General features: G+C 35.7%; 4 protein-coding genes and 2 non-coding genes across 8 annotated transcripts; 3 read left to right on the top strand and 3 right to left on the bottom strand.

Annotated features, from left to right (window-relative positions):
• Positions 1–71: 71 nt before the first annotated feature.
• On the bottom strand, positions 72–145 carry TRNAR-UCG (transfer RNA arginine (anticodon UCG)). Its single transcript has one exon. It is a non-coding gene; the product is annotated as a tRNA-Arg (tRNA).
• An 82348-nt stretch (positions 146–82493) lies between these two features.
• On the top strand, positions 82494–97630 carry LOC145665173 (uncharacterized). Its single transcript, XM_081732457.1, has 3 exons — positions 82494–82680; positions 90126–90271; positions 97105–97630. Exons 1-2 carry the CDS (start codon positions 82494–82496, stop codon positions 90251–90253), a joined length of 315 nt encoding a protein of 104 aa, XP_081588583.1. The 3' UTR covers positions 90254–90271; positions 97105–97630.
• A 27100-nt stretch (positions 97631–124730) lies between these two features.
• sas (stranded at second transmembrane protein) lies at positions 124731–449881 on the bottom strand. 3 transcript variants are annotated; one of them, XM_081730579.1, is made up of 21 exons: positions 449499–449881; positions 235232–235429; positions 224396–224665; positions 221986–222042; positions 217209–217700; positions 211279–211409; positions 209908–210013; positions 207851–207986; positions 205228–205358; positions 195963–196421; positions 183937–184470; positions 174910–176298; positions 169454–169513; positions 155561–155687; positions 151785–151978; positions 148486–148649; positions 146373–146541; positions 142850–143069; positions 140544–140656; positions 139270–139497; positions 124731–126683 (listed from the first exon to the last, which is right to left on the bottom strand). In XM_081730579.1, exons 1-21 carry the CDS (start codon positions 449800–449802, stop codon positions 126676–126678), a joined length of 5490 nt encoding a protein of 1829 aa, XP_081586705.1. In that variant the 5' UTR covers positions 449803–449881; the 3' UTR covers positions 124731–126675. The 3 variants fall into 3 exon arrangements, with proteins under 3 accessions (XP_081586705.1, XP_081586704.1, XP_081586706.1); XM_081730578.1 differs by having other exon boundaries at positions 139295–139497; XM_081730580.1 differs by lacking the exon at positions 174910–176298 and having other exon boundaries at positions 139295–139497.
• LOC145665568 (U4atac minor spliceosomal RNA) lies at positions 160951–161073 on the bottom strand. Its single transcript, XR_014127587.1, has one exon. It is a non-coding gene; the product is annotated as a U4atac minor spliceosomal RNA (small nuclear RNA).
• A 94538-nt stretch (positions 449882–544419) lies between the features above and the next one.
• Positions 544420–555610, top strand: LOC145663600 (uncharacterized). Its single transcript, XM_081729710.1, has 4 exons — positions 544420–544619; positions 546453–546828; positions 547796–547902; positions 555459–555610. Exons 1-3 carry the CDS (start codon positions 544437–544439, stop codon positions 547888–547890), a joined length of 654 nt encoding a protein of 217 aa, XP_081585836.1. The 5' UTR covers positions 544420–544436; the 3' UTR covers positions 547891–547902; positions 555459–555610.
• A 12640-nt stretch (positions 555611–568250) lies between these two features.
• LOC145664168 (uncharacterized) lies at positions 568251–573363 on the top strand. The gene is made up of 4 exons (XM_081730577.1): positions 568251–568468; positions 570842–571220; positions 572466–572570; positions 573186–573363. The coding sequence occupies exons 1-3, from the start codon at positions 568307–568309 to the stop codon at positions 572558–572560; spliced, it is 636 nt and encodes a 211-aa protein (XP_081586703.1). The 5' UTR covers positions 568251–568306; the 3' UTR covers positions 572561–572570; positions 573186–573363.
• Positions 573364–576716: the final 3353 nt, after the last annotated feature.

Below are 576716 nucleotides of genomic sequence, written 5' to 3'. Positions count from 1 at the left end.
TGAGGAAAACCCAGGAAAACCTCATTCAGGGTGGCTGCCCTGAAAGAGCGTTTTGCACTTTTTCGACCGAGTGCCCCCACCGGGAATCGAACCCGGGACCACTCGCACCGAAGGCGAGAGCGTTAGCGACTACGCTACGCGGGGCCATATAATATATATTAAGTAGCGGTATCACATGATTGGATTCGTATACATATACACAACTGTCGGTAACACGCATTTCTAATGTTGGCTATACACTAATCAGTTGCATAACAATGAACTTCTCTAATATAGATTTTTTTTAAAAAAAAAAATCAACGATCAGTGTTTCTAAACGCCTGTTATTTTTTGATGGTAGGTACTTGCAATATCATGTCTTATGAAATATTCACAGCACATTATTAATCCTTTATTTTATGCAGACCAGAGAAAATTAACGTGAAGCTATAGCACTTGAGAAAAAATGTAAAAAAGAAAAAAAAGAAAAAGAAAAAGAAAAGAAAAGAAAAATTGGATAAAATAAATGTTTAACAGTCGAGTGGAATGCTGACAAATATAGATATTAAAAATAAGTAGATCAAATAACCAGTTTTAACATCAAGGTACAGTATTATTAGAAAAGATTCGAAGTACAGACGAGGATTAAAGTGACGGTAATTCTTACGAATAAGAAAAGCGTATGTATATAGCGGTTGCTAAGGTTGCTCATGAGATGAGTCAAAACAGAGCTCTTCCAGTCAGAACGCGTATCCCTAAGTAGTTCCTTGAAAGAAGAATTTAGAGATTTCGGGGGTATTGTTTTCCTCGAAGCAGAATATATGTAGATTTTGAAAAGGCGTTTGACAGAGTCATTTACGAAGTATTACTGCATAAGCTAGGTAAATAAGACTTTCTCTTCTCCCTTGATCAAGTTCTTCCCATCATACTTAAGCAAACGTAAACAAACTGTTATCTACAAAGAGTACTGATTGTATTTCATATTGTGGAATTCCACAGGGCTCCAATCTAGGTCCGTTATTGTTCCTTTTACTAATTAACGATCTCCCTGATCATATATTATTAAGTGGCAAATTGCTTTTTTGCGGATGATCTCAAATTATACGGTAGGATACAGACCATCCATGACTATCTCAATTTACGACACGACATGGAAAATATTGCTAACTGATGTTCTCTCAACAAAAAAAGGTAACATTTTATCGTTTACTAGAAACAAAATTCAAATAGCGTTTGATCATTCAATGAATCAGATCTTAACAAATAGATTAAACCTAGTCAAAGACCTTGGAATTACGCTTGACACGAAACTGACATTTAATCAATAACCATATGCGAATGTAGTTAATGAATCTCTCAAGATATTACGGTACATAATTAGAACTAGAAATGAGTTCAACAATATTACCACATTAACAAAAATGTATTATTCCTATGTTTGATCAAAACTGGAATATGTTGCTGTGATCTGGAACCCATTGTAACAGCAATACCGACACCAACTGAAAAAAGTCCAATCTAAATTTATCAAATAGGCTACTTGGCATACAACAGAACTGAAATCTATCCATCTTATGAAAACTATCTAATATTAATAGACACTTCTGTATCCCTACACTTGAACAAAGGCGAAACGTGATAAATCTGATTTTTCTCCATAAAATAGTACAAAACGAGTTTAATTGTATGGATCTCATATCGACACTAACATTTTTATGCCCCGACACTTAAAACTTGTGCTAATAACTCTGGCCTGTTCTACTGCAAAATAGCAAAGACCAACTTACTATTGAAATCAGTAATCTGGACAATATGCTCTTCTTATAACAAAATATGTATCGTACTCAAAGAAATTGAAATAGGTAATATGAACTCTGTGTTTGAGAAAACTACTGTAAATGTATTTTGCAATGCACCAGTACTATATTTGGGCTTATGCCTGTTGTGTTGATGACAAATAAAAAAACATAATAGAGAAAAAAATTAAAAACTGAAGCGATTGTATAAAAGGTGAAATCTGAGTATAGAGAGTGAGTGGAGGGAATAGTAATTTGGAAAGAAAAAGCACAGGAATTGTTAGGAAAAGAACCAAGAAACGAACAAAGTTGTACACAAAATAATAACAAGAGAGAATAAATTAGGACATAGCTTGAGATTAAATTGTATTTTTACAAGTATGACATAGGACACGATAAAAAGTAAAAGAAATAAAAAATATAGACGTGACACAAATAGACATGATAGTAGGAAAAAACAATTAGGAAAAATATAAGCTAATAGAATGTAAAAGAAATAGAAGACATTGACATGATAGAGGATAATTGAAATAGGGCAAATATAAGTTAATGGAAGGTAAATAAATATGATAGAAAGTAAAAGAAATAGGGAGATTTGCAAGTTAATAGAAGATAAAAGAAACAGGAAATATTACAAGTTAATAGAAAGTAAAAGAAATAAAAGACATAGACATGGCACAGAAATAAATATGATAGAAGGTAAAAGGAAAAAAAATAGTAAAAAAAAGTAAGTTAATAGGCGACGTTAAACTGTGTAAAGATCAAGAGGTTAACGGAAAACATGGTATACAGAGCAGACACACCAAGGCGTGGCGCGATGGCCCATTCAGCTATACGAACTACTTTTATCTCTAGGGTCAAGGTCTCTTTATTATCAAATAAAACATACCCATAAAGTGGATTGTTTTCGTATTCAACAAGTTTTAGAAGAAAACTTTACTGACCTCAATGTGATAGTTTTTAATATAAATAATATATTCCTCCTTCTGGAAAGACGTAAATAATGGCTATGAATTTATTTTATAAACGTAAAAGTTTCTACCCATTTCCCTTCAAATGTTAAGGTGGATCACTAGGTGTTCTCAGTGCTAAGCTAAACGCTGCTTGAATAGTGCTGCGTTGCCAGATACTGTCAACTGTTTACTGATGCCAGATAATAAAAGAAGTAATCATGGAATTCTGCTTGAATACTTACTGGTGAAATTAAGTTCCGCTTCTCGAACTGCAACACAAGAATCCAGGAATTTTCTTATTGTGACTACCACAGTAAATGTATAAATTTGGCAATAACGCATTATGGCGTTCTGCGCAAATTTTTTCTTAAAATCTATTTCCTTAAATGTAAATTAATATTAAAAAAAAAATGTAAAACATAACACGAATAACGGTCAAACAATATATCTATTTCGTAATAAGATCGTAACTTTAAAATACTTTACATATACAAATAAACAATTCATAAAACTGAGCAGTTCTAGTAAGATCTAACAGTAAATGCTATCTTGCGTGCTGATTGTAAAAACGAGTCAAATATTTTTCTTTTATTTGTTACATTTTTCGATATCAGACGACACAACCAAATGAATCAGTGTCTTGTGTTGTAGCTGAAATATAACTCTATCTTATAGTGAAATATTTATAATATGTAACGTTTCATTGCGCAGTAGTTAAGGTAACGAGCTAAAATATGTATTGATTTCCGGGTGGTATGCCACCTGTGCAATTAACATCAAACTACAGGATTAATTCTACAATATAAGTAGTATATAATAAAAGTAAATTAAAATAATAATAATAATAATAATAATAATAATAATAATAATAATAATAATAATAATAAACATGCTTCCTTTAAAAAGAGGAACAAAATTAAACAAATCACACTAAAGATTTACAAATCACAAATCACTATTTATGAAAAAGTATTTTAAAAAAGCATGGTGCGCGCTCTATGTACAATCAATTTATAAATTTATGAATTCTTCAATTCTCTCGTAAATCAAGTAATTATGTGAGGGAAAGTCAAAAAGTGAATTGAATCATTGACACCTTCGAAACACACACACTTTTTCCACCGCTCCTCCGATTGGTGGAAATACAGACGAAAGTTCTCTTTTAGTAACATCCGAAGTTGAAGCGTCTCGATGGTTTTGATCTCTTCTTCGTTGGCGAAACGGAATAGGCCCATTTTTAGCTGTGGGAAGAGCCAAACATCCGATGATGCTAAACTGTTTTTCAAGCTGTCAAAGTCTCTGAAGCAGATTTTTTTTTTTTTTTTTCCAATTTGCACATGCACTTGATTTTTACGCGTTGCTTGATCTGTGAAATTCTACCAATTCATCCCCATACACTCCTTCGTTCAGCTGCATTACTCGTACATTGCCTGTTATGACGTGTTAATACTTGTCAGATTCATAGTTTAGCAACCTAAGATCTGTACTGTACAAGATTTATTGTGATTGCGTCACAAATGCCAAAACAAGAACAACATTCCGGGAACCTTTTGACTCCCCTCTCATATTTTGACTCACAACGCTTCTCAGACTTTTCCTATAAGTCATACATAAATAGAAAATTATTTTAAAGTAATTTTATAGAAAATAGTTTTTTTTTACCTTTTAGTATGATTTGATCCATTAAAAAGACCATCCTTTTTAAAGTGAATGCATAGCTTTAAAATATATATTTTTTTCTTTTTAGTACTATTTGTTCTTTTCTTGTTAATTATTTTGAAAAGAAAACTTTAAAAAATCTTTTTATTTTATATTATTTCTGTTATGCGTTATGAAGTATTTTGAAAATCTGAAACTTTTTTTTTTTTTAATTGTTAGTATTTACCTTTGTGTACTAGATGCCTTACAAGTAAAGATAGTTTCCACACGAAAAGGCTGATAATGATCTTTAAAATAAAACAAAATATGAATCTAACTTAAAACATATATACGTAAATATATAGAAATATATAAAACTAACAACAGAATATTGTATTATTACCCGACTTACGTTGCTGTGCATTGTGCTTGGATCGTGTGATCTCGAAAAATTAGTTAAATTACGGTTGAAAGACTTTTTGATTTGTGTGACGTTGGGAAATGAGGTAAATTAAGGTTGAATAACTTTGACTTGATTTCATGTTTAATATTCCTTTCAGCAGCGAAGCTATATGAGACGTGAACCTACAGCCTAACATAGGATCCAAACCACATGAGGTCCCGTTGGAAACTGAACCCAGGCTTTCTACGCCAAAGGTGCGTACACTAACAGCTTAGTCACGAGGGAACTCGGTTGAAAGGCTTGAGAACATAGTTGACCTAGTAAGTTAAAGGAAAGCGCAGGGGCAGATCCAAGACGGACTTCTGGGGGGGGGGGCGGTGGGTTGTAATACTGCTACTTAGAGCTACTTTTAAGAGCTACAAACTCTGAAATGGGTTTTATTTATATATAAAATAAGAAAGTTTTCTCTTCTGGGGGGGGGGGCGATCGCCTCAATCGCTCCGCGCTGCATCTGCCCCTGGGAAAGCGTGTAAAAAAACGTCGGAGGATGAGATACCATTCCATAGATCTTATTGAGGTGAACAAAATAATGATTGAATGTAAATCCTCATGTGTAGTTTTTGAGAAAATATATATATGTTTTTACTTTGTGAAGCCAAGAATTGAAGCCATACGATAACCACAACATGTTTTAAGATGGAACTGACACTTCAGTGTACTCTCATGAAGCTTGCAAAATAGTGCAGCAATTCAACAACAACCCTAACAACAAAAAGAGGTTATGTCGGATTTTGATGCGCGAAGAGGAAATGCCATAACATGAAGTACAATGTACCTGGAAAATCATAAATAGTACCAAACAAAAGTAATCTCCTTACTGCCAGACTTTTCCAGGAGGACGAGTGAAACATAAACTAAACAACTCATACATGGTTCAGTTTGTCATAGAATGGGAATTTTGCTCAACTCAGATCTGTTCACCAATGGTGTGTAGATCAAAGAGCAACCTCACACTTTTCGAAATGTTACACTTTAGATTCTTGTGGACCTTAGGCGGTCAGATGTTACCAGATTGCAGGTTGAACACCTCTGGATTAAAACCTTATAAAAATTTAATGATAATTACTTGTATATAATTGATAAGTGAGGAGTGAAATTTTGGGTAGAATGTGGATTGAGTCATTGGCAGACTTTACTTCATGTTGGTGTCAAACAGTATGGTCTGGAATTAAATTTAAACTAACAAAATATAATTCATGCACTTTCAGATCTATGACCAAGTCGATGTTGAGGAGAACATGAACCAATTTTTAAAAAAATCAACAGTTATCTATGAAGTTCTGTGAAAAGCAGTGGCGTAGCGTCTAACTTATTATTATTGGCACGAGACGAGATTAGACATGAAGTTTTCTAATCTCGTCTTGTAAATTTCGTAGAAATCTCGTCTCAATTTTCGAAGAGTTCTTTCTTTTCTAGTTTCGTGAATTTATGTGTGTGTGTTTTGTTTGTTTGTTTGTTTTTTTAAACTTGATTTTCTCCTTACTTAATTTCAACTGGATGTGATCAGAATCCTTCCGCATGACGAGAAGTTCACGAAGGATCTAATACGTATAACAACATTTAAACGTTAGTTATTGTTGGAATATATTGTGTAACGACTTGGTATCTTTAAACGTTGATAAATACTATTCATTGTGTTCCTAAAATCACTTTATCAATTTATAGCTTTATACTATGAATCATGTAAATTAAACTACCCTTTAGGATGAAATGAAATGAAATCTTTCAGTTTAACGTCCCAGAATTATGTCCTTTAGGCTAAGGGAGACAATGATTAAAGCAAATGAATGATGATGGATACATTGGTAGAATAAGAAAGTGGGAGTACCCCGAGAAAACCCACGGACTCAATGTTGTCCATCACATGCTTGGCCGGGGTATCGATCCAGGGACACCACGTATCAAAGGTAAGAGATATATCACTGAGCCATATACTCCTCAAAACAATGTTTGAAATGTAGGATTTGGATGAAAAAGTGTTGAATACAAGGCTCCTGTAATTTTTAATTTCGTCTGGAAAACAAGATGAGCATTGTCATGTTTCTCGTTAGGGCCGCGGTGGCTCAGTGGTAGAGCGTTCATCTCTGGTGCATGGGGTCTCGGGTTCAAACCCTGCTCCCGCCAAGTGAACTTTGTGGTGGACAAACACCGTGTGCGTGGGTTTTCTCGGGGTTTTCCCGTTTACTCCCACTTTCTTCATTCCACCATTTCATTCATTACTCATCATCACTGTCTCCTTTAGCCTAACCGGCATAACCGTGGGACGTAAAACTCAAAGATTTCATTTCATTTCATGAGCTCCTTCGTGGCTAAGCGGTTAGCGTACGCGCCTTTGGCGTGGGAGACCCGGGTTCGACTCCCGGCGGGAGCTCATGTGGTTCGGATTCCACGTTAATCAGTAGGTCCACGTCTCATATAGCCTCGCTGCTGAAAGGGACGCTAAACTAAAATCAACTCAACTCATTTCATTTCATGTCATTTTTCGAATGTGTGTGTTTTCTCGAAGTTGTCTAGTATCCTACTACTTTCTTCATTCCACTAATTTCCCCATCATCATCCATTCGGCCGAACTTGCCTAAAGGTCTTAAGAATAAATTCAAAGAAGCTCACAAGGCAAGGACAAATAGTTTACAAGATAATATATCTCTGCTGTTAGTTGTCTGAGGCTTCTCGACCTTGGCTTTTTTTTTTTTTTTTTTTTTTTTTTTTTTTACATTCTGAAACTGAAATTTGTTTCACCAGTTTCAATACACGAATATACAGTAAAATGCTCATAGATACGTCGATAATGAAGACACTAATGTCAAATGTTTACACGACAAGCACAGTTCGATGTAAAGGTGTCACCATCCCCGACATTACCGTATACTATCAACCCACTTGCTTTATAGTGTCTGTATATATATATATATATATATATATATATATATATATATATATATATCAGAGAGAGAGAGATGGAAAGATACCGTATTTATCCGTGTATGCCGTGCACCTTTTCTGCACAAAAACGAAGTCAAAAAACAGGGTGCGCGGCATACACGAGGAAATGTAGAATTGACTGAGCCACCAAGCATTTAAAATCACGGGGAGTTTTTATTAGCCTAATACTGGAATATTGTGAGTAATTTTACAATAGTAGAAAAGTTTTAATATAAAATGACAAGTTGCAGCTCATCTTTCCTCTTTGCATCAACCGGCCTTTCAAGAACTACTTGCGGCGACTGTACACTGAATGGATGGCAACTGCAGTACACGAAACTACGCCAACTGGCCGAATTAAGAAACCTGCACTCCGCCTTTTGTGCGAATGGATTATTGAAGCATGGAATTCAATTCCAGAGGATTTTGTCTTCCGCAGCTTTAAAAAATGCTGCATTTCCAATGCCAGCGATGGGAGCGAAGACTTTATTTAGTCCGATGGTGATACGTGCTCCAGCTCCTCGGCGACGAAGAAAGCTAGGCACGGGAGTGATTTCTGTTAATAATCACAGTATTGTTGGATTGTCTCTGTGTATAACAATTTTAATGATTAAAAGTAGGATAAAAAATACATTGTACCTTTTTTTTCAGAAAATTGATGTGCGCTGCTTACATGAGTTTTTATTTATTTATTTATTTATTTTTTCAGTTTTAACGTTCCAGAAATTGGGGGTGCGCGGCTTACACGGGGACGCGTTATACACGCGTAAATACGGTATATAGATAAATAGAGAGATAGATATGTGTGTACACTTTGATTTCATATATTCCAGCCTTTAGGTTTCACAGTGTTAACCCATACCAATCAAAAAACTACTTTCCATTTTAGCATGTTTAGATTTGTTGCAATTATTTTTTTTTTTTAAAAAAAAAGCTCGGAACCAAATAATTTTATTGAGTAATGGAAAGTATTTGATTGAAATTTTATATGTTACTGCACAGTAAGCTCTACTTAAAGTGCCATAGTAATGGGAGCTGAACGACACATCGGACGAAAGAATGCTTGGAGCCAGTCTTCACCTCCATGGTTCAAATTTGTTCCCATAACCGCGGGATGTGTGATATTATATGGTGGTTGCCCCGTTTGTGTAACAAACTCATGACAGTACACCCAGATTAGCTAGTGGTCTAAAAAAATGTTGATTTTTGGGTGGCCATTTTGGATTAAAGTTTCTTATATTGTCGTGATCTATTCGCAATCATACAACGTACATCTTCATACCAAGGCGAGCGGTCTGCGGCGATAGACCATCGGCTTGAAGTCCCCGAGTTGAGTCCCGGGAGGGTCGTGTGTATGGATTTTAACAGCATTTGTTTTTTCGTATTGTGTCAGGGGGGGAGTCGTACGGGATAAAAGGATTTCAGTCTGAAAAAATTGGAGAGAATATCCTCCCCCAAGATACTTTCATGGGAGTAAGGAATTAGTAAAAATATAGGATATACATTTTATATCAGGTTTAAAAATATTGTTTGGGTATCCTATTTCTTTTCTGTTAATTATGTTCTTCAATGTTCGAATTTTGATCATGCTCATAATATTTTCTGCTTTCAACGGAGTTTCATGAATATAATACCAAATGTTCTTTACATTTATCAAGTTCGAAAGGTTTTATGCGCCTGTAAGACCCCATTTTTGAAGATAATTCAGGTCCTAATGAATATTATTCACTAGGAAAGGGAAGTATTCCAGTCCTCTCAACATGGAAGCAGAGGGTAATTTCGCACTCTGGTCAGATCAAACATTTCCGCGCAACAAAAGGAAGGCCCCACTGTAAAACCTCTTCACCTCCAGTGGTATTGTTAGTACCATAAATTTGCTGAAAGCAAACAATTTGAAGGGTTCGTCGACAGTATCTTTGCTTTCCTTTGTCCTTCGACCGGCTTCCAAACAAAGAGGTGAATTTTACATGACTGCTGTATAATAAGCGAGCGATTGGTAAAATGGTATAAGTGTGTTTTTATGTATATATATATATATATATATGTGTGTGTGTGTGTGTGTGTGTGAGAGAGAGAGAGAGAGAGAGAGAGAGAGAGAAGACAAAATTTTAGTTGCAAGATGACATACTTCAATTGCCGTTTTCGGTTCATATAGCAAAAAGAATACCGCAACTACAGCCTGTGATGAGTGTAGACCTTACCCAGTTTTCCAATTGAATAGCTGGTGGTGGTAGTTCGGTTTCTTGACCTTGTAAAAATCTTCCCTGTCTTTGATTTTGTTTGTCACCATTCCAGCCAGAAATGAAAAAAATGAGAATTCCTCAGTTTACAGCAAGGGGAATTGGGGACAAGACATTAGGATGATATTCCTGGAAGCTCACGTATCACGATTGTTTCATTCAATAGACAGAGGACACTTTTCTATGAAGGCTTTTCAACATGCTTTCTCACAAAGGGGATTTTCCTTTTGCAACCTATATGGACCACTGGCAATTTCAATCTTGGCCATTCCCGCCAGCGTTTTCATTTTCGAGATACGAGACGAGACGAGACATTTCACGAGACGTCCCGTCTCGTCTCGTGTCTCGTCTCGTTTTCGAGACGGGACAAGCACTATGTCTCGTCTCGTGTCTCGTCTAAAAGGGTTCTGTCTCGTCTCGTTTACGAGACGAGACGAGACACGAGAAATGTCTCGTCTCGTGGCAACACTAAGAGGCACAGCACCTTTTGAATGAAAAATTTGTGTCCCCGGGGCACTCGCAGGATCCCAGGCGGGGTCCAACTCAAAATTTGCAAATCGATCCGGGGGTCAAGTAGCATATTGTATGAAAGCTATTGTTAAATAAAATAAGATAAAACAAATCTCAACTCTCTACGATAACTCTGTGCAAACGGGCAACTGGTCAAAATGTCAATACAACCTACATCAGAAAATCTGTGGCCACGCTTTTAAATCCGTTAAGTTGCGACAATAACAAAACAGAAAAACACGTTTAATAGTGCAAGGTATTGAAGTAAAGCAAGTTGCTGCAGATTTTAGGGGTGTTGTTTTCTGGCAACACTGTAATTTCTATGGATGGCAACACTGAAAATCCTTCAGGTTCATATTTTCTGTTGTAGAATAGCATTATCTATGATTGTGGTAACTTAATTTCATTATATAATTTCACTTATGAAAAACAAGCAAAAGAAAAATGATAAATTTTGTATTATTTTTAGTAAAGCAAGCTCTTAACATAATAATGCATTAAAATGAATGATGCAATAATGATTTAAAAATAATGCAGTAATATTCAGATTAATACGTCAAAAATAATAGCTGCCACTATGTATACAACCACGCTAACGCCGCAGGTGAAATGTTTGCAAGACAGTGAACTACAGCAACGTTTTTCAAACTTTTTAAACTTGGGATCAATGTGTTCTACGGACCATCCTAAACTTCTCTCTTTCAAAATTAAATTTATAATTCATTTTTCGTTTTTCACGATATAAATGATCAGAAAAGACTGGGAGATTTTTTGAAATGTGGGTGTGGAGAAGAATGGAGAGAATTAGCTGGGACAAGCGGAAAACGAATGAGAGGGTCTTAGAAATGGTGGGGGAAGAAAGAACAATTTTAAATATTATTAAGAAAAGGAAGAGAAACTGTATCATGAGGAACGTGCTAGAGGGTATGGTGACAGGAAAGAGAGGAAGGGGGTGAAGGAGACTACAATTAATTGAAGATATTGAAACAGACAAATCGTACGTGAAGACGAAGAGGTTAGGGAAGACAGTGGAGCATGGAAGCTTCTCAGTTGCAGCAAGTGACCTGTCAATAATGGCAGGATAGCTATTATGATGGTAATTCAGAATAATGTGTTAAAAATAACAGCTGCTCCTAAGTATACAACCATAGTATGCCGTTGGTGAGAAGTTTGCAAAACAACGAATTACAGCAGCGTTTTACAACTTTTTAAAGCGGGATCTCTTTATTAGTCAGTATTTTCTATACACCACCCTAAACTTATTTCTTTCGAAATTAAATTCATTTTTTTTAACATATACAAGCATACTTACATTTTAAAAATCAGTAGAATGTCAGAGAGAAGTTAAAAGAGGGAATTGGCTGTAGGAATGGTTCTCAAGCACAGTACTTGTTGATAGTAATTACTTCAGCATTGTTCCAGGTGATTCTCTGTCCAGTTCATCGTTGTTAATTTTCTGGAGAATCTGATCGGACAAACGACTATGACAACCCTTTAAGTAATCTTCTCAGAGGCTCTGGATTTACATAGGCTAGCTTTCAGCCTGGGGCGATGCATGAGATGACGGATGAATCTGGGTTTCTCAATTCTTCCTCATCCCTGTATTCTGGATTCCACTACTGCCACGACGAATTTGATGGCTTCCTAAGGTTTCGAAACTCTCTCTTCAAATTTCCCGGTAGTGCTCTCAACGGGTCGGGTCAGGTCCGATTGAAGACCGACCCGACCCAACCCGTGATCCGATCCAATCGATCTGACCCAACAACCCGACCCGAGCTGACCCGACAAGCCGACCCGAGTAGCCTGACCCGAGTCGGGTCATGGGTGTGTAAGGTGAACCCGACCCGTTTGAGAGCACTATGGTCACGACACTGGGTGAACGCCAAAATGCATTCCCATTGGGAATTAAACCCGGACCACGTGTACCGAAGTCTTACACGTTAACCACTAGCTAGATCAAGCGGGGGATTTGTATATGCATCTTAATGAATATTTGGCCCTTTGGAGGTTTGGTTATTTCTTTTTATAACTGATACCAATGTCCGACTTGGGTGAAATTTATTATTATTATTATTATTATTATTATTATTATTATTATTATTATTATTATTATTATTATTATTATTATTTGCTTTAGTTCTATGCGACGAAATTTTTATTCAAGTTCAGTGTTCTCACCTGCTCGGACGGCAGGGGGTCTTCTCGGAAGGCAGTAGCAAGAGTCTCTTGGCGGAGACAAAAGGAAATCGTTTAACTACAATGATAAGGGTTGAGGAAAAGGGAGAACACTTGTGATTTTTTCCAACCCTTCAACTTTCATTCCAAAATAGGTTCTTATGATTCCGGGACCCGCGCCACTTTGATTTTTCTTTCTCGGTAATTAAAACGTATTTTATAGTATATATAGTTGCTAGTAAGAAGATACATAATATGAATTTTCTAATTTAAAATTTCAAAATACAGTATGATAATTTTCATCACTTTCACCCCAACAAATGAAATTCAAACAATTCGCACCCTGGGTCTTGGTCATCTATACTGCGTCTTATTCTTTGTCTTGCAAAGTCAAGTCTTGGTCCTGCATTTCGTAGTCTTGGTGGTCTTTCATCCTATACAAGAGCCAAGAATGCTCACCTCATCGGTACAAATGAAGACCAAGTGTGATTTTGATTATGGTCTTTCATACTATACGGAAAACAAGAAAATATGCTCATCGCTACTTGGTGATCACCAAAACAAGGCCAAGAGCAAGATTACTATGTACTTCGTCTTGCATATCCAATCTTTATCTTATTCTTGTATCAATGTTCTTGGGCGTGGTGAAATAAAATGAAATATTCAGTTTAAGGTCCCTCGATTCTGCACCGAGGCTAAGGGAAATGGTGACCATGAGAAACGAATGCAATGGTGGAATGAAGAAAGTGAGAGGAAACAGGAGAACCTCGAGAAAATCCACTACACGACGTTTCTCCACCACAAAGCCCACTTAACAAAAGCTGGGATCGAACCATGGACACCATGCACCAGAGACGAATTCTCCACCACTGAGCCACCGTGGCCCTGCTTGGGCTTGGTCGTCCATATCCAATCTTTCTTTTGGCCTTGCTTAAACAAAATGAAATCTTTCAGTTTAACATCCCACGATTGACTGTTAGGCTACGGAAAAAGGATGATTAAGGCAAATGAATGATTATGGAAGAATTGGTGAAATGAAAAGTGGGAGGAAACGGGAGAAAACCCATGGACATGATGTTGTTAACCATAAACTTACTTGGCCGGGGATCGAATCAGCGTTCCCACACACCAGAGGTTAGCGCTCTACCATTGAGCCACCGTGCCCCCCACAGTATAATAGAGTATTCACATAATGAAATTAGCGTTTTCTCCCACCTTCGTTCGGTATGCAACATTGGATTTGCAAGGAGTACAACGTGTTTCGGATGAGTATTCGCTAAACTAATCCTTTTTTTACGTTAAATAGAAGCCCCTAACACAGTAGGCAACACTTCGTGACTTAAAGCAATGTTGGTTGCCTGCACAAGAGGAGTAACACTCCTTGAATGCGTATCCTGTCATATATCTGCGTGCGAAAAATGAGCATATCAAGTATATAGCTCGTCGTTCTTTATTTTCAAATGTTATGCATGAACGTTATTCTTCTCATGTGAAGAACGACCATTTCAGCTGATAACAAGTAAAAAGAAGGAAATTGAAATTGAATAGAAAACAGTGAAACTTGAATTAGTAACGCACTGTTATTGCCACAGCATACAGTTTTCATCTATATGATGCAGAATGCTTTGTAATTTGGTGACTGAAATTTCGTAGCATCGAACAAAGGGACATGCCAGTAAATAGATGGCCTAGGAACACCAATATTTCCTTGGCTCTAACGTAGAGGGTATGCGTATATACATACAGACCCAATATCCCGTCAAATTGCAAGGTCCTAGCATTGTGGAGAGGAATGCTAAAGGTATAGTATCAGAAAAGCACAAGAATGGTTAGCTGCATCACTGATCAGGGTTCTAATTAATTTTTGTTTGGCTGGTTGATCGCTGAATTTAACATTCTCTTTCAGCAACGAGGCTATATGAAATGTGAGCCTACAGTTTAAGGTGGAATCCGAACCATCATAATGCATTCCACGCTTTCCCATCAGGAATTAAACCTGGGACCACGTGCAACAAAGTCGCATTGGGAGATCCATTTCACGGTTAAAAGCATCGAAGACGAATATACTATGCTAATATCCGTTAGTTACACATCCTGATACTTACGTGATGTATTAAAGGGAAACCCCTGGAAAATCGTGTTTAAGACAAGCAGCCGTTCAATTTTATGAATATATTTGTCATTCACAACTTGTTCTGGATTAGCAGGAAGTAATGTTTGCATACGAGCATATAGAACGACTCTCTTTTTCTTCCCCCCTTTTTTTTAAAAAAAAAAAGAAAAATCAAGGTCAGAAGTTATCATTTGAGCAACAAATGCAAAATTGTTCTCGTTATCTTTAGCTTTTTTTTTTCAACGAATGTTTACAAATATAGATACTCCTGACATAACGACATACTCCTGACAAAGCACAACAGAAATAAACAAACCCGTCACATGACATTGACTTTTAATCTGTCACGCGGTTAGTGTCATAAAAAAAATATTTCTTTGCACTAGTACAAGGCTACTTCACCGTTAAGATAAAACGAACTTTTAATCATTTTATACTTATTATTCAAAACTAGAACAACGTTAAAGTTCAAACGTAAAGCCAACTATTTAGATACAATTGATTACAAGTTACAAAAATCGTAACTATTTTGAATGAATGACGTTTTGTGAAGAGACCACGTTTAATTGTAAAAATATGTTAAAGAAATCTTGTTAAATATGCTTTTAGAAATAACTTTTTGCAAGGAGATTCTGTTCAACACGATCCACGTAATGTGTATACTTGTATAAAAATAGACCAGAACGTCTCTATAAAGCGTGGGAAAGAAATCTATTTCTGTCTTAGCTTAAGAGTATTTCATATTCGGTAAATTTATGGGTTATTAACGGACATTCTTTTATTTTATATTAAAATACTTCTTAAATTCCTCTACAGTATCCATTTGCGTTAAAAATACACAATCAGACCACATCATTATGAAAATTAAAAAAAAAAAAAATCTTAAATTAATCAGTGACAAAGCGTACGTACTGTACAGTGACACTTACCTTGATGATCTCAATAGTTTCCTAAACTGTTACAAACTCATTAATTTTCGCATTAATAGTTTCCAAAATTTTCGTTTTCCAAATTCGTTTTCTGAGTTGTAATAACCTTTCATTTAAAGACGATAATATACGTTCATGAGAAAGAAAACCACGTCGTAAGATAGAAATAGAACACTTGTCTCAAGACCACCTGTTCACTCAACATTGTTTATATATGTATATACATGTGTAAAAAAATTCACGAAAGGGGGCGTTGTTTGTTTTATTATAGGCATACTCATCAGGAATTAACAAGAGTTTAGTTCCTGCAACACAATAATAAACGAAAATATAAACAAGCATATAGTATCTTTATAAGTACTTTTAATTTGTCACCCTGATCTAGCAAACATTTCTAGGACACAACACTACTGAATTCACTCACACTTATCGTGGTAATCCTTTTTCACGATCACGACTGCACAGTGCCTGTACCTGCCTACTGCACGCGCGCACGCTACAGCTAAAACACTGTCAAAACGCCACTAGATGCCTCTACGTGTTTGGTTCCAATCTCTGTTGTTTCTTGCTTAACAGCGCCGATGCGGAGAAATGGAGAAATAGGAGTTCGATCCACCTAAACGATAACATAGATACACGAAGCAAGCTTGCAATTGATGAGTAGGGTGACAAGCTTGTTAATTGTGAACAGTAGTAGTTAACAAAGCCGCGGGTCCGCCCGCAAAAAAGAATAAAAAACTCATCTAGCAGTCAAGACAAACGAAAGTTCGTTTCTACTAAGAAGTTCAGAACTAGATCATGCTCCAAGGCCTGGCGCCGACCCAGAAATTTGTGTTGGGGGTAGAGGGGTCCGCAGTTTGGGAGTATTACTCCATACTAGAGATGCAAGGGCTCGAAAAAAAAAAACAGTTTTTTTTTTGGGGGGGGGAAGAAAACTCGGTTTTTTCTGCTTAGCTTTTTTGCTCGGGAAATTTTGGGCTTTTTTCAAAATGTTGCTTTAAATTGATAAAGCAGACTTTGTTTCGCTTCTTTACAGCACAAGAACTCATTTGATTAATGGTTGATGTAAATAATAATATAGAACATCTAAAATAAACCATGAATTTCGAAACTACTTTTTTTTTTTTTAAATTCTCAACATATTTACATTATGAATTCCAAAGGATTAACCAATATCTGGGATCAATATCACCAGACCAAAATCTTATCCACAAAGAAATTAAATGTCGACTAAAATCAGGAAATTGGTGTTATTATTCAGTTCAAAGTATTTTGTCGACGCGAATTCTGTCGAGGTATTTAAAGCTTAAAATATATAAAACGATTATCATGCCTGTTGTGTTTTATGGTTGTGAAACGTGGTTGCTTGAGGGAAGAACGCAGACTGAAAGTATTTGAAAATAAAATCCTGAGACGAATATTCGGACCCAAGAGGAACGGGAATGGGGGAAACTTCATAACGAAGAACTGCATAATTTATACGATTTAACAAACATCGTTATGGTCATCAAGTCTAGGAGGCTCAGGTGGGCAGGTCATGCAGCCTGAATGGAAGGAAGTAGGAACGCTTTCAAAATTTTAACTGGAAATCCAATCGGAAAACGTCTATTAGGAAGACTTAAGTGCAGATGGGAGGACAGTATTAAAATGGATCTCGCAGAAATAGGAATAAAAAGTAAAAACAGGATCCAGTTGGCTAAGGATAGAAGTCAGTGGAGAGCTTTTGTGAACGCGGCATTGAACCTTCGGATACCATAAGCCATAGAGAGAGAGAATATATTTAAGTTAAGCACAACTGCACAACAACCATGAGTGAGTGGTTAGCTTTTGCGCTTCTATCGGGAAGTCCGGGATTTAATCCCGCATTCCACCACTTTGACAAATGTTTTTCTTAATTGTATCTGTGAATGTAGAGAGAATGCGTGTACTGAGAGTTCTGGCCGACTTCTTTTCTTATTGTTTTTAAATCGTTGTTATTACTAATTACCAGCAGTGACGGATTTACGAAGGCGGTTAGGATGGGGATGTTTTACGGGCGAAGCTTGTATCCGGAAATTACAGAATTTCTAAAACAAACGAAATATTTACTATGCCTTTACTCATAAACTTCAAGCTCTTCTCAAATAAAAATTAGGTATTTTTTTTTTAGAAAAAACTAAACATCAATAAGAAAAACCCCTCCCAAAATACTTTTCTAAATCCGCCACTGATTATCAGTATAATATGGTCTTCAAGGTTGTATCCGGAAAGTTATTGCTGAATATACAAACTAAACGAAATATTAGTTATGCTTGTACTCATAAACTCCCAAATAAAAATTAGGAAATTTTAGAAAAACCAAACATTAAGCAGAGAAACGCCTCCCAAAACACTTTTCTGAATCCGCTACTGATTATTTATATAAAATAGTATTCAAGTTTGTATCCGGAAGACTATTGCTAAATCATTGCACAGCTACAGTATAACAAGAATGTAGAAGTACGCTTTGACAGATATACTGACAAACGTACGCTCTAACGGATATATTGAGAAACAAAAGTTTAACTTATGTACTAGAAGCTAGAATAGGCCTACTAATCTCTAGGAAATGAAACACGGATGACTAAAAAGAAATGAAGTAGAGAAGAAAAAAAAAGTCGATAACTCAGAAGTTAAAATAAAGTTAAATATCTTTTACAGTTGCCCTCAAATACTACGTACTTTATGTTTACGTTAATTCATAAAACGTATGTTCCATCCATCATGATGGTGAATTCCAGAGCGAAATATAGCATTTAGGTCATGAAATCTTATTTAACTTTAGTGTATACTATAAGAAAACTATTTAAATAGAAAAATCATGAAAATGAAAAAAAGCCAAAATTTCCAAAATTCTCGTTTTTCTCCCAAAAAAGCCGTTTTTTATGTGCAAAAAAACCATCGATTCAAAAAAGCCGGTTTTTTGCATCTCTACTCCATACACACCCGGTAGAACGATAAGTAATTTTAAAGTACTGCTAGCCATATCCTCCCCTCCTAAAAAAATGAAAAGTTGTTTTATAAGATAAAAAAAAAAAAGAGTACAGATGTAATGGAATTTCAAATCTTTAAAGTACAGCAATCATTTCTCTCTTAGAACAATCATATTTTCCTTTAGAAAATGTAGAAATATCTGTCAAGGAACGAAGTTTGGGAGAGGATCCAAACCCGGCAGGCGTGGATCCAAGGGGGAACTATAGGGGCTATAGCCCCCTTTGACGCTCACGTATACACTGGATAAAATGGACTTCAATCCTGCTTTACACTGAATAAAGCGACAAACTATGGTTTAATCCCTCCCTTGATCATATCCTGGATCCGCTACTGGGACCCGGTGGACCACCGCCGTGAGTGTATCCCTGTCCAACACGAACTTCGATTTTTGCCTTACGTACTTTTAAATAAATTCCTAATGTTCTTTAATTGCCTCAAACGGTGCTTTTGAAGACAAATAAATTGCATAATTGTATTATCTTATCTGTTAATTCAAGTTGTTATTACTTTTAAATAAAATTATTAATTTGAAAGCTACTTGCGTGATAGGTTGGAGTGGGTTATGGATGACTGATTGGAAGAGAATACGATGCAATTTTATAGAAATATCGTAACAGTTACCATGGATATCATTGGAGAGTTGAACAATGTGTTTTCTGTGTTCGTACCTGTCAGTGGGTCATTAAAGAGCAGCTATTGAGTTGAATTGATCTTGAGTTTAACGTCCCTTTCACCAGCGAGACTATATGAGGCGGGACCTTCTAATTAACGTGGAATACGAATCATATGAGCTCCCGCCGTGAATCAAACCCGGGTCTCCTACGATAAAGGCACGTACGCACCTCTGGTGTATGGGGTCCCGGGTTCAAACCCTGCTCCTGCCAAGTGAACTTTGTGGTGGACAAACACCGTGTGTATGGGTTTTCTCGGGGTTCTCCCGTTTCCTCTCATTTTCTTCATTCCACCACTTCATTCATTTCTCATCATCACCGTCTCCTTTAGCCTAACCGGCACAATCGTGGGATGTAAAACTTAAAGATTTCATTTCTTTCTCTCTCTCTTTTTTTTCTAACCGCTTAGCCATGAAGGAGCTCAGTGCAGTGATTGTTCAGACATTTCATTGTTACCTGACGTTACGCTAAAGGTCCATTGTAACTATTGCAATGTTCTTATGAAATGACATCCTATCCACTTTCAATCCACCATCCGCAACTCGCTCCAAGTTATCGCACCTGCGAAATATTCAACTTTGCAATGTGTCAGTTGGCTTCGCGCCACCCTGTATAAGAATCCAACTAAGTCAGTGCTTCAATTTTTTTTTTCAACGTAAATACCGTCTCCGCTAATTCAAAGCCAATAAATGTGCAAGTTTGGATATTTTAAGACGGATTATTAACCAGAATAACTAACTAACTAACTCTATGGCCTATGGAACCCGGAGGTTAAATGCCGCGTTCACAAAAGCTCTCCACTGACTTCTATCCTTAGCTAACTGCATCCAGTTTCTACTTTGTATTCCAATCTCTGCGAGATCCATCTTAATATTGTCCTCCCATCTGCGCCTAGGTCTTCCTAATGGTCGTTTTCCGATTGGTCTTCCAGCCAAGACTTTGAAAGCGTCTCTACTTTTTTCCATTCTAGCTACATGACCTGCCCATCTAAGCCTCCTAGACTTGATGACCCTAACAATGTTGGGTAAACCATATAAATTATGTAGTTCCTCGTTATGAAGTTTCCACCATTCCCCATTCCCGTTCCTCTTGGGTTCGAATATTCGTCTCAGGATCTTGTTCTCAAATACTTTCAATCTATGTTCTTCCCTCAGAGTAAGTGACCATGTTTCGCAGCCATTACCATTATATTAACCAGAATACCATTATATACATACATACATACATATATATATATATGAAGAACTACTTGAAGATCACCACCAAATTTTTTTTATCATGTAGGGAATCAAAAGTTTGGAAACGAGTTCTTTGACGAAGGAGATATTCAAACCGGAAGTGGTGGACATCAAACGTTTTCGATTTTTACGTTGATCATTGTAGAACAAAAAAACAGTAATAAGTGACAATTGACTAAATGTCTGAAAAACACATTTCATCTCCATCCTTAACTCTCTTCTAAAACCGGAAGTGGTAGAAGTCCACTACAACTTCCGTTTGAATATTGATCTTCATAGAGAAAAAATGGTAAGATGGCGAGAAGCCTTGTTTTGGAACCAATTTACCGTTCTAAGAAAATATGCTATATTTTCTCTTTACACTCTATTCAAACCGAAAGTGACCAGTTTTAATGCTGATCGCCATACACTCCACTCTAATCTACTAAAACCGGAAGTGGCAGAGATCAACAACTTTAGGCTTTAACCTTGATCGTTATAGAGTGAAAACGGTGACAGCGAGAAGAGGTTTTCTTAGTCATACACGTGTAAGCACTGACGACTTCTCACACAACTGAAGAAGTAGAGGAAAATTATGAGGGAAAAAATAAAAGAAATTATAGACAATAAGTAGAAGGGCGCATACGTAATTGTAATTGGAGATTTCCATGAAGTTGTAGGAGAAAAACAGGAAGGTAATGTCAAGGCATTCTTCTCTGGTGTTTCCTTTCCTATTCTAACACTTACTTTTTGGTTCATATATAAATTTCTTAGGAGTCTTTAGAAGTGCAAAACAACAATTCTCACTTCACATGATCAATAAATACAACATACACCTCTTTCACTTTTTTTATAAATCTTTCACTAATCATCCTTAATAATCCAATAGCATCTCTTGTGCTCTTACTTCTCCTGAACCCGAATTGTTTCTTCTCAACTTTTTCCATTTGTTCTTCCATAGAATCTTCTGTTCAATATTCGAAGTAAACTTTTTGTTGTATGCGATATGAGAATAATAGTCCTGTAATTCTCGTATCTCTCTGGGTTCGATTTTTTAAGCCATCGGTATCATGATAGCCTTCAGAAAGTCCTGTTTCATATATTTCATTGTAGACTCGGAACATTTCTTTTTTGTTCTTGTCTCACATATTCTTAATGAATTCGATGGATATATTATCTATTCCGATTGTCTTTCCATTCCTAATCTCGGATATAGCGTTTGCAAACTCATTCCGAAGAATACTCAATTCTTTATTATCCTCGAGTACTTCATTTTCTACTTTAAAAACTAGGCCGCACGGTCTATCCCTACTCTCATATAACTTCTCAACATATTTTTTCATCTTTCTAATACTTCACTTCTCTCGCTGACTAGCTTCCGATTCTTAGTTTCTACTGCCATCGTAATACCCCCTTGTTTCCTTCGAACTTCCATAGATTTTACCTTCTTATACATTTCCTCATATTCCCAACTCTTTTTAATTCTTCTATGTCCCTGCATTCTCCTTTGTAAAACTCTTCCCTTGCTTTGTCTATTTCTCTTCATGAGTCGTTGTTTAACTTCCTATACATGTTTCTGACCTCTTCTGTATCAAGCTGTTTCCATGCCTTCCTGTCCCTCCCTTTTTGTGATATCTTTTTTGTATCCCATGGTTTCTTATTCGTTTTTTGTTCTCGATAATCTACTACTTCTACTGCAGCCTGCAGTATGCATAGTTTTATTGTCTGTTACTACATGCATGCTGCATCTATCCTTTCTTCCTCTGAGTATTTTTCTTGGAATTTTTGAACGAAAATATTTCTTGCTTCTTTTTCAACTTTTCAGTATTCAACATCTTGTTACCTACTTTCCTTCTGCCTACATTTATCAGTTGAATATCCACTTCGACCACAACAAGGTTATGATCAGAGAAAATGTCAGGAAGAGTCTTCGTGTTCTTCAAACTATTGTTCCTGCCCTGAATCATAACATAGTCTATCTGATATCTTCGGCCGTCTGTTGAGGATGTCCAAGGTATCTCTTCTTCTCTTGTGCTGATTGAACCACGTGTTCCCAATTACAAGCGAATTCTTAGTACAAAAATTTACCAATCCCTCTCCGCTCTAATTTTATCGCCTAAACTCTATTTGCCTACGACACTATCTCCCTGTTTTTCTCCCACAATTGCATTGAAATCTCCCATTACAATTATACATGCACCCCTCTTCTCCCTGTCTATAATTTCTTCTATTTCCTAATAATTTTCCTCTATTTCTCAGTTGTATCCGAAGTCGTTGATATGTATGTCTGTATCACCACTAGATTCTTCTTTTTCTTTTAGGTGTACCTGAGTAAAACATTCTATATATTTCACTGTCCAACATTCCATTACCTTCCCATCTAACTTCACAAACTCATACCACATCTAGATTATTTTGTTTCATTTCCTCTTTAAGGTTTTCTAATTTCCTCCTCTGCACGCAAAACAATAATCGAGTGAAGTAAGTAAATCGTTAATGTTATATTATAATCATATTTCTGTTACAGAACACACTATTAGTAAGTATCTTCAGTACGGCATTCATGTAGTAATTTTATACTAGTGTTCAGGAAAAAAAAATCACCTATCTTTGGAAAGCTTAACGCCACAAAAGCTTATAGTAAGTATGCTTAAATATTTATTTAAGTTGACTATATACTTTGTCCAAAATGTCAGCGATACATATGGGGAGAGAGAGAAAGAGATCAGCATATTTTTAAGCGTTATCACAGGGTTTCTTAACCTAAGGATCACAACACCTGGGGGGGGGGTCGCGTGAGGGTTTCATGGGGATCGCAAAGACAAGCGGAGAGATAAATACAGGGTGGCCCAAAAGTAGGTATACACCGCTGTATTGATCAGGTATAGCATTCTAGTTTATGGGTTTATTTGCTTCGGCTCTTCCGATGATTAGTACGGTTGTGTATACCTATTTTTGGGCCATTCTGTATAATTAGAATCTAATACGGGAAAATATTTTTAAATATTATTTTGAATTTTGTTCTGACAGGCATATTTGTTTTATACATACTGTTAAGAACAACAAAATATAGGTCTACTAAACATTTTCAAAAGGTGCAGAATTGTTTAAAAATCAATTTAAATGAAAGAGGTCCGATATGAAACTGATGAGAACTGCATATTGAAATACCAGAAAAATATAAATGCAACAAAACCTGCATATTGGAATACAATTAAAATTGAAACCTAATGAGATACCTATCCATGTTGTAATTTCACTAGTGCGGCAATATCCAGTTCAATCTTCGTGACGCACATTATCAATCCATTTTCAACTGATAAGCGATTTGTTGTCTTTGTTTTAATGCTTACCATAAAAGAAAAACCACTTTCCCACAGGTACGATGTAGCAAATTCAATTATTACTTTTAAAGCAGCAGGTACCAGACCAGGACATTTTTCTCTACACTTCAGCTAGAACTTGTATTAAGTTTTTGTTACAGGAAACCAATTCCAAGGATTTGTCGCACATTCCATTAGTTGGTCAAGAAGTTGCGGGTAAGCTACTTTGATGGCCTCCTCAATGAAGGAGTTTAATATCCAACTTGAACCAGCATTTGCATCATAGGGAATATACATGTATTACTGTATACTGTTACTAATACTGCATGCATGTATTACTGTTAGTGTATTCACTATCAGTGCCGTGTCGTGGGGGTAGGGGGCGGGCGGGGCGATGGCCCCGGGTGACAAAGAAGGGGAGCGCGACATTCGGAGGAAATGTGTTACTCATGTTAGGAAAATGCATGTGCACATACTGTATATAAAATGGAAGGGAAAAAGTAATTAACATTCTTAAAGTCAAGGAAAAGCAGGGTTTATTTTTGAAAATTTTCTTACGCTTCGTGCCAACCATGGTGGCGCTTCGCAGCTGGTTTGTCGACCTCACTCCTATGTATGATGGCGCCGTCGTATACTCTCGGCGCAGGCGCTGATTTTCAACTGCACGGCACTGTCCACAGGCCCGTATTTATATATTGTGCGCCCCTGCACTGACAAAAATGATTGGGTTGAAACGTGACCACGCGGTGTGGTTAAAAAATTTCAAACCAAATTGGGTTGTTTGGATACGATGGATGGTCACTTGCAACCCAACTGCATTAACCATTGGGTCAACTAAATGACTATATGTCACTGTAGAGTATTTTAAACCAACATTTGGGTCATATCCGATTAACGAGAAGTGTCATGATGCGTGAAACATATAGTCTAAAGGAAGCTGATTTACGTGGACAATTTAGTAGGGCCTACTACAAAAATTACAACACATATTTGTTACTTACTGTCTATTCCAGTGGCGGATTAAGGGGGGGCGATCGGGGCGATCGACCCCCCTTCTAGAAAAGGAAACTTCTTATATATATATAACCCATCCCAGAGTTTGAAACGCTTAAAAGTAGCTCTAAGTAGCAGTATGACAACCCACCGCCCCCCCCCAGAAGTCGGTCCTGTATCTGGCCGCCCCTGGTCTAAATTATACAGTGTTATATCTTGACAGAGCACGATTGCATTAGCAACATTAGCTCGGTCGAAGCGGAAGGCTACAAAGGAAGAAAATAGCGCAAAAAAAAAAAATATTTCATCGATATCACAATGCATGAACAGCAGTGCTGTACTCTTTTTTCCTTATGTTATTCTTAGATTCTAGCATATAAGAACAACAGATGGCGCAAGTATTACTTGTGTAACTGTTGTCACACTATTTACAAGTTTAAAAAAAAACTATTATTGTGGCCAATTACAGAAAACACAGAACGTTATTTGCTGCTTCGCAGTGCCAAATATACTGCGAAAAGCTTTGAAATAACTACTTACTGGCTGTGAGCAATGCAAAAATTTACAGCCAGTAAGTAGTTATTTCTGATATACCCGGAAGGCGATAGCCTTGGTGTTCAAATACTTTTCCAGAGGTTTGCCTCTGAAGCGTTACCTACATAGAAAGGTGACGATTTTTGAAAAACCTTCCTACTCCTGATCCTGGGCTTTTCTCCGCGTTTTCACAGGACACTGTTCATCAAATTTATCTCAGCCAAGGGTGTACAGTGTCACTGCATTAATAGGGGAACTGTCTTACCTGGACTACTATCCAAACGGGTAGTCCAACCTTGCTATCACATCATTACTTTACATCTCATAATATCCACATTATCGTATTGTCTTTGTTTTCTGGGCATTAGCCCACCGGATAGATCTCACTATGGCGAGTTCTTTCATAAAACCTGGCAAACGAACAAACGGTCTAAATTTACCTTCTGTTGTTGATGGACCATCCGTTTGTCCCACGAAGGTTGGGCCACGGAAGGGGCCGTCAAAATCACAACACAGTACTTCAGGCTCTCGCCAACGGAGAGACTCTCAAACTTCTGGCACATCCGTTGCATCTTCTGCTTCAGGTCGATCCAGGTCGCCTCAATCCAAGAGTAGCTATGCCGCCAGAGTGCAAGACTCACCTCCAAAGTAAAAGCATCACACGGAATACTCTGATAATGACACCATGGATACAGGAAACTCACCAGCAGCTTCTACTCTTCCACCTGTTCCATCAACTTTTTCCATCCTTCTTCGTAATTATGATACCAAGTTCTCAAATGAGAAATTTGTTGCTCTTCATCTCAGGAAACACCTTCCACGTGCTTCCATCAAGGAAATCGTGTACACAAGAAACGGCTACATCCTTAAAACATCTGATCCTGATCTCTACAACACGATTCGGAACAAGTTTCCTATCGATACCTCCGGGGCACAAGCCGAAATCACACATCTTAACACTTCGACACGAAAGCAGTCCCCTCCACCTCGGAGGCAGTCCCAACTTTCAGTTGTCATCCGCAGAGTCGACCCGTCTTACACGGACGAGGAAGTTCACGATGAACTAAAACTGGATGGTTTCACCATTTCCAAAGTACTTAGAATCCGCAATGACTGTGGCCCAACCTTCATGGTTCGCATTCTTACCCCCCATCAAGAGACAATAGATGACCTGCTTGCGCATGGAGCTTACATATACAATCGGAAACATAGAGTCGAACCATCACGTTCAATGGCACCATTACCAGTACGTTGCGAACGTTGTCAGGTATATAACATCCATAGTACAGCTGAATGTAAGAATGATTTCAAATGTGGCTACTGTGCAGGACCACATTCTACACGCCTATGTACTAATTTGCATCAGCCGGCAAAATGCTCTACATGTCCTGACAACCACCCCACATATAGTTATAAATGTAAAGCGAAACCGGAACCAACGCCGCAACATCCAGAATTGGTTGTCCCATTACGTGTAACGTCCATCACTCCCCCCACCACGCCTACAGTAGATACTCCAGTTACCGTAAATCAACTTCTCACCTTTCTCACCCTTGCACTACAGAATATCCACCCTTTCATTTGCCCGCACATTTTACAGCAAATCACACTTGCAGCCAAGGCAACATTTCACATTCACTTCACCGCAACATATTCTGGGACTTCAGTACATTTTCATGCATCTCCAACAACTCCAACCAGTTAAATTTCACTTCATCATGGCACTTAACTTTCTATATTTGAACATCAGATCCTTTTCAAAGAACAAACTACTGTTTGAAACTCTGTTACTAGAGGAACATATCACAGTTTTTCTCCTCAATGAAACATTTCTAACCAAATCAACTCCATATCGCCTACCGGGATATACAATTCTACGCGCTGACAATCTCCTGCCTGCACAGCAAGCTAATGGGGATGTAGCGGTTGGATTTTCTCCTCATTTGCCTTATCGCCAGTTCTACTGTGCTCTTACTCCGTTACCCGTATACATCATTACCACTGTGTATTTCAAATATATTATCATTACTGTTGCAACTATCTACATCCGGCCTGGGCATCCCCTTCCGTTACAATTCGAACAGCACATTTTAAAAACCTATCGCCATTACATCATCATGGCAGATTTAAATATGCATAATTGCTCAGACCTCGATCGTGCCAATTTTGCAGCTTTTATCACCACACACACCACTGGAACTATTCATCACTTGCCCAAACCTACTGGCCCAGAGTCAAATACCACACCTGACATCGTTATAACATCTAGCAATCTCCTAACCCATAACAGCACTGCAGTACTTGATGCACAGCAAGCTAATGGGGATGTAGCGGTTGGATTTTCTCCTCATTTGCCAGGTAGTGATCACGCTCCTGTTAAACTCAATATAAACTTCCATTCTTCTGCATCATCTCGCTCGCAAATGCCTTCCAGTACCGGTTTTCGATTTGATAAAGCAAACTGGATCAGCTATCGCTCTTACCTCGCTCAACACACCGATCACCTGTCATCCTCCACTACAGAAGACGATCTATGCACCACGGTTGATACACTTACTCAAACCATACAGGAAGGTAGCACTCTCTTCATTCCCACTAGCAAAAATATCCCATATCAACCTCGACTGCCCCACATTATCTGATTATGACATCACGCTTTCGTCAACTCTATCGAGATTACATTCGCACCAGAAATCCTGAAGCCCTACTCCATCATCAACAATTGCAAAGAACTGTGCGCAACTACATCCAGGCATATAAACTTCGTTGTTGGGTTAAAACCTGCATAACCCTGTCTACCACCAGTCATCCTACCAAATTCTGGAAAAAGTTTCACGCTTTGTGTGGCAAGTTCACAAAATCACCATACCCAATTCTGATTGACAATTCTGCTGCTCAAACAGATACGAAGAAGGCAAATGCTTTCGCAGACTATCTGCAGAACATCTTCACCCCACCGCCACCTGGAACTACACACCATGTTGCAGACAGTGCTGACACCTCTCCATTCTTGCAACCCAACACCATGCTTGAACTCAGTGTAAACCAAGTTATTACTTCACCTATCACTGTTGAAGAGGTCACAGATACTGTCAAATGTAAACGAAACACAGCGCCTGGCTTTGATAATATTACCTATCGCCAGATCAGAGAGTGTCCATCTACAATACTCATCTTAATCGCCAATCTCTTCACCTTCGTACTGCGTACAGGCTACTTTCCTCTACCCTGGAAAACATCTAAAACTCTTATGTTTCCAAAACCACATAACCCTCCTCATGAGATCTCTTCTTACAGGCCAATCCAGCTCACAAGCACATTTAGCAAAATTCTCGAACGCATTCTCGTTAAACGGCTTCATACTTACCTCAACACCAGAAATATCATTCCTCTCACTCAAGCAGGCTTCCGTCCTTGTTTCTCCATAAACGATCAACTCTTACGTCTCACAAGCCTTATATCTACGCATTATAATAGAGTGAAACCATCATGTTTAGTTTTATTCGATCTCGAGAAAGCTTTCGATAAAGTGTGGCATCTCGGTCTTATTTATAAACTGATTAGACTCCAACTTCCTACATACGACTTATCTTTAACTTCCTCTCAGGTCGTCTCACCTATGTTGCCATTAACGAACATTTGTCTCATCCCATCTTCTTACTGTCAGAAGTTCCACAGGGTTCTGCCCTTTCACCTTTGTTATACATTGTGTTTGTTGCTGACATGCCACACCTTCCAGACAACATTTATTCTTTCCAATATGCAGATGATACCGCCTTTCTCGCTCTAGGAACATCCATCCAGCATATAAATAATATCTTACAAACAGCCATCTCTGACTCCTGCCTTTGGTGCCGACACTGGAAACTCACCATGAATGCTACAAAAATGCAGGCTATCATCTTCATTCCACCAAAGAAAACAACCAAAGTCAGCAGAAATCGACGTTGCCTATCTCTCCACGTAGACCAGGTTCCTCTGCAAGCTACAAAAGCAGTCACATACTTAGGCATCACGTTTGACACACACCTCATCTAGATGCAACACCTTAAAACAATTTCAAAAACGCTTACAATCGTCTCAACCTGCTTAAACGTCTAGCAGGAACCACCTGGGGTCTCAAATCACACACAGTCTTGAACACCTAAAAAGTTTTTCTTCGCCCTACTCTCACCTATGGTTTCAGAGCTTGGATTGTCGCATCAGAAAAATTCTACTACAAACTTGTTATTCTCGAACGCCATGCATTCCGAATTGCTTATCGCATCAAATTACCTAGCCCCACACGAGAATTATATCAGCGCATTACTTTTCCCGCCCTGCAGTACCATCTTGAATCCCTTCGACTCTCATACATACGCCGCAGATTTCAAATCCAACATCCCCTACTTTTCGACACAATGCACTATTTAGCACTACATCCTACACCTACCCGTTATCTTCACACTTCATTATCTCTTTTGTTTACGTTATACCATTACACTCTTCCTCCTGATGATCTGTCACTCTTGCTTCTGAACGATTACATCACTCATGCTCATTTACCTCTCATTTTTCCATCATTTCATGCACAGTAATATTCTCATGCTAACTTGCGTTCATCATGTCTCTCATTATAGCCTAGACCCCTTAGAAAAGAAGATAACTGCATTCGTCCGCTAACATTTTCCTATGTGTTGCCCTGTGATTGCACCTCATCTCATACTTCATCCTCATCAATTATATAACTATAATACTACATTACTATCACTTATCTGCTATTCTCCTTATCGTGTTTATTGTATATTGTTTAGTGTTCCTCATTTAATATTTTTAGATCATTGTTCATCTACTTTCATAACAGCTATGTATGTTTGTTTTATGTTGAATATATGTATTTATGTTTATCTCTCCACCTAATGTTAAGGAGCGCAAAGTTCCTTATGGCAATTACTGCTATGAAATAAATAAATAAAGCACTTAGGTCAACCACCGACCTAAAAAACCAACAATCCTTTCAAATCACTTCCCTAAAAGAGGGCGTAACCCTCTCAGAGGTAGCTAGTATTAGCTAGCAATAAAAAAAAACCTTGGTGTTTAACACACTTTCCCAGAGTTTTGCTCTGAAGCGCCACTCAATGAACAGTGACGAATTTTATAAAAATCCTTCCTTTTCCTGCTCCTGAGCTTTTCGTCTCTCTTTTGCACGAACCGTCTGTCAGACTGATCAAGCTAAGGGCAGCCGGTTCTGCAGATCGAGGCAGGGGACTTGCTCCCCCTGGACAACTGTCTGAACGGGTTGTCCCACCTATACATCACATCAACACATATCATCATCATCCATCTTCTCGAGTGTTGTTCAGGTCCTCTGACAATAAAGCGCTCTTTATGATGACAGACCCAGGCTCAGTCAGTGGAGCACCTCTAGAATGTCGACATGGAGGGCTACCAGCAGTTTTCGCTAGCCCATCTGCACTATCCACGAAAGTGGAGAAGCGGAAGGACTATGCTGCGAGACAAAGACGATCTTCTGAACGCTCGACCGCCTCCACTACGTCAGCTGGTTCTAGATTTCGATCCACGGAGATCCACGGAGCCAACTAAGTTACTCTGATAAGGTCAAAAACTCGCCTCCTGCTAAGAAACACCATGTTGATCTTTCAGAATAATCTGACATAGAAACCGACGTTTCACCGACAGCACGCTGATCATCAACATCTGTGTATCCTGTTTGTTCTTCACCTCACTGCTTTTTGCTTCAAAACTTTGACGCTAAATTCACCAATGAAAAATTTATCATTCTTCAACTTCGAAAATATCTGCCAAATATTCCACCCCCTGAAGTTGTAAAAGCCGGCAATGGATTTATCTTCAAATCACCTGATGCCAACTTCTTATCTACAGTCCGTAATAAGGCCTCGTTCGAGATCTTCGGGAAAAATTCTACACCTGTTTCCTTAAACGCTACTCGCCGTAAGATACCACCTCCTCCAAAACGTTCCCCGATGCTATTTGTAGTCATCAGGGGAGTCCATCCATCATATTCTGATGATGAAATACACGAGTTGCGAAACGAGGGGCATACGATTGATAAAATTATTCGCATTCGTAATAACACTGGGCCTACTTAAATGGTGCGAGTCCTAACCACATCTCAAGAGACGATCGACCATCTGCTTATTCATGGTGCCTTCATCTACAAGCGCAAATATAGCGTTGAACACACAATCATGCAACAGTTGCAACACATCTACAACAATCATGCAACAGTGCATTGGACAAACCCCACTTTTTGTGGGTATTGCTCTGGCCCATTTAACTCGTATTTGTCCCAATATGAACCTTCCATCTCAATGTTCCATCTGCGCAGAGCACCACCGTACCTATAGTTATAAATGTAAACGCAAACTATCACGAGACTAAAACACACTCAGAATTAGTAGTTAAATTAAGTACTCAGTCTACCTCCACCAACACAGAAACTTCCGTTAATGATCCAGTCGCCGTTGGTAAACTGTTAGAATTTCCCACCTTAGCGCTGCAGAATATTCATCCTTTCCATCGTCCACACATCCTTCAGCAACTCACTCTCTCTGCTAAAGCGACATTTCATGTAGCTCTGTATGTCACTTATTCAAACAATTGCGTTCATTTCCATACTGCACCACTTGAAACATCTGTTTAGTATCTTGGTCACCATGGATTTCATTTTTCTGTTTCTAAATATTCGTTCAATCACCAAGAACAAAACTCTTTTCCAAGCACTTTTACAAGAAGAACACATCACTGCTTTTCTTCTGAATGAAACTTTTCTGACTAATAAGTAAAGGGTCTAAACGGATGAATCGAGTTGCGGGATGAGACATAGTACTCCTGATAGTGTATGTGAAAATATGTGTATGTGCAATGTTATAGCGGCTGAGCGCCATAAGAAACGGAGGGGGAAGGAGTGAAAGTTGCTGGGAGGAGGGCTATACTATGTTATAGAAATACATCAAATAAACTGGTGAATCGTAAAAATAGTGAAAGATAGACAATTCAAACGGAGGAAGTTTCACATATTGGCAGAGTAATGAGCCGAATAGATCACGAACCTCCGCCGCCATCTTGAAATCTACAATTTAGAAATTGTGATTTCTTAAAAATGGAAAGGTAGTCATGTGATATATCAATTAGGGCCGGCATGTTTCCAAAAAGTCAATTATGAACTTTAATGTTCGTTATTTGTACTTATTTGGAAGATTTAGGATAATCTTTATAGTTTAAGAAAATCGAGGAGATTGCTGGTATACTCGCATGTTGAAAGTTTTCATTATCACAAAAACAATGTAAGTTAAACACCTCTATAAGCCAAGAAAAAAACAGTGAAATGTGATATCCAAGTTGTATATTATTACATTATTAATTATGACATTGCTTCCAATTTGATTCATATAGTAACGAGAAGAGAACTGTTCCGGTCTAGAAGAACCTGCTCCCGCTTGTTTTTGCTCTGCTCCCGCTTTTGCGCTTTTGGTCGAAAACAATGTTGAGTTTATACAGGTATCTTTTGTTAAATAACATACTAATATAGACCATAACACAATAAAATCTGATAGATTTGAATGCAAGTATTACGTACTGCACGTAAACCACTATTCTTTTCACCACTTGCTATATTTTTCATTCAACTTTCTTTGCCCACCTTCATAAGCAATAGCTAGGAACGAGCGTAGCATGTGATATCTGGATGAAAAGTGGACTACTACAGTCGAATACAGCAATAAACCTGTAGCAGAAAATAAGTTATAAGGTGAGGTGGCTTTCTCGAATGTCTATGGTGTTGATTATATTTGATCGATTTGTTTGTAATATGAAGCCTTAGATTATTGTGACAATATTGCTTCACGATTTCGGAAATTGCAATAATGATCCATCGTCGGAGAAATACAGTCTACCATTCAGACAACATAGCTGCTCTGCAGTAGCCTTACGAAGTTCCCCCGAATCAGTCTCAGTCACCTCAACCAAAGCGACATCACACCCTCAGTGAATCATCCACTGACTCAAACTCATCTCATCGTATGGACGCTGAAACTTCTTCTTTTACATCTGTCAAACCTACTATTCATTCATTTCTGCTCACCAACTACGATCCTCAATACCTCGATCTGAAGAAACTGTATTATCGTATCCCCAAAGACATCCCACGGACAAGTATCGCTCAAATTACTTATACACAGAAAGGCATCATCATTAAAACTCCAGACTATAAATTCGCTTCAACAATTCGTAATACTTATTCGCATGAAATCTTTGGGAAGAATGCATCTATTTCTAAGCTCAACACTCCATCAGCCACACAACCGCCGCCACCACGCAAACAACCTGCTCTGTCTACCGTCATCCGAGGTGTTGACCCCTCCTTCACAGACGAGAAAACACTCAGGAACTCCAACTTGTTGGCCATTCTATCATCAAATACATTCGCATTAAAAACGCTCAGGGAAACTAACCAACTCACACGACACCATCCATTCTCTTCTTTCAAATGGGGCCTTCATCTATCGCAAACGTTATCGTGTCGAGCCATCTCGGTCTCCTGCACCTCTTCCTGTGCGCTGTGAAAACTGTCAGGTATATAATGACCATCCGACCGCTTCACGTCCTAATCAACTTGCTGCACTGGGTGCTTGTGGTTTCTGCACTGGGCCTCATAGCACCCGCAATTGTACTAATCTCAAAGAAACTCCTAGATGTTCCACTTGTAACGAAACTGGACATGCCACTTACAGCTACAAATGAAAGGCAAACCTACTGCGGATCCATTCAAGCCTGAATTAACCGTACCACTGAAACCACATGTTACTCAAACAGCTTCTGCTTCTCACGATGTCTGTCAGCAAATCACAATTACACAGTTCTTATCGTTTATAACTGTTACACTTCAAAATATTCATCCTTTATTGCGCAACCATATTCACTGTCAAGTTCAGCAAGTTGCCAAAACCATCCTCAACATCAATTTTACAGCTACTTAAAATGGCCAAACTGTTTACTTCCATACTGATCCATTGCAAACTGATGTTTAAAACTCTCTCACACATCATACTGCTTTTAATGATTATGGATAATAATTTTCTTTTTATGAACATTAGTTCTTTACCGCAACATAAGATCTTATTTGAACAACTCCTCTTTGGAAAACATATTTCATGTTTCCTCTTAAACGAGACTCATCTCACGGCCCGCAAGCAAGTACACCTATCAAATTATACCATGCTGCGACACGATAACCAGACTCCAGCAAGAAGGGATTGTAGTGGAGTAGCTATAGGATTTTCACCATCTCTTCTTTCCCACCGTGCTACTCTTCCTCTTCAGCCATTACCTGAGCATCTAGTTACTACCTTGTATTCTAAACAACTTAACATCACGGTTGCGACAATCTATATTCGTCCTGGACATCCTCTTCCGTATCAGTTTATTCAATATATCTCAGACAATTATCGCACCTACATCTGACCACAATTTTCACAGTCACAACCCCCGTCAACAGCATGATTTTCACAATTACCTTCTAACACGTACTTCAGGCCACTTTCATCCGTTACCTAAACCTACGCGACCTAGTAGTAACACGACGCCGGATGTTGTTATTACTTCTTGGAGATTTTGGAGACTTGATGTACTAAATCCTCTTGGCAGTGATCATGTACCGATACTTCTTACCATCACAACCCCATGTCCTGCTCCTAGTACTACTTCTGAACCTCCTCGCTCTTATCCAATGTTTGATAGAGTCAACTGGAATGGTTACCGCACCATACTCGAACATCAGCTAGAATGGAACCCACTAGAAAAGACGATCTTTATGTTGCGCTCAATACTATTACTGCTGCCATCAACACTGCCTCTGCCTAAAAATTCCAGTTCGCACCGTTCATACTTATAAACCAGCTCTTTCTCCTCATTATCTAACGCTTATCAGGCGTTCCCGGGCACATTATAGAGACTACACTCACACAGGCACTCTCCGTCTCTATCAACGCACTGTCCATAACTACATAGTTGCTTATAAACACCGTCGCTGGATCACTACCTGCAATGATCTTTCTACCACCACTCATCCCACAAAATACTGGAAGCGTTTTCACCAACTCACTGGCCACTCATCTCGCACACCTTACCCACTCTTAGATGGAGACCAATCACTTGCTGACGATACTGCGAAAGCAAACGCCTTTGCCGATTACCTTCAAGGAATTTTCACTCCTCTTTTACCTGATCAGTCTCTACGCCGCCATCCAGCCGATAATCTCGATTTTTCAACACCCGATCTTCAACCTAATTTCAACCAACATCTACCTGCAAACAGTCATCTTACTGCTCCTATTACGGTTGAAGATATCCAATCACAGTCGCCAGAAAACGACAGTCGGCTCCAGGCGCTGATCGTATTTCTTACCGACAGTGAAAGAGGCTTCATATATTCTTCTTCATTTACTTGCCGCTATCTATACATTTATTTTACGCACAGACTTCATTCCGACTTCTTGGAAATCCTCGATCACGCTCATGTTTCCCAAACCAAACAAGTCTTCACATGCTGTCTCTTCGTATCGGCCCATTCAGCTCACGCTAGTGTTCAGCAAGATTCTAGAATGTATCCTTGTTACGCGTCTGCGCCGTCATCTATCCGCTCAGAATTTACTTCCCCTTTCGCAAGCAGGCTTTCGGCCTTCTTATAGTATTAATGATCAGCTTATGCGCCTTACAACTCATATTACACTCAGTTCAATACATCCAAACCTTTTTGTATTGTCTTATTCGAGCTGGATAAAGCTTTTGATAAGGTGTGGCATCTTGGTCTTATATATAAACTCCTCTCTTTCCGTCTTCCTCTGTGTTAAATCCGTTTCATTTTCCAATTTCTCTCTTGCCGCCTTAGTTATATTCTATCAACAACCACTTCTCACGCCCTATTTTCCTGCATTCTGCCGTTCCTCAAGGTTCATCATTATCTCCGTTATTATATCTCTTATATGTAGCCGATTTTCCTCCATTATCTGGCAATATCAGTATATATCAACTTGCCGATGACACAGTCTTTCTGGCAACCGCAAACACTGTCCAAGAGATCAATCGAATACTACAGATTGCTATTGACACCTTTCTCTCCTGGTGCAGACGCTGGAGACTGAAATTAAACGCTGCCAAAACACATACAATCATATTTCTTCCTCCGAACAAGCGCTCACGCGTCTACCGCAATCCGGCCAGCTCCTGTCCAAGTCGACCACGTTCCTCTCCAGCCACAAAACACTGTTACATATTTAGGGATAGTCTTCGACAGACATCTTAAATGGACAGCCCACCTGAAATCCATATATGCCAAAGCCTACAATCGTCTCAATCTTTTACGCCGCATCACTGGTACAACTTGGGTCTAAACATCCGAACACTTTTAACCACTTACAAAGTTTTCCTTTGTCCCGTTCTCACCTTCGGTTTTACCGCCTGGATTGCCGCTGCTCCCTCGTTTTATAATAGACTTCAAATTCTTGTACGGCATGCCCACCGTTTAGCTTTCCGAATCCACCTTCCAAGAACAACCAACGAACTCTGTGATCGCACTCCATTTACCCACATTCTTTATCATCTCGAAACCTTAAGACTCCATTACATTTCTTCTCGGTTTCAAACTCATGGCCCCATGCATCTAGCCACAATGCATCATTTTGCTTTACATCCTTCCAGTATCCTTCTCCGCCATACCCCGCTTTCACTCCTTTTTACCCTTTACCACTTCTCTCTATCGCCTGACACTCCAGACTATCTATTCATCACAGACTACATCACCACCACGGCATCACTTTGCATCATTCCATTTTATACACAGTAGTCCTATTGTCTAACTAGTCTTCCCCTGTCTCCATCAGATCCGGAGTCGCTCCCGGATCAGAAGATAACACGCATCTGTTTTGCTAACGATACCCGATGTTGTGACGTCTGGTGCACCTCATTTCCATTCATCCCATCCACCTTAATTTACGATTATGATTAAATGCCATAATGTGCCCTTTTCCACAGTATATGCTTATTTAATCTAATAAATTAATGTCTCTCCACTGTATTTATGATTGTGTATAAACTGATGTTGAATAAAGTTTAATAAAAATAATAATAACCATCCACACTCTCCTAATCCTCACGGTCCCATTACTCTACTTCCCGATATAAATGGGGGTAACCTTTGGGCGGGAGCTAGTCGACCGCGACTAGCCAAAAAAAAAAAGAGGTTGGTGTTGAATTCACGCACAAGTAACACGCTAAAGTGGTAGTCATTTTTTGTTGTTTCAACATCTTATTTTTTGCTGTGCAATGTTTCCTTTATATTTTAATTGAATTCATTGAGGGTTAAATTTGGATAAGGGCGTAACTAGCAATTCTTCAATTTTTCAGGAGAACAGAAAAACAAACGCCCTTATGCAACTAACCAACGTATTCACATACTATTTTTGGAGACAGGCGTTCGCTACGGAGCAGAGATATTACCTCAACACCACCTAGAAATATGCGGAAGTGCTCAAACTTGCAGAAAATATGTATATATCATTTTACCGGAAAAAGGTCGATACGCTCTTATCCAAATTACCCCTTCAATATGCGTTTTACATTGTTCATTAAAAAATGCCTTCTATGTCTTTTATGACAGTCATAAAAGACAAATAGCGTATACTCTGAAAATTTTAGGAAAACAGCTGCCCAGGACGTCTTCTTAGAGTCTGAGAAACAGGACATGTCCGGGTAAAAGAGGACTTCTGTTCACCCTACTCTTTCATAGGATTTAGGATTTAGATTTCTGGGCTTTCGGCATCTTAAGACCATTTAGCTCTTCACAAAGAAAATGGGGTGTAAGCGGTGCTCCCTTGTGAGCACTGAAATGCCAACCTCACTTCCCCGTAGTATACCCTGGAAACTGCATTCGTTGCAATGCAGGCTGACAAGGTCCTGGCGACTGGTCACTCAGTCAGCGTCGGCGGGAAGTGGCGCTCCCATCACTCAGTTCTTCGGAACTACAATCAGCCACTGGTTCTCCAGGTTGGGGGTTGGGTAGGAAGGGCTGATCATTAGGGTGGGCGAAAAATGACCTTTTAGTAGGGGTTCTTTTTTTTAAGTCGCTATAGCGAAGAACATATGCTTTGATACTGTTTAGAAAAATTAAGAAAAAAAATGAAATCGGTTAACATCTTCCGTTCGCGCATTGCAGTTAAAGTTTACCAAAAATGACGAAAATCTTGTGATTTTTAATTTCTTTTGTCTTATAAATAAATAATATTTAATCGATTCCATGATTTATTTTCGTTAACATAAATTATAGTAAAGTATAAAAATAATTTATGTGTATTGTTTTGTTTTATGTTTTCCAATTGCACAACTTACTGAAAACTTTTTTTTTTTTTTTTTTACAAAAAAAGACTTTTTCATACTTTATATCTGGTGTAATTTTTTACACATGAGTTAAATGATTGGTTTAAAAAACAAGCAGATTGACAGGGAAATATTTCACCGCAGTCCGACAATTTACTGGATTTAATTCCTTTTCCGTTCCCCTTCTGCAAGATAGCTTGACTTTGAGAGTGTTGAGCATTGTTGCTTAATGCTGAACGCTGTAAGTTTTGACACGCATTCCGTGTTCGTCACGACCTCGTCATTTCCTCACTTAGTGATTAAGTGTGGCGTTGTGCAGAAGTCCTCTTCAGTGTTAGCTGTGTTATTACATTTGTATTAGTTGTTCTTTATAATCTTGAATTATAGTGCTTAGTATTTTTGTTGCATTCCGCTACGGCAACAAAAATACAAACGCTTCTGGACCACCTATGGAATGCAGACACGGAGGTTTACCACCTGTTTTCGTAACTCCCTCCGCTAGCTCCACGAAGGTGGAGAGGCAGAGAGAGCACTGCGAAAGACGCCGCCGAGCCTCAGAGCGCTCAACTACCTCAACAGTGTCTAATGCCTCAAGCAGGCAACGATCTAGATCTCCACTTAGTCAGCCCAGCTATGCCAGCAAAGCACAATCTCCTCCTGCTAAGAAGCAACATACCGCCAATGACTCCGATATATCCGACATGGACGCTGAAAATTCACATCATCACGCCGAGCATCAACTACGACTATTACACCACATTCACAGTCCTCATCTGTTCATTGCTTCCTATTACAGAAATACGATCCTAAGTATTCTAATGAAAAGTTCATTATCCTGCAACTTAGGAAATATCTACCCAGTCTTCCACTCCAGGAAGTTGTCAAAACGCGAAACGGATACATATTGAAGTCCACAGATCCAAATTTCCTCACGACAGTCCGCAATAAGGCATCCTTCGAAATTTTTGGTAACACCGCCATCATTACTTCTCTCACTTCTTCTCGACGTAAACAGCCACCTCCACCTAGACGACCTCCAATGCTTTCTGTAGTGATTCGAGGAGTTGATCCTACATACTCAGACGAGGAAATTCAAGCAGAATTACAGTATGAAGGGCATACTATTAACAAAGCCATCCGTATTCGTAATAACACTGGCCCAACTTATATGGTTAGAATCCTCACTTCATCTCAGGACACCATAGATACTCTTCTCACTCAAGGCGCCCTCATATACAAGCGACGACACAGGGTAGAACCCTCTCGGTCGCCTGCACCCTTACCTATTCGATGTGAGCGATGCCAAGCGTATAACAGCCACGCAACAGCCGATTGTAAAAATGCTACTGTTTGTGGTTACTGTTCTGGTCCACATCAAACGCGACTTTGCCCAAATATGGAACTTCCACCCCAATGTCCAACATGTCAAGATAGGCACCCCGCCTATAGCTATAAATGCAAAAACAAACCTAAGCCTGATGAATCACACCCGGAATTAGTTGCTCCACTCCGCACCCAGTCAGCATCAACCAACACTGAAAAACATGTCGATGATCCAGTTACTGTCGGCAAACTCCTGGAATTTCTTACTCTTGCACTTCAGAATATCCACCCCTTCAATCGTCAGCACATTCTCCAACAACTCACACTTGCCGCTAAATCAACTTTCAATGTCTCACTTTATGCTACATACTCCAATAACTATGTTCATTTTCATACTGCACGATACGAAACAACTGTTTAATTATTTTCTCCTCATGGACTTGTCTTTCTTGTTTCTGAATATCCGATCTCTACCTAAAAACAAAGTCCTCTTCCAGACCCTATTACTGAGGAACCCATTACAGCTTTCCTTCTCAACGAAACCTTTCTGACCAAGTCTATCTCTTGCCGATTCCCTAATTACATCTTACTTCGCTGTGATAACCCACTACCAGCCTTGCGAGCTAATGGCGGTGCCGCTGTAGGCTTCCGACACAACATACCATACAGGCAGCAACAATGTCCTATTTTACATTTACCAGAGCATGTCATTACTACTCTGTATTTTAAAAATATCACTATCACTTTGGCTACAATATACATCAGACCAGGCAATCCAATTCCTTTGAATTTCTTCTCTCATATATCAGCTACATACCGCCATTATATCATTCTCGCTGATATCTATTTCCATAGTCGCTCCGCTCAAGACCAAACCCGTTTTACTGATCATATCACAACTCATACGACAGGCGTTCTTCTCGATCTTCCGACGGCCACTCGGCCAATATCAAACACCACTCCGGACATTGCAATTACTTCTAACACGCTCACCACACGCTGTACTGTCACAGTTCTCGATTTACTTGGCAGCGACCATGCGCCGTTAAAACTTACCTATCATACAGGTCTTGCTCCTCACCAGCCTCTCCCACCACCTCGTCTTTCACCCCGCTATGATAAAGCCGACTGGCCACGTTACCGCACTTACCTCTCTTCTGCTCTTGCACCTTATCAAGCACCAACCACTTCAGATGAACTTAACGCTCAAGTTGATCATATTACCTCTGCTCTCCAACAAGCCTCCGCTCTCTACATACCACAAACAGAATCCATACCATATCGTCCAAAACTACCATCGCATTATCTTCCTTTGATTCGTCAATCACGACAAGCTTATCGTGAATATCTCCATACACGAAACCCGGATGCACTTCATCATCACCATCAACTACAGAGAACTGTCCGAAATTACCTTCTAGCATATCGAAAAAGACAGTGGGTGAAAACTTGCAATAATCTCGCCGACACAAGCCATCCAACCGTGTACTGGAAACGTTTTAACGCCTTGTGTGGGAAATTTTCCAAGACTCCTTATCCTCTCCTTGTCGATGACAAGCCATTACACTCGGATTTGGAAAAAGCGAACACATTCGCAGACCACCTTCAAGGCATATTTACACCTCCTGCACAGGTTACTTCCCGCTCACATCCTGTTGACAGTGTAAACACTGATTCACAACACTTTCAGCCGGACGCCAACCATCCATTACCACCGCATGTTCTAACTGTTCCCATCCAGTCGGATGAAATAACAGCTGTGGTTCAGCGTAAGAAAAATACTGCTCCCGGCTTTGATGGCATAACTTACCGACACATCAAGGAAAGCCCACCAATACTGCTCCAACTTCTGGCCCTTATATTTACGTTCATACTACGCACTGGTTTCTACCCCACTGAATGGAAAGTTTCCAAATGTCTCATGTTTCCGAAACCTAATAAATCTCCCAGTTCCGTCTCATCTTACAGACCCATCCAGTTAACGTCCACACTCAGTAAAATCTTTGAAAGGATCATCGTTAAGCGATTACATTCATATTTAAACGATCGTCATCTCATCCCGACCCATCAAGCTGGTTTCCGTCCTGGTTACTCTATTAACGACCAATTACTGCGTCTCACGACATTCATCACAAACCATTATAACATGATTCAGCCATCTTGTCTTCTCCTATTTGATCTCGAAAAAGCGTTTGATAAGGTATGGCATTTAGCGCTCATTTATAAGCTTGTCAGACTCCGGCTTCCTATAACCTATATTCGGCTCATATATCATTTTCTTGTCTGCCGTCTTACTTATGTTGCCATAAATTCTGCGCTTTCATATCCCATTTTTCTGTTATCTGGCGTTCCACAGGGATCTGCCTTATCGCCTCTTTTATATTTACTATTCGTTGCCGGCTTTCCAGATCTACCAAGAGACGTCCATCTGTTCCAATATGCTGATGACACGGCATTTCTTGCCCTCTGTCGCACCGTTCCACAAATCAATCTTGCACTCCAGGAAGCTATCAATCGCTTCACACACTGGTGCCGGAAATGGAACTTATCAATTAATGCCGGAAAAACGCAAGCCATAGTTTTCATCCCACCTCGCAAACGCACAAAAGTCCATCGCAATTCATCACTTCTTTCATTACAAATCAATAACGTACCAATACATCCTTCCAAAACTGTCACTTATCTTGGCCTCATTTTCGACCATCACCTCACTTGGACACCTCACCTCAACTCTGTTAAAACTAAGGCATATAATAGACTTAATTTACTCAAAAGACTAACCGGAACTACTTGGGGTCTATCTTCCCAGCTTATCCTTAATACATATAAAGTCTTCCTTCGCCCAGTGCTTACATATGGTTCTCCAGCCTGGATATCAGCATCACCATCCTACTATGCCAAACTTGCAGTTTTCGAACGGCACGCCTTTCGCATCGCCTATCGCATTTCATTACCCAGTCCCACCCGTGATCTTTACTCTCGTATTACATTTCCTGTTCTTAAATTTCACCTAGAAACACTACGCCGTAAATTTCTCACCGATCGCTACTCTCGTCACCACCCACTACTTTTCGACACTATGCACTACCTTTCACTTCACCCATGCAGACCACGTTATTACTATACCCCTTTGCACCTCCTTTTCACGCTCTATTGTTATACATTACCCCCTAATCATCTCGACCTAGAACTTCTGGACGACTATCGTATTCATGCTCATCTCCCTCACATATTTCCTTCATATACTGCACAGTGATTTTCCTTTGTTTACTAACAGGGCTCCCCCAGTCTTCAGCAGCCTAGCGTCGCACCTAGGCAGAAGATAACAGCATTCGTTGATCTAACCTTTCCCTTGTGTTGTGGCGTGCTAGCACTTCATTTCATCCTTCACGTTCATAGCATGTAATTACCATCCTCTATCGTCTTTGTTATGTTTATAGTTTCATAATTTATTTCCATTCTTCCGATTGCATTTGTTTATGATTTCTCTCATATGTTTATATTATTTGTGCATCCACCTGTCAGTATGTTTATGATCGCAAAGATCATAATGTCCATTCATAATCATATATATATAGTGCTGTAAATAAATGACGAAATAAAGTAAAATAAAGGTTGAAACTGTAACCATGCATCCCTTAGATCCTCTCCCGATATCCTAGTTCAACCATTTTTCCTTTACATCCCATTCCTAAAAGAGGGCGTACCCCTCTAAGAGGTTGCTAGCTTAGGAGCTAGCTAAAAAAAAAGAAGACACGAACTGGCTACCTGGAATCTCTAACCAGGTAAAAATTAGGGTATCCGTAGCTGGCGGAGAAAAATAACCAAGTCCCTTAGGTATTCCATCCCCATTGGTTTATTTTAGTCGCGGTCTTCTCATACACGGTTGGATTACTTGCCTTTTTCAAGGTAAGGAAACAACCGTCGAATTGGCTATAAGCCTCCACGGAGGTAAACAAACGAAATTGATTCTAAGTTGACGACCTTGGCTATTTTTTTGGCTTTTCGATTTATTCTCTCCTCTTCGGAGGCGGAGCTACTGGAAATCAATTGTGTGCTGTTTATCGCTTTATCTGCAACTTCTTACTCAATTTTTGACTAGGCAGTACTTAAGTAGTTTCACTAATGCCGGGTTCTGATCCGCCGGAACGTCGAGTTGAAAGGCATAAACTACCGCCAACTGTTATGGGTCCACCAATAGACCGCCCACGGGCGCGTGCACGTTCAGTATCTCACTCATCTACCTCTAGCCTCTCACCAACTCGCGAACCAAACCGAGACCGTTCACGCTCACCTAAAAAGCTTAGATACACTGATGCTTTGCGCAGTCCTCCTAGAACCAGTACAGCCAACATCCAACTTCAATCTACGCCATCTACTTCAGAAGCTACTATGGACATTGTTCCTACTATAATTTTTACAATTCTCTTTACTAATCTTCCTGCTGAGCTGATGGACATCAAAAAGTTTTACCAAAAACTAATACGATACTGTTCTAGACTGGACCTCCATCAATTAAACAAGACATCTAACGGAATCATCTTAAAAACAAAGAACCCTGATCTTTATAAGCATCTCATCCATAAAGTGGGACCAGCAATGTTTGGCGTTAACACGAAAATTCAACTCCTAAAAACTCCTCATATCAAAACACCACCTCCGCCTCGGCGTACTCCATTACTCTCTGTCGTTATCCGTGGAGTTGATCCTACCTATACCGAACAAGATATACTGAAGGAACTAAAGCAAGATGGGATTCAACCTACTAGAGCTCTCCGTATTAAAAATGCAAATGGCCCTACATATATGGTCAGACTACTAACAGATGATCCAGCACTGGTAGACGATCTTCTAAATAACGGTGTCTACATCTATCGTTGCCACCATCGGGTCGAGCCTTCACGCACACCCCCACCTCTCTCACTACGGTGTGAAAATTGAATAACTTATAATGCACATCCAACGAACAAGTGCACAAATCCTTCCGTCTGCTCCCACTGCAAAGGAGATCACAAAATAAAGGAGTGTCCTAAGCTCAACGAACCCTCCAGATGCAACACTTGTGACGGGGAACATCCAACTTACTCCTACAAGTGTAAGGGCGAACCTAAACCACTTCCAGATAAGCCCGAGACTGTTGTACCTTTACGCGTTCATGTCTCATCACGTCCGACTAGTACCACAGCGACCACACAAACATCTTACTTACCACCACCTACTGTGGAAAGTATTTTGAAGTTCATCACTATCGTTCTTCAAAATGCCTTTCCTTTCCAGCGTGAGGCTATACTAAATCATGCAACCAAAGCCGCCTTCGATATATTCCAGCTCCACATGGCAGCTACATATTCCGGACTCTCAACCTACTTTCCATTTTCATACAGACACCCATCATGAATAGTACAGGTCAGAGAAGGACGACTATTACATTGCTCTTCTGCAATATTCGTTCGTTACCTACCAACCGAGTTCTCCTAGAAACTTTAGCAACTCAGCACAATGCAGATAGCATTCTTCTTAATGAAACCTTTCTAAAACGATCTGACCGCTTCTATCTTCCACGTTATCATCTCATACGCTCTGATCTGCCACAAAACATCGCACGTGGTGGTGCAGCAATAGCCGTTAAGCATTCTATTCCACGACGCCATATCATACCACCTTCTCCCGGGCAATATCCCGAACATGTCATACAGACGCTCTATTTTCCAGCTACTACTATTACCATCGCCACCACCTATGTTCGATCTACACAGCCACTTCCGTATCGTTTTCTGACATACTTAGATTTCAACTTTAAAACATACATCTTCTTAGCAGACATCAACTACCATTCTCGTACAGCAGCTCAGAAACAACGCTTTCATGATTTCCTCCAAACTACTCATAGTTCTTTACTGCAGCTGCCGCATCCTACTCGTCCGGAAAACGACACTAGTCCCGACGTGGCAATCATTTCCAATAATCTGTTACCACTTACTACTATAGATGTCCTTGGTTCCATAGGTAGTGATCATCTCCCAATACTTCTCTCTATAACTCCACGTCTGACATCCACTGCATCTGCATCACCACGCACACCCAGATATAACTTTAGCAAAGCCCGGTGGGATCAGTACAGTACTTATATTACCGAAAATCTACCGGCTACTGCACCTACTCTCACAACAGTTGCATCTATTGAAACACTCTCACATACTCTGACTGACATAGTGTCTCACGCTACGGATTACGCAGTTCCTAAATGTACCACCAAATCATCTAGACCTCGTTTACCAGCACGCATCCTCGATCTTCTCCGGCGCTCACACGAGTATTTAACAGAGTTTCGTCGCACACATGACCGCCGATTTCTTCTTCTCCATCGTCAATTCCAACGAACGGTTCAGAACTACATAGTAGCCCGCAAACGACTAGACTGGTGTGCCTCCTGTAATGCTTTGCGCCAAGAAACAAATCCTACTAAATTCTGGAATACCTTTAAACGTCTAACATTTCAGAAACAGGGCCCACAATACCCTATCATATGTGCTGACCAAGTACCAACGACGGATGAAGAAAAGGCAACTGCTTTCGCTACATATCTTGAGGGAGTCTTCACTCCACACACTACACCTTTGTTCACTTGTCCTACAGATACCCATATCTTACACGCTGGTTCTCTAGTGCAGCCATCATTTCAACCTGATTTCAACTACCACCTTGATCCCACAAATCAGCTCACTGCTCCAATAACATCAGATTATATTACAGCTGTTCTTAAATGCCGTCGCAACACAGCTCCGGGGGCAGACTCAATTACGTATCGTCAACTGCTTAAGGCACCTGTGGCGTTTCTAGTCTTACTTGCTTCTTTGTATACAACTATTTTATCTACAGGCTATTTTCCAACTACATGGAAACTTGCTAAAATTGTGGTCTTTCTAAAACCTCGCAAAGATCCAACTGCTGTGTCATCTTACAGACCCATTAGCCTTACTAACGTGTTTAGCAAGACACTAGAACGCCTTCTGGTAAAACGGCTACATCACTATCTACAAATCACGAACAGACTACCAATTATTCAAGCTGGGTTCCGTCCACTCTATAGCACTGCTGATCAATTACTCAAACTTTCTACACTACTTGTCAACCATTTTAATAAGCGTTTACCATCTGTTTTGATCTCCTTTGATATTGAAAGAGCGTTTGATACTGTTTGGCATGAGGGGTTAATTTACAAACTCAAACGTCTACTTCCTCACAGCTATGTCCGATTAATAGCCAATTTTCTACATCAGCGCCAGGCTTTCGTTCAGATCAACAGGGCAAAGTCACGCATCTTTCAACTCCGCGCCGGTGTGCCCCAAGGATCTGTTTTATCTCCTCAATTATATATTCTTTATGTAGCCGACATGCCTCAACCACTATAAGCCTTACAATTTGCTGATGATACCGCTTATATCGCATTGGGATCTTCTGTGGATCGCATTAATCAACTCCTACAACCAGCTTTGGACAAACTAGTTACATGGTGCCTGAAATGGAAGCTCAAGCTGAATTCAACTAAGACTCAAATGACCCTCTTTGGGCTCAAACGCAATAAATACTGTAACAGTCGCAATCCTGAACGTCTACATTTAACCCTTTTTGACTCTCCAATCCCAATTCAAAACAGTCTCAAATATCTGGGAGTAATAATCGACAAACATCTTACTTGGAAGCCTCATCTAAAACAATTGGAAGCTAATATCCGGCGCCGTTTGAACCTTTTACGAAACCTTAAAGGCACCACGTGGGGTCTTAATACAAAACTTTTACTGCTAACATATAAAGTCTTCGTACGCCCAGCACTCACGTATGGACATCTTGCCTGGTTATCAGCAGCACCAACTTACTATGAACGTCTGAAAGTTCTCGAAAGACATGCCTTACGTCTGGCCTACTCTCTCGCTTTCGATACTCCCACTGCTGAAATATATCTTCGTGCGCAATTTCCAACCATTTTGCCACACCTCTACCATCTACGCCAACGCTACATAGCGACACGAATCCAATTGGCACATCCCATTGTCCATGAGCTGTTAGACCAAGTTCCTGCTGTACCACGCTATGCCTACCCACCACTGGATCATCTGTTAGCAATATACGAATGCACCAAAGCCATAGATCAGTATAATCCTGACCGCCGTATCTACCACCGAAATCCACATATATATTGCTCATAACCTCCGCACATGTACCCAAGAAACATTTTAACACAATAGCCACCTCTTTCACATCCTCGTCAACTTGATTTGCTATTAGTTCCTTACTTCAATCCACATTACTCTATAGCCTGAAATCATTCTCCATATCATCAAATTCAAAAAAGTTGAAAATATCTCTGGCCACAGAGAAGGTGTTGCCTTCTACGGCCCGCTCATCCATTGGATGGGAATGAAACTCTTGTTAATAATAATAATAAAAAAGACACACTTTCTCATCAGCTAGACGTACCAAACGTCATAAGCTGTCTTTTGTATAAAACCTAGCCTAGCTGGGAAGTGTTAACGTGCCTTCGAGGACATTGTGTAGCACACGCACAATCGAGACCAGCACGCACACGCTCTCACTGGGATTGACAGTGCTTTTCAGTGCTGGAGGGTGAACCTATCATTACCATCATTACACCCTGAGTCATCAAATCATTCACTATACATCTATAAGCGGAACACATCCTTTCATTTGGGCATCAGCCCAGGGGCGGATTTTTGATGGCGGACCCATGGCTAGGATCAGGCAAAATGATGAAAGGCAAGCATACAGCATTACCGCAAGTTTTAGCTGGACCAACCGAGAACAACACGAAGGTCAGGACCCGCAGGGATCCAAGTAACGTCGGCTCCACTATTAGTAAATCTCAGCAGCAGCGGCGAGGTTCTCAAGCCTCAGTTGCCTCTGCCACTTCGGTTCTTTCTTCTGACTCTGTTCGCAGCAGATCACCACATGCATCAGAACAGACACACAGTTACGCCGAACGGCTACAACAATCTCCGCCTACGAAAAAGCAACATCTCTCTTCAAATCCAGATGTAAGCCAAGTTCCAATGGTTATAGCTACATCTTCGAATAATTCTGACGGGTCTACTTCACCTTCCGTTCATTCAATGCTACTAACTAATTTCGACGTAAAATTCAGCAATGCGAAGTTTGTCGCCATACAACTACGCAAGTACCTCCCTCGGGCAGCTATATCAGAAATCGTCCATACGAGGAATGGTATAATCCTAAAAACTCCGGACGCAACTCTGCTCGCTACAATAAAAAACAAAGTGCCTATTGACACTTTTGGTTCCAACGCGAAGATTCAAGCAATGAACTCTTCCACACGTAAACAGCCTCCACCACCGAAACGATCACCATTGTTATCTGTTGTGATTCGGGGGGTTGACCCCTCTTATACAGATGAAGAGGTCCAAGAGGAGCTCAAGCTAGAAGGTCATACTATTACGAAAGTTCTACGAATTCGAAACGACAAAGGCCCTACTTATATGGTTCGTGTACTCACAAACCACCAAGACACCATCGATGAGCTATTGGCATCAGGAGCCTACATTTATAACCATAAACACCGAGTAGAGCCATCACGAACACCAGTTCCTATGCCTATCCGCTGTGAGCGATGCCAGGTTTACAATGCTCATCAGACATCTGATTGCAAAAACATAAGTAAATGTGGCTACTGTGCTGGTCCACATAACACCCGGACTTGTAACAACTTACAATTGCCACCAAAATGCGCCACTTGTAATGAACAGCATCCGGCCTACAGTTATAAGTGTAAGGCAAAGCCGGACCCTTTTCAGGACCATCCTGAACTCGTCGTTCCTTTGCGACCACCGACGCCAGTTCAAACCACTCCACATCCAATTGACGCTCCTGTTTCATTGGACCAACTACTAACGTTTCTGACACTAGCTCTGCAAAATATTCATCCTTTCATTAGGCCTCATATTCTACAACAAATCATTATAGTAGCAAAAACAACCTTCCATGTCAATTTTACTGCAACATATTTCGGCAATACTGTCCATTTCCATAAATCACATGCCACTACTATCGATTAATATCATGGCTTTAACCTTTCTCTTTCTCAACATCCGGTCACTACCAAAGAACAAAATCTTATTTGAACAGCTTCTTCTCGAAGAGCACGTAACAGTCTTCCTACTTAATGAAACATTTCTTACAAGCTCTCGCTCTTGTCGTTTACCACGATATACCATGCTTCATTCTGCAAACCATCTACCTACACTTCGAGCTAATGGGGGAGTGACCATAGGGATTTCTCCTCACATCCCTTTTCGCCAGCATCACTATACTGCAACAGCTGTTCCCGAATACCTGATTGCCACTGTTTATTTCAAAAATATCATCATCACACTGGCAACTATATATATAAGACCAAACCATCCATTACCTGAGCAGTTCGTACAGTATATCTCCAACACTTTCAATACATATATTATCATGGCTGACTTCAATATGCATAGCCGCAGCGATGGTGACCGGACCAATTTTGTTAACTTTATAACGACGCACACTACTGGAATCATTCTTGATCTTCCGCAAGCTACACGTCCCATCTCAAACACCAAGCCTGACATAGTCATCGCCTCAGCAAATCTTGTCTCACACTGCAATGTCGAAATCTTTGATCTTCTGGGCAGCGATCATGCACCCATCAAGCTAATCTATATACCATACTTAGCTAGAACTAGTTCTTCGTTACCATTGCGAGTGAGCTTGCGTTATGATAGAGCTAAATGGCGTCAATATCGTACACATATTTCAGACCTCACCAGAGATCTAACTGAACCCACCAGAAGCGACGATTTATATCAGACTGTAGACACCATTACCTCTGCAATCCAAGAAGCCAGCAACTTATACATTACAACCACCCAATCCGTTCCCTATCAACCTAAGCTTCCGCCTCAATACATCACTATGATCAAACGTTCACGCCAGTTCTATCGAGACTATCTTCGCACTCGCAATCCAGAAGCACTCCGACATCATAAACAACTCCAACGGACAGTTCACAACTATGTCAAAGCATATAAACTTCGCTCCTGGGTGAAGACATGCAACAATCTTTCCGAAACATCTCATCCTACAAAATTCTGGACTAGCTTTAATGCAATGTGTGGGAAGTTTACTACTACACCCTACCCTATTTTATTAGGCGACACACCTATTTCTACTGATCGAGATAAAGCGAATGCATTTGCAGACCATTTACAAGAAATTTTCACACCGTCAGCTGACAACGCACCACACGCCGCAGACAGACTTAATACCTCATCGCCACAACTTCAACCAAATATTACTCATATCTTACCTACTAATGCTGCTGTCTCTGCTCCCATCACTGTTCAGGAAATCTCACAAGTTCTTCATAACAAACGAAATACTGCACCAGGTCTCGATAACGTGATATATCGCCATATCAAAGAAAGTCCTATCTCGCTTCTGCTTCTTCTTGCGAATGTTTACACATTCATACTGCGTACTGGCTACTTTCCTTTAGCTTGGAAAACATCTAAGACGCTTATGTTTCCTAAACCACACAAACCGCCGCAGAATATTGCATCCTATAGACCTATCCAGCTTACTTCCACCTTCAGTAAGATCTTAGAGCGCATTCTGGTTAAACGATTACATCTTTTCATCGCCGATCATAACTTACTCTCAGTCACACAAGCAGGTTTTAGGCCAGCCTTCTCTATCAACGATCAGCTACTCCGACTCACAACGCTCATCACACATTATAATTCAGCTCAACCTTCTTGTTTAGTGTTATTTGACTTAGAGAAAGCATTCGACAAGGTCTGGCACCTTGGGCTCATATATAAACTTATCAAATTCCAGCTTCCTATCTCATATATCCGCCTCATATATAATTTCATTACCAATCGTATCACCTATATCTCCGTACGTGGCAGTTTATCACATCCTATCTTTCTATTCACTGGAGTACCGCAAGGGTCGGCTTTATCTCCCTTACTATATCTTCTGTTTTGTAGCTGATATGCCCCGATTACCAGATAAAGTACACCTCTTTCAATATGCGGACGACACGGCCCTTCTAGCAGTTGGAACAACTATCCAGCAGATCAATACTATCTTACAGACTGCTATCGAAAGCTTCTACACCTGGTGTACTCACTGGAGGCTTACTATTAACGCAGCGAAAACTCAGGCCATAGTTTTCTTACCACCCAGACAAACTTCCAAATTCCGTAGAAATCCACGAAAACTCTCTCTCCATGTTGATGGGGTGCCTATTCAACTCAGTAATACTGTTACATATATGGGAATTACATACGACCGCCACCTTACCTGGTCGCAACACTTGAAAAATGTTACTACTAAAGCCTATAATAGACTTAATCTCTTGAAACGATTGACTGGTACCACTTGGGGCCTTAAAGCACACACCATACTAAATACGTACAAAGTTTTCTTACGACCAGTCCTCACGTACGGATTCACTGCTTGGTTAGCTGCTCCGACAAAATTCTACAATAAACTCTTAATCCTAGAACGCCATGCTTTTCGTACAGCGTTCCGTATTAAGCTACCTAGCCCCACAGAGGAACTGTACCGCCGAATTACTTTTCCGACCTTACAATAATACCTTGAAAAGCTGCGGCTAACATATATCACCAAACGTTTCAAAACCCTTTACTTCAGGATACAATGAGTTATTTAGCACTTCACCCAACACCTCACCGTTACTAACATTCTCCACTTTCACTTCTCTTCACCTTTTATAACTATACTCTACCACCGTTAGATCCCGCTTTACTTATCATCCCCGATTACGTCATTAATGAACATCTTCCTCTCATTCACCCATCATTTCCAGCACAGTGATTACCATCAATTACTAACATGGGCCTCATTCGTTTTCATCATTGCCTAGAGCAGCCCCTAGGCTGAAGATAAGCTCATTTGTCCTACTAACATCACCCACGTGTTGTCCTGTGTATGCACCTCACCACATCATTCACGCCCATTACTAGATCATCCGTATCGTACATGCTATACTTAATCCTTCGTTATGATCATTAATGTTCTTTGCTTATAATATACTGTCTGATTATTTCCTTATGTATTTTCCTTTATTAACAACCATATATATGTAAATTAACGTTTCATTCATCTATTTATATAATCTATCACATCTTACTTTTGACACTTCTATTGTTCTCATGTTTTGCTTTGTTTTCTCACTTATATATATATTTCTATAACTATCATATTTATGTTATGTTCAATTATACTCGTTATTATGTTACTGCTCTTATGTTATTAAAACTATACCTGCCACTCAAGTATGATTATGATCGAAAAGATCATAATGTCCTTGTTATAGTAATAAATAAATAAATAAATAAATTACTCTTAGCCCACCCATGCGTTACATCTTCACCATATTACCTTCACTTCTCCCACCTAAGAGAGGGTGTAGCCCTCTAAAAGGGAGCTAGCCTATGGCTAGCACTTAAAAAAATAAAAATAAAAAATAAAAAAAGAAGAAGAGGAAAGATGACAGATACTCTTCCAGAGGTTTTGCCTCTGAAGCGCCACCTACCTAGAACGGTGAAAATTTTTGTAAAATCCTTCCTACTCCTGATCCTGGACTTTTCTCCGCGTTTTTACAGGACACTGTTGATCAGACTTATCTCAGCCAAGGGTGTACAGTGTCACTGCATTAATAGGGGAACTGTCTTACCTGGACTACTATCCAAACGGGTAGTCCAGCCTTGCTATCATTACATTACATTACATTACATCTCATCATATCCACATTATCGTATTGTCTTAGTCTCCTGGGCATTAGCCCACGGGATAGATCTCCATATGGCGGACTCTTTCACGAAACCTGGCAAACGAACAAATGGCCGACATCAAAATTTACCTTCTGTTGTTGATGGACCATCCGTTTGTTCCACGAAGGTGGGGCCACGGAAGGGGCCGTCAAAATCACAACAAAGCACTTCAGGCTCTCGCCAACGGAGATACTCTCAAACTTTCGACACATCTGTTGCATCTTCTACTTCAGTTCGATCCAGGTCGCCTCAATCCAAGAGTAGCTATGCCGCCAGAGTACAAGACTCACCTCCAAAGAAAAAGCATAACACGGAATGACGCCATGGATACTGGAAACTCACCAGCAGCTTCTACTCTTCCACCTGTTCCATCAACTTTCTCCATCCTTCTTCGTAACTATGATACCAAGTTTTCAAATGAGAAATTTGTTGCTCTTCAGCTCAGGAAATACCTTCCACGTGCTTCCATCAAGGAAATCGTGCACACAAGAAACGGCTACATCCTTAAAACATCTGATCCTGATCTTTACAATACGATTCGGAACAAGGTTCTTATCGATACCTTCGGGCCACAAGCCGAAATCACACATCTCAACACTTCGACACGAAAGCAGCCCCTCCACCTCGGAGGCAGTCCCAACTTTCAGTTGTTATCCGCGGAGTCGACCCGTCTTACACGGACGAGGAAGTTCACGATGAACTAAAACTGGATGGTTTCACCATTTCCAAAGTGCTTAGAATCCGCAATGACCGTGGGCCAACCTTCATGGTTCGCATTCTTACTCCCCATCAAGAGACAATAGACGACCTGCTAGCTCGTGGAGCTTACATATACAACCGGAAACATAGAGTCGAACCATCACGTTCAATGGCACCTTTACCAGTACGTTGCGAACGTTGTCAGGCATGTAACACCCATAGTACAGCTGAATGTAAGAATGATTTCAAATGTGGCTACTGTACAGGACCACATTCTACACGCCTATGTACTAATTTGCATCAGCCGGCAAAATGCTCTACATGTCCTGACAACCACCCCACATATAGTTATAAATGTAAAGCGAAACCGGAATCAACGCCGCAACATCCAGAATTGGTTGTCCCATTACGTGTAACGTCCATCAATCCCCCACCACGCCTACAGTAGATACTCCAGTTACCGTAAATCAACTTCTCACCTTTCTCACCCTTGCACTACAGAATATCCACCCTTTCCTTTGCCCGCACATTTTACAGCAAATCACACTTGCAGCCAAGGCAACGTTTCACATTCACTTCACCGCGACATATTCTGGGACTTCAGTACATTTTCATGCATCTCCAACAAGTTAAATTTCATTTCATCATGGCACTTAACTTTCTATATTTGAACATCAGATCCTTTTCAAAAAACAAACTATTGTTTGAAACTCTGTTACTAGAGGAACATATCACAGTTTTTCTCCTCAATGAAACATTTCTAACCAAATCAACTGCATGTCGCATACCGGGATATACAATTCTCCGCGCTGACAATCTCCTGCCTGCACAGCGAGCTAATGGTGGTGTAGCGGTTGGATTTTCTCCTCATTTGCCTTATCGCCAGTTCTACTGTGCTCTTACTCCGTTACCTGAATACATCATTACCACTGTGTATTTCAAATCTATTATTATTACTGTTGCAACTATCTACATCCGGCCTGGGCATCCCCTTCCGCTACAATTTGTACAGTACATTTCAAACACCTATCGCTATTACATCATCATGGCAGATTTAAATATGCATAGTCGCTCCGATCTCGATCGTACCAATTTTGCAGCTTTTATCACCACACACACTGCTGGAACTATTCATCAATTGCCCAAACCTACTCGCCCAGATTTAAATACCACACCTGACATCGTTATAACATCTAGCAGTCTCCTAACCCATAGCAGCATTGCAGTACTTGATACACTAGGTAGTGATCACGCCCCTGTTAAACTCAATATAAACTTCCATTCTTCTGCATCATCTCGCTCGCAAATGCCTTCCCGTACCTGTTTTCGATTTCACAAAGCAAACTGGACCAGCTATCGCTCTTACCTCGCTCAACGCACCAAACACCTGTCATATCCCAGTACAGAAGACGATCTATACACCACAGTTGATACACTTACTCAAACCATACAGGAAGGTAGCACCCTCTTCATTCCCACTAGCAAAAATATCCCATATCAACCTCGACTGCCCCCTCATTATCTGACTATGATCTCACGCTCTCGTCAACTATATCGAGATTACATTCATACCAGAAATCCTGAAGCCCTACTCCATCATCAACAATTGCAAATAACTGTGCGCAACTACATCCAGGCATATAAACTTCGTTGTTGGGTTAAAACCTGCAATAACCTGTCTACCACCAGTCATCCTACAAAATTCTGGAAAAAGTTTAACTCTTTGTGCGGCAAGTTCACAAAAACACCATACCCAATTCTGATCGACAATTCTGCTGCTCAAACAGATACGGAGAAGGCAAACGCTTTCGTAGACCATCTGCAGAACATCTTAACCCCACCTCTCCCTGGAACTACACCTCATGTTGCAGACAGTGCTGACACCTCTGCATTCTTGCAACCCAACACCATGCATGAACTCAGTGTAAACCAAGCTATTACTTCACCTATCACTGTTGAAGAGGTCACAGACACTATCAAATGTAAACGAAACTCAGCGCCTGGCTTTGATAATATTACCTATCGCCAGATCAGAGAGTGTCCACCTACAATACTCATCCTCATTGCCAATATCTTTACCTTAGTACTGCGTACAGGATACTTTCCTCTACCTGGAAGACATCTAAAACTCTTATGTTTCCAAAGCCACATAAGCCCCCTCATGAGATCTCCTCTTATAGGCCAATCCAGCTCACAAGCACATTTAGCAAAATTCTCGAACGCATTCTCGTTAAACGGCTTCATACTTACCTCAACACCAGAAATATTATTCCTCTCGCTCAAGCAGGCTTCCGTCCTTGTTTCTCCATAAACGATCAACTCTTACGTCTCACAACCCTTATCACTACGCATTATAATAGAGTGAAACCATCATCTTTAGTCTTATTCGATCTTGAGAAAGCTTTCGATAAAGTGTGGCATCTCGGTCTTATTTATAAACTGATCAGGCTCCAACTTCCTCCAGCATACGTACATCTTCAACTTCCTCTCCGGTCGTCTCACCTATGTTGCCATTAACGAACATTTGTCTCATCCCATCTTTTTACTGTCAGGAGTTCCACAGGGTTCTGCCCTTTCACCTTTGTTATACATTCTGTTTGTTGCTGACATGCCACAACTCCCTGACAACATTTATTCTTTCCAGTATGCAGATGATACTGCTTTTCTCGCTCTAGGAACATCCATCCAGCATATAAATAGGATCTTACAAACAGCCATCACTGACTTCTGCCTATGGTTTCGCCACTGGAAACTCACAATCAATGCTGCAAAAACGCAGGCTATCATCTTCATTCCACCAAAGAAAACAAGCAAAGTCCGCAGAAATCGACGTTGCCTATCTCTCCACGTAGACCAGGTTCCTCTGCAAGCTGCAAAAGCAAGTACATACTTAGGCATTACGTTTGATACACACCTCACCTGGATGCAACACCTTAAAACAATTTCAACAAAAGCTTACAATCGTCTCAACCTGCTTAAACGTCTCGCAGGAACTACCTGGGGTCTCAAATCAAACACAGTCTTGAAAACCTACAAAGTCTTTCTTCGCCCTACTCTCACCTATGGTTTCAGAGCTTGGATTGCCGCATCAGAAAAATTCTACCACAAACTTCTTATTCTCGAACGCCATGCCTTCCGAATTACTTATCGCATCACATTACCTAGCCCCACACGAGAATTATATCAGCGCATTACTTTTTCCGCCCTGCAGTACCATCTCGAATCCCTTCGACTCTCATACATACGCCGCCGATTTCAAATCCACCATCCACTACTTTTCGACACAATGCACTATTTAGCACTGCATCCTACACCTACCCGTTATCTTCACACTCCATTATCTCTTTTGTTTACGTTATACCATTACACTCTTCCTCCTGATGATCCCTCACTCTTGCTTCTGAATGATCACGTCACTCATGCTCATTTACCTCTCATTTTTCCATCATTTCATGCACAGTAATTTTCTCATACTAACTTGGGTTCATCATGTCTCTCATTATAGCCTAGAGTCCCCCTAGGCAAGAAGATAACTGCATTCGTCCGCTAACATTTTCCTATGTGTTGTCCTGTGATTGCACCTCATCTCATACTTCATCCTCATCAATTATATAAATATAATATTACATTACTATCACTTATCTGCTATTCTCCTTATCGTGTTTATTGTATATTATTTAGTGTTCCTCATTTAATATTTTGTAAATCACTGTTCATCTACTTTCGTACCAGCTATGTATGTATGTTTTATGTTAAATATATCTATTTATGTTTATCTCTCGACCTAATGTTAAGGAACGCAAAGTTCCTTATGACCATTACTGCTATGAAATAAATAAATAAAGCACTTAGACCAACCACCGCCCTAAAAACCAACAATCCTTCCAAATCACTTCCCTAAAAGAGGGCGTAACCCTCTCAGAGGTAGCTAGCCTTAGCTAGCAATGTAATAAAAAAAGAAGAAGATGGCATACTTTTCAGAGCTTTGTCTCGACAAGGCTATGAAGCGTTACCTGATAAGAGGTGACGATTTTTGGCTTTCCTTCCTTTTCCATATCCTCGGCTTTTTGCTTTGTCATCCCGTGGCGTACCGTTTCGTCAGACTTATCTAGTCAAGGGCGGCCGGTACAACAGGTTTGGCAAGTGAACTGATGTACCTTGACTACTATCCCAACGGGTAATCAAACCTTATAACATATATCATCTCATCACATTCACATACACTGCCGTATAAATACCATTGGGCAGCCGCCCATGGACGGATTTTCTTATGGCAGACACAGGCTCAGTCGGAGGTCGTAAGATCAAGGGTAAACACCAAGGCCTTCCACAAGTCGTTCATGGACACTCCGAGAGCTCTACCAAGGCGAGGCCACGCAAGGATCAATCTTCAGCTCGTCCTCAGAAGCCTACTAAGAAGCACCATCAAAGGACAGATTCCATAGGATCCATCGAATCTACAACATCTGTAATATCTCATGCCTCCATTCGGTCAAGATCACCGCCATCAGACAAGAGTATCAGCTACGCCGACCGTCTGCAACAATCTCCTCCTGCAAAGAAGCACCACCTAGATTCATCTAGAGAATCAGATTCTGGAAGAATGGATATCGGAGACTCAGCTTCCCGCACCGACAACCAACAATCAGCTACTACTCATTCCATGCTTCTTACAAACTTCGACTCGAAATTCAGCACTCCAAAGATGGTCGCAGTTCAACTTCGGAAGTACCTACCACGGGCATCCATTGCTCACATCATTCACACCAGGAATGGCATTATTCTGAAGACAACGGACCCCGCACTGTACAGCACGATCAAGAACAAGGTGCCGATAGACATTTTTGGCAAGCATGCAAAATTGGAAATCCTAAACACGCCTCGACAGAAACAACCTCCGCCTCCGAGAAGACCAGTACTGTTTTCAATGGTCATACGTGGAGTTGATCCATCTTACACCGATGAAGAGATACAAGAAGAACTGACTCTCGAAGGGCACACGATTACCAAAGTAATTAGAATTCAAAATGACCGGGGACCTACTTATATGGTCCGTGTGCTCACTTCACATCAAGACACGATTGATACGCTGTTAGAATCCGGAGCCTCCATTTATAACCACACGCACCGTGTAGCACTCCCGTCCTTCTCCGAGAAAAACGTACGCCAGATTTCCTTCAGATCTTTGACGGCAGCATCGCAACGGAAAATTGTTAAATCATTGTATTATTTCTAGGTCGCCACCGCGTGTAGAAAACCGCGGAAAATAACGCTGATTCCGGTTCGGTGGAAAGTAAGTGTGGTACCGATTAAGTTCCAAAATCACACTGCACGGGACAGATTTAACACCGTGTCTTCAAATACGTGGATGAGCAATTGGATGAATTATTTATACTCCAAATGCAGAGAAACAATTATGACACTTAAATTATTTTGGATAATAAATATTGCATCATAATAATATGCATCATTAAATATTGAAACATAATAGGAAATCAGCATTTTCAGAAAAGTGACATTACAATTGAACTCAACAGAAGAAATACAGAGATAAAAGGTAGGCATCCGACTGTCTTCTTTTACAATTCCATATTTCGGCAGCCTTCATGGTACAGTTTAAATTTAATCATTGTGGTGCATTTCCGAAATGTAACAAAATTAGGTTAAGTTCAGAAGTTTTGTAGTAAGCTTTCAATAGTTTAGATTAGGTTAAGCTGATATGATGTTACTCAGTTTTTGCATGCATTTTCTAATTTAGATAAAACTTTGAATAATTACTCGTATCCTGTGCAAATAAAGACATGATAATGTTGAGACAAAGATAAAGCTGTTAGTTCGTTAGATTACCGAAGATGTGGCATAAAATACAACTACCTTCAGATAGCAACATGTCATCATGTTGCTTTTGCTTCAGAAGCCTAGTATAAGCCAATCCTTCTTCATACAGTTAGGTCTGGCGTCTTCATAACGGGCGAATGTGCATTCTAAATAAAATTCTTATCTTTATATTAAATAATTATTTAAATTATTTGCCATATGCATTAATTCAAAATATGTATACACCATACATATTCCATTAACTGTATAACTATTAATACAGTATTTAACTTCATTTAACAATTATACACACTCTATTCCTGTTATTACACACAGATTCTACGGTAACTGTCATGAAAAGGCTTAAAGTACAGGCTTACAAAAGAATTATTTAGAACAGGATCCTCATTAACATAATATTATCATGAATATTGCTATGCCACAGTAGGTAATTAACGTGTCTGAAATTAATTTTGTTATATCCTTTCGATTCGTGCTTCATCGTCATGTATTACAAGCAGAATACGAATAAACTCATCAATTTATGTAAAATTCCAATATGAAAACAAGAAACTGGCAATTTTGGATTATTGAAAACATTTGGAGTTAGTATTTGCGCATTCTGGATTTAATTAGTGGCATGGCTATGCAGTAGCATAGGAAAAGGGGAAGCAAAGCTTCCCGAAGATTTGCTTAGTTAATCATTTTATCCATCTTCGTAACACACAAAATAAATATTTTCGGACAATATATAAATTAAATTTAATATTACCTTGAAAAAGGCCACTAAATATTATTTTCTTCAAAGATAAATTTACTGAGTTATGAGCACAATTAAAACGTATTCAAGCATTAAGTTACTTTGTATTTAAATTATAACAATCATTTTATCTGAAATCGGAAGTATTATAACTGCAAATCGATTTTCTTCTTTTTTCTACAATATGATACAGACCAACGATCACGTTCCTGTAGTACTTTCCATTAGTTATTTATTTGTGCAGATAGATAATATGTTGGTTACATCATGTGTTTCTCAATATCAAAATTTATATTGGTTGATGATTCATGGACAAAAGAACAAATAAATTGAAACTTGAAATAAATAAATAACAAACACTTGAAATAAATAAATAAGAAACAATGAAAAACCATTAACAACAGCATAGCTGTGATGCTGGAGCATAACAGTTCTCCCCCTTCTCCAGAAAAAAAATCCGTAGGTATTTTTTTTTATTTTATCAGGGAGTTGTCTTTATGACAGTTTCACAGACAGTGTTATATTTCTTTAAGAAGTTAATTCTTTCTTCAGGAGAGTAGTTGAAGAGCTTTAGATTTCTAAAGTTCTGTGTTCCTGCTGGACGATTCTTAGAATTTTCGTTACTACATATGGCCCAACGTAACAATGTAATTGCTTCAGAGATTCACTTTTAAATGTAATAAGATAAATAGTGAGTTTTCTGCATTACAAAATCTCCTGGTGTAATTATATCATATTTGCCTTTTCCCTCAAATGGAATTTCTTTTAAGGCAATAGGGTTCCATAAAACAATTATGATATAATTCAATTAAAATTATGTTAAATTCCCAAACAACAAAATTTCCAAAATGTAGTTATTATCTGGATATCAATGTATGAAAATGTAAGTTCTTAATTATAAATTCACTAACCAAATGAAACAACAACAATAATAACTGAACAAAAACAAAGTCAATTACCACTCATTGGAAAACATGTATTATCTTTCGTCTCTTTCTTTGCAAGGAAATTCTTTCTTATTTTGGTTTTTCTCTTTCTATCTTCCTATTCCGATTAATTCTATCTATGTCTTTCTCCACCTTTTGTTGTTTCCTCCTATCATTTTTCCATCTTTTATTTTCTCGTGACTTCTTTTCTTTCCTTTTTCGATGTTTCCACTGTCTTCCCTTTACAAGATGTTTGCCTTTCTTCATACACTGCTTCTTCCATCTTTCTCCTTTATACTTTCTTCGTTTACTCTTTATATATCTAACTGCAAAGTCTGCTCTTCTCCCTTTCCTCCGCTTGCAATTTCTGAGTTTAATTTCTGTCATTGTCTTCTTTTTCTTTTTGTTTCTACTTTCGCATTCCTTTGCTTTCTTCTTTCTTTTTCTCAAATTTCTCTCTTTACATGTCATCATATTAGTTCTCTTTCCGAACTGTCGTATTTTAACTTCTTCCTTAACTTTTTTTTCTCTTCTCACGAGTTATTTCAACTAATCCATTCGAATCTTTCCTCATTTTACACGTCAAAGATTCGTCTTCTTGTCTGTTATCACATATGTTCATATCTTCGATTTTATTTGATGCTGTCCCATCAGAAGCGTTCTTCAGACCATCTACTAACTTTTCATCCTCTTCTTGGTTTTCTACGACGTCTTTCTTTAGATCTCCAATGGCTGAATTTACTGCATTTCGGATTTCTTCTTCCAATGTGTTAATTCTGCAGGCGTTATTTTCAATTCTACATACATTGTCATCTTGGACATTCTGCATTGTCACCAGTCTAGCAACGGTGTCGTCTTGTTTTTCAGCTAAATGCTCAATATTATTTTCAATTACTCCCAACCGTTGTTCTGTTATGTCCTCCCTGTTTCGAATGCTTTCAACTTCCTTTCTCATCTCCGCAACTGCAGTATTCAAATCCTGATGGATTTCATGTTTTAGTTCCTTTCCAAATATATGCATGTTTCTAGCCAACGCAGTCATACTGTTAGTTACATCAGTACGAAATTGATCGAATCGTTGCATCATCACTGCAAACATATCTTCAGCTTTGTTAATATTTACCGGGACTGTAGGTTGTTCTTCTGGATCACGCATTTGTATAGACTCCATGAGAATGCAGATATCCTTCTCCTCTTCTGTCTCTGAATGTTCCTCTGGAGGAAGTTTCTTTCCAGTAGTGATTTCATCAGCTTTCATTGTTTGTGTTATTACATTATTCGGGTCAATTCGTTCTATTTCGTCTTCTCCAGTGGTATCTTGGTTTGAAGTTCTACCTTCTTCACTTGCATCGCCATCAGGTTTAGTTTCGTCACAATCGTCACCTTTAGGAAACACTAATGAGTCCGTCTTACACGTGTCACACCACCATTTTACATCTTGCCTCAAAATTTTATTAAAACTATCATCGTCCATCTCGATGCAGTTACAATGAAAAATATTGTGACAGTTCTCACATACTATTATTTTCTCACGATTCACAGTTTTCTTTTTGCTACCCTTTCTTGTGGTAACAATCACTTCGTTGCAACACTTATACTGTTCTTTCGCTACTTCCAACGTAGCCATATCTTTTTCATAGGTTTCGGGAAACCTCGCAATTCCCTTTCCGTTCGCCATACACTTTATTTAATACCACTGAATTACGTTTAATTTTTCCATACACTTATGGGTTAGGAATAAAATACAAAACCAGATTTTGCGTTATGAAGTTAACTATTTTGCTCAGCACACGCATATTATAAAGTTGTTTAATCGTTACTCAACACTAACTTCCACTAGATAGTTGTTCGAAGTCTCATCCAGTTCCAGCCACCAAATCAGTTTCGACTTACAAGTTTGGCGAACTCCGTCTTGATGATGCTTCTCCACATCTCGCCGACATAACTTGGATGAAAAATGAAAAAGAACTGAGATCAACTATAAAAATCCTGGCTGTTAGGGAGCCAAACTCACCCCGTAGCACTCCCGTCCTTCTCCGAGAAAAACGTACTCCAGATTTCCTTCAGATCTTTGACGGCAGCATCGCAACGGAAAATTGTTAAATCATTGTATTATTTCTATCATTGTATTATAATAAATACATAAAAGTAATTATAACGGATAATATCTTTATGGAAGTTCATCTTCAAAGCTAACGCTGAAGTACAATGGAAATTACATAATTGATAAAAATAGCAATGCATCATTAAATAGTGAAACATAATAGGAAATCAGCATTTTCAGAAAAGTGATATTACAATTGAACTCAACAGAAGAAATACAGAGATAAAAGGTAGGCATCCGACTGTCTTCTTTTACAATTCCATATTTCGGCAGCCTTCATGGTACAGTTTAAATTTAATCATTGTGGTGCATTTCCGAAATGTAACAAAATTAGAAGTTCAGAAGTTTTGTAGTAAGCTTTCAATAGTTTAGATTAGGTTAAGCTGATATGATGTTATTCAGTTTTTGCATGCATTTTCTAATTTAGATAAAACTTTGAATAATTACTCGTATCCTGTGCAAATAAAGACATGATAATGTTGAGATAAAGATAAAGCTGTTAGTTCGTTAGATTACCGAAGATGTGGCATAAAATACAACTACCTTCAGATAGCAACATGTCATCATGTTGCTTTTGCTTCAGAAGCCTAGTATAAGCCAATCCTTCTTCATACAGTTAGGTCTGGCGTCTTCATAACGGGCGAATGTGCATTCTAAATAAAATTCTTATCTTTATATTAAATAATTATTTAAATTATTTGCCATATGCATTAATTCAAAATATGTATACACCATACATATTCCATTAACTGTATAACTATTAATACAGTATTTAACTTCATTTAACAATTATACACACTCTATTCCTGTTATTACACACAGATTCTACGGTAACTGTCATGAAAAGGCTTAAAGTACAGGCTTACAAAAGAATTATTTAGAACAGGATCCTCATTAACATAATATTATCATGAATATTGCTATGCCACAGTAGGTAATTAACGTGTCTGAAATTAATTTTGTTATATCCTTTCGATTCGTGCTTCATCGTCATGTATTACAAGCAGAATACGAATAAACTCATCAATTTATGTAAAATTCCAATATGAAAACAAGAAACTGGCAATTTTGGATTATTGAAAACATTTGGAGTTAGTATTTGCGCATTCTGGATTTAATTAGTGGCATGGCTATGCAGTAGCATAGGAAAAGGGGAAGCAAAGCTTCCCGAAGATTTGCTTAGTTAATCATTTTATCCATCTTCGTAACACACAAAATAAATATTTTCGGACAATATATAAATTAAATTTAATATTACCTTGAAAAAGGCCACTAAATATTATTTTCTTCAAAGATAAATTTACTGAGTTATGAGCACAATTAAAACGTATTCAAGCATTAAGTTACTTTGTATTTAAATTATAACAATCATTTTATCTGAAATCGGAAGTTTTATAACTGCAAATCGATTTTCTTCTTTTTTCTACAATATGATACAGACCAACGATCACGTTCCTGTAGTACTTTCCATTAGTTATTTATTTGTGCAGATAGATAATATGTTGGTTACATCATGTGTTTCTCAATATCAAAATTTATATTGGTTGATGATTCATGGACAAAAGAACAAATAAATTGAAACTTGAAATAAATAAATAACAAACACTTGAAATAAATAAATAAGAAACAATGAAAAACCATTAACAACAGCATAGCTGTGATGCTGGAGCATAACAACCGTGTAGAGCCTTCACGATCTACTGCTCCTATGCCAGTACGATGTGAACGTTGCCAGATATATAACTCACACCACACGACAGATTGCAAGAATACCAGTAAATGTGGTTACTGTGCCGGACCTCATAATACGCGCGCCTGTAATAATCTTGCACAACCTCCAAAATGGGCTACGTGTAATGAGCAACACCCAACGTACAGCTACAGGTGTAAAGCGAAACCCGAACCTGCTCCCGAACGTCCTGAGTTGATCGTTCCATTAAGGTCTCCGGCCCAACCGGATAACACACCGCATCTGCTCGATACTCCTATTAATCTAGATCAGCTCCTTACTTTCTTAACACTGGCACTACAAAACATCCACCCATTTATCAGACCTCATATCCTTCAGCAAATTATATTAGCGGCAAAAACTACCTTTCACGTTACTTTCACTGCCACCTATTCTGGCAATACCGTCCACTTTCATAAATCTCAATCTTCATCCATAGATTAAATTCTTCCTTATTATGGCTCTAGTCTTTATTTTTCTTAACATCCGATCCCTGCCAAAAAACAAACTATTATTTGAGCATCTCCTCCTTGAACACCACGTCACCGCATTTTTACTTAACGAAACTTTTCTTACTTCATGTCGCTCCTGCCGTTTACCACACTATACAATGCTTCATGCTGAAAACCCCGTTCCGGCACTCAGAGCCAATGGAGGAGTCGCAATTGGCTTCTCTCCTTCCTTACCATATCGACAGCACCACTATACTACGACGCCTCTGCCAGAATACCTCCTTACCACAGTCTACTTTAAAACTATAGTTCTTACCCTGGTTACTATATATATTAGACCCGGCCATCCACTTCCATATCAGTTTGTGCAATATGTTTCGAATACATACCGTTCGTATCTTATCATGGCGGACTTTAATATGCACAGCCGCTCAAATCACGAGAAAACAACTCTTCAGAACTTCATCACAACTAACACTACGGGCATTATTGTCCATCTTCCGAAAGCTACTCGCCCTATTTCAGACACTACCCCTAACATTGTTATAGCTTCTGGTAATCTCATACCTCACTGCACCGTCGAAATTCTCGATCTCCTCGGTAGTGACCACGCACCTATTATATTGACATACCAATCACGTGCAATAACTTCTATTCGTTCAGCACTACCGATACGCACTAGTTTACGATTTGATAAGGCTAATTGGGAACGATACCGCACTCACATTTCCACTCACACCATAAATCTCACGGAGTCCAGCACCGAAGAAGAGTTACATACCACAGTCGACAAAATCACCATTGCCATACAAGAAGCAGGTAACTTATACATCCCAACCTCTAAATCTACTTCATACACACCACACCTTCCTCCACAATACCTCACACTGATCAAACGCTCACGTCAGTCATACAGAGAATGGTCCATAACTATATTAAGGCCTTAAACTTCGTTGCTGGATTAAAGCTTGTAATAATCTCTCAGACACTACCCATCCCAGCAAATATTGGAAACGTTTCAATGCACTTTGTGGCAAGTTCTCCAAAACAAAATACCCTCTCTTACTCGGCGACATACCAGCAGATACTGACACGGACAAAGCAAACGCCTTTGCTGATCATTTACAGACGATATTCACACCTCCCATGATGGGCAATACCCCACATGTGGTCGATAGGCTTAACACATCATCAGTACAACTCCAGCCCAGCAATAACCATATGCTCCACGCCAATACACCTTTAACGACACCAATTACACTCCAGGATATCACTGCAGTTGTTCACAACAAACGTAATACAGCACCTGGCTTAGACAATATTACCTATCGTCATATTAAGGAATGTCCTGGCACTCTGTTAATCTTACTTGCTCATATCTACACGTTCATCTTCCGTACTGGATTCTTTCCAACCTCTTGGAAAACTTCTAAGACGCTCATGTTCCTTAAACCTCATAAACCACCACAGGATGTTGCTTCATATCGACCCATACAACTGACTTCCACATTCAGCAAAATCCTGGAACGTATATTGGTTAAACGACTGCACGTTTATTTGGCCGATCGTCATCTTCTTCCTATCACACAAGCCGGTTTCCGACCATCATTCTCTGTAAATGATCAGCCTCTTCGACTTACCTCACTTATCACTCAGCACTTTAATTCCGCACAACCATCCTGTCTGGTACTATTCGATCTGGAGAAAGCCTTCGACAAAGTATGGCATAATGGTCTCATATACAAACTTCTTACCCTACAGCTTCCGATAGTATACATCCGTTTCATTTACAGCTTCATTTCCAACCGCCTCGCATACATCTCTGTTAACTCCAGTCTGTCACATCCTATTTTTCTACTATCAGGCGTACCACAAGGTTCGGCCTTGTCTCCGTTACTTTATTTGCTCTATGTTGCTGACATGCCTCGGCTTCCAGAGGGAATCCATTTATTTCAATATGCCGACGATACAGCGTTCCTTGCCTTGTGTAACACCATACAACAAATAAACTCAGTTCTACAGATTGCAATCAATCGCTTCACCTCATGGTGTACTCGTTGGAAACTCACCATAAATGCGGCTAAAACTCAAGCTATTGTCTTTCTCGACCCCGCCGAAGATCAAGAGTCCGTCGAAATCCTCGCAATATCGCACTCCATGTAGATGACGAACCTATACGACTCACTAACACAGTCACCTATCTTGGGATTACTTATGACCGTCACCTAACATGGAACAAACACTTAGCAACTATCACTGCAAAAGCCTACAATAGACTCAATTTGTTGAAACGCTTAACTGGTACGACATGGGGACTTAAGGCACAAGTAATTCTAAATACATACAAAGTTTTCTTACGGCCAATCTTAACATACGGATTCACGGCGTGGATAGCCGCTTCACCTAAATTCTATCAAAAGCTTCTGATCCTAGAACGACATGCGTTCCGCATAGCCTTCCGTGTCCGATTACCTAGCCCCACCCAGGAACTATACCAACGCATCACTTTCCCTACATTACAGTATTACATCGAAAACCTACGTCTCACCTATATCAACAAACGTTTCCAAAACCAACACCCTTTACTTTATGACACTATGCGATACCTGGAGTTGCATCCCACACTACATCGTTATTATCATCCACCTTTATCTCTCCTGTTTACGCTGTATCAATACATTTTACCCCCGAGAGATCCTTCGTTTTTTATCATCTCTGACTACATTATTCACGACCATCTTCCACTCATTCACCCATCATATCCTGCACAGTAATTACCTTTGTCTACTCACTTGGGCTTCCCCTGTTCTTCATCATCGCCTAGAGATGCCCCTAGGCAGAAGATAATTTCATTTGTCTGATTAGCAAAACCCATGTGTTGTCCTGTGCTTCGCACCTCGCCTCATTCTTCATCCTCATACGCTTATCAAATTTCCATTAATTTTCATTTTCTTTTCTTGTATATTGTTATTGAATCTCACCTTTTACATTAATTATTTGTTATAGTTAACACTTACTATATATGAATATATGTTTCATTCCTTTCATAATGGTAAGGATCAAAGTTCCTTACATCCCATTTAGTTATTTTCATTTTGTTGTTTTGTTATTTATGGTAACATTTGATATTAATAAGTTCAATAAAGCACATAGACCACCCATTGTCCTCTGCACCTAAAGTCCTTTCTCTCACTCACCTCACAGAGGGCGTAACCCTCTTAAAGGTTGCTAGCCACTTTGGCTAGCCGGTAAAAAAAAAGAAGATGATCGATGACATCTTGTTGGTTTGTTAGGATACGGACTAGGTAGGTAGGTCCTCGGTCGTTTTTGATGCGAAGACATTTCTTCACTTCGAGTCCTTCTTGTCGAAGCTCGTCATGAATTTCGTCATCGGAGATGTCGGGATCTACGCCGCGTATAACGACAGATAGGAGTGGAGGCCTTCTGGGAGGTAGAGGAGACTTTGGAGAGCTAGGATTTAAGGGTTTCAGGTTTGCTTTCGGTCCAAATATTTCATATGGGGCCTTATTGCGTACGTGGATGTGGAAATTTGGATTTTGTGATTTCAGAATGAAGCCATTGTTGGTTTTGATAATTTGGTGAAGTTCGGCCCTTGGTACGTACTTTGAGATTTGGAGGAAGATTTCTCTCTCGGATTTATATTTTGGGTCATAGCCGGTCAGTAGGAAGTTGTGAACAGAGGTTGGAGTTGTTGGTGTGTTGTTGGCAGTAGCAGGGGTGGGTGGGTTTGGAGATGCGGTATCCATGGGTATTGGAGTTTGATGAAGCTGTTGGTCGGTGGTCTTAGCCTTTTTGATGGTAGCGGTTGGAATGGTAGTGTCCTGTGGTGATGTTGGTCTGGGTTGCTTAGAGCTTATGACATTGGAGTAGGCATAGTCCTCAATCCTGGTTGCCACAGTGTTGCCAGGCGGTGTGTACTTTCTGCGAGACTGAGCTAGTGAAGCGCAGAAAGTATCTACGCTTGACTGTGTGACGTGTCAGCCCACCTAAATTAGTATCAGAACGGCTAACTTTTTACCTAAAAAACCTACACCCATCCAAAGATGCACAAGGGACTTCCCCCGTGTGTCAACCCTTCCAACCAACCTTCTAAAGGGGTTAAGGGGGGACCAAACCAGTACTCCAATGTCATACGCTCCAAGCAACCCAGACCAACATCACCACAGGACACTACCATTCCAACCGCTACCATCAAAAAGGCTAAGACCACCGACCAACAGCTTCATCAAACTCCAATACCCATGGATACCGCATCTCCAAACCCACCCACCTCTGCTACTGCCAACAACACACCAACAACTCCAACCTCTGTTCACAACTTCCTACTGACCGGCTATGACCCAAAATATAAATCCGAGAGAGAAATCTTCCTCCAAATCTCAAAGTACGTACCAAGGGCCGAACTTCACCAAATTATCAAAACCAACAATGACTTCATTCTGAAATCACAAAATCCAAATTTCCACACCCACGTACGCAATAAGGCCACATTTGAAATATTTGGACCGAAAGCAAACCTGAAACCCTTAAATCCTAGCTCTCCAAAGCCTCCTCCACCTCCCAGAAGGCCTCCACTCCTATCTGTCGTTATACGCGGCGTAGATCCCGACATCTCCGATGACGAAATTCATGACGAGCTTCGACAAGAAGGACTCGAAGTGAAGAAATGTCTTCGCATCAAAAACGACCGAGGACCTACCTACCTAGTCCGCATCCTAACAAACCAACAAGATGTCATCGATCATCTTCTTGCCAACGGCGCCTATATCTATAGACGCCGACATAAAGTCGAACCTTCCAAAACTCCAGCCCCACTACCTGTACGCTGCGAAAACTGCCAGATTTACAACGACCACACCACCTCATCCTGCATCAACCAAACCAAATGTGGCTATTGCGCGCAAAACCATCCAACAAAAAACTGTCCCAACCTCAAAGACCCACCAGAATGTAACACCTGTGGAGAAAAACACCCCACCTACAGTTAACGCTGTCAAGGTAAACCTGCTCCCGACCCAGCCAAACCCGAATTAGTGGTACCACTCCGCCCTATAGACACTCCCACTCCTCCTAGCAACTCTTTGAAAGACCCCGTGACAGTCGAAGACCTTCTCCGCTTCATGACTGTTGCACTCCAAAACATCAATCCTTTCCACAGGGACCACATTCTCACCCAAATCATCCTCTGCGCCAAAAGCATGTACAACCTCCAGCTGCATGCCACCTACAGCGGCCCGAATGTACACTTTGAAATCCATTCTACCGAGACATCCTAAATGATGGCAAGACCTCAAGCTCTCTCAACATACAACTTCCTATTCCTCAACATCCGATCTCTACCTACTCACCAAAACATGTATACCCAGCTACTGCAGGAACACAACATAACTGCCTTCGCCCTAAATGAAACCTACTTGGCTCCCCAGATATCCTGCTACATACCAAAATACAACATAAACAGACACGATGGCCCCCACAGAAACAGAATCCATGGCGAAACATTGATAGGCATTAAAAACTACATACCACACCGAAAAATCATTCTTTCTCCCCAACTATCCCTACCAGAATACAACATAGAAATACTATATCTAAAACACCGTACTATTGCAATAGGAACAATTTACATCCGCCCTGGACACCAGATCCGCACTGATTTCTTCCCACACATTGATAGGAACAATAGACATTACATAATCATGGCTGACACTAACTTCCACAGCAGAACCCAAGCCGATAAACAGGACTTCCTTACCTTTATAGACCAACAAACCAACGGAGAATTCCATGTACTACCAAAACCCACCAGACCAATTAGCAATACATCTCCTGACATAGTTATACCATCCTCAACGCTTTCTCAACATACAACCCTCGAGGTCCTGGACTCAATTGGCAGCGACCACGTTCCTATAAAAGTTACCCTTGAATTTCCTAACCACCTTCCCCTGATAACTCCAACCAAGAGAAAAATATACGCCTACCACCATGCTGACTGGAACTCATACCGACAACAAATAGATCACTCCATTGCAAATATTGCACCTCCTACAAATTCCGAAGAACTATCACAAACCGTCCAATCTATCACAGATATCCTTCAAACAGCAGCAGATCAACATATTCCAATTCAAAATATCACTCCTCATAAACCCAAACTAACCCCAAATTACCTACCCCTAGTCGCAGCCTCTCGCCGTGCCTAGAGAGAATACCTATTGACCCGAAACCTTGAAGCCCTTCGCCTCCACCGATAATACCTACGAATAGTCCATAATTACATAATAGCCTACAAACGCAGACAATGGATACTCACATGCAACAAACTCTCCACAGAAGCTCACCCCACTAAATACTGGAAGCGCTTCAACCAACTTACAGGCAAAAATAACCATTCACCATATCCTATCATTGTTAATAACCAAGCTCCAACCACAGACACCGAGAAAGCCAACATATTCGCAGATCACCTGCAAGATATATTTACACCCCTTCCTGGACGCACCTTACCCCGCAAATCTATCCCGAATCATCAACCAAAGATCCGATCCACACTCACCTACTCTAACCCCGAGCAATTATCATACCACCAATGAACAAGATCCTCTCACAACTCCTATATTACCAAATGAAATTCATAACATCATTACCCGAAAGAAAAACACCGCACCAGGACTTGACTCCATATCCTACCGCCATATCAAAGAATCACCCCCTTCCATGTACTCTCTCCTCTGCGCAATATATAACTTCATGCTCAGAACTGGATACTTTCCAACTGAGTGGAAAGTCTCGAAAGTTCTAGTATTCCTGAAACCAAAAAAGCCTCCCCAAGACCCCCAATCCTATCGACCCATCCAACTCACGTCTACATTCAGCAAAATACTGGAACGCATTCTGGTCCGACGCTTACATACCCATCTATCCATACACAATCTCTTGCCACGAGAACAAGCAGGCTTCCGTCCCAACTACAGCATCCTAGATCAGCTCTTACGTCTTAGCACAGCAATTTACAACCAGTTTAACCAATCAAAACCCTCATGCCTTGTAACCTTCGACCTAGAAAAAGCGTTCGACAAAGTCTGGCACGCCGGACTGATTCACAAACTCCACAATTTCTTCCTACTACACAATTACATTCGGCTCATACATTCCTTCCTAACCGACAGAATAGCATATGTTACCATCAATGAAGCCTTCTCACACCCTATTTTTCTCCACTGTGGAGTCCCGCAAGGCTCTGCACTATCACCTCTCCTTTACATACTGTATGCTGCCGATCTCCCGGAATTCCCAAATAACCTAAACCTTTTCCAATTCGCAGACGACACAGCCTTCCTCGCAACAGCAAACTCCATTCAACAGATAAACAAAACACTACAGACCAGCATCGATACCTTTGCCCGGTGGTGTTCTACTTGGCGCCTAAAGATAAATCCTACCAAAAGCCAAGCCTTAGTATTCCTACCCCCTAAAACACGTAGCAAGATCCGGAGAAATCCCCGACTCCTAGATATCACCGTCGACGATACACCAATCCCTCCAACAAACACACTCACCTATCTTGGGATCACCTACGACTCAAAGCTAACCTGGAATCCACACCTGCAAACCATTACCTCAAAAGCCCGAATCCGACTAAACCTTTTAAAGCGATTATGTGGCACAACCTGGGGACTCAATGCACATATAACCACCAACACCTACAAAGCCTTCTTAAGACCTGTTCTCACCTATGGTCATACTGCATGGACCTCAGCAAACCACAAGTTCTACCAGAAACTAGCCATCCTAGAAAAGCACGCACTCCGCCTCGCATACCGAATAAGCCTGCCCAGCCCAACGAGAGAGCTTTACGACCGGATAGATTTCCCTCCCATCCTGTTACACCTTGAAACCCTTCGCCAAAAATACATCAACAATAGAACCGAAACCGTCCATCCCATGATCCTAGACATCATCCAATATGATGCAAACCACGACGCGCCGCCAATCCATCAGGATTCACCTCTCCAACATTACATGACTTTACGCTATCTTTCCCAAGATCCCGCTACCATAGACCCCGAAATTCTAAACATTTATAGACCTCAAGAACTATCATCCGACATCTACCCGTCTTATGCATGAATCTATACCAGGATACCGAACACCCAAAATTTCCTACACTAAAAGGTCGAGCAGGCACATGTCTGCTGTGGCCGGCCATTCTGACTAAGGTTTTCCAGGGTTTCCCTTAGTCACACCAGGCAAATGCCGGAATGGTACCGAACATAGGCCCTGGCCGAAAGAACCTTCCAAATCCTTGCCCATATTCCAAAATAAAATAATAAAAAAATAAAAAATAAAAAATAAAAAAAATAATAATGATTAAAGAAAACTACCCAAACCCCTCAACAAATAATTCATCCTCTCCTGATAATCCTTACTCCTCTAACCCGAAGAAAGGGCGTTAACCTTTAAACGGGATGACGACCAAAAAAAAAAGACACGGGAACTTACTATCCGATCAGCTTGTCAAGTCAAAGTCAAACCTACCTTAGCTGGGAAGTGTCAAAATGGATTTGAATCATCCTTCATTTATAAGCGTGACCCATTTTTACACTTGCGTATCAACCAGCGTTGCCAATGTGTGTGTTATTACACAAAATGTGTACAATTTTGGCCTGTGTGTGCACTTTGGTCAATTCAAAATTTGTATCATTGATGACTTTTGCGAAGTTCCTTTCATTCAAATATTCATTAGTTCCATTTTTTTCTGAAAATTAAAAACTAAGAGTACCAACGCCTGACTCCAGGGCGGAGCAATAAAACCTATCTTGCTTCCTTGGTACTTCACTTCTTGTTTTTCAGGAGGGGGTGTCACGACCATTAGCCCACATCCCCAAGCAAAGACGCTTAGTTCAAGCCAAGCAATATGAATGAATGTTGACCCTCGATGTTGACCAAAACATGAAGTGCAGGAAGGTAGGAAGTCTTTTTTGTCTTCTCACCACTAATCAGGAAAATGCAATTTTGCAAACAGATGAACGACAGAGTGAATGTGAGGGATAGGAGATTTTCTATTGAACGAAGAACAAAAATAGAAAAAAAGAGTTAAATCAAAGATTCAACAGTCTTTCTGTGACAATGGGCGGGAAGAATGTGACGGTTTTGCTATAATAATAATAATACCGGTAATAATAATAATAATAATAATAATAATAATAATAATAATAATAATAATAATAATACAGGGTGGCCCAAAAGTAGGTAACGTACAGTAAGAACAAGCAATAAAGAAACTAAGTCTGCCTTATGGATAACAATAAGAAATTATATAAAAAAACAATGAGTTGATCAGTACGGGACTGTATACCTAATTTTGGACCACCCTGTATAATAGTAAATCAAACGCAGAATCTTTGAACAATTGCTGGTCGATGTACGTATAAGTATGTACATCATCAAACATAATATACATAGGTAGTTATGTATTGTATAATTGTGTGTGCAGCTTCTTCCATTTTGTGTGTAAAATTGTGCAATTTGGACAGAAGGTGTGTGTAATTTCGCATACCGTGTCTGGCAACACTGGAACCCACTACTACTACTATTCCACCTTCAGTTCGTTCCATGAGCGATTTCGACGTAAGATTCAGCAATGCGAAGTTTGTTGCCATACAATTACGCAAGTACTTCCCTCGAGCAGCTATCTCAGAAATCGTTCATACGAGGAATTGTATCATTTTAAAAACACCGGACCCAACTCTCCTTACTACAATAAAAAAAAACTGCCTATTGACACTTTTGGTCCAAATGAGAAGATTCAATCACTGAACTCTTCCACATGTAAGAAGCCTCCACCACCGAAACGATCCCCTCTGTTATCTGTTGTTATTCGGGAGGTTGACCCCTCTTATACAGATGAAGAGGTCCAAGAGGAGCTCAAGCTAGAAGGCCATGCTATTACGAAAGTACTACGAATTCCAAACGATCAAGACCCTACCTATATGGTTCGTGTTCTTAAAAATCACCAAGATACTCGATGAGCTATTGACATCAGGAGCCTACATTTATAATCATAAACACCGAGTAGAGCCATCACGAACACCAGTTCCTATGCCTATCCGCTGTGAGCGATGCCAGGTTTACAATGCTCATCAGACATCCGATTGTAAAAACACAAGTAACTGTGGCTACTGTGCTGGTCCGCATAACACCCGGACTTGTAACAACTTGCAATTGCCACCAAAATGCGCCACTTGTAATGAGCAGCATCCGGCCTACAGTTACAAGTGTAAGGCAAATCCGGACCCTATTCAGGACCATCCTGAACCCGTCGTTCCTTTGCAACCACCGACGCCAGTTCAAACCACTCCACATCCAATTGACGCTCCTGTTTCATTAGACCAGCTACTAACGTTTCTAACACTAGCTCTGCAAAATATTCATCCATTCATTAGGCCTCATATTGAAAAGAGGAAAACGTATGTCCTGAATGGGCAAGTGGTGAGTCTCTAGACTCATTTTTCCGAATTTTAAAACTGTCGTAAATATTTTGAATGGAATATAATCTAATTAAATATGAATAAAATAAATGGATTTTATAAGTCTAACTTCAAATGCTTGTTGTTGGGTTGACTAATTCATATCGGACTTCCAAAGAAATATCAAAACTATTTTAATGACCGTGTGAGTAGCGAGTTTTTTTGTAGAAATAGAGAAAGAGTGAGAAAGAGGAAGAAGAAGGTAGGAAGAAAGGGGGAAGGAGAAGAAAGAAAGGAAGAAGAAGATAGGAAATCTGAAGAGAGCGAATTACTGGATAATTATGGGTATATGGTGAAGAACCTTGAATAATTTCTAAAAGGTAGTCTGTATTCAGAATGTTATTGCACAAAGATTGATATTGTAGGGATCCGGAAGATACACATGTTTACTCATACAACCCCAACCTGGATTCAGGCAACTACACCAGCGAGAGCTGCCCCGACCCAGCCCGGGTGACGAGAAAGTGTAGTTATATTGTTTGTCCGTTGTTTTAGAGCGAAGGTTACCTAGTATCCAGTCTCGGAACTCCAAGATTCAGAGATCGATCACGCATTTGAATCAGTCAGAAAAAAAAAGAAATATTTCAAGTAATGCATACATTTGTCATAAACAAAATTTTGATATTTCTGAAAGATCGTCGTTTATTCAGGCATATCCTGTTATTTTGGCTTTTCTCCCAGAGCCGATTATAGTTTGTTTTAGACTCTATCCTTTATGACTTTAGTCATGCATTATAAAATCATTAGAGCAAACCAATGTCAATGTTACGACTTAAAGCTAAAAATTATCACTCAGTCCACACACACACAGACACACACACACACACACACGGGATAGCGTATGAACAAGGATAAAATATTCCAAAGGAAACTATCTAACTACATTGTTCTATACAATTTATTACATTTAGAAAAAAATATTAGCCTTAATGACATATTTAACATATATGGAAGAAAAATATCGGCAATATACATGCTAGATAGAACAGCAACTCTGAATGACGTATGAAAATATACATATATTTATACATTTATATCCACATATATTAACAAGGAGATTAGTAGGAAAACATTTATGATACACAAAATTTATTTACGTAAAAGAATATATTCTTATATTTTGTAATATAAAAAACTATGTAAAGAATTAGATGAGTCCTTTCTCATATATAAAACTTACGTTTCATTCGTTCATTCTTTTTTTCTTTTTATGTAGTTTACGAGTCCTATCTCGTAACAAGCGACGAGTGTCAAGATCACACAGACCGTTAGGCACATTTACTGTGTCCATACATTTTGCTATTGACAAACAATACCGATTTCCTTCGTAAGAGCATTTGGGACACTTTTCCCTATTTAGGTTGTAAGAAACAAAGTTTCATCCTTCCAATCATAGAGGCCATTTTATATCCTCGGTTAGTCAGTCACTAGTTATTTTGTAAATCAACTCTAAATCATTATATTCGTTCCCTCTTTCGTTCGGAGATTGTTTAATGACACACAGAGGTTAGGGTGAAACACACTGATTAGGTTGTAAAGGTTCGGACAAGAGGAACGGTTTTTAGACGAAAGATTGGTACAAGGATGTTATGTTGGTAAACTTAAAAACGGACTTGATGGTACCTTAGTGTTACGAAACACGACCTGTCCTTATCTCATATTACATGCAATTTATATTTAAAAAATTGAGGTTTAAAAAATCACATATAGCATTCAGTGAATCTACAAAACAAACAAAAATTATTTTTGTATGCGGCGGTATTTTTAAAATCTATCCTTCACATTCATCGAATGTCTCGAACTACGTCAACCAATAATCGTTCGGAGTAAGTACTAAACCATTTATACATATCCATTTTCTCAATTAATTATACAGTTTACTTCGATATCATATTCACGTTTAACATACATTCACATTTCGTCATATACATATATTTTCAATAATTATCTATACATTATACTTTAAAGAAAAACCCCGACAAATAATTCACTAATAGGTTGCAAAACCTTCAACAAAGTGAGAAATTCCGACATCTCTTATAATCGACGAATTTTTCCGCGCATAAACATAACATTCGTATTTCAATATATTTCGTTTAAACAGTAGACCCTTGGTGTGTAAGGCAGGCACGTATACCTAATTATAAATCTAGAGTATTAATTTCACAATTGGGCCCAAACTACTACAACATAAGTATTTATTAAACCTTATACTAGGAAAGTAGAAATAGCTGGTAGTTTGATATAGAACTTCAAACGGATAATGACGAAAGAATGATAATAATATTATGGTGTACCGGACCATCATTTACCCAGCGATGGGCCAAATACGGTAAAAATATAACCAGTCCCTCGATACTTCACGTCGATGACTATCTCCACGAATCATGTCCCACGACGTATCAGTTATTAAATTAGGTTCAAAGGCTATATACTGAATGATCAATATTTGTAATATTCAATACTTGGCGGAGGTAAAATTTTAAAAGATATTGAAGAAGATAAATAGAAATATAGCTGAAGGGAGAGAGAGAAAAGAGCGGCGCCAAAGGAATAAGCTAGAACACTACGACTACAAAGATAAGTGGTGGGCGAATTTCGTTATAGAACAATCCATAGCCAAATATACTTACATATGCCAAAAAGGTGGCTCACTTAAATGCGTGGCCAAAGGGGAAGTCGCCAAGGAGCAAGTCTGTGTCTTGTAAATAAGAACTTCACAAGTTATTGCTTGTGAAATTATTATTCAATAATCATAATCCGGCGCAGACCAACAAGGGAAAGAAGAAGAGGGGGAGAAAGGGCGAGATTGTCATTGCCCTGAATTTTGAAATTTCTGGAACAATAAAAAATTTTATCTGACCCCTCAGAAACTAAGAATTCCGAGGACAGTATGGACAACTAGAGTGAAGTTAATAGGATAGAAAAATCCTAACAGGATTTGCTAAAATAAAAAATTAAATAAGTTAGAATTTTGTACGGGTCATTTATTTGCCAAATCTCACAAGTGGCTCGCTCTTTCGCAAGAACGCCACGTCTTGAGGTGTTGATTAATTTCCATAGCTATCTACTTTGAAACTAAGAAAAAAATTAAAAATATTTGCTTGGGAGAGAGAGGGTCGACACCCGGGTACGAAAGTACCAGAGTTTACTGTAATTAAATTACGAAATCGTTTGACTCTATCCATTTTGTCACCCCTACAAACAAGGGTAACTTAGTTGGAATAAGTGACTTGGAAAAAAATTATGTTGCAGGTTAACCTCAAAATAAATGCATCTAATTCAACGGCACCACGTCTTTAACCGGCTATTGTACTTCCGTGATTATTTATAAAATATTTGGAAGGGTTTATTATATGATGTTATTCACCCCGCTAGACTCAATTCTCAACGAATAGATGCTATTACTCCTGATCGCCAAACTGCGAAGTGCTAGTCCGTTAGTCCGTTCACTAAAGCACACGTACATCCTCGTGAGAGGTTATAGGGTAGAGGCCAGCGCTCAAAATATCCTTCATTATACGTAAATACTCATCACCCCACATAGCAAGGAATATTTCTTCAATCAAAAGAAAATATTTTCCTTGGTTTCCAAAAGATTTTCCTTTTCTGTACATTTCCATGCTGGTTTCCCCAATGTATTCCGAATATTTCCCGAAAATATTTTCCCAAAAATGTTTGTAAAACATTTCAGAAATTACCTGGAGTACATTTTGAGAATGTTTGCCGGAAAGTAAATCCAGGAAAATATTCATAAAATATATTAGAAATATTGTTTTGGATCTAATTTAATATATTTTCACTGTTGAGAAGGGAAATATTTTTGAAATGATACTAAAAATGTTTTCTATATGTGATACGGAAAACAATGAAACGAAATATACTCCACATATTTAAAAAATGTTTTCTAATACGTTATTTGCAATATTTTCTATTTTTTACGAGAAAACGTATTAAATATATATTATAAAAAACATTTAGAATATTTTAAAAAAATCTTTCGTAATATAAGAAATATTTTTCAGAAATGTTTTAAAAAGGTTTACTTAATTTTTACAAAAGTATTTTGGTAATCTTCTATAACTTAAATGAAACATTTTCGTATGATATTTTAGAATTGTTTCCAGAATATTTTATCAAATTTTGAATATAAAACTTTAAAGCAGATAAAAGAAAACATTAAAAATGAATAGAAAAATGTTTTCCATTCTGTTTTGGAAAATATTTTGTGTCTTTAGTGAACAACATTTTCTGATATAGGTCTATTATAGAAACATTTTTACATTGTTTTCAGAATATACTCTTCCGTTACTGGAGAAAACATTCCTTGTTAGATCTGAGAAGTATCCCAAATATTTGCCGGAAATATTTTTTAAAATGTGTTTGGAGAACATTTAATGAAGTACAGGAAGCAGTGGCGTTAAATAAGCTTTCCGGGCTTAGCCCCACCGAAATTTGTTTTACTATATTAAAGTAAATGAAATATCCTGTAAAATTTTCACATTTCCAGGAATAAAGTTAGCAAAAATTCCCTCCACGAAACAAAATCGTAAATACGCCACTGACAGGATGTGCATTTTTAGAATGTTAGTAGGAAAATAATGTAAAGAAAATTTTCACAAATTGTAATAGAAATATTGTGTTGAATGTAATGTAATATGTTTTCAATGTTGAGAGCAGTGGTAAAATTGGATCTGAAAAGGTGGGGGGACGGTAGGTAGCGGATGACGTCACGCCGTTGCCCCTGACTATCTTTGACCATTGCATTTTTTTTTAGGAACTGGGGAGACGCCGTACATATTTTTTCCAGGTGGGGGCGGCGTCCCCCCGCACTTTTTACCTCTAGTTGAAAGAGAAAATGTTTTCGAAGTAACACTAAAAATGTTTTACATAGGGCCTACATGATAAAGAAAACAGAATAGGCCTGTGAACAGAATAAAATGTTTTCCAACATGTCATATGCAATCTTTTCTATTCTTACAAGAAAACATATGAAATATAATTTTTAAAATATTTCGAATATTTTAAAAATAAATTCGTTCGTAATATGAGAAATATTTTTCAGAAATATTTTTAAAACGCCTATTAATTTTGTATGGAAATGTTTTTGTTACCTTGTCCTGTAACTGATATGAAATATTTTCATGCAATATTTTAGAATTATTTCCAGAATATTTTATCGAATGTTGAATAAATTCTCTCACAAGAGTATCGTAGTAGCATTATTACCAATCATTATACTAATTATAGCAGCATCAAATAAATATATTTGTTAAAAATTTGAAATTTATAATATCCTGGTGGCATCGCACAGGCATTTATTTGCGATCGCAAAATAGCATCGCTACATCAACCGTCATTTGTTTCTCAAAAGTACCAGCATTCCTTGCGCGATATGTTGAATTTGAATGTTGATCTGTCCCTGTGAAGTTGTGAACATATTTACACGATCAGTTTATCTTAGTGGACCGTATAAAGTGCACCAATACCGTCAAAATCATCAGTTTATAAACTGTCCAAAGGTAAAAGCCGGGGCAAGAAAGCAACAAGAAGAAGAAGAAGTTGTGACAACGCAGGAGCTTACAAGAAAACTCAGTAAGTAGAACGATTACATAAAATAATTTTGCTTTATTGTCTGTAAAAGTTACGACAAATTTGTTTACAAATTAGTAAATTCATGTGGGAGACTAGATTTCCATTTTTTTATGTTTATACATAAAATACCGTGCAGGTTTCTTTTGGCTCACCATTCGAAATAATTGCTGAAAAATGAATTAGCTTAATAATTTTCTTTTTATTGTCTCCTAAGTGATTTTCGATAGGCGATTTGAAATACGTCACATGGCATGGATAAAATTCAAAGGGAGCGTCAGAAGTAATTGTCGAAAAATTGCAGTTATTATTTTATGATTTGCGTATATATATACGGGACCGGATATATCACGTAAAAACTACAGTACAAAAAATACAAATCAGCCTGTACTACGTGGCCACTAAAAAGCACCAATAGGCAGGGCTCTAGAACACAGGTCTCTCTTTCCATTTATCTGTAATATAGACAGAAATCAACGTGCCCTGCGGGGCTCTAACCCGCTTTCACTTGCTAACGCTCGCTTGGTAATACTATGTGAATTAAATATTTTACTTTGGTATAGAGAAAAAATCTATTAACCTATATGGGGACCTGTGTTCTAGAACCTTCCCGCAACAATACTATCTGAATCAGAGCAGGGCAAAGGTGGATTACAGCAGGAGCGAGTGGATGCTTTCCAGAGGGAAAGGATGTGTTAGGCAAGGAAGTGGCAATAAACAACTCATCTGAACCTGTTCCTGCAGTTAGTTACAGTTCTCAAGAAGGAAAGACAGAAAACTACGTGCCCTGCGGGGCTCTAACCCGCCTTCAGTCGCTAACGCTCGCTCGGCGATTTGAACTTTATCATATTACTGCCTTGCCCAAAGTAAAGAGTTACCGGGCGTATATTACCATTTTAATGAGAGGTTATAATAATTCTGCGTGTAGTTATACTTCTGGCGTGCCTCTCGAAATCTGTGTTTCTTTCAGAAGTAGTTCCCGGGGCATTGCTAATACTATTCTAGTTATTATTATAAACGTATTGTTTTGGATGCTCCGGGGGGCACTGCCCTCCCAAAAACAGGTCTGGAAAAAACACTGCTCGAAATACTTAGTGAGATAAAATTCTTTCGCCACTTTCTTTCTTGTTGTGTATTCAATGATTTTCGCCAAGCGAAGTATAAATTTTTCACTTGGCATAGATAAAATTCAAGGGGACCGTCAGAATTAATTGTCGAAAAGTTACAATTCTTTTACGATTTGCGTATTTATACTGAGTCCTGATGTGTGGATAAGAAGTACAGTACAAAAAATAGAAATCAATCTGTGTTAGCGGGCTACTAAAAAGCACGAATACCATCTAACCGAGTCATAGAGGGTGAAGGCGGGGGCCCAAGGGGGTGCTTCCGAAGGGAGAAGGCACGTACTCTTCTATTTTGATCACGGGATAATGGCGCGTATATTACCATTTTAATGACGTATTCACGATTTTTTTTAGGGGACAGGCGCTTGGCTAACTTTGTTCCTGGAGAAGAAAAAATTCTGCAAGATAATTTATTTACTTTAATACAATTTCAATGGGCGTAAACCCGGAAGCCCCCCTTAAATACACCACTGGGTTATAATAATTGTGGGGATCATTCGAGCAGACGTTTACACCGAGAACAAAATTTATAGGTAAAATGTGAAGTATTTTTCGTGAAGGAATAAGAGTGTGAATGTAGGTTATTTCTGTCATTGCACAGCTTATTGAAATGGATTTTGAATACAAATAGGGTAGGAGTAAGCGGCGGGAATTTCCGGTTCATACGTCAGTTGTGAACATCTGCGATGGCCGTAATGTGATTTTTTTATATATATAAAGAATTGTGTAATAAAGAGAGAAGGATTATAAAGTTTCTGCAGAGTCATGGTGTGGTGAAGCGCGTAAAATCAACTGCGCAAAGTGTGGAAAAGATGTATTCACGAAGAAAAATTCAGAACAGAGGCAATAGCCCTACATACACTATTTTCAGTTGTAAAGGTGAGAAAGAAAGGGGGGGTAACACACGTGTATTAGCTGTGAAAGTTTTTTTTTAAGGATAGAAATTAAGTGTTTTTGGAGATAAGAATAATTACAAATATTGTAAATGACCATCCGTACTCTTTTATGCGTACCCCCCACCCCCCTGTCGCTGATGTGCCTGCTTCCTACGCTCTCACTCGGGCCCCCTGCTGTGCTTCTGCCCTGACTCGGTTAAATAGCGTTCTTACTTTTTACTGGCCACCTAGCACAAGTTGTTTCGCTTTTTTTAGAGCTCCTCATTTAGTGCATAGGAGAGCACGGTTGCTTAGTGGTAGAGCGTTCACCTCCGGTGCATGGAGTCCCTGGTTCGATGCCAGCTCGCGCGGTGTCGACTTTGTGGTGAACAAACGTGCTCGTGGGTTTTCTCGGGGTTATCCCGTTTCCCCCCACTTTCTTCATTTCTCATTATCACCGTCTTCTTTAGCCTAAGCGGCGGGACGTTAAACTTAAGGATTTTTCATTTAGTGCATGTTCTGCAAAAAGAAACCGGAAGATGCAAGGAATGCGTCAAAATTTGGTAAAACAGCCTGCTCGAGTATTGCCTAATTCTGCGTGCAGGTTTACTATTGGCGTGCCGCTCGAAATATTTGTTGAAAAATTATAATTCTTTCGCTAATTTTGTTATTGTCTCTTAAGTGATTTGCGGCAGGCGAATGTAAATATTTCACCTAGCATATATAAAATTCAAGGGGGCCATCAGACTAGATTTGCCGAAAAATTACAATTATTCTTGTATTGTATTGTATTCAGGGTTTGCCCAAGTGGGCCCACCCCGGAAAAAAACACCGGGTTTTTTCGGGTTGGACCCACCTGAGTTTTTGAGATTTTCGTTAGTATATTATTGGTGCAATTAACGTGATCACGTTGGAAGTGATTATTATCAGATTTTGGACTTTCCTTGGGCACATTAGGTGCTTTCACGTTAAGGTATACAACATCCAAAGTAAGGCCTTTATAAAGTTCTTAATGCACTGAATGCATTTAAAAAAGCCGTACCTTAGATTGAGATAATTATAGAACAAATTCATTTATGGAATGTGCTTATATCCGATTTGAAGTAAAATATGCAATTTTATATTTTAGAAAATACTTTCCGTGAATAGTGTGCTCGCTTACTTAGCGACGCCGAAGGACATTATCCCTCATACATCTGATGGGTTTAGTGCCATAGGTGCTGGTAATACTAGTAAATATGTAGTGTATTGATAAAACTATTAGTATTATTTTTTATTATCTTTGATGGTAACACTGGTATTCTTCAGTAGAGTTTGGTTTTCCAACAACAGATTAGTTATTTGTTGCTACTTTTCAAATAAGCTTTCTGTAGAATCAACAGCAGCAATAGCGTAAAATTTCGTGTCAAATTTAAGGATCTTAGTGCTCGGAGTTTCGAAGAGTGCGTAACGCTTACAATTTCAAGTGCTGAATTCAAACTTTGTGCTAGTGAAAGTTTCGATGTACAGTAAAGAAAGCTTGCATTTTCGGAAAATAATAATAAACCTTCGTCGCGAAAGAAGTGCTCGGGAAATTCCCGCAATTAAACGCACAAAGCATCGAAACTGAATACCGGTACTTCAACAATAAAACTATTTGAAAAAAATGAAATGAACTCTTTCAGTTTTACGTCCCACGGTTATGCCTGTTAGGCTAAAGGAGACCGTGATTATGAGAAATGAATGAAATGGTGGAATGAACCAAGTGGGAGGAAACGGAATAACCCGAGAAAACTCACGAGCACGCTGTTTATCCACCAAGAAGTCGACACGGCGCGAGCTGGAATCGAACCAGGGACGCCAAGCACCGGAGGTGAACGCTCTATCACTGAGCCACCGCGTCCCTAATAAATCTGTTTATTTTACGCTTTAAGATATTTAGTTTCATTTAAGACAATTGAAACATTTACTTTATGAAATTGAATTATACAGGGTGTCTCATAACAACATTTTTGAGATGATTCCTGACACCAAGATAAGACAAAAAGTATAGACCAACCTGGGTGCACAATTGCTTCCTTTCGGACTTGTAGGCTGCCGAAAATATGAAAAGATGAACTTTAAAGGTCTATAGCGCCAAAACTATGGGACCTACCGTAGTCGTGTCGAGACTTCACTTAAAAACTGAGATGTGCACTCTCCAAAACTACACGTTTCAGAATCCTGCGGTACTCACGCAACAATTTTTATAGAGTTAGCCTTGGTACTGGCATATAATTTGGAGTACTGGCCAACTACCGCTTGTTCATGTTTTCGGCAGTGAACTTCAACAATAGAACCATTTATTTTACGCTAGAAAATATTTAATTTTATTTAAGACATTTTGAAACTTTTATTTTATAAAACATGAGTTATAGATTGATTTGTTTAAATTAAATTAATATATTTGTTTTCAATTAATATATTTGGCGAATGTCAGTAAGGGTATTAGGCTGATTCGTTCTATATTTGTTCGTTCGTCTGCCTGTACCACACGTACAACAGGGTACCACTTTCCGTCTTTTAAGTTTAAATTTTCAGGGTACAAGTACGAGACAAACTAAATTTCTCATGTTCAGATTTTGGCGGCATACCAACCTAAAATTTCAAAATAGCGGGTATCCACGCCGCAAGTTTCAGTTTTTTAAGTTGAAATTTTCAGAGTAGAAGCACAAGACACTCTAAATTAACTGTGTATATTTTGGCGGCGATCCAACGTAAAATTTCAAAATGACAGTCATTTTTCAAAACAGCAGTGAATATAAAGTTGTTGCAAGTTGTGACAATCATAATCTTGAAATATAAATCACATTTTAACACTTTTACCCTAAAGGCATTGGAATATTTTTAAAAAAAGCTCAATTAAACCCGAAAATACCCGAAAAACCCCATATGGGTTCAGGTGTGTTGGGCTTTTTCAAAAAAAGAAGGGAAGAAGAAGGGTACTGACGGCGATGGAGGTGGTAAAAAATATGAAATGAAATGAAAATGAAATCTTCCAGTTTAACGTCCCACGATTATGACTATAAGCTTAAGGGAGATGGGTGGTAAAAGTTAGTAGACACGTGTCCGAGAGTTTTTGAAAATTCCGTATATTAGAGTGAAAGAGGCTCAATTGTTGGTCCGACAGTGAAGCGAGTACGTTTAGAACTAGTTGAAACGTTTAGAAAACGTAGTTCATCTCTGCTGCATGAGGTCCTTGGTTCGATCCCAGCTAACGTCAAGCGGGCTTTGTGGTAGACAAACCGTGTGCGTGTGTTTTCTCGGGGCTGTCCCGTTTCCTCCCACTTACTTTATTCCACTATTTCATTCATTTCTCATCATCAGCGTCTCACCCTGGATGCATAAACGTGGGACGTTAAACTAAATGTTTCATTTCATCTTAATTTCCATGTACAATACCTGCTTCTTGAGTTATACATAATATTTTCAATCTGTGAACAATGCTAAACTAGTGTATTAATATAGGTTGCTGACGTTATAGTACCTACAATTCTCCGCAGAATTTGATATTTATGAATTCTGATAGAACAACTTCGTGTAGGCTTTGTTTTGGAAGTAATTTGGAAATACGTGACTTGTTAAACAATGCATGCTAGAAAGTATCTCTCATCCATGTTCGCGAATAGTTTGTTTTCTGCATTACTACTCCCTGAATACAGCGTGGGTGTAAAGTCAGTTCTTATTTGTAACAATGAATATTTCTAAAACTAAACAACTTATCACAGTTTTATTTTCATCGAATACATTATTAGAGTGCACCATTTGGTTATTAAGTTACATTTCAACGTATGCACCCACATTTTCCACAACTTCTAAAATGTTAACAGTATCACACGCCAGCTGAGCTGATGCCAATTTCTAGGATAATCTAGATTAAAAATAGGTATTGACTTTATAACCACCGTGTATATTCTGAAACTGTTAAATTATTCCTAGTCTTCCTGTAGATTTCGTAATATTTTTTTATAGATACGTTGCTTTCATCAATTTCTAATTTACAACGGCAGGGTTGGCTGGTTTAAACGGCTGTTTCTTTTTTCAAAAAAAAAAAAAAAAAAAAAAAAAAAGAAAAAAAGAACGAAAAATGCTTTAAATCGTGTGAACTTCATAGTGTGGTCTCCACATATCACACCATATGCTTTATGTTTATCTACTTTTCATCTTTTAATCAAGCGGTCCCGTGTTCAATTCTCGGTCGAACCACAACCCATCTTTCAAGTGTAAACCAAGTAGCGATTCGGTGTCCCTTTAAGCGAAAGTCTTCTCCGTGATAACTTTGGTATTTCATAAGGATGTTAAGCCTAAACATACGAAACGAAACCAAATTGTATATTTCTACTTGCCTGAATGCCTGTTGTTTTATAAAGAAGCCAAGGTTGCTTAAATATATTGATAGAAATTGGCAAAATGTATCAACTGCCTACGTAGCTTCCAACATCAGCTTGGATTCGACTTTGTTTTAATTTTGTTGAATGTTATCTACATAATAAATTTGTCATTTAATATGATACGTTGACCTTAAAATTTTACATACAAATACATTTAAACTAATAATAGGATTTTCCCAATGGCTAAGGCGGGAGTTTCCTGATTTATATGTAATTCTGTATAATGTTTTTACTTCTGTAACTACTTATCTTTTTGTCCTTCTGAAATGACTTTTGACAATTATATTTATTTATTTATTTAACAATCACCAGCAGCTCATAGGCCATTTTGCACTGGATATCCAACAACAACAACAACAATGGAAAGGATTTGGGAAGGTATAGGCCAGGGCCTGTTTAGTAGGTACCATCCCGGCATTTGCCTGGTAGGACTGAGGGAAACCCTGGAAAACCTCAGTCAGGATGGTCGGCAGCGGGATTCGAACCCACGACCTCCCGAATGCGAAGCCAACGCTACTTCGCTCGGTAAACAACTAGGCCTATGTAAAGATCAGTATAACGTATTTTTATCAGGAGTCCTTCGTGAGTGAGTCGACAATCTCACTTGTGACCAATTAGTCCCGGTTTCGTGTCGAAATGGACAATTTCTCTTGGATGTAAGCCGAGAAGCAGTTTGGATTCCCTTTCAGCATAACCTTGTTGTTGCATAATAACACCAAGACGGAACAAATTAATTTCTGTCCATATCTAATATAAATACAAAGAGTAAATTATTTAAACAAAAAAAAAACTGTTTTTTTTTTCAATAAAAACCATGGTTTTTGCCAACCCTATACAACTGCTTGAAAATTAGTATGTAACTTTTCTTTTATTGGAAAAATAAAACGTCAGTGCAAATATTAATTTTTGAGGATGCGCCAATTGCAACTGACTCGGTGAGACTGTCGTCTAAAATCAATGTAATTTGTTTAAGGGCATCAGTTGTATGCTCTAAATTTCCATTACTATTACTTGAGTGCTTAATGTGTATTTCATTACAGGTCTAAGAAATGAAAAACTGGGAGGCCACAGCTTAGAAGCCATCACAAGAAACATCATGAAAAAGACAAGTGCAATAGCTGAGCAATTTAGTTGGCACGGTGCAAAAGGAAAGAGCTTTCCTCGTTAACCACTAACACAATAATAGGTAAGAAACTCTCCCTACTGTTCTTTAATCTCATTTTCAGAGTGGAAAAAAATATAGAAGTTGTCATTTGAAGAGGGATACACTATGTTTAAAATATTGTAAAAACAAAAAAATATGGTGCCCTTTTTATTTTCTTCGCTTTGAATACTTAGTATTGTGCCATGAATACTTCTCAGAACCATCTTCCTGTAAACTTTATTTCCCAAAAGCATATACTGCAACCGCTGTTATAACATTTAATATGCTTTGGAAATCCTTATTTTAGCAAAACGTGCAATTTTCCTGTCCTCAAGTGACACGTTACATTTAAGTGCCCGTGGAAGAGAGAGTTGAATATATATAAAATATATTTCATCCTTTTACTGAATTCTTCTGTCATGTTGGTGGTTTTCTTGAGCATTTCATGATTAATTCCTACATTATCAAAATTATTCATTTGTATAAGGCAAAGTAATATGTATGGCCTGCTCCGTGGCAAAGAAATCGAGCAAGGTAGCGGCAGGCCCGTGCTGGCCCACCGGGACGTGTCCCGGTGCGCCCTCCGAAACATCACAGTATAAGAAAAGGTACAAGTTTTTAGTAATAAATTCTTACACTTTTATTGGTAAAGAACCCGTGAAAGGTACAGTAAACCCTTTACATTTCGCGCCCTTGCGAAACCACATCAAAGATGAACGATTTTATTTACTCTTCTGTGTGCCACAGTTCCGTACGATAAATATATTCAGTTACTGTTCGTAAAGAACCCGTGAAAGGTACAGTGCGCCCTTTATACAAGGCGCCCTACGAAACATCACATTATAGATAAGTGGTTTTAGTTATCCTGTGTACCAGCTTTGTTTAATAAATTCAAACAGTGACTGTTGATAAAAAGGCTGTGAACGATATCAGGCACCTCTTACATAAGATGCCCTGCGAAATACCACATTATATATATATATATATATATATATATATATATATATATATATATATATATATTTAATATTCTTCTGTATTTGTTTTGTATTGTAAATTCATACAGTTGCTATTGGCTGAGAACAGATAAAGAGTATAATCACTTACAAAAATATTATGAAGTTATGTAGTTATGAAATGAAACAATGTGATACATCAAGATAGTTAGGATGCATTCATGAAATACTGCATTGACACTAGTCTCTAATTTACGATTTTCACGCATCAAAGCTTTCGCAGTTTTAATAGCATCCATATATCCAGCATATTGATTGTTCCTATGTGTTTCAAAGTATTGTTTGAATAATCAGTATCTATTGTATTTCTAAAATATAGCTATATTAATTTCCGTGAAATGTGGTCTTCCTGTCACCACGGCATGGCGTGCCCTCAGGTTGTGGATCGAGGAGAAGGCCTCTAGATATAGAGGTTAGCTGCGAACATACTTGTATAAGCAGTCGCGGACAGATGACAAGGGGTGAACCTCCAGCTTGGGGATTTGATGTGGGGCTAACAACCTCATCCTGTAAAAAGAGGCTTGTTCAGATGTAGTCGCAGAATCCTCGGATCAGAACTGATAAGTTGGCACGAACTAAAAAGTAAAATCGACCTGAGAATTGACACATGAAATATTAGAAGTTCCTATAGGAAAGGCGCGTTAAAATTGTAACGAATGTATTTAGAAATAGAGGATGGATCTAGTGGGATATCACGAAGTTAGATGAGAAGGAAATGGAGAAATGAAGTCGGGAAATTTTACGTTCTTTTACGGGGAATGAATTAAAAATTACCTACTAGGAACAGGGCTTTTCATTTATAAACGAATAATATCAGCAATTATATGGGTTGAATTTGTTAATGATAGGTTTTCTTTTACTTCTCTAAAGGGTCGGTGGTGTAATATTGTTTTAAATGAACATGCCCCAACAGAAAATAAGGATGACGGTATAAAAGAAAGTTTTTACAAAAGAATAGAACGGGAATTTGATAATCTCCCGCAATACCATATGAAAAGTATGTTAGGCGGTTTCAATGCAAAGGTAGGACCAGAGGGTATTTTCAAATCGATTATAGGGAATAAATGTCTGCATAAGGAAGGTTGTGACAACGACGTTAGACTCGTGAACTTTGCAACATCCAGAAACCTTATCGTGAAGATTTCAAAATTCCCACATCGCGACATTCATAAATATACTTGGACTTCATCAGATAGAAAAACACATAATCAAACTGATCACGTTTTAGTAGACAGAAGAAAACAGTCTAGCACAACTGATGTTCGGTCGTTTAGAAGAGCTGATTGTGATAATGATTACCATCTGCTAGCAGCGATAATAAGAGGAGAATCGTCGAATAAAGGAAATATTCAATATCTGAAAACGGAGCGGTCTAATTTAAAGAAATTAAAGGAGAGTCAGGTGAGGGGAACCAGATCGAAATGTCGAATAGATTCTCGGTTTTAGAAGGCTCGGAGTGCACTAATGTTTAGGATACTTGGTTGAAATTACAGATATCACTAAAATTACGGCCAAAGAAATACTGGGGCACGCATAAATACGTAGAAACAAACCATGGTTCAACCAGGAATGCACTAAAGTAGCAGAGAAGAGAAAACAGAAGAAACAGCGTTGGCTACAAAATCCGAACGAAATAACCACATAAAATTTCATTGTCATATGGCGGAAAACTTCCAAAACTTTTAGAACAAAGAAACGCGAGTTTTGAAAGCTAAAATTAATTAACTTGAAGATAATAGTAAAAACCAAAACATTCGAGGCATGTATAAATGCATCAACGAACTTAAGAAAGGCTATCAGGGTCGTGCTTATACATTAAAGAAAGCCAACGGAACAGTTCTTACTGATCAGGATAGCATCGTAAATAGATGGAAATATTTCTTTGACGATTTAATTAAACCCTTACCGTATGCCGTGTCATATGTAGCATATACCCTTTTTTCACTTTACCTTTTTGTGATTTATCAAAGGCATCAAATGACTGTTTTGTCTGCTGTGTGAAATATTAACGTGTGGTGACGTGATAAGAGATTTTGGTGTCATCTGGCATGTTCTTTGTGAGTTGTGTGTCATATATGGCACTTACTTATTTCTCTTCGGAATTAAGTGAAAAATCTAAAATTCAAGTTTTAATTCATTTTTCAAGTTCCCATATGAGGATTTCCAATACTGATTATTTTCTTGCTAAAAGGAACAAATCATGTAGAAAAATAGCCAAACACTAACGTTCGTCGGTTAGAAAGTGAAATGCATAATGCATAACCGTATATTCCAGAACCTAACCAGACAGAAACAGAAATCGCCATTTAAAAATTAAAGAAACACACATCTCTGGATGTACACGAAATTCTGGCTGAGTTAATTTTAGCTAGAGGGGAGAAATTATAGAGCATGATACACAAACTCATCCTTATCTGGAACAAGGAGGAATTACCACAAGAGTGAAAAGAATCAATCATATCCCAGTTCAGAAGAAAAGCAAGAAAACTGATTATATAATTATTGATACATTTCTCTTCTGTCAACATGCAATAAATCCTCTAAAACATTCTATTAGCAAGATTGACTTCATACATAGATGAAATTATTGGAGATTATCAGAGCGGATTTAGGTAAAATCGATCAACTATCGACCAGATATTTACCATTCGATTAATACTTGAAAATAAACAGGAATACAATATCCTGGAATATCAATTATGGACTTTAGACTATGGAAACATTGTACATGTTTACAGAATTTGGAATACCGATAAAGGTAGATTAATTCAGATATGTTTAAATAAATCCCAAAGTAAAGTCTGGGAGGAAAATTTTGTCAACGAGCTTTCACGTCGAGAATGGCCTGAAACATGGAGATGCGTTGTCTAACTAACTCTATAGCCTATGGAACCCGGAGGTTCAATGACGCGTTCACAAAAGCTCTCCACTGACTTCTATCCTTAGCTAACTGCATTCAGTTTCTACTTTTTATTCCAATCTCTGCGAGATCCATCTTAATATTGTCCTCCCATTTGCGTCTAGGTCTTCCTAATGGTCGCTTTTCGATTGGTCTTCCAGTCAAGACTTTGAAAGCGTTTCTACTTTCTTCCATTCTAGCTACATGACCCGACCACCTAAGCCTCCTAGACTTGATGACTCTGACAATGTTGGATAAACCATATAAATTATGTAGTTCTTCGTTATGAAGTTTCCGCCATTCCCCATTCCCGTTCCTCTTGGGTCCAAATATTCTTCTCAGGTTCTTCTTCTCAAATACTATGTTCTTCCCTCAGAGTAAGTGACCATGTTTCGCAACCATACAGAACAACAGGCATGATTATCGTTTTGTATATTTTGTTTCAAATTCCTCGACAGAATTCGCGACGACAAGAGATTTTGAACCGAATAGTAACACGAATTCCCTGCTTTTAGTCGACATTTAATTTCTCCGTGTATATGATTTTCCTCTGTTAATATTGATCTTAGATATTTGAAACTATCCACTTTATCAAAAGTATTATTTAATATTTTAACACATCCATAATTTGATGTATTCCGGTCCCAACGCACTTCCATGTATTTAGTTTTATCTGCATTTACTTCTAAACCCATGTCCCTGCAAGCGTTTAATAAAATCTCTGCATGTCTTTCTATTGTTCTCCTATCATCACCTATTGAATTTACATCATCAGCATATGACATAACCTGGTGAATACCGTTCAACTGTAGACCCTGGTTGCTATCTTTGATTTTCCTTATAGCGTATTCCAGAACGAAGTTAAATAATAATGGCGACAACGCATGTCCTTGTTTCAGGCCATTTTCGACGTGAAAGCTCGTGGACAAAAATTTTTCTACTCGGACTTTACTTTGGGATTCATTTAAACATATCTTAATTAATCTAATTAGCTTTCTCGGTATTCCAAGTTCTGTAAGAACGTTGTATAATGTTTCTCTCCTAACCGAGTCGTACGCCTTTCTAAAATCAATAAATACTTAATGTACAGGGGTATTGTATTCCAACTTTTTTTTCGAGAACCGGTATTTGACGAATGGTAAATATTTGGTCGATAGTTGATCGATTTCGTCTAAATCCGCACTGATAATCTCCAATAATTTCATCTGCGTATGGGGTCAGTCTTGCTAATAGAATATTTAACTTTGTTCTGGAGAACACTAAGGAAAATCAAAAACTGCAATCAGGTCCTAGAGTAAGGGGCGTCATTTCAGACCTTTGCTTGAGGGGGGGGGGAAGAGCACCACCGACATAGACTTTCACGTTTTGTAGTAGTATATTAGTAGACAATCTATTAAAGTATATGTAATTCACAAACTCTGTGAAGGCAATTGCCCCTCCTGCCCTCCCTAAATGACGCACCTGGCTGAATTGTATTTACCAGGTTATGGCATACGCTGATGATGCAAATTTAATAGGTGATTATAGAAAAATAGAAAGCAATGCAGAAATCTTAATTAACGGTTGTAGAGATATGGGGTTAGAAGTAAATGCAGAGAAAACTAAATACATGGAAGTTTGTCGGAATCGTAATACTGTATTTTATGGATGCGTTAAAATACCAGATAATATTTACTTTCGACGAAGTAGATACGTTTACATATCTTGGATCATTATTAACAGACCAAAACTACAACCACTAAAAAATTTGATATCAACTGAAAGCAGGGATTTCGTGTTATTATTCAGTTAAAAATCTTTTGTTGTCGCGAATTCGGTTGAGGAATTTGTAGCTTAAAATAAAAAACGATAATCATGCCTGTTGTGCTTTATGGGTGCAAAAAATGATCACTGACCCTGAGGGAAAATCGCAGACTGAACGTACTTGAAAACAATATTCTTAGACCAATATTCAGACTCCAAGAGGAACGGGGGCAGAAACTTCATAACGAGCAAGTGCATAATTTATACGTTTACCAAACATTCTTAGGGTCATCAGGTCAAGGAGGCTCAAATGGGCAGGTCATGTAGCCATAATAAAAGAAATCAATTCAGAGCTTTTGTAAACGCGGCACAGAACCTCCTGTGTCCACAGGCCATAGAGTTATATTAAGTTGTTGGTATATTTGGCTTCTTTATATTAAACAGAAATGTTATTACAGGATCTAAAAAGTTTTTTATCTAGTAAACAGGATTTCGATTCCAGGTTTCCACAAATTAGCTATTTACGTTAACACTAAAACAAATTTGGTGATGATTTTGATATAAAATGACACCTATACTTTCTTTCAGTCTCTCCCTCTGTATATATATATATATATATATATATATATATATATATATATATATATATATATATATATATATATATATATATATTCCAGTTTGTATGGGCGCCCTTTCAGTAGACTTGTCCACCGCCCTCATTAGTATCCCAGCAAGGGCCTGGGTAGCGGTCATCAAAGCCTTAGTAACCATCTCGGCATTCATGTTGTGCGACTGAGGGAAAAAGAATGATCGGGCCCAGATTTGAGATCGGAGCCTTCGGAATGAGACGCTAGTTCATCAGCTCAAATGCTGCCACATGTTTGCAAATTATTATTATTTTTAATGTTAGGTTTAATATTTATAAGATGCTATACTTTTTAAAAATAAAAGTGCGACAACTTCAACATGTTACAACGTCCGTAATTAAGCTACAGTCTGAGGTATGTCACTTTCAGCTTTAGCTCTTGTCTTCCTTGCCCTTTACACTTTCTTCAGGATGTTACTTTTGTAACACATTATTGTCTTCACAACCTGCTGTAGGTCCTACACAAACATTTTAAATATTTTTGTAAGTTTAAGATGTAATAATTGATCTCTAATCATTCCCTGCTGTTATTATGTTATTAAACACTACCTATTATTTTTATTTTCAGAAACTGCAACACGAGAGAAACGTAACTAACGATGAGATCGCGTGGATTATTGGGATTTGGCTTCAACATGCCATACAGAGACGAACAAGAAAATCAGTTAAGAATTCAGCTGCAGTTCCACAGAACTTGAAGTGACAATTCCCAGCGTCGAAATTAGAGTTAGTTGTGGTAATCAAAAGTGAGATTATACAGAAGCAAATGAGTATTTCTGGTTATTCAGCAATGTGATATTTCTTGAAAGTAGCAAGAAAGTGACATTTCGTGAAAAGATCTATTCCCCATGCGCCGTAGATTTGTGGAACATATTTTTAGCAACACACATAAATATTGTTGTTGTTGATTTTTATTGAATTAGCGTGTCAGTGACATAATTTCCTAGAACAAGTTTTTAGAAGTTAAAATGTGAATTTCTGATATTTGAGAAGATTGTTCTTAATGTATAGAAACAAATAATACGAGCAGCATGAAGATTCTGCTGAAGAGAATTTAAATAAATAAAGCCAGAATAGTGTATATTTTAAATAAAGCCAGAATAGTGTATATTTATATTTTTATTAAACTACTAACCGATATAAACTGATACATATGTATATTTATTATAGTGGACAGTGTAAATTATAACTACATAATGTTAGCTTTCTCTCATGTTTTTTTCCCCTCCTCAAAATCTTATTTATGCACAGAATGTTTCTGGGTGTTCCACTGCTACTACTGGTATGTGGCCACGCTGTGTATGTATGTTGGGGTGTCTTATGTCATATTGCGAGGTTCAGACTGCAAATTAGTCTTCACAATCATCGCGTTTCAGTTTTCAAAGCGGCTATATTGAATTTATTATTTTTAAGATAGGAAAAGGATTGCCAACAATTGTTTCTTGAATTGGATGTCTAAACCTCAATTTTTTTTTTTTTTTATGGATCCAATACAGCCGCTTTCAAAACTGGCAGGCGACGATTGTGAACACACTAATATCCAGTTTGAATCTCGTAAGTCACATAAGACAGCCCAACATATATGCATGGCGTGGCCACATACCAGTAGCACCAGTGGAACACCAGAAACCATTTGTATAAATAAGATTTTTAGTAAAAAATAATGCTTAAAATTATGAGAACAAGCTAACATTATTGTAGTTACAATTTACACTCTTTATTATTATTATTATTAATTTTTATTTTTTATATATATATATATATATATATATATATATATATATATATATATATATATATATTGTCTGAGTGTGTGGGCCGCAATGGTTTTTCGTCATGAAGACAGAGTGAGGCAAAGGCGTCTAAGCAGGTAAAATTGGACAGAAGAATATTATGTTTTCTTCCAGCTGCTATGTCACAGTCTGGCCGCCTTGTTTTCGACCCACTATTTGTTCCCAGCAAGAAGCCATTATATATACACAATGACGCAAAAGGCTGGAGCCCATAGGCCAACTCGGTTACTATTGCAGATATGAAAACAAGGTAAAATATGTAAGGACACTTTTAAATTCCAACACTTTTGTTTTTGTACTAGTGTACCGCTCAATAAAGAAAATGCGTTACCATACATCATGTTGGGCTACACGAATGAAATAATGTGTAGTTTAAAATTAGCTACACCGAGAAGAATTGAAAGGAGACACAGTGAAGAATAAACATTCAAATGCAATATCTACGCCAGTGGCGTAGCAACCACGGTGTTGGGGGGGAGGAAGAGCAGATACGAAGGACGCGAAATTGGGTCTTGCATTATATTTTTCATTGTGTCTTTCCGTTCCCTTTGGTCCAAATAATTTCAAACCACACTTTCTTTCATTCAGTGTTATCCAACAGTGGCAGCGTTGTACTTCTCGTTACTATTGGGCGGTAAACTAATATAAATACAAAACTTGCTGCATTTTAAAAATTTCCTTCTATATCTTACCTTGTTTCCGTATCTGCAATAGTAACCGGGTTGGCCTATGGGCTTTGGGTTCTATCATGTACAGAAAATATTCTGTAAATATTTTGTCATGCACAGAAAATATTCCCTAAATATTTTGTCATGCACAGAAACTATTCTCTAAATATTTTCTGAGATGTACAAAAAATATTCACTAAATATATTTTGGCATATGTAGGAAAATATTGTCTGTATTACCAGTAAATAATTTTAAAATATTCCATGAGAAACATTTTAAAAACCATTCCGTTAACATTGTATAAAACGTTCCAAATACATTTTCAGTAATGTTTGGAAACCGTACAGGAAACATTTTTTGGAAATCTTCTTTAACGGCGTATAAAATATTTCTACAACGTTTTTGAGTATATTCCGAGAATGTTTTCAGTATTATGTGGAAAATGTTTTCAACAACATATGGAATATATTTCCTTAAGGGAAGTAGGATACATTTTCTGAAGGAAAATGATGGCACGTTTTAGAAACGTTTTGAAAATATTTCATTGCTGTGTGGGACTTTACCTAGCGGCAAATAAATACATTAACTATATACAATTAGGGATGTCCTATTATTCATTCAGATTCAGTTTCATATATATATATATATATATATATATATATATATATATATATATATATATATATATATATATATATATATATATTATTTATCTTCATGGCACTCTATAACATATATTCACTAGTTGACACTCTATACTTTAAATATACTAGAGACTGTTCAAAGTAGTCATATAATTACACATATATGTCACTACAAGATTAAGCGCGCACGGACCAATACACAAAACGTCTCACGAACCCAGACCTTCTTGAATCAAATCCAAATTATATACCACTTTACAGTTTAGAAATGCATATAGGTTCAAAGAACAACAATATTACCAACGATAATATTAATTAAATGTTTCTATTCTGATGGCAATAATGGGGCTTAATCTACAGCACGAATCAAAGAAAGAAGAAAAATGTTGCATCGTAATCTAAGAACGGAAAAAAATTACATCATATATCCTAGCTTCTGCTTAATGACGAACCCAAAGTTTATTTTTATTAATAATTTAATTACTGGTCCATACAGAGCGTTGTAATTTTGAGAAAAGCTCAATTTGGAAACAATTTACCTAACTGTTCGTTCAGATAATCCAAAAATAATATTTATGCATAATTTATCTAGAAAAAGGGTCATTTTCAAGTTGATCAAATCGTTATGGTTCGGAGCAACAAATCACTAGTTCGCGAAAGCGATGGAGATGGCACTAGTAGTATCTAAATAGCTTATTTATTTATTTATTTATTTATTTATTTACCTTCAACAGAGAAAAAATCTCCATTTACAGAAGGCTCTTACAATCTATTACATACATTAAAGGAACAATTACTAGATTAGTAAGTGATAAAAATTAAAAAAGAAAAAAGATAGCATTAAAAAGAAAAATGAAAATAAAAATACAAAAAAAAAAAACACAAAAACACAAAAATGGCAAGAAACATTCTTCTCAGATACACAAAATTAGATAATAGATATCGCTATAAACAACAGTTATGGTTTATGCTTCTGAATATTTCCAGGTACACATATTGAAGTACATACCCTACATGTATATAGGTTTTATATGAATACATACACATATAAGTACACGCACATATACTTGAAAGCAAGAAGACATCAATACATATATAAAGTACATAATTACACCTATATTATTTTATCCTGAACTATTATTCAGTAAAAATTTATTTTTGATTAATTTTATAAACACTTGCTGGTTAAGATTAAGGTCAAATTCTTCTACACTTTGTGCTATATTATTATACAACTTACACATTCTGACCAATGGTGAATTTTTGTATGTATTTGTTTTGGATGTTTTATACCACAACAGATTTCTTGTTCTTAACGTTCTGTCACTGATATTAAATTTAATGTATTGTAAAAATTCACTATTATCAAATATGCCATTTACTATTTTGTGTAGACATATTTCTTGTGCAATGATACATCTAGCAGAAAGTTTAATATAATTAAATTCACTTAACAAATTAGAATAAGATATTTTATTTACCAGAGCAGACTGTCCTGTTTTCTTATAATATAAGTACCTTAGGAATCTTTTTTGTATTGCTTCTATCTGATTTTCTTGAGTCTTACATTTAGCTGCCCAGATCACTGACGCATATTCCAATTTTGGCAGTACTAGAGTTTTAAAAAGAGTTCCAATGACATTTACGTTTGTAAACAGTTTAGTGCTTCTGATTACAAACCCCAATTGCTTGAAGGCATCTTGTGTGATCAATGAAATGTGTTTATTAAAAGACATTTCGCTGCTAAATGTAACTCCCAAGTCCCTATATGTAAATATACGCTCCAGATATTGATTTCCTATTGAATATGGCAGAATTTCAGTTACATTTCTTTGTTTTGTAAATATCATAAACTTACATTTTTTAATGTTAAAATTTAATTTATTTTTTATACTCCATGTGTATATGTTATTTAAATCTTCTTGCAGTTTTAATATATCAGAATTCGTTTGTATTTCTTTATACAACTTAACATCATCTGCATACAATATGCATTTTGAGTTCTTAACATACCTTGGCAGATCATTTATAAAGAGTAGGAATAATAAGGGCCCCAAGTTTGAGCCTTGTGGTACCCCGGAATTCATATTATAGCAAAATGATTTTGATTGTTGAAAACTTACATATTGTTTTCTTTGACTCAAGTATGATATAAATAATTTGAGTAACTCTGATGAAAATCCTAAGATTGAAAGTTTTGTAAGAAGTATGTCATGGTTAAGCATGTCAAAGGCCTTTGCAAAATCAATATATATTACATCTACACGATTACGATTATGAATAACCTCGTGAACAAATTGGGTAAAATTAAGTAAATTTGTTACTATTGAGCGACCAGGATAGAATCCATGTTGATTTTCACAAATGTAGCTTTTTATGTGATTGAAAATACGATCATATAATATTTGTTCAAGAAGTTTCACCGGTGCACAAACTATGGCTATTGGTCGATAATTTTCTACTTTGCTATTATCCCCACTTTTAAAAATTGGCGATACCCTAGTTGTTTTCCAAATATTGGGAAATGTTTGTGTTTTAAGCACTAAGTTAAATAATGTAATCAATGGCTCATGTAAAATTTCTGAACATGCTTTTATCAGATATGGAGGAATTCCGTCCGGTCCACATGCTTTCTTGGGTTTTAATTTTTTAGTGGCTCTTTTATATTCCTCATCCGAGATTTTATTCATTATCAAAGTATTACTTACTTCCATTTGCATTGGGTCAGAGCAGTTATATGATGCTACATTTTTATCATATACCGATCGGAAATAATTTGCGAAACCGTCAGCTACTTGCTTGTTTGTATCCAATACAGTACCATTCAACGTCATAACATTATTACTAGAATTACTGCTATTTCTTTTACCTTTTATAAAAGACCAAAATGACCTTATATTTTCTTTAATTCCCTTCTCACTTTCTTTAACATAGTATTCATACGCTTTACGCATCATTTTCTTTGAATCCCTTCTCATTATTTTATACATATCACTATTATATGCAGAACCTTTCATATGTTTTCTATAATACTCCTTTAATTTTAACATACCGATTATCTCTTTAGTAAACCAACATGGATACTTTTTTACACTACATTCTCGTTTCTTAGGTACTGTATTAGTAATTATTTCATGCATTATCGTATAAAAAGTTTCTGTTGCATCTTCGATGTTGTCAAATTGTCTTAAGATAGTCCAATCTTTATCTCGAATTAATTGATACATTCTTAAAAAATCAGCTTTATGAAAATTGAAAATAAAGTTTACTTCATTTTTCAGCATACGGCCATGATCCCTGAATGGAATAGTTATTTCTAGTGCAGGATGATGCAAATCTTCTTTTATAAGTGGTAATTCGCATCTTTGTACGAAAACATCATTTCCAATATTACTAATGACTAAATCTAATGTTCTAGAATTACAGTTTTTTATATTATTTAAAGATAACATATTATGTAAACTTATAAAATTAGCAAAAGATCTACAGTACATATCCCCATTCAAAAGATCATAATCCGTACCACTAATTAATGGCATATTAAAGTCACCAGCTACCAAGATATTATTTTCCGTTAAAGAACAATTTTCTTCAAATATTTTATAAAAATCTGAATAATGGCTTAAAAGTGAACCAGGCGTAATATATATAGTTACTATATAAAGAGTTTTGCCATATGCATTGACCTTAACACATAAGTTCTCAAGATCATTTTCTATTTTTATATTGGTTGTAACGAAATGATTTTTAACTGCTATAAGTACTCCACCACCTCTTTTGCCTACCCTATCTTTTCTAAATATTTTATAATTACTGTGAAATATTTCAGAATCAATAATGTCACTTTGAAGCCAAGTTTCTGTCATAATAATTACATCAAAGTCACACTCTATAGTACTTAAATATAAATCATAAGTTTTCGTTCTTAAACCCCTAACATTTTGATAATATATATTTAATTTATTTATCTTATCCGTATACATGACTTTAACATATGTTCAAAGATTTTCTCAGTTCCATGGCTTACGACAATGCTACAACATCTTCCATAGTTTTTAATTGAATTACAGGACCCCCTTGATTTTTTCTCAGAAGAATTCGCCCAATATTGTCAACCCATAAATAAGCATAATTCTTTTCCTGTTTCACTTTCCTAGCATGTCCAAAAATCTTTTTACGATAGGTAGTTAGACTTTGATTAATATAAACTATACCTTCGCTCATATAACCCAGTTGATTTATATTCAAGTTACGTTTTACTTTTCTCCTCGCAAGGAATTTATCTTTATCTTCCCTTCTTATAAACTTGACAATAATACCTCCAGCTGTTTGATGAGGGAGCTTTTTAAGCCTATGACATACATCAATTGATTCACGCTTAATATCTACATCTAATACCCTACCAATATGCTTTACAATTTCATACGTGTCTTCATTCTGCTTTTCCGGTATACCGTATATTTCAATTACATTTCGTCTACCGTATTGTTCAAGTTCTTCTACTTCACTTTGAGTATCTTTTAGTTGTTTTTTAAGCTGCAAATTTTCATCTTTCAACTGTTCTATTACTTTAGTACACTCACTTATTTTCTCGCATTGCTTTTTGATTGTCACCATGGTCTCATCAAGTTTTTCGTGCGCGAGATCCAAAGATTTCCCTAGCTCTTTTTCCCTTTCACTATTATTTTTCTTTAATTCACCGATTTCAGTTTTCAAACTTTGAAGAAGTGAATAGATTTCAGCGAGAGATGGAGACACTGACTCGGATGTATCACTATGCATACTAGAACGCCTTTTCTTTTGACAAACTTGACAAAACCATAACTGTTTTTCATTTTTAAAATACTCAACATCCGTTTCCTTTAAATGAACACATTTAGCGTGCCAGAAGTTAAAGCATATTCCGCACTGAATTTTACTTAATGCTTCTTGCCGAGGGACAGGTTTCTGACATTCTCCACAACTCATGTCGAAACTTCGATATCTCGAAAATGCTCAGAAGATTAAAGTAGGTTGGCAACACTTGCACGCAGAACTTGGTTTGTTTACATTGAACACAGCATACTATTTTTATGTATATAGCGGATAATTCTGCCTATATAATAATAGTTAAATGATTAACGTATTCTCAGTTACTTACTGCACAGCTTCTGTTCCTTTAAATAACAGCCAACACCATAATAACTACACAATTTTGTATTTCTGAAGCACTCGATCAAGGTAACTTCTATCTACCCATTGCAGAGTTGCCAAAAAAATCAAATGCACGATCAAATGTGCCCTTGTCCTCTAAATTACTATATAATATGTTTATGGATCTTAATTAGATTTTAATACTTTTTACAACGAACAAAGTATAAATAATCATATAATAAATGATACACTGTCCCTACTTAAACATGTCACACTCTCATTCATACACTACTTCCACTGTTATAATACTACATTACACACACATACATGCCACTACATTCCACATAAACTAAAACACAAAGATTAATACATGTTATTATACCTGTTTATCAACACTACCTACGCAGTTAGATTATAGAAAACAAACAATATCCTACTTTTACCATAATAATCAGCTCTGTATGTTGAAAAAGGAAGTGGTTAAAATGAATCAGGGCCCCAAGAGACCCTGCTACCAATTAACTCATGGTTCTTTAAATGACTGCCAAAATAAGGAACTGCAGCTATCAATGGAAAGGGGCCCCTCTTCCTGTAAGGAAAATAATCCCTAAGGATTTTCTCAACCCATGTTTACTGAGACGATGTTCAATTTAGGAGTAGATGGGAGCCCCTTAGTTTTTGTTCACACTGACATATTAGACATTACTCTAACTACAAGAAAACCTACCGCCATGTTAGTGATTATAAAAAAAAGATCACACTACATATGCAAACTGAAGCTACACTTGGACAGGTGTATTGAATCCTAAATTGAATTTTTGGGAGGGAAAAAAGGAGACTTAAATGTTGAGATCACTGACACACACACACACACACAAAGAAAAGAAAAAAAACTTGAAGATTATGATGAATCCTGTCCATCACTGTTTATATGCTGCAAACATGGCGTCTTATGAACTGAATTATATATTTTACTATTTCTGCCTGTTTTCAATGATGAAAGTAACAGTTTATGGCTCCCTACTACATCCAGATGATTTAACTATTGTTTAGAACTAGCATTATCTCGATTTATTCCGTTTATCTGCGAAAATTTCCCAAATTTAAAAAGCTGAAGTTACAGTGTTGTCCTTGATTTACGCCGCGTCTTGGAATGGAGGTTCTCGCGCCGTAATACCATAGTTCCGGAAATAGTTCCAATCACAGCAGAGATTTTTGGCGGCGGAGAGTACAAAACGAATAGAAAATGGTAAAATCTGCATCAAACCGGATTGCGGAGAGGATATGGGCATCTCAAGAAGAACGAGGGGGTCCAAATATTCTGCCAAAATTTAGATTGGTAGATTTTTCTAAGAATTCCTGCCCAATAGCGGGCCTAGTTTTTGTAGCACAAAGATGATGATTTCAATGTTTACCTATTTGAAATACCCATATACTAAATATTATCATGAAATAACGTACGTACGAAATTCCGAAAATATAGTTACTAATAAATTATTCCGAGTTTCCACATTAATTCCAAGTATAATTATAATCAATTGAATATCATATATACATCGAATATCATATGTACATCATATATACATTTCGGAAAAATTTAGCATGGTACAGTAGGTGATAAAATTAGTGGGCCCCTCCTAGCGGAGACCACATTACATAATTTTAATGGTACATTACAATATCCTAGAACAACTCATTATAGCAGCAAAAACAAACTTTCATGTCAATTTTACTGCAACATATTTCTGCAATACTGCCCATTTCCATAAATCACATGCTACTACTATCGATTAGTATCATGGCTTTAACTTTTCTGTTTCTCAACATTCGGTCATTACCAAAGAACAAAATTTTAATTGAACAGCTTCTTCTTGAGAAGCATGTCAGTCTTCTTGCTTAATGAAACATTTCTTACAAGCTCTCGCTCTTGACGTTTACCACGATATATCATGCTCCATTCGGCAAACCCTCTACCTACACTTCGAGCTAATGGGGGAGTGACCATAGGGATTTCTTCTCACATCCCTTATCGCCAGCATCAGTATGCTGCAACAGCTGTTTCCGAATACCTGATTGCCACTGTTTATTTCAAAAATATCATAATCACATTGTTAACTATATATATAAGACCAAACCATCCATTACCTGAGCAGTTCGTGCAATATATCTCTAATACTTTCAATAGATATATTATTATGGCTGACTTTAATATGCATAGCCGCAGCGACGGTGACGGACCAATTTTGTCAACTATATAACGATTCACACTACTGGAATCATTCTTGATCTTCCGCAAGCTACACGCCCCATCTCAAACACCAAGCCTGACATAGTCATCGTCTCAGCAAACCTTGTCTCACATTGCAATGTCGAAATCCTTGATCTTCTGGGCAGCGATCATGCACCCATCAAGCTAATCTATAAACCATATTTAGCTAGAACTAGTTCTTCGTTACCATTGCGAGTGAGCTTGCGTTATGATAGAGGTAAATTGGATCAATATCGTACAGATATTTCAGATCTTACCAGTGATCTAACCGAACCCACCACAAGTGACGATTTATATCAGACTGTAGACAACATTACTTCTGCAATCCAGAAAGCCTGCAACTTGTACATTACAACCACACAATCCGTTCCGTATCAACCTAAGCTTCCGCCTCAATATATCCCTATGATATGATCAAACGTTCACGCCAGTTCTATCGGGATTATCTCCACACTCGCAATCCAGAAGCACTCCGACATCACAAACAACTTCAACGTACAGTTCACAACTACCTCAAAGCATATAAACTTCGTTCCTGGGTGAAGACATGCAACAATCTTTCTGAAACATCGCATCCTACAAAACTCTGGATTCGTTTTAATGCATTGTGTGGGAAGTTTACTACTATACTCTACCCTATTTTATTAGGCGACATACCTATCACTACTGATCAAGATAAAGCGAATGCATTTGCAGACCACTTACAAGGAATTTTCACACCATCAGCTGACAACGCACCACACGCTACAGACAGACTTGACACCTCATCGCCACAACTTCAATCAATATTACTTATATCTTACCTACTAATGCTGCTGTCTCTGCTCCCTTCATTGTTCAGGAAATCTCACAAGTTCTTCATAATAAACGAAATACTGCATCAGGTCTCGATAACGTGACGTATCGCCATATAAAAGAATGTCCTATCTCGCTCCTGCTTCTTCTTGCGAATGTTTACACATCCATACTGCGCACTGGCTACTTTCCTTTAGCCTGGAAAACATCTAAGACGCTCATGTTTCCTAAACCACACAAACCGCCGCAGAATATTGCATCCTATAGACTTATCCAACTTATTTCCACCTTCAGTAAGATCTTAGAGCGTATTCTGGTTAAACGATTACATCTTTTCATTGCCGAGCATAACTTACTTCCAATCACACAAACAGGTTTTAGGCCAGCCTTCTCTATCAACGATCAGCTACTCCGACTCACAACGCTCATCACACATTATAATTCAGCTCGACCTTCCTGCTTAGTGTTATTTGACTTGGAGAAAGCATTCGACAAGGTCTGGCACCCTGGGCTTATATATAAACTTCTCAAATTCCAGCTTCCTATCTCATATATTCGCCTCATATACAACTTCATTACCAATCGTATCACCTATATCTCCGTACAAGGCAGTTTATCACACCCTATCTTTCTATTCACTGGAGTACCGCAAGGGTCGGCTTTATCTCCTTTACTATATCTTCTGTACGTAGCTGACATGCCCCGATTACCAGATAAAGTACACCTCTTTCAATATGCAGGCCCTTCTTGCAGTTGGAACAACTATCCAGCAGATCAACACTATATTACAGACTGCTATCGAAAGCTTCTACACCTGGTGTACTCTCTGGAGGCTTACTATCAACGAAGCGAAAACTCAGGCCATAGTTTTCTTACCATCCAGACAAACTTCCAAATTCCGTAGAAATCCACGAAAACTCTCTCTCCAGGTTGATGGGGAGCCTATTCAACTCAGTAATACTGTTACATATCTGGGAATTACATATGACTGCTACCTTACCTGGTTGCAATACTTGAAAACTGTTACTACTAAAGCCTATAATAGACTTAATCTCTTGAAACGATTGACTAATACCACTTAGGGCCTTAAAGCACACACAATACTAAATACGTACAAAGTTTTCTTACGACCAGTCCTCACGTACGGATTCACTGCTTGGTTAGCTGCCCCGATAAAGTTCTAAATAAACTCTTAACCCTAGAACGCCATGCTTTTCGTACAGCGTTCCGTATTAAGCTACCTAGTCCCACACAGGAATTGTACCACCAAATTACCTTTCCGACCTTACAATACTACCTTGAAAAGCTAACATATAACATATATCTAACTAGCTAACATATATCACCAGCTAACATATATCACCAGACGTTTCGAAACCCGACATCCTTTACTTCAGGATACAATGAGTTATTTAATACTTCACCCAACACCTCATCGTCAGTATCATTCTCCACTTTCGCTTCTCTTCACCTTTTATCACTGTACTCTACCACCGTTAGATCCCGCTTTACTTATCATCGCCGATTACGTCATTCATGAACATCTTCCTCTCATTCACCCATCATTTCCAGCATAGTGATTACCATTATTTACTAACATGCGCTTCATTCGTCTTCATCATTGCCTAGAGTAGCCCCTAGGTTGAAGATAACCTCATTTGTCTAATTATTATCACCCACGTGTTGTCCTGTTTATGCACCTCACCACATCTTTCATGCTCATTGCTATACTTGAAAATATCATGAATTCTATACCTAATCATCGTTATCATTTTGTTAAGATTTATTTGTTTAAAATGTAGTGTATGTTTATTTTCCTTTCTGTATATACCTGCACCTAATGTTAAGGGTTAATGTTCCTTAAGTTTCCATCTCCAAAGTTACTTATTTATGTACATGTTGTTGCTAATAAAGATTAAAATCACTTAGACCATCCCTCATATCCATTCCTTACTTAACCTTCAAATCTCGTTCCTAAAAGAGGGCGTAATCCTCTGAAAGGCTGCTAGTCCTTCAGGCTAGCCTGTACATAAAAAAAAGCCAGGGGAACTCATAATCAGCTACTCTGCGACAGTTGCAGATGTAGTCTCCCATACATAACTACACAATAGTAACATCCAACAAACCACCAGCACATCTTGATATATTCTTTATAACATATTACTTATGGAGTCAGGGGCTCCGGCCCGATACTCAATACATAACCACAAAATTACCGTGACTGTGACCATGAGAGGAATCTCTACAATGCTTTGCTTTAAAAATGTACTTTTTGAAAGAGGGTTGGTTGTAATTTTTTGGTAACTCCCAATCTCTTCGGTAGCATACGGGTGCTAGCTCCCTAACAGCGACATTCATATTCGCTAGGGATGGCCAAAATTTTTCAGATTTCGTAAAAAATACGGATTTTTTTTCGATTTTACTTTTCGAAAAGTAAAAATTCTGTAATTGGCCATCATGAATTCTATCATCCCTAGCTAGTAGCTGTTAAAATAATAATAATAATAAAATACATCATGATGAATATATACAGTAACTTGTATTAATTTCTTGTAGTTGGAGATGTCTTATCACTTAGGTAGAGAATTGTTACTGAAGTTATTTACTGCTTTATGAGAAAGGTGTTATTTTCACACAGAAAAATGTCACCAGTATGTCTCAAACATTATCGTGTTCCCACCTGCAGTTGCTCCAAAGCACTGCAAACTACTTTTTAACCAGACGAAATGCAGTGATGGAAAAGAAACATTCCATTTTGATAACATTCGCTTATTGTCAACATACCCATGTACAGTAAATACAAATTTAGGCTATAATTTTTGACTACGAAGTATACAAGTATGTAATTGTTTAATAATTAAAATGAGCAGGCATTCATTAATTTATATTAATAAAATAATTAATAAAACTAATAAGCGGGTGGATGATGGCTCAGTGGTAGAGTTTCTAGCTATGGTATTCAAACCCAGGTCATGTAGGTTTTCGATGGGCAATACTGGTTTGTAAATTTTCCCGTGGTTCCCTTGGTTCCTTTTTTTGTATTTCTTCCATCACTCATTAATGAATTTAGTTTCCAAAACTCTATAGCCCTGTATTCATTCTGTCCATCAAGGAAACAGTCTCAAGAACTATTTGATGGATTATCATTAATTTTGGCCACGATGTACAGAGTCAATAATTAAGAATCGAGTTCCATGATGAATGTAATATTCAAACCGGAAGTGGTACAAATCAACCATGTCCGGTTTTAACGTTAATCAGTACAGTAAATATGATAATAGATACCAAGAAGGTTTTTTTTTTTTTTTTTTTTTTTTGTAATGGACATATTTAATATTCATGTAGATAGAATGGTACCCAATTTGTGCATCTGTTGAAAATAGTGAGCTTAGGTATTTAGAGAGCATTTTCCGCTTTAAAAAATGTGTGCTTGGTAAAGAATGTAGAGAATTAGCTGGATCAAACGGGAAACAAATGAGAAAGTGTTAGAAACAGTAGGAAAAAATAACAATTTTAGGTATAATAGAAACGAGGAAGAGAAACGGGTTGGAACATTACCTTGAAAGGAACTGCGTCATGAAGAATGTGCTAGTACATACAGTGGCAGGAGAAACAGGAAGCGGCAAAAGAGGCTACAGTTGATGGATGGTATTGAAACACGAGTCAAGTAGTATATTTTTGAACACTTGACCTGTTATGAGTCAAGTAGTGTAGGTTTGATGCGTATGCATTGTTTAAGCCTAGCTGTGACTTATTATATCTATTGATATATGCTGAATTTTGACAACACCGAGGTGAAGGTTGACTAGTCATATAACTTCAAACATGTATAGGAGATGCCACTTACCGTACAATGTTTAAGTTTCCGTGTCTTTGTGAATATGTTCGAAAAATGTATCGCTATCGTCGCTCATAAGTAGCAGCAATGTAAAACAGGCGTAAATCATCGATTTCTTTGGTCTTGGGCAATTCATTCATCGTTTTACCTTTTCTAGTTTCTCAAAATGCCATACTACAATCGAATGATCAACGCCTAGTTTATTTGCAGCTTCTCGTATGGTTTTCCGCAGAACTGCTTCGGGGATCAGCTTCAATTCGTAGTGTCCAACAACCGAACGACGTTAGTGATCTTCCTTATCCTCCAAGAGTAAGTCACTACGTTATAATTTTTAGAACCAACCTTCTATTGTATGTTCAATTACAGTACCGTAATTTATATAATGTTTTAATTTGTTTTGGGTTCTCTGCGACCGAACTTGCGTTGGAGTTTGGAAAATTATATAATATTTTGGCTTCCTACCGTCTCAGGCATGAAAATAGATGAATACACAAACATATATTCCTACAATCTGCTAAACATAACCATTCAGACGATATTATCAAGGGATACAACCAGCATATTTTATTAGGGATTAGATTTCTGAGCTGTCGGCATCTATGGCCATTTAGCCCGTCACGTATGAGAGTGACATCCCTCGGCGAGCAAACTATCCGAGGAAAGGGAAGGAAGGAAGCGGCCTGTATGTTAGGTACCACCCCGGCATTTCCCTAGTGTGAATGAGGGAAACTCAGAAAAAACCTCACTCAAAATGGCTGGCCTGTAAAAGCCGTTACCCTTTTTCCACCAAGTGTCCCCACCGGGAATCGAACCCGGGACCGCTTGCACCAAAGACGAAAGTGTTAGCGACTACGCCACACGGGGCCAAAGCATATTTTATTGTCACTGATATGTGATTTTTTGTTATTTTCTTTTTTTCACATCATATGAATATATAATGAAGAATGAAATAATCAAAATGGCTGTGAGGTACCACAAATATAGTGGCTTGCTATTTACATAAATTCTCAGCAAGGGAAATTCGGATCTTGTTTGAATTATCCAACTACGGCAACGCGGAAAGTGAGTTTCACAGATGTATGTATGTATATTAATTTGTTATCTTCTACAGCTGAAACTTACTTAAACGATTTAAACAAAGGGATCATTGGATTCGTTTTGATAGAGAATATGTCTTTGCATATATGAAGTCATAATTTTTAAGAATCAACATGGCGGAAATGAACAAAATGGAGATAAGAAGAAATTATGAATCTAGGATAGTTGTCCAGTGTTTATCCTGTTAATTATGCAACCCAGTATGTACGGTATAAATATCCATCATAATCGTAGAAGTAGGTATTCCCAAGCATAACAAAGGTTGTAAATAAAAACTACAACACAACTACAGAAAGAACTGAAAATGCACAAACAGAACAAGAAAATTTCATTCTTGTGGTTGCATACTGTTTTACCCTATAGATCATAATAAAAATATTCATGTACTCTGTCTTGTCTGGTATTTGTTCCATAGAACGATTGTGGACTATTATTATTATTATTATTATTATTATTATTATTATTATTATTATTATTATTATTATTATTATTATTATTATTATTATTTTAAATAGCTTGATCTCAGCCTGTTTCAATTTTGAGAAATTTAAATAGATGTTAAAATTATGGCAACAAAAGTGGAAAAAAGAGAAAGAAACCAAAATAAGGCCATATACCTCGTGCGCACACATCCACACACACAAAGAGTAAATAACCTTGTTTTTTCGATCTTCTGTTTAGTCTCCCCCGAGGGGAAAATATAGAAAAATAATAGTTTGCAAGACTCCTTCCATCAATCATTGATAGCGATTAGGTTTCTCCTAAGCATTTTCCTTTTGTGTTGATTGTCTTTCTTGGCTCCTGCAAGATCATGTGTTTGTTTAAAGAGGGAAAGGAATGCATAAAGAAGAATATCTTGGATAACAGTATGATTTGATTTAATCAACACAACAGGCTACAGCCGAAATTGCCTATGTTTTTGTTTTACAAGATGCAAGATGCATTGCAAAAGTTATCTATGAATGTTATATCGGACATACTACATATGTAGGCCTATCTAGAACAACATCTCCCCTGGAAAAAATCCTTCTATGCTGAAGAAAATTATAATTTATTCCGTTTCCTCCGTTCGATTCCAGGAATGTACTCGATTCGTCCATCTGTACGCAACTATGCAAGCCCACAGGGCATCAAGGACATAAGTAGGTCAATTTGACACGGGGTAACTGACTTTTATCATTTATATGAAACTATTCTGGAATGCCATACTTTTTGTGTGAGTGTAGCTATATGTTACTTATTTCCGCTTGAAGTAGCTTTTTGATTTAGTGGATTGTTTTCTGCAGTGCACTGAAATCTTGCTTCAGTGACAATTCATTTCATCGTTTATCGAGTGACAATGACTAAAGTGTTTCAGTACGATGTTTTGAATTTCATTGAATTAGTGGAAATGAGACCTTGTTTATGGGACAAGACTACAGACTCATATAAAGACAAGGCCGAAAAGCAGAAAGCCTGGAAAGAAGTATATACAAACCTTGAACAAGACTTCAACACTATGGACAAAAAGAAACGAGAAGCGACAGGTATGTATAGGATAATATAAAACAATAGTGATTCAAACGCTTTCTGTTTACTTACAATTGATACATAAAATGTAGATTATATGTAAATGAAAATAAAATGTACAATCGAAGACATAGAAATGGGCCACTTCGATGTTTTCTTCGGGGTACGGACAATTTACCAGCGGTCAATTTGCCACCAAAATTCGACAAAGCTGACAATTTGCCACCAGTTTTCGCAAATTCTTGACAATTTGACACTATTGGATTGTGGGTTTAAGTGTAGGGTTACTACCTATTGTAACTTGTCAAAATTATTACTTTAGCCATGTTTTTCTGCGAATGCTTTTGATTAGGAGTATATACGGAACAATTTACAATATACCTTTGTGTACTAAAGAAAAGATATTTGGGGATTTAGACGTTAATGCTCCTACGTCACTTGATTGACGTAATACAATTAACCTTGTTCTTTGCATTGAGCTATTTGACCCTTCCATTTATTCAAGTCAGTCTGTAATATTAGACGGCTCTTGCAAAAAAATTTTTAAAAAAATCTGAACAGCGCTGAATATGATTACTAATTCGTTGTACTAAGAAATCGAACGTTTGTTTAGACATGCGAAAGTAATTAATTAAAAAATTTCGAATCATATGTCCGCAGCTTTTCATATAATGTATAAAACGGACTCATATTCTCTCCTTCACGTTCAAACTCAAACTACCCTTCGACAACGGCATTACCGGGATGTGTGTGCAAAGCAGCGCCGGCACCGACATTGCCGGAGCCGGCTCCGGTTTTGCCGGCTGCGTGTGCAAAGCAGCCCCGGTTCCGGTTCCGGCATTGTCGGTGCCGGATCCGGCATTGCCGGGGACGTGTGCAAATGCTCTAAGTCAGTAGAAAGTCAGTACGACAGTAAGTCAGTACAAAAGTTGAGAACTCCTGATTTACATTTTTCATGTTTCCTGCAACTAAAGTAGATATTATTAAATTTATTCTGCCCTTTTATTCTTTTTGACTTCCTTTTCGTATAATATCGTTTAAACGTATGTTACAATATTAACAAATATTTATAAATTACTTGCCTGACTAAGTATTCATGTAATATTAATAAGACGGACTATAATGTAAAAAGGTGTGTTTTTAATGACATGTGTGGAGCAACAATTATAGTGCTCCAATGTACCCGGCATTTTTGTTATCTGACTTGCCCTTCTGCAATATTAGACCGGATAGTTGGTAGGCTACTGTATTTACGACACACGAGATAAGAAAGTTTCGAAGGGAGACGAAAAAGGCTTGCCTAGAATCGATTTAAGACGAGAGAGAACCGTTTGGAAATCGAGACGATACTTTTACAAAAACTGAGACGAGACAATAAAACTCTTTCTCGCCTCGTCTCGTTTCGTGGGTAACACTAATATGGGCATTTTAAGAAAGTAATTGCCATCCCTCTTCTGCTACTGCCCCGTCGAATCTCCAAAAATCCTTTCCTAATGGTACCTACCGGTACTGTATGTCTTGTCCAAATTTCTAGTTTCTAGCTTAAGCTGTTTGGCCTGAACGTTGATCAGTCAGTCGCTCAGTCAGGACGTTTTTCAAATATAGAGATATATGAATACAGGCCGCTACTAAGGGAGAAGGAACGTGCCCCGGGCGTGTGGTTGGAGGGGCGCCTAAATGGCAATAGATAGATAAATGTACATATAAATTAGGGGGCGCCGAATGTTATGTTTACGCCGGGTGACATAAACCTTCTTTGAATAAGGAAATTATAATGTCCATGAAGTTGACAAGCCACTTACATCAGACCCCAATTTCGACTTTACACGTCGCTAGTGCTACGTTAGTGTTCAATAGTGACGGGAATCGTTAGTACTCCACAGATAACGTGTACCTTTTAAATGATGAGTATGGGTCTTGAAACTGCATACCAATAGGCTCACATCTAAGAATCTCAAAAATGAGGTTACCCGTTAGAGCAATGTAAGTGCTCATTAGTGCCATTAATATTAACGTTAATCCCTACATCGTACATCTCTTGGAGTAATAATATGACTTTAACAACTTTATACATCAGGCTCACCTTATTAAAATTAGCCAAACGAACATGATAACACCACGCTTTTTGTTAGAGTCTCAATGCATCCCTCAATTCTCGCGAACATAATACGCAATGTGGATGTGCTGCCTGACGTGCCCAAGTTACGAAAGATACGAGAATTCCTATAGTATAAGTAGGTGGTAAAGTGTATTGACTATATTGTTGTACAAGTGAGGACTCAACTGCATACATTTTCCATGATTCCAATCATGGCTGAAGTTGCTACCATTCCTGACACTTAGTAATGGACTTACAGTAAGATCTTATGCGTTCCTTTCTCCTTATTGCTTCACTTTCGCAGGGTGTGAGCTATCTCCTCTATTGTATATGCCGAAGAAGTTCTCGTTTCTTTATATAGACATGACTACATTCGATGAATTACTTGCATTCCATACACAATGTTTTCCTTACCCCTCACATATCTAGAACGAATTTCTCCCTACAACACCATCTTGAAATTATCACATATGAAAACTCATCTAAATTACGATTCGACGAGGGTTATATTTCAATTGACGCCACGCTAGATCAAATATACGCTCAGTTTGCTTACAAATCTTTAATCTTCACATGGAGCAACATGGCAGCGAGCATTCTACGCAAGTATTAACAACAGCACTAATTTCTTGATCTATAATGTATCATCATCATCACTATCATGTTGCACATACTATCGATATCTCATGTCCTATACAACGTATCACTCTCTCCCTTCGTTACTGCAGTCATGAATTATTCATGTTACTATATCACACACATTTTCGACACATTTATCCTCCATCCCCTTTCCTTTAGCTTGGAAAGATTTGAAAACCCCCTTTCGCTCTCCTGGTATTAAGAATCACAACTATCTTACCTCTACTGTCTCCATATCCGATGTGGATATTTGACTTGACATTTAACGTTCCCACTGCCTCCGAGCGCTATCTCTTCTGCTCCACTTAAAGAATATGGTACCGTTAGAAATAATGTAAGTAAAAGGCTTATAGTCACCAGAACAAACAAATCTCATCACTAGGAAGTACCTTCGACGAACATCGTCTTCATCGTCAGCCTAAGCACACTTCGAAAAGGATTTAAACCATAAAAAGAATTTTAAAATGTGCGATGTAAAAATCTTCTTATCACTAGAATTAAACACATGTTAATAGTAATTCACTTGTCACTGTTCACTATTGTTTACTGTTTTTTTTTTTTCTTTTTTCATTATCTTCCAGATGGCGAAAATGAGTAACAAAAACATTACTCCAAATGGCATTTATGTCACCTTTGTCTGAATTGAGTGCCTGTTTCGCCTTACGAATGTAAAAAGCTTCTTTAATTTTCCATTCAGTACCTGTTTTCGCTTTTTCGATCAAACATGAATTAACAATGTTGTGGTTATTTTCTTTGAGATGTGATGCCAATCCAGATAACTGTTTTAAGCTATGAGATTTGTACGTGCGAATGTGCTCAGCGATTCTGGTACAAATATTCCTTTTTGTTTGACCTATATATATTTGGTCACATTGACATTTAACCCTATAGATGCCACTCCTTGGCTGGGGATCAGTAAAAAATTATTTAAAATTTGTAATATATTTTTCTATAGGTTTAGGACGAATTTCAGAGGCCTTGATGTTATATTTATGCAATGTCTTAATTTTTGTCGAAATATTTGGAACCAGAGGTACACCAATCCATTTGTCTTCTTCAGCATTTGCTGTTGGCCGATAGTGCGTGCCGTCAATCTCCCGTTGTACCCGTTTGTACTACTTCAGTAATAAAGACTTTTGATATTCATTTTGTTGTCCAATTTTAATTAAATATTGAATTTCTTGGTTGAGGTCACCAGGAACATCAGAAAGTAGAAGAGCTTTTCTGAAGAAGTTTTTCCAGATATTCAGTTTCTGAAGCCATGAATGAGATGACTTAAAATGAATATACTTGGTACCAGCGATATACGATATACTGAAGTAACAAACTTATTGGCTTATCTTTTGATGGTAATATCAAGGAAGTTAAGAGCTCCATTTTCTTCAAGTTCAATCGTGAATTTGATTCTAGAATGTAGTATCTGATTAAATTCATCAAATATTTTATTTTAAACTCCTGATATTCCTTGTACAGAATTAAGGTATCGTCAGCATATTGAAAATACCTAATATGAGGAAATTTTGGGAGAATGTTGTTTTCGAACATGTCCAACACTAGGTTCGAAAGTGTTGGAGAAAGACTATTGCCCATGGCCAATTCATTGTCCTGACGAAAGATGGTATCTTCAAATTGAAAAACATTATTTCTAAGGAAAAAAGCTGTTAGTTGAGAGACTAGTTGAATTTTGTATGGGTATACTTTTAGTTTAAGTAAGGCAAGTTCCACTGCCTGTAAAGCCAAGTCTACTGGTATTGATGGATACATCTCCACTAGTCAAAAGATGCTATATGGATAGAATCCGCCGCGACAAACGAATTCAAACATGTTTTTAACTTTAAGCTATTTATAACAGTATATTTGACTGGAATACTAAAAGATACCAGTTTATTATACAACCATTTTGAAAGTAAGTATGTAGGGTGTTGAAAACCAGCTATTATAGGTCTTAACGAAACGTTGGGTTTATGTATTTTTGGAAGACCATATATAATGGATAAGGCTGGATCATGGATCTTTAGTTTTGTTTTAAGTTCGTCATGAATTATTAGAGAATTATTAATCAACTGGTTGGTTGTTGCTATCAAAGAATGAAGTGGATTGCCTTTACATACGGTGAAACGGGATTTACGAGAACATTCATGGATTTTTTCACTATATTGTTGCCTTCATATTATTACATATTTGTTTCCCTTGTCATCTTTAATGTAAAAGAGTTCATGTTTACGTAAAAATGATCTTAATTGCATTGTTAGCTTTCTTAATTCGGTACAAGGAATATCAGGGTTTAAAGAAATTATTTGATGAATTTAATCTTATACATCCTAGAATCAAATTCACGATGGAACTTGAAGAAAATGGAGCTCTTAACCTCCTTGATATTACCATCAAAAGACAAGCGAACAAGTTTATTACTTCAGTATATCGTATATCGCTGGTACCAAGTATATTCATTTTAAGTCATCTCATTCATGGCTTCAGAAACTGAATATCTGGAAAAACTTCTTCAGAAAAGCTCTTCTACTTTCTGATGTTCCTGGTGACCTCAACCAAGAAATTCAATATTTAATTAAAATTGGACAACAAAATGAATATCAAAAGTCTTTATTACTGAAGTAGTACAAACGGGTACAACGGGAGATTGACGGCACGCACTATCGGCCAACAGCAAATGCTGAAGAAGACAAATGGATTGGTGTACCTCTGGTTCCAAATATTTCGACAAAAATTAAGGCATTGCATAAATATAACATCAAGGCCTCTGAAGTTCGTCCTAAACCTATAGAGACATATATTACAAATTTTAAATAATTTTTTACTAATCCCCAACAAAGGAGTGGCGTCTATAGCGTTAAATGTCAATGTGACCAAATATATATAGGTCAAACAAAAAGGAATATTTATATCAGAATCGCTGAGCACATTCACACTTCCAAATCTCATAGCTTACAACAGTTATCTGGATCGGCATCACATCTCAAACAAAATAACCACAACATTGTTAATTCATGTTTGATCGAAAAAGCAAAAACAGCAACTGAATGGAAAATTAAAGAAGCTTATTACATTCATAAGGAGAAACTGGCATTAAATTCAGATAAAGGTGACATAAATGCCATTTGGAGTAATGTTTTTGCTACTTATTTTCGCCATCTGGACTACAAAAAAAAAAGGTCATCAGAATAATCAGTGGGGCATCATACAAGGAACACTGTAAATCATTATTTTGTAAGTTGAAAATTATGACTGTTGTAAATTTGTATATATATAAAGTCTTAGTTTATGTAAAATAAAATATGTCAGATGTGAAACGTAGACGGGATATTCATTCATACAACACAAGATATGCTAAACAAGTTGATGTATCATACAGCAGGCTAACAAAAATTAAAAATAGCTATGCAATACAGGGTACAAAATTTATGAATAGGGTACCAATAGACATCCAAAAGTTACCGCTCACTCATTTTAAAAGTAAACTGTATGATTGGTTAATTACTGTACCATATTATAATATTAAGGAATTTGAAGAAGATAAGAGTATATTGAAATAGGGATTTAAAAAAAAAAGTTGTAAAACTGCATTTGACGTTGTCTATTGTCTGTATACAGACTTAACGACAGTAACAATATTCTATTCTATTCTATTCTATTCTATTCTATTCTAATGAAAAAAGAAAAGCACAGTAAACAACAGTGAACAGTGACAAGTGAATTACTATTAACATGTGTCTAATTCTAGTGACAAGAAGATTTTTACATCACACATTTTAAAATTCTTTTTATGGTTTAAATCCTTTTTGAAGTGTGCTTAGGCTGACGATGATGATGTTCGTCGAAGGTACTTCCTAGTGATGAGATTTGTTTCTTCCGATGACTATTAGCCTTTTACTTACATTATTTCTAATCATTATCACTGCTCGCAATATAATGATCTCCCGTGTAGGCTAATTTACAACTATCATATATCTGATTATTTCATATATATTAGTAGAAATCTAAGAAGTAGTATTTCTCTCAAACCCATGGATGCAGGCCCTAGCAATTTCAATGCAAATACTGCCTCATCCCCTTCCTCTTTCTCAGCTCTCAAGGATGAACGAGTTCAGCTAGCTGCCTTCCGTGATTGGAACGTAAGTGCCATTTCTGTAGCTTCATTAGCTCGCACTGGATTATATTTTCTTCACCTTCTAGACGTTATTAAGTGATCTCCATAAATTTGAGCCGGGCGACGTGGTGGAGAAAGACCACAAGAACTTTTCATCGTATTGCCCCTTTTTGCGGGGCTTTCAGGTGGACAATGTACTGGTTATTCCCAAGACAACTCCCTCTCCAAGAGACTATGATGTCTGCAAAATCCTCTGTCAAGAATTTCGACCTTCCTGACACCTTGAACGGAACTGTCAGTCTGAACGTTCTTTTATACCTGCGTTGCCGTAGGATAAGGTATGTCGGGGCCCATTCTACCGTCATTATGTGGTTCTCTAAACTTGAATCCTCTACTTTTGACACTGATCCTCTACTCTTGTCCAACAGTCTGTAGACATGTGCAAAGCAGGGTTCTTCTATGCTGGACAGTCTGACAAAATGTTCTTCTTTTATTGCAGACTGGGATTGCTTATGTGAACCCCCTCAGATAATCCATGGGTAGAACATCCACGATGATTCTCCTGATAAGCATCTCTACTCCAGAAAGGTGAAGACTTTTTTCACCAAGTTTTACGTGGCTCTTAATCCACTGCAGAATCTGGACACGACATACCCAATACAACTGTCTCTATTGGAAGGATGAAACGTTTCTGATTAACTAGAATATTACAAGACAACTGTCCTTGAATGTTAATGTGTGAACCATCCACGTTTGCTAATATTCCTTGATATGATTGGATAGTTTTTCCTTGTACAAATTTTACCATATTACTGATTGCCGATACCATCGTTCCCGTGTCAATCAGAAATGTAACTATACCGTTGTCGCAATTCAATGAAATCAACTATAGTGTTCTATTTAAAACCATTATCTACTGGAGAATAATTAATGGAATCTCTCCTTTTAAACTGCACCAGAATTGTTAAGTTTAATTCTAGATTCCTGTGTGATGTATATTAAATAACTTCCTTTGAATTAGCCCAACGTCAAGTGTCAACAACTATAATTACTGTTCAGCTAGTTACATAAATGCATATGACAAATTCTTATCATACAAACTTATGGCGAGGACACTTATTAGATAACCGATAAATTATTTTTTATTAACTTTTTATATCCACTGTTCAACTAACTCAGCAAATTATAAACAATTCAGCTTCTTCTATCAAAGTATATAAAATAACAGATAGCCCCAGTTCGCGTTTAGCGTTCTGATTGACTCCCTGTCCGTGACGCCTTGTGGAGGAAATTTTGCCTATATACCAACTGGCGAAATTGCACTGCAGCATTTCACTTGTTCTCTTGAACGATACCTCGCGATACCCAAGGATGTTACAAAATAGAGGACCTGCCCATATGTATCTTCATCCTATTAGGTAACTGAATGATCGCCATATATGTTAGCTCAAAATATTGGGATCTTCATATGTAGACATGTAGTGTGTCTGTCGTTTATTTTTATTTAAGTCGTTCCTTCAGCTTTATATTATATTATAACTGTTACAATGATTACATGCTGCTCGTATGGGTGTACAAATAGCAGTGAGAAGAAATTACCCGAAATAACCTTTCACAGGTAAGAAAAATCACCAATCATAGGATACGTATGGCTTCACGATTTTGTAGTATGGGCAGATCCTCTATTTTATAACATCCTTGGCGATACTCCACGTGACGTCACCGACCGCAAAGTATCTTGGGAAAAATGAGAGCAGAAAGGCTGAATCGAGAGTTCCCTGTTCTTCTATAATTACTGCATATGAATTTAACACTGCAATTTCTGTCTCAACACCCTTAGGGATAGGACAACACATAACCCAATTAGATTTTGAAAGGTCAAAAGATATGTACTTAGGCAAACATTGAACGAAAGTGTCAAGACGCTCAAGAAATAACAAATATTTCAGACAAAAGGATGGAGCACACATTAGGATGTTAAAATAATAATACTCACTCATTCACATTTTTAACATTTATTATTTTTATTACATTAACTCCCATTGGAGTCAACATACAACATACATTGTACAAGTTCTCACAAGAAAAGAAAAATGGCACACATTGTGGCATTCTAACCTGAGTGGTAAACCTGGCATTCTGATTACCAATTTCTTCTTGGCAGTAGTAGCAGTTACGCTCAGCAAACTTATTACTTTAATAAATCAACGTCAATTTAATTTTGCTAATTTAGTATTGCAACATCTAATAGGAATATAAATATTAGAATAAATGTTTTAAATATTTCTGATTTTATAAATGTTATATTTCTTCAAATCTCTTTCACTATTTGCTGCAAACAAGTAGTTTCTAATAAAGAGATTTATATAGCTCTCTCCCTTTCTCTTTCCATGTTATCACCGTGTGTGTATGTTCTCTTACTACGGGTGTGTATAACTCGGTTAAGTTGTTCCTAACCATGTAGCTGGCAGTGGCACAACCAGGATTCTATTTCGGGAGGAGTCAGCACTACCTAGTACAGTAGTCTGCAAACGACGTGCTGCTCCATCTGATATGGACAAAATTGAAAGTTTGAACTCTCCCCATCACAAGAAATTTAGTTATCCCTATTATTACCATGCCAAGGTCTTAAAATAAAAATTCAAATTCACAATTATTAAGACGATTTTTCACACGTGATGTCTCATACCTCAATGCAGATTAAGAGCATTCGTCACCCACGATGCATGTGCATATGAGTTTGCATATTTTCTAAAGATACTGGACAAATGACAAGCAATAATGATATTTTTTTGTAAATTTTACCAAACTTTGTCTGCAACGCTGCTGTATAAGATAGGCCAGATTAGTTTCGGGAGGGGCTTGGGCTTTCCGAGCTCATAGCTAGTTACGCCACTGGTAGCTGGTGTCTTATGTACGAAGTTTGATTCAAGTAAGAAAAAAGTAAGATTTTATTCAACCAAGATTTATATTAAAATGTTGATTACAACAATGACTATTGTCTTTCTGGACTGAATGGGTGTTTCAAATTTGTTAGATGTAACTGCTCTAAAATTATTATGTATTTAAATGAACTAAGGTAAGTTTTATTTTGTCAGATATTAAATGGTTCAGCAAGTCTTAAATTGTTTTGTTGAAACCTTATAAATGACAGCTATATATTACTGAAACGTTTAAGATGAGTAACTAAATGTGGTAAATGAAGAATTGCCCACGTTCATGCAATTAATAGTTTGGTAAACGCGGAAAACTTTAGATTTAAAAATATACATAAATCTGTAATTAGTAACAATTATTTTGAAAATGTCGCTTGGCAGCAATTCGATAGTTTGTGACTTTGTTTTATGTTCTTGTGCGATACTTAGATTATGAATTGCAAAACCTACCAGGATATACATTCAAATCATTATCCAGTTTTATGTTTTGTTATACTCACAGCAGTTTTGAACAAGTAACTATGCGCATAAAATGGGAGGGCTCCAATTACAAAACTATGCTGTTAAATCACCATTGCAAGTGAATGGCTAAGTTATAGTTGGACTTTTTGAGGGTTCTAAGAATTTAGCAAGTTCTTAAATTCATGCAGTGAGATAATAGTTCATCATTTCTTTTTTTCTTTTTCTTTTTTTTAACGGTGAGGTAATCTAGTAACTTTTAGTGAAGATTTTTGAAAATCATTGTAGTACGATAATTTGGACTGTTTTAAGCATATAGTTAACTACCATTGTCACTCAAAATAGTTGAGTTCAGAACTCTTAGTAACTGACACGTTTAGAGTAGACAAAATAACATACGAACTCTTGGCTCTTTTCTTTCTAGGACAATCACCCTTTCCTCTTTCGTAATCCGAAAATTTATAAAATAACTTAAATTTATATCTCCATCTAGTGAGAATTGTTTTCAACTGAACATATGCTTCAGTTATTCCAGTAACAGAAGTTTCTCAGCCATACTAATTTCAACAAATTGTGGGGAAAAAAACACTTCGTAGATATTGGCAGCAAGAAATAACCGCACAATAATTTCTGATATATATATATATATATATATATATATATATATATATATATATATATATATATATATATTCGGATATTTAGTCCATTACTATCCAATGTCTGTTGCGTGTTTCTAGAAGTATATTTTCAATAAGAAGTGCTAAAAGCTAAAATTGAAATTAAACACAAGAAACTACTCATAAACGAGGAGGCTAGAAATGTCATGATTTCAGAAATTAACCATTGTTAGAATCGAACACAGATTTAAATAAGTGCATAATGAACAATAAAAATGTACATGGTCTTGAAATTAAAAAAAAAGTCATCATCTTTCCCCTTTTTCTTCATCTAGAATGCGAATCCTGGTTTATTATAGCACTTCGATTTGTTAAAATAATTAACATGAAACATCATAATCAGACTATGTTCTTGAAATATATACCCAAATAAATAAAAATAGATTTTTAAGCAATTATTAAGGTTCGTTATCTTCTGTCATTTATTTTGATTACTCAATAAAGGAAGAAGAATATGGTAATCAGAAAAGCCGGATTAACTATTAGATTTTTTGTTCCTTGAACTTGCATTACTAACACAGTTCGAAGCCATTGTATGGAAAAAGAGAACATTAATGGTTAATATTTACAACAGAGAAAATAATATATATATTTATAAACCTTTGTAACATAACACTAATTCTTTTCTTTTTTACTTTTTTTTCACTTCTGTATTTAGAAAAAGACAACTGACTGGAAAAAAGTTCTGTTACTTTGTAACTTGTGAATATAAATATAGAAAAAAATAGTATTACATATATATATATTTTCACACATATAACTGTACACATTGAAAGATTTTGGTCATGTTTCATTGTGTGTCGTCAGTTCGACAGTCACACTGGGTGTAAGTATTATGATGTAAGTCACTTGTAATTTTTTTAAAAAAAGTACAAAAATTTATTAATTTATAAATGTTCGATGCTTTTTCTTTCTTTTGACATTTTTGTTTTACTTTTTAGGAAATAATAAAGTAACATTTTCACACCGTACACATTCTCACACACCTCAGGACATTTTTTTCTTTTTTTTATCAGATAGCGTACTTTCGTTCTTCAGCATTGAATGCTCGTTTTTTTAAAATTCAATTCACTTACTTTTCTTAATGTTTGTTTTTTTTTATTTAAATAAGGCACTTTATTAAACTACGCTCATGCACCCACACACTTTTCTGTTGCTTCTTTGTTTTTGTTTGCAGGTGGAAAACTTCTTCGTTTTTCTTTCCAACAACATTATTTCAATGAATTCTGAAACAACATTATTCGTCCCTTGTTGCTTTTCTTATATTATCGTGCCATCTGTCATCGTAGTAGAAGAAAACATACAAGAAGAAACAAACAAATATTTTTTTTTCTGTTTGAATGAGCAAGCTCTACCTGAGCGTCGATTTCTAAAGGTGGGGCCACCTCAGTAAGTACACACTTCACTTACAAACTTTAGTTACGGCTGCTCATTTTCTTGGGTATTTTTGGCAGATCCATTTGCAGCATCATTTTCACAAGTCTGAAAAACAATAAATTAAGCAAAATGATTATTAATTATGTATTATTGTATAATACATTTCTAAATAAGAATTAAACAAAGAAATTCAAAGAATGAAAAGAAAAATATTAAACTATGCTTTTAGTGATTGACGAATGTCACGATTTACTGCAATTAAAATTGAATTAACGTTTTAAAAATTTGATTTAAACTCTTTCTCCTGTTACAACAAAATCTTTTCTAAAAAGAAGAAATATATCAATATTTGTCATTATTATCATTGATATAATAAAATGGTACCACAAATTGTGTAGTAAAGTATATCTTTAAAATATTTTTGCACATGTTATATTTTCATTATATCTTCATCACTTTACTGTCAGCTATCGCTATAAACAATAATCATTTTGTGCTTGTAGAATATTTGCAGGATTCAAAATAATAAACATATTGTAAAGTACCCCAAAAAATACATATGCACAGTGTTCAACAAGTAATAGACGAATTCAAGTATATTTTCTTTTAATTTATATACTTAGGTAGTTTTTTATGTAGGTAGACAGTTTTTTTATTTTTTATTTTATTCCTTTTGGCACATAGCATCGTGCTCAAACTTTCGAGATGGGAGTAATATAAAGTACCCAAAATTGAAACATGTATTTTGGCTATTGTAAAATAAGAAACTATTTGTTTAAGGAAATAAAAATAGATAACGCAGGCATCACACCACAGTTATAGGAAGTTCTCCTATAAAGAAATAAGAGATTCAGAAATTTCATAAGGAGACCTGAGCCAAGCTCTACACTAATGGTTAAATTTCTGTACCGTTACAATTTAGTAGATCCTTGTAATTAAGACCATTTCGAGTCCTGATAGCTTGTAGTGTACTGTCAAAAATATCCATAGAAATTAATTTTTATTATTTCATTTATCCTTAAAAAATCATTAAATACATTCTTAAGTTGTCTTAATACACGGTGTTACAAATTTTTGATGTGCTACGCTTTGCCCCCCAGCATAAAAGACGATAAGATGTTAAGTTATTTCAGTTTGAAATTTGTAACATACATTAATGTTTCTTCGTAATTTAATACCATATAAAAACTCCATAAATATGAGCTGCATTGTATCAATATATTGACAACCAACATTGATTGTTTTGTTAAACGAGAGGAGAGAGAGAGAGAGAAAGATGTCAAATGGGCATTGACCAAGGTAAGTAATAAGTTTTTGAAATTTATTTCATCTCACATTAATATAATAACTTTACATTGCTAAACACAAATGCAGTAGTTAAAATTCCAACAGAAATCTGTCAATCTAAGTTCTATTTCTTTTATTGCAGGGACTGAGTCCTACTTCATTGTAACATCTTTTTCTAAGCTAGACAAAAGTTATAAAGAGTTGCATGTTTTTTTAACTGTCTTTAACTCCCATTTCAAGATAATCGGGCCGTAGAAGCTGACATCTTCTCTTTGGCCAGAGTCATGCAATAATTGTGTGGAGATGGTAAACACATTTCAGTACATGTTTAGAGAGATGGTGATCAATGTCTACTAGCATTGGTTGTGCAACAATATAGTTTGTGGACACCGCAGTAAAGTAAGTTAATCAAATGCCCTTGGGCAGCTAATAAGCTCTGGTGTAAGTAGCAATGGAAAGCGAGTATGATATCCAGGCTTTTAGCGATATAGATAGGGATTGTTATGATAGATTCGACATTCGGTTTTATAGTTATCTGTTTTGATTTCTCGTTCATAAATTGCTAGGAGGTGGTCCAAAAGAGATAACCAGAGCGGGGGATAGCAGGAGTCTGATCTAAGAAGTCAGTAATGACAGGAGGAGATGCAGCTGTGTGATGCGTAATGTATCGGATTCGAAGGAGATATAAATGATCCAATAGAAGAAGCATTGATGTATGTTGATAGACTTCCGAGTTTGGGGTTAGATAAGAGTTGCGTTTTTTAAATTTTTTTTAGAAGCTAGCCAAAGGCTAGCACCCTGTTGAAGGGTTACGCCCTCTTTTAGGTAAGGGAAAGCGGAACAATTATTGGATCAAGGATAATGGTTGGTCTAAGGGATTGTATAAAGTAGAAAATATTTTTTAAAAACATATCAACAAAGAAAAACAGAGGACTTAAGGTCATTTGCGGCCTTAACATGTTGGATGGAACAGGAAAAGGAAACAAAGAAACTAACAAACAGAATAAATATAATAGATGCTGTAATAGATACACATAATCAGAAAATCACACAATATACATATTGAGAAAGAAACATAATATTATTCATATTTTCAAACAAGGATGTTCAATGAAAAGAAAGTGATAATGATGTGAAAATAGTGCTAGCGGCATATGTTTATATATGAATAAAGGCTTGAATATAGGAATGTCTTGTGACTATGAAGATGAGGAATGAGATGAGGTGCAAATCACGCCACAACACGCAGGTTATGTAAGAACACAAATGAAACCATCTTCTTGCCTAGGGGCTACTCTAGGCTATAGTGGAGACAGAGGGAAACCCATGTTAGTTAAAAGGGAGTGCCACTGTGCACTATAAGATGGGAAGATGAGAGGATGATGAAGGTGAGTATGAAAATCGTCAAGTAGATGAATGTCAGGATGATTCGGTGGAAGTGTGTAGCAGTAGAGAGTGAATAATAGTGACAGGGGTGTGTGCATAAAACGAGAAGGTGCGGGGTGAACTGCTAAATAATGCATCGTATCCAACTAAAGAGGATGATGATCTTGGTAACGTCTAGTGATATAATTTACCCTGCGTTTCTCGATGTGGTACTGTAAAGTAGGAAATGTAATCAAACTAAAAGTGTTGTGTAGGACTGGGTAATTTAATCATGTAAGCAATTCGGAAGGCATGTCTTTTAAGTATGAGTAGTTTCTGGTAAAAACTGTCAGGAGCAGAAATCCAGGCTGTATGGCCATGTGTTAGGGTCGGACGCAAGAAGGCTTTGTAAGTATTGAGTAGAGTGGCAGGTTTTAAGCCCCAGGTTGTGCCAGATAAACGCTTCAAAAGATTTAGGCGATTGTAGGCTTTACTAATAGGGTGTTTCTTCCACGTAAGATGCCGATCGAATGTTACACCTAGGTATGTTGCTGTTTTACTGGCTTGTGTTGGAACGTCGTCAACCTGAAGCGTTAAGCGGTTGGGATTACGGCGTCCTTTGGTTGACTTTTTCGGCGGTAGGAAGACGATGGCCTGAGTTATAGAAGCATTAATTAATAAATGCCATTTTTTGCACCACTGATAGAAATTATCTATGGCTGTTTGTAAAAGTGCATTGATTTCCTGGACTGTATTGCAAAGAGCAAGGGAAGCAGTGTCAAGCGTACTGAAATATGTGCAGTTTGTCTGGAAGTTGAAGCATATCCGTAACAAACTGGAGATATAAGAGAGGCGATAATGGAGAACCTTGAGGGACACCTGAAAATGTAAAGATTGGATGTGATACGTGATCGTTTATAGAAACGTATACAAGACAACCAGTCAGAAAGTTGAAAATAAATCTGATATAAAGGATTGGAATATGAAGTCGAATAAGTTTCTGAATGAGAACTAGATACCAGACCTTGTCAAATGCTTTTTCTAAATCGAATAGTGCGAGACAAGAGGGTCTGACACTATTATAATGTGTGATGATCAGATTCGTAAGTCGAAGAAGTTGGTCGTTGATAGAGAAAGCAGGTCTGAATCTGGCTTGATATATAGGAAGAATGTGATGATGAGCAAGGTATGTACAGGGTTTGTATGATAAGTAATGAGACCAGGTCTGGAAACATTGTTTTATTGATCTGATCTGTACAGGGACTTAAAAGCTTTCGAAGTACTCTCCTCTTGCGTCGATGCACTTCTGCAATCGATGTTTCCACGCTGCAAACGCCCCCTGGAAGTCAGCAGCCGGCATGTCCTTTAGAAATGTGGTCACGGCTGCTTGGATGGCTGTGACGTCTGCAAAACGGGTTCCTTTCAAGCGTGGCTTCAGCTTCGGGAAGAGGAAGAAGTCGGCCGGGCTCACATCTGGGCTGTAGGGTGGTTGTGGAAGGACTTCCACCCCAATCCGGGTCAAAAAGGAGGTCACTAAGAAGGCGGTGTGGGCAGGGGCATTGTCGTGATGCAACTTCCACCGGCTAGCGATCGCCGGTCTTTTCCGCTTGACGCTCCTGTGCAGTCTCTCAAGGACTTGTTTGTAGAAGGCGGCGTTGACGGCTTGTCCTTGGGGTACAAACTCCTTGTGGACCACCCCCACATTGTCAAAAAAAACAATCAACATTGTTTTCACCTTTGACTTCGACATTCTGGCCTTCTTGGGGCGCGGGGACGCAGGAGTGTGCCACTCCGCGCTTTGACGTTTCGTTTCAGGGTCGTACTGGAACACCCACGACTCGTCACCTGTTATGACGTCATCTTCAAAGTTAGGGTCACTGTTCATGAGGTTCAACAGTTCCTGACAACAATCAACACGTCGTTGCTTTTGTTCGTCAGTCAACACTCGCGGCACCAGTTTCGCACAGATTTTTCTCATTCCCAATTGTTCCGTCACAATCTTGTGCACTGTTGTGTGGTTCATATCGAGTTCATCAGCAATCAATCTCAACGATAATCGACGGTCTGAGTTCAGGAGATCCCTCACTTTTGCCACAGTTTCGTCCGTAGTCACTGTTGTCGGGCGTCCAGCCCTCTCCAGATCCTCAACGCTTTCCCGGCCGTTCCGGAACGCACTGTGCCAACGAAACACCTGGGCTTTGGATAGGGCTTCCTCTTTGTAGGCCTCCGTGATGAGAGAAAGCGTCTGAGTAGCCGTTTTCCCCAGGCGAACGCAAAATTTGATCGCATAACGCTGTTCGATGGAACCCTCCATGTTTGTTGATTTTCCGCCGTGACAAGAATGTTCACAAGGGCTTTGTCCAAGGCTTGTCCGCGCTCCACTAAGGCTCGGAGCCAACTGACGCGCGGTGCGTTGCTTTGCTCGGACCCCCCCCCTACATCCTCCATCACCGACAAACCCGCTCCAGCGACACGCGCGCCGCGGCGCGGCGAGTCTCATTACTTATCATACAGACCTTGTATGGAGTCGTTTGACTAGTATCCGTTCGAGGATTTTGCTAAAGGTGGAGGTAAGCTGAATTGGACGATATGATGAAACATCATCTAACGGTTTGTTCGATTTAGGAAACATAAGCGTTTTCGAAGTTTTCCATGGTATTGGGAAATATCCAGATCGGAGAATGAAGGTATAAATAGTTGCTAGCAGAGTCAACAATGATAAAGGGCTTTCTTTGATATGGCAGTAAGTGACCTAATCAAAACCTGGGGCGTAATTACGTTTTCGGTTGACAACAGCTCTGAGTTCAGCGACTGTGATGGGTGAAGTTAACGGTGTGTCAGGTAGAAGGAAATGGCGTGGATTGGGTTGTAAAACGTAAGAATTCACATTAACTTTTTCGGCTGGATGTGAAGAATCAGCGAAAGGTTGAGGTGTGAAGATGCGTTCGAAATTGTTTGCAAAAGCATTTGTTTTGTCCACGTCCCCTTTTGCTGGTGAGTTATCAATTAAAATAGGATAGGGAGTCCTTGTATATTTGCCACATAGAGCATTGAATCGTTTCCAGTACTTTGAAGGATGATTAGTATCTGAGAGTTTGTCACATGTTCTAATCCAACATCTGAGTTTGTAAACACGAATATAATTGCGAACTGTGCGTTGTAACTGTTTATGATGGCTAAGGGCATCTGGATTATGAGTGTGAATATATTCACAATATAGCTGTCGAGAACATGTTATCATGATAAGGTAGTTTGGCGGCAAAGTAGGCTGATATGGTTGGGACGTACTTGTAGGTATGAAACGTGTACTAGCTTGTTGGATTGCGACAGTTAAAGTATCTATTGTAGTGAAGTGAATTTACTGCAGTGAAGCTCGTCTTCCGTTGTAGGTTCTGTGAGGTGGTCTGTGCTAATAGAAAGATGTGATCCGTAGTTATTCCAGTTTGCTTTATCAAAACGAAGGCTGGTGGGGAGAATTGGTTGCGCTTGGGTTGTGTTATAGCTATGAGTGTTAATGGTAAGTTTCACTGGCACATGATCACTACCAAGTGGATCTAAAACTTCGACAAAACTATATGAAACTAGAGTTATGGATAAAATGACTATGTCCGGCGTTGTATTTGAAATGGGTCTTGTAGATTTTGGTAGATTCTGTATGATACCAAACGTGTTAGTAGTAAGAAAATTTTTGAAGTCAGTTTTTTATTGTTCGGACCGGCTATGCATATTAAAATCTGCCATAATGATATAATGATTGAATGAGTCGAATATAAATTGAACAAATACAGTTGGTAACGGATGACCAGGGCGAATGTAAATGGTTGCGACAGTGGTGGTGATGTTACGAAAATAGAGTGAAGATAGGACGTATTCTGGGAGGTGAAGAGCAGAGCAAACATGTCGATGTGGAATTTTATGGAGAAAGCTAAAAGCCATACCACCATGGGCGCGTGGAGCAGGTCATTTGCAATCGTCACGCAGTAAGGTATATCCAGGCATACGAGATATCATAGATGGCGTTAAGAATGTTTCATCCAATAGAAAGGCTGTAACGTGTTCTTCAACTAGCAACGTTTCAAAGAGAACTTTGTTTTGACGAAATGAACGGATATTAAGAAACAGGAACACTAGAGACATGAGAAATAGTTTCTGGAAGTGAAGTGTGAAAATGTACGGTGTTTCCAGAATAGGTGGCAGTAAAGTTAACATGGAATGTGGACTTTCCTGCGTGAATGATTTGCTGAAGAATGTGAGGTTGTTGGTAAGGTTGAATGTTCTGCATTGCCAAAGTGAAGAAAGTCAGCAGCTGATCAAGAGTTATTGGAGCATCTATAGAATGGTGATGTGTGACAGGTTGTTCTGGTGTACGAAGAGGAACTACTAGTTCAGGATGATATCGTTGGTGGATCGGGTTTGCCCTTGCATTTATAGCTATATGCAGGATGTTGCTCATGACAAGTGGGACAATTCGGAGGAGACTTAGGATTTGTACAGGATCGGGTAGAATGTGGGCCGGAGCAATAACCACATTTGTGAGCGTTCCGACACTCGGAAGTTGAATGTGTGTTATATTCCTGGCATTTTTCGCAGCGCACGAGCAACGGTAGTGGTGAACGTGATGGCTCCACTCTATGTTTATGTTGATAGATTAGAGCACCGTTCGCTAGCAAATCATCGATGGTTGCTTGGTGTGATGTCAACACCCGAATCATGTAGGTAGGGCCTCGATATGGCCTTTGTGATGGTGTGCCCTTCGTATTTTAGTTCTTCCAGCACTTCTTCATCGGTGTATGAGGAATCTACGCCTCTAATAACAACTGAAAGTAAAGGTGTTTGTCTAAGGGGAGGCATCTATTTACGTTGGGTGTCTTGAAGTGATGTTAGTTGCGCATTTTTACCGGAAATGTCAATAGGTACTTTGTTTCTGATGGTTTGGAATAGCACTTGGTATGTGGTCTTCAGTGTGATACCATTGCGGGTATGGACGATCTCAGAGGTGGCTGCGTGTGGTAAGTACTTTCGAAGTTGAAGTGCAACAAATGTGGAATTTGAAAACTTGCTGTTAAAGTTGGTCAGAAACATAGAATGAATCGTTTGCTGTGGAGCGCTTTTGGAGTTTTCTTCTGGAGTATCGGCAATGACTATTTCATCTGTGTCTGAATCGGAGTGCAGATGTTGCTTTTTCGATGGAGGCGAAGTGATGAGGCGGGTGGCATAGCTTTCTTTCTCTGGAGGTGACCGAGAGCGAACAGAGCCAGTAGACACAATAGAAGTTACAGATGTCTGTGAGGTTCGCCGCTGGTGTCTATGTGTAGCACCAGAGTCCTTCCGTGGTTCTGTCTTTGCGGCACGAACGGATGACCCGGCTATGAGGCGGACAGACTAGAATGACGACCTTTGTTCTCTAAGCGAGATGTCTTGCCTGAGTCCGCCATCGTAATAGCCAAATCAGTGGGCAAAAGCCCAGGATGAATGCAGCAGAGAGTTCCAGATGTACAAGATGATAATGAAGTAATGTGTGATAAAGGTCTGACTACCCGTTTGGGTAGTAGTCAAGGTGGAGTAGAATCCCCTACCAAATCTGTAGCACTGTACACCCTTGGCTTGATCAGTCTGGACTACAGTGCTGGAAGAAATGGCGCGGAGAGACACCCAGGATGAGGAACAGGAAGGAGTTCAAAAAAGCAGCTGTTCTGACGTCTGGTACGTCACAGCTGACAATGACCGATTGGTTGAACAATCGATCGGAAGCATGAGTTGCGTTCTGTTCCCAGTTACTTGAAGAAACAAACGTGATTTATTATATACGAGTGTTGTCTTAACTGTAATGATAATGTTTAAGGTTATAAAAATTAATCTTCATCCAAGAGTTAATCTAATAACAGATTATAAGAAACTTCAGATTTTGAATCACATTTATTTATTTTTTTCAAGTATTGGAATAGCTTAACATTTACCAATTGGACACATAATAGTGTTTGCTTGGACGCAAAGATTTTATTAGTAGATACTAATAGCAATAAAGACTAAAAGATCAAAAATCCTTAGTTCAATGTTAAAGGATGTAATTAGTTACATCAATGTATGTCTACATCATAAACTTGATAAGGTAAATTATTATCAATAGTCAAATACAAGGTGTTGAATTGATATTGATTTGCAGATAATCAATGTAAGTAATGTGGGCTTTTGTATAATTCAATAAGGATATTTTATTCCTCATTTAAAAGTATAGTTGCACAAGCATTTAATGTTAGCTCAGTCACCATACAGCCAAGGGTATTTTTAACATTGAATAATCATTTTTAGTTATTCTGAAAGTATTTTGACCGAAAGTATTGAAACTATTAACGTTTCGTGCAATACGCTATTACAAACAGCTTGAAAATTAAAGTTAATAAATGCATGAATCAAGAACATTATTATTATTATTATTATTATTATTATTATTATTATTATTATTATTATATAATGGATCCACGAACATACACTTTTTCTTTAAAACTGTAATAACCCAAATCGTATTGACTATAAATTATTACCTACATAGGCAAACATAAAAAAACAGGAAGAACTTTGGCCTACACTTTTTCAGATATTAGTACTAGTGATGCTGTCCATTGTAAAAATTTACATAGGCCTAACCCTTTGAAACTATCATACAAGTGTATCTATTTCACGTTATTTGTTAATGATTTCCTTGTTAAAACAAAACTTTAGTAGTTTTCCTTCTCCGCTGTTATTCTAATTAAATCTATTCCGTCTAAGTTATCAGTCTTCCACCTGTACATAGATAACACAGCCACACAAAAAATAAAAGTTCTGTGCACATGGTATAGATTCGATGTATTTTGTTACACAGAATTCAATTTGAAATCCCAGGGAGATCGATCGTATCGATTTTTCGTTATGGGCGAAAAACGAGCGATTTTGGATAGGAAGGATACACGTAATAGGGTTATGCATAAAAACAAAAGTTCTGTGCAGCTGACCCCAGGGTATGGATTCGATTCGATGTATTTTGTTACACAGAATCCAACTTTCGAAACCCCAGGACGATTGACCTTGACAATTCCTCTTTATGGGCGAAAAACTTGAACGATTTTGGACAGGGAGGATATACGTAACACATGTATACAAAGAAACAAAAGTGCTGTGCAGGTGACCCCAGGCTATGCATTCGATTCGATGTATTTTGTTACACAGAATCCAGCTTTCAAAATCCCAGGACGACTGACCTTGACAATTCCTCTTTATGGGCGAAAAACTTGAACGATATTGGATAGGGAGGATACACGTAACACAGGTATACAAAGAAACAAAAGCGCTGTGCAGGTGACCCCAGGGTATGCATTCGATTCGATGTATTTTGTTACACAGAATCCAGCTTTCAAAACCCCAGGACGACTGACCTTGACAATTCCTTTTTATGGGCGAAAAACTTGAACGGTTTTGAATAGGAAGGATACACGTAACAGCTATACAAAGAAACAAAAGTGCTGTGCAGCTGACCCCAGGGCATGGATTCGATTCGATGTATTTTGTTATACAGAATCCGAATTTCGAAACCCCAGGACATTGATCGTGTCAATTTTTTGTTATCTGCAAAAAACTTGGGCGATTTTAGATAGGGAGGACACACGTTTATCGCCCATATAACAAAATTGATATGGCCAATCGTCCTAAGGTTTCGAAATTTGGATTCTGTGTAACAAAATACATCGAATCCATACCCTGAGGTCCGCTGCACAATATTTTGTTTTTATGCATAGATCTATTACGTGTATCCTCCCTATCAAAAATCGCTCGTTTTCCGCCCATAACAAAAAAATCGATACGATCGACCTTCATGGGGTTTCAAAATTTGGATTCTGTGTAACAAAATACATCGATTTCATACCCTGGGGTCCGGTGCACAGAACTCTTATTTTTTTTGTGTGTGTGTGGCTGTGTAATTCGCAGGTGACGTTTGACCAGAGATTGTTGAATCGTTCCAGACACCATCAATAATATAATCTTGTAAAAAACAAAATCAAAGAACCACTCACCAGCCTTGTTGAAACATTATAAAAAACACAGTTTTTTTTCTTACAAGATAATTAGCTGTCAAACTTACTGTAAATTTAGTAGAGAAAGAAAACACACATATTAAATTATTGCGGTTTATAGTAATGCATAATTATCCGCAAATTAAATAAAGTTCGAATGCTCTAAGAGTTACACTGTACAAATTAGATAGAAATACGAAGCTTCTAATAATAACAAGAGTCTTTTCATGCAAAATATTTTTAGCAAAGCAAAATTGTTAATGCATTAGTACCTTTTCATTCATTATGTTTCAAAACCATAAAATGCGAAAGCTGTACATATTTTATATATATATAAAAAAAAAGTATTCTCTTTAAGTATTTTCACCCGTACAGCACAGATATATTTCTCATTTCCCTGGAAAAATAGAGTAATGTTAGAACATTTCAATTATTATTAGGAATTTATTTATGTCTGCCTACTGCCACATTTCACGTATTTTGAAAACTTTATTTTATTGAGCTGAATTAAACAGAGCTCTTATGTGTCCATTCAACTTTTTTTTTATCACATCACGCAGAAACCGAAAATTGTACAGTAACCGAATTTTGCACGATGTTAGTGGATTATATCAAATAAAATCTGAGATAACTCATGTCCTTGAGGAAGGATCACTGAGAGAAATTCTTGAAAGATTTTGCTTTAGCTTAAACACTTTTAATTGAGGCACTCTTTTTATAATGAGTTAGATCATATTTATTATTTGTACATGTGATATTAGTGATATGGACATCAGTCATCGGTGGTCTGTATGGAGAATAATTATTAATTACTGCTTTAAATTTAAAATCATTAATTTAATGGTCGTGCGCCGCCGGTAAAACTAACATATCCTTGCTCAAATATTTTGTCCTTTTTTATTTATTTATTTATTTTTCATTTTTAATAAATTTTGTTTTAAGTGGAATTATATTATCTGCATTATCTGAAAAAATAAACAAATTTCGACTTGATTTTTCTGTCTATTATCATTTGGAGTTATAAAAATAATTAAAATACATCGGGTGCGGGCTCGTATAATAGGCGCTTTTCTACAAAATTGTACACAATGTATCAATCTCCGCAAGTCTGCTTAGATAATCCCTCCACTTCTTCCGAATTTCTCCAAAATAGTTTAAAAGTTTGTGCATCGTTGTGCACGGAAAACACGTTTGTACAGATTCAAAAAATTATTTAAAGGGATGTCCTCGCCAATTGATGCTAAAATGGTCTTAATCGTTAGATATGCCGATCAGATATGCACTTGCGTAAGATTTTTTTTTTTCATTTGTACACTGATGGACTGTCCACCACGTAATTCATCATCCTCACGCTGACAACTGTTTATAAAAGTCTTCCTCTAACCAAATATCTCCATTGATATGCTTCAGCCCATTATAATTTGATAAGTTTAAGTATCTGTCCCCTTAGACGGACGTTTGAGAGAATTGTACTCGTAATATTTACTAAATTATTTGTTGCATTTTCGTGTTGCGTTAGTAGTATATATATATATATATATATATGGTTACCGACTTTGTAAAATGATATATGCCAACTCAACGAGCAGGCACTTTGGTATATAGCTCTTAACTACTGAGACATTTCACAGTGTTGCCTAATATTGTAAAAAGGTTGGTCTTGTTGCATCTTACCTAGATCTTGTATCATTATTCTCTCTTTCAACGTGTTTATACTTTATAAGGGAATGGAATTTAAGAGATCTTCCATATACTTTCCAAATCTAGGAATATTGGTAGATAACAAAAGTCAGTACTCTAGAAATATATCTGTCTGTATGGGAAGCTACAAGCATTTCCACTAGTATTAGTAATAAATTAATTTAGCGTTGAATATAATACATCAGAATATATTTATAAATAATGACTATTATGAAAAAATAAACTATCTACTTTTAAATAGTTATTAATTATATACAAGAAGAAGGTATTAATATACCAATCAACCGTACCCATAGTCTCTTGCTGGATTTCTACCTTGTATGTTGGGTTGTCATAGGCAGATTCGGATTTTCTTTGTGATATGGCAGCCTTGGCTTGTCCCTGTTTACGAACAATGATCATTAGAAGAATCAAAATGGCAACAATAGCCAAGGCAGCAATAATAGCAACAGCCACCAGAGCACCATAATAGTCACCATTTTCTGTTATTTCAGCGTTTGGCTGTGCTTCTAGCTTTCCTGCAAAATGAAAGCAACACATTATTATAATATTTAAACATAGACAGTGCTAGATTATTAACATAAAAATACTTAGTACTTAAAATGACGTGTATGCTATTTCTAATTTTGAATAAGTTAAAAACCATAACTGTTGATAAATGGAACAAGAAAGAAAAGCGACCAATCAAATGTGTTTTGTTTTAGATGGTAGAGAAATTGATAATTTAGAAATCGTACGAATTGTTAACGACTGATACGAAGACTAAACAAAAAGTATCAATTTGTCAAGAGAAGCTATGTTAATTGCTTCCATTAATTGCTTTAAGTAGATTCCAAAATGCTTTATTTAAGCGCCTGAATAAGTCAAACAAAGTAGACCGAAACATTACTTTGAAGTGAACATGTGCAAGTCTATAAATGTGAGAGTAGATTGAGAACAAAAATATGAAGTTTGTTTTTGTGTAGAATTTGTTTTTTTGTAACTTGTAACTCTGATATTATATGATTCTTTATCAATATTTGTTGTAACCCTTCTGTTTGATTTGATGAAATGAATTATAACTCCCGAAGTTTATAACAGTCACCAATTCATAGATATTGCAAAAAAATTGAAATATCAATCACAATTATAATTTAAAACATCATTTCAATTTTGTTTAGTATAGTAAAGCAAATTTAAGTAACTGTCAAAAATAGGGATATTTATTGAGTCATGTTGAAGTAAAAGACTAATTTTTCGCGATCAACATTAGCTGATTACTTCTGCGTTATCTTATCTGCATGTACCAGACAAAAAGTTTAAATTTAAATTGTTGACTAGTGTTATTTTTTAACTAATGTTAATAACTTAGGACTGTGATTGCATCGAAATTGAAATGAAAAATATTAGACAACCTGTAAAAGTATTTTCTGAAAGAAATTGAGTTATTCGTACGAAAAGCCTCAAGATATTGAAAATGGTAATCTAAGGAAAAAATCGCAGACCAATTTAAATTTAAAAATATGTTACACTATTTATAAACACATTGTCTAAAGTTCATCTTTTGTAATTTTGTAAAACATACCTTGTTCAGATGAGCCAACAGCGGGTGCTTGGCCTGCTTTCGTGATGAAATCTTTTACATTACTCTTTTTAATTTTACCGTTTGTTAAATAGGCTTCGAGCCATATTCGATATCTGGAAAAAGTTACAATTACATTTATTAATAATAAATCAGAAATATATATAAACTTTACATGCTATATTCTATATTATATATATATTCTATACTATATTCTATATTCTATACTATATTATATGCTATATTCTATAGCATATAATATACGAAGTTCTCACATACTTAGACTTAGAAGAATAGTTTGTTTTTTGCGGAGAGTACTAGCTTTTTGTTTACATTTCCTTCTCACAAACCTTTATAGAATCTTGAGATGAAAAGGTTATAATTATTGCTTAAAATTGAATTCTTTTCCATGTTGTTTGAAGAGTTCAACTCGAATTTGAGATAACAAATAATGTTCATTTTTAAAAATATTTGTAAAGCACGAAAAAATTATTTTAAAATGTTATACAGAATCTAGGTCCTTTGAAGGAATATATAAACTTCTTTATTTATGCAGTGATTACTTACAGAGATATGACTGTCATAAATTAAAACCGGTATTAAATAATACATCTTTACACAAATAATTTCTTCGTATGTAAGACTTCCAAACCGTCCATTAGGAAACAGAGTATTAACCATCTAGATTTTTTTCATGTTTTTAAAACAAATCTTGAATGATGTGATATTTCAATGAAACCAAACAAATCTTCAATTTTAATAAAATCAAACAAATTTTGAATGATATATCAATGAAATCAAAATCAAATAATATATAAAAATTACTTTCTCTAAAGGGATATTTTATTCACAGAAAAAATACTTTAAAAAGCTTTAAACAAGAAATCTAAATTAAATGTGGACAAGTTTAATTAGATGGCAATTCGTATATTTTCTTTTAAAAATAACCTAATTAAAAAAGTTTAGTAAATTCCATTGCTAAAATTTTAAAAAAACTAATTTGATAACTATGCGTGTTTTAACGTAGGTATTTAATGCACCTTAAAATTATCATGCAAACATAAGAGCAGTTATTGTGCGTTTGATTCAGTTCCAATCTTCTTAAAGTTTCTATTACTGTGATTTTTCTTCTGTAATATTCCGATGAAAAATTCTGCTACTTGAGTGTATAATCCACAAGCAAAGCACTTTTTTTTTTCGTTTAGCCTAAGGCTTCTTCTACCCATATTGCCTCATTAGACTTTCTTTTAAATTTCTTTGTCGCCATTATGCGTTACCGAGAACTCAAAATGTGGAATTTAAGAAATAATAATTCCATTGATCTCGATAAATAAGGATCTAATACGGCATAAAATTCTTTTCAAGACAAATTATGTCCCACTGCCCTAATTTCCTGTTATCTGAACTATATTTATACACCCACCACATAAAGAATACTAACTTTTCCTCTTCAAGAGCTTATTCTTTCCAAATCAATCCTCCACTGTTTGAAATTTCCGGAATTATGTAATGATTTATCATTAACATCAACTTATTAATTAAAATTACAAATTAATATTGTTCAATTTCTTTTTTATTTCTTTTATTGGATCAAAAGTTTCAATATATTTCAATCAAAAATTTTCTTGTAGACCTTATATCTGGAGAACTACATATAACCGAAGTAGTTTTAGTATAGTGTAGCCAAACCCAAACTATCAGTTAGTTCAGTATGATGTGCTTATTCCGTAGAAAATAAGAGAACTCAAATTAAGGACCGTTCGAACATTTTGTGGCCCTGATCCAAAAACTAATTATTGGACAAGATCTCAATCTTTTGATCCATTTTTTGGTTTTCTAAAACTATTGTTTCAAAATATTTCTTATTGAAAATTATTTACATCCTCGTTATTCGAATGAATTATTCGTACAAATATTGGGATAATTATTTATTCAAATAAAGAAAAGTTGAGGAATATATAATTCGATTACTAAATTATTTTTCTAGTTTTATTAACACTAATCCGAACGATAATAATTAGCTGTTTAATTCTTCATCTGATGGATGTGATATTGTTTGTTATAACTTTACTATATGTGTTGTTACTCTGTTACTATGTTTCATATTCAGTGTAAAATATGAACAATACTGTACTTGAGAGATTATTCTATAAATTAATTACTCAATTCATCGATAAATAAAACAAGCAACCTGAATAAATAAATAAATAAATAAATAAATAAATAAATAAATAAATAAATAAATAAATAAATAAATAAATAGATAAATAAATAAATTCATATTATAGGAACAAACAAATAAAAAATACCTTGTTCCAGGTTTCAAATCGTCAATTAGCGTCTTAGCTGTAGAATCTCTCTTTGCAAGTTTAAAGCTATTGAAGTCTTCTCTACCAGAGTCACTCTGATAAATTGCTCGGAAAATATTTACATATTTATCCTCAGGATACGGTACTCCTGTCCACGTTAGTTCCACTGATGTTGACTTGATATTATTAATATCCATTGTAATTTCAAAACCATACGGATCTGTAATTAATAAGTGCATAATGCTATAATTAACTGTTTGTTACAAACTTACGAGACTTACGAGATGTATTGTTCAACGCAAAATTTCCTCATTAATAAAATTTCATATCTTTGTATAATATCTCTGTTTTTTTAAATCCTGTCGAAGTTCTTTGTGCTTCTTGCATTTGCGTTATTGACAGCTGAAATCTATTTATCGTACTTGAATATAATGCGCCACATGTTCTCTCAAGACTAGAGATGGCCGGAATTTCGAAAAACTCTGAAATCCGGAAAAATCCGAATTTCGGAAAAATTCCTGAATTCGGAAAAAATCCGATTTCGGAAAAATTCCGGATTTTCCGAATTTCGGAATTTTTTTAAATTCCCGAATTTTTCCGACAGGAATTTTCCGAATTTCAGATTTTTTGAATTCCGGATTTTTTTCCGAAATCTGGAAAGTGAAATTTCCGATTCCGGAAAATTTTGGCCATTAATAGTCATGAGCAGAAGAAATGTAGGATTCCTTATTAATATTTTGATACTTTTAATACCATAGGATCCTTTCTAGCTTTTAGCCTTTGTAACAAACAACTATATGTATATTCTTATATTGCCTATATAATGGAAATGAGCATAGCAAGCTTTTACAATTCGAGTCAGTTGATATGCCTCTGTCCGTCATTCTCTCTTTCTCCACGGTAACTCTCGTACATTTTTATTCGTTTTAATGAAATTTGCTATGTACTATGTTCGACACACGGAAATAACCCTACTGTTTGGGATAGATATTGATTAAAAATCAGAGGGTACAATTTACTCCATGACGCAAATTTGCACATACACACAAAACAATTTTCCAGTGCAAACTACGTAAAAATTATTCGATTTTGATAAAGCGTTGTATACACATTCATTATGGAATCCTGATCAGCTCCACTGAGACACGAATAAGCGGGTAATGGGAGTAAGTTACCTCAAACTTCGAAGTTTTCTACTCATATAATAAGATGTGAAAACAATTTTAGTCGATAACTTTGATCAAATTTATGCGGCGGCGTATATTTCCTATGAAGTTTTCCAATCATCCCCACTACCTAGAGTTAGTCTTTCAAGAGAAAAATGGAGGAATAACACTCCCCTCTATTTGAAAAAATATGTTCCATGTTATTTTTTTATAAAAATATAAAGATAACCAAGAAAATTATGTCGCTTTTTCACCCATCACCTTCGAACATCGATATGTCACCTAAGACGTATCTGAAAGATCAAATATAGTCCCCATCAAAATCGATGACCTTCTGCAAACGTTCTGGAAGGCCATGGATTCCATCGCAGTAGAACTTGGTGGGCCGTGAAGCGAAGAAGGTGTCAAGTGCATTTTTCACTCTACTAGGAATCTGAACTGGCGTCCTCTAAGGTGGTTGTCTAAAAAATGGAACAGGTGATAATCGAACGGTGCAATGTTCGAGGAGTATGACGGATACAATAGTGTTTCCCATCCAAGGCACATAGAATTGTGTCCCCGGTCATCCTAGCCACGTGGGGCTTAGCGTTGTCCTGTAACAGGAGGACCCCTTTGCGATTTAGAAGTGCTGGCTCCAGAGTTTTGAGTTTTTCTTGAACATGGCTCAACTGCTGATAGTACACAGTTACATTGATACTCTGACCAGCTGGTAGCAGTTCCCGAAGCACGATGCTGCGAGCAATCCACCAAACACACAGGAGGACCTTCTGGTGCAGTGCTGATTTCGGCTGTTTTGGAACCGGTTCATGGGACGCTAGCCAATGATAACGGCGCCGTGGAGCTTCGTACAGGACCCACTTCTCATCACATGTAAACACCCTGTCCAGAAATGGCTCCTTCCTCAGACGAGACAGCAAGGAAGATATCTGCTTGCGTTTCCTTCTGGCCGAAAGTCAAATCATGTGGGAACCATCAGTCCAACTTGTAGTCTTCCTAAGTTGATGGAGGTGCTGCCGAGTGGTTTCTCCACTCACATTGAATTATAGTCCAAGTTCCTCGCATGTCTGGCCGCTATTTTAGTCAATTGCTGTCTGGAGATCTTCATTTTGTACACGTATTGGTTTTATGGCACGTGGTGCGTCTTCGAGTGTTTCTTCACTGTCCTTAAGCTTGTTAAACCACCGCTGCACTGTCCGTGTATGCACCCTCAACAAAGGCCTGGCAAATCTTCCGCCCCGCTGCAGCGGCGTTTGACCCCAGTTTATATTCGTACAGCACACACGCCCTTATGACTTTCTGTGGATGTCCCATGTTCACTCTGTCCTTACGTAAGTTCAGAGCGTAACTGAATTGCGACAACCAGGTAGTATGTTGGATATACCCACACCAACAACTGACCTTCTCCTTATCTGCATTCTCATTCAACTCACGGTGTGAGGGCCAATGGAACATAGACCTCCACAAAAAGCGACAGAACTTTGTTGGTTACCTTTATATATATTATGTTGAAGCAGCACGACATATATTTTCCTGAGGGTTCCGAATGTTTCTCACTGAGTGGAGTAAAAATCAGTGAAGGATAAAGGGGAAAATTTACTGCTCCTTCCCCTAACTAATAAAAATGGTCGACAAAAACTTTTGCAAAAAAAAAATAAATAAAATAAAATAAATAAATAAATCACTTTGGGTTAGGTATTTTTCTGAAGTACTCGAATGATCCTCACTGCTTCGGTTAAAAATCAGTTAAGAATGAGGGAGTGAATTTAACTCCGCTCCCAATGCAATTTAGAAAATATGTTTCTCGAAAGTTTCATAGAAATTATTCGATATTAATAGAATAAAATATGACGTATATGAGCGGCGAGGCTTTCTCACAATTCTCACTGCTTGGAGTAAAAGTCAGTTAATAACAATAGAGTAAACGATTTAAATATATATATGTACCGTCACAATTTTTGTGAAAGCTTTCCTATTTTTCAATGAAGCATACTGAAATCTCTAATGAATGAAAGGAAAGAGCATCCGGATCGACCTAGTATTTTATGAAACATAATTACTCTTACCCTTCATAAGGAATTCAAATAGTACCAAAAAAAAAAAAAAAAAAACTTTCGCTCGTTTCTAGAATGCACAAATTCACTAGTAAATTATCCATTTAATTTACTGGTTTGCTATCACAATATAATGTTCTAATCTAATCTATCTCTCGATTTTTACTACATTTTATTATTGTTATTTAGATTTAGTATTTATATATCTATGTAATGTGTATATATATATACTGAGTGTGTGTGTGTGTAGGTAATAAGTAGAAAAATGTTTATTATTTTCACTTGTTTAATTATTTTAATATTTACCAATTTCTGCTGCTGTTGTAACGTGGATAGCATGTTCCGATAATAGCTCTGTTGTTTGGTTAGGGAAAGGTATGAAGAAAATTCCTATTTCATACTGAGTGCTTGGTTTAAGGTTCTCTATTATGTAACTGGTTACAGCTCGATGAATAAGAGGAGTAGCGGCATACACCTGAAACAAGCAAACAAGAAAATCAATCATTAGCGTAGCAACAAAGTTTTATTAACACACAAGCAAATTAAAAGTGTAAATTTTCATCATTCATAGAAAAACAAGCATATAAAACTTTTTTTTTTTTTTTTCATTAGAACGAGCGAATTAAAATTCAATTAGGACATGGGTGTGGTTCTATGGACAAAAGTTGAAATAACATCCTTGACACCTTTACCATCGTAAGTTAGCATTACAGAAGAAGAACGTAGATTATTCTGTGCATTAGCAAGATTTTTTTTTTTTAATTTGTTTTTGCATATATTTAGTTTTCATAATCCTATTCTCAAAACTACTACCTTTTCCGACCTAAGTCACGAAAACTCTAACAGATGCCAGCAAATATTCGACGTTTTATATGATATTTAAATATTTATAATAATTTGGAGAAGCAAACTTAATGAATATATCGCGAATTATTATCAAATATGAAATGTTGCTGTAGCATGAGAACTAATAAAATTCATATTATTTCATTAACATACATAAACTGGCCTCTGGCCTCTCTTTGAGAAGCCCTATATTCATGTCTTAGATGAAATTAAGACTTTAAAAATGTGAATCTTCTTGAGTTCTTCCTTTCAAGACAAAACGTAAATATTTGCTGCCATTGGTTGCAAAAATGTGACCTGTAAAAGAAAAGTGGATTATCAAGATTTATTAAACAAAACTGCATATTTCATGTTTCGCCAATTTCTAACCATCATCATGCGCATGAATAATTAGTTCTTGCAAAAGTTCTTATAAAGCTGACGATGCCTAGAAATCTAAGTAACATACAATGCCGATGGGGGATCAGGTAAAGATAGCCAAATTATAATCCATTATAGGCCAGGACAAAATAAAGACTATACTTGGGGGCTATTTTCTCTAGCCCCCTTATCTCATCTGACCCTCTCCCCGCGTCTTGAGGAAATGGTTTACTACATGTGCGTAAGCCATACTTTTCTGAATCTTAGTTCCGTTCTTTGTACTATTTTTTTTTTCATGTGTCTAGGCCAATTAGAGGCCTGACGAACAATGAAAGCAACTCTATGGAATCTCGTTTCTATTAAGATTAACGTTCTTACCTTTTGGAATGAGCTTGATAACCAAAAGATCACGGAATAATTTCACACCAAAAGTCAAGTCTCAATCTAGGTATATATTAATACTATACCCTTCCTGTTCTGCACAAAATTATATTGTAAAATAACAAATTTTATACATTATTTTATTATTAAGATGATGCTAGTGGGACTTATAATATTGAAATGCTGGTACGTCCGTTCATACGTACGCGAGTACCTTACTGTGCACAATAACTGAGCTTTCTCATGAGTAAGCTGTTAGTGTACGCACCTTTGATATGTGAGACCCAAGTTCGATTTTCGGCGGAAGTTCATGTGGTTCGGATTCCACGTTAAGCTGTAGGTCCACGTCTCATGTAGCCTTGCTGCTGAAAGGGACTCTAAACTAAAAATCAAATCGAATCTATACGATAACTCTTCAACGGAAGCGAATTTTTTCCATTTTTTTTCAATAGATAGCTAGAGTTATTATTCCGGTTGAGTTCGTTAATGGAGTCAATATGTTAATATTTTAACTGGTAACGGTGAATTTAACGGTAGTTATCCATATTTCATTTTGTACTATTGAAACGAAGATAGTGGAAGTTACATATCTCGCCGTTAAATAGTAGTACACATCCACCAGGGGTTGACATCTACCGTATGAAATTGAAACTTCTAGTGTGTGATCCTTTTTACTGTCTACCAGAGTTTATTATTATTAATATTACGCCCAAGATGAAACATACTCGCGGCCAGATTCGGCCTGCGGGCCGCCATTTGAAGATTATGTGATAAATGATTGAAATCGGTTTTGCTTTTGCTCTATTTTTGAAAATAAGAAAAACAAATTTACCTTTCCTTCCACTTCTTTGTATCGAAGCTGTACTCCATCAATGAATTGAAGCTCGAAATCAGAGAATTTCCTCCACGCTACATCAACCCAGGTCGAATTGACTGCAGTCACCGACAGATCTGCGTTCACTGGTATTTGTGGCGGCAATGTAGTTAATGGAGCGGCTAAAATTACATAAAGATAAGTATATAAATCAATATATACATACACACATACATATAGTATAGAACATGTCAAATCCTATTATTATCTATATAATAAACTACTACTATAGTTCCTTATACATTTCATTACTTTTATAGCATGATACATATATATACATAGAAATACCACATCTTATCTATTCATGTACCTGCTATTATTCATAGTGTGAGAATCTGTAGTTTTTTTTTTTTTTTTTTTTTTTTTTACTTTACATTATGCTATCTTTATTTAGTATTTAGGAAACGCGTATTGAAGATATTTGATTATAATAATATATAAATAAGTATGACTACTCATGTAATAACAAAATAAATACCTTCCAATTGATTCATACAACTACAAGTTTCTACCTTGAGTATGTTCATAAAATTCCGTGACAGTATAAAAGCAGTGTTCTTGTAGGTACTTTGTTAGTCTTTGTTTAAAAAGGTGATCAGATTTTGAGTTTCTTATGTTGATAGGTAAGCTGTTATAAATTTTATTCCTGTATATTTTGGAGCTATATATATATATATATATATATATATAGAAGGTGGCCCAAAAGTAGGTATAAACCCCCACATTGATCAAGTATTACATTTTAGTTTATGGATTTATTTGCTTCGACTGTTCCGGGCTTAACTTATAAGTAAAAAGACGTTAAGAACAAATAATAAAAAAAAAAAAATTGGTCTACCTGTTTGATAACAATAAGAAATGATATGAAATACAGTGAGCTGATCAGTACGGAACTATACATCTACTTTTGGGCCACCCCATTTTACATATACACACACACACACACAAACATATATATATAGTTATATACATACACACACACAATATATAAAAATAGACATTTATTTGAGTCAGTTTGAATCATTTTTTCGTCATCTAGTGATTAACTGATTTATGCTTTATATCTACGTGCACGCAATCCATAAATGTGACGAGTATACAATTTCCAGATGGAATGGAATTTGAATTAAATACGGCTTATATTTAAAAAACGGGTAACTAACAGTACTGTTAACTTGATTTTCCAATTTTTGTGGGTTCATCTGTTTCTGCATAACATCGTTCATTTATTGTATATGCAATATATTAGTTTTTAACATTTTAAAGATGAAGCAATGGTCACTCTAAGATATGTAATCAAGATTCTTTCAATAATGGTAAGCACTGATCTTTGCTTGCAATATATTAAATTATATGTAGTAACATATAATATTTGACATTAATTAAATAGATTATACTTAGGTGTTCCATTCATGATATACCTATTTTAACTGACATTTCAAAGAGAACTGAGTACCTTTATCATCAGGCCATTTATCATCGTATAACAACTTAAATTGTCGTACAATCGTTGTAGAGCAATTTTAATTACTACGTTGTTATAATTTTATAATTCAACTAGCCTTCGGCTACCTGAGTGCTCCGCCCCCAAGCTCTCCTTATTTGCTCGGCCTACGGCCTCGCATCTCTTATATATCAGAATTTGCATCAAGAGTGAATTTCGTGCATTTTCTTTTAATATTTCATGAATTTGGCCAGCTGGGGCCTTTGTCCCCAGACCCCCTCGTTTTTTCGGCCTATGGCCTCGCACCTCTAAAACTCACAATTCTATCAAATTTCAAGTTTCTTTTCCTATTTCAACTATCTAAAAGGTAAGATTTTGTATTCCAAGAAAAGACCTATTTAAATAATATGGGAATTTCTTTATCCCTCCTTTAAACCCCTTAAGAACTTAAAAATAAAATATTCATTTTTGGCAATTTTCCTGTGGATTAGTCCTGGAAGGCTACATACAATCATGATGAATTTCATCATTCTAATCCTGCCGGAAGCCTAAACATTTTGGAATATAGATGTCCCATACAAATTACATGGTAAAGATTTTTCAGTTCCTCATAAAACCACTATACAGCTGGAAATTTTTGTTTCGGTTATTTTCTTTGGTAACGCTAACGAAAACGTACAACCATACCGAATTTCAGGTTTTTATTCTAATTCCAAGTACCTATAACATGAGATTATAGGTCCAAAAACAGGTTCATGGAGAATTTCGTCATCCCCCTTTAGACTTCCTAAAAATTAAAAATATTCACTTTTGACAATTTTTTAATGGATTAGTCTCGGGAAGCTACAATCATGCCAAATTTCAACTTTCTACGTCAACCGGAAGTACTCGTTATGTTGTGTCAGTTCATGTAGTATTTTATACAGGGTGTTTCAAAACAACACCGACAACGTTTGGGAGGTGATTCCTGACACCAAGATAAGGCAAAAAGTATAGACCAACCTGGTGCACAAATGCTTCCTTTCGGAGTTATAGGCTGCCGAAAACATGAAAAATGAAGTTTAAAGGTTTATAGCTCCATAACTATGGGACCTACCGTAGTCGAATCAAGACTTCACTTAGGGACTAATATGTGCTCTACCCAAAAATAAGTATTTCGGAATCCTAAGGTACTCACGCACAATTTTTATAGAGGCTGTTTGGCTACGGGCATATAATTTGAAGTACTCACGAAGTATAAAAATTGTAACTATAAAAAATTGTTACAGAAGTACCGCAGCATTCTGAAACGTGGATATTTTGATAGGGCACATACGAGTTCCTAAATAAAGTTTTGACCCGACTACGATAGGTCCCATAATATTGGAGTTATAGACCTTTAAAGTTCAATGTTTTCAGCAGCCTATAGCTTCTAAAGAGCATGTGTGCACCCATGTTGGTCTATACTTTTCCTCTCGTCTTGGTGTCAGCAATCACCTCCCAAACGTAGTAGGTGTTGTTTCGGAACACCCTGTATAATTAAGATAGGATTAGGATAAGTAACCACCAAATGTTATTACAATTTTCCATTTAATTTGATTGCTGCATCTTAATATATTTTATATATTACATATTAAAACATAAAATTGTACAATAGCTGTGTAACAATTAAGATTATGTCACAACGATTTATGACTCTCTAAATTAGTGCAACTTCGATGATAAAGGCAGTCAGTTACTGTTGAAACATTAGTTAAAATAAATAAAACTGAGGAAAATTATATGTGTGGAATATATATAATATTTAATTTATATATTTAATTGTTATATTTACCTGGTTCAAGCGTTCGCACAGTGAGTATACGGCTGCTGGGTGAATTCTGAATGTCTCTCATAATAACCGTTACTTTGACTTTGTACGTGGTATCAGGTTGCAGTTCTGTTAGATGATACTCCAATGTTGGAGTAGTGATTAAGTCATCTCTAAGGACAAACATTCGGTGTTCCCACGTGGACAAATCTTCGTTCCTGAAATGAAAATATTAAATTATACATATATCTTATCTGACACCAACAAAATAACTATTAGAATACTACAGTACATGCAGTGTTATTACCAGGGACATGACAAAATATTCATAATCAAGGTCACTTGTTACCATTTTAAGCAGAAAAGCAGTACCAACAGCTTATCAGGCACTGTTTCATAGCAAAATCAGATAGGGAATAGCCTTTTGGGGTTCATTCACTGATTTAAGCAAGTTTTATACTCCACAAGAAAGTGATAAGAATAATTACCAATACTTCATATTATACTTCTTGCAGAACGCTATTCAAAGATCTAATTATTCTTCCACTTCCTTCATTGTATATATGCGAAACATTACTTTTGGTCCACAAGGAACAAGAACTGTACAAAAAGAACTCAGATCACCACGGATATAATATGAGAACGAAGTCACATCTCCAAGTTCCTCTTTATAATACCACTTCGTTTTCGAAAACAATTGCATACAAAGGTGTACAGCTCTTTAACTCATTGTTTAATCAAATTAAAGTCCCTTACCAAACATGAAAGTTTCAAAAAGTCAGTACGTACCCTGTTGTCTGTCACTGCTTTTACAGTGTGGAGGAATACTTGCAAACTGATCTAGGTTCTGCTAAGTCGTAAATGTAATTTTTGTGTGTACTATATTTTTCTATTTTGAAAAAAAGAAGTATGTATATTCTGTATAAAGAAAGCACAATATTTTATCATGTTTTCTATCATCTAGGAAATATTCTACAAATAATTATGTTTTTAGTATAATATGAATATATATTTGTCGCAGCGGGAGCTCACGTGGTTCGGATTCCACGTTAATCAGTAGGTCCCGTTTCATATAACGTCACTGCTGAAAGGGACGTTAAACCCAAAATTAACTCAACTCAATATGTATTTGTATAATCATATCCTTGACATGTTCTATACCATAAGGCAATCAGCCAATGTAAATGGTCATTGAACGCAATACAATTTAATTCAAATCAATTCAATCTCCCCACGAAAACTTTTTTTTTTTTTTTTTTTTAAAAAAAAAGTAAATGAAAATTTAAAGATGAACGCTATTGGCGTTCTGTGTTGTCCGTTCATCTACAAACCTCTTGCTTATACTAATTTTAGTACAGAGAATGTGTGGCTATTTCGTATTATCTATAATTATCTGAACATTAATTGCTGTAATATTCAAATGCAAACCACTTCTAGATAGACTCTTAATTTCGTTCATTCGGTTTCCTCTCTAATGGCTTCTTACAACATATACTCTCTTAATCATAACTATAGCTTATTATTTCTTGCCTAATTCTTCTAAACTTGCCTTAGATTTTGAAACCTATCTTAATTACTTCCCTATCTTATATACACAGATTATCTATATAGCATCTGCTAACAAGCGACATGTGCTCAAATCTCGTGGCGATTTCCGCCAAGTGTATTAATATAATATTCCAACAATATCATGTTAACAAGTTTCGAACAATAAAATAGGGGGAAATGATTTCATATTCTGAACTCCCCAAAAGTATCTCAAGATTCCACTTTTGATTATGTTGGAAAACTAGAAGTAGCCTGATCAATGTGCTTAAACCATTCATATATATATATATATATATATATATATATATATATATATATATATATATATATATATATATATATATATATATATATATATATTATTCTTTATAGTCTTGAAATAGAAAACAGCAGGTATTTCCAGTGGGAGATCATGTGGTTTGGGTCCCACGTTAAGCTGTAGGTTCACGCCTCAATGCTGAACGGGACGCTAAACTCCAAATCACCCAACTAAAGGAGCATGTAGAGTTTTGAGAAGGTCCAGTGAAGTTTGACAGATCATTAAGAGAAACTTCACATTTACTCTAAAATAATTTCACATTGTACCTATTAATGCTGAAAATGTTCAAGTTTTTACATAATGCAAGGCCTTGATCTAAATCACTTAAAATTTGATCAATCAACTAATAGAAATAAATTTAACATGTCTTAATTTCGGCTTTGCTGAACATACAGCCCCAAGTAAAAAATAAATAAATAAATAAATAAATAAATTTTTTTTAAAAAATGGGCCGACATGAGAAGTAATCATCAGACAATTGGCTAATAGGTGAAACGAAAGTCATACATTTGCCTAGATAGGCGTGGGTTAGAAATATGTGCAATTTGAAAAAAAAAAAATGTTGGGAAGTTATTTGTGATTCAACTTAGTGTATATCGCATTTTGTTCGTAAGTCTTTGTTATATCAACGTGCTTCAGAGGCACCCTTCTCGTCCATCAACCACTTGCCAAAACTGGCTCGATTATTTTTCACTCCCGGTATAAATCATTTTCAAATATATATGAAACATTAACTTCAGTAGCTTTCTAGAAAATATGAAGAAGTTAAACCTAGAAAGGAGGATTTTTATGCTTTTTTGGTCGATTTCTGTAAACTCGAGGATAAAAACGATAAAAGCATATGGCCGATTATAAAGATTAACGGGTTAAAGTATGAACCATATAAAAAATTAGCACTACTAAAACCTTCACCCCTGCATATGAGAAATTTGAATTCTGTTCAAAGGCCCCTTCTAGGGCGTTTCATGTAGTCTTGGTGCTGGACAGAGATTAGATTGAAAAAGAACTAAAGAATTCAGCTTTGACACATATATAATAATGAATGAGTTTAATATTACGCATTTTTTTATGTTGAGTTGTAAGCAATATGGACATCTGTCAACACTTCTCGATAGAAAAAAAAAAAAAAAAAATCGGAATAGCAAAGATAATATACTGGAACAGACTACTTGCAATGATTTCATAATGTATAAAGATCTTAACTTGAGAAATCACAATATTACCTAAGTATAACGCAATTATTTAGTTTTATTTATAAAATGAATAATTAACTCTAAAAGATTTCTACTCTTTCTGTAGAAAAGATTTTTTTTATTGATTTAACAATTCATTCATTCATTCATTATGTTATTTTTTTATAGATACGAAGAACATTTTGTTCACGTAGTATACAACGGAACAATTCACAAACTCGTTAGATTTATTTTGACAATACGACACATAATCATGAAGGCAGTCAAGGGCCGTTTAAAACCTCTAGATTATTACTTTAAAAAAAAAAAAGCAAAGTTTCTGTGTGACCTATGTTTCAAGACCTAGGTAGATTAAACCGAATAATCAAAATTGTCCAAGTATAGCAAAAGATTACTAGTCAAGACAAAACATAACAACAACTGAGAAAAGTTCCGTATGTAGCATGAAACCCAACAGAAACAATATGAAGGAAGTACTGGAGGAAATACTTGACTCAACCCATGTAAGATGAGAATCTACAGTTTAATATGAAATTCGAACCACATGAGATCTCACCAGAAATCGAGTCCGAATCGCCCTCAACAGGCATACGTGCTAGCCATGTAGACATGAGGTAGCTCATACACAATGTTGTTTGTGTGTGAATTCGCACTTTCAAACATGCAAACGTTTCGAGTATATATAACTATTTAATTCCTTTTATATATATATTACTTAAAGGTTAAATTATTTTACTTACTGCAAATCTGATGTATAACTGATTTCAACGTGGCCATGAAGTCCAACGAATATGTGTGGCAAAGAAAATACTATTCGTACAGTGTTTTCATCTATAGCTTGTAATGCTTGAATGCCTACTTCATTTGCTGAAAAGAAAAATACAAATATTAATGTTAAAAATAGTCTTGTCTTCTTCTTCTTCTTCTTCTTCTTCTTCTAATAATAATAATAATAATAATAATAATAATAATAATAATAATAATAATAATAATAATAATAATAATAATAATAATAATAATAATATCATTTATACAACACTATACAATAGTAACAAGTTTGATTCCCGGGTCAGGTTGATCAAGTTTGGATAAGGCTTAATGAGTTATCCTTGTAAAATATTCACTGTAGCTTTGGTAAATTCAAAATTGCTAATAAAACTCCAACTGACCAAAACAATATATATATTTAAAAGTATATGTGTTACAGTTTCGGTTATGTAACATAGCCTTCCTCAAACACATTATGGGAGAAATATCCAATTTTTGACAGCTTAAATACAATCTGAATGCAAGGCACTCCCACTTTCTCTTTACAAAACGTAAACTTTTAATCGGTTCTAAGAAGTAAATTAGTTTTTTTAGAACCGATTAAAAGTTTACGTTTTGTAAAGAGAAAGTGGGCGTGCCTTGCATTCAGATTGTATTTAAGCTGTCAAAAATTGGATATTTCTCCCATAATGTGTTTGAGGAAGGCAATTTTACATAACCGAAAACTGTAACACACACACACACACACACACACACACACACACATAATATCTATCTATCTATCTATCTATCTATCTATCTATCTATCTAACTATATATATATATATATATATATATATATATATATATATATATTGCTTTAGTCAGTTGGAGTTAACCCTGAATGATCTCCTCTGACCTACAATCCACACTGACTTACTGACGCTATTTTTCAATAGTAGTAAGAAAAATATGGATCCCAGGAAATGTCAGTGCACTGGGAAGAAATTAACAGTAAAGTAATGAAGGAAAAACAAATTGAAGAGACAGGAAAGAAGATGAAGAGTAAGAAATTTAGAAAAGGAGCACGAATAACACACAGGTGAATATATTAATTGAGCCATTCCAGCTGGTAAAATCGGGCTCAACATGTTGAGTTGATGTCGAATGCGTTCTTAGTAGTCGGAACGCGCGGATAATAATAATAATAATATTATTATTATTATTATTATTATTATTATTATTATTATTATTATTATTATTATTATTAATAATAATAATAATAATAATAATAATAATAATAATAATAATAATAATAATAGACTGAATTCAGGATTTTAAAAAATAGAGATATTTTCAATCTCTCGGTCCCCAAAATGGTTGATGCGTCATTGTTCTTTACTCTACAGTTACTGAGCGTCATTTGTGGGGTAATTCTATCAATAGATTAATCATTACCGTAGAAATAACCATTCTGTATTAATGGTTATGTGTGATGACAGTGAGGGACGAATAACAGCCGTGCTTCATGGAAATTAAGTTTCCGGATGCCTGCCGTTCAGACAACGCATTACTTATGAAACACCACAAAGTTTAAGTTTACTTTATATGCCTTCGTGTTGCCAGGTAACAATGTTGACTGAACTTTTGCTCCATCTATGATTTTACTTCACTGATTTATAATGAAAGAGTACTAGTATTATTCTCTTTCATTGAAATAAACTGCAATTTTGATGTTTTGGGTTTTGAACAATTGCTCGTAAAAATATATTTAAATACCGATACGCTTTCCTTTATGAATATTAAATTTTGCGATATTTATAAATTGAATTTAATTAGAGTAGCCTAACACTAAATTTATGTACAAAGCGAATGCATTTTGACAAAGCAAAGAACATGTAACCAAACTGTAAGAAGAAATCCCTAAAATAAAAAAAAATAAAATTCCCGTTTGTTTTAAAGAAAAAAATAATGACAAATGTAACTATATATACAGTGGCGAATCCAAGGGGGGCTATAGGGGCTATAGCCCCCTCCTTGACGCTCAGGTTTACACTGGATAAAATGGGCTTCAATCCTGGTTTACACTTGATAAAACGGCAAACTAGGGTTTAGCTCCTCCCTTGATCATATCTTGGATCTGCCACTGTATATATATATATATATATATATATATATATATATATATATATACAGGGTGTTAATGAACTATACCGACATAGTTTCAGAGCTAGGGCTGTCCAAAATCGCGAAAAAGCCAAATTTTAAGAGACCCTATTTCGAATTCGAGAAATCGTGGAGTGGTGATCCTTATCGGCGTAAAGGACGCCACGCATACACAATTCAAAAATGCATATTACATCAACTTTCAATGAGTGTGCAGGGTATTCTGTACAGGGTATAATTCTCAAATATGCTCTCAATAGAGTTTTCAGATACACCCTGATTTCAAGAAGGATATAAAGCAGGCAGGAGGTAAGCCTTGACAACAATCGACATCCAGTACTTTGGAGGGAAGTCGGAAGTGTTAGGAACCGGCAGCTTTATATTCTTTTGTGTTCTGAATAAAGTGTGATGCGATGTATTTCGTCACGGTATATTTCACGTTTTCGTCACTAATAAGCGTGAAAGAAACCATCGCAGCATGCTTTTTCCTGAGCACGAGAGACCGTGCTGTTAACGATCCTTAACACTTCCGTCATCGCGCCAAAGGATTCCGTGTTCACTGCTGTCAAGACTTATCGTTTGCCTACTTTGGACCAATCATAAAGTCAGAGGATATCTCAAAATTCAGTTGATAGCATGTCTGGAAATTTCACCCTGCAGGGAATACTCTGCATACTCATTTAATATTAATGAAATATGCATGTTTGGATTGAGTATGAGTGACTTCTTTAAGGACCACCACACCACAATTTCTCGAATTCGAAATAGGGCCTCTTGAAATTTGTTTTTTTTTTTTTCGCGATTTTGGACAGTCCTAACTTTGAAACTATGCACTTTTCCCCGCAGGCCCATAGGAACCTTTTGACTTATTTCGATGTGAGGAATCATCTCTTACAGTTTGTCGGTATAGTTAATTAACACCCTGTACATATACTGAGAATGAGATTTCTTTGATACCTACTCGGATGGATGATAGAAAGATACTCTTTGTCATACTGACACATACCGTACTCTCTCAGCAACGTGTTTTCACGCATGATAAACCAAACATTTATCTTCTTAACCAAACGAGTAGTAAAGTAGCGAAGAATTCAGCTACCATTCTCACTCAGTGTATTACTGACTCTCTGTCTCTTCCTGTATTTATCTTCATTGTTAATAGTTCAGTAACTTGGACATGTTATACTTTGACATTCCTCGATGTGTAATGTTTCAAGAATCAGAATAAGAAAGGTAGCACCCACTGCCTTAGTAAAAGTATCATTTCAGCATGTGCCTAATGAAACTGATGGAAACTTTAAATCGACCGAAGGATTCGAACTGCATCTACTGGACTACTAGTTACTGTTACAAAACAAAACAATTTTACGCTTACCAAATACTTTAATTTATTTCTTGCCTTTTGTTGTTTAGAAGTAATTTTTAGTAATGTACTTAATCACTCGCTTCTGGTTTTCGTTAAACTACGTTCGGATATTTTTCTATATAAAACTACTTTTCGTAGTTACAGTGGTAATGATAATCACGGACACTACTCTTGGCAAAATTTGCAGGTGAAGTGTATAAAATCGTATCAGTGAGAGATGGATAAGTAATTAATATATGCAGCGACATATCTCTAAGATAAGTATTAGTAAAGAAATGAAGGAAAGAAAATAAACCATCTAGAACGAAATATCTATAAGCAATGCATTTTCTAGAACAGTAATGACCAATTTAATTACATTGCGGGCCAGGGCAGAATAAGAACTGGGGGAGCTGTTTTTCTTCCCCTGAGCCGACAGATTGCTGAATTTAAGTAAGTTACATTTTCTGATTTTTTCCCCCCTTCTTATTTTGTCTGTCTGGGTCAGTTAGGGTCTGCGGGCTAAGAACATTTCAAAACAGCTGTATGAAATTTATATTTAAAAGAAAGTCCAGTTCCTTACATTGGCAGGAACATTTTCACGGTTAGAAGTCTCCATTCAGACGGGCCTATATTATGATGTCTGTGTCATACATTGAGTTTTAAAAAGGAACAAATTATACATTTTTTTCCATTTCTACTTGCGGGCCGGATGAAACATGCTCGCGAGTCGACATTTGGACGTCACTGGTATAGTGTACACAAAGCTGGAAGTAGTGTGTTAACTCGTAGTGTGGAATCGTGCAAGTACACCAATCACCAATGATATTCACCTGTAGACTACGAAGAAATAGGCGTAGCCCCGCGTAGCGCAGTCGCAAACGCTCTCGCCTCCGGTGCGAGCTGCCCAGGATTCGATTCCCGGTGAGGGCACTCGGTCGAAAAAGCGTAAACAGATTTTTCAGGCCAGTCATTCTGAGTGAGGTTTTCCTGGGTTTTTTCTTCATTTACACTAGACAAATGCCGGGGTGGAACCTAACTTATAGGTCCGAGGCTGCTTCCTTCCTTTCCCAATCCTTTCTGGCTTCCCTTTCTCCAGATAGTGTGCTCGCCGAGGGACGTCATCCCTCAAGACGTGACGGGCTAAATGGCCTTAGATGCCGAAAGCCCAGAAATCTAAATCCTAAATCCCTAAGAGATAGGCGTAGTGTTGTATACTTAGTAAAAATACCACATAAGAAAATGATATTTCTTGAATGTATTGAGAAGAAACTACATGCATGTAGAAAGTTAATAAGGTGAATATGTGTAGTGAATTGATGAAATCGTAATCAATAAATAAAATAAAATAAAATAAAATAAATGAAAACTCACAAGCGTTGCCTCATGCAGTGGCATACGCATGCAGAGATTCTGGGTTTTAAGCAAGATATGCAAATATAAATGTTTATCATATTAAGAAATGTATGCGAACACCTGAAATGACATGAACTTGGGAGCTTCAACACGCCCTTGGCGAAATTCTGTGTACGCCACTGATCTAACAGATCCGGAGGCTTTGGCGCGCGGTACTCCTACCAACGTGATCTCTCATCCGTGGTTAAAGGAATGAATACATCGTGCAAGGAATCTAGTATAAAATGGACAACAGCTTTTTGATTTGGTTTGATTTTCAGTATAGTGCCCCTTTCAGCAGCAAGGCTATATGAGACCTAGATCTAACGTAAGATCCGACCACATGAGCTCCCACCGGGAATCGAACCCGGGTCTCCCACACCAAACATTCTTTAGAGCAATTTTACTCAGTAAAAGTTATAAGGTCTACAAAATCTACGAAAATTAATATCGTACTGCCCCCTATGAAGTAAGAGGGCTTTCAAAAATTGCATCTAGCAGAAAAATTTCTACCGATGCGTTAGTTATTTTGTAGGGTGTTAGCAACAATGCCCTCACTAAACGATCCTTGAGCATTTTGCTCCCCCAGACAAGGACTGAAACTTAGACTGGGCTTTCCTAATATTAATAACTTTTATTTCTTTTAATATCAGTGAGAACTCTAATAAAATATAAAATTAACAACACAAATGATACAAATTATTTAACTAATAATTCATTTTGTCAATAACTTATGAAGACAATACTGATTCTAGTAAGAAGCTTGTTATTTTTTTTCCACCTTAATAATTACCCGTTTCATGACAAACAGTTACTCGGTGCTGCCATCTATTGACAATATTTTAACTTGTTCTCTTGCTATGCTTATTTTAGTGTTTAGTAACAAAAATAACAGTATTTGTTTGCATTTTATTGTGTAAATCAAACTATATAGATGCTTAGAATTATCCATAGGCAACTAACTGTACATGAAATATCACAATAGGAGCACTGGAACATATCGCGGTACCCGACCGAGTGTTTCACAGTTTGTTCCAAATTATTATTTCAAAATTTAAGTTTCTAGTGCATTTTTTTGAGTTGAAATCGGAGGTGACCACATTAAATATAATTTTAACTTATAAGTCTCATTAATTAAATGCTTCGAATTTTTAACTTTAGGAAGGGGTATAACTGATCAGTCACCTTTTAGTTCGGTATAGGTGTCTGACAGGAGCGCCCGAAGACAATTTTCTAGGAGGACCATCTCCATGGTTGCTATATTTCTTCAGGTATTTCTGGTATTTAATATTAGTGGTTTGCTATATTACGTATACATCTTCGTGAGCCAGGGGGGCCGGGGCCCCCTTTCGGGCGCCCACGGTGCCTGACCACTGCTTGGGCATCCATCACCTTTAGTTCTTTGTTTTGTAGACTGAATCATTACATTTTAATTCAGGTACTTCCCAATACTACGTTAATGCCATAAAATCTGTCCTTACCGGGGATCGAATCCAGAACCATGAGCTCTTAACTTTTGGCTATGAAAACAGTGATCTCTTGAAAGCTTATTGACTCTTTCTTTTTCTTTTCTTTCTTTCTTTCTTTTTTTCTTTTTTTCTTTCTTTTTTTTTTTTTTAGTTTTATGCCCGAAATTTTTCTCTTTACGCCTCATATAGTCTATTGCAGTAGTTCCCAACCTTTTATGTCTTGTAACACACTTGAACTGAGCGCTCATGACATTGTGACACTACTTGTTTGATTTACTATTAATAATAACTAAATGATAATAGTGTAAGCCTGTAAGTTTCTATAAAGTGGTGACCCTATGTAACACTGAACCGCTGGAAACATTCATTGGTACAGTTTACTCATTGATTTTAGCTGATTATTATTTGCTTCACAATTTTTAAATTCTAAAATTTCGGACACACTATTAGACAGCACGCAACATATCGGATGGAAAATTTGAGTTTTACGTCCCACGGTTATGCCGGTTAGGCTAAAGGAGACGGTGATGATGAGAGATGACTGAAATGGTGAAATGAAGAAAGTGGGAGAACCCCGAGAAAACCCACGCACACGGTGTTTGTCCACCACAAAGTTCACTTGGCGGGAGCAGGGTTTGAACCTGGGACCCCAAGCACCAGAAGTGAACGCTCTACCACTGAGTCACCGCGGCCCCATATTGGATGGATATCATTGGCCTAATGTATTGAAAATTGGCATTAAATTCAATTACTAGGCTAAAACAATTGTGCACTATTTATATACAATGTGGTCCAACGGTGCAAACCTGACTTCAACTTTGGGGGGGGGGAGGGGCAGGTAATACCGTTCTCATAATCTTTTTCTTTTTTTAGGCGATGTTCAAAATATTTATAAAGTTGAAAAACAGGGCTGTGGAGGATCAGGGGACCATAGTTGTCTTCAACATTGGGAGGCGGGCAGATTTGAGGCTTATTCTGGGAGAACTTCAATTTCATCTCACTTTCTTTTGTAGCAATCGGACACAAATCATCACATTTCTCCCCAAAAAACACATTTCAAATCAGATTATTGGGGGGAAAGTCCCCCCCCAGTTCCAAGATTGGAGGGAACATGTTCCCTTCATTCCTCCTGGGATTTGCGCCAGTGTGGTATAGGCCTACGCGGATTCAGGTTTGGTGATATTAAATTTCGAAGTTCGCATAGAAACACTACTATCCATTTCATAAAGATAGGCCCCTGACTTCGCGGTGCTGCCGTGACGTCCAGTCAAAACTTATATTGCATTGTCGTACCTCGTTGGAATTTCTGGAATGTTGTCTTTTCAATTCTTGAGACATAAAAATTTTCTTTGTACTATGTAGTGAGAAAAAAATAAAAATTAATGAAAAAGTGCGTATTTTTTCGTACTTTTTTGGTAGATCGATTTTTATAGGACTATATCTCAGAAAAGAGATCACGTGAAATAATTTCCTGTGTACAATATGTAGATGCATCCATTAACTGTAAGTTGTGAAAAGTTCAATTTTCATCACTTGATATTTTTTGTGTAATTAAAACAAATGTACGACGCTCTGATCTCCTTTACCATGGTAGGTAGAGAAACGTACAAAACACTGTTCGAAAATTTGGAAGTCTAGTGTTCCAAATATTTGAAACTATTAACAAAAAAGGTTTAGTTGTTAGAGTATTTATTTTTAAAAAAAAAAAAAAATTGTACTTCAACATATTCTCTGCGTTAAGCGGTGAGCCATGTTGCAGCCCAATCTTTAAATTCCCTGCGCTTATATGAAGAAACAGCATACAGTAAGTGGAAGTACGGCACCGCTGTCGTACAGTGTTGTCGCGTTCAGGAAGCCTGTAGCGCGAAGCCTACTTCATAAGAATGTAATAGGAAAAGTATTTATTATAACCTTTCACAACATCATAAAAATAGTAATAATGGATTACATATCTCAATGTAATCGAAATAAAACGTTGAAGTAAAACATCCAAAAAATCATCTCTTAATCTATTTACTTCATTCACTTTCGTAATGGGTTTGTTGACTCATCGCTGCTCCTGCTATCTTCCTGAATACTTATTAACAATGGCTCCATTTCTACCTCAAGATCTATTAGTATACATACTTTCCAGCTTACGAACATGTTAAAGGTTAAAAAGAAATGTAGCCTGGGCAATCACGTGTTCACCCAAGTTCTGCGATGAATTCCCCTGCCGAATGTATAGTAACACAGAATGGGTCCTTTGCTTTCTTTCAACGAAAGAAAACAATGCAATGAGTAGCTGACGAGGGCTGTATTTGCGTCTAATCAAGTCGCACTGTTTACGTCTTCAACACTTCCTTTCGGTTCGTAGGCGTCAAAAGCTTACACACTTTTATATACAGTATATATATATATATATATATATTCCTTTACGAGCGGTGGTATTACAAAAAGAAGAGGAAAAATTTTTAGCGATAATGAAATTGCAGAAATGATGAATGACTCCGACTCAGACGGTTATGAGTTAGTAATGAATAGTAATGACATTGATTATTCTGTGCTCAGTGGCGTATTCGGGAGTGAACAAGATAGTAACTTTGTTTCAAGTGAACCTGAGGCTGCGCTGTAAAGAGAGAAAAAAACGTGTCGTTCCTATTCAAAGACAGATTCTGATGTAGCTTGGAGCGATAAAATTCAAGTAAACGCAAAACCGCTGTTTAGTGGTGTCCCGGGAATGATCAAAATGATGGGCTATCTACAGAGTATTCCACATATAAAGTGTTTCAGCTGTTTTTACCGATGAAGTTTTATAGTAAAAAAAAAAAAGTTGAGTTGATTTTGAGTTGAACGTCCTGTTCAGCAATGAGGCTATATGAGACGTGGACCTACTGATAAACGTGGAATCCAGACTACAAGTACGTAGCATCCGCAAAGTGAAAGGAAGTTTTTAATAAATATTAGCGTTTATTGCAGGGATGCAAATAACCACTCGCCCGGGGCGTGTGCTTCATCGGTGCGGGCGTGTATTTAATATCATACGAAAGTAAATTATTTTTATTATGTGATGTGGGCTAGTAACTTTTTTTTCTTGGGCGACTAAACTTTTGTTGCTTATTTGCATCCCTGGTTTATTGCCTGATATATAAAGTTGGACTTTGCGTGGGAAAGTGCTTCGAAATGTATAACACTAAAGAGAAGTACTTGGACTCCTAGATCTGAAAACAGATTTTCTGTGAAGTGTGAACTCAATATTATATATTAACTAAGGTTGTATCGTATAATAAAGTTTGTGCTTGTATTTGTTTCTGTCAAGTGTATTTTGTACTGCGTGCAGTAAGTTAAAAACTGACAAAAAGCAACAAATTTTCGAGGACCATCACATGCAAATCGAAACAAAATAAGAGTTCACTTTTCTAATTTTGAACATTTGGCACATTTACTGTATATCCTGTTAATTTATAAGAAATTGGTTTAAAATCTGTGGAGACATAAAATTTTCGAAATATCTCTAAAAAGTGCCGGACAGTGTGCGTGACAAGTTTAAATACCCGTTCGTCTGAAAGTGTATACGCAAAAGGAAAATGTGGCAACGTAGCACTCCGTATAAACTGCGATAGCGAAGGGCGCAAAGCTGAGAAAATCATAATGTCATATTTGTGATTATTTTATTTTTTAAAACAAGTCAAAACAATTTGGTTGAAAAAGCTACTTTAAGATCTTTCTAAAGGTTTTTTCAGATTGTTAATACACCGCAGCAATGCAGAGATAATGATGTCTCACTTTTTACTGAATAACAAGAAAATTACTACGTGTTGAGTAATTAAATTTTCAGAACTTACAGGTAATATATGCATCTACATATCGTGCATAGCAAATTATTTCATGTTATCTCCTTTCCGAGATATAGTCCTATAAACATTGATTTACCAAAAAAGTACGAAAAAATACGAACTTTTTCATCAATTTCTATTTTTTTCTCACTACACAGTACAAAGAAAATTTGTATGTGTTAAGTACTGAAAAGACAATATTCCAACCATTCCAACGAGGTACGACAATGTAATATAAGTTTTGACTGGACTTCACGGCAGCACCGCCAAGTCAGGGGCCTATCTTTATGAAATGGATAGTAAAATATACCATACTTAAGGGTTTAGGTTTTGTTAAGGTAGCTTGAGCCAAAAAAAAAAAAAAAAGTTGCAATAACATGCTGGTTATAAAGAAAGAAATTAGTCTGTAAAAATAGTATAGAAAAAATAAAATTTTTTGAGTTTTACTTCCCACGATTATGCCGGCTAGGCTAAAGGAGACGGTGATAATGAGGAATGAATGAAATGGTGAAATGATTCATTCGTATCTTAGAAAAGGACCAGAAGCAGATTCTTACTTTGAGGCGAAAAGCTTGGAGCCCAAGCACTTTGGTAGAAGTCAGATAGCCGGAACTGCAATATTAATCACAGGAGACTACTGAAGCTTACAAATCCCAATATCAGGTATCAAATCATTCTTTACCCCATTTACCCTCCAACCTCACAGTTTATGTACTTTTATTTTTAATTTTGGTTTCTGAAACATTTTAGTCGAAGCATTGATTTTATTTGAATAATTCACTATGTGACATCCTCACTTTTAAGTTAAGTCTTGAGTTATTGCAGTTAATGATCTCCTCTCGCATCCCCGATAAAATAGTCTTAGAGCAAGACGTATCTTTGGTTCGATATGGAAAATGGTATCAAGTACCGGAGGATATTTTTTTATATATATAAATAAAAATCGGGAAGCCTTACAGATTTCCATACAACTAGTTATACATCCCTTTCACCACTGACATCAATAAGATGACAACGGACGGTGAATGATACCTGTTCCAGGTTCACGGTTTCGGGAATTTCGTTTTACACAGATAAAACAGCCAGTATATGATGGATCAAGTGAAAGTGTGTCCTTTTGGTTTACTGGATTACATAGTACGTTCATAAATAAATAATCAATCTGTTTCTGAAGAATAAAAAGATATCATTTTATTATATTAAAAAAATATAATGTTTTTCAGACCATAAAAATTCGATTTTCCTTTTTCGATTTTTAGAAATGTACATGATAATATACTTTCAAGCATATTATGTTGTTCAACTGACGCGATCTATTGATCAATATATGTCTTATCTTTGGACAATGCAGGAGGCAAGAGTGAGTTATATCCAATAAATATTCAAAATCTACTTACTCTATTGAAACCCATGTCACCATCATGGTTATGCTCTATAGGACCATCAGCGTTACGGACTATCGCCCAACATCACTTATGCTACTGCAACAAGCTACGCTGGAGCACAAGCATAAGAATTCCTTCCTGCAAATTTTCCATGGGCCAATAATAGGGTTGTTAACAATCCAAATGCGCAGAAGGCCACTGGGTTAGTATCAAAGCTTTTTATAGGAACGTAATGAAAAGAAATAACACGAATTTCCGTTTTCTGTTCTACAACATAATAAAACTGCAGAAATGATCTGGGAGTGTGTCTTTGTTCATGTGGATTCGCACCTAGTTCTTGATTGCTCCGTTCAAACAACGGATGTCTTTACGATAGATTAAAGTCATGATGGATACTTAGAAGTGAGAAGCATTCATCTTTATGTTTTTGTATACTTTACGTAAATCAAACTTGCCCTCGTAACCGTATCCGGCGGCATTCATGATTCCTTGCGGCAAACTTTCTCAACTTGGCAGTAAAATTCAGCATGTTCCTTGCCATAGGTGTTAACGATACGTAATTACCCGAATGTTACCATTACATGTGAGATAAATCTAAACTTCATTCAAATGTGACAACAATCTTCCATTTTGACCCCGCCAAATGTTTCCCGTGCAGTTTGAGGGAGTTTCGTTTACGTACAAAAATGTGGCACAGGAACTTACCCCCTTATGTACGCATTGGAGACCAAGACGGCGACGAATGAGGTACCTGAAATCTCTGGACCACGCCTCATTAGGATGGTGGATTTTCCTGGCCTGCCAATTGACGAGTTCCACGAAGCACCTCACGTGACACTTTCGCTGGTAACCACGAACAGTTTTATTTTGCTTGCGAATGTTTTTACGTGGGTCTCATTTGTGTCTATCTCGCCACGACATCTTTAGCTGTGGTCATTGCGATAATTAAATTGCTATACGGTTATACGACAAATGTGCGTGGAAAATAAATACTATGACGGTTCATTTTCGGTCCTTCTCAATAACGGTTCGTTTTCGTGTCATTTTACTAGCATCAACACGAAACTCCAACAGCTACGTGCTGACACAGCTTGCTGGTAAAGAAGCTGACTTGATGGTTCTGGCATAACTACACAGGCTACACCAGCGTTGTCAAATCGATCGAACAGAAACCGATCAGCTTTGTGTATTCTAGTTAAATACAAATTAAAGTTTCAGAGTTAACCATAATTTTGGGCTATATTTCATTAACTACAGAGAATATTATCGTCTTCTTACTTTTGTAATGAAAAGATTGATGTGAACATCAATATCAATCTTATTTCAATAGGTGACGTGGGTTCACAAAACAACATCAAGTTTTGGGTTCACACAAAAAGAAGTTTCTGTTAATTTTCTCGAAAACTAAGCATGAAGATTGATATTTACTTACATAGTTTCGCTCAACTGAATTCGAATTAACTAACTAACTAATTTACTAATTAACTAACTAATATGGCCTGTGGAACTCACAGCATCAATACTGCGTTCACAAAAGTTCTCCACTGACTTCTATAGTTAGCCAACTGGATCCAGTTTCTATTTTGTATTTCTATTTCTGCGAGATCCATCTTAATATTATCCTCCCATCTGCGCCTAGGTCTTCCTACTATCGTTTTCCGATTGAACTTCCAGTTAAGACTTTGAGAGCGTTCCTATTTTCTTCCATTCTGGATACATGATCTGCCCACCTGATCCTTCTACATTTAATGACATTAATAATGTGTGGTAAACGGTATAAATTATGTAGTTTCCGCCATTTCCCATTCCCGTTCCTGTAGGGTCCGAATATTCGTCTCAGGATCTTGTTCTCAAATGCTTTCAATCTACGTTCTTCCCCCAGAGTAAGGGACCATGTTTCGCAACCATACACTACTACAGGCATGATTTAGAATTATGAATTTAAATATATATCATCTTTGGATTTTTTTGGTATAATGTTATAATTTGTTTCTTTGTTTAGTTACACCTTTCAATTTTCTTCAGGAATATCAAAAGGATTAGATTAAATGTCACTGTGCGGAACAGAGAAAAATATACAAGTAATTCTCAGGAAACTAACATTTGCTTCCCGGTTGAAATTAAGTTTAAAAATACTGTCGATCGTTTCCATCTGGTGGAAGTTCTTTATCTTTATTGGAAAATAAAAAACTAATAGTTCAAACAACAGTTTCAAATACTTATTGAAATGCATAACATATCTTTTTTTTAAAGTTCTGTAAGTGCTATCATAAATTAAATTATAAGAATACAATAGATGAATGCTACTTACCATTTGAAGAAGGATGAATATTTCCATTGAATTTTGGAGGTAAGGGAGCTCCGTTAAAACCTGTCCAAAGCACAATCAATGAAATAAAAATAATAAGTAATTAAGTGACTAACAAACATAGTTATATATCATTCATAAATAAAATAACATAAAATGAATAGTTAAGGTAATGTTACCACAAAACACAAATGAAACTCTTTTGCAAGCACTTTCGTTAATATTTCATCATATACAGGGGGAAGGAGGAAGTAGGAGGAAAGAGACATTACATCTGGTGTCATATGGTTTCACGGTTGCCAAGTTGAAAGCGGAGGAGAAAAAGTCACGGGAAAAATTGGTTAGGAGGTAATGGAAAGAAGAAATCATTGGCTACCAACAAGAGATAACATGGAGAGTAGTAGATTAATAATAATTAAATATAAATCTTACAAATAGTAAATAGTGAAACAGAAGAGATGGGGATTTATACACGATCAAGATACGCGAGAGATGTAGTCAAATGTTATATTGTGATGAGATATACTCTGAGAAAGGTAAGTGGAGATCCAAATGCTGCAAAAAGTCTCGGTGGTAGCTGATGCGGATCAGAAAAGGAAGAGTTATCATTTCACCAACTACCGAAACGGTTAAATGTGTATTATGTTTGAGAGTAGACGGTGTGCTGAAAATCCACACCAGTATCGAATATGGGATAGGTTATACTTACATGATTCTACCATTTCTTTGATGGATGTGTGAGTGTTTAAAGTGATTATGTCTCTCGTAGTGAAGGTGTAAAATTTGGTGGTGCGGAAAGGATTTCTCGTAAACGATTTTGGGCCTAGTTGGATAAAATTATTTTTAAGTTTCCACTAAGTTGGTATGATATAGAATATGCAATATTTATAATCTTCTGTAGAAGATGGAGGCTTGGGTTATATTCAGCGAGAAAATTTTAAAATAGAGAATTTTATAGTTGGATTACTTTTTATTTTTAAATAGATTTTTGTACAATTAAATTGTTTGGAAATTAAGTGGGGGTACCCCGATTGAAGAGAGGATTTTCAAGTGTGTGCCTATTGAATGTGCATGGAACAATGTGGGTTCATCGAATGGCCAGAACAGAATAAAGGCAGTTTGATATTGTTAGGGTGATGTTTTCTAAAATGAAAATACTGTTCATAAATTTGATATGTATGCCAGTCTTACTTTTTATCTGTGCAATTATTATTTTCATATCCTCTCTTTCGGTACTCTTTCGACCAAATCATCCCTTGACCTTATTTATATCCACTAAATTCCACTTTCAAACTGGCAATATTACCTGATCTCAGAAGCTATCAGAGCAAAATATAAAATAATGCACAGCAACTCCTCTTTTCGGAATTTTCTTCCTAGTCTTCTCTTCCTTGTCTGATGAAGCTTCAGCGAAAGTGCTTGTTAACAGTTTCCTTTTATTTGTGTTTTGTCATAAGTGTCTCTATCTAACTTCTCGCATCCGGTAAGGAGAGTTTTGGGATTCCTTGTTTCTTCTAATTACATATGTGACATGTAAGTTCACAAACGTGTACATTTCACATTCAATTGTGATATTCGAAGTGCTAATGGGGAATGCAATGTAAATTTTTTTCCCCCATCTTAATGATGTTATTTTCATCTTTAAAAAAAATCCCCACTTCCACTTATATATGGAGAATAATCAGTTCTCGACTTCCTTCATGTAACAGATAAAACGTTAATGATATACAAGTATAGGCATACTTTTAATTTTATACATAAGTTAAAGTTTAGTCTTTTATTTATCCTGTACTGGAAAATACAGACGTGCTAATTATGACACTACATGAAAATACACTATGAATTCGAAGGACTAGAATATATTATTATTAAAATGCAAGATGCGTTTTTGTTTAATGGGGACACGATTGCTCAGTGGTAGAGCGCTTACCTCTGGTGTGTAAGGTTCATGGTTCGACCCTCGGCCAAGTAAGTTTGTGGACAACATCATGTCGGGGGATTTTCTCGGATACTCCTGTTTCCTCCCACATTCTCATACTACCAATTCTTTCATCATCATTCAGTAAACCTTCATCATCTGTGTCCTTTAGCCTAATTGTGGGACGTTAAACTGAAAGGCTTAAAGATAATGCATTTTTATTTAAAATATGCTAGATAAATTATGTCAGATTGAATTATATTATTTGAATGCAAAATACATTTTTGTTTAAAATATACGAGATAAATTTTGTCAGAATAAATTAAAACGTATCGTTTTTCTCACACACTGGACAAATGTTTTAGAATGACTAAATTTTGGCACTTCCCGTATACCATTGAGTACGAAGATACTCTTCGATGTTTGTAATTTTAACCCTTGTTTCATTACTGACATTTCGAGGCAATCAGTCGAAAGCTAGTCATTTAATATCTGTTCATAGAGATTAGAACAAAGTATATATAAGGTAATTAGTAAAAATTCTTAGACAAATTCAATGCAGTTATGTTAATATTACTCTTATTTTAAATGAAATCGTTAAATCTATTGTAATAATGTCGTATAATAACAAATGACTGAAATAAAGGCGGGAACAAATCATACCTTTGTTAATTTTAGTAAGAATGTCACATTTTAAATAAAACCATTATCATCAAAAAGGAATCTTAGTAAGTGTTTTTTATGTTTCAAAATACGCGGTACTTTAATGATTTTTTTGTTTAATAGTACCAACGTGAAACACACATAAAATTTAAAGTATGTGGTGGCAGACCCGTATCCAGGGGGATCTAAGAGGGGCTGGATCCCCCTAAAATTTTCACGGTAGGCTTGCAAATGAACTATAATATGGCGATGAACTATAATAAGGTTGGATCGGGCCCCCGCTAACTTCAGCTGGGCCCCCCTACATTTTTGGGCTGGCCACGGACCTGTGCGGTGGTTAGTGGTAAACAGCTTGTTTCGATTACAAAACTTGTGAGTTCGTAACGGAAAATATAGTGTTTGTAGAATTCCTCGGAGTTGTCATATTTTCTTATTCCACCAACACTTCTGCCCATTTGAAATGAAAATGAAATAAAATCCTTAAGATTTACGTCCCACACTTATGCCGGCTAGGTTAAAGGAGACGGTGATGATGAAAAATAATGGAAAATGGTGGAATGAAGAAAGTGGGAGGAAACGGGAGTACACCGAGAAAACCCACGCATACGGTGTTTGTCCACCACTAAGCTCACTTGGCGCGAGCTGGGATCTAACCAAGGACCCCATGCCCCAGAGGTGGTTCTCTACTACAGAGCCACCGCGGCCCTACTTCCGTCCACTTGAATTTTCTTTCGGCTTCAGTACGTAAATGAAAGACGTTATTTTTGTTTTTAACGAATATAAAATATTCATGTTATTTCCACACAACATAAATTGAAAACATCGGTCATACAACCCATGAAAGATCAAACTTTTCCTTTCAGTCTAATATTTTCTTCTTATTATTATTTGTGTAACTAATATTCTTCAAGAAACTATGAATTTATGGATTATCTTATATTTTGATTTTAATATGCTCACATTTGGAGTTTTTCTTTTTCTTTACATAGTATAATAAAATAGTACTAGTACTTAAAAACAACTGATGCTATGTTTCCACTATGACACTCCGATGATAATCTACACATAATGCAAATAACATATAAAAATCACAGTTACCAAAAAGTAAGTTAACATAATAAACATATTATATAAGATTACCTAAGATAAACATTAATAATACTACGCATTTAAAATAATTTCTCTAATATTTGTCCACTACATAACCCATATTCTAAGCTTACATCTAAAAAACTAATATTTACGATTGTCAAACTGTCAATTTGTTTAACAATGTTTCTGTCTCTCAAATTTCGTCATGAAGAAACAGGGAAAGGAGAAGATATATTTCTGTTCTTAAAATTAATTTGAACCAGCAAACAAATTACCAGAAGCAGGCAAAGCAAGCAAAAATGTGTTGATGTTAGTTAAAAAAAACAAACATAAAAAATGTTGAAATTCGTCTACACCATAGGCATTTTTTTGTTCGTTTCTTTTTAAATATACATGGTACCCGCGACGACATCAACAATGAAACCAAATATATCATTCACATCATAACGCATTTGAGAAAAAGAAAGCTTGCACTTTGGTAGAGATTTCAATTCTGAAGAGAAATACGGACCACCATGTCTAGATGATTTTCTATCTGAATTTCGATTTTGCAATATCTGGTTAACAAATATCATCTGACACGCAGAATTCGGTCTCTCTGTTAGTTATCCGATTAAAGCTTCTTCAAACACAAATACTGGGTAACTTGTTGTCAATCCCTAATAAAAGAGTAGATTAAGACTGTTCACACAAAACGTAGACTAAATGATAAAAATCTATAATAATAAAAATCTAGACTTGAAATTGCTAATTCTGATGTGTGACTTTAGTTATACTTTTTCAAAGGATTCTGAAAGCATTCATATTCTCTATAAGAAACAACTTTATTTTTTTTCTCAGAATAAAGATAAATACGATTCATCAGAATATTATTAATGTAACACTGTATTAAATTGAATTGATTGCTGTCTGACTGTGATATCTGGTTATCAAATAAGGAACGAACTTATCATAACCAAACAAACGAATTAGAATACTAAAGTAATATTCTATAATTTCTGTGATATAAGTTGTGGTGACTCTATAATAGTTTATTCATATTTTGAGCGTTGACTTTTGAATATGAACTAAACTAACTGGTCATTAGGTAATAAATAATCAGAAGTAAATTTTCAATTTCCGCTTTAAATCGGAAATGAAATTTATAATGTTCTTTCCATTTGGACGAATTGGAATTTACTAGATATTACATTTAATGCCAGAAAAAGCATTGAAATCAGTATACAATAAGAAAGCTACTTAGTATATGTTGACTCTTGCCTATGTGTATTATATGTTATGTTAAACTTTAATCCAGCATTGTTACCTGGATATTTCTCACTTTAGCTTCGCAAATACGTATAACTTAAATAAAAATAAAATCTGAGTAAAGCTAACACTTATATAATATTACAGTTTCGGCATATATCATTACCTTCATCAGACATTATTTGATGAAGGCAATGGATATTACCGAAACTGTCACATAAATTATTAATATAAGTGTTTTCTTTGGGCAGACTTCATTTTGATTTAAGTAGTACTTTTAGTTGAGGGATTTCTGTAAATTCTTTTTTTTTTTCTTTTTTTTTAAGTATTTGTGTGTGTATGTGTGTAAAAATAGTACAAGATAAACTTTTTCTCTTTATTTTATGATGTGAAGAACTATCTTAAATATTTGTTAAATGTGTCACAGAATACCATGTATATAAATTAGTGTTAAAGCCATCTTTTTTTAATCTGTTACTATTATTTTGAAATGTTACTACCATCTGTTGCTACGACAGAAAGAAATGCGAAAACGAACCTGCAGTTGACTGCGCAAGGGAGAGACTTTCTTTAGAGTCTGCCGCATGAGGTCCAGGAGAAGGGTATGGCAATAACAACTGTGTCTGATTGTGTAATGTGACTATGTCGTCCGGATGTACTGAAACATGAGGTGTCTGGGAAAGGGTTTGGTTATGTAGAAGCTGAAGGATTTGTTCAGGATGCAGTAACTCAACGGGCCCATGTTGCGGCCGATTAGGAGATGAACTTTCAACAACATGTACTGGGATAACGTGTTGAGGGTTAACACCTAACTCGTGTAATATATGAGGTGGAATAGGTGATTGTTTAGGACGACCTTGAGGCGTGAAAACATGAATTAAGTGTTCTTCAGGAATGCCATGTTGTGGGCGAAAACCTGGTGGTGGAGGAGGCAGTCGATGTGGTGGTATCTGAGGACGTTGTGGTCTTCTGGGAGGTGGTTGACCACGGAATTGGTGATCAATTTCTGGCTCGTCAAAATAATCTGGCGATATGTCATGAGTTGGATTTTGTTGGGGCCGAGACTGTTTGTTTCCACTTAAGCCTTCAGGGATATGAGGAGCTTTAGGATGAAAAGGTCCAACAATCTGTCCGCGCTGTAATTGTGGAACTTGATGGTGAATATTACCATCTTGATCTTGAATTGGAATAGGAATTTGCTGATAGGATCCTGGGAATGGCTGAACATGATCGTAGATGGGAACTCCTTGTTGAGTTCGAACGCCTTGATGCGGCGGCTGAATTGGTGGTCGATTATGTGGAGGAAACCCTTGTTGAAAAATATGCGAGAATAATGGACCTAACAAATCTTCTTCTTGGTTTTTAACGTTTGATTTAGAAGCACCAGAGTCGCCTTTCGGGTGTTCTTTAGGGTCAGGCAGAAGATGTATAGGACCAGGAAAATATTGTCCATGAGAAAACTGTTCCGGTTTCTCTAATTCTTCAGACGAAGAATCTGATTTCGTAGGGGAAAGTCCAGAATCCTTTTTGGGATTTTGTGATGATTTTACGGCACTTGGAACTTTGTCCGATGATTTCGTAGATACAGATTCCTTTTGAGATGTTTTTACTGAAAGAGGTCCAGGTAGTACAAAATCTTTCTCAGATTCTTGTGTCAATGGTGGTGCAGAGCTTGAGATTTTAGTAGGATGAGGAGATGATAGAATTGAAATGGGACCTGGAAGTGGATGAGATTGGTGATCCTCGGTATGGTGTGGTGCCATAGGAATGGTAACTGGTCCTGGAAGTGGCGAAAAATCTGGATTCAGAGGAATAGCAAGTTTGGTAGTTGGTGTTACTTGTTGCAAAGGTGATAATGTTGTCTTATTCCCTGTTTGGGGATGCTCTTTCTGTAGAGAATCCCCATCAAGTTCCTTCGTACCATTTCCTGGAATGTGAAAAATGCTTTTTTAACTTAAAACTTAAAACAAATAAACAATATGACGAAGACAATGAAGAACATAGATAGTGTAATGAAGTAACTCTTATTAGTACTAAGCACCAAAACAAAAAAAGACAAAACACACACGCACATACAACAACAACAACAACAACAACAACAAAGAATAAATACGTTAAATATTCATTAGTTTTAGAAGTCTTATTATTACTATTATTATTGACTATACGTTAACTTTCTATTAACATACGCCAATTTATTGGCCCTTCCAAAATACTTCATATTCTTTATATTCCCACAAAAAATTCACTTAGTGTACAAAAATTTTGTTTTACGGAAACTCATAAGTTTTAAGACCATGGTTTGAATGAAAAGAGATTTATTAGTTATTATGTGTTCATTACGTTTCTGACTATTATTGTGTGGGTTTGTTGTCAAGATTTTGGTATTATTTCTTTAAAGTTTAGATAAAAATATATTAATTTGTCTTACGGTAGATCTGTTCTGGAAAGTAAAATTTTGATAAATTGTCGTACTTAATGAAAAATTTAAGTGAAGCATATTCTAATATTTGGAGAATATTTAACGGACTCTTTATATTAAAACAAAAATTACTATGATGTAAGCATAACGTTAAAAGGAAGTGATACGTAAAATTATTGTTCTAAACTAAACTCTTCAGCGCTATTGTTCAGATGGCTAAGTTGAGTGAAATGTATCTATGCCACTATTTTTAGATTTCCAAACCGAAGTTCGATTTTTTAATTGGAGTGCTAATTGACTCAGGTACAGTGTCGGTGTAATCAAATCCAGAAATATGAACTTCTGTATTTCGAGATGTATCCCCTAGTCTTCTAATATTTACTTTCAATTGAACCTTTAAATTGTTAACCCCCACGGAATTATCAGATTCATAGACCTATGAGAATTTGTCACTGGTCCTGAAAGCATATAAAAATATACTTGTAAATCAAAATATGTTACTTCGCAAAGATTATACTTAACACTGTATATATATACAAGAAAAATTTTTGAACCTTTGTTCGTTGAATACATAGATTATGTTGTACAAGTATGCTTAATTATATATGACGCCATATCACTTATGTTTTATTATTATTATTATTATTATTATTATTATTATTATTATTATTATTATTATTATTATTATTATTATTATTATTATTATTATTATTAATAATAATAATAATAATAATAATAATAATAATAATAATAATAATAATAATAATAATAATAATAATAATAATAATAATAATACTTTGGACTTTTGAAACGACTAGAGATATTTGGTCAAATTATATCAGCGTTAAGCAAGTTAAATTGAGTATGTCTCTCCAGACAGGAAATTTAAAATAATAATTTTAAAAAGTACGAAAATACTTTTTTCGATATCCTAATTATCTTAAATCACTTGCTGATATATTTGAGAAATACAGTAAAATAAATTGATTTCTCTTTGTTTCATAGAACATGAACTATGATTACTTACGGATTAGTTATAGGACATAGTATCCTATTTGTATGGTTCCATAGTTAAGCGGTCATGTTAAGCAAGTTACTACGTTATACAGATGGCCGACTTAAAATCTTTCATTATTTACTTTAACAATACATTTCAAAAAGAGCTATCAATAATTTTGAATATAATTTATTTAAAAATTCAGACTCAGTTTGCAGTACTCTTCATATATCCTAACAGACCAACGAATTAAACCTATCCTAAAACAAAAATTAAGTGTACATTGTGCTCAAGGTTCGATAGCATTATTTTATGTTTGATTTAACTATTTGCTTGTGCTAAAAAAATTTTAAGAAATGAATATATCATTTCTAACACTTAAATATAGTCTTGTTGGATATCATCCACATTTGCACTAGCTCCGTATTTTTACTAACAGCTACTCAAAAGCGTTCTACTTAGAAGTAACCGTAATTCCTGAAGGTCTGTTACACTACCTAGCTTTTGGCTCTTCTCTGGAGCTTTTATGACTGAGGATAGAAACAAGAGGGGAAATCGGGCTTTGTGATCCGTATTCTCCGTAATCAAGGCTCCAGAAAGCTACGTAGTGCAAGAGATTTTTAGGAATTATAGTTTTAAAAAAGTAAAATGAATATGAAAATTCCTGAGCGTATTAATATTATGTATGTACTTATAACCTTTTTGTCATGATCAAAGAAGGCAATTTCTTTATTTTCATTCAGTTATTTTCGTTTTTATTTATATCACTGATTTCCCCCTTATACTTGCCTTTAAGCTTATTAACGTCATTTCATCTAAACTTTGAGAATTATCCTTGACAATGCTGCACCTCAACTTCACCATAAAGCACATATTTTTTTACTAGTGCTCTATGTTTTCCGCATGTTTTAAAGGGCTTCAAATCTAGCATTCCAAATACTAGAGTATGCTTCACTATCTTATCCATCTTTCACAATACTGTATTCTATACGATTTGTAAGGTTTCTCATGTTGATACAGTAACAGAAGATTATTTACTATGAAAACTAATGTTCCGATACAAAATTTGCAACATCAATTCAGTTATTTTTAACATTACGTACGGGCAATATATATTTTAGTATGAGTGAAATATTTTATTTCTTTTCTATGTATTTACAGAAACATGTCTAACCTTCTAAATAAGCAGTATTAGAAAACCGCATTTCGATGTGTTAATGCAATATCTTTGATTTAAATTCTACTTTTACTTCTTTGGCTCACTATGTGTTAGTAAATTCACATACCTTGGCCAAATGCTCCAAGCTTTTCCAAAGGGACTTTACAACAGCGGCTTGTACTTAATTGCGTTTTTCTAGATATGCAATATTGTGATCAACACTTGGAATTTCTATGGCGAACTCTGTTTTGGGAAGCTTATAATAAAATTATATTTGTATATTTTATTTTAAGAACCTAAATATAATATTAAATGGGTAAGATTGTAATCAATATATAATAATTTCTTTTGCTTTCTCAAGTGTACTTTTGACAAGTTAATAAATTGTTAGAGTTAATGTAAATTTTTCAACCTTTTTGACATATACACCGTATGAAAACCCTCTGCAGTAGGCGAAATATTGTAAATTAACTAAAACATAAAATGTCTTAGTGAAAACATTGCATTCTATTCTTCTTAAAATATATAGTGTTTCAATATTAATATCTAAATTTAGTTTACGACATTTATGTTATTTTTAAAATACTACGAAGTATATTAATTTCTTAAGCTTATTTAGCATTTTTTAGTTTCATTTTTCGCTTTATGCTTCTTTTTTTTTTAAAAAAAAACTAACTAATTTTATGTGCAACAGAATGCTAGTAAATTGCAAACCATATAGATATTAATATTTTAAAATAAGGTGTGATGTTTAGAAAAGTGAATATATTTTTTTATTATTATTAATAGTAAGTGAATTTGCTGCGTGCATTGAAATGCAATATGTGAAATGTGAAAATAAAACTGTCAGAACGGAAATACATAATCACTAGAAACAAATACATAAACATAAATAAATTCAGACAGATCATGCAAGCATTAACAAATTATTTCAGACGATAGTAAACTGAAGGTTGGTAAAAGAGAAAGAAGATATACAGTCATCAGTCAACACGTCTTATTATGTAAAGTACAGTATACTACTCTATGAGGATAATTCCGTAACGGTCTTCGCAAATTTTGCGGATCGCAAAGCTACGCAAAACATGTAAAAAATCAATTATAACCGCTATGCCACAAATTTTGCGTTGCATTGCGTTGCGTTGACAAAAACCGATACGGAATAAGCCCCTATGTCTACGATGAACTGTGCAGAAAAATTATTCATTCAAAATCACGCATCTCGTCAATGGAAGTAGGTAGTTAAAATGGTTCCTCGACACTTTTTTTTTTTTTTTTTTTTTTGTTTTTACTAATCTACATAGAAATAATAATCTATTCTTAGTGCAAATTAAACTCTAAGAATTGTATCTTGTTTTCTACCAATTTAACCTTCTGTTTTACGGTGTCTTTAAATACTAACTACCAGTTACTACCTTCTGATATTTAATACAAAATGTTTATTTTATTATTTATTTATTTTTGCATAGGAGCATTTTTCTTTTCCTTTTTTAAAGGTTACTGTCCAGTGAAAGTTTTTTTCTTTATTTTAAATATGAACCTTGTAAGTATCAAACTGACAGCTTTCAAGTAAAGTTTTCATCTTCTCTTGATGACATTTTCTTAAAACATAGAGTATTTCAAGAAACTTGAAGCAATACACTAATCATTGTATTCATTTTTATTCTTTTCTAAAATAATAACAATCTAATAGAACAACTAATTTGCATATAATACAAAACTTTTGAACTTTAGATTTTTTAAATCCTATTGTACGAGGATAAGTCAAAAATTATTAACAATGTGTGCCATAACTTTTGTTACATTGTTCATCCTGACCTCTGTCCTCGTTCATTTTATTGTTATGCTGTTGTGGCCATGCCATAAAAGTTTGATCCTAATTCCTCTATTCGTCTTCCTTTTGTTGCAGATAGATTATGACCGCTCTATTAGAAGTTAGGACCAAAGAGGAACAACGAGCAGTGATAAATTGTAGTGGTCGAAAGATGTATCAGGGGCCGCAATTCATTAAAGACTTTCGGCACAAACTTGAACAGTGTCTTGCCGCAGCAGAGTCTACGAATGGATTGAAAATTTTTAAAAAATGGTCGCACAAATGTTACCCACGAGGAAGGAGCCAGACGAGTGACTTTATGAAATCCCAAATCTGTTGTGGATTATTTCTACGTAGAACCATGACTAATTTCCAGACGATATGCCACTTCATCAATAGTCATTCGTCTGTCTAACAGAACTATGTCATGTTCACTGCTCGTTTTTCCTCTTTGGTGCAAATTTCTAATGGAGCGGCCATGATCTATCTGCAACAAAAGGAAAACGAATGGACAAATTAGGATCAAACTTTCATAGCATGACCACAACAGCATGACTATAAAATAAACGAGGACAGAGGTCAGCATAAATAATGTAAGAAAAGTTATAGCCACATTGTGGATAATTTTTGACTTACCCTCGTATATTTATAAACACGATTTTAAGTAGTATTGTGACACAATAGTAACATGAAGATCATAAGAAATATCTCAAATCAAGCATTTCTATGGTCTATCGTCGAATGAGTATATTTCTTTACATATTAAAGGAAAGTTGTTATAAAACAACCTTAGTCCACAGATTATAGCTTCACCTTGTATCCTAATATAAACTATATACAAAAATAATCTGACAAGTTCTTTTCTCGTAACTCAAGTTATTTGGAGAATATAGTTTCACAGAATTTCGTCCTGTTTTTAATTCTGTGATATAGATTTCCTATGATATTGTAAGTGTATATACATAAAATTAATATTATTAAATGTGACGAATTGCTAATCCTACAGCATATTTCTACATTTAATGTTTCACAGAATTTTGTCCTGTTTCCAATTCTGTGATTTGTGGAATTGAAATAACCAATCACCCGAAATTCAAAAATGCACGTAATATGTTATGTAATATACACATAATTGTTTCATGAAAATGAACTGAAATTTTTAGCTTAATATCTCTTAGGCTAAAAAAGACAGATGATTAATGAAAGTGAATGATTGTGAAAATATGTTTTCAGTGTTCCCCCATTTGGAATCGCACCAGGAACCACGTGCACCAAAGGTGCAAGTACTAGCCACTAGATCGGCGAGAAGAGCATATAATTGTTTTCTAGTAGAAACTTCCATGATAAATCCTATATTTATATTGTTAAAATTGTATCAATATTATATTAATATTATTTAAAATATACATATTATTAAAGAGTATGTTTGGTAAAACTATATTGGAAAAATTTAAGTGATATCAATTATACTAGTTACTAGATGTTAAAGTGATTTTTTTATTATTTATTTTGGCTTAAATTTAAAACTATTTTCGAATTTACGCACATTGCGAAAATAACTACGAATTTTATGTATCATAAAGGACAAGAACAACATATTCTGGATCATTTTAGTTATCTTTAATCAACCATACGATGTTTAACTATGTTTGCTGAAATTCTTTTGTTCTTCGTAAAATTAAAATACTTTCCATTCTTACTTTGAATTTCAATAATATTCCGATCTTCTTTATCAAGACTCTTGGATAAATTATTGAATTACATTCTTATCATTATTATTTGTTCTTGTTTGTGTTTATACTCTGTACATTACTTCATGAATAAATGCAATGAATTTGTCAAGTATTAAACACTTAATATAGTGTTTTATAATGACGGGTGGCAAGAAATATTTAAAAAAAGAGAAGTATGCCTCTTGAGAATAATATAAAGACAAAATTGTAAATATAGATGTACTATAATATTAAGAAGCAGCTGCTCATGAACTATGTTATATAGCTCCCAATTCAATTAGTGTTTCTACTGTATCCCAAAAGCTAATTTGCAATCAATGATAAATGACTTCTTTTAAGTAATCAGATATTAAAACTTCTGCTGAGGTGAAAAGAAAATCGTAACTATTTTTCACTTCAATTATAAAAATAACCTTGTCTTTATCATTCATCTCATCTTTATACAAACAACTGGGTTTCAAATCAACATGTGGTTCATCATCAGGATTTTGAAACAGTAATGGGAAAAAAAAGAGATAAAATAAAAAGAAAATTTGCATATATCCGTCCCAAGTCTAGGTATTACTTTCAAAGAAGTAAATCAGACAGAACTTTTGTCTTCCTGGTTCTTCTGTGGTGCTGAGAACTTGAAAGAACACAACAGAAAACGGAGACATCACGTGAATTGACTGAAAGTATTTATATGTGAGATACATTTACATAGGCTTCTCTCTTAATTTTCTTATAGGTTTCTTCCTTTCATATTCCTTCAACAATCTGAAAATGTATATTGTATAGATTCGTAGCGCAGTTGTTTGTATAAAGAAAACATAAGTGGTGAGTGTGGGAAAATATCAGCATAATTAATTGCAAAATACTAGTCATATGTAATACATTAACATTTCGTAAAATACGTGAATTTTTACCTCATTGATTCTCAAATATATTTAGGTCTTCCAGGCATCTTCAAAAACTTGTTGATACTTACCCTTCAAAGATGCTCCGTTAAATACATGAAAAAGCATATTAAATCGCCACTGTTATAAATTTAAAACGAATGACATAACATGCATACTTATATAGATCTATTTTCCAGTTGTGATTTCGAGAAAGAACTATATAAAGTCATCACTATCTCTTAAGTAGTTGTATTGTCAAATTTTAAAGATGACCGGTACAAAGTTCAATGAAAAATTAATAAAATATAATTTTAAAGTGGGATAATACAACATACGGAAACAAATCTATTTCAACGGCTCATTAAATATAATTTAAATACACTAAAACTAGAATCTGTTAAACAGTTAATATTAGTGTTACACTTTATGTAATACATCTTATTACAACCTGTGATAATTGTCTTGAACGTATCATATCTCACAGACATTCAAAGCAACTAAACGAATATAAATGAATGGAACAAGCATTTAAAGGATTGAATTATAAGAAGATAAGCACTTACCTATATTCTGCGGATGCGGACACTGCCAATATAGACAGCAGTCATCATCTGGAAGATGATTCAACGTTGCTGCGTGCGCTGGACATGGAAGATTTGGTGGAGGCGCTGCAGTTACTGGAGGACATGTTGGGTGGCAAGTAACATTTCCAAATTCACAAAAGCATCGTTGTTCACAGCCTGTTAATTTCTCTGGAATGTCAGCGAAATTTGGAAACGTCTCGCCACCATACATACATGAGCCATTGTTTCTGCAATGTATGTCAGGACAACAATTTGGCGGTTCAGCCACAAAATTGGGTTCTTTCTCCCAGGAAACACAGTGTGGATCTAACACATCAAGTCCAAAATCAGTTGGACATTCAATGGTGGCACATTGTACTCCAGTTTTCGTGCAGGCACAATATGCAGCACAACCATCATGGAATTCTTCATCTCTTTTGTACATTTTGCCCTTATATTCACAGTCGCCATTTGGGTTTACAGTGCTGCTACTTTGTGTTGGTTGATGTTCAGAACTTTCATCCAGAAGAAGATCTATTAAGAATACAGTTTTTTCTTACAGAACTTATATTTCTTGATAAACAATTTTTATTTTCTAAAAACTAAAATTTAGTCTATATACAGTGGAATCCAAACGCCTTAGAACTAGAAGAACTTGGAATATGAACGAATATTTCAAGCAAATTTTGCCTTGGAACACGAACTCTGCTTTGGAATCCGAACGTTCTGCACGTGCTTTGTCACTCAGCTCGTTGTCGAAAGCTAGAGTGAAAGCATATGGGTGTGATTTTGGCTGCTAATTTTATGTCTTTTTATTTTTCTTATTTAAAAAAAAAAAATAACAATTTAGTGTCTGCCATGAGTTCTAAAAAGTTCATTTTTATTCAAGTATTATTATTATTATTATTATTATTTCTTAATATTTTACCTTAAAATTCAGTGTAGTTACAGCTCATATCATTCGAATTCGTGGGACTAAGGAATGGATTGATCAAGTTTTTGTTATATTAAAGACAAAAAACTCGTCCTGGAACTCGAATAGAATTCTGGAACGAATTAAGTTCGCATTTCAAAGCATCATTATATTAGAAATTATAAATACAGTAAAGCTCCAAAAGGACAGGATGTAACAAGATCAAAGGAAGAAAGCAAAGAATAACACAATATTATAGAAACAGATATAATTCGAAACTCTGGTGATGGACTTGGGTATCATATTGTTGATTGTGATATAAAGAAGAAAAGCAAGTATAATCTCAGTGTAATAAACGGATGGAACTATGTTGAACAAGAAAAATCATTTGCAGATTTCATTTTTTATTCAACTTGTGGATGTAATGAAATTAACATTCACCCTTCTCTTCTATGGATTGATTATTATCATTAATGTTTTACTCACCTACCTTGCTCCAAGCTCATCAGAGATTCAGCTAACTTACGTAGGTAACTACCTTTATATATTTTCTTTATATTGCACCTAATATTGTTCAAAATACAAATTGTTGTGAAAAGAGCACTGAAAACCGTTGTTGACCGCCAATAGTTCCAGAATATTGTGGGGCTATTGAATACCAACACAAAAAAGAAAAAAGGAAAATAAGATAACAAAAAGAAATAAGAAAAAAGGAAAACAAAGAAAAAGAGATAAGGAAAAAGTGAATATTTCACTGCATTTCTTGAATGATAGTAGTGTCCAATATTTTCATAGAGCGAAGAGAAGGGGTAGGGAAATATAAAGTTTGGATAGATTTTACCAGGGGTTTTCACCAGACCTGGAATTGTGGCACTGAGGATTTTTAAGAGATAAAATGAACAAGCGTTTCTCCAAGTTATTTTAACTATTTTTAGCTAAAATATTTTACCTTCTTGTATCACAAATGGTCGGTATTCAAAATGACGTGACGAGAACTTATATCGGGGTTAGTATCTTAGAATCCTATAGCCTTCCTGCTTATGTCAGCACTGTTTCATTCAAGAATGCATAATTTTTACGGTGGAAAAAAAGAAGGAAAATAAACACGAAAAATAATTCAATTTTTATTCAAAAATACCCAAAGCTGCATTTACAGGAGACCCCTCGATAAGCCTAAAAGATATGGAATACCCCGAGATTCCCCGGTCGTGAACTGTGAAAGCACCTCACTGCTTTTCAAAATCTGCTGCCCTTCAGTAAAATGTGTTTTCATTCTTTTCTCTGTTATATCCACTGTTGCCAGATAACATGATTTCTTGATGAATAAAGCTTATTAGACACGAATATTAAAGCTCCATCAAGAAATTACGGTATCTGGCAAAAGTGAATATAGCAGACAAAACTATGTTTCTTTACTTCTGCTCGTAGTGGGGGTTAGCAATAGTTTTTAGTGTTTTTACACAACAATTTATATTTTAAAGAATTTTAGGTCCAATATAAAGACAAGATGCACTTATCTGTCTAAGTCAGCTGAAACTGATGAAGTCCGCAGCAAGACTGGTGGGTGAAATATTAGTGATAATGAATAATCCACGCAATAGAAATGTAAATAGCTTTTATTTCATTATAAGAATCATTAGCATTAACCATTAAATTTTTGTTCTTCTCAGCATTTCTTTCTTCTAACACATTTCGATATTCCCTGTGGTTTTTATTTGGTAAAAGTAATATAACATACCTATCATCATCATCATCATAGGTATTCTGCCATTACTGACAGGTTACTTACCGCAACTGACATACATACCTAAACATATCTAAAAATTATAAATATCCTTAAGAAAATGTGACATACAGTTTTAATAAAATATGATTAGCTTATTGCAATATAAAATGTAGAAAAAGGAAAAAAAAAAAACAATGTATCAAGCACTCGAATTTTGACAATATCGGATTTTGATATTAAATTATTTTCAAAGTTTAGAACAGGAAATCTCTGTAATGTAAAATATACATAAAATTTTGAATTCTGTTCTAACAAGTAATATTCTTTTCTGTATGGAAATAGAAATTGTTTATGTATGTATATATGAAAGAACAGAATCAGAAGTATAAAGGACAGTCGCATAACAGACCAAGGATAGCTCACATATAGGTTTAGATAACAAACAACTTGACCAAGAATAGCTGACTCCATCTTTGGTGAAAACTCCGTCTCCACTACCTTATAAGAAATAAACGTGAAAGTATATATACAAATTACTATACTCTGATTAAAATGACTATGTCATTAAAATAAATATGTGGCAATAAATGTACATATTTTCTAATAATCTTCCAACACAAGACTAATTCAGAGACTATACAAGACCATAGCAGGTATTCTCAAGAAATGTGTAATATGCAGTGTATCTGCCTCAATTTAAAGTTTGCGTGTGTGTGTGTACGTTTGTGACTGACTTCTACAGCTGAGGGACACAGAACCTAAACCCTAGACCGAAAAATGTCTGGAAAATAGGAATGATTACGTGAAAAATAACGAGATTTGTCACACAATGTACATAATTTCCACTTTCCCCATTTCTCTCATGTGTACATACTTCCATACAACATGCATACCTTTGTATTTCCACTTTCTGGACTGTGTAGTTTATATATATTTCTAGGTTTCGAAAACCGAATTTGAGTAGGTATAAGGAAAAATAATAATCTGTTCAGGACGTGCGAAGCAAAAGTCATTATTATTTTTGTATGTAAAGTTTCAAGCAATAGAACTGCTAGAAAATTAGTAATTACAAATTAATTAGAAGTTGCTGGAATTATTCTAAGCAATTATTTGTTATACATCAGAGAAAGTTGAAATGACGGGTGTTAGCAGTGTGCCCGTTATGAGTTGTAATGGAGTAGTCTAGGTTTTATGTTCACAACGATTTATTGAGATAGCTTAAACGCGAATTGTAAATTAAATCGGGAAGATATTCGATAATTTATATGATATCTTATTGTGATTTAGTTAGGAGAAAAATATGTGTTTACTGATGTGCTGAACAATATATGGCTTCTGTAATTGAGAGTACACAAATAAATGGAAAATAATGCGATACTAATTTGTAGGGTTACAAGTATTGCAGTCTGCTTAGTATTTAGTATTTTAAATATTGACAGTTGAAGTAACACACATTATTTGGTTTCAAGTATTGTTATCAAGTTTGTGAACTATCAATACAAATATCTGACAAAGTAAAGTTTAACATTTTTCGCGAAATCAGTAAACAGTTCCTGCCTAACAACAGGATTGAACGTAACAAAGAAATATTTTTGGAAAAGACAGAAAACAAAAACAAATGAAATGAAAAAGTGAACGTGAGTTAACACTGATTTACAAGTTGAGTTGAACATTACCAAATTCGTTTTTCTCTTTTTTTCCCCCGCTATTGCTGAGCTCGTGACAAAAATACACAAAGCTTTATAAATAACAAGTTCAATGGAAAAAAAAACTTGTACATTTTAATAATTTTTTTTTTACACAAGAAGGGAAAAAATGCTCAGTTTATAGATGATCAAACTTAATATTTTGCAAGTGAAAGAAATTTTCGAGAGTGATTCATTTGTAGAAATTTCTAGACTTTAATTAATATTAATTTATTTGATTTAATTTCTACATGTAGATGCTTTTAATTATACTGCGAGAGATATCTAATCTATCTTTTTTTTTGTTTGTTTGTTTGTAAGATTCAATATATTTCAATCAAAATTTTTCTTGTAGGTCTTATATCTGGAGAACAATATATAGTGTAGCTAAACCCAAACTATCACCTAACTCAGTATTATGTGATTATTCCGTAGAAAATACGAAAATCGATTTCGGGGCCGTTCAAAAATTTTGTGGCCCCTGACCCAAAAACTAATTATTGGCCAAGATCGCAATCTTTTGATGCATGTTTTTTGATCATTCCTAAAATTCTTGTTTAAATGACAGGCAACAATATACAAATATTCATCAATGTCTTTATGTAAATGTTTACTCAATTATTAGAAATTAAGTGCAAATGATATGCTTGACTATACTCCTTTTACTCTTTTAAACACTGTAGTTGGTACTTAAGACATTTTTATTTATTCGCATGTGTTTAAAAGTTATGTTAACTGTTATATTACATGCATTTATCTCAATATGACATCACTCAATGTTTGTACTGTAATATACTGCAACTATTGGAAACGATGTCACATCAGTCAATGTTTCTAATATACTGCAACCAGGGGAGACTCAAGTTGATTAATTTTTACAATATGGAATCTCTGTTACCCCTATACAACGTATAATGACAATTATTTTAATCAGAGTATAATATACATTTAGAAACTTTAAAACACAAAATTTTGCAAACAAAACTTGACCTCACACATACACACATAGACACAAATACAGAAAAAAGAAAAGAAAGATAAGCACAGTTACCTGATGCAGAAGAAGAAGATGTCGAAGAGGTTGAAAGCTGGGACTCACTTACAGTGCTTTCAGTTGTGGTTGCGTATGGAACTACGGTGGAATCAACAACAGTAGGACGCTCACTTGGATTGTTCACTATTTTCCCGTCCCTACTTCTTACAATAGTATGAACTGTAATGACTGGGGTGGCGCTAATTACTTCACCTTGGATTACTGTCTCTGTATGAGATTCAGAGTCTGTTACTTCGGAAATACTAATAGGAAGTAATGCACTAGTTGCTTCTGTACTTTGAAAGCTAGTGGTTGTAGGCAACACAGGACTCATAGTTGTTGTATTACCGTTATCTTGAACATCAGTTTCATGTAAACTGCCCGAAACTTCACCTATAGATTCATTATTTGTAGCTGAAGTGTTAGAAATATCTAAAACATTATGAACATTACCAGTTAGGTTAGCTGAACTAGTACTAACTTCAATTTTACTGTCATCAGAAAAATCATCATGAGTTTCAAATATATCGGTCACAAAAGACGAACTAGTCCCTACATTAACTGATCCGTTATCATTCTCAACGCTTTCGAGAAGTACAGTAGGTCCAGTTCTTTGGTAATTCATGACAGTGGTGGTGGTTTCTGTATTGTTGCAGTCTAGTATATGACAGCATGAGTCTTGTGGATCTGGTTGTAAATGACAATGAGGTAATACAGTAGTTGATAGAAACATTGGGCATCGAGGAACACATTGCATATCCCCAGGGCTTACACAGGTACATTTTTCTGAGCAATTGTGGAAGATTACTTGTCCCACTGCAAGCTTCTGATCTTCAAACTCACATCCTTCATAATCAAGCACTTTCAAGAGAAAAAGAGAGACAGACAAAATAGAATAGGAAACTATACTACAAGATAAAGATAGTGACACTAAGTACTTCCAACGTTATTGATTTGAGACTACTGTTGATTAAATTTTTTGAATATTCACTTTCAATGCTTGAACAATTATTCGTAATTCGAACAATTATTCCTTTTAATTGTTTAACGTCCCTGATGTCAAAGTAGTATTTATTTTATATTTTTGATTATGTAACTCAATCATGGTTCCATCGGAAATATCTCTACGCGAGAGATAAACATTCTCACATACACCTTGTCTCTGCCCATCTGTAAATAGGTTACTGTTTGGATTCATTAGTTGTACAAAATACAAGAAAGTTTAAAATAATTTCTGTATCAAGAACGTACAGTTATAGCACTGCTAAAGACCTTTGTAGTACTGAAAGGACACATCAATCTTTGCAGTCAATTGAAATTTTTAGATAAAAATGTAATAATTTTGGTAGCACGATATGACCGAGCAAGTAAAGTCGATTTTACTGCATATAAACCGCACACCGCACGCTAATTTCGCACATACAATTCTTCGAATCTGTTAGGAATTGGACATAGGATTCACACAAGGTCACATATAGGGATAATATGTAGGAAATTAAACCACTTCCCACGAAATTCTCGAAATATCCAACTACTTCCCTTAAAATTTTCGGTAGTATGGGACAATAAATTATTTCCCTAGACCTTCTCGGAAGCATTGGAGATCAATTTACTTCTCAGATATTTTCGGGAACATTGGATATCAAGCTATTTCTTCCAAAATTCTTGGAAGTATTATAGATCAAACTACTTTCCCCGATACTCTCGAGGATAACTACTTCCTCGAAATGCTCAAGTTTACATTGGTTAGAAATGTATTTTAAATGGCTCTAATAATTTTCCTTTTACTTGCACTGATCAATAACACACCAAAATTAACTAAACTTTATGACATTAAAGTGTATGTATGAAGTGCGGTGGTTAGCCACATAACTTTAGCAAAGTGAAGTATGACAAGCATAGCTCCGTTACTTCTGATATTTTGCTACCTGTAATGTAAGTAGCTCATGACTAGCACAGTGCCATCATGTATAATATTTTGCTATCTCTTAATTTAAGCAGGTCATAACCAGCACAGTGCCATTACATCTGAGATCTTGCTACTTTTTAATTTAAGCATCACGTGACCAGCACAACGCCGTTACGTTTGATATTTTGTAGTTCTCCAATTACACTCCAATTTCAAGCTCTTAATTTAAGTACATCCCCAATTACATCATGATGCTGAACCTATACCTAAAATTCTGTTCATTCACTGTGAATCGAACTCAAAATCACACACACGAAAAACAAATGAACATTAATTTTGTGTGTGTATGTACGTTAATCATACTCTATTCGTCCAAACGAGAGTAAGACAAGATCAGCTACTGAATTAAAAAAAAATCTTCTAAAAACGTGTATCAGAAGACCAAGCGAAGTAGCTCAAGTGGTAGAGAGTTGGCTTTGTTTTCGGGAGGTCGTGGGTTCGATTCCCGCTGCCGACCATCCTGACTGAGGTTTTCCATTGTTTTCTTCAGTTCTACCAGGCAAATGCCGGGATAGTATCTACTAAACACGCCCTGGCCGCTACCTTCCCAAATCCATCTAGTATAAAATGGCCTCTGAGCTGTATCTGGTGATTGTTAAATAAATTGTTAAGCATTACAAATATCGAAATATCCCTTTCTCCAAAATTATGCTTTGTCTTATCTAGAGATGCAAAAAAGCCGGCTTTTTTGAATCGATGGTTTTTTTCACATAAAAAGCCGGCTTTTTTGGGAAAAAAACGAGAATTTTGGAAATTTTGGCTTTTTTCAACTTCATGATTTTTCTATCTAAATAGCTTTCTTATAGTATATTCTATAGTTAGATAAGAATTCCACGACCTGAATGTCATATTTCGCTCTGAAATTCACCATCAAGATGGATGGAGCACATGTTTTACGAATTAAAGCAAACATGAAGAATGTAGTATTTGAGGGTAATTTTAGAGGCTATTTAACTTTATTTTAACTTTTGAGTTATCGACATCTTTTTTCTTCTCTAGTTTGTCATCCGTGTTTCATTTCTAAGAGCTTTTAGTACTCTAGCTTCTAGCGCAAAAGTTAAACTTGCCCGTTTTTCTATTTATCCGTCAAAGCGTACGTTTTTCAATATATCCGTCAAACCGTACTTCCACATTTCTGTTATACTGTAGCTGTGAAGTGATTTAGCATTAATTTTCCGGACACAACCTTGAATACCAATTTATACAAATAATCAGTAGCGGATTTAGAAAAGTACTTTAGGAGGGTTTTTTCTGATTGTTTCGTTTCCTAAAAAGTCCTAATTTTATTTGGGAAGTGCTTGAAGTTTATGAGTACAGGCATAACTAATATTTCGCTTCGTTTATATGTTTAGCAATAATCTTCCGGATACAACTTTAAAAATCATTTTATAGTGAGAATCAGTGGCGGATTTAGAAAAGTATTTTGGGAAGGGTTTCTTACTAATGTTTAGTTTTTTTAAACATTCGTAATTTTTATTTGACGGGAGCTTAAAGTTTATGAGTAAAGGCATAAATAATAGATATTTCGTTTGTTGCAGACATTCCGTAACTTTGGGGAACGGGCTTCAGTCCGAAAGACCGCCCCCCTAACCTTCGCAAAACCGTCACTGCTGGTAATTAGTAATGATAACGATTTAAAAACAATAAAGAAGGAAGTCGCCCAACTCAAAGTACACGCACAATTTCTACATTCACAGATGGAATGAAGAAAAGCTTTGTCAGAATGGTCGAATGCTGGTTGAATCCCGGACTTCCCGATAGAAGCGCAAAAGCTAATCACACAGTCATGTTTGTTGTGCAGTTGTATTTAGCTTAACTTAAATATATTCCGTAGTCTTTTTTTGGGGGGGGAGTTCCGTAATGATATGTTGAATCCCTCTTGTTAAAAATTCAGAAAACTTGAGGATTGGGTAAACTGTGATGGTGGTTCTATAAAACTTAACTGTAGAATTTCAAGAATATACAGAACCAAAAGCTCTAGATGTTCAGCCTTTAAGTGTATCATATAAATCTAAGTATTTCTCTTATGTTTATTTTAATTTTATTTTGTTTCAAAAAGAGGGTATGGAATATTTTGAAGTAAAAATACTACATACTATTTTGCTAGTTATTTGTGTATTCTTTAAAAAGAAGTGTTTACTTTTAGGGTTGGCTGGTTAACACCAACTTTTTTTTTTTTAATAACTGGTTTAAACCACAAAAATAAAAAGAATGAAAAATGCGAATCGTGTGAACTTCATGGTGACGTTTCCAGATATCAAACCACCTGCAATAGTTTTATTTCCCTTTCACCTTTTAATCAAGGTGTCCCATGTTCAATTCTCGGTCGAACCATAACCCTTCTTTCATGCGTAACCCAAGTAGCGGTTCGGATGTCAGTTTAAGCGAAAGTCTTCTCCTTAATAACCTCGGTATTTCGTAAGGATGTTAAGCCTAAATATACGAAACAAACCAAATTGTATATTTCTGCATGCATAAATGCCTGTTGTTTTATAAAGAAGCCAATATTGCTTAAATATATTGATAGAAATTGGCAAAATTTATCGATTGCCTACGTAGCTTCCAACATTAGCTTGGATTGGACTTTCAATGATATCTACGTACCGGTACTAAATTTGTAATTTAATACCTCAGTTTTAGCTTACTGATTATGGTACGTTGACCTTTAAATTTTACATGCAAAGCAATAACAGGATTTTCCCGTTATTGTCTTACATTTCAAGTAATGACGGGATTTTCCCAATGGCTAGGGCGGGAGATTCTCAACTTAAGAAATTTACTGACCGCACTTCTTTAAGCTCATGGGAGTTCTTCCGGCATAAACCCGCTGTTGCATAATAACATCAAGGCGAAACAAACTTATTTCTGTGAATATGTAATATAAATACATAAAGCAAAAAATCTAAGTCAAAAAAGCCTGGTTTAAACCAAAAAAGCCTGGTTTAAAACATACCCCAAAAAACGGGTTTTCGGCATTTTCAAAAACAATCACGGTTCTTTCCAACTCTGCTTACTTTTGTATATAGGAGGTTAAAAAATTCTTATTATATACATTGGTTAATCCTGTGGAATTCATAATGTAAATATGTTGAAGAAAAATTGTTTGAAATATTTTTTCGAAATTCATAGTTTATTTTCGATGTTTTATATTATTATCAGCATCAACCACTAATTAAATGATTTTTTGTGTTATAGAGAAGCGATACAAAGTCTGTTTTATCAATTTAAAGCAGTATTTTGAAAAAAAGCCCAAAATTTCCCAAGCAAAAAGCAAAGCAGAAAAAACCGAGTTTTTTTTCCAAAAAAAGCCGTTTTTTTTCCGAGCCCTTGCATCTCTAATCTTATCACACGTTGGAAATATCCAGTGTCATATTTACTGAAATTAGTATCACCGAAAATGTTAACAAGAATTCAACAAGCAAAAGACACTAACACATAACGAAAATAGAAAAAAAAGAAAAAAACAACGACAATGATAATTAAGTGAAAATTGAATTGTTAGTTTTGAACAAGAGGATATAGTATTAAAATAGAACGAAATTATATAAGTACACCTTTTTTGAGTATTTAGAGTAACCTATAAATTCAATGTACATACATACTGACCTGCTCCATATTATGCGCACAATATGAACAACATAGTGTTTCCTTGTGTATTTAAAATATATTAATAATTATACATACAAATAATAGCATTATACTATGATTTCTTTTGTCTTTAATAATATATAGTTAGCTAATCTTTGATCATCTTAAATAAGTATGAAAATATCTTTGAACCTGTTTATTATCATTATTGTGTCTAAATTACTAAATAACATGTAATACTTGCATCCAAGTAGATGTTTTGCGTCATTGCATACCATATATGGGAAGAAAGATTGTCTACTAAGTAACACATAAAAGTATTATTCTAAACTTTACGCATACTAAGGTAATATTTCCCCCCAAAATTAAGAATTTTAACATATGATAATATTTTGACTTTAATTCGCGAAGCTGAAAGATGTATTAAGAAAAATGGCTTCATACTTTCCGAATAGACTATAGATTAAAGCATATAATCGGGTGTTCTAAAATTGTCGCCCACGGACCACAGAGCACTATTCTACAGGTTAAAATAAAGCAGAAATGTTGTATGATGGAATACCCTCCGGAGTCTCCTTCAGCCACAATGAGGAAACAAAATTCCACTCTGTGGCAACATCGCATATTAACTTGGAATCATTAGTATTGCTCTACAAATCCATCAAACAGTTACATCGATTGTTAAGGTAATAGGTGGTGCTAGTCAACATCTATTGACTTGAACTGCCATCTGGCAAGAATCAATGTAATTATTTGATGGATTTGGTAGATCTAATTTATGGTTCTTTATCTGTGACGTTGTCACATACTGCAATTCGCGTCTCCAGACGAAGACCCGAAAGGTATACTTATTTTGACTTGTAAAATAGTGCTATGTGGTCCGTGGGCGTCATTTTTAGAACATCCGATATATTATTCACTTAGAAATTCAGAGTAATGTACATAATTTCAATAATCGAACAAGAATAGAATATACTTGTAATTCTAATTCTCTTGAAATACGAAATGTTGTCCTGTCTTGTATAAGAATTTTGACAAACATTGAGAAAAAGAAGAAACAATACGCGACAATACAATTATCAGAATAGAGGCAATTTCCTCTTAAACCTTACCTGATTCTGGCATAGTAACTTGGGCTACATTGCTACGAGCATCTCGTGTAAGCACTCGGAAGTAGTACGTTTTCCCAGGTTGTAAGCCACCAATATGAATAGCTGCTACATCTGTTCCTTCCATTTCTACTTCTTCATGAGAATAGTCTTCTCCAATCCAGTTTTCTTTGTCTTCGCTTGCTTGCACTGTAAGATTGTGAAGATCTAAGTTGGAAGCTAAAGCTCGCCCCATCTTCACACGCACAGTTACAGTTGAACTATTCAAAACATCCACTGAAGCCACATGTAAGAAACTGGAATTTTCCAAGAATTTCATTGCTTCTTCCATAGATAGCGTTGCATTATCATCTTTTCTATTTCTTCCTTCCACATTATCTTTTGCCATCGTCGTTGCTGTAACCGGTAACTGTGTCGGTGACTGCGTAGTTGCCACTGTGGTAGTTGTTGCCTGACTTGCATCTGAAACAATAATAATAAATTAATATTATAAAGAGCACTGGGTACAATACAAGATGCGATAAAAATTACAAAGAAAAACAGGTTTTAATATATCTTCGCCTCTTAAAGATATAGATATTTCGACGAAAGTGAATAAAGAGTTATAGATAATATAAAGTGTACATTATTGCATGTCAACCAGCGAAATTCATCACAGAGAAAAACACAAATTGAGATTATTATGCCCTAGAGTACAATATATTAGTACAAGCGGTGATAATTCTGAAGGTTGTTTAAGATAATGGAAAATACTTTTCATCTGCTTCAAACTCCTTCATAATATAAGACAAAATTTCGAAGATGTATTACTTTTCACCATTTATATTATAACGATAACTTGTAGAAATATGTATATGTCACTAAGGATAATGGTCTGTATCTTATGATATCATTTCCTATGGTCTGTATCGTTTGGTATCTTTTTTTTTTCTTTTTGTTTTTTGTGGCCAAACATGTAGAAACTCGTTCTTTCTATATAGTTCTTTATATAGTATGAGAGGAAGCCATAGTGGATGTATGTAAGTTTGTTTATAAAGAAGATTAAGAATAAAAATAATAAATGCAGAAAATCACGAAAAATACAGTAGTTCAAATAAATTCGATTTCTTGTGTTATCATATGAACAGTTGGTATGTAAATTATTTTGGAACAAAATCCATAATTTTAATATAACGAACTCAGGGCTATTACATAGCCTAAAACGTTATAATATGTACTCCTATATGCTGAAATCTTTAGTGTCATTTTTATATCAAACCAGTGACAACAGTTTCTGAAATGTGAAGTCTAATGTAACTTTGCCTTTCATGACTAAGTGCACCCGGTTCCAGGTTAGATTCTTGATAGATGTACAGAACTTCAGATAAAAATCCAACTATACGATCCCATTTTTTTAAGCAGGCAGCTCCCACCTCACGTAGTTTCAGAGCAGAAAAGAGGTATTAGAAACCAATTCTATAACATGACAAGCATTGGTTAGAGAGAGAGAGAAAAATGTCCTAAGCTGAAACATATATTAATTAATATATCTTATTTAATTGGACTAAGGGTGCCGCGGTGGCTCAGTGGTAGAGCGTTCACCTCTGGTGCTTGAGGTTCCGGGTTCGATGCCAACCCCCGCCAAGTGAACTTTGTGGTGGACAAACACCGTGTGCGTAGTTTTTCTCGGGGTTCTCCCGTTTCCTCCCACTTTCTTCATTCCACCATTTTACTCATTACTCATCATCACCGTCTCCTTTAGCATAACCGGCATAAGCGTGGGACGTAAAACTCAAAGATTTCATTTCATTTTCATTTTTAATTGGACTAAGCGATATGAGTGAGTGTAAAAGCTCAAATGTAGTTTTCAAGAAAATGAAAAAATCTCTTCATCAAATCAAAAACTGTTGCTTTATGAGAACCATGGTATTTATTTAAGTGAAACTGGTACTGAAATATTCTCTCACTAACCTTTTTATTATGACATTAGCAAGATAGCAATACGTAGTACGGTTAATGAGAGATAGTCCACAAATGGTGATCAGCTCTTAAATTTTAATTTCTGTTTAATTATGTCTTTGTGCAAAGATGAGACGTATAACAATTAATAGACGACATTAAGATGAACAGAATGGCGTCTATTACATAGTTTTCGAGAATATCTGAAAAAACAAATTTGTATGGCTCTGAAAGATATGCCACTGCTGCCAATAATAAAATGATAGGTTTTATTTTGCTTGAAGAAGGTTTTATTGTTTCCTTTTTATGCACTGTATTCGTTAAAAATAAATACACGGTTAACTAACACATTGTATGTATTGTAACGGTAATATGCATAGTTCACTCCTAACATTAATACACATACTGCTTGCAATCACTACAATATAATTTGCTAAATATAACATACTAACGCATTATACAGGTTATGACTTTACAGGATGCGGCAGGTATTTGAGAACACACATTATAGATGACGCTGTATCTTGTATTTTACATCATCGTTACAAATCCTGCAAATACGAGATTTGTCTCTTTGGTTGCAAGCCACTCCAATTCTGCTGCAATTCAGAGATCGTTGCATTCATGAATGTCTCCCGGTCATTCGTCTTCAAAGTTCGAGAGAACCGGAGGCTGTCAAAGGTGATGCGGCCACCGTTTCCGACAGGAAACGCTATTGTCGCGTTCGAACACTAAGAGATGCCTTAATTCGTCCGTTCTGTTCAGGCTGTTACTGATGAGAATCTTTTGAAGTGCATGTGGGCACACGATTGCAAGTTGACGAGGCCACTATCTGACGTGTGGTTCATGAGTAAAGCTCGGGATTAATGGCGAAATAAAAGCCCGAAAATGGCTGGCAAAATTGCAAAATAAACACCCAAAAATGGTAGATAAAATGGCAAAATAAAATAAACAAACAATCACGAACTTTGAGAGAAAAAATAGATACTAAAATATGTAAAGCTATAATATGCTATAATTCATTTACTAATCGAATAAAATGTTTCATTTTGTACTTTATACTTACCACTTAAAATTCTGGAAACTTACGCAACCTGTGAAGGGACGACATCTAACAATTCATTCGCCATTCTTGAGTAGTAACAATGAAACAATAACTTAAAAACACTATCACATTTTATTCACACGCGGTTACATTATCACAAACATTCAAAGCACAAGAAATACTAAAGTGAAGTCATTTTACACTACACTAGCAGTTTATTTTCACTTACAAAAGGTTTTTCATAGTTTTGTTCTCTGAAATTATTAACATCTTTTTAAGATTTTCAAAGGAAAGACTTTGTCTCCTGTCAGAAAGAATTCGCTTTAGATGTGAAAATGATCTTTCCATATCTACAGATGTCACTGGAGCATACTTGAAACATGTAATTTGGGAAGGATCCATGTCACTGTTAACAGTTGTATCAGCATCACCTTCCATAACACTAGCGATGTCCTTCAATTTTCCCAAATCTGGATTCGCACTTACAACACGATTACACTTATGCCGAATGTACTCGCCCTTATCATCAGGTACAACACTCAGATCGTTGAGAGTATCATTGAAGATTTTCAGAGAACAAGCGAGAGTCTGTTTTTTTTTTTTTTTTTTTTTTTTTTTTTTTTTTTTTTTTTTCAAACTTGGCAATAGCATCTGGTAACTTTGCAAAATGTGTTGCAATGAAGACTACTATCCATTTCATAAAGATAGGCCCCTGACTTGGCGGTGCTGCCGTGACGTCCAGTCATAACTTATATTACATTGTCATACCTCGTTGGAATTGTTGGAATGTTGTCTTTTCAATACTTAAGACATACAAATTTTCTTGGTACTGTGTAGTGAGAAAAAAATAGAAATTAATGAAAAAGTGCGTATTTTTTCGTACTTTTTTGGTAAATCAATGTTTATAGGACTATATCTCGGAAAGGAGATAACATAAAATATTTTCCTGTGCACCATATGTAGATACATATGTTACCTGTAAGTTCTGAAAATTTCATTACTGAACACGTAGTAGTTTTCTTGTTATTCAGTAAAAAGTGAGACATCATTATCTCTGAATTGCTGCGGTGTATTAACAATCTTAAAAAACTTTTAGAAAGATCTTAAAGTAGCTTTTTCAACCAAACTGTTTTGACTTGTTTTAAAAGATAAACAATCACAAATATGACATTATGATTTTCTCAGCTTTGCGCCCTTCGCTATCGCAGTTTATACGGAGTGCTACGTTGCCACATTTTCCTGACGCGTATACACTCTCAGACAGACGGGTATTTAAACTTGTCACGCACACTGTCCGGCACTTTTTAGATATATTTTTAAAATTTTATGTCTCCACAGATTTTAAACCAATTTCTTAGAAATTAACAGGATATACAGAAAATGTGCCAAATGTTCAAAATTAGAAAAGCGAACTCTCATTTTGTTTGGATTTGCATGTGATGGTCTTCGAAAATTTGTTGCTTTTTGTAAGTTTTTCACTTACTGCACGCAGTACAAAATACACTTGCACAGAAACAAATACAACCATAAACTTTATTATATGATACAACCTTAGTTGATATGTAATATTTAGCTTACACTTCACAGAAGATCTGTTCCACCACTTGACAGACATACTAATAGCTCTTGCGTAGTTGATTTGTAAAAATCGCGTAAAGCTGGCTTCCGTGCAAGGCTTATGTGAATAATTAGTGTAAAAAGTTCCTGGTTTTTAATTAAAGTAACACGCTTTCATTTAGAAAACAAAGATTTTTGTTTTAGTATTTTTTCTTTTTCTCAATCTGCTGTTTTGCGTATTGATTCATAACTTTTACTACTATTCCTGGGAGAGCTCATGTAGTTTGGATTTCACGTTAATCAGTAGGTCGACGTCTCATATAGCCTCACTGCTGAACAGGACGTTCAACTCAAAATCAATTCAACTTTTTTTTTATATATATATATAAAACTTCATCGGTAAAAACAGCTGAAACACTTTATATGCGGAATACTCTGTAGATAACCCAGCATTTTGATCAATTCCCGGGATACCACTAAACAGGGGTTTTGCATTTACTTGAATTTTATCGCTCCAAGCTACATCAGAATCTGTCTTTGAATAGGAACGACACGTTTTTTTCTCTCTTTCCCGGCGCAGCCGCAGGTTCACTTGAAACAGAGTTACTATCTTGTTCACTCCCGAATACGCCACTGAGCACAGAATAATCAATGTCATTACTATTCATTACTAACTCATAACCGTCTGAGTCGGAGTCATTCATCAGTTCTGCAATTTCATTATCGCTAAAAATTTTGCCTCTTCTTTTTGTAATACCGCCGCTCGTAAAGGAATATCCATATATATATATATATATATATATATATATATATATATATATATATATATATATATATATATATATATATTTTAATCAAAAACCACGACATATACTAAGGAAAATATAAATGCCCATTCGTCCGTCTCATTGCAATGAACCCATATGGTGTGAGTGCATGTCTAAGTTTTTGACGCCTACGAACCGAAGGGAAGTGTTGAAGGCGTAATCAGTGCAACGTGATTAGACGCAAATACAGCCCTCGTCACCTACACATTGCATAGTTTTCTTTCGTTGAAAGAAAACAAAGGACCCATTCTGTGTTATTGTATACATTCGGCAGGGGAATTGATCGCAGAACTTGGGTGAACACGTGATTGCCAAGGATACATTTCTTTTTAATCTTTAACATGTTCGTAAGCTGGAAAGTGTGTATACTGATAGATCTTGAGGTAAAAATGGAGCCATTGTTAATAAGTGTACAGGAAGATAACAGGAGCAGCGATGAGTCAACAAACCCATTACGAAAGTGAATGAAGTAAATAGATTAAGAGATGAGTTTTTGGATGTTTTACTTCAACGTTTTATTTCGATTAAATTGAGATGTGTAATGCATTATTATTATTTTTATGATGTTGTGAAAGGTTATAATAAATACTTTTTCCTATTACATTCTTATGAAGTAAGCTTCGGGCTACAAGCTTCCTGAACGCGACAACACTGCACGACAGCGTTGCCGCACTTCCACTTACTGTATGCTGTTTCTTCATATAAGCGCGGGGAATTTAAAGATTGGGCTGCAACATGGCTCACCGCTTAACGCAGAGAACATGTTGAAGTAAAAGAATTTTTTAAAAAAATAAATACTCTACAACTAAACCCTTTTTCGTTAATAGTTCCAAATATTTGGAACACTAGACTTCCAAATTTTCGAGCAGTGTTTTGTACGTTTCTCTAACTACCATGGTAAAGGAGATCAGAGCGTCGTACATTTGTTTTAATTACACAAAAAGTATCAAGTGATGAAAATTGAAATTCTCACAACTTACAGTTAATGGATGCATCTACATATTGTACACAGGAAATTATTTCACGTGATCTCTTTTCTGAGATATAGTACTATAAACATTGATCTACCAAAAAAGTACGAAAAAATACGCACTTTTTCATTAATTTCTATTTTTTTCTCACTACATAGTACAAAGAAAATTTTTATGTCTTAAGTATTGAAAAGACAACATTTCAGGAATTTCAACGAGGTACGACAATGCAATATAAGTTTTGACTGAACGTCACGGCAGCACCACGAAGTCAGGGGCCTATCTTTATGAAATGGATAGTAAGTCCTTTTTCAAGGAATTCTTCTTAAGCAAACTTTAAGCAGCCTTAATTGAAGACGCATCATCCTCATCAAAAGTATCAATGATTCTTTTGATGGGTTCAAAGTTGTTAGCATAATAGAGAACAGCTGTAATCCATGTACCCCATCTCGTTAAGACAAGCTGTGGTGGAAGCGGAAGTTCAGGGCCAAATTGGTGAAACGCACTTGTTCGCTAGCGAGCTTTCAGAAATACCTTTTTCACATTTGACACAAGAAGATCAACGTCAGGAAAATGAGAACGAAGTTCCTCTGCAATTCTATGTAGCGCGTGTGCCAGACAGGTGACATGCAGCATACGTGGGAATAGAATCTTAAGGGCTTTTGCTGCATTTTCATATATGCAGCTCCGTCTGTGACAAAAGAGGACCTTATCGTATTTCACATTCTGGCCACAGAATACTCAGCGATTTTGTAATGTGCAATTGCCGTGCCATTTACTTTTTCCATTACTTCTGATGCAATCAAAAATTTTTGTGTGCCTTCTTCCCCTCCCAAAGTTCCAACTACAACGTTGGCAATGGAACGTCCTAGAATATAGTAAGTTTCACCAACTGAAATCCATATACTTTTGTCAGCAACACTTTTACGGATATCATCAATAGTTCTGCTGTACGCGCTATCAACGTAAGTCTTTCTCAAAGATGATTCACTTGGATTTTTTGTTTTGTGTATTTCTCGAGAAAGTTTCTAAAGGAAACATTTTTTAATTTCATAAAGGAATGTCCGCGTTAATTAGAGCTTCACACAGATCATTCGCAAAACTGTTAGTACGCGAAGCGGGATTCGTGACTGTTCCTAGAAGATTTTGAACCTTTTCACCAGCTGATTTGCGTGTCCTTGCAGAATTGTGTTTTGCAGTGCTTATATGGTGTGTTATAAAGTAACGCTTTTCAGCCGATACCACAGTTTCACATAACTTACAAAACAGTACAGAACCGCCTGTTGAAAACACAGTACGCCCGAACTCACTCACAAATTTTTCCAACTTCTGTTGCCTAGAAAGACCAACTTTCGGCATCTTGAAATACTGAAACGCACATAAATACCAGTTCTGTATTACGCACGCCTAAGATTCACAATAACTGCCCACCTGGCTACTTCTTGAAAGTAAGCATTTTCGTTTGTCATTCCAAGAACCGAACACTGCTTCAAAATTCCAAGAACTGAATACACACTAGCATCTCCGCTCCTCCACTTGTCACATTCCAACGGGAATAGACAAGTTATTATCAGACACAGAGATCGCTTGGCCAGATAAGAGCGACTCAGATCTGTGGTATGCTGTCATTCATAAGTAAATAAAGAGTAGTGGAAGAGAAAACCTGCGACAATGGCAACAAATTGCTTCTAAATTGTGAAATTGCACTTTTCCAGAAAATATTATGAAAATTGCAATAATAGCACTTATGACATTTTGTCATTAATTCCGGGCTTTATTCATGAGAACCTCCGTTAAGGTCGCATGTGATATTGAAAGGATTTATCTTGTCCCAGAGAACCAAGGCGAACCGACTGCCTAGAGCCAAGCGCCTCTTGAACAAGCTGAAACGTGCAGAGAAGCTCGGAATGCTCTGATTTTTCCCCGATGAGAAAAACTTTGTCCCTTGACAAAAGATGAATCGTAAAAATGGTCGCTGGCTGAGTAAAAGCCACGAGGAGGTTCCGACCTTCATGCACGCAAACTTTCCAGGCTCAGTGATGGTTATGGGAATCTCAGCAATGAAGGCGGCCTCCACATTTCTTTCGTCAAAGTGCAAGAGTCAACGCCACTCCTTACACCAAAGTGTTGAACACGACTGTGAAGCCCTAAATTACTGCTGTAGTATGTGGGAAGCGTATGTTTCTCAGCAGGACTCCACTTTATCCCATACAGTCCATACCACTCAAGAATGGCTGGCCGACAATTTTCATGACCATGTCACTCCCAAACGTGAACCTCAAGCTCTGCAGATGCTAACCAATGGACTATTAAAAATAAAGACTGGCTGAGAGGGACCCCAATAATCATCTACACAACGAAGTTGCCGCTCTCAGAGCAATTATTGTGAATGCAATGGCAAGTGCTTCCAGACACTTTCGACAACGCGTAGATGCCATTTTTGCGGCTGGTGGCGGTTTCATTGAATGGTGTTGTCCATTGTGAATATGATCAACTGTACAGCATGCTAAATGGTAATAAATAATCTCTCCTCAGTGTCTGTTTCTTATTTCTGCAGACGTAACTTTGTTTTCAAATATCTACCGCACCCTGTATAGTGGGACATTTCAGTATTACGTTTAGTGTCTAAATAAAAGTCAATATTTGATAATAACAGCTTCTATAAATTCACATTCCATATTACCAGTTTCCAGTAGTTGGCAAATCATATATCGATAGTGAAATCTAAAACTTCCCGTATTCCCCAACTTCTTCGAGGTAAGAAACAATACTCACTAAAGTACACAAACATATTATTTTTAAAAATACATACACTTGTAGCAAAAAAACTGAGAGAGAAAAACACACACACAATTTTAGTTCGATACAATCCCCGCATACTGACCAGAGTGTATGGCATTCTTTTCACGCTTGGAATGAAGGCTACTTACCAGCAGCTTCTTCCTTGACAGTCTCATCTGTTTCACTGTTAACATCACATCGAACAATAGTGCAGCAAGCATCATCTGGATCAGGTAAAACTAAGCACTGCTCTGGAGAGTAATTTTGGAGAGGTGCACATCTGAAATATAGTATTAACACATAATTTCATAATGAAAACATAATCATAATTTACTACTAGAGTAAAAACAAGATAATAATAATACTGCAGTAGTAATAATGAAATAGAAAGAAGGTAAGAAAATAACTATAGAAAAATCATTACCAACTACGGTTGTCATGTCTTTCACACTGAAAATCTGGGAAATTTAGCTAAATCATTGTTCAAACCACTTCAACGCAAAATTAACGACATTTTTCTTTATTTTTCTATTTATACAACTTCCATCAAATAGAAGAGACTTCTTTCTTAGAGAATTCCTCCATTTGGACAACTCTCTATCCTGGAGATCACTCCATATTATTCACATTTTTGATGAACCGAACAAAATCTTATTTATTTATGTTGTGTATAAACTTCTCAATTCTGAACACCTCTATATCTTGGATTTCGGACATTCATTTCACAAATAAATAGAGCGCTACTTTATAAACGGTAAAATTATAGCAGTACTTGGATGAATTTTGAAAGGAACTGTGGTTGGCATAAATAGAAGAGTTTGCTGAAAATGGAGAATGATTATTGACACCTTAGAGAGATTATTTTGGTTATATTCTTGTCAGTGTAGAGTTGAGTGTTTGATACGTTGTTGAGATGAGTAAACGTAAATGAAATGAGCTTGTATTTCGTCAAAAGCAGACAATAATCGATCGACTTATTAACAATGATTATCACAGAAGTTTGAACTGATATGTTTGGTATCTCAAGATCCTTGGTCTGCAACGCTAATAGAAAAAACTAATATAATATTATAATAATTATAGTTCACATTATCACACGATAATGAATATATCCACTACAATACTACGTATGTACAGTATGAGTTTATAGAAAATAAACTTACCTAATGTATCAATACCATAATTGTGGAAAAAGAAATTGATGTTATCATTGTTACTGAAAGCTTGTGATATCATCATGACATATTTTAAAACAATAATTTTTATATAAGAAAGTATGTTTACTGATACACTACAATGACTTCTAGTGGTGAACATGAAAATGTTTTGCTTTAGCTTTAAAATGCATATGAATTCGTAAGAAAATGACTTTCATATATGTAAGTACTGTTTAAATTTACTTTATACATATATATATATATATATATATATATATATATATATATATATATATATATATATATATATATATATATATTGATAATGTAAATTTAATAGGGGGTGATAGGAGAACAATAGAAAGAAATGTAGATATCTTATTAAACACTTGCAGGGACATGGGTTTAGAAGTAAATGCAGAGAAAACTAAATACGTGGAAGTGCGTCGGGACCGTATTGCGGCAAATTATAGATACATTAAAGCATTAAATAATACTTTTGATAAAGTGGACACTTTCAAATATCTGGGATCAATATTAACTGATGAAAGCCATATTTACGAAGAAATTAAATGTCGATTAAAAGCAGGAAATTCGTGTTACTATTCGATTCAAACTCTTGTCGCGAATTCTGTCGAGCAATTTGAAGCTTAAAATAAATAAAACGATAATCATGCCTGTTGTCCTGTATGGTTGCGAAACACGGTCGCTTACTCTGAGGGAGGAACATAGAATATTCCTGAGACGAATATTCGGACCCAAGATGAACGGGAATGGGGAATGGCGGAAACTTCACAATGAGGAACTACATAATTTATACGGTTTACCCAATATTGTTAGGGTCATCAAGTCTAGGAGGCTTAGGTGGGCAGGTCATGTAGCTAGGATGGAAGAAAGTAGGAACGCTTTGAAAGCCTTGACTGGAAGACCAATCGGAAAACGACCATTACGAAGACCTAGGCGCAGATGGAAGGACAATATTAAGATGGATCTCGCAGAGATAGGAATACAAAGTAGAAACTGGATCTAATTGGCTAAAGATAGAAGTCAGTGGAGAGCTTTTGTGAACGCGGCATTGAACCTCTCAACAATATATATTTGCCATATAATTACCAAAGTATTTGAAATTTAAATTTGAGAACTAGTAGGTGTTACGATTATTATTTATTGAGTGTAAGATTGTATAATAAACGAATAGGATTTAGTAGAAGTTCTGTGGGAGAGGGAACTTCCCTTAATTTCGAAACTTCAAATTTTGAAATTTTGTCGTATCTTCTTGAAATTGCAACAAAGAATCAAGATTGGTAAACGCAGCTCCAAAACGAACGGATCTTGCAATCTCTTTAAAATGATTTATCGTTTATTGCGCTGTGGTATTACGGTAGGAGACTGAATTGTTTTAAAAGTTATTAAACATTTTAACAAAATGAGCGGTGGATTCGAGACAATAGATGTCCTATACTGAAAATATACCTACAATCACCAAACACGTTTAGTTAACAGATAAACTCTAGATCACATATTTTTATTGTTAAATATTTTGCTCAATTTATTCCTAAGATCTTAGCTGTTGCTCTCCAGAGCATTAATTTCACAGAAAAGTAGAATGATTTACCTTCGACGACAGCTGAAGTCACCATTTCCTTGGCAGGTACATCGCGTTTCACATCCTTCCTCAAACGTTTCACCCTTTTCATAACTTTTGTTTTTGTAAACACAGCCATCAAGATTTACAGTCGGGCTTGGAACTTCTAAAGGAGAGAAAAATTACATTATAAAGTCATTAAATACATCAAAGTCTCACTTTCATATTTTCTTTCTTGTTTCTTTCTTTCATTCTATTGTCCAACTTTAAGAGTTTTTGTTGCGTTTGAACAAATTAATTATTATTTATGATAAGAATCAGCACATAACCGTTTACTTTGACACACACTTGACTTTTGACATAAAATTTAATGCACAAAAAAAAAAAAAAAAAAAAAAGTAATTGAAGATCATCAAACATAGTTAATATCATTTCTGCCACCCTTCCAAAATGAGAGTTAATACAATCAAGAATCTAGTATTTCGTTCTTTATCGAATAATATTAATAAAGAACAATAAAACAGGTAAGAATTGGGTAAAGAAGAACATAACAAAGTATAATCAACTTCAAATACAGATGCCAGATGCCATATCCTTCGGGTAAAAAGTATCAAGTTCATCAAAATTTTGTTCTCATTTGTATTATATTTTCATTTCAACTATTTATTTTATAAATGAACAATCACAATTTTTATTAAACCAATCGGTTCAGTATTTAATTTTTTTTCTGAGTTTCTCTTTCATTACAGCTTTTTTTATTTATGAAATGCCACAGGTTTATTAACCTCGTAGCCTGTTTACTGCAAACATATCAATATCCCAATAGAACTGTTACTTTTCGTGTCGTTAATATATTCTTTTGTTCTAGTCCTAATGTTAATATGTTCTTTTGTTCTATCATACTCATATACCAAATAAACTGTGGGACGTAGGCAAAGCTGAAAGATTTTATTCATATACCAGTACAGCATGCAAGAAGAAAATAAGAAGTTTGTGTATAAGTTTAATAAAAATTCTGTTACATTTTATGAAGCAATTCATCACAATTACAATTAGCTTTGAAAACGCCATACGAAAAATAACATTCAACAAAATAACTTTAATACTCATGAGTGATTTTTAAAACCTTTTCAAGAGAATCCAGGATGTATTGAAATCAAATTGAAGTATAAGATACTGCAGGTTGATTGATAAGTTAGATTAAAGTGGAACATATGACAAACTAAGGGACAGCTGAGAGCAAAACACGTGTAACTGATACTTTCACCCGTAGAGAATACACATCAAAACAGTGGCGCAAAAACAGAGATACAAAAAAGGAGTGGTGAATAAAAAGGACAATATATGAAAGCGATGGTCTACAACAGCGAGGTAAACACAGCATCCAACGAAAAATCGATAGTTCACATTAGAACAGTAGCCAATAATTGTAATGTAAAATATAGTGCCAGCAATATAATGGGCTTTCACTGTTCTGTATTATCATTATATTGTGCATTACTGTTCTCCTAGTACTGTTTTTGAGTCAATGTTATGTAGTGACACTATTCGAACTTTCCAGATGATATCTATAGTTTGTTCCACAGTAGACAAGGGGCTCAGTGGTAGAGTGCCTATTTTTGATACGAGACATCCCTAGTTCGGTCCCAGGCTATGCGAGCTTGTGTTGGACACCATCGTGTCTGAATTTTCTTTCAGAATCATTCATTTTCATTAACTATCCATCTCTCTTGCATAACCATGGGACGTTAAATTACAAATTTCATGTTATTTTCCATAGTAGATACATTGCCTATGCAGAACTTCTTACTAACGCGCTTTTGATTTTCTTATTCCTTAATGTTTATAATTCTTACTTTTACAAAATCTTGAAGAAAAATAAAATCCAAGGGAAAGCCTAAAGTTTGGCAAAAGTAAGCTTAATCACGAATTATAAGTAACTATTAAATAAAATCATTTTTCGGAAACATTACTATAATATATAGTGTGTTAGAAATAGACGGGGATAAGATTTGCCTCTTATTTTAGCCTCAGAGAAGTAGTGTACAAAAAATCTTTTATTTATTTAATTTATATACTATTCTTACCTTGATCTTTATCGGAACACTGAGTAATTTTACAGCATGCGTCTGCGGGATCATCCTCCAAGGTACAACCTGGTGGAACAGTTGTTTGATGCTGCGCACATCGTGGCTAAAAGAATTTAAAATGTTTCTGTATCAATATATATATATATATATATATATATATATATATATATATATATATATATATATATCAAATAAATAAATTCAATGAATGATACACATAAAATGATGCTACAATTTATTTGACGCATACAGTAAGTTTAGACAAATCAATATATGACAAATAACTGTTAAAAGTTTGATGGACAGATTTCATTTATTACAGCAACTATGTACAAAGATAATTTCTTCATTGATGAAGAAATGAAGAAGAACTGTAAATGCTAACACTTCTCTATGTTAATTTTAACAGAACGTTAGCAATATACTGCAATAATTATTTCCTTACAAAAAGATACTAGAAATCTTATCGTATTCATTAAGTTGGGTATTATATTCATATTATATATTATATTCATATATAGGTTATTAATGAACACCTTGTCATAAATTTAGAAGGTGAAGGTGAAAAGTTTTAATAAACCTGGTTCCGAGAAACGTCTTCTTTCAGAGTTTGGAAACATCCTTGTTTGAAAACTGTGAGAACTATCGCAAGTGATTCATAAGAATTACACAGGAACTAGTATGCGCTCTATCTAAATATCCATGTTTCACAATTCTCTGGTACACACATAATGAGTATTCAATTAGTACTTAAAAGTGTATTCCCGTATTCCAAATATTTTATACGATTCGTTAGGCCAGTATTGGGGGATTGTCAAACATGGATATTTAGATAGAGCATAATAGTTACTGTGTATTTCTTAGAACCGTTTGTGATAGGTATTCCAGTTTTCAAGCCAGGACGTTTCCAAACGTGATGTTTCGCATTTTCTGTGGCTTACAGCTATAAAAGAATGCCTTTTCCGACCCACGTATATTAGAACTGTTGTTTTTCATTTGATGTAAATCACCTCCTAAATGTTATTAACACTGTACATTTTTTAGCTACTTTCGCTAAATGTGTCATCGGACAGGTAAGAAAAGAAACAGGAAGGAAGGCAAATGAAGAACCAAAAAGTAATTGTAGGTGGCTGATATCCTCGTGGTCAGCAAAATCTTGGAATGCAGGGTTATGTGGTAATGTAGCAAGGCTGAAGGTAGAAAGGGTCCGTTAAATGACAGGAATTACGGTATACTTTCTGGTGTGTGTGTGTTCGCATTGTTTTCACAATTCTCTACTAAGATATTGATGTAATATTCTCGCCTTGGAGTTCCTTTGATCCAATCACTATATGTATAAATAAAAATATGATATATTATTAACGTTACCTTACAAAGAATTTCTGATCCGTTACTACAAGTGCAACGTAAATCGCAGCCATCAAAGAATTCTTGACCAGACGTGTACGATTGGTTTTTAAATGTACACATAGGGCCAGCCATTCCTTCCCTGGGCAATGCTGAAAATAAATTAGAGAAAAAAATAAATAATTCATATGAGAATCCACGATTAATCAGGGGCGGCTTTAGGATTTTAATTTTGGGTGGACTTACTCCCTTGCTCATATATACTTATACACAATATTTTCTTAAATAATAACAGTAGGGAATATTGGTTGATACTTTCATATGTGTAAAACATTGAGAGTGAGGACATAAATGTTATCAGTACATTATCTCCTGAAGCTTGGGAATTAACCAATTACAATACGTAAAAAAAACACGTGCTCCGTCTACTTTTTGCTTTGCTTCGGAGAACCAAAGCTTCGGTAATTACTTTTGCAGTAGTAGTTAATAATATCTATTAAATAATCATCTACCATTAATACAGGTCTATTTAAGATTTTTTTAAAAATATATGAATCTATTGGCTTTGTTTCTTTGCAGTGAAAATATATTTATTGTCTTTTGACGTTTATATTCTTCAAAATTTTTGGGTAGGCCCAGGTCTAGCTAGCCTAACAGTTAAAACACCTCTACAGTTAATTGATTGCCATTCCTAATATTGAATCTAACGACACAGAAAATAACATAATTTAACCTTCTATATTACAATGATTTCCTATAAGAAACGTTTATATGCTAAACTTTTATGCTGTATGTGTCATTTACGTGTAAAACATTTTTTTTTTTTTTAATTGAAATCCGATGAGATTTTCTTACAACAAAAACTGAATGAGAGTAGAATTTTGTTCTCTGTTGGACAATATTCCATTCTAAGCTAATTCATTAGGTTGGAACTGCAAGTTACCCAGTTCATTCTACGTGAGCTACAAAACCAGCGAGTTTATTATAGTATAGTTAATAATTAGTTTCCAAAAGATCCACAGTTTCTTAGGGATAAATAAAATTTTAGTGCATACATCTTATACGAAGAGGTATAATTTTTGGTAACTGCTGATTCATTGGTTGAAATTTAACTTTCGGTTTTAGTTCCAAAGCTAAATGAGATGGTGCTTACGAACTGCTTAAGATGCAATCCGTACTCCTACTTTCTGTTCGAAAGATCTGGAATTTACTAAGTTCATTTAATAGATTCTAAAAGGAAAAACATTGTCCTTTTCCAAAAAAAAAAAAAAAAAACGAAAATTATATATATATATATATATATTGGTGGAGAGTTTTTTTTTTTTTTTTAAACAATAACAAATCAGAACTACAGATTAGATTGATCACACCAACCACCTCGTAGCGAGCAGTGAAATGTTGCGTAGAGTTCAAAGTATAAAACTTTAGTACGTAAGTTGATTGTGATACTTTATGTCTAGATCAAACTAGATAATTTTAATAGTTAAATATAATTGTCAGTTTGGTATGCCGATTTCTAAGTGTAAAATGTGATACGTGACACTGAATTCATAACTTAAAACTTTAATACTTTAAAAGTTATCTTGTGGTTATATGGTTAGTGTACCCGGCTTCGGAACGGTAGACTCGGATTTGATTCACAGTAGTAGCTCATGTAGTTCGGATTCATCATTAAGCTGTAGGTTCATGTGTCATATAGCCTCGGTGCAGGTGCGGATCCAGAGGGGGCGATTGGGGCGACAACCCCCCCCCCTCTTCCCACAGAAGAGGAACCTTTTTTATTTTATATATAAGTAAAACCCATAACAGAGTTTGGAGCCCTTAAAAGTAGCTCTAAGTAGGAGTATTACAACCCACCGCTCCCCATCAGAAGTCCATCCTGGATCCGCCCCTGCCCCGGTGTTGAAAAGCGACGCTAAAAACCAAATCAACCAATTTAAGTATTTAAGTTACGTCAAAATGAAAGTGTAAAACGTTAGTTAGCTATGATATCATACGTCGAATTCAAAATTAACAGGATGTAAGCTAATTATCATAATTACGCTATAAGCTAATTATCATACACACACTAAGTTCAAAGCTCAGAATTTGTATAACCAAATAGACAAGATATTATTTTCGCTTGAAGAAGAGGGCCGTTTTTAATTTCATTCACTTTTTAATTTTTAAATAAAGACAGAAATTCTACTTTTAAAAAAAGATTATAAAAAATGAGCCGTTTAGAAAAAAATAGAATAGCTTGTGTTTTGTATTTGCATTTTCCGTGAGAGACATGACCTTTACGTTAACATCTTTTTATTTTGTTACATGAGAAAATTGTGTGCTACACTTACATTTAGAACTATGTCAACAGTACACTATTATCGGATGAAACACTCATACCGAATTCATATAAATGGTGTCCTGGAGAAGGCAACAACTCATCAATAATAAAGTTGAAGGAATAGGGATGCGCACGAGACAAGATTTGTGGCTGTCTCGACTCGAAAATGTGCCGTAAAAGAGATGTCTCGACTCCAAAAATGTATACTTTTCTATTGGAAGAGCCGTGTCTCGACTCGAATTTTGTCAGGAAAATCCTGTCTCGACTCGTCTCGTGCGCATTCCTATGAAGGAAATCACACACTAATTTCAGTGTTGTTAGAGTGTTATTAATAATAATAATAATAATAATAATAATAATAATAATAATAATAATAATAATAATAATAATAATAATAATAATAATAATAATAATAATCCAATATTTTAAAAAATTCTTTCCAGTTCAATAATATATAAAAAACAAATCCCAGGGGCAACAACTCCTACCAACTTCCACCTCCTTCCATACGCCACTGTCAATAACACATTATTATTCTCTAGTTTGCTGAAATGGAAGAAGAAAAATAGCCTTTCACAAAGAAAGATATTTTGGAATTAACATATTTTTCTCTATTTAGTTCTTCAGGAGAAAGAAGCCGAGACTAACAACATGGGAAAGATACCTGAAAGAGAAAAGGCAAGCAAGAACAGAAGAATTAGAAGAGGAACATCGACCACGTTCCAGGGGAAAAAAAAAGAAAAAGAAAGAAATTATATATAACAGGCTTCTTTGTGAAGTTAAATGGGAATTTAATGGAGAATTAGGAACTAAAGGATGTAAGACTTTTATTCAGTTAATAAGAAAAGGGGTTGTAATGGTGTAGAGGTATTTCTCGGTAAGCGCTTGACAGAGAAGGTAATGGGAATAGAATTTGTTGATGATAGTGTTGTGGTTATGAGACTTTAGCGCAAGAAGGAAAATGGGGCTGATACATTCTTACACATCAATTACTGCATATGTAAGTAAAGAAGAAAAGAAAATGTACAAGGAAAAATAAAAAAAAAATTCTATACAAAAAAGAGTTAGTGAGTGATTGTAATGGGAGACTTCAATGCTGTTGTTGAGAAAGAACAAAATGATAGTGCAGGATATAAATGTTTGCAGAAAGGAAGTAAAGAAGCATTGATCAAATTTTGCAGAGAGTCATTATAACTATGATTCGTTCCCAGTTAGTTGATAGGAAATTTAAAAAAAAAAATTTCTTCCCAACACGCTCACTCCTGTGGTCTAATAAACCTGAATTTTGGTATTCCTGTTCAGACCATTAGCCCTCGCACACGAAGGTACAAAAATGTGTCTAAATATGTCTGAAGAATTAATTATAACCTTCATAACAGCACTGCGTATTATGAAACAATTTATTACATGCACCTGTACTAGTGAGATAAGTAACAATCTTTAAGTATAATTGGAAATTTAATTGAGCATTTGCAATTTCTTTCGCAGTAGGGGCTTTGAGATCATGTTGGAATGGTAAACGATGACAAAGTTGGGAATTGAAAGAGTACTTTCAGTATTCACAGATACTGTCATGTAGTCCAAAGGAAATATAATTTGCATAGATAGTATCAAAGCGCAAACATCATAAGGGCTGAACTTCAATTGATTATAAAGAATAAAGTACGTATCTCTTAAGACCCTCTAATAAACAAATACTTCCCATAAACTCTTTTCTTCTAAACTGCAAAACGTTATGAGATTTTGATGTGCTGGTGGAAATTTTGATTTGACACGATACTGTATCTTAAAACAGTTTCTTCTCCTGACATCGATTTGCGCTCCTCCCTCCCCATTCTATGACAGAGGTAATTTGGGAATGTGTAGAAAGAAGAGGGGTATTGTTTTGATTATGTATCACGTTATGGGGAATGAACAAGAGAACTACTAGGTACAACCAACACAAGAAAAGAAAATATACTACATGAAAGTCCCCAATAGATGAACAGAATAGACTATGTTATGATTGAAGAAAGATGTCTGAACAATTCAAATATGTAACGAATGTAATCATTCTCAACGTCTTCTGAGATCGGTCTTCAAGAATCTTATGCTGGCCAAAGCGGATAAACAATTGCAAAATGTAGCTAGAAAAAGACAAGAAACAAGAAGTTGTAAATGGAAAATTTGGAAAATGAGGAAGCGAAAAATTGATTCAAAGGAAAATTCGAAGGAAAGTATATAAACTTGGAAAAATTAGACACGATACTAACAGACAGTGGGAACACATCAGCATGTATTGGGTTAAAAGGGAAGTATTATAACACCGCAGGCTGCAAATTCAGATTTCTGGAAATTTGAATTACCATATAATTAAATAAAAAAAAAGTTCGTTATTTGCTTCATTCTTCATCATTATCATCTTTTAAGTGATGTACAAATATATTGGATAAGAATAACATAAATGCTCTCTCACGGTTAAATGTTTAACAATGCCGTCTTTGCTGCGGAAGGTTCGGCTTCGGTTTCTGATTCGAGTTCATATAGTTTGAAAATTTAGGATTTAGATTTCTGAGCTTTCGGCATCTATCGCCATGTTAGCCCGTCACTTTTGAGAGATGACGTCCCTCGGCGAAAGGGAAGGAAGAAAGAATTGGGAAAGGAAGGAAGTGGCCTAAGACCTATATGTTAGGTACCACCCAGGCATTTGCCTGGTGTGAATGAGGAGAACCTCATTCAGGATGGCTGGACTTGAAAAAGCCTTCTACACTTTTTCGACCGAGTGCCCCATCGGGAATCGAACGCGGGACCGCTTGTACCGAAGGCGAGACCGTTAGCGATTGCACTACGCAAGACTACAATTTGAAAATTACTACGTAAACTTGTAGGTTCATATCCCCCGTGTTTAAAAGGAACGTTGACTTTCAAGAAACAAAACACAACTTCAGTCTTTAAGCAAGTGTTTTAGATTTTAACTGAAAGTGTCATCTGAATATACATTAATCATGAAAATATTATAGATTAATTAATCACGATATCAAAAACGAACTTTTTTCTTCTTTTCTTGTCTAGAGATAAGATTATGTTTCTTCATAAATAGTATTAATGGTAACGCAGATTAAAATAGTTAAAGTTTTTATCATTTTCGTTGTTAATGAAGGAAAGTTTTCAGGTTGAAAAGTCGAATTTTATATCTTATTCACGGAAACCGTGCTTTGCAATGTTTGCAACTTGGCAACACTGATTTGAGGATATAATACTCTCCAAATCCTAATAAGTAATAATTGCGTCTCAGTATGTGCGTCACGTTAATTCTTACGTAATCAGTCACGCTAATAGATGTCGCTAACGTGCTATCGTTTGCCTATATAACGAAGTCTGAATAATTGCGTAAATTTGGTACGGAGTTTGAGGTGGTTGGTAGGAAAAAAGAAAAAAGTTAAATGTAACAATTAGGGTTTTTAAATAAATACATTTTAGCCTATAGTGTGCAGCGGGTCGAAAGCTCTAGCGAAACGACTAACGTTGAATAAAGTACTAATTGAACAAATTCATTTCCCAGTTAATTTTCAATGGAATGTTCAGTACATTTTATTATTTATTCGTTTATTTATAAACACAATAGTTAAAATGAATCTCGAGACATTACCTCTGTCTAGCTCAGGGTCTGAATTCCCTGCACACACAACCCTCACACAGCAATCATCAGTCGTTTGTTCCGTACACATTGGATCCAAGTGGAATGTACCTTTTCTATAGAAAGGCAGCGAACAACGAGAAGTACATTTGATATTGTCATCGGTTTCACATCGACACGTTCTCTCACAGCCTTCAACAATGTCGTGACCATGTTCATAACGGGTTCCATTGTATACACAGAAACCTTTGCCGCCAGTTGTTGTGCCTAAAACGGGCTCTGTACTATTGTCTTCTAGTCTGATTTCATAAGTGGTTCCAGGCTTTAGATCAACCAGTGTGACTTTGATTGTTCCGGGAACTTGTTCAATCGTTTGCCAAGAGTCTGTTCCTTGCTCACGGTACTGCAGGGCGTGATTAGATGTGCTGTTGAGATTGGACCAGGATACGGTTATCGAATCTTTGGTTGAGTTCACAATATGAAGTTCTGGTTTCAGACTCTTATCTGGAAATAAGAAGAAGAAAGTTAAAACGGACAGTTACAGAACAAGAAAAACAAAAATAATAATAAAAAAAAATCAAGATACAAAAAACTTAGTCTAAGACAAATATGTAAATATGAAAGTATTAATGTACTATTTCTGGTAATCATTAATACACTTCAATTGTACCTATTATTATTATTATTATTATTATTATTATTATTATTATTATTATTATTATTATTATTATTATTATTATTATTATTATTATTATTATTTTATTATTATTATAGGTTTTAAAGTGCCAAATCATAGCATAAGAAATACCATGATTTTAGTTCCTCTGAATTGGAAATGTGAAATTTTAAAAAGATTGACACATTCTTTAAGCTCATTTTAGACTTATTGTATTAAACAATGTGAAAGTTTTATGTGATCTGACTGATAGTTTTTAATCAATGGCGTTTAGGAACATTAAGCCAAATGTAATTTTATGACTGCTGTTCTTAGCTTCTTGTTGTTTTAGATGGATGGAAAACTTGATAACTTTTACTGTGTTGACAAGGAATTATTTCTGCTTAACTGACTTTTATCTACATTGTGTTTTATATTAGTACCCTTCTTTTTATTGTTTTCTTTCTTATTATTCATTTTTAATAGTATCATTATTCCATCGCATACTCTGATACCAAGTGCTGTATTTTTGTCAAAAGCTGTTCGCGGCACTAAAATAAAGATTATTATTATTATTATTATTATTATTATTATTATTATTATTATTATTATTATTATTATTATTATTATTATTATTATTATTAATGTATATTTATTGATGTATAACCATACTAGTCAATGAGTTTTCAGTTTTAAGAACTTTTTTGTTATTTATGAGCCTTTAAGTGATTTTTTTTAAATATCTTATGATAGAAGTTCCCAAATTTCTGTGACTGTTCCACTCTCCATACTCATATTTTTCATGCGGCACCCTATATACACAATTTAAAAATGCTGTAATTCGATTTGATGGGATGTTTTTTTTTTTTAAAAAAAAAAAAGAAATTTGTCATTTTCATTACTAGCTGGTATTATTTTCAATGTAAAAATACAAAATTTAAATCTCATTACATAACTGAACAATAAAGAAATTGATGAAATGAATAGTCATACTCTCGGGACGAATGGAAACTGGAACTCATATGACAGTCTCTCCTGATTAAATAGTTACTGTGTGTACATATTGACATAATTATAAGTTTCATACTTTTCAACCATATCTTTGGTAACATGCATTGAGGATCAAAAATAATAAAACATTCAGTCAGATGATATTTACTGTTTCCACCTGTTCTACTTACTTTATTTCTGTAGTTACTGTTCTGTAGTATTTTGTTCTTACTTTATTGTTGTAGTTAACCACCTTTGGTATCGAAACCTCTAAAATTAATTTTTGACCAAGGAAATTCAGATAAAATGTGAATACAATTCGTAAATCAGATACTATTGTCATTGTTTATTGAAGTTTAGCGTCCTTTTATTTAATGCAACGGCTGTATGAGACGTTGAACTATATTTTAAGGTGGGGCCCGAACCATCATCACGCACTCAAATTTTAATACTGTGTCATCAAAGGCTCACGTGCTGCCCACTAGACTAGCAGGCCATCTTCTTTGAAACAATTATTACACCAGAGTTTTAACATTGTCAATTTCGACTTTTCTCCCCAGAATCACCAAACAACATCATCCTATCTTTGTGATAAAGTATGGTGATTTTCAGCCTAAATATTGAGAAATTTGCATTTATTATATACAGCAGACAAAGTTAGGTAAGATTGTTTTATTGTTTTATAATTCTGTTTTATAGTCGTGGTGCCCCAGGTTGAAAGAGGCAATGCTAGAAGGGGTCGCGACCTACAGTTTGGGAACTCCTATCTTATGAGATGACGATAAGATTTTTGCAGTAAAACTTATCTAAATTAGTCAGCTTTCGCTCCGTAAAGTAACATGAAAAAAAGAAAAGTAAAATAAAAGAAAGTTCAATTGTACAAGAAGCAAACTTCAGGAGTAAGAATAGTTATCTCTACCTTTCTCCTATATATAGGCTATACGGGAAAATTTTACAGGTAGTCAAGTGGACATCTTAACACTTTTATTCTGTACTTGTAGTACAAAACAGTTAATACCTACTACTACATTATATTAATGCCTGATTCTAGCACTATCCTACAAAACAAAAAAAAGCACTATCCTACTTTACTTATGTCTTCTGTAAAAACTTCGCTGAGTCAAGAGTTACAGATACAATAGAAACATGCAGGGGCGGATCAAGGACAGACTTCTGGGAGGCGAGGCCATTTAGAACTACTTGTAAGAGGTCCAAACTCTGGGATAGTTGTAGATATGGAAGTGTGTTTCTTTTTCTTTGCAGTGGTATAATCATGTTAGAGTGGTAGAGAGGTATGATGCCTACTTCATAATTGGGTGGTCCTGTGTTTCAAACCTAGGACTGGACACCTTGACTAAGATGATGCAGTTATATAAATAAACCGCAATCAGGTAAAGAAAAAAAAAAGCATTTTTCTGGAGTATAGGTAACTTCTTGTAGGTCGAATATCATTTATCACGCAAATTGATTTGTCATTATTAATTCGATCATTTACTTAAAATGGTGCATTTCTCAAGACTGTGTGTACCTTTCTCAGATTGGCTTGTGGACAACCTGAGATCGTCTTGCAAACCCCTGGTAGTCCACGAATCCCAGGTTGGGAAAGGATGTCGCCTTAAATCGATGTCAATTAAATTAAATTATACTTTTAATTTAATGTAGATAGATTTCGAATTTTAGGCTGAAGCAAATAAATGATACATGCTAGCGAATGTCAACCAAAAATCTTGGTAAAATAATTGCCTTGTGCAACCCAACGAAGGCTTCGGACTCTTTGCATTAAAGAAGAACGCTCTATCACTGAGCTTCTGTGTTCTCTTTTTCCGTATTCGTCTTCACGTGTGTTCTTACTTCATATTTTCAATGTGTGGCATTAGATGAAAATAAAATCATATTTGTACCTACAAGATATATGATGAAAACATAAATGACAGTAGCAGTAAAGGGTAGTAGCAGAAGTACGTTATTGTAGCAACAAATAGTTTTTGCACGTACACACTGCTCACATAGGTCACAGAAATATCACATCAGTAAAATTGTCAATTTTATCGCTATAAACTAAGGAAAGAAAGCTTACTTAAGATCGTAGTTCTTGTATACATAACTTGTCTGACAATAGGTAAGTTTTCTTCCTTTTGCTTATAGCGATAAAATTGAAATTTTAGTCAATGTGACTCGCCACTGCTACTACGATACCTTCACTACCTTGAGTATTTCTTCAATACTTAATTCTTAATTATTATTTTGACTAGATTTATCATATTTTATGGCTATTTGTATATCAGTTTGAAAATACCATTTTACGTACTCTACCGTAAATATTTATGAGTCTATGATAAAAAAAAAAAAATTACCGTAAGCAATTTATGATAAAAATGGAAGTGACTATATTTGTGACTTAACTCTTGAACCACCGGACCGATCTCGAACAAATTTTCAACATAGATGAGGTTCAAGCCTGGAATGGGTTTTATCATTTCATTTTGATGGTACAACTTAGTGTAGGAGGAGGGGGAAGATATTTAAAAATTATCGTAAATGACCGATATAAGTGTCGAATCCATAGTTTTCGGGGTTGCTGAGGTGAACAATGACACTTCCGATGCCGGTTAAATCCAAATTCAGCGCTGCAACTTGGTGGAGTGGAGGGAGACATATGTGGAAATGATCGGAAATTGCCGATATTATTGTCGAATCCATAGTTTTCGGGGTCGCTGAGACAAACAATGACAATTCTGATGCAGATTAAATCCAAATTTAGCTCTTTATGCTCAAAATAAAACATATTCTTGCCGTACGAGGAACGAGTATTCTGCTAGTTTTAAATAAAACACAGAAGAATTATTAATTACTTTGTAAATGACTCTCAGCAAATTTCCACTCACATTTTCTTCAGCAAAGATTTTTTTTTTTTAAGGAAAAAAAATATTGTGGTACGCTTATCTCTCATAGTGTAAATTAACGTTAATCTTCAGGCCTTTGATTACTCGGTACTGCAACTTAAAACTAAACTAAACTGACAATACAGCCTATGAATGTGAGTGACTTATTCTTAAAAAAAAAATGGCAATTACATATTTAAAATAAAAGTACTAATCAATCTGTTATAAATATTTACTGAGAGAAAGAAATGCATCAACTTACCCTTTTCGCCATTTGTAGCATCTAAGTCGAGTTCATTATCAAAAAGAGAACCAAAATCTAAACAGGAAGAAAAAAAAATACATTTATAAGTTGAAATATTAAATATTATGTAACAGAAATATGTTTTTACTATGTTTGTTTTACAAATTAATTACTAATCCAAAATAATTGTTGTGCTAGGCATGAACATAATTAGATTAACATTCACCATTGAATATTATTCTACCACGTCTTTTTTTTTTCCTATTTCCTTTTTACTCGAAACAGTTCTGCAGACAGAACACGTTAAAGTAGTTAATTTTGTTTTTGTTTGTACCGAGGCTAAACTTAAGAGAAAATGGTTCCCTCTATTAAACAATAGAAGCCTTTACAATGGTTCAATTTGCCTTACTTGCAGTTTCCGCTGTACTACATCCGAGATCCCGAGGAAACTATTTAAGAAAACATAAATCCATATGCAACCCACACGCAATATCATTGTATTAGACCAGCCATGTGCAACAGCCGGTTTCTGGGCCAGTTTCGTCCCATTGAACTCTTTCGTACGGCCCACCTGATTCGTTATTGAAAGTGTATTTCTTACGTAATCACTTAAATTGGTCTAATTTTTTTTCCCCTGGATAACTGATGCCCAACTTGAAAATATTCTTTGCACTGGAATATCCAGTGTACCACCGATCATTGAGAGACTAGTCCAGAACATAAAGGAGTCAAGTTTCTCATTAAAATTATAAATAAGTAGATTGTTCTGCTTTTCTTTAGTAAGTAAATATGTTAGTTACCGTTATAACAGATTTTATGTCCCTCTGATGTTAGTGTTCGATGAGCGAGTTTCTCCATTGAATACGTAAGACCCTCGATGCCAGTAAGTTCTCTCTGATTGGCCCACCCCCCTGTTCCAACTTGCACATGTATGTATTAAACAGTGCTTTGTTTTTGAGAATTCGTTTCAACTCTAAAAGATAAAATTGCACTTAAACAAGAAATAACTAACAATAGAACAAAAAAAAAAAATCATATTTTTGGTATTTCCCCTTCTCCCTCCAATTTCATGTTTTAATGCAAGATTTCGGAATGCAAGTACATAAAGTATCTATATTTTCCCATAATGCACAATAACATTCACAGTTTTAACAAGGCACAGCGGAATGTGATTAAGAAAGTCGGAGATAATTGTATTGTTGGCAATAGATGTACTGGCCACACATCCATATTCAAGTATACTTTTCAAATATTTTCCATTAATTATAAAATATTTATAAAAAAAAGTCATGTGAGTTGTCCTTCAGAAAATCATTCGGAAAACTCATCGCAACAATGAAGTACCCCCTCGTACATTTTTCAGAACAAATTATTAATAAAATATTAATGATTATTAATGAAAAATTAATTTATGAAATATGAATAAAATCGCCCAAATTGTTTTTTCTTTTGAGAAAATCGTCCGAGTAAACTCACTCCCAAGAATAAACTACTCCTCGTACAATTCTTCAGAACAAACGAATTATGTTATATTATCGAGTAATTCATGAAATATTTATTTATAAAAGATAAACATAATCGTGTGAGTCGTTTTTGAGAAAATCGTCCGAAAAAACTCACCTCCAAGAGTAAACCACCTCATTCTCGATTTTTGTTATTGAAAAATTAATTTAGAGAATACAAACAAAATCATTTCGAGAAAATTACATTTAAAAAAATCAGAAAATTACCCTTATTTTTAGGGTAGAAAGAAAATTGGAGAAACCCTTCTGAGGAATCACATTAAAGCCTCAAGTTTAAAACTGGTGTCGATATGCTGAACGATATGACCTGTAGCTGAGTGTACATCAGAACGAACGGAACAGACGGACAGATGTTGAAAAAATCACTTACGTGAATTATGGACCACGAAAAGTGTAAATACTTTGAAATTTCGAAACCGACTTTTTTTTTTTTTTTTTTTTTTTGCAAGATCACCATACTTTCTTCTCTTCTTTCGTTCGTCGAAAGTAAAAATGTAAACTTCTGCGTCACATTTCAATAATTTTAGAAAGTAAAACACAGGAATAAGGCAGAATTTAAGATTCACAAATTTGATGGAGAAAAAGTATTAAAATATATTAGAAGTATTCACTTTTTACAAAGTTGAATCGCTGATTTGAGAAACGTCAAAGTCACTGTCTATAAGGCTATAAGCCAATGATTTGTGACCTTTCTCAACTCAGGGACACTTGTTGCAGCTCGAAATTGCAGGGACTATTAGCGTGGCATCTGACATGTCACAACCTAGCTACCCTTCAAGAATCAACGCTGCATGTAGACTCATTTTCGGCATATACCAGACATGATGTTTCTCAAATTAGCGATTCTTTTTTATATTAACCTTTAAAGTGAGATCTACGCTTCAAAAATAAGATAGAATACTAACCACTAACGTGGCCCATCATTGAGTCGTCCATGTTTGTAATTCCAGCACACACCACCACTGAACAACACTCATCGCTTCGTAGGTCGTCTCGGCGTTCGTGGCATGCAGGATCACCTTCGACCTCTCCTGCCCTGAACAGTGGTCTGGGACAGGTAAAGTCCTCACATTTAATTAATCCATCGTCGCTGCAAACACATCGCATGGTGCAATTATTGCTGTAATACGATTCTCCTGACATAAGCTTTTTCCCGTCATGATCACACGTCGTTGCTGTAAACAAAAATAATTAAATCAGTGTGTTATAAGTAAGTATCTTGCAATTTACATAATTCAGGGTAACTTCAATTTATACTCGACAGTCAACGTATTGTTTCTAGAAAAAAGTACACTGTATGAGTATTTGTTTATTACTGAGCATTGTTTTATTGGTGATATGACAGATATTCCCACTTGTTTGTTTCTATATGGCAGTTTATTCAAACACGATTTTTGGTCCTTTTGGTCATATAAATAATATTTCCATTATATTTTTGCTTCGAGTCATATTATGGCCAAAAATTATATAAAAACATATTTTTGCTATATTTACAGTGGTTAAAAATTTTATCCGATATGTTTTGCAATAATAATAATGATAAATCTCGTGAATCTAATGATGAAACTTTTTTATTTCCGTTTTTTATGCTTAGAAATACACTTCGAACAATTAAAATTTATCAAACATTGTTAGGGTCACTCAGTTTAGGAGGCTCACTCAGGTGGGTAGGTCATGTAGCCAGAACGGAAGAAAGTAGGAACGCTTTCAAAGTTATAGCTGGAAATCTAATCGGAAAACGACCATTAGGAAGACCTAGGTGCAGATGAGAGATGAATCTCTCAGAAATAAGAATACAAAATAGAAACTGGCTCAAGTTAGCTAAGGGCCGAAGTCAATGAAGGGCTTTCGTGAACGCGGCATTGAACTCCTGGGTTCCATAGGCCGTAGAGTTAGTTAGCTAGACCGACTTTATGTGGCATGTGCTGTATAACAAAGCACGATTATGAAAGTTTGTATAATCAGTTCATCTACAAAGATATTACGTTTTCCTTTCTTTCTAATTTTGGTTAAATTTTGTTATTTTAATTTTAATTAAAGATTGAATTTGATGAAAGATTTAATCAAGGAAATGCCATGTTTTGGGGAGATTTTGGTTAACCATAGTTGCTCACTCTTTATTTTTTTTCTAAATATTCTCTCCCTTTTGTTGAAAGAGTGGAATGTAATATGTCTTTTCTATCTGAAAGTAGCAATATGTACAAAATATCATCAAGGAGAAAGGGGGAGGATTTGAAGTACCCAAGTTCATATCGCTTCAGGATACGAGTGATTTATATATATATATATATATATATATATATATATATATATATATATATATATATATATACGCAACTTCATATGGTAAATTGCAATCCATTATGTGCTACAGAAAGGAGGGTGGACATAAAAGAGTAACTCGGAAATTAATAACTAATACTTAGAAATACCTTAGTAATACTAGGGTTACGCTTAACATATTTGTGTCAGTTTATTTTGGAACGACAGTCATCCCAGATTATTATTATTATCATCAACAAATAAATGTACCAAAGACAAAGAAGGTAAGAAGTGTAAAAAAAAAAGTCTACCTACACGAAAATAAATATTAAGCATGCTATTACTTTCACTATATTTACCTATTAACCATATTTTTTATTTTTTAGTTTAATGTTCCATGATCATGTATTGACGCTAAGGGAGACTGTGATGATCAGATGGATAATAATGGTGGAATGAAGAAAGTGGGAGGAAACGGGAAAGCCCCGAGAAACCCCATGCGTACAGTGTTTGTTCATCACAAAGCAGTCATATTGTTGGAACAGTAAACATAACATTGGGAAACATTCACTTTCGATTGCATTAAAAATTAAGAATTTAATTGATTCATGCATTAACGATTGGTGACTGTTTTCGAAACACCAACCTACTCTTCGAAGTTGCTATATTTCGAGTTTTTGCCTCCCCTCTCCACATTTATGCTCCCCTGATTTCATTCTTATTTCTGATCTGGCATTCGTCAGTATTTCAAGCAGGTACACTTTACAAAATGTTTAGAGAAAGAGATCGAAGGATAAAGATGTTTGGTTATTTTCAACACAAATCGCTATCTAAGGTATCAGTTTGGAAATATGACCTAAGGGGAAAATTCCAATTGTACATCACATTCGTGGTCCCCTCTTCGTCAAAATAGTTCCTCCACCACTGGTCGACGCGTAATATGGATGCCGTCAAACGCCTATTGACGCTAAACATCAGTGAATCTGAGAACGAAATCGACTAAGCACTGGCTATGTCACCGTGGACTTGGGTGGAAGCACGCAGCTGAACCGTATGTCTATTTTTATTTATCTGTTTATGTTTAATTTGTCTGGCTTCCAAATATGGCTACTATTTAGTCCTGGTCCTCACTGACTCACAATTCATTATAAATAAGACATCACTGTTTTAGAGAATCGGTAGTTATTGATTCGAGCCGCCGAGGGCGGCGATAACCTAGGGGGTTGGGCGCCCTAAGCTATCGGTTTCTTGCCCCAGGAATACAAGAATGTGTTTTGTAGCAATGAAGAAGTAGCAATGTCATATATACACCACGTAAAGGAGTTTGGTTTGTATGGCGTATTATTTTCTCAATTAATATTGAAGCCAAGAGCGTTAGTAGATTTCTAGCACTTCTGGTTTTAGTAGAGATATTAGAGTTGAGAAGCAATATATTGTTGTGATTGTACAAAACTGCTTCTCGCTGTCTATTACCCTATATATTACAGCGACCAACGTTAAAACCGGAAGTGGTTGATATCTGTCACTTCCGGTTTAAATAGGAGGTTAAGAGAGAAAATGGTGCCTATTCTTAGAACGGTAAATCTTTAATAAAAACCTTCTCGCTATCTTTTATCGTTTTTCTTTATATAGATCAATATTGAAATCGGAAGTTGTAGTGGGCCTCAATCACTTCCGGTGTAAGTAAAAAAGTTAAGGATGGATATGAAATGTATCATTCGGGTGGTTAATCGATTGCAGTAAACTGCTTCTTGTTACTACTCTTTTTGATCAAAACGTTAAATCGGAAATGCTTCATTTCTACCACATCTGGTTTGAAACTGCTCTGCATTAATGATCTCTATTCCCAGCATTTCACCCTCTACACCTTGGTGATAATTAATCAATTTATTGGCAATATAAGGCGTTACGCTAGCAAACGCAAAGGTTGTCTGTCCTGGATTCGAATTTCGTTTAGGGCACAGTATTACAGATTGTTCTTTTGGACTGTTAATTTCTTTATCATAATTCAATTGTCATCGTCTTCTTGAGGAAAGAACTGTGAAATTAAAATAAAAAGGAAAAATCCTAGGGAAAAGAACAATATTTTCCAAACTGAAGACGAGATCTTTATAGCATTCCATAACTGTAAAATGCTGGGTGAATGGAGATTACAATGCCAATGTAAGTGAATGATTTGATTGGAGAAGGCGGTGGGATGAAATGTCACGGAAAAATCATTTATAGAATATTGACCATGATATTCTGTTCCCTATTTTCAAAATGAAACATATGTTGTAACAAGAATTTTTGGAATAATCAAAAAAAGAAGAAAGGATCAAAAAGATTGCGATCTTGGGCAATAATTAGTTTCTGGATCAGAGGCCACAAAATTTTTGAACGGCCTCTAAATCGAGTTTTCGTGTTTTTCTACGGAATAAGCACATCATACTGAGTTAAGTGATAGTTTGCGTTTGGCTACACTATATATAGTTCTCCAGATATAAGGCCTACAAGAAAAATTTTGATTGAAAATTATTGGATCTTTTGATGTATTTTTGGATCAGGGGCCACAAAATTTTGAACGAGCCCCTAAATCCAGTTTTCTTTTTTTTTTTTTAACGGAATAAGAACATCATACTGAGTTAAGTGATAGTTTGCGTTTGGCTACACTATATGTAGTTCTCCAGATATAAAGCGTACAAGAAAATTTTTGACTGAAATACAGTGGTTCAATAAAGAAGTCGGACATATACATATTCACACATTCCAAGAGAGAATAGACATTCCAAGAGTATGCTTCAGAGAACAAAATATATTTTTCAATTACTCTATGTTATTTACTTATGGAAAATAGAAACATCATTAACAAAACTCAATTTCATGACTATAAAAAATACAAAAAAAGTGAAAATGCAGGTAAAATCCATGCCAAAAAAGAACTCGGACAGGTAGCACCACTCTCTTTCATTTTGGGCTTAATAGGGGAATTTCCAAGAGTTTGTCTACTTGACAGTTTCAGGTGTCCAAGGGAAACGAGTTGAAGCCTCACTGTTTGTACGTAGGTAAAACAGTGTGTTTAAAATTTAAAATGGAAAGTCAACTTGGGCAAACTTCTTTAGCAATAAGAGAACTTATTTTAAAATATTATAAAGAGGGAAAATCAGTTCATGATACTGTGGAAATAGTAAATAGGTCACACTCCAAAGTTCATGACATTATTAGACGTTTTAAATCAACAAAATCACTGCAAAAGAAATCAAAAAGTGCTAGACCTAGAGTGTTTTCAAAGTCAGATGAGCGATGGATTGTACTATAGGTTAACAGAAACTCCAAGATAAGTGTCCTAAACTGGCCAAAGAAGTATCAGAACATCTTAATAAAAGTGTGCATCCCGAAACGATAAGATTGGTTTTAAGAAGAAGCAATATACATGGAAGAGTAGCCTGTAGAAAACCATTCGTGAGCAAGTGCAATAGACAAAAGAGACTTAGTTTTGCAAAAACTTATAAAAATTAAGATTTTTCGTTTAGGAGTACTGTGTTATTCGCGGACGAAAGCAAATTTAATTTGTTCCGCTCAGGTGATCAATGTTATATCTGGCGAAAACCTAATGAAGAACTCCGACAGCGTAATCTACGATCCACTGTGAAAAATGAAGATGGCTGAGTAATGGTTTAAAGCTATATGTCCGGTGCTTGGTCCAGGTAAACTGTGTGTAATCGATGGAATTATGGACCAAACGAAGTATTTAAACATTCTGAAGCAAAATTTGGTACAAAGTGCTGAAACATTGGAAATAATAGAGAACTTTCAGTACTACCAGGATAACGATCCCAAGCACAACGCACACAATGTGCGCTTGTAGCTCCTGTATAATTATCCACATGTGCTGGAAACACCTCCTCAATCTCCTGATATTAACGTTATTGAGCACTTAATGGGCTCATTTGGAAAACCAGTTAAAATATCATACTATTAGAACAAAGGAAGACTTGGAATCAGCACTTCAGACTTACTGGTAAAAAATTATCCTTCCTTCTGCACAAAATTTGTAAAATTGATGCAGGGAAGATTGAAAGCGATCGCGAAAAGTAAAGAATTGACAACAAAATATTAAAAATATCTAATAGCATTCTAAAATTTTGTTAGAAATAAAGTGTCCGAGTTCTTTTTTGACATGGATTTACGCCATGTTTTCACTTTTGGTATTTTTTATAGTCATCAAATTGAGTTTTGCCATTGATGTTTCTATTTTTCAGAAGGAAATAATATAGGGTAATTAAAATATATTTTTTGTTCTCTGAAGAATACTCTTGGAATGTTTATTCTCTCTTGCAATGTGTAAGTATGTATATGTCCGACTTCTTTATTGAGCCACTGTATATAGGATCTTTTGATCCAAAAAGTGTTTTGAAGTTTAACCCTTAACTAGTATAGTTGGGTCAGATCGCTGTAGGACATATTTCTTGTTTAAAAAAAATCATTTTTAAAAAATGTTTTGTGTAATAATATTTTTTCATGTTTAGTAGATAATAAAGAATGAGAAAATGTATTAGGGTCTCGTTTGTTACTCTGGGATTATAGAAAAATAATAAAAATATTTGGGTCTTTCTGACCCATACCATGCCAGTTATGTGACACAAAGTCACCATACCAATTAAGGGTTAAACTTCCCCTTCTCCCCCTTCCTACCATTTCAAAAGTTCCCACGCGAAATTATTTACTCTTATTTCATTTATACCAAGTTCGTCTTCCGTTTCGCTGGCAACACAAATGAGTGCAGTTTTTTTTTTTTTTTTTTGTACGTGTGTGCATGTATGTAAACTATATTTGCTCTCTTAATTCTCTTCCGTCAATGAGTTTCCTAATCATTTAGCACCTTTCTCTTAACACTATTTTTATGTGAAGTCAAGTTATGACGGTCTCCTTTTAACGAAGGTTCTTTGACACTTTCTTCAACCCAACAAACCGTTTTGAAACTGATAACAACAAACTGTCTGCGCTTTCTATACTATCGCTTTGCAACCAGTTACTAATTGCCTCTAATTGACTGTGGATAAAATAAAAATCAGAGCATATCCGCGGTGCATGAACTACCTACTGTATAAATAAAAGAAAAAAAAGACTTTCCGGAACATAATATTTTTGTGCAGCAATCACTCACACTGTTCTTTTTATCAGTTTTTCTCACACGCTTTTTTACGCCTATATTAAGGCTTTTTCCTAATTACTAATTACTTAATTATTCGGTTTCTGTTTTAGTGAAAGTTATCTCAATTTCAATGGCGGCTCTTGAGGGAAAGTCTTATTGTTAAAAATTAAAATTTTAGGTAAGTTTTATTTCCAGTGGCGGATCTAGAAAATAAAAACTGTGGGATGACTAGAAGCTAGACTATGATAGGTATATCATGAGTTTACTATAAATTTTGAAAAATATAAAAGTAATGGCTTCAACTATTTTTGTGACTCAAAAACTGGGGCCCCCTAGGCCCCGGGCTAGATCCGTCACTACTCATTTCCTTAGTTTGTAACGATAAAATTTTAATCTCTACCGTTCTGAATTCCCTCAAGAGCTGCTTCTGCTCAATTTTCTTATAAGTGTTTTTACTAAAAATATACCACATTGACTTGACACCTAGTCTTCCGTTTCAAGCGCTGCTATCGGCTGAAGAATTCCACTCTCTTTCGCCAAGGCTCTCTCGCTTAGCAGCTGCTGAACCCTTATTGGCTCAACGCGTGGGTGTGTCGGGGTGTGAGCTTTAGCTCGCATTTTTGCCACGGCTCAAGACATTTTGGCAGCACAATAGTAAATTAATATATTCGTCTTCTTTTAGTTAAAATACCTACAGTATTTTGTATCTTCCTTATCTTCAATAGTATTTTCTTTTTAAATCTAGAAGTATTATTTTTTATCAACATTTCCAACTTAAGAAATTATATTTTGTAAGTAAGCACGATGATTATAGTGGCTGCAAAGAATCGTGAAGCCTGGGCTCTACACCAATCACAGATATGCTCTCGCTCACATGTGATGCATCGGATGAAATCGTGCAGCTGCCTTCCGAATTCACACTTGAGAAATTGTGAAAAAAAAAAAAAAACAGAAGTGCACCTACAATGTTCCCAAACTTAGAAGATATAGCTAACGAGCGACAAAAGAAAAAGGACCTGAAGAACTGTAACAAGGAATAATAACAATAATTCGAATTGAACGTTAACAATAATAATAGCAAAGATATAAAAAACAACGACGAGAACAATGGGCCTAATAACAAAAATAAACAAAACGAAACTTAAGAAATCCGACAACTCTATATTCTCGAGAGATGTTCTCCGTATAGCGCGAGACATGACACTGGCAAAAATTCAAGGATAGGAGTTGACGAGCGGGACATATCCTCACGCTTTATTGGACGCCGAACTTAGTAGATGCAGGTCAAGCTTCAAGACTCGGTGCGATCACTATAGTTGTAGAGTACCCACATCTTGTGCGAGATATTTCTTATTCGTTTTTTAGGTATCATGAGTTTATGGTAAACATCTTATCCATGGTTTTTCTAGGGATTTTTCCGTTTATTCCAACACTCTCATTTCACAATGCCTTTCACTTTAATTCACATTTATTAACCATTAATCTCCTTTAGTTACAGTTGGTCACGAAACAGAATTTTTGTGACGAGACAGAGCTCTTTCAACCATTGTTCGTAGTTCGAGAAAAATTTAGCAAAACAGGAAAAAGGGAATTTTTCGATAAAGTGTGAATATGCAGGGAAATTCTCGAGCTGACTGACTGATCAATATTAACGTTTAACTTTTTCTTTGTTCTTTAGAAAGAAACCAATATAATAGCAATAGTTTGTTGTTTGTATTTGTTTGTTGTAAAAAGTAGAGAAAAAGTAAATATATATATATATATATATATATATAGAAGCAAAAAGCAAATGAATAAAACAAATGTGGTTGGCACTTCCTTTAATATCTTATCATATTACTTTTATCATAGGAATTGAACACTCAACCAACTAGGGAAAATTTGATAAGAAAAGGGGAAAATTTTGTGTCAGTTGAGGAAAATTTTCTTAAGGAAACCTACGAACACTGCTTTCAATAGAAATAAGAAAACTTTCCGAGGCGACGAGTCATCACTTTTAAGACACCATTTCGAAATTAGACAGCCTAAACTCCTGTCTCGTAGCCTATCCTTAGCCAAAAGGACATAAACTTGGGACGTACTGTGAAACAGTTCGTTTCACTTCATGCATTTTGTACGCCAACGACAGATATCCCTATAACTACTTAATCCATAATTTACTGGCATTAATATTGTCACTATTAGTACCAAAAACTTCATAAACTGCTGATGAATACGCAGTTTAAACATAATCATAACTATCTTTCGTTTTTTTTGAAAATATAATATCATATATTAAATCAGTAATTAATTATGAATCTATATATTAAAATGCTAGGTTTATATATTTGTGCTCAATTCTATTTACATGTTTATGGCCAATTACTTTTGACAATCAAATCTCAGAAACCACAAGTTTTAGAAATGTGCTGTTTTCACTGGTCTATTTCCAATTTTGTGAACGCCTGCCAGGTCTTATTCAACATTTAAAAAAAAAGGGCTGTTATTGTTCTATTTACCATTTTATGGGTCGATCATTGTGAGTAGATCATTCTGATATGAACATGGATCTCCTTTCCACTTCCTTAATGTATCTGTCCATATCCCTAAGTGAAGGACAGGTCGACTCTTGAAGGGAGTGAATTGCTGTGGACAAGCATCTAGGGTATAAGCGTTTTAATGTATAGCTGTTGGAGTGAGTTTGTAGCAAACTTTGAAAAGTGACAGATGATGTCAGATGAATTTTTCCCCTTATAAATCCATATTCGTCCGAGTCGCCTCATTGCGGCTCTTGAGGTTTTTCAAGGTGCCAGCAGGCAATAGATTTTGCTATTCAGATTTAAGCAAAGCGCCTGCCATGTCCGTCAACCCGCCATACGTAATTCCTCTACTGGTTGTCTAATACAAGGATATGAACCCTGGAAATACAGCGCCATAGGAAGGGCCCTATGAGTAGACAGCACAGGTTCAGCTAGTAATTTATTAAAAATGTTGATTTTCTAACACTTTCACTAGAAGCAACGATTTCTAGAGGAATGACTGAAAACTTTCCCTTTGTAAGAAAACAAAAGCATTACCGGGTGATGTGTTTATATGAGTGTGTACCTGTACTCCACAATGCTTGTGTGCTAATTTTTTGAAGTAATATCTGGATAAAAGTCTTAGTTCACTTACGGACTGTATTACAAGTAAAAGTAACCGAATGCAATATTTTTTATTGAAAACTTACAATGTACATAGAACTAACGAATCTTAATGGGAAAATGAAATCTTTAAGATTTACGTCCTACGGTTATGCCGGCTAGGCTAAAGGAGACGGTGATGATGAGAAATGAATGAAATGGTGGAATTAAGAAAGTGGGAAGAAACGGGAGAACCCCAAGAAACCCACGCATACGGTGTTTGTCTACCATAAAGCACACTAGGCGCAAGCTGGGATTGAACCAAGGGCCCTATCCACCAGAGGTGAACACTCTACCACTGAGCCATTGCAGCCCCATGAATCTTGATGGTTGAAAAGATGCCTTTAATAGTTGTCTCCCTATAATTCTATGAATAGAATACTATTTTCTGATGTGAATTTGGTTATAACTGTTGGATCAGTTGAAATCAATTAAATATGTATTTTCAAATTACAGAAAGTATTTTTTTTTTGTGCTAAATATGTATAAACTAAGAATAATTCCTCTCCGTTATCAAGAGGTTACTAAATGGTGGGGATACAAGGGCTGTTCATGTCCGTAAAAGGGAGGGTTTTCTCTCATGCAATAATACATATTTTTGCCGGAACAACAACAAAAAAGTTGGTCCGTATTACGGAGATATCCGCTATTGACAGCTGTCCATTAAGAGAGGTTTGACTGTATAATTTTACTAATTTTATAAATAAAATTTAATGTAAATAATATTAAATCCACACACACACACACACACACACACACATATATATATATATATATATATATATATATATATATATATATATATATATATATATATATATATATGCAAATACCTTTTGGAAATGGATAATAGAATAACTGTTTTGAATTTGCACAAGATAAGATCCCATGTAAACTTCGTTTCTACTGCGATGAACCTTCGATTGTGCTTAAGTCATCAAGTGAATGAGTTAGCACCATAGGAAGTGTAGCATTTTTCCCGTATTTTCTCTATATTTCAGCTGATATTCCAGTACCGAACAAGCAATGCAGGACAATAGTCTACTAACAATAACAATAACAATACAAGAGGCCGAAAATTAATTTTGATTTTTATCTTTTTTTTGGGGGGGGGGGTATGTAAAGGGCTTGCAGCTACGCACGACATACTCATTGTTCATTATAGAAATAAGCAGTTAAGTTACCTGGAGTGCACTCGTTCTGCTGGTTGCGGCTGTATCCAGGGGCACACTCGCAGATTGGGCGGTGGTCGCGTGTCACGCAGATTGCGTTTTGCAATGAGTGTTCGCATGGACGGAGAACGCGGCAGGGATCTGCACAGGCACCTCCCAGACAGAAGTGGTCGCTCTTGCAGTCTGTGTCCTGTTTGCATGATGTCTCCGCTACAAGAAAAAGGAAAAAGAAGAGAATAATATTAACGATTAAGTAGACAGTGTTCCATCTAATTTCATTTATATTCTAGTTCTCCACATATTTAGCACTAAAATCTAAGCAATAGTTTAAAAAAAAAGCAACAAAACATTTGGAACAAGATAATAGGAAAGAAAATGGTACTTGTCTATAATGCTGTTTTACTGTTCAGCATGATTTTATAACACATATCTACAGTTTAACACAGATCCTGAACCTCTGACCCCACCGAACTAAACCAAAAACATTATTTTAATTTGGCATCAGCAATTTAAGTTGTTTTCAAAATGCAGATATCTAAATTTCAAGTGATCAATGCGAAAAAAAAAAGTTGCAATTCTCTCGTCAGAGGCGTACGCAGGGGGCGGTTCCTGGGAGTCCGGACTCTCTCGTAATCCTGACATTTCTCTAACTTTGGGGGCGCGGTGGCTCTGTGGTAGAGCGTTCATCTCCGGTGCTTGGGGTACCTGGTTCGATCCCAGCTCGCGCTGTGTGGACTTTGTGGTGGACAAACACCGTGCTCGTGGGTTTTCTCGCGGTTCTCCCGTTTCCTCCCACTTTCTTCATTCCACCATTTCATCATTTCTCATAATCACCGTCTCCTTTAGCCTAATTGGCATAACCGGGGAATGTAAAACTTAAAAAAGAAAAATGTTCTGTAACTTTGCGTAATTTTAGGGTCAAATTTACAAATTTTAATAAACTTATCCTCATATTGAACTTGAACACCTCGAAAAGCTTTTGGACCCCTCCGAAATAAATTCCAGCGTACACCCCTGTCCCTTGTAATGTGGTTCTGCATTTTACAAGGGTTTCAGCGTGTGACTACCTCTTCCAAAATACAGGTAATCGTGGGTGAGGAGACCACTTTTTGCTTTGAAGCTGAGGATCTGAAGAATGCATATGGGATCTGAATGGTGTGATGACCAGATCATGGTAAACCGGATCCCACGTCTACCTTTCGAGGTTTGTCTTTAAAAAAAGAAATAGGGATACCTCCCATGTGTGGTTTATTTTATTAATTAACTAACAACATAACAAAATCCTAAAAAGTGACAAATCTGTTCTGCGAAAATCCAGAGATGGGAAGGCAGAGAAAAAAAGGCTTAAAACATACCTCTAGGCTCTTATCTAGCACCTGAGTTTCAAGAGTAGGAGAATATAGTACCTAGGCTTTACTCTTTTCATGAGAAAGCTACTCTTTTTAATTAATTAATTGAAACCGCACATTTAAACACTTATTTTAACTTAAAATATCTTATAATGCATTACAAAATACTAAATGAACGTAGTACACGTATATCTCAACATAAACACCTTAAGTAAATATTATAACTATTTTATTATTATAATTTTAAACCACAAATAAGATGAACATATATAGTATAATAAAATTTACGACAAATTCTAAAGAAAAAAATATGAATTTTATTTATATGCAGTCTTTGTTCTTGGTTTCAGGTGATTCTTTTCTTTTTTGAATATCTGGCGATAGATACACATTCTTCTATATAACGATGTATAAGTTCGTGCGGCTTTCTTTTGTGTTGGCAACAATACGGCGTGAAGCGATTGTTTATCGTTATTCCGTTGTATTACCATAGTTTGGAGTTTGTGTGTTCTAATGAAATACAGGTTTTCTTGATTATTATGAACGTATTATTGTATATATTTCAGACAAACTAATATGGAATGTCAAGTTGAGAAAAGTGATCATTTCCGTCACAGTTTATTCTTTGAACTTAACCGAGGATCCAGTGCAGCAGAAGCTGCGAGAACAATTTGTGCAGTGTACGGGAATGAAGCAATTGCTGAAAGAACAGCACAGAAAAGCTTCTCTTGACTAATGGCTAACAGATTTCTTCCAGTCAAAACCAAAACAGTTCTACAGGCGAGGCATTGAACTGCTACCTGAACGTTAGCAGAAGGTCATAGATAGTGGAGGTGAATACATCACTGAGTGATTGTAAGTTAATGTGAGTGACTGTAAGATGTATGCAATGTATTGTTACACTCGTAGAATATGTTAATGTTATGTCTATATTGTATTTATATTTGAATTAAACAGAACAGCAGAATAAAAATAAAATATAAAATACTATAAGAACTGCATCGATCCAATATTTATACGGAGTATGAAAGATCAGTATTCACTTTGCAATATATTATATTATCTGTACTATTTAACATTATATGCTTCAAATCAGGCGATCGATGTCAGTATAAAATACAAGTCAGTAGATTTAGAACAATAAAAAACTTATTGAGTCAATGTAAAACAATAGGTTTTGCAAGTTTTCCCTGCGTGCAGCCCCTTTAAACAAGATACCATTCTACATTTGACTGGCAATAAATGTTACTACTGAAAATATTTTTCTGTGGTTAAACAATCGGTACATAAATTTACATGTTTAAAAAGTGACAGAAATTGCACTTATCGATGAGATAAAAAAAAAAGAAATCTGTGTGTAAAGTTAATTATGATAAAAGCCAATCCAATGTGTTTGATATAACAATAACAAAGAATTCGCAAGCTCTATTAATTTTATTTTACATTGATGTAATTTTATTTAAAAAAAAAAAGCAATATAAAATAAAAGTGTATATTCGTATTTCGATAGAATGGCATTCCATTGTTATGTAACATTCCCATCAATAATATTATTTTCCACTGATTTTTATCACAGATGTATGATAAGAGCTCGAGAGAAAAAAAAGGAAGAAATGCATACTTCTTTGTAAGTCTTTGACCGCAGTGTTGTAAAGTCACAACCTTTTTATTCTCTGTATCTCAAGATTTCCTTTGCAATGTAGCAAGAACGTAATGAGTTCTGTTAAGTCATAAAATGGAATAACATCTCAATGATATTATTATATTATTACTCTGTGAAATGGGTCAACATAACTTTTCCTAGGTAATTGCTCTTTACAAGTGAGAGAAGAAAATTCTTTTTTTTTTTTTTTTGACGATTACGTCAACACAAAAGAATATTGTTAAAGAGTTCTATTGATATTATTTCACACGCTTTTATTTTTTTTAAAGAATAGATTTTTTAAAGAATAAAAAAGAATGAATAATTGAATAAATGCATTCGTGTATTTGAACTATTTCTTTTTTTCTGATCATATTTTGCTGCCCCTAAAATAAAAGAATTTGTGGGAATATTTTATGTTTACACGCCTTGAATCAAATAATAAGGTCTTCCTTCAATTGTTTAACAGCAAATCTACAATCCGGAAAAGGTATTATATTACATTCCTTTCCAAGAAGGAAGCGTCCTCAACTGGTACACATCTAGTGTATCTTGGGAGCATGATAGAAAGATCAACAATGAGATTATCTACAGAATGGATCCACACGGTTATCTTCCTCTTTTAACGGAGTTATACGCTGAATTCTATCTCTATATTCCCATTTCTTCATCTGATATAGAATATGGTACAACGGTATAATCTCAATACCCTGATGTAAATTCAAGGACATTGAGAGATATACAAAAAAAAAAAAAAAAGACCCGTTTTACAAAAGTTCCGAGTTCTTTCCATAAATGTACTGACTTTCTATTAGAATCACGAGAGTGAGATTATAAGAATGTAGGTTAGTACATCCGTCAGTCCGTTACTCCACATGACAACTAGAGCTCCTTCGTGGCTAGGCGGTTAGCGTACACGCCTTTGGCGTAGGAGGTCCAGGTTCGATTCTCGGCGGGAGCTCATGTGACTCGGATTTTTTTATGTTAATTAGTAGGTCCCGTCTCATATAGCCTTGTTGCTGAAAGGGACGTTAAACTCAAAATCAACAAAACTCCACACGGCAACTCGAGCGAAAGCAAATTTTCAAATTCTGTTTATACTTTCGAGCGACGAAAAAGTATGGTAATTGTAAAAAAAAAAAAAAAAAAAAAAAAAAAAAAAAAAATAGAATTCAAAATTTCAACGAATTTACACGTTTCATGATCCATACATATCGAAAAAGCGATCTTTCGACATCTGTTCATCTATTCGTCGTGGTGTACTTCTGCCTAGAGGCCATAACGTTCAACATATCGAGACCAAATTTTAAACTTAAAGTTTTTATGTGATTCTCCAGGCGAACAGTTTCGAATTTTCCTCCTACCTCTAAAAATAAGGGTAGTTTACTGAAAGGTGAAAATCAAAATTTCCGATTTTCTCAAAAACGACTCTAATGATTTTGTTTATATTTCATAAATCCATTTTTAAATAACAACCCCATACTATGGTAAACGATTTCTTTGGAAAAATTGAAAAGGGGTAGTTTACGCTTGGGGGTGTCTTTCTCGGACGATTTTCTCAAAAATGACAGGCGATTTTGCTTGAGCGATGGCCTGAAAAATAAACATACCATTAATAATCCGACAGGTTGGCATAACCCATTTATACTGAAAAGAAAGGACGAGAAGTTTATTCTTCAGGTGAGTTTATTTCCAATGATTTTCTCAAAAATGACAGTCGATATTGTTCATATTTCATAAATTAATATTTCAGTAATAATTCTACAACGCTGCATAAATATATTCACAAGGGAGAGTTCTTTTTCAGATTACTTTCTCAAAAATGATTCAGGCGATTTTATTTATAATTGAGGAGTTTGATGCAATAAGGGCGTAAGTCTGAAAAGTCTGGAGAAAAACGATGTTGACAATTAATTTAAGTAGTGCTTTTTTTTCTTACATAAAACAATGTAATATGCAGCATTTTATTCAGATATTGAATTGAAATGTTACCAGGAGGCTAAATAAGCATGCCAAAAGCCAGAAATGCGTTTGATCCAAAAAGGGCGTAAACTCGCTTTACGCCCTTATTACATCAAACTCCTCAATTATTTCATTAATATTCCTATAACGTAGCATAAATAATTTCCATAAAAATATCTACAACGGACAGCTTACTCTTAGGGTGATCTTTTTGACTTTGACCCCACGCAACAGAGGTGTACATTCTTCCACTAAGCCATCGTGTACCCATCTAAACTCAACAAGAAGGACTCTTTACCCCTTCCCCACTAAAATGTTTAGAGACTACCGATACTTATTTACAGTAATCCTATTGCATTACATTTTCTTTTATGAATAACAAAAGTAATGCTAAGAAAATTTTATGTTTACTTGTCACTCACAAAAATAAAATAGATTTAGTGGCGCTTCTTGTCATTTTGAGCTGTTTCTATTAGAGCTTTGTCACTTAAAAGAAAGACAAAATCTAGAATGTATAACATAAACATATTTCAGATTTACTATCACCATTTGGTCCATAATTTGTACAAATTTTAAGTTCTGCTGTCAACGCTGTATCAACATTGAGACCATTTCTAGTATCTGTCTACCGAGATATCATTTTTTTAAAAATGTTTTCTCACATTCACCATTATAATTGGATATGAAAAAATGTAAGTAGCTATTATGTTGTAGTGTAGTTTGTCGAAGCTGAACATTCCTTAAAAATTCCCCAATATTTTTTCTTCGTTTGATGTGATTTGCTTTAGCTTCTCAGATGACACTATTTCCTTAACCAAGACATATTCTTCAAAGAATTCATCCACGTTAAGATTTATTTTTAAGCCATAAAAGGAGGATATTTATTTTGCTTTCAAATCTGGACAATCTGGCTCAAAGCCAGACATCTCGCAAATCTATTCACTGAAGATCGAACCCGGAAATATGTACACAAAACCACGTGTTAACCAAATGGCCACAAATAAGTACATGTTCTTAACTACCTTTTGTGAAATAGCAAAGTTAGCTGTTCGTCCATTATTCTGAATCATATTCTACCTCTTCTACCTAGGTACTATAATACAGTAATTACTAGTGACATAAAATTTTGGTCATTTTCATCTTTTAAGACAAGTTAAATGACTGAATCTTTTTTCTCGTAGTAGGGTCTATGCTGTTAAGTCGTACACCGCCAGCCGTAGACAACAGGTGGATAACAGAAAAGAAAGGACTCATTTATGATACCCTGAAGTGAAACGGTTTCCACTGTAAGCAGTTTAACCCCTTCATGCATAGCGGTCTATTTTTAGACCATTCCGCCAAGGTGCTGTTTCCTTAGAAGCTTGAAATTATATTTTCCTTTCATGCATGCTGGTTGATAAATAGACCGCTAGTGATTCACGCTACACATATGCTGCCACCTTCTGGCGCTTTGGAGAAAGGAAGTGTAGTTTGGCGGGAGCAACCGACTGAAAACGTGGTTTATGGAACAAAGGTAAGATATTTTTCTTTTTTTCCCCAAGAAATACTTTGAATTAGTCAAAAATAAAATTTGTCATGAAAATTGGATATGTTTAAAACGTGAATAATGTATTACTGTTCATAATAATGGTTTTATTTTTTTGTATGGAAGAAAAAAACGTATGGTCTAAATATAGGCATCTATGCAGGAATTCTACAACACTGTTCTCCATTGTTCTTCTATCCTGCTGCTCTTGTATTTGTTACTTTACGTGTAGAACGTATAAAAAAGAAAGAATTTAGTATAAATTATTTCCTTTTCAACTATCAGATGAGAAACTTGGTAACACGGGTCAGTTCTTGCCAGTTTAGGCCTTTATTGGTATACAGTAGAGTTTCGATAGTTCGAGCTAATTGGGCCAAAGGGCAAGTGCCAAATAAACACTTTCGTAAATGGTTACTGAGGCTTGAATTGTCGCCAATGTTGTACTCTTATGTACTGTAAGGCCCAGGGGCGGATCCAGGACAGATTTCTGGGGGGCGGTAGGTTGTAATACTCCTACTTAGAGTTACTTTTAAGAGCTTGTAACTCTGGGATGGGTTTTATTTATATATAAAAATAAGAAAGTTTTCTCTTCTGGGGAGCAATCGCCTCGACCACCCCCTGGATCCGCCCCTGGTGAGGCCCCATCAAATGTAAAGCTGTCTTTATTACATGTTTATAATCCTAGTTGGTTTCGCTTTGCTAAGTAATTTTTCGTACTTTTTTTTATCTTTTCAGTCTGGAAAATGGACCCTTCGAAATTTTACGGACATACTTCATATGTGACAGCAGTCCCACAGAATGGTTCAGTAAGTGAAGACTCAGATCTTTCGGACGACGACGAGTGGTGCAGGATCTTAGCTCCTGATTCCGAGGATGAGTTCCTGTCCAACCTGAGAGCTATGACATCGGATCGTAATAACACCGTCATCCCGGAAACGCCGTCTGTAAGTTCTGACGAAGAACAAGAACCGACCCCGTCAACCAGTCAGCCGTCAGTGGTTCGTCCAAGAAATAAGAAGGCTAGTTGCAGGAAAGATAAAGTGGTGTGGAAAAACGGCGTTTTCTCGGTTAGTAGACGTGAAATTGAATTCACTGGTGACGTAACTTTGCCTGCATCGATTCAAGACCTAAACAGCCCGTTCGACTTTTTCAAATACCTGTTCTCGGATGAGCTAATCAATCACATAGTTCAGTAAACGAACCTGTATGCGACACAAATAAGACCAAATAAGCCAGGAAATATTACTAAAAGCAACATTGAACAATATCTTGGCATATTAGTGAATATGTCCGTGATCCAGTTACCTACTTGCAGAGATTATTGGAGTGCTCTACTTGGACATCCGCGAATATATGAAGTTATGTCAGTGAATCGGTGGGAAGAAATACGCCGTTTTCTTCACTTCAATGACAACACCACGTTCATTCCAGCTGGACAGGACGGTCATGACAAGCTGCATAAGGTCAGACCAATTATAGAATTTCTCCGCTCAACTTTGGGAACTGTGCCTAAAGAAGAAAAACTATGCATCGATGAGCAAATCATCCCGTTCAAAGGCCGAAGCTCTCTCAAACAATATAACCCCGCAAAACCTCATAAGTGGGGTTATAAAGAGTTTGTTCTTAGTGGCAAATCTGGCTTCAGCTATGACTTTGAAATATTTACCGGTGCTTCCGATAATATTATACATGCAAATGAACCAGATGTTGGTGTTAGTGGGAATGTTGTTATTCGCCTTTCACGCACAATTCCAAGAAACCTAAACCACACACTTTTGTTCGACAATTGGTTCAACAACATCCAGCTTCAGGTGTATCTCAAAAAGGAAGGTATAAATGCACTAGGAACTGTCAGGTTAAATAGACTTGGAGCCGTTGATATGCCAACTGAAGCGGCTATGAAGAAAAAAGGGAGGGGAACTTTTGTTGAGAAAGTTACAGTTATTGATGGTGTGAAACTATGTGCTGTCGCTTGGTACGACAACAAAGTTGTATGTTTGCTATCATCGTTTGCAGGAAGTAAGCCAGTTGGGGAAGCAGAACGTTTTGTCAGATCCCGGAGGGAGTATCAAATGATTCCATGCCCCAATCTTGTGAAAGTCTACAACGAATATATGGGAGGAGTCGATCTCCTGGATTCCATGTTAGGCTACTACCGTATAACGATTCGGTCTAAAAAGTGGTACATGAGAATCTTTCAACATCTTCTTGATATGGCCATTGTAAATGCTTGGCTATTGTGGAGGCGTAAGACAGGTTTGTCCACGCCATTAGTGCACTTCAAAATAGAAGTTGCATCTGCCCTCTGCAAGCTCAACAAGTCACCCAGACGTAGTAGAGGACGCCCCAGTAGTGAAGTCGAGCATGGAGTAGTCAAGAAGCAACGAAGTGGGCCCTGTGGATTTATCCCTGGGGCCGACATTCGTTTAGACAATGTTGGACACTTGCCTACATATGCAGATCGACAAAGATGCAAACTTCCTGGCTGCAAGGGGAGATCAGCAGTGATATGTGAGAAGTGCGAAGTTCATTTGTGTAACAATAAAGCCAGAGACTGCTTCAATCGTTTTCATAAGGCCTAAGTAAAAGTGGGAAGCCTACATCAGTTGTGTGTGCGAAAATCATTTATGTAAAGGCCAAAGGATGTATAAATCTGTCACATAAAGCCGGTATGAAGATGTAGATCGTGTTTTATTCAAAGATCACACGTTATTTGTATTTCGTGTAAAGTTTGATAGTTGTAGTAAAAATAACTATATTATACTTTCAGCGCATGCATGTCCGAATATGGACCAAAACTGTGAAGTGTGAGAAGTTAGAAGTTAATTTGTCTTTCAATAAAGTCACATAATTTTTTTTCGTTTTCATATATCATTAGTAAAGATGTGAAGATGTAGATCGTGTGCCAATGAAAGGCAAGAGTTTAATTGTACTGCGTGTGGCGTTTGATACTACTAGTATAAGTTGTTATATTTTACCATCATTGCATGAATGTCCAAAAATAGACCACATAATTTTTTCTTCTTTTTTTCGAATAAAAAGCTTCTTTTTTCAAAATTGCTTGTCAATATGATCTAGTAGCCTCAAAACCTACCACATATATTTTTTTCCCCAAAAAGAAAAAAATCATGCATGAAGGGGTTAAGTTACTTTGTAACTTTGAGCAAACAAAGTGTTGTGATATACCTACAGCTGGTGTCTCTACCCACCGTTTAATTTCTTTGGTACAAAATAAAAACTGTTTCTTTGCACAACATAATCTCACTGCAGAGGAGAAGAAGAAGAAGAAGAAGAAAGCCTTGATTCAAAGCTAACGGCGTCTTCCAGATGTTTTGACTACACAATCACAATGCGTACAAGTGCAGATAAAAATATTGCATTAGAATAGTGTAGAACATAAAATGCTTTTAATGTCATTAAACATTTGTTGCAATGGACAGCGTCAACAATTTAACTGTTATATAAAACATTTAAACAGTTATGTATATACAAACCAAGAAAAATAACAACAGAGTTTACACTTTTCCTCAAAAATGAAAATGAAATATTTCAGTTTTACATCCGACGACTGTGTCGTGTAGGCTAAAAGAGACGATGAGAAATGAATGAAGTGATGGAATAAAACGGGAGAACCCTGAGAAAATCCACGCACACGGTGTCTGTCCAACATAAAGAGCTCACTTGGCACGAACTGGGATCGAACCAGAGACCTCACGCACCAGAGGTGAACGCTTTACCGCTGAGCAACACTTTTCTTCAAATTTGTCAGTACTGAGTATAAAATGACTTACAAGGAAAACATTCCAATATTTTTCGAAATGGTTAAAACACATCATTCGTATATGGGCTGGTAATGTATTGTATCGTATCATGCATGTATATTTATGGACTGGTAATGAATTGTATCGTATCATGCACTATATTTATGGTCTGATAATGTATTATATAATATCAAGCATGTTTATTTCTAACTTCTTTGTGTTGTTTTTAGCCTAATATTAATATTCAAATCATATTCATGTCTACACTGTATGAATTAATATCGTTAGCGATAACCAATACTATCCTGGTTTTCTTTAACGTGCGTGGGACAATTACAAATACACATACAAGGAATTGTCATGATTTGCTTATCCAAAAGAAATGGTCTACTTAAGAATGATACTATATCAGATAATCACTTCGTTGCTCTTACCCTCTTCAGTTTATAGGTGCACGTATGTGCAACTCCGGCTTTTATTTATTTTTATTTTTATTTTTATTGCTTCTATTCTGAGGCTTGAATCTTTGTAGAAACCTCTTTGTAACGTTTGTGTACTTCCCACCTGTGTTTATTACTAATCTTGTTCACCAGATGGCATCAAAGGCAATACAATAGAAGTTTGAAGTAGCTGATACCACATTATGGCGGACGCTGAGCGTCAAATTCAAGGTAGGTGTATTTCAAAATAACTTTTGTGTTCATTTGCGACTATTTTGCTAATTGGACGTATTAATTAATGAGTAAAGAGTGTTATAAGACTACTTTTAATTCGATTAATTACACATAGCCTCCGTGGCGTAGAGCTAGTAACAGGTACACCTGTGTGTACCAGGACTGCATTCGGTATTTTTGCCATGTGCATTTGATGGCGCAATAGTCAATTCGAAGTCAATTAAGGATAATTTATGCGAAATGTTTGCACTACAAAAATACAATGGAATAGCAATAATATATTTATTTTTGTTTACAATATTGTGTTTGATATTCTTCGTTCAGTACAATGTGCGCATATCCTACTCTAGGTTATGTTTAGATTTAGGTTAGATTAGATTAGGTTAGGTAAGGTTAGATTAGATTTGGTACTCGATTTTGTATCACAAATGCCAGAGAATAAACGCTGTTTTTCTATGTACACTCATGTCCAAAATGATTGTCGCGTATCTATAATTGTCTTCTAGTAAGAATATAATTTGATAATGATTTTGTAGGGTACTTTTAATAGTGATACTATGTGTAGAATCGGGAAATGAATATTTGTGGTAAATTTCATAGGGAAAAAATTATAAATACGAAAATTATAATGAGTAAAATAAAATTTCGATAAATGGAAAAGAAAATTTTCTTTTCTTTTTATTGCTCTTACTTACTTCTCTTTTGACACGAAATTTGCCATATTTATGTCTTTACTGATTATACACATACTAACATTATAAGAAATACCGGGCGAACTCGTTATCAAATTGTATTCCTAGAACAACATATTTATAGACATGCGACAATAATTTTGGACATGAGTGTACATATCGTCGCCTGAGAACCAAGAGGAACGTAACTCAAAAAATTCGGTTTTTGCGTTTTCTTCATGTTTGGACATAATTTGGAAAGCCCCATTTGGTGTAAATGGAACGGAACGCCATCTGTTCTCCTTGTCAATCATCTGTTGTAATGTAGCTCAATTACCATCTTATTAAAAGCACATCTTTCTAAGAAAATAATATTTTTGTCCTCTCGCCTGTAAACCTACGAAAATGGAGTTACGTTGCTCTGGTTATCATGCGACGATATGTAACAAAAGTCTTCAAATTGTTAAAAGATAGAGTTCTAGTGGCGCTTCGGAGAGAGCCTTGGGTTGAAGCATTCCCCACAATCGTAGGATTTTTAAAAGAAAATAATATAAAGCCAATGCCACTCCTCGTAATTCCTTGACTCATAAACTTCAAGCCCGTTAATTTTGAGAGAAGCACTTTGCAAATATTTTCTAAATTGGTCCCCGCAGTGTTTTTATTTTACAAAAACATGTTTTAAAAGAAAAGTTAAGCACTAAATATTTTTCTCTACACAGGTTTCATTGATGATAAAATTATTTGCTGTACACTTCTGTCATCTAGTGATGATAGTAAGCCAGCGGTCTTTTGTAGAAAATGGACTAAGGAGGAAAAGAAGAAAGTCGATATTCTGCAGCCTGCCATTGGTGTAGTGTACCACAAAAAGTGGGTAGTACAAGGTCTGTATGATAAGTAATGAGACTCGCCGCGCCGCGGCGCGCGTGTCGCTGGAGCGGGTTTGTCGGTGATGGAGGATGTAGGGGGGGGTCCGAGCAAAGCAACGCACCGCGCGTCAGTTGGCTCCGAGCCTTAGTGGAGCGCGGACAAGCCTTGGACAAAGCCCTTGTGAACATTCTTGTCACGGCGGAAAATCAACAAACATGGAGGGTTCCATCGAACAGCGTTATGCGATCAAATTTTGCGTTCGCCTGGGGAAAACGGCTACTCAGACGCTTTCTCTCATCACGGAGGCCTACAAAGAGGAAGCCCTATCCAAAGCCCAGGTGTTTCGTTGGCACAGTGCGTTCCGGAACGGCCGGGAAAGCGTTGAGGATCTGGAGAGGGCTGGACGCCCGACAACAGTGACTACGGACGAAACTGTGGCAAAAGTGAGGGATCTCCTGAACTCAGACCGTCGATTATCGTTGAGATTGATTGCTGATGAACTCGATATGAACCACACAACAGTGCACAAGATTGTGACGGAACAATTGGGAATGAGAAAAATCTGTGCGAAACTGGTGCCGCGAGTGTTGACTGACGAACAAAAGCAACGACGTGTTGATTGTTGTCAGGAACTGTTGAACCTCATGAACAGTGACCCTAACTTTGAAGATGACGTCATAACAGGTGACGAGTCGTGGGTGTTCCAGTACGACCCTGAAACGAAACGTCAAAGCGCGGAGTGGCACACTCCTGCGTCCCCGCGCCCCAAGAAGGCCAGAATGTCGAAGTCAAAGGTGAAAACAATGTTGATTGTTTTTTTTGACAATGTGGGGGTGGTCCACAAGGAGTTTGTACCCCAAGGACAAGCCGTCAACGCCGCCTTCTACAAACAAGTCCTTGAGAGACTGCACAGGAGCGTCAAGCGGAAAAGACCGGCGATCGCTAGCCGGTGGAAGTTGCATCACGACAATGCCCCTGCCCACACCGCCTTCTTAGTGACCTCCTTTTTGACCCGGATTGGGGTGGAAGTCCTTCCACAACCACCCTACAGCCCAGATGTGAGCCCGGCCGACTTCTTCCTCTTCCCGAAGCTGAAGCCACGCTTGAAAGGAACCCGTTTTGCAGACGTCACAGCCATCCAAGCAGCCGTGACCACATTTCTAAAGGACATGCCGGCTGCTGACTTCCAGGGGGCGTTTGCAGCGTGGAAACATCGATTGCAGAAGTGCATCGACGCAAGAGGAGAGTACTTCGAAAGCTTTTAAGTCCCTGTACAGATCAGATCAATAAAACAATGTTTCCAGACCTGGTCTCATTACTTATCATACAAACCCTGTATTGATTTAATGGATAGGTTCTTGGCATATTACAGAAGTGCAATACGCACTAGAAAGTAGCCAGTGTGTGTTTTCAATCATTTTGTTGATTTAGTTTTAGTTAACTGCTGGCTAATGTCGCGGAAGGTGTAATGAAGAAGAACCAATTAACACTTCCTCGCTATCGCATGGATTTAGTAAATGCTCTCGTTCATTTTGCTGGATAAGCAAAGAAAACTCGCAGAAACGTCTATGATAGTTCATCTGAAATGTCGGAAGAAGCGAGAGAAGAATCACATCAGACAACGAAGATAAGGAGAGTAATCAGCCAGTCAGTACGAGAAGTACGTTACGACAATATTGGGCATTTATCTTTGTTTCTGGATGACAAATTAGTGAGCAAATGTCGATATCAAGGGTGTAAATCCCGAAGTAGGGCGATTTGCGAAAAATGTAATATGTACCTATGTGTATTGAAAAATAATTGCTTCAACAGTATCACAAAAAGTAAGCAAGGTGATTTTGTACAATGTAACAGATATTTATTATTTTGAACTCTTTTTATTGTCTCAGTAACATCAAACAAAGTACGCAAGGAAGTTTCCGAAAGATGTAATATATATGCCTGTGTATTTTGCAAAATATTTGCACAAACAAAACGAGGAAGCATGTATTGCAATCTGTTAGTTAAACTCGAAGGTACACACATGTATATTGCTCTGTACTCCGAGGTAACAAATAAAAATTTATTTAAAAAATGACAAATTTGTATTATTTTGTCCCCATTCATCATAATTGAACCGATAGTTGCAAACAAATGTGAACCGGTTAGTGCCAGGATTCTAGAGGTTATGGCTTTCTTCTGCTTTTTAAAGGCAGTTTGAGCAGCTGCTCAATTACCTTACAATTAAACGACGTGACAAACATATTGGCATTTCAAGGCGGCGTTCCAAGTTCCCTTTAAGGGTCTTCACTACAGCGAAATTAAACTACCGCTAATTTTAGAGTTTTTCTGTAATATCTCCAAAACAAATAAAAATATTCGAAAAACAGAAACGTAGTGAACTAGACAATACGATTTTGCATGTTATATCTTTACCACAATTCACCTATTTGCTTTTGGTTTGACGCTATTTACAGAACCCGCAAAAAATGCTAAATCTATCTACAGTTGCAAACCGGAAGCAGATATGTAAGTTGTGATAACGGTATCACATGCAAAATCGTATTGTCTAGTTCACTACATTTCTGTTTTTCGAATATTTTTATTTGTTTTGCAGATATTACAGAAAAACTTAAAATTAGCGGTAGTTTAATTTCGCTATAGTGAAGACCCTTAAATGCTGCTAGCAAATGAAAGGCCACCGGTATTGCGACGTTTAATTTGTACACATCCATGTCTATCCCCTGCCACCTGATCGCGCTGTAGTTTGTCTGCTTAGCCATAGCCACACCCCTTTACCACTTGGTAACGTCGCGCCATAGCTTGCGTTTTATTCGTTTAGCTGAAATGCCAAGATGTTTGTCACAGGCTTTAATGTTTTTCGTCTCGTAGTTTTTCTTTCTTTTTTTTTTTTTTTGTCGTATCGTCTAAAATCTCGAAGAATCCTTTCTCGATCTCGGAAAGCTTTTCCTAATCTCGCATCGTGTTATAACTTTATGTACAAAATGCATACCCTTAATTTCTTCTTAATTTCATCTAGAAGTTATTAGAGCCCTTCCACGTCACAACAGGTCCACGAATAGTGTGATACAGCAACATTTAAACCATATTTATTATTGAATATGGTTTAAATGACCGACTCTCTATAATGGCTTGCTATCTTTAAACGTTGATAAATGCTCTTCATTGTGTTCGCACAATCACTTTATTAAGTGGATAGTTATAATTTTATTTCACTGTGAATCTTGCAACACTGAAACACTTGAGTGAACTAGCGTTGCCTACAAGACTCAAGGAATTTCTCGCGTAGTCTCGGGAACGAAACGAGAAATTTTAATATTTCTCGCTTCGTGTCGAGATTTAAAATGCACTTCTCATGTCAAATCTCGTCTCATTTTTAGGACGAGATAAGTAGCCTAATTCCTTATCTCATGTGCATGGCGGTGCGGTAGCTCAGTGGTAGAGCATTCACCTCTGGTGGTTCGGGACCCTGGTTCTTTCCCAGCTCGCACCGTGTCGACTTTGTGGTGGACAAACACGTGCTGGTGGGTTTTCTCGGGGTTCTCCCGTTTCCTCCCACTTTCTTAATTCCACCATTTCATTTATTTCTCATCACCACCGTCTCCTTTAGCCTCACCGGCATAACCGTGGGACGTAAAACTTGAAAGATTTCATTTTTTATCTCATGTGTAACACTACCCACAATATTATACCATACAGTAAATGAGAATGAAAAAAAAAACAAAGTATATTGCAAGAAGCAGTGTTTTGATAACTGTCGTTCTTAATGCATGAGGGAGCATGGTGGATCAGTGGCAGAACGCTTACCTCTTGAGAGTGAAGACCCCGGTTCGATCCCCGGCCAAATAAGTTTGTGATGGTCAACATCATATTCGTGGGTTTTCTAACGGGTACTCCCTTTCCTTCCACGTTCTCACTATACAAATTCTTTCATCATCATTCACTACCCTTCATTATCCATCTCCCTTAGTCTAAAGGGCATACCAACGTGAGACGTTAAAAGAAAAGTTTCATTTTATTTAGTTGCATGAAATTCAAAAGTGTAAATACAATTTAGAACCCACAGATTGATTTAACAAAGACAAATCTATGAAAGAGTAGGTGTTGGCCTGCGGGCTCTTCTTTTAAAAAAAAAAAAAAAAAACTACAAAAATAGCTTCCTCTTCGTGTATTACGTCATAAGCGAGACTTCAACATGGCAGTACTACTCTCATAAAAATTTCGAACATCAGCAATCGCTTTTCTTGCATGGATTCAGTGCATCTCGGTTACGTCATCATCCGTAGTACGGTGACCCTACTAATTAACTCACGTTTCAGTGGCTTCGTGGAAGAAAACGTGAGAAATGTGTATACAGTTGTTAGACAAAAAGTCAACAGTGGAAACAAATACTTAAAGAAATACAGTAATTTTCAGCAGTAATATGTTCGACAGGAAGATTTAAATTGTCTTCTCAGAATTAAAGGGTTGCTAATATCAGCGAATAAATCGTTTTATGTCTATCTTTTTTCATTCTATGAAAACGTGTACATAATTATGCCTTCTTGTTTTTATTTGGTTTAGAAATTATAGATGTGGTTGCTTTCACATGATACATCTGAATGAGAACGTTTCAATTATCTTCTAACTTGTCCATGAAGATAAATGCTTTTTTTTTTCTTTCTTAACCGCAGTATAAGAGTAACAGTGATTAAATTTCGCGGCGCTAAGTTAAATGTCTCTTCTACGCTAAACCTACTTTAAAAAATCTATCATATGAGTGGCGCGGGATTTCAGAACCTGGGGGTCGTGATCCCTACAAGGGTTGCGAGAGGAATACATGCGGGTTGCAAAATGAGGCAGTCATAGTTTTACTTCCATATTTATTGTCAAATACAGAATAGAAAATTAAACAAAATGTTAAACAAATAAAAGCTACAAACAAGCTTATTATAAACCGGAAATTATTTATGGGGGGGGGGGAGTGGAAAAAAAGTGTCGTAAAAGAGGATCGTGGTAGGAAATAGTTTGAGAACGAGGGCCGCGGTTGCTCAGTGGTAGAGCGTTCACCTTTGGTGCATCGGGTCCCGGGTTCAAGCCCTGCTCCCGCCCAGTGAACCTTGTGGTGGACAAACACCGTGTGCGTGGTTCTCCCGTTTCCTCCCACTTTCTTCATTCCACCATTTCATTCATTACTCTTCATCACCGTCTCCTTTAGCATGGTCGGCATATCAGTGGGACGTAAAACTTAAAAATTTCATTTCATTTCATATAGGTTGAGAACACCTGTATTAGGGTATAACGAGGGGGAAAGGGATATTAGGATATAACGTATGTGTGTGTGTGTAAATCGACATGTCTGTTTGAACTAAACAAAGTGACTTGACAGTGTAAATTATTGTACGCACACAGGCGCGCACCCAGAATTTTTTTGTTGGGGTCACAGAGCAGCGTCTGTGAGAATTTCTGACGTGACAGAACATGCAGTTAGAAATGACTACTTTCCACATTGCTGACTAGTTCCAGGATAAAGATGAAACTAAGGTCCTATTTGTTGAGAAGTGTGGCAGCAGCGCTCCATAAAACAAAAGTGAAGTTATGTTACTACATCTAAGTGTAAGTGACGTATGAAGATGAGGGTCGATCTAGCTCGAGTTTCCCCCCCCCCCCTTTAGTGTACAGCAATATCTGATATCAAAAATGTATTCTACTTACATACAGTTACGTTCCATTTGTGACCCCGATATTACGTCGATTTTTAAAAATTTATTACATGAAACATTTATTATACACTCATGTTAAAAGGGGGGGGGGAACTTACTTCTCAGAAACTCTACCTTCCACTTTACCACCAATTCCCATCTTTTTCAGATCTTTCTTCTTAACACAGACATCAAAATTTCTCATCTGAGAAGAGAGAAGTCAGATTTTTCTATATAATTGTCTATTTGATGTTAAGTATTTGAAGCTAAATAGTTCGGTTTAACCAAAATAGATGGTTATCTGAAAAATAACTTTAAAAAATCGGTTTTTTATCGATTGCAAAGAACAATCAAAATTAATATAAACAACTTTTTTTATCTATAAAGTTACTTATCCAATAGTGAAAAATATCACGATTATAAGTTCTTAAATTTAATCAGTCTGTTGACTTTAAAATCTGTATATTAAAATGCTAGGTTTATATGTTTGTCTCCAAAGAAAAGTTTATATGTTTGTCTCCAATCCTTTTGACAGTGAGATCTCGAAAACCACAAGTGCATTTTTCACTGGTAGATTCCAAATTTTGTGTAGATTGTCCAATTCTAATTGGATACTTAAAAAAAACCGTGGCCGTCATTTCTTTATTACATTTTTTAGGGATACACTGGAAGTGTTGAAATTTTTAAAAAGCATCATATCCTACGAGTTATATATTCCAACACCACAGCGTTTGTTTCATGGCCAAATGACAATGAAAAACGAAAGATAACCATTTCTACAATCAAAGATGAATCTTTATTTTTTGGAGTATTTTGCCCAGTGAACACTATATATCATTGACATTATAACTAATTGTTTGCGTAATGTATTTGCTTATTACCTACTGCATGCAAGAAGAAAGAAAACACTGAGCATACATGAATTAGAAACTCCAATCGAAAGAAGGCTCAAATCTTGCAAACGGAGCGAGATATTGCAAAAAAAATAATCGAAAGAATCTCCCCTTTATGGTACCCATTGTCGAGTTTTTATCAAAACGTCTTTCACTAGTGTCTGTAAAGAGGCATGTATAGATGTTTTGAGGAATGGCGAGGAGATTCATGCTCATATGTGAATGATGCTCTGTGTAGAGAGCGCAGGTTCAGCTAGTATTCATTAAAAACAAATTTACTATCTTACGTGAAAACCCATTAAATTATTATTATTATTATTATTATTATTATTATTATTATTATTATTATTATTATTATTATTATTATTATTATTATTATTATTATTATTATTATTAGTTATGGCACACGATGCGCACAAAGTTCCAAGATTATGCTCCAAACCTAAGAGAGACTTAATGATGATACGAAATGCTACAATGAAAAAAAATGGGAGGAAATGGGAGAACCTGTGCACATGGTGCTTGTCAATCATAAAAAATACTTGGCGAGTGCCAACTGCGGTAACAATATATGTAATATGTATGTGTATGTGTTTCTTTTGGCATGACAATTATTATTAGCCTCTTCCGTGTTGTCTGGTTAGTCACTGCAAAGACCAGTTTTTAAGCCAGCCATATGACTTGAACTAACTCAGACAACAGGGAATTTTGTGGGAGAAACCCCGCTTCGATTCCTGGTAACGGTATATATAATTCAGATTCTACATATATTCCTACCTTACATACAATACTCCCGGTATTGAAAATAGATTCCAACGTAAGAAGGAAAATAGTAGGGCTTCTTTTACCAAAATCCACAAATTAAAAGAAATCTTAACCATATTTCGAGTAACCTTTTAACCTCGAAGTAACAGCTTTTATTATTTTTGTTGTTTTTACCTTGTGATAAAAGATGATTACTATAAAATACAAATCGTGATGATACTCCATTCTTTTACACGTGCTTCTGAGAAGGAAGAGAAAAAGAGAGAGGAATCGACACACTCATTCGCGAATTCATTCTATCCTTTTCGTTACAAGGTAAATAGAGTGACGTCACTTGGTAGAAGAAGGTCTCTGAAGTCATGCACAACCTATCTAATACACTAGAAGCAGGATGATCAACAGATTTTTTCTTTTTGAAAAAAAAATAATAAATTAGGAAAGAGGAAAGAAAAAGTTTTTCAATAGCTGATGGTTATGACATCATTCAACTACTACAGCATCCGGAAGTGTAATGATCAGCGTGTAGTAAACTACCAGATACTTCTAAGCATTCTTTTTTAAAAAAGAGAACTTATTTTTCTTTTACAAGAGAAGATCATAGCGACACTCCTGACCATCATGTATTTGTCCACTATGGATCCACAATAATGTCGTTGACATTATTCGAATATTCTGTATTGATTTGAATATGTTTCTGCTTTTACTGGAAATATTCGTTTACGATATTCGAACTATTATTCGTTATCTGGATAACATTGGTTCGAATAAATTATTCGTTAACTGACTAACATTTGCTCAAATAAATTATTCGTTATCTGAATAATAATATTTGTTCGAATAAATTATTCGAAAGAACATTTGTTCGCATAAATTATTCTTTATCTGAATAATAATTGTTTAAATATTTTTATGTGGATAATATTTGTTTGAATAAATTATTCAGGACTCGAATAATAATTATTCGAATAAATTATTGGTTATTTGAATAAGGTTTGTTCGAATAAATTATTCGTTAACTGAATCAAATTTGTTCGAATAAATTATTTGTTATCTGAATAAGAATAAATCATTCGTTATCTGAATAGTAATTGTTTAAATAATTATTCGTTATCTGGGTAATATTTGTCACTTGAATAATTATTGCTCGAATAATATATATTCGTTATTCGAATAAGTTATTCAATGTCTGAATAACATTTATTTGAATAAATTATTCATTATCTGAATCATAATTGTTCGATTAAATTATTTGATATTTGAATATTAATTGTTTGTTTAAATTATTTGTTATTTGAATAATAACTGTTGGAATAAAATTATTTGTTATCTGAAGAATTGTTGAAATAAACTATTCGTTATCTGAATAATGATTATTCAAATAAATTATTCGTTATCTGGATCATAATTGTTCGAATAAATTATTTGTTATCTGAATAATAATTGTTGAAATAAATTATTCTTTATTTGAATAATAATTGTTCGAATAAATTATTCGTTATTTGTAAATAAATGTTGGAATAATGAATATTAGAATAGTTAACGAATTTTAATAGCACTAGGCTAAGGGATTATTTGAGTAAAAGGTATAGCTCCCACAATTATTTGAATAATCCCCACAACATTAACTTACATTCTTTAGAGGAAAATTAATGACTTTTCTATTTGAAATCTCCGTCTCAACCATATATTTCAACATATTCTACGTCTTCTTCATAACCTTAAATAATACAAAGGATGAACGACACTTAAAAAAAAAAAAAAAAAACATTAAAATCAATTCTTTATTTAAATTTACAATTTGTTTTGCCACGACTAAGACTATAAATAACATGCTATTTCACACATAACATGAATATAATGTAACATTCTGTAGGAGTTAATTGGCAATAGTTGTAGCATATCTAACGAAATTGCAACACACAAAATCTTTTGAGATAAATACGAGCGCAATGTTGTTTAAAATTTAATTTTAGTATGTGCATATAATCAGTCATGCGAGCAAACAAAAGAAAGGATAACTTACATTAAAAAAAAAAAATCACCTTACGTGAATCACATGTACAGCACATAATAGTTACATATTCAAAAGTCACATGTGAAAAGTAAAGCACACTAATTACATGTTTCTCATGCCAAAACGATTTGTTTTCAGTGATTTTTCTACGTTCAAAATTTATTTTTATTGTTTACAAGATTGTTATTTTGCAGCTTAAAGGTGTTGAATATGTATGCTTTTTTCTTTTGTTTTTCTTTCTTTCCTTTTCTTTCCAGCCAATTGATTTATATGGAAAAATATTTTCCTGTTTTGTTTGAAATGAACGGGAAATTTAACTCTAACAAAGTTCGTTTGAGTTCACTGATTTCTCTTCAAATCTATTTAAATGTCTTTTCTTTAGTGAAAATTAATTCCTATTAAGTACAATAGGAGGTCTATTTTTTTGTCAACCTTTGTTAAGTTACCAGAGAACTAAGTGAGATGACGAAACGGGGATAAGACAATTGTGCATTGGCCAAGATTCATTCCTTGCACTGATAGACAGACCGTCGTTCAATTATTATTGTAAAGTAAGAAGTGTGAAAACACACCAAGTGCAAACCGAAGCGCTCGCCAAGTGTGAATTACATAATGTAACTCGCTTTCTTCAGGAGGCTGTTAAGTTCCCTGATATTCCAAGATTAAACCATTCAGAAATCATATCCTACCCCTTTCACGAACCACATGTTTTACATGTTCATCAAGGACGTCTGAAACCACACATTTCCACCCGTGGTTACTCCCGTCGTCGTATACTTCGGTAAGTCCTTTCTTAAATTCTCTTCAAGATTTGTGCATACAGTTATCATAGTAAAATTCCCACCGTAAACTTTACTCAGGTGACGATGAACTGCGTCTGCATTAGCTCTTCCGCTTAGAGAAATCGAATTACTTTATAAAGTACATACTTCGCAAGTGCTTCGGGGTCCGCAGTAGTTCAGTAGTAGAGCTTTCACCTCTGGTGTCTGGGGTCCCTGGTTCGATACCAGTTCGCGCCAAGTGGGCTTTGTGATGGACAAACAGCGTGTGTGGGGGTTTTCCCATAGTTTCCCCGTTTCCCTTCACTTTCTTCATTCCACCGTCTCATTAACTTCTCATCATCATCGTTTTCTTTAGCCTGCACGGCATAAGCATGGGACGTGAAACTTGGAAGATTTAATTTAATTTCATTTTCACTGGCGAGCGCTTCGATTAAACCCGGTCTGTTTTCACGCTTCATCCATGTGGGGAAAGAGCGACGTTCAATGAATAACTTTCTCTTATCCCCGTTTCCTCATCTCACGTGGTTCTCCTGTGGTGGTTTAATGGAGGTTGAGAAAAACCGTCCTAGTATTATTATTTATAAGTCAAATTTAATTTTTTTTTTTTGAAAAATTAAATTTATCTTTAATTCAAATGCATTTTCACAAAGAAAGGGGACATTTAATTATTCGACTTAAAGGAGAAATGAATAAAACCAGAACATTGAAATCCTCGTTCATTTCACACAAAAGAGAAGGATAATTCTTGTATTTTGTTCATTATAGTTCTGGAAATACACACAGTGTTAATAAAAAACACTGACCAAAGTAGCAAATATATATTAAAAATACTTGTGTAACAATTTCGGACAGTGATCTAACTGGGGGGAGGGCAACGGGACTTGTGCCCCAGGCGCCTGATTGGAAGGGCGCAAAATTGGGCAAATGTTTGGGGGAATGTTTTGATTTGGTTCGTCAAGGGGGCGCTAAGGCTAAGGGTGACAACTAGCGTATCTGCGTCGTTGGTTTCGGCCATGTATCTGTGTCTGATGAAAGCAATGTGACACTTCCGAAACTGTTACACAAGTATTTTTAATATATATTTGCTACTTTGGCCAGTTTTGTTTTATTAATACTAAGAATAATTCTCCATATACATATCAACTGGCTAAAAATAAAGATGCTGCTCAGGTACTCAACTTCCTTAATCTATCTGCACATATTAACTTAATCCTAGAAACTGCCACATTCCTTGTGGATAGAAGGTTAATTATCTGACATATTCTCCAGTAGTCTGAACTCTTGTTCTATATATATATATATATATTTGGTCTAGGAATTAATTCGTGCGGGTGGACAAGAGATGGCGCAACGAACGGAGCGTCCCACAGTTCCGTGTATCCACACATGTGTTGCAAACCCCTGTCATCGCGTATCGTTCGTAGTATAGGGCAGTGGATTAAAGCGTCAACAACACCAGTTTGTAGTTAAGTGAACATGGCGCAATTTGTGCCTGATAAAGTGTTTTTGCGGGGTGTCCTGCTGCATTACTTTAACATGCAGAAAAGTGCGACTGAAAGTCATCGTATTTTGGTGGAAGTGTATGGTGACCATGCTCTAGCTGAGCGAACGTGTCAGAAGTGGTTTGCACGGTTTAGAAGTGGTGATTTCGGCTTGGCAGACCAAGAGCGAGCTGGACAGCCAAAAAAATTTCAAGACGAAGAATTGACAGCATTGCTCGAGCAGGATTCGTGTCAAACGCAGGAACAACTTGCAGCAGCATTAGGCGTTGATCAAACAACAGTCTCCAAACGCTTGAAAGCCATGGGAATGATTCAAAAGATGTCACATTGGGTTCCACATGAATTGAAAGACAGAGACGTTGAAAGACGAAAAACCATTTGCGAATTGCTGCTTCAACGACAGAGCAGAAAGGGGTTTCTGCATCGAATTATTACGGGTGATGAGAAGTGGATCCATTACGAGAACCCTAAACGAAAAAAGGCCTGGGTGAAACCAGGTGAACCAGGTCCATCACAACCAAAACGAGATATTCACTGTGCAAAGGTTATGCTGTGCATATGGTGGGATATGAAAGGTGTGGTGTACTATGAGCTGCTGCAACCTGGTGAAACTATGAATGGAGAACGTTATCGACGACAATTAATGCGTTTGAAGCAAGCTCTGGCCAGAACACGACCAGAATGGGAGAACAGACATGATAAACTTATTGTTCAACATGATAACGCTCGCCCACATGTCGCAAAACCGGTCAAAACCTATTTAGAAAATGTCGGATGGGAAGTTTTACCCCACCCGCCGTATTCACCAGACGTTGCTCCTTCGGACTACTACTTGTTCGATTGCATGAACAACGATTTGATTGGACAGCGGTTTACTTCTTCAGAAGATATCGAAACATGGGTCTCTGACTGGATCGCTTCCAAGGATGAGGACTTCTTTCGCCACGGAATCCGTACATTGCCTGACAGATGGGCGAAAGTGGTGGCTAGCGATGGACAATATTTTTCTTAAGGTATTTATGTATTTTGTGTTTGTACTACAGCTTCAATGTGTGCGTACCAACCGCACGAATTAATTTCTAGACCAAATATATATATATATATATATATATATATATATATATATATATATATATACCGGTATATCATATGGACCTGTGGTCGGAAGTGCATAGTTTCGTAATTATAGGATGCCGAAAACGTAAAAATTAACTTTAAGGTTTCATACTGTCCACTACTATAGGACCGATCACTGAGGAACTAGTATGTGAACTATCAAAATATCCATCTTTCAGAATATCCAGTACTTGCATAATCATTTTTAGAGATGCTGTTTGGGAGTAATTGATCACTCTTCACCTAGCTCTCTAAAAATTGGTGTGTAAGTACTGGAGGATTCTTAAACATGGATATTTGGATAGCTTAGACACCAGTTCCTAAGTGATGTCTTGATCGACTACGATAGGTCCCATAGCAGTGGAGCTATGAACATTTAAAGTTCACTTATTTCATATTTTCGGCACCCTGTAACTCCGAAACTATCCACTTTCGAGCACAGGTCCATATGCTTTTTTTTTTGTAATGTGAGGAATCTGTCCCCAAAATATTGTGCCACATTTTTGTAACACCCTGTATATATATATATATATATATATATATATATATATATATATATATATATATATATATATATATATATATATATATATATATATATATATATATATATATATATACTAGCAGCGTTCACCCCGCTTCGCTGCGGTCACCCCGGAACGCAATAAACTTTGTTACTTAGATAATTTTTACTTTTTCGCTTTCAAGTGATATGATAAAAACCATAGAAGATTGCAGTAAATGTTAACATTATATCGCCTGTCATTTATGTTAACCCGCCCCGCTTCGCTGCGGTCACCCCCGAACGCAATAAACTTTGTTACTTAGATAATTTTTACTTTTTCGCTTTCAAGTGATATGATAAAAACCATAGAAGATTGCAGTAAATGTTAACATTATATCGCCTGTCATTTATGTTAACCCGCCCCGCTTCGCTGCGGTCACCCCCGAACGCAATAAACTTTGTTACTTAGATAATTTTTACTTTTTCGCTTTCAAGTGATATGATAAAAACCATAGTAGATTCCAGTAAATGTTAACATTATATCGCCTGTCATTTATGTTAACCCGCCGAGTGACACGGTCATGCGGGTTGCATATAAATACGTTTATTTTTATACCTATGATGAACTAACAAAGGATTTGTACGTTATGGACACTTGAATGGTCAATTATCTCAAGACACTGGTAATTAAAAATTAAAGTGATATGATAAAAACCATCTAGGGTCCAAATCCTAATAACCCCCCAAAAATGAAAGAAATTGGTTCAGCCGTATTAGCGTGATGAGCTAACAAAGGATTTGTGCGTTCTCTTTTATATAATATATATATATATATATATATATATATATATATATATATATATATATATATATATATATATATATAATCTTCCTAATGTTTCCGCCATTTAAAATTAATTTCCATGCATGGTTAGTATTGCAATACAACAATAGTGTACAAGTGCGTCTTTGAAAATTCTAGAAATGTCATTATTTAATTTTAAAAATGAAAATGAAATCTTTAAGTTTAACGTCCCACGTTTATGCCGGTTAGGCTAAAGGAGACGGTGATAATGAGAAATGAGTGAAATGGTGGAATGAAGAAAGTGGGAGGAAACGGGAGAACCCCGAGAAAACCCACGAGCACGGTGTTTGTCCACCACAAAGTCCACACGGCGCGAGCTGGGATCGAACCAGGGACTATTTAATTTTAAGTTCGGATTGTATCATATTATGGACCTTCTAGGATTAAGTCTTAAATATTGTCTGAATGAAGTCTTAGATCTATTTTAATAAGACAAAGAGAGAGAGAGAGAGAGAGAGAGAGAGAGAGAGAGAGAGAGAGAGAGAGAGATTGAAAGATAATCTTCATATTTTCCTGAATCAATTTTGATCCACTCTGTGGCCTACGCGTAGGCATGATTACAACTTTATTCTCTATTCCTATTTTATACCACATCGTTTAGTAAATACAGTATATATTTTCACTTACACTTCCCACGATTTCTATTTATAGACGCTTGCCTCCGATAGATTTTCCATTTGATGTGGAGGAGGAGGGGGAGGGGGAAATGAAAGTAAAGTTGTCCTCCTTATCTGGTTTACTTGCAGTTTCTTGAAGTACATGTCTTTCTGTCTCTGTCTGTTCATCTAAAGTACTTACGAGCTTTCATCCTTTTTGCATAAAGTTTTTTTTTATTTTTCCTTTCGCTTTTCACACCGTAACATCTGCGTTCATTTACTTCACCTTGACCTTGATTTTTTTTCGGACTTGGAGCAGTTACATTTTACACATTTAGTCAGTCTAGTCCTACATGTTAAACAGACTGTCAGAGACAAAGTCAATTAGCTTCTAGGTTATAGAAAAAAATAGACAAAATGCTATGCTGTTGTTGAAAGCAGGTATCTGCAACATTAGACTATACTGTACTGTGTTTCCGGTGGGCTTATCAGAGGAAACATTGTTCTATACTTTTAATATGTTAATTGAGTGATTGGTACACGCGTCTTCAGCAGAGGAGGACCGGGTTGGATTTCCGGTGAGAGCTCATATCGTTTGCATTCCATGTTAAACTGTAGGCTCACGTTTAATATAACCTCAATGCTGAAAAGGACCATTTCCATAGTACATATTAAATGAAATGTTCCCTGTCAAGTTTGTCGCGTCATAAGGCAACGAAATAAAATATATTGAATATATTTTCGTCAACATTTGATGAATACCTTTTAATATATTTACGAACGAGTCGTTAAAATTTTAAAGATTCATTAACAAATACTCTCACTTTTGTGCTGTTTCATATGTTAGTATTTCGCCCCTTTTCCTCTGAGTTTTTCATGTTATTTTGCAACAGTACAAGTGTATACAGTACAACCCCTCAAATCCGAACCCCGGAAATCCGAAAACCCGGCAAATCCGAACACGTTCTCAGGGAAAAAGTTAACTACAGCTGGAAAATGAAAAAAAAAATAGATTTAATCACACACATTTAGTTTTTTTAAGGTTTTAACATTTTTAGACTTAATATTTATTCAAAATCATTATCTAATTATATTCTTACAAGAAGACAGTTATAGATATGCGACAATCATTTTGGACATGAGTGTACACCCGCCAGTCAAGGTCACTGTCCTTTCGACCACTGGGCCACCCTGTCTAACCTCAGTCGTTGTTTTACCGCCAATTCAGTGACGAAATAAGTACGTAATATTATTTAATCCGAACCCTCCGAAATCCGAAGGCTTCAGCCCCAATTAGTTCGGATTTGAGGGGTTGTACTGTATAAACAAAAATCTCTTATTCAAAGAATCTGCCTTTTATCTCCAGTGGTTCAAGCCTAACACGTATCCTGTAGTAGTAAAATTTTCTCCTGATCGAGGCATAGGGAAAGTAGTTCATTATACTTAGCAAAAGAGAAATTTAATTCCGTTCTCAACCTAGATCAGTGGTCGCCAAACTTACGAAGCTTCTGAGCTACCCTACCGTTTTTAAATATCTGTGAGCTACCCACCAAAAGAACTACCAAGATTTTTTTAAAGTTAGATTTGTTTATTGCCTATAAACTTACATTTCTAATAAATATGAAGTAAAACTTTCCAAGTTAGCAAATGTGTGATATACATACGAAAAACATAACGTGCACAACAACACGCGTATACAATTAACTGTTAGTACCCGGCTATTTGAAGCGATCGCAAAGCGTATTTATTGCTCATGCGTATGCTTGGAATACGCTGACCATGTATTTAAATCTGGGTGGCTAAACATAAACGCGAAAGCAATAAAATCGCTGAGAAAACGTCGGCTCGAGCGTATTTGGTGCGGGTCGGAACAATAGACCGCCTGCTGTTTAAAAGATTTCAAAAGGAAGAAAAAAAAACAGCTGCTTGGAAGATGGTTTGTGCAGAGTATTGGGACTCTGCTCTTACACACCTGGACCTGGCAAAAAGACCTGGAAACCCTGACTGGCTCACAGTATGATTTACACATCTGGTGAAAGTAAAATTACTGAATAGCCACTTTGGCCGCGTTCGCTACAGGGGGTAACGCTTTCTCAAATAGCCTAAGACTTAGATGAGGCTGACAATGGCAGTTGCGCGGGAGCAGTTGTTGTTCTCAGCGCCCCGTGTCGTTAGCGTCAGCTAGTGGAGGAGTCAAGGTTAGCCAACCGAAGCGTTAACGCGATCTACGAAAATTATCCCCGCGAGCTACTAGTAGCTCGCGATCGACAGTTTGGCGATCACTGACCTAGATCAACAATCGGTTAGTATATAATAGGCATTAGATAGAGAACTCAAATTGCAGCCCATCCCTTTAAGCTGGTCTAGTGGCTAGTGTGTGTGCCTTTGATGCACGGGTACGACTTTGATTACCGATGGGAGAACCTTGAAATTTGAACGCGTTACGATGGTTCGAATTCACCTTAAACCGTAGGCCCACGTCTCATATAGACACAGTGCTGGAAAATGACGCTAAACGTCAGCAAATGAATAAAAACAAAACAAAGAAACAAATCGACTTACACCCTGAACCCTTCAATGGGTTCGAATGGTATAACATGTATAATATGATCATAATATGTGATAATCAACCGTTTTAGTACAGGACTATACAGAAAATGTAAACAGATGATCGAGACAAGCAAACGGGTTTATTGAAAATCTCGTTCAAAGTTCATCCGTCTGCAATAGGTACGAAAGAAAGGATAATATAACGCCTGAAGCTTCGTAACTTAAAAAAAAAAAGGAAAAAAAAGTTGAACAATGAATGTTACGTACGAGAGCAAAAGGTAACATGCATAAAAATCAACGTGAGGTACACATTAGCGCACTAAGATGAGCTCGAAAAAAAAAATAAATAAGTATTGTAATCTTGACTTAGATAATCACGCTGGCGCCAGACGTGGGTCACTAAGGGCAACCACTGCCTGACGTCAATTCTATTAAGAATTGCGGCAGCCGATGTTTTGGTATTCTATCCCCTTGTTACTCTAACAATACGTCTTCTGTTAAATACATTCAGACTCCCCCCTCTTCCTCCTCTCTCTCTCTTACAATGTAATAGGTAACGTGATTTTTGCTTTCCTTGTGCAACCCCTCTAAATTTAAACAGTGTTAATTGAAAGTTGATTCCGTTATTTTCATCAAAGACTCTACACGAACATTTCAACTAAAAATACAAACTTTATTTATTTATTACTATTTTTGGATAGTTTTACATCTTACAGACATGCCGCAAAGACTATAGAAATACCATGCATAACGTGGTTTTCATTATTAAGCACATTTAAAAACTGGCATTACATTTGCTATGCTAACTATTTTTCTAAAATAAATAAATAAATAAATAAATAAAAGTAAATAAAGGCAGTAAATATCACGTATGTATGTATAGCTTTTGGCTTGTGACCATTGGCGCCCGAAGGGGAGGGCAGGGTGGGGCCGGAGCCCCCCTTTGCCTCACGAAAATGTTTACGTAATATAGCAAACCACGTTTATTAAATATTAGAAATACGAGACGTAATATAGCAACCATAGAGATGGCCCCTCGCTAGAAAATTTTCTTCGGGCGCCCCTGCTTGTGACGCCTGCACAATGATAGGGTGATCATCTCTGATACAAGGGTCCATTTGGTCTATCCCAGATCGTCATGTGAATTTCTGATAGACAACATTGTGCCCGTGGGTTTTCTCGGGAGTTTTCCCGCTTCCACGTATTCCCACACGAGACTATATCATTCCATCAATTTCCTCTGTAACCATTCATTTTTGTTAATTATTCGTCTAGTTTAGCCTACAGGACATAAATGTGGGTGTAAAACCGAAAGATTTTCATTTTCCATTTCTAATTGAAAAAAAGTACGTAGAGGAGACACAGGTAATATACCTAAGGAAAATCTTATATGAAGCGGAGTTTTAAAAAAAATATGAAAGAGCTATTCATACTGTACTAGGACCATTTTTTTTGGCTTGTATATGCGTGAGATACGATTCAAATTTATCAAAAGGTAGCTATATCAAGGAAAAAAAAGAAAGAAAGAAAGGAAAGCATGACAACTATACTGATTCCCATTTCCCACATCTTGGGGCAATTTGGATCATTAATAATCCCATAATAGTGTAGTAACATAATGAATAAAGATAGAACAAATAGTCAGCTTCTTTGTAACTATAGGGATTATCTAACACACCGCAATATAGAGTCCTCTGCCTCATTTCAATTCTTAAATATGTATTCATTTGAAAGAGTGTAGTATATAATCACTTTATTGGTCTCATCATTGTTTGTGCCATTCCCTGCAAGAGAGACTTCCAGAAAACTGTACATTTTGTGCATAAATAAAGATGTAACACTTAATACGAAGTAAATGAAGCACAGTATGTAAACTACAATTGGAAATGAAAAACAATAAAGATGCTAAATACAATTAAGAAGAAACCAAAAATTTATAGCATAAAAAAATCTCCAATAACTTTTTTTTTTTCATTGATTGAAATAATAACGTCGTTGGCTGCGATGTTTAGGCCAGAGAGTAGCAAATGTCAGAAGCTAGTCGGTGCATGTAGTTTCTGAGGAAGTTGGCTAATTCCCTTTCCCTACTGATTCCCATAACCCCTATCACCCCTACTGTTTATTACTATTATTATTATTACGCAGCTTTTATGTTTAACAGAACCTTCTGCATTATTTACTTTATACAAACATTTTTTCAACGTAGTTTCTTATCCTATATTTTTCTGATGTACAAATTTAATTTAAACACACTGTAAATAAATCTCGAACATCGCGGTTATTTTACAGCGCGAACGTTTCTTGGAACCAATTAACCGTGTTATGTAAGGTAACTTGTTATATAGAATGTATTTGTATCAAAAATTCGTGTTACTATTCGGTTCAAAATCTCTTGTCGTCGCGAATTCTGTCGAGGAATTTGAAGCTTAAAATATATAAAACGATAATCATGCCTGTTGTTCTGTATGGTTGTGAAACATGGTCGCTTACTCTGAGGGAAGAACATAGACTGAAAGTATTTGAGAACAGGATCCTGAGAAGAATATTCGGACCCAAGAGGAACGAGAATGGGGAATGGCGGAAGCTTCATAACGAGGAACTACATAGTTTATACGGTTTACCCAACATTGTTAGGGTCGTCAAGTCTAGGAGGCTTAGGTGGGCAGGTCATGTAGCTAGAATGGAAGAAAGTAGAAACGCTTTCAAAGTCTTGACTGGTAGACCCATAGGAAAACGACCATTAGGAAGACCTAGGCGCAGATGGGAGGACAATATTAAGAGGGATCTCGCAGAGATAGGAATACAAAGTAGAAACTGGATGCAATTAGCTAAGGATAGAAGTCAGTGGAGAGCTTTTGTGAACGCGGCACTGAACCTCCGGGTTCCATAGGCCATAGAGTTAGTTAGTTAGTTAGTTTATTTGTATCAAAAATCGAACCTAGCGTACGCGCCTTTGGCGCGGGAGACCCGGGTTCGATTCCCGGCGGGAGCTCATGTGGTTTCGTATTCCACGTTAATCAGTAGGTCCACGTCTCATATAGCCTCGCTGCTGCAAAGGGACGTTAAACTCAAAATCAACTCAACTCAAAAATCAAACCTAGAGCCACTCGTACTGGGAGTTCATAACCTGTCTGCACCATTGCTTTTTGATTCTCTACTTTGAACACCCGTAGTTTACAAACTTAAAAAAAAAAAAAAAAAAAAAAAAAGTGGCCTGCGAAAGGGTTACTTAAGACCTTAGAACTAAGGCTGTATGATAGTTCAATAAACTGATCGATCGGTCGATATTTTCAAATATCGATATTCAAAAAAATCAATATTTCCTATTTTCGAAATTTTCGATATTTTTTATCTTTCAAAATAATATATTAATCAAGTTTCGATAGTGTGTCGATATCGATTTTCGGTTGCCAAATCCAGATATCGCCCAGCCTATCTGAATGATGAAATGGATCACGAAATTTGTGACCCGCGTCTCGAAAGACAGTCAAAAGATCCATGATCCACCAGACCCGCTCTGACCCAGATAGATCTATGACCCGGAAACTACAAAATATTGTCATATACATGAATATGTGAGGCTGCGAATGTAATTCTAACGAACATATTCTAATTCTCTCCTTTTTCTCTCTGTCTGTCTTCTCACTAAATCTATAATTTTCTCTGTTGTTTTTATATGTATGTGTCAAAGCATTAGATCGAAAGATAACTACAACGTTTTGTTGTTTACATCTGAGTGTGTCAAAGTATTGGACCGAAAGATAACTACAAACTTTTTTTTTTGTTCATACCTGTGTGTCAAAGCATTTGACTGAAAGATAACTACAAAGTTTTGTTGTTTGTATCTGTGTGTGTATCAAAGCATTGGACTGAAAGATAACTACAAAGATTTGTTGTTTGTATCTGTATGTGTCAAAGCATTGAACTGAAAGTTAACTACAACGTTTTGTTGTTTATATCTGTGTGCTTCAAAGCATCGGACTGAAAGATTACTAAAAAGTTTTGCTATTTACATCTGTATGTGTCAATGTATTGAACTAAAAGATAACTACAAACTTTTGTTGTTTATATCTGTGTGTGAGAGTGTGAAAGCATTGGACTGAAAAATAACTACAAAGTTGCTGTTTATATCTGTATCAAAACATTGGACTGAAAGTAACTATACAGTTTTGTTGTTTATATCTCTCTGTGTGTGAAAGCATTGGACTAAAGATTGCTACAAACTTTTGTTGTTTATATCTGTGTGTGTGTGTGAAAGCATTGGACTGAAAGATAACTATAACGTTTTGTTGTTTGTATCTATGTATGTCAACACTGGACTGAAAGATAACTACAAAGTTTTGTTGTTTATATCTGTGTGTGTGTGAAAGCATTGGACTGAAAGATAACTATAACGTTTTGTTGTTTGTATCTATTTGTGTCAACACTGGACTGAAAGATAACTACAAAGTTTTGTTGTTTATATCTGTGTGTGTGTGTGTCGAAGCAATGGACTGAAAGATAACTAAAAAGTTTATCAGAGTATAAACGCGTGAAAATCACAGAAAATATGTACCACACTTTTCTGGTGAGAGATCTTCAAAGTTCAATCGAACAAACCTATAAAACTTGTTTAGAATATAAAACATGCCATTGAGTTTTGTTAAATCTTTTTTCATGGTCTACGTTTAAACACCATTGTATTATTTTTCAGTATAGGAAGACGAATAAACATGAAATAACATTTTAAATACTCAAGACCTGGTATCCTTCGTTAAGAAATGTCACACTGAGAATCTAACTTCGAGTTCGAGTAGTGAACGTCATTAATTAATTATAAAATGCTGCAGAGCTAATATTTTGGCTGGTTGGGGGGAAGCCGGGTATGTTCGGGTCACCTGATCCGACTGGGTCTCCGGGTAAGATAGAATCTGAGAAGTGAGACCCAGACCTGGATGTCAGGAACAAAAGTTGTGACCCAAATGATACAGTTACCCCAGTGGTGCCCCCCTTTTGTCCATGACGCACCCCCCAATTGTCTATCCGTAGGTGTTCTTCCATGAAAAAAAATCTTTTCGATTAATTTTTACACCCCCTCAAACATATTTATATAGATTTTTACCCCCCAAATATTTCAATGACGCAATTTGCGTCATATCCCCCCTCTGTGGGCACCCCTGGTTACCCACGAGTAGTTCCATCACTGTCTTAACTCTTAAGTGCTGCCGTGACCGTATATTGGTACTACAACACCAAGGATTGGGTATCAAAGTCGAAAGAGACTTGCAGTTGTAATTAACGAAGAAAACCATGACACGTTTCTTTTTTAAGGGGGAAAAGCGATTAGCTATTGTTTTGCATTATAAGTCATGTTATTATATTCTCTTTCTCCTCTTTCCTTAGTCCTCCGTTGTATCGAAAATTACTGTAGTTCCCTTTGAAGGAGAGAAAGTGTAACGCCAACAATTTGTACTATTGTCTGGTCTCGCGCGTGACGTCAATATTTCGTGGGCGCAAAACTGGTCACCTTCAAGAATTGAGAAATAAAAAAAAAAAAAGGAACACACCCACCCACTCGCAACTGATTCGCCTCGTGCTGTGTTATTGTTGTGATACGCGTATAAAAATACAGGGCGTTCAGAAATAAGGTCACTGACGAAATTTTCAGGTTAAATGGCTTCGTGCTGAGAATAGAAGTGTACAGCAAAGTTGGTTTAGAAATGAATGGTGGAGATAAAACTTAAATCAAATTCACATTAATACAAAACAATAAATAATTTTGAAAAACAAAATTAGAGCTCATGCCATACTTCTGTTTTTTAGTTTAGTGGTTCCCTACCATTTCTGACTAACGACCCACGGCATTACAACACACATACGCGAATTTTATGGTGTTAAGCTAATCAAAACTCCTTTATATATTTATTCTGCATGTGTGTCTGCACGTCCGTCTGTCCAGAAAAAAAAAAACTCACCAACTACTTCATGGATAATCATCAATTTTCACCACGATGTAAAGGGTCAAGAGTTAGAAATCGAATGTTTTGATGGAGGTGATATTCAAGCTGCAGATGTACAAATCAACTATTTTTAGTTATTACGTTGATCAGTATAGAGGAAAAAAGACGGTAATAGATAGTGAGGTGAGAACTTGTTTCCTACAAGCAATTAAGCGTTCCAAGAATATCTTTTATATCCATTCCTAACTCTCTACTCGAAGCGAAAGTGATTGAAATCCACTACCACTTCCCGTTTTAATATTGGTCTGCTGCGACTAATTAAACTAACTCTATGTGCTACGGAACCCGGAGGGTCAATGCCGCGTTCACAAAAGTTCTCCACTGACCCCTGTTCTTAACCAACTGGATCCAGTTTCTACTTTATATCAGGGGTAAAAGTGGATCTGATAAGGTAGAGGGACGCTTGACGTCATGCCGTCCCCCGTGCCTATCTTTTCTCAATGTATTTTTTTTAGTAAACGGAGGGACGTAACAAATATTTTTTTTAAGTGGGGGACGACGTACCCCCGCGTCCCCCCTCATATTTATCCCTGCTTTACATTACTATTTCTGTCAGATCCATCTTGATATTGTCCTCCCATTTACACCTATGTCTTCCTAATGGTCGTTTCCCGATTTGATTTCCAGTTAAAACTTTGGAAGTGTTCCTATTTTCTTCCATTCTGGCAACATGAGCTGCCCTCCTGAGCCTCCTAGACTCGATGACCCTAAAAAATATTTAGTAAATGGTATATGATGCAGTTTCTCGTTATGAAGTTCCCGCGATTTCCTGTTCCCATTCCTCTTGGATCCGAATATCCGTCTCAGGATTTCATTCTCAAATACTTTCAGTCTGCGTTCTTCCTTCAAAGGAAGCGAACATGTTTCGCAACCATACAGCACAACAGGTATGATTATCGTTTTATGTATTTTAAATTTCAAATTTCTTGACAGAATTCACGACGATAAAAGATTTTGAACTGAATAATAACATGAATTTTCTGCTTTCAGTCGACACTTAATTTCTTCTTGGATATGGTGTTGGTCTGTTATTGATCCTAAATATTTGAAAGTATCTACTCACGAAAATATTATTTACCATTTTGATGCATCCGTAATTTGTAGTATAATGATCCCAGCGAACTTTCATGCATTTACTTCCAAACCCATATCCCTGCAAGCGTTAAATAAGACCTCTGCATTTTTCTTTCTATTGGTCTCCTATCATCTCCCATTATATCTACTTCATCAGCATACGACATAACCTGATGACTACTGTTCAGCTCTCGCCCCTGGTTGCGTCCACACTCCAAAAGAAAGTTAAATAATAATAGCGACAATGCATCTCCTTGTATCAGGCCATTCTCCACGTGAAAGCTCGTAGACAAGAATTTTTCTACTCAGACTTTACTTTCGGATTCATTTAGACATATCTTAAGTAATGTAACTAGCTTTTTAGGTATTCCAAACTCTGTAAGAATATTGTACAATATTTTCCTCCTAAGCGAGTCGTAGGCCTTTTTAAAATCAATCAATAATTAATGTACATGGGCATTGTATTCCCATTTCTTTTCTGATCTACATAAAGCAAAAACAATAAGAGACCGTGACAACTGTTTTTAATCAATTTAGCACTCTATGAATATATAACATATCCTGTCTTAACCCTGTATTAAAATCGGAAATAGCATAAATAAATCACTTCCGGTACTGGAGGACCTATCCTAGTCGGGTCAAGATATCACTGAGAAACTAGTATGTGAACTATTCAGAACCTCCGGTACTTGCACAATCATTTTCAGAAAGGCTGTTTGGAAGTACTTGATCACTCTCCACCTATCTCTTTAAAAAATGGTGTACAAGTACTAGAATATTCTTAAACATGGATATTTGGATGATTAACATATCAGTTCCTCAGTGGTCTTGACCCGACTACGATAGGTCTCATAGTAGTGGAACTCTGAACTTCAGTTCATTTATTTTACGTTTTCGATACCCTATAACTCTGAAGCTATCCACTTTTGGGCACAGATCCATATAAACTTTTTTTTTTTTCTTATTTTTAAGTGAGGAATTTGCTCTCAAAATTTTGTGACACATTTTCCTAACACCCGATATACTTATGAAATACTATATATTCTACTTACTTATGCAGGCTAGCGTAAGTATGTCAGGTTATGGCGTACGCTGATGAAGTAAAATAATATGGGATGATAGGATGACAATTAGGGATGCGCACGAGTCGAGTCGAGACAGAATTTTCCTGAGGAAAATTCGAGTCGAGACACAGCTCTTCCAATAGCAAAATATACGTTTTTCGAGTCGAGACATCACTTTTACAGCATATTTTCGAGACGAGATAGCCTCAAATCTTGTCTCGTGCGCATCCCTAATAACAATAGAAAGTAATGCCTTATTAGACACTTGCAGTGGTCACCTCTTAATATATGAAGATCCAAAACCACAGGCTATTTAGTAAATTTACAAGTTGTAATGTATTTTATGTCATGCATGTTAATGCCTTTTTTATGATCTATTTTGCACTTTCATTTGGATGTTTGTAATTTGAAGTTACTCTTTGTGAGTGTGTGTGAAATAAAGCATCTTACGTTATGTGTTATCTGTAGATTTCACTACAATACTTAAAAAGGGTATCCCAACTCGCGCCGTGTGGACTTTGTGGTGGACAAACACCGTGCTCGTGGGTTTTCTTGGGGTTCTCCCGTTTCCTCCCACTTCTTTCATTCTACCATTTCATTCATTTCTCATAATCACCGTCTCCTTTAGCCTAACCGGCATAAGCGTGGGACGTAAAACTTAAAGATTTCATTTCATTTTTTTTTAAAAAAAAGGTAAAAAATATTAGGGCTAGAATATAATACAACAAAGAAAATACTCAGAATAAGACTTACTTATTCACTTATTCTAACTTCATATACGTTTTCTTGCGAATGTCCGACGTAAGTGAGTGCTAACCATCAATTATAAATCCATCGATTGGTCCCCCTTTGCTTGAAAAACCAATCAGAAAATCTTTCTTTTTTTAACTCTATATCAGCAGCTCTCCTATATTCATCCCCTCTCCCCTCCTGCAAAACTCTTCTTCATAAAAAAAAAAGTTATTTTCTTTTGACTGCGAAGAGTTCTTATAAGAACAAGAAGAGTCAGAAACCTTCTTCAAGGTCTTTGAACATGTTGGCGCCCTACATTACATACCACGTGACCTGCTTTCCGAAATAAAAAAAAAATCACACACACGCTAGTGAGAACTTAAACTTCACACATTATACTGTACTATAGTATACGCACATACATTGATCCTTGTTATATGTCAGGTTAGTAGTAAGAAAGACATATACGGGTATAAAATAGCTGTGAATGTGGACGGGCCAACCAACAGCCAACAAGAATGTTTGGGAAAGAATACATACTTTGTGTATATAAAAGAGGTGAAACATAGTGTATGTATAGCATGTGGGAAGGTCTGTCTCCAACAAACCACGACAAAAGAAATGCCTACAACACTTAAAGACCTTGAACCACACGGGAAGTGGTGCGCAAAAAACAAAAGAACGGATTCTTTCTATATAACGTATATGTATCTATATCATGTATATGTGTATCACAAATCTATAATTTCTATATATATGATACAGAAATGTGTACCTAAACAGATGAGACTTTTAGTGTTCCATTCGTGTTTAATTTATTTTAACATAATTTCAAAGGCAGTCAGTCTTTGTAATAAATAAATTTTGAAAACTCAAATTTCCGAAAATTGAAAAAATCCATCCCTATTATTACTATGTACTTATTTAGCTATTATCAAGGGAATACGGAATATATTAATAAATGAAATACACTAATACAAGTCTATGACAAAATAGTAAGAATTGACACTTTTCATTGCACCAAAAGATGGATTTTTCAACCCCAACCAATAAGAATAATCAAGAAGCTCCCAAGGTAATATGATATATTTTCCACAGCAATGTATCAAAATCAAATGATTTTTACCCAAGTTCTAATAGAAAATTGTTTTTCTATCATTTAAGTATGTATGCAAATTTGAAAGATGAAGTTGATTTTATGCCCTTCTCCATTGCAATTCTGTTCTTAAACAACAGGCTTATTTCCTAAGATTAGAAAAATGTATATGCCAAGTTTCATCAAAATTGGATCAACTTTACGGGCGTTATTATAGCAACAGACTGAAACAAAAATGTCAGTTGAGTCGAATGGAGAAGGTGACTTATCCTCGTTGCAATAATATTCATACGTATGTTTTCCACAACACGAGAAAAGGAAGTCTCTTGGTTTATGATTCTATATAATACTAACACTTATAATTTTTTTTAACTATGTACGATTTTACCCTTTTGTGTTCATAATTTATTTTTTGACTATAAATAAATAAATAAATAAAATAAGTGAGGTTTTTGGATATGTGCTATCCTGAGCTATAAATAGTACATCCAAAGCACTGCCACAATACTAAAATTATATCTATAAAAGCTTTGATTGAAAATGTTATGCAAATTTTAATTTTGTCCTTTTGGTGGAATTACTTTTAAGAACAAATATGCTCATGAGCAGTTGAATTAGAAATAACTGCCGCTGTGGGGGAATCCTAACACGAATATTCAGACCTAAGAGAAACGGGAATGGGGAATGACGAAAACTTCATAACGAGGAACTACATAATTTAGATCGTTCACCAAACATTGTTAGGGATATCAAATCTAGGAGTCTCAGGTGGGCAGGTCATGTAGCTAGAATGGAAGAAAGTAGGAACATTTTCAAAGTTTTAACTGGAAACTCAATCGGAAAACGACCATTATGAACACCTAGGCGGAGATAGGAGGACAATATTAAAATGGATCTCGCAGAATACAAGGTAAAAACTGGGTCCAATTGGCTAAGGAAGAAGTCAGTGGAGAGCTTTTGTGAACGCGACATTGAATCTCCGATTTCCATATGCCATAGAGTTAGACAGTGTGGAAAGAACGCTGTGCTTATCCTAAGGAATGTAATAAAAGGGCTTGGCATGTAACAGCGAAGACGTCAAATCTTGTGTGGACTATGAATAATAACTGAATACAGAATGAGTAAGATACGAGAACAACATAGCTCAGTGGATCGTAACCAGATTGTCGGGATCAGACTATGGGCCACTCCATACTTAAAGGCGTGCAGGCACTGGGTTTATGGCGTGCCATCATAGCAAGAATGTGCCATCATGATTATTAATCATTATTATCATTATTAATTATAAGAAATCATTATTAATTTATGTGCTGTATATACAACAAAACGCACTGTTAGCTAAAAGATTGTAACTATTTTCCTTTGCTTTTTCTTAACGGTAACACATACATACTCTTTACGCACATACTACTAATTGTAATATTGTACAATTTAATTTTGACTAAAGAGGTTGTAGTATATAATGAGAAATGACGCAACTTAATATTTAAAATTAATTTATCTATCTATTAAAATGCTACAATAGCAATTAAAAGCGCTTTTATTATTATTATTATTATTATTTTACCGGCTAGCCAAAGCGGTTAGCAACCTATAAGAGGGTTATGCCCTCTGTGAGGTGAGTGACGAAAAGGATTATAGGTGCGAGGTACAGTTGGTGGTCTATGCGCTTTATTGAAATTATTTATTATTGCGTCTTACATTAACTAACAAAAGGACGTAAGGAACTTTGATCCTTACCATTATGAAAGGAAAAAAACATACATATATATAGCGAGTGATAACAATAACAAATAACTGAACGTAAATGGAATATATAATATAAATAAAAATATAATAGAGAAAAATTTATATGAGGATATACAAGATAAGTAGAACAAAATAATATAGATGATTACTGAAATTTTGATGTTTGTAATGAGGATGAAGAATGAGGCGAGGTGCGAAGCACAGGACAACACGTGGGTTTTGTTAGTCAGACAAATTAAACTATCTTCTGCCTAGGGGCATCTCTAGGCGATGATGAGAAACAGGGGGGAGCCCAAGTGAGTAAACAAAGGTAGTTACTGTGCATGATATGATGGGTGAATGAGGGAAGATGTGCATCAATAATGTAGTCAGAAATGAGTAAGAGCGAAGGATCTCTCGGAGGTAAAATGTACTGATAGAGTGTAAAAAGTAGAGTCAAGGGGGTATGGTAATAACGTTGTGGTGTGAGATTCAAAGCAAGGTATCGCATAGTATCATGAAGTAAAGGGTGCTGGGTTTGGAAGCGTTTGTTGATGTAAGTGAGACGTAGTTTTTCGAGGTAATACTGTAATGTGGGGAAAGTTATGCGTTGGTATAGTTCCTGGGTGGGGCTAGGTAATTGGACACGGAAGGCTATGCGGAAAGCGTGTCTTTCGAGGATCAAAAGTTTATGGTAGAATTTAGCTGATGCAGCTATCCATGCAGTGAATCCATATGTTAAAGTTGGCCGTAAGAAAACTTTGTATGTATTTAAGATTGTCTGTGCGTTAAGTCCCCATGTCGGGCCAGTTAAACGTTTCAGTAAATTAAGTCTATTATATGCTTTCGCCGTGATAGTTGCAAGGTGTTTGTTCCATGTTAAGTGACGATCGTAAGTAATTCCGAGATAGGTGACTGTGTTACTGAGTCGAATCGGTTCATGATCTACATGAAGTAAGAGATGGCGAGGATTTCGACGTACTTTTGATCTTCGACGTGGTGGTAGAAAGACAATAGCTTGGGTTTTAGCCGCATTTATGGTAAGTTTCCAAAGAGTACACCAGGAGGTAAAGCGGTTAATTGCAATCTGTAAGACATGGTTTATTTGTTGAATGGTGTTACATAAAGCAAGGAAGGCGGTATCGTCAGCATACTGAAATAGATGGATCCTATCGGGAAGCCTAGGCATGTCGGCAACATAAAGTAAGTAAAGTAATGGGGACAAGGCCGAACCTTGTGGTACGCCTGAGAGTAGAAAAATAGGGTGTGACAGGCTGTTGTTCACAGAGATGTATGCGAGGCGGTTGGAGATGAAACTGTAAATGAAACGAATATATATTATTGGCAGCTTTAATGCATGGAGTTTGTATATGAGCCCAGTATGCCACACTTTATCAAAGGCTTTTTCTAGATCGAATAGCACCAGAGAGGAAGGTTGAACTGAATTATATTGCTGAGTGATGAGTGACGTAACTCGGAGGAGCTGATCATTTATAGAGAATGAGGGTCGGAAAGGTGCTTGTGTGAAAGGAATAAGATTGCGATTGGTCAAATACTGATGTAAACGTTTAACTAATATGCGTTCCAGGATTTTGCTAAATGTAGAAGTTAATTGTATGGGACGGTAAGAAGCTACATCCTGTGGCGGTTTATTAGGTTTAAGGAACATTAGCGTTTTTGATGTCTTCCAAGAGACTGGAAAGTATCCAGTGCGGAATATGAAAGTATAGATATGCGCAAGTAAGACTAACAGACTGCCAGGACATTCTTTAATGTGTCGATACGTTATTTAAAAGCGCCTAAGCTCCAATCTATAACTTTAGCTTTCAAATTTTTCATTTACGGTTATGTGTGATTTCACGTTTAACAGAGAGAAACATTTTAATTATTTGTACTTTAAATGGTCTAAATTAGTTAACTATATCTTTTTCATAAAGTTTATGTTTAAAATTATTGTTCAAACCCTTTGTATTTTAATAAGCCTTCTCTGAAATCAATGCATGTGAGTTGTGCTTCCACCTTCCGAGTTCTTTTAAACTATATTTATATGTTTGTGGTCAATCCTTTCGACAATGAGATCTCGGAAACTACAGGCTCTAGAAAGATGACGTTTTCACTGATCGATTGGAAATTTTGCGTAGATTGTCCAGTTATAATTGAATATTAAAAAAAAAAAAACATGGCCATTATTTCTTTATTACATTTTTTAGGGTACGCTGGAAGCGTTGAAATAATAATAATAATAAAAAAACTAAAGCGTCATATTCTATGCGTTATTCATTCCAACACCACAATGTTGTATATTGGGGTTGTATATGTCTCAGGCGTTTGTTCCATTGGCAAATAATACTGAAAAAGGAAGGATAACCATTTCTCGAGTCTTAAGATAAATCTTTATTTTTGAGTGTTTTGCCCAATGAACACCATATATAACTGACATTATAATTAATTTTATATGTAATGTATTTGCTTATTACATACTGCATGCAAGAAGAAAGAAAAAACTGGTCATACATGAATTAGAAACTACAACCGGAAGTAGGCTCAAATCTTGCAAACGGTGCGAGATATTGAGAAAAAATAATCGAAAACATCTCCCCTTTATGATAGCCCTTGCCGATTTTTTAAAATCAAGACGTCTTTCACTCGTGTCTGTAAAGGGACATGTACATATGTTGTGAGGAATGAGAAGGAGATTTATGCTCATATGCGAATGATGCGCTGTATAGAGAGCGCAGGTTCAGCTAGTCTACATATTAAAATGCTAGGTTTATATGTTTGTCTACAATCCTTTCGACAATGAGATCTCGAAAACCACGAGTGCTAGAAACGTGCCGTTTTCACTGGTCGATTCCAAATTTTGTGTAGATTGTCCAGTTCTACTTGAATATTTAAAAATTTTGGCCTTATTTCTCTATTACATAAGTAAAGCATCATATCCTATGAGTTATACATTTCAACACAATACAGTTGTGTATAGTGGTTGCATATATCTGAGGGGTTTGTTCCATGACCAAATTATAATGAAAAACGAAGAATAACCATTTCCCCAGGCTAAGATGCATATTTATTGTTTGGGGTGTTTTGCCCAATGAACACCACATATCACAGACATAATAATTAATTGTGTATGTAATGTATTTGCTTATTACATACTGCATGCAAGAAGAAAGAAAACACTGATTATATATGAGTTAGAAACTCCGACCTAAAGTAAGCCCAATCTTGCAAACGGTATGAGGTATTGAAAAAATAATCGAAAAAATGTCTCCTTTCTGATACCACTTGCTGACTTATACCAAGACTTTCTTCACTTGTGTCTGTAAAGGGACATGTACAGATGTGAGGAATGACAAGGATATTCATGCTCATATGTAAATAATGTGATGTGTAGAGAGCGCAGGTTCAGCTAGTTTATATATTAAAATGCTACGCTTAGTCTATATGTTTGATCCAATCCTTTCGACAATGAGATCTCGAAAACCCCAAGTGCTAGAAACGTAAGTTTTCGCTGGTCGATTCCAAATTTTGTGTAGATTGTCCAGTTTTCATTCAAATTTTCAAAAACCGTGTTGTTATTGTTCTATTCAACTTTTAGGGGCCGTTTTGATCCCATAAGATTAACATTGTTGCAGGCCGAAACTACCGTGTTACGCAACCAGTAGAGGTTACGTTTGGTGGGTTGACGGACATTGCAGGCGCTTTGCTTAAATCTGAATGGCAAAACCTATTGCATGGCAACTTCAAAGGCCTGAAGAGATGCAATGAAGCATCTCGGATGGATATGGATTTATTAGAAAAAAATATTTCCACTTGATATCGTGTTACTTCTACAAATTTGCTACAAATTCACTCCAACATCTATACAAAGCTATTCACTTCCTTTGTGAGTCTCCTATTCTTCACTTGTGTGAGTAAGTAGACATGCACAGTGGGAAGGAGATTCATGGTCATACCGGAACGATGTGCTCAGTAGACAGCGCAGGTTCAGCTAGTTATATAATACAAAACATTTTCCTTGATTAATAAAAGTCTAAGTTCAACGACTTTTGTATACTTATACAGAGTACAACGGATAATATGTTACGTATTCAACCATAATTTGTTCACTCACAAGTAAAACATGAGAAAATTTCCCTCTGTTACTCCTACACATCATGTAAAATGAATCATTCATTCCATTCGAACATGATATTGTGGAACGGATCATTAATTGGAACGAAAATTAAATGTGTTTTAGAAGCGAAAATAAATTCTTCAAATCTAACTCAGTCTTGCAATTATAGGAAATGAGAAAACATTACGCCAGTTAATTTAGCAGTTGCCAGTTCAACATAAAATAAGAAATCATATTTATACTATCCATGATAGCTCGTTATATGTGGAAAAGAACATTTGTAAAGTAACGAAAATTATCATTTGTACGATGGAAATTGTGTCTTTAAGTGATGCGAATAATTTTTATAACTGTTTAGTCTGACTCAATCTTCCGTTACAATTACCAGCGTGTATTCAGAGCTAATTAAACACCATATGATAGCAGTGATATCACTATATATTTTGTAATTGCTTTCGCTGGTTAGCTTAGAATTATCACTGGAGTATGCACTGGAAAATATAAGAATCGAGTCCAAGGTCTGAAAAAAACCGAACCCTTTTAAACATTATAAATATATATACAGAGGGTTGATTAATTCGTGTGTCAATTTCATTTGTTCACTGTGCAAAAGTGGTATGAGGTAAAACCGTGTAATTTGGTGTAACTTTAGATGAAGGACATAAGTTTTGTTTCGCCATAGAAGCATGTCACTTGTACTAAACATTGAAGAGATATAGGGTCAAAGGTCAAATTTTGATTTTTTCCTTATGGGACTGCAATGATAAATTCTGAAAGAGCCTGAAAAAAACGTACATCGAAATGATAACAAAGAAAAAACTGTATGGTATGATTCTATGTCGTAAGCCGACCAAATATGCGTCAATCAAGTGTCAAGGTCAGAGGTCACGGTCAGATCAAGCTCACAGGTCATCTTGAGAACCCATTTGAATACACTGAAAACAACGCAATGTCCGTACCTCATCATGTCAAATGGGTTCTCAAGGTGACCTCTGACCTTGATCTGACAGTGACCTCTAACCATGACATTTGATTGACGCATATTTGGTCAGCTTGCGACATAGAATCATACCATACAGCTTTTTATTTGTTATCATTTCGATGTACATTTTTTCAGGCTCTTTCAGAATTTACCATTGCAATCCCATAAGGAAAAAAAAATAATCGAAATTTGACCTTTGACCCTATATCTCTTCAATCTTTAGTACAAGTGACATGCTTCTATGGCGAAACAGAACTTATGTCCTTCGTCTAAACTTACACCAAATTGCACGGCTATATCTCATACCACTTTTGCACAGTGAACAAATGAAATTGACACACGAATTAATCAACCCTCTGTATATTTTTGTTTGGTCCAGATCAGCTTAGTGTTACCTAGGAGAGAGGGACATTTTCAAATTCGACACAAAACAAGAAACACGTCCAGACGAGACAAGAAGTTTCTCCTGCCTCATAAGTAAACAATAGTTCAAACAAGTCTTATGATCTGAAACACTGCATTGCATAAGAACTATAAATTGATAAAGGTGGTGTATGAATATAACGAAGATCAACGTTTAATGATACACAAGTCATTCCATAACATACCCCAATTATAAAAATGTTGTTGTATCACACCCTTCGTGAGCCTCTCATGATTGAGAAGGATTCTGATTTGTAGGCGAAATTAAGAAAAAAAAAAAAAAGACATACATTTACAAAACAAGACAATAAAATTTGGAAACGAGACAAGGAAACCTTATATCTCGCCTCGTAGGCAACGTTTGATCAGATTGTATTGTGCCTTTAGAGTTTTATGTCCCAAAATTCTACCCTTTCAGGCAAAACCAGACGAATTAGAAATAACAATTAAATTGTGAGAGGCTATACACAATATCCATATCCTGATCGACATCGGAACTTTGACTATCGTATCAGGCTAATTCATGTTCGGGTTCCGGTTACAGTAGCTCAGTGATAAAGTACTCACATGCACTAGAAAGAATCGTGGTTCAATTCCAGACTATTTCGCTGTGATATACAAACTAGTGCCTGTCGGTTTTATCGAAATTCTAATTTATATTTGTTTTTTCCAAAATTGTCTATTGGACTATTTTTTTATCATATATTGAGTATAAAATGAAATTAATCCTAAAAATCTCATTGTGTTTAATTTCAACTGTAGTATCTCTTAATGTTAATTAACGCAATAGCTTGATTATACTTCATTACGCAAGACAGTATATGTTTGAACGTTTGATTCATAAACCCCATTATTGGTAAGTTAAATATATATGTATAAATCAACTTACCAGTATTAGATTAGTATCATTAGATAGGCCCCTACTAATGAGTCATCGTTTTCGTCATCAAAACTGTTCTGTTATTATTGGCTGATTACTTTCCTTAAGATACAAGATTAAACACACTACGGTTCTATTCTTTCTTCGTTTTAACTAAGACTTACCACCTGTAATATAGTTAATCGATTGTAGATTTCTTCCTCCCCTATGCTTCACCGGGTCGCGGTAATTTTGGCACCGGAAATTTTGGCACCAGTAGTTTAGACACGGTAATTTTGGCACCGGTAATTTTGGCACCAAGAAACGAAGCAATCGGAAATTTTGGCACCATTTATAATTGAAGTACAGAAAATGTGAGAAAATACTCTGAATGTAATAGATATTTAAATTCACATGTTCTTAACTAGGACTGTTCCAGCGCGACGAATCAAACCAGTGATGAATGTACAGTCAGCGACAAAATTTCTTTCTCTTCTGTAAAATTTATTTGCCTATAACTTTGGAATTGATGGACTGAGATTTGGATTTGGATTTGAGAAGTTTTCTGTAATTTATGGAAAACTGTATCTTCTTTGAGTTGCTGAAGACTGCACTATGTTCACTGCACTGGGGTTGTATTCTACTTTCAAGTGCAAACAGTAACAGCTGATTCGAACCATGGAAATTGAAGTACAGAGAAAAAAATAGAAAATACTCTGGATATAATAGATATTTACGTTCACATGTTAATGACTAGAACTGTATCAGCACGAATAATGAAACCAGGGACGAATGTACCACAGGCACGAATAATGAAACACCAGTAGATAATATTGGCAGCTTCATTAGATATTCAAAGCAAGTCAAAATTATCCCCTAATGGGTTTGTATTTTTACTTTCAAGTGCAAACAATAACAGCTGATTCGAATCATGGAAATTTCACTTTTCGACAACATCCGTTGACCGGCCAATCGGATTTCAGCACCACCGTGTGACAAGCCAATCACGTTCAGGGATTTGTTTCAATTTCAATCTTAAACTTTTAATGAGGCTTTAGGATATGCGTGAGAGGGGAGCCGGAAGTTTCGATGGAAAGAATCTTAGTGTAATCTCCTCTGCAAAATAAATTGGTACATTAACATCTATCATATCCAGAGTATTTTCTAATTTTCTTTCTCTGTACTTCAATTTCCATGGTTCCAATTAGCTTTTACTGTTTGCACTTGAAAGTAAAATACAAACCCATTAGAAGGGAATTTGAACTTGCTTTGAATATATAATGAAACTGCCAATAGTACCTTTACCGGTGTCTGTACTGTCAGTAACAAAAATTCTTTTCCTATGTTAAAATTTCTTCCGCGAATATCTCTCGAATGAACGGACAGATTTGAGTGCAATATTCAGCAACTTAAAGCATATATAGTTTTCGGTAAATTTCAGAAAACTTCTAAAATCAGTCCATCAATTCCAAAGTTATAAGCAAAATAAATTTTACAGAAGAGAAAGAAATTTTATCGCTGACTGTACATTCGTCACTGGTTTGATTCGTCGCGCTGGAGCAGTTCTAGTTAATAACATGTAAATTTAAATATCTATTATATTCAGAGTATTTTCTCACATTTTCTGTACTTCTATTATAAATGGTGCCAAAGTTTCCGTTTGCTTCGTTTCTTGGTGCCAAAATTACCGGTGCCAAAATTACCGTGTCAAAACTACTGGTGCCAAAATTTCCGGTGCCAAAATTTTCGCCTTTGTGCTTTATCACATCCTCTCTCATACTGTATATCTAACAAGACAAATCTCATCTTAAATAATCTTCTAACTAGGTTTCTCCCTTCATTTCTCTCTTTTGCCAGCGTTCCATCTTGCATTCTTCTCCAAACCCACATTTCAAATGCTTGTAGCAAAAGTAACATTTCTCGCTAGTCAATCTCTCGCAATATTCACTACATTCAAAATATCGATCGATATTTTCAAACATTGATGTAGAAAAAATTACTGATCAATATATTGATCCCGTTTCGATATTTTGTCGTATCGATTTTTCGATATCCAAATCTCTATATCGCACAGTCCTCATGTTCACGTTTCTGCTTCCTACGGAAACTTATCTTCATGAGTCATTTTCTTCTTTTTATTTTTTTTTTAACTTTCCATTTCTTTCTCATTCAAATTAATACATAAATGTCTGTAATTTTTACTTGAAAAGTATTGTTCTTTACATGGCTTTATTACGCGCTTTGTAAGTTTCATTACTATACTGAGAATGGGACAAACAAATTAAAATCCCCGACTTAGAAAAACGCTGGCAATCGAGCAACGTCTGTGAAGTTGTCCCACCCACCTAACGAATTTTTCTTTTTCTTATCTACATCGTTAGTTTATCGTTAGTTTTGCTAAAATTATCGTTAGTTTCGAAAAGATAAAATGTTTGTTCATAAAATAAATGGGCAGGCCAACTTCACGGTTCCCCACCCACAAATAAATTTCAAAAGTTTTTCATATCACATCGTTAGCTTATCGTTAGTTTTGCTAAAACTATCGTCAGTTTCGCAAAAATAACGATTTTATTCTAGAAATAAAGTTTCCCGCCAACTGTGAATTAGCCCGCCCATATTGATTCTTATAAAATTTCAACTCACATCGTTAGTTTATCGTTAGTTTACTGAAATTAACGTTTGTTTTGCAAAAATAACGATTTTATTTGAGAAATAATATCCTGGCTACGCCACTGCCGAAAACATTGTCGAATTAAATCGTTATTTTTGCGAAACGAACGATAGTTTTGGCGAAACTAACGTAAACTAAAAATATACCAGCAATATGAGGTGGAAGTTTATGAAGATTCTTTAGAGGAGGGCGAACATTACATTTGGCAGGAGCCTTTATTTCTCAAATAAAATCGTTATTTTTGCAAAACTAACGTAAAATAAAGATTATATGAGTTGGAATTTTATGAGAATTCAATATGGACGGGCTAATTCACAGTTGGCGGGAAATTTTATTTCTGGAATCAAATCGTTATTTTTGCGAAACTAACGATAGTTTCAGCAAAACTAACGTAAACTAACGATAAACTAAGGATGTGATATGAAAAACTTTTGAAATTCGTTTGTGGGTGGGGAACCGTGAAGTTGGCCTGCCCATTTGTTTCTTGAATAAAAATTTTATTTTTTCGAAACTAACGATAATTTTAGCAAAACTAACGTAAACTAACGATGTAGATAAGAAAAATAAAAATTGGTTAGGTGGGCCGGACAACTTCACAGACGTAATCGAGCAAGCATTTGGCGAACTTATCCTTACTGATACGCAACCAAACTCACGTAGTATCAATGTTGGTTGCATAAGAATTAGGGAATTAAAAACTGTGTGATTTCATGGCTATCAAGTGAGTTTCCCTATTTTAGGCTGTCTTAAGTTGCGTTGGAAAGGTGTCGTGGAAGTGATGACTCATTTCAGAGGGGATACCTGTTTCTATTGAAAGAACTCTGTTTTTATCTCGTATCTCATCACGAAAATTCTATGTCGTCTTGTCCTGTGAGCAATCTACTACCTAGGCAGTTTTACTTTGTAACAATTTAGCTATGAACGATTTTCTCCAATATTATTTGCGTACTACAAAAAAAGAATCCATATATGAAACATAGATCAGTTGATGCCTGCCATCAAGCTGAGAAAAGTTATATGGATGAGTCTCATGTGTAGTTTTCGAGAAACGTGAGAAAAACGAATGTTTTTGTTAACATGAAAATTGGAGTTGTGCGGTAACAACAACATCTATTAACATGAAACTGAAGTATATCCTAATGAAGCTATTCCTTACGATAGTATAAGAACAACAGTACACAATACAGTTCATGATATATAGCCCATTTATATTTAACTATAATGCTGTGCAAAGATCAGACACATATCAACCGATAGGTCACATCAAGCTAAACAAGTGACATGCTTGAGTGCAAATTTTCATGCGTAATTTTTTTAGAAATTCGAGGAAAAAGTTTTATGGTGCTAAAAAGTATGTCGTTCGTTGCCAATAGTAAGTATTAGTTTAGTTCTTATTCTGCTGGGACAGATTGGTTATGTATTCATGTATTGTATCTATAAGTAAAAAAAAAAAAATGCATTATTAAGTAGCAGATTGTATATGTATATGGTACTTCAAATGAATACGCTTGTGACCATCATTAGAAAAATAAACAGAACTGGGTTATTCAAGTATAGCCCCAAATGTTAATTGCAATAATTTTAACACAATTATAGTATTAGTAACTAATCTGATTGATGATTTGTTTGTACTATTTGTTGCCTAATGCTCTCCGCTTAGGATGGTCGTCAGGTTCTGCACTCTGTTTACAGGGATTGGATTCGAGGGATTAATAAAACAAAACTAACCAAAGCACCAAATATATATTAATAATACTTGTATAAGAGTTTCGGCAACGTAACATCACCTTCATCAGACACATTACATTGTTGAAACTGTTCCACAATTATTATTATTATTATATGTTTGGTTTCTTTCAGGGATCTTATAAAATAGAGGATCCGCCCTTACAACAAAATCTTGAAGCCATACGTCACAGTTTCGCCACCCTTACTTTGCCCACTCCGCCCAATAGGATCGCAATGTGTTGAGCCAACAATCATGGCGGAAACGAAAGTAGCTAATCAGACGATGGTAGAAACGAGAGTAGCCAATCAGACGTGCCGATGCTCGGTTGCTTTTAATGGATGAAGATACATATGGGCAGATCCTCTATTTATAACATCCTTGGTTTCTTTGGTCTGTTTTGTTTTATTAATACTGTAAATATTTCCAAAGGTATAATGAACAAGATACATGGGTTATTCTATATGAAATTCCTCCAGTGAAGTTAGTCGAAAGTTTAGAGACACTGTTATCGGCATTGTTGAAGTAAGGTAATGAATAAAGAGTACTTAATATGGAGAAATATAACCACACAATGTGACTAATAGTTGATAAGCAGGGAGATAGCTTCACACAATAACGAATAATTAATAAAGCAGGATTATTATCACCAAACGATTTACGATTAATTAACACGACAGGTAATATAACCACTCACGGATAACAAATAATTAATAAGGCAAGAATATAACCATCCGTGAATAACGAATAGTTAATACGACAGGAATATAACCATCCACGAATAACGAATAATTAATAATTCAGGAATATAACCATCCACGAATATCGAATAACTAATAAAGTAGGAATATAACCACCCACCATTCACATATCTATGTTTGTGACTTAATAAGTCTTGAACCACTCGACCGATCTCTATCAAATTTTCAACATAGTTGAAGTTCGGGTCTAGGAGTGATGCTATCATTTCACTTTGACGGTACAACGTAGTAGAGAAGAAAGAGGAGATACATAAAAATAAATAAACTCAATAACTCTTGAATACGAGACCAATTTCAATCAAATTTGCCGCGTAGATGAGGTTCGGGCCTGGGATGGTTTTATCATTTCATATTGACGGTGCAACTTAGGGGGGAGGAAAGAGAAGATATTTTTAAAATGGTCGAAATGACCTATATTAGTATCGAGACCATAGTTTTCGGGGTCGCTGAGACGAACAGCGACATTCCCGAAGCCGTTTAAATCCAAATTCACTCCTTTATGTCCAAAATGAAATGTATTCTCCACGGGTATTCAGCTAGTAATTAATAAAGCACGAATATAACTCACCACGATTAACGAATAAGTGTTCAAGTATTGAAAATAAATGTTCACATATTACAATATTCAAATAACAACAGGAAAACATTCGAAGTAAGAATGTTCAAACGATTTTAACAGCAGTAGTGCAAAGTCTGTACTTATAACAAGGCATTTCCCTTCAAGTAAAGAAATAAGGGGGTAGGAACATAAAATAATGAAGAGACTTTGTTGTAGAACGAAATCCCCCATTGGCCGTAGAGGAATAAAATACTATACGTAGGATCCAGGCATTTCCGATGAAGTCAGTTCCTTCCGTCCGAAACCTCTCACCTGCTTCTTCTGCTACGTAACCTATTCACCTGTGACTCATAACAAAGAAGGGAAAAAGGATGAAATACAATAACCCACTTGTCACTCTCAATGATGGTGACGTCAATGGAAAACAGGTGTACTCACTCATTTATGGAAGTCCGTTTGGTAGAAGAGCACTCCTATTTAATAACTGGGTACGTGAGTGGCAGTTAATATTATAATTAGTTGGTGCTGAAGAAAACGTAATCTGTTTCTACGAAAAAGAATATCGGTGCTAGCTTTCATTTGGTACAGTGTGTTAGGCGAAGAAGAAGAGAAGGTGTTGGTTGATGACTCACTTGTCTTACAATGGAAAGAAAGCGGGCAAGGCAACTTCATTTGAGGTGGAGTTTCTTTTTGAGAAACCTACAGTATATACCCTTAATCACTTTTAAATTTGAACTTTTTTTCATGTTTAAAATCATATCCATCATATATACAGCATTTTATCTAATGTTGTAGAACATTAGATATTTTCGAAATAATACAAAACCTATAAGCCAGGATCTGTTGAATGGTCCTGTAACCCAGCTTTTGTGGAAGCGAGGTATCATGGTGCGGAACGGCCTAAACTATGTGGATGGATCTTTGAATGTCTGATATCAATTAACTGTTCTAGATTCGGTTGTTATTCGGAGCACACGTTTAATAGTAGACCCTGCCCTTCATAAACTCGGTGTCAGACAGTGGAGTTAGCGTAAAAATATCTTACTTCTGGACACCGGTGCACCATTTTGCACAGTGGTTATGTATATATGAAGGAATAAAAATCTGCCGGGTGACACTTGACCGAAGGTCACGAACTCCTGTTAGTAACGTCGTCAAAATGGCCGCTGTGTCATGAGACATGGGTCTGTTTAAATGATGATATCTCCACTGCCAATCACAATATTGTGATATTTCAATACATCATTTGAAAGATCTTGAGTGAAGCTGCAAAAAAAGGTTTAGTGATTTGTAACACGAACAATCGAAGCTATTGCGTTGAAAATTTGAAAATGGATAGTATATTGCTGAAAATGTCAAAAAAAACGTTTTCTAAAACGATTTTAACAGCATTTTTAAAGAAATGTTTGGGCAATATATAATTTTATAGATAATGAGATCCTACTGAAATGAATCTGAATGCTTTCAAGTCGAATCTGGTTCCTTATGGCCGAAATCCAAGATGATGACCAAAATAGTTGCTGCATAAATTTGTTTTTAAAAATAGCTACAAATATTACTGTGTGATATATAGGTTTTCAGGCTTAATAAATCCATTTGTGACCTCCGAATTATAATCCAACCACCGGAAGTGGCTCAAACTCATGAAAGCCAAGATTGGAGCCAAATTCAATGAAAAATAAAATGTACTGTATATTAGAGTTTGAGGTATAATTTCCCATGTTTTTAGGTTCATGGATTTTAATGTTGTTTAATTCTAGTTTTAACAACGGAAATGCTCAAAAACTCGAGATGGCTGCAAGAAAAGACTCAATTTATGGAAAAAATTGCAAGAAAAACCAATAATAGTGCAGATTCCTTCTGGAAATATGCTGAATACATCATTGACGGTACATATCATTATCCCCTAATTCCTCCTCCCTTACACAGGGACTGGTTCACCCCAGCCCAAATTCCCAAAACCTTCCCTCAAGTTACGGGAAGGATACTGTAATGTTTTCATATACCATTTGAAAGTCACTGATTTAAAGGACGTCATCTAACATTTTAGTCAGACAAACGGCTTTGGAATTATTGAAACAGTAATTTGAAAGGGCGGGTGATGTGAAAAGCAAGGAACATACTTTCTACGGTTGTGTTTCAATCTCTACATTGAGTCCACCTACAAAGCAAAGTACAATTTTAGTCATATTTTACGCATCGACAATGACTGCTTGCTCAAAAATTCGATATTTCTATAGCTTTTTGTAATTTGTTCTCTCTTACGGGAAGTCACTTTGTAGTTATGAACTCAGTAGCTAGATCATATAATCAGCATTATCATTGTGAAGCTAAGTCAAACAAAACTCAAATACTTCCTTGTTTTTCACTTCTAAAAGAAACCCTTACGTCACCTACCACCTTCAAACAAGGAAAAGATCTACAGATTTACAGTACTTCATCACCATATTATAGTCCATTTGCAAGTCTACCATGAAAATTTTAGGGAGCAGCAAAACTTTAGAGGGGGCCCGGACCCCTAGACCCCCGTGGATACAGACCCGATGATACATATCCCATCTTGCTATAGAGCTTGGTTTCGAATTCGATTTTTATTTTAATTTAAACAGTACAGAGATATATAATTACTATATGGGACGCTGGAACAATGATTACTTGTATGTAGTAAAAACAATATGTACTTCATATTTTTATGGTCAAGCGACGACAGATGCTACATATGCAACCAGAAGAAAACGAACTCTTATTAATTAAGAATGAATGAGAAAGTGTAGCTGTGCTTACCAAGTGGAACCCACACATACATACGTATAGACAAATTGCAGTGCATAATCATAATTACGTTTTTCCACTTCTTCCTTCATATTATTAAGAAACTCTACTGTTTGGTTTCCTTTTAGACTCATCATTATATGATATCTTGCAATGCAAATTCCCCAACAAACATAAAATATTTTAAGTAGGCGTATATAATACGACATACTCTTTGGATGTGGGTTTTAAAGATACCGTAGAATTGTGAAGGCGAAAGTATTATTTGTTGAGAAAGTTTTTTCTCTTCCCGGCTTGTTTGCATCCGGTAAGGTCTTACTACTACGGAAAGGATTTCAAAATCATCAAACTACCGTTCACTCTGTAAATGTCACCATATTTCTAAAATAGCATTAAAGTATAGAAAGTTTTGCATCTGTTGTTGTTTCGAAAATGTCTATTAGCTATTCACTCTTCATTTCAATATTTCTTATAATTGTCATTATAAGATTGATAACTAGGCGAACATGGAAGATTTAAACATTTCTACTTATGAGGATAGTTTTTTAAAAGTGATATTACATTATTTTTCTTAAGTCACTTTTTCAGTTTCGATCGCGTTATAGAATTAATTCCTCAACCACTTCTGTCGATTCGGTGTCTTCCCACTTGCGACAGTCCTATTAGCGACAGGAACTGTTAACTGTCCTATGAGTGACTGATTCGATCTGTTAACTGCTCTATGAGTCACCGATTCGTTCATACTAAGATAATGGAAGAATATAAGGTTTTCTCTTCTTTAACTTGTTTTATGCTAATGTGATTTAGAACCTAACAAAATGTACTATGAAAATTTTCGCTCTACCTGAATTTCATGTGAGAATGCTCTCATTGCATTAACAATCTTTTATGCGTTTTTCCTAATATTATATTTTTGAATTAATTTCTATGAATACATTGATTCTATCAAGGGGCAAACTAACTAAATATTTAGAGTAGCTCCGCCTTTGTCTATGATTCTAACATAATTTAAAAATATTATATTAAAATGATACGGAGCGTAAGTTTAGATTGAATATGTTTATGGCATAAGAAAGAAATCAGAAAGAGATAGGGGCGCCCGAAGAAAATTTTCTAGGGAGGGGCATCTTCATGGTTGCTGTATCACGTCTGGTATATCTGGTATATTTAATATACGTGGTTTGCTATATTACGTATACATTTTTGTGAGCTAGGGGGACGACCCCTGCCTTCCCATCGGGCGCCCATGGAAAAAATATGTTCACCATTTGAGGATATTAAAGAAATCTAAAAACACGGTGTATTCGAAGAAATTATTACACAAGTTACAAATCTCTCGTAGGACTTAACAGTTCATCTAGTTATAAGGGATTATTTCAGATTGCTACACGGCAATGTTTTATGTATAAGTCAAAACAAAGCAATTAACTTACTTTTTACTAGCTTACAATAGGGGAGAAGGTAGTTTAAAGAGTTTGCTTACCTTTTGAATTGTTTAGAGTGAACTGCATTGTAATTGGTGGGATTGGTTGATAATAGCCAATCAGATATAAGGGATTTCAAAAGCTGTCTTTTATCATTGACATATTTTTTCTTTTTCATTTTATTCATAGAGTCTTAGGAAGTCTAAAAAGTTGATAGTTGGCGAAACTATAACACGTTTAAGTTTTTCAAAATAAAATATATTACTGTGCTTAGTGAGTAATTAGATTTGAATCAAATTAAGTGCAGAAAACAGAGCTTTTGAAGAAAGGGGATATTACAACTGGATTTTCAATAATTACATAGGAATATACTTTTCATGGAAATATCCCTGTTGTCTCGTTAAGTTATTTGATATGTTTTATGTCAAATCTAACTCAAAATTAAAATAAGTTTTATTTTCACTCACAGCAAAGGAAAAATATATTTGACGAACAGTATCACTGGCACGTACATATTTCATACCAAGGTTGTTCGGGCGCTAATAACGCCAGAGGCAAACATATTTTATGAGATGGAATCATATCATCTTCCATCATCTCATTGTAAATGAATCGGTCGCTCATAGGACAGATAACAGTTCCTGTCGCTAATAGGACTGTCGCTTCTGGGACTAATTCGTCGATTCGACGTTGTTTAAAGTTTGCACGCATGCATCTCTGGTGGTCATGCGATGTCACTAAGCTGGAAATAAACTGTATGATAATTCGAGAGCGCTTGCTGAGTGTTGTAAGGGGTCTCATGTCCCATCGGACACACTATTGAGGAATAATTACCGAATTTTCTTAGAGTGTGTATACATATAGATTTAAATGTTTTGTCAGTTATTTTCAAATACTCTGTATATAGTTTCTTTTTCTACGTGCAACGCACTTAAACGGAAACAATAACTAATTCGTTTAGAATGCCGCGTGTACTTCATGGTGGTTTAACACCAAGCGGAACTTAATGCAAATAAATGCAAATGTATGCTACTGTTTCGTTTTTTTTTTTTTTTTTTAACATTCAACGGCTGAATTGTGTCATTGCTTTTGTTCGAAAACTGCGTATATGTATGTAATATTAAACGGGCATTCTTCACCATTTACAGCCTACCCATAGCAAAGTAGCTTAGCTTATTCACTAATTACAAATATGCTAAACGTTATAAAAGTCCTTGAAGAAGATAAAGTAGACGTATGCAGGTAAATAGATAGGTGCGTGCGGCCATTTTGTTGAGGATCTACTGCGAAAGAGGATCTGAAGGATGAGTGAAGAATATACATTGTGCGTCTACCGATATAATTGCCTACGATCTCTAAACTCATTCTTCTGCTCGTTGGGTTGTTGCATTTTTTTTTTAATCCCTGGCTCTTTTCGCCTCAAGGTCACCTTCTGGCTTCAAACCAGCACTTTCCTCTATGGTCCAACTCACCTTAGTTTGCAGTTTGTATTCTGTATTACTTACAATTAATATTTGCTAATCAATAATTTCTCGAGTTGTAATTTCTAAATTTACTTAGAAGGAGGGGTTAGTAATAGATTTGAAAGCAAAAGATTAATAATAATAATAATAATAATAATAATAATAATAATAATAATAATAATAATAATAATAATAACAATAATAATAATAATAATAATAATAATAATAATAATAATAATAATAATAATAATAATAATAATAATAATAATAATAATAATAATAATAATAATTTGGAGGTGAGCAGTGGCGCACAAAGAATTTCAGCCAGGGGGATTCAAGCACCCAATCTTACATCTTTGCAGGACATTCGCGATGTTTGTATGGCAATATGGTAAATGTTTATATTTTCGTAGTTGTTTGTTGATGAGGGTATAAAATCCGGATCCTCCTTTGTGTACGCCACTAGAGGTAAACATCGCTCTTCCTGAGTATTCTACCTGAAAGCAGAACATAGGTTCTTGCATAGTTACTTACCGTGGTAAAGACAAGAAGTCAGTAGACGAGGGACAGTGTAGCCAGATACTTTCCCTTGTTGTTCAGTATAGGCCTTATATGGAAAACTAAATCAGGGAGCTGAAGTGGAAAGATGAACTGATTAGCAAAAAACACGTTAAGAAAGATCTCAGTAACTACTCAATATCATTATTTATTGCATATTATCTCACAGTAGACCTATACAAATATTCAGGAGTCAGTTTTATTTATTTATTTATTTATTTATTCGAGTGAGATGAATATTGTTAATAATAGGAGACATAAAACACACACACGAACAGTTGCTTATGTTAGTCTGATTCCGAAGTTTTGATTAAAATTATCTTTCTTATATGAAGTGAATTCCTGGTCATTCTACCGCCTACAGGAAGAAGCTTTAAAAGAGATTGGGCATATGCGATTTTGGCGTGTAAGACCCGGCTCAATTCCCCCGTGGGAGTTCATGTAGTTCGGATTACATGTAAATCAGTAGGTCCATGTCTCATTATAGCCTCGCTGCTGAAAGGGACACTAAACTCAAACTCACCTCAGCTCAGCTCAAAAGAGACTGATAACAACAATGCACCCTTTACTCTGCCATAAAGAAGAAGAAGAAAAAAAAACATGTTATGAGTCCATTAACGTACTTATTCATATTCATTTTTATTCGTTGCAGTAAATATTCACAAATTTGTAGAATTGTACTTTAAAAATGTAAGTAAAAATAAGGAGGGAATTATAAGAATAAATTCAAGCATTTTAATGGGCAGGTCTCATTGTTTTATAATACCGAATTCGTATAGTCAAAAATGAAATATTTTAGTTTAACGTCCCACGTTTATGCCCTTTTTAGGCTAACGAAGACAATGATTACAGCAAGTGAATGACGATGGAAGAATTGGTGGAATCAGAAAGTGGGAGGAAACGGGAGTAACCCGAGAAAACCCATGGACACGATGCAATCCACCACAAATTTACTTGGTCGGGGATTGAACCAGGGACCGTACGCACCAGAGATACGCGCTCTACCACTGAGCCACTGTGAACCCCTCGTATAGTCAAATAAATATACAGAGTTATCACTTTAAACTAAATGCGTAGAATAAAACCTGAAAATTCCTTATCTCCCTTGATTGAATAAGCTTCTCGTAATTATATAAAAATAATGAAAATAAAGTGTAATGAAAAATAAATTCATAATTTCTCGTGAGAGACGCTTAATTGTTGCTGATATTAACTTAAGAAAAAAATTATTGTTAACTGGTCTCCGAGAAATACGAAATAATATGCGCTACACAGACCAGAAGGGGGGGGGGGTAAGAGATGGCGCTGTAAACACTAAGTATTGGGGAGCTTTGCTCTCAGTTTTCATTCAATTTTTACTATTTACATTTCAATATTTTTGACAATTTTGTTATTTATTACAATTTTAATACTGTGATTCAATTTCAACATGTTTATGCGCCGCATATCCTTCCTTATTACATTAACAGTGTGAAAACAATTATAATTAAAACAGGCTAATTCGGCCATTTTGGCACGAGCCATCTTACTACATAATCTTATTTCAACCAATTTTCATTTAAAACTAAATTAGTGAAATAGTCCACAGGGCTCTAAGGCCGAGACTTCCTAGGGAGGTAACTGGAACTGGAACTGGAACTGGACCAGAAAGATGTCAGGAATGACTGGACATTAACATGAAAACAAAAGGATTGAAGTGGCGGTGGATTTGACATACTCCAAGAAGAAATGATGATCGGTGAACAAAAGGGATTTTTGGCAGGATACTAAGAGACAAGAAGGGATCTAGAGAAGATCCTCATACAATTAACGTGGAAGAGATTTTGTCCAAGATATATGGTTGTGTGAAAGATTTTGAGAGATCTCCATCCACCATATTAAATGTATAACAGATGAACATGTTGCGAAAAATTGTCGTTGTGATCCCTTAAATTATGTATCTTTGTTGGTCCCAGCATCTACGTATTTTCTTATATAGTTTTCAGCGGAATACTCTTCCACATAATAAGTTAACCACACTATAGTGTATTATTAACTTATAAACAGTTGGTAGCCATATAGTATTAGCAGCTAAAACGATTGGTCAACTAATATTGTATCACCTATAACTCATACGATTGGTCAACTTATACCAGTATAATAATTTAGTCCTATAGTATGGATATATACTTTGCTTGGAATAGCGTTTAAGATTTAGGATTTAGATTTCTAGGCCATTTATCCCGTCACACATGAGGGATGACGTTTCTTGGCTAGTTAGATAACAACCCGACATTTGCTTGGTGTGAATGTGGAAAACCCAAGAAAACCTCATTCAGGATGGCTAGACTGAAAAAAGTATTCTACACTTTTTCAACTGAGTGCCCCCACCGGGAATCGAACCCGGGACGGCTCGCACAGAACACTAGTGCATTAGCGACTACGCTACGCGGGGCCACGATCAACATTTAGGACAGAACACATTGATAAACAAATCAAAGGAACGTTGGACATATCACAAACTTAATATACCATGTACTTCAATGGTCCACGAAGAAATCACGCGAAGATGCGTAAAAATATTAATGAACTTTCAGAAACATTTCATTTAAAACAACGTTAAGATACGAGTATTTTTTATTTTAAAAAATAAAAAATAAAATTACATTTTTTCTTTTATGACAGTTCACCATCATAAATTGCGTTGTTAAACACGCTTTTTTTTTAAGTACACACTTCATCACTATCATCAACAGATTTAGCTCATGGTCAAATCCTTATCCTCTGATCAAACTAAATTAAGAAATCTGATCGTCTAAGATTGTAATTGCTTCTCCCAGAGCCTTGAACAATGGTTTTGTAACAGCCATATTGAGGAATAAAAAAAAAAAAAAAAAAGAGAGAGAGAGAGAGAGAAACTACACACACACCCATTGAGTAAGATGATTTCTACTTTACTTTTCTTTTATTGGATCAAAAGATCCAATATATTTCAATTAAACATTTTGTTGTGTGCTTTATATCTGGAGAACTACATACAGAGTAGCTAAACCCAAACTATCACTTAATTCAGTATGATGTGCCTATTCTATAGAAAATACGAAAACTCGATTTAGGGGCTGTTCAAAAATTTTGTGGCCCCTGATCGAAAAACTAATTATTGGCAAAGATCGCATTTTTTTTTTTTTTTTTTGTATTTGTTTATCATTACTAAAATTCGTGGCCAAAACCGTAATCTTTTGATCCATTTTTTGATCATTCCTAAGTCTTGTTATCAAAGATTTACAATATTTTTAAAAAATCATGGAAGATCAAGGTTACTTGTCTTTCCTTACTACCAAGAATGCCTATAGGATATGGGTATGTTATTTCACTCTCCCCTCTGGCTCAACTTTTTAAATCCGAAAGCTGATATAATAAGCTTACGTAAGACAGTCGAAACATTATTAAAAGCACTCTCTTAAAATTAACAAACAAGAAAAAATACACGCGATTCTTATGTAGCACCGAGGAATTCTTTTCTTTAAAATATTTTGAAATTCTCATTCAGGAAGAAAGTATTTCAACAAGAGAAACATCTTTCTCAAATACAATAACGAACATATATACTGGTGCTGAAGTAATGGCAATAACAGATATAGTAGCTCTCTTGTAGGAAAACTCGACTTCTAAAGTAGCGCACAAAACGATGGAAAATAAGGTGGGGTAAGAGAAGATTTTTAGTTTAAAAATGTACTAATTAAGTGTAAATTACAATGTTTATGTATATGCAACTTAAAAATAATTTTATTTCTCCATTAGTAACACAAAATGACTAATATCGCTTTTTCCTTTGACTTAAGAACCATAATACGTATATTTCTTATCACGTATGGCTTTCTTAATATCCTTTGCGCGCGAACTTGTTTCTGGAACAATGTCCATTTATTTCGCCTTATTACTGTACACCTGGTGAATTGATTCCAATATTATCAACTTAGACTTGTAAGAAGATTGCAAAGAACATATTTCAGTGAGCTTTTAGCAGAATAAATTAAATGAAATGACATGAAATCTTTAAGTTTTACGTCTCACGATTAAGCCGGCTAGACTAAAGAAGACAGTGAAAGTGAGAAATTAATGAAATGGTGGAATGAAGAAGTGGGAGGAAACGGAAGAACCCGAGAAACCCATGTACACGGTGTTTGTCCACCACAAAGCTCCTTGACGAGAGCTGGGATCGAACCAAGGATCCCACGCAACAGAGGTGAACGCTCTACCACTGAGCCACCGCGTCCTGTTTTTTCTTCAGTAAACAAACGTAGTTTTAATTTCAAACGAAAATTATATATTTACAAAATATGTCATATGAATACTACAGTTTTACTTACATAACCAATTAAAATTTGGCCAGAAAACGAAGTAATTACTTTAGATCCATCTAGTGGACACCAAAGAATTTATTCATCAGGAACACATTATGAAGTGGCTGTCCCACAACAGTCTAGAGAGAAAATAGAGAGTGGTTTCAACGCGTAACCACCACCAACAGACATCCAAATTTTGGTGGTTACAGTGTGAGGGTATACCCCTTCAATCGACGTTAGTCCAAATTGTGAGCTTAGCTTAAGAATATTTTATGGGCACTTGTCTTGGTTAAAAAAAAATCCAGTTATATTCTTGTTTTTATTGAGTTCGCGTCATATGCAGGAGAGTAAGTACAAGAAAATATATGTTTAGAATTAAAAACCCTCATAAAACGCTTAAAGCAAGAAGTTGTTAAATAATTAGTAATATCCAGTTTGAACACCAGTCAAACTAACTACATTACATCATTTGAGTTTCTCTTCTTTCTTTTCTTTTTAGATCAACACCCGGAACTTTTCGTTGCAAACACCGTGCCTCGCAACCGCACCGTGTCCAGCAGTTTCGCGGACTCTGGCTGGAAACAAGCTTCAGTTAAACGAGAACAGGACACATGCTATACATATTCGTTCATGGATCACAAATAAGAAAAAAATGGTTACAATCACTAGCGTCTATCATTGGACCTTCTGCATTCATGTTCCGTCATGTTACCAGTCAGCCCACTTTAGTTGATGAGTGAAAATGTAATATGTCGTTTTTTTTTTTATCATCAGTCTGTGATCTGTGAAAGCGTGTTTGTTGATTCCTCCCCCTCCGTCCAACACATCTAAAACTCCCTAAAGATACTCTTTGTAAAGTTAGACCAGTAAATTCTAAGCTTACAGCAATTATTGTATCACACTTATGCAGTATTGTGTTATTTGTGTAGAGGAAGGATGTGTTACGCCGAGATGCTCACATGCTCCTGTGCTAGTTTTTCGTTCAGGCATTAAAATCGCCTGGTTAGGTACTCATTGCATCAGCTCCACGTTGTAGTTAAGAGCTAAATCAATTTTAACTTACACAAGCACACGTTTTAACTAGTTCGGAAATCCTAGTGTTCTTACTTACTTTCTATACGTAAAATTATCTTACTAAACTTTGTGAGTTAAAAAAAAAGCAAAATATTTATCTCTACAGAAATAAAAGCTTCACACTTGATTCTACTATTTATACTCCTACCCTAGATGTTCAAGGTTGTTATTTATCTCCCTAAGATCGTGTTCTATATTATTTTCCTACAGGCATATAATTAAAATTCTTGTTACGTACTTATAAGATCCTATTTCATACTATCTCATTTCATACAGTAAGGAGTGTTGTTGTATAACTTCCTCAGATCCTGTTTTATTTCTTCCTCTACCTCCTATAGTAAGGATTGTTGTCACCTACCTCCCTAAAATCCTGATTTACATTATCTTCCTAGCCTATACGATTAGAATTGTTATCTGTCTCCTTAAGATCCTGTTTATATCACCTCCTACTCCATACATTCAAGATTTTTGTTTCTTATCTTCCTAAGATCCCGTTTTACATTATCATCCTATCTCATAGTTAGAATTATTGTTACCTACTTTTCTCCTGTTTTACATTATCTCCCTACTTCATACAGTCAGAAATGTTGTTATCAGCTTTCTAAGATTCTGTTTTAAACTACTTTTCTACCCCATAGAGTCAGGATTATTGTAAGGTATCTCTCTCTCTCTCTCTCTCTCTAAGATCCTACTTCATTTTATCTTCCTACCTCCATACTGTCTGGATTCTTGTTACCCATCCTCCTAAGATCCTGTTTTATGTTATCTTCCTACTTTATATAGTCAAGATTGTTGTTACTTATCCCTGTAAGATACGCTTTATGTTTTCTTACTTCTATCTTGGTGTACTCAAAGATTTCTTTCCTACAAGCTACCCAGACATAAATCACTATAACTATGTATCTAATTGCCATCTCTTTCTGATTTTTACAAAACTTTAGATACAGTTGTGAATCAAAGACAAATTCTGACCAAAACATATACTATTTAATAAATAATATATTAGACACAGTGCACCTTATGTAGAGTCATTTTGACTTATGATTAGCGTCATACTAAAGGCCTGATTACTGCAGGAAACATATGTTAGTCGAATTCCTTAGTATGACACTAATCACGCGTCAGAACGACTCTGTATAAGGCCCAGTATCTTTGCCTTCATCAGACACAGATAATATGATGAAGGCAATGATACTTTGCCGAAACTGTAAGACCTTATATATTAAATAGTATATGCTTTGGTAAGAATTTGTGTTTTATTTTATACAAGAAGTTCCAAAGCTAAAATGAATGGTATTCAGTTATGAATCATATTTCCTCTCTAGTAGTATCTATATCGCATGTAAGACCAATATTCGTAGAATTGTTCGAAGTTTCAATATTGATCCATAACTTCAAATATCAAAATACAGATATAAAAAGATCACAGATCGATCACTATATCGAATATTGCCTTTTTTGTTATTTCAATATTTTTGATAATTCGATGCTTCTCAACATTTCGATATATATTAATAGAATTGCGATATTTTATTCATTGCAATTTTCGATACAAAATCCAAGTTCGATTTCGCAATAAACGTAGTAGCTTGTAATGTCGTCAAGCTCGATAAAACTAGATTTACAAAAGTGGACAACATAAAGAATGCTAAGTTAATATTATGCTTTAGTATCTTGATTTTACTTGAGTTCCATCGTGGTTATATAATTAGTGTACGCATCTTCACCGCAGGAGATCCGGGTTCGATTTCCGGCGGGAGATCATGTGGTTCGGATCTCATATTAAGCTGTAAGTCGTCCTATCTAGCCTCGCTGCTGAACGGGACACTAAAACCAAAACAGAATGGTTTCGTTAATATAGTATATGATCCTAACTCCTATCACCTAACGCCAATGGAAAGATTCTCTCTCCCACACACAAACACAAAGGGTACCGTAACCATAGATATGACACACTAACACACACACACAGATACATACATGTATTAAATTGCAAGAGAAACAGTTACACTTTGGTTTCGAATGTATGCTGTAACAAAATATCTAGTAGAATATGTGCTATAAAATAACAAATATGTATAAAATTTTGTTCTTTTTTGATTTATGTAGTCAGTTTACGGATATTTAATGTTCCTTTATTCTTTTTTTTTAAATGTCAATTACCACACATGTATATATATATATATATATATATATATATATATATATATATATATATATATATATATATATATGTGTGTGTGTGTGTGTGTGTGTGTGTGTGTGTCCTGTAAAGTACTTTGATGTATTTTGTATTCAAAGGATGTATCATATTCTCGAAATTCTGCCAGGTAAATAAGTAGATCCAATCAAGGGCGCACCAATAATTGTTCTGGTAGCCTGGAGCACTTTCAGTTCTAAAAAGAACAAACTTCCGAGCTTGTTTCTTTCCAAATAGTGGACATGTTATTAATTAATCTTTATGGTGTTACCTTCAGATCTCAGCCATTACACTACTCCCTTAATTTTACAATAGATTTTCCAAATAGAAATAAAGACCTATAGCTTAATGATTTAACTAGATATAACAATTAGATTATAACACAAACCAGCAGAAGTGCCCATTCTTTGCACAGGAAGAATACAGTTTAATGAAGGGGCCGCGGTCGCTCAGTGGTAGAGTTTTCACCTCTGGTGCATGGGGTCGCGGGTTCAAACCCTGCTCCCACCAAGTGAACTTTGTGTTGGACAAACACCGTGTGCGTGGGTTTCCTCGGGATTCTCCCGTTTCCTCCCACTTTCTTCATTCCACCATTTCATTCATTACTCATCATCACCGTCTCCTTTAGCCTAGCCGGCATAACCGTGGGACGTAAAACTTAAAAAAAAAACAGTTTAATGAATATCGCAAGGTTCTCTAAACTCATGTTTAAGCAACTACTATAAACACATGTTGCAAAATATTACAATGTAAATGGGAGATTTTCTGCTTTTCCCTTTAGAAGTCGAATTTTCGAAAATGCTGAAACACGTTCTGGGTTAGGCCTATTTAAATTAAGAGTTTATATACCAAATTTAACGCCTCAAACTTAAACAGATACTCACATTGCAAATTTTATTAATATAATGTCGGAAAATCGAATATTGCAAAAATCGCTCCCTTTTTCTCTTCAGAAGTGGAATTTTTGGAAACATTGAATTTTTAATTACAAGTCTATATACCGAATTTTACACCCCCCTAACTTAAGCGAAACTTCACACTGGCATTTTAAAAATAAAGAATCGGACAGTTGGATATAATCGAAATATCATCATTTTCACATTCAGAAGTGAAATTTTGGAAGATATTTAAATACGTTCTATTTTTAATATCAAATGAGCTTTGTGATGGAAAAACATCATGTGCGTGGGTTTTCTTGCGGGATTGTCCCGTTTCCTCCCATTTTCTTGATTTTGAAGTTTTCTGTTCAAATTTAACGTTTCTAGCTATAGAATAGTATGGCTTGTTCGTTGATTACTGAGTCACTTTTTATTCTTTTTTTTTAAAATAGTATTCCTATTCAGAAAGCTTTCTGAATACCAAAACTTTTACAGAAACAAATAACAGATAAACTAGATATAACAGTTATTTTGAAAGCGATATAAAGCCTTCAAATATTAAAATAATGTCTAACAGATGACACTACGGTAATAAAATACCATAATAACGATAATAAACAGCAATTTTCAGATTGAAGATAAACTCTTCTTTCCTTAAATAAAAAGAAAATTTTGAAGAATAATGATACAGATAAATAAATACTAACTAGTAGGGCTTAGGGATGCGCACGAGACGAGTCGAGACAGCATTTTCCTGACAAAATTCGAGTCGAGACACGGCCCTTCCAATAGAGAAATATACATTTTTCGAGTCGAGACATCACTTTTACAGCACATTTTCGAGACGAGACAGCCACAAATCTTGTCTCGTGCACACCTCTAGTAGGGCTAATGAGTTCCCCAATTGCAGAAGACATATTTTGTCCTTCACTAACTTGAGCAAATCTTTATTATATAAAGGGAGATCAAATGAAACACTCCATACCTCTGGTAGGAACAGCTAATGACAGGACTGTATTGTTGTAGTGGTATGCAGTGACAGGTTCGCATCTGGAAATTTTTGTTGGGAGGGATTCAATGCACCAAGGCACTACGTCTATGGAGTATTGACCCGGCGTTCTTCTGCACCCGGAAAGACGATAAGTAATTGTTAAGTTCTGGCATCTCTACCCTCAGAAAAAAATAATAGAACTAGATTGCTTTTGTAGAGAAAGAGTATAGATGAAGTGAAAGATTTAATTTTTAGGCTACATCAATCATTTCTCTCTTAAACAAGTATATTTTTATTAACAAAGTATACAAAGTGCGCCCCTGTGTAGTGACATGCATATGTGTAGCATTAGTGTACGTTTCCAGCCTTTTGTATATTTGTAGCATATTTGTATGCATATTTGTAGCATTTTGAAACGTTTCCAGCCTTTTGAAGAATATGGCTTGAACCATGGTGTTCACCAACTCAAATTCATCCAAGTCAGATCAGCGAGCAGTCAGGCTTCCAGTTTCTGTTCCAGGGATGTCAACCGGCTGAGGTGTTCTGTTGGATGAAGGACATCTATTGACATGCATATGTACTGTATTGAAGACGGCCGTCATGGATTGGGCACAAGCGTTTCGCACAGATCGAACAATAACAAGCAATCTTTCCCGTTCCGGCCGGGCGCATATTCTTATTGTTCTCGTTCAATTAATAACCTCGCAAATTAATACTGAAACCAGAAGTAGCAATATATTTATACCACTTTCAGTTTTATTAGAGATTTTACAGTTGATATAGAATATATTCTTGGGACACTTAATTGATTAGAGGAAACTATTTCTCATTGTTTACTACTGTTATTCTTCTATACCGATCTATATTAAATCGGAAGTAATTGATTTCTGCCTCTTCCGGTTTGAATAAGGAGTTAAAATAGTCCTATTTTTAGAACGCTAAATCGATCCCCCCCCAAAAAAAAAACATTTTAGGCCCTTAACCGTTATGCTTTGTATAGAGCCATATTCAAACTCCAAACTATAGTGAATTTCTAACACTTCCAGTTTTAGTACAAAGTTAAGGCCAGAAATCAAACGTATCTTGAGACGCTTAATCAATTGCGGAAAAAATGCTTTTCTCTATTCATTACCGCTTTTACTCCATAGCGATCACCGCTGAAACCGGAAGAGGTTGTTTTTCTGCCAGTTCCGGTTTTAGATTATATTGAAGATGGAAAATATTCTTGATACGCTCAATTGATTGCAGAAAACCGCTTCTCGTGATCTATTACGGTTCTTATCCTATGGCGATTAACGCTAAAACAGGAAGTGGTTGATTTACTCTACTTCCGGTTTGAATGGGATTTAAGAGAGAAGATTGTACTTATTCCTAGAACGTTAAATCGATCCCAACAAACAGCTTATCGCTCTCTCTTATCGTTTTTGATCTAACTATATAATTGAAACCGGAAACTGTACTGGGATTCTACCACTTCTGGTTTTAATAGAGAGTTGATGAAGATGGAACGTAAAAATGAGATCAGCTAATTACGATTATTGCTCGTGTAGAAATTCATTATACGTAGTACTGTACTTAAGTGCGTTTTCCGTGGTTTAATTTATGTGCGAATAAATGGCGTTTGTTTGGTTTTGGGATTGGAAGACGTAAATAATATGCTGCTTTAAAATCTACTGCAAGCGCGCATCCAGAAATTTTTGTTGCGAGAGATCTAAGCTTAGGGGACTACAAGACATTATGTCTATGTTGTTGTTGAACAGGTGTTATTCTGCGTCCGAAAAGACTATAAGTAATTGTTAAGTGCTGCTACCTATAATCTCTGAGAAAATTATAGAGATAGGCGACAAGTTTACATCAATAATTTCTCTGCTAAATAAGTATATGAATTGAAATGAAATCTTTACGTCCAACGTTTATGCCGGTTAGGCTAAAGGAGACGGTGATGATGAGAAATGAATGAAATAGTGGAATGAAAAAAAAAAGTGAGGGGAAACCGGAGAACCCCGAGAAAACCGACGAGCACGGTGTTTGTCCACCACAAAGTCCACACGGCGCAAGGTGGGATCGAACCAGGGACCCCAAGCATCAGATGTGAACGCTCTACCACTGAGCCACCGCGCCCCCCTAAATAAGTTTAGTTTTATTAAGAAAGTGTACTAATATATGTCGAGTTACAAAGTTTTTTGGGGGGAGGGTCCGGACTTAGTGGACCCTCATGTGAGTGCGCCCCTAAGTGCATGCTGAGTTAGGAAGTTTTACGACAGGTCCGAACCTGGTGAATGCGCTCCTGGTCTATTGCATATATATATATATATATATATATATATATATATATATATATATATATATATATATATATATATATATATATATATATATATATATATATATATATTACGGACAGTAGTTTTGCTTGCTTAGTTTTTGAATATTTCCAATATGGGATTTTCGTCTCGCCTTTCAATTTTGAATAAAAAAAAGTCCAATGTGTGTATATACATACACGCACGTGCACACATATTGCAACCAGACAGACAGACGAGTAAGGACGGTGAGATTGGAAGGTGTTCAGATACAAATTGATAGCCATGAATAATTCAGTAAGACGGCTTAAATGGAAATGTGTGATGCCCTGTATAATGCAAGTGAGAGGAACAAGTCTTCTTTATTCAAGCAGACGACAACGTGAGATCGACATCGACAAACGCTTCCATCCATTCAAGGACAAAGACGAGGAACGAACAAGCAAAAATTCCAGATCTCGTACAAAATTATATTCGATCAACGTCACAGAATGTTCTTTTCAGTATTTAGGATTATCAATTAAGTTACTGTACCCGCTACGTAGATATATATATTTGCAAATATACTTTTTCTTCTTTTTCGCCAGTAACAAAAATGAAAGAAACGAAAACGAACTGACAAAGTCAAACTGATCGCAAAACAATACGTATCAATTTGTTTACTTTTTCCCCTTACGTTGTCATGAATGACCGTCATATTATGTAAATGATTAGAAACGCAGTTTTGTTAACCTTGGGTTTAGTTTCTGTTTTTATTTTTTTCGCTAAATGAGTATCAGGAAGTAAACTATGTACATAGATGACAATTGCTATCAAGGTAAATTATATGGAAAATAATTCGCTTTAATTTCTGCATGTTAGCTTTGTTTATAAAAATAAAATAAATAATATTTTTGTATGTGTATTATTTCCATATGCATGTTTTAAATTTTAAAATGTAATGTTTGAGGATGTGAAGAAACTTGCGAATAATAAATTGCAGCAAATTTGCTATATGTTCTTGAGCTTATATAGTCCTGCCCAAATATCTTTCAACAATAACATTTCGATTTCCTTGATGGTTTAATGCACAGATTTCCAACCCTTTTTTGACTCTTGGCACACTATACTGAATACCCAAGCCATAGGGATACACTTCTTTGATTTATTATTGTTAAATTAGTGTTAACACGAATTTTTATTTAAAAAAAAATTCAAGTCATGCCAAGTCGAACAGATTAATGCCTAACATATTTCGATGGTACAAAAAAAAATTATACATAATAGTAATAAATAATGTTCTTCTTTTCTGCACTTTATTATTGTCTGCTTTTAGCGCTTTTATTACTTTCTGCTTTAAGCGTTTTCATTATTTTTTGTTTTACCGCTTTTATTATTTTCTACATTTTAGCGCTTTTATTTTCTGCTTTTAACACTTTTATTATTTTGCTTTTAGCGCTTTTTTTATTTTCTGCTTTTAGGGCATTTTAAAAACCCGATTCATATATATTTTTAAAGTTTTTAGTTTCTTTAATTCTAACTGTTTCATGAGCCTTTTTCACTGTGGATACCCGACATTACTATTCATACTATTTCATTTTTTTCTCTTCAATTGTTCTCTTATATTGTGGAATAGTTTTTTTTGTATTTTTCTGTCTTTTCTCTGTTTTTTCTGCAGGTTTGTTGTTTTTCTTTTTCTTTGCTTATTAGTGTCGTTTGTTAGTATATCATCCCGCGATAATTTACCGAAGCTAACGGACACAGTGATGTTTTAGATAGATAGAGAGCTTGACAACTTTTATAGCGTTAAAGGAATTTTTTCTGCTTAATTGACTTTTATCTACATTATGTTTTATATTAGTGATCATATTTTTCCCGTTTTCTTACCTATTATTATTAGTATTATTGAAATGAAATGAAATATTTAAGTTTTACATCCCACACTTATCCCGGCTACGCTAAAGGAGACGGTGATGATGAGAAATGAGTGAAATGATGGTAAGAAAAAAGTGGTAGGAAACGGGAGAACCCCGAGAAAACCTACGCACAAAGTGTTTATCCATCACAAAGTTCACTTGGCGCGAGCTGGAATCGAACCACGAACCCCAAGCACCAGAGGTGAACGCTCTACCACTGAGCCATCGCGGCCCATTATTAGTATTATAATTTCATCGTAATGTAGTGCTCTGATACCACACAATGTGCTGTATTTTTGCCAAGCTCTTCGCAACACTGAAATAAATATTATTATTATTATTATTATTATTATTATTATTATTATTATTATTATTATTATTATTATTATTATTATTATTATTATTATTATTATTATTATTATTATTATTATTATTATAGTTTGTTGAGTGGTCATTGAATGAGGTCGATGTCCAAACAGCGTGTGTTGACTAGACGGAAAAGGAAGAGGGCGGAGGGGAATGATAAGTTGTAAAATGCCCACGATGACCTCGGGAGAAACAAGATTGCAGCAGGATGATCTCTCTTTCTCTTTCTCCATCTGAAGAGCCAGTAGGTCACCTTCCTTCCGAAATCGTCTCTTCGCTTGCTCTCTTAACATATTTATCCACATTTCTTCCTTTCTCTTTCTCCCATGTTTTTCGGTCGTTCGTGAAAGGAGTATCACCTTTTAACATATCTCAAATGTTGGGAAAGGACAAAACTGTCCCAAGCTACAAAGTATCACATCACAAAGATGCTAATTGTTATAATAAAAGTATTTCGAGTAAACAGTGATACCAAGTACCTAGTCGAGTTATTCTAACTAATCATTTTCGTCCTAAGGCCGAGTACGACTCATTGAACCTTATGTAATGCAAAGAGACGGACCCCGAGTGTAGTTTGGGTATCACGAACAGAGTCTCTCAGATACCTTTTACAGGTTGTAATCGGTTGCCGGTTGTTTGGAAAATTTATTCGAGCTCGCACCTAAAAAAAAAACATTATTTGTTTGACATCTAGCAATGAAATTCTGAAAATCTTTTGTGCTGAAAACTATTGTCAATTCAGTTGTCTATGCGATACTTTGCTAATAGATATAGATAAAGTGTTTGTGTTAAAATTATATTACTTTTTTCTATAAAAATACATAAAGACTATAAATAGATAACAAACAAATATAGAATATTGCAGCGATTTCACTCAATAATAACAAAAACAAGCAAATTTTGTACAATTCCCACGTTATGTTTCTGTTGTAAAAGAAATTTCATATGAGTGAAATGGCATTTATCTAAAATAATATTACAGCAATTTTACCCAATAATACCAATAAATTTTATATTATTTTACAATAAAATGTCTAAAAATTTATTTATCGTGTATACCGTGTGCTTACTTTTTTTTTGACTACTTAATATCATCTTTTAAAAATGCACTAAATTAACTGGAAGCTAGAACTTACATAACTATATAAGCCGAGAAGTAAAGATGTTAATATTTTCATTTGTACGTAATTGAACGAATAAAATTAAAAAGTAAAGATTCCATATTGAAGTATACAGTATGTGAAATATTTCCTTTTTAATCAAATCCATTCAATTGTATATCGAAAAATTGATCCTTCAAATCAAAACTGGGTACAGGCCTGGCCCAACTTCCCAAAATTTTCTAAAAATGTGCCTGGAAAGTGAAACAAGTGCTATCCGGGACAGCAGCACCGTTTTCTATGTAACTCCGGGGAGGGGGGCGATGTTCAATTATTTGCGTCTCGTTATCAGATCTCCAAGCAAAAAATCCAAGTAAAGATATCCAGATCTTGGAGATCACAAAAAGAACTTTTCTCCTAGGATCGATGCCCATGATCCAGGGTTGTTGAAAAGAGTATCCATAATGTGTAGTGTGTCCTAAAAGTATTCACAAGTAATTTCAGACAAAATTCTCAATGAACGCATCAGGACGTTACTTTACGTTTTGGACACTCTTTGGGTCGTTCCTACGTATTAACCAATGTTCGGAGGCATTCTGGATATTTTTTGGTCCACTGATAGAGTACTTCAGGGCATATTTAAGTAAATCTTGGGATCGTTATGAAGCAACCAAACCATTTTTTTAAAGTTCCTTTTATATATTTACTATGTCTCCCCATATTCTCCACGGGTGGTGGTCGGTTCTGGGGAAAACATTCCTCTGAGAGACACAAAATCTCAAGAGTTCTTGATGGATCGACATCAATTTTTACCACGATGTTGAGGATTGAAAGTTAAGAACCTAGTTCGCTTATGGAGGTGATTCATCCAATCGATCCCAAGATATGGGCCATCAAATAATCGATTTCTCAAGTATTGTTAATGGAGGGCAGTTGTAAATCCCTGAACGTTGGCAACCTTCCTAACGACAGAGTTATGTGGGTTGCATAAGTTTAAGGCATATATCTGTTTAATTAAGGAGTTTGTGATAAACTAAATTCCTTCACGAGGCATAAACTGTAACACTGCCATTCTTTTCTACACTCACGTGTAATTGAGGCATTGAACGAGAGAATCAAGATTATAGAAGGTGTACATGTCTTTATTAGTAGTATTAATAGTAGTAGTAGTGTATATACATATTTCTGGGCATTACTGGTATGGCCTTAAGTCCATCACGTACGAGGGAGATCTCTCGACGAGCACATTATCTAGGAAAGAGAGGGAGGAGGAAATTAATAGGGAAGGAAGGAAGTTGCCTGGAATCTGTATGTTAGGTACTGTCTCTCGCATTTGCCTGTATGTGAATGAGGAAATGTCTCACTTAGGATGGTTAGCTTAAAAAAAAAAAGCTGTTTCACCTTTTCGACCGAGTGTCCCCACCGGAAAATGAATCCAGGACCGGTCGCACTAAAAGCAAGACCGTTAGCGACTATATTATTATTATTATTATTATTATTATTATTATTATTATTATTATTATTATTATTAGTAGTAGTAGTAGTAGTAGTAGTAGTAGTAGTAGTAGTAGTAGTAGTAGTAGTGGTAGTAGTAGTAGTAGTAGTAGTAGTAGTAGTAGTAGTGGTGGTGGTGGTAGTAGTATTAGTATTAGTAGTAGCAGCTGTTGTTATTGTTGTTATACGTGCATTGTAAATCGTACCCATCAATAAATTTTGTATAGTACCTTGTTTTCTTTTTTAAAAAATAGTTGAGTATTTTTACTGTAGAAAACAGTAAGCTTTACTATTGTATAACATTAATTTTAAAAAAATAAAGAGAGAGAGAGAGATTAATGTAACTGCAATTCAAATCTGCTGTAGTTTATGCACAAAATCGCATCGTATGATGCGTGTTGGTAAAGCACATTAATTCACACTCAACAATAGAGACGATTTGGTCCGTGAACTTTCCAACAAACACGAAACAATGCATTACTTTAACACAAAAATTGCATCAGAGTTTATTACGTAACTTTGTGGACTGTAATTTTATTTTATCTTTTAGTGTTAAATTTCATCTTGTCACTTTAAAATCTTGTTTATCGAAATTTACAGCAGATTTTCTAATTTTTGTTCATAGAAATCGAAAGTTTAGTGTAAAACAAAAATGGAAACTTAAGGTGTTATTTTAGTACTTACACAATGTTAAACTCTAAAACTGCAAATGTTTTGAAGGAATTTTATCATTGTTGTAACATCTAGTACAATTTTTGGCATTATTTTGGTATCATAGACGTGCTGATTTATAATGATGAACATCCTAAACAATTACCTATATCAAATTACAGTATGCTGAGTATTATAAAATATTACGTTATAATATATCTATTTATTTCAAATTAAAATAAACACCGCGAATTTCAACGAACAAACTTTACGTGACAGAAGATGAAAATTGATTGAAGTACTTCCTAGATTCTTGGCTATTACATGATTCCGACGATGATGAGCTTTTATGGCCTTAATGAAGATGGCAGCAGGATAATTGGAATTACATTTGGTTCTAAAATTAGAACTACACGATAGAATACCCGAGAAAGTTTGTAAAAAGGCGAATTCTCGCCATGAAAGCATCGAACTACATTGATTGAGATACTTTTGTTTCTCGTTATCACGATGTAAATGTAATTCTCGGCGATCAAACGACAATGAATCGATCTGACCCAATTCCGATCAAATTTGATTCCATGGGGGGCTAACAGGTTAACCTGTTGCCCCCTACATAATTATTTGTAGTACATCAATACGCTTGGCGATCAAACGATAATTGTTTGCGATCAAACACGATCAAACGATCTGGCCCAATTCCAATCAAATTTGGTTCCATTGAGGGTTAACAGGTCACCGGTCTTAGTAGTGCAAAGACTGACATACCAAAACGTATATGTATTGTGTAATCTCACTTACACAAATACATTATACGGGCTCTCAGTGTACAAAGATTCCAAGTCCACTTTTGGTCATTTTGAACATTTAAAATCTCTACCTGAAGCTCCTTTCAGTGCTTAAAAGATTCATGTCTAAATATTGTAAATAACAATTCACAATTTAAACCAGTATCTACTTTTAAATGTATTTAAACTAGTGGTGAGCACAAAAATTTTCAGAAAACCGGTTTCGGTTTTCTTCAAAACCGGTTATCGGTTTTCTCCAAAACCGGTTATCGGTTTTCTCCAAAACCGATTCGGTTTTTCACCTGATCCGGTTTCGGTTTTCTTCAAAACCGATTCCGTTTTTTTTTCAAAATTTGTTATATTTCTGACGAGAATGGTGTTTCGTTGTTATCCGGAAACTGAATCCATTTCCAAAGAAATATTTTTATGTGTTTTCGAAAAGTTTTCACCGAAACCAGTTTCGGCAGAAACCGAACCGGTTTTGAAGAAAATCGAAACCGGTTTCGGTGAAAAACCAAACCGGTTTTTGGAGAAAACCGAAATGTCGGTTTTTCGGGTTTCGGTTTTTATAGAAACCGGTTTTCTGTTTTATAAAAACCGGTTTTGCCCATCCCTAATTTAAACGCAGCGTACAGACTTTGTATTTATTCGCACAACTTTGATAATTGGATTTGAATCTCTTATGCTCTGCACTCCTCTTATGATGTTATTTTATCTTCAGTAACATCTGAATAAAATGTAAGCAATGGCAACTGGAATGAATCCACCTGCAGCTTATAATGTATATATTAAAGAAAGACACTGGACAAAGCTACATCTAAAAAAGTTTGAACGTAATTGGCACTATTATCGTTGTGCCAAGTCATTACATCAGATTATTTTTTTTACAGACCAATAATGCACGTATAAAATTATACATAAAAACTCTAAAACAACTATTAGCAACAACAAGCACTATAATGTTCTAACTGACGACTTTAAACAATTTCTTGAATATTACCATGGTAACTTAATGTTATTTTACAAACAAAATTGAGCAACAATAAAACACCTCTTCAGAAAGGAGTAAGAAGCAAAAGAATTATCATTATCATAATCATCATCAGCATGAAGATTTCAGACAGCTTGTACCACAAGCAACATAACTATAATACAATAATAATAACGGATTGCAAATGTCACATTATTACACGTTAGATAGTTGTTTAGCAATTATTAACCGTTAGGTTGTCTGTTGTGCAGATGAACAATGACATTAATTTATCTTCGTGATGAAAACAAGACAGGGACAGATTCTACTATTAAATACAAATCATCCTGATTGTGTTCTATTATAAAAATAATTTTATATTTTATATTTTGTGTACTGCATACTAACTTCAATCACATTTGATGAAGTACGATGCATCTTAATAATCAATGTATAGGAATTGACAATGTAAAACTTTTTAGTATTCACCAACATAAATATCTCCCATAACAATACCCTGATAATAAAATTACGGCAAATCTTAATATCGTGTTTTATACTTTGTTGCAGTCTCTCACTGAGATATAGAAGCATACAAAGTATATGATAATTTCTCACGAACTCTGATGATAAAAACAATTACACTAATGTTTATAGATAGGGTGTTTCAAAACAATACCGACAACGTTTGAGAGCTGATTTCTGACATCAAGGTAAGACAAAAGGTATAGATCAACCTGAGTGCAGAAATCAGTCATTTTGGAGTTACAGGCTGCCGAAAACATAAAAAAAAAGTGAAGTTTGAAAGGTCCATAGCTCCAATAATATGCGACCTACAGTAGTCGGGTCAAGACTTCACTTAGGAACTAAAATATGCCCTATCCAAATATCCATGTTTCCGAATTCGTGGTATTCCCGGAACAATTTTTATAGAGGTAATTTTTGAGTACTTCAAATTGTATGCTCGTAGTCAAACTCCCTCTATAAAAATTGTTGCGTGAGTACCATAGGATTCTGAAACATATATTTTTGGATAGCCTACATATTAGTTCCTAAGTGAAGTGTTGACCCGAGTACGGCAGATCCCATAATATTGAAGCAATAGATTTTAAAAGTTCATTTTTTTCATGTTTTCGGCAGCCTATAACTCCGAAATGACGGATCTCTGCACCCAGGTTAGTCTATACTTTTTACTTTATCTTGCTGTCAAAAATCACCTCCCAAACGCTGTCGGTGTTGTTTTGAAACACCCTGTATAAATATATAAATACACATATATAGAGCTATGTGCTCCCATCAAATTTTGATGTAATATCTTCTTATGCCAATAGATACACTTAGTAAACACACTGTTCACCAAACTAACTTCCTCATTACTAAAGTTCGATCAGTTGTTATTTGCACAATGTCTACAATAAGATTATAGTAGAATCTAGTTGCCACTTTCAAACAAGTTCTTTTAAACTTATACAGTATTAATTTGTATTAAATTATGTATACAGCTCACAGATGACGAGAAGAACCCTAGCAGAAGTAGTGTGACGTAGATATGAACTTGCCCACTTTTCGCACGGGGGTTTCAAATGACACCACGGAATAGCACACGGATAACTACCGGAGTAGCAGACGACATCTAAGTATAGACCACACCTCAAAAACCGAAAATGGACTTGACCGTGTCGTTGACCTTTCCCCGTTACCCCTGTTTTAGGGTTCTTCTCGTCATCTGTGAGCTGTACACTTGTTAATAATTGTTTATATTTTATGGTATGATATACAATAGGAGTAAATAATGTAATAGTCGATAAGCTCCTCATCATGTTTAGTTTCGTTAAAATATGTTTCCAAGTTTCCTAAAAACCTGCCTCTTGTTTTGTGTTGTGAAAGACGCTTCCCCCTGTTTTAAAAAGATGAGTCTTGCTTGTGTATGATATTTTAAATTTTTGCAATAAAGATTATCCATGATATAGAGAATTATGGAATAATTTCATGAGTAAATATATAGATCTAGATATAGATAGATACATAGATAGATTTTAAGTATAAAACAACTTAAAATCGCACAATACTAAATTATGCATTATTTACAACCCTTCATGCCACCTTTGAATTCAATATTTAGCCTACATCTTCACATTCCACCTTAATTCTACTTCCAATAACTTCCATCAATAACAGACTAGTTTAACTATAACTAAATTCTCTTCCCTTTACCTAATTCTACTAACGCTTAAAGCCTGACTCATGTCAATATATTTTTCTATTATCCACAGAAAGACATTTCTTGATTTAAAATGAATGGCAAGAAATTCCAAGATATTGAAGAAAAGATCAAAAGAATTTCGAATTATTCATTACACAAGAAAGAAAATAACGAAAAGGACTTCTGTTGAGATTCCCAGGGAAAGTTTTTCACCTGTAAACCGACTCCTACTTGCTTCTTTCGGGTCTTTCTTTCAACCTCTACATCCATTCTCCATTGGAAGATCAGCTTTCCTTTGAAGAGGTGTGTCTCCATACCAACCTTTTTGATACAGAAATTCCACTGCTGCTAACAGTGCTGAAAGAAGTGTTAAGTACTGTATATTCAAAAGCAGGTTTTCCCAACGCTTTGTGAACGACTCACAAAGAAAGAAAGAAAGAAAAAAGAACGTATTTCATAAATATACAGTAACATCCTTTCTCTCTTTTATGTAGACTACTATACCATTTTAAAAGAGTTTTCCTTGGCAATTTACACCGGTCAACTCAACAAACAAAGGGAACATTGGTTCGCCTTTCCCTACCGCAAATCTTTCTCCCGTTCTTGCTAAGCTATAGATATTTAACGAGGATATTTCTTAGATTTCGTAAGTGTATTCCTAACATCTTTTTTTCGGTTGTAGGAATACAGTCGTTAAATGACGGCAAGTACCGAAGCTCAAATTCTTTCGTGACACGCATGATTTTTGTGTAGATGTCTTAATATGGGAAATCTTCTATTTTTCCCTAATATTTTGTTCAAGGAGGAGGAGAAAAACCCGAAAGTTCTTTTATTTGTATATTTTCCATTTTCTTTGTGTATGCCACTGCCAGAGCCGGATTTAGGAAGGCGCACTGGTGCACGTGCACCTCCGCCTTTGTTGTAAATATGCACTATATAAAATGAGATGCTAACAGTGAAAATAGCAACAATTTCACGATGATTCTGTACGATACAAAGTATTCATCATATTCTCAGTGTCCTTGATTTAAAAAAGTTCCTGATCTAAAGCAGCAAGCTAATTATATACTGAAAAATTATACCGACACAAAGTGGCCGTGGCTTAGTTGGTAAAGCGTTGGCTTTGCATTCGGAAAGCCGTGGGTTCGTTTCCCGAGACCAGACACTGAGCATTTCCAGGGCAATTGCTTATTCACACCACATATATCTAAAAACATTTTTTTTAAAAAATACAAATTTAATTCAAATGTACTAGTAGTTATTTGTGCACCCCCCAATCCGGCCCTGGTCACTGCAGTTGTTTAGTAAAAACCAAACCAAAATGCTCTAAAGTAAGTACTTCTTGAATGAATTAGTATTTGAGTTGAGTTGAGTTGATTTTAGTTTAGCGTCCCTTTCAGCAGCGAGGCTATATGAGACGTGGACCTACTGATTAACGTGGAATCCGAACCACATGAGCTCCCGCCGGGAATCGAATTAGTATTTGAATGCTTATCAAGAATCTTCTCTAGACTATTATGAATTCTGAGTTCAGCATAAAACCAAAGCAGGGGCGTTAATCTGGAAGGATTTTATTCAATTAAGTCTGTAATGTACGCGTGTTTGCTACAATGACGTTTAGTGGTTATTCCAGACATTCTTTAATACTCGGGAGGTGAAATATACTATTGTGACTATATTATCCACTGAACATGGACGGAGATACGGCTCGGGTAGGAACATGGGCACAAAGCAAAATTCTGTGAGGGCAATTGCCCCACCTTATCCACTCATAATATCGCAACTGTCCTAATCTGTGCGGTTTGGACGACGTGGATGTGTTCTGTCACACAATCACTTTCCCTGCGATGCAATGAGATGTGATGGCGTGAAATCCAGGTCAAGTCCGTATGCAGATGTAAGGATGTAGGTTTAAGAGCTTGTTTGAATGGTGCTTGTTGATTTTGAGCACATCTTTGCAATCTTTCCTTTTTCTCTTTTAATCTTTTTTATTTAAAAAAAGATAACAAACACTCTTTCACCTTTTTCGTAAAAACAAGTAAAAAGAAAAATGATTCTTTTGTCACGCGAAAACTTTTAAAAAGAGAAGAGGAAGAAAATATTTAACTTGTTGCATAATTTGTCTCTTTTTCACGAACTGAACATTTTTCATACCATAATTTTGCAAATTAGTAAATAGTTTGCAACGGTACAGACATGTTCAAAAGAACTTTCACTATCCACTTTCCTTTCAAAACTATTTTACTGTTAGCTGTACAAACAACGTGTTTTGTTAGCTTGACTTCTGAAAAAGGGTTCAAAACATAGGATGACATTTACCATCAACAGAACGAAGTATACTAAGATTCTCAATGACTTAAATTTCGTCGTCATTCCAGCAGAGAACATCAACCTCAACATAGCAAAATATGTCCACGGGCCATACCTGTCCGGAATATTTAGATTTGTAGTAGAAATTTTAAGAATAATCGCCTACATTTCAATCGGATGTGCTTGTTATGGGCCAATATTTAGATGTATAAAACTTGTCCTATACTGGTCTTGCAAAGAGCCCGGAATGTCTCATGGAATATCTTGTTTCCGGAACATAAGCGGACTTATAGATTTCTAGAGGACATCTACGGAAGATAAATTGGCAAAAATTGAATCTTCCGTGGACCTTTGTGCTATATTGGCATCTGTAATTTTAGAACAGTATTTTAATCTAAATATCTCTATGCTATGTTGTTATCTGTAACTTCAGTACATCATTTTTAATCTAAATGTATCTGTGTTACGTTGACATCTATAACTTCAAATTATCATTTTTAATTAGCATCTCTGTGCTTTGTTGAAATTTGTAACTTCAGTATATCACATTTTGAAATCTAAATATCTGTGCTATGATTATATCTGTAACTTCCGTAAGTCTTATAGCATTTTTAATCAAAATATGTATCTGTGCTTCGTTGCCATCGGTATATCATTTTTAATCTAAACTTCCATATACTATGTTGGTATCTGCAATTTCACTATAGCATTTTTGACCAAAATATATATTTAGGTATTTTATACGTATATAAATTGTACGTATACGTATATAAATGGTACATTCTATTTCTACAGACTTTGAATCCATTGTTGTAAACGACAGTTCAGACAGTACACTAAAAGAAAGTTTAAATACGTATTTTGCATTTAAGGTAATACTTACTACTGAATTTGGTCGAAAATGGATCCAACCTAGTTTTTTACTACATCACTGTGTAGAAAATAAAGAAATTACTTATTGTCTTGTTCTTTTCTATAGAATTAAGCCATACCGAAAGCTACAGAACATTTGAAATCCATATATGAAAGTAATTGCGAAAGAAATCACGATGGGGTACAAAATGGCACAATCACCTTCTTGTAGCAAGTCTAATACCTTGTATATTACTGAAGACTGAGTTAACACTTGCTGTCAACTCTTCAACTGTCACTAATACTTATACTATTGTCTACTAATACCAATACTAGAACTAATACTATTGTCTTCTCCTAAGGTCCCAAAATATATTTGAAACACAAAGTTCAGTTATAAATCTATTCATCTCCGTCTGGGAAAACTTTATTGTTGTTATTGTTGTTTTCCGTGCAAGATAAGGTCTTTGTGGTTGAAGGGCATCCGGATGCAAAATCATGCCTTGTTTACTGTAATGTTTATTACGCTAACAATAAACCAGTCAGGTGATGCGTGTTTTTTATGTTTCATCTTTCTTCACGGAAAGAGTTTTAGAGAAACATTAGAATTTTCACCGGAAAATAGTAAAGACGAGAGAAAAGGGTGCCAGAGGATGGAACGGGGAAAGGAAAGAAGAGCCATAAATAGGAGAAATAAAGAAAAATGAGAACCAAAAATTAATATTAAAAAAAAAGAAAACTCAGAACTTACACGCAGAATGTCCGTTTCGGCACGTTCTTCGTATGTGAAGTAATTATATGAATTTGAAATAACCTGAGGAGTTATTTTATTTGAGTATATCTATATTTTCTACTTCAAGACCAAATCTCCTACCAAAAATGTAACATTGCAATAAGAAAAATACTTCCATTAACTCAATGATGTTAGATTCGCATCAAATTTAGACCTATAATTGTAGAACACGAAATGAAAATGAAATGAAATCTTTGAGTTTTACGACCCGCGGTTATGCCGGTGTGGCGCGCACGAAATACCGGGGTCCCAATTTTTACCCCCTCATAAATCATAGTTGTAAAATGTCAAAACATACTGTGTTAAAACAGCAGATGTCTTTTTCAAACGAAGGCATTTGAGGTACAAGTTTTGTAGTCATACATGGTTGCCAGTGCACGGACTGCAGAGAGGAGTTTGTCCAACGATAGAATATTTCTGTACCCCCAATGAAATAAGGAAAAGGCACGGAGCAATAAAACTACCACACGTCTTGACCACAAATTTAGGAGAGGAAAAATTGGCACGCGACACATTGAGTGACAGGTAATAAACCAACCGCTCAATGCGGAGAATCGGTCTCTTGAAAAATCTTCTAAGTTAATCAATACATTTTACTTTTTGTAAAATATTAATGCTTTCACAAGATAAATAAAACTGTCACTGTTCATTGGATCAGTCATAAACACACATATACATACATATATATATATATATATATATATATATATATATATATATATATATATATATATATATATATACAGTGGCGGATCCAGGATATAATCAAGGGAGGGGCTAAACCATAGTTTGCACTTTTATCCAGTGTAAAGCAGGATTGAAGCCCATTTTATCCAGTGTACACTTGAGCGTCCACTATATATATTTTAAATCAATTGATCAGTGTTGACAAATTATGTTCCAGACTGCAAATATTATCTTTGTATATATTAAAATTAAGTTACTTGAAATGAAATTTATTAGTTTAATCAGGAATGTCATTTATTTATTTATGCCCCCAAGTCTGAGGTGTATAATGAAATACTAATGGAAAACGTTCATTAGTAGATAACATTACTCCAGAATATGTTTCAATTAAATTCAATTTCTTTAGTCATTACGCAACACCAAGGTTATGAAGGACGGAACGTGGGCCTTGAACAGCCACCGGCGGGTGTACAGACAATCATATAAGATCAACTTTCTCAGAATAAGTATTTTCCACCACACTGTCTCACTTTCCAGAGAGTTGGATTAGAGGATCACGCAACTGTCCTGACATGACCAACTCAAATAATCTAAATTAAAAATATATCGAGTACTTAAGTCTTCCAAACATAAATAAATGAATAACCTACCCATTTTTTCTCAGTTTTATAAGTTTCTGTCGAAGGGGCATATATATCTGATATCTCGCTTATTGTTTAAGAACAGCGAGACAAAACTTTTTCCTATATAAATTTTATTTTTGTCATTATCTTTTCAATGATATATCAAATTACATACTTTATCATGTAAAATTTTCGGATAGCCACAGCAATAGGTTACACGGTGACACAAGCAGAGCACTCCATGAAAATATGGTTTTCAAAAAGATTGGAGACATCATCAAAAGGTTCTGTTGTTTTTTCTTCTCGCAATATTTTTTTATTGAAAATGGTTTGTCCTGGAACAGAGTTGTAGAAATATGTGCTGATGCAGCTCCAGCGATGTTAGCTTCACAGTCTGGATTTATAAAGCTGGCAAAGAACAAAAATTCTACAGTTATGGGTTTGCACTACTTAATTCACACACAAGCCTTAGTAAAATAAAAAAAAAATAAAAAAAAACTTTTCAGAAAACCTGAAGCAGGCATTATCACTGGCTATTAAAGTTGTTAATTTTGTCAAGTCAAGTGCTCTGAATGCTCGCCTTTTTTAGATTTTGTGCTGTATCCATATTGAAGTTCGTTGATTAAGGAGTTTAAATACCACTTTTCATATCCCTCATATGTCTCAAATTTTCCGGTATTTCGAGATAGGGCCATCGTATTATAACAGTTGCAAACCAATCCCTTTTTTCTCCCACCTTTCTCTTCCCCTTCTAAGGAAATCCAGAAAATGCAGAAACAATTCTTTAACTGTTTTAAATGAAAAGTCTAAATAAAATAAATTATGTCTCTAAGCTTTAGGAATTTCGAGATATTGCTATCTTATTTTAACAATTGCAGCATCCACCAATTTTCTTACCGCCTTTTTCACTTTCTGCTTTTCTCTTCCCTTCTAAGGAAAATATCTAAAAACGCTCTTTAAGAACTTTAAATGAAAAGTCTAAATACCAAATTTCATGTCTCTAACCTTAAAGGATTTTGAAATATTTTCATTTTGTTATAACAATTGTAACCCCATTTCTTCCCCTTCTTCCATTCTAGGGAAAATACCAAAAACCGACGAAACACGTGTATAATTATTTTAAATGGCAAGTCTATATACCAAATTTTATGTCTCTCTCTGCCTTCAGAGATTCGGAGATATGGAAATTTTAGTATAATTATTGCCAGCACCCTTTCCTTCCTTCCATATCGATTTTCTAAAAATCTCTCCTTAATGGTATCCCACATTACAAATCCCATGCACTGTAAAAATTTAAAGTTTCCAGGTTAAGAAATTTGACCTTTGAGTTGTTCAGTCATGTAGGCCTTACTGTGTCCAGTGGTGGGTCGATATGTCCGAGGTTCGATCTCAGCTCTTGGCAAGTGAGTTTAGTGACTGAAAAGTTGTGTGCGCGAGTTTTCTCGGTATTCTGTTACCTTCGGCTTTCTTTATTCAATCATTATCATCAATAGAGCCCGGATTTCCATACATAAACAAACCCCAAAATATTCATACAAACATGCACGAAAAATACAGTATAAAAATATGCACTAAAATATGCATTTAAAAATTTAACATATGCACTGAAATATACACTAAAAAAATAAAATATCAGGTTCTTACAAAAATATCTTATCTTAACGATCTCTGTTGCAATGAACTATCTTCCTTAAGTTTTTTTTTTTCTGTCAACTCTGTGTTTATCAGTAAGAAACGTTTTGTAGATCGAAAAGTTTCTTTCTACATCAGCAGAAGTCACTCGTACATGTGAAATACATGAAAGTCTTCCTGTGTTACATTCTCTTCTCATTCCATGTTTTCACCATTAAGTACATTTGTAATGGCACAGATTGTTTTGTACCCGGATTTTTTTTTTTTTTTTTTGCCAAATACTTTGCAAAGTTTATCTGACGCTATTTTGGCAAGACCATGAATTGTTTCACTGGACAAAGTCTGCGATAATTCGCCCAACAAGGAGAGTGAATGCTGCAAAGCCTTCTTACAGGATTCCAACTGTCGGACAACTTCAGGTATTGCCGAGAAGTGGTTATGTATGTACTTAATTTTGTTCTCAATGCCACTTGTAGAGAAACATTTTTGAGATACATAAATAGCGGCTGCATCATCGGGACTTAGTGAGTCTACGGCTGTCTTCATTGATTTTTAAGATATCTGTATAATACTGCACAGCTTGGAGCCACGAGCTCTTCACTGGATGAGAAGGTATTGGAACATTTGTCGCAACTTCGCGAAAAATACGTGAGCGCGATGGAGCTTTCAAAATAATTTATTTACATTTAATACTAGCGCGTCTACTGCTAGATATTAGCATTTGGTTGTTTCAGTTACGCAACACTTTCTGCTATTATTCTGTACAACATTTTGTTCTACACTGCGTTTACAAACGGAGTCAGTTCACTTTAAATATAGCCTACTTTCATGTGATATACTCTCAAATATGCTAGTATGCAGCAATAAAATTCAGGAATATGCAGTATCCTGCAAAGTTTACAAAATATGCATACACATCGAAATTCACTCAAAATATGCACTTACATGCACCATTACATGCATCTCAAACGAATTCTTGCTAGTCCGTCGGAAGGAAGAAAACATTTTCCATACGTTCTTGCATGTCACTATAATCACGCATTTCACATATAAATCCGGGCTGTAATCATCAACGTCTTCCTTAACCTCAGTGCATAATCATGGGACGCTAAACTAATAATAATAATAATAATAATAATAATAATAATAATAATAATAATAATAATAATAATAAGGATCACATTATAGTTTTATAACCAACATTACACACCTGATTCATGACAATAAATTTACTCTTCTAGTCAACTCTAGGACTTGGTACCGTACTTCAGTGATTATGCATGTATCATTCAATTTTAAAATAGTTTTGAGTGTACCGTTTGTTCCGCTAGTCCGTGGAATATTTAATAACAATATTTAAATACTGATTCTCACATAGGGTACTTTATTATTATTATTATTATTATTATTATTATTATTATTATTATTATTATTATTATTATTATTATTATTATTATTATTATTATTATTATTTGCTTTTTTACTACCTACATGAATTACTTTTCTCTGTCTATCTACGAGTATACTAATACAATAAAATATCGTTTATGTGTGTCTGTCTCTCATCGGCTTTCCGCAGAGAAAGACGTGACCTAGAGCTATCAAATTTGGTAGGTTACTAGATCTAATTCTATATGAAGCACTTTCTTTTTTTTATTTCGCCACTGACGACATTATAGAGGACTCGAAATTTATACATAAAGGGAGATTAATAATTCCCGGGAAGCCGGATATTAGTGTCTAATTCATAGTTTTCGGTGTCACTTAGACGAATAATAACACTCCCGAAGCCGTTCAAGTTATATTCGCTACCCATTATCATCGAGGGGGACGGAGAGAACAACAGTACATCCAAAATCACCCATATTAGTATCGAATTTGCAAGCTGATTGGTGTTAGTCATGATGACATTGAAGCCCAAGTTTAGGCAGAAAGGGGCATGTCAGTTGGCCCGGGAATAGACAGGTACAACCAGGCGCGGACCAAGGCAAAATTTTCACCCGGGCAAAGTGACTTTCTGTCACTTTCTCCAAGTTCTAACATATATTTTACATTTTATTCGAGTGATTTTAATATTTTAAACCCATTGTTCAAAGAAAAAAATTAATATTCAAATACATGACATATGTAGATATATTTAGTACTTAAAAAATGAATATGGTATCAGATATATTGTGTTTATATTATTATTATTATTATTATTATTATTATTATTATTATTATTATTATTATTATTATTATTATTATTATTATTATTATTATATTATTATTATTATTATTTATGTATCGATATCTAACAACAAAAACAATATCGAACACCATTTATTGAATACTACTAATGCTGACATGATTAGTGCTATATAATCAATTGTTTTGTTATCAATAACATCAGTAGTAGTATTCAATACCACCCACTACCATAAATCCCACTATGCAACAATCTATTCTAATAACGTGAAATACCAATAAAGACACTTCACATATGTTGAATGTCTTTTACGCACAGCAATATAAACCACCCTTTTTAAGTAGGTCCTACTAGTTGAAGTCCATAGCATTCATAAAACATATCTCATGAATTTGTACAAAAGCTGAACACTCTTACAAGACTAAAGCTTAATAACAGGTTTTATTAAGTATTAGAAATCCTCTGACTTTGATAAGTAAGTAGATCATATCAATGTCAATTTATGGACCTTTATGAGAAAGAGCGTCCATGTCTTTTTCTTCCATAAAAACAGTACCTTAAAATCTTGAATAATTTACTCAAATTAGTTTCCTAATTTTGCAACATTTAGCCTCAGGCCTGATAATTAATAGTGTAACAAAATTTAGAAACTAAATAAAAAGTTAAACTTTACTATTACTGAAAATTAACAACAAATTAAACAACTTTAAATATATTTGTTTTCAGCACTCACAACAATTAAAATATAATTTTCCAAGTCTTTTTTGTCTGCAAAATACCTAACAATGACATCTGTGTCAATGTCTTGAAGAATGTCGAACTCAATCGGCATCATGGCGATCCCCACGAGGCGCTCCTGGCACATGGTAGATCTCAAATAATTTTTAATTAATTTTAATTTTAAGAATCTCCTTTCGCCTGAAGCCACACTGACATGAAGAGGGGGCGGCCCCCAACCCCCTCTGGATACGGGCCTGCTGGTTACTCCTTAAGTATTTTAATACTTCAAAGTAAGGCTGACATTTTCTTTGTAACTTTGGGAGGGTGGGGGGCATTAAGATGTGTTTGGTTGCAAATAAAGGTCTAAGAAGGCATATATAAGGATTTTAAGACAAATTAAATTCAAATTATGCAAAATATTGTATATTCATAAAAAAATATTCAAAAAATACATGGGGGCCACATAAGCATTGGAAGGCCCGGGCCCCCACATTCTCCATGATCGGCGACCTTGTTTCAAGTTTTTTTTTTTTTTTTTTTTTTTTCACCTGGTAGTAGGAGGAGTAAAACCAATAGTTCCTGTTGAAGTTGGAAACCCTCAATATCACAATGCTCTAGGTCAGCAAATTTCTTCATCAGGGTATCCTAGTCTTCCTTTTTGATCCTGTATAAAAACCCAAAAAGGTCATGTTGTTGGGTCGAAATGAATGATTTTGCAAGAACTGTGCATAGCGATACAATAACATTTCCTAGACACTACTTTCAACAAAGGCCGACAGTTAGGTGCGGCAGCATCGTATCTAAGAAAACAAAAATAAGCGGTGCCTGTTAACCCTCCACTACCACTTTAAATGAGTAGCACATATAAACAATAACATTCATTGCCTGGGAAAAGTTTACAAAGAAAATGGGCCGCTATAAACAATATTAAATCCCCCTCCACTCTCTCTTGTACATGCCATGTCTCCATTTGTCGATACAGTCCCCTACTAATATGAAACTCTCTTCTTCCATGGTGGAATGGAAAAAGATTATCTAATTGACGCTAATTTACAACAATATAAACAAAAAAAAAAATCAGTAGAGAACACGTTATAAAATTTGCTTTTTGAGACTCGTTTTGGCACTCCCTGACTGTGGCGCCTCGGGTAGTTGCCCGGGTTGCCTGGCCCTTGGTACGCTCCTGGGTACAACGCCAAGGGAACTACTCTTCCTTATTTATTCACTTAACATATTTCTTTACTTTCAAATCTATCTTTCTATATTGTATAAAAAAAAATGAAAATGACAATGTTGTGACTTATTAACTCTTCAACAATAAGACTGATCTCGATCAAATTTTTAACATAAATGAGGTCTGGGGTGATTTTCATAATTTCATTTTGATGGTGCAATTTGGGGAGGGGGAAATGTGTAAAAAATGAGCGAAAATGAGCGATATTAGTGCCGAATCCATAGTTTTCGGGTCGGTGAGATCAACAGTGACACTTCGATGCCGTTTCAGTCCCTATTAGTACTTCTAAGAGAAGATGGTACCATATAAAAATAATTGAAAATGACCGATATTAGTGTTAAATTCATATTTTTTGCGGTCCCTAAGTTGATTGGGGACAGTTTTGACGCTTTTTATGTCCAACATGAAACGCATTCTCCCCGTGCGAAGAACGGATATTTAAGGTAATATGTATAAATCCAATGGCTCATTCACTGAGTCATTCATAAACAAATCTCTCTGTTATTAGACGAACTTTGAAATTATTTATGAATGTTCTTCTTCTAGTCTATATTGTAGATAAGACAGTTTTTTTTTTTTTTTTTTTTTTATGTAACTCCTAAAGCTAAGAACGAGGGGAGAGCTTCAATGATTTTTGCCCTCGACAAATCTCCGAAACTACTCACCGTACAACCTTAAAATCTTTTGTTTTCATCGCACCCTGGGCTGTAGACTATACGGGTATTTTCGAAATGCAACTTCCTATGTAAGGGAGGGAAGACTGTTTTCTTGTCGTTCAGTACAATTTTGAGAGTAGAACTATTACATTTTGAGTAAATATTTTTCTTTCCTTACTGCAGATTTTTTTTTTTTTTTTTTAAATTATGACTTCCTAAAAAGATGGGAAAAAGGGCTTTCTTCTTTCCGTTCTCCAGATCTTTAACCCTGTTAAGTATAAAACCTTGAACAATTTGCTTAAGCATTTTCAATTCACACCAAGTGATTTTGCGAAATTTGAGCTTCATGGGGAGACTGAGGCTTAAACTTATTGCCTTTCTGTTGGTCTTTGAACTTTTTCATAAATATTCTTGATTCACTCAGGCTCTAGATGACACGGGGTTTTTGAAATGGTACCACTAAGAAAAACAAATAAGAAAAAAAAAACATGATGTAATTTTTTTCATTCTGGATTTCCTAAAACATTAGGTGCCTGATCTTGAAAACTTTTTATTTCTACCTTCTGAATTAGACACGGTTTTACGAAATGAGATCCTCGGTCTGAGGAAACGGTTTGTATCTCTTCCTTCTCGTTCCCCAGATCTCCGAAATAGGTGTACATAATCATAATTTTGTATAGATATTAGGGTATAAATTTATGGTTAAAACTTTTTTAAAAAATGAATCATGTAAGAAGGTGGAAATGGGGTTAGAGGTTTTCTCGCACTAGAAAGTTGAAATTTTGTGAATATATAATAACCTGTATACTTTAAGACAGAATTTGAAAATGAAATCTTTAAGTTTTACGTCCCACGGTTATGCCGGTTAGGCTAAAGGAGACGGTGATGATGAGAGATGAGTGAAATAGTGGAATGAAGAAAGTGGGAGGAAACGGGAGAATCCCGAGAAAACCCACGAGCACGGAAGACAGAATTTGAGTAATAACTCCAAGGACACGAGTTAGAATCAAAATATTTCGCATTATTAGTAATTTGCTAATTTCTTTTGAATGAAATAAAGTGAAACTTTTCAGTTTAACGTCCCACGTTTCCTCTCTTTAGGCTAAGGGAGACGACGATTAAGGCAAGTGAATGATGATGGAAGAATTGGTGGAATGAGAATTGAGAGGAAGTGGGAGTATCCTGATAAAAATCACGGACACAATGTTGTCCACCATAAATTTATGTGGCCGTGGATCGAACCAGGGACTCCACATACCAGAGGTAAGCGTATCTATACCACTGAGCCACCTTCCTCTCCCTAACTTCTTGTGAAACTAGCTATATTTTGGCATGCAGAATATTAGTATATTGTGCGAGAGATCGACTTGGTCAAGTTTGGGAACTGAGAAAAGACATTTAAAGGTGCTTTACAGAAAATTAATTTCGATGAATATGAGATTTAGTAACAATTTCCGTTGACACTGTGAAAATCTTGTGATTTCCGGTGCAAGAAATTGATTCACCTCAGTCTCAACTCTGATAAAATACATTTAAAAAAATAGACTTTGGGATTATGCGTATCGCCTAAAAATTTTGCCTAATGATTTACGTAGATTTTGGTAAATCCGCCATTTTTTGCTGCTAAAAACGGTCTGATCCAGCCTTAACGTTGCGAAAAGTTATTTAGGAGTTGTTGCGTGAAGTTTTACGTAATTCCAGGGAAATCAAAATTCTATTAAGAAGTGTTTTAAATGAAGAAAATTTGCACATATATCAAATATTTTTTCATAAACCTATTTTTTTCCGTGCGAAGAACGGACATTCTCCTAGTAATTTATTAAATTACTTGCTTGATTTGTCGAAAGAAGATGTTTACTTTAAGATTAAAATTGAGTAAGACATCATGAAAAAATAAATATTTCCTGTGTTGAGATATGTGCCTGAAATTATATGAACTTGAAAGCATAAGTCACCATTGCCATTATTTTTCTGTGACAATGAACTTTCTGCCCTCTTAAGACACAAGGTTATTTACTTTGATTCATGTTGTATGTTATTTGAAGCTTATATCTTGTACTATACTTGATTTTGATTGGAAATGCTGTGTGTTATTTGATAGGAAGTCGGATAACATTTTATATTAAAACAGAGAACTTGTTTTTATGCCAGTTTCAGTATGTCCAGACGTGATTGACATTATAGTTTGTTGTCTTGAAAATAAAGAAAAGCGTCTTTATTTCTCCCAGACGAACATACTGCTTATTTCACAGATGTTCATACAACAGATGAGTACCTGGTTGATCATTTTTACACTACACAGCATGTGACTTGGTCCCATGAGGATCTTCGGCCTTCTTGTTCCTAATCCGCTAGAACAAGACCTCGTGAGAAACGCAAGTAGACAACTCATCTAGTACTATACATCCTTTGTATCTAACAAGCATAAAGCGGCCCATACATGTACACACTTGCATGACCAACATTCATGAAAGATTTGTCTCATCATGTATGCTGGAAGAATTTTTTGCCCACACACGCACCAACATGCTGTTCAACTTACTAGAAGTTGTTTTAGAAATGTGGAGGACGGAGACCGTGAACTGTCGAATGGTAAAGCGGCCCATACACGTAAACACATGCCTGAAGAAACAGCCCGACTTCTATGAAAAATGATAAAACCACAGGCAAGTTGATCGTGTATGGCCTCGTTCATTCATGTTGAAAGTTTTCAAAATCATCTGAAAACATGTTTGATGTTTTTGCCGTTCTGCATGCATGTTTACCGTGTATGGGCTCGTTCATGCAAGGTGGCTGTTTTATATTTAGGTCCGCCAATCACGACAGCGGAAGAAATCACGTGAGTCTCTCCTCCGACGCATGCCAAGGTCGTGCAGTTGTAGAAAGAAAAAGCACGCGTTTCCTCGTCCTCCACATTTCTCAAACTACTTTCAGTATGTTGGACAGCACGTTGGTACGTGTGTGGGCAAAAAATTCTTTCAAGATGCATGATGAAAGAAACCTTTCATACATGTTGGTAATGCAAGTGCGTGCGTCTATGGCGCGCTTAAGACAATATGATTGTTACCAACTAGTAGTGACCATCGAGATCTCTTAATTCTACATGCCAGTACACAGGAATAAGTGTGAAAATAAAACTAGTTGCAATAATATTTTATCTTAATTACCTGTAGAGATGACTCATCAGGCTCTTCATCACTGCTGTATTCATCTAGGTTGCTTTTGCTTACACGTGTTTCTTCCTAATCCGATAAAAATTAAAGTTAATCGTAATATCACAGGGGTGTAGCCATGGGGAGGAGGACGTCGGGGCCAGTCCCCCCAAATGATTTCCTGGACCCCCTAAACGACCAGTTTTTAAAACATCATCGTAAAATTATATTGCTCCAGTCATTTAAATATAACAAAGTTTACATATAATTAATAATTTACGTTAAATTATTTACCGATTGAAAAATAATATGGTGTATCTTCTGTGTAAGGAATGACCAAATGCACAGGTTGCTACCACATATACTACAATCGATTGATCTAGTGCTCCTGTGCGGATTACTTCCAAATTGGTTGAGTTGATTTTGAGTTTAACGTCCCGTTCAGCAGCGAGGCTATATGAGACGTGGACCTACTGATTAACGTGGAATCCGAACCACATTAGTTCCCACTGGGAATCGAACCCGGGTCTCCCACGCCAACATGTCCAAATTGGATGGAAATGATTTAGATAATGGAACTAAATTATTCCACACAAATTATAATATTTTGTGTAATTTTTCTTTAGATTTGTGTCAATATAAACTCATAACAAACAAATGGACTTCGAAATATATATATATATATATATATATATATACACTTATTTGTAACAGCAGATTACACGATTTACTGTGATTTTATATAAGAGGCTGATCCAGAGGGGCGATAATCCCCAGAAGATGAAGATTTCTTATTTTATATATAAATAAAACCCATCCCAGAGTTTGAAGCTCTTAAAGGTAGCTCTAAGTAGCAGTATTATAACCCACTGACCCCCAGAAGTCCGTCCTGGATCCGCCCCTGTTTTATATTTGACAGTTTGAAGACAAACGTTTCAACAAGGTACTATAAATACTGCTACAAAACTATCGCCGTAAACTGAGTGTTTTAAAAAACACATTTTTTTTATCAGTTGGAAAATATGGTGAAAAACAACGTTTTAATTCAGTTTTTCAGTTTGAATTTTATTCGCTTTTTTTTCCACTTGGTGTAAAACAGGAAGTGATATATAGCTGTTAATAAAATAATTATAATGTTTTTTAGTCACGAATAATAAATATTTTTGTTAGGAAATTATAAAGAAATTAAATGAAATTTTAAAAAAAATCAGTCTTATGTAGATAGGTTCTGTGTACAAGGACTTGGATTGAAATAGTTTTACACAAAGGTATAACGTTTGCTTCGGGGCAGTAGTTCTTGGTTAAGTATAATAAAAACTACCTGGTACATAATATTTTTGAAGAAAAAAACTTTAAAAAAAACAGTGTGTTTAGATTTTCGGACGGAAACAAAAAAATTCCGTTTTTTCAGCCCTCAAAATCTCTAGCTGTAACACATTTTTTGGGGTTTTGTACATTGTAGCTGTCTCTCCTCAAAAACGACCCCCTAGATAAGCCTGCTGGCTACACCCCTGTAGTACCATAACTTTGGCATGTAAATTTCATGAGCGGCAGAACCACTTAATTTCCTTTTTCTCACTTTGATGTGCTCTCTTCTGTACTTGGAGCGCAACGTATTTATCCTCCTTTTAACAACTATCAAGTGTGGAGTGAGGTTGAAATTCTCTCAGCTTTTCTAGATTTTCAAATGTAGAAACTTTACGTCATTCCCCACACAGTAGTTTTATTTTTATTTTTATTTTTATTTTACCTTCCAAAAACATGGTACTTCTTTGTATACCTGAATAAATGCATGCACAGAATCCCTTGTCATGTAACGCATCTCTCTCTCTCTCTCTCTATGTTTTGATGCTCCAGGAATAACGATCACCCATCTTGAAAGACCTTGGCATGCGAAGGAGGAGAGAGTCACGTGATTTCTTCCGCTGTCGTGATTGGCGGATCTAAATATAAAACAGTCACCTTGCATGAACGAGCCCATACACGGTAAACATGCATGCAGAACGGCAAAAACATCAAGCATGTTTTCAGAAGATTTTGAAAACTTTCAACATGAATGAACGAGGCCATACACGATCAACTTGCCTGTGGTTTTATCATTTTTCATACAAGTCGGGCTGTTTCTTCAGGCACGTGTTTACGTGTATGGGCCGCTTAAGCTACGTATATTCCTAAAGCAATATATCTTGTCCACCGCCTCCTACCTCCGATCCGCTCCCACTAGGTGGATCGAGGAGGCAGTGATTTTGATACGCCGCATGGGACACTTTCTCATTGAGAAACAATGTTTCAAAGAACAAGTGCTTCGTGAAATAAAGCTGACTCATAATGATAAGAGAGGAACTGGAAGAAAAGAAAGGTTGCCTTTCCTACAAGACGCAGCTTGAAGAATACGAATCTATAAATACCACATCCACAAAATATCGTGTTCATCTGAAAGAAACCATAATACTCTTTCCCACGGTACCAGATCCATAGCCGGCTACTATTTGAAGTAGTGTGGAGAGAGCGTGAGAGAAATATAGGAAAATGGGCCATTAGGCTATTTTAAGTGCGGTGCATACCAATCTACAACTATGTGCGGTCAATATACCATGAAACAATATAAGCATTCGTTCTTAGAATGTTAGGCGAAAACACGAAATAAGCATAACATATGATGAAAATCTATTAAGCAGAAAAGTGGTGAAACGAAGTATTCAGACTCTTATACAGTATTTTACACTACAATAATGATATACAGTACAGTACACCAATAATAGCCACGATCGGAAGAGAAATGATTATGATCGATCATATAATTGAGGAATAATCCTCGAAACAATGTTGTAATTAATCAGAAGAAAATATTCCCCAAAATGAATATATTTTTATTCTTTTCTGAATAGAGAAATAGTGATAAACGTTCACACTTGCAATGGTACCTAAGGCATGCCCAATCGGACAAATTTTACATGTTGACTAAGTTTATCCCTGGGATATTTATAATATTCCTAAAATTCATAATTTGAAATTGAAATGCTAAATCGTATTCCTCTGTGTGTCTTTTTCAAACAATTCCTCGTCTTCATCCCATACAAAGTTTATATGCATTCCTTGCACCGCATTGATACCCTCATAAAACACCTGGTCATCCTTGAGAATATTCGACTGTTGCATTTTATTTCCATTAAGCAATATTGTACTGGAATGTACGATTTTAGTGTATTGCTCTTATGTCAATTTGTTTCATTTTCGTGCATTTGCACATTATATTTCTTATTCTTTTTAGTCCGGGATCCACAGTACATGTCCGTAAAAATTTGTGGGTGCACGAAGTTTTATTTTTGCATCATGTTCTTTGACCTATCGCTTTCTATTTTTTCTTGGGTAGACATCTCAATTATGGTCGCTTATCTCCACAGACGCCATTTTCCAATATGGCCGCCAAATAAGCAATCAACATACATAACTAAGGAACTAAGCCACTTAGGAAAGTAATCTTGGTGTCAAATCGTAGGTTTTCGCTATCAAAGAATTCAAATATTATCTTAAATTTGCGATATATTGAAGTCTGATGCATAATATAGCCAAGGGCGTACGCAGAAATTTATTTCGTAGGGGTCCAACGATTTTCGGGGAGTCCAAGTTCAATATGAGGACAAATTGTATTAAAATTCGTCATTAACCACTTCCAGCCGAGTTCCTAATCAGAAAGAATTCCAAGATAACCTTCCATGTATTATCTGCGAAAACATTTCGGCTACAATCTCAGATTTAGATAGTTATCACAAGTTGTTTGCAGCCGATGCACTGCATGAAAGCTTATCTTAGAAAATATGACTGTCTGTCAAATGTTAAAGAGCCGAAAAATACAAAATTGTTACAAAAATTCCAGTTATTCAAGCAAGCAAAACAGTTATTGACCCTTTGCTCAGTAAGGATTATGGCTTCACACTAACTAAAATTAGGGAGCTGACGATCAACTTCGGTGATAGTATTTCAATTTATAACAATGAGGTGAAGATATTTTTGGTTAGAGAATATGAGAACAAAATCAAGTTTTGTCCATCAAAAAACAGAAACTAACCTTTGCTTGTATTTTCTTCTGATCTGAGGTCAGAAGTTTCAGCCCAAATGATTAGGTCTCACAATGTCGTAAAGACTGCAGGGATACTTCTATGTAATGCTATTAAGGAAGTAGATTTTAACTTAAGCGATAAATTCTGTGATTCCACAGACCTTCTAGAATCCTGGAAGATGACGACGATGTCTAATATCGTATTACCATTGTTTTCATCCCTATTCAATATGAGCAAAATACACTTACCCATGAAAGCAGCAGGAGACTTACCCATGATGTCGCAAATTGATAACGATAGACCTTAATGAACTGGAAGATGATATCATTTCTAGAACGCAAATCTTTGTCCCTATTCTCTCTATTCCAAATAATGTATTATCAGGTATAGCATGGTATGAAGAAAACACCACTTCAATATGATGATGGCGCATACATTTTATGATCGATGCAGAAGTAAAACGTTAATAACTTCCTTAAATCGGGTTGGTGTTTCCATTAGCTACTAAGATTTAATAAGAAACATAAATTTACTCTCTGCGTACTCTGTACAAACCTGTGAAATTGCTTACACACCAATACCAAGTCGTTTTAACTTAAGAGATTTTACAACAGGAGCTCTTGCCAACTTCGACTTTGAAGACAAGTCATCGCTCTGAGGTACATTTGGAAGCCATCATATTGCCATGGTTCTTTTTTCAACATCAGACATCAGAAGAGATCCACAGAAAGCAAAAGATTCCACAAACTGTACTGATGAAGAGAACTTGTAAACTTCAGTGTGAGCTACAGTGTCAAAAAAATACTAAACCAAAGAAAGAATACAACCAAACCTGGTCTTCCAAACAACTTTAAAGTTGCTGAAGATGTTGGCTTTATGTATCTAATAAGGCATCCACATGTGCTCTAAAAACTGAGTTTGTTATTTCTCTTACTCGATGTGGTGCGTTTTTAGGGAACATTCAGCATGTATCACCAAAGTGGAGCAGTATACACTCGTTAATTTCATCCCAGATTGTACTAATAAAATAATTTGGGTTCTGCCAGTTATTTCTTCCCCAGTTACTGATTACGTTACTGTTTGTACTGCCCTTGAAAACTGTTAATCTATGAGACAACAATTGAGACAACCTAATCTTCCGGTCTTCTGCGACAAAGCAGTATTCTGTACAGTTGTGGACACAGTTCTCAGTAACCCAGAGGAATTTCATATCATATTGCCAATGCTTGGAAGGTTTCATTGTACAAAAGTGCGCTACGGTGTGCTGGGAGCGTTAGCGGTTTCGATGATGCTCTGGTTGAAACAGAGAGCTTCGGAGTGAATTCAGTTAAAAGTGTACGAAATGGAAAACATTATTTTCGAGCGTTTAAAGGAATGTTAATTGTCTCTGAAATACTAGAGAAAATGATTTGGGATGCTTTCTGAGGCGATAACGAAAAGGAAGTATAGACTATAACAATTTGCTTAAAGAAGTAAATCAGTTTCGACTGGCCTTGCAAAATAAAGAAAACGGAGAGTGTAAATTCCTCCACACTCAACTGTTAGTTTCAAGTCAACAACTAAGAGACTGCTATTTAAGATTTGTGAACGAATATAGCGAGAAATCAGAACATTTGCAGTTACCTCAACAAAATGACAAAATAATATGAGAGACTGTAAATATTGTGGTTGCTCAACTGTGGTGTATAATGTCGTTTATAAGTGGGAAATATTGTAAGAATACTCAGTTGTTTAGTCACATCAGCAATTCTTCTAATGGTTTAATTTGCTTGTATTAATGATATTTTGAACCATTAACAAATAATAATTCATAATGATACTAATAGTACAATATTTGATATACTTCTTTTACATATATTGTAAACCATAAGCCATTTTGTATATCAACTTTGTTTTCGCATACTTTTAAGTTAACATAGACAGGGCTTTAATGTCTGTAATAAATACAATATACCACATATACAGGGTGGACCATTTGGAATGATCCACGGAAATATTTCGGAAACTATATGTCAGATCAAAAGAACTTTACAATGAAATTTGTTTCTCACAAAGGGAGACATTTTTGGCGTGGTCTTTATATCACCTGATTAACAATGTTGCATTCCAACGCAAAGTTGTATTTTTTCAAATGTCACTACGGCAAGTTATTACAAATTTCAAATCTACATTTAAAAAGAGAACAAGTAATACGACAGAATGTTCAGGGTTGTAAACTAACGCCGCTACAATATCACAAACATTAAAAACAACACAACTTTGAAGGCTTCTAAAATAATAATAACGCAAGTGAGACGAACGGGACAAGGCATATCGAATTCACCTTAGCGTCAAATACTATTATCATGATCTGACGTATTTCGAATAATATGATAAAAATGATAAGAAATTGAAAATTACTTACAATGGTGTAGTGTTAACAGTTTTTGGTAGTTGTATTTGCAACAAGTTCTCATACTTACATGATTTTAAGCAGTCTTGCTAACTTTAACCTTAATTTCCATATCTCTCCGATGGTTTAAGATATCAAAGTGCTATAAACGGAATTAGGATCTTCATGATTTTTGAAAACAACTTACATAATTAGATGTGATAGTTATCTATACAATTTTTCGAAATAAAGCATTTTGTAAAAGTCAAATTTATAATTTCTTATAATTTTGTTCACATTTATTCGAAATATGTCATATCATGACTATAATATTTAACACTAAGGTACATTCAATGTGCCTTCCCTCGAACGCCTCACTTGTTAGTATTGTTTTAGAAGCCTTTAAAGTTTGGTTATTTTTAATGTTTGTGATACTGTAGCGTCGTTAGTTTACAACACTAACAATAAGTGTGGTATTGCTTTTCTTTTAAATGTAGATTTGAAATCTGTAATAACCTGAAATAGTGACATTTAAAAAAATACAACTTTGTGTTGAATTGGCAACACTGTTGATCTGGTGCTTTTAAGGAGTAGGCCAAAATATGTCGTTCTTTGTGGCGAACAAATATAATTGAAAACTTTCCTTGGTTCGATTTGTAGTTTTCGACATATTCCCGTGGATGAATAAAAATGGTCCACCCTTTACATATAAAATGTATTTTTGTCGGTAATATATAAAATACTTCAATATATAGCAATTTTATGGTAATATTTGAATTCCATGACCTAGAAAACCTATGATTCGACACCAAGATGACTTTCCTAGGTGACTTAGTTCCTTAGTTATGTATGCTGATTGCGTATTTTTCGGCCATATTGGAAAATGGCGTCTGTGGAGATAAGCGACCATAATTGAGATGTCTACCCAAGAAAAAGTAGACAACGATAGGTCGAAGAAGACGATGCAACAATAAAACTCCGTGCACCCATAAATTTTTACGGGCATGTACTGTGGATCCAGGACTATTTCCTTGCTTTGCTCTGCTCTGAATTTCTGGATTTCCTGTACTCTCCTTCAATAACGTGTATTCTGTCTCTCCTGTTCCTCTGTTGTCGAAGCCTTTTTGGCATATTCTCTTCTTTACCTACACACTAGTTAATGAAGACACTCAAATATACTGTACAAGAACTGAATAATAGAAGTGATGCTGGATTTGGTTCCCAGTCAAGGGCGCCGATCCTGGGAGGGTGGGGGGATATGTATTTTCTCTTGTTATATGTATTGTTATATGCACTTTTTTATGAATGGGCCCCCCAAAGTTACAGAGAAATCGGCGCCCTTGTTCCCAGTAGGGCTTGCCTGAGATACAGACTTCAAAAGCAATTTGGATTCCATTTTAAATAGTATGTCGCGTAACGTATAGCCTCTGTGTTGAAAAGAATATTAAGCTCCAATCAATACATCTTTTTTTTTTAATTGCATATATTAATTATTTTAGATTTTTATGTAATGATTATTTATGGTGTTTGCTTGTCTCTCTTCCTATCGCTGTTTGAAATTCATTCAAGATGTAGTATTATTTTTCAGCTTCTCAAAATCCCATGGCCAATATAAATTTGAATTTTTCGATTATCACGTCAAATTTAACTGACATTTCATTAGTACTATGTTATCATTTCAATTAACTTTGGAGAACCTTTGATTACTCTTACTTCAATCATACAATTTCTTCCAAGACAGCATTTCCCAAACTATGTTTGACGGCTACCCCTTCGTGAATCCTATATACTTCACGTCTCTCCTCTTTCCTGCCGCTCATTGATCTGACCCTTTCTGCGATTTCAGATACTGCATTGAATTATTGAATCTTCCATAATAATAATAATAATAATAATAATAATAATAATAATAATAATAATAATAATAATAATAATAATAATAATAATAATAATAATAATAATAATAATAAGAAGAAGAAGAAGAAGAAGAAGAAGAAGAAGAATCTATAAATTACATTTATTTCCAGCAAGACTTCTACAAACGCTTCTATGTTACAACATTCGTAATGTTTGTAACCAGGTGAAATGCCTTTAGGCTTAAAAAGATGGTGATGATGAGAATGAATAAAATGATTCAATGAAGAAAGTGGGAGCAAACGGGAGAACTCCGAGAACATCCATTCACATGGTGTTTATTTATCATAAAACTCAATTGATACCAGCTGGGATCGAACCAGAGACCCGGTGCACAAGAGGTGAACGATCTACCGATAATCAACTACGGTTCCAAACCCATCTATAAAAGTGTAGTGATAATTACCAACTTTATTTTTTACATATGTTTTAAACCCACCATCTTCCTTAGGATGTACCCTTTAATAAAAGCTAGATGATAAAAAGCACCTTAAAGTAGGTGGGCAAAATCTGAATCACATGTGATCCAATCGGGAATTGAACCCTTTTATCTTATGCCGCAGTCACATTTGCAGATCATATCCACGAGGTATCATCAATTGACGTGAAGTTCCGCAATTCTATTCGGGAACGGAAGTTACTGAGCTTCCATTAGAGTTCCAAGCCTTGAACATACCCTATATGAATTGACAATTGACTATTCTCTTTTGTTGGTATTATTTAATTATTCATTTCAATTAAAACGTTTAATATTAATACATGTTTGTCTGTGGCTTCGTATGTTTGTTTTGACAGTATCATTTTAGAGGTAAACAAATTTAAAATGTAGTTCAAAAATATTAATTCGTTTTTTGCATGCTTACAAAAAGTAAACAAAATTAGGCCTAAACATACATCAAAACGTAACTTTCGGAAATTATAAAATTAATAAAGGAATTATTTTATTTTTTTCTCTTCAAAATAATGTATATATGAGCGTTGTAAAGAAAACATTATTGCTTCGAAAATCTGCGGAGTATTTTCACCCTTGAAACAAAGTTAGTTATTCCTTTTTTGGAAGTAGCACAAACCACTCCTTTTCACGCGTAATGTAATACGTGTTAGCACAAAGTTGAGGGGCTGGACGCAATTTCCTCTTCTCTCGCCCGCAAGACGTATGTAACTATAAAAAACAAGTTTTTTTTTTTTAAGTTACTTTAAAAGTGTCATTACATTGTTCACAAGGGCAAGCATTTGAAGGGCTGTTCTGTGAGGGAGGCGAACGCTTGACAGATACAAGCCAGAATACTTGACAAGCGTCGTGACTTCCCTACGGTGCTAAATCTCTCTTGAACATTAATGAAGGTAGTAGACTCCATATTAAAATAACTAACATTTTTTGTTCCGTCGTTCCTATAAAGGAAGAATGTCAATAATATTTTTCCTTAAATGTTTTTTTTTTTTTCGTATTAATTCACTTGTTGTTTATATTATAGAGTGCAGACAACAAATGGAAATTAGTACAAAAATATTAAAAAGACATTTTCAACAACAAAACTCCCGAAGATGAAGTTATTCTATTCTATTATTCTATTCTATTGCATGACAGCTTGTAACTTATCCCGGTGAGGCCTTCTCTATTTATGGTCCTTTAACAAAACTACTAGGTATTTCATTGTTCGTATTTGAAAATTTGGCGTGCCAAAAATTTACAGATACAGTATTATGGATAAAACTGTGCATACTAATCAATAGTTAATTAAAGAAACAAGAGCAATGACCTACAAATTGTTTGTACGATACAAGTGTTAGGCGATTCCAACATTTTAAAACAAGATTTACACAAAGAATCTCATAACATTCTAGTATGATTTGGATTCCACATGCTTGCTATACATGGACTTGCGCAATACCCTTTTTACTTATGATGTTCAACAAGAATTTAAAAAAAAAATAGTGTTCATACAAGTCGCCTTTAGTTCGAGATCCAAATCATGTTAATTTGTGATGAAAGAGAGCATATTTCCTTCCCTCTGAATTCTCTCCTACTGTTTTCATTCTGTTAATTATTTAATTATCATTTACTTTCACTTCAAGTCAAGCTCCTTAGTATACAAGGACAACTGCAAAACATGCAAGTTTTCATTTTATCTTACAAGTAAACCTTACGTTTGGGTGAATCGAGTTGCTGACGGAGACACATATGAGAAAGTAGTACTAAATGTGGTCAGTATTTCAGTGAAGTTATAGGTGCGAAGCTCTAGGGGTTTAGGAGATACAGCTACCAGAACATCACATGGAAGTACAGAATAGTCTTCATACAGTTGGAGGTAAAAGCTCTATAAGACCTCTTGTAGCGACAAAAGGTGAATAGCAAATATATGGATACATATTAGGACTAAGGGGAAGTCATATAGTAAGGGTATACCTGACGGCGGCCATCTTGAAATCCGCCATTTTGAATTAAGGTTAAGTTTTTAAAATAGGAATAGGGTCATGTGATACATGATTTAAGGCGCAAATTTAATCAGAAGAACAATGGTGACGTTAATTTTGATTTACGGGCAATTGGTAAAAAATTACAGGGAAATTAAATATTGTTGCAGCATATGTATTAGTCCTTTACCCCACCTTGTAATTTTTTTGTTAATGATAATAATTAAATAAAAAGCAGGTGGATAAATATTAGGTCTATGGTAAGAGTTGCATTGATGGCGGCCATGTTCAAATCCGCCATTTTGAATCAGACAAAGTTTTAAATAGCGAACGAGAAATAGATGTGAACAGGATACAAGAAAAACGACGAAATGGCGTGCAAGTACAGCATCAAACAACTAACATTGTAACGCCACCATTCTATTTTTGATTAACTTCTAGCCCGAAGTCATCTATTGCATTACTCTATTCCCATTTAATTTTGTGCTGGATAATGATAAAGCAAAAATGGTTATACCGTTGGATTTATGGCAAATTTGCTATTAATAAGGTGTCACTGTTATGCGTTTTGTTTAAAACTTTTGTCTGATTCAAAATGGCGGATTTGAACATGGGCGCCATCAAGGCAACTCTTACCATAGACCTAATATTTATTCACCTGTTTTTTATTTAATTATTATCATTAACACAAAATTTACAAGGTGGGGTAAAGGACTAATACTTATGCTGCAACAATATTTAATTTCCCTGTAACTTTTTACCAATTGCCCGTAAATCAAAATTAACGTCACCATTGTTCTTCTGATTAAATTCGAGTCTTAAATCATGTATCACATGACCCTATTCCTATTTTAAAAACTTAACCTTAATTCAAAATGGCGAATTTCAAGATGGCCGCCGTCAGGTATACCCTTACTATATGACTTCTCCCTAGTCCTAATATGTACCCATATATTTGTTATATACCTTTTGTCGTTACATGAGGTCTTATAGAGCTTTTACCTCCAACTGTATGAAGACTATTCTGTACTTCCATGTAATGTTCTGGTAGCTATATCTTCTAAACCCCTGGAGCTTCGCACCTATAACTTCACTGAAATACTGACCACATTTAGTACTACTTTCTCATATGTGTCTCCGTCAGCAACTCGATTCACCCAAACGTAAGGTTTACTTGTTAGACCAGACGCAGTTGTTACTTTTCGAACTTTCTTAACTTTCCAACTCCCGTATCGTTGAAGCATTAAAGACACTAGTGAAAAAACGTGTATCAGTACATGAGTGGTCGAGTTGCAAAACTCATTAACTGCACCAGAAACAGAACAAGGAGAAATAATGAAAACATCATGTCAAACCCATAATTTTAAACTTCTTCTGGGAGGACAAGCATTAATATTTGGGCTCCTAGAAAAAAAATATGAAGCAATAACCCCTATTAAAATTTGAAATATGAAATTTGCGCCCCTCCTAGAATTTAAAACCGTAATTTACATTTTTATTACTTCTAGGGCCTCAGTTAGCGTTTTACTGAAGCAGGGGCTAGATTACAGTTATGCTTCATCTTAGGACATTTGCATCTGATATTTATTTAACTTACTGCCAAAGTTGTGTATTAATAGAATTGTACTTTGTTTGTCTAATGCAGTGCTTCCCAAGTTTGTTACTTGGCGTCCCATTCATAAATCTCGCATACTTCAATCACCCCCATTCCTCACCCTTTTTGCTCGTTTACCATAAGTAGTTTTTGGCTCACCCCTTCTGCGACTTCTCAAATCTTCGATAATAATAATAATAATATAACTTTTACATAAAAAAAAAAAGTCCCCATAAGTATCTATACAGTTTTTGCATTCTTGAAAACCACGAGTCAAATATTTTTAAACATTAGTTTTGTGGAATATCAGAAATCTCATTACTATAACTATACTCTGCGATAGCCTCTTCACTTGTTTAAAAACTGCTTTCTAGAAGATTTTTCTTGTGTTTTGGGCACTGCCAAATCACACGGAGCTAAATCTGGAGATAGCCGGGTACGGTAAAATATGGACACCCATTTTCTGTAGAAATTCTAAACTTTTCGCTGCTATGTATGGCCGTCCATTGTCGTGACAGTGAAGGCGAGACAAAGAAAGCGAGACAGTGAAGACTTTCTGTGAGTAGATCTCCAAGCTCAAAGACACTCGGAAGGTAATAAGTAACGTACCACTCTGTTGTCACTGTAGGTCGATCATGCAACTGTATAGTTTCTACATGGACAGTCTTAGATAAAAGAAATGCCCATAACTTTACCCACGGTGCGTCATTGTTTCAATTTCGAAGGTGGAGTTACATTTCTTTTTGCAATAAAAGATTGGAAATTAGACTTTTCCTTGGTTCCGTATTATCAAGAGTTAATTTTCAATTGGAAAGTTTTATTTTACGTATGTCGTTTTCTAAGTTCTATTATAATTGTTGAGATAATTTTCTTTAATCTTCACTCCGAAAGACGGCTAATAGTTTTATACACTCAACAGATTTTACTAACGCGCGCACGTTATATAATATATGTAGGTTTACGAGAAGTATTCGAATATCCTTCCCCTTAGAATATTTATTTCAATGAAAGTTTAATAAAAATATGCAGAAAATACTCTACTTTTGACATAAATATTGAAAAACCCTAACCTCACAAAATACTCCTTTAATCAAATTGATATGAATAAAACACCCTGCTTGTGAATACTACCTACCTTTCAAAAGGCATTAAAAACGTATCAGACGTTTTAATGACCTCGAAAATTACGAATTAGACAAAAATTAAGTATTTTTTAATATTTTATTTTTCACCCCCTCCCTCTGTAATTCTCTGCTGATGGGATGAACTTGGGCTTAAACGTCCTTGGGAGCGTCACTATTCATTTCAGCGACCCAGAAAACTATGGATAGCATACTAATATCAGTCTTTGTGCATTATTTTTACATGCCATTCCACCAAACTCCCATCCATTGAAGTATCTTACTTACTTCCACAGTTTTATCTTTTTTAATTATTTCTTTTAATATTGAAATTCATATGAAAGTTTCGTTAAAATAGCTCCAGAAGTTCGCTGGAATATAAATTCATACACGTACATCAAAATATTTATAGTTGTGCGACCAACGCCTTCAGTGCTGCCCTTGTAAATTCTCAATGCAGCTGACATGCCGTTTATGCCTAAACTTCTGTTTAAATGCCATTGCTATTGTAATCTAATAGCTTGACGATTACAAACTATAGATTCGACACTAATCTCAATCATTTCAGACATTTCATTTTTCAATCTTGTCAACCTCATACCTGTGGGGGCTGAGTTTGGAGTTTAACGCTATCAGGGCACGAAGGCTCAGTGGTAGATTGTTCACCTCTGGTGCGAGAGGTCCCTGGTTCGATCCCAGCTCTCACTAAATGGGCTTTGGGGTGGAAAACACCATGTTCGTGGGATTTCTTGGGGTTATTCCGTTTCCTCCCACTTTATTCATTCCATCATTGTATTAATTTCTTATTATCACCGTCTCCTTTAGCCTACCCGGCATAACCGTAGGACGTAAAACTGAAAGATTTCATTTCATTTTTTAACAGTATCAGGGATTCTACACTAATACTGATCGTTTTTGATTAATTTCACATGTCAATTCCTTCCCACCACCCCAGAGGTACTAATGGGCAGAGATGCCGTCGGTCAATGAAATCTTGACCCACCACCCATCATGACCCACGACCCACCATGACTCACTCTGACCCATCACCCACTATGACACACTCCGACGCACCACCAATCATAAACCACTCACTCACTGTGACCCACTCTGACCCACCAAAACCCATCGTTATCAAGTCTGACACATGATCCATGGCCTCTAAAGTGTTTACACTTGTAATAAAACCAGGCTGTGAAATTCTGACTAATCGGAGTTTGTATTTCTATGATCAATCGCTCAAGCACCACTCTGTTAGAATATCGGTGGATTTGACCTTTTTGATATAAAATGGTAGTGTTTGTCATGGTCTAAATTAAATTTCAATTAAATTATCATTGTATTAAATTAACATTTCCTTGTTGAATTATTGATACTTTTCAATGGAAAAAGGATGAAATTTGAGTCTGAAATCAAGGAAAGTACACTAACGTAAAGGGGAAAAAAGTGTAAAATTTTCCATATAGTTATGCGTACAGTCCAAACTTAAAATTTCCGTGTAATCAAGCTTACAGTACAAATTTTGTGTCTATTTTTCTCATAACTTTATGGGTTGATTGCCCCCTGTGGTCTAAGCGCTCCATATAATAAACATAAGATTCAACAATAATAAGAAGCAATGGATATATGAAGCGTTCTCAATTAATTAATAATTGTTTCTGAATTTGTTCTCAACTAATATCGAACGTTTTCGATTATTTTTACAAACCAACCCACTATCCTTTTTCCATATACAGAAAGACCCCCCCCCCCCATAAAGGAGAATTTTTAAAAATGGTAGGACACGTTCTGTTCATTTTCAATAAAGAGTTAACACACTGAATTTCAGCTCCGTAAGTTTAAGGACTTGCGAGATACTTACGGATGGGCACGAGTCGAGCTATAACTCAACTCGACTTGAGTTTCGAGTCGAGTCAAATTCAATTTTCTTGAGTCGAGTCACTGTTTTGAGGTCGAGTTTCGAGTCGAGTCGAGTTTGATAAATGGCTTGCTCGTTCAGCTCGTTTTAACTCGTTTTGAAATCATCGCCAGATTAGCCTGGAAAACGAAAGCCATGAGGAATGTAAACAGTAATGCGGAATACTTTTAATGTTGTTCACGACAGGGACGCACCTCGTCTCGTACTTTTAGTGCAGCTTGTGGGGAACTTTTAGTGCGTCTCGTCTCATCTTGATAAGGAGGCAATAGATTTTAATAACGAGACTGCCTCAAATGTCATGACCACCAATATAAGTATGTAGTTCTTACCATCAAGGCTGAGACCTGCACGGTCTAATGTTTGAGCCCAAATAGAAGCTCAATCCGGGTAGTAACGTCAACCGACTCGGCCCGGTTCAACTGAGCGAGCTGCTCGTTCCGGCTCGATTATGATTAGCCATCGGCTCGGTAGGGACAAGCCATCGACTGAGCCGATGGTTCGAGCCAGCTAGGTTGGGATGAGCCACCGACTCGGCTCTAGCTAGCTCCGTTGAAACGAGTCCATCGGCTTGGTTCGACTCAGGTCAAATGAGTCGATGGCTCGAACTGGCTCGGTTGGGTGATCAATCAGCTCGGTTTGGTTCGGCTTGGGTGAGCCATCGGTTCGAGCCTGCTCATTTAGGTGAGCTGCTGGCTCAGGTCACTTCTCGGTTCGGCTCGATATGAATGAGCTGTGAGCCGAGCCGTTCGAGCTGTTGACAACCATAAACCCAGGCCGAGCAGTATTGAACATCTTTGGCCGGAGCCGTATAACTTTTAACAACTTTTCGCTCGAGTCCGAATACTTATTCCTCCGGAACTCAAACCCAGAACCTCGTGACTGATGTTTTTGCCTCCTGAAGACTTTTCGAAGACCGAGAACTACAGTCAACTAGTTTTCACTATTCAGATACAAACCGCCTACCTTTCATGGTTATACACGGTATTGTTCTGATAATAATAATAATAATAATAATAATAATAATAATAATAATAATAATAATAATAATAATAATAATAATAATAATAATAATAATAATATAAGAAGTAGTAGTAGGAATAGCATAATTGATAATTATTTTGTCTCTGTAGGATACTTGAAAAGAGTACTTGGAACTACACACAGGGTTTAGCTCGAATTGGCTCATTTTGACTCGACTCGACTCGAAACGGCCCAAATTCGAATCGAGTTGCACGAAATTTTCGAGTCGAGCTGAAAAATGTCTGTTTCGAGTCGAGCTGAAAAATGTCTGTTTCGAGTCGAGTCGAGTTTCAAAGAAAACTCTCCCGTGCCCATCCGTAGCAGATACTCATTTTTTTGCGCAAAAAATCGGATCCCCACTACCCCCTTAGGATATGTTTTATAATAAAAGCTATGTGATACCATCCCAGTTTGGATTAAGACCTAAGCCAAAAGTCATTTCATTTGACTTTTCAATTTGGCCGTGATGGTTAAGCATACATAATTACATTCAAATTTTTATTATAATAATTTATATATTACAGTAATTCAAAAATTTTTATTTCCAGTATTTAGCTCCTCTAAAAGCTTACACGCTGTTTCTCAAAAGCCAAGTAGTAGTATAAGTCCTATTGCTTTTATTACGATTACAAATATCAATATCCAAAAATGCCTGAAGTTCTTTTTTCACTTAAATATACTCATCTCAAGTAAGTAAACAGAAACAAATGAAAAAGGAAAGGAAATGAAAGCCATGCAAGTAAAACGTAGACAAATTCACCAGTATTCAGAAGATGCTGTCTATAATGCAGAGAGTCGAGCCATGGTGAGTGGTGGGTTGCAGTGGGTCATGATGGGTGATGGGTCTCAGTAGGTCACATGCTGTTGACCCACGACCCAATGACCCACTCCATCTCTAGTATGAAACACTGTGACCTTGAACAATTACTATTACCAATATTAGGATTAATTGCATTTTATTTTCACTCACAAAGTTTTTATTTAAATCCCTATCTTCCGCACCAATTTATAAAATTCCGTCCATATGTCCCTACGGTTACCAGAAATGTCTAAATATTTCTAAGTTAAAGAAAGATATTTGGTCTGGGAATTAATTCGTGCGGTTGGTACGCACACATTGAAGCTGTAGTACAAACACAAAATACATAAATACCTTAAGAAAAATATTGTCCATCGCTAGCCACCACTTTCGACCATCTGTCAGGCAATGTACGGATTCCGTGGCGAAAGAAGTCCTCATCCTTGGAAGCGATCCAGTCAGAGACCCATGTTTCGATATCTTCTGAAGAAGTAAACCGCTGTCCAATCAAATCGTTGTTCATGCAATCGAACAAGTAGTAGTCCGAAGGAGCAACGTCTGGTGAATACGGCGGGTGGGGTAAAACTTCCCATCCGACATTTTCTAAATAGGTTTTGACCGGTTTTGCGACATGTGGACGAGCGTTATCATGTTGAACAATAAGTTTATCATGTCTGTTCTCCCATTCTGGTCGTGTTCTGGCCAGAGCTTGCTTCAAACGCATTAATTGTCGTCGATAACGTTCTCCATTCATAGTTTCACCCGGTTGCAGCAGCTCATAGTACACCACACCTTTCATATCCCACCATATGCACAGCATAACCTTTGCACAGTGAATATCTCGTTTTGGTTGTGATGGACCTGGTTCACCTGGTTTCACCCAGGCCTTTTTTCGTTTAGGGTTCTCGTAATGGATCCACTTCTCATCACCCGTAATAATTCGATGCAGAAACCCCTTTCTGCTCTGTCGTTGAAGCAGCAATTCGCAAATGGTTTTTCGTCTTTCAACGTCTCTGTCTTTCAATTCATGTGGAACCCAATGTGACATCTTTTGAATCATTCCCATGGCTTTCAAGCGTTTGGAGACTGTTGTTTGATCAACGCCTAATGCTGCTGCAAGTTGTTCCTGCGTTTGACACGAATCCTGCTCGAGCAATGCTGTCAATTCTTCGTCTTGAAATTTTTTTGGCTGTCCAGCTCGCTCTTGGTCTGCCAAGCCGAAATCACCACTTCTAAACCGTGCAAACCACTTCTGACACGTTCGCTCAGCTAGAGCATGGTCACCATACACTTCCACCAAAATACGATGACTTTCAGTCGCACTTTTCTGCATGTTAAAGTAATGCAGCAGGACACCCCGCAAAAACACTTTATCAGGCACAAATTGCGCCATGTCCACTTAACTACAAACTGGTGTTGTTGACGCTTTAATCCACTGCCCTATACTACGAACGATACGCGATGACAGGGGTTTGCAACACATGTGTGGATACACGGAACTGTGGGACGCTCCGTTCGTTGCGCCATCTCTTGTCCACCCGCACGAATTAATTCCTAGACCAAATACATATCCCTACAGTAGACAACACTTATATTCACTGTAGTTAGTTACCATACAGTGAGCCAGCTAAACTAACTTTTGGCAACCAATTAGTGATCAGCGTGCTGTTGTCAAACCTACGATGAGTGTTTCAGAGGATGAGTGTTTTGTAATGATGAGGCACTCACTATAGTCACTAAGATTATTTAATACGTTATAACAATACATAAATACGTGACATTAATTATAAAATTATCTTAGCATGGGTGTTATTGATAATCGTAATAATTGTTATTACGGGTAAAAGCGGATCTGAAAAGGTAGGGGTATGGTAGGTAGCGGCATGAGGTCGCGCCGTCCCCTTGCCTATCTTTGCCCATTGTAATTTTTAGGAACTGGAGGGACGCCGTACATATTTTTTCAAGGTCGGAGGACGGTATCTCCCAGCGTTCCCCCTCACTTTTACCCTTAATTATTATAAATAAATATTAATAATGTGAGTATATTCTATTTGGTTCGGATGTTCATGTATTCATCATCTAGTTCATAATCTTTCAGAGTTTAATAACATTGTTTTACTATTACAAGAAGTTCTTTATATATATACCCACCTAAAGTTTTCTCTTTGGACTCACAAAAATTTGCTCACCACTGTGCTAGGATATAGGATATATATTTTCACTGAAATTTGTTAGTAATTATGAAAACACGAAATAAATTCTTCAATATCCTGCTATTTTGAAAACTTAATATATATATATATATATATATATATATATATATATATATATATATATATATATATATATATATATATATAAAGCAGTTCGTACATTGTCAGAGCCGTAGCTAAAGAGGGGGGCAAGAAGAGCGGTCGCACCGGGCGCTGATAGTAAGGGGCGACGAACAAGCAAGAAAGAAAAAGCGCTGGAAATGAGTAAATGACGAGTCATTCCAAAAACTTATTGGTGTCCTATTAAATCAATATGTTTATCAGTTTGCAAAAAAATAGATTAAAAAAAAAATTTTACTCGCTCCGCTTGCAATTCGAACGTTTCAATAAGAGTGATTGCAAGTTTTAACTTATTACTTAAAAAATGTATTGTATATGATTTTTTAATAACGATGTGATATGCAGGGTAGGGCGTAATAATATCTTATAGTGTACGGAGGAGCGTTTTCAAAATCGGAAACGGTCCAAGTTTGAAATACGTGTTCGGCATTGCGAAGGTGATGAATTTGCTTAGTTAATCATAATTTTTTACTCAATTAGATTAACCACGATGGCGAGAATGAAGATATGAAAATGAGAGTAGCGAAGAGACATGCAAGTTGCTGTTTGCGCAGGAACATTAACCAGTTGAGAATGCTCGAAGAGTATTGCCAGAACTAACTTAGAACGAATTATTTTTTTCCGAAATTTATATGAAATTTAATAATTAATTTATTTGTTTAAATTCGATAGATAATACACTTACATATTTGGAACCTGCGTATTAGGGGATCTATTGAATTAGCTATATAGAGCTGTCACATTTTTATCACCGTATATATACTGAAAATGCAGATATAACAAGTGGCCATCGGTTATTATTTGGTACCAAAATGTTCACCATTCTCTTAGGTATTGATCAACACCAATATCATCTCACTATCACTTAAGGTTCCCGAGATATGGCTCCTTAAATCTACCGAAATCGGAAGTTCTTCCAATATCTTGTAAACGGTAAGAGTGACGCAAAAATGTCATCACTTCTTTAAGGTAGTTTTTGATGCTCTATGGAATGGAGGAATCAAAATTGAAAAAAAAAAAAATGCAGATATCAGACACACAGACATAGAGAATTCAGTAACCAACTATTTAAATTCGTTGAAAATGAAGGTAAACAAGGGGAATAATAACATTTTTGAAGTTGAAGCAGTTGTAGAATAGGAGCTTAAGGGTCATAACTTAACCTAGCGAATTTCGTCTTTTTCAAAGACGGATCACTATCAGTGATTTTTTTTTTCATTCCATTGACATATGAAATGCTTCCAATTTGAAGGAATTTGTTATGATTTCTCCATCAACTACTTGTATCGCCAGGATATTTCTTCTCTGCATACCTATCTATCTAGTTGTGTATTGTTTTAATTATGTGGATACATAACACACACTCTCTCTCTCTCTCTCTCTCTCGCTATATATACCGGTATATATAGATATATATATATATATATATATATATATATATATATATATATATATATATATATATATATATATATATATATATATAATATGTATGTGCGTTAGTGTATACCAGACTAGAAATAACTCCCTCGTGTGTATAGCATACGCACCTTTGGGGTGGGAGGCCCAGGTTCGATTCTCAGCGGGAATTCATGTGGTCCGGATCCCACCATAAGCTGTAGATCCACGTCTCATACAGCCTTGCTGCTGAACGGGACACTAAACTCAGATATCTAATCCAACCCAATAAAACAAGAATCAGATAGCCTATTATACTTATTTCAAAGTAAAACAGTGTTATGATTTCCATTGGTTATTCCTTGCAATTTGCAGTCACTTCGAATAAGCATACAGGTAATTTTATGAACTACAACTTGGGAAAATATGTGTATATATTTTAACTAATTGGTTCATTATCCAATCATTTGTCTCTTTTTCTTATAAGCATTACTAAAATATTTATTTAAAACATAATGCAGGCAGAGAAACAAAGAAAAATTAATAAACAGTACGATAAATAAAGTAATAAATAATAACTATTCTTGTATAATAACTGACTTTTTAAAGTCGGATTTTTTTTATAAAAAAATAGTAACTCTCGGTAAAAGAAATGTTTTAAAAAGTAACACGCCTTGAAAATGAAACAAAACAAAGAAAACCACAAAACAAATATATATTTACAATAATATTATGGAAAATTTCCTACTTTAAAATCAGACAAAATTAACATGAAACGCAAGAAGGAATAGACATAATAGCTTCAATGAATCTGTAAGTATTGCAGCAGGTAAGAAATATGACAATTATTTGAGCTGACTTTCATAATTCTCTTCGTTGGCTTTTGCTCCTCGTAACGTTGGCTAAAAAGGTCGAAGGACTTAGGGGTGTGGCTGTGAATCGAATAAAGAGCTTTGTTTATGTCTTTTGACGCCAACTAGAGACCCGATGACCGCGTGAGCAGGTAGGGAGAACTAAACTTCCTTATCCTTTCCTCCTGCTTTATTGTCAATCTTCGGTTTTCTTTAAAACTGGTATTCATAGACGGCACCTGTTGGTGAAAATCATCTCCTTTTAGAAGAAAGAGCTACTACATGTGTTTGTCAAAATAATTTATTGGGGGGTAATCTTTGTGTATAAGCACTACTTGAACTCGCTGAATGATCACCCTGTCCCTTACTCGTACCTTTATATTACTGGCAACCCTGAAACCAACTTAAAAGACGGTATCCTTTTGATAATATATCTGGTTCCACAAGAAGGAAAGAATAAAAGCGGATGTCAATATGATTTATTGGGGGGTAGTTTTTGGCTGCTCATCTTGTACCCCCCGGTAATGCATGGGCAGCTTCAACTGTGGGCAGCACACCGGCTAGGCTAAAGGAAATGGTGATGATGAAATAATGAATGAAATAGTGGAATGAATAAAATGGAAGGAAACGGGAGAATCCCGAGTAAACCCACGCACACCGTGTTTGTCCACCACAAAGTTCAGTTGGCTCGAGCTGCGATCGAACCAGGGACTCCAAGCACTAGAGGTGAATGCTCTATCAGTGACCCACCGCGGTCCTGTAGGACACGATCAGCATACAATACTTAAAGACAACAAAATGCTACAATAGTTGTACGGCTATTATATTTTGTAATGTGACTCTGTGAATTGTATTTGTGGTAGGAAAACGTGTTCTATTAGGACGTTACCTTTCCAAAGATGTCTTCAACAAGTATTTGCAATCCAGTGGGCTATAGAAAAATATCATTAATTCCCAGTCTGACAGGATGCATTTCTAATAAGTTGACTTCGAATACTCAATGTTCCTATCAGAAATGAACTATGAATGCTAGGCAACAGAATGGCCAAACAAAACCGAAGCAACTTAGCTAATTAAAGACTTTTTAGTCAACAACGAATTGCTGCTGCAATTCTTACTACAATGTAAAATCATGCACTGTGATTATAACCCAATTAATCCAACAACTTTCCTAATGGCTTAAAATGATCAAGGAGTACGTGGTGGTATTATGCTGGAGTTGGTCAAAATTCTAACACTTTTTAATTCACTCCGATACAACAAGATGACAACATTGTATAGGAGACAGCTTTATCTTTGGTGCATCAAGTAAGTACCTCGCGAACCTTAGATGCTTATGCCAAACTAAAGATGTTCACTTATAACTTAAGCGAATCACGTAAGAAACAAATTCATTTCTTTCCTGATTGTACTTCTTTTTAATTAATTTATTTATCTTATTTTGTACTATCAAAGGCATTTTAAAAATGCAGTCGATAAGTATTCAAAAAAATATGTAACAAATTCAAGTTATACATTAAAAATGCAAATTTACAAAATATATCTTTCACGATTCACCAATTTTCTACCATTTCTTCTGTTTTTTTTTATTTTCCCTTTCTTTTTAACGAACGTAATTAACACTTCCTGCTGTTTAAAAAAATGCTTTTGTAGATTTGTGCGGTAAAGAATTTCGAAGGTCAAGGTAGTATGTATATATATAATTCCTTTTTTTTTTCAGAACAAATCTAATTTTGTTTCTAGATACAACGGAAAAGAATCACGCCGTTCACGATGTATTATTACCTAACATTAAAAAAAAAAAAAACAGACATATTGTGACTTGAGGGTTCACTAAGGTTTTCTTCTTTGCTTAAAATATTCCAAGAATTTTCATGCAAAGAAACGAATGCAAGAATTTATAAAAAGAAGTGTACATATGTTCAAAAATAGAAACAGGTAATTCTTAATTTTGAATCACCATCTTGTGAATAATATGAAATTAGTTGCATATCTATCGATATAAATAAAAATGAAAGAATGTTGGTGACGTAATAACTCTTGAACTACCCATCCGATCTCGATCAAATTTTCAACATAGATGAGGTACGGACCTGGGATGGTTTTCATTATTTCACTTGGATGGTGGAAATTAGGGGAGGGATTTATATATATTAGTGTGCACAGAAAATGTTCTAACGCAGCACACGTAGAACGCAGAACTTATTGAGAATCTACTGAGCAAACTTCTTACGACAAGTGTGGGAACTAACACGTTAAGGTGGATCACCACACGGAAGTCAATACATATTTTAGCTCATTCCCTTAACTACTGCGCAATGAAACGTTACATATTATAAATATTGTACTGTAAGATAGAGTTATGTTTCAGCTACAACACAAGATACTGATTCATTTCGTTGTGTCTTCTGATATCGAAAAAGTTAACAAATAAAAGAAAATATTTGTTTAGTTTTACAATGAGCACACAAGATGACACTTGCTGTTAGATCTTACTAAAAGTGCTCATTTTTATGAAATGTTTATTTGAATGTGTAAAGTAGGTCTACTTTAAAGTAACAATCTTATTACAAAATAGATATATTGTTTGACCGTTTTTCGTGTTATATTTCACATTTTATTTAAATATTAATTTACATTTAAGGAAATAGATTTTGAGAAGAAACTTGCGCAGAACACCAGAATGCGTTGTTGCCAAATTTGTACGTTTAATTCCTGGATTCTAGCGTTGCAGTTCGAGTATTGGAACTTAGCTGTATTGCGGTAAGGGTCGAAAACTAATTTCTGCAGTAAGTATCCAAGCAGAATTCCATGATTACTTCCTTTATTATCTGGCACCAGTAAACATCGACACAACCTGGCAACGCCGCACTATTCAAGCAGTGTTTAACATAGCACCGACAACACCTAGTGATCCACCTTAACGAAAGTAGAAAAATGGTTGAGTGATAGGTCAATTAGAATTCTGTAAATATATCATTTTCTGCACAAATTAGTGTGTATATAATATTTCGATATCTGAATAGAACTTCAAGAAACGGGAACGCTGATCAGGAATACAAAGAATATTCAGATGAGGAAACTATATTTGGTACGCACTGTTGAGAAAATATAGTGTCGTGTAATGTATCTCTAAAGTGTGACTATAGAAACAACAGTACAAGAAAAGTAAAGACCATTGAGAAGAAAAAGGAAAGTTGATTTTTCATTTGGAGGAGCAAATAAGATCTGTTCTCAACATTACTTAGCTACAGATAAATTGTTTTGCGAAAATTGGTGTTGTGATCGCTTGGATGGTAATATTATTGAATGTCAGAGTGAGCTAGTACAATACTTCCGCATAATCTTACCCAACTTCCAGAATAATTCTCAGTACCTGTACGCAAAATCCACCACCGATTACTACGCCATTTCAACATAACTTCCACACATATTAACACCACAGTGTTCTCAATTTAGTCATTTTGTGACTAAATGTTGCCATTTTTACGTGGTATTTAGCCAGTAAAAATGTCATTTGGCTATTAGCTACAATTATAGCCCGTTCTGCGTTCAGAGTTGCCAATTTCTAGTCATTTAAGCTTTGCAATAGTTTCGAAATGAAGACTTCACTACAATTATGGATAAAGAGAAAACATAGTACTATACTTACTGTTTTCCTAATCCTTCTGCTTGTGATAGTAGGGCCTACTTACATTAACATACCATAATCTATCTTATGTTATCTAATTTGCATAAATTTTGTTTGCTAGAATAGCTAATTTCCACGCATAAGTAACTTGCGAATGGGAATTTTGAGTGTACGTTCGGCGCGGACGGTATACTTTTAGTGTTGTGATGAATCAATAAAACTACCAGTACATGTTGAACAGTGCCGCAAGAATTGGGAGGAAGGAACTAATTCAAGCGATGTATGGCACCTCATCGGTGATGCAATCAGAGTTTACTGTAAATAACTGAACCATGAGTAATTGATAAAAGTACTTAATTCGAGAATACCAGCAAAAATATTACAGTATATCTTAAGTGTACAGTAAAACTATGAAATAGCTATAATTTTAGAAGAGTTTAGCCATTTTAGCCAAATTTTGACCGTCATTTAGCTATTTTTGGGAGCAGCTATTGGCAACACGGTTAAGGGGATCTTCTACCATCTCCGCTTAGGTTTCTAACTCTCCATTTGATAACATGTAAAATTTAATATGGTAATTTCTAACTAAGTATTGCAGGTAATAACTTGAAATTTTTAATACAAATACACAAGACCCATATAAATCCAACCACGGTCTCCAATTTACGTTACATGCGTTAGATTAATTGCAATATATTCTTCAGTAAGTTTGGCAACAGAGAATAAAAAGTATGCTGCAGAGGGGAGAGGGCTGACCATCTGTTTGCTTGTTAGCTGCTTTTAAAAGGACGCTCTTACCAGAAAAATCACGTTGTGATTCTCACTTCTCAGTGGTTAGAATAGTCTGGACTGGAAGAGCCCAAAACCTCTTCTTTCTTCCTTTCACGGTTTGTTTGTTTCTTCCACCCCCCTGCTGTCACAAGAAGACAACTTGTTTCGGAAAGCACTTTGAATTAGTAGCGAAAAGTCAAACTGAATGACACCACGGACGGATTAAAGGGAGGGGCGGTCACTCCCTCCGAGAACATTTGAATACTTTGAATAATCGGAGTAAGAAACTAGAAATTGCGTAATCTAATAAGAAAAGTTTGTTGAAGTATACAAATCAAGACGAATTTTAAGTGTCACAGCATTGTACTCTCATCCCCTCTCCTCCCAATTCCCTTCTGAAGAAGTTCTCTTTTGTTTCTCTGTTCCATATTAGCCTTTACACTTACACTTTCATTATCCAGTATTGATTTTTACCATACCATCTGCACAGAAGGTGAATAAGGTTTACGAGTCCTTCCTGCCCCCTTTTTTAAAAATTGCTAATTATAATAAAATTTATCGAAAACAATTCATCTCAACGATAAAGACTTATACACATTCATTATTGCAATTTTAAAATAAACTCGCCGCCTGTCGCGTATGTTAGCGATCTAATATATACGAATAGATGAAAAGTTAGTTTGAAGCGTATTGTTTTTCTGTAATTAAGTCCGAATTCATATTTGTTTCTATTGTTGCATCGACAAAAGTGAGTGCTAAATCGATTTAGGCTCGTTGGTCTTTGCGAGGTCCCTCAAGATGCAAGGCCGTGGGCAGTCGCCCACCACTTGAAACGCCTCTGCACTAGAGGTCTGCACGTGCTCGGGCCTACAAAGAATGTATCACTTCGGGCCCGGGAGGGGTTCGGGCAGTAGCGTCATTTCAGATTTGGCTTGGGGGGCCAAGACCCCTTGACATATGTAAAATTTCGCGTTTTTCACTGATTTACTACTATGCTATTGATAAAATTATATAAATCTCAAACTCGGGAGGGGGGCAAATGCCTCTCCCTGTCCTCCTAAATGACGCCCCTGGGTTCGGGCTGTGAATTTTTAAATATACAACCATATTTCTCGGACTTTTTCGGGCATAACTTTGTAAATATAGTGTAAAACGATACAAATTGCACCGTTCTTTCTGGAGGACTTTTAAAACACAACTGCAAAATCAAACCTCGAATTGCTGCAAATAAAAATACAATTTTGCATTAATAATTAAGTTTCTGCAATTCGGGCTTATTTCGGGCTCATTTGATTATCACAGAGCTCAGTCCAGGCTAGGGCCTAAATGCTAAGACATATTTTGGACTTGGGTCGGGCCTCACATTGTAAATTCACGGGCCGGGCCCGGGCTGAAAATTCCGGCCCGTGCAGACCTCTGCTCTGCACCCGCACACATTTCTTCCTAGTCCAGAAAATCTCCTCCCCTCCGCATCGTCAATAATGGTAAATTTGTTCCTCGTATATTTGCTTATTATTGTAAGAGAAGTTCAAACCAGAACTCTAAAATTTGTTCTTTCTCTGGGGTAATGTGAGTAATGCAAATTAAGAAAGATATGCGTAATATACAAACGTCAGAAAAACTTGATATCAATTTGAATAACCTTTGGCGTGGGAGACCCGGGTTCGATTCCCGGCGGGAGCTCATGTGGTTCGGATTCCACGTTAATCAGTAGGTCCACGTCTCATATAGCCTCGCTGCTGAACGGGACGTAAAACTCAAAATCACCTCACCTTGAATAACCTTTTACGTAATGTTTATTTTAGAAATAATAAACTTATGCAAGTATATCGAGGCATCTGAAATTTAATGTTAAATAGTGGCGAGTGAGCCAGAAGGGGCGTGCACTATTCAGTTAGTCAAAGAACTCATATATGTAGCTTGAAAACTAATACTATTTAAACCAATATTGAATTAGACAAATTTGATCACTCTGGCCACAGAAAAGGCGTCACCTTCTATGGCCCACCCATCGCATGATGGGAATGAAAGACAGAGGAAAAAAAAGACAAATTTGTAAAAAGTAGGATAACCATAATTGGAAATAGTGTGTGTATTTTTTAAGGAGGAAACCCAGAAGTACATTCTCGATATAATAATAATAATAATAATAATAATAATAATAATAATAATAATAATAATAATAATAATAATAATAATAATAATCTTTCTCACTTCAATCATAGGTTGATGCGCAAGAAGGAAATTTTAAAACTTTTCTCTCCCCTGGGAGAGCTGTTTTATAATTTGATAAGGTCTCTTCTTCGTAACTGCATCTATCCCTGGTCGGGCCGCGGTGGGTCAGTGGTAGAGCGTTCACCTCTAATGCATGGCGTCCTTAGTTCGATCTCAGCTCGCACCAAGTGAACTTTGTGGAGGACAAACACCATGTGTGGAGGTTTCTCGGGGTTCTCCCGTTTCCTTCCACTTTCTGCATTCCAGCATTTCCTTCTTTTCACAACATTACTAGCTCCTTTAACCTACCAGGCATAACTGTGGGACGTAAAACTTATAGATTTTTCCATCCTTGATCTTCCACTTCCTGGTTTTTCTTCTGCCTTTTTCCCTATCAACACGGTGATCCAATCGGAGTGCCGAATAAGATGTCCAAGCATGCTGTTTCTTTTTTTTTTCCTATTATCTTCATGATCTGTCGTCCTTCATTAGCTTCCTTTAGTACGTCTTCATTCCTTTTCCTTATACAGTATTATTATTATTACACCACCACACAAAATAAATAAAAGTTCTGTGCACTGGACCCCAGGGTATTGATTCGATGTATTTTGGTACCCAGAACCCAAATTTCGAAACTCCAGGACGATTTGACCGTGTCAACTTTGTTTTATGGGCGAAGAACGTAAGTGCTGTTTTACGTTTGCTTATGTTTATCGCCCATTTAAAAAAATATCACGGTCAATCGTCCTGGGGTTTCGAAATTTGGATTCTGGGTACCAAAATATTTTGAATCCATACCCTGGGGTCTGGTGCACAGAACTTTTATTCTTTTTGTGTAGCTGTGTTATTATTATTATTATTATTATTATTATTATTATTTTCCATGCGTACATTTTCTCGAAAATATCCTCCCCCTAAGAGATGATCAACAATTCATTCCTGAATAGTACTCAGCTTCTTTTCCTACTAATGACTATTTAGGAGTTTTTCCTTAGCTGAATCTCGTTATATTGTGTCTCCATTGGACGTAGAATAGGATTCGATTGCCAGTGTAAGCTCACAACTTCCGAAGTTGAGTCAACATCGTGAAAGAAATGGAGAACTATCCGAATAAAGTGGTAGCGATCTCTGGCCAAGAAAGACGAAAGGATTGTTTGATGTCATTGCACTGATCACGATCTTCTAGGTTGTGAATGTTTACCAGCTGGCATGTCCAGGCCCCTATGGGCTGTATTGCTGAGTTTAGATTTTAGACTAATAAACAGCTGTCTTTAGAAAATAACCTTGTAACACAAATATGATAGTCATGAGTTCCGAACCATAGTGTCAAGTGGTATAAATCTCACTTGGGTGGTAAAATTTGTTATTAGACATTCGTGGAAATCAACTGCTCTGTTAAAATATTTCAGTTTTCTAACATTGTTATGCCTAATTATTATTAAGCATTAATAATTAATTATTATTAAGAAGAAGCTGAAAATCGAGAAACATGGAAGAAATATTTCAAGGTCCAAACTGAAAATTAAGAAGAAACGAAAAAAATCTCATCAGTCCCAGGACCGGCCAAAAGGCAGAATACTTAATAATAATAATAAGAATTTTAAAATTTCGTTCTTGATTATAAGAATACATTATACATTATAAAAGTCGTATACAAAGAAATGTATACATCCTAGAAATAGTATATACATATCAACGAAATACCTTACTACTGTCAAACAACATTTGTACTGTGTATACATTTATATTAATTCTATAGACTGTCACGTCTTTTAATCACGTGGCTCCCCAGCTTGGCTCACAACGATGAGCAAACGCCAATGATTTGAGTATTCTAGTAGGGAATCGAACCTAGAATCACGCGAACAGGAGTCAAAAGTTCTAACCACAAGACTATGGAACCCCTTAGTATGACGTTATGCTTGAAATTCAAATGATTCTACCAAAAACAATTATCAACGAAATAGTTTATTACATCTCTAACACATTACATTTATACTGTGCATAAATCTATATTAATTACATTATGAAAAGAAGTAGAATGACTATATGCCTGAAATTAAAATGATCCTACAAAAAGCATATTTTTCAACGAAATACCTTCCTATTGTCATGTATACGGGTAATTTTATTCGTGGGTGGAAGGAGGAGTCGCCCGAAGTAAGGAAGAAATACAATACTCTCCTATCTGATAATTGAAATCATGAATAATTTTTATTATTATTATTCTTTCTGTATATGTTCATTTTCGAGTTAATCATTCCATATCGGACTCCCGAAGAAAAAAAAAAACTATCGAAACAACTTATTGACCGTGCTGATAGCGACTACTCCCCGTCACGACACCGTTTTTCAGTTTTGTTAGTGTTAGGAAAAAGAAGAGTGAGAAAGAAGAGTAGCAGAGGGAGGCAGAGAAGAAAAGAAAAAGAGAAAGAATGAAGAAAGATAAAGGATTGGAGGAGAAAGGATTACTGGATAATTCAGGAAATATAGTAATGAACTTGAATGGTTATTAACGAAGGATCAATTCCGAAGTGATCCGGAAATAGACACATGTCCATAAATACGAGCCTGATCTGGGTCCAGGCGACTGCACAAGAGGGAGTTGCCCAAACCCAGCCCAAGCTAGGTGAAAATGGAATTTAATTGGTTGTAAGGTAATCCTGAATGGTAAATATTAACTATCCAGTCTCTGAACTCCATACTCTGAGATCGACCACACATATGAATTAGCTTGGCGAGACTTCTTTTTTGGAAGGAGAGAGTACCAAATTCTTTTCCTCTTTGATTCCTTCATTTTGTCACACTTCTTGCAACACAGATATTATAGCACAACGACAGTAGAATTTCTAGTAAGTGCACTTTGCAGTTCGTTTCAAGACTATTCTAAAACTCAAGGGTCACAAAATCACCCTCCCCTCTTTCCCTTTTCGAAGGGATCTTTCGGGGGGAAAGGTGAAAAATGTGGAAACAATTGGATACAATTACTAAGAACATTTTCCTTCTTCCTTCACAAGTCTCTTGTTTATGGTCATTTCGTCTTGTGTGATAAGGCGGACTTCAGAACACAAAATTGCAACGCTCCAGATTCCCTACCCAAATTGTCACGCGGTTCGTATGTCAGTCTTCAAGGAGTTTCTTCAAAGAATGTTACATTATCTGCTATGAGATCTGCAAACGATCTCCATTGTATAACTGCTATCTCGATAGAGGCAGTGGACAAAACTGAGGACAAAGCTGCCCAAAACAAGTTTTTGACAAAAAAAAAAAAAAAGGAAGAAACAGAGACAACATTTGTTTTTAGCCAGAAGCGCTCATAAATCACTACCACGTGACGCGAAGACTATTAGGGCTAGAGGTTCAGCAGAGAGCTTTCAATTCCTGGAGAAATTCTATCCTCTACGTTGCCAAGTGTAAACGGAAGTATACATTATAATTAATCTAAATTGATCTGGGGCATTAAATCAAAAACAGAAACCATGAACATATAGGTATTGCTGTTGGAAAATATCATGGAAAATTTTGAGACGGTAAGTGCAATATCTTGTTAAATATTCACATAGAAATATCTACGTGTTATCTTATAGGGATCCTGAAACACTTGCAAGTGGGTAGACATCCCCTTAACCCACAACAGTCTTAATGCGTAGGAAATATCATTCACAATCAATTTTGTGGTAAGTGATGTAACTATTTATTTACAGTCAACGCATTACATTGGGAACATCGTTACAGTAGTGTTGAAATATAGTGTTTATTGATGATTGGTTGTGTCCACACATATGCGATTTTCTCCTGAAATTCAACTTACATTGCACTTCCTGCCTTCAACACCATATAGTCTAGCGCGTAGTTGGACAATTAAACTTAGTTAATTCAGAGAATATTATCGACAACTTACGTCACCTATATTTCTGATGGAGACTGCTTGAAATCTCTCCCGATTGAATGGCGAATAATTCTAAAAGTAAAGCTAGTTGCAGCTATGAACATCGCTGTTCTTACCTGAAATTAAAGAAATAAACAAAATGTAATTTTGTACTATATGCATAAATGTAAATGTAACAAGCAGCAAATCAGAATCCTTCATTTAATTCGATTGTATTTTGGTTACAAAACCTTTTACAACTAAATCTTTTAAATTCTCTTCCAGATTACATAGGCTACACTAAATAATAAACAAACATACGTCCTGGTTTTGGTCAATGGGGAGTTAAAGGCATCGACATGATACTTTGTTTATTGTAGACTACTATTAAGTACCATTGTATACAGGTAAATCTATAGCTCAAGGAGAGCTCTAGCCATCTCTCTATAGATCCACCTGTGGCGACAGTAGTTATTTTTTTTTTTAACTTACAGTACAGTGAATAACGAACATCTATAAAGTCTGGGTTGTACTAAGAAGTCAGAAAATATGAATAAAACCGGGTTTTGGTAGAATATAAAAAGTATATTTATAACGGTTGGGGTGCACATAAGCGCCGACTTGAAAATATTGGGGGGATGCAAACAATGAATAAATATATCATCATATTCAGCTGCTTTCTATCAACTGCTTGATGAAGGCCCCCTTCCCACCCCCATATCTCGGTCCTTTGCTCCATTGCATCTGCTCCGCCGCGAAGTTCACGACCTAAGTCAAATTCGCTTTAAGGCATTAAAACAAATTTAAGTTCAAAATTTGGGAACTTCACTGCAACTTTGCGCACCACATTGACCTTTACTTTTCATATCAGTGCTGCCAGAGTGTTGGTTGAAGTTCCGATTCTCTATTAGAAACACCAATTGAAATAAAGGTATGACGAAGTTTACGACAGAAATTATTGCTTCTCTTTGTTAATTCTTCTTCGACTGGATTATATTGGGCGGGGGGCAAGGACCCTACTTTAAATACTGTGGGGCCAAAGTGATTCCCAAAGTCCTGATTCCCAAAGTCCTTTTTTTTTGTTGAAGTTGTTGTTGCTGTTAACCGGCCTCCTCTTTCATCTTATTACGCCGGGCAGTTGTGAAACTCAATTTTCTGGTTTAAATACAGGATTAAGGTTGGAGATTAAACTTATGCTTGACTCGCTGAATCCATATCAAAAAGAGACTTTTCTCCCTGCTTCTTAACGCTTTCGCTCGATGGAGACCAATATTGGAACCGGAAATGGTAGTAGATTCCCGACACTTTTAGTTTCTGCAGTAGCTTTAGAGTAAAAAGATGGAACCTAGTTTTGAGATTCTCTGAATTCACTGCAAAAAGCTCTCCATTTTTGCTCTGATGATGGTCATCGTTGAAACCGGAAATGGTTAACTTCTACAATTTCTAATTTGAATAGAGGGTTACAGAGAAGATCAAACCTATTCTGGGATTGACTCGTTTTTCGCTATACACTATTATCGTTTTTACTCCGATACCTGTCAACAGACAGACGGACAAACAAAGTCGTTCCTTAATACTTCCTTGGCTCGAGTGTTGGACCAAAGCGTAGTTTGAAAGTCTAATAAATACAACAGACTTCAGAGATAGAAAGGCAAGATAATAATGCTTGGCTCGAGTGTTGGAACAAAGCGTAGTTTGAAAGTCTAATAAGTACAAGAAACTTCAAAGACAGAAAGGCAAGATTATAATGCTTGGCTCCAGTGTTAGAATAAATTCCTTCAGCGTTCAAGTTTAATTACGTTTTATTTATTTATTTTTTAAAAACTTTTAAAAAACAAATCCCTAACTGTGCTTCCCTCCTTTTTTGCCCGGAAATATTTCTACAAAGTCCATAATCACGTTGTCTATGACAAGATTATTGTCATCTTTCCGTTCGTGTCGCGCTGTTGGAAGGATAGGTACGACACTATGTAAACAACCACGACAATCACACGTAGTTTAAACATTTTTTTCCTCCGTCATTCCAAAACACTGAAACAGATCTGCAACTAAAAGAATTGTAAAATGCTTGAGACATTATTTATAACGGCGCACACTGTCATTGCATGTAATCACTTTGTTATTTAAGAACAGTTTCTTTCTTAAAACAAGAGCTATAACGGCGCCAGCACCACTTCTTTTATGTCTCCCCCGTTTGACAATAAAAATGACTCAATCTTCTTTCCTGTCCTCCTCTACCTTTTGAGATTGATTGCGTCACCGACTCTTCAAGAACTGCTAATGATGTCTGATGCCTTTTTTTGGTATTATTACTACTATTGCTATTATTTCAGGGTCATCTTATGGTAAGAAGACAAGCCTGAGATGCCTTCATAATGGTAGTTATTAACAAACGATTTTTTCTTTTTCCTAAGGCGGCATATACCTAGGGGACATATTTTGTTTAATTGTGTCCGGGTCATGAAGTAGTAAATATTTGGTACCGTCCAGGTTTTTTTAACGCTTATGTCACAAGCTGAATATTAATAACAGATTATGGTGTTCTTGTTACTAAAGTTTCCTACCGAACAGGCACAATTTCTATTTATTCTATATCTCTCCAATAGCCAGAACTTCTTCCTTTTCTTCATAAAGAATTGGGTTCGAATTTTACGCATCGCTCCTTGAACTGGAAAATAACACAACTTAAAATCGTCACATTTTTAGGACATCGATTTGAATATTTGCCCTGCTGGAGTTAACAGGGACGGACAATTGCTCCCTGGAAAAAAGGGGTCAAAACATGTGGTTTGAACCAAGGCCATCCCGTGGAAAATTAGCGCCCGGGGCGACAGTGTACAACGGCGCCCCCATACATAAATTCCAAGTAATTTTTCCTTTCTTTTGATCCTTTTTCTCCCGATTCCCCCCCCCCCCCCACGGCACGGCCCTGGTTTGAACATTACCTTTAGTTGTTTGTTTGTCCATGTTAGCGTCCATTTTCAGCCGAGTCCTAAAGTTTAAGGTGAAATTTGAACCACAGTAATGCGTTAAACTCTCCTTGACTATTGGAAAAATTAATGTGTGTACAGCATGTTTTAGGACACATACTTGCACCCGCGAAAACAGTCATGAACTCTCTGAGGTGGAAAATGTATGCGAAATAAGATACACTGTATTTTTTAAGTTTACTTTTGATGATAAAGTATTTCAGTCAACACTTCCAGGTGCAAAAGTTGAATTAGTAAGAATAACAGTAACACACATATATAAATTGGAATAATAGGACCTCACTGATTACATTCCATATTACATAATCAATCACGTATAAACATTATTGTATTGGATGATAAATCTACCAATCCCTACACGCCGCCTAAATAACAATTATAGTATAAGAGCGGTAAGGTGCGTATGTAAAAACTCTTATCAGTTCAGTTGTGAGGAGTTCAAGTGTTATAAAATGTAGTGTTTTTTTTTTTTAAACCATCGGGAACCACCTTAAAATAATATTGAGTATATTCCAAAAGACCAAGTAGGAGGTCTAATTTCTAAAACAATATGATACAGATACAGATCGGTTTTTTTTTTTAGTTTAACGTTCCACGATTATGACCTTTAGGTAAAAGGAGACGGCTGAAATTGAATGATTGTGAAATTAAGTTTTTCGTGCTCTCACACCAGGAATCGAAACCAGGACTACGAACACCAAAGGCTCACGCGCTAGCAACTAAACCAGCAGAAAGGATGTTAAGCTTTATCGTATTAACTATTAGAATTTCAAATTTCGTACATCATTCTAACGTACTTTAAAATCAAATATTCCAATTGGAGGAGTGGTCATGCTTAGGGATGCGCACGAGACGAGTCGAGACAGGATTTTCCTGACAACATTCGACTCGAGACACGGTTCTTCCAATAGATATATATACATTTTTCGAGTCGAGACATCACTTTTACAGCACATTTTCGAGACGAGACAGCCACAAATCTTGTCTCGTGCGCATCCCTAGTCATGCTCCTAACCAATCACAGACCACCATTTGTTTACTTTATCGGAAAGTAAAAATCTAACCAATCAGAGTTTCTGACCAATGCTAGAAGTTAAATCTCTATGGCTCCCTGTTTAAAATGTAATTAAAATTGTATAATATATGAAAATCAAAAGAGCCTGAAAGCAACTATAATTGTCCGAAAATTTATTACTGTTATATTTCCCTGAAATCTAAATATCCCTTTTTGCGAAGATTAGGCAGAACAGAAATTCCCATGTGTACTGCAAAGTGCTGGAGGGTCATTAGGAGCAGGAAGGAACTCCACGAATACCTGTTTCAAGGTTCGTAATATTGCGATATATGATTTCCAAAGAAATACACTACATTCATCGGTATGCCCGCAGGAAAGAAATTTAATACTGTATTTCCGTAATCGGTATTGCGACAGTTTAGTTGTAGTTAAATAAATTATATCTTCACTATGTTAGATCTTTATATAAATATCTATGTTAGATAAATTATATCTTTATTTTACATATGTTAGATCAAAATTAGAATATTGTTCTACAATATGGACCCCCAATAATAAAAAATACTCTCAAGAAATAGAAAACATCCAAACAAAGTTCTTGAAAATGCTTACATATAAAAAAACTAATTATTATCCCAAATATTTTTCCTACAATGATCTAGTAAACAACTTTAATTTTGAAACTCTAGAAAAAAGAAGATGGATGTTGGACTTGTTATTCTTATACAAGTTATTAAACAATAAGATTGACTGTATGGAGTTGGTCTCGAAAATATCATTACGGATTCCCACTTGCAAAACCAGAGTAGAAAATACAGGGACATTTTATTGTGCAAAGGCCAGGAGCAATATTTTATATAAATCCCCTATGTGGAGGCTGTGTAAATTATACAATGACATTGTAAATAAGCTTGATAAAGTGGATGTATTTAGTCTCTCAGAAAACAGGTTCAGATCATGTGTGAAACAAGAAATTTTCTGTAGTAATAGTTAAGAAATTTATATATGTAACGTTTGCTGTATGTACACAACACTGTAATTGGGTATTAAGCCTGTTGTGTTGTATATATTAAATAAATAAATAAATAAATAAATAAATAAATAAATAAATAAATAAATAAATAAATAAAATGTCATTAAGATATTTATTGATTAATATAATTCCCTTTGTAAAATCTAGGCACTTCTCATTAAGAACGAAAATATTTCCAGGAAAATACAGTGAAAACTTGGGATTTTACATTACTGACCATACTACTGAATAATCATTAAACATTTTGACCAGCACAGATTTTCCAAGAAGAATGCCTTCTTCTATTGGCGATATAGAATGCACACAGACATTTCTTACCCTAATGGTCTTATTATTACCGGTAACTACAATTACTGTTGTTTTTTTAAGAGGGAAGAATCACGAAAGAAACGGCACAATTTAACAACAATCAAGGCAGATGGCAGTGGTTATGTCCTCTCAGGTATGACAAGAAAAAGAAAAAAGGATTTTTTAAAAAAAAAGTTGAAGAAGAAGACGACGACAGCAGCTAAAGTAAGGAGAAGATAATGTTGCGGTTCTTTGGCAATGGAACGCAGCATGATGTTCTTTTGTTTTCTTAATCAGTTTGGGATTCCAGCAACGTCCAAGGTCAAGCAGACGGTTGGTTGATATGTGTGTATGTATGTATGTGTATATGTGTATGTGTGATTATGTGTTGTTTGAACAGTGTGTTTGTGTGCACCGTCAAAAAGTAAAAACCCCATCTTAGACACGGTCCAAACAACAGCAGTGGCTAACTTTTGAACTTTGATGCTAGACCATAGGTAAAATATTATTTTATTCTTCGGAACAAGAAAATATTTGTACACAACAAAATATTAGTAGATCAAATGAACAAACAGATTTTCCCGCCATTTTCTCATTTCTCGTAGATGAGTGGCCTCACACCCGTAGACAGATCAGAACACTAAAAGGGGGGCAAAACAGGGAAGGAAAGATGATTTTCGGGGCCTAACTGTTCACATTACATCCATACATAATATATTTATAGCAGGGCTTCACCGAATCCGGATCCCTCTTCCCCCAAATTTTCGTAACTCCACGTACATCTGTACGTTTTCTTAATAAAGCTATACTTGTGTAGCAGGGAAATTATTTGTGTAGCCCAAAGATTTGATCTTAACCTCGTATGAATCGGTGATTTGAGAAACGTCATAAGTAAGGTATATGCCGAAAATGAGTTTACATGCAACGTTGATTCCTGAAGGGTAGCTACAGTCTTGGGTCAGACAGATACCACGCTAATAGTTCCTGCAATTTCGAGCTGCAACAAGTGTCCCTGAGTTAAGAAACGTCATAAATCATTGACTTACGGCATTATTACCATTATTGACTTATGACTATGTACTACAATCTAGTTCTTTAATTTTTCTGAAAGTATAGCTGGCAGTATTTAACAATTACTTAACGTCTTTTCAGGTACAGAAGAACACTAGTCCTATAGTATATAAACATAGTACCTTGTATTGGACATCTCCAAACAAACATTTCTGGGTGCGTACCTGCATTATAGGGTTGTTACCTTTCCAAAGCAATTCATAGGAACACCTCATGCAGCTGATGGGGAGGGCAGGCTATACCAGCAGTTTTTTTTTTTTTTAAGTGAAGAGCTAATTGATATTTACCTAATTGATAAAATGAAAGTGAGATAATTTAAATCACATAGGTCATATATCATATATGGATTTTTTTAACATACGAAGATTTTGTATATACCTATACAAAGTAAAAAAAATAGAAGTAGGTAACACATTACACTATTTTAGTGAATAATAATAATGAAAGTAGGGACATTTTAAAGCCTCGACAGAGCTATGTCGGGATCGGGACATTTTCTCCGAAATCGGGACGGATGGTAATCCTACTACATACCAAAAAACGGTGTCATCCTACTTGCGACAGTCTTATGTGCGACAGGAACTGTTAACTGTCCTATGAGCAGCCGATTCGATCTGATAACTGGTCTATGAGTCACCGATTCGTTCATACTAAGATAATGGAAGAAGATATCTTTAATTTGTTTCACGCTAGTGTGATATAGAACCTAAAAAAATATACTATGAAACATTTACGTTCCTGGAGGTCTTATTTCTTCCAGTCGTTTCACAGTTACAAGGAACGAACACCCATAATAATTAACAATTAAAAAAATTAAACCTTAATGAGATACTTATAGGAAAAGCCTCAGTTCCCTCCCTTACTTTACATACCTTTACAAATAAACAACTGGATATAATCAACTGGTTAATAAACACCCTTAACAAAATGTTTAGAATGCATTGCATTGTATTTGGTGAGATTGGTTGGGAATAGCTTATCATATCTAATGTATCTCAAAAGCTGTGTTTCATTATTGAAATATTTTTCTCATTTTATTCATAGAATCTTAGAAGGTCTAAAAAGTAGATAGTTGGCGAATCTGTTACACGTTCAAGTTTTCCAAAATAAAATATATTGGTTTGCTTAGTGAGTAATTAGATTTGAATTAAATTAAGTACAGAAAGCAGACCTTTTCAAGAAAGGGAATATTAGAATTGGATTTTCGATAATTAATTACATAGGAATATATGGTACTTATCATGGAAATATTACTGTTATCTCGTTAAGTTATTTGATATCTTTTATGTCAAATCGAACTCAAAATTAAGATATGTTTTATTTGGACTCACAGTAGAGGGAAATTATATTTGACAATCAATATCACTGGCACGTACATTTTTCATAACAAGGTTGTTCGAACGTTAATAACGCCAGAGGCAAACATATTTTACGATAGGGAATCATATCATCTTCCATCATCTCAATGTAAATGAATCGGTCGCTCATAGGACAAATAACAGTTCCTGTCGCTAATAGGACTGTCACTTCTAGGACTAATTCCCAGAAAACAACTGAAAGTTTCAGAGGGAGCTGAAGATGGTCGCAGGAGAGCTGAGTCACCCGTAGCCACCCCCTAAGTTACAAGTCTGCGTGGCCTCCTATCCTTCCTTTTCATAAACTTTGCACCTTAAGAAATCAAATTATTATTTTTTTAAAGTTTAACGTCGCACAGTTATGCTCCTACGCTAAGGAAGACTCTGATTATGAATGACAGTAAACAAATTAGTAGAACGAAGAAAGGGGAAGGAAACAGCAGAATCTCAAGAAAATACAGAATCACGATGTTTATTCACCGCAAAGCCCACTTGGCATGAGCTAGTATCGAACCACGAACCCCATGTAACAGAGGTGAGCGCTCTACCACTGAGATATCTTTTCGTATTAGCGATTTAGTCACTGTGATATCACTTTTATTATTTACTTTTTGGTTTAATTCCAAGCCATTTATAGACCTATAAGTTTCTGGTGATTGAAGAACAGTGACTTTTTCTCATGATTCTGCCATTTTCTGATACAGTTTATTTATTTATTTATTATTGTTCGTAAAGATGAAGCCGTGGCGTTCTCGGTAATACTGCTGTGTGATTCGAACATTCGTTTTCAAAATTCGAGCAATTTACTCGTTATACGAATGATATTCGAATAATAAACTATTCTGATTTTGACAGCAATAGTCGGTAAGGCAATTGCCTACCAACCGAGCAGCCCAAGTTCGATCTCCAGTAGGGGACAGGAAATTTATTTCATTCCAGTAGAGCTCAGAGGTTCATTTAGCCTCTGTAAACCTGGGGAAAACCCTGGTATAGGTACTGTGTAAATCAATTCATCTGGTTATGTGCTGAAGTCTAAAAATTGTGGAACCATGGGATGCAGATGAGACAGTTGAGGCTAATGTTGACAACGAGATGAGGAAGAAGATTGTCTCGTAGCGTAAATTTTGTAGAAGCCCCATCTCGTATCGATTCTCGACTCGTCTCGACTGTAAGAATTTTTTATAATCTCGTTTCGTTTTGTAAATTTATAAACAAAACTTATGTGCTGATTTCTCTTAATTTTATCAATAAGTTAGAATTCTTCCGCTTCATAAGAGATCCATGAAGGGCGTGATATAGCAATATTTAAATTATGGATGGGTAAAACCGGTTTTTATAAAAACCGGAAACCGGTTTTTAGAAAAACCGCAACCCGAAAAGCCGGCCTTTCGGTTTTCTCAAGACCGGTCCGGTTTTTCGCCGAAACCGGTTTCGGTTTTCTAAAAAAAACGGTTCGCTTTTTTTTTACTGAAACCGGTTTCTGTTTTCTTCAAAACCGGTTCGGTTTTCTCCGAAACTGGTTTCGATGTAAACTTTTGGAAAAGACATAAGACTATTTCTGTGGAAACGGAACCGGTTTCCGGAGAACAACGAAGCTATTCTGCTCAGAAATAGAATAAGTTTTGGAAAAAACCGGAACCTGTTTTGAAGAAAACCGAAACCGGATCCGGTGAAAAACCAAACCGGTTTTTGGAGAAAACCGAAACCGGCTTTTTGAAACATTTTCAAAAACCTGTTTCGGTTTTTCTAAAAACCGAAAACTGAAAAACCGGTTTTTGTGTCCACCACTAATTGAAATCGTATTTATTATTGGAGTATGCTATATTGTGTAATGACCCTTATGTATGTTTAAACGTTGATAAATGCTCTTTACTGTATTCGTACAATTATTTTACCTATTTATAGTTTTATATTGTGAATCATGTAACATTAAAAGGGTGTTTAATATCTATGACTTGGGTGAACTATTGTTACCCACGAGACTTCAGAAATTTCTCGTCTCCTCTCGACTCTCGTCTAGAAAATGAGACGAAGATTATCATGTTTCTCGACTTGTCTTGAATTTAAAATATCTACATGTTGTTTGAATCCTTGTCTCGTTTTCGAACCGACAAGACATTTTTCGTCTTGTGTGCAACATTAATTGAATCTGTTTTGTCCCAAAAATGTGCCGGAAAAGTGATATCTCGTCTCAAAATACATGTAAGTACCAGTAGATTGATATTTCGTCTCAGAAATGTACCGGGAAACTGATATTTCGTCTCAAAAATGTACCGGGAAAGTGATACTTCGTTTCAAAAATGTGCCAGGAAAGTGATATTTCGTCTCAAAAATGCGCTGGAAAAGTGACACTTCGTTTCAAAAATGTGACGGGAAAGTGATATTTCGTATCAAAAATGTGGCGAAAAAGTGACTCCGTCTCAAAAATGTAGCAGGAAAGTGATACTTCGTTTCAAAAATATGCCGGGAAAGTGATATTTTGTCTCAAAAATGTGCCGGGAAGGTAATATTTTGTCTAAAAAATGTGCTGGAAAAGTGATACTTCGTCTCAAAAATGTGCCGGAAAAGTGATATTTCGTACCAAAAATATGCCAGAAAAGTAACTCTTCGTCTCAAAATGTGATAGAAAGTGATATTCCGTTTCAAAAATGTGATGGAAAAGTTATTTTTTGTCTAAAGATGTGCTGGAAAGTGATATTTCGTCTCAAAAATGTGCCGGGAAAGTGATATTTCGTCTCGAAAAATATATGTTTGTGTTAGAACAGATCTGACTCGACTCGAATCTCGCTATGAAAATTCTGTATTGTCTTGCAACCTACCTTTCACTCAACTCCTTGCTCCTATATCCTGTTCCTAATGTGTATAGGGAGAGAGAGGGTTTTATTTTTTTATATATATACATAGAGATGAGAAACATGTTTTGATAATCTACATTACAAACCATTAGAAAAAAAAAAGGAAAAGAAATTTTGTTATCACTGCAAGTCAGTTTTGATTAAAACACTGTTCATCAAGTCTTATACTCATCTGGAAACTTGATTTATATTCTCAGAGGAAAACTCTGAAATATCAAACACAAGTAACGGGAATATGACGGAACGAGAAAACATTTATGTCACGACTTTTTCCTTTCTCCTAAAATTAGAAAAGGAAAAAAATGAAGGTCGAGAAACCTTCTTCAAGTATCACTCAATGACAATCTGAATAAACAAATGTAATTTGAAGAGGATCTATACTATAATATATATAAATAATGTTAGTCATTCTTGAAAACTTCCATTATAGGTTATTATTTGTTTACTTTTCCTCTCCAGGTCACTTCTATTTATTTCTATTTATTCTTTTATTATTTTTAAATTCTACTTCCTTTTTTAAGTGTTTCAAGTGTTACTGTTTTCTATACATTATATGATTTTCTCTTAGAAAGTGTCTTTGTATGCTTATGTATGCTAAAATAAATTCATAGACTGAGAGGTTGAATCAAAAATTAAATTTTATGGTGAGTACAAGCACGGTGCTTATTTTCAATAGTTTGGGAGACATCACACAAAAGATATTTCTGATTCCTTATGAAAAAATATTTGTGACTCACACTTAAACCAATGTGATTTGTTTGTGCAGAAACATGAAATTATACATTGAATATATCTGCTAAGACACACTGTTCTCAGGTTAAATTTAGGATACGAAATTATTCTTAAACTTGTACACAGATCTTGTCGATGAGGGCCAATGTGCAAACCGGTTTCATACTAGAGATATAAAAACCGGTTTTATAAAAACCGGAAACTAGTTTCTAAAAAACTGAAAAAACCGACATTCAGTTTTCACCGGAACCGATTCCGGGTTTCTAAAAAGAAACCAGTTCTGTTTTTCACCCAAGCCGTTTTCGGTTTTCAATTTTTTTTAAACCGAAACAGTTTTCCGCTTTCTCAAAAAGTGCTTTGGGTTTTTACTGAAACCAATGTGATTTTCTCCGAAGTCTGTATCTGCTCTTGTTTTTATAGTACTTGTTTTTGCAAACAAATTAACAAACAAACAAAAAAGATTTTTGATAGAAAACAGGAGCATTTAAAAAAAAATAGGAACCGAAGCTGGTTTCTCATAGAAAATGGGTTTTAGAAACCGCAACTGGTTTGATTTGTAAAAAACCGACCCAGTTTTGAAAACGATTTCCTGAAGATTTTCAAAAATCGGTTTCAATTCTTTTGAAACACTAAATCCATAAAAACGGGTTTTGTGATCGCCAATGTCAACAGAAGCTGTCGGTAATGTATCAAGAAAGGTTGCCTACTCGAAAGTCTATTGGAAGATATCTGTTTCGTCTCATCTCGTGAATAACCCTAATAACGTCACCAAACTCAAAATATGGGTTATAAAATAGAAAAAAAAAAGAAAGAAAATTAAATTATGTATGCCAATATTTAAAAATCTCTATTTGATTCACTTAGTTTCCTTACTGATCAAGATTCCGTATCTGTACTAGGATTTTAGAAGACTACAATCTTCAATTGAACATTAAATCCGTATCTAGATTTTCTATATCATATCGAAAACCTGAAGTCTAACTCTCAGCTTCACTGGCAATCGAACTCGAGTCTGTATCCCAAAGGTGTCCCTAATTGTTGGTCTGGGTCCCTAATCGTTTACCCATAAGATATTTTTATGTTTATGTGTTCTTCGTGTCGGAAAATAAAACAAATTAGAAACGACAACATTAAAAATCACTGACTTTCAATCTCCATGAGTCATTTACGAAGAGAAACAGTTACTTAATTCGATACGCAATTACGTAAGTACAGGACAGCGATCTTCAAGAATGTTATTGTTGGTGAGCATTAATGTCATTTGTTGTTGTTCTTTAGCCTGTCACCAAAGATGGTAACATGTTTGACATTTCTGTTGCGGACAATGACAGGAAGCATTGGGACATCTTTTGTATCCGTTAGTCTCTCTTTTTTTTTCCTTTTCTTTTTTTAAACTTTGCAACATACTTTTAGGTTCCAGTGACATAATTCGTTTTCAGCTTAAGGCAAAACAAAAAACTGATTACGTGAACTACATGCCTGGATACGTTACGTCTTACTTATCTCCCTCAAATACTAATAGGTCAAAGATGAATCTTTTAGGTACGCTTAAAAATAAAACTGTTCATCCAATGATTCTCATGAAATCTGGTGCCTAGAAAGAACTGGCTCAAGAGAAGAAGTAATTTTCTAAAACACGTCGATTTTTTTAGACAGAGTTGTACGATATTTTGATATATCGATCGGAAATCGAATTTTTCAACATCGAAACGCCGATATCAAAAATATTACTGATCGATATATCGAAAGTTCAATATTAGATATTTTAATATTTTTGATATTCTAATATCTTAATATTTTCGATATTTTGATACTTTTCGGTATGATAGTATTCCTTATTTTTTTGAATGTTTCGATATTCTTCGATATTTTGATGCTTTCGATTTACCGATTAAATTCTGATATATTAGTGATGTAAATTTTCGGCATCCAAATTTGAATATTGCACATCCTTAAGAAATCGTTCTTTCAAATAAATAAATAATTAAATAAATAAATAAATAACTAAAATAAAAATGGATAGAAAAATCATGACCTCTTCAACTGTATATGCTCTTCCAATGATCATTTAAAGACCTTCTGACATTTACCAATCGCCGGCTACAGAGAAAGCGTAACTTTCTAAAGGCCGTTATTTCCCATTTTGTCGAGAACGAAATCCCATTTCACTCTTCTTCTTTCTTTTAAAAATGACTAAAACATCTGTCCAAAATCATGGACCTATAGACAAACTGATCTTGTGTCATTTGCAGTAAACCCATCAAATGATTCTATAAAAGTATCATAATACCTAGTTTCGCCTATGTAAATTTCTCATCTCCTCTAGGTTTTGAGTTAAGACGAGGATTATCTTTTTAAATTCGAGATGAAACTAGAAACATTGCATATTTCGTATCATCTTCGATACGAGGCATTTCACAAGTCTCATGGACAGCAGCACTAGTTTACCCAAATCTTAGGTCTCAAGCACTGTTTTAGTATTACATCATTCATAGTACAAACACTATAAATTGATAGAGGGATTGTACGAACATAATGAATAGTATTCATCAACTTAAGATGCGTAAATAATATTTCCCATAATAAATATGGTTTAAATGTTTTTATATTATATGCTCTTCGGGGACCTTTTGTGACAGAATGATTCTGATAAAACTCTCTAGATGAAATCAAGAAAAACAGTCAGGCCATAAATTTTGTACATACATTTACAAAACGCGACGAGACGAGAAGGCGTAATTTCTCGTCTCGCCTTGCGGGCAACACTACTGATACCTATAAAAATAAAGCATAACTTTATATACAATCCGTTCATATTTGGGAAGTGAATGAATTTCCCTGAATTATGACAGAAATGCTTGTGCATCCAAACTGCCCAATCTAAAGATTGAATAAAATATCTTAATGACGAGAACATATTTTTCAACCGAAGGGACAGCGTAAACGTCTAGACAGCTTAACAACTAAATAATTATGAACAAAGAAAATTATAATAACAATAATGCATTAAACTGAAAGGTAACCGTAATAATTTATCATGTTTCTTTTTTTTAAAATTATCATTTACAGAAATAGTTGTTTCGTGTTACAGCTGTGACCTCTGGTGATAAGGTTTCTCTAGTTCGCAAGCCATTTGTGTCTATGGTAGGTCAACGTCGTCCAAGTGGATTTTCTCGAGATATTTTTATATGAAACTGCATATGAGATTTAGAATGATAATAATAACTAACAAAATGGTTAGAATAATGATAGGAATAACTAACAAAATTTTTAGAATAATAATTGGACTACCTAACAAAATGGTTAGAACAATGTTTGGAATAACTAAAAATGGTCAATAATGATTGGAATATTATCAAAATTGTTATAATAATGACTGGAATAACCAACAAATGGTTAGAATAATGACTGGAAAAACTAACAAAATGGTAAGAATAATTGAAATACCTAACAAATAGGTTAGAATAATGATTGGATTAACTAACAAAATGGTTATAGTAATGATTGAATAACTAATATAGTAGAATAATGATTGGAATAAGTAACAATATGGTTAGAATAATGATTGGAATGTCAAACAAAAGGGTCACTATAATCATTGAAATAACTAAGAAAAGATTACAATAATCATTGGGATAACTAAGAAAATGGTTAGAATAATGACTTGTATAGCAAAATGGTTAGAATAATGAGAACTAACAAAATTATTAGAATAATGATTGGAATAACTAAGAAGTAATTGTTCCGATAACTAGTAATTGTTAGATTAATTACTTGAATAATAAAAGTTATTTGATTAGCTATTCGAGCAGCAAAATATTGATGAAATAGAACAATTGCTAGGATAAGTGTTCGAATTCCGAAAAACTGTTGGGTTAATTATTTGGATATGAAAATTGTTTGATTCATTATTCAAGTGTCCAGTAATCGTTAGAATGTTTTCTTAGTAACGAATGAAAATTAGTATAATTATTATTGAGCACGGGAGACTCGGGTACGTCTCATATAGTTCAGATCTCACGTTCACCTATAGGTTCGAGACTCGTGGAGCTTCTCTGCTAAGTAGGACGCTAAACTGAAATCTGTCCATCGAACTAACAATTGTTGTCTACGAGACGAGAAAGCGACAGTTGTCGTCTTTCCGAGACGACTAGTGGCGGATCTAGCAGGTGGCCGGCGGGAAGAAGCCTCCTCCCCAATTTTCCTATTACTCATGATATACCTAGCATAGTCTGGATTCTGGCTGCCTCCCCCTCTCGATTTCACCTTCTATAGACATACCACATTGACTTGATATCTAGTCTTCCGTACCAAGCGCTGCTATCGGCTGTAGGAATTCCACTCCCTTTCGTTATCCGCTCTCTCGCTTAGCAAAAGCTAAACCCTTATTGGCTGAACGCGTGGATGTGAGCTTTAGTTCGCATTTTTGCCACGGATCAAGACATTTTGGCAGCACTATAGATCCGCCTCTGGAAACGACATGAGAAATTTTACTAGAATTTATTTTATTCATTGCAAAATGAAAATCTCTCCTTACACTATATCCGTTTTCTCATGGAAATGGCTGAGTAATATTATATTTACCCTAGCATAAAGGTTTAAACTAAGAGACCTCCGTTTCAACAAATAGACATAATGAATTTCTTGTTAAAACTTGAAGAAAACATAATATTGTTAATAGAAAAGTCTGTGAATGACCGAGTAGCATAGATAAACGGTTACTCTACCAGTTGAATGCTGGAAAGTACAACATGTCTTTAAATTCAGCTCTTGGCACACTTTTTTCTCCAAAAAATTAACTCTAGTGTTTCATTTTTAATTATTGTTTCTAATATAGTGTGTCTTCATCTGCATCTAAAATAAGGTTAGGAAAAAATAGAATTTTGTTATGATTTTGCAAAAGTAAGTAAATAAAAATTCATCTTAAATTAGTTGCTTTTATAAGCAAAATGAACGCAAAGAATATTGTCGCTTTACAATATATGCAATACAACACAACAGCACACATTTTCTTGTACCTGTTGTGATCCAATATATATTTCTGCTCTGTGTCATAATTAAGGGCATACATTGCGGGCTATAAATTCCTGTCGTCGAGAGAAAGACGCGCGTGAAAATAAATGTAATATAAAAGACAGATAAAAGTCTTAGTAACGAATGTAAGGACGAAAGGAAGGAGGGAAGAAGGAGTGAAAAATGAGAACTCGAGAGCGAAACAAAGACAACGAAAAAGAAGAATTAAGAAAAAAAATGAAAACTGGTTAAGCAAGCCACGCTCACTATATGCAATGGACCGGTTGGTTGACACTCGGGAAGACACCTAACCATAGAAATTGTATTAAGAAGTTCCTGGTCTATGACGTAATGCCACGATTAGCATCTTGCTTTGGTGTTATTGTTAAGTGCAGGGGCAAAAGTAAATTAAATCAACGATGCATTCAGCCATTTTGCACATTTACGTTTCTTTTGCTTTATTTCTTTTTTCTTTTTTTACCTTCTTGCCACCTGTAAACTTTTGCAAAAGAAAAGAAAAGAAGAAAACATTCTTGAATCAAACTGGTATTCGCGATCTGTGTTAGTAAAAAAAGAACTAGTGTCATTTAGGAACTAGTGACATAATTTTTCATGCAACTATTAACTGACTTCTTTGTTTATTGTAAGATAATGCTGTTAAAATTATAAGGATAACTTACATATTTGCTATTATTGGAATATCCGAATATTCAATTTCAAAATTTTAACAGCTATTCAAATACTTAGACTATTCATTATCCGAATAATTGTTCGAATCGTTCGTTATCCGTATGATTGTTCGGATACTTGAAGACGTCGGTGCAAAAAGGGGACAGCTCCAATTTTACATTTGATTCAGGATTGAAAAAAAAACTATTGTTAGAAAGCTGTTTACTCTACTTTAGCCTCTAAACATTTTTGCAAAGAAATGTTTCATCCCTATAATATCACATTTCTTTATAAAAGTTTGGAGGCAAAAGTAGAGTAAAAGCAGATTTCTAACAATATTTTGTTTCGATCCTGAATCAAATGTAAAATTGTAGATGTCCCCTTCTTGTACCGTTATCTTTAATTATAAGTTCCGATATTTGAAGAATCATGTATTATTCGAACTTTAACAACACTTGTTCTTACGAAGACAAAGCAAATTACTTTCGGGATTCTGTGTAATCGAGAAACGATTGTTATAGATATACCACATTGACTTGACACCTAGTCTTTCGTTATAGCGCTGCTATCGGCTGAAGGATTCCACTCCCACGGCTGCAAGGCTCTCTCACTTAGCAACAGCTGAACCCTTATTGGCTCAACCTGTGGATGTGAGTTTAGTTCGCATTTTTTGCCACGGATCAAGACATTTTGGCAGCACTATATCTACAAACTTTTATCTACAAATATGATGAAAACTGAGTTTTAATGTGACATTGTTTGCAAGTGAACTTGCGATTTATTTATCTTGTCAAAGATACTTTTGATTTCGTTAATACCGATCCGATTAGATAGGAAGATCACAGTCCTCATTTCATAATCGGGAAGATTCGATTTCGAATCCCTGGACTAGTCATCCTGTTTCTTCAGTTTTTCCTCAGGCGTATGAATCGAAGGCTGGGTCGATACGTTTAGCATATAGCCTCTGACCGGAAAAATATTTTCTATATTGATCTTAACAAATCTTTAATATACCTAATTAATAGTAATTAGAGAACTCTCGTGAAAATATTGTCCGAACTCCTATTTCAATGTAACTTGGGATCCAACAGTTTGCACGAATAAGTATTTCACATACATATTAAACAGGTCAAGATCTACCCAGTATAATTCCTTAAGAAAATTGCTCTCGACTGACAAAATTTTTCCTAGTTTGTTGAGTGTTCAATTTCTGACAGAAGTAATGTTATAAGATTAACTATATTAATGGAATTGTCAACCACATCGTTTTTTGCTTGTATTTTTATACGTTTCTTTTACTTTTATACAAAAGTATACACAAATACACCTAGCCAACAATGGTTGCAAATCATGCTAATTTGAAAAGACACTCACTCACTCACACACACACACACACACACACACACACACACACACACACACACACACACACACACACACACACACACACACACACACACACACACACACTCACACACACACACATACACACACATACACAAACTATTGCTATTCTATCGGTTTATTCATGATGAACAAAGAAAAAGTTAAGCATTTGTATCGGTCAATCAGTCAGCGCGAGAATTTTCCTGGGTGTTCACGTTTTAAAGAAGAAAATCCATTTTTCCCTTTTTGCTAAATTTAGCTATGAAATTTTCCTAGATTAGCGAAATTTCCCTCAAACTATAAACACTTGGTCTACCTCCATACCAAGTTTGCTCAAGATCAAATGAATTCTGCAGATTGCATACGATATGCATTGTCCTAAAATAAATTTATAATGAAAGACTGGAATAGATTTTTGAGAAACCAGTAGGGACCTATTTCTATACATGCCATCCAAGTATTTGTGCGACATAAAATGGAGGAATTACGATCAATATGGCTAACCTCAGGATTTGAATCCGAAATCTTTTGATTGTGAAGCGATAACTTTCCTTTTCAGTCACGTCCACTCCATAAATAGAAATATAACACTTTTGTTAGATGAAATAATGTATACACATTGAAATAATGGCATTGTTTTCGGGAATACATTTTTCGTTTTAACGGACTAAAATTGGGCAATAACGGTTCGATGTTGCCGAATGTCCGGTATACAATGGCTAATATTCACAATTAAGGAAAAAGAAAAATACAGTACTGCATTTTTAATTAACTATTCAATCTGTCAGTTAAAAAAAAACTAGTACACTGTAAACATACACCATCATACGCAGGAGCAGATTAAGGGTGGAGACAATAGAACCCAGATTCAGCCCCCCCTCCCCAAAATTCCTCTCTTTAATACTAAAATATAGCAAGCAACTTATTATATTATAGGCTTCAGACCAAGAATGTTATAAAATAGAGGATCTGCCCATACAACAAAATCGTGAAGCCATACGTCTCAGCTTTGCCACGCCTACTCTGCCCACTCTGCGCCACTAAGATCGCAATGTTTCGTGTTGGCTCGAAACATTGCGATCTTAGTGGCGCAGAGTGGGCCAGAGTAGGCGTGGCAAAGCTGAGATGTATGGCTTCACTGAGTTCATATTATGAAGATACGTATGGGCAGATCCTCTATTTTATAACATCCTTGCTTCAGACCCATGCTATTTTTTTGCCCCGCTCGCTACGCTCGCGGTATCGCTAGGGTTAAGTCTTCTTCTACCAGCTGGAATTATTCGTAACATAGGTCTCCCTTGAAATAGTCGGCTCCAGGGCCTCAAAAGCCTTAATCCGCCCCTGATCATACGTACAACAAATTCTTGATTTTTAGTTCAAAATCAAGATTTTCAAACTAAATCGATGCTCATATTTTGTCCGTTACTTTCAAAATCTGTTAAATAAAGGTCTGTAAACAGAGTAGCAGGTGAAATCCTTTTTTTTTTTTAATTTTCAGAACCTGATGAAGTTTTTTTTCTGCATATTATTATTATTACTACTGTGATCAATTTATCATTACATCATCGAAATAAGACAAATGTACTGTATAGTAATTTTGTAACCATGAAAAGCAAGAAAAAAGCACACAAAAGAATTGAAGAGAAACAAAAAGATCAAAATAAAAAGTGGGTTAGCAGAAGTTCCTGCTTTATCAGCCGACCGATAGGGTTCACTAGTGACGCTAGAGATTTCATGGTTTGTGTTCCGCATACGTTGTTGGGTTCTGATGTACTGTTAACTTTGATGCTGCGCCCAATGCACTTTCGTTGTCCGTGACTGCACTCGGTCGTGACGGGCAAAAAAAGAAACATCAGGAACATTACCTTACCAGCGATTTCTTTCTGTTTAAAAATCTTTCTTCTCACTTGCTTCATTCTGACATTTTCTTCTTTTTCGGCGAAACTTACATTCGGAATACAAATAGAACCGAAGAGAAAATAGGAGACTCTTAATTAACCCTACGTACCAAAGGTGGATTAAAAAATTATCCACAGTTTTATTAGGATAAGAATTTTCATGTATGTTTCTTTAGTATCATGTCATAACTCAGGTTTTGTTTCAAAAATAACATAAATGTTATTTTCTGTCATTCAATACTTTTAATTTCTAGAAGAAAAAAAAAAACGTGGTAGACATAAAGTATCCTCCTTTGGTATAACGTGTTACCATAATGTGTATGAGATTATTTCCAGATAAAGTTGAAGATTCTGACATTAGGCGTCGCTACGGGTACAGCTGACGCAAAGTGTCATACACCTAAACAGAAAAGAATTGCCTTTTCAGAGTAATGGTATTAAAAATGGAAACCCTACATACACCAAGGGGTTACGTGTAACACCACACACTAAGGGAGAATTAAAAAAATTGTCCACCACATAAATCATTATTTTCTGTCCCAGAAAAAGTAATGCAGTATTATTCTCTATTTTGTGTCTTTGGTTGTCTTAATTTACAGTTAGTACAAAATAGAGAATAGTACTGCATTACTTTTTCTGGAAAAAATATCCACCACATAGATCATTATTTTCTTTCCCAGAAAATGCAATATTTTTTCTCTATTTTGTGTCTTTGGTTGTCTTAATTTACAGTTAGTACAAAATAGAGAATAGTACTGCATTACTTTTTCTGGAAAAAATATCCACCACATAGATCATTATTTTCTTTCCCAGAAAATGCAATATTTTTTCTCTATTTTGTGTCTTTGGTTGTCTTAATTTACAGTTAGTACAAAATAGAGAATAGTACTGCATTACTTTTTCTGGGACAGAAAATAATGATTTATGTGGTGGATATTTTTTTAAAGCCTGAGCTCCTCCATGACTAAGCGGTCAGCATACGCACTTTTGGCGTGGGAGATCCGGGTTCGATTCTCGATGGGAGCTCATGTGGTTTGGATTCCACCTTAATCAGTAGGTCCAGTCTCATAGAGCCTTGCTGCTGAAAGGGACGTTAAACTCAAAATCAACCAAAGTCAACTCAATTTTTTAAACCCTCCTTTGGTGTAGTGTTACACACAGAACTTGGTGTACGTAGTAAAGCTTTGTACGCCACTTTAAAAAAATAAATAAAAAAATACAAAAACATTTTATCTTTAAAAAATATAACAAGCAAACTTAAACGAACCGTACTAAAAATTTGTAAAAAAATCAGTCCAAGAAAATTACATTTTAAAAAATTATTTATACATGATTAAAAAGAAAAGCATTGGGAGCATTCTCATAATAACAATCAATTTATAAATTCTTCAATTCTTATATAAATAAAATAATTGTATATGAGAACGCTCCCAATGCTTTTCATTTTAATCATGCATAAGTAGATTTTTTTTAAAATGTATGTTTTTAAAAGACAATTATGTTTTTCATTTATTAATTGTTTTTAAAGGAAAAACGTTTTAAAAATATTTATTTTATTTAATTTTTAGTAGAATTTATTTTGTTTTGTTTCTTTTAAAAAGAAAGCATGCTTTTAACATTATTTTTTCCATATACGATACGAAAAATCTGAAATGCTGATCGTACTTGTGAATGAAAGTTAACCTCCTATGTTCTAAATAATCCCATTTTACTTAGGAGCAATCCTGGTTGTATACGCAAATGTTGATAACGGTTTTCACAATCAAACAGGATATAACCAGGGGCATCATTTCAGACTTCGCTTGAGTGGGGCAAGAGCACCACCGACATAAAACTTTCACGTTTTGTACTAGTACATATATTAGTAGACAATCGATTAAAGTATGTGTATTCCTCAAACACTTGAGGGGGGCAATTGCACCCTCCTTCCCCCTAAATGACGCCCCTGGATACAACTTTAACTTATATATATAACAATAGAATGTTGAATTTAAAGGAAAGCAAGCAAAAAAAAAAAAAAAAAAAAGAAGCGGTTGTATTAAAATTGTGCGCTCTCTTCCAGCTAACAGGTATCTTATGTGCTTTGTCAGTGTGGTTCTGGGTTCGACTCTCATTGAAGGTATAAGATTTCTGATATTGAGAGAGAATTATGCAGCAATTTACATTCTTGAATTAAGAGCTATCGAAATCTAACCTATAATTGCAGAAATAAGAGTGAAAGCTCGGAATTTTAAATGTAAATATTACAAAATAGTATTTACAAAATGGCAGTCAACCGTAACTAAACATATTTTAATGGTTAACATTTTCCAGTCAACTTACAGCGAACTACTGACAATCCGACCGTCATTATATCACTGTTAAAATTATAACTAAGTATAATGCAAGAAATACGCAGGTATACAATTATATTCCTGGTAGATCATCTGGTTTGAATATCACATTAAACTATTAGGTTAACTTCTCGTATAATTTCGGTGCTGAAAAATGCTGAAAAACCAAGTAACTAACAACATACAAGTTAATAGCTGAGACTGGTGCGTGGTCCTGTAATCCAGCTCCCATTACTCGCTTTCCCATGTAATCAGATGGCATAATGTAGTGGAAACAGCATATACTGTTATGGTTGATCGTTTATGATGGTCTATGCACCCTCCATCTGCAGCAGATTTAAGTGCTATTCGTGGTTCGGGGACTACGTTAATGTAGGTTCTATCCATCATAAGCGAGATGTTGCTGTTGCATAAAGACATACTAAGTCTCTCTCTGCTAAAACTCCATTCAAAGCTGAAACTCAAATAATTTATCACTATTACTAGGCTTTGATTTTTATGACATGTTATGTAGGTATAGGCCTACATACTTTTTTTCCAGTTTGTTTCAACATGACTAAGCTTGTTTAAATAGAATTGGGGCGTTCGCAGAACACGGAAATTAAGTCCAGTTACCATGGGGCGTTCAGAGAACACGGAAATTAAGTCCAGTTACCATGGGGCGTTCAGAGAACACGGAAATTAAGTCCAGTTACCATGGGGCGTTCAGAGAACACGGAAATTAAGTTCAGTTACCAAAGTTTTGGGGGGGGAAAAGACGTAAAGTTTATAAGGTATGCTTAAGTACATGGAACCTTAACATTGTTCGTATGTTACAAGAGTTATATACAATATCTTACCATGAATCTTTTATGCTCTAAAAGGAGCTTCAGGTAGTGATCTTCAAGATGGAATGCATCCAAAATCAGCAAAAGTGAACTTGATTTCCTCGTGCACTGAACGCGCCATTTCTTGCTTTTTGAAGGTCAATAAGTCTGTTTGTATGGTCATTTAAATGAATATTTCCACTATATTTTTTGTATGAAGTTATATTGTGGCCCAAAAATTTTATGAAAGTTTTATTTTCTTTACTGTAACGAAAAAATACTTTTGTAAAATAGCTTTGTAATACACCTCGTGACAAGAACTGATTTCATCTCATTTCTTAAAATTATACAAAGTATCTCACTGAAAGACAGCACACAACCAGATTTTTACATGATGTAAAACAAAGCACAAGAATGAAAGGTTGTTTACTAAATTCTAGAGATGGCCAGAACCGGTTCCTGATGGAACCGGTTTTCGGGTCTGAACGGATCCGGTTCCAGAACCAGTTTTTCAGATCCAGGTCTGGAACCGGTTCCTAAGATCCGGTTCTGGAACCGGGTTTTCGGATCCAGGTCCGGAACCGGTTCCAGAACCGGTTCTGAAAACCGGATCTCCGAGAACCGGAACTTTGTGGCCATCCCTACTAAATTCACACTTCTGGTCACTAAAGAACTACACTTTCTTTTTCAAAAAAATCCTCTATTATTTAAAGTTTGTTACGTTTTCGGGGCGTGATGGCTCTGTGGTAGGGCATTCACCTCTGGTACATGGCGTTCGTGGTTCGATTCAAGTTCTCGCCAAATGGTGTTTTGGGGGTGGCAAAACACCGTGTATGTGGGTTTTCTTGTTTCCTCACACACTTTCTTCATTTCGTCATTTCGTTCATTACCATCACCATTCCGTCATTTCGGTCTTCCTTGGACCGTAGCCTTGGAGCCTAATCACGGACCGCTAAACTGAAAAGAAAAAGCCACGCTTAAAACCGTATTTCTCCATTCTTTATTTCTGAATATAAACATTCTCCCTTTCCGCTTCCTATATATGTTAAAAAAAAAAAAAAGTTACTTTCTGTATTAGGGATGGCCACATTTTTTCTAAAAATGAATTTTTCGAAAACAAAAACTGAAAAACGAAAAATTTTTCGTAAAACGAAAACCGAAATTTTTTTCGAAAAAACGAAAAACGAAAATTTTTTCGAAAAAGCAAAAAACGAAAAAATAGAAAATGAAATTTCCGAAAATCGAAAAACAGATTTTTCGATAAAGGCCATCCCTATTCTGTATATGTAAAAAAAAAAAAAAAAAATGTAAACTAGCAGATTCTTTTTGTTTTGGTTGTATTTCTTTTAACGATGACACACACATACTAGTAAGAGTGATACCCATACTCGTAATAGTAACGTACATACTACTTAAGACGAACAAAATATTAAATTATTTTAACGTTTTGTATAGCCACATACGATATACTTCCATTTTGGTTAGGGATCATCTTTTTGTAATTTATTCTAAATCCGGTATATCAATACTTTAATGCATATAAAATGACCCTCGGCCAGTATTGGCTCAGGGACTTACTTTAATGTTACTTTTCCATGTGGGTTTTCAATGTTGCCATTACTTGTATTAGTACATTGAAACAAGTTGACCTTTGCGGCACCACTGTATCCGGGAGCCTATTCTCCTTCATGGACACTGATGTGCTCTGTTAAAAAGATCTTGCGAATCCTGTTTCCTATTCTTGTGAAAGTGTGCGTGTGGTGTTGTGGGAGTTAAAAAAAAGAGATGCGCGCATACTGAAGGTAATATAGCGTAGCGTAGTCGCGAGGTCAGAGTTCAGAGCGCCGTAGTGGAGTAATCTCATAATCGTCTTCCTTTCCCTTCTTCACTCCTCCTTGAAAGGTATTTATATATATAAAAAAGAAACACCTGACCTTTCTCTCTCTCTCTCTCTCTCTCTCTCTTTTTCCATCTCATCTCATCTCATACTCATCTGCCCGACGACACGACCTGCTTCTCCGATTGTGACGTCACGAAGTCCTTTCACTGAACTTAATTTTTGGCCACGTTGTTGTTTTGATGCAGTCTTGGCATCACATGGCTAAAGAAAATTTAGAAGAAAGAAACAAGTGAATTTCGTTTCGCGGTGTGAAACTACGATAGGTTTTCAAACTATGCAAATTCAACTAGTACATCTATAACTACTGGTAACAATAGAGAAATAAAGATCAAAGATAGATTATGTTCCTCGGATGCTAAATCCATATCCAAAAGCCATTACTCGCTATCTTTTAAAGTTTTTTGCTCTCTGGGAATTAACATTAAAACCGGAAGTGGTAATTGAATGTCTATCACTTCTGGTTGCAATAATAAGAATAAAATCAAAGATGAAACATAGTCTTGATATTGAATCCATATCAATAATCTCCTTGTCGCTAATTATTATCGTTTTATTCGTTTTGCGTTCAGTGTTGTAATCGAATAAACGTAGATTTTTACCACTTCCAGTTTCAACAGATAGATAAAAATCAAGAAATAAACTCATTCTTGGTGCGCTGAATCTGTGTCAAAAACGTTTTTCATATCCCTATTACGCAAAAATGATGAAAAACGACTGTAAGTTTTCGAAATGTGGGTGTAGAGAATAATCTAGAGAATTAGATATGTCGAGCGGAAAACGAATGAAAGAGTCTTGGAAATAGTGAGGGAGAAAAGAACGATTTTAGACATTATTAAGAATAGGAAGAAAAAGTGGTTGGGACATTGGCTAATGAGAGATTGTATCATGAAAGACGAGCTAGAGGGTACGGTGGTAGGAAAGAGAGGGAAAGAGCGAAGGAGACTACAATAAATGGATAATATCAAAACAGAAAAATCGCAAGTGAAACGAAGAGGTTAGCGGAGGACTGTTGAGCAAAGAAGTTTCTCAATTGCAGCAAGTGACCTGTCAATGCTGCCAAATTACATATGATGGTAGCTTCTCAGTCGTTTTGCTGTATAGAAATAAGTACTGAAACTGAAAGTACTAGTAAATTCCAACAACTTCCGACTTTAGTAGAGTGTTGGGAATGGTAGTGGTACATTCTCTTGAAACGTTTAATCAACCACCCACCCACCCCAAAAAAAAACGCTTGTCGCGACCTATTACCGTTTTTGATATAACGCGATCAACGTTAAAACCAGAAACTGTTTATTTCTACCACTTTCAACTTGAATAGACAGGTAACAGACGACTTGAGACATACTCTTTGGACGCTAAATTGATTGCAGAAAGTCGTTTCTCGACATCTCTTACTCTTTTTCCCTCGTGGGACCCCCACTTGGCCTAGTAGCTAGCATGCTTGCCCTCGGTGTGCGTGATCCCGGACTCGATTCCCGGTGGTGGTACAGTTGAACGAAAAAAGTGGTTCGGATTCCACTATAATTCCGTTCAACTCAAACAAACCCCCCCAAAAAATCCTCTATCGGAATCAATATTGGAATCGGAATTATTAATAAATTTCAACTACTTCCGGTTTTGGTATACTGTAGCATGTGATGGTATTTCTCTTGAGACGCTGAACCAATTGCAAAAGTCCTTTTTACTTTCTACCACAATTTATTTATTGCTGTTTGTGTTTCCCTAATTGTAGCACTCGCACTCTGTAACAGTGACACTTGTTACTAGATATCATATTAACAGAAGTAATTTGCCGGAACTAGTAGCGCTGTACCCCTTTCTACCATTCAGTTTACAGCATAGTCAGAAGTTTACGTATCCCAGCTAAGAATCACTGCTATAATAAATACCTGCATTGTGTTTGCAAATTTTAATAGCTTAACCTTTGCCCGCAAGAGTTCATCGGAAACAATTCACTACCTCCTCATTACAATGTAGAAGGGAGGGAGGGAAACTTCTAAATATTATAAGAAGTCAAGCCATCGCATGCTACATGTCATGGATAGTTATCATAGCCATAAAAATCGTATTCTTCTAAACAAAACGAAATTCTTTTCTATTCACATACAATCACCAAACACATTTTTTTTTCCATATAGATATCTTGTGTTTTATATTCCTTTGAAATGTATACAGTAGAATTCTTTTTATGCCAGCACTTACGTTCGTGTTTTTTTCTTGTATTATTCTTATGTATACGTACAACCAAAACCAAAAGTATTTCGTTAATGTTGCAGATACATATAACTCATTTATTGCGTGCTTTTACTTCTTTTGATCATGATTGTACACGTAAAATGTTCGCATGTGTTAATTGTATGGGTGTGCCTCTGACAAGACTTCCAACATATTACATGGTATTAAATAGTAAAGCACGAACTTCAGTTACGACATCCCGATGACAGCTTATTTTCATTCAGTTTTTTTCAAGATACAATCAAGAAAGTTGAACAACATTAAGCTTGTTATTAATACTTTAGAAGAAAGAAAAAAAGTATTAAATCCATTTGTCACGAGAGATTTGAGGCATGATGCTTGACTGAGATTTTTGATGATTCTGAAACATACATTAAAAAGGGTAATATTTCTTGCTAAAGATTGATTTTCTGCATGAATTCCCTTAATTATCCTCATTCATATAAATGTCCTGTCTGGGCTCTATTAGCATTTAGCTTTTATTTATTTATTTATATATTTGAAAGCACACAGACATAAACTGATAACATATCTTTTTAACTCAGATAATTAATTATAATATGAACAATGACGTATTTAGAATTTTATTTCGGAAGAGGTTATGCACAATACGGGTTAGCAGGGGGGGGGGGCGAGAACATTCGCATCTGAGTCTGAGAATTAAATATATTTTAATTTATGCATAAATTGAAGTTTTAATGGCAAGAATTGCAGACTGGTGAATCTTATGTGATATGATACACACAAAAATTTAGCAGTGGATCTAACCTTTCATTCTATTCATAGAAGAAAAAGTAAGCATTTTCTTGGCCTACCTAATTTCCCGGGCTAAGTATTCCCACCCTCTTGACTTTCTTTAATTCAAACATTTACCTTTTTCTTATAGCTAAACGATGTAAATATTCCTTTGCTAAAATAATTAAAGTCCCGTTATGTTGATATCTGTGCAAATTGGTGTGCAACACCAGTTTCGCTTATTAGCTCCTTTTAGTTTTGGTGTTACTGATTTGAATCACGACTAATAACGGTCGAAAGTATGATAGGAGAAACGAAACAAAGTAACAACTAAGAAAAAGAAACAGAAGGGTGGAATGGGCGAAAGAAAGAAAAAAGAACGTAGTTCTTACATGGAATGAAATTTGACAAATACAATATTATTTCTAAATAAAGAACATAAAAAAGTGGAAAGTCAATGAAGTTCTTAGAAATGGTAAGAAGGATTACTGCTGTATGTGGAATGCAAAAAACTAACAAATTTATTTCGGGAGGGGCTTGAACCCGATAGCCCCTAAACACGCCACTGAACATGGAAGAAAAAATAAAACATAGGGATAAAAGAAAGATAAAAGTGTAGATAAATTGAAAAGAAATTGATAAAAGAAAGATTAACGAAAAAGAGAGAAAAGGAATTAGGGAGTGTACAATCCAGCCATGAGAAAAATAATATAAGCAAATGAGTTAACACACAGTAATAAATCATACATGATCATTACACAGTATTTTAAACTCAAAATTAACAAATGTTTCCTTTCTACCTGAAAACAGGTCTATTTTATTATTCAACTTGTTACAGATTCTGAGCATTCTTATGATGGGTGAATGGTATGAGTTGAACTTTTTGACTTTGATGTGCAGAATATATATATATATATATATATATATTGATTTCTTGAACCGTGTCTTGGTACACAGAAGGGGATATATTGCAAAAGTGTTGAACCATCACTTTCATTTGTTAATAGCTCTATTCTTCTTATACAATAATAAAAGAATGTATAGTTTTTCTATCCTTTAAGATACTCAAGTTTAATAGCGAGTGTACAAATGAAACTGACAAATAAATTGTTGAGCGTGATCTAAATGTTTTAAAATATACACACCTTAGAAATTCGTTTTGAATAACCTCAATTGATTGGATACCTCTCATAAAGTGAGGACTCCAAATTATTGATGCATATTAAAGTTACTAGTAACGAGAATTACATATAACTTAATAATTACTGAGGATTGTGAAAAAAAATATTCCTAATAACAAAACCTAAGGTTCTATTTGGTGATTTTAAAAGAGTAAATCAACTGATTACTAAATATTAATTTCCAATCAAATATTTCACCAAGATCTCTACTCGATGTGGCATTCTCGCGTTATCCATTTTATATACATAGTTAAATAGTTTATTTTTCCTATCAAAGATTACATTTTTACACTTATGTACGTTCAGTTGCAGATTATTAAAATCATACCAAGCTATAATTTTATTCAAATTTTCTTATAAATATTTACAATCTTGTTCAACTGTAATTGATCTATAAAGGGATCAAGGTTAGAGCCTTGAGGGACACCACATGAACTTACAAACTGACAGGAAACTTCTTCTTGATAATCTACATATTGATTTCTATTATGTAAATAAGAAAAACAATATAATTAAATCTTCTGATAATCCACATTTTATAAATTTCTTGAGTAATATTTCATGGTCAATGTTTCCTTTCAAAACAATTATAAATATCTTGTGTAAATTCCAACGAGTTAGTTATTGTTAATCTGTTGGGTATAAAGCCATGCATTTGGTGAAACACAAATTTTCAGAAGATCGAACAATTTATCACATAATACACATTGAATTAATGAGAATGAAAAACATTTATTGGAGAAGTTGGTGTAATAAACAACGTTCATAAATATTTTTTTTGGGGGGGGTTCATTATGTATACATATTTTTAGCGATTTACAATTACGTGCGGTGTGATCCGGGTTCGTTTGCCGGCGGGAGCTGATGAGGTTCGGATTCCATGTAAGTCGCGTCTCATATAACCTTACTACTCAAAGGGACGTTAAATTCAAAATCAACCCAACTCAACTCACAATTACGAGCACTATATACGTCGCCTCACGTAGGCGCTATACATTACCTCTTGCACTATTAGCAGCGTTATTCTGCATATTTAGTTCATGGATTTACTTCAGCAAAAACTGGTTTATTTTAAATGGTTAAGGAAAATAAGAAATAGTTACTTGGCCATTCTGACATTAAGCATATTGATAGGAACGCGTAGAAGACAAAAGTGTGTTTATACTGTCTCATCTCGAAAATGTGTCGTTAAAGTGATTTGTCTCATGTGCAACTCTATATATTGAGGTGTGAAGAAAGGACAATTGCGTCAATTTAATCAACTAGCATTAAATAAAAAAAGTATAGTCTGTTCGTTTTAATATTGAACTTAAACATAATAAGAAAACTGATACCAGTAAAGTGCTGGCGATAACATGTAGAAGAATGTTCAGGGAAATGAGGTAGGTAACCAATTATAATACTGGGCTGGAGGAATTTTTATCTCTAACATAGCGTGAGATCAACGCTCCGTGCGGAAAAACACACTATTCATTTGTGTGGCGAGGTGGTGTGGTTATTAACACATTTTCCATTACACAACGAGCAATGGAGTTGTTATTTACCAATGTATCAGTTGGCAAAACTGTTACACAAGTATTTTTAATATATATTTGCTGCCTTGGTTAATTTTGTTTTATTAGCAGAATACCCGTTCTTCGCACGGGGAGAATACGTTTCGTTTTGGACATAAAGAGCTGAAGTTAGATTTAAACTGCATCGGAAGTGTCACTGTTCATCTCAGCAACCCCGAAAACTATAGATTCGACATTAATATCGGTCATTTTCGATCATTTTTAAATATTTCCCCCTCTCCTCCTCCCCTAAGTTGCACTGTCAAAGTGAAATGATAAAATCCATCCCAGGTCTGAACCTCATCTATTTTGAAAATTTGATTGAGATCGGTCGGGTAATTCAAAGAGTTATGAAATCACAAACCTAGTCACTTTCATTGGTGCCACTGCACCCTTATAATTTCAATAACTGGGGAAAATTGTACATAGATTTATTAGAAACATGCTTTCTATTAAAAAAAAAAAAAAAAAAAAAAAGACAAGTAGCGAATATTTTACACAAATACTTTCACAAGGTTTTATAGACTATAGGCTTTTAATGCAGTAAAAATATTAAGTTCAGTACCTCTCTATGTTGGTGTCCTGTTTAATTTGAATACTAACCTGTGAAGTAAACAAAGAGATGTATTTATGTATGCGACTACTACAGGTGTTCAAATTTATAATAGAGTTGGGTGGCTCAGTGGTAGAGCGCTTAGCTCTCGTGCGTGGGATCCCTTGTTCGATCCCCGGCCAAGTAAGTTTGTAGTGGACAACATCGTGTCCGTGGGTTTTCTTAGGGTACTCTCGTTTCCTCCCACTTTATCATTCCACCACTTCGTTCATCATTCATTCATTTGGTTTAATGATCGTCTCCCTTGGCCTAACAGGCATAATCGTGGGTCATTAAACTCAAAGATTTCATTTCATTTTCTATAACAGAGTTGATAAAAAATGTATTTAATTACATATAATATGATGAAAAACCGTATCCCCTAATACTTCATAATCGTGTAAGTACACACCGTTGAAGGAACGGAAGAATACGTCCAAAATATTGTTAGAATGTTAGCGGAGAAATATATTCCGGACACTACGTAGTAGCGATATATCCCTTCCTACAAGGGCGCCGATCTCAGGGGGGCCCGGCCCCCCAAAGCTCATTAGAGCCCCGGCATTGTATTTATGAGTGTACAATATTTGACATAATTTGAATGCAATTTGTCTTTAAAATCCTCATATATGCCTTATCTGAATGCCCCCCCCCCCTCTTAAATTTCCAGAGAAATCGGCGCCCTTGCCTTCCTACTGCACAAACTACAGTATAGTTAGAAATTTTCACAATAACTTTTCATCAACCTAAGAAATTGAAAGAAACTGCAGTTAATAAAGTGACATTACGCAATTAACAAGTATACATTTTCTTACAACGATGTTCTTTAGATATATATATATATATATATTGTTCTTTTTATCATATAATTTTTAATGCATCATAACTTATATGAAAGGAAGCTCATTTTGCTTGCTCTTTTATTTAAATAACAAAGAAAAATTTCATTAGCATACAATGATGACGTAAGAACATATAACGCAAAAGAAAAAAAATAATGAAATCATCAGCTTAATGCTTCATAATGCATTCATTAGTAACGTATTTAATTCCTGAAGGTCATTAATAACAAGACATAATTAATTTTGCAATTATGAGAGAAAATGGTGTAAAATAAACTTGTTTCATAAACTTCAGCCACCGAAATAGTCAGTCTTAAAAGCAACAGGAAGAAGAAGTAGCTATTTTTCTTTTGCTTATTTTTCATAAGTCAAAGGAGATAATGCAATGCAACTTACCACAATTATAGACAATTATTCAACAATATATATATATATATATATATATATATATATATATATATATATATATAGATAGATAGATAGATAGATAGATATAGATATAGATATAGATATAGATATAGATATAGATATAGATATAGATATGAACCTGAAGATTTTTCAGTATTACCAAAATAACATTTCCCTCAAAATCTAAGTTAAAGCAGAGACTAGAGGAACAAACTCGACTGCACTTGATCACATATCAAGTTGTTTTGGTATCTTGTGAACTTTTTTTTTTAAAAAAATAGTATTATTATTTAATTTTAATAACTGTATGTTAAAATTATTTTGTTTATTATAAACTAAATACAACTATTATTTAAAAAAGTAATTCATAGGATACCAAAACAATATAATACGTAATCAAATGCAGTTGAGTTCGTTCCTCTAGCCTAGATTTTGGGGGAAATGTTATTCTGGCAACACTGTAATTTCTATGAATGGCAACACTGAAAATTCTTCAGGTTTATATTTTCTGTTGTAGAATAACATAATCTATGATTGTGGTAAGTTGAATTTCATTATCTCCTTTTACTTATGAAAAATAAGCAAAAGAAATATGGCAAATTTTGTAGGTCCCCAATGGGATCCATTTTCATCGTCATCGTAAATATTTTGTAATTATCGACAGGTCACTTGCCACAAATTGAGAAGCATCCATGTATGATGGTAACTTTTAGTTTTTACGTACGAATATTCTGTTTTAATATCGTCCGTCAACTGTAGCCTCTTTCGCTCCCTCCTCTTTTAACATCCAGCGTATATTCCAAGACATCCCTCATGATCCAGTTCCTTCTCATCGAATATCCCAACCAATTTATCTTCCTCTTGCTAATTACATCTAAAATTGTTCTTTTCTCCTCTACTACTCCTAATATTTGCTTATTCATTTACCGTTGGATATAGCTAATTCTTTTCATTCTTCTTTACTCTTACATTTCGAAAGCACCAATTGTTTTTTTTTTTTTTTTCATCACTTTTGCGTAATGTTCATCTTTCCTCCTCATAGAGTACAATACTCCACACGAAACATTTTATGAGTCATTCTCTTAGCTCTTTATTCAAGGAAACACAAAATAGACTATTCTTCTGCTTCTGGTTAAAATCATTCAAGGAAAAAGGGATAAATTTACCCAAAACTGAATAGTATGTTTCAGGTTAACTTCTGTTTCAAAAATGTACGATTTTTTTTCACGAAATATTACATGTATCCTTTCCAAGGATTAAACATTACTCTTATAGTAATATGGTTGAAATCAGTTAATAGTTCTTCTCCACCCCACCCCACCTCCAAAACTTTCCAGGTTTCTCCTGTGTGCGGCACCACAAGTAATCACGTAGAGCCAATGAATGCGAAATTCCAAACATTAAATTCGTGCATATAAGTGAGTGCGTGGTGTCAACCGGTTTAGCACACAAGAAAAGAGCAGAGCCACACAGCAGAAAACCAGAATGGAATGTATGTAGTATTTTTTCTTATATATATATATATATATATATATATATATATATATATATATATATATATATATATATATATATATGTGTGTGTGTGTGTGTGTGTGTGTTTGATAGTGTGAAGGTCCCCGATGGGCGTTCCATCCATCCAGCGATGTCTGCTCTGATATCTTTTTTCCTTCTACACGCATATTTATTATATAAAGAAAGAAAGAAAGAAAGAGAAAACAAAAACTGGAGGATGGTCAGGGAGGAACGCCCTCACATGTAGACAAGACAGATTACAAAAAGCTTATGTCAAGGTCAGTCTTCTTTTGTGCACAAGACATCATTATGGTCTTTCCTTCTCTCTCTCTTTCTCTCTCACCCACAGTTTCTTGTCTAACGTAAAGATGCTACTTTGAACTGAACTTTGCGAAATTTTCACACAAATGAGTTTTGTGGATTTTTAATTGCGGTTTTTATATTAATTTAAGGATCCTTAAATTAGCAGGAAAAAATGCAATTAGAAATCTATCTAAGAATGGGCACTTTTGCCATTGTACGAGTGATAATTCTAAAATACTCCAACTTTTTGAGCTCATTTTTCTCATGACTCCATCGACAGATGATGGAAAAGGATTGGAAGCTTCGAAGTGTGGGTGTGGAGAAGAATTGAGAGAATTAGCTGTATTTTAGAGGGTAATGAGAGGGTGTTAGAAAAGAACAATTTTAGATAATTATTATTAAGAAGAGGGAGAGAAACTGGTTGGGACATTGGCTACGAAGGAACTTATTTTAGAGGGTATGGTGGCAAGAAAGAGAGGGAGGGGCGAAGGAGACTACAATTAATGGACGATATCAAAACGGAGAAATCATACGTGAAGACAAAGAGGTTAGCGGAAGACGGTGGAGCATGGAGACTTATCAGTTGAAGCAAGTGACCTGCTAATAATACATATGATGATGATGATAATGATTGTCATGGACAGACATATTTAAAACTCAAACAGCTGGTGCGATTGAGAAATTTTCACCGTCTTGGATTGGAAACCAATTTTCAATAGTTTTACTCTCTTTCCATCCCCCTTCCCCCGTATAAATGAATTTTACTCTCTTTACTTATAAAATATTTGCCTTTGGCTCCGAACTTTTGATACATCCTGTAGATATCCACGATTCAGAATTTAAAGAGTATGCCCCGTCTTCTACCTTATCCATCTATTACTGTACAACCAGAACTAACAAAACTTTCACTTCTGGTTAGAATATTAAATTACCATAGTTTCAAAGTCTACTGTAGAAACGGAATACAGTCGCTTTCATTTATAGCTAATGACACGTGACTCAGTGATAAGGCGCTCATCTTTTATATCTATGATAAATGGCTGTGTGCACCAACGAAGTTCAACGTTTGAACGAGGTTCATAACAAAGTTTGGTGAAAATGTCTGTTACACCAACAACGTTCAAGGTTAAGTCTCCGTCAAATGGTGGATAAACTTGGCTTTAGCTTAAACGGCCGAATTTGGGGGTTTAAACTTCGTTGATCCAAGTCAGCCGTTGATCCCGAAATGACATTTTGTTTACATTCAATAATGTCTTTGTACTTTTCCACCAACGAAATTACAATACATTTCTCGTGTTCGGAAATTTTTTTTGCTCGTGGTTTCATTATTTTTATATCACAATTACGATCAATGAAATTAGACTAGTCACAACTATATGCATGCACACAATACCGAAAGTCAAAAAGATCCAGCACGCGGTATTCTTTCTTCGTTTGTTACTTTGATTGGTTATCGTCTTTTGTCTCTAATCTTCGTTTAACAGAGTTGATTTTATAAATTGACCGAAGTTTACTTAAACGAAATGTACTGAACTTCGACTTTCAATGGTGCAACAAGTCCTGGAACCACGTTTAAACTTGAAAAGCCTCATGCAGAGCCGTTTGGATGTATGATTAACGTCATACTAAAGGTCTGACCACTGCAGGAAAGATATGTTAGTCGAACTCTTAAGTATGTCACTAATTACGCAGGAGAACGACTCTGCATAAGATCCGAAAAGTTTAATGTTGAACGCGTTTGAGTGAACGCTCGTTTAAATTTCGTTTGTGCACACGGCTGAAAATTCCAGATTTGATCCTAGATCATGTCAGCTGGCGGTAGACTTCAACATTTCTTTGAATTCTTTCGAAGTTGCGTTTCCACCCAGTATAATCGCGTAAATCATTCAACATATCGCGCCTTACCCGTCTGTAGCTCAAACGAGTTGAAAACTACCTAGCTATTTGCAACAACTTCGCTTTCTTTCCATCTTCCCCTCTCCCGTACCTTTACTCATAATAGAGTTGGTCTATGGATTATTATTATTATTATTATTATTATTATTATTATTATTATTATTATTATTATTATTATTATTATTATTAAGTATTCTGCTTGTTGGCAGGTCCTGGAACTAATTTCATTTATTTATTTAAGTTCGGGACTAGAAGTGTTTCTTCCATGTTTTTGGATCTTCAGCTTCATCTCTTAAATCACAGTATTTTCTTCTATTTTTCAATTCGTCAATAAGTTCTGTTCTTCTCCTTTCTACTCCTCGCTGTCCTTCCATCTTTCCTTTTATGGCGGTATGAAGAAGACGTGTCCAATACAATTAGCCTCCCTACGAAAGATACTGGCTAAAAGCGTCCTCTTCTTTCCTACCTGTTTTGAAACTTTTTTGTTGTTACACCTTCAGTTCATTTTACTAATACCATATGTCGAAGCTCTCTAAATATTTCTTATCTAACTTCCGTAACGTCCAAGTCTCTAAACCATACAGTCCAATTCTCCATATACAGCACTTGGCCAGCTTCTTCCTTAGTTAAGAGTGATCTTTTCTTGTTGAGTGCCCTCTTTGGCTACAGCAATTCTTGACCTAGTCTCTTTGGTGCAGTTAAGTGAAAAAAATGAAATGAATTCTTTCAATTTAACATCTCACGATTATGTCCGTTATATTAAGGGAGACGATGATTAATGCAAGTGAATGATGATGGTAGAACTGATGGAATGAGAAAGTGAGAGGAAATGGAAGTATCCCGAGAAAACCCACGGACACGACATTGTCCACCACAAACTTACTGGGCCGGAGATCGAACCAGGGACCCCCACGCCCCAGAGGTAAGCGCTCTATCGCTGAGGCACCATGTTCCCTGCTGCAGTTAAGTGTTCCTCGTCAAAGATATACTCTGTATAATAATTACAATTCATTTTGATAAAGTAAGGTACGTTTAATTACAGAAATGAGAAGTTGAGTTGAGTTGATTTTAGTTTAGCGTCCCTTTCAGCAGCTAGGCTATATGAGACGTGGACCTACTGATTAACGTGGAATCCGAACCACATGACCTCCCGCCGGGAATCGAACCCGGGTCTCCCACGCCAAAGGCGCGTACGCTAACCGCTTAGCCACGGAGGAGCTCTACAGAAATGAGAAGAATTCAGACCCACATATACTGAAAGGCAATGGATTAGAATACCCAGATGGCGCAGCCGTTGAACATTGACATTTATCCTACTATGTGCTAATATTCGTTGCCTCAAAAAATTCTACCGGAAATAGTAATTGAACGGGCAAAGTAATTGTGATTTATTGTAATTTCATTTTCTGTGTACTTTGAAGCTTTTGAGTACGGAAGAAAGACAAGAGTTCTGTTGTCCTATCCAATTTGAGAGAACAGAGGTCAGAGAGTACTTCATTCCTCCAAAGGTATGTACTGAAAAGTCCAAAGCGTTGTTCTGGTAAACAAACCATTAACGAATTACCTAACACTGCGCAGGAAACAGCTCATATTATACGTTACTTGACATCTACAATGATAAAACAGTATCAATTGCTTCCGGTCCGGTTATACCAAAACAGTTCATGCGGGTTAATATTCTGTTATCTGTAAATTACGTTCTTACAGACAAAAAGTAAGAACGGACGACGAAGATAAACATAAAAACAGAAAGAGTAGAGGGAAATATAAACAAAATAGTAAAAATTGTCGGAGCTGGGTGTTTCTCACATGCGGTTACGGACAGCATGCTTCAGAGCATTTTTCATCAACGAAACAAACAGCATTATCTATAGATAACAATCAATTGAATCACGAGTTAGTTTTTTCTCGACGTTGACGGAAATGAATCAACAGACTACTACTTCCGGGCCTGAAATCCGTAAACATCCTTCCTTGGATCGAAATGAAGTAAGCTTCATTGCGCTTAGATACGGTGACAAAATGGTTTCAAGTCAATGTTTCTCAATTTATTAAGAATACTCTACATTATTCCTTAAGAACTTAATTTTATTCAATCTCAAACTCACCCAACACTTTCAACTGGCTTTCAATTTCACGTCATTGCTGTCCCCATGGCCATGCCGTGGAAAATCAGCGCCCGGGGCGAGAGTATACGGCGGCGCCTCCATACATATATTCCAAGCAATTTTTCCTATCTTTTTTCCTTTTTTCTCCCGAATTTTTCGCCCACCTTACTTCGGCGTCCCCCCGCTCGCCCCCCCCCCCGGCACGGCCCTGGCTGTCCCCAACTTCAATCTACGTTTCCTTATCACTCCTTTATTGATTGTAAGGTCTGGACTTATCCTTATGACATTGTCCATCAATGTTCACCCAAACTGATATGTAAAACCAAGACTCCTTAGTATATCAGTCAGGCTAATGGTTCACAGTCAGGCTAATGGTTGTCACTATGACACTGTCGTATGAAACATGACAATGCTCATCTCGTTTTTAAGACGAGATGAGAAATTGCCTGAGTCTCATTGGCAAGTTTATCCAAGTCTTAGTAGATCTCATATATTGTTTTAATTTTACATCATACATAGTATAACAAGTATAAACTGATAAAAGGGGCCACGGTGGTTCAGTGTAGGGCGCTTACCTTTGATGTGTGGGGTTCCGGGTTCTATCCCCGGCCAAGTAAGTTTGTGGCGGACAACATCGTATCTGTACCTAGACAACAGGGTACTCCAGTTTCCTCCCACATTTTCATTCCGCCAATTATTCCGTCATCTATTTCCTTTGGTAAACACAATGAATAGCATTTATCAACCTTCAAAGATGCACGAATTATTACAAAACTGTGATATTAGCACAAGAAGGCAATTGGGAGGTATAGTTGATATTTAGGCAGTTCACTTGGCCCTCACTCTGGCAACGTCACTGATTATAATATATACATGTACTTAAATGTTGAAGCAATTGCGATCATTTCTCTGTGCAAATACATTGTAACATAATGTCAAAATTGTTGTTGATAAGAGGGTTGAGTTGTTATATCCTCTCGTTATAATCGAAGCAAATGTGTAGTCGTTTTTGCTTTTAGAGTAATGAGGTAGTCTAAGGGTCGTGCAGTTGGTTTGGTTCCTGTAAGTACCCTCGAGCATAATAAAGTATTGCCGAAATTGAAACTGTATTGTAAGTCAGCAACGATGGTAGTTACTTGACATTTGGTTACGTCTCTTTGAATCAAGTAGTTCTACAATGTCTTTGTAAACTTCAATGCGGGAGACCCAGGTCGACTCCCGGTGAAAGCTCATGTGGTTCGAATCCTACGTTAAGCTATAGGTCCACGTCTTATACAGCCTCGGTGCTGAACGGGACGTTAAATTATAAATCAACCAACTAATCACTAGCTTCGTATAGGAACAGATATATTCTTCACTAGAACAATATTTTAGAACCTGTATAACAACTAGCAGAAATGATGCTGAGGTCCAATATATGTTGTATTCTTTGCCGCTCCGTGTCTCTTACGAAAACATTTTTTTAAAAAATGTATAGTTTCAATATTTTTTTAAAAAAGAAAATTTATCTGTAATCTTTACTAATTCCCTCGTGAGGAACCATTTTACAATCATAACAATAAATTTGTCGAAGCATAATAACTGCTTCCGTTGAAAAGCTCCATGGTGTCAATGCAGAATGTGGCGTGTGGCAATTTAATAGAGTGTAACACCACCAATGGTGTTTTTATAATATATATATTTTTTTTTACAAAAAAAATTTACGGATTGTCTATTATTGCCATCTGGCATGGCATGGCAGTGCAGCACAAAGCACTTATTGTTATTGTCGCTTCCGGTAGGTTTATTCTTTGACAATTTCATAGTTTTAAGCTTCGTTGAACACCAATTAATACTTCCCGATCTCCTATTAATTTGATTTCCGTTTGATAATGTGTACTGTCAATCTTTGCATTGTCTGAGGTGGAAAGTGTGTTAGAGTCTCAATTCTTTGCATTATTTCAAAAAAATATATAAGAATGGAAAGAAAAAATAACAAACTACTGTATTTGTGCATGTTACTATAGTTTCATTGTATGATAGTTCTTTGTGTAAAGTGTGCCATTGCGAGGAGAAAAAAAAAAAAAACACTTTTGTCTGTGGTATTTGTCACATGAAGGCTAGAACCTTCACAAACAAGATTGGTATACATTGTTCTGAAATAAGGAAGTTAGATATGTTATGCACACACATTAGCAGACATGTATGTGTTACTTGTTCAGTTAATCAGTGCAACTAATGAAACAAATGTGAGAAATTGTAAATCAATTTGAAGCAACTTATGCCAATTTTCATTTACACTGAGAGTGACCAAATCTCCCGGTTAAGTGAGATAGTCCTGCCCTGACCAAATGTATCCTGCTGATTCTATGTTTCCAATGAAACACATAGTTTACCTCGCTCTTTAAAATTAAAAAAAAATAAAAATAAAAAAAGTAATGTACATTTTACATTGACATTTTGATAGGAAGCAGAATGGATTAAAAGCTTCGATTTAACATGGGCCTTCAATGTTTTTCATTTTGTGATATATTGGGTCTATAGAGTTTTTTTTTTCCTTTTTTATACACTGACATTTCCATAGGAAGCAGGAATAAATTAAGAGCTTCGATTTAACATGGGTCTTCAATGTTTTTCATTATGTGATATATTGGATCTATAGAGTTTTCCCTACTTTTGTACATTGACATTTTGAGGGGAACAGGAATAAATTAAGAGCTTCGATTTAACATGGGCCTTCAATGTTTTTCATTGTGCGATGTATTGGGTCTATAGAGTTTTCCTTTTTTTTATACATTGACATTTCCATAGGAAGCAAGAATAAATTAAGAGCTTCGATTTAACATGGGCCTTCAATGTTTTTCATTATGCGATATATTGGGTCTACAGAGTTATTCCTTTTCTTCCTTCCTTAAGAAAAATGAGAATTGTTGAACGCAAATAACTAATACGTTACTCCAGCTGCACTGACAGAAGCTTCATGTGCATATTAAACTTATAATTTATGATATTAATAATCGAAAACACAATAAGGAAATGGATTATTAATATAATAAATTACAAGTTTAATGTGCCCATGAAGCTTTCATGAAACTGCAAACAAGCTGTTAAATTCAGACTAACTTAGGCGAAGAAGCTTCTAATAGCAAATAGAACTGAAGAAAAGGCTGATGAAGGCATAAGTACGGAGTATGGCTGTATGGATGCCAGGTACGGATTCGAGAAGCAGAAAACTGATTTTTCAAAATATGGGTGTTGTAGAAGACCGTTAGATTAGAAGATAAGGTATGAAATGAAAAAGTTTTGGAAATGGTATGAGAAAAAAAGTGAGTTTCCTTTCATAGGGTGAAACTACAATAGACTTAGATGAGAATTCGATACTCGAACATGAAGTAGTACATATATAACTACTGGTTGCAATAAATTGATAAGATCATAGATAAAGTCTATTCCTCGGACGCTGAATTCATATCAGAAATCTATTACTCGTTATGCTTTACTGCTTTTGTTCCATGGTGATAAAGGGTGAAACTAGAAATGGTTAATTTTAAACACTTAGGGATTCATTGGGAACTTGAATCGATTACCAAAAAACTGCAGAGTTCTTGTAATATATGTAAATATCTCTTACCGTTTTTGCTCTATGGAATTTAGTATTGAAACCGGAAGTACTAGTAAATTGCAACCACTTGCAGTTTCGGTAGTATTGTGGGTTGTGATGGTGTGTTCTCTTGAGACCTTGAAGCCTTTTTCGAAAACAAAATAACTTGTCTCTATTTAATATCATTTTTGTTCTCTGGCGATACACGTTGAAAATGGAAATGGTTAATTTGAATCACTTCCGGTTTGAACAGAAGGTTATCCAAAAAGATGGAACTTGTCCTTGGGAGGCTGAATTATTTGAAAAAAAAAAAACCTTCATCTCGATATCTCTTACCGTCTTTGCTCTATGAAAATCAGTATTGAAACTGGAAATAATAGTAAATTTCAACCACTTCCGGTCTGAATAGAGAGCTAACGGAGGAGACAGAACCTATTCTTGGGACGCTGAATCAACTGCAAATCACTGCGTCTCGATATCTCTTACTGTTTTTCTCTACGAAAATTAGTATTGAGACCGGAAGTAGTAGTAAATTTCAACCATTTCTAGTTTTGGTAGAGTTGTGGTTTGTGACGATATTCTCTTTTCAGACACTGAATCGATTGCAGAAAACAGTTTGTCGCTATCTAATATCATTTTTGTTCTCTGGAGATACATGTTGAAAACGGAAATTGTCAATTTGAACTATTTCCAGTTTGAATTCAAGGTTAATGAGGAAGATGGAATCAATTTTTGGAATAACGAATCGATTGCAGAAAACCGCATCTCGTTATCTCTTACCATTCTTGCTATGTGGAAATCAGTATTAAAATAGGTAGTAAATTAAATATGAACCACTTCCGGTTTTGGTAGAGATTCAGGATAATCATAATATGTTGCATTGAGACTCTGAATCGTTTGCAAGGAACCGCTTCTCGCTATCACTGTCACTGTTTTGGTTCTATAGCAATAAATGTTGAAACCGGAAATGACTAATTTGAAATCTTTTTCGGTTTGAATAGAGAGATAACAGAGGAGAAAGAACTTACTCGTGGGGTGTGCTGAATCTATTACATAAAACCGCACTTTGATATCTGTTACCGTTTTTGTTCTGATATCTATCGAGAGATGGACAGGTGGTCGGACGAAACCATTCTATAAGACTTCCGACACTTATGCAGAGCATAGTTTGGAAGTCTAAAAACAATTATTCTAAAGGGAATTCTAAATTAAGAAACAGGATGATTGAACAGATTATGAGATACAGAAGAAATCACGCTATTAGTCTAGCTATGGAGAACAAGGCAGAAGGAAAAATACAATGAGGAGAAGGCTGCGATTGAAGTACAATCAAAGATATGGGAAAGAAAAAACTACAAAGAAATGAAAAGTCCTTAGGATAGGAAAGAATGGAAAGGTGTGTCAAACTAATCGAGAAATGTCACTTAAAATTCCTCCGATACACTACATGAGAGAGGCGATATGATTTTTTATATTGTCAAGAAGCCAGACCCTTAACAGAAGCCCATTACTCATATAAGAAATACTATAAGAGAGTGTAGTTTTAAATGTGGTTATATCAATCAGATTGTTTCATTTTGCTTTGTTATTTGAATCAGGGGCGTCATTTAGGGGGGCCAGGAGGGGACAATTGCCCCCCCCCCAAGAATTCGAGGAATACATATACTTTAATCTAATGTCTATTAATATAATAGTACAAAACGTGAAAGTCTTATAACGGTGGTGCTCTTGCCCCCCTCAAGCGAAGTCTTAAATGACGCCCCTGATTTGAATAAATATGCTATTCTGATATTCCACCAGCACATAATCATGGGAAGTAAGGAAATTTAATAAAGAAACGAAATTTCCTAATAGTAATGCAGATTCTATAATAATTATATATATAAATGTTCCTTTGATAGATGAGTCGAATGTGTTTACAGTAGCTTTCTACCTTCAGTTCCAAGCTAAGACAGAAGGTGGTTGATGTTCTTCATAGTCGAATGACTTCCATGTGCAACCCACCGGACAGAGCAAACAGCAGGTGTGTATGTGCGTGATTTCCCTTACTTTTTTAATATTTTTTAAAACTTTTTTCTTAGAGGAGACGAAAAGGAGAGGAAGACAGCCAGAAGCCTCGTCACGCTACCAACTACTTCTCACATTCACTTTGCAATTGGATGAGTTTTCTTTAGAAACACATTGACTGAACACATTTTCAGGTTGAGTGCCACCGGGACCTCTGCTGGAGCATAAGGTGCTTAAATTAGGCATAAAGAAACAAAGATAATAAGGCTTATTTCTCAAGGTGCAGAAGGCAAGATCAGTGAAATTCACTTATTTGGAAAAATTTCCACAATCACTGACATTGGGAAGAACGGTCAAAGGTTGTGAAATAGGTTAGAAAAAAGGTGCATAACCTGATAATACAGAAGAAGTTAGAGGACACCATGGCTCAGTAGTAGAGCGTTCATCTCTGTTGCAAAGGAACCTGGTTCAACCCCAAATCGTGACTTTGTGGTGGACAACACTGTGTCGTGGATTTTCTCGAGGTTTCTCCAATTTCTCCTATATTTTCATTCGCACCAATTCTTTCATAATCATTCACATTCATAAATTATCAGTCCTTTTTTTCTAGCATAGTGTCCCTGGGTTTACCCTGGGTACTCCCGTTTCCTCCTAGTTTTCATTTCACCGATTTTATCATCATCATTCACTTCTCTTAATCATCCATCTTCTTCAGCCTGACGGGCATAATCGTTGGACGTTACAGTAAAAAAAAAAAAAAAAAAAAAATTTCTTTTAGCATATGCTAAGGTTACCTATACGAGACAAGAATTGAAGCTGTCTCGCTTCGAAAAAATGTGAGTGATGTCTCGTCTCGAAATGTGCATTTGTACCTATTGAAAAAGCTTCATTTCGTCAATTATCTCGGCACGAAAATTTTGCCTCGCTACGTGGGCAACAGTATCTAAAGAATGTAACTAACTAACTAACTCTATGGCCTATGGAACCCGGATGTTCAATGCCGCGTTCACATATATCTAAAGAATATATGGGACGTTAAATTTAAAACTTTTTTTATAGAAGAAGTGACAGTTTGCACATAAAATACATACCCATTTCTGTTATTTGTTAATCTGCACAATTATACATTGAAGCAGTTTAGGATTTAAAATTTCAGTTTCTGGGCTGTCGGCATCTAAAGCCATTTCGCCCGTCATTGTATGAGAGTTGACGTCCCTCGGCGAGCACATTATCCGGAGAGACGGAAGCGGCCTGGGACCTATAAGTTACGTACCACTCCGGCATTTGCATGGTGGGAATGAGGAAAACCCAGGAAAACCTCATTCAGAATGACTGGCCTGAAAAAGCGTTTTACACTTTTTCGACCGAATGTCCGCACCGGGAATCGAAATTGAAACAGTTTCATGACACGTAGTAATGCACTCAAAAATACCTGTGACAATTGATAATGTGTTTGACGCGTTTGACTGTAATCATTAGAACACTGCCCCCTGAAGCAAAAGACTAATGTGAATACATATGTATGACTCTTTATCAGTAATTGACACGTTTCTGGGTATTATTATCTGGTCTTCTCATATACATGAACTATGGAATTGAAGTCAAAACGTATCAACCTTTGGATGACGATTTTTGTATTCTATGTTGGTGCTAGCTGGTCGTAAGATAATAAAAGTCAATGTATTGACTAATGAACGAATATATATATATATATATATATATATATATATATATATATATATATATATATATATATATATATATATATATATATATATATATATATATATATATATATATATATATATAAAATCAAAGATGGGAAAAAACCTTTTAATCACGCTGCGACCAAGAACTCGGAGGAAAACCCACGCACACGGTGTTTATCCACCACAAAGCCCATTTGGCGCGAACTGGGATCGAATCAGGATCCCAAGCACCAGAAAGTGAACACTCTACCACTGAACCACAGCGGTCCCCAAAACAGTGTTAAAATCTAATACCTGGATGAACTAGTGTTGCCCACGAAACTCATGAAATAGAAACAAAACGAAAATTGTCATGTTTCACCTCTCGTCTTGAATTTAAAAACGAATTTCTCGTCTCGTTTTCGAGATGAAAAATTTCATGAGTCTCGTTGGCAACACTAGTTTACCCAGGTCTTATATCTCAAACACTGTTTTAGAACTACATGATTACACTGGCCATTATTAGCCATCATATACCTTCTCTTCTGTCTTAGTAATAGCGTCTAGCTACGTTTGGTTAAATGAATTTGAGCCTGCATTTAGGCGAACACTAAGACAGATTTTACATAAACAAGCACATAATGAGCCATTGGATGGCGAAGTCATTTATTCCTGAAATGAGACCAATAGATTTTTATGAACTTAAAACCACAATTTATTTGATGTGAAATGACGTGTGTGATGTATGTTGGCAGCATACTTTGACAATATAACTAACTCCACAACAGACCTTCGTAATATATGTGGAATTTTTCTGTATTCATTCTAATAAGGTCTCAATATCTCAAAAAGTCTCAGAAGTAACTTACACTACTTGGCCATCCAACGGCTCATGTATTAAAAAGAGCTTTTCTATAAATCTGGAAAGAATATTTGATTTGTGATGTCAGTGACGTACAACACTTTTGAAAAAAATAAAGCTCCAATCAATGGAAACAAAAGTGTGAGATCTCATAGTATAATAACAATAATAAACAAGCATTAATAACAATAATAAATTCCTGTGCTTCGTATAATAATTTTAATTGCTTTGTCCTCGTTGTATGGTGAACTTGAAAAATAGCAGAAGAACCGCGTTTCTGAAACCCCTCTTCCTCCTCCTCTTCACGTGACGTTGGACTGGTTTTTCTGGCTCCGATTCGTCTTTTCATATCTTGGAGGTCCAAGAAGAAGAAAAACACAGAAGAACGGTTATTAGCACTATATACACAGTCAAGAAAGGAAACTCTCACGCAATAGTCACGCAAAACTATACACAGACTACCAAAAAAAAAAAAAAAAAAAAAAATCTACTACCGACGGTTCTTAACTCGTTTCTAGAAGGAAAATGAAATAATTGTCCTGCACTTGAAGCTCCACGAGAGTACGTAAAATTCTTATACTACAAAGAACAGCGAACGCAAATTCAATTTTGCTAATAGTAAAGAGTTATTCAAAAAGCACACCGGTTTTGTTAAATCAAATTATGACTTTATTTTTTCAAAACACACTAACAACATGCATAAACATGTTCACCACACATTCCGATTTCAAGTATGGTGAATGACGTCGAGTATATGTCCTCTCCTACTGCGCTGGCGTGCAATAGCTCTGTTCGTGAAATTCGCTATGACTGTCTGACACCGCAATGTTTTGCTCAGAACGACCATTACGACGACGCCCAGGATTTTTAATGTTCACTGTTGAACCCCTTTCAATGAACTTTTCCATAAGTCTGCGAATTGTTGATTCATTCGGTGTCTCATTACGCCCTGGATCCGCGCGAAGTCGCCTGACAATTGCTGCATAACTTTCTCCGTTCAGATAGAAAGTTTTCACAATTAGCACACGTTGTGCTATAGTAAACTGCTCCATGGCTAAACACAGATTGGAGAAATGCGAGAAATTCAGACTAAGGCGGCAATCGGAATGCTTGTGGGTATAGCAACAATACAGAACAATGCCGGCAACCGAGAAACAAAAATTTGCAAGAAGATATAAAACCGGCGCGCTTTTTGAATAACCCTATAGATTTTGACTAGGATAAATCTCAAACTTGAATTTCCTAATAATAATCTTTATCTAGAACAAATTTCATTCTTGAATTTGCTAATAGTAGTAAGATTTACCTAGGACAAATCTAGGCTCGAATTCGTTAATAGTAAGGTTTCTCGAGATGAAATCACAGACTTGAATTTTCTAATAATAAACTTTGTCTAGGATAAAGTTCAGGTTTGAATTTGTTAATAGCAAGTCTTGTCTAACAAGTAAGACAAATGTAGCCTTGAATTTGTTAACGTAGTAAAATTCTCTTAAGAAAAACTGGATGAAAAACTTGTTAATTTCTCTTAGCTGAATTATGTCATTAACTAGATTTTCTCTTGGAAATCCCAATATAAAATGTCTATTGTACAAACTGAATTTAAGTTTTAAAAATATACTTTTTGTGCAATTTCTTTTATTACTCCTTAATTTTAGTTGGAAACTCTTTAGTTTCAATTAAAATTACTCAACAGTAAAGTTCAGAAAAACAGAAGTTTGGGAGCTTGATAAGTTTATTTTTACAGCAGCTTGGGCTTGCGTAAAAGAAGTATTTATTAATAAGAATTCAATGTGGGCATGCTGGCTCAGTAAACAGAGAGATCACCTCTGTTACAAACAACTACTTATTTGATCATAGTCCATGCGTGTTTGTGATCGAGAACATCACATTCCATAGGTTTGTGTTGATTCTTTACTGCCTTTCCGACTTAACAATTTTCTGATGATCATTTATTACCCAGACTCTTGAGCCTACAGGATATATCAGTAGCACATTCATATAAAAGATTTATTCCATTTTCAAACAAACCAGAATTTACAATTGGAGCACGGTAGTTCAGTGGTAGAATGTTCACCTTTGGTGCGTGGGGTCCATGGTTCGATCCCAAGTCGCGCCAAATGGATTTTGTGGTGAACAACCACCGTGTTCGTGATTTTTCTCAGGGTTATTCCGTTTCCTCCCACTTTATTCACTTCACAATTGCATTCATTTTCCATCATCACTGTCTCCTTTAACCTAACCGGCGTAATCGTAGAACGTAAAACAAAGATTTCATTTTCAGAATTATAAGTATAATAATTTGGATCAAGGAACAAGACTTCTCTCACAACAATAACACTTGAAAAAGACTTTTCAAGCTTTAAACAATTGAAAGCGAATTCAAAAATTGTATTTATTACTCAATGAATTTTGAAACATTTATTTTCTTCTGAACAATTTATCTACGATAGTTCTATTTCAAGTTTCTGAAGACCAGGGATCTTGTCTCATATTCTGAATATCTATGTTTTATATGTTTTTGTTTATGCCACACAAATCTTGGTCTATACGCAATACATGACACATCTTGATAGTATTTGTTCTTCTTATGGTGTCAGTGTGGAGTAAGTAAACATTCCATTTCATTACAACAGAAGTGTGACTTATGTACTTCTGGAAATAAGATATTTCCGGTGTTTGTCAAGATTTGTTCTTTACTCGATAGGTATTTATGTTAGCCTAATAGCAGTAATAACTAAAATATGTAAAAGAAATTTACATAAACTCATAGGCGGCGCCACAGATTCGATTTCCAGATTAACTTCGATTTTCAGATTTCCTACAATAATCCATTCTATTTTGTATATGTATTGTTTCCTATGTTTGGATATATTTCAGTGACTTCTTAACTCTCATAAGTTACTTGCTATCATATCGTGTTTTTATTTATTTATTTATTTATTTATTTACCTTTAGTAAAACTTTGGGATTATTTTCGAGATCTTAAGGCTCAATAGTACAGAGCATTCTGGCAACAATCTTAGGATGTGTTGTCCCATCCTAGTCTGCAGCCACATTACCAAAATCCTGGCACCGCCTATGCATAAACTGAATTATTAGCATGCCTGAGTCGTGATATTGTACACCAATCTATAATATACTGAGTAAGCGTAAATTAGTGGTTAACGTTCTTGCTCTACAGTGGAAGGTTCTGGATTCAAATCCGTCACTTACATTTACGTCCAAGATTTTGCAGTATTTTTCCTCAGTTTCACCAGACTGATGTCGGGATATAGGCTAATCGCAAACTTTTTACCATGTCCTTTTCCACTGTTTCTGTAGATTATAATATTATCCCAATGTGATTTGATGCTGTAGAATGTATTTAGAACTGTATTAAATTAATTAAATAAACAAATAAATAAACAGAAATTAACCAAAATCTTGCATACTACATGAACATGTATCAGGGTGTCTACTAAAATTCCCAAATGAAATTTCGTGACTTTTTCGTGACCTTTTCCTTCCCAAACCATAGAATTTAGTTAACATTCTCAAGAGAGAATTTGGGTGCGAATTGGGCCGAATTTTCATGCATGCGATAGAAGCAAGGTTTGTTTGCGATTTGGTAGCATCTAAAGCTGACCATAGACATTTTTGATGGTGAATTTTGACGTTTTATAGAACAAAATTTTCTTATCTACACTATATTTGCACAGATAAAAAAAAAAAAATCATGACCCAAAAGCTAAATTTTGTGACTTTTTCTTGACTTTCATGACCGTTTTCTGATTTCGTGACTTTTTCATGACTTTCGTGACCTTTGTTACCGATAGGCACCCTGGTGTATGTATCAAAGTTGCCCTATGGTGCTAATTTTCCTCCAATTTCAAATAGGCCTATAATCCAGCGTACAATACACATGATACGCTGATACCCCACGTTTCAGCGTATCATGTGTATTGTTTTGTCATAATATGGGATGGTTTCAATCTTACTTGAAACGCTTCAGTGTTTCTAAAAGTGAGGAGAGATAATAACATTAAACTTCTGACAGATTCATGCTGGTTTGATTTATTATCTGTTAGTAGTAAGTACAACAGATAAAAACATTTAATGAAATGTTCTGTTATTTACAACTCATGTTTCTTTTAAGAAAAAGATCTACTTTTTTCCTGAAGATAGTGCACGTTGCAAACCCACGCGATAACAGTATCTGTAACCGGAACATTTTATAATTACATTGATGCAGAACTGCTTTTGTCTTTGTTGGACTCTCGCATTTCAAATTCTAAAGAAGCTTTCATTCCGAACATTTCTCGAAATACACTTATTATTGTTTATACAGTATTTTTTGGTCAATATTCTCGGTTCGATCCCCGGCGGAAGAAAACCGAACGCATTACAGTACTTCTGATCCTATTTTAAACTGTTTCGTACTACTATGTATCGTTGCTCTCAGAAAAATACCTATCTATAAATCAATCTTTGCGATATTCACGTGTTTGAACACTCTTTTAAGGCAATTAAGGACTTTTGTTTTCCAAAAAACTATTTTAAATATTTACTCTGTTCGTCCGTGTGTCCGTCTGGGAGTCACAAAATCTTAAGAACTACGAAATGGATCACCATCTTTTTTGACCAAAATATAGACGGAGGACGTGATCCATCCAGAGACGGATAAGTCAATGAAAAATTGACCCATGTCCCACTGACTCACCAGCCACCATAACCTATGTCCCACTGACTCATCACCCACCGTGACCCACGACCAACTGGACTCACAGCCCACCATGAACCATCAACCACCATGACCTACTCTGACCCACCACTCTACAAAACTCATCAACTCTGACTCATGATCCTCGCCCTCCTCTCAATTGACTAAAGAGTTTATACTTGTAATAAAACAAGGCTGTAAGGAAATTATCACTAATCGGAGTTTGAATTTCTCCGATCAACCGCTCAAGCACCGCTCTGTTACAATACCGGTGGATCTCACCTTTACGATATAAAATAGCAAAGTGTTATATTACGATGGATTTCAATTTAATTATCATATATAATTATTTCATTGTTGAATTACAGATACTTTTCAGTGGAAAATAGGATGGAATTTCAAAGTCTCAAATAAAGATAAAGTAGGCAAAAGTAAAGGGGAAAATGTAAAATTCGACTATGTCTCGAAAGTCAAGTAGTAAATCCTATTGCTATTACTGCAAATATCAATATCCAAAAGTTCCTGAAGTTCTTTTTTCACTTAGATACACCTATCTCAAGTAAGTAAACAGAAACAATTGAAAAAAAAAAAAAAAAGAAAATGGAGGCCTTGAAAGTAAAATGTAGACAAATTCATCAGTGTTCACAAGATGCTGTCTACAATGCTTTGAGCAGAGTGGGTCGGTGGATCGTAGTGGGTCACGGTGAGTGGGGGTCACAGTGTGTCACATCCTGTTGACCCACTACCCACTGACCCATTCACAAATCTTGATCCACTTGACCACTACCCACTGACCCACTCCATCTCTTCAACTAACGGCTTCTTCATTCCATTGTGCGTCTGCAAAGGTGCTATCCAGCTTTCCCCAACGTTTTTTAAAGTTAATACACAAACTAAATGATATTAATAGACAATAAGAATTCTCTCTGGGATTTCCTACTATTTACAAAATACTTCTGAATTACTAGACAATGTTTTTTGACATTATCTTCGTTCTTGCTCAGTTTGTCATTTAACTCTACTATTCTAACAATTAAGTTGAATATTATTATATGATAATACAATCTGAAACATCGATAAAATCTTTACGATATTTACTAAATAGTAAATAGTTTCACAAAGGAATTTTAGTATAATTCTTTCATTTTCGCAATGTCTAGAAAAAAAGTTTTTTTTTTTTAATTTAGAGATGGATATGATATATAATAATCTTCAGTGTTTATTTCCACCCGGAGTGTATATCTTATAATTTCTCGGTAAAGTGTAAAAAGATTTGTTATTAAAATACTGAGCCCTTCTCTACATCTAAAAGGCTTCGGATAATCTGAATAATTAAACAATTTGTCTGAGAGATACAGAAATCCAGGTTCAATTGCTAGTGAGCAACTAATTCTAATCATAAAGATAAAATCTTGACACATGCAATTACGAAATATATATTAATTTTAAATTTCGTATTTCGTATTAGAAATTTACTATCCGAAGCGTTGTAAAAGAGTATATTCATACTTTTACGGATAAATTTACTCACTGAAGCGAGCGTAGTGAGCTTCTATCATTCGATCCAATCAACATTTGTGTGTCTCTCTGTTCGTCCCTCTACTTCATCGGATGGCTGTTGTAAAACTTATCCGATAATAATAAAGCTTGATACATATACTTTCCTTCAACTCTGGGGTTGAAATCCTTCAACCATCAGAACGTAAAAGGGGGTAAAATGTAACCTACGTTGCAAGTTTCAAAAAAGAAAAAGGAAACTTTATATTGTTTTTTCAATGGCGCAGCATCATTAGTCTAATAACAAGTTCAACTTCACTTTGAAGGAAGAAATTTAAAAAAAATCTTACACAAATATGAATTCAAATTTTTCGTATCGACTACATAGCTAAACTTACGATAAGTGATTAGTTTTTTGTTGGACTGTGGCATATTTTACTTTTTAATGAAATTTCATTCCTCTTCTTTCTCCTTCTCCTAACCCCCCCCCCCAAAAAAAAAGTATGCAGGAAACTGTGGCTTCTTTTTGGACAGTGATGTGAAGTGCCGACAGATTTCTTCTAAGACAATTCTGTGTTGACTATGAAGCTACATATTGTGCTAACATTAGCAATTTGATCATATGAGCACCACAGAAAAAAAAAGTCTCATCTTCCATGTTTCCAATATTTCTACATAAGTCATTGGTAATGCAAAACACAATTCTTAAAAAAAAAATACCTCTCATTGATATTCCTCGCAAACAAAGAAACGCATTTACCATGCTTTGAATTCCTTACTCATCACGCGACATCTTTTAACTGTGATATGCACGTTGCATGATATGGTTTCAAATGTGAATTTATCATAATATAGGCAGGGAATTTCCAGTAGATGCAGCAAGAGGAGCGTTATGGCCTTGTTGTATTAGCACAACAATCACGTTATTCTAATGAAATGAATCCTTTTGTTTAGATCAACAGAAAAAGACATGCTTATTATATAGCATACGATGGATATATATATATATTTTGAACACGACTTTTATCAGGTTTGCTCATTTGAACTTTTATAGAGAGTAAATTATGTCTAAACAAAAAGGCTTTATTTCTTTAGAATAGTAGGTACATCGCAAAAGCAAGTAGGTTCAAATTTTTGTGTTCAAATCGCAGAGATTGGAAACAGCTCCGAATGTCCTGAATTTTATATCCAGCGGGAGTACTCGTTATCCCACCTTAGACTGTAGATACACGTCTCACATAATCTTGATGATGAGGAGGAATGCTAAACTTCAAATAAATAAACAATTTCTTACTTGAGGGCAGTGTCGAGCCGTTGAAAATCAGCGAGAGTATACGACGGTGTCCCCGTACATGAGTGAGATCGACAGACCAGGCGCGAAGCGTAAGAAAATTTTCAAAAATAAACCGTGCTTGATACTCGTGTTAGAATTCTTATAGTCAGGTGTAAAGTACTGGTGTTAGAGTTTTTATAATCAGATATAAAGTACTGATGTTAGAATTCTTATGATCAGGTGTAAAGTACTGATGTTAGAATTCTTATAAGCAGGTGTAAAGTACTGGTATTAGAATTTTTATAATCAGGTGTAAAGTACTGGTGTTAGAATTCTTATAATCAGGTGTAAAGTACTGGTGTTAGAATTCTTATAATCAGGTGTAAAGTACTGGTGTTAGAATTCTTATAATCAGGTGTAAAGTACTGGTGTTAGAATTCTTATAATCAGGTGTAAGGTACTGGTGTGGTGTTAAAATTTTTATAGTTAGGTGTAAAGTACTGTACCGTGAAGATGAATAATCTTCCTCCAAAACTGCGCTACATTATGAAATTTTATTTCGACAATGCTGCCCAAGCCCGTGAAGATATGTGTGCTGTTTAAGGCCAATATACCATATCAACACTAACAACCAAAAGATAGTTCAGTCCCTTTCATTCTGAAAATTTCGCTGTCCAAAATGCTCTTCGCAGTGTGCGACAAACACAGCAAGTGGATGATATTTTTGGCAAAAATCGAGCGTCTGGCATGTAAGCAGTCATGGCATCACCAATAACCTAAACAACCAATAACAGTATTAAACAATTTGGAGAAAGTAGCTACAAAAATAAGCTAAACGTTTGGGTGCCATATTGTTTGATTCAAAAACATTTATTCGGATTTATTTCAATCTGTAAACCCCTATTGAAACGTAACGAACTTGAATTATTTCTGAAGGGCTTGATCACGAATGATGTGAATGAGTGATGAAGAACGTATCACTGTTGCACCGTTGGACAGAACGATAGACTCGGAACCTGTGGTGTCGGCGCAAGTGTACCTTGCAATTTGAAAGAAACGGAACTGATCAAGAGAATAGGTGTCGTATACCACGCTGACAACGCCAGACCGCATACATCTTCAACATGAGAAATTGAGAAAACTTGGCTGGGAGGCTTTAATGTATTCGCCGTGCAGCCCTGACCTAGCGCCGTCAGACTATAACTAGTTTCGGCCTCAGTAGAACTCTCTGAATTATGTTAAGCTATTTTTAAAAGAAGCCAGTGAAATCCACGTGCCACATTTTTTTTTTTTTACCAAAAAACACAGAAGTTGTATAGGGACGGAGTTATTGTGTTGCCGGAAAATCTGGCAGAGGGTCATCGAAGAAAATGTAGCATATGTGTTATCATAATGTTATTTTCAAATAACAATAAATATATTCTGAATTTTGACCTGCAAAGGCTGAATGTTGTTTTGATAACCTAATATTTTGTACTAATAAGTTAATACTCCCGTCATTAAAATTGAACATAAACATTCCTCATTCCTCTTTAATTTTACAAGTGGCATATATTTTATGGTTCTTGTTGCTAATTAGTGACATTCAATTCAATTTGGACTAACTTAAACCCTTGTATAAAAGTCTGAGGCGCCACTGATCTCACAGATTTCTCTCGTATTTACGTAGTTAGCGTATGCATTGCGTTTGGTAGAAGAGAGACACCGGTTCGATCCTGTTGAGAGCTCGTGTAATTCGGAACCCACGTTAAGCTATAGATTCGTGTCTTATACAGCATCGGTACTGAAAAGAATGTCAAACTCCAATCTAAAAGCTACTAACCTCATAAATCATACTGCACTTGTTTAAGTTGGAGTTGAGCTCCGTCCCTCATGGCTAAGCGGTTAGCGTACGTACCTTTGACGTAGGAGACTAGGGTTCGATTTCCGGTAAGAGTTCATGTGGTTCGGATTCCACGTTAAGCTGTAGGTCCACATCTCATAAAGCGCCGCTGAATGTCAGCAAACTGAAAATCAAATCATGTCAAAATCAAATGAGAAGTCGTCTTGTTTATAGGCACCATTGGAGCAACTATAGAAACACCGATTCGACAATGGAATTAATAATTCCTAGCACATTTCTTTTTTAGTTTTACTCTGGTTGTTATGGACCGTGAACTAAATTTATTGATTTATTTTTTTAATGACGAAACTAGATGAAAAATGTAAAATAACAGAAATGGGTTTTATAATAAGCCGAATAACTACGGAAAGAAGCAAACACTTGAGCTAACAACAATAACAAAAAAAAAAAAAAGTTTTAGTTTAGTAGGTCTAAAACATTATCTTTATAACTACCTACTGGACCTACTTTTATGCATAAATTGCCATCTTCTTCCAAAGATTAACAACTGTTAAGTGAAACAGGAGGAAGAAAAATATCGACATATGGGAAGGAAGCAATAATGGATATCCATTAGTTTCTTCTGCTTATGATGAAAAGTGGCACAGTTGGCACAGCGATTTAAAAAAAATAGCTAAAGTAATATTAGTCCTTGAAATGTGTGCATACATATATCGTAAGAGACCTTTTACTTGGATATTTTCTTTATACTTGTAATCTTTCCTTATTTCATTAAATTTATCCAGCTTCTCATGCGAACGTTCTTTCAAATGCATTTTTTTTTTCTGTTTGGTTTTTCAACTCTATAATGGCATTAAACAAAGATAAAAGGATGCTTGTAAGTGGCTCTTTTTCAAAATTATAATTACACAAAAAACAAACTGTTTCTTATATAGTTACATTACACTACAATCATGTTGAAGTATAATTTTTCCCTTTTTAGGTCGGGAAAGTATAGAATAAGTTCGTATATCAACTATATACACACACATGACGTCTACTCTAAATATTGTGGCACGGTGGCTCAGTGGTAGAACTCACCTCTGGTCCGATGGGTCCATGATTCGACCCAGGCCCGTAGCCAGCTAAAAATGTAGGGTGGGTCAGTACAAGTTAGCGGGGCTCGATCCAACCATATTAAAGTTCATTTGTAAGCCTATTTATAAGCCTATTGGCATATATAAAATATTTTCATACTTCATATTGGACATGATCAGCACAACAGCATTAGATCAATCGATTATAGTAGATGTGGGTAGCAAGCTGTGCGTTTGGTCATTCTTTACACGGACGGAAGAGATGGTATACGGACAAAATCTCGCGGCCGAAACATCGCCGCCCAAAATCTCGCCGGCCAAAACCTCGCGGGACAAAATCTCGCCGGGCCAAAACCTCGCGTGGCCAAAACCTCGCCGCCCAAAACCTCGTGGGACAAAATCTCGCCGGGCCAAAACCTCGCGTGGCCAAAACCTCGCCGCCCAAAATCTCGCCGTGCCAAAACCTCGCCGCGAATGAAACTTTTCTTTAAAATTTACCCAATGTGTTTCCTAATATGCAATTCCACATGACAAATAATAATAATAATAATAATAATAATAATAATAATAATAATAATAATAATAATAATAATAATAATAATAATAATAATAATAATAATAATAATATACAAAACATCGTGTGCGTGGGCTTTCTCGGGTTATTCCCGTTTCCTCCCACTTTCTTTATTCGATCATTTCCTTCATCCTGGTCATCTACGTCTCCTTTAACCTATGGGACATAATCAAGGGACGTCGTAAAAACTCATATATTGTTTCATATTTTAATAGATTTTTGTTAAAATTTTAAGTTTTTGGATGTTCCAAAGTTCACGAAACTAACCTCGTTAGTTGTCATTACTTTCCTTATGCAGACTTTCTTTCCCTATAACCAGTTTAAAAACATCCTGTCGCCCTAACTTCACATTGAAATCCTCTAATACAGAAATATAATTTTCATATGGTATCGCGGGACTTGGTCAAATACCCGTGATACTTCTTCTGAAACAGCGTCTTTTATACCGTCATCCTTATCATCTGTTGGAACATTTACATTTTGGTCAGGCGAGATTTTGGGTATGGCGATATTTTGGGGCGCGAGGTTTTGGCCCGGCGAGATTTTGGCCCGCGAGGTTTTGGGTGGCGAGGTTTTGGCCAGGCGAGGTTTTGGCCCAGCGAGATTTTGGCCCGAGACGTTTTGGGAGGCGAGGTTTTGGCCAGGCGGGGTTTTGGCCCGGCGAGATTTTGTCCCGCGAGGTTTCGGGCGGCGAGGTTTTGGCCAGGCGAGGTTTCGGCCTGGCGAGATTTTGGGCCGCGAGGTTTTGGGAGGCGAGGTTTTGGCCAGGCGAGGTTTTGGTCCGCGAGGTTCTGGCCGCGAGGTTTTGTACCCAAACCGGAAGAGATACCATACTATTTTTTTGATCTGTAAGGATCGGTAAATAATTTAGCGTAAATTATTAATTATATGTAAACTTTGTTATTTTTTAAATTACTAAAGCGACGTAATTTTACGATGGTGTTTTAAAAGCTGGTCATTTGGAGGGCCAAGAAATCATTGGGGGGGGGGGGAAGCTGTGGCTACATCCCTGATTATGTCATACCTTTCGTGGATCTCTCGTGAAGTGGAAGGATTTTGATAAATTCTAGATGAAATTGAGAGAAAATTAGGGCATAAATTTTGTATATAAATTTACAAGATAAAATGAGACGATAAAATTTATGTTCAGAATCAATACGAGACTTAAGAAAATTTACAAGATAAGCTCGTCTCGTGGACAAAACTGTTGCTTTGAAAGGTTTCCTTCTGTGTTCTACTTAACATAAATGTAATCTTGAAAGAAGGTATTGAAATTCAATTAATATTAAGGTATCTTAAATCCTTCACAGGCCATTTAATTTATAATAATTTATAAAAGAAAACATATTTCAAGATCAAGTTTCTGGAATTTCTTGGTTGTTTTCACATTTTTCTTTTGTTTGTTTCTGTACTGGCAACAATGACGTCTGTCAATTTACGTGTTCTTTTTTTTTTTTTAAAAAAAATCTTCATATAATATACTTAATTACTAGTGTTTGCCACAAAGGATAACGTTCATACGTTTTATAAAAATGAAGATTTATGATCTGAAAACACTACTGACGAACACTCATTTTTCATTTTCCTCAAAAGCACCAATTTTCTTGTTCTTTACAGAAAGAAGATAAGGAGAAAAGAAGGTGAAAAGGAAAATTTAAAAAAATAAGAAGAAAAAAGGTTTTTTTTTTTTAAAAAAAGAAGAAAACAAAGACTGCAAAAGTTAATTTTCGTTTAGTTCAAGAAAAGGATGATGCTTGCACGAATACATTGACCTGTACTTAGCGTACCCTTCTTTTAAAAATGTACTTTTTCTTTTTCGTTTACAATCTAAAGAAAATATGTTCGTTTGCACGAAAGAGAAGAGAAACGAATAATTCATTTACTTTTGCTGCTTCTCGAAACATCCTATCAATTTTCTGGACCACCTATATTTAGGAACCCCCACACGAAGTATACTAACCATTTATAAATACGAAAACAAAGTTTGGATTTATTTATAGTACCTTGTTGTGTGCATGGGGCTATTTTTGTTTTAAATATTACATAGATAATATGTAAGTCACTGTTAGGATTAGGTGTGTCACTGTTAGGATTATGTGTCACTACTAGAATTATGTATGTCACTGTTAAGATCATATTTCATTGTCAGGATTATGTGATGTATGTCACTGTTAGGAGTATGCGTGTCACTGTTAGGATTACGTATGTCACTGTTAGGATTATGTATGTCACTGTTAGGAGTATGCGTGTCACTGTTAGGATTATGTATGTCACTGTTAGGAGTATGCGTGTCACTGTTAGGATTATGTATGTCACTGTTAGGAGTATGTATGTCATTGTTAGAATTAAGTATGTCACTGTTAGGATTAGGTGTATCACTGTTATGGTTGAGTCACTGCTAGGATTATGTGTGTGTCACTGTTAGTATTATGTGCATCAGTGTTAGGATGTGTGTCACAGTTAGGATTACGTGTCACTGCTAGTATTATGAATGTCACAGCTATGATCATGTGCATCAATGTTAGGACCACGTATCCTCTCTGAGCCATTTTGCAGGTTATCCACAGCTACTGCGCCATCCAATTTCCGCGGATAATTGCGAGTTTACTGTATTTATTTACTTAATTACGTAAAACTAGCATCAATTACCCGCTTTGCTGGGTAAAAATAAGAAAGATTAGTACAGTAATATGCTCCGTTAGTCAGTCACTATTTACTATTATTGAAAAACTCTCTGATATTGGTCATTTTCGTTCATTTATCACCTTCCTCTAAGTTGCACCGTCAAAGTGAAATTATTAAAACTATCCCAGTCCCGAACCTCATGAATGTTGAAAATTTGATCAAGTTCGGTTGGATGATTCAAGAGTTATTAGGTCACAAACATATTCATTTTCATTTTTATGTATATAAATAGATAGATAGATTATGCACTGCTAAATAGCAGGGTGTATTCATTGTTGATTTTCTTAACAGTGACAGACATACTTATAACTGTGATGAATATACATACAACTTATAATTTTATTCCATCTTCTCTAAAATTTCAGCAACTCACGTTGTATCACATGACCTCCTTTTCCTCTTGACCTTTCTTTATGTCATCCTTCCCGCGAATGTTTTGACCATCTGGTCCAAAATTTGTAAGTTTTACTATGCATAACAAGAAATTAATAAATAAATTTGATATTTTTTTTCAATCATGGGGTAGTTCTTGAATACGCTTAAGCAAAATCACGCAGTTTGTTTTTCTGATATGACAAATGAACTTGCTAATAAAAATTTTGTAACAAAAAAAAAAAAAAAAAAAAAGTAAGAACATTAGGTAATTCAATCTGGAAGAAATTTTCATTGATTTTTACCGTGTGTGTACGTATCGTAGCAGAATGAGTACTTTCACACACACACACACACAGAGCATGCACAAATCGAAAGTAGTTGGCAAAAATCTCTGGTGGTAAGCCTTTTTAAAAAACTTTCCCATAAACTTCTTTCGTATTCTTTTATGCATAGTGGCCTGATTTCACCAACGGAGTCTATGGCTGTGCTTGCCACGTGTTAACTTCTGTTGTTCAGTCACTCGGCCCGGATTCTTCTTTCGGAGGAGAAGAAAAACCCTTTCTCATGGACGAACTCCACCAACGACGATGACAGGGTGCTCCTTCGAAACAGGAAAAGGAGAAAGTTTTCACTTGGATTGGATTAAAAAGCATTCTTTTAATATCTTGCTGGGCGATCTTTTGTTCTCTTCCTGGATTATACAAGCAGTGAATACACTCGTTGGGCGTATCGGAATAATTTCCATCTACATCACGGTTGGAGGTATTATGGCCTGCTTGACCGAATTACAGTGATTCGTCTTCAGAGTATGGTATATGTTTCCCAAATATATTTATACGATCCTTCAGTAAAGTAGTAGCGAGTAGTAAAGTTCAAAATTCATTCAGGAATCAGGAAAGAAATATTCAAATCGTTGTCCCTGATGAACTACAATAAGCATAGGTTGCTTGTATTGATGCCAGGGGTGGATTCAGAGGGGGGCGATCGGGGCGATCGCCCCCCCCCCCAAGAAGAGGAAACTTTCTTGTTTTATATATATATAAATAAATTCCATCCTAGAGTTTGGAGCCCTTAAAAGTAGCATTATGACAACCCACCGCCCCCCCCAGAAGTCGGTCCTGGATCCGCCCCTGATTGATGCTGATATACGAGGGCCGTTCGGAAAGTAACCTCCGATTGGTTAAAAATAAACAACAAAGAATTTATTATATTCAGCTGAAAACTACTTCTTTTCTCTATTTGTATAACCTGACCAGGATAGCTGTGCGGTTTTGGAAGGATGGCGCTGCTGTTGTGTTTACATCAGTTTCTTGGCAATCGCGTTGGGACAGGGGAGCGGAGAGTTTCACTTTGCAGTGTATCCAACGGTTTTTTAAAGTTGCAGTTTAGATGTTGTGCATAGTCTAATCTCTTTACGCTTAATAGAAAACGCCGTAACTAATGCATGTATTGTAGTGGACCATCCCTGAAATAATGCAGATGTATTGTGAATAGTGATTTATGAATGGAAATTACCAATTTAAGAACAACATAGCACAGCTGACAATTCAGTGAGCTTCTACGGTGTATTAAACAGATTGTATAAAAATTGATTACGCTTTATTCGATTTCATTTTAAAATAGTAGCAGCCTGTAAAACGCAGGAATGACAATGTCAGTGACTAAAAGATTAATTTTGGGTTGATAGCTTAGAGTTTTGCGCAATATCTTATAACTGTAAGTTTAAATCAAGTTAAGGTTAAGGCTCATGATGCTGCTGTTTAAGTGTATGTTTATCGATTGACAAATAAATTATTTTTTCGAGTATTAGCCAGGGAGGAATCTCGAAACGTTTCTTCTCGAGAACTGTGAAAGTCCTTTCCGCTGGTCTATTGGCCAGCGCATGTGCTTTTATTGTATGTGGTTCTGGGTTTGATTCCCATTGAGAGAAAAAAATTTAATTTTACAATCCTTCACTTTCATTAATTATCTGTCTCCTCTAGCATAAATAACATAATCATGGGACGTTAAAATAAAGAAATTTCATTTTTTTTGTTCGAGAAATGTGAACCCTTTTGGGGGAAAAGGAGGTGAAGAAATTTTTCCTTCATTTTTTAAAGATTTCTGGGATTGGATAGCTTCCCTTTAGAGATTGATTTCTACAATTTGGTTCAGTGCACCCTTCTTTTAGGATCATTATAGAAATCCAGCCCTTTGGTAGAGTTCGAATAAAAGTATTGATAAAACATCAGCGTATGGGTAGTGTAAGAGTAAGTATCATTGCTTCAGCACACAATAAATTTTATTTATGAAGAAATAAATTACCTCTGGACTAACTCTGAATTTCTCTCAGGTTTTAGCTATCAGGTCACAAAGAATTAAATCTACTAACTGTTTTCACACACAATATAATTTTGAAACTTGGGAGCCTAGTGTTATATTTGTGTCTGTAGTATATAATAATGCTGATACGTTATTCTGTTGAACATCTTAAAGGTATTTGTCGATTGACTTCAGAGGACTGAGTTTAGCCCGTAAACACAAATTGCCTATAGTTCAAACATATCAGATGTACGGTCTTGTTTAATAAAACCTGCTCCTCCCAGTCCTCTATCTGAAAAGTCTTATATTGTTATTCACAATGAAATTCAAAGGCAAAGTCAATCGTCTTTATTCAGTTGTATTTTTATTTCAAGTGTAAGTATTAATATGCGCTACGCATGGTTGCAAGAGGTTGGGTGTTTTTTTTTTTTTTTTTTTTTTTTTTTTTAAATACTGAACTGACATATCTAACATTGGCACTCATCTTCTTTATAAATTGATGTAAGAAACGGCCGATTGATTTCCAGCCAATTACTTCATCACCGGTATCTTTGAGCAATGAGATAACAATGGAAGACAAACTTCGTTCTTTTCAAACTTAATACTTTGATAAACTTATGAAAGTGGTTTTGTTATTCAAATACATATTCGCTCTAATCAATTTCAGAAGTAACATTAATCTTAGAATAACGTAATGGCTGTAAGAGTTACCCTGAAAATGTATTTTGTATGTTTTCTTTTTTACATAATTCAGAGATTTTGTCTGAATTTTACTGAAATTATAAGGAACCTTCAATTATCAGGCACCCCATTTTAATCGCTCCCCCTCCGCCGTCAATGCAACACTTCTAACCGTCTCCCCAGGGGTCTTGGGTCTACCCCTGATTGAGATGGTACATAAAAATAACTTTGTCTAATCCCTGTCATTATTTAGCATGGTTTAGTATTTTTTTTTTTTTTTAAAAAACGATATTTCTGCCACATTTTGAAAACTTTGTTTGAAAGTTTTCAAAATGTGGCCGAAATATGTTTTTTTTAAATTACTAAACCATGCTAAATAATGACAGACATTAGACAAAATTATGTACCATCTCAATCAGGGGGTGGACCCAGGACCCCTGGGGAGACGGTTAGGAGGGTGGCGGTGAAAGATTATCAGTTCTCTTTCTCACCTAATTTTTGAAGTACATCCGAATATGATGTCAATGCAAAAGAATTTTCTTACTCAAGACCCCGATCGCTCTGCCTCTGACTTGAGCATATGCGTGAAGTGGTTTATTACGAACAAGACAGAAAGAACTGTGATAGATTGATTACAGAACTGTGATAGATTGATCACAAGTAGTCCGGTTAGAAACACTGCTGCTTGCATTTTAGTTCCAAAACCGGCCGCCCGCACTCGTTCGCTGGTTGTGTTATAACATAGTTTCCATAAACATTCAAACATTTATAATATCTCTGCACTATCTTAAAAATTCGATCAGCATAAAAATCCCCCTCCCCCGCCCTGAGTCAGTATTTTCTGTAACCTAACCTCAGGGTCACTACATCATATAATGCAGTTCTGGAAATTTGTGGAAATTCATCGGAAAGCTTTGAGATTGTAAAACGCCTATTTTCACGAACTTTACCATCAATTTTCTGAACGAGTTACTCAGTAACAACTGATGACCTGCAACTCCTTTCTTCGTCATGAAGGTTTGTTCGTCCACTTTTAAATGAACGAACCCATTCACGAACAACCCCTTCACTTGTCTCATCTGGACGACTTCCTATATTTCACTCTCAACATTTTCAGTGTTAAAGGTCATATTTAATACTGGCATTTGAAGACGTCTTAATTCAATGTAGTAATGATAGATTCAGTTTCGATTTGTAGATTCTGTCATTCACATTAGAAAAATAAAATCTTTGACCTTAATGTCCCATGATTATGCTTGTTAGCCTAAGGGTAACAATGATTAAAGGAAGTCAATGATGATGGAATTGGTGGAATAAGAAAGCGGGAGGAAACGGGAGTACCCCGAGAAAACACTCGAGCACGATGTCCACCACAAATTTACTTGTCCGGGGATCGAACCAGGACCCCATGCACCTGAGGTAAGCACTCTACCACTGAACCACCGTGACCCCTCATTCAGACTAGAATATAATGTTCATGCATCGAGTACTTAACAATGAAAAACATGTTATCCCTTGAACTTGAGATACTCGAAAACATGATTAAGTGATGCATAGATAAAAATCAACAAAACATACAATATCTTCCAAGAAATTTCAAGTAATATTCAACACTTGTTTTCACTCCAATTTTTCAAAAGAAGGATGAACTTCAACTGTTGTAATAGTTTTAAAAAATCATCAGAAGCCTAATTTAAGTTGAAACGCATTAAATTTTAAATAAGGATAGATATATAGTTATTTATTTCTCAAAAGTAAAACTAATTATTCAATCGGTTAAATTTAGCTGTATTTCAGAAACATATCCTTCTATTAAAGTAAGATGTTCATTTTGTTTCCTTGTAATAGCATCCATCTAAAAATCAGCAAAGTAGCTGAAAAGAATTCCAATAATAATATTTTTTTAAAAAAAAAAGAAAGAAAAGACAAGCAGATTGAAAAAAGAAAAGAATAAATGGTAGTCCATCTACCTGGTTATTTTTATCACTCAATCAAAATAGCTAAGTATTATATTTCTTTAGGTTGTTGGAATAGGATTCTTGGCCACTTGAGTGTGACTGAAATCTAAAAGAAAATATCCAAAAATTCACTGTACTATTATATGTCAATAAAGTACCATGTTTACAATGTCGTGACTGGTACCACGAAAACTGTGTCAGCACGAATATCATGGAAGTAAATTTGAAACATTGGATATCGACATTTAAAAAAAGGGTGGAAGTAAATATTCATACTATATGTACTCTTTTAATTCTTTTCTAATTACACATTTTAATTAAAAGGATACTTTTATTAGGATAATTTATTAGAATAACAACTTGTTAGTGAAACCCTAAATTTTCAAAATTAGTTCGCAAATTGCTTGTCTTGTGGAAGCACTCAAAAGAGGCACAATAAATTGCACCTATCACTCGATAATCGACTGAATGTTATTTACTTCTTTTTTCTGAATGGCAACAGGGACATCCGTTATATATATTGGATGGGACACACTTAAAAAAATTGCTACCTGCAATGCTTGGTCAGTCATGCATCAAAATAGATAACGGGTGATTGTATAGTGAGTATAGAAACACATCATTGTTCCCAATCACAATCAACCGTAAACTATTGTATACACGAAACTGGTACCTCTGGGTAGCAAGCGTTATTGGTCAAAGAAAAAAATTGACTGGAAGGAAAATCAATCATCATTTAGAATTGCTATAAGTGATATTGAAATAATTAAGAACTGTTTTTAGCTCTCTACGCTAATGGAAACTGATCACCTACAGGGATTGGTCACCCAGACCGTGATGATTCCATTTGCAAAGAAATCTGTTAAAAGGTTACTTACTATGAATTAGCTTCTCGGTATTCAGTCAATGTTATGAGTGAAGATCTGGATGTGAACAGCAATTTTTTTTGAAAAAAAAAATCGATAATAGGAAAGGGTGAAAGAATCATTCAGGAGAAAAAATGTGTCGTTAAACTTATCAAAAATGAAAATGAAATGAAATTTTTGAGTTTGATGTCTCACGGTTATGCCGGCTAAAGGAGACTGTGAAGATGAGAAATGAATGAAATGGCAGAATGAAGAAAGTGGGAGGAAACGGGAGAGCCCCGAGGAAACCCACGCACATGGAGTTTGTCCACCACAAAGTTTACTTGGTGAGAGCAGGGTTTGAACCCGGGGTGCCATGCACCAGAGGTGAACGCTCTACCACTGAGACATCGCGGCCCCCATTAAACTTATCAAATGAAGTATTGAATTCTTCAGAGTAAAAATGTGGGCGTTCTAAAGGTAAGTATGGAGAAGGATGAACTAAAAATTTTACTGGGTGGAGCTAGAAACCAATGAGTCAAGTGTCAGTAAAAGTTGGGTAAAGCAAGACGATATGAGACAGTTAAAAAGAGGAAACGAAAGTGGATAAACTATTAAGGATTTAGGATTTAGATTTCTGGGCTTTAGGCATCTATGACCATGTTAGCCCGTCACGTATGAAGGATGACGTCCCTCGGCGAGCACACTATCCGGGGAAAAGGAAGGAAGGAAGCAGTTTGGGACCTACCAGTATATGTTAGGTACCATCCCAGCATTTTCCTGGTGTGAATGGGGAAAACACAGGAAAACCTCATTCAGGGTGGCTGGCCTGAAAAAGCTTTTTACACTTTTTCGACCGAGTATCCCCACTGGGAATCGAACGCGGGACCGCTCGCATTGAAGGCGAGAGCTTTATAAAATATTAAGGAAAATATATATATTAATGACATAATACAAAATATGATTAAAGTTAAAACACAGACAAGATTTTTTAAAAAGTTGAACGTCCCATGATTATGATCCGAGTATGAAGGAGACGGTGATAATTGGTCAAATGATGGAATGAAGAAAGTGGAAGGAAACGGAAGAACCTCAAGAAAATCCATACACATAGTGATTGTTTACCACAAAGCTCACTTACCAGGAGCTGGGATTAAACCGGAAGTCCCATGCCCCAGAACCGAGTGCACTACCAGTAAGGCACCGCGGTCCAGGGAAGGATATACAGGTATATTGCTACGGGTATATTCAAAGAGCATTGCTGTATGTCATCAATGTTTCTACGAACTGATGAATATCCCACTTTTATGCATCCCGAACTACAGAATGTGCAAAATTTGACGTTTTGAGTTTTAGTAGCTGTTTATAATGAAATAATTGTACTTCGTTCTGACAAAGTGATGTGAAACTTCAATTAGGTGTCATTTAGGAGATACTTTCAATGATTTGCAAGTAACACAAAATTTGCTACTTTTAACTTCGTTTTCCTCGAAATCAGGATTTTTGCATATGCGCTGGTTCGTGATACATGAAAATGGCTATATTTACCAGTTCGTGAAAACATCGATTATTTACATGGCACACAAATGATAAGAATATTGTTATTGTCGTTGATATATCTATATATCTATATCTATATCTATCTATCTATCTATCTATCTATCTATCTATCTATCTATCTATCTATCTATATATATATATATATATATATATATATATATATATATATATATATATATATATATATATATATATATCAATAAAATCATACAAATATTGCTACTGATATATGGCACTAAAATGATAAAAGATTTTGCTAGTGATATATGAAACTAGAATGATAAGAATATTGCTCTAAATATGAAGCATAACAATGATAAGAAATTTGCTATTGAAATATGGCACTAAAATGAAAAGAATATTGCTATTATATCACTAAAAATTGTTTTTTGATGGAAACGTATTAATTTGTAGCAAACAATATGAATCCGATAGAAAAATAATTACAGCGAAACTGATGATTACCATTTACTTGGGAATTTATGTCCTTTTATCGTTGTAATCAATGGATATACTTAATGTTCTAAATTCTGTAGTTCCTTCCATATCACTACTTTAATCATATTTCTTTATAAAATAGCTCTGTTTTATAGTAATTTAATATATTATATATATATATATATATATATATATATATATATATATATATATATATATATATATATATATATATATATATATATATATCCATTACGAAAAATGATTAGAAACGACTGGAAGCTTACGAAATGTGGATGTGGAGAAGAATGGAAAGAACTAGCTGGGTCGAGCGGAAAACGAATGAGAGGGTCTTAGAAATGGTAGGGGAGAAAATAACGATTTTAGATATTATTAAGAAGAGAAAGAGAAATTGGTTGGAATGTTGGATAAGAAGGAATTGCATCTTGAGGGACGTGCTAGAGGGTATGGTGGCAGGAAAGAGAGGGAGAAGGCGAAGGAGACTACAATTAATGGACGATATCGAAACAGAAAAAAAACATACGTGAAGACAAAGACGTTAGCGGAAGACTGTGGAGCACGGAAGCTTCTCAGTTCTAGCAAGTGACCAGTCAATAATGGCAGAATACCTATGATGATGATGATGATACATCCATTAAGATCTACTGTATATAAGATCAGTATACATTTATAAATGAATTTCGACATTAGAATAGAATTTGGCACAGTACTTCTGAAATTACTGTTAGTAGTATTATAGTATTTCATGAACACTGACATTTCACTATACTTTTTAAAATTTTTTACAGTATTTATTCAAATAATGCCCGCGTTAATTTTGTTACTAAATAAAGAACTACCATAAACAACAATAACAATGAATATTAAATAACTTCAAAAATTTAGGATATTAACATGACATTTTTATTAACATAATAATATACGTACTGTTAACATAAGGTATTGCTAAACAAACGTTGTAGAGTTTGGGTAAGAAATATAAATTTCTTAAACAAACTTTTACTCTATACAACTTTTGTTTAGTAATACCTCAAATATTTACAGTTCGTATATTATTTATTGGTAACATATATAGATTATTGTGATGCTTTTAGCATTGTGAAGCCCCTTAGCAGCTATCCAGTATTGTATATCCATACGGTCAGACGGTTTTCCTGTTTGAAGCTTTCTACGTGGAAACTAATTACAGTTGAACCACACTTCCTGGAAGCTGTACTTCTACGAAAGGAGCTTTGTTTCTATAGAAAAAGCTCATTGATGAACTTGAACGTTGTACTTCTGAGAAAGTTTAATAATTTATAAATAACAGCACATGCAAACTTAATTGGACTTTTATTAATTTGTAATTACTTTTTAGACTTATTTCGCTTAAACTTCCGTATTACTTCGCTATTTCACTAGAATTTTTACTGTTTAACTTCCTTAAACCAGAAGCTTGTTGATAGATTGACGACGAGTTAATAATAATAATAATAATAATAATAATAATAATAATAATAATAATAATAATAATAATAATAATAATAATAATAATAATAATAATAATAACTTACAACACTTGTTTCCTAATTTTTTCTTATATTAAATTTTATACTGAATAACATTTTTTGAATAACATTCTTTTTTTTCATATACTGGGACATAGGTTCCATAATTGAACCATTTAATTATAGTGGGGTTAATAGTTACCCTATATATATAGCCCACTAAACTTATTTTCCATAAAATACAGCTCACAATAGACTTCGAATGTTAAAGTACATAAATCCAGTACCAATTACAAAAAAAAAAAAAAAAAAAAAAAAAAACCGACAAGATAATTGTAAAATCAAGAAATATATGCAAATATAGGGAAGATACGGTGGCTTAGTGGTAGCACTGTTAGTTTGTGGTGAACAATACCGTGTTCGTGGGTTTTTGCAAGGTTCTTCCTTTTTCCTCCCACATCCTCATTTCACGAATTCTTTCATAATCATTCACTTGTATTACTCATCCGTATCAACTGACCTGAAAGATATAACCTTTGGACGTAAAGCTAAAAATTTAATATCATTTTATACTTAAATGCATGCATGTTCATTCACTCCGTGTTATGAATGAAAAGACTGATGAAGTACATACAAAGAAATGGAAGAAATATTACTGAAAGTGGCCGATAAGGATAACTTAATTATTATAGAAGATTGGAATGCAGTCATCGGTGAAGGAAAAAAAGGGGGGGAACAATATGATTGGAAGTATTGGCTATAAGAAATAAACATGTGAAGAACAAGGTTAGTGGAATACTGTAGAGGACAAAAGTATGCGAAAACGAAATGATCATTTCCAACGCTCTAAAAGAAAATGGTGTACTTGGGAGAAGCTAGGAGACGCAAAGACGATATACACATATATTGTATAAAATAGTTTATATCTCAGTTCGATAAAACTCTATTGGTCAAGTAAAAGTAAGCGCAATGTACCTAGAGGTAGATATCATTTTAGATCATACCATAGTAGTAACGAAAAGCTACATTTGACGAACAAACACGGAACACTAGGAAGATAGAAAAACTTTCTACAACTTCTTTTCGAAAACAATGTTCTAACTATTTTATTTTTCTCTATAATTGCATCCAATACTATTCTTTTCTCCCCTGCAATTCCTAATACTTCATTACTTGTTTACCGTTCGACCAAGGTAATTTTCTCCATTCTTTTCAGTATGTGTATTTCGAAAGCCTTTAAGCGCATCATAGTTTCAATACTGAAGAAGAAGGATGAAAATGATGCAAAGACTGTAGGACAATAAGTTACTACTGTATTATATGGGTCAAAACTTCTGCATAAAGTACTCTATACGACAATAGAAGAAAAAGTAGACCAGAAATTTCGAAGGATTAGTTTGGGTTAGATGAAAAAAGAGAAGCATGAAAAGCAATATCAAGTATACGATTAGCTATTGAACATTTTACTCCAGATAACAATGATAACTTAATATATTTTATCAATATTGAAAAAGCATTCTATAACATATTGCTGAAAAATTATGCTAAAATGAATGAAGAACTGGAAGTTTGCCAACAGAGACAAAACGAACGAAGTGCTTTCAGAAAAGACAAACAAGAGGAAACAAAAATAAAGACATGTAGAAAGGTGTCCTCCCTGCTGATCTCGCGTGGGGTCCTGGTTCGATCCCACCTCGCGCCAAGTGGACTTTGTGGTGGACAAACATCGTGTTCGAGGATTTTCTCGGGATTCTTCCGTTTCCTCTACCTTTATTAATTTCATCATTGCATTCATTTCTCATCATTACGGTCTCCTTTCGCCTAGCCGGCATAAGTGTGGCACGTAAAAGTGAAATATTTCATTTCATTTGGTCTAGTGGCTAACACGTGTGGTTTTCGAGCACAAGATGTCGAATTCGATTAGCGATGGGAGAGCCTTGGAACGTCTTATTTTAAAATGCAGTATTATTCTTCAGATTTATCTCGAATGATACACTTGTCATGAACACGTAGAAGTAACAAAAACATATTAAAAGAAGCAAATGACAACAGCTGCATTTTTTACTGTGCCAGAAAAAATTAGCACACTATTCATTCGAGACAAGGTTCTGAAGAAAGTTTCTGACTTGACACTGTTCGTTAATTACTGACATAACAGAAATTTAAAATAGTTAATATTCCAGTTGTTACAGAATTTCGACCTAAATATCAGCGTACTGCATTATACAGCCACCACGCCATATTTCATCATTGCCTTTACAACCTAACCGTATTGTCAGCAATAATCATGTGGGTAGACCAAGATTGTATTACGAGATCCAAACCGAACTTATTTTTACAACAGGTAGCTACATATAAAGAACAAAAGCTGTTAGCGAAATTATTATGTAGTCACAGAATATTTTTTTTTCTTTCTTCCGTAATTCACTTTTTGTTTCAGTATCCACCCTATTCGGAAAAAGCAACATTCACAGACAGGTTTTATTTTAAAAAAAAAAAAAATATCTCGCTGTATATAATAATCATCAAGTGGCATTGTCCATAATGAATGGCACTTAATTACTTGTTCCACTTCACGTGAGTAACAAAAGGATTATGACATCATTATTACTCCGGAATATTCAACCAGACGATAAAGAGTGGTAACATGCTGTAATAATAGTAAGTAAGTAGACAGTATCTATGTACCGTGCTTTTATTCTTTTCCTTGCAGATTACGCAGAATCACAAACGTTCAATTACAATTTATATACATTTCCAGTGTGATTTTTCTTTGTTTTCCTCTACACTGCTACAACAAAGAACAAAGACGTTTAACATACTCCCAGGAAAGAAGTTAATATGTTGTGAAGATTATGCTGGGAACAAAAATTATGATGTGTTATTTCGCTTGGGAGGAAATATGGTACACAAAACTTATATATAAGACACACACACACACACATTTTGTAACAGTTACGTGGGAATGTGTTCCCATTACCTAATTGTGACAGTTCTCAGCTAAATTATCTTTGAGATAGTAATTGATTATATTATTATTAATTACAAAATCGCTTTTAAAGTGAAAACGGGTTGTTCTTATATGATAATAATTGGCTAATACAGGTTCTCACTGCAAAAGTGCATTACATCGGGGAAGAACTAAAAAATTAAAAGCGCTAAGAGTTAAAGCTTAAAAGTTTAATGTAAATAGAGTAATTAACATTATGTAAAAATTGAATGTGTATTTGAAACATTAATATTTTTAATTAACGGAGCAGAACACAACCTTTTTGAGAATACTTCTCAATAGAAAGTGAAAACAGGAAAATAAAATGAAAACAAAATTTTAATTACATAAAGGAGTAGCAGTATGCATAGGGTAAGTCCGGTAGAGATGGACCCCCTAGGTGAGATGAACCAGGTCTAGGTGAGTCGAACGAAAAGTGTAAGAAGAGATTTGATTCTTTGCTCACGAACATCTTAAAGTTCTATCTGGAAAATTGTGTGATGGGATTATTTAATAACAAATTTGCAAAACAAATAAATAGAAAGAATAATATTAATTATAGTAATGAACAATGAGGCTTGTTTTGTAGAAGTTACATTGAAACTGGTGTTAATGAACAACTCACATTTTTAATTCCACACTTGTCATTAAATGTATGTTATTACTCTTAGAAAATGAAAGACAATAAATATTATAAGCATATGCTATGACATTTAAGAAATACACAATTGCAATTGACGGGGTGAATTCCAAAATGGCCTAAGTCAATTTTTGTCAATTTTGAGATATTGGTTCTCTTAAGTTCCATTTTAGCATCTCCGTATATTAAACTGGATTTTATGCCAAAACTCCATAAATCAAATTAATTGTAGGCAATAGAAAACAGTGTTGTTTTCCAAAATGTCCTTAGTTAACAGTATTCTCTGAAGTTATTTTTTGACTCATACCTAAAAACGCTTATACAACTCTTGCTATAGATGATAATTTCACCGTTATCTTACGAAAAGTAGGTAATTACAATTTTCTTTTATGTAGATTACTTTTCTTTCACAGAAATAAAATGATGGAAACACACACAAAAAGTCGTCTCCTGAAAAACTGACTTTTTTTTACTTAGGCTCTTTTCCAATCCATCCCTTCAAATTTTAATTGCTTTGAATTGCAATTAAAACGCAATTCCTGAAGCTTTCTTAACTCCACGGGAAGACAAATAACCAGTACGTACTCACGCAATGATAAATATTATATGGCACCATTTTTTTTTCTATGAACAAGTAATACATACACAAACTTTACATTTCCAAATGAAACTAGTATATACATTAGGGTTCACTTCAAAAAAGTGAGAAAGCAACTGCCCTCTCTTGCTCCCCCTAATCGCCGCCCCTGTACTCATGCGTGGTACTGTTACTACTGTTGCTGTTTATTTTATGTATGTGGAAAATGCATAGGACATTACCTACTATTACATTCTACTGTCCTATGCATTTTTGTTCCCATTAAACACCTGAAGAACTAATTAATAAAACACAATCAATTTTAGCCAGGATATTGAGCATCAAAAGTCAGGAATCGATTTCGTTGACGGAAGTGATTCGTCCACCGGAAGTGGTATAACCCACCCATTTCCGGTTTGAACGTTGATCACTATACAACCAGAACGGTAATAGATAGCGAGTTTTCTGCAATTCATTAAGCGTCTCAAGAATAAATTTAATCTCAATTCTTAACTCTTTACTAAAACCGGAAGTGATAGAAATCCACTACAACTTCCGGTTTCAAAATTGATCTACATACACAGAGCAAAGACGATAAGAGAAATGGATAAGTGTATTTTAAAATCGATTTAACGTTCTAAAAATGGGTATAATCTCCTCACTTAACTCTCTATTCACACCGGAAGTGGAAGAAATCAGCCACAGATGCTGGAAGTGGTTGATCTTGGCCATTTTTGGTTTGAATAAAAGGTTAAAACAGAATATGGTATATTTTCTTAGAACCTAAATCAATTTTTTAAAAAAAAACACTTCTCTCTATATCTTATTGTTTTTGCTGTATGTATATCAATATTAAAACCGGAAGTTGTAGTGGAATTGTATCACATCCGGTTTTAGTAGAGATTCAAGAATGGATATGAAAGGTATTCTTGGGACGTTGATTGATACGGAGTAAAAACTATAACAGATAGCGGCTATCAGTTTTGGGAAATCAATTGTCCCAGGAACATATTCAATCCCACTCTAATCTCTCTACTAGAACAGGAAGTGGTAGAAATATACTACTACTTCCGGGTATTAATTAAGAAAATATCACACTATACAAACCAAATTCCTTTACATATACAAGTGCCACTGCTTTTTGTTTATTTCATATCGTTTTGTGCTTCTTTATTTTTCACATTAATGTAACCAGAAAGTATATTCTAAAGGAACGGGACTACTGTGAGCCAATCTTCTAAACAATAAGCTTGTCCATCACAAACCACGGTAATCTGGAATCAAAGCTATGACCTTACATAACAACGGTATGCATTGTACCATTGATCCACGTGCCTGCTTTGGAATATCTTCTGAAACTTGCATGTCATCTTTCTCCGGTAAGTTAAAGAATATTTTTTCTCTCAAACAACTGCCTGTTCTTGTGCTTGCAGTATAAAGAAATAAATATACAAATTCTAAGAAAAGCATCTGTTCCGTGTCTTATGTCTTGCTTGCTGTTGTGATTGACTAAATCCCGTTTCGCCTTTTCAAGAAATTGCAGGGTAATGAACCTCCGTGACCAGCATCAACAAGGTATATACTGCTGCTGTGGTATAAAATTCTAAATATATAATACGTTCAAAGGCAATACACAATGCCACACTATTTCACTGCCCTCGGAATGTCTAAAAGTTTTTAAACTACTAGAACCGATTTATTCCGTTAGTAAACAAGCATCCTACAATTAGGTCCCCGCGTAACGTAGTCGCTAACGCTCTCGTCCTTGGTGCGAGCGGTCACGGGTTCGATTTCCAGTGGGAAAACTGGGAAGAAAAAGTGTAAAAGCTCTTTGAGGTCAGCAATCCTGAGTGAGGTTTTCCCTGAGGTTTGTCATTCCCAAACATAACGGGCTAGCATGGCCATAGATGCCGAAAGCCCAGAAATCGAATTCCTAATTCACCTACCTACAGTTAGAAGATTCAACTGTACGAGGGGCGCATAAAGTGTTTGTAACCTAACTGAAATTTTGTTAAACATTTCGTCCTTCATTTCTGTGCATAGTTCCTACCGAGTATCTTATATTTACGTTTCAATTTCAGTAGGACACTAAAAGTTTTGTTTTTTTTTTCTCTAATCAGCTAGACACAGCGTCTACGGAGTCAAAATCCCCTACTGTGTTACTCTTCTCTTAGCTTACGGACAGTTAGTAATCGCTGGGGACAAAACGTAAGAAATAGGGTGGATGTGGGAAGATTTATAACCCAACTGAACTGATTGGATAGCTGTTACTTGCTGTAACGTTGATTTGAAGTAACAGAACAATCCACGTGAACCTTCCGCCACATTTTTTTCTTAATAGTAGCTTGGAATTTTTGTATTAGCATAAAAAATCATCTTGAATTGTATAATCATGTTTCAGAGGGTTTACAACAAACACCATGCATTCCATTTTCTAACACATCGTCCATAACCTTCCCAGATGAGGACTAGGTTCAATATATATATATATATATATATATATATATATATATTGTAGAGGATTGATGTTCCTGGAGGCTTCCACATCATATATTAACTAGACTATTTGGATTAAAATAAGAGTTTTAGGAATAGATTACCAATAAAGGTAAACTATTTTCCTTTACTTTTATCTACTTTTCTTTGCCGGATGGCGATTCTAGTCTTCTTCTTTACCTAACCTGGATAGGCAGGGACAGGAACATTAAGGAAATAGAAACAGGGTGAGGCGACTGATAGTTATATGGAATGGGAAACAAGGAATATGAAAGCTAAAGTGAGAGCATGAACCACGAAAGGGATACTGTGAATAAGAAGTTCAGAGTGATACTGGCTTCATTATGATTATGCATATACCAACTAATCTTCCATTAATGTAAAGCAATCATACTTCTTATATTGTTAAGAAGGCTATTCCTTGACAGAATCGTCAAGGCATACTATAGAGATTTGAAATTGATCTCAGTTAATGAGATTATGACAGATTGGGTTGTTCATAATCTAGAAGTTGTCAAAGAAAGTATTCATCATATATGGATATATGGAGAGTACAAAAGAAAAAATCAACAGAGTCTAATATATATGGATAGATAGATAGATATTGGCATCAGTGCATACCTTCCTAACATATAAAATCACTGCAGAGGAGAAACCAGTATTATCCAAGTAAAAATGTGGAAAAGAAGTTATCGTTCATTTTAATATTATATGTTACGTAAACTTGAGTTTTGCTAGAATGGACTGTTTTTTTTTCTTGTACTCTTCATACGTAAGGTGAGGAAATCGAGAGATCAAATACATTCGTCAAATTATACATATATACTGCGTTCAATGAGACATTAGGTTCAAGTAAGTTTTGAACAAGTACCAGTGTCATTGTACACCACATGAAGAGTTTGGTTTGTATGGCGTGATATTTTCTCAATTAATATTGAAACCGGAAGTGGTAGTAATTTCTACTATCTCTGGTTTTATTACAGAGATTAGAATGGAGATGAAACACTCTTGAGACGCTCAATTGATTGCAGAAAACCGTGTCTCCTTCCTATCACCATTGTTACTCTATAGTGATCAACCTTAAAACCGAAAGTGGTTGATCTTGGCCATTTTTGGTTTGAATAAAAGGTTAAAATAGAATATGGTATACATTCGTAGAACCTAAATCAATTTAAAAAAACACTTCTCCCCATATCTTATTGTTTTTGCTGTATGTAGATCAATATTAAAACCGGAAGTTGTAATGGAGTTGTATCACATCCGGTTTTAGTAGAGATTTAAGAATGGATATGAAAGGTATTCTTGGGACGTATAATCGATTACAAGAAACCGCCTCTGGCTATTTATTACCATTATTGGTCTATAGTGATCAACGTTAAAGCCGGAAATGGTTGATTTCTACCACTCCAGGTGGATGAATCACTTTAATAACGAACTCAATTCCTAACTATTGATCCTCACATCCTGGCTAAGATTTATGGTGATCCGTCTGGTAGCTACTGAGATTTTTGTCTCATGGGCGGACACATACATGGATAAATAGGGTAAATATATAAAGGAGTTTCGGTAGACCGTAATTCTTAGTAAATTGGAGCAGGCTATCGAACTCAAGCCTTTATACACGTCGGGGACATTGTCAAATGCTTTGTGCTAGGAGTTTCACAAGTCATTTATACCTAAGTAACTCATGATGGCGTGTTTGGAGGGCATTGCTTGCAGCAGTACACAATAATAACCAGAGATGCAACGGAAGCACAAATGAGGGGACGAAGTAATGTGTTTTCTCAAGTTATATAAGCTTCTAACTATAGTCCATTAAATTCTCTGTATGGAAGCTCTCAACACAAAACTAATCTAAGTATGTTGTCCTTTCATTTTTCTTCGGCAGAAATTATAAAAGAACAACCACTAAAGACTTATAATGACAGTAAGGAAGAGAAAAAAGAAGACAATGAAGAAACTAACAAAAGAATGTCACGTCCATTGGAAGTCCGCTACAGTGAAATGACCTGGACAGCAGAAGCCCTTGAGAAAGAGCATTACCACAAGACCACGAAAGGATACGATGCAATGCATGGTTAGTTTTTTGTTTCCTTTCTTATATCTACGTACTTGCAACAGAAAAATTGCAATCATATGCTACGATTATTTATTCACAGAGAGGTATTGTAAATAATGCCGTATGAACATCAGAATAACAAACCGTTAATTTGTTGGTGATCCATCACATAGTGCTTCAGATTTTTGTCTCGCGAACGCGGTGGTGCCCCCCCTTATGTCCATGACGCACCCCCCAATTGTCTATCCGTAGGTGTTCTTCCATGAAAAAAAATCGATTAATTTTTACACCCTCTCAAACATATTTATATAGATTTTTAACCCCCCCAAATATTTCAATGACGCAGTTTGCGTCATAGCCCCCGCTTGTGGGCACCCCTGCGCGGACGTACACACGGCCCAACAGAGTAAATGTATAAAGGTAATGTTTGGTAAACCTAACTTCTTAACAAAGAATTGGTATGTTGGACTACTCGTAATAGTAATATCTTTCGGACCACATTATTCTTAGTTCTGTATTGGTATTATTCTCAGTTATATTCGCAGATATACAAATACAGTTTTGTACCTAATAGCGTGTTAATATGGATAAAATCATGAAGATGTACTCTGTTTTATATCAAGAGAACCAACTCGAAAGGCCAACATGCTTTTGTTACACTACTTTATCACATACGACACTTAGCTAAATTTTATTCTCAGTGGTAGAGCGCTTACCTCTGGTTCGTGGGGTCCCTGGTTTGAACACCAGCTAAGTAAGTTTGTGGTGGACAACATCGTGCTCGTGGATTCTCTCTGGGTACTCCCGTTTCCTCACATTTTCTTATTCCACTAATTCTTAAATCATAATTCTTTTGCTTTAATCACCGTCTCCCTTAGTCTAAAGGGCAGAATCATGGAACGTTAAATTCAAAGATTTCATTTCATTTTCTAAATTTTATTATTGCTTTATTTAGTGTGCTGTAAGTTCAAGATTTATTTTGTTAATAGTTTTACATATTTATTTAAGGAGATTTTAGCGTACTCCTTCTTTTCTTTGATGTTCTAATTGTTGTGTGAGATACAAGTGAAAAGAAAAATATCATCTAGATTTTTAACCCAAGAGCCTTTGATATTAGTGATGTTTAATTTCGAATAATTTAAATAAATATTGTTCGAAATAAAGAAGAATTGTTCAAAGAACTCTATTTGAATAAACAATTCTACGAAAAAAAGTTTGAATCTTGGAATTAAAACTATCCAGTTCTAAGAATAGATCCTAATGTTAAGAATAATAACATATTAATCCCATATTTTCCTTTGTAGTATTCATAATGTGGCTTGCGTAATAGTTACGTTCGATCCATCAGATGTTTTATTTTTCGTAATGATAAGATTAATAATGTTATACAATTAACAGCCCACTAAGATTATATTACTTCCTTTGAATACTTTGTATAAACAAATATTAAACAGCAAGAAAAGTAATTTTTAAGCGCTATTATTAAAGAAACTATTAATGAAAGCATAATCATTAACATGAAGTACACTTATTTCTGAGAGGTACAGATCAATGTTAGTTGATTCAAAGCGTGTTATGAAACAGTACAAATAAGTTTTATAGAAAAACTAAACGTGAGAAAAAATGTTTATTTTGTATTATTGCTGCTCTTAATAAGTTTATGGTTAAAAGAATTATTAGATTAGAAGACATCTTTAACAATCATCCTTCAGCTTTAAAAAACAAAATAGGTCTAATACATCAACATCACAGAAGTTCATAAGACTATACAGTTACATTTTATCTCTTCGACTGTAACCTTATAAATACATTTGCCTCAGCTCATTACTTAGCATTTAGTTACAGTAAACTGCCGTTAGGTTTAAGAGTTCTTCAAGAATTGATTCCCATTAACGAAGTTAAGTTCTTCTTTGTTCTGTTGGTGTAGTATATTCACTTTGGATCATTGTAGCGTGCGACTGGTGTAGCCAGAAATAACTCATGAGTCGCATGACTCTCCAAACCTTAAAAATTATTGCAAGACGAGTAATTACTTGAACATGAACATTTGTCGGAAAGTTGGGTATATACTAGGTCTGTGTGTCCTTCAACCTTAGACTTACTTAAGTACACCTAAACATACCGGGTTCGATTCTCGGTAGGGACATTCGGTCCAAAAAGTGTAAACGCTTTCTCAGGCCAACCATTCTGAGTTAGGTTTTGCTCATCCACACCAGGCAAATGCCGGGATAGTACCTAACATACAGATTCCAGGCCACTTCCATCCTTCCCTTTCCTCGGATAGTGTGATCACCGGGAGACGTCATTCCTCATAAGTGATGGGTTAACATGGCCATAGATGTCGAAAACCCAGAAATCTAATTTCTAATCCTAGTTCTAGTACGCCTAAACCTTGTTTTCCAGTGTCGATATAAATACCATTTGTCAGTGTAGCGATATCTTTTCCACCCCCAAACAACGGAACTGGTATACCAGATTAGCTTATATCATTTCATTTTTATCACTACGTACGCTATAATGAAGCCCATTACAACGACTTTATCCATCTTGGGTTACAAGATACTCTACAAAGAAAAAAAGATCATGTTTTCTGCAACTTTCAATAGTTTTTGCACTTGTACATATTCCCTATCAAAAATGTGTTACAAGTGTTGTCTTTTCTCCGCGTTAACTACAGCTGAGCCTGATGGTTATTTGTGTGCACGGAGTTAGCCAACCGTCTCTCAGGTGTTAAGGTAAATTAAATTGTGATTACATTCCACTTTCATGCACATCACATCCTTTAGCGTGTCATAGTGCAGCCCTCCCAATTTTGATACTCCCCTTGCTTCTCCCAGACAAAATTTTCTAGAGGGAAGCTTGTTTACACGTGTTTGGTATTCTTTCAAATTGCATCGACGTCGATTATTGTTAGATACTTGTGGCGTGGTGTTTACAGGGTGGACCAAAAGTAGTTATAAATCGCTGCGTTGATCAAGTATAACATTCTAGTTTATAGGTTTATTTGCTTCGGCTGTTCGGAGCTTAAGGTAAAATTAAAAAAAAAAAGCATTAAGAACAAATAATAAAGAAACTAAGTCTACCTAGTGGATAACAATAAGAAATGATAGAAAATGCAATGAACTGATCACTACAGTACAGTATGTATACCTACTTTTGGGCCAGCCTGTATATCAGTGAGATCTCAGTAGTTTTTTTTTTTTTTTTTAACTAAACAATAGCAGAAGTGCAGGGTTGGATTAACCTATATGGAGGCCGAGGGCTACAAAATATATATGGCCCCTGCTGACTTCACTTAATATATTTCTCTGAAAGTACAGTAGGCAAGTTAAGGGGGTATGTTTCATATTTTTGGTCATATTTTGTTTTATGATGATTGTATCTTCATGATTCTTTTTAGATAGCCAGTTGAGATTTTGATCAGAATGGAGGCCCGGGGCTATAGCCCCTATAAGCTCCCTTAATTCGGCCCTGCAGAAGTGGACTAAAAAATCAACATGTTAGTGATAGAAATTATATTACTAGGAAATCTCGATAAATGATAAGAGTCAGCCCTTCAGAGATCAATCCTGCTATTCCTATATAAATTAATCAACTATCGAAATTTCCTGAATTAATGAAATATATTTCTAAACTTTCAGAAACAAAACAGATCTTTGTTTGTTACTTACAGATTACTTTGGATCAGGCACGCATCTAGAAATTTTTGTTGGGAGGGGGCCATACTACAAGCCACTACGTCCATGTAGCATTGAACGGGTAGTATTATGCACCCGAATAGACGATAAGTAACTGTAACGTACATCCACATATATTTTCAGGGAAAAAATGATAGAACTAGATTTGTTTTGTAAGAAAAGGAGTACAGATGAAGTATAAGTTCACATTTTCATCCTACATCAACCATTTCCCTATTACACAACTATAGTTTTATTGAGAAAGTGTACACATGTATGTTCAGTTAGTAAGTTTTTGAGGGGAGTTGTCCAGTCCCGGTAGACCTTCCTGTGGGTGCCAACCTACTGTGGATTAGAGGGTATGATACGACTTATATTTATTCACAGTTTGTGTTTCAAGAGGATAGAAAGTTGCCGCCGTTGAACCGTATTACCCTAGATCCAGTATGTAAACACACAACATTAATATTCTATTCCTACATAAAATGGAGGTAACTAGTTGCCTCATGTAGCCACATACAAACAACTTTCAGTGGTGTAATCACAAACAAGTGTACACCACGGCATTGAAATGTTTAAAATGTGTGTTCTATTATTTCTACACTATAAAATCAGCATGGTGTCTATACGCAGTATTTTGCACTGAGCCTTCTGGATAAAAATTAAGTTCGAACTTCCAAAATCTTTTATTATACCCACAATTCCTGTCAATACAATGAATATTTACAAATTTCATGATGTTTTTATCTCAACGTACTGTAAATACATATTAAAGCAAGAATTAACAGATAAAAAATGCAGAAAATGTTTCACAATCGCTTGTGTTTTACAATCGCTTTCACGTAGCTACTATAGGTAAAGACACAATAATGTTTCAAATGACATTCACCAGCTTCTGGCATATACACGGAACTAGCCACCCACAGCAAACCATAATACGAATACCAGTCGAACCCAATATTTCAAAATGATAAGTACCAAGTATACTGGAATCAAGAAATAAGAATGGATGTAACTGTATCTTTAAACACACTCGACTTGACTTAAGTTTAGCGTCGCTTTCAGCAACGACATTACTACCATCAATAAAGTGCATTAAGAAATATCTGTCATAGATGTGGCAGAGCCACTTACAATAAACTTACAACATTTAGTATGTTACAAAAATTAGGAAGTATAAAGGGTTGACAGACGAGGAAATGTCCATAAGATACAGTACGACCAATCATTATCTCAAGCTACAGCTATTGTTCCTAAAATAATTGTCACACAATTGGAACAGATAAACACAAAATGTCTTTCAATAAACCTACAAAAGTCAGTAATTCTGAATACCTGTCATGGTGGCCAGGAAGTTCTGTAAGAAGAACTCTTCCAATAATCTGCACTTGTTAAAGATGGCTGTCAGATTATTAAGTTAAAACCGGTTTAAATTGAAATACAGCAGTAGTGCATAATAATAATAATAATAATAATAATAATAATAATAATAATAATAATAATAATAATAATAATAATAATAATAATAATATGATTGTGATGATAGATTGCTAATATTATACCTCGCCACGAATTTTGATGATGTAATATATGTTCTGAACACTTTCTGGTTCTGTTGATTTGTTGATAAATGCTGTATAACTTACAAGTTGAGCGCTAGACTTGTAAGATAAACTCTTACTACAAATTGAAGAACATCCAGTGGCTGCTATTGAGGGCAGTCACCTCACAATAGTAAAAATTTCTATTTTATCCCTACAAGCTACGAGGAGAAAACTTAATTTACCTAATGTATTAATTTTTATAGGCCTACACAACTTTTTGAATCTGTATAAAGCTTTTTTCCCTCAGCTTATAGTGATAAAATTAAACTTTTACTAACATGATTTCTTTCAAGATGCGTTACTGGTTTATTTCATATTTAGTTTTCACAACTTCAATTTATGAGAAAAATGTTATCAATGAAATGAAAATTTATCTGATAACAATTGATAAGGTTTCCAGAAGCTTCCATTCAAGTTGCTTTTTATGGTTCTAAATTTCCTTAGAGCAAGTGTCAGAATATGAGACTGGTATTTGAGTCTTACAGTTCTAGAAGCCAAAACGTTATGTATACTCATGTCCAAAATGATTGTCGCATATCTATTACTATCTTCTTGTAAGAATATAATTTGATAATGATTTTGCAGGGTACTTTTAATACTGATAATCGTGAAATGTATATTTGTGGTAAATTTCATAGAAAAAGAATTATAAATATGAAAATTAGAATGAGTAAAACAAAATGTTGCTAAATGGGCAAGAAAGTTTTATTTTCGTTTTATTGTTCTTATTTACTGCTCTTTTGACATGAAATTTTCCACATACATGTCTTTGGCGATAATACATATAATAACATTATAAGAAATACCGGGCGAATTCGTTATCAAATTATATTCTTACAACAACATATTTATAGACATGCGACAATAATTTTGGACATAACTGTACTTGACTACTTCTGGTACTTATAGCTTGCTGATGAACCTAAATTAACACAATAAAACCCAAGCAAGAGCAAGACTCGGGTGGCGTGAACTTATTAAATTTATTGATGTTTAGATTTGTTTATCAGACACAACGCTAGATGGGAGAAAGGGGATGTGTGCCCCTGGTTGCATCGTCCGCCCCCCGACTATTTCCTTAGGCATGATGTATTATAAAGCAGAACAAATAATATAAAACTATTATTTTCGGTATACAAAAAAATAGCTGCCCCTCCAAATTTTTCTGCCCTTCCGCTTGCCCCACCCCCCAAGAAACTGAAGTTGGCGTTTGAATGTTTATTACTTGCTAAGATATCCTTGAAAAAACTACTTTCAAAAATAAGAAGTGTTTTTGCTTGTAGTCAACACATTCACGCCAAAAATGATTAAAATATGCCTAACTAGAGGCACCGAGCTCTGTATATGTTTGTTTCAAAGAAACTTTGAAGGGCCCGAGTCCCCTCGGCTCCCTAGAATCAGAGCGCATGCTAACAATCTTGGGTTTCTAGACTCGGCCAGTGAATAAACCCGAGTCTCAAGAATGTTATGTTCTTAGAGAAGAGGCACCGATCTAGAAACGTAAGCCTACCAATCCGGACCAGCAGGATGTGGACAGATACGTTGTAAGTAAGAACTGAATACTAGACATTTAGACTACAGGAAAGGATTAACAAAAAACGTATAGGCTATTTGATTTCTCAATCCAAGAACTAACATATAATAAAAAACTGTCCTGTAACTTTTATCTTTCAAGATTTATTAATAATAATTGAATTAATAGCTGGTGACCTCACACAGAAAAAACAACAATAATTAGTTCCTTAACCGGTTCAAATATAAAAACGATATCAGAGCTCTCATGTTACGTCAAACCACAACACAGATACTTACAAAAACAGATGGCTTCTAGTTATGCATTCCAAAGGGATTACAATGCCCCATGAATGTTCAAAACATCGCATAAAATTGCAACAGCAATAACCACATGCTTGCGGCGATGACTTTATATGGATGGACAAATGATCCAAAGTCGCTTTATGAAAGTCTTTCTTTTGAACTTACCTTCACATTTTCCTGTCGAGTTGCTACAGATCAATCCAAAATCCACATCACACGGTCTAGAATCATCACAGTCCTCTGTTAACTGTTGCGCACAGACTTGACAACAAGCACAATCTTTTCGTACAATAACCCGACCATTCTGGCAGTCTGAAGAAGTTACGTTCACCAAACACTTAGGTTCACAATCACAAGCAGTATCTGCCAACACAACACAAGAAAACACACCAATAATGTAAACAATAATACCGGCAAGCCTTAGTAAAGGCATCTTTGCCGCACTGCCTCCAAACACGACTTTAATCATACCTGATTACGGCACTACATCAGTATACACAGACCGCTTTCTGCACTACCACTGAGGTAATGGTAGCGAGGACACCTTTCCGAAGTACATGAAGACGCAGCGTTGCCAACTCATATGGTAAAGAAAGAACTATATTATTGATTAAAAAAACAACATGAAAGTAGGTTGAGAAAACGTGCAGGTGAAAAGTACATGACAGAGGCGTATGCATGGGGGCAAAAGGGATTCCTCTAATATTTTGTAGTCATACTTACTAATTTCTATTGACCGATAATTTTGAGCAGATTCAACCCTTTTATACAATATATGAAATGACTTCTATAGAGAATTCCTTAATCTAGAGATCTATCCGTCGTACTTTCATCTAGAAAATGAAACATTAGCATTTAATAACACCAACAACAGGAAAAGAAAAAATGTAGTTCACATGTTAAGAGGAGATTGTTTTCACCTCTACAATAATAATAATAATAATAATAATAATAATAATAATAATAATAATAATAATAATAATAATAATAATAATCTTACACATACGCCTCTAATTTATTTTTCGATTTAGCGTTCCTTTCAGCAGCGAAGCTATGTGAGACGTGGACCTACAGCTTAACATGGGATCCGAACCACATAATTATTAAGCTTCCGCCGGGAATCGAACCTCTGGTCTCGTACACCAAAGGCGGTACGCTAACTGCTTAGCCACGAGGAAGCTGGCCCTAATTTGAAGTTCAACATTACAAATATGTTGAAATTTCTTCATGGAACTGTGGAACCAAATTACCTTGTTTCTGTTGGTTTAAATTACAATGTCTTAAAGCATGGATTTTTAAATGCAACTTTGCATCTGAAACACTAAATTAGTCTGATTACGTTTACTGTCGGTACTGATCTACGAGACCACGGTGGCTCAGTGGTAGATCGTTCACCTCTGGTGCATGGAGTTTTTGGTTCGATCCCAGCTCGCGCCAAGTGAACTTTGTGGTGGATAAACACCATGTGCGTAGGTTTTCTCAGCGTTCTCCCGTTTCCTCCCACTTTCTTCATTCCACCATTTCATTCATTTCTCATCAACATCTCCTTTAGCCTAGCCAGCATAACCTTGAGACGTGAATCTTAAAGATTTCATTTCATTTTTATCTACGATAAATATAATATACAGGGTGGATCATTTATCTTAAGATGCAGTTCTAACTTTTAAACTAATTGATAAAAATCGATGGAATTTTGCAACATTTAAATATCGACAAGAAAACACTGACATGCTCTGCAATGCCACAAGATTAACTGTGTTACCAGCTAAACATAAAGTTGTATTTTTTTAAAAGGCACTAGTCATATGATTACATATTTCAAATTTACATGTTAAACGAAATCTTATAATACTACTATATTTATTTCTTTATTGAGTGGTACGACTAAGGACGTACATCACTCGTGAACGTCCAAATTTTGGAGGTCCCTACAACATTAATAACGTGAGACGAACGTGTCAATGCATATCGCAAGTATATTACTGTCGAATACATCATGATATATCGCGTCGGATTTCTTATATCTAAGTAGAAACGAAGTTACAAGAGGTTGAAACTCCATCCCGTTCCGGACATACAAATAACATGGGTAGGAAATGCTATATTAATTAAAATGATGTATTTGTGGGAAATCGTTAGAAAACAAAGTTTCTTTCGTCTGCTTCTGTAACATTGCAACCATAGTTCTTGATAGTTGTAATTACAGCAAGTTTTCGCAATTACTTAATTCTAAACAATGTTGCGAACTTTAACAATGTCTATCATATCTCCCAAATGGTTTGACATATTATCAAATTGCTCTAAATGGCATTATAAAGTATAAGTTTATTGTAAACCATTTATATGATTGAATGTGATACCTATCTAAACAGTTTTTGAAAATAAAATCTTTTGAAGAAAGTCAAATTTTGAATCCCTTGTAACTTTGTTCCTTTTGTTGGAAGTATTTCATATCATGGTCGTAGTATTTGACACTGAGGTATTTCCGACGTGCATTACCACGTTCGTCTTACATGCGTTATTATTGTTGTAGAGACCTCCAAAATTTGAATGTTTAGGGATGTTTGTGACACTGTAGTGTCCCTAGTTCATACCACTGAATAGTTTCCGTTTAATATTCACATTTCGCAACAAGATCTCGCGCTCTTCGGAAATCAAAGAAATAGTCTATTTTACGCTATCATCGTATGCTCAGTTCACTGCACAACTCCGTTCTACCGTTCCTGCCCTAACACACACTACCAACAGCACGATCGGCTCTGCGGTCGCCGCCTGACAGCAGTCAACCCAAACATTTGTCATTTTTCCAATTCCATGTATTTCAATTATTTTGATAACCATCTGTATTTTCAAAGAATAAAGTATTCCCTTGTGTATATATATACAGGGTGTCTCAAAAGTATCCTGACATAGGGTAGGGTTAACTCTGTTATTATCAGAGTTACAACAAAATGTAAGAGGGAAAACCGTTTCCAAATATGATATTTCCAATCTAAAGTGAAAGATTTTTTTAAATCGGACCAGCCGTTTGAGTTGTATATTATTTATTCGCCCAATGTTGAATGAAAATGCAACGTTGCCATTTACCTGGACCCACAACGTAAAGTGAATGGGGCATGTTTGAAATGGGGGCTGGCCATCGGCACGTTAGCGTAAAAGAATTAACTTCATTCACTTAGGTTGTGGGTATAGATAAATGGCAACGTTGCATTTTCATTTAACATTGGGCGCATAAAGAGTGTACATCCGAAACGGCTCGTCCGATTTAAAATAATTCTTCACTTTAGATTGAGAATATCATATTTGGAAACAGTTTCCCCTCTTACATTTTGTTGTAAATCTGATAATAACAGAATTGTCCTATGTCAGGGAATAGGGAACTTTAGACACACACACACACACACACACACACACACATATATATATATATATATATATATATATATATATATATATATATATATATATATATATAGAGAGAGAGAGAGAGAGAGAGAGATACATCGAACAAATAACTTTTCTATAAAATGACTTGAGAGTTCGAATTCTTGTGTTTTGCATTCTTGTGTTTTGCATTCTTGTACAACACCGAGGTCACGAAGGATGGGGACCTATTATTAACCTGAACTTCGAACCATGATCTTAGTTTGAATCCGGTGGAGTAGTGGGTAGGTGCACACACCATCATGCAAGATGAACGTTCATAGTATAAGCCATTCGCTATCACATTGTATTTCGCCTCCAAGACTTCTACAGAATTATGGAACAATTCTTTCTTTTCGAATTGAAACAATTGTTAATTATTTGAAAAATATCGAAAAAAGTTTTTTACATGATGTTTTGGATAATTGCGGATTATTTTAATAATTATTGAAACAATTTTTCCTTTTTTGAAGAGTTATTCGAACAACTTATTATTTGAATAATTATCGAAACAATTGTTTCTTGTTTCGAATAACTTCGAACAATTGTTTATTATTTGAATAACTATAAGAAGTGTTGCTTCTTTTTGGAATAACTATTCGATCATTTGTTTATTATTTGGATGACTACGGGAACAAATCTTTTTCGAAAAACTATTCGAGGAGAGTCCGGTTATTTCTACAAAATATAGCGATAGCAACATACGTAGATATTTATTTTGATGACTATCAGATTATGTTGTAATCATTGATCCTTCAATATTACAAGTAATATAGGCATCAATGTTATTAGGAATCAAACATACATCATAGATTATTATAAAATCATAGATACAATATGTTAGCTAATAATGTATATTTTCATATACAGGATATAAATAAAATAAAATAATGTGTTATAGCAGTATAGAAACTATCAACTGCATCAGATTGGCCACGAGTGAATAACTATTGAAATAACAGACAATTGTTAGAATACTTACTCAGAAACAAATCCTTGTTTCAAAAATTATTATTCAAGTGGTAAACAATTGTTTAAAAAGTTTTTCGACCGACAAATGATAGTTCCTATAATTATACGTACAAGTAACAAACAATTGTTGAAGTAGTTGTTGGAAACAATTGTTGAAACAAAAACAATTGTACCATAATTATTCAGATATTAAACAATTATTCAAAAATGTTATTCGAAAAAGAAATATTGTATTGATAATTATTCAATAATAATAAACAATTGTTTAAAATGTTATTCGAGAAACAAATAATTTTATCTATAATTATTCAAATAATAAACAATTATTCAAAACGTTATTCGAAGAAGAAATAATTGCATATATAATTATTCAAGTAATAAACAATTGTTTAAAATGTTATTCAAAAAAGAAACAATAGTATCGATAATTATTCAAGTAATAAACAGTTATTCAAAATGTTATTTGAAAAAGAACCAATTGTGCCCATAATTTTTCAAATAGTCCACAATTGTTCAAAATGTAATTCGAAAAAGAAACAATTATTCAATTACTTATGTAAATAACAAACAAGTTTTTAGAAAGGTTATTCAAGAAAAAAGTAATGTTTCCAATAATTATTGAAATAATAAACAATTCCTTGAATAGTTTTTTCGAAAAAGATTTGTTCCCGTAGTCATCCCAAGAATAAACAGATGTTCAAATAGTTATTTTGAAACGAATCATTCAAATAATAAACAATGATAGAAGTTATTCGAAACAAGAAACAATTATTTCGATAATTATTCGAATAATTCGTTCGAATAGCTATTCAAAAAAGAAACAGTTGTACTTCTAATTACTTAAGTAATCCACAATTATTAACAGCGTTATTGAAGAGAAACATTTTCCCGATTGTTTCAATTGTTATTCAAAAAGAAATAATTGTTCCCATAATTATTCAAATAATAAAAAAATCCCGAATACTTGTTCGAAAAGGAATTGTTTCGATAGTTATTCAAATAATAAATAGATCTTTGAATATTTATTAGAAAAAAGAAATAACTGTTTTGGTAATTATACAAATAATAAATTGTTCAAAAAAGAAACAATTGTTCCTAAAAATTTTCCAAAGAATAAAGAATTGTTCAAAATGTTATTTGAAAAGGAAACACTTGTTCCGATACTTTTCAAATAATAAACAATTGCTCAAAATGTTATTCGAAAACGAAATAATTGTTCGGGTTCAAATAATAAACAATTTCTCGCATAGTTGTTCGAAACAGAATTGTTACAATAGTTATCCAAATAATACACAGATGTTCGAATAGCTACTCGAGGAAGCTCAGTGCTAGAGCGCTTACCGCTAGTGTGTGGGGTTCCCAGTTCGATCCCGGGCCAAGTAAATTTGTGGTGGATAACATCGTGTCTGTCGATTTGCTCAGGATATACCATAATTTGCTCAGGGTACTCCCGTTTTCTCCCACATTCACATTTCACCAATTCTTCCATCAACATTCACTTTCCTTAATTATCCATCTCCCTTAGCCTAAGAGGGGCGTTAATCTGAAAGATTTCAGTTTTTTAGTTTAGAGAAAGTAACACTTGTTGCGAAGATTACTTAAATAATAAACAATTGTTTGAAATTATTAAAGAAAGAAGAAATTGTTCCAGTAATGATTCAAATAATACATATCGTAGTTTCCATATTTATTCGAAAACTAAACAATTGTTTCGGTAAATATTCAAATGATAAACAATTGTTGTAAAATGTTACTCGAAAAAGAAATATTTGTTCCGATACTCATTCAAATAAGAAATAATTGTTTAAAATGTTACTCAAAAAGAAAATAATTATTACGACAGTTATTCAAATAATAATCAACTCCTCGAATAGTTATTTGAAAAATAGTTTTGATAGTTATCCAAATAACTCAGCCACACACACACACACACACACACAATAAAATTTCTGTGTAGCTGGTCTCAGGGTATGGATTCTATGTACTTTGTTTCACAAAATCCAAATTTCGAAACCCCAGGACGACTGACCGTGTCAATTTATTATGGGCGAAAAACGTTTGTTCTCTCTATCCAAAATCGTTCAACTTTTTCGCCCATGAAAGAACTGACACGGCCATGGCAAAACAAAATACATTGAATTAAATCCATACTCTGGGATCCGCCGCACAGAAGTTTTTTGTTTTTGTTTTTGTTTTGTTTTGTATGGCTTTGTTACACCAAGATTCAAAATCGCACAAGTTTTTCACCAATATAAAAACAATGACATTGTCAATCATCGTGTTTTTTGGAAATTTGTATTCTGGGGAACAAATACATCGAATCCATAACCTGGGATCTGTTCCACAGAACTTTATATTATTATTATTATTATTATTATTATTATTATTATTATTATTATTATTATTATTATTATTATTATTATTATTATTATTATTATTATTATTATGTGTGTGGTTGTGTAATAAACAGCCGTTGGAATAGTTATTCGAGAAAGAAGTAAAAAATTATACACAGGGGTAAAAGTGGATCTGCAAAGGTAGTGGGACGCATGATGTCACACTGTCTCCCGTGCCTATCTTTGTCCATTGTATCTTTTTCAAAAGTGGGGGGACGCCACGGATTTTTTCTGGAAGCGGGGGACGGCGTCCCCCCGCGTTCCCCCTTACTTTTACCCCCTGATTATACAAATAATTATTGTTCTACATGTTGTGGGAAAAAGAAACGATTATTTTAATACTTGCTAAAACAAATATATGAATAGTATTCGAATGATTTGAAAAATAAGAATACTAGATAATAAATACCAAAAATGCAAATTGTTGTTTGAAAGCGCCGTAGTTTTAATTAGGTATTAATATTATGAGCTGCAAACACTGTTCAGGTAAGTGAGGCCGCCGTGAGTTTGCGATGGCAGCACCATCGAGGACAAGAGACCGGTTCTTCTCTTATAATACTGCTGCTTCTCTCTCTTCTATTTTTTTCTTTTCTTTCTTTTTTATTTATTTATTTTCCAGCTTATTCTTCTTCTCCTGCCCTACATTTAGTTAGCCACCTGAAGTCAGGTTGATTACCTGCCGGATCTCTTATCCCCATCGCCCAACACCTGCCTCAAGGAATTCAAATCATCATACAACAGATTAAAAGAAATAGAGAAAGAATAAAGGAGGCACGTTACGACATACGTAACTCTCCAAGTTTAGAGACTTCGATAGCTGGTGGAGAAGGTATCTCTCTCTCTCTGCTTGGAGTTTTTGAGGACTCACTACGAGCCAAAGTCGTGAATGGAACCACAGCTGGAAGGCGACAGTAATAAGTGACCATTACAGATGGTTTGTGTCTGTGGTATGCATGCGTCAGCACACCGTCCATCCTCCTTCGAGCCCTCGGAAACACAAAAGAGGTTCGAACGAACGAAGTGAAGGACAAAAGTGAGTCAAAACGATAGGATAGCATGTTCTTTTTCGATTAAAAACAAACAAACAAACAAACAAATGCAACCCTTTCTGTCTTACATGTGTTCCTTCTATTTTAAAATTTCATCAAGATAAAAATATTACAGGCAAATGTTAAATTGAAGGATAGACACACGCAGGAAGCTGGAATATATTCAAAACAATGCAAAACACTGTACATCAAATGCATATTTAAACACTTGTCTGCGTTAATATTATACTGTATTTACTTTTCTGTGTCAAACATGATTTTTTTTTCGGTTTTGTACATGTTCGTCAACGTTTACACTTATATACTTTTCATAATGTAGCAATAATAATAATAATAATAATAATAATAATAATAATAATAATAATAATAATAATAATAATAATAATAGACCGTCTACTAGCTCTCCTTAGGCGTTGATCCTCTTACAACTCATGCTTTTCGAGCTGTTGTATCAAGGGTGTCATTTTAAGTTTTGCTTGGGAGTCAAGTTTCTTCACCAAAATAATTCTACTGTTAATTAAAATACAGGGTTAGCATAAATGATTCATTCGTTTTAAAAATGCTATAATTTCAAAAGCATACACTACACACATGAAGGATATATGAAAAGAACTAAACTCACAAAGTTTGTATTGTGTGACAGCACGAGTTTATTATCTTTCCGATCGGGTGTGACAATACAAGGTTAATACCTGTTGAAAATGGAGGGAGAGCAAGAAAAAAAGACGTCGAGTATTGTCTGAACATGTGACGTGTCACCAAAGGAGCACATATTGGTGAATATTTTGTAGAGGGTGAGTTTGCTGAGTTTTTTGTTCTTTTCATATATCTTTCATATGTGTACGTGTAATATTTTTGAAAATATAGCCTTTTCAAAATAAAAGAATTATTTATGCTAGCCCTGAATACTTATCTCCCAAACTCGGAGGGGCGGGGAGAGAATTGACCTCCTAAATAATGTATATGTTTCATATGTTAGTGATCTTCATTCTTGCTTCTCGATCGTAAGGTCCCGGGTTAGAATTTGGGATGGGGGAACGTCGAGAAAACCAACGCATACAATTTTTTGTCCACAAACTAACATGGCTTGGGGTCGAACAGGGACCCTTCACACCAGAAGTCAGCTACCGTGCTTCTCTAATCAACTTGAAGTACACTTTATTGCAAAGATGATCACAATTTAAAAAAAAATCAGAATGTAAACCAGAGTACTGGCACATTGTACTTCTAAACTTCAAATAATAATAAAATAGAACTGTCTCCATTACACTGAGAAAAATCCGTTCTCCGGACAGAAACTACGTAGGCTCTACCCTTAGATGTAACAGCATACCGTTGCAGGATGTTTGATATCTAACAGTTTTCCTTATATTAGACACATATATGTATCTTACCTTCGTCACCTATAGCTCTATACATCCATTTGTATGTGGGATCCTGACCGCCAATATTGTTTCATATGGAAAGTACTTATAGATGGAACACTTATACGGAAAGTATTATAAAACATGCGTTTTCAGTACGTTAAGTCCAAAAACTACAGGATTTACAAATGTAACATACGATTTTACGTACGCGACATACAATTTTTTCTCAGTATATATACATATACTCAGTATATACTCAATATATATAGAGAGAGAGCGTTCAAAAAGTCTCTATACACCTGAATCCTGGCAAGTCAAAGTTTGGAGGCTCATGGGGGACATTTCCAACATTTGCTGTGAAAATGTGTGTTAAAATGTGTGTGTCTATGCTACGCCCTGTACAATTTGCTTTTATGCCATAAAATATAATAAATTTTGAGTAAAATAATTTTCTCGTTGCTTTGAATATGTGACAATTCAGGTGTATAGAGACTTATACATACATATATTCAGGTGTATACATATACATATACAGAGGGTTCCTGTCACCACGGCATGGCGCGTCCTCAGGTTGCGGATCGAGGAGAAGGCCTCTAGATATAGAGCTTAGCTGCGAATATATTGAATAAGCAGTCGCGGACAGACGACTAGGAGTGGTCCTCCAGCTTGGGGGTTTGGGTAAGGCTAACACCCTCATCCTGTAAAAAAAAGATACTTGTTCAGAAACATTCACAAAAGCCTCGGACAATTACTGATAACTTGGCACGACCCCGGCAAAAGAAAATGGACATGAGATTTGGAACATGGAATATTAGAAGTCTTTATAGGGCAGGCGCGTTAAAATCTGTTACGAGTGAGTTAGGGAAACACAGGATGGACCTACACTGACAAAAAAAGGACTAGGATTTCCGTGTGGATACATCGTATTTACGCGGGTGCGCTCCTTAAGTAATGTAATTTCATGTATAAAAGTACAGCAAGTGGGAACACCATGCCAAGTCTGGAGTTCGGCGTCGAACTAGACTCGCTGTGATTGGATAATTTTATTCACATGATTGGTTTCGTGTTGAAAACTATTACTCTCGTAAGGTAGGGAGTCACAGATTTAGAAAGAAGCAGGAGGGAACAATCGTAGGAAGGTGGTAACAACATTATATACGTAAGTTACCACCGTCGGAATGGGTATGGCGTTAATTCTAGATTTGAAATGGTGGTCCTACAATACAAAATTTTCGCTGGACGGTGGTGTAGACAGTACTACGGATGAAACAACATTACTTAATGAGGTGACGCGCGTAACCTGGTAAAAACAGCATTTACATGCCGACTGGAGTATGCATTTCTCTCAGTGTAGTAGGAGTTCAGGAAGTTAGGTGGGAAGGAAATGGATCTGAGAATTCCGGAAATTTTACGTTCTTTTACGGGGAAGGAAATAAAAATCACCAGTTAGGAACAGGGTTTTTCGTTCACAAACTAATATTACCAGCAATTAAACGGGTTGAATTTGTTACTGACAGACTTTCTTTTATTACTCTTAAGGGGTGGTGGTGTGATATTATTGTTTTAAATGTACATGCTCCAACTGAAGATAAGGGTGACGATATAAAAGATAGTTTTTACGAAGAACTGGAACGGATATTTGACCAACTCCCGCGATACCATATGAAGATTCTAATAGGGGATTTCAATGCGAAGGTAGGACGAGAGGATATTTTCAAACTGATTATAGGGAACGAAAGTTTGCATAAGGAAAGTAATGACAACGGTGCTAGACTCGTGAACTTTGCAACATCCAAAAACCTAATCGTGAAGAGTACAAAATTCCCACATCGCGACGTTCATAAATACACTTGGACATCACCAGACAGAAAAACACATAATCAAATTGATCACGTTTTAATAGATAGAAGAAGGCAATCTAGCATAATTGACGTCCGGTCGTTTAGAGGGGCTGATTGTGACACTGATCACTACCTGGTAGTAGCGATAATACGGGAGAGATTATCGTTCAATAAAGTTAATATTCAATGTCCGAAAACAGAGAGATTTAATTTAAAGAAATTACAAGAGAGCCATGTAAGAAAGGAATACCAGATTGAAGTTTCGAATAGATTCTCGGTTTTAGAAGACTCGGAATGCACTAGTGTTGAGGATACCTGGATTGAAATTAGATATAGCATTAAAAGTTCAGCAATAGAAAAATTGGGACACGCGGAAATACGTAGGAACAAACCATGGTTCGACCAAGAATGCATTAAACTAGCAGAGAAGAGAAAACACGCAAAATTACGGTGGCTACAAAATCCGAATGAAATAACTACACAAAATTTCGCAGATATCAGGCGGGAAACTTCCAAAACCTTTAAAACAAAGAAACGCGATTTTTTGAAAGCTAAAATTAAGGAACTTGAAGATAATAGTAAAAATAAAAATATTCGGGACATGTATAAGGGGATAAGCGAATTAAAGAAAGGCTATCAACCTCGTGCTTATATATTAAAGAAAGCTAACGGAACAGTTCTCACTGATACGGATAGCCTCTTAAACAGATGGAAAGATTTCTTTGATGATTTGCTGAACACGCAGCCAAAAACTAATGCGCGTGGAGAAAAGGAGATACACACCGCAGAACCGTATATTCCAGAACCCAATCGAATAGAAGTAGAAGCCGCTATAAAGAAATTAAAGAAACACAAATCTCCGGGTGTGGATCAAATTCCGGCTGAGTTAATTTTAGCTGGAGGCCAAAAATTGTGGAACAAGATACACAAACTCATTCTCCTTATCTGGAACAAGGAAGAATTTCCACAAGAGTGGAAAGAATCAATCATTGTTCCAATTCACAAGAAAGGCGATAAAACTGACTGTAATGATTATCGAGGCATCTCTCTTCTGTCAACATCCTATAAAATCCTTTCAAATATTCTATTAGCAAGACTGACCCCATACGCAGATGAAATTATCGGAGATTATCAGTGCGGATTTAGACGAAATCGATCAACTATCGACCAAATATTTACCATTCGCCAAATACTCGAAAAAAAGTAGGAATACAATATCCCGGTACATCAACTATTTATTGATTTTAGAAAGTCTTACGACTCGGTTAGGAGAGAAACATTGTACAATGTTCTTACAGAACTTGGAATACCGAGAAAGCTAATTGGATTAATTTAGATATGCTTAAGTGAATCCCAAAGTAAAGTCCCGGTAGGAAAATTTTTGTCCACGAGCTTTCACGTCCAAAATGGTCTGAAACAAGGAGATGCGTTGTCGCCATTATTATTTAACTTTGTGCTGGAATACGCCATAAGGAAAATCAAAGATAGCAACCAGGGCCTACAGTTGAACGGTATTCACCAGGTGATGGCATATGCTGATGATGTAAATTTAATAGGGGATGATAGGGGAACAGTAGAAATAAATGCAGAGATCTTATTAAATGCTTGCAGGGACATGGGTTTAAAAGTAAATGCAGAGAAAACTAAATACATGGAAGTGCGTCGGGACCGTAATACGGCAAATTGTGGAGGCGTTAAAATATTAAATAATACTTTTGATAAAGTGGATACTTTCAAATATTTAGGATCAATATTAACCGACGAAAATCATATTCACGAAGAAATTAAATGTCGACTAAAAGCAGGAAATTCGTGTTACTATTCGGTTCAAAATCTCTTGTCGTCGCGAATTCTGTCGAGGAATTTGAAGCTTAAAATATATAAAACGATAATCATGCCTGTTGTTCTGTATGGTTGCGAAACATGGTCACTTACTCTGAGGGAAGAACATAGACTGAAAGTATTTGAGAACAGGATCCTGAGAAGAATATTCGGACCCAAGAGGAACGAGAATGGGGAATGGCGGAAACTTCATAACGAGGAACTACATAGTTTATACGGTTTACCCAACATTGTTAGGGTCGTCAAGTCTAGGAGGCTTAGGTGGGCAGGTCATGTAGCTAGAATGGAAGAAAGTAGAAACGCTTTCAAAGTCTTGACTGGAAGATCCATTGGAAAACGACCATTAGGAAGACCTAGGCGCAGATGGGAGGATAATATTAAGATGGATCTTGCAGAGATAGGAATACAAAGTAGAAAATGGATGCAATTAGCTAAGGATAGAAGTCAGTGGAGAGCTTTTGTGAACGCGGCACTGAACCTGCGGGTTCCATAGGCCATAGAGTTAGTTAGTTAGTTAGAGAGAGAGAGACACAGAGAGAGAGAGAGAGAGAGAGAGAGAGAGAGAGAGAAAGAAAGAGAAAGAGATGAAGATAGTTCTGTTTTATTGTTATGTATAGAATGAAACCTCGAATAACGAATACTGATAGGTCATCATCAGTATAAGTCATGATTAGCTGTCCATAAATGAAAGGTATTCGTTACAAAGTAGTGTGAAATTCAGATTACTCACAGGTCATGCGGTAATTATATGCAGTATACTGTAAATTGATTACTTATAAATGTAAATATAGACTAATATCGAAATGTGTACTTAGTGTTTGACTTACTTGGGGTTTGGGGAAAACTTACCGTCTGTAAAGAAACAATTACTTATAAATATAAATATAGACTAATATCGAAATGTGTACTCAGTGTTTGACTTACTTGGGGTTTGGGGAAAACTTACCGTCTGTAAAGAAGCAATTACTTATAAATATAAATATAGACTAATATCGAAATGTGTACTCAGTGTTTGACTTACTTGGGGTTTGGGGAAAACTTACCGTCTGTAAAGAAGCAATTACTTATAAATATAAATATAGACTAATATCGAAATGTGTACTCAGTGTTTGACTTACTTGGGGTTTGGGGAAAACTTACTGTCTGTAAAGAAGCAATTACTTATAAATATAAATATAGACTAATATCGAAATGTGTACTCAGTGTTTGACTTACTTGGGGTTTGGGGAAAACTTACCGTCTGCAAAGAAGCAATTACTTATAAATATAAATATAGACTAATATCGAAATGTGTACTCAGTGTTTGACTTACTTGGGGTTTGGGGAAAACTTACCGTCTGTAAAGAAGCAATTACTTATAAATATAAATATAGACTAATATCGAAATGTGTACTCAGTGTTTGACTTACTTGGGGTTTGGGGAAAACTTACCGTCTGTAAAGAAGCAATTACTTATAAATATAAATATAGACTAATATCGAAATGTGTACTCAGTGTTTGACTTACTTGGGGTTTGGGGAAAACTTACCGTCTGTAAAGAAGCAATTACTTATAAATATAAATATAGACTAATATCGAAATGTGTACTCAGTGTTTGACTTACTTGGGGTTTGGGGAAAACTTACCGTCTGTAAAGAAGCAATTACTTATAAATATAAATATAGACTAATATCGAAATGTGTACTCAGTGTTTGACTTACTTGGGGTTTGGGGAAAACTTACCGTCTGTAAAGAAGCAATTACTTATAAATATAAATATAGACTAATATCGAAATGTGTACTCAGTGTTTAACTTACTTGGGGTTTGGGGAAAACTTACCGTCTGTAAAGAAGCAATTACTTATAAATATAAATATAGACTAATATCGAAATGTGTACTCAGTGTTTGACTTACTTGGGGTTTGGGGAAAACTTACCGTCTGTAAAGAAGCAATTACTTATAAATATAAATATAGACTAATATCGAAATGTGTACTCAGTGTTTGACTTACTTGGGGTTTGGGGAAAACTTACCGTCTGTAAAGAAGCAATTACTTATAAATATAAATATAGACTAATATCGAAATGTGTACTCAGTGTTTGACTTACTTGGGGTTTGGGGAAAACTTACCGTCTGTAAAGAAGCAATTACTTATAAATATAAATATAGACTAATATCGAAATGTGTACTCAGTGTTTGACTTACTTGGGGTTTGGGGAAAACTTACCGTCTGTAAAGAAGCAATTACTTATAAATATAAATATAGACTAATATCGAAATGTGTACTCAGTGTTTGACTTACTTGGGGTTTGGGGAAAACTTACCGTCTGTAAAGAAGCAATTACTTATAAATATAAATATAGACTAATATCGAAATGTGTACTCAGTGTTTGACTTACTTGGGGTTTGGGGAAAACTTACCGTCTGTAAAGAAGCAATTACTTATAAATATAAATATAGACTAATATCGAAATGTGTACTCAGTGTTTGACTTACTTGGGGTTTGGGGAAAACTTACCGTCTGTAAAGAAGCAATTACTTATAAATATAAATATAGACTAATATCGAAATGTGTACTCAGTGTTTGACTTACTTAGGGTTTGGGGAAAACTTACCGTCTGTAAAGAAGCAATAGTATCGATGAGAGATATGTTTATATGGATATGTATTATAAAATATACCTGATATGTAGTAATTTTCTTTTCAAGGAAGGGACACTTTGGCTCAGTGGTAGGGCGCTTACTTCTGCTGCGTGGGGTATATGGTTCGATCCATACCCAAGTTAGTTTGTGGTGGACAACATTCGGGTCCGTAAGTTTTCTCGGGTCCGTTCCCTTCCACATATTCATTCCACCAATTTTTCCATCATCATTCACTTGCTTGAATCATCCATCTCCCTTAGCCTAAAGTGCATAAACGTGGGACGTTACTGAAAGATTTCATTTCATTTTGTTTTTCTTTTGAAGTTCGTGTCATCCCTTATAGAAATCCGTTAATTCGTATACTTACTGAATGAAAAGAAAAAGGAACACAATAATAGAAAAAACATGCCTCATTATTTTAAATAGGGCTACTGAAAATGTAGATAGAATTCACCAATCATGACTTGTCTTTGCGAAAAGTTCGCAATAACTGTTTACAATGTTCCCCCTACGAACAATATAGTTTCTCTTCTATATTTGCTGTACGTTCTACTCTACTGCATTCTGTTTTGCAGATTTTATTTCAAATTGGAAAACGAGCGGTCCCAGGTTCGATTCCCGGTAGGAACACTTGTTTAAAAAATTTGTAAAAGCTTTTCCAGCAGGGGTGTCATTTCATACTTTGCTTGGGGCGGGGGGAGGGGCGCAAGAGCACCACCGACATAAGAATTTCACGTTTTGTACTTGTATATTAGTAGGCAATCGATTAAAGTATATGCATTCCTCAAACTCTTGGGGGAGGGCAATTGCCCCCTCCTACTCTCCCTAAATGACGCCCCTGGTTTCCAGGCCAACTATCCTGAGTGAGGTTTTCCGCATTCACACCAGGCAAATGCCGAGATGGTACCTAACATAAAGTCCCACGCCACTTCTTCCCTCCCAATCCTTTCTTCCTTCCCTTTCCTCGGATAGTATGATCCCCGAAGGACGTCATCCCTCATACATGACAAGCTGACATGACCATAGATGCTGGATAACTAATAATTCCTAATTCTAATTCCTAATCTCCTAATCCTAATCCTAATCCCTTCAAATTTTTTAAAAAAAATCTATGCTAAATACATATGATTGGGAATAATTTCTGTCTGTGTCCGTAAAGAGAGGTTTCACTGTATATATAGATAGATAGTGCACGTGAAATATATTACCGTAATCATTATTAAGAGAAGGCTAGCGGAAATAAGTGATCTATATGTAATGCGATATACTGAAATATTCTGATACCCATTATCCTCTTTGATCCAATTACGTTGTTATTGTTGTTCCTGTAGTAAGTAAGTAACGTAGTAGAAATTACAGTGAAATAGCTTGGTGTCTACCTGGAAGCATGCAGAATGAAATAACACCAGTAGTAAAGTAAAAGGTTGGAGAGAGAGGGGGGATTGCATAACAGGTATTCCAGTCTTCTTAATGATACATTGGAATTTTTCAGTTGCAGTTTCTAACTTGCAGAAGGACGAAGAATTACGTAGAAAATTTTGCTTCCAGCGATGCAGTAACGAAATTGCATTACTTTTTTTGTAAACCATTTTTTTAAAAATGCGTAACCATACGGAATGGAATTTAATTATTTTTAATGAACTGGGTTTACCAAAATTCCTTGTATATTTACTCTGTCTGTCCGTGTGTCCGTCTGTCGGGGAGACAAATAATTTCAAGAACCACGTAATGAATTGCCATCAATTTTTGGTTAGTATAGACCAGAAGCGGTAATAGATAGTGAGAAGCAACTTTTGTAATCGATTAGGCGCCCCAAGAATACATTTCATTTGCATTGTTAAGTCTCTTTTAAAACCGGAAATTATAGAAATCCACAACAACTTCCGGTTTCAATATTGATCTACGTTATATAGAGCAAAAACAATAAGACACAGGGAGAAACTTTTTTCCTTCTTGTTTGGATAGCATTAGCGTTCTAAAAATATGTACAATTATTCAAGCCGGAAACGGAAGAAGTCAACTACTTCCGGTTTTAACTTTGAACACTATAGAGTAATACATATACCGAGAAGCTGTTTTCTCCACAAGTGTCGCAAGAATATATTTCGCCTTTACTCTAATCTCTCTACTAAAACCGGAAGTAGTAGAAGTTCACTATCACTTCTGGATTCAACATTAACTGACATGTAACACTTCCCAAGTGTAACATTTCGATTGTGATAATATTTGGCAGGTAGATACTAAACATGAAATAAACGAATATGTTGTTTTTTTTTTATTTTCTGTAAAAAAACGGTTTTAGGGATCAAAAGCCCCTACTCAAAATTTTGAAAGTTGACACCCGATAGGCAAGAAGAAGTGGACCGAAGTGAATGAAATTGTGCACATATATTGTAGATGTAAAATGAGGGGATATGTATTTCGTAATTTCCTGGAAACAACGGTTGAGTGGGGCATAGACTCCTCTAAACCTTTGATCACGAAATATCAAAAGTGCTAATAACAGTAGGTCAGAAGTGTCTAAAGGGCATGAAGAATTGCAACGAAACTTTGTGTAGCAACAATAAAAAAAGTAAACGAACACGTGTTTATTTTCTGCTGAAAAACGGTTTTAGGGGAAAAAGGAGCCCACCAAAATTTTGAAAGTTGACGCCCGAAAGGTAAGAAGAAGTGGATCGAAGTGGATGAAATTGTTCACAGATATTGTAGACATAAAATAAGGGAATATGTATATCGCATTTTCCTGAAAAAGGCTGTTGGGTAGGGCAAGGACCCCTTCAAACCTTCAATCACGAAATATCAAAAATGCTAATAACAGTATGTCAGAAGTGCCTAAAGGAATGAAGAATTACAACGAAACATTGTGTAGGGTCAATAAACAAAAAATAAAGGAACACGTGTTGTTTACTTTCTGCGAAGAAACGGTTTTAGGGGGCAGAAGCCCCCACCCAAAATTTTGAAAGTTGACGCTCGAAAGGCAAGAAGGTGTGTACCGAAGTGAATGAAATTATGAACAGATATTGTAGACGTAAAATGAGGAAATATGTTTCGAATTTTCCATAAAAAAAGAAAGAAAAAACAGTTGGGTGGTCCTGGTCCACAGACACTTCCAAACATTTGATTACGAAATATCAAAAGTGCGAATAAGTATACGTCAGAAATGTCTAAAGGATATGGAGAATTGCAACGAAACTTTGTGTAGAGATAATACGGAAAAATAAGCGAATACGTGTTTTCTAGTTTGTGGGTTAAAACTGTGTGGAGGTCAAGGTAAAAAGGTAAGTATTAGCGCAGAAGCGCAGGAAAGAATGAACCGAAGCGAATGAAATTGTGCATATATATATATATATATATATATTGTATATGTAAAATAAAGAAATATATGTTTCGCAAGTCTTCCCATTCGAATTGCTTCAAAATTTAACACAACAGTAACCACCAAAAAAATCGACATGTTTGTACCACGCTAGAGGGCGCAATGTTCAGTCTTTAAACTTGAACTTTTGAGGATAGAAACACGACTCGAAATTCACTGTAAATACTTTTCTACTTTTAATTTCTACTTTTAGATCATGTATCTATTGGTAAAAGTTCAATATTTTAACACTAGCTGTTTCCTACCTATAGCGTATTTTATGGTATTTCGGGGGGGGGGGGGGGAGCCTTTAACCCTTACAACGTTTTCCCACATAAACAAAAACGCGTACGTCAATTTATTTTCTGTTTGCTATTGAAGTCCCAAATTTGAAGCAAATCTCATGGGGACACTTGCGAAACACGAATTGCCTTATTTTACGTATACAATATTTATGCACAATTTAATTCGCTTCAGTCCACTCCTTCCTGCGTTTCTACGGTAATATTTATTTTTTGCGGAGGAAGCCTTGGTCCCAACACTGTTTTTTCGAACAAATTAAAAACATGTGTTCGCTTTTTTTTTTTTTTTTTTTGTATTGTCCTTACACAAAATTTCGTTGCAATTCTTCATGCCCTTTAGACACTTTTGACATACTATTAGCACTTCTGATATCTCATGATAAAAGGTTTAAGGTCCGTTCCCCACCCAACCGTTTCTTCCAGGAAAATACGAAACACGTATTCTTCCATTTTACGTCTACAATATTTGTGCACTATTTCGTTCACTTCTATCCCCTTCTTCTTGCCTTTCGGGCGTCAACTTTCAAAATTTTGAGTGAGGGCTTTTGCCCCCTAAAACCGTTTTTCCGCAGAAAACAACAAGAATACATATTCGTTTATTTCATGTGTAGTATCTAGTGCCAAATTTGATCAAAATCCTAGTGGTACACTTGGGAAATGTTACATGTGAGAAAATATCACGCCACAGAAACCAAACTATTTCACGTGATATACACGTGACTCTGCTATATTTTTCTATAAATTGAACTATTCTCTTTTCCAATTAGTTGGGTGACGGCGGCTCACCCTCAGTGGGAACTGGCGTGGTATAATCGAAAGGTCTGACGGGGACCGCGGTGGCTCAGTACTAGAACATTCAACTCAAGCGTGTGGGGTGCCTGGTTCCATACCGTTCATGCCAAGTGAAATTTATTTTGGACAAATACCATGTGCATGGGTTTTCTCTGGGTTCTCACGTTTCCTCCCACTTTCTTCATTAATCATTATTTTCCTTTCTCATCATCACTGTCATTTTTAGCCTATGCGGCATAAATGTGGGACGTAAAAGCTGAAGGATTTCATTTCATTTTCATTTTCGAAAGATCTGAGACGTTAGACTGATAATCGTGAAGCAAATCCCACCTGTAATTCGAGTCCCTCTGCACAGCATGGGCGTTTCTAACACTTCTCGATATTTCTGTGTTCGTGTCTCTGTTGCGTCTGTTAGTTATAAGAAGCAGGGCCGAATTAAGGGAGGTTCTTAGGGGGCACTGCAGCCCTGGGCCTTCAGGTGAACGGAGGCCTCCCCTCTGATCAAAATCTTAACTGGCTGTCTAAAAAAGAATCATATAAGATACAATTATCACCATGAGACAACATATGACCAAAGATATGAAACATATTCCCTTAATTTCCCTGCTGAACTTTCACAGAAATGTTTTAGGCGAAATCAACAGTGGTCACATATTTTTTTTCTAGCCTCGGGCCTAGAGATGGGTTAATCCAGTCCTGATCAGAAGAGTAAGAAAGAGACAATAAGAGAAAGAAAGAGGTTTCAAAAAACAAGTGGTAAAGCGCTAATCTTTGATGCGAGAAGTTCTTGGTTCGACCCTGGTCCATGTAAGTTTGTGATGGACAACATCGTATCCTTGGATTTTCTCGAGGGTTTTCTCCGTTTCCTCCTACATTTTCACATCCCTTCAACTGTTTCATAATCATTCACTTTCATTAGTCAATGTGTCCTTTCATGTAAAGATCATTTACGTAGAACTAAAAACTATGTATTTCATTTTGTTCTTTTCTCAATTAACATGGTTATTTTACAAAATCTAAATCTATGGCGACTGCTTAAGCTTCCCAAGACTATATTGCAAACATTTTGGATTTTGGTGGCGAAGATATGGTTTCCTTCCCTGCTCGTGATAATGATTCATGTGATTTGCAACACACCTCAAACGGTACATTCACATTTCTTATACAGTTTGATGTATTTTCATCCCACGTTTATGCACCGAGGCTAAGGGGGAAGGAACGAAAATGAAATAAAATGACTTTTTTTTTGTTTAACGTCCCACTGTAATGCCCTTTAAGCTAAAGAATATGGGCGATTCCTCTTTTTCTTTCTTTCAGTTTAACGTCCCACGATTATGTCCATTAGGCTAAAGGAGACGGATTATTACGGAAAGTGAACGATGATGGAAGAATTGGAATATGGGAGGAAACGGAAGTACCACAAGAAACCCCACGGACACGATGTTATCCACCACAAACTTACTTGGTGGGAGATCGAACCAGGGACCCCACGCATGCGCACTCTACCACTAAGCCACCGTGCTCTCAAATGGGAATAATTAATAAGAGTGAATGATTTTGATTTTTTCTCCGTAAAAGAATGAGAGAACCACCAGGAAAAAGACGCACACGTGTCTCTCCACCACAAAGTCTACTATGTTCGATCTGGGATCGAACCAGGAATCCCTTTCATCAGAGAGAGCTCCTCCCTGGCTAAGCGGTTAGCATACCCACCTTTGGCGTGGAGACCCGGGTACGATTCCCGGCGGGAGCTCATGTGTTTGGATTCCAAGTTACCGTAATCAGTTGGTCCACGTTTCATATAGCCTTGCTGCTGAAAGGGACGCTAAACTCAAAATCAACTCAACCCTCTTACCAGAGATTAACGCTTTATCTCTGGGTCATAGCAACTGCTTCATTTAATATGATGTATAATGTATGTATACGTCATTATTTTTACAATACGTAATAAGTTTAATTTCGAGATGTTAACTTTTAAGTTTATGGATTCCCTTTTTGAGTAATAAATACTGGTATTGGTTCCAAGACAGATAGCTCGTTCTGAATGAATATTACTTTGAAATATTTTTCTTAAAATAAACAATGTGTCTTCGAGACATTCAAAACGAGACGAGACATTTCAGAGCCACCTCGTCTCATCTCTTGTCTCGAATTCCACAAAGTGTGCCTGGTCTCATCCACATCCCTATCAACAGAAGAAAGTTATCAATTTCCAAATCCGATTCTCCAAAGAGTCTGCCTTCAGTTCCTAGTTCGATTCCAACTCAGAAAAGTGGGCTTTGTAGTGGACAAAAGACCGTGTGTATGTTTTCTCTCGGGGTTCTCCCATTTCCAGCCATATATTCATTACACTATTATCTATCTTGCCATCATCTTCTCTTTTAGCCTCCGTCATAATCCTGGGACGTTAAACTAAAAAATGAATAGTGATGACTAAGAGACAAGAGTTGATGTTGTATTGTCTCGTGTCGTCTGGTCTCCTGAAGTAATATCTGGTGTCCTAAAATAATGCGTGGTCTCTTAAAATAATGTTTGGTTTCCTGAAATAATGTCTAGTTTCCTAAAACAATGTCTGGTTTCCTAAAATAATGTCTAGTTTCCTAAAATAATATTTGGTCTCTTAAAATAATGTCTGGTTTCCTAAAATATTGTTTGGTCTTTTAAAATAATCTCTAGTTTCCTAAAATAATATCTGGTGTTCTAAAATAATATCTAGTTTCCTAAAATAATGCTTGATCTCTTACAATACTGTCTGGTCTCCTACAATAATGTCTCTTTTCCTGAAATAATGTCTAATTTTTTAAAATAATGTCTGATGTCCTAAAATAATGTCTGGTTTCCTAAAATAATATTTGTTCTCTTAAAATAATGTCTAGTTTTCTAAAATAATGTCTGGTTTTCTAAAATAATATCTGGTTTCCTAAAATAATATTTGGTCTCTTAAAATAATGTCTGGTCTCCTAAAATAATGTCCCGTTTCCTGAAATAATGTCCCGTTTCCTGAAATAATGTCTAGTTTTCTAAAATAATGTCTGGTTTCCTAAAATAATATTTGGTCTCTTAAAATAATGTCTAGTTTCCTAAAATAATGTCTGGTTTCCTAAAATAATATTTGGTCTCTTAAAATAATGTCTGGTTTTCTAAAATAATATTTGGTCTCATAAAATAATGTCTAGTTTTCTAAAATAATGTCTGGTGTTCTAAATAAATGTCTGGTTTCCTAAAATAATGTTTGGTCTCTTAAAATAATGTCTGGTCTCCTAAAATAATGGCCGGTTACCTGAAATAATGTCTAGTTTCCTAAAATAATGTCTAGTGTTCTAAAATAATGTCTAGTTACCTAAAATATCTGGTCTCGTTAAATAATGTCTGGTTTCCTAAAAATATATCTGTTTCTACTGAAAAAGCTTTGTCCCCTCTCGTACTCGCATTTTGTCACGAAAATTGTTTCTCGTTCCGTATCGTGGGCAACTTTAAAGATGAATGAAATAATTATTCTTTAATGGGAAAAGAATGAAGAGAGCATGAAACATGAATCCAAGAAACAGTGAGACAAGGGATATAATTGTATTTTATACGTATATATAATATGTCTGTGTATATAAGTATAAAAAACTGGCTCAGTGTGGAGGAAATAGCATGTGTCAAGGTCGGAGGAAGTAGTTGTTGAGTTACTTCTTACACACACACCGCAAAACAACAGAAGAAGCAACCTTGTTCCCAAAGGAAATAACACATTCCCATTTCTTCTTCTTCTTTAATCCTTTGTACTCTTCTACCGAAACAGCAGGTGAGGGAATTGTTTCAATGTAATCTGGCAAGTAACTCAAACACGAAACAAGTGTGGAAAAGTGGTTACTTATCTAAAACTCTGGATTTTCTTACTACATCACAGGTCTAGTACACATCATAAGAAGAAACGAAGTGCGTTAAGCCAATATAGTACAGTATATGTTACATTTCACTGAAATGAAAATGTATCTTTCTTCGCGACTGGGTTATTGATATACAGGGTGGCCCAAAAGTAGGTATACACTTCGGCTTGATCAAGTATAACATTCTAGTTTATGGACTTATTTGCTTCGACTATTCTGGGCTTAAATTATATGTGAAAAGATGTTAATAACAAATAATAAAGATACTAGGTATACCTGTTTGATAACAATAAAAATTGATATAAAATACAGTGAGCTGATCAGTACGAGATTGTATACCTACCTTTGGGCCACTCTGTTATCTAAATGAAGGGGAGAGGAAGTTTCATGGAGGGGAGAGAAAAAGTGGTGTCAGATAACCTTCCTAACCTCCTAGCTAGTGTTGTTTACGAGACGAGACGAGACGAAAAATAAGGTTTTCTCATCTGATGTTGTTTCGTTTTGTAAAATATATATATATATATATATATATATATATATATATATATATATATATATATATATATATATATATATATATATATATATATATATATATATATATATATATATATATATAATATGCCCTGATTTTGTTCTTATTTTCATCTGAGTTGTTAATCAGAATCCTTCCGCGTGACGAGAGGTACACGAAAAATAAGATATAACAACATTTAAACCATATTTATTATTGGAACATATCAGTAAGGATTTGCATATCTTAAAACGCTGATAAAGGGTCTTTATTGTAGAGGTCTGCACGGACCGGAATTTTTAGCCCGAGCCCGGCCCGGCCTGTGAATTTACAATGTGATGCCCGACCCGAGTTTGAAATATGTTTTAGCATTTAGGCGCGAGCCCGGCCCGAGGTCGTGTGATAATCAAATGAGCCCGAAATAAGCCCGAATTACAGAAACTTAATAATTAGCCAGTGGTGCCCACCTCCCCTTATGTACATGACGCACCCCCCCGCAATTGTTTATCCATAGGTGTTCTTCCATGAAAAAAAATATTTTCGATTAATTTTTACACCCCCTCAAACATATTTATATAGATTTTTAACCCCCTCAAATATTTCAATGACGCAATTTGCGTCATAGCCCCCCCTTGTGGGCACCCCTGAATTAGCCCAGAATTGTATTTTTATTTACAGCAATTAAGAGCTTTAATTTTGCAGTTGTGCTTTAAAAGTTCTCCAGAAAGAACGGTGCCATATATATTGTTGTACAGTATATTTACAAAGCTAGGTCCGAAAAAGCCCGAGAAATATGGTTGTATATTTAAAAATTTACGGCCCGAGCCCGGGCCGGGCCCGAAGTTATATATGGTTTGTAGGCCCGCGGGCCCAAGGCTGACCTGGCCCGCGGGCTCTTCTACTTTATTGTGATCGTAAAATCATATTATCAATTTATAGTTTTTATAGGGCTACTGTGAATCAGATAACCGTAAAACAATGCTGGAGATCTAAGACTTGGATGAACTAGTGTTGCCAAAGAGATTTGAGAAATTTGTCTTAAATATCTCGAATTTGACAATGTATTAGTCATATTAACTACCGAAATCTCTCGTCTCTTGTGCAATACTGCCTCTAGCTGCGTACCTGTTCTATACAACATCCAGATCCAAAGCATCAATCGTAGTCCTAGTTATTATCTCCCGAATATGATCCAAGTCCCGAATTGTTATGGCAAAGACATTTCATTTATCAAACTATCCATGTGACAAAGTGTTTGCCCACACAATACGTATACGTCCCTCAGACTCCAAAGTACGTCAGTCCCGTAGTATCAATATATCCACGGCAGTCTCATTTTGCCAATAATGTCTCCAAGAATCATCCTGGGAAAACTAATATATCCGCTTAATTCCCGCTGGGCCTCCAGAGGAATTCCTGTGGAACGTTTCTCGATATTTACGGGATAATCACAGGACATATTTTTTGGATATCCAAATATTGTCTCCTGACAGGCACAGCGCATGGAAATCCGAGGATAATCCTAAGGCTATATACATCATGGTTTTAAGTTTCTACTGTGATCCTATAGGCTCTAGGACTAGTCTGAGACCTGCGAAGGACATCCCAGGATATATTATGCTACGTAGGCTCTTTGTACTCATCGGTCCATAACTTTTCTCATGATTGGAAGTAAAAGCGTTCAACTCTATTATTACTCAATGAAAGTGATGTTAGAAATTTCACAATTTTAAAGTAAAGTTGCTACTTCAGAACTGTTTATTTCTTTCCGCTTTCACGAAATCATAAAGAACACACTACAATGTCATATATCTTATCTAATATAAATAAAATAGTTTGTTTGTCTGTCTGTGTGCGGCCTGGGTATCAGATGAGTGGACCGAGAGGTACCAAATTTTGGTCACGGGTACCTTGGTCCAGGCCTCAGACCAAGACGAAGCTCTTTCTATTTTTTTTTCAAAATTCGAACCAGGGGTTCTCAGGGAGGGGGGCCTTTATCGGGACATTTAAAAGTAGTAGAAAATTACCGATATTAGTGTCAAATTCATAATTTTCGCGGTCTCTGACATCACTGGTGAAACTCCGATCGCATTACCTTCCAAATTCACCCCATTCGGCTGCGGGCCGGGGGTCACTGGCAACAAGACTCCGAGACATGTAAAAATAATCCAAAGGAACCGATATTAGTGTCAAATCCATAGTTTTCACGGTCGCTGAGGTCAATGGTGATACTTCCATTAGCGATGACTTACAAATTCAGCTATCATTGTATGTGGGCCGGGGTCACTTGCGCGGGGGAGAGGGGTGACCGAGACATGTAAAAATAATCCAAAATGACCGGTAGTAGTGTCAAATCCATAGTTTTCGCGGTCGCTAACGTGAATGTTGATACTCCCAACAGGCGTTGACTTCCAAATGCAACTCCCATGCGAAGAATGGGTATTTCAGCTATGTAATAATAAAATTAAAATCCTTTTCATGGGAAGCGGAGTTGCCTACGAGGGAAGAGTTAGGGCTGTCTCATATCGAAAAGGTTTCGTCGAAGTGATATCTTGTTTCGGAAAAGTGTGTCCATTTCAATTGGAAGATCGATCTCGCCTCGTATCTCATCATAAAAATGCTCAATCTTTCATGAAGTGTTTTCTAATTGGAAGGTATTTTTTAAAGTGTTTTTTTTTTTTAAATTCAACATTTCATATCAATACCTCACGGGAACTATCTCGGAAAATTAGGACATGTGAGATAGATGTTTTATGACAAAATAGCGACGGTTGGCAATCTTAGGAAAATACAGTTTACAGGACTTACAGCATTGATGCAAGGCTGGAAAGATTGGAAACCAAATTTAATTACTATTTTAAAATAGAAGAATCCATGTCATTAAGAAATAATGGTGACATACTTTGCTGCTACATAGAAAGGTTATTGGTACCCTTCTTCTAAACACTCGTTACCATTGTTCTCTAATATACTCTCGAGCATAACTGCTTTTCTTTCTCTTATAGTTGGGTGTGGAAACAAACCCACTTGATTCTTGTCGTAGTGTGATAAATGCCATGTTCTGCCAGCATGCATTTCGCCCTCTCCTCTTTGCCGTTTGCTAGTTCACTGTCACTTTCTAAGACACTTTCACTATGACATACGCATACTTACTTAGTCCGAGACATTGCTTAGAAGTTAACGATGTCATCCGGTAGAATGTTACACACATACAAAGGAAAAGGGTGGTGTCCCTTTTCTTCGTACGTAGCCATTTTGCATTCCGCTCTTTTCTTCAACATCATGGCATTTCTCCATTTAACTACACCCAGTGGAAGGAAAGAAAGAAAAATGACAATAAAACATTTTTACATTAGAAAATAACAACAACAAAAAAAAAAAAAAAAAAATACACAGTGTCTGATTCATCCGATTCCATGAATTCGTTTCTTTTAAAATAGGTCCTATTTTTTTCTTTTTAACATTCTTTCAAGGAACGAATCGTCAATTTTTATTCCCTTCTTTTTCATGATGTGTAGGTGTTTTTGAAGTATATCCTTACGCTTTTGTTGTCACTGTCTAAGACTTTCAAGTTTATTATTCCAAGTTTAACATCTGATCGAAAATTTATGCCAAGGATATGCTGGGAAAAGGGATCAATGAACATGATAGGAACGAGAAAACTTCATAAACTGACCATAGTACACTGTTCATTGTTTTCAGTGAAATTTTAACGACTCATTGGCAAACAAGTTGTCATTCTGTCACTGTTAAATTATGACGATGCATAATACGTGGAATACGAAACGTACGAAATCAGTTATTGTTATTATTATTGATTACCATATCAACATCGATAATTTTATTTTAGTGCTAATTGCATTGTTGCAATTTAACAATAATGAAGTAACAGCACATCTATTAGTCATTTTCTGTAATTTTGTATAAAGATGTTACAGTGTAATGAGAGGAAAGGTGTTCCACATGAAATGATCTTTTAGGGTCTTTTGTAAATTAGCGTTGCCAGATTTACGTGAGCCTTCTGCAGTGCCTGGATTATTTGGGCAGGGCCAACCAAGCTAATGACGAATAATAGTTGTAAAAATGTGCTTCAGAAAAGCATCGAAACAAAAAATGTGCTCTATTATTTACCGTAAAAATACGGTTGTCAAGTTGGGGGGCCAGAGTGAACTTTTAGCACTATTATTTGGCACTAGTTTAGTGTCTTCCCGTAGGATAGACATCCAGTCATCATCGATTGAATGTGTTTCTTGTGCGCTAATTTTGACAAGATCAATCAGTGTGTGCTTTCTCTGATCCAAATAACTCACATGCGCGGGCGCATCCACAGGGAGGTTGCATCGAGTCCGGACCCCCCCCCCCAAACAAAATTTCTAACTCAACATACATTTGTGCACTATCTTAATAAAACTATACTTATTTGACAGGAAAATGGCTGATGTAGCATGAAAATTTGATTTTACACTTCATCTGTGTTGTTTCTCTTATAAAAACAATCTAGCTCTATCATTTTTCTTTTTTTGAAAATATAGGTGGAAGTATTTTACAATTACTTGTCGGATACAGAATAATACCCGTTCAACACTACATAGACGTGGTGGTTTGTAGCATTGGACCCCCCCCCCCCAACAAAAATTTGGTAATAGTTAAGAACAGATACTTTTCATCTCCCGTGCACGAGGATACTTCTTACTGTTGCACTACCTACAGAAATGATTCTATATCATGTATAAGTGGTAATAGAACACACAACAAACACAGATCATATTGTATTCACACTCCAACATGCAGTAAGAATACAGCGTGATCTGCGTTTGTTATGTGTTCTATTACCACTTGTACATCAAATAGAATCAATTTTGTAGATAGTGCAACAGTAAGAAGTATCCACGTGCACGGAACATGCGATATGCGTTCAATTGCCCCCACACATACTCATACATTAAGTACAAGGGCACTACAGACACACACATTAAGTATAAGGGCAAATTTCAGAAATGCAACGAAAAAGAGAGAAAGGGCCATGAAGCATTTATTTTCACATACCTCAAATGGTTGGAGGATATAATCGAGCGACTTCCAACAGGAAGTTGTGAAACCGCGTTGTGAGGGGATACTTTTTCTTGAAAAGAAAGGAGGCCAGATGTCCGACGAAATGGTGTCTTTTATTTCCATATCTCGGAATGCTGTCCTTTGCGTCTCGCCACAACCGTTCGATATTTTGCGTATGAGCGCCAGTAACGGGATCTAAAAAATTCAGGCTATGATTCACACTGAAGTGCTGAAATCCCACCTCAGCCAACCTAGCATATGTCTTCCAGCAGTCGCTATGAATAGTTGTACCAGGTTTCACCCACTGTTGAATAACGTCCAACAGCTCTTCAGCACTTCTGTTATTGACGACACACATGAATATTTTGCCAGAACCAACCTCGTAACCTCCAAAAACCCATGTACCACCGATCACAGGACCGCAGTGATTTTTGCGTTTCCCGAACTTGGATTCATCTACCTGAACTGTTATCCCTGGACCCCCAAGTTTAGTAGAGAAATCCAAAGCCTAGCAGACGCAAACCTCACGACAGAAGCTAAACCAATGGACACATGTTTTCCTGAAAATATTCAGATTCATAGTAGCATTACTGATGTTTAGACGACTATTTAAACACAAGTAACCCATAAGGTGCATCACCGTTAAAAAAACGAGTTTAGCCCTAGAAAAAAACGTTCCCTTGAAAAGCGAGGAGGAAAAAGTGCACTTCGTCTTCCTCCTCGAATTTCAACGAAACGTGTTTTCTGACAGTGAAACACATTCCTTTCCTTACAAAAAACCGCGTCCCTACAACATTTGGAACAGAACGCAGTGTTCCTGCAACAACCATCTTCCTTTCTTGAATCAATAGTCAACTCGACGATCCCATACTCTGATATTGTGCACTCCGTGCACATGGGCACCACCATGAGGACAGCACCGGCCATCTTTTCTCTATCTTTTTCTCTTCGTTCCCTTCCCGACAACCCTCTCGCCACCTACATCAACCTGCGCAGACGTAGTAGCATGCACTCAGTTAAGTGGCATGAAACATTTGAAAACGCTACTCGTCAAAGTAAATAAACAAACTACAAAACACAACGAGAGCGGAACACAGGCACGTCTTTCTTGTTCATCAATGACTCATTAACTAATTACAACTGAGTCTATTAAATACTTTTTAAGAAGCTAGATAGTCAATGAATAATTCCTAAAAGTATGGCGCTTGTCGTCCTTCCGTAAACGGGAAGTAGCGCTGCCTAACTATAGCCCAAAAATTTCTGGGTACGCTCCTGCGCACATGCAATTTCCAAATGAAGCCAATTTTTTATTTCAAACAGAGAAGATTAATGATTAACAATCACATAATTACTTTGTATCTACGCTTACAAATGTGTGACGGCTGCCATTGAAAACTAAGAACAACAACGCTTAGAACAGTGGCAGATCTAGTCCGGGCCCGGGAAAGCCTAGTCCCCCCCCCCCGCCAGTTTTCTGTGTGACAAAAATAATTTAAGCTATTATTTATATATTTTGAAACTTTAACTAAACTCATGATATGTCTATCATAGTATGGGTTCTGGCTTCCCCCCCCCCAATTTTACCTTCTATATCCGCCATTGGCTTAGAAAATCAGCAATGAGCCATCTAGTTCTGTCAGTTAAATGATTTTGTTAAAGAAAAACTTTAGGATAGTCTTCGAAAGAAATCGAATGTTGTCGTATTTGCAACATTTACAAGATTGCCTTCCCAGCGAATACACAAAGTTTATCTCAGTGGTGTGTATGGTTGTGGAAAGGAACACTAACATCTACAAAGACCTAATAAACTCCAAATAGAATCTCACTTACGTTGATCAGTTAGAAAAGACTGATAATTTTAAGTGCAACAGCTTTATATGTTTCTCCTTTGTAATATAGGTATATCTTGTTTGATTTATATGTGCATGCGGTAAAATTGCGAACTAATTTCCTTATTTATAAGTGACGTCAACTGCATGGTAGGGTTACCAGAAGCACTGATTTTATTTGAGATTCTTTAATATGCATCTTTTCAAGAAAATCAGAAGATATCGTGAACCAGATCAAGTTGAATGGAATCAGTCGTATACCCACTTTAAGTCGTTGTGCACTGAATACATAAAACAATTTAACATGAGATTAAACACTAAAGCATGTAGATGACTACAATCTTAAATTTCCTATATGAAAATGGAAGTTAAAGAATATCAAATAATATTAAAAAACATTAATTTAATACGTCTATAGCAGTGTTGGAATTTTTAAAAATATATATGTAATATACTTAATTTGCTTTGTTTGCAATTACATAAAACTCAGTAGTCAAAAAAGGTACTTGAGGAAAATAACACATATAATTACTGTGTGTAGTCCTGTTTCCCCTCCCTCTCCCCGTCGGCATAAACAACAAAATCACATTCATCCATTTGTGCTTATTATTATTATTATTATTATTATTATTATTATTATTATTATTATTATTATTATTATTATTATTATTATTATTATTATTGTTATTATTATTATTATTTCTAATTTGTTGCACAGCAACAGAATTTCTACTCTCGTTTCCAAGAATATAGATGGAAATGTTTCTAGGTATAAGAACACTAAAATGTGAACATTTGTTGCTGTCCAGATTAAGATCTTGTGTTTGTATCCAAGGTAACGCACTCAACTAAGTCCTTTTACATAACGTACGTGCCATTTCCTTTCCTCTGGTCCTGTACTAGGTATTGATTATTCTGTAGTTGAATGTTTAACCTGAAACTCGTGGACTGGATCACATGTATTTAGATAAATGTTAGCTTCCAGTTTCGAAGCGGGTACCTCAAAGCTTCTTTGAGACTTGTAAAATGAGACATCGCTCATATTAATCTTGACTAACGAAGTTTAATAAACACATATAAGATATACCACATTTCAGCGGTAGGGAGTTCTTTGCAGGGACCGGACTCACTTTACTGCCAATCCCGTGAATACATTGAAAAGCATTTTGCAATCTGTGCGTTGATGGGGTGAAAATAATCACGTATTCGAAACAGGACCCTATGTTACCTCTCTTCCAAGACAATAAAACTCAACTATGCTTGCTTGTTCTTCTAAATCAACTTCCAAGAGTTTAAAGTATCTAACAATGGTTATCTTCTTCAGACGTGCGTGAAGATATCTGTGTGTATGCATGTGTACAGGGATACACCACGTACGCATACGTGCGTCTTCATGCATGGAGACGCGTCTAGGAAGAATAATGTTTGTGTAACCTTGAGGGTTTTTTCACAAATGTCACTTCTTCTTCTTCTTTTTCTTCAACAATGTTCTTTTGTTTACGATCTTGTAAAATGTATTTTGTGCGCGTATGTTTGTTAGGACTCGCGCAGATATACCTGCACCTGTCTTCTTGTGTCTATTGTTGAAAAACTTCATACAAGACCTCTCTTGACCTGATTACCTGTTCGTTGGGCTGTTGATACGAAATCAAACACTTCACGATGTTAAAATAAAGAGTAGTAATGAGCCATTACTTCATATATATCTATTCCGCATATTTCTGCTATTCTAATTACAAGATCATGGAAAAGTGTTCATCTCTGGTGCATGAAGTCCTTGGTTTGATCCCAGCTCGCGCCAAGTGAGCTTTGTGGTGGACAAACACCGTGTCCCTAACAGCACAATTACATAGCAGGCATATGGCTATCATGTTCCCTCAGGTACATGGGAATGTGTCCAGTATGTGCCATATGTACCTCTGAGAGAGAAATCACATGGATAGCAAGTGATAGTCACAGTCTATGTCCGCCCCTAGGCACATGCCTGACATGTACCTGGAGAACTTACTTAGTATGTTCTAGGTATGTTCCCCATGCCGTAAGCGTCAATAAACCACAAAATTACTCCCCCAAAATATGTTAAATCGCCTATATGCGTAATGTGTTTCCATTAAGGTGAGTCTAAAAAACGCTATAAACAAGTAAAGAAATGTACCCCAGGGTGAGCGCGAACCACGAACCTTTGGATCACTAGCCGCGTGCTCTTCCGACTTGGCCACGGAGGCGATGAAGAGAATGTCGCTTGTAGAGGGGTAAATTGTTGAGGTCTTTTGAATTGGGCTAATCAGAGCGCTCTTTTAACTGCATATATACGACGATAACCGTTTGGGATCAGGTAAAATCTGGTCGCCATGTAATTTTATAACAAAATGACGAGAGTCTCGCAGAGATATAGAAACAGTATGTACCTAAAGGACTTACCTAGAACATGACAGATATATGTCCTAAGTGACGACATTAAAACAAATGACTGTTAAAGTGCGAAACTGAGCCAGGTATATACATGCTATATTTGTGGTACATAATTGCAAATATCAATTAGGTGTAACAAGTACCTAAAACTGTAGGTAGCTGAAGTACATACTTAGCACATGAATATCATATGTGCCAAGTGTTGGGTACCTAAAAAGTAGCTGGGACACCTAAATGGCACATGCCTAGCACATCTTGTGCTGTTAGGGGTGCGTGGGTTTTCTCTGGGTTCTCCCGTTTCCTTGAACTTTCTTCATTCCACTATTTCACTCATTATTCATCATCACCGTCTCTTTTAGTCTAGCCGGCCTTACCATGGGACGTAAAACAGACTTCATTTCATTTCATTTTGTAATTATAAGAATACTATGACAATACATTTGCCAATGAAGGATTGTAATTTAACACATTTTAACGATAGCATAGTTGTCAATAATTCGTTATAATCTTATATGAAAGTAGCAGTTAAATGTACAAAAAATATAAATGTAACGGTTGTAAATAGTATTACTGTCTAATCGAAGCACCATCACTGTAGAAGCAAATGGGACAGCAAATTGGACTCCTGCTGCAGGGAAGCAAATTGGATTCCCACCTGATTTTAATATATTTTGTAAATAAAGACAGAAGGAACAGGAATCTGAAGGATATTTACGATCCGACTTTCGGAACTCGCATACCCGAACATAAAGTGACCAGGGAAGCAAACTGGATCTCACTTGATTTTCATATATTGTATTTTGTAAACTAGAACAGGAGGTATATGAATCTAAAGGCATTTTAAACGGTCGGACTTTATTATTCTGATTTATTCGTAAAGATATTATTATTTTATTTACTGTCTTATATAGCTGAGTAAGAAACGTAATGAGGAAAGTATTTATCCGAGAACAATGAAATTTAATACACTACAAGCAAATACAACATACAAAAAAATAAATCGTGATATTTAGTAATTTTGTTCCATAGATGGCAGAAAGAAAAGAATTTTTGATAGGTTCAGTTTATGCTTCACGTACCGGTATGTAATTCCTTTTCATTTAGAATTATTCTATTTTTAGTGTATTTTAGAGTACATAATTGTTTTTATGTTTCTTTTATTCAGTTTGTAATAATTAAAGTTGAAACCACAGGAACTTACCTAATTTCTATGAACAACTGGTAGTAACCGATCAGTTACACCATTAGGGGAGCAAATATTCTACTGTTTGTGGTACTGAAAGAGATGTAGTTATACTTCATTACAATGAAGAATCGTGTCTTTTCCTCGTTGGTTATGTTGTAGGATTTTTTTTTCAAGATAATGTGAACAATGTCAAATAAAAAGGAGCAAATGAAACAGATACGAAAACCAAATATCACAACAGAGAAATCCGACGACGAAATATGGCCTGAATTGGCTGAATTGGATCTTCGAATGTTCGAATATCTCAAGTTCCGAAAGTTGGATCGTTAAAATTTCTTCAGCTTCATGTGTAACTAATTATTATTTCTTGTGTTTTATTGTAATGTGATATTACGACTGGATTAGTATTTTTCTCTCAGTGTTTACTATAGAGTTGCCAAATTAATCTGAAGACAAGTTCAAAGACCAGTGGCATTGTTGTAATTTGGAACACAAAAATTTGGAACTGATTTTTTAAAAAATGTTATAATCGGTATTGTTTCTAATACTCATAACCACTATTACTAACTGCAAATACGGCCATTACTAATGATCAAATGTGTATTATCCAAACTAAATGAACATAACAGAAAACAATATTAATACGGGTAGTATATTACTCATATTATTTTCTGTATTTTTTGGAGAGCTAATACCCAGAATTGTTTTGCTGAAAAATTATATATGCCATTTTAAAACTCATCTGAACCGAAATTTTGACCATCACAAGTTCTGTTGATATTTTGTTAATACCTAAGTATAATTTGACCCCCTAAAAAAGTTCATCATACTAAACATTCGTTCAACATGTACACTACTGGATTACTACAGCCAAAATAAACTGTATTATTTTGATAAATCTCGGAAAACGTACTAGCTACATTAGGGATGCTCACGAGGCAAACGTTCTACGCAGCGGCGCAAATCTGTCTTCAACATTGGAGGGGGGGAGGCAAGCAAGACCGTTTCTTTTCTTTCTTTCTTTTCTTTTCTTTTTTCTTTTCTCTTTTTTTCTTTCTTTTTTTTTTGTTAAGAGATGCTCAAAATATCTGTGAAGTTAAAAAACAATCCTGTGGAGGATCAGGGAGCAGAGTTGCCTTCAACATTGGTAGGCAGGCTGATTTCAGGCTTATTCTGAGGGGACATCAATTTCATCTCACTTTCCTTTTGGGCAATCGGACACAAATCATCACATTTTCCCCCCGCCACCCCCCAAAAAACACATTTGAGATTGGATTATTGGGGAACAGTAACCCCAGTTCCAAGATTGGAGGAGATATGTCCCCCTTATCCCCCATGGGATTTACACCAATGGTTCTATGTTCAGACAAAAGTTGAAGCTATCTCATCTCTAAAATCTGTCGTGAATGGGACGTCTCGTCTCATTTTTTTTAATTGGAAGAGCTGTCCCGTCTCGAATCTTGTCAGAGAATATGTCTTATGCGCAACTCTACACCACATAATTCACAACTATTCCCTTCAAGTGTTTATAGGCTATTATTTATTTTAAAACAGAGAACTCATTGTGCAGTCATCATTGAAATTAATGTTAAATATCACTCCCACCTCTGTCAAACCGTGTAACGTGGGTTCCTGTCACCACGGCATGGCGCGTCCTCAGGTTGCGGATCGAGGAGAAGGCCTCTAGATATAGAGGTTAGCTGCGAATATACTGAATAAGCAGTCGCGGACAGCCGACTAGGAGTGGTCCTCCAGCTTGGGGGTTTGGGTAAGGCTAACACCCTCATCCTGTAAAAAAAGGTACTTGTTCAGAAACATTCACAAAAGCCTCGGACAAGGACTGATAACTTGGCACATCAGCAAAAGAAAATGGACATGAGATTTGGAACATGGAATATTAGAAGTCTTTATAGGGCAGGCGCGTTAAAATCTGTTACGAGTGAGTTAGAGAAATACAGGATGGACCTAGTAGGAGTTCAGGAAGTTAGGTGGGAAGGAAATGGATCTGAGAATTCCTGAAATTTTACGTTTTTTTACGGGGAAGGAAATAAAAATCACCAGTTAGGAACAGGGTTTTTCGTTCACAAACGAATATTACCAGCAATTAAACGGGTTGAATTTGTTACTGACAGACTTTCTTTTATTACTCTCAAGGGACGGTGGTGTGATATTATTGTTTTAAATGTACATGCTCCAACTGAAGATAAGGGTGACGATATAAAGGATAGTTTTTACGAAGAAGTGGAACGGATATTTGACCAACTCCCGCGATACCATATGAAGATTCTATTAGGGGATTTCAATGCGAAGGTAGGACGAGAGGATATTTTCAAACCGATTATAGGGAACGAAAGTTTGCATAAGGAAAGTAATGACAACGGTGTTAGACTCGTGAACTTTGCAACATCCAAAAACCTAATCGTGAAGAGTACAAAATTCCCACATCGCGACGTTCATAAATACACTTGGACATCACCAGACGGAAAAACGCATAATCAAATTGATCACGTTTTAGTTGATAGAAGAAGACAATCTAGCATAATTGACGTCCGGTCGTTTAGAGGGGCTGATTGTGACACTGATCACTACCTGGTAGTAGCGATAATACGGGAGAGATTATCGTTCAATAAAGGTAATATTCAATGTCCGAAAACGGAGAGATTTAATTTAAAGAAATTAGAAGAGAGCCATGTAAGAAAGGAATACCAGATTGAAGTTTCGAATAGATTCTCGGTTTTAGAAGACTCGGAATGCACTAGTGTTGAGGATACTTGGATTGAAATTAGAGATAGCATTAAAAGTTCAGCAATAGAAAACTTGGGACACGCGGAAATACGTAGGAACAAACCATGGTTCGACCAAGAATGCATTAAACTAGCAGAGAAGAGAAAACAGGCAAAATTACGGTGGCTACAAAATCCGAATGAAATAACTACACAAAATTTCGCAGATATCAGGCGGGAAACTTCCAAAACTTTTAGAACAAAGAAACGCGATTTTTTGAAAGCTAAAATTAAGGAACTTGAAGATAATAGTAAAAATAAAAATATTCGGGACATGTATAAGGGGATAGGCGAATTTAAGAAAGGCTATCAACCTCGTGCTTATATATTAAAGAAAGCTGACGGAACAGTTCTCACTGATACGGATAGCCTCTTAAATAGATGGAAAGATTTCTTTGACGATTTGCTGAACACGCAGCCAAAAACTAATGCGCGTGGAGAAAATGAGATACACACCGCAGAACCGTATATTCCAGAACCCAACCGAATAGCAGTAGAAGCTGCTATAAAGAAATTAAAGAAACACAAATCTCCGGGTGTGGATGAAATTCCGGCTGAGTTAATTTTAGCTCGAGGCGAAAAATTGTGGAACAAGATACACAAACTCATTCTCCTTATCTGGAACAAGGAAGAATTGCCACAAGAGTGGAAAGAATCAATCATTGTTCCAATTCACAAGAAAGGCGACAAAACTGACTGTAATAATTATCGAGGCATTTCTCTTCTGTTAACATCCTATAAAATACTTTCAAATATTCTATTAGCAAGACTGACCCCATACGCAGATGAAATTATTGGAGATTATCAGTGCGGATTTAGACGAAATCGACCAACTATCGACCAAATATTTACCATTCGCCAAATACTCGAAAAAAAGTGGGAATACAATATCCCGGTACATCAACTATTTATTGATTTTAGAAAGGCTTACGACTCGGTTAGGAGAGAAACATTGTACAACGTTCTTACAGAACTTGGAATACCGAGAAAGCTAATTGGATTAATTAAGATATGCTTAAGTGAATACCAAAGTAAAGTCCGGGTAGGAAAATTTTTGTCCACGAGCTTTCACGTCCAAAATGGCCTGAAACAAGGAGATGCGTTGTCGCCATTATTATTTAACTTTGTGCTAGAATACGCTATAAGGAAAATCAAAGATAGCAACCAGGGCCTACAGTTGAACGGTATTCACCAGGTGATGGCATATGCTGATGATGTAAATTTAATAAGGGATGATAGGAGAACAGTAGAAATAAATGCAGAGATCTTATTAAATGCTTGCAGGGACATGGGTTTAGAAGTAAATGCAGAGAAAACTAAATACATGGAAGTGCGTCGGGACCGTAATACGGCAAATTGTGGGGGTGTTAAAATATTAAATAATACTTTTGATAAAATGGATACTTTCAAATATTCAAATACTTAGGATCAATATTAACAGATGAAAATCATATTCACGAAGAAATTAAATGTCGACTAAAAGCAGGGAATTCGTGTTACTATTCGGTTCAAAATTTCTTGTCGTCGCGAATTCTGTCGAAGAATTTGAAGCTTAAAATATATAAAACGATAATCATGCCTGTTGTTCTGTATGGTTGCGAAACATGGTCACTTACTCTGAGGGAAGAACATAGACTGAAAGTATTTGAGAACAGGATCCTGAGAAGAATATTCGGACCCAAGAGGAACGAGAATGGGGAATGGCGGAAGCTTCATAACGAGGAACTACATAGTTTATACGGATTACCCAACATTGTTAGGGTCGTCAAGTCTAGGAGGCTTAGGTGGGCAGGTCATGTAGCTAGAATGGAAGAAAGTAGAAACGCTTTCAAAGTCTTGACTGGAGGACCCATAGGAAAACGACCATTAGGAAGACCTAGGCGCAGATGGGAGGATAATATTAAGATGGATCTCGCAGAGATAGGAATACAAAGTAGAAACTGGATGCAATTAGCTAAGGATAGAAGTCAGTTGAGAACTTTTGTGAACGCTGCACTGAACCTGCGGGTTCCATAGGCCATAGAGTTAGTTAGTTAGTTTAGTTACCTCTGTCAAATCATTAAATGAAAACATCGTTGTTGCTGCGCGATAATAGATCCTCAGCAATGAATTTAACAGGCTTTTGTTATAGTAAAAATATCATTCTTGTAAGTAGATAGGCCTACTTATTACGTAAAACGTACCATAGATAACAAATTAACGTGCGTGAAGCTGACCCATCCGAATTGAACACATTTTTTGAAAGTTGTGCCAAAAAATGTGCTGAAAATGTGCTTCATAAAATACAAAATTTATAAAAGAAACGTGCTCTTCAAATTAATGAGAAATTAGAAGATTAATTAGGACGGGGATGATTAATCTTCACGCTAGTCTTGCTCATCCGACGGAGAGCCACTAAACTAGTGCCAAATAATAGTGCTAAAAATGTGCTCTAGAAAAACATCAAAACAAAAAAAAATGTGCTCAATTATTTACCGTAGAAACAGGGTTGCAAAGTTGGGGGCAGCGTGAAGCTAGTCACACCCATCCAACGTGAAGCTACTAAACTAGTGCCAAATAATAGTGCTAAAAATCACGCGGGCCCCCAATTTGGCAACCCTGTTTCTACGGTAAATAATAGAGCATATTTTTTGTTTCGATGCTTTTCTGGAGCACATTTTCAGCACTATTATTCGCCACTACTTTGGTTGCCCCTGCCCAAATTAATGTTCTAATTTTTCGCTAATTTGAAGACCACATTTTTTAAAATGTTTTATTTTGTGAAGCACAATTTTAACACATTTCTTAGTACTACTTTTAAAAAAAAGTGCTCAAATGGGGTGGGCCACCTTCACGCACGTAACAAATTATGGGTAATTTAACCCTACAATGCATGCTTTTTTAATTTTCTGTAAAAAAAAAAAATAGTTTTGTAAGAGAAAACAAACATGAGTAACGGAATTACCGGTACGCTTCGTAGTGCCGTCTATGCGGAAACTGTGAAATTACAACTAGCTTTGAACGTTCCCAATCTGGTTCAACATACATTAGCAACTATATACCATTATGTAGGAAAGCACAGATTATTTAACACTATGACCCATATCTGTCCCACTATGCATTGTCGGGTTAACATTTAAACACGTAAATTTAGTTTGTTTGTCGTAGACACGTAGAATATGTTTTAAATCCGGGCACTGCAGGAGTAACCCATAAATCTGGTAGCGCTAATTTACAAAAATATCTTAAAAGATCATTCCGTGTGGAAGATCTTTCCTCTTATTACACTGTAACATCTTAACTATATATAAAAGTACATGGGCTGACATGAATTAAATCGGTACTTCCGGTTGACGTGGAAAGTTGAAATTTGGTATGATTGGTATGAAATTTGGTATTCCGAGACTAACCGACAGAAAAATTGCCAAAAGTAAATATTTTTAATTTCTAGGGGGTCTAAAGAAGGGATGAAGAATTAACCCGTTATTTAAATAGGTGTTTTTTTAAAACCTATAATCTCATGTTTTAGGTACTTGGAATAACAACATGAAATTCGGTATGCTTCAGTAACTTGAATATAATTATTGGTCACTTCCTGTAGGGCTACAAAGATTAAATTTGATATGATTGTAACTTTTTGGGACTAACCGACAGAAAAATTGCCGAAAGTGAATATTTTCAGTTTTTGAGAGATCTAAAGGGGGTATGAATAAATTCCCATGTTATTTAAATGGGCGTTTTCTTGGGATACAAAATCTTATCTTTTAGATAATTGAAATAGGAAAAAGAGGTGCGGATTTAAGAGGTGCGAGGCCGTAGGCCGAGTAAACATGAGGGTCAGGAGGCGAAGCCCTCAGCTGTGCCAAATTCAGGAAATGTAATTAAAGAGCAAATGCACAAAATTCACTCTTCATGCAAAGGCTCATACCTAAGAGATGCGAGACCGTAGGCCGAGCAAACGCAAGGGTCTGGGGGCGGAGCCCCCAGCTAGCCAAAGGCTAGTCTTTATATAAAATTCAGAAAATGACTAATAGATGTACTGATACTCCATTATTGTTAAAGAGGAACATAGCTCAATTAATATTGCAGAATTAATGATATATTTTCTATTTGTCCTGAAATAGACATTACTAGCAGAATGAGCGTTCTTCGCATGGGGACAATACGTTTCATTTTGGGCATAAAGAGCACCAAAACTGTCAACAATCAACTTAGGACCCCAAAAGTATGAATTCAACACTAATTTCGGTCATTTTCAATTATTTTTACATGTCACCACCATCTACTTAGGAGTATTAATGAGGGATAAATTTGGATTTAAGCGACATCGGAAGTGTCACTGTTCGTCTCAGCGACACCGAAAACTATTAATTTGACACTAATATCGGTCATTTTCGATCATTTTTATATATCGTCTCCCCTCCCCAAGTTTTGGGCTGAATTTGGTTTTAAATTGTATCGGAAGTGTCACTGTTCATCTCAGCGACCCCGAAACTATTGATTCGGCCTAATATAGGTCAATTTCGGATTATATATATATATATATATATATATATATATATATATATATATATATATATATATATATATATATATATATATAATGCTCCTTCTTCCCCTAAGTTGCATCGTAAACGTGAAATGATAGGAAACATCCCAGGCCCGAACCTCATCTATGTTGAAAATCTGATTGAGATCAGTTGGGTGGTTTAAAAGTTAATAAGTCACATAGTCGCTTTCATTTTATATATTATGCTTTAGCCACTTGTAGAATTTCAACTTGAACCTCAACTTCAATGAGGTTGAGAACCAATCCAACCTGTTTCAACCAATAGATATGAAAGACCATGCTAAAATACCCTTATCCAGCCTTCCACAATACACAAAGCACTTGTTTCGTATGTAACAGGGGGCATACATGTGTACGTGTACAGGTTGTATTGTGTATACGGGAAGGGGAGAAAGGAGCCTTTTCTTATATAATTTGCAACTGTATGTGTGTGTGTGTGAAGGTCAGTGTGACCTTGGTCCTTGCACTATTGAATGGAATTCAATATGGGACGCGAATATTTATTACATGCTTTAATTCATCTTCTTCTATTCAGGTAGACACATTTCCATAATAATGATGTTATTATATAGTCTTTATGCTATCTCAATTGTTAAAAGAAATGGAATGCGAACTCTACAATTGAATGTCGGGGCAAAAAAAAAAGTACAAAAAGATGATAACTTAGCAATGCAATGATTTAGATGATAAAGTTGATGTTCAGAGTTCTGGGTTCAAATTACTATTTTATTAGGACCACACTAGTGGGCCTTATACAGTATATACAAATGAAAGTGACTATGTTTGTGACTTAAGAGTCTTCATCCCGGCGGTTAAAATACCGCTAATTTTACAGTACTTATGTGATATCTTCAAATAGATAAAAGATAATCGAAATGTGGAACAAGAGCGCCCTAGACAATATTATTTTACATGAGATACTGTTATCACGACTCACTTATCTGCTTTCGATTGCGAGCTATTTTGAAAATTGGCATTTAGTTTCGCGTTTCTAAACAGCTGAAAACGGAAAGCCACAGGTGACTTGTGATAACGGTACCTTACGCAAAATAATATTGTCTAGGGTGCTCTTGTTCCATATTTTAATTATCTTTTATCTATTTGAAGATATCACATAATTACTGCAAAATTAGCGATATTTTAATTTCGCCGGGATGAAGACTCTTAATAACTCTTAAACCACCCGACCGATGTTGATCAAACTTTCAACATAGATGATGTTCGGGCGTGGAATGGTTTATGTTATTTCACTTTCACGGTGCAATTTAGGGGAGAGTAAGGATGAGATATTTAAAAATGATCAAAAACGACCGATATTAGTATCGAATCCGTAGTTTTCAGGGTTGCTGAGACGAACAGTGACACTACCGATGCCATTTAAATCAAAATTCAGTCCCCATTAGTAATCCTAAGGAGGGGAGGTGACATGTAAAAATAATTGAAAATGACCAATATTATATTAGTGTCGAATTCAGTGATTTTGGTCCTTAAGTTGGTTGATGACAGTTTTGGTTTCCTTTATGTTCGTATTCTTCCCGGGCGAAAAACAGGCATTCTGCAAGTAAGATTAAAATGTTAATATGTCCGTCCGCTACTCACCACGATAACTCTTGAATGAAAGCGAATTTTGAAATTCTGTTTTTCTGCAATACGTAACTGAAGCGATTATCTCGGCCGAGTTCGTTAATAGAGTCAATCCGTTAACATGTTAACGGATAACGGTGACTTTAACGTTGGTTATCCATATCCCATACATTTATAAAGGTCAATTTCGCGTGATCCTCTTTACTGTCTTTAGCGAAATTTATTTTGGATCTGTGAGGTCCCTTGTTCGATCCTGACCAAATAAGTTTGTGCTGGATAACATCGTGTCCATGGGGTTTTCTCGGGGAACTCCCGTTTCCTCCCACATTCTGATTTTACCAATTATTCCATATCATTCACTTGGGTTTAATCATCTGTCTCCTTTAGTGTAAAATGCATAATCATGGAATGTTAAACTGGAGAATTTCATTTCGTATTTTTTTCAATTCCAGGCTATATGAATTTGTGGTGTACAACATCGTGTCCGTGGAGTTTTCCCGAGGTTCTTACATTTCTTCATATATTTTCATTCAATAAATTTCTTTCATAATGATTCACTTCTATTGATCTTCCCTCTCCTTTAGCTTAAGGTATAAGTGTGAACCATAAAACAAACAAACAAACAAACAAATAATAATAATAATAATAATAATAATAATAATAATAATAATAATAATAATAATAATAATAATAATAATAATAATAATAATAATTATTATTATTATTATTATTATTATTATTATTATTATTATTATTATTATTATTTTCATTTACATTTGAAGTACGTTCTGTAGATATTTTTTTATCTTTACAAGTAGTATGCGCATCACTGCTACAATTAGGCTATTTATGCCATTAATAAACAAAAATACTACAGTATTTTTGCTTAACACTATATATATTTTACATGTACAGTATAAAAATAAATAGGTAACGTGTTCCAGCAGAATAAAGACTATCAATTATTGTTGATAACGAGCGATACATTTCTAGCTACGTAAAAAGTATTTTTTTCCGACTTTCTCGGAAACTACGCATGAGAATTCAGCTCGTTGTGACCTATCGATTAGTATATGACTTAATTTTCAATAGGATTATAACTAAACAAAAATTACACGAGGGTGGATTGGAAAGTTTGTGGCCTGACTAGGAAAGAAATTGTATACATTAGCTGTGTAGCTATATACGTTGATAGTCATTACGTAAAATTTCATTTCTTTGTTGTTTCAGGTGAAGAGTTTATAAGGCGCTAAGTCAGTGAAAGTAACGGAAATTTATGACATGGAAAAAATCGAGCATGGCAATGCTCGCGTTCACACGTCCCTTGTATGCATGGCAAAAATTCATTTCTGTGGGTTCGAACTGTTGTCACACTCGCCCCATTCGCCTGATCTGGCCTCCTCGGACTTTCTAATGCTTTAGAAACCTGAAGAAGTTTTCGGCGTCAGCTATTTTCTTCGGACGCAGAGGTGAAAAGTGTTGTACTGGGATATTTTGCAGGGCTCAACGAGTCATGTTTTAAAAAGCGATATAGAAGCGTTACCACAAAGGTGACGTAAATGTATTTCGGTCGAAGGAGAATTAATTGGAAAAATAAAACATAACTTACACAAATATTTTATAAGTTTGTAGGTCAGGCCAGGATCTTTCCAGTCCATCCTCGTAGTTATTCATAATTTTGGATTGTATCTCATTAACCTTATTGTACACTGTCGTCCTTGTTAGTGTCATAATTTTAAAAAAGTGTGATGAAGTTATGCATTAGTGTCAGTTTTGTCTCAATAGGTTTTGTGGGCATCGTGCAGCATCAATTGTTAAGTTTACAAAACAATTAGTTTCTTTCGATTTCTCGAAAACTTCGCATGGGGATTTGCACTCACCTATGTTATTTTGTTTAGTTTAATGTGACGTATCGATTGGTGTTTGAGGCGTCCATTTCCGAAAATGCACCTTTTGCCTTCCAAAATTCGATTTTGAGATTTTTGGCACTTTCGAATTAATCGTATTCATAGTTTTTATATGATGTTTCTGCTTTAATCACAAAAAAAGGAAAAAGAAAAAAGAAATTCAGTGATAATTACGCTCAAATATTTGCAACTTTTGTCATATAATTACAAACTAGCTCTTTTGTCGTCTTTCCAAAGGAACATTGTCTTTCAAACGGTTCCAAAATGATTCTTCATCAAACTTCTTTTAAATTTAGCATTTTTCGCGCGCGCGCGCGCGCGATTTCTGAAAAGAAAGAAAAAAAAACATAACGTGGACAGGGACAGGTTTGGAAGTGGGCTCCTTAAATGCACAATCATTGGACTTTTTTTTTGTTAAAAAAAAAGAAAAGTTGAACGCTAACAATATTGTAAAATAGCTTTAGATTTTCTCTATTATTATGAAATAATTCTTTTCTTGGATCAAAAGATCCATTCAATCAAAAATTTTCTTGTAGAACTCATATCTGGAGAACTACATATAGTGTAGCCAAACCTGAACTATCACTGAGCTTATTCGAAAAAGTAGCTCGATGAGCTAAAAATTATGAAAACTCGATTTAGGGGCCGTTCAAAACTTTTGTGGCCCCTGATTCAAAAACGAATTATTGGCCAAGATTGCAATCTTTCGATCCATTTTTTTGCATTATTCCTAAAATTCCTGGTCAAGATTGCAATCTTTTGATCCATTTTTTTTGGATCACTCCATAAATTCTTTTTTTCTTTCTTTTTTTTTTTTTTAATGTGATGAACAAGCCCAATTTAAATCCATAGTAACAACGCAGTTTTGTAGGCCTATAGCGTGGAAATGTCTTGAAACCAAATAATCTACTTATACAAAGCATTACGGTATTACTTTGTATTCATACTGTATGGTTGAACAAAGTGTATCACTTTGTATTCATAGTGTACAGTTGAACAAAGTGTATCACTTTGCATTCATAGTGTACAGTTGAACAAAGTGTAGTACTTTGTATTCATTGTGTGTGGTTGAACAAAGTGGTCCAGTATTTTGTATTCATTGCGTATAGTTGAACAAATTGACAAACAGCAAAAATATCAAAAGTATAAAAGGTGATGACACTAGAAAGAAGAAGAAGAAGAAAAAGAAAGCAATAAATTGAAATGAAAGGAGAATAAGGAAGTGAAAATTATGAAGCTAAGCAATATCCACATAATGGAGTACATTGCGGTATTAAAGTGTGACGAGGAGGAAGGAAAGAAAAGATATCAAGGGATGATTAGTATTGTATGTGGTAGAAGAACCGCACAGCACCTAATCAGCATCGAGCGGAATGGAAATTGCAGGTTTCTGTTCCCAGCATTCTTACTCTTACCACTTGAGCTATGCAATACGTTCACTCTCCCATCTCTGCAATTCTTCTGGTAATTTCCTTAAAAAAAAAAAAAAAAAAAAAAAAAAAAAAAAAAAAAAAAAAAAAACTTTCTCCTGAAAACAAGCGAACCACACGTCATACAATTTCCCAAAAGATAATCAATAACCACGGAATTTATCATGTGAACAAAAGGAAGAAGTTTGTTAATAGAAATAATGGCTTGCTCTAATGCAACGTAGTAATAAGATACAATATATTGTAGCCATAATCATGTTACAATTTTAGTTCAACCATCTCATATGAATATTTCGACCTTTTGCGTTTTAGGATAACATTTTTTTTTTAACAGCATAACTATGATAACACGTTGGTTGTATTTATGTCGAAAGAGTAACCAAATGACAACTGCAGAGAAACCTCTCTAAACTATCATCTCTCGAAGCTAACCATCCATACTGCAACCAGTTCTCACTGGAACAAAACTACATTCCCATACTCTCTTTCCGACAGTTACCACAAGTTTTAGTCACAAATATTATTTTTCCCTCTTTTAATATCAACACTTTACTACAAATATGAACTCGGTGAATATGGAAGTCACAAAAATATTTGATGCACCGTCAAGTTTGGACCAAACACTGATCAACAAAGTCACTCAGTTTGAGTAGACACGGGTTCGATTCCCGGTGAGAACTCAGGTGTTTCGGAACCATGTTAAGCTGTAGGTCCATGTCTCATGTAGATCTGGTGCTGAAAAGAGATATTAAATTCCAAACCAACTAATCATTATCCCTTAGTTTGGATTGCTTGGCCTACGGCCTCGCGTCTCTTATGTATCAGCCTTTGCTTCAAAAGTGAAGTTCGTGCATTTGCTCTTAACATTTCCTGAATTTGGACAAGCTGGAGGCTTCAGCCCTTGACCTCCGCGTTTACCCTTTGGCCTCGCACCTCTTAAACCTACAACTTTACCAAATTTCAAGTTTCTTTTCGTATTTCAACTATCTACAAGATAAGATTTTCTATCCCAAGAAAACTCCCATTTGAATAACATGGAAATTTCGTCATCTCTTCTTTAGAACCCTTAAAAACTGAATATATTCATTTTGGGCAATTTTCCTGTGGATTAGTCCCGAGGAAGGCTACAATCATGCCAAATTTCATCAATCTAATCATGCCGGAAGTGCCTAAACATTTTGGAATGTAAAATTGTCTCATATAAATAATAGGAAAGAATTTCAGTTCCCCATAAAACCACTCTACAGTTGGAAATTTTTATGTTTGGTGGTTCACTTAGGTAACGCTAGCGATAACGCACAAGCAGACCGAATTTCAAGTTTTTATTTCAATCCTAAGTGTCAAAAACATGAGATTATATGTCCAAAAGAGTGCCATTTAAATAATATGGGGAATTTCTTCATCCCCACTTTAGATCCCCTAAAAATTAAAAATATTCATCTTTGGCAATTTTCCTGTGGGTTAAACCCGGAAAGCTACAATCATGTCTTTCTACTTTCCACGTCAACCGAAAGTACCGTCATTTTATGCCAGTTCATGTAGTTTTATATATAGTAAAAGAAAGAAATAGGAAGGATATATATATATATATATATATATATATATATATATATATATATATATATATATATATATAGTGGCAAATCTAGGATATGATCAAAGGATGGGCTAAACAGTAGTTTGCCACTTTATCCAGTGTACACCTGAGCGTCGAGGGGGCTATAGCCCCTATAACCCCTCTTGGATCCGCGCCTGTGTATATATATATATATATATATATATATATATATATATATATACAGATGGTGATCAGAAAAATGGAAACACCTGTAATTGGCAACACGTCAGATGTATGGGTTGGCAGTGGTGTCGGACCGCTGGTGGTGGTGTGTTAGGTCGGTGTCCATACTACGTCAGACGCAGTGGAAAAGCAGTGTCCAGTGGCTGCAGCAGACGGAGGTAGTGTAAAATGGGAGACCTCTCAGATTTTCAAAGAGGACAAATTGTTGGTGCGCGGTTATGTGGAGTAGGTGTGACGGCAGTGGCTACTGTGTTAGGTGTGTCGCGTGAAACAGTGTCGAAGGTGATGACGGCCTACACAACACACGGGAAAACCACATCGGGGAAGCGGAACAATGGGCGGAAGAAAATCATGAGTGACAGGTCATGCCGAGTATTAAAGCGCATTGTCACGCAGAACCGTCGTGCCACTGCGGAGCAAGTGACGGAGGAACTCAATCAGCACCTCCCCCACCCTGTTTCGACAATCACAGTCCGCCGCGAATTACATGACATGAACTTACGGGCCGTGTTGCACTGGCCAAACCGCTCATCAGGGACCAAAACGCTTTCGCACGCCGCAAATGGTGCCGCAATCATGCAACTTGGACCGTTGAGGACTGGAAACGTGTGATATGGTCGGATGAGTCATCCTTCACCCTATTCCCAACCACGGGCCGTGTTTATGTGTGGAGAACGCCCAAAGAAGCTTATGATCTGCAGTGTCTGCGCCCAACTGTGAAACATGGCGTCGGTTCGGTGATGCTGTGGGCCGCAATATCATTGTTTTCATTGGGTCCTGTGGTTACACTTAGCGGACGAATCACTGCCAACGATCATGTCGCAATTTTAGGAGACCACTTGCATCCTATGGTCCGGATGTTGTTCCCGGACAATGACGCCATCTTCCAGGAAGATAATGCACACATTCACACAGCTGGCGTTGTTGCAGCGTGGTTTGAAGAACATCGGGATGAAGTTCAACACCTCCCCTGGCCCGCCTAATCTCCAGATCTCAACATAATTGAACATCTGTGGTCCGTGTTGGAAACACGACTCCGGCGACGATTTCCACCTCCATCCTCTCTCACATAACTGGCCAATGCCCTGCACGAGGAATGGTGTAAAATTCCACTTGCTACCATTCACGACCTCTATGCCTTCATCCCACGTCGCATCAAGGCTGTTCTGAAGGCGAAAGGTGGCCCGACACCATATTAATCTGGTAAGTTGCAATTTCGTTCAGGTGTTTCCATTTTTCTGATCACTATCTGTATATATATTAAAGAAATATGAAATTATTATTTTCGTGTGTAAGCTCGCTGAAATCATTATTCTTATCACTGTAGTAATAGAGGACGAGGAATCGATCACAGTTACAACGTGAAAGACCGACCATATAGCACATGTTCATCTGTTTGCTCGGTAGCCAGAGCATCGGTTTCCAACTCCATTAATTTCTGTAAGACCAAAATTCACAAGTTGTTAACTTGTTTTCGGTTAAAATCAATAAAAGTCGTCGAAATACATTTGTGGAGGAAAATAACATCTTTTATAGCTGTTTTACGCCTTTAAAAAAATAGCAGCGTTTCCCCTCGTTTTTTTGGCCGTGGAAACTTCCCTAAAAATCCTAACTATGGTAATCAATAATAAGAGAAGTTGGTAAAACTGTCAATTCTGTTATTACTGAAACTGTCGTTCAATTTGTATTAGATGATCGCACTTTCATGGAAATTTTGTTGAAAGTTTATAAACCAGGAAGAGCAAGAAAATGAAAGTGTTTATTAGCAAACATTCATACGATATAAGTGAGTAAGGACACCTACAAATAGTAACGTTAATTATAACCACAAGGGAAAGTGGGTGAAAAGTAAAATCGTGGTAACAGCTGTAAACGGTATCCTATTCATAGAAGAAAGTACACGTGCAACGTTGTGTTAATGGAAGAACCCAAAAGTTTCTTGCACAAAAGAAATTTATACGTAGCATATTCAGATAATTTTTTTCTAACACACAGATTAGTGATTCCCAAGCTATGATCGAACCTGCGCCTTGATGCGCGCGACGTGGGTATAAGGCAAAAAATGTAAAATTTTTTTGAAAATAAAATGAAATCTTTCAGTTTAACTTTTCACAATTGAGGAGTTTGATGCAATAAGGGCGTAAGTCTGAAACATGCAGTTGGAGAAAAATGATGTTGAAAATTTAGGTTGTTTTTTTTTTTTTTTTTTTTTTTACATAAAACAATGTAATATGTAGCAGCATTTTATTCCAGATATTGAATTGAAATGTTACCAGAAGGCTAAACAAGCATGGCAAAAGCCCCAAATGCGTTTGATGCGAAAAGGGCGTAAACTCGCTTACGCCCTTATTATTTCAAACTCCTCAATTATTCCTTTTCGGCTAAAGGAGACGGGTGATTAAGTCAAGTGAATGATGATGAAAGAATCGGTGCAGTGAGAATGTGGGAGGAAACGGAAGTACCCGGAGGAAACCTACTATCACGATGTTGTCCACCCCAAACTTACTTGGCCCGGGATCGAACCAGAAACACCAACCACCAGAGGAAAATGCTTTACCACTGAGCCACTGTGCCTCCCAGTATTTCCTTCATATGAGTTCTCCCAAGTGTTTATTAGATATATGTCTATTAGATTTCACAGAATAAATTTCTGAAATCGGGTCTATCATTTTCACTTGCCCTGTAGTTCTTGGTACAAATCAATGGGCTAAAATATAAAGGTAGTGTAAGCAGTGGTGCCCACCCCCCTTATGTCCATGACGCACCCCCCCGATTGTCTATCCGTAGGTGTTCTTCCATGAAAAAAAATCTTCTTTTCGATTAATTTTACCCCCCCCCCCATCAAACATATTTATATAGATTTTTAACCCCCCCAAATATTTCAATGACGCAGTTTGCGTCATAGCCCCCTCTTGTGGGCACCCCTGGTGTAAGACAGTAATGTAATCAGCTGATAGTAACGATTACATTTAGAAACAGCGTATAGAACACGCTAAAAAAATTAATTGTATATACAACGATTCATATAACGAATGATTTAGTAAAAGCACGACCAAATGTGAATTGTTTAAAAATGCCTTTAGACATTGGTGTGAATAAGAAAAATTGTTTAGCTTGGTGAATCCTTTTCATTTAACCTTCAGAAAAGCGACTTAAATTATTATTGCTTTTGTGAAACTTTGTTTTCTTTTAAGCCCCAAATGGAAACATGGCAGAAAATTTCGGAAACTGTTACTATTTTCACTGCTAACTTGTCATCTTAGATAGTGTATATTTACAAAGAGGGTGCACGTGCATTGATACATCCCCTAAATCCAATATATATATATATATATATATATATATATATATATATATATATATATATATATATATACAGGGCCGGATTAAGGGGGTGCAAAGGTGCATGTGTACCCCCACCCCTTCGTTCGTTGTAAATATACACTGTCTAAATTGAGAAGCTAGCAGTGAGTTTTGCAAAATCAATAGTTTAAGTTAATTTTCTGAAGGTTAAAGGAAAAGAATCCATCGAAAGCCGACACTTAGCATTTCCATAAGAGTTCCTCATTCACATCACAGATGCCTAAATGCATTTAAAAAACTCAAATTTAATTCAAATGTACTGGTAGTTATTGGTGCACCTCCCTCAGAGAATCCTGCATCCTGCCCTATATATATATCCTTTTATAAATTACTGTAATTAGTTCAATCATTAGCAGAATTCACCACATTTGTTCACTTCTAGGACTGAGAAGTAAAGTAGTATGTCATAAAATATTAATTTTGACAGGAGAAGCGAAAAAGTATTTTCAAGACAATATTTTGTTGAATTGCGTCGATTGTTTATTGACGGAAAAATTGTTCACTTCCTGCGTCCCAGTTGCCCAGATCTCAAAACTTTCCTAGTGTCCCTCGTACTAATGCAAGTAAAGAAAAATATGATAACTCAATTTCGGCCAAAAAGTTTTTTGGCATAGTTTACCTCTCAGCCCCAGAGTTAAGCCCTCCTTTCTGCCCTAATGACTAGAGCGTATGTCTTTAATGCATGAGAACTCGGTTCGATCCCCGGTGGGAGAGCATCAAATACACTATAGTGGTTTAGATTCCATTTTTAACTGTAGGTTTCATGCTAAATCGTCTCACTTCTAACAAAGGACGATCAATCAATCATTTTATTAGTTTTTTTTTTAAATGAAAAATACATAAGCTCTGCGATTAAAATCATTGTTTCTTACTAGGCTCTTCCATTACGTTGCTAACAGTTTCCATTCTCATAGAAAATACTGTATTTGTAGCTGACTGATCTCCATAACTAATTTACCTTAAAACCTGAATTTTTTAAAGAACAGAAACTATAGAAGAGCTTTCTGATAATGATAGTACGTAACTAACAGAAACAAGGTGTTAACAATTCGTTATAGATCGACACCATGCATTTGGGATTGATGAATTCAAAGTAGTAATAATAATATACGGTATATAAATGTCCAATTATGACGCCTACGCTTTGTTGTATGCGTGACGTCACACGCAGCAACTTTTGGTACTTGCATGCATGATTTAGGTCGTGAAAGTGAGAGGAGACTGCATCGCATTGCGTTGCGTTGAGTAGACTGGAAATCAAAGAAGGTGTCAGTCAGAATCAGTATAGCTATTAACTAAGGCTAAGCGAAACGTGATGTTTAATCGACTTTCGCATTTTCTCTTTGGACTGTTTAAGTAGAAGGAATCCGTGATTTGGAATATTAGCGTATTCTCTGTAGTAAAAAAGAGGATATACAGAGTTATTGTTAGTAGATTCACATCAACGGCACCGACTTTCCAAAATTTATGTGGGTGCATATCCATGGCGGAGCTTGTTATATGTTTCCAGGGGAGTCTCGATATTTTTTTATTGACTTCCTTTTAGTTAAAATCTTTTATGAAAACTTATCATAAAGGACTGTGCTCGATTCTATTTACAATATAGTCCCATTTATTATTGTGGGGACTGCCTTTGACTAGGCTAGAGACAGGGAAGGAAAGGGGGGAGTGTGTTGCTTGGTTGCCTTTGCACAAACACTTTTGAAACAAACAATTATGTTTTAGAGGTTAGAAATTTTAACTTTCATCTCAATGTTTTAATTGTTTATTTATTTATTTATTTATTTATTTATTTATTTTTTGATAATGGCAAGTGAGACGTACTTATTTTATTTTGTTTCTATCTAAAAATCCTGTGGGTGCGTCGCACCAACAAGATTATTTGTGTGGGTGCTAGAGCCCCGGAGCACCCACGTAGTCGGCGCGCATGATTCACATTCAGTACTGATTTATTAATGTTATTTTGAAATGAAAACTCATTGAAGACAGAAAAAAGTATTACAAATCTTAAAAATTAAAAACTTGCAAGCAGTGGCGCATCTACGAAGGAGAGATAAGGGGACTCAAACATCTAAGACAACTGAAGTATCAAACAAAATTAGTTCCGGATACAAATAATAATTAATAATTACTACTACTACTACTTCTAATAATAATAATAATAATAATAATAATAATAATAATAATAATAATAATAATAATAATAATAATAATAATAATAATAATAATAATAATAATAATAATAATAAAATGTCAGGTAAAGGCAGTAAAGAGGATCAAGCGACACTTACATTTATATACAATTCTATTTGGTAGTTAAAGCTGTCAATATTACGAGGGTCATCCAGTAAATAAAGACTGCTTAGTTATACTAAATGAAAAACACAATTCTGAAACTCGTGAACAGATACTATATACTGTTTAAATCAAGGTGGTGATTATGTAGAGAGGTGAGGGAAGCTTCAGATATGTAACAGAATTGATTTTCCAATTAATATTGATTTTTTATTATATATAACTAAACGGTCTTTATTTTCTGGATGACCCTCGTAATATTGACCGCTTTAACTACCGAACATGTGAGGTTTTAGCCTCACCAATATAGTTTTTGGAGTTTAACCAAAAAATATTATATTTGAGTTTTAACTAATGCCAAATTACAGCGATACTCGAGCCTTTATATACTTTCTCTCTTATCTTAAGTATGTAAGATATATACTGTCTGATACCTTAAGTAAACAGGAGTACCCGAGAAAAATCACGGACACGATATTTTCACCAGAAACTTACTTCACCGGGCATCGAATCAGGGACTCCATACATCAGAGATAAGCACTCTACCACTAAGCCACCGCGCTCCCCCCAAGAAGGTGTGTATAGGAGGAAAGAAAGCGGTTGTATTCAAAGGTAGGAATATTTTTTTTTAAAATAAATGAGACCGTCGTTTATTCTTACCCTGTACTCTATTTATGGATGTAGAGCAGAGCTGGATTTAGGATTGTTGGGGCCCTAAGCTACTGAAGATAACGGGGCCCTTTATGTGTCCAGATGAACGTAGGACCCTATGTACAGAAATGAAGAAACCAGTGATATTTTACGAAGCAGACTAGCAGAAGGGGCTCTATTAGTTACATCATAGGGAACTACACAAACGAAGCGCTGTTGCAATATGTAAATGTTACTTTATTTATTGTTTTTCTTATATTTTGGAAATGAACATTCAATTTTTACTTGAATTTTTGGGGCCCCCAAGAGTATGGGGCCCTAAGCTATAGCTTGTTTAGCTTATGCGTAAATCCGGCACTGATGTACAGTAAAATTATTATTAAAAAGTTACAGGAATATTATTTTCTCAAGACTTCGTTATTGCGGAAGACAGCGAATCAGGGTCAGAAATGCAATTGTAATAATAATAAAGTTATGCTGTAAAACAAAACAAAAAAGTTATAATTAATGAATCAATCGATTGCGTGATATTTTACGTAAAATAATCATACGAATGATATAACGGCTGGAAGATTAATCAAATAATTTATCGTGTCTTTGTCTACCTGATGGTAATCAAATTATCAAATAAATGAAAAAAGAAAAAAATATGAGGAAGGAAATTTCCCTTCCATGTAAATTACTTCAGGAGGAGACAATGGAAGGAGTTTGAAATATCGACAGGAACAAAAACGTTTCCATTCGACTAACCATGTCCTTCCGGGTGAATCAATTGCACTCAATAGAAAGCATGCACCATTACTATTGTTATTAATTGGGACTTGCATTTTTTCACTTTTATTCGTTCAGAGTACGAAACAAGAACAGCAAAATATTGGTCACGCTTTCCCGCTTTTCTTTCTCTCTCTCTCTCTGTTTCTTTCTTTCTCTCGTTAAATCTGTGTAGATGATTTCAAAAATGATTAAGCTACCTTAGTTTTTGACGTGCTCAGGAAACTTATTATTACAGGCTTCTTTCACAAGAATGTGTTCAACATATGATACTAGTGTAGAAAATGAAATAAAATCGTCTAGTTCTATGTATGCCCCACGGTTATGCTCCTTAAGCTAAAGAAGTCGGATAATTTATTAAATTGCATATTCCATGACATTAAAATATAGGAAGAAAGGACAGAACTCGGGAAAATCCCCGGACACGTTGTTGTTCACTACGAATTAGCATGGCCTGGATTCGAACCAGGAATCTCTATCTCCAGACATGAGCTCTCTACTACTGAGCTATCACAGTGTTCGTAGGTTTCCTTAAGAAAATATCCCTCAACTGATAAAATTTTCCCTTTTCTTATCAAATTTTCCCTACTTTGTTGAATGTCCAATTCCTATAACAGAAATTACGTGATAAGATTAATTTAGCTATATTATTCTAAAGGAAGTGCCAACCATATTTTATTTGCTTTTTGCTTCTGTTTATTTACTTTTTCATTCACTTTTTTTAATACACACAAATACACTCAGACAACAATGAGTGCAAATTTTGCTACTTTGAACATACACAAATAAAGTATTCCTATTATATTGCTTTATTTCTGAACTAATAATAATAATAATAATAATAATAATAATAATAATAATAATAATAATAATAATAATAATAATAATAATAATAATAATAATAATAATAATAATGATCAAACAGTCAGCGCGAGAATTTCCCTGGATTTTCACGTTTTATCGAAAAATTCCCTTTTCCTTCTGCTAAATTTTCCTTCAAAATTTCCCTAGATCAGAGAAATTTCCCTCAAACTACGAACGCTGAGCCACCGTTCCTATGGATGGGCACGAGCGAGTTCGAGCTAGTTTTCAAGGAAACTCGACTCGACTCGAAAGAGATCTTTGAGCTCGACTTGAGAACTCGGTTCGAAAAAATTCGTACAACTCGACTCGAATTTGACTCGAGTCCTCGCAAATTAGCTTCGATGGAGATGACCGGATTTCGAACTCAACGATTCAATTGTAGGAAGTAGGAATGTACTTTTGTTGTCAACTGTAGAAAGCACATTATTATTAGAAGTAGTATATGTGTCACTGTAAGGATTATGTGTATCATCATTCGGGGAAATCCAAACAATAGATACAATACGTTTTCAATTTGCAACTGTAGATAGATTTAGCATTTTTTGCGGGTTCTGTAAATAGCGGCATACCAAAAGACAGATAGGTGAATTGTGGTAAAGGTACCACATGCAAAATCGTATTGTCTAGTTCTCTACGTTTTTGCTTTTTCAAATAGTTTTATTTGTTTTGAAGATATTACAGAAAAATTCTAAAATTAGCGGTAGTTTAAGTTCGCTGTAGTGAAGACTCTTAACGCTGTGTGTTTATCATATGCAGTACATAAAAATAAAATAAAACAAAATAAAACGATTTAAGCATAAGAAGAGCTATCAACTATATCAGGTTGATAGCAAACAACCAATTTCTAATACCATAAAAATTTCTTTTTCTCGGTTTTCTCAAAAATTACGCATGAGAATTTAGCATCAATCACGTCATTTTGTTCAGCTTGATGTGATCTATCAATCACCATTTGCCTTATCTTTGAACAATATTACAGTTTTAAAAAAATGAAATTCAAGAGTTAAGAATAACTCTGAGCTACACTTTATTGACTATAGTGTGTACTGTCTTCTTACTAAAAAAAAAAAAAAATAAATATTTCAGTTTAACTTCCCACATTTATGTCCTTTAGGTTAAGGGAGACGAATTCAGGGGCGGATCCAGGACGAACTTCTGGGGGGCGGTGGGTTGTAATACTGCTATTTAGAACTACTTTTAAGAGCTTCAAACTCTGGGATGGGTTTTAATTATAGATAAAAAAAAAAGAAATTTTCCTCTTCTGGGGGCGGCGATCCACCCAATCGCCTTCCCTGGATCCGACCCTGGGCCGATTATTAATAATGCACGTGATTGATTATGGAAGAAATTGATGGAATGAGAATGTAGGAGGGAATGGGAGTACACAAGGAAAACGCATGGACACGGCATTGTTCACCACAAATTTACTTGACCGGGGGTCGAACCCGGCTCCAGAAGTAAGCGTTCTACAACTGAGCCACCGTGCCCCCTTCTTACTTCAGTCATAATGAAAAACTTCATTAGTGTATACTTGATGTTGATTTTCAGTTTAACGTCCCTTTTAGCAGGGAGGCTACATGAGATGTGGACCTACTGATTAACGTGGAATCCGAACCACTTAAGCTCCCGCCGGATATTGTATACTTGACTATCGTCTCATTCTAATAGGTGACGTGACTATCATACAACATACGCTTTTAGGTTTACAAAGAAATTCGTTTTTATTCATTTTCTCGAAACATACTTATGAACTTTTTTTTATATTCATGCATGTGTCAATGCCTCATCTTTGGCTTTTTTTTTTTTTTTTTTTTTTTTTTTTTACGTTCAACATAATATTCGTTAATAATATTGCAGTATTATGCATAGAAAGACATCGCCACCTGTAATTGTATAAGACTGGACAATAGAATTTATATACAACGGAAACAAACCCTGAAGATTAAACATAGCCAGTTCCTTTCTTTGTTCAAGCTCTGGTATAACATCCTTCCTTTGCGTGCAAGATACTTAAAAATACAAAGAAAATGTGCTATTTTCTCGCACACACACATACACACACACACAACACATAAACCAATCTACATATATATGATAACAGCGACAAAAACAAAAATATCATGAAAGATACTATTTGCCGCACAATTACGTCATGGGTGTTGTCGACAGCGTTTGTTAAGTTCAACGTCCTATGTTTAACTATACCACTTAAACATACAGTGTACATCCATAATAAACACACACCTACATAACATATCTACCTTCTGGTGATGTCACGCTGTCAACGTTTAAAGATTAGAGCAACATGGCCGAAGAAGACAAGAAACGCGTTCTCCGTAGTACTCCATGTCTTTTTAAGAAACTTTTGTTTATCGTATGTAACCATGCGTGCAAAGGTGAGTCAAACACGACAAGGTAAATGACTTGGTTTTACCGAAAACAACAAACTTTACTCTTTAACTTTACATCTATCTTTAATTGAGCTATTGAACAAGATAAGGAACAAGCCGCCAACTGACGCTGTAATAGCGTTCTCAATATACAGGGTTATTACAAATGATTGACCCTATTTCATAAATTCACTATAGCTTTATTATTAAACATATTGTTACAAAACTTTGCAGATGTATTGAAAAACTAAAATAAATAAATAAATAAATAAATAAATAAATAAATAAATAAATAAAAATAAAAAATGGGTTGCAGGTTTCCTTCTGATTTCTGCCACGAGAGCGCAGCAGAGGGCATTTGTTCAAGATGGCGACAGGCGCAGAGAAAACTTATGTTGTGCTCGAGCATCATTCACATCAACGTCTTGTGACGTGTTAGCAGGGCTGCCAACTTTTCTAACCTACTCAACCGTACATTCACAGTTTGAGTCCTCCAAATTCAGTTTCATTAAATTAGAACCTTATTTCAGTTAAACATTCATGCATGATTTTCTAAAAAAAAAAAAAAAAAAAAAAAAAATGTTTAGCAATATTTGTTAGAGAAACAAAATAAAGTTGATTTGAAACTGTAATTACCATTTATTTCTGAACAGACAAACTTATTTCCATTTTTAGCACTTTTTAATACAACAGAATTCTTTTTTACAAGAGTAAAATACACTGCAGGTCACGTGAATAGTGATACTTTTTTATTTTCACCAGTACATTTTGAATAGCAACCCATACACCCGTATCTGAGTTGTTAAACTGTACAATACGGCTGAAACCCGTACAGTTGGCAGCCGTGTGTGTCAGTTGGCTAATAGAGACAGAACCGCGAGGTGTTAAGAATGTCTATCGCGCGTCAAGATTAAGTGTTGTTTTAGGCTGCAAACAAGTGCCAAAGAAGCTCGCAAAGTGTTAAAATCAGTTTATGGAGATGAAGCGGTGGCATTAAAGACTGTTTATAAGTGGTATGATCGATTCAAAAGTAGCATGGAGTCGATTCAAAACGAACAAAGATCGGGACGTTCTCCGACGTCAAAAACAGATGAAAACGTGCAAAAAGTGTCACAAATGTTTCGTTAAAATAGGTGAATGACTATACGAGAGCTTTCCAAAAAACTAAACATCTCGTATTAGTCTGTGAAAACCATTTTAACCGCCTTTTAAATGAACAAATGACTTCCTCCTTCATCACGAAAACGTACCGTGCCACACATTGCTTTTCATCCGCGAGATCTTGGCAGAAAAAAAAAATATTCCTGTCTGTTCGCATCCGCTTACTCACCAGATTTAGCACCATGTGACTTCTGGCTCTTCCCACAAATTAAAACTGTGCTTAAAGGAAATGTTTTGACAACATTCCTGATATTGAGAGGGCCACGACCAGTGTGCGAAATAGATCATTGAGCTGAGCGAAGCGAAGCTCTTATACTCGGGTTAGCCGTTTGGTTGTCCGCGAACTCCTCCTAGACCGTTTGGCCGATCTCAACCAAACTTAGCACGCTGATAGAGTATGTCGTGCTGAGTGACAACATAGGTCGAAATCAAAAATCCGATGTACCATCGAGGAATAATCACCGAAAAGCGCTTCCTCCTAGACCGTTTGGCCGATCTCAACCAAACTTAGCACGCTGATAGAGTATGTCGTGCTGAGTGACAACATAGGTTGAAATAAAAAATCCGATGTACCATCGAGGAATAATCACCGAAAAACGCTTCCTCCTAGACCGTTTGGCCGATCTCAACCAAACTTAGCACGCTGATAGAGTATGTCGTGCTGAGTGACAACATAGGTCGAAATCAAAAATCCGATGTACCATCGAGGAATAATCACCGAAAAACGCTTCCTGATTACGTAGTTTAAGCTCGCTCAGCTCATTTCATTGCAATCGGGTATATACATTGCATTCCTAGTTTATATGGGGGGGGGGGATAAAATTAGGCCAAGAGGACCTAGAGTTTGAAAGTGCAATAATTCAAAATGAGACAATCATGCCTAATTCCCCCCTACACACACACACACACACATAAATATGATATGATATCTGTAATAAATAAGAGATTTATTAATTCAATAAATCTCCTGACAATAACTATGTATATATTGTCTGACATGGACACACCAAACCTAACATTTCTGAATGTATTTAAATTTTGTACTCATTCTTGTCTATAAGGTTTGTTTACTTAATAATTCAGCCTGTTTACTACCCTAGCCGTTTGCGTCGATGCAATGCAAATTTTTGCGTATTAATTTGCGGTATTCGGAATAGCAATTATAATGGCTTTTAAAAAAATGTGTTGCTTTAATGTAGCCCATGCAAGGGCGCCCATCAGGGAGGCAAATTGGGGCGCTCGCCCCCCTAAGAGGAAATCGTACTTGGGAATATTGAAAGCCCAATAGAATTTTTACATTAGTTATAGCAAAATTTGAAACTATATTTGAAACCTTGCTTATATTGGCCCCCCCCTTGGAAACCACAACATGGGCGCCCTTGAGCCCATGCAAAGTCTGTGGAGATATGGATCGGAATGTACCACTAGAAATCGCTATTTACTGAATTTTTTGAACAAAGAAAATAATTGGCATAGACATCACTTCAAATTGCCTGAACAAACCGATTGTGATATACGGGCACATTCCATATCGGTGTCTGTAAAATTTGTGAATCGTAACGCAAATATTGCGGATAGCCATTATAATTCCTATGCCACTTACCACAAATTAAATACAACTTTCGAGTTGCGTAGACGCAAACCACTAGGGAATGAGGACCATGCGCTAACAAAGAATACACTGAAAAATGAAATATAACAAAAATTAAAACAAGATGATAATCGATGCACATATAGAGGATGGATATGACATGTCCGACCTTCGCCAAGTATAGTAGAAAACGTTATTTGTTTACTTGTTCTTGGCCAACCACTAAGAGCATTTATAAATCCACATGTGACTTTCTTATGCGCAATTAATACATTCAAATTCACGAACGACGACAAACTGAAGCTTACGAGGATATGGTTGCAAGTAAGTAGTCATAATAATATAGTTCAACTAAATAACAGTGAAATTAGTGGGGAAATTATAAATTAGAAGTGAAAGCTGAATGGTTTACATTACTCGTTTCGAAATACAGCTAACATTAAATTTACAAGAGATGACAAAAATCAGTGAAATTTGGCCTTATAGCATAGTTTTGGGGGTAAAGCGAGCATCCCGGGGGATACTTCAGTTTATTTCTTTGGGGGGAACATAATGTGTTTGAGGGGGAGAATTCCCCTCATGACCCTCCCGGTAATTCGCACCCTGTTCGCGACTGACAGCTGAGCATCCTTCCAAAATATTACTAGCCCAGGACAATATTTTGAAGGAGATTAGCCTTTTTATTTGGCAACATTGCATCCTACTGCGTTATCTGCACAAATTATAACTTTAATTATCATTTAATTGGCATTATTGCTTGCATACAATATTCATATACATGATTTGCGAGTCGCTTCTTTAGATACTTCTAATCTTCGTCAACAGGGGACAGTCAAATTTAAAGCCTGTGATAAACATCTTGGCATTTCAGGTAAACGAATAAAACGCAAGTTCTGACGCGATGTTGCCGAGTGCTAAGGGGTATGGTTATGGCTAAGCAGACGAACTACAGTGCGATCAGATGGCAGAGGATAGACATGGATGTGTACAAAATAAATGTGGGAATACCGCTGGACTCCCATTTGCTAGCAGCATTTAAAAGGAACTTGGAGGACCGCCTTCAAATGCCAAGATGTTTGTCACGCCGTTTAGTATTGTAGAAGTTTTATATCCTACGTTCAGCGAAAGTTCTTTTTTTAAATCTTTTTCATTTCTGGTTTCTCGCTCTGTAGGAAAATATTTCAACGAAACAGATACTGAGAGTATTCTTATGATATTTTACCGTAATAGAGCAACGCTGATCAGTAGCTACACATAAGACCTATTTTATAGCAATGTTGCTTTGAAATAAACACCAAGTATTTTATAACCAAAGTACAAAAATACTTTTAAAATTACGAAATTATGATCAGGAAGACATGGTTCAACGATAAAAGCAAACTAAATATTTTAATGGTAATCAGGGGCGAATCCAGGACGGACTTCTGGTGGGGCGTTTGCAATACTGCTACTTAAAGCTACTTTTAAGAGCTTCAGACTCTGGGATGGGTTTTATTTATTTATATATAAAATAAGAAAGTTTCCTCTTTTGGGGGGCAATCGCCCCGATCGCCCCCCCTGGATCCACCCCTGATGGTAATGCTATCAATGCTTGCCAATTAAAGGGTTAAATCAAATTCTACGGAAGATTACTACTTTATTTCTAATAAAATTATTCGCAGTATTTTTGATCATATCTCGTAATTCCTTTGCAAAATGAATATTTAGTTTGTTCTAAGAAGGAAACTGTTAGTGACAAGCTGTTGTAGCAACACGTGATAATTAAGAACGTGATTTGTTTATGTTTTCGACCTAATGACGTTGTTTGTTGATTGTTTTGTGCAAGAAAATATCAACAAACAGGAATTTGATAATTTCCTTCATATCATTCATAGATTGAATGTTGAGTGCTCGGTTTTTGTTAAAGAAAGGAGGTAATATTTATGTGCCAGATTTTTTTTTCCTGCTTTCTCCGGGAAGGAGTAGGTAACGGTTTGATAATACGAAATTGTGCTAAAAACTTATATACACATAATATTTCTCCCCTCGTAACACTTTAAAGTATTTGTATCAATATTCCGTTCACACATGTTATGAGCATATCTACTTTTTTTTTTTTCATGACCAAAACTGGTTTTTGAAAGCCTTGATATTCATATACAATATTTTAACGTTTTTCTTATACATTTTTGTTTATTTTTTCTATATTGCTATATTTTTATATTCAGACAAACTTCAAGTTTCAAACTAGCCCTACAACAAGTGTAAACAAAGTTTGAATTTGTGTAACTTTCTGTTTTGCCAATATTTGTTAAATATACTTAACAATTTTTTTAACTAACAAACCAAGACGATTTTAATGGCATTGAATTGATTTGAATTAAATGTCCTTTTACAGCACAGTAAAATGATATTCGAAACACTACACTGAGAAAAAAAATTGTAAGTGGCGTATTTAAAAATGTAAGTTACATGCGTAATTCCTGTACTTTTTGTACTTGACGTACAGCAGACGTCTAACTGAAAGCGCATGTTTTATAATTCTTTTCGTAGAAGTGTTCCATCTATACGTACTTTCTGTATGAAACAATGTAGGCGGTCAGGATCTCACATACAAATGGACGTATAAGCTGAGGAATGTAACATAATTATAGGCATGTAATATACGGAAAACTGTTAGATGTCAGACATCCTGCAACAAGGGCAGTGCGTATATAGCATATGGATAACGTATGCTCCGTACTGATTTCTGTAGTAAGCAAGAGGATTCCGTATATTTGTACAATGTACCGCAGTCTGGAGAACGGATTTTTCTCAGTGTAGGTGGGTTCCTGTGATCATTTTGTTCGCAAGTGCATGCCATACCATTCTAAAAGCTCCTTAGTTCAATTGTACTGCAAGTAAAAGCGACCCCATAAGAATATGCAGAGCTAATGTTGCACACGATACAATAAAATTCCATCTCATCTCGAAAACAATACGAGAACATGCCGTTTTAAGTTCGAGACGAGACACGAGAAATTTCAGGAGTCTCACGGGCAACACTAGATCATTCAAATCTTACAAGGAGACTTACGGAAGTGTCACTCACCGATTTGAATGAAACTTTGCACACTTGTAGAACATCAAAATATAATCGACACGTACTTTTTTTTTTTTTTTTTTTTTTGTTTCGGCAATGGTGAAAATTTAAGGGTGGAAACCACCGTTTGAACGTTAGGGATGATCTCTAAGAATAGACCGAAAACAACCATTTAATTTAGAAGAAAACATACTGCCAGGGATTTTTTTTAGGCCAGCTGTTTCATAATATGACATCAAAATTACAAAATTCAAAATGTCGGATCCAATATAGTTATTACAATTACAAAAAGTCTTCTGATTTGAAATTCTCTGCAGTTAGTCAAAAACAATTATAATTGGCAGAAATTCCTGTGAGGAGGTTGCAGACAACTTTGAAACCCCTTTCTGTACTCATTTTAATGGCATGCTTGATTAAAATAAGTCTCTGCACCTCTCACTATAGCGTTTACAGAGATACAAACAGTAGAAAGTGTGGCACAGTCAATAAATCTATGACTCACAGCTACACCATACAGCCTTTAATTTCTGAAAACGGTGTTCTGTTATCACCGTTTATAATTATTTTGCAGAAAAATAATGGAACATTTGGCCCCATAGTCCAAAACAACCTCTTTTAATCTGAAAATGTCCTTGTGAAAGCATCAAATTCGGGAAAATTAACATCTCGCCTTGTGAGATAATGGTTTGAAGAGGTTTTTCTCCCAATGTCTAATGCAAAGTCCATTTTGTTATTAGATTCGTGGAGTGGTCACAATCAACTTTTCAACCTATTTTGCGAACAAAAGAGTACCTCAAAATACAAACCATTCGGCACTAACAACTGGTAGGATTCAGCCTCTTGATGTGTTCGTCTTTAGGCTGTGGAAAAACTTCTTGAGACATTTTACTGATATTGTTCTCTACAACTATAACATAAATTTACATCTCCGTAATAATATAATTTAGATCCAAATCACTGATTCATAATCAGTTTTCTTCTCCCAGATTTGCAAATCTTATTAGATATACGTAATACAAAAACAGTTATTTGGAAGAAGATTGTGCTGCATTTTGCGATTTGTCACAGTTATTGCTGTAATAAGGTGAGATTAGTGTAAACAATGTTTATGCATCACACATTTAAAAAAAAAATCATTGCTGTGAAGCATTTTCTCAAGAAATTCATAATTATAACAATGAAAGATGTGTAGTTCTGACATAGTGAGAGGCGAAAGGACTCACTATACATAAGCACCCCGAATTGGGAGAGGTGCAGAAACTCACTTTAATCAAGCATTTCGTTAAAATATTGGGGTTTCAAATCAATAGAAATTGATTTCAAATCGGTTTGCAACCTTCTCGTAGTAACCCCTACCAACTATAAGTGTTCTTGGCTAAGTGCAGAGAATTTCAAACCAAAAGACATTTTGTAATTGTAATCACTATATTGGATCCGCCATTTTGAACTTTGTAAGTTTGACGTCATATTCTGAATCAGCTCTCCTACCCCCCCCCCTGGCAGTATGTTTTCTTCTATATTAAATGGTTGTTTTCTGTTCATGCTTGGAGACCACCCCTAACGTTCAAAGGGTGGTTTCTACCATTAAGCCTTCACCATTGCCGAAAAAAAAAAAACGTGTCAATTACTTTTCGATGTTTTACAAGTGTGCAAAGTTTCATTCAAATCGGTGAGTGACACTTCCGTAAGTCTCCTTGTTAGATCCCAAACACTGTTTCAGTGTTGCATGATGCATAGTATAAACACTAACATTGATAAAGTGATAGTACGAAACGAACACAATGGAGAGTATTTATCAACGTTTAAAGATACGCAAGGCACTACACAATACATTCTAAAAATGAAATGAAATATTTCAGTTGAACATCCAACGATCATACCCTTTAGGCTAAGGAAGACGATAAGCAAGGGAAGTGAATGATGATGAAAGAATTGGTGGAATGAGAATGTGGGAGGAAACGGGAGTATCCGAGAAAACCCACAGACATGTTCACCAAAAACTTACGTGGCCGGGTATCGAACCAGGGACACCACGCACCAGAGGTAAATGCTCTACCCGCCAAGCCACCGTGCCCTCCAGGTAATGATATTAATCAAGTGAAGGTAGCGTGGTTTTAATTTAACTGGATATCAAATCTAGATTTCAGAGGTTTTATTCAACTTGAAATCTAATTATATGACAATATACAGGGTGTTTCAAAACAACACCGACAACGTTTGGGAGGTGATTCCTGACACCAAGATAAAACAAAAAGTATAGACCAATCAGGGTGCACAAATACTTCCTTTCGGAGTTATAGGCTGCCGAAAACACGAAAAAAATGAACTTTCAAGATCCATAGCTCTCAAACTATGGAATCTAAATCTACCGTAGTCGGGTCAAGAATTCACTTAGGAAGTAGTATGTATCCTATCCAAATATTCAAGTTTCAGAATCCTTGTACTTCCGTAGGTTGGTCTATACTTTTTACCTTATCTTGGTGTCAGGAATCACCTCCCAAACGTTGTCGGTGTTGTTTTGAAACACCTTGTATATATTACCGGCATTATGAGAACCATTTTAGTGGTTAGAAATTTATTGTAACGAAGCATTTGAAAATTAGATAAATTAGATGTTTAATAGAAAACTAATTTCAATATTTACTGGAAACAAATAAAGAAGCAAACAAACAAAGGCTTTCCAAGCTTACTGGAAAGCAAGTAATAACATCAGTAGAATTGAAAGTTTAAATAAAAATGAAAGATTTGATTTTTTTTACAGGATTCAGAATACAGGATACTGATTAATGATTTTAGCGATAGTGGAGGATTAATGCAAAGGACAATATTACTTTCTCCTGAGCAAGAAATTTATAATTTTAGCCAAATGGGAAGTTAGGAAGGATAATTTTAAATTCACTGGAAACAATAGTCAAATTAAAATTTAAGTAAGGAGGATAGTTAAAAACTTTTACAGCAAGCCTAACCATGAATTCAATTAGAATTTTCAATTTAGTTATAGTTTTAGGATAAAAATTTTTGATTATTGTTTGTCAATGTTTAAATTGTGACTACTAATGTGCAAATCAAATAAGTTTTTTCTTTAAACTATGTTTTTAATATTAAGCTTCTCTATAGCTGAAAATAAGAGGCTGCGGTGGCTCAGTGGTAGAGCGTTCACCTCTGGGTGATGGGCTCCTTGGTTCGAACCTAGCTCGCGCCAAGTAAGTTTTGTGGTGGACAAATACTGTGTGCGTGTCTTTCCTCGGGGTTCTGCTTTTCCTTCCACTTTCTTTATTCCATTTCCTTCCATTTCTTTTATTTCTCATCATCACCGTCTGCTATAGCCTAATCGGAATAAGCATGGGACGTAAAACTGAAAGATTTCATTTCTGAAATAATAAACACTTCTGACCAGAGTATATACACCTGTTTATTAAAAACTAAATTCCAGTGTAACAGTTTCAACAACGTAACATTGTCTTCATCAGAGTCTGATGAAGACAAAGTTACGTTGTTGAAACTGTTACACTGGAATTTAGTTTTTAATAAACAGGTGTATATACTCTGGTCAGAAATGTTTATTATTTCTTTAGTGAGTACCAGAGTCGTGATGGATAGAGTTGCATTTCATTTCTATGGCAGAAAAGTACGCCCTTGATTAATTTTAGCAAATGCTTGTTATAGGTGTAAATCTACCTTTGATGGTCGATCAATCGGTAACTAAAAGCGTTCACCTCTAGTGCGTGGAGTCCGTGGTTCAATCCCTGGCGTAGTAATTTTATGGTGGACAACATCGTGTAAGTGGGGTTTCTCAGGGTGCTCCCGTTTCCTCCGCCATCCTCTTTCCACCAATTTCTCCACCATCATTCACTTGCCTTCATCATCTGTCTCCCTTAATCTAAGAAGCACAATCGTGCAGTGGCGGATCCAGGGGGATTTTATATATAAATAAAAGAGTTTGGAGCTCTTAGCAGTAGCTCTAAGTAGCAGTATTACAACTCACCGCCCCCCCAGAAGTTCGTCTTGGATCCGCCGCTGCAATGGTGGGACATTAAATAAAACACTATATAGATAGATAGCTAGATATAGATATTAAAAAAAAAGAATCGAAGCTATTATAGACAACAAACAAGAAACGAAGCATGGTACTCAAGGATAATATAAAGTTTAAGGTTAACTGGACTGAAATTTTGTTTAAAAACAAACTCTCTGGTTCAAAGCGATTTCCTTTTAAAACTTCAAGATGGCTACAAACTTATGACCTATAGTGTAATTTAAGTCGATTCACGTGACCATATATGTAGTTTCAACAGGTTGGTGGATTATGTCAATATTTACCAATACCGACATACTATTCGGAAAAAATAAAATAAATAAATAAAACGACAACAGAACACTTTACATTAAGCAAAGAAGAATCTGTAGCCTGGTAGAGTTCATAAGCAATGTCTTTGTCCCACACACGTACCATTATTTCTATCAAGTTTCTGCTGTGTAAACCATTGCGTGAAGTAGTACTTACTGTGCTATGCCTTGTTTGTTTGTTAGTTCATTAAGTATGTACTTATGACGTAATCAAGCTACTTCATTATGAAAGTCACGGGTGCCGATATAACGGAGGCAACACACGATGGTGGTCACCAAAACACAAACAACTCCGAAAGTGTATATAGAGAGGTCCGCTGTTTAATACTTGCTTCTTTTATGTCATCATACGCAAGTAGGAAGAAATAAATCAGTATCAGAATGTCATCACAATTTTTGCCTGATGCAGTGGCGTATTTAGGGGTGAGCCGGAAATAAATTTGATAGTTTTTCGCATTGCACATACAACAATGATCCTTACTAATTCTAAGAATTTAATTGATTTTCCATTTTCTTATGCTCTTGTGTTCAGAAATAACACTGTATTTGTCAAATTTCATTCCATGTAAGAACTGAGTTCTTTTTTAGTTTCTTTCGTCCATTCTGCTCTTCTGTTTCTTTCTCTTAGTTGTTACTTTCTTTCGTTTCTCCTATCATACTTTCGCACGTTAATTGCGATTCAATCGGCCGTCGTCAGTAACACCAAAACTAAGAGGAGCTGATAAGTGAAACTGGTGTTGCACACCAATTTGCACAGATATCAACATAACGGAACTTTACTTATTATAGAAAAAGAATATTTACATCGTTTAGTTATAAAGAAAGGTAAATGTTTGCATCAAAGGAAATCAAGAGGGGGGAAGGGATAAGTAGCCCGGGAAATTAGGTAGGCCAAGAGGATGCTTCCTTTTTCTTCTATGAAGAGAATAAAAGGTTAGATTCGCTGCTAAATTTTTGTGTGTATCATATCACATAAGATTCACCAGTCTGCAATTCTTGCCATTAAAACTAATTTATGCACAAATTAAATTATATTTAATTCTCAAACTCAGGTGGGCAATTGTCCCTCCCTGCTTCCCCGTGTTGCGCAAAGCCCTCCTGAAATAAAGTCCTAAATACGCCACTGGCCTGATGGGTACTTTTCTATGAATTCACTCTTGACAAAATTTTTAATGTAACAGTTGATAGTTAGTTGTAATGTTCATTTGATAGTTTTTTGGATTGATCGATACTTAGTTGAAATGGAGTTTAGCGATCCTTTGAACAGCGAGGCTATAGGATAAATGAACCTAGAACTTAACGTGGGATTTAAACCACACAAGCTCCTTCCGGAAACAGAACCCTGATTTCCGACTTTTAAAAACCCATGTGCTAACTATATTGCCACGAGGAAGCTCTGGAAACTGTGGCTCAGTGGTACAGCACTCACTACTAACGCGTGGGGTCCCTGGTTCGATCCTACCTCTCGCCAAGTGGACCTTCTAGTGGACAAACATTGTACACTGTAAAAAAAAATCGTTGTGTTATTTCAACGGCATGCCTATGTGTTAACACGATTGTGTTAAAATATAACACAAACAAGTGGTTAGAACAACTCACTCTCCATTTGGAGTTGTGTGTCAAATGCCGGTAGTTGAAATGATACACAGCCTGTGTGTTAAATTAACACAAGTGTAGAATCTTCGGTGTTGTTTTCTGCGTGATTGCCAAATATGTTGGACATCTAATTATAAAGGCTTATGAATTGAAGCTACAGACATACACAGTAAAAAGAAATACTTAAACAAATCCAGGTATACGCAAAATTTCAAAATGTAAACCGCGCGATGTGTTTTCAATTGTTTTACATAATGTTTCTGAAGAAACCCTAACAGCACAAGATGTGCTAGGCATGTGCCATTTAGGTGTTCTAAATTCATCTCCCACATTTGATGCATTTATTGCTTCTTTTTCTAAGCGATTGTGTACTAGAAGCAACAAACGCATCAACTTTATTAGATGGCAACTGGCGCCGATTATTTGAAAGTGAATATGGAAGAACTATAAAATAAAGTAAATAAACAGTCTTCATTTTGTTATAAAATTAGGTCTGCATGGCGAGCAGATTTTATCTTATCCCGAACGGTTATCATCGAATATACGCGGCTTAAAGAAGCACTCTGATTAGCCAAATTCAAAAGACCTCAACAATTTATCTCTCAACAAACGAGGTTATTTTCATCGCCTCCATGGCCAAGTCGGAAGAGCACGCGGCTTGTAGTTGAAAGGTTGGTGGTTCGTGCCCCCTCCCATACCCGCTACTAGAGTACATTTTTTTCACTTGTTTAAAGTGTTTTTTTAGACTGAGCATAATGTAAACACATTACGCATATAGGCGATTTAACATATTTGGGGGAGTAATTTTATGGTTCATTAACGCTTACGGCACGGCTCAATACCGGTTGTGTGTTAAAGACGTAACACACCCCCTGTGTTAAACGCCAACACCGCGGGGTATGTGTTGAACTAACACCGCATAGTGGTAGTCACGCTGGAACCACTGCCCTGTGTTAAAATTGAGTTGAATTATCACAACCATTTTTTACTGTGTATTCATGGTTTTTTTTCGGACTTCTGTTTCTTCTCAGTTCAATGATTCCACCATCACAATCTCATCATCGTAGTCCAGTGGCGAATCTAGAAGGCAAAAGCTAGAAGGAGGGGGGGGGGCAGCCAGAACCTAGACTATGCTAGTTATATCATGAGTTTACTATAAACTTTCAATATATATTCGGGGTAGATTCGTAATTGTCATAGTCTCTCTCCCTTAGCCTCGGTGCATAATAATAGAACATTAGACTAAAAGGAAGAGAGAAAGAAAGCGCTCTGGTTAGATTGGAATTTAGTGTCTGTTTCAGCACTAAAGATGTATGAGACATGGACCTGCAGTTTAAAAGATGGAATCCAAAGCACCATAATGAGTTCAAATTTCAAAACTTTGCTACCAGATTAAAATTCATCATCTCATGATTTATAGCGAACCTTTATTCTTAATTGATGTTTGATTTTACACATTTTTATTTGCTTTAACTTCTAGATTAGAAGAGTGAAGAACAACTGTCCTCATAAAATAAAATGAAGAGGCAATGACTCACTATTTCTCTGGTTTGGTATCATTGAACCAGGCGATTTATTCATTTATTTCTTTTGAAAAGAATAGAATAGAATACTTTATTAATCGTTAAACAATTACATGTAATAGATTTCGTCAGGAATAAAATTAATACATATAATAATAGAAGATAATATACAAGAAATAAATATAATAATAGTAATAAGGACAGTAACAATGAATATAATAATATTCAGTAATACAATATAAACATTAGTATTACACTAACTTATGCTAGGAGTTGAGCATCATGCAATACGCAAAAAATAAACGAATACGGGCGTTTTATTTTCTGCGGAAAAACGGTTTTAGGGGGAAAAAGCCCCCGTCCAGAATTTTGAAAGTTGAGGCCCGAAAGGCACCGAAGTGAATGAAATTGTGCACAGATATTGTAGACATAAAATGAGGGAATATGGGTTCTAATAGTTTCCTGAAAAAAAGAAAACCGTTTAGGTGGAACACAGACACCTCCAAAACTTTGATCGTGAAATATCAAAAGTGCTAATAACAGTATGTCAGAAGTTCTTAAAGGACATGAAGAATTGGAACGACACATTGTGTAGGGACAATACGCAAAAAATAAACGAATACGTTTTTTTTTAATTTTCTGCGGAAAAACGGTTTTAGGGGCAAAAGACCCCACCCAAAATTTTGAAAGTTGATTCCCGAAAGGCAAAAAACAAGTGAACCGAAGTCAACGAAATCGTACACACATATTGTAGATATAAAATGAGGGAATACGTATTTCGTATTTTCCTAAAAAAAAAAAAAAAAAAAAAAAAAAAAAAAAAAAAAAAAAAAAAAAAACGGTTAGGTGAGGCACGGATCTCTCCAGAACTTTGATCACGAAATATTGAAAGTGCTAGTAACAGTATGTCAGTATTTCCTCATTTTATGTCTACAATATCTGCGCACAATTTCATTCACTTCGGTTCACTTGTTCTTGCTTTTCGGCCGTCAACTTTCAAAATTTTGGGTGGGAGCTTTTTCCCCCTAAAACTGTTTTCCCGCAGAAAATTAAAAAAAAAAAAAACACGTATTCGATTATTTTATGTGTAGTATTTACCTGCCAAATTTTATCAAAATCGGAGTGTTACACTTGGGAAGTGTTACTTGTTAGTACATTCGTAATCGATTCATCCCTATCAATTTTAGACATTATAAGCCAGAGACCACTGTGATCTGACAAAGATGGTTCTATTCTTCCACAGGATATGTTAATTTTATTTACATTCGTTATGACATTATCAAGAAAGGATTCTGTTCTTGTAGGTTGGTCGTTTACGTGGTAATACCTTTAAGGATCTAAGAGTATCACATACTGACCTTGTACCTAAATTGTCAATTTTGACACTAACATTTACGTCGCCCATATACACAACTAGGGATGCGCACGAGACGAGTCGAGACAGGATTTTCCTGACAAAATTCGATTCGAGCCACGGCTCTTCCAATAGAAAAATATATATTTTTCGAGTCGAGACATCACTTTTACAGCACATTTTCGAGTTGAGACAGCCATAAATCTTGTCTCGTGCGCATCCCTATACACAACTTTATAACCCTTATATCTTTCGATCGAATTCGTAAGTTTTTCCCATTGCATCAGAAACACATTTAGACCTGAGTCAGGGATACGCCCCAGGTTATGCCCTTTAGGCTAAGGGAGACGATGATTAAGGCAAGTGAACGATGATGGAAGAATTGGTGGAATGAGAAAGTGGGAGAAAACGGGAGTACTTCGAGCAAACCCAAGGAACATGCTGTCCACCAGCCAAATCTAGATAATCAAATTGCCGGCACTCCTTAGCCCCTTACAATTTGCCCATTATATAGACCTGCTCAATTAAACTAACAGTATCTTCTGCCTTACCGGGAAAGTTCAGTTGGCAACCTTACACAAGACACAGAAAATTATTCGATGAACATGTTCCACCCATCTGCTCTCTAATGATGTCTGTGTATTTAATTATAGGTCCGTTATTGCACCACGACATGAAATATTATCCAAGCTCCAATGTGGTTAAATTGTTAGCATACGCGCCTTTGGAGCGGGAGTCCCGAATTTCGATTTCTGGCTGTGGAGCTCATGTGATTTGAATCCCAAGTTAAAGTGCAGATCCATGACTTATACAGCCTCAAATTTCAATCCAACGAATGAAGTATTAGAACAAAAGAACAATTATTCTGAGAGAGAGAAAGAGAAAGAAAGAGAGAGAGAGAAAATAAAAAAAAATACAGATGTGGTAAACAAGTCCATTTGTTAGGCACGAGGAAGCAGTTAATCTAAGATTGTAATCTTAATTAAATCTCTTTAAAACATAGCAGTATTTTGTTCTGATCATTTCCGATAGATTTAAATTTATCGGAGGCCCTTTAATGTTTCGGGCCCAGGACTTAAAATGGCAATAGAAGAGACATAGTCTACAGCCTACTCGTATCCCCACCTCTCAACAATGTTGCATCAGCAGCAAGATCCCGGGCGCCACTGTTTGTAGAAAGTTCCTTTGAACGGAACTTTCCTGCCATCTAGTGTACTTTTTGTGAAACATTTTGAGTTAATACACTAGTTGTAAGACAGGTCGCTCCACACTGTGTCGAAAGACGAAAACAAGATGGAAGTTTAAGGAATCGTATGTTTACAAGGAACATCAATCATACCAGTAGTAAAATAGGTATACTCATGTCCAAAATTTTTGTCACATGTCTATAAATATGTTGTTATAGGAATATAATTTGATAACGAATTCGCCAGGTATTTCTTATAATGTTAGTATGTGTATAACCGGCAAAGACATGTATGTGCCAAATTTCATGTCAAAAGAGCAGTAAATAAGAACAATAAAATTTAAAATAAAACTTTCTTGTCCATTTAGCAACATTTTGTTTTACTCATTCTAATTTTCATATTTATAATTTTTTCCTATGAAATTTACCATAAATATACATTTTCCGAATATACACATAATATCAGTATTAAAAGTACCCTGCAAAATCATTATCGAATTATATTCTTACAAGAAGACAGTTATAGTTATGCGACCATCATTTTGGACATGAGTGTACATACACTTACGAACGTTAGATACATTTTCAATTCAAAAATTGAAATGAAATTTTTGAGTTTTACATTCCACGGTTATGCCGGCTAGGCTAAAGGAGACGGTGATGATGAGAAATGAATGAAATGGTGGAATGAAGAAAGTGGGAAGAAACGGGAGAACCCCGAGGAAACCCACGCACATGGTGTTTGTCCATCACAAGGTTCAATTGGCTGCAGCAGGGTTTGAATCCGGGACCCCATGCACCAGACGTGAACGTTCTACCACTAAGCCACCGCAGCCCCCACTTTCAATTTAGTTTTTTCTACGAATTTTACTATCCTGAATCCAATAGAACTATGTTCAAAGATATCCATCCATGGGATCACGAGAAAAATTACCTCATAGGTGGGATATTTATAGTTATTTATATCCTAAATTTGAAATCACTTTTCTAGGAATCTCACGGACGCGTATGTTTAAAAATATAGTTTTATTGGATTCAGGATCCTCGAATTAATAGAAAAAGCTCAATTAAAATGTACCTAGGAGGATCTGAAGAGGCACGATTATTTCAAAATTATCCTTCTTAACGTGGATTGTAACAAACAATCGTTTGAAGTACACGCTATTGTCTCTCTAAACTTTAAATTGCACCTGACTACACGACTGATTGACTTTTGTTAATATTTTTGTACTCTTTGACTATCTTGTAACTATTTTAAGTTAAATTTCATGTTGGAAGGACCAAAGATAAATATAAAAACTCGTATTATTATCACCTATATTATATTATTATTATTAGGTAGCAAGTTATTCTACTGAAGGGCAGGCACGTAGCCAGGATTTCGTGAAGGGGGGGGGGCGTAACATGAAATACTGTGGTCATCACAAGAGAGGCTCGATCACTCTGAACTATTTTACTGGAACATATATTCGTTCGTTTAGCCAGGATTTCGTAACGGGGGAGGGGGGAGTGACATGAAATTGTGAAGGCCAGGAGCTCGATCAATCTAAAGTACTTTACTATCAACATATATTGGTTTGTTAGGACAATAAAATGAGGATATGTTAGTAAATATTTTAATAACAAACTATGAAGAAATTTCGAGCAAAATAATAATAAAAAAGTATTGAAAAAGATTTTGCAATATTTACGTTCTTCTCCTGTTTATTCAAATATAACAATTTTCCTTTCGTTATGACCTCAATTATTATAAAAAGTACATACTGAATACTGTCTTGTAAACTATCTTCTAATATAAATAAAATAAAGAGTTAGTTTGTGTGTTTGTCTGTCTGTTTGTCTGTGTGCGGCCTGGGGACCAGACGAGTGTACCAAGAGTTACAAAATTTTGGACAGTGGTACCTTGGCCCAGGCCCCAGATCAAGACGAAGCGTTTTTTTTTTCAAATTTCGAAACAGTGGGGTCTCAGGGGGGCGTTTACCGGAACCAGCTTGGGAACCAGACAAATTGACTGAGAGTTACCAAATTTTAGTCACGAATACCTTGGTCCAGGCTCCAGACCAGAGTTAAACGTTTTTGTCGAAATTCGAACCAGGGGAGTCTCAGGGGGGCGTTTACCGGGACATGTAAAAGTAGTAGAAAATAACCGATATTTATTTACTTATTTATTTAACAATCGCCAGATACAGCTCAGAGGCCATTTTACATTGAATAATCCAACAACATTAACAATGGAAAGGATTTGGGAAGGTATCGGCCAGGGCCTGTTTAGTAGGTGCCATCCCGGCATTTGCCTGGTAGGACTGAGGGAAACCCTGGAAAACCTCAGTCAGGATGGTAGGCAGCGAGATTCGAAGTCACAACCTCCCGAATGCGAAGCCAACGCTCTACCACTTGAGCTATTAGTGTCGAATTCATATTTTCGCGGTCGCTGAAATCAATGGTGAAACTCCAGTCGCATTAACTTCCAAATTCACACTATTCGGCTCCGGGCCGGGGGTCACCGGAGGGGGAAGTGAGATACCAAGACATATAAAAGTAATCCAAAATGACCGATATTAGTGTCAAATCCATAGTTTTCGCTGCAATCAATGGTGACACTTCCATTAGTGATGACTTGCAAGTATGCGGGCCGGGAGTCAGCGGGGGGTGGATACCGAGACATATAAAAAATAGCCCAAAATGACCGATATTAGTATCAAATCCATAGTTTTCGTGGTCGCTGAGATCAATGGTGATACTCCCACAGGCGTTGACTTCCAAATACAGCCCCTGTGCGAAGCATGTGTATATTCAACTAGTTTTACAATATATGCGTTCCTTTCTCTGTTGAATCAAATGCTAACAGAACTTTCTTTCAACATAATATTCTTTTATTATTCCGTCAAATACTGTCGGTTCCAAATGACAAGTTAAAGGAGCAACAGAAAATTGTCCTTGAAATAACATGTTTGATACTGCAATGATGCGATGACGAAAACTTATGATTAAAAATGTCCACGCTGTTACACAACGGCACTTATGCTTTCGAAAGCTTGAAATCTCCCTGACTAGTAGCAGGAATTCTGAGAATTCCATAACTTTTCTTGAAATTTCAAATTCCCTGACTCTTCCAGAATACCTCGCTTACCTCGCCACCATATTGCAAGTAATACAAATCTCCTCATAAGAAAGAGTAAGCAAAAGCTTCCTGTAGTTTTCTTTTTAATTTTTAACGCTGATCCTTCTTTTTGTCATTTCATTTTATTTTATCCTTCATTATTTTTTTCATTTCTGGTCTCGAAGGGGGGTCCGGACCCCCCGGACCCCTTCCTTGGCTACGTGCCTGTGAAGGGACGTGACTTTTGCAAAGGATCTGGGGTTCTTCTTTACTATTTTTTTTTTTAAGAATGTGGACTCATTAATTTTTCATCACACATACAACATATCACAAACTTAGATGCGTACATATTATTATTTACGTGTTTTTTTGGTGTGCTATCTTGTTGAAACATGAGATTTGAAAATGTGAAGTTAAAATACAAGCTGTTGAAAATTTATTAATCGCAACTGTGTGCTTCCGAGTTAGGTAAATGAGAGTGGGTGATTTATTTCAGTTTTTTGAACTATTTTTAAATGTTGACATGGTTTAATTTTAAAAATTCTCTCATCAAGTATTCTTTATTTGCTGTAAGTAGGAATGTGCACGAGACGAGCCGAGACAAGATTTTCTTGACAACGTTCGAGTCGAGACACGGCTCTTCCAAATAGAGAAATATACATTTTTCGAGTCAAGACACCACTTTTACAGCTCATTTTCGGGACGAGACAACCACAAATCTTGTCTCGCGCTCATCCCTAGCTGTAAGTATAAACAGAGAACATACGAACTCTAATCGAAGGGCCAAAAAATTGTTTGGTGGGCCAGGTTCTCATTTGTTTCCCAGTAGCTACACCCCTGGTTACTATTATTAATATTACTGTGAGTGAAGTCAAAAGCTAGGTATAAACTCATATCGTGAACTATGATGATAACAGGGAAAATATAACGAACATAAAGGGTGAAAAGAAAAAGAAATAAAATAGAAGGAAGTAAGGTAACTGCAGGTAAGTACGCCAGTGCAGCTTAATACGCCAAGTGTTGAGAGCAGGGACGTTTTCGACGAAATCCGCTAAAATGCATCTCCAATATGTGCCACGGTCTTGGACATGTCCGATTTGACGAATACTCCTTGAGACAGCGCTGACACCGCTACGCCGTGCAGTGTTGTTTGCTTCGGGAAGGTTCCGTGCAAGGACGTTATGGTGATGAATTATAATATGGGTGGATCGGCACCCATAACTTCTCACAGCCCCCTTCCCCTACAATTTTTGGCTGGCTACGGGCCTAAAAAGCACTCTTCGGGAGCTGGATCGATTTGCTCTACGGAAATCAATATTGAAACCGGAAGTAGTAGTAAATTTCAACGAGTTTCGTTTCGATTTCGGTAGTGTTGCGAGTTTTGATGGTATACACTCTTGAGACCATGAATTATTTGCAGAAAACTGCATGCCACTATCTAATACCAGTTTTCTTTTATGGCGATAAATGTTGAAACCGGAAATGGTTAATTTGAACCACTTCCTGTTTGAATAGAGGGTTAATGAGGAAGATGAAACCAATTCTTGGGACGCTTTTGGGAGAATGAGTTACAATGAATCGATTGCAAAAAACTGCATCTCGATATCTCTTGCCATTTTACCTCTGTAGAAATCAGTACGAAAATCGGAAGTAATTTTAAATTTGAACCACTTTCGGTTTTGGTAAAGTGTTCGGGTTAGCTATGGTACGTTGCTTTGAGATACTGAATTGTTTGCAAAAAGAAAAAAAAAGTTTCTAGCTATGTGTTACTGTTTTCGTTCTATGGTGATAAATGTTGAAAAAGAAAATGGTTAATTTGAACTGCTTCAGGTTTGAATTGAAAGTTACCGCAGGAGGTGCAATCTATCCTTGGCACTCTGAAACGATTGCCCCCCCCCAAAAAAATCGGTATCTCTTACCTTTTTTGTTATGTTGAAATTAGTATTGAACCAGAAATAAAATTATATTTGAACCACTTCCAGTTTCGATAGAGTGTTCTGCATCTTCATGATGTGTTGGCTTGAGGTACTGAAACTTTTGCAACTAACCATTTCTTGTTATCAATTACCGTTTTCGTTTTATGGTGATAAATACTGAAACCGGAAATGGTTTATTGGATCTACTTCCGTTTTGAGCAGAGGGTTAATGGACGATAAGAAACCTATACTTGAGTCGCTAAATCGATTGCAAGAAAGAAAATCTCGCTATCTCTTACTGTTATCGTCCTGTGGAAACCTGCATTGAAACCGGAAGTAGTATTAAATTTGAACCACTTCTGGTTTTGATAGAGTGTTAGGAATATTCATGATACGTTGCCTTGAGGCGCTAAATCATTTGTAGAAGACCACGTCTCGCCATCTGTTACCGTTTTCGTTTTATGAAGATACATTCTAAAACCGGAAATGACTAATTTGAACCACTTATTGAATTGGAGCTCGTCCTATACTCGGAGAATCTGTTTATATTTACAGGCCATATTTTAACAAGTATTAATGACTCTATCTCATTCTTACATTGTGTGCATTAAATGCGAAACATAATAACCTACTTAATAAATCAAAGTTCTTTACTTGAGTAATCTATGCCTGCTCACTAAATTTAGTCAGTAGAATGGAGTGTACAATATACAAGTATTATGCTTGGAATGGTCTTCTCGATTATTGTGAGTCAGGGGCGTGATTTCAGGTTTTGCTTGGGGAGCAAGATCCTTCATATATATATATATATATATATATATATATATATATATATATATATATATGTGTGTGTGAGACCGGGGTATTCACGGATACTTAAGCTTTGATTATAAGTAACTCTTTTGTTTTAGAGATAAAATTAAGATTTCTTGTGTATAGAAAGTTTGAAGTTTTTCCTGTTTACTAAAGTGCAGAGGAAATTCAAAAGTAACATTTTTCAACAAATCAGTGAGATGTTTTAAAAAATGTACGTATGTTCGGGATTGCCCCAGTGGTTTGAATAATCCCAAATATCTGTTTACTTTAAACTTTCCTTTACGAAAGGAGTGAAATGCATTAAAATATATTAAAATTATCCCTAATTTAGTATTTAAATCTTTAATAAGAATTATAATTACAAACATAACTCAAGCTAATGAGAAACATAACCAGACCTCATCATCTTTGAGACTATTGCAAATGAAAGCTAATAGGTAACAAGCCTAACAAAACGTACTCTTACGAAACGAATTCAGAAATAACGGTGCATTAAGTAAAATATTCATTATAATGAAAACATTATTTGGAATTGTAGAAATCACAGACATAGACATTAATATTTTGAACGTAGGGACAGCATTCTTTATTAGTTCAATGTTCAAATGCGGTTAATAGGCTGAACAAAATTGGCTAACTGCTAATTGACGCTACTAGGCTAAATAAATTTGTAAAACACCTTGTGAATCACACATAGAAAAAAATGCAGCCTATGATGAAGTATCAGATATCTAAAATAGGGTTACTGACTATAGAATAATGAAGTAGGCTACTAATGGCCTAAAATAATAAATATAGTAAACTATTCTAATTAATAAAGCTAATAACGCTTATTACCAAGACGTGATTTCCCAAACCAATTTCATTAGTTTATTACTTACTTTTCAATCAAAAAATAACCATTTAAAAAATCGATAATTTATTTCACACCATGGGGCAATCCCAAACACTCCGGACTAATGGCAAACAATCTGTCCGGCATTTCCCCATGATACGTCATTTTATTTGTTCAAGTTGCAATTAATTGTTAACTGACTTTGTAGTAGACAAACACCGTGTGTATGGGTTTCCTCGAGGTTTTCCTGTTTCCTCCAACTTTCTTCATTCCACCATTTCATTCATTTCTCATCATCACCGTCTCCTTTAGCCTAGCCGGTGTAATCGTGGGACGTAAAACTCAACTATTTCATTTCATTTTTCCACTTGTCTAGTGTGTACCTTAGCGAGCGTGCACAAGGTTTCAATTAGATCCCCAATAGGAGAACATTAAAGCTTTTATATGTACTCTATAGGCATTATCTAACCTAATGTTTAGATACAATAAATATTAAAAAAAAAAAAAAAAAAAAAACACTTGTATCACTCATATGACTGTAAACAGCGTCGTAACTTAGATTTTTCTCGGGGAGGGGGGGAAGCTTTAATACGCTTATTTGGGCACCCTAGAAAAAGTCGTTTTTCTAATTCTTGGGCCCCCTCTTTCCATCTTTCTCTTACTCTTTACAGGTCCCCCGGAGCCTGTGGGCCCTCCTGCATCCCCCCTGGTCCGTTTCATACATAACAAATTAATTAAGGGGACAATATTGACAAATCTCAAAGCAATAATAATATTTGGTCTAGGAATTAATTCGTGCGGGTGGACAAGAGATGGCGCAACGAACGGAGCGTCCCACAGTTCCGTGTATCCACACATGTGTTGCAAACCCCTGTCATCGCGTATCGTTCGTAGTATAGAGCAGTGGATTAAAGCGTCAACAACACCAGTTTGTAGTGAAGTGAACATGGCGCAATTTGTGCCTGATAAAGTGTTTTTGCGGGGTGTCCTGCTGCATTACTTTAACATGCAGAAAAGTGCGACTGAAAGTCATCGTATTTTGGTGGAAGTGTATGGTGACCATGCTCTAGCTGAGCGAACGTGTCAGAAGTGGTGATTTCGGCTTGGCAGACCAAGAGCGAGCTGGACAGCCAAAAAAATTTCAAGACGAAGAATTGACAGCATTGCTCGAGCAGGATTCGTGTCAAACGCAGGAACAACTTGCAGCAGCATTAGGCGTTGATCAAACAACAGTCTCCAAACGCTTGAAAGCCATGGGAATGATTCAAAAGATGTCACATTGGGTTCCACATGAATTGAAAGACAGAGACGTTGAAAGACAAAAAAACATTTGCGAATTGCTGCTTCAACGACAGAGCAGAAAGGGGTTTCTGCATCGAATTATTACGGGTGATGAGAAGTGGATCCATTACGAGAACCCTAAACGAAAAAAGGCCTGGGTGAAACCAGGTGAACCAGGTCCATCACAACCAAAACGAGATATTCACTGTGCAAAGGTTATGCTGTGCATATGGTGGGATATGAAAGGTGTGGTGTACTATGAGCTGCTGCAACCGGGTGAAACTATGAATGGAGAACGTTATCGACGACAATTAATGCGTTTGAAGCAAGCTCTGGCTAGAACACGACCAGAATGGGAGAACAGACATGATAAACTTATTGTTCAACATGATAACGCTCGCCCACATGTCGCAAAACCGGTCAAAACCTATTTAGAAAATGTCGGATGGGAAGTTTTACCCCACCCGCCGTATTCACCAGACGTTGCTCCTTCGGACTACTACTTGTTCGATTGCATGAACAACGATTTGATTGGACAGCGGTTTACTTCTTCAGAAGATATCGAAACATGGGTCTCTGACTGGATCGCTTCCAAGGATGAGGACTTCTTTCGCCACGGAATCCGTACATTGCCTGACAGATGGGCGAAAGTGGTGGCTAGCGATGGACAATATTTTTCTTAAGGTATTTATGTATTTTGTGTTTGTACTACAGCTTCAATGTGTGCGTACCAACCGCACGAATTAATTCCTAGACCAAATACATATTATCTCTAGGGCACCTAATAGTACACTTTTTTTTTTTTTTTTTTTTTACTTAAATGGGCCCAGGACTCATTTTTGTTTTATTTACCTTTTGCGTGCTGTTTGTTTATGTAATGTAGTGAATATGTTTGATGTTTCATTTATAATTTCATGTTCGTATCGTATATAAAGTTATACTGCTTGTAGACGATCCAAGAAAGCTTGAACAAGAGTCTTGTTCAAGACCATTCAAGACTATTTGATGAAAAAGACGTCAGCACTGACGCCATTTTTGTCTTGAATTCAATAGTTTCGTTCAAGAGATTTCGTTTCGTCCTGTTCTAAACAATCCAATTCAAGAGCATTCAATAGCCAATCAGCGCTTGAACTGAGTGCAGGAAAATACAAAACAACTATGATGGCGTCGTGAGACAGCGCCAGTTCTTGAATAAATATCGTTTTATTACTCTTTTCCATAATTATCTGATGTTTAAAGTGTGCTTATAATAATAATAAACAAAAGCTAATATCTGGGCTGGAAGATATTGTTAGTATTTTTGTTGATAATATACACGATTTATGTAGTTACAGTGCTTGCATGCCCATAACTATTGTTAAATTTTGAGGCAATGATAGGTTTAAGTATTAATTTGAGAATTTAATATACAAGAATATAGGGTGAAGAGTTCATCAAATAATATATATATATATATATATATATATATATATATATATATATATCTGACTTTTCTTGCTTAATAAGACGTTTTGTACTTTTATTAACCTGGGATAATAAAAAAAAAATTGTGTACAGATTGATATTATGCTCGCAAACTGAAATGGCCTGGAAATTATTACACGTTATCCTATTACAAAATATGCAATTATTTTATTACGGAATTCACACGTAGTATTTCAGGAGTTATTTCTTAAGGTAGGAATTACTTTCATGTGTGCAGGTTAATTTTACGAGGACTTTTCCGTAAGATACAAATGCGTATCCAGACATGCCACATTCACGAAAGTGAAAAACCCACTAAAATCAAGAATGGTATTTAACAGTGTCAGGGCAGGAACATAGAAAGGGGGTATGTCCGTCGGGAGCAGGCGCGTCATCGACGGAGGTAATAGTGCAAGAAATATAAGAATAAGAATAGTGCAACAAACCCTTGACATTATATTCATTAATTTGAACTCAACTATAGCCCTTGTAATGATTTGCTACTGGTAACAATAAACTGCTAAACATAAAATACTTGTTTCCTACATTATACTGGCTTGTTCCGACCGTGGAAATTATTATCTCAAACAATCGTCTTTCATATGCACTCACACATTTTACCAGTAAAATTACTATTTGTTTGACGGGTTATTCTTAACCAGTACCAAATATGGGATAGGTTTGTGAAGAAAGTCTGATGCAGATATGGGCGGTAAGTCCAGTGGCTGAAAAAATATATTATAACTGCTTCGTTTGGTTTCCTACGTTTTCAGCCTTTTCTTTAACAGTCTTCGATACTATAGCATAAATAACATCAAAGAAGTACAGTACATGCAACCCGTTCGTATTACAGGGTCGTTTCCAGCAGACAGCTAATGTACACGTGCAGTGACTTTAATCAGATAATCCCAGTACCAATACTGCCAAAGCGGGTTATGTTTCCAATTTTGTGATTCTTTCGTCTTCTTCATCTATATATCGAATATAAAAAACACATCTAACATATGTATACTTGGGGTATTTAATATATTTGGGAGCTATAGTTCATAATATTTACAAAGAAGCAAAATTAGGGGGAGGAACGACAAGAAGTCAGCAAATCCTACTTTTTTGTTTGCAGGAAATAATGCACTTTTAGTAATACTCACACAAGAACTCTTAGGTTAATGTAAAATTGCTCTATATTTGAAGATTTCTGTAAGCGTTGATAAGCGTTAAGTACAATGATAACACAAGGGAAATCCGCTCAGTGCAATTAGTAATGCAAATAAAACAACCAGCGCAAAAATGGATGTGTTTCATTATCAATTACCTAAATCAAATATTTCAAAATGATGTCCTGCGAGCCGCTATTGCCAGTTTTTTTTTTTTTTTTTTTTTTTTTTAATAAAGTTTCTGGGAGTGAAGTTTTCTTCTCGTTCAGGAATAAACTATCCTTTCTTTCAAGGGATAATAACGCAACATTTTTACTGTTTCTTTTTTTATTACTATTTCATTATTATTATTATTGAGTTTAACGTCACACTATTACACAGCGATGATAAGAGAGATGTGATGATGAAATGAATGATAATGGAATGACGAAAACGGGAGAACACGGAGAAAACTCTCGCATGCGGTATTTGTCCACCAGAGCCCATATGGCGGAAGCTGGGATAGATCGTGGGACCCTACACGCCAGAGGTGAGCGCTCTATCAGTTTTCTCTTAACTCCCTGACTCTTATTTCACTCCATTGTTCAGGACTACTGGACTTGATATACACAAAAACAGAAGCATCAAGGACAGTTAAAATTCCACCTTGCTATACAGAGGGACTCGAACCCCCCGTTTCACTTCATCATCGTCAGCCTAATGCCTCATACTGTCTGGATATACTCATCGGCTGCCACTGAGCTATTGCGGCCCTAGTTTCATTATTCAACTAGCAGCGTTCACCCCGCTTCGCTGGGGTCACCCCGGAACGCAATAAACTTTGTTACTTAGATAATTTTTACTTTTTCTCTTTCAAGTGATATGATAAAAACCATAGAAGATTGTAGTAAATGTTAACATTATATCGCCTGTCATTTATGTTAACCCGCCGAGTGACACGGTCATGTGGGTTGCATATAAATACGTTTAGATTTAGCTATGATGAGCTAACAAAGGATTTCTACGTTATGGACACTTGAATGGTCAATTATCTCAAGACACTGGTAATTGAAAATTAAAGTGATATGATAAAAACCATCTAGGGTCCAAATCTTAATAACCCCCCAAAAATGAAAGAAATTGGTTCAGCCGTATTAGCGTGATGAGCTAACAAAGGATTTGTACGTTCTCTTTTATATATATAGATCACCAACTTTGCTCCCCTATCATTTTTCTCTACAACTGAAGGGATTTTGTACTACACTGTAGTTGCGAGTTCATGGTTGGATTTTTTTTAACTGGCATGTTTTCTTGTAGACGATGTACTTGGTTACTGTGATTACTTCAGTGTATTCTTATTATTTTACGGTTATTGATGCGGATTACGGTATCTAGTTCTTTCACAGTTTTTTTTTTTTTTTACGTGAAATAATTCCACAGTTGTGCGCACTGACATGTAGCAAGCCCTGTTTGGATTTTAATATAATAACTGTATTTAAAATATTGATTTCAAATTACATAAGTTAGATTCATTTTAGTAGTTATTCCAAATTATTTAGTATTTTATTGCAAATCATTAGTTTCAATGAAGTAAAGAAGTATTTTTATTAAGATTTTCTTAATATTATGGAACTTTATGAAATTTAGTAAGTTTTATCAAAATATTTCCTAATATCATCGATATACGTTTCTCTATATACTGAAACAGTAAATTTGTATGGTAATGTTTAATTTGCATTCTTGCCGCGAATTATCTAGTGCAGTTTACAAGGAAAACAGCTGACCGAAGCTGTAGATGAGATTGAATCAGAGATGTGCGTCTACGCGTAAAAAACGATAGTTTACGTTTACGTGTCAACTATGCGTAGACAATGTAAACAACGTAGACTATGTAGAATATGTCAACAACACGTAATTTAATATGGCGTCGTGGACAATAAAGGAGCTTTCTTTTGTAGTTACCTTGCGAAATTGCGTACAAAATAAAATGCCTAGACCAGTGAATAGTAACTTTCGAATACTTAGTTTCGTCTTGATGAAGGAAAATGAAAAATATTATACATTTTGTAAAATATGCAAGAAAAAAAATTGGCAAATACAGCAGCTTCAAGACTTAAAGCCCACAGGTGAGAATTAGTTTTGTAAGTTTCATTATAAAAGCAGTGCTCGAAGTGGAAAATCTAAGGAAGTGGTTTGTGCAGAGCAGAGTAAACATGCAGATTAGATAATTCCCTCTACTTTTTATATGTTAGTCGTTTCCCTAATCTTTCGCTGCACCGAAGCAAAACAACTGAATGAGGAAATACGAACAAACGAGCAATGAAATTCTTCCTTACATTTGATAGTGGTTGTCTACATAGTCTACACGGGAAAAGGTGTAATGTAGATTACGTATAGATTACAGTAGACAATCGCGTAGACGTAAAATTATAGTTTACGGCACATCACTGGATTGAATAGAACATCCAGAATCGTCGTAGAAGTAAGACGTATATGATTTTTGTGTTTTTGCTACAAAATTGCACTTTTTGTTCTCATTTGGTGGTTTTAAGTGTCTCCAGGTGCTAAAAGAAAATATTTTTATTTTTAATTATTTTTTAGTATATGTAGGGAAATTTTAAGTTTCTCGATGTATTAAAGTGGCTGTCCTAAATTAATCCAATTTATGCTCAATTAAATCAATCAATTAGTAGTATTTAATTAAATTATCGTTACATTCCTCGCTATCAAAATTAAGTTATGCTAGCATAACATTATGAATGCCTCGATGCATATAGTCAATATGAACACTTGAGTTTCTTGGATTGCCAAAACTCAAACTTACTTCCAGGCAAGAAAAACAAGTGTTACACATGATACAGTTCCTTTTCAGTCAATGTGTCAACCAGTTACCCTTTCTTTCTTCAGCTACATCAAAAATTGTCCTTTTCTCTCTTACTGTTCCCAATATTTCTTCATGTAAGATATCTAACTTTCTCTATTAGTTTCTACACCCACATTTATGAAATGCCCTAATTCTGAAGCCGCTATATTCTAGATTGCTTTCTTTGTTCATCCACAATTTTACATTCTTCATAGAACCAAAGTTTACTTTCCTCAAACCTGAAATAAAAGTTTTTCCTCCATTACTATCCTTAGGTTATCATTTCAAACTTTATTTCCATCAGAAGTGTCATATAGGGAACACTATACTATAGTGTAGTGGTTAGAGCTTTGGACTCACTTTGATGTGGTTCCGGGTTCGATTTCCGGGCGGTGTTTCTCAATTTGCAATGTCCACCCAGCGTCGTGAGGCAAACTGGGGATTCACGTAAATTTAAGTCGTGACGACCACTAGATCTAGAAAACTCCTGATATACCGGATAGTGACATGGCAACGTAGTTCAGCCATTCGCTGAGAAATGACGTTGGAGCGGCTTAAGCCCTCAAGATGGGCTGTTATGCCAAATGTTTTTTTTTTTTTTTTCTTTAGAAGTGTCATATTTATGAATAGCTTGTCTCTCTAAAACTACAACTGTTTAATGAATTCAATCTAATATTTTGGACTCTAAAAATCTTAAATACCAATATTTTTATGCATATCTTTGCTCTTATTACTTCCGTACTTGTAAGTTTTGAAGGTTAAAAATAAAATAAGTAAAAAGTGTAAGTAATCTACGATTGTTTGTCATAAAAATGAGGATTCTTTATGGAATCAGGGTCCAAAGTATACAAAGAGGAACTAAAAAAGTTCTATTGAACTCAAGTTGAAATTTCACTTAGGGACCATCTCTCATAAGGTCTAAATGAAGTTTACATAATTATAATTATTCATTTTGTACTTAGAATAGACTCGCGTTTAATTACTTCATCCAGTGCCGGATTTAGGTTTGATGGGGCCCTAAGCTATTGAAAGGGGTCTTTTATACGTCAACGTTAAGGGGCCCTCTATACGTCAATCTTTCTTTTTCAGAGAGCTCCTCCGTGGCTAAACGGTTAGCATACGCGCCTTTGGCGCGGGTGACCCGGGTTCGATTCCCGGCGGGAGCTCATGTGGTTCGGATTCCACGTTAATCAGTAGGTCCACGTCTCATATAGCCTCGCTGCTGAACGGGACGTTAAACTCAATCAACTCAACTTTCTTTTTCAGCTACAAAATGTCGCCGTTTTTTTAGGTTTGAATATTTGCTATATGGTAATTGATTGACCTAATGGATATCTAAATGGAAACAAGGGCCTATTACAAGCAGGGCTATGAAACGGGGGCTCCATTATAAGTGGGGTTGTATATAATAGGGGCCTCAGTACAAGTGGGGCTGAGAAATAGAGCCCTATTGCTTGCTTCATAAAATACTAGTACATAACAATACAAAACACCATTGTTGTATGCGCGTTTTATCTTATTTTCTTTTTCTTGTTAGTTGTAAATTATATTACAATCAGGTTTTTCTTTAATTTTTGGACCCCCAAGCGAGTGAGGCTCTAAGCTATAGCTTGTTTAGCTTATACGTAAATCCGACACTGATCATCCATATTTGTTATACAAATGTTCACGTGTTCCTACCACTTAAATGATAAAAAGACACTGTTTTGTAACTCGAAGGTAACAGTATAGATAAAAGCATCGCGTGATATTGTGTATCAACTCTTCTAAATTATCCACGGCACGTTTTATTAATATATATATATATATATATATATATATATATATATATATATATATATATATATATATATATATATATATATATATATATATATATATAAAGTTACTTATTCTACGTAGTGGTAATATATGTTATCTTGAATTTTGTATTATACTTAAACCAAATTATAATCTATATATATAAAAGAGAACGCACAAAATCCTTTGTCCGCTCATCACGCTAATACGGCTGAACCGATTTCTTTCATTTTTGGGGGGTTGTTAGGATTTGGACCCTAGATGGTTTTTATCATATCACTTTAATTTTCAATTACCAGTGTCTTGAGATAATTGACCAATCAGGTGTCAATACGTACAAAAAATCCTTTGTCCGCTCATCACGCTAATACGGCTGAACCGATTTCTTTCATTTTTGGGGGGTTGTTAGGATGTGGACCCTAGATGGTTTTTATCATATCACTTTAATTTTCAATTACCAGTGTCTTGAGATAATTGACCAATCAGGTGTCAATACGTACAAAAAATCCTTTGTTATTAGTTCATCATAGGTATAAAAATAAACGTATTTATATGCAACCCGCATGACCCTGTGACTCGGCGGGTTAACATAACTGACAGGCGCTATAAATCACTTGAAAGCGAAAAAGTAAAAATTATCTAAGTAACAAAGTTTATTGCGTTCCGGGATGACCGCAGCGAAGCGGGGCGGGTTGGGGTGACCGCAGCGAAGCGGGGCGGGTTAACATAAATGACAGGCGATATAATGTTAACATTAGTGCAATCTTCTATGGTTTTTATCATATCACTTGAAAGCGAAAAAGTAAAAATTATCTAAGTAACAAAGTTTATTGCGTTCCGGGGTGACCGCAGCGAAGCGGGGTGAACGCTGCTAGTATAATCTAAAACAGAGAAAAATCTTGAACTTTGAAAACAATCTATATTATTACGCATTTTAAAATAAATATTTAATTGATTAAAGTTATCCCAAGGTCACTGTTTTTGAAACATTAAACCAAAATACTTGGTGACCACAAGTCATCGGCGACATACCTTTTACAAATAAATAATACCCGAAATAGATTTATATGACCAACGTTATTAATGGTCTGAATTCACCTTATTTCGTATTGGAATTCCTAGATACAACAAGACATTCCGTTTTTTTTCTTCTTTCCTTTCTTAACCGACTTACAAACAAGAATTTTAGGAATGATCCAAGAAAATGCATAAAAAGATTGCCATCATGGCGAATAATTAGTATCTGCATCAGGGGCCACAAAATTTTTGAACGGCTCCTAAATCGAGTTCTCGTATTTTCTATGGAATAAGCATGTCATACTGGGTTAAGTGATAGTTTGGGTTTGGCTACGCTATGTAGTTCCCCAGATATAAGACGTACTAGAAAAGTTTAGATTGAAATATATTGGATCTTTTGATCCTAAAAGCAGGCTCCCAATTTAACACACACACACACATATACATATATATACAAGGGCGGATCCAAGGGGGGAGGCTAAGGGGCTATAGCCCCCCTTGACGCTCAGGTTTACACTGGATAAAATGGGCTTCAATTCAGCTTTACACAGGATAAAACGGCAAATTATGGTTTAGCCCCTCCCTTGATCATATCCTGGATCCGCCACTGGATATTTATATACATAAACTTTCAAATATCTGGAGGTAATATTAACAAACCAGAACTATATTCACGAAGAAATTAAATGTCTACTAAAACCAGGGAATTCCTATTATTATCCAGTTCAATTTATTTTTGTCGTCGCGAATTTTGTCGAGGAATTTGAAGTTTAAAATATATAAAAGGATAATCATGCTTGTTGTTCTGTATGGTTCCGAAACATGGACAGTTACTCTGAGAGAAGAATGTAAACTGAAAGTATTTGAGAACAAGATCCTAAGACGAATATTCGGACCCAAGAGGAACGGGAATGGGGAATGACGGAAACTTCATAACGAGGAACTACATAATTTATACGGTTTACCAAACATTGTTAGGGTCATCAAGTCTACGAGGCTTAGGTGGGCAGGTCATGTAGCCAGAATGGAAGAAGGTAGGAACACTTTCAAAGTTTTAATTGAAAGTTCAATCGAAAAACGATCATTAGGAAGACCTAAGCACAGATGGGAAGAGAATATTAAGATGAATCTTGCAGAAATAGAAATATAAAGTAGAAACTGGATTCAGTTGGCTACACTGTTAAAAATAATTTCTTAAATTTGAGAATCTGTTTCTTATCTGTGCACCGAGACAATATTTTCTTAGAAATGAGATTTAGCAATTCTCATTCGTAAGGAAAGTAACAATATATTTTCTCGTTTTGCTTTATACAACTTCTACTTTTCTTCATTTTTCATTAATATGAGTTTCAAACTATTGTTCCTAAGAAAATATATTCTCGGTGCACACATAAGAAACGGTTTCTAACATTTCAAAAAAGTATTTTTAACAGTGTAAGGATAGAAGTCAATGGAGAGTTTTTGAGAACGCGGCATTGAACCTCCGTGTTCCACAGATATTATATATATACATATATATACTAAACGTAGTCATTTCTGAGTCTTTCATTCATTTATGTATATAATATAATAAATTTTATTTTCAACTGTCGTATATACATGCGCATCTTCGTTGGAATTTTAAAATTGTTTCAACTACATAGAATTAATCAGTAGGAGTAAAACATCAAACAAGGAGGAAAAAAACATAACAATTGGGAAATTTTAGTAGGCACTATTTGAATATTTCTCTTTTGAATTACTGCACATTAAAGGTACGAAGTTTGATATATATATATATATATATATATATATATATATATATATATATATATATATATATATATATATATATATATATATATATATATATATATATATATATATATATATGATTCTTGCTTCACAGAATACGAATGTCCCACTAGTTTCTACGGATTGAATATGCCAAATGCAGGAAAAAAGAATATTTTTATTTCTCTCTTTCTTTCGTTCTTTTGTTTTTCAACTGCTGCATATAATACACCTTTTTGATACATGAAATGAGAACATCTTATGAACTCACTCAAATTTTGAAAATTTTACCTAATCAGGAGGGAAAAAAATTGTTATTATTCTGTTATCACATTTTCCTTTTGAATTTATTGAACATAAAAACATGGAAACGTGGTATTTGGAAACCTCTCCAATTGAACAACGCAGATTTGTCATTCACCTGCACGAATTTAATGTTTAGGAAGAGATGGATATAAACTATAAGTATGATCAACCGAAACCAATATCTGCGAACGTACTATTGGTATGAAACTACTCTTTACACAGAATGTACAGGTATCCACGATGGATAAGCCACAGCATCTCAGAAGTTATCACATCAGTAAAAATATTGACGTTTTGTGTGATCAATCTACTAATGCTGTTCATGTAAAGTCTAAAAGGTTGATGTTTGAACCATTGAACAATTCTTCTCATCATCCGAATGAAACTTCTGACCTCTCACAATGCTTTCTTTAAAGGACCAAAGATATGAAAATCAGAAAGATCAGGACTGTAGAGAAGGCTGAGTAGGTGAAGTCTTCGGAACAAATCTTGATAGTCGCGTCAACATGGGAATGGGCATTGAACAGGTTCTCTGTTTTTAATGAATGTGCATAGACGGTTCAAAATGTCACAGTAAGGTTCAGCATTAATGGTTTCTTCTGGTTCGTTAAAGTCAAGCAAAGTTTGTCCATAACAACCAAGGAAGACTGTAACCCTGACTTTTCTTGCTGACGCTTTTAACTTGAATTTCTTGGGGCATGAGGATAAAAGATGTTTCCATTGCATAATGAAAAATTTTGAATTGGGTTCAAAATGGCGACACTAGGATTCACCTCTAGCAGCAATATGCAAGAAGAAATTTTCTCCTCCAACAGGTAATACGTCGAAATAGTAGCAGATTTTTGTACTTAAGGTTTGTCTAGAAATGGTAGAGACGGAATCTATTCTGTGACATGGAATCCGTGTCAGAAACTCGTTTTTCACTATCTCTTACCGTATCTCCTCTATTATGATCAGTGTTGAAAGCCGAAATCGTCTATTTCTGCCCCTTCTGGTGTGAATAGGGGGATAGGGATAGAGATCAAACCTGTTCTAGGGGCGCTGAATTCATACCAAAAGTCTATTTCTAAGTATCTCATACCGTTTTAGCTCTATTGAGATCAATATTGAAAGCAGAAATGGTTACACACTCTACCGCTTGTGGTTTTAGTAGAGAGATAAGGGTAGAACTACCACTAATTCTTGGAAGTTGAATCTATTTCAAAAACCTCTTCTTCTTATCTATTTTCGGTTTCGCTCTAATATACTGATGAATGTTGAAACAGAAAATGGTTGATGTTTGCCATTTTCGGTTTGAATTGAGAATTAGAAAAGGAGATGAAACCCATTCGGACACTGAATCCATATGAAAGAAACATTTCTTTCTATCTCGTTCCACATTTGCTCGGATAACGACTGATGGGCGTAATCTTTCTGTAAGACGTTTCATTCTTGTGTATAACGTAGTTTGGAAATTTAAGAAACGAGCAAATGATCTTTATTTATGTTTGAAAGTCCAAGCAACGTGTAAACAAAGGCAGAGAAAATAATAACAACTAGAGGTAAAAAGCGTTATCATAGTAATAAAGGGAACCAGTTATGGATTTGACAATATCACATTTACCTCCAACAACTAGTGATGAAAGGAAAACACGAGATGTCCTTAACAATTTATGAAGGTCAACAAAAGTTTTTGTCTCTTATCATCCACGGTCACAACTTGCATCACTTTACACAAACGTATAAAAATAGTCAAGCCATCACTGGTCCATATTACACTACGAATGGTAAAACACAGAATCAAAATGGATCGTTTTCTAATTTTGATTAGTGCTCCGTTCCTTGTCCAGTACGTCGTTGGACATGGCTACATGTCAGATCCTCCAATGAGGTCCTCTATGTGGAGATTTGGCTTCGACACACCTATCAATTGGAGTGACGACGAACTAAACTGTGGAGGAGTAGGGGTGAGTTCATTTATTACTGATTCGAAAAAAAAGAAGCAATTTGAGGTTAAATTATTTAGGAGCGCGGAGAGTATGTAGGCTCGTAGGAAGGGAAAGATAGATAAACGCGACACTTTCTACATTTTCTTGCCGAATAATGGTTCAAAGATCTGCTGGTTGTGCTTCTGGTTAGGGTCCCGAACTATATAGAATGACCGCTACAGGTAGGGCAAGGGAGGCACTTTCCTGCTCTTGGATTTTTGAAGGGGATAATATACTATTCGAAAGAAACAAACCAAAGTCGAATGCCTTGAAAATCATAATAAACAGTAATGATGCGTTAGATAAGCAAATCCCCAAACCACCTGCAAGTAAGTTTCTTCCAAGTTTGGATGTAACTAAATGCTTTGCTTGCACCCACTGCATCTCACAGGAAAAAAATAAAATCTGTATTAAGATAAAATTTATACTCATTTTCGAGCCACCATCGCCATTAAAGTAATTGCTTTTTTTTCATTCACATACTTTACTGTGTTTTTTCACGAAATATCTGGAAGTCGGTTCTCATTTATGAGTGGTAGAAGGGCTCTCTTAATTCTGAGAACACTATTATTAAAAGCTCTCTAAATTGTGATCTAGTTAAGTTGCTTACTGTTACACAAATACGCTAATCGTATAATTAAATGAGAAACGTTAACATAAGTAGTTAAATCCATTATACGCTATCTACAGCTTCCCGTTTCCCAGGGTTTTCGGGAGTAAACAGCATTTTGCAACGTTTTCAATGTAATGATTTATTTGAGATAAAGTTACTTCTTCCTGTAGGTGCGTGTAAGAAATTTTACTGAATTTTAACTTCGAAAGATCCTTGAGAGGTTGCAAAAGTCCTGCCATCAATTCTGAAACGAATCCCATTAGTCTTATCTATATATTATCTATATACTAAAATGCTAGAAAAGTTTATATGTTTGTGTCCAATCCTTTCGACAATGAGATCTCGAAAACCACACGTACTAGAAATGTCCCGTTTTCACTTGTCGATTCGAAATTTGTGTAATTTGCCAGCTCTCACTGAAATTTTCAAAAACTTGTCTTTATTTTTCTATTTTACATCTTAGGCGTCGCTTTGGCCCTATTAGTTTAATATTGCAAACTAGGTTGATACTCTTGTGGAAGGCAACCAGTAGAGGAGCTACGTATAGCGGGTTGATGGACATTTCAGGCGCTTTGCTTTAATCTGAACGACAAAACCTATTGCAAACTGGCAACTTCGAAGGTATGTGGACCCACAATGAGCCGTACTCGGATATGGAATTAAAAAAGAAAAATATTTGCATTTGGTATCATCTATTACTTATCTAAGTTTGCCACAAACTCCCCCTAACATTCTATATATTAAAATACTATATTTATATGTTTGTCTATAGCAATTCACTCCCTTTGAGAGTCTTTTTCTCCTTTAATTCTGTTCGTAAAGAAACTTGCACAGATATAGTGAGAAGTGGGAAGGAGATGCATGCTCGTACTAGAACTGTGCGCTGTGTAAATAGCGCAAGTTCAGTTAATTCATTTTTTAAAAAATGAGATGAAACCCAATTGCTCTCAGCGACTTTATTTCTTATCTAGTGTTGGGTGCAACAATAAAGAAAACAGTTGTCATGGACTTATAAGGGATGTAATAAGTAGTACGGTATTTATTAACGAGTATTTATTATCTGGAAACAATATGGTGTTGTTTTGTTATATGAGTCAGAAACTAGATATATTATGGTGTCTTGATTTGTGGTTTAATCAATATTAATACTTATATAGTTGAACCATAATTAATAAAATATTTAATAAACTTGTACCTAGACACAATGGGATCAAAATGGAGGAAAATGTGGCGAGTGTGGAGATGCTTACAACATGGTTCGTCCTCGCCCGAACGAGTTAGGAGGAAAATACGGCAAAGGAGTTATCGCCCGGAACTATAACGCAGGAGACAATATCACAATCACCATAACTTTGTACACTTCTCACAAAGGATTCTGGGAGTTCCGTCTGTGTCCCACAAACGGTCAGCTTGAGGAACAAAGCTGTTTCGATCAACATGTTTTGCAACTCGTCGATGGTTCTGGGAGCCAATACTATCTCCCAGAACATCTAAATGGTGACATCAAAGTTGATGTTAAGCTTCCTGATGATATTACGTGTGAGCAGTGTGTGTTACAATGGCACTGGAGAACAGGTAAGTTTACACAATTATTTCTTGACCTCCTTAGGATCTACTTATCAAATTTCCTAGCTCTACGATTTCTGGAGTGGTGTTTCCTGAAGATAGCTTCTAATGTGGGAACTGCAAACATTGAAGGTTTCTTTAGGCGCTTAACGCAGACGAAGCATTTCACCATGAACGTTTTACATAGTATGCTTAGCAAGGGATTTACCAATGTATTCTCAATCTTAAATTCAATTACAGTTATTTCTAACAATTGGACACTTTCAACAACTTTCGCTACATACGGATTTCTTCCACTATTTCCTTTTGCATTATCATCACTATTTTACATACTATCTAAGTGAACAGTTTCACCCATTATAGTCCTTGCTGCTTGCTATGTGCGTTGACTATTTAATTCTGGCTTACTCTCTCCCAAAATTTAAGAAAATTGGGATCATATTATGACATTTAGGAGCATTTTGCAAATAAGACACAACTATATCTACTTCTACATTTATGTTAAAAATAACTCCTAGCTATAAAAAGCAGAAGCTTATTTTAGTTGAAACAAACCAAACATTTGGGAATGTTTATTGGAAATGTTTAGTGCATTTTGACTGAAATGAAGGAAATATTTCTTGGACAGTTATTTGTTTCATAGATTGCTTTGCCCAAATACTACGAAAAGGCAACATCCTCTACGTATATAAAAGGCATGTTTGAAGTTCATTTTCAAAGGATAAGGAAAACATAGCTAAAGTTTCGGAATGTGTTTTAACATTGAATATTTTAGTGATAATACTTTGGTTACTAACTGTAGTTGTTCTGAAAACAAGATGCGCACTCAAAATACTACTTTTGCTTTTATTGTTTAGGGTGCTACCTGAAAAAAAAATGGCTAGGTAAATATTAAGATTGTATCGAAAGTAACTTAACTACCAATTACATTATGGAGAATCTTGCTTTTGCTTACTATATATATATTTCTTAACAGGAAATAGCTGGGGTACCTGCGATGATGGAAGTGAAGGCATGGGATGTGGTCCACAAGAGACATACCGAAACTGCGCTGACATCTCTATTTCGTAAAACACTTTTAGGGTATGTAGCAACACAAACACTTTCCATGTTCCATATTTACAAATGAGTTTCGTTTGACAGTGTGAAGCTATAACAGACTTCCAAACTATACAATTTCAATTCTGGAATTGGAAGTCGTAGATTTATAATTTCTGGTTGTAATAGAGAAAAACCTTCATCGGATGCTGAACCTACATGAAAAGGCCAGGGGCGAATCCAGGACCGACTTCTGGAGGGGGGGTGGTTGTCATACTGCTCCTTAGAGCTACTTTTAAGAACTTCAAACTCTGGGATGGTTTTTATTTATATGTGTAAAATAAGAAAGTTTCCTCATCTTGGGGGGGGTGGGGGGGATCGGGATGATCGCCTCCCTGGATCCGCCACTGGAAAAGGCCATTACTCGTTATTTCTTACTGCTTTCTTTTTAAAAAAATAAAGATCAATATCGAAACCAGAAGTAGTAAAACCACTTCCGATTTTAGACAAGCTATTGAAGGTAATATCTTTCGATCAGACGCTGAAACGATTAAGGAAAAAAAAAAACTATTTTCGCTATTTATAACCGTTTTGGTCTATGGCAATTAATGTTGAAAGCGGAAGCTAATTTCTACGTTAGAATAGAGGTTTGAATAGAGAGTTAAGCAATGTAATGAAAGCTATTTTTAGAACGCTGAATCGATTAAAAAGAAAAACATTATAGATACAGTTTTTACTGATACCTGTCGACAGACGAACATAGCCTTTTTATAAGACATTCTTTATTTACGCATATAGTAGTTTGGGTGGAAGTCTAAGAAATGGCATATACTTTTATTGAGTATCTGATTAGTTCTATTCATAATATTTTTTTCTTTTTTCAAAAATTCTTAATTGACTATATTTTAAACACAATTCTAAAGCATTTATCTTATAAATCAGATAACATATGTTAATTTGGATTATTATTATTTTTTAAATTTACAAAACTGATATTGGTATAGCTCGATAGCAATAGTTTGATTTCTCAGATGCTGAAATTACATTAGGTTATAAACTAACGTAACACTATATTGACATATATTTGCAGTACAACAGTTGATCGAGAATATATCATTTCTATCTATTGCCTTTCGTATTTGACTATGTGATAGTAAGTTATGGTATATTAGGCTATAATTCCAACTCAGCCAGCGAGATCAAGTCATTCTTGTTGGGTTATATGAATATGCTATGAGAAAGTTTTCTTTCTCTAAATTCCTTATGATACCTCTCCACTCACTGCTACTATTTAGTTGTAGTTATTGAACTTCTACACTCCATAAAGCTGACAGCTAGAAAACATTTTTTGGATTTCTCTCTATGTGTTTTTTTTGCTAGTCTTAAAAAAACAAACAACAAAGAGTGGTAAGGTTAATTGTTTTCAGATTCATTTTTTCAGATTTGTATTCTTCCTGTAGTCTTCTTCTTTATCTCAATCTTTTCCCACTTGTATGGGAACGAAGTTTCTACTGAGCCTTCTTCATAAACTCGTGTCTCGTAATCCTTCCCCTGTTAGACTCTTCTCTCTGAAATAATTTTTAAGCCATATTCATCCCGGGTTTATGGGGGTACAAAGGTGCACGTGCACCCCCTTTGTTGTAAATATATATACTATCTCAAATGAGAAGCTAGCAGTAAAAATACCAACTCTTTCGAAACTTTCTGCCATCATGTTTCCATTTGGGGCTTGAAAGAAAGCAGAGCTTTGCAAAAGCAATGGTTTAAGTCAATTTTCAGAAGGTTAAAAGAAAAGGATTTACCAAGAAAAACAATATAAAATTTGTCAATGGGAAGGGAAACAGAAGCCAGGAAGAGAGAAGAACAATTTCTCCTGCATATCACTTGTGTCCCTCTTTAAAATACTTTCCTCAGTTCTATGCATCAGTGTTGTCAGGGGTAAAGAATATTGTCACATGCCACTTTGAACAGTTTCAATGTGATTGGTTATTTTGGTCGTTATTGGTGCACCCCCCTCAGACAAACCTTGATCCAGCCCTGATTCATCCATTTCATTCTTGATCTCCATCTACCTTTCTTCCCATCCACTTCGGTAGTCATCACTCTTCTGATCACATAGTTGTTTGTTCTTATTAGATGGCGACACCAGTGCAGTTTTCTTTCTTGGATCTTCCTAGATATCTCTATAATCCTGGTTTCCTCTTACTCCCTCATTCCTCATAGTATCTCTTCTTGTTATCCTACACATTCAGCGCATCATTCTCATTTCGGTAACATTCAATGTTATTTCCTGTGCTTTTCATTATTGGCCATTTTTTTGCTCCATACATCATTGTTGGCCTTACTAGTATTGTTGTAATCACATTTATTTTGTCCTGCTCATTACATGAAACTGGTATTTATAACTCAACTTCAAAGCGTCAGTACTCATTCTTCTTGTGTAAAAATATTACGGAAGCAGTGCTGCCAAACTGAAACATTTTAAAATCCCATCTCGAGAGACAGAAAATCCCTTGCTCGGGAATTTCCCACGTTATACTAAATAAAAAAAAATATATAACTTAAAATAATCTGATAAATGAAACTATTGTATATCACATATTTCCTTCACTATATGAATAAACTACCCGTAAATGCACTTTCTTGAATATTTACGTCTCTTAGTTGAAATACCGGTAAACAGTTGAAAAGACGGAGAAAAACCAAGTACAATTTGTCGTCAGGAAGTACCATGTACATAATTTCTTTTTGTCATCATATTGTAATGATTGTAAGAATACTAGAAGAACCTTATTCTTCAGTCGTTTTTTGTAGAACGCATTTGAAGTTGGTTTATATTCTTTGTATTAAAAAATACGGAGTATGTTTAGTACAAGGGGTCCAGAAGCTCGTAAAAAACACAAAATTTACAGGAGAAATGAATAATGCAAGTACTTAGACATAACATAACGTAACCAAATCTAACCTAACCTAACATAAACTACGTAAGCTAACCTGAACTAACCTGAACTAACCTAAAGTAACGTAATATTAGTAGAAATAAGCGAAATTCTATCATTTTTTGGAAAATTATGCGTGATCCCTACACTAATATAACATAACCTAAACTAACCTAACGTAACCTAAACTAGCCTAACCTAACTTAAATTAACCAACCCTACCCTAAACTAACCGAATGTGAACAGAAATTACGAAAATTGTATCATTTTTTTAGAGAAAACAGCTGGACCCCTTCTGCTAAACATAGGCCAAAAATACAAAAGTACCACAACACAATTTGCAATTCTTGGAGCTTTTTTTTTTTTTTTAATTGCGAGTTACTTCTGCACTAACATGCATACTATGGTAACGAAATTTGACAATTAACAGTGACTTCAAGATTATTGAGTAGTCATTGATGTACTTTCTGCCCATAGATAATTTTATTGCTGTCAATGAAAAATCCATTTTTGCAGCCAATCTTGACGAAAATTCCTTTTATCCCATTTCGAGAAATTAATCTTTAAAAAAATCACACAAAATGAGATTTTCCCCAAGGGTTGGCATCATTATCCTCTCTGCTTTTTTACATGATTGAAATATCCTGATTGAAGTGTTCATAGTTTGGTTGCTTACAGCTCCCAGGTTTCCTGGAAAGAAATTCAGATGAGAGTGAAGGAAGTGAATTTTGCTATACATACTGGTACAGATTAAATGTTCGTATGTATTCAGCAAGTAATTTATTATATCCTATAGCTGTCAGATTTTTTTTTTTTTTTTTTTTTTTGCTTGAAAATGTTTCACTAAATTCTTGAAAGAAATCGATGTCTATTTTTCTAAATAATTCTACCTTTCATCAAAATTTACAGTACATCTTTCATTAGTTTTCTTATTTGTGAATCTTCGAAACTTTCTTCTTTAATTTACGTATCACTAATTTTGGGGAACCTCTTTCGAATCAAAGAAGTAGTTTTCCTTTGATGAGATTTAACAATTAATTCACCACACATCCAAAAGAAATTATCCGGATGGTTAGAGGATTTGCGTGGCACAGTCACGTTCTTAAACACAAACTAAATTATTATTATTATTATTATTATTATTATTATTATTATTATTATTATTATTATTATTATTATTATTATTATTATTATTATTATTATTATTACTACTACTACTAATAATAATAATAATAAAAATAATAGCACGGTGATTACTTCAAAACTGAAGCAGCAGAAGAATGCAATGATCAGCCAGAAAATGTTCACCTTGTGACAAGACGATGCCTTCGAGATCCACTGATCCACTAATACAAATTTCTATGCCACTTGTATTTAGTAATGAACAATAATAAATATCTAAATTAATAATTGATAGAAATACAGTTTTCACATAAATTGATGAACACATTCTTATATCTATAATAAACTTTACGTGATAAGAACATTTTGATAACGAAACTAGATTGCTTATGCGTAAATACTATAAAATCGTGCAAAAGTAAGTCTTGGACAAGACATATGTAGACCAGTGTAACATATGCAATAGTGTAATTATAATAAGTTTTCTGCTACTAGAAACAGAAGAGTCAAAACCTTCAGGAATATTTTTATTTAATTAGATCTATTTACTCACTGTGAATATTTCAGTGTGCAATTGGTTATTGGATTGTTCAAAACAATTGAAAAATTAGCACAATATACTTTTCCATTATCTTATTATTTTATGTAAGGCACATGAAATGCTGTGAATATTATATGCATCCTATGCTAGAATTAACATTGACCAAAATGGTGGAAATGAGTATAACCACAAATTTGGACAACTTTATTTCAGTTTTCCACTTACGGAACTCTCAACATACATTTAAAATTCCAGTGGAAAATTATTAAAGTAAAAGGGTAGAGCAAAACAAACCAAAGAAGTAAAAAATTATTATTATTATTATTTTTAAAAAAAACGTTACTTTAAAAATGAAATAATCCGCTACATGAGTTCACGATTTTATTAATTTCTGATAAACATAATGTCTCTGATATCTTACAAATTTTCAACTGGCTCCACTTTCAAACGACGATTAGAACAAATGTTACACAATCTTTATGAGTTATGCAGTGCTATCTCATGAGACAAATTGCATACATGTTAATCCAATCATGCGAGTAGAAAGCATAATTGGATTAACTACTTGGCTAAGGATAATGATAAAGAACAGAAGAGCATAGCATTGTTTTCCATTTCCGAAGTTATGGTAACATTTAATTTTTTTCAATCCACGATGTCAAAAATGTTCCTGAAAAACACCTCACGAGAAACATTACAGTCAATCGTGACAGTCGTTGTGTAACTGGAATTGCTAATAATAAAACAAGTTAACACAGAGAGCCGCAAATTATATCCACACTGCATGCATGAGGTAGTAGCCATCTATCCAGTACGTATATACCACATTTTTGGGGATTTGATAGGGTATAGAAACACAAGACCAACATTGGTACCTCTGGTAATGGGATGTATTATGGCCCGGTGAATCACATGATGAAGACCGAAAAATGGTTCACAACAACCGAATATGATGATAAACCATTTCACAGGCTGTTGATACTAACTAAACACATCATTAATCTGTGACTAATATCTTGTACTGATTAATGACTGCTGCAGCCACTCATTTTTGTCATTTACTCCTACGCAGTGGACACTTCCACCAGGATTATGCATTGCTTCACCCATTCCACGTTACCCAGAATTAGTTCAAGAATCATTCTTTCCAATACCGACGAATAGTGAGCACACTGCCTTTACCTGGCATGCGTCATGTCAATTTTGTTGATTTCATATAAATACAGTGTTAATATGCGCAGTTGGCAACGCTCGAGAGATGAATCTACTCATAGAAACAAGACAAAAATGCCAGTAAGCATTTACTTGGAATCGCTTATTTTCAGAGTTACAGGCTACCGAAAGCGTTGGAAAATGACCTTCGATGGCGAATCTCCAAAACCACTAGCCATTGACCTGAGGCGGCATGATATCGTCATAGACATGTAATCAGTTCTATCCACAAGTGCTTGATTCAGAATCTATTAGTGATACCGAGAGTGATTTCCTCCACAGGAAGCGAGGGATTCCCGGATATTTCATTAGGATAGGCGGGTCCTATTCATGACGTATGAAACAATATCCCAGTAAGCAATAAAATTCGTTGATAGAACATGATATCTTGATCAGAATCAAAATGCGAAGGATTTTTTATTGGTGTGCGTGGTTGCATAACTACAGAATGAATTATTGTAATTGATAAAATGAAATTAAATAAAATCTCCAGCTTAATGTTCACGATAATATCATATGAGTTAGTGTATTATCGTGAGGTATTATGGCGTCCAAACCCATTTTGTAGAAATCTTGCCAGTTGATTTTCATCTGAACCAAATTTCGGCGATCACAGCTTCTGTTGACATTGTGTTTCTATCATCTGATAGTAAACTTTTTATTACACTAAAGACTCGTTCGATCTGTGCGTTACTGATTCGAGTGTTTCCGCGTAGCGTAGCTACTAACATTCTCGGTTTTGGTGGGAGCGGTTCTGGGTTCGATTTCTGCTGGGGATACTCGGTCAGGAAGGTGTAAAAGCCTTTTCAGCCCAGCCATCCTAGGTGAGGTTTTCCTAGATTTTTCTTATTCACATCATGCAAATGTCGAAATGGAATATAACATAGAGGTTCCTGGCCGCTTCCTTCCCTTCCTCACTTCCCCAGTAGTGTAATCGCCGAGGGACATCATCCCTCAATGTGACGTACTTAAATGGCCATAGATGCCGAATGTTCAGAAATAATCCTTAATTTCTAATTGCATTACTGACTGCTATAGCGAGAATATACTGCATTATTTTGAACTAATTTCTTCATCTGCTCTCCTTCCTTCCATAAAAAGAGGCATTCTATAATTTCCAATTGTTACTATCCTTCTTAGCAAGCGTTAGTATCCAGATTTTAAAATTGAAAACTTACTGTACGGTTCATTTCCACTGAAACTAATTTTACAATAAATTTTGTCCTCACCTCTGTCCATTTATTGAATTTGTTGCTGCACGACAATACAAGTGAAATAATGAAAGTAACTTAAGCGTATTGTTGATACAACAAAAACCTTGTACAATTTTGAGGATCAGATGACACGTATGAATTAAAATTTGGAAAAGAAATTCGAGGATCAGAATAAGAATTTTGAACTTAATTGGCAGAAGTTGGAAGAGCGGATGAATAAAAGAATGATTGAGACTGAACAGGAACTTACTAACTGCAGACAAGAGTTGAAGGAGGATTTGAGAACTCCTAATTTAAACGTATTGTTGATACAACAAAAACCTTGTAAATATAATGAAGTACAACATATATTATAAGGCAAAAGTGGCAGAATGAATGAAGCCATAGATTTAATTCATAGACCTGTAGTGTAGAATGTATTTCAATCACGCGGACTCTGGGGGGCTCAAACATGCCAGCCGTCTTAATTTATTTTTATTATAACAATTCTTCATTATTTAGTATGGACTTTTTTTTTTGGACTTAGAATGTATTTGGCTTATTTGTAATATTTTCCTTTCTTGTGTTTTTCAGACATAATCCATTACTGATGAACAACATTCATGATGATCTCAGGTATTCAAAGTTCTCTATAGATCGACTAACTTAAAGAAAAGCAAAGTTGAAATTTTGTACAAATAATATCCTGTTCATTCTATTTTACTGTACAAAATAAAGCAAACATTTTTAAAAAAGTTCTTTTTTCTTTCTTTTAATTAAGAAAAATACACGTCGTGAGATATTGAGAGAGAGTGTGTCCAAAGTCTTTTTTTTTTTTTTTTTAAACAGTAATCCTAAACAACATTACGGAAGTTAGAGAGGAAATATTTGGAGAGTTTCGAAATGTGGTGTTTGAGGAAGATTGAGAAGATAAAATGGACAGAGAGACCAACAAACGAAGATGTTTTAAAACGGATAGAAGAAAAGAGGACACTTCTAGCCACCATCCTTCGTAGAAAGGCCAATTGGATTTGACACATCTTGCGAAGAAATTGTCTTCTTTACACCGCCATAGAAGGAAAGATGGAAGGGAAGCGAGGAATAGGAAGAACATAGCTGATCGATGATTTGAAAGATAGAAGAAAACATTGGGAGTTAAAAGAGGAAGCTGAAGATCAACAAAAGTGGAAGAAACATTTCCAGGCCAAAATCTAAAATTGAAAAAAAAAAAAAAATTCTCATTAGTCCCAGGACCTGCCGAAAGGTAGAATACTTAATAATAATAATAATCCTAAACATTTAAAGTCCATGTACAGCACTATAAACAGTGAAATTATTTCAGATTTTGCTTGATGGAAGGGAGGCGAGATGGTCCACCAATGTAGGTAGAATTTCACGTCTTGCGTTAGTTAATTGCTATACTTTTAATTAAGCACGTTGCTTCGGGAAGATTGCTCTCCTGCCTTATTCAATTGGTGCATCTGACAATGAGGCCATCCATATGCTTGTCGGCTCATGCTGACACTTATTTTTCAAACGCTTTTCTCTGACAAAAGTGACAATCAACATTACATCAAAAAGTTTTTAAACAGAAAAGAATTAGTTGATTATGAAAGAAATTTATAATTATATTAATTAATGCCCACATGAAGAGGTCATAGAGGTCGATGGTCCCCTTGGCACATCAAAATATTTTATTTATCAAATAATTGCAAAAATAAATGAATACACGAATAAAATTGATAGATTCTTACTTTATTATTTATATGTGAAATATGCATTAATTTGAGAGAATAAAGAATTGAAGAATAAAAAATGCGGTCAGCTATATGTTATTGAATATGAAATAAAACTAAGGGATATTTAGGAAGCGTTTTATTTTCGTTATTCATTGATAGCGGAGCAAAAGAGTAAAGTGATGAACGCATTTACTTTTAATAATCACGTTTATGAATATTAAAGCGCCCACTTTCTACCATACAAGCAGAATAAGTTATAATTAGTCGAAGCCAAATATTCCCTATCATCGTGCAAAATAAATATATGATTATAATTCACAGACTGTCCGGCTTTCTCGGGCAGTACAGTAATAGATCAATGTTGGGAAAAGGTAGGCTAGCCAACTGCGAGCGTTGCCTCTATGTGGTAATTGGCCTCGTTGCCTAGTATTAGCCAAACAACAAATTTGTTAACGTAGGCCTAACAAACATTTCGTGTAACTCGGATTTTCAACTTGGAGCGAGCGACCTGGCTTCGTTTTCCGTCAGAGAGTTCATGTAGTTCGAATTCTACATTAAGCTGCAGGTCCACATGTCATATATAGTCTCGGTGCTGAAAGCGACACTAAACTTCAATCCAATCAACAAATCCTATTTCCAACGTTTTACCTACGCTGGGAGCAACGTATTTTATAATTTGGGGAAACTGCAGTGGAAGTACGAACTCAAAATCGTTGGACAAGCACAAAATGTTATATTGCTAACTTACATTTTAAACTGTTTTACGTTAGCTCAACGTATTGTTTAATTTATTTTTGCTTTATCCATGACGACAGTAACGTAGCAGATCAAAGGTCAACCAAGTATGTTGCTGGGGTCTCATTTCAGTGACCAGTGTTGCCAGACCAGTCAATTGGAAAAGCAGGAGATTCGAAGATAAAAAACAGGAGAAAGCAGTAGACAATGCAGTGATGGCGTTTGAATGTAAATCCGGGGAAGGGGGGGGGGAAATAAAATTTGCCATTATTAAGGGCGAAGTAGTCAAAACAAGCAGTCTAGAATTCATTTCCGATGAACTACGTTGAGCAAATGAAAGGGAAAAGTCCCGATTTATGTTAATATTATTTGATACACACGTGTGTGAAGTAAAACAGGGGTGCCCACAAGGGGGGGTTATGACGCAAACTGCGTCATTGAAATATTTGGGGGGTTAAAATCTATATAAATATGTTTGATGAGGGGTGGGGGGTAAAATTAATCGAAAAGAAGATTTTTTCATGGAAGAACACCTACGGATAGACAATTGGGGGGGTGCGTCATAGACATAAGGGGGGTGGGCACCACTGAGTAAAACGTAGTGAAAGAGCAAAGTGGAGTGGGAAAATGTCTTTTCATGCACGTAGCAATAACGTACATGGTACAATCACACGTGATCGTGGCGTAGGACGATTTCTTGCTGACGATCGTGGAGAAATGATCTAAGACACTCTTCCAACTCAAGTCCCAATCTAAACAACACTTACTTGTAAATAGAAAGTCATAAAAACGCTAACCGTAATGCATATAGAAGATGACGTACAGTTGTATTCTTTGGATTCATATTATATACAGTAAAGCTCTATATCTATACGCTCTACAGAACTTTGTGTATTATAACAGAGAAATTTCATCTTTTTATGTTAGGAAACATTGAAAATTCAATATTAACAATAATATATTTCTTCAACTTCTCGAAGTAAGGAAAAAGCAGGAGATTGTTCACTTTTCATTTTCTTTCGCAGTAGTTCAGTAGAACGGAGAAAAAGCAGGAGATCTCCTGCAAAATCAGTAGATCTCCTGCAAAATCAGTAGATCTGGCAACATTGTATCACTAGTTTCTGCCCTGTTATTCATAATACCAACATCCGTTATATATTTCGTCAATTAATCTTTGAGTAAAAATTTCACGTAAGCTATAGAATTGCTATAATTAGAAATGATTTATTTAACTTGTTCTATCAAATTCTCTTCTTTTGCTGTAGATAACAATTTTCACGTGTCTCTCTACCGGTTATAATGATAACGAAAGAATCTTTTAAAACGCGAAATTAACAGTATAGATAAATGACAGCTGATAATATATATCAACCTTTCTCTACTCATATTAAATCTCTGCTATGAATATAATTAACAATACCGTTCTTATCATGATTTTTTGAATTGCACTTGAATAATATTATAATATGAATCAAAAAGATAGGAGATTGCGAAATTTCATATTAATCTATATCATAATTTCGTATTATTAGTGTGCTATTCAATTAACCTTGACCAAAGTAACTGTTTTAGTGCACAACTCTCTAGATAAAATTTAGAAACGTGTACATTATGCCAAGGGTTCTCGACTTTTCGAATCTGTTACATTCTTTTTCGTTACTTTGCATCAAGACATATATTTGTAAATTATGTATACAAGTGGTTCTCAACCTAATTCCTATCACGACCCCATTCAAGGGCGCCGATCCTGGGGGGCCGAGGGTGCCTGGGTCCCCCCGAAGCTCATATGGGCCCCCGCATTGTATTTATGAATATACAATATTTGTCATAATCTGAATGCAATTTGTCTTAAAATCCTCATATATATGCCTTCTGTATCTGAATGGCCCCCCAAATTTACAGAGAAATCGGCGCCCTTGCCCCCATTTTATCACATCCCCTTGCCAGCCACCCCTTTATAATATCTGGTTGTAATAAGCTTGTGTGGGATTTTTAATATCCCATTGCGAAGATCTGACGATATCCATCTATTTCTATAATAGTAGAATCCATTTCTTGTATATAGTGGATACAGTAACTTCCTTAAAAACGAATGGATTAAAACCAAATTTGGTCAGTTCATTCATATTACAAATATCTAATCCGATTCATCATACTATTTCAAAACGGAGGCCGTTTGAAAATTTTGAAACTTCATAACTCCCTTAATTTTGGGTTATATGATAAAAAAATAATGTGATTTCTAATTTTTGTTTCAAAAAACTTGGATAGTTGTTAAAAAAGTAATTGAGTATTTTAATTTTCGAGAGGCTGCCACTTTGAGTTACCTCATATTGTTGTGAATTTGGTACATTGTTGTGTATGTGTTCAGTACCATCAAAAACTGTTAAAAGCAAGCTGTTTACATTTAAAATTTAGGAAACAAATAAAATTCCACTTCAAAAATCTACCTTAATTGTGGCCAGCTTGCTGGAAAAAAAGACCGCTCACACGTGTACTATTCTGCAACCTGCACCTGTTCAGAATGTTTAGTAGACCTATTTTTTTGTTGTTTTTAACAGTATATATAAAAATTAAAATATACCTATCAGAACAAAATTCAAAATAATATTTAAAGATATTTACCGGTATTAGATTCTAATTATATTTATCAGGAGATCCTAGAAGTGGTTACATTTTGATACAAAGGATAAGCCTAGCCATACAAAGAGGCAATGCCATTAGCATATCAATCTCCTTCCCATCTTCACCCAAGCTGGATGAAATTTTTCTATCTAAAATAAATATAAACATTTTTTGAATGTTAACAATTACTACTTGAAAGACGGACTATAAAATGATATTTTTGTTCATTAGTGTGTGATTGGGATTATGGCAAAATCTAAGTATAGAGGACTGAAACACTTATTAATCATTATGTGTTACCCTTCGTTTTTACAATTGTCGGTGTATATAGTAGCACAATTATGTTTAATTTTTACTGTTCGCTGTTTTAAAGATATTAATTTTGATGCCAGAGCAAGTTGTATAGCATTTTGTAACATAGATCTAGAGTAGGAATATATTTTCTCTAAATGTATATGCCTATTAATTGTTATAGAACACAACAATGAATTTATCTCCACACTACTAGCAAATGAAGCAATGCAATTTAATGTAGATAAACAGAAAATATTAAAGTTATTTTATTTATCTCTTCCACTTATCTTCGTTATCCCCATGAAATCCTCTTACGACCTCTGTAGGGGTCGCAACCCCCAGGTTGAGAAACCCTGGTGTATACAGAATATCTGAATTGAAGAGAAGGACACTATATCGTAATTTTCATCTTACTATTTAATCTGACATAGATTTTAATGCAGGTTTCGAGAGATCTTGAGTTCGAATTTGATGCCCTATCATCCTGACTGAAGCTTTTACAGGAGTTTCTTCAGTTCAACCAGGCAAATGTCGAGCTGGTACCTTAGGGCCCGGCCAACAACTTCCATCTATTTGCTTGTTGTTATTGTTGTTGTTGATTATAATCAAATTAAGGAAAGGTTCCAGTAAAAGTTGGTCTCAATGTGATTTTGAATATCATCTGAAAATTTATAATTGATAATTTTGAATATCTGAAAATTTGTTAAATAAATAAAAAATAAATTTAATTATTCAAACAAATGAGTTTCATTTCACAATGTGAAACTACGGTAGACTTCCAAACCCAAGCTATGGCAATTCAATACTCAAATTTGAAAACTTGTCAAAACTTGTTCTTTTGGCGCTGAATCCATATCCAAAGGCAATTACAGTGAAACCTCTACTAACGGACACCTCTATAAAGCGGACACCTCCCAGAATGGACATATTTTGTAATCCCCAAACACTGTAATAGGAAAAAACTTATTGACAAACCTCTCTAAAGCGGACACTCTCTAGTACGGACACTGACAGTCTTTCTTGTCTTTTATAGGTATTATTTATTCCGTATTACGGACACTTTCTGTAGAAACAAGTTGGAAAGTGCAGTAAAAATACACTTTTAATAATTCATACGTGTGTCACCAAGGAAGAACATGTGGGTGTGACATTTTGCCTCCTCAACAGACTGTTCAGCAATCCAGAGGAAGGGTCTCTGTTTCACAACACCCTTATATCCTTTGCTTGCATTCCACTCCCACCCAACCTGCTTCAGAAACAAAAGTGATTGACAGTTGCCCACTGTTTGGGATGACATATCATTCTACTGTCCCGCTGGAATCTCTAACCAAACAGAAGACAAGTTCGGTATTTTTGACCACGGGTACGCATATTGTCTTTTTAAAAAAAGTCATTGCTGGACTGCAATTAACTCACAAGTTAAAGCAACACACCGAAAACGTAGTAAGTAGCGATAAGTATAAAGTGCAGAGAACTATAACATCTTATTCCCATGTTGTGCCTCGAATTGGATGGCGCAAGATAATGCAGATACAGTAACATTTTGGTAATATTCAGAAATACGTGATTCATGCAAAAAAAAATTCTAATTGCATATTACCATGTTTATTAATTTACATAACAAAATATTGAAACCTCTCTAAGGCGGACACCTCTCTATAGCGGACATTTTTTGATTCCCCACGGCTGTCCGCTTTAGAGAGGTTTCACTGTAGTAAGAACATGAGGTTTTGTTTAACGATAACATCGAAAACTTGAAAAAGGAAAGTAACGTATATAGATATACCTAAATATATGATACAAGGTCGTTTTTGGTGTTTTTAAATCGCGAAATAAGGCGAATTTGGTACTTTTTAAAAAAATAACACCGAAATGCACTGCATAAAGCGATACATTCGCGAAATCGCCATGTTGGACGGCAATACTAATAAAATAACACAAGTTTCCTTTGCAACAAAATGGGATTCACAGAAGACCATCCGTTCTGTTATCTTTAGACCGTTTGGTTAGTGTAAACTTGCCGCTGAGATTTTGCTACTTGTGCTCTTGAAGCAATATCTTTGACAGCTTTTAACGTTGATTCTGAAAGATATTTTTCAGAATACAACTCCGTATTTACGGCAAGGAGGCAAAATCTTAAAGAAGAAAATGTGGAAATATTGACAATTTTGTCCTTTGACAAGTAAGAAACATTGAAGAAACTATAAATTCGTTATTAGGTCTAAGTGAAAATGTGTGTTGATAATATGAATTGCGTTTTAAATAAATAGGCCTATATATTGTTTTTTTTTTTTTTTTTTTTTTTTTTTGATGTGAAGAAAATGTTAAGAAACTGCAGTGTGTTTTTTTAGCCGATATATGTATTCAAATCATATATTAAATAAATCCAAGTTTAGGAGGGATGTCGAGCCATTTTTTTCTCAGATAGTAAATCCAAAAATATAAATTATTCTTTTAAATTTAACATGTCAAAATTTAAAACTATTCATTTAATTTTAAAATTATATTTTATTTTAATTAGCTTTCACAGACCACTTTTTCTGTGTTTACGATATACTTGCTTTTCAAAACCAATACAGAATAAAGCAAATTACCCCAATTTGATTGTATTAAATCGCGAAAAATAACACCGATTTCAGGGATAAAATAAAACGAAAACTTCACGTCCCTAGTCATTAGCCATACTCACTAAACCTTACTGTTTTGTTCTATAGTGATACATGTTGAAACTGGAAATCGTTAATTTGAACTACTTCCGGTTGGAATGACAGGTTAAGGGAGGAGATAGATTTTTTTCTTAAGAAGCTGAATTGATTGCAAAAAGAAAAAAATAGCATTTCTTACCGTTTTTGCTGCACGGAAACCAGTATCGAAACTGGAAGTAGTAATTAATTTCAACCATTTCCGGTTACAATAGAGTGTTGCTGGTGACAATGATATGTTCTCTTAAGACCTTGAATCGATTGCAGAAAACCCCTGGTCACTAATTATTACCATTTTTGTACTACGGGAATAAACAGTGAAACTGAAAATGGTTAATTGAACCAGTTCTGGTTTGTATTGAAAGTTAACGGAGGAGATGGAATCTATTCTTCGAACGCTGAATCGATTGCAAATAATCGCATCTCGATATCTTTTACAGTTTTTGATACATGGAGATCAGTATTGAAACCGGAAGTATTCGTTGTAGCTAGTAATTTTTTTTAAAAAAAATTCAGTTTTGGTAGAGTGTTGTGAATAGTAATGGTAAATTGTCTTGAGGCACTGAATCGTTTGCGAGAAACAGCCTTTCACCATCTGCTTCCGTTTTCGTTCTATGGCAAAAAACGTTAAAACCGAAAATGGGTAATTTGACTCATTTTCGGTTTGAATACAGGGTTAAGGGAGGATGTGGAACCTATTTGTTGGCACGCTGAATCAATTGCAAAAAAATCACAACTCGATATGTCTTATCGTTTTTGTTCTGATACCTGTCGTCAGCGGATGGACAAAGCCGTTCTATAAAACTTCCGACCTTTAAGAATAACATAATTTGAACGCAATTGTAATTTTTTTACTTTAAAAATAATTTTGTATTGAATATAGTTCTGTTGCTTAATGGTTTTCTTGTATCACTGATAATCGTAGCTTTATAAACATAACACAAAACTTTTTAGCATAAACTTAAACGAGTTCATTGACTAGTTATTAAAGTGAAAAGGATATGTTCCTTTTTGTTTGCACAGTTTTCGGAAACGAATCGCCTTCAAATAAGACTCTCATTTCTATCTTTACATTAAAATTTTTTAAAAAAGTAACTTTAATCGAAGCAATATCACGAGAACTTCTTCCTTTAGATAAAATGTAGCAAAAGAAATGAAACGGAGAGCTTTTTCATTTGAATTAGAAATTTTAATTTGTTTCCAAATTTTAAACCGAAGTCTAGAATTGGCGACAACTCAATTTCTCTCTTTCTTTTAATTTTGTTGTTCGTGTTTGCAGTACATACGATATCATTATATTTTTGTTAGTTACGTATGTCTCAGGGGCGTCATTTAGGGAGGGCAGGAGGGGGCAATTGCCCCCCCCCCTCGAAGAGTTTGAGGAATACATATACTTTAATCGATTGTCTACTAATATACTAGTACAAAACGTGAAAGTCTTATGTCGGTGGTACTCTTGCCCCCCTCCAATCGAAGTCTGAAATGACACCCCTGGTATGTCTCACTTATCATTTAGCAGAGATAGATATAGTGAGAAATCAATCAAGATAAGTCATAATTCGGAATATTTAAGCTGAACAACGTATCAATAGTTCTCTTCAGCTAGAGAAACGTGGACTTGTGTCATAGCTACTACTTATAAGGCTAATAACTATATACTACACATAGTTTTCACTTCCAATATGTCTTAATTGCAGATTCTATTATACCAACTGTGAAGTGGAGTGAACACTCTATTTGTTTGTATACTAATATGTAAAATAGACATATTTACATACGAATATTTAAATTTATAGTTCATTTGTTTACCAATATGCTAATATGGTATCTGAATATTACTTTCTCAGTAATATTATATTTATGTGTGAGTTTCTGTGGCATATGTCTGCAACTATCAAAGAATTACATGTTTATATTCATATGTATTGTGTTAATTAATTTTTTGTGGCTTTTAAAAATATTTACTATAAAGTAACTACAGAAGAAAATGTTATTACATTAGTATGATAGGATCACTAAAAATAGCTGATTTTATTAGAAAACATGGTTAAGGGAGCGCAGAGAAATGATATAAAACTATAACTTTAGATAGGAGTTTGAGCTTCATCAAGAAGAGATAATTATTCTTCTCTACTCGAAGAAGATTTTGAGCACAGCAGTCTAGAGGGGTATTTGCTTTTTCCAAAAATTAATTTCTTCCTATTTGTGAACTCTTATACGGAGAGCTAACCAAGATCAACAAATTTACATAAACAGGAACACCATCATTTATGATTTATAGACCTATACGTCAATCTAAGCTCTTTCTGATGTATAGCTCGTAACAACTATTTAGTGTAGTAACATTATTTTGTCTTTAATTTCAATACATACCATTTATACAATTGAATTAAGGAAAACAATAAGATTGAGTGGATTATTTTCTGTAAAGTTTCCTGTAATTTAAAGGAACTATATTCAATCTAAGTAGGTTGTTTTGGATATATATATATATATATATATATATATATATATATATATATATATATATATATATATATATATATATATATATATGCACACAAGAATATTGTCCCAATGTTCTAGTAATTAGAAAGAAATTATTGACAGTAGGTAACTGCTGAGTTTAGCTGATAACAGCACTTAATGTACACCAGAGAGTGAAAATAAAGTAAAATAATCACATTCTAACATACTGAACAAGTAGTAATTCCACAATGTATACCACGTGAAAGAATTTGTTTTTCTTTTTGGTAAACCAAACTCTAAATTTTAGCAAGTCTACACTTAAACATAGCATTTTACTTCAATTTAAATGAAACATAATTTTAGATATAAGTTTTTTAGATTTCTCGAATAGAAAACTCATGTCGTTTCAAATTAGCGTTGTTTTCGACGGGCAAATTAGTATTTTTGCACCCGCTAATCTTAACCAAATTGAGGATAGTCTATCAAGCAAGTATAATGTCAATTCTCCAGTAGGAATACATGATGAACCGATCTTTGATTTCATATTTTGAGACCAATTGGATGCATCACCTCCATCAGCGAATATGATTCTTGGAATTAACTTTTGATTCCCGTACTTCCTGGCCAAAGTTGACGGCGATTCATCAAGTACCGGTAATTCTTGAGATATTTTGCCTCCCGGATGAACACACGGACAGACAGAATAAATATATAAAGGAGATGTTGTTAAACCAATCTACTGAAATTCAATAAGGACACGTAATGGAATTGAATGTATTATTTCAAAGGAAGAAGCACCAGAAACTGATTCCAGCCCCCCACGTAATACTTAAGGTGAACATTGCGACTCTTATTCGGAGTCATTCTTTCGAGTGATTAGCGTCATACTACGGGATTGATTTACACATGAATCATGCGTAGTAATCGAACCATTAGTATGACGCTAGTCAGAAGTAAGAACGAGCTCTAATACAGCTTCATAAATTTTACTTCATTTTTTTGCTTAGTAATTATTTCGAAAAAAATATTTATTTACTGCAAAAAACAGAATTTAAAAAATCACTTACATGTATATGATAGCAACCGTTAAAGCCAACATTATCCCTGCTATACTAGCTGATATCCATTAATATGTTAATGGATTGACTCCACTAACAAACACTGCCAAGATAATCGCTTAAGTTATGTTGCAAGACAACATTACTCAAAAATCGCTGACATGTATGGAATATAGGTTATATATAGCCACCGTTAAGACCGCCGTTACCCGTTAATGGATTGACTTCATTAACGAACTTAGCCGAGTTAGCTTACATATATGTGAAGTGGGCTATAGATAGCCACCGTTAAAACCGCCGTTATCCGTTAATGGATTGACTTCATTAACGAACTTAGCCGAGTTAGCTTACATATATGTGAAGTGGGCTATAGATAGCCACCGTTAAAACCGCCGTTATCCGTTAATGGATTGACTTCATTAACGAACTTAGCCGAGTTAGCTTACATATATGTGAAGTGGGCTATAGATAGCCACCGTTAAAATTGCCGTTACCCATTAAGTTGTTAACGAAATGCCTCTGTAGACGAACTCAATCGAGGTAATCGCTCTAGCTACCTATTGCATAAACAGAATTTTTTTTTAAAAAAAAATCGCATCCATTCAAGAGCTATCGTGCAGAGTAACGGACGGACGGACGGGCTTACTAACACAATCTTATCTTATAAGTCTCACAGCATGACCCTAATAAATAATGAGAGTCAAGGAAAACCATTCCAGAATAAATATTTTAACAAGAAAATAAACAGCCGTACCCACACGTACTGAACAGATAATTAATCATGAGAAAACATTAATTGACTTTTTAATTCATAACTAACTTACTAACTCACTTTATGCCCTATGGAACCCAAGCGTTCAATGCTACATTAAATAAAGCTTTCCATCGACTCCTGACCTTAGCCAACTAGAACCAGTTTCTACGAGATCCATCTTAATATTGGTCCATCCTATCTGCGTTTAAATCTTCCTAATGATTCTTCTCCCGATTGAGTCTTCAGTCAAAATTTTGAAACCATTACTACTTTCTCCCATTGTTTATACATAAGGTACCCACCTGAATCTCCTAGACTTAATGATCCTAACAATGTTAGATAAACCATATAAATTATACAGCTCCTTTATGAAGTTTCCGCCATTCCCCATTTCCGTTCTTCTTGGGCCCAAATATTCACCTCAGGATTTTAGTTTTATGTTTTTTTTTTTTTTTTTTTTTTTTTTATCCGAGTAAACGACAAATTTTCGCAACCATATAGCAGAACAGGCATAGTTACCGTTTTATACATATTCGTAAGCAATATTTTGTATTTTCTTGTTTTTATCTTTCAAAACCATCGATTTGATAAGATTTTGGATTTGGCATGCCTTACATCAGCGCGGCTATATGCGACTTAGACCTACAGCTTAACTTGGGATCTGAATCACATGAGCTCCCGCCAGGAATCGAATCCGGGTCTCCCACGTCAAAGACACGTACACTAACTGCGTAGCCACGAGGGAACTCCTCAAATCACCGAAATTCGTAACTAAGTGTGTGAATACAATGAGCACAGTTAGAGGTGAAACAAAAGTAATCAGTGATTGAAAATACCAATAGTTAATTACGCAACCTCTTACTTACTTTGATTAATTTCTGATGGATGAAAAGGAAAAAAAATAAAGTGCCCTTAACAGCTGATAAAGGTCAAGAGAAACTTTTGTCTCTTATCGTCCTGGTCATGACTTGCACCACTTGACTCAAAGTATAAAAAGTACCCAGCACCACTGAATGGTATTCACTACGCCACAGCAAAGTAGAACAAAGCAAAGCACAGAATCAAAATGGCACGCTTCGCAATCCTGGTTGGTGCTTTGGCTTTAGTCCAATACGTATCAGGCCATGGCTACATGTCAGAGCCTCCTCAGAGGTCCTCCATGTGGAGATTCGGCTTCAACACTCCGACCAACTGGAATGATGACCAACTGTTCTGTGGCGGTCTCTCAGTAAGTAGATTTACTATTGACTTTTCTCTTCATCTCAAATATTTCTTCATTTGAAGGATACTAGTTGTTTTTTTCCCGAGCCTTCGGTTAGCTATATCATCAAAGAGCGATAGGTCGAGGCAAGTCACGACTCCAAAGAACACATTAAATAACATTTTTGCCCTGTAGCCATGAACAAAATGAGAGTGGTTATGGTAACTAAACCACATACGTAACAAATATATACAATTATATTAATAGATAGCTAAACAATGCGGTTATATAAATATTAATGTTCAAATCTAAATTCTCTTTTGAAATAGGACTAATTAAATTGAAAGGATACAGTTTATATAGGGTGGCCCAAAAGTAGGTATACAGTACCGCACTGATCAGCTCATTGTATTCTATACCATTTCTTATTGTAATCCATGTTTCTTTATTATTTATTCTTAATGTGTTTTTACCTATATCTTAAGCTCGGAAGTGCCAAAAGAACTAAACCTTGGTAAATTGATTGCACAGTTCAACACCTATGTGCGTAACTGTTTATTACCAGAATTTGCGAGACGCACAGACTTAGACTTTGTGGTTTATTAGCATTATTCTGCTTTACTCGCATTTTCATTTTGAGCGTTTCTCATTCACAAATAAACAATTTAGTTTTGGGCGGCCCATGTCTCATTATCATACAATAGATTAGAGGAAATAAATAAATAATTAAAAATATATTGTTGAAAATAAGTCTTCGCAACACAGAATGCTTAATGCAAGAAATACAGCAAGGTTTCGATAATTGGAATTGGATGTGACCAAGTGTATCTCGAACCAGTGGCCGCTTTTGAGTTCGCACATCGGTAAACAGAATACCTTTAGTTTGCACCAATAAAATCTTACTTGTATCAATGTTACTTCCCTCAAGAGCAACCACTACTGTTCTACTCAGAAAAAAAGTCTCGTAACGAAATTTGAGGATTGTTTGAATTAAGAGTTTCCGAACTCTAGCTTAGAAAGTCAGAAATAATGCTGTTGAGAGCAGGCCCGCAACTAGAGGGTTATAGTGGCTTTTCCTATAAACTTTTCGTGGCCCCCAGGCCTCAATATAAATTTCTATTATTAATTCAAAAAATAATTTAGATATTTGTAAGATAATTTTTGGCTACTTGGCCCCGTAACATATTCATGGCCCCTCAAACCTCTGTAGCTGGTTGCGGACCTGGTTGGGAGCCAATTCGTTGACCGCACATGATCATGTTCAACATGCAGCATTGTCACTTTCCGGATGTAGCCAGAGGTCAAAAGTTAGGAAAGAAACTAGCATATGACCAAAAAATAATTATTAAGTTGAATGATATATATATATATATATATATATATATATATATATATATATATTTTTACCAGCATTTGTTAAAGCTGTTTGATAATTTCGTTAAGAATTCTGTTAAGATTATTAGAGCTCATTAAACTAAGTGACTTATTACGTTATAGTGCATAACGACAGATATTGACAATGTTGTAAATGCTTTTACGGCCCGCCAAGTGAACTTTGTGGTGGACAAACACCGTGTACGTGGGTTTTATCGGGGTTCTCCCGTTTCCTCTCACTTTCTTCATTCCACCATTTCATTTATTTTTCATAATCATCGTCTCCTTTAGCTTAACCGGCATAACTGTGGGACGTAAAACTCAGATTTCATTTTTTTTTTTTTTTTTTTTTTTGCTTTTATGGCACCACTAAACTGTTTTTAGATGTTCCATTGATTACAATGGTTGACGGTGAAACTAGTGGTCAGTTCTAGCCTTTTATGCTTTATCAAAGAGGAAATAATTATGATGCAATGTAGGGACCTAAAATAGACGTGTTGTAATCAAGTCAATGGCTCAATTCTATATACATTAGATATAAAAAGATCAAAAACCTTAATTTTAGGTTCAGCAGGAGAGGCTAGGGGCCTAGAGACCGACATAACTTTACGGTCAATTACGCTCTCAAAACTGTAGTCGATTTCGACTGCACTATTTGTAAAAGAGACTCAAAGATAGTTGTATTGGTCCTAACTAGCTGCAGATGCTGTCAGTTTCGAAGCTGGTGCTACTGGTATTACTAGTACTATTGCTACTGGTAGCAGGGATCAATAGCAGTTTGTAGCCGAGAAGCGATTTGACTGGTTAGTTTCAGAAATCTCAGTGCTTTCCTAATTGGAAGTGCAATTAATCCGCAATACTGTACATCAGCATCTTGCGTTAGATTTTGGTAGAGAGAGAAGCTATTCGTCTACGGAGGCATTAAAAATTATTTATCATGTAGGAATATTGATTGAACACTTAGGCACAAAAGTTTGTAGTTTATTTACCAGTTGAGTTAATCTTCCAACTTTGTTTCTTTCATAGGTTCAATGGAACACAAACGGCGGCAAGTGCGGAGAATGTGGAGATCCTTACAACTTGCCTCGCCCTCGTCCCAACGAACAAGGAGGCGAATACGGAAAGGGCATTATTGTCCGTAAATACCAAGCAGGACAACTGATCCCAGTCACCATCACTTTGCACACTTCTCACCAAGGATTCTGGGAATTCCGTCTCTGCCCCACCAATGGTGCACTTGAGACCCAAGAATGCTTAGATCAACATCTTCTGCAACTGGAGGATGGTTCTACCCAATATCACCTTCCAGCTCAAGAAGGTCTTAGCGGTGAATTCAACCTCAACGTTAGGCTTCCAGACAACCTTACATGTGAACAGTGTGTATTGCAATGGCGCTGGAGATCAGGTAAGTGTATAATACATTGTATGTGAGTTATAAGCTTTGAAAGTGGTGAAGAAAGAAAGAAAGAAAGAAAAAAAAAAGAGTTTCAGCACATACCAAAATGCTATAGGATCTAGGTACACTAGTTCCAGTAAAGTGACCCTTCATAGCCAAGTATCCAAGTCGTGGTAGGAACACTTACCTTGAATGCAAATTTAAGTACAGTAAACTATCACTTAACCGCCCATCTTCCAATATATAAAACGTTTACGTTCACCCACTCTCGGTGCTTCCGATATAATAAACTTACATGCAATACTAATAGAATACAGTACTCTACTCCATTCAGTATTGTAGACTCAGTCGTATTTTTTTTTCAGTTTGGTATTTTTCTTCAATCAATACACATACACAGTAAATAAGTTTGGATATCTTAATCTTGTTAGAATACGTCTTTTGAAACATTTTGAATTCAAATTTGACCTGCCCAAGAGAAAAAATCTATAAGAATACGAAGTTACCTTAAAGTTCTGCTTTTCGGAATATGTGAAGTTCGATCTTAGTGTTCCCTTATTTATTATTGTTAATGTAAAGGATATTAAAATTGAATTTAATGGATATGACCAAAATTGATCGGTTGTAGGGTAATTTTATGTCTGTATCTTTTTTTTTAAAAAAAAAAAGCAGAAAGAAAGAAAGACAAGGAAATATAACAAATTCCCATTCTTTAATATATATTTCGTACATTTGAGGTGGTTGTAGATAAAGGGCCATTTTTTCTTTTTCTTTATTTTTTATTTTATTTTATTTATTTTTTGTTTACCAAGCAAGTAGTTTGGGTTCGAGATCGTCAGTGGGAACAGACTCTATTCACTTTAAACTCTGGTCCAAACTCTGGGTTCACCTAGCTTTTATAAAAGATAGTTCATAGAAACCCCCTTCTGTCAATGGAATTTGAAACATGATGCTAATCGGTCACATCTTATATAGCTATGTGCCGAGGTTTTGAGGCTTGTGAAGCCGTACTTTCATATCTCATTTAGATCATGTTGGCCTTTCCGAAATAGGAAGTTGGGAAGGGGTGAAACTTTTCCTTGACAACAAGATGCACGAAATATGATGGTCTCTAATTCTCTAAATAAAAAAAATCCAGAAATCGTATTGATAGTCAGAAGAAATATCCAACAATTTACATTGAAAGGAATCTTGCTGTTTTGTAGCGCTTTTGAATTGCATTATTTAACACAATTTTCTTTCATGTCTTAACAGGAAACAACTGGGGTACCTGTGATGATGGCAGCACTGGAATGGGATGTGGTCCTCAAGAGACATACATCAACTGTGCTGATATCTCCATCTCATAAAAAGTAAAAGGTATGTATATAATTAATGCTTTTACTATACTTAAAATGGTAACTAGTTGAAGTTCATTTTCATGCAAGTCCTTCATTTTGTTTTTCAATGAAAGAGCGCTCATCTCTACTGCGAGGTGTCTCTGGTTAGATCGAAGACCATATGAGTTGGTGGTGGACACTATTATGTCCGTGGGGTTTCTCAGCCCTCTCCCGTTTCCTCCCACATTCACATTCTATTGACTATTATCACTTCCATTAACCATCCGCCTTCTTTAGTTCACAAGGCATAAGAAAGGTATAAATCTGAAAGATTTCATTTCGTTTTCTTGATTCAGAATATGAATTCTCTATATAATTTTCAATTTGTGTTTAGATTTGTAGGTAATTTTTCCAGTTGATTTGGATTATAATAATTACAATAATTTAGTGTACAGTAAAATTCATTGAGATTGATACCTGTTAGGATACAATAAAGGAAAGTAATTTATTCACAATGTAAGGATATTGTAATTCTTATTACATTTCTACAGCTATATAAAGTACATGAAAAATAGTTCAAGTATTCAATTGTATGCTTGTTCTTGAATTATGATCTACTGAAACTCTATTTTGTCATTCTTGTTTCTTTTTTTAGACAACAAATACGTTGTTTGAAGACCTTGCACGTGACCAAAGCAATTAATAGAACATGATGAACTCAACAACTGTTCATAGACAGCCAAGACTCAATTCCGTGCAACTGAACGCAAATTGATATATCATCTTTGTATTTTATGGAAAGAAATAAATTGACCTAATTATGCAAAACAAAATTATTAGTTATTTACTAAAACCATATGACTATTTACTCAAGCATATGCTATGGAATTGTTTGAAACGAAAAAAGACACCTGCATTTTTATGAACTAGGTTCCTTATTCTACCATAATGTAACTTCACAATTTGTAGAATATAATACATATGGATACCTAGAGACTTATTTGTTTACATGTTTGAAGAAAGATACGTCTAGAAAGCAGACGCCAAACTCGACTTATCTAAGATATCTATTGGGAATCATGACAGAAGTAAAGTAAAGCACTGAAAGAAAAAAAAAACCTTTAAAACATTTTATTACTTATTCTAAAATATAATCTTCAAATCACCCTGTTTCTATGAGTAGTTGTAACGCTTGTATGATGTTTCACATAGTCAGTCGAAAAGCACAAATAAATCTCGGGTGGGTATATAAAGAGAAATTTCTTCGAAATTGTAAAAATTGGCTTATCTACCTATGGAAAAAGCCCATATTCTTTCACACAATGTGTATAGAGCTGTATCTCATTTTACCACTGATTGCAAAGGAACTTGACTTTGTGTCTCATGATAACTTTGTCATTATCCGGAGACACTGCTCAACAACGAAAATGTAAATTGAACAAAATCAGCTAATTCTTATTGATTTTGTGGTGCTGATCACGAATTTGAAAGTTATTTTCGAATATTAGCTCTACTTTACAGGCATGTCTAATAATAACGCTTTAAAAATAAATATATTCGCTTCGTTTGGGGTAAAATGTTACACTGATCCGGCAACACTGGAGAAACTATATGAACGCTTGGTTTCATTGTGTTCCTTATCTCAGTAGTGTTCTGCTATTGTTAGAAACGACAGGTTTAGTGCAGTTATCAGTGTTTTGGGTGTGACGTTTGTGTAGTGCAGGACATAAAAATACAACTATAAGTACGCAAAAATACTGGTATTTCGAATGTATATTTTTAAATAGTTGTCGGAACTATTTCAAGTGACATTTTGAGGATTTCAATAAACAAAAATGCCGCGAAATTGTGTAAACAGTGCGGATAGCTTCTGCTACGTGTGTGGGGAAGTGACATTTTCCTCACAAAAGCAGACTATAACACCACTAATAAGAAAAACCTATCAATATTACTTTGGTTGTAAAATTGGAGACCAAGATAAATCTTGGACACCCCACATTGTGTGTAACACTTGTGCCAGCAATCTAAGAAATTGGATTAATGGGAAGGGGCGCTCAATGCCTTTTGCGGTGCCCATGATTTGGAGGGAGCCAAGCGACCACATCAGAGACTGTTATTTTTGTATGGTTCCTTCCGTCAAGAAGGGAATTTCCACGAAGAAGAAGCGGGCCTTGATCTATCCTCACATTCCTTCTGCAATGCGCCCTGTTCCACATGAAGAAGGACTACCTGTTCCTGACCCACCTAAAGAATACGATCTTTTTTCTGATGATGATCAAGAAGTTGAAGCTCCTGAATCAAGTACTTCGAAGGACCCTAGTTTGTTATAGAAGAACCTCCATGTGAACCACATAGACTTACTCAAGAGGAACTAAGTGATCTAATCAGAGACTTGGACCTCTCGAAAAGCAAAGCCGAAATTTTAGCGTCACGCTTAAAGCAATGGAATTTATTGCAGGAAAAAGTAAATATTTCAGTGTATCGGAATAGGGAGAAGATGTTCACTTCATTTTTTACTATGGAAGACACACTTGTGGCATGTACAGATGTAAATGGTCTCATGAGGGCACTTAAAATTAATTACGAACCTACGGAGTGGAGGCTCTTTATAGATTCGTCCAAGGTGAGTTTAAAGGCAGTGCTTTTACATATTGGAAATGAACTTCCTTCAATTCCTGTAGGTTACGCAGTTCATATGAAGGAATCTTATGAAAACTTGAAACGTTTACTTCAAGCCATTAAATATTACGATTTTCAGTGGCTCATTTGTGGTAATCTTAAAGTAATAGCACTGTTGGCTAGGTATGCAGTTAGCAGTGGCGTATTTACGATTTTCTTTCGGGGGGGCTTTGCTAACTTTCGGGGAGGGCTTTGCCTGAAAATGTGAAAATTCTGCAAGATATTTCATATACTTTACTATAGTAAGTAAGATTTCGGGGGGGGGGGGCTTAAGCCCGGAAGCCCCCCCCTAAATACGCCACTGGCAGTTAGGGTATACAAAGTATTGTTGCTTTATATGTGAATGGGACAGTAGAGATCGTGGATCTCATTACCGCAAAAGTGATTGGAGTACCAGAGAAACTCTTCAGCCGGGAGTGAAAAATGTGCAGCATGAACCACTGGTATATCGTAACCGAATTTTGCTTCCCCCTCTACATATTAAATTAGGTCTTATGAAAAGTTTTGTTAAGAGCATGAACCAAGAGGATGAGGCCTATAAGTACCTAAGAGGACAATTCCCTCGAGTAAGTGATGCCAAAGTTAAAGAGGGTGTTTTCATAGGGCCACAGATTAGGCAACTATTCAAAGATCACAAGTTCGACGAAATTCTCCAAGGTGAGGAGAAAGCTCCGTGGGAAAGCTTGAAGAGTGTTTGTTCACAGTTCTTGGGAAGACACTGAGCAACAAATTACAAACAACTGGTAGCACAGTTGTTATTGTGCTACGAAAATCTTGGTTGCAATATGTCTTTGAAACTCCACTTTCTTCATTCACATCTAGACTTCTTTCCCGAAGATTGTGGAGCAGTAAGTGACGAACATGGTGAGCGTTTCCATCAAGATATTGCAGCCATGGAGAAGAGATATGAGGGAAAGTGGAGTTCTAACATATTGGCCGACTACTGTTGGACTATTGCAAAGGATGCTCCAGATGTAACCTACAAAAGGCAAGCCAAGTGAAGATGCTCAAAATAAAATAAACATAATCATGTACAAGGGATCACTTGAAACTTTTGTCTACATTGCAGTGTAGTTCTTGCACAAAAAGGTATTTGTACATATTTTTCATGTTTTGATGTTAATACTGATTTTTATTACGGAATTGTTAATGTTTAACTTGACCACGGTTACTTTATTTTCTGTATCGCTGTGAAACTGGTATTTGCGCAATTTTGAAAAAGGAAGTACAAGGGTATAGAAAGCTATAGGTTAGGGTACTTCTTAACTCCCCAGCTTATCACATCACAGTGAAATAGATAAAAAAAAAGTGAAATGTACGTTTTTACAAGGATTTTGCTTAAATGTTCTATAAATATTAATACATTTGTATATATACAGCTACTGTTGTACAAGGGCGTTTTTTTCACAACCTGAGCTAAGAAAATTCTTCTATTATCATTTCCTTTCATATTATGCTTAAATGAATGTAAAAATCGCAATTTCAAAGAATTTACATACTTTCGATC

This window comes from Thermobia domestica, chromosome 11, assembly GCF_964235325.1.
Source record: "Thermobia domestica chromosome 11, izTheDome1.hap1.1, whole genome shotgun sequence".
Taxonomy (NCBI): Eukaryota; Metazoa; Arthropoda; class Insecta; order Zygentoma; family Lepismatidae; genus Thermobia; species Thermobia domestica.
This window is presented reverse-complemented; position numbering and strand designations above follow the sequence as displayed.

Excerpts from the sequence above, each read along its gene's own strand:
- sas (XM_081730578.1), bottom strand. The coding sequence starts at position 449,802 with ATGATTAAAGTCGTGTTTGGAGGCAGTGCGGCAAAGATGCCTTTACTA. Across the intron at positions 169,514-174,909 it reads CCTTGCGCAGTCAACTGCAG|GTTTTAACGGAGCTCCCTTA; the intron begins GTTCGTTTTCGC and ends TGCTTTGGACAG. Across the intron at positions 155,688-169,453 it reads TATTCATCCTTCTTCAAATG|CAAATGAAGTAGGCATTCAA; the intron begins GTAAGTAGCATT and ends TTTTCTTTTCAG.
- LOC145663600 (XM_081729710.1), top strand. The coding sequence starts at position 544,437 with ATGGTAAAACACAGAATCAAAATGGATCGTTTTCTAATTTTGATTAGT. Across the intron at positions 544,620-546,452 it reads TAAACTGTGGAGGAGTAGGG|ACACAATGGGATCAAAATGG; the intron begins GTGAGTTCATTT and ends ACTTGTACCTAG. Across the intron at positions 546,829-547,795 it reads ACAATGGCACTGGAGAACAG|GAAATAGCTGGGGTACCTGC; the intron begins GTAAGTTTACAC and ends ATTTCTTAACAG.
- LOC145664168 (XM_081730577.1), top strand. The coding sequence starts at position 568,307 with ATGGCACGCTTCGCAATCCTGGTTGGTGCTTTGGCTTTAGTCCAATAC. Across the intron at positions 568,469-570,841 it reads TGTTCTGTGGCGGTCTCTCA|GTTCAATGGAACACAAACGG; the intron begins GTAAGTAGATTT and ends TTTCTTTCATAG. Across the intron at positions 571,221-572,465 it reads GCAATGGCGCTGGAGATCAG|GAAACAACTGGGGTACCTGT; the intron begins GTAAGTGTATAA and ends ATGTCTTAACAG.
- LOC145665173 (XM_081732457.1), top strand. The coding sequence starts at position 82,494 with ATGTTGATCTGTCCCTGTGAAGTTGTGAACATATTTACACGATCAGTT. Across the intron at positions 82,681-90,125 it reads GGAGCTTACAAGAAAACTCA|GTCTAAGAAATGAAAAACTG; the intron begins GTAAGTAGAACG and ends ATTTCATTACAG.